The following is a 574,756-nucleotide window of genomic DNA, read 5'->3' as shown; positions in this document are numbered from 1 at the left end:
CAGATGCCCTTGCCCTCTGACCCATCCTTCCTCGTGGCAGGTTCCTCATGCAGGCTCCAGGTCCTAGACTAGACATAATCTTTCCCGGTTTGGGGATCTGGCAGTTAGGAAGCACCAATTTATTGGTTTAGCAGCATTTGTAAAAATCACTTCTTAGGCATTCCCCAGAGAGTTAAATGGGCCCACTCTAAATTAATTAGGATTTGATGCCCATGCCTTGGTCCCTTTTCCCCAGTACTTGGAAAGTAAGTTGTCTAAGACTGATGCAAACCCTGGGTTCCAACGGTCAGGCTAAGAGGCAGCAGTAATTGCCTTCTCCTTGCTTCAAAATGGTATGTAACCCAAAGCTCTATTCATCTATTATTTAGAACGGAAAGTATTTACAACATTTATCCACTTATTCATCCATCCGTACGTGAGATCTTTTCATAGCAGGCAGTTTCCCCTAATTCACAACCTAAAAACAATTCAGGAAAACATGTGTTCTGGTCATCAAGGATACAACTTGAGCTGCCAGGCCAAAGCACTTCAGGTCAAGTCTTCCAGAACCAGATCAAAATCCCTTCGACAAAAGAGACATCCCGGTCCTTCAACAAGAGACTAGTAACAGCCTAGGGCTGCTTTGACCATCTTCACCACCTTTGGGGAGAAATTACCTGAGCCCATGAGAAGAACGGAGAGAGAGAGAGAAATAGTGTCTTGACATCATCATTTGAGTACTTGGATCCCGCCAAGTCACTGTTTCAGTTATGCAAACCAATAAATTCCATTTAATTAAGATAGTTCTGTGTTAAGAGTTCTGTATCTTGGAGCTGTAAGTATTCTGACAAAACCTTTGCTTTCCAGGCCCTCACGGGCTGGATCCCTCCACCTTATTACTCTCCTCCTGTGGGTTATCACCACTTCAAAACACTGACTCATTGCTCCCCCCCCCCCCCCCACCAAAAGCCTGTCCCTTTCTTACCGTCACACCATTGATTACATTATTCTCATGAGAACCTGCCCATTCTTCAATGCCTGTATTGAGTCTCTCCTTCATGAAGCCTTCTGAGACCATTAGTCTCAAGGGGCATCAAACTGCTTTTGTCAGGTCTCTGCAGGTCTTGTAGATTTCCTCTTTCCTGACAGCTGGACTAGAAGGCCCTCAAGAACGAGGATTGTATGAATTCACATATTTGCATCCTTCACAAATATACACACTATGTTCATTTGGTGAGTGAACATTGCATAAGAAAGCAAGCCTCCCTGCCCCTAACTAAGTAATGTAAAAAAACAAGACATAAGGCCTGTGCAACCTAATAGTCTGTGTGTTCAAGTGAACATATGCACAAATTTCTCTCACCACTCTTACTAGAGCACAAGGAAGCAAACAGGTGGGAAAGCATGAATAAGGGATGGCCTTCCCTTTTGAAAACAAAACCCACCCACCACCCCAGTGTTATTCCACAAGGAACCTCTCTGCCAATAGTTGGGGCACCAGAAATCTGGGTGAGAGAACCCCAAGAGGAAGGTAACACCAAGGTGGAGGACCGAGTTACAGGGTCTTGTCAGACCTCGCCATTAAGGGAAGGTCCTTTACAAGGCTAGCTGCCATTTTTGCTACAGAGACCAAGAGAACTGGAAGCTTCCAAACAGGGCTGCCTGCAGGCCCGGTAACTCCAGCCCCATTCTCAGAGCCTTCCAAGCCCTTAAGTAAGATGGAACCACATATGTCTCTTTGAAAGTTTTACATCACCAAACTCTCCAGAGACATGGTTGTCCAAAGGGCTGAGGGGACTCTATGTCTTCTTGAATTCATGTTACAAAGCCCCTCACCATTCACTGTGTTTTTTGTTTTTTTTTTTCCCACTCAGCTGAGTGGGCAGACCAGGCCAACATAAATCTTTGCGCTTTAAGAAACTGCTGAAATCTCTCCTGAGGAAACTTCCCCTGCCCACAGCAGCAAAGCCAAGCGTTTTCCCCAAAGTGAGGAACTGTTACATTAATTCTCAAAGTGGGCACCTAATAGAGTGCCTTCACTTTAGGTACACCATTCAAAGAGTCATTTTCTCCCCTCCACGTGCCTCCCAAACGTAACTAAAATGCCACTCCCAGAAAAAAATGCAGGGGAGAAGATTTCGGGCTATTTGGAAACAAGGGCCAAAAAGAGTTTTAGTTCCTTTGTCTCCCCACAGAACCTTGTGACCTATGAGTTTAGTGGCTGATGGTGTAGACATCTGTGGGTGCGATGTCAGCTGAAGATTCTCTAGTTATTTTAAGAAAACTGCTCTTCCCCAAGACCCAACCACCTCTTCCTCTGTTCTCCAAGGTTCACTCCTTGCTGCCCTTCGCATCCTGCATCTTCTCATCTGTGAGCCCTTCTAAGCCCACACTGCTGACTCTGCCTCCATGCCGTGAGATTGGTCTCTTCCCCTTCTGCAAGCTTCCAGGCCCCCACACCACTTCCCATTTCCCACACCCTCAGGCTCTGACACTTAACAGGAGTTGGGCCTCCGTCACACTGTCACCAGTCATTAAAAGAAACCTGGATCCCTCCTGTCTCTTCTCAAAACCTTTCCAGGATTCCCCACTGCTTTTAGTGCCTTCAGTGGGCCTCTCACCTTTCTTTTTTTTTTTTTTTTTAATTTTTTTTTTTCAACATTTTTTTTTAATTTATTTTTGGGACAGAGAGAGACAGAGCATGAACGGGGGAGGGGCAGAGAGAGAGGGAGACACAGAATCGGAAACAGGCTCCAGGCTCCGAGCCATCAGCCCAGAGCCTGACGCGGGGCTCGAACTCACGGACCGCGAGATCGTGACCTGGCTGAAGTCGGACGCTTAACCGACTGCGCCACCCAGGCGCCCCGGGCCTCTCACCTTTCTAACCTCTTCTCTCACTACATCCGGGCCTCCAGGTGTGCTTCTGCTCACTATTCCTTCAGTGGGAACTCCCCACACCCTACCTCCAAATTCTCACGGTAAGTCTGGTTCAAGCTGCCCTCCTCCGTGAAGCCTTTTGTAATCGCTCAAGTCATAACCAGCCTCCCCTCTTGACACAGCACTTTCCCCAACTGTCCATTAGACCACTTACTTCACTGCCTGTTTGTGAACAAGACCATCTCCTGAACTAAGAATACAAAATTCTTGGAGACGGGGGCCACTGGTCATCTTGTTTCTTCTCATGGTGCCTAAGGGCGCCTCGTATACAACACGGGCCATTTGTAAAGATCTGAAATGAAATGAGACAGAGCACATCCTAGCTTTCAGGAAAGATGTGTATTCTTCCAAAGGGGGGGGAAAAAAAAAAGAACACCTAAACAGGCTGCTCCTCAAAGGGAGCCCTAAACCATTCTGCCATGATATACATTTGGCCTAGTGTGTCGGCTGAACGAAGGGAAGATGGGTAGCCATATGAGGCGTGGACACTAAAGGCAGGATCCTTCTACAAGTTACACTCCTGGAACTGTCTCCACTTGCATGCCTCTCCCTGTAAGTAAGTAATCATTCCCTGTGGTTTCAAAAGGAAGTGCAGCAACTTCTCCAAGTCCTAGCTCTAAAGAAGTCTATTTCTCTCCGCATCATGGCTGGGGTTCAGACGCAGCTTTCTCTTCTGCAGCTAACCAGCAGCTGCAGAGAAGAGCTCAGGGTCTGAAGACAGGGACCGGGCTGGAGGTGTCTATTGCTCCTACCCTTGGGACCCTGGTGTGGAAGGTCTCAGGATTGGGGGGGGGGGGGGGGTCTTAGGGGTGAAAATGCCTTGCATGGAGTAAGCACATGCAAGTCCCTTCTTTTCTTTTTATTTGATTACACACTTCATCAATTTCTCCTGCTTCTCTAAGAGGAAGGGAACAAACCAAATCAGGGAAACTGCAACAGAAAAATGACAGGGAGCCACTGGCATTTTACATTCTTATTTGTAGTTTGTTTTGTTTTGCTTTTTAATTTTTTTTTTCTAGAAAAAAAAAAAAACACAACCAGGGGGATATATATGACAAACTATCAGTGTCAGGATGGCAGGGAAAAAGAGAAAGTCCAGAGGTATGGGGAGCTAATAAAAAGTGGGTTCCAAATCACATGGAACGGTCCACAGGGTCATGTCTGGGTCCTCATGAGATGACTGGTCACTTTGGCATGCGTGTTTGGTGCCCGGTCTCTTGGTCTGCCTGCTTGGACACCCACGGTCTGAGAGAGCTGGCCACACCCTGGAGATCTGCCAAAGGCAAACTCGGACTTTACAGACAGACGTAAGACTTAATTTAGCTCCTTGGCTTTGTGCTCAGGTATCATACTGCGGTCTTTCTTGCCGAAAAGTCTGGAAGAGTGTGAGAGTCACCATGGGACACACGCTGGCATCACAGTGAACTCCAGGCAGCCGCTCACTCGTGCACAGACATGGTCTTCACCTCCCACGCAGGCATCTGTCCAGATGTCCCCAGGACGACAGGCTGAAGAAGGATGAGATACAAGACAGTCCCTTTCTAGCCCCAACTCAACAGTGGTATCCATTCTCCGGTCTTGTTCGGTCTGTTGCCCGTGAAAGGAAATTGGGATCCAATCTGCTTTTCAGCTCGGCATTGGACACTGATTCCAAAGAAGCCCAGCCATCTGGATCCACGCTGAAGATCTCTCATGTTTCTCCCACTTGTGCCCCAGATCTCAGGGCAGAGTTTCCAGCCAGACCCAAAGCTATGTGTGGCAAACAGGATAGCCAGAGTGATGGCTGGGCAAGGAAGAGCCAGCGGCACACTCCTAGACCAGACAGAGTACATTCGAGAAGAGAAGAGGGGCATGCAGCAAGCCGTTGCCCCAAGTCACAGTCCAGGGGACACACTGAGCCTGAAGAACACAGCCAGGTCCGTTAGTCCGACAGGGTGGTGTTGACACCTCACGCGATGGGACCCCACTGGTGGCGGTTCCTATGTGGAGAGTGGCGGGTTTCCTGCCCTACTGTGGCCCCTGTTCCTGTACGGAGGCCAGGTTACATCTCAGTGCCACAGTCCTGAGGAGCACCACGCTGGCCGGCCAGCCAGGCCACAGTCCTCAGCCCCTCGGGGGCTGCCAGGGCTCTGGGTTCCACAGGAAGGGCCCAGGGAGCCGGGTCACTGCAGGGGAGGGAGCAAGGGAAGAGGCTGCATTCTGCTGGGAGAGGTTCAGGGAGGACCTACCTGGGAGGAGTGGTGGCCCCAAACACTGTGGAGCCAAAAGGAATGGGATACGTGTCTGAAAAAACGACAACAGTCTTGTCGCTAGTTTAAAAACAATATTGTTGCTGTTGGTTGTTTTGCTTGATCCTTCTAAAACCACTCACGTTTTAAAAGGTGAAGGGGCTAGGGAGATTTGGCCCCCCTCACTCTGATCCTTTATGGGCACCAGGGGGGCCTCAGGCCCACGCCAGCTGCTGCTCTCTTTGCCTGGGCTCCAGTCACCCAAGCAAGGGCAGGGTGGGGAGAGCAGTGGCTCTGCTTCCCGACAGCAATTCCTTCTTCCCATAAAACCAGAACACACGTAATGGGAAGTCCAAAGACTAAAGTGCAGAGAATTCCGTGGAGTGGACGACCCGGTACTGGGGCCTTCCAAGAAGGAATGGGGGGGTGGGGTCAGTCCAGGGTTACAACTGTGGGACAAACACGGACTGTCATGAAGTAAGCCTGCAGGGCATAGCCCCCTTTCCCTTTGCACCTGCTGACACTTCTATCTGGGACTGTCCACTGTCAGCAGCATCCCAAGGAAAGTCCCAGTTTCGAAGATACGGCCCATGAAGGGAGAAAAGTTGTATGACCATCCCTGGTTGGTATTGACTAGTGACCGCGAAGGGACAGGAAGGTGACAAGAGGGGAAACAGTGCATTATATAAAATCTGCGAATCCCAGGTTTCGAGAGCAGGGATACATGAACAACCTTAAAGGCAGAGTCTCTCCTGGGAAGGTTTGGTGAAATGGTCAGGATCCTACCAGTGAGGCCTGCTGGGGACAGGAGCTCCTCTGGGGGTGAGAAGCGCCGCAGAGTGGGGAGGGGCTGCTGTGGCAGAAAGCCCTCGGCCGGCATTAGGGTGTGTAGGCCGGGGGCGGCTGGAATTGGTTGATAACCTCATACTCTGCTGGGTAGGGCTCGTTCTCCTCCATCTCGGAGAGCAGCTCTAGGGCCTGCTCCTCCTCCTCTGTGGGGTAGTGGCGCAGGAGGTTGGCTGCTGTGGCCAGGATCGAGGCTCCACCGGCTCCTGCCACCAGGTAGAAACTAACAGCAAAGGTGACATAGACCTGGGAGCCATGGTACTTCTTATGTTGCTGCTGCTGGGCCAGGATGAGTTCAGAAGCCCAGTAGGAAAAGCCGATGACGGTGGCGCACTGCAGGACTGGGGGACAGAGCGACAGCATGGGGATTAGTAGGCACCCTGCAGCCAGGATGCTCAAAGAACCAACTGCAGCCTCTCCGCCCAAACCTCATTCTCAGAGAACCTGCCTGGCTCCAGACACTGCAATGGGGAGCTCTCTTGGCCAGGAAAATTCTCGGGCTGGGGCTGGGCCCAGATGCCCGACCCCTTCTTGGCCAGTCAGAGTCTCTGCGTCTCAAGAATTTGGAATTGGGATATCAGGCTGCTATAAGTCACTGTGTGTTTGAAAGGGATAGACCAGCTCATGCAGTTTAGGGGTGGAATCGGCACCACCACAAGTCAAATCAACACAGCAGCCCAGTCATGAGGGAGGACAGAGGCTGCACCTAATAGAGAAAGGTGGCATGCAGGGAAGCAGGAAGAGAGAATGCGATGAGACCAGGTATTCCAGGGGAGATACAGTGAGACACCCCGGTTTCCTTCCCTGCTTGTGCCAGGCCCCATGAACCCCAGCTGAGCTTCGACTCCAGTTCTTAGAGAGCACAGAGATTTCTTGTGGAATACGAACAATATTCCCTCTCCACAGCTGGGCCGAGTGGCTTTGTGGCCCTGGCAGGCATAAATGCAAATGAAAGAAACAAGCTGCTATTACAACTCCATGCTTTGTGAAAGGCTAAAGCTGAAATAAGAATCTGGAATGGTGTCTGCTCACAGAAGCCCCTAGGACCCCAACTGCAACTCCAGACGGGGTGCCTCCGCCCTGTGGCAGTTCCTTCCCCACCGTGAGCAGGCCCAAGCGTACCTGTAAGGATGTGGGCGAAGGCATAGCGACGGGTGATCTTCAGAGCTGGATGCTTGGGCCCAAAGACATCTAGGAGGAACGCAGAGAGACTACACAGGATGCCCAGGAAGCAGAAGGCGGCGATGACCCGCAGGAGCAGTACTGTCTGGGGATTCATGCAGAAGTCTGTAGGGGAAGAACCAGATCTTCAGGGCCCCAAGCAACACCGTGGTGCAGAAAGCCTCCCGCTGGGAGGCGTTTGTCCCCCTCTACCACAGTCCTGGGGAACCAGGGGAGTACTGGACCGAGCAGTCTTGGCTCCTGCTCCAGCTGGCCTCCACAGGAGATGGAACAGCAGACAGGAACCCTGGTCACTGCTCCCATGAGCCTCAGGTCCTTCTTCCCTTTCCAACAAAATCAGCCTGAGTGAAGGGCTCCACTTCCTCGTGCTTGCCACCCTCTGCTAACCATTTGTAAAGACCTTGACGATTAGCCTGACATGGTAACCCACTCTGCGAAAAGCGTGCTTTGGGCTGGCAGGAAAAGCCCACTGACTTCTGAGCTGGGACGGCCAAAGAGGCTAAGGCCAGAGGCCGATTAATGTTGACTATCTATCTAGCCACTCATTCATTCCCTTGTTCAAAAAGAAGTTGAAGCAGTTTACAAAAACAGAGAATTAGAAGAGTGCTAAATAAACCAGGAAAGAGGGTAGACTAGTAAGTCACATTTATTTTTGCTCCCTCCTTGCACGCTACTAAAACAAAAGAAAAAAAATTTAAGGCATAAACCCACACAAAGAGGAGAGGGGCAAAACAAAATTCTGGAAACTGGAAATTAAAAGGAGTTAGAACTACTCAGAATGGACTTAACGCACTAGGTAAGCCCAAGTAGCCCACTAGATAAGCTTTTCCCAGATGTGGGAAAAGCTAAGAAGCAATTAGTTTACACCACAAAAGCCTAACAGACTCCGAAACTGACAGCCCCCGACACCTTCTAAAATGAGGCCAAGGCCATTGAGGGGTGCATGCTCTACCCAAACGAGGGAGTGAACCAAGAAAAAGGAAGATGCTGAAACAAGAGCCCCAACACTCAGAGTCCAGAGTCCCCAGGGTCATGGAGAAGGGAGGTCCCAGGATGACAACCATCACCAGACACAAACAGCAAACTTCTAGGACTTTAGAAACTTCTTTAAAAAAAAAAAAAAAAAAATCATCGGGGCGCCTGGGTGGCTCAGTCGGTTAAGCGGCCGACTTCGGCTCAGGTCATGATCTCGCGGTCTGTGGGTTCGAGCCCCGCGTCAGGCTCTGGGCTGATGGCTCGGAGCCTGGAGCCTGTTTCCGATTCTGTGTCTCCTTCTCTCTCTGCCCCTCCCCCGTTCATGCTCTGTCTCTCTCTGTCCCAAAAATAAATTAAAAACGTTGAAAAAAAAAATTTAACAAAAAAAAATAAATAAACGTTAAAAAAAAAAATTAAAAAAAAAATCATCTAGACAACACTGTTCCATTGTATATCTATGCAAACTACTAGAGCTCCCAGAATCACATAGAATAAAGGCCAATCCAAGAAGAAACCATTTTAGGCTTTGGTAGAAAGAAATGGGCCTTCACTAACTCTCCCCCTTCTATTCTAACCATGGGCAAATTCTTCTTTCATTTAGGCCATGGGTCACCAACTGATTTAGGGCAATTTGGAAAGGGCCGGCAGGACTTAGACTATAGGCTTCTTTCCTGAGTCTTGATCTGAGGCTGACACTGACAGGCTGTGGGATGATGGTCATCAATCTAGTTCACATGAAAATCGCAAGGGTGCTGGCTGAGAGCATGTTCCCAGGCCCCAGAGATTCTGAGCTCTCAGCCTGAAGCAGGGCCTAGGGATCTGGATTTTAGCAAGCAGCCCAGGTAATTCCCAGGCAGGTGGGCCAGGCCTTACATTCCAAGAAACACTGACCCCAGACCTATGATGGAAAGTGGACTGCTGAAGAATAGTCCAGGAACCTGGAGAGACGACCTGAACCCCACAAGGCAGGCTCAAACCAACAGACACTGGCATCACTGGATCTTGGGCAGAGGGTCTGGCCTCCCACCCTGAAGAACCAGACCAAGAGGCTCTGGGCCTTTGTGACAGCATGCATTCCCTGCCTCAGGCTCAGAATTCACCCGGCAGATGTTGGCTGAGCTCACACAGGACTCCTATGCCTCCATCTGGCTGCAGATCATTCATTAAGCTGCCCCAGAGCTATCTGCCGCTCTCTTGTCAGCTGACCATCTGTTTTGGGTCCCATCATCCAGCCTGGGAAACCGTCTGCTGCTAAGAGCCTTGCCTATGAGTGAGCTCTGCCAGCAACCAGGACCAGCCTTCGCTTAACCCAGCCCTGCATCGCCTAAGACAGCGCTATGGCCTGAAGGAGTCTAGAAACCAACAGGCCTCACTGAAAGAAAAGCTCCTGGAGGCAGGAGGCTGTCTCCTGCCTTTGCTTGAATATTGTTAAAAGCTCTCTGAGACAGTTCTTCTTGGGCTCCACACAGCACATAGCAGGGACGGGACAGGACGGGACAAAAGTGTTCTTCTAGTGCTTCCAAGAATAACCTGAGAGCAGCAGGGTGTAAGGGCTTACATCACACTCAGCGCTGCAGCAGGCTGTGTTCTGATTTCAGCAGCATTATTCAATGTGGCCAGACACTCTGAGTGGTGCTTTAATTGTGGTTCTTAAAAATCAACTAGGGGCACCTGGGTGGCTCGGTTGATTAAGCATCTGACTTCTGCTCAGGTCATGATCTCATGGTTCCTGTGTTTGAGCCCCACATGGGACTCCACACGGAGAGTATGGAGCCTGCTTGGGGTTCTTTCTCTCTCTCTCTCTCTCTCCCCCTCCCCCCTCCCCCACTTGCACTTTCTATCAAAATAAATAAATAAATAAACAAACCAAATTTCGGAGTGCCTGGGTGACTCAGTTGGTTGAACATCTGACTCTTGATCTAGGCTCAGGTCAAGGTCTTGAGGTTTCGGAGTTCAGGCCCCACATCAGGCTCTGTGCGAAAAGCACCGAGCCTGCCTGAGATCCTGTCCCCCTCTCTCTCTGCCCCTCCCCTACTCACACACATGCATGCACATGTGCACGCGTGCTCTCTCTCTCAAAAATAAACTTAAAGAAAAAAAATCAACTAAATTTTAACAATTAGTTTTAACTGAAAGAAGTAATACATCAGTGCTTCAGACACTTTCTTTGGCTGCATAGGGAGTACAGGATGTTCGTTTTATTACCATCCTTAAAAATACACTTATTATATATACTCCTATTATGTCTTATGTTTCGTAATACACTTATTTCAATAATAACGAAGACGTGCACGTGATAAAAACCTTCAGAGAGGACGTCCCTACCCTTCCAAATGCCCAACTGCCCCACCCAAGAGACAAATATTATTGGTGGTTTCTTGTGTACCCCTCCAGGAATAGCCTGTGTGCACAGATGGGTCATACATAATTTTAGTTGGGGCACCTGGCTGGCTTGATCAGTAGAGCATGTTACTCTTGACCTTGAGGTTGTGAATGCAAGCCCTACATTGGGTGTAGAGCCTACTTTAAAAAAAAAAAAAAAAAAAAAAGTGTTACTTTAGGTAAGCCTCACTCCACACTGGGGGATTCATCACACAGCTCAGATGAGGAATCGGAGGCTCCAGGAGGTCAAGGGACTTCCTCCAGGTCACACAGCACAGTTAAGACTCCAAACCCGCATCAGCCTCCCTTGCATCATGAGGCTTGGAATCATCAAGCACCAGACTTAGCCGTTTCATTCTTTCCTAATGGAAGTAATCAATCAAATCCTAAAGAGCGGTATTTGAACGAAGGGTCAGAAGTTAATAGGAATGCTGTCAGAGCCATTCTCAGAGCCAGTGGCTGCTGAGCTCACTAACGGAACAGCTGGAAGCATGAAAGCTCTTCTAGGCAAGAAAGGTTTGGGTCATTGAGCCATGAGAAGTGGGAATTACTGGGCAAAACCTGCTCGGTGTGGTCTAGGCTTCTGCAGCCATCGGTCTGGCTCTTGAAAGCAGTGGGGATGCCAGAAAGGCACCGAATCCTAGACCGACCACAGACTCTGTGTTACCTTGAGCAAGTCACTTAACTGCCCTGCTCTCTCATCTAGCAAATGAAAGCAGTAACACCTGCTCCCTCTATGAAGGGGTGTGCTGAAAGAGTCAACTCACACCATGCCAGGAATGGGCCTGTACGGACTGCCACTGGCCCACTCTCTCGGCACTGGGGCTGTTATGGCTGGGCCACAGCTGTGTCATCCCCGGCGTGCCTTTCCTCCTTCCACTGGTACTTCCTCCTCTGCACACGTCAGCCAGTGTGGGCCAGGGAAAGAGCCGACTAAAGCCAGACTGAGAATCTGCCCACAAGAGTGATAATGTGGTACAGAGAAAGAGCTTTTGACCCAAAATTCAAATGAGTTTTGTTTCAATATGACTGCCTTTCTCTACTCCAAAGCTGTGAGTAAACCCTCAGGCATGGTGGGGAAGCGAAATACAAACTTCCCTTGTAGGGGCGCCGGGGTGGCTTAGTCGGTTGGGCGTCCGACTTTGGCTCAGGCCATGATCTCATGGTTTGTGGGTTCGAGCCCTACGTTGGGCTCTGTGCTGACAGCTCAGAGCCTGGAGCCTGCTTTGGATTTGTGTTTTTTGCTCCTCCCCGGCTTGCACTCTGTGTGTGTCTCTCAAAAATAAAGAAAGAAAGAAGTAAATAAACATTAAAAAGTGTTTTAAAAAATAAAATAAACTTCCCTTGGAGTGATGTTTACAGATACCCCAGGAGTCTGCCTCATATCCCAAGAAGTCTTTCATCAGAGAGTCTCCGAGCACACAGAAAAGCCAGGCAGAGTTATTGCAGACATGCTTAGAACTCAGCTCAGACTCTCCCAGGGTCAGGATCTCAATGTCTGTTTCTCTCCTCCCCTGCCAGACATCAGTATGGCAGGGAGGGCAACAAATATCCACTCCCTTGAGGGCTGCTAAAGGGAAAAAAAAAATCCCCAAATGTTATGTATGTATTTTTTTTTTTAATTTTTTAACGTTTATTTATTTTTGAGAGAGAGAGAGAGAGAGAGACAGAGCATGAACGGGGGAGGGGCAGAGAGAGAGGGAGACACAGAACCGGAAGCAGGCTCCAGGCTCTGAGCCATCAGCCCAGAGCCCGACGCGGGGCTCGAACTCACGGAAGGTGAGATCGTGATCTGAGCTGAAGTCGGACGCTTAACCGACTGAGCCACCCAGGCGCCCCAAGTATTATTTTATTTGTGGAGAGAAATGGCATATGGGGCAGGGTCCTAATTTTAAATTCAAACCAGTGGTACAGTCTACTACACTCTAGTAAGTCAGAGAACACATCCTCTTCTCCAGTTGTGCTGTTTATTTTGGTAATTATTGCTGACTGTCCCCTCCAGTCACCAGGGAAGAAGGCAGCTGCTGTGTAATAGGATCCCAAGGAACTGACTTTGCCCAAGGTCACTGGTGAGTCACTGGGCTGGATTTGTTTTGAAGGCCCTGGCTCTTCCTGTCTACCTGCCCATTGCTCTCACCCCCTCCTCCTGCAGGCAGGAGGGTTAAAGTGGCTTCTGGACAGTTCCCTTCTTCTGTCTCATCCTCCATCCCTTCACCCCTCACTGGAGTCTCAGCGAGTCAGAGGCACTTCCCCCTTGCCCCAATCATTCTCAGAGTTCATCTATCCCACCTGCACAGCTCACTGTGACTTTTTAGCTTCCAGACAGGCTTCTGACACAGGACTCCAACAGGGCCCTCTAGTGCCTGGCTGGGTATTACCACAGATACTAAAGGTTCTAGCTGAGCTGCCTCTGGGGACAGGCCCGGCAGGCATTGAAAGTGCCAGCTGCATTAGTCACCACTCAGCAGGCACACTGGCCCTCCCTGGAAGGGCCTTGATCTCCGTGGCTTGTTGTCAACTGTGATTCATTGACTTCAAATCCCAAACTTCCTCATTCTCCAAAGATGCTTCCTGAAGCTGTGAGCTGCCCTTTGCTGGCCACACTTGATAGCAGGCACTGGGGCTCAGAAGGAACAATTATCTGGGGCTCTGCTGCCTGGGGCCACTAGCAGTCTGAGCATATCTATGGACCTGGGCCCAGGGTGAAGAGCTGTGTGAGAAGCAGGCACCCCCTGGAGAATGGAAGAATTCAGGACCAAATCTTTTGAGCCAGCCAGCATTTGCCAAAGCCTTCTGGGGCTCTGCAAGTGACAGCAAGAGGGTGAGTGGCTTTGCCTCAGGATCACCAACTTGAGCTGGAATGCTGAGGCCGCGAGGGATAAGAAGCACAGCTTTGGCTGGGCTTGTGAGAAAAACTCTACTAGAATGGGGAGATAATAAGCCTTGGACAGCTCCAATAGAAGGAAAAAGAAACCTAGAGTGCACAAAGTACGGTGCTAAGAGTGGAAGTCCACCACCACCTGAGCCTGAGACCTTTGTGAAGTGAGGTTAGGACGTTAGGACAGTACTTATCAAAGAAAGATATTCAGAAGAAACTAAAGCCAGACATGGAGTGTGCTTAGCACAACGCCTGGCACTCAAGAAGGGGGGCTGCGAAACAGGAAGGCACTGCTCCAAAGCCTGTCGGCCCCATCTACTCCCCTTCACCTGCAGAGACGTGGTAGGGCCTGTTCTCCCTCTGGTAGCAACTATAGGCATCAGATCTGTGCCCCGCAGCTCTGCTCTCTCCTGAGATATGGAATATCCCAGGCTTTCATGCTAGGACGTGGGTTAGGCCCTAAGGATCAACATAATTGCACAGGAAAGCCCATGTCTAAAGGCCCATGGGGTACCAAAAACCCAACAGGTACAGAGAAAAGGAAGAAGAGAAGCCATCAGGGACCTCCTGATTCCTTGCCTTGTTCTCTGAGAGTTCATGAGGTACCACTGGCACCTTCCTTATTAATAGACACCCACATGTTCCTAGCTTGCAATGGCCAACAAGGTGGCCACGGAAAAGTAGGCTGAAACTATCCATGGGGTAAGATCGCTAAATGCATGAGTAAATGTAATGTAAAGATTAAGGCAACATGCTTTATAAAAGACCAAATCTGGCTTGAAAAACTTAAAAAGGGTAAATATATACATCAACAAAAGAGAACCTGCATCAAGAATTTGTTTTTATTTTTTAAATGCCTTTAACAAGGATGCACACCAATGTGGAACACTCATGAGATCATTCTCTATGACACTCAAGTAAAACAAAGGTGAAGAAACATAGGAGACAGCATCATTTTATACTGGACTCGATAGATGTCAGCAGCCTTAGCTCTGCCCCCAGTTGTGTGACCCTGGAGAGATCACTTCACTTCTCTCAGACACAGCTTGCTGGGCCTCTGAAATAAGGACATGGGACCAGAGTGCCTCTCCCTCCATCACACAAATTCTGTGAGCCTCTCCAGGAATGATTTGAAAGGGGGGAAGCACCATGAACTCTCTCCCAGTTTGCAGGGGACAGGTTACACTGGAACAGCAGATGATCAGTGGCAAAGATCTAGATGAAGTAATGGAAAGGCAGCAGCTGTGCTCCAAGGTAGGTAGTGTGCTGAGGGTAAAACCATCCAGGCTCTACTCAAGCTGGATGGCTTTTCTGCCACCAGCTACACGCCAGAGAAAAAGCTGCACGTCACGAGGCCTCCATCATGTGTGTAACTTGGGTCTCAGTGAGCCCAACCAGCAAATTTCATCACGGTGAAATGTAGAAGTAAACAAGAAACCCCCATCCTGTTCTCTACAAAACTATCCTAAAACATCGAAAACTCCAGAGAGATTCAAAACAGCAAGAGAACTCTTAGAGAAAGACAACATTAGGCTCTAAGGATAGGGTTTTTCAGACTAGGCCTGCAGAAGTGGCATATAATCCAAAGCACAGGCGAGAATTTGACCTTTTCACTAAATCCCAGTGCCTGAATCCTTAAAGACGCAAAGTGGAGATAGCTAATGCTTCCGATACATAGGGAAGTAAACATCTGGAATGCATCACAGATGGGGGTGGCCCAGGGAGAAAATATGAAGACCTTCATAAACGGTTCAAAAGACCTTGGGGGTAATGAACTGTGCTGTTACTAAGGGCTTTTGGGGATTCTCTGACCATTTTGGGGGTTGAAGCCAGGCAAGTGCAGTCCTGCTTCCCACCACACAGCCTTTACTTTCATTACTGGAGACAGGGCTGGGCAGGATAACCTATGAGGCTCCCTGGGACAGCACCCGCCCCCCCCCACGCCCACACCCACCTCCGGAAATTTTGGTCTCCTCTGTGCCCAAGTAAAGAGAACAGTCCCTTTCTCCTCTCCTGGCCACCGGGCTAGGAAGCATGATGAAGAACAAAGCAATCTTACTTCACTCGAGCCCACCCGCTTGTCAAGGTTCTAAGAGACAAATTCCGATTGTTTTACCGAGGGGGCAATGGAACTGACTTCTGGTTATCGAAAATGCCATGAACTCCGTTTTTCTCTAGCAAAAACCCAGTTATGATAGAACTCTAAAATATCTATTGAAAGCTGGCCACACTAAAGTTCCTCTTCCTCCCTCCATCTGGCTGCCCCCAAAGAAACCTTCCTATATTCCGTAGGTTCCTCATAAAGGGGCAGCTAATTGTGATGCCCAGCACCCTTATCAGTTCTCGATATACAGCGCCCTTCCTTAGGCAGAATCCTAAAATAACAGCAGTCCAGATTAGCACGGCGTAAGAAGTAGGTGCCTGGCTGAATAACATCAGAATTAATGAGGGGCCAGACCCCAAACAGAGCCACCTGGTGGGCATGTACACCAGGCAAGAATGGGGGTGTTTTCTTAAAGCCAAGTGCCTGCCCCTGGCTATCTCTGCTCCAGCCCGCACCGCATTCTGTTCTCCACCAAGGATGTCCCTGTCGCTCAGAAAGAAGAGGGCCGGCGCGCAGCGCCCTCACCTTTCAGCAGGTCCGGGTGCACGTAGCCCAGCACGTCGGAGACCCCCAGCTCCTGACGAGAACAGGTGCCACCGTGGATGTGCAGCCAGGCAGGCTCCGCGAGGGCAGTGCACAGCGCCGTGATGGACAGGGCACCCGGCAGAGCCGAGGCCAGACTACGCTCCGGCTGCTTGGGCAGAGCGCTGCCTCCAGGGCTCCTCCGCCGGCGCCCGCCGGGCAGCCCTGCGCCTCCGGGGGCGTACATGCCCGGGGCCGCCCGCCGTCGCTCCGCGGTCGCTGCTGTTCGCCGCGGACCTCCGCAGGGCGCGCTGAGCCTGCCTGTCCCGGGGAGGAGAGCAAGGCACTGGGTTCACGGAAGGGGGGGCTGGCGCAGCGCTGTCAGGGCCCACACTCGAGAATAGGGGGTGGGACCTGGGGCCAAGCATACACAGGAGGGCTGCAGGGAGTCGGGGGGCGGGGACAGGGTCCCTGGAATGGGGCTGCGGAGGTGAGGAATAGGGACCCGGAGAGGGATGAGGGCCGGCCAGGTCTGGGCAGGCCAGAGTAGAGGCGCTAGTATCTGCTACTGATGAGAGAAAGATCTGGGGTCTCCGCCAGAGAGTGCCGAGGGGTAGAGGACCGGGCTGGGCCGCGGGGATCGGGGACCCGGGATCTGGAAACAGTCCTCTCGGGGTGCGACCTGTGGCCAGAAAGGAGCCTCCCCTACACCGACTCCTGTTCCTCACCGGTCAGCAGGCCTCAGGGCCGGTATGGCGCCGCTCAGTTCTGTCAGGGGCGCCGCAGCTGCCGGGAGCCGAGCGATCCCAGGCCCCAAACCCGCAACGCCCGGACCGACCCGGGCCGATCCACTTCCGGCTTCCTCCACCTCTGCCTCCGCCTCCTCCGGCTCCCCGCCCCGTCCCCCGCGCGCGTCACAGCCCGGGCGCGCCGCCGGCTCCCTGCGCAGGGCCTCACGGGACTGGTAGTTCGAGACTGTCCCGCGGTAGTTTCCTCCTGGGGTGGGAGGAGATTGACTACAACTCCCAGAGGGCAGCACAGCCGCAGCAGCGGGCACTTCAGTTCCCAGGAAGACCCGGGCCTTCGGGCGGAAGTGGCGGGACCCGAAGGCCTTGGAAGGCCGGAGTGGGCGTCGCGGGGGTTTGCACCGACTGACTCGTTATCGGCGCTCCTGCATCTGCCCACCTCCTCCGCACCCTGCTCCGGGTCGTCATGAAGGACTCGCTGGTGCTGCTGGCCCGCGTCCCGGCACACCCGGACTCCCGCTGCTGGTTCTTGGCCTGGAACCCCGCGGGAACCTTGCTGGCGTCGTGCGGTGGTGACCGTAGAGTCCGCATCTGGGGAACAGAAGGTCTGTCCCGGCCTCGCTGCGCGACCCTTGCTGCCGTGGGTTCCGCGTGCGCGTAATGTGGGTGCCGGGCTTAGGGAGTCCGCAGCCTTTGGGGCAAGCGACCCTGAATGGGGTTACAGGCTAAAGGGGAGGAGGGAGAGGCCGCTTTCAAGTTGGCCACTCTGGGAAAGACTTTTTGGGCAAAGGAGTCGGCAAGTATTGGAAGCAAAAACGTCAGTAGGCTGGAACTGTCGAGGGGATTGTGCTAATTGCTGAGGCCGGAAAGGGAGAAGAGAAGGGTGGTAGGAATGTATCGTGCAGAGTAATTTGCTACACAGGGGTGAAGTTTAAATTTTATCCTGGGAGCATTTGGGAGCCACTGACAGTTTTAAATCAGGAAGGTGACTCCTCAGATTCGTTTTATAAGGATGCCTCCAAAGGAAGTAGAGGAAGTTACAGCTTTCTGAAAGCATGTTGTTAAATATGCCTGTTGAGCCCAGCATGGCTCCCGCACTAGCCCTTATTATCTAACGGCATTGACATTGCTTCTGCACGTTCTAGTGCACCCAGCTCCAGAGACTGGCCTGTCCTCTGCTTTTAGGTGACAGCTGGATCTGCAAATCTGTCCTTTCCGAAGGCCACCAGCGCACTGTGCGGAAGGTGGCCTGGTCTCCCTGTGGCAATTACCTAGCCTCTGCCAGTTTCGATGCTACCACGTGCATTTGGAAAAAGAACCAGGATGACTTTGAGGTAACCAGGCTGGATGGGAGCAGGATTGTTGCCTTTTTGCTCCCTAGGGCTGTTTTGGGAACCTGAGCCAACCTGGACTAGCTGGGCTATACCCATGTGAAGAACCCCAGGGGTCTCAGCTGTTTGATTCTTGTCTCTCTTCCCTTTTCACAGTGTGTAACGACTCTGGAGGGCCATGAAAATGAGGTCAAGTCAGTGGCCTGGGCTCCTTCTGGCAACCTCCTTGCCACCTGCAGCCGAGATAAGAGTGTGTGGGTCTGGGAAGGTGAGTCTGGGTCCTTCCAGACGCAGTTGCAAGCCAGTGAACAGACTCTATATCCCTGACAGGGTCAGCTGGTGGGCTCCTTTTTTTTTCCCCCTCCCACAGTTGATGAAGATGATGAGTATGAATGTGTCAGTGTCCTCAACTCTCATACACAGGATGTCAAGCATGTGGTTTGGCACCCAAGCCAAGAGGTAAGTGTGAGGTGAGCTGTCTCGTTGGGAAGAAATTTTGGTGTGGAGTGTTATGCCCAGCCTTCCTTTCCTCTTCAGCCTCAACCTGGCTTTTATGGGGGATCTCTATCTGTGGCTAAAAGTATTTTTAATCCCTTTATAGAGACAGATCCCTGGGACTGTCCTAGCTGGGAGAGATCTTGGAAATAGGCACTTCCTGAGCCACAGAGACCAGTGCTGTGTTCCCTCTCTCTCCCCCACACCCCCAGCTGTTAGCCTCTGCCAGCTATGATGACACAGTGAAGCTCTACCGGGAGGAAGAAGATGATTGGGTATGCTATGCCACCCTTGAAGGCCATGAATCCACGGTGTGGAGCTTAGCCTTTGACCCCAGTGGCCAGCGCCTGGCGTCTTGCAGTGATGACCGTACTGTGCGTATCTGGCGCCAGTATCTACCAAACAACGAGCAAGGTGAGGGGCCAGAGAGCTAAAGGAGACTCCTCTTTCGTGCGGTTTATAGTCTACTAAGGGTCTGAGACATACAGATGAGTCACAGCAAATTGGGGTAGAAAGGGCATGTGCCGCGAGAGGGCTCCCGAGTGAGTACTGGCGGAATCAGGGAAGACTGTGGAAGAGGAGCCATTTCATCTGAATTTCAAAGTGTACAGGACTTTAACACGAGGAATTTAGCATGAGAATTCTGGGTGAATACAGAACAACATGAGCAAAGGCATTGAAGGCGTAAAAGCCTAGATTTATGTCAGGAACCCTGATTCCTTTAGATGGAGGATAGGGTGTAAAGGATTCTGGGAGAAATAAGGCAGGTTGGGTGGCTGGTTGGTGGCCTTAAAAGACAGGCCAACTAGTCAGACATAGTCCGTAGCAAAAAGTTTTTAAAAAACAGGACATTTCCTTCTCAGCATTCTGGAAAAACCCCTGTCTGGCCACAGTATGTAAGGCGGATCAGTAAGGATGGGGACAGGGGAACGAAAATGAGGTCTCAGATTGAAGGTGGGGGTAAGGGAGGGCAGACTAGGATCTCCTCCCCTGAGATGCCCGGGACACAGACATGTCTTAGGCTCAAGAGAAGTCTGTTGTGCAGGGGTGGCATGCAGCGGCTCTGACCCCAGCTGGAAATGTATCTGCACTTTGTCAGGCTTCCACTCCAGGACCATTTACGACGTTGCTTGGTAAGACCTCCATCCCCACATCCGCCCATTTGGAGAGATTTTAGAGAAGTCAAGACCCCGTGCGTCTCTCTACCACCTTTGAGAGTACATGGAAATGGAGACCAGCCACTTTCATTTATTCAAATCGGGCAGACTGTCTAGCTCAGAGCTGGCTGGCCTGAGGTTCACAGGAGCCGGGAACAGACTTACAGACCCAGGCCTGTACCTATGTTAACATCTAGGCTGTGAGGGCAGCACCAGCCTTGTGGTAGGGGTGGGTATGGGGGGTGGTCACGGCATCATACCATCCAGAAATATTTATTCTTAAAATTGGGACTCATGGCTGGGGTTTTTATGGTTGGTAACACTGACTCTACCCTTATGGAGTCTAGAAAAGCCATACCATTCATCTAGGAGAGTCCGTCAGAGGGCAGTTCTGGCCATAACTATCTGTCTGTAGGAAAAAATCCTGAGCAATGGAAAGAGTCGATGTGCATCTAAACTTTATTTATATTAGCAAACGTTTGGGAATAACGAAAGTGACCTTAAATAAAGTATGTTGAAGTTCATTGGCCTAGTACTGTTCAAAAAAAATGGTTAAGAATAGCTCACGACAAGGGAAACTGCTTAGGCTAAGTGAAGAAAGCGCAGCTCAGAATCGTGGAGTTTTGGGATTGACCGGGGAAACCCAACCTAGATGGCAGCACTTGAATTCAGGGGGGGACAGATTTGTGGCTGTGGTTAGTTAGGGAAGCTTTTCAGTAATAGGCGTTTAGCTGAGGCCTGCAGTTTGGGAAGAGCTGGCCAAGGACTGTAGAACCAATCTCTTGTGCCTAATTTGCCAGGGTGGGGATGGAGGAGCCACTTGCATACTCACTGATGCACATGTTCCTCCCAGGTGTCAGCTGACAGGGGCCCTGGCCACAGCTTGTGGGGATGATGCCATCCGTGTGTTTGAGGAGGATCCCAGCTCAGATCCACAGCAGCCCACCTTCTCCCTGACAGCCCACTTGCCTCAGGCCCACTCCCAGGATGTCAATTGTGTGGCCTGGAACCCTAAGGAGCAGGGGCTCCTGGCCTCCTGCAGTGACGACGGGGAGGTGGCCTTCTGGAAGTATCAGCGACCAGAAGGCATCTGAGCTACCTTGACCTTGGAGAGCTACCTTGACCTTGGACAGAATCATGGCTTCCCAGAAAATGCTGTAAGACTTTCCCAGCCCCAAGAGGACCTAGAAAAGCATCCCTGACCTTCGCTTAACTTGGCCCTCTTCCATTCACACCTGGGTAGAAGTACAGAGTCACAGAACTGCTCACTCTCCCCATCCTTTGACATGGGACCCTTGGTAAAGAGCTACAGAACATCCAGTGCATTGTGGTCATGCCACAGATCTTGCTTGCTTGAGGGCAGTGTTAAGTTTTGGGGGATGAATATAGTATTTATAATCACCTTATCTCTATGTAGAAAGGATGCCTCTTAGGCCTTTCAGAAATTGGAAGCTTTGTAGAAATAGGTCATCTGAGTCCCAAGTCCAATTTTATAAGGACATTCACAATTTAAAAGAAGTCCATGGTGAGTCCTTTTCTGAAATTGGTCCTGCCTTCCTGATTTCTGGGTAATCCTTACAGATAAGACGTTCAAATCAAGGTTGAAGGAAACTTTTTAACGTAGGCTGGTTTAGAGGAAGATACACTTCTGCTTTCCCTTAGAAACCCTCGTGTATCTTCTGTGCCATATGCTGTGGTGGCAACTGAAAATGCTGAAAAATAAATGAAGACGTGAACACTAGAAGTTATTATTGGCTAGGCTGTACATTCTCAGTGGGGCTAAAAATTAGTTTCTGAAAATTTTAGCAAAAAAAATCTAAGAGACCGTTTGACCCTCTAAAGGGCCACCAGTTATTAAATTTTCATGGCGGGGGCAAGTAGGAAAAAGATGGCTAATAAGGCTCATTGGAGGCATAATGAAAAAAGGTAGAGAATCACTCCATAGGCAATCAGTTCTTCAGTGTCACCCAGGTTGTCTTCTGCAAGTCACTTCCAAATGGGTTTTGACTTGAGGACCATCCTCAGAGCTACAGCCTTCGCCTGATTTTTTACACCACGAAAATTATGACCTTAGACTTGAAAACACACCTGAGGCAACACCTAGCACAATAGCTCTCAGAGTGTGGTCCCAGGAGCCTTTCAGGAGATCTGAGAGGTCAGCTGTTGGCACCTTGGCAGGAATAAAGGCAGTGGCAGCCAATACCAGTGGTCATGGTCTTCAGCCGCCTTGCTCTCCTGGTAAAAAAAATACTGGTAACCTCACTTAAGAAATATCCTGGATAGAACCAATAAAAAGTTTGTTAAATCTTGACCCGTAAGAATGAGCTAATATTCTGACAGTGGAAAGCATGATAAAGCCATTCTGTACACTGAAGGTGGTCTCGACAAAAAGTTGTACAGTTGAGTTACAAGCTGAATTAGGTCTTCATGGCATACCATTTTTACTCGAACTAGCAAATTGTTATTTAGAATTGGCTATTTGGCAGACATTTGCTGGGAAACAGATGGAATGAGACTTTCACTTCAAGGGAAACTGACAGTGTTGCCAGTGAAAAAATAGAGCTCTCAAGCAAAAATGAGACTTGTATTGCCACCATGAACTTGACATCTTCCCAACACTTAAGACTTTTCTGATGAGATTGGTGGTACTAACATGTGATTTGTATGATGAAACGTGTCATTTGGAAGATTTGCCTAAGTCCATGAACCAACATTTTTCAAATGAGTCAGGCGCGATGTCACGAAATCATCCGTGGGTAAGAGATTCATTCAAAACGGGTTTTAACAATAGAGGACAAAAAGTTTATTACCGATGAGGTTTCAGATTCCACATTGCCTTTAAAAAACTATCACTTGCAGAGTCTCGCTGTAGTATCTAGTAGCCGATCGCCTGAAAGGCTTGAAAAGCCCCTCCCTTTTCTGACTTTATGTCTGTATAAAATCAGCTTTACGTCATTTCACTTCAACTCAAAACAATATACAAAATTGTAGAAACAGCTATGAGAATGTCTTCCATTAAACCAGACATTAAAGATCTGTAAGGGTGCCTCGGTGGCTGTCGGTTAAGCATCTGTCCAACTCTTGATTTTAGTTCAGGTCATGATTTCACAGTTCGTGGGATTGAGCACCCCCCACCCCCCCACACACACTGCGCACTGCACGGACACAGAGCCAGCTTGAGATTCCCTCTCTTCCTCTCTGTCCCTCTCCCACTTGCACTCTCTCAAAATAAAAAAAAATAAAAATAATTGTAGAAGTGTAAAATGCAGTCTTCTCCCTGGATTTGTTCTGGAAGGTAGTTTTCATAAAAAATTATTTTTAAATGCATTAAGTTTTGTTTCAATCTTTAGTATAGTAAAGGTCGATAGATGATAAAATTTCTTTGGGGTTCTTAATTTTTTTGTAGTGTAAAAGGGGTCCTAAAGTCATATTATTTGAAAACTACTGGTTTAGAGAAACTGAAAATTATCTCTAATTTTATACACATTTATTCCTAAAGAACGGAAGACAATTTGAAGAGGAAAATTTGTAAATCTAAGATCACAAAATTGCTTTACCAAGACTGGGCCCCACCCAGCTGGTGCATTTTAATCTCCTTTTTCTGCTACTGCCTCCTTAAGGGAGGGGAAACTGCAGATCGTGAGAGACTAACATTCAGTGTTAATTCCCACAGTAGTGCTGATATCTGGGTAACAAATGAGGTAGTAGACAAGGGCATAAATCTGACCAAAGAGAAGCTATCTCACATTGATCCTTCCCTCACACTGACTAAAATGGCTGTGGGTGACAGCCCAGCTAAACAGTAGCCTTATCCTCTAGAGGTATTCATTATAAGCAAGTTCAATGGCTAAAAAAAAAAAAAACCATCTTTTTGGCCAAGGGCCTTAGGTAGACAAAAGAAACATTCCTTTGGAAACACTGCAAAGACAAGTGGTTTCTCCAAGTTACTTTATTAGAATGTTTGACAAAAGGAACTACACAGAACATGGCTAAAAATGCTGTACACAGTTTATGCTTGACAGTTACGGGACACCTGCAGACACTGGATCCCAAGTCTAGATGGCAAGGTAACAAGAGGGCAAAGTAGAGGAGGGGGGCCGGGACAGTACCTGCACTGACTGGCCAGACCTCACACGAACAGATCCGGTCCCCACAGGACTGTACATCTTCCTGATTCAGGTGCAACTCTTCTCTCCTCTTTGCAAGAGTTAAGTGCCTCTGGACTCAGTCTGAATCACTGTCTGTCTCCGCTTCTTTCACATCCACGCTGAATTTGTATTCCTGGTCACATCCCATGTAAGCATCACTCATGAAATACAGAGTGTAGTTGTGGGCGCCAGTGGCTGGGGCCACAAAGTCAAGCTTCACCTACAGAGAGAAGAAATCCAGGTGAGCATGAATGCAGTGGGGGAAGAATTCTCACCCTGACCCCAGCTCAGAACAAATGCCAGGGCCAGCATACACTCACCTTGGCCTTCTGCTGCAAGGTCAGCCTCTTGATGGAGATGAGGCTATTGGACTTGGCATCGCCGATCACTACCCACCAGCCCTCTTCACGTTTCTGCAGTGACCAAAAGCCAAGAATTTCGGCACGTAAAACTTGACGGCCATGAGACCATAGGAATGATTATAAAAGCAGGAAAAAAAAGCCCAGATAGAAAGCTTTCTAAAATTTCCTCAATTTGTTATAACTAAGATTTCAAAACTATCGAAAGTATCTCAAATGAACTCCACTTTTAAGTAGCAAATGAACTCATTGTGGGTTCTGGCTCATTTCCTTATTTGTTCCAGAACGTCTTCTCCCATTCAGTCCTTGTCACTGAATCCAAGATTCCACTATTAGAGATCTAGCCTTTGTGGCCAGGCACCTGAGTTCTCAGAGATCCTTTTTAAGTAAACACATATGCCAGATAAGCAAAACATGTTAACATGGAGACAAGCTGCCGACAGGAGCCAAAGCAGGCCTTGCCTCTATTGAAAGCCTCTCTGCTGGGCATTCCTGTCAGAAAGCCCAGGTGTTGGTTTAAAGCACTCTTTCCCCAGAGCCTATTAACTAGTTTGTAAAATAAAACATTACAACGTATCTGGTTTCTGCTTTCAGTCTTCAATTATTCTCTCATATAAGGAATCAGACTTTTTTTCTGGTGGTAAAGAACCAAGTAACTGGAAGCAGAGTGAGGGGTAGTGAGAGAGGAGAGAGAAGAAACACGGACTGGAAAAACCCAGGTATCCCGGAGCCATTTAAAAACAAATGCATCTTAACAGTCATAGAGAATGACAATATTGTAGAAGTGATGTCTTTAACAATGACCAGTCACCTACTAAATTGTTTTAAAGCAAAAAACAATCAACAAAACCACCCATGGCCCCAAGATTAATTCTCAGCTTTGTGTCTTGTCATTACTCTAAATTTCCCTTCCCCAGTGACAATGCGCCCTTGAACTCTGTACTCTAGCCAGTGGCTAAGGCCTCCAGAAGACACCTCATACTGCTACTTAAAAACGGAGTTGGAGATTCCTTTTGACCATTTAAAAATCTTAGTTATATCAAACTGTCTTTCACAGGGACATTTCAAAAAGCTTTCTATTGGGTTTTTGTTTTTGTCCAGCTATGAAAACACACCTGTGGAAAGAGAGGTGCTATCACAGGGCCCGTGACCTCCTCCTCTCGCTCCAGCTGCACCAGCACCACAACTGGCCCACCACTGTGGGAGAAGAGTAGGGCAGCACATCAGCAACGTGGCAGTGGGGTCAGAGCGCACTGTCATGTTGTACCCAGCAGGGACCCTGGGGCAGGGCACCCGGCTGACCATGGCTCACCTGCGGATGCTGTCCTTATCCACCACTTCATAAGACAGCTCGATATTAGGGTAGCGGTTGCAGAAACGGGCCACGTCCGCGATCTGGCTGTCAGACAGCTGAAGCAACGCATTTCGTTCTTCATCTTCCATCTCCATGATGTCAAAAACACTCTCTACTCCCTGCAGTGCGTATTCAGAGGTCAGGGAAGGAGAACACATACTAACGGCAAACGAAACCTGGCTCCAAACAACTGCTGGTTCAACTCCTATGCTATCAGATCATCTAAATACACGATTTCAGAAAGAACACAGCCCACAATTGTCCAATCGTCAGGCTCCCTAGTACCTCAATACGTGACACCCTCAGGGGAACCAGAACTAGAACCCCCCCTGTACTGTGACTCCCCTCCCACAACCGTCACAAGTCCCCTCCTTCCCCTAGAAACTTGGCTCAGCCACCCAACAATCCGGGTCCAGATTCAGCTCACCTTGTCCGTACAACGTTTAATATGCTCTGAGGTGAAGTGTGGCAGCTGTTTCAGGTACGAGTCCTTGGACCACATGGCTTGGGTGACCATCTGGGCCAGCTCCATAGCTGCCAGAGCAGGGCTAAGCCACCCATTGCTGGAAAGGACATCCACACAGGCCTGGATGAGCCGGATTGCCTGAACCGAGACAGGAGTGCAGGACAAGGTAAGGTTGGAACCACTACTTCACAGGCCACCACTGGCCCCTCCACACCCGCACCCGCACCCACACTATACCTTGCTAAGAATTTCCTCAGTATCCGACTGCAGCTCGGCACTCAGCTGCATGCGGGACAGGTGAGCTTGCAGAAGCAGGTTGGTCTTGACATGTGGGTCATTGAACTTAGGATTATTCAGCTTATGGGGGACCTTCTGAGCCAACTGGAGAGTGGAAGAAAAATAGCTGGTGATGAACAGGTGACCCTGCCTGAGAACAGCTCTCAGGCCCAAAGTACCACCTGCCCCAAGCTCACAACCCTTCAAAACAGAAGTGTAGGTGATGTGTTAGGATCTTCCTGTGGTGACAAGGACAACATGTGCTCTGGGCACACAGGCCAAGTTTCAACTCTAAAGATGTCCTCCTGAATCCAAGATGCCCTCACCTGCCGCAGGAGGTTATCTTCATGGTGCCGGATGGGAATGTTCTCGTACTCCGCCGCATTGGAGATGATTTCAATAAGCCCTCGCACCTTGGTCTTGGCATTCAGGGACATGCTGAAGAGCTCTGACAGCCAAAGAGAAGGAGAAACGCAGGTAGAAAAGGAGCAGGCAGGAGAGTTAACTGGGTTACTCCTCCCAACCCTATGATACATCCCTGGAATGTGCTTCCAGGGCACTGGAAGCCCTGTGCTCTCTCATCCCAGTGGGCTGCAGACCCCTGCATAAGGCTTCTTTAGCTTGGGCTCCCCAGACACAGCCCCTGCCGGCCCCTCACCAATGGTGGTGTAGTTGATGTAATAGTAAGCAGCGATCATGCCCAGGTTCAGAGGTGCCACATCCATTTCATCCTCAATGCTGATGCACTTGGACTGCTCTAAGTCACTCAGGGTCTGCTCCACAAGCTCGGACAAGTGGTCAGACAGGTGACGATGGGAGATCCCTGCAAAGGTGAGAGAGAAGTGGGGAGTCACAGGGAGACTGGCCGGCAAGGTCTATGAGCCACAAAAGGATACCGTGCTCCCAAGTCCACTGACCCTGCAGGTTGTAATAATTGGGGTTCTGTGTCATGCGGCGGTACAGAAAGGTCCAGGTGAGGTAGTCCACAGCATCCTGCTTGTTCTCAATGGTCTTGGTGACAATCTCAGCATTGAAATGGTCATGCATACAGTGGTCCAGGTGGGACTCTACTGGCAAGGGCTCATATAAGAACTTCTTGAAGAAATCCTACAGGTTGGAAAAGGACAGACAGTAATACTCAATGACAACATGGTCACAATGAAGGGCCAAGGGTAAATCAACAGGGAACGGCCCTTGTGTGACAGACATAGCTAATACAATAATGGAAGAAATCGGTTGCAGAGACAAGGTGAACTAGGTCTGGACCTGGAATGCTGGATGTGTGTGTCCGTTCCCACTGGCATCACTGGGTATTTTTATGGTGGGAACAGGGATACAGCAAGTCACACAGGCCTAACAGTACATGAGAAGCCACCCAGAAGGTGAAAACCTTGACACATGGGAGTCCACAGCAGTAGCAAAAACAAAGGGCTACAAAATTCCACGTGGCTAAGAGGTTTATTACCAAAGCAATGTGGAAAATTAAAAAACAAACAAACAAAAAACAGAAGTTGACAGAAAAACTGTAAACAATGAAAGGCATCTATTAAAGAATCTACTCTGAGGCCCAGGATCTCAAGAGGGTGCACAAGGCCAGGACTGACCTTTTTGGAGCCCTGGCACATGATAACACAGCGCCCCTCATCATCCTGCAAAGGGCGGTTGGCATGGCCCACCATCTGAAGCACGTCGTAGATAGGGTAATCCACATACCTGGTGACAGAGAGAAGAAGGCAGGCAAAAGGTCCGTCACCACAGAGGCCATACTCAGGAGGCTAAGACTACCTCAATGTCAAAGAATAAAATGTAAACATAGGACACAGTGGCAAATTACAGCTGACTTCTGTATTTACGGCTTCTTGCGCTCAGGTACTAGCTTCACTTGTTTAGAGATCATTACAGTTTTCAAGTTTAAGAGCTGGGACTCTGCTGCTCAGGGTCCTTAAACCAAAGCTACCAACCCACCGAGTGCCAAAAGCAAGTAACTCCCTGTTAAAGGATCAAATATGTAAGTCAAGCTCCCCAAAGACGTGTATACTTCAAGAATTCTCAAGTCACCAGGCTTAAATCCATACCTAGACGCAGTTTTAGGCATTAAAAATAAGCCCATAAATAACAGTCACTTAAAAAAAAAGTCTGCATTTTGAGAAAAAAAATTAAGAGTTAAATCATTCCATTTTTTTCGGAGAAAAATGGATCCTTCTACTGCTCGTCACCACAAAGGTATGTGACTTGGACCATATCACCTTCCCAGTCTATAAAATACACGAGTTAACTACCTAATCTCCAGCTCAAACTTCCTGGTTCTCGAACTTGCTGAAATGAGAGGAAGATCATAAAAGCAAATGTGAACCTAGGTCCTAAGACTAAAAAAACTCTCCGACACCTGGCTGTGGGGGAACCTCAGCTGACTGCTTAGTTCCCTAACACTTCTTTTTCGTAACAGCCAATCTCCAGATCTTCAGATGTTATGTTCATTTTAGGAGGAAGGTTCCCGTTAATGCACAGCACAGCTAGACTCACGCATGAATCTTGCCATTGTAGTACTGGGTGTCCATGATGATCACCAGGTGGGCGGCCACATTCATGCCCCAGCAGAGACTCCGGGAAGCTACCACCACCTGGATAGCCCCTGGATAGTAGAGAGAAGACTGAGTGCAGGGCTCACTGGGAGCCTCCTTCTGTGCAGATAGGGGCTTATCCTGTGCTAAGTTTCAGAACTCAGAGCAAAGCGTGCTGGGAAATGAGCCCTAATAATGCCTAAGGGTTAACACAGTACTAGAAAAGGGAGCTCTATGCTGCTGTTGCCCTGCTTGGGGGCCTATCCTAGGGGAAACAAGGAAATCTTGGAACCGAATCCGAAGCCCAGAGAAAGCCAGGCTTAGCCATCTGCCTGACATACTGGCCTTGTTGACTGGAAAATGCTAACACCAACTCAGTCATAGGCCGGCTCAGTACACGGCAGCAAAACTGGGCTAAGTGTACATCAAACCAAATAGATTCAAGGGCCAATGAGTGCCAGTAAGTGGTTCTGGCAGGAGCATCTCCATTGCAGCTCCAACAAAGAATGTCAGAGTGACAATACTCTATGTGAAATGCCAGAGGTCAACAAGGGACAGTGGCACACAGGCCACCCAAGGGAGACTCTACCGTTTACTACATCTCTAAGGTCTAACAACCTTGGCGAATCTGGTATCCATAGAAAACCAGGTCTACTGGTCAAAGGTCTAGAAAACCAGGTTCTGAAGTAATACGACCGTATGTGCCTGTTTTCTCAGCTAGCCAGTAGGGATAATATCCTACCTATACCACAAGGTTACTGGGAAAATCAAATGAGATAATACGTAAAACAATCAGAAAAGTACTTTGAAGGTGGTAAGTGTGCAGTAGGGAAGTGTCACCCACATCCTAAAGTTTCGTTCCTACCACCTGTGACACTCCCAGATACAATCTCCCTCTAGGCCGCAGCACTTTTTTTCACCTGAGCTGAAGAGCTGTTCTACCAGGCGTCGCTCCATGGGGCTGAGCCCCTCGTGCAGGTAGCCCACTCCATTTAACAGTGTTTCCTTAAGCGTGCTGTCACTTAGTTTCTCCAGGTACGGGATCAGATCCTTCTCCGTGCAGTGCAAAAACCTAAGCAGCACGGGCACTGATTTAGCTCAGAGTAGTTCCAATCCCTTGCAAGACCCTTCCAACTGTGCGGTTGCCCAGCCCCTGGCCCCAGTGGGGCTAACCCCCACCCTCATAAACAGAACACTCTTCAGGATCAGCCAACCTCACTGACCCAACTTCCCCCCCCCTCCCCCGCCCCCGCCCCCCCACCTCTGCCGCTGGATATCTGCTGCACACGTGGTGAGAATGTCAATTGCAGTGAGGCGGGTCTGCTTTCGAGACGGAACAAAAACAATGACAGGCTTCTTGGGAGAGTGTTTGGTGATAGCATGGTACACGGGCTTGGCCATGGAGAGCAGGCGAGTTTGTGTATGGCTAATGTTGAAGCCCTGGAGACCGAGGAAAATGAAAAGACAGAAGTTACAATACCTGGTACTTCAACAAGAGGCCACGCAGGAATGGGGAGAGCGGGCCCTACCTGGATGTGCAGCTCCAAGGGCACAGGGCGCACGTTAGGGTGGAAGTTGAAAGTCGAGGTGGCACTGCACCCCAGCCAGTGGGCCACATCCTTGGCATTCGAAAGCGAAGAGCTAAGTGCCACAATGCGAATGGGTCGCTCAATCTGGGAGGAGATGTAGCGCATCCGGGAGCAGATCACTTCTAAGACAGGCTGGGACAGAGGCAGGGAGTCACTAGGGGCCCGGGCTCTCCTTCCCCATCCTCCACCCTGACTTAGGCTTTCTGTCTAGTTCAACCACCTCAAAATCATCACCTAACTCTTCCTTCTAATTAAGGGCTCTCCAATCTTTGGTTCTACCTCCTCCATAGCAGCCAATCTTCACTAAGCAATGCTATTTTCCAAGAGTACTACAAAAAAGTCTCACAACGTCCTTTTGGAATAGGGTGACAAGCAGAATCCTCCTGGGAGAAGCACCTAGTCTATGGCCTCAGACCCAAACCGAAGTCCCCAAAGCTAAGGACACTCAGCCAATCGCAGCCCCTCCAGTGTGCAAGGTTAAGCCATACCCCATTCTCGCCCCCAATAAGGTGGACTTCATCCACCACGAAGAGGTTGATGTTTTGGACATTCTTGCGCTGCTTCCACCGCCGAGAAAGAATGTCCCACTTCTCAGGGGTGCTGATGATGATATTGCCCTTGCCCAGAAGCTTCAGGTCCGTGCTAGTCTCCCCCGTCAGGAGTACCACCTTCTTGTTGAGCCTGTCCTGGAACTTCTCATACCAGTCCATGTAAACCTGGCACGCAGGGAGAGGAAGGGCAGCAAACATCAGGCCATGACAGGCATCGTTTCATTTGTAATGAGAATTGTCAGAGAAGCCAAACAGAGAGACCTGATGGTCTGTAGATCTCAAGCTACCTTATGATCCCACACTGACCTTTAAGAGTATTTTTCTTTAGGACACAAACTGGGGACGTGAACAAAAGAAAGCAAAAGGTCTCGCCCCAATTAACCCTGCAAATTTCAAGGGCTTAGAAAATCTTGATCTGGACTCAGATAAAAATAGCTTCAGGGAAAATTCACATGTGACACAGCAGCACGCCACGTACCTGCTCTGCCAGAGCCTCCATGGGAGTGATGTAGACACAGCGTCCCTCTGAGTTCTGCAGCAGCATCCGCAGGATGGCAAATTCCGCACAGATGGTCTTGCCGCTGCCCGTGGGGGCCCCCACGAACACATTGTCATCACTGTTGTAGACGGTGTTGAACACTGGAAGCCGGCAGAGCAGCAGTGGGAACATCAAAGAGAAAAGACACTCAGACCACTCCTCAGAACAGAGGACACCCGGAGAAACTCAGCCAGTCGACTGCCAAGTGCCGACAACGAAGGGGGAGGCATCAGGGCCTCTAATTACGGTCAGCCTACTACACCTCTCCCCTCATGCTCTCCCTCTCACACACAAGCAACAGGCGAAAAGCCCAAGACCAAGAAGTCCAGTAGCAGGGAGATCTGCAAGGTGGCAGAGAAAGTAGACCAAGTATCCGGTGCTTCTCTGCCAGTCTTCTCAGGGACCAGGATATGGAACAAAAAGGAACTGGCTACCATTCTCTGGCTACCCTCCGACACTCTCCTTGAAAGAAGGTAAAGCCTCAGTCCTGGCATCAAGACTGGTTAAAGTCAGTTGGGGGGGCACCTGGGTTGTTCAGTCGGTTAAGTGTCCAACTTCGGCTCAGGTCATGATCTCACGGTTTGTGAGTTCAGGCCCCCGCATCAGGCTCTGTGCTGACAGCTCAGAGCCTGGAGTCTGCTTCAGATTCTGTGTCTCCCTCTCTCTCTGTCCCTCCCCCGCTCACGCTGTCTCTTAAAAATAAACATTAAAAAAAAAAAAAAGATTGGTTAAAGTCCAAGTTCTGTTTATTAAATGATTCAGTTGAGGTGCCTCTCTGTGCCTAGCTTCCTCATCTGTAAAGCAAGACACTAATAATAGTATCACAAGTAGTAAATCCCCCATAGGATCAGTGAGAGGAATAAGAGAAAATAACCAGATGTACTCAGCCAAAGTACTTAGGAAACAGGGCATGCCCTGTGAACATGCCTGTTATTTAAAACGACAGACAGGGGAGTGCCTGGGTGGCTCAGTCAGTTGAGCATTCGACTCTTTATCTCAGGTCATGATCTCTCAGTCTGTGGGTTCGAGCTCCGTGTCAGGGTCTGCGCTGCCAGTGCAGAGCCTAGTTAGGACTCTCTCTCTCTCTCCCTCTCTGCCCCTCCCCTGTGTGCGCTCTCTCAAAATAAAAATAAACTTAAAATAATGCATTAAAAAAAAACGAAGGAAAAGGAGGCTTCAGTCAACACTGCACATGCTGCACACACATGAACAACAGGAGCACAGATCCAGCCTCCTGAGCCTGAGAAACAACAATGCACCATAATACGACCTTGTTCTGACCCTCCTCAATGAGACAGGCAAATAAGCAAAGGAAATCTAAGAGTAACCAAGGACTGAGAAAGGAAGAAGTCCTAGTGTGCTCCAATAGTTGCCACTGATGAGCTCCCACACCTACCTGAGCGCCCTACGTCCCTTCTTGCCACTGAACATATCTGTCTCTACGGAACCTTTAAGGTCCTCCAGAGGAATGAACCGCGTGGGGATGGAAACACCTACCTTGGGTCTGGATGGGGTTGAAGAAAGGAAATTTATCCTGGTAAAGGCTCTCAAAAGCACTGTTTCTCAGGGCAGACACGGGCAAAGGCTGCAGGTCTAGAAGCTCGGTTGGAGGTGGGTACTTCTCCGGTAGGATCAGGTGCCGGAAGGAGACGGGCAGCTGGGTCTCACAAGCTGCCAGAACAGAAACGGGAGAGGTCATAAGCACTCCTCTCTTTACCTAATGACCCCTCAGAGCCCCTCCATGCACACTGAAAACCCCAAAGCAGCAGCAGATAGTATCACTCTGACCCCACGAAGTCCAGTCCAGCACAAAGTGAAAGACACTCTTGATTCCCCCAGAAGACCTGTCCCTATGGGACCGTACAGAGACACACTCACAGAGCCAGCGGTCAGACACCACTCGGATGAAGTACTGAGGGGGCAGCGGTTCAAAGACAGGAACGAAAAACGTAATGAGGTGCTCATCCTGAGCATACTTGGCCTTGAGTAGAAAATACTCATGGTGGAGTATCACCTCACTGTCTACATCCTCCACCAGAATCCAGAATGCCTCTGACGAACCGTGGACCTGTCAACACAAGCACAAATAAAAGGAACACGAGCCAGCGTGGACTTGCACCTCCAATCCAGCTCTCCTCAGGGGCATTCGCGAGTAGTCCCTCCGCCAAGCAAAGCCTCACCTTTTCATCCCACTGGAAATCCGGTGTGATGGTCAGCTCCACTTTTAGGGTGGAGCGTGTGATAGGCTGCAGGTGCACCGACAACTCCAACTTGGGGAAGAGGTGGACGTACTTGTGGATGGTCTTCCCCATCTTCGGCATGCGGATAAGCTCCCCTAGAAGGACAGGAGGGTACAGGGGCTGCAGCCCAGCCTTCCAAGCACAGCTGCAAACCGGGCCTTGAGGGCAAGTGGCAGAGTCCGCTCTGGCGGGCAGACTCCTCCTCCCTCCACTCTCAGTGCAGTCCAGAGGAGTCAAAGTCCTGGGACCAAGAGCTAGCCACGTTACTTCAGCAGAATAGGAGAAGTGAACACAGGACAGTAGGGCACTGGGCCCCGGAGACAGAAAGCAAGAGGGCTTAGGGGCGCCTGGGTGGCGCAGTCGGTTAAGCGTCCGACTTCAGCCAGGTCACGATCTCGCGGTCCGTGAGTTCGAGCCCCGCGTCAGGCTCTGGGCTGACGGCTCGGAGCCTGGAGCCTGTTTCCGATTCTGTGTCTCCCTCTCTCTCTGCCCCTCCCCCGTTCATGCTCTGTCTCTCTCTGTCCCAAAAATAAATAAAAAACGTTGAAAAAAAAGAAAGCAAGAGGGCTTAGAAAGATTTCTGAGCAGTAAGGACAAGGAGGATAGCTCCCCACACACCTATCTCATTATGATTCAGGTCATACAGACGCTCGAAGGGGAAGTTTTTCTTCTCAATCTTCTTCACTACCTCCTCAGGGAGTTTCCGGAACTGGCGCAGAGGACACATGGACTGCCACCTAGCCAGGAAGGAAACATTAACTGTCAGTCCCCTGTGAAACAAACTGCCTTTGTCATGGCTTCCAATTAGCTGTGACCACACAAAACAGTCATTAAAGGAAGGCATCTGGAACTGTACCAGCAGTGAGACTTGAAAGCCATCACTCATCACCACTCTCCTCCCACCCCCAGGCTCCACCTCAAAGGGCCCTCCCTCTTCTCAACTTTTAGCCAAGTTCAAGTCCCATCTCATGAGTGAGGACCAGAGATAAGAGCACTCCCAGGCTTCCCCACGACATCCTCAGCCTGGGGACCTTAACTCATGCTGACCGGCTCCCAGCCCAGTGGGTGTGGGGTCCTTACATGCGCTTGTCAATCATCTTGCAGAGGTTCAGTGTCTTGTCTGTAAGCTGCGCCCAACCTCGATTCAGGACAATTTCAAAGATGGCACGCATCAACCTGCCAGCCGACTGGGAAAGATGAAGCATTCCCTCTGTTAAGTCCCCACCATCCCCAACCTAATGAAGCCACTCTACACGTGGCTTAATTACCTCAAGCTCTGATGCAATCGGTCACACTTCTCAAAAATAAAGTCCTCTGTAATTACTCCCCCACCCTTTTTAAAGACTTTTTAAAAGTTTATTTATTTTGAGAAAGAGGGAGAGCGGGGGAGGGGCAGAGAGAGAGAAAGAATCCCCATCTGTACTGTCAGCACAGAGCCCAACGCGGGACTCAAAACTCACGAACTCATGAGATCATGACCTAAGCCAAAATCAAGACTGAGATGCTTAACTGACTGGGCCACCCAGGCGCCCCTGCCTTTCCCCTTTTAGGTAGCTGATGTTTGCTGAATGCAGAATAGTTAGAAAAGGGCAGCTCGAGCTTACTGTACAACATCTTAACCTAATAACCATTGCGATTTTAAAGTTCGGCTCATTTAGCACTCAGAGTTCTAGCGAAAGCAAGGATGCTAATGACTTGCCCTCAAAGGTAAAGACGAACTGTAGCTAACAGAACCTTTTGCCATTTCTGGATTTACAGATGAGCCTAGCCGTAGTGGAAAGTCACTCTCTGTAGGGAAGCAGACATTTTGTCTTGTGGCTCTCCCTATGGAACCTGCCCAGCACTCTCTCTTAAGGCCCTACCTTTCCTCACACTCAAGATCAGCGACACAGAATGGCTATGCCATATGCACATAATCAACGAGCCAACTAGAACAAAACTTGGCCTTCTCCCCTCCTCACTAGCGTCAGCCCTGTTTTTCCCAAGACACACAACAGCACAAGGGACTGGAACTGTTTAGGCCTCTTCTCCCGGCAGCACAACTGCGCTCTCACCTGCGTAACATACACCATGTCTGCCATCAGTGCAAAGCCCTCCAATTTCAGCTGTGAGATGAAGGCTTGGAGAAGCACATTGATCTGGAAAAAAGCAAGGTCAGCAAGAAGATGGCCAGTCATTGTTGGTGCAAGAAGGTGAATCACACTTCTGCTCTGGGATCCATGGATCATGCCGAATCGGATCCACAACTCCCGCTTTATAGGCATTAAATAACTGCTACTCCACATAAAGAACATGTGGAAAGGATGCAAAACCCAGGAAAACTGAGCAAGTCATCGAACATGAACGTAGATTCAAGGTTCACTTTTTACAAAACCATCCAATCCTTATGCCAAGCAGAGGAGTGAGCTCACCTTTGCACTGGGTTCCTCAATGCTCTCCTTTACAGGGATGGGCACCCTCTCCAGCAACTTCTGCAGCTCCAGCTTCTCCTCCTGCCACAAGAAGGGAACCGGTCAAGGAAAAGCCAGGTGACTAAGGAGAGAACCCATCCAGCGACTCAGCAGTGAGTACCAACCACCCGTCCCAACACACTGTGTGGACTCACCTCTCTCACAGTGATGTTCTTGAACTCTGAAGACAACGAGAAGACTCTGAAAAGCTCAATTTCACTTAGGGTGGGCTTCAGCAGCTGGTTGTAGGTCTGTACCGTGTCATTGGTGATGTAGTAGTGGCTGGCTATACGGCCCAGTTCTGTCACCTATGAAGGAGGAAGACTCAATCCAACGGCGATCATTAACAAGTGGAACCTCTCACTGTAGACAACAGGTGCCCACTGGAGGAACTCACAGCAACAAGAGTTTCTGGCCCAAGCACATGAAGAAAGATGGCACAACAAACTGACCTATGGTGGACTGATGCCCACACAGAAAAGACAGGTGAATGAGCTGCCTCGACTCAAGTGACAGAAAGCAGGCACCCTCAGGCTCTACTATACCATTTTAGAGGTTCCCAGATTCAAAGGGCACAGTCTAATCCCACCTGTTTTTCTACACAATGGGCAATTACACAGGCAGTGCTCAAATCAAGAAAACAATTTAAAAAATTGCCTGAGATCACCACTTTTACTGAGACCTGTGGCTCAATCCCTCAACCCACTCACCTGGAAGTTGCCTGTCTTCTTGTCATACTTGACCAGATTGTTCTTATCCAGCATCAAGGCGGCAGTATGAACCAGATCCAGTCGGCGCTGGTCCAGCAGGGGATCTCCCTTGAGGTCATCATGAGAGATGCCATAGAGGGTTGGGGATCGGAGCATTCGGATATACAGATAGGCATATCCAAGCCAGTTCACCGCATCCTACAAGAGAAAACCCGCTGGTCTGCGCATGGAGTAATTATGTCCAAATGAAAAGCTCCCAAAGATCACTTAGAAATTAATTCCAAGGACGCCTGAGTGACTCAGTCGGTTAAGTGTCTGACTCTTGATTTTGGCTCAGGTCATGATCTTACAGTTTGTGGGAAGGAGCCCCAAGTTGGGCTCCACGTTGTCTCCACGCAGTGCAGATTCTCTCTCTCCCTCTCTCTCAGCCCCTCCCCTGCTCGCATGCACATACTCTCTCTCAAAATATTTTTTAAAAAAAGAGAGAAATTAATTCCCAACTAGAAGAATGTATGTTGTCTTCTGAAGGTTTCTAGTATCTTATTAGAACCACAGAGTTCTTTCTGGGATCTTGGTAACAAGGGGAATTATCAGCCACAGAGTTGACAAGCTTCAGAGAGACTGCTTACATTGAAGATGTGGGGCACAGGGTTGGAAGCCCCTACGTGCTAGTGGTCCACAACACCACAATGGAGACCATCCCACCCTGGTACCTTGGCTTCTCTGGAGAAGGCAAGACGCGTGAAGGGCAGAGCCCTTCCCTACCTTGGCATTCTGGACATTCCCCAGCACGATTTCCGCATTGAGCATGTCAGGCAACTTTGATACCATCTGGCTCTCGATAGGAAGTTGCTGATTGAGGAGGGACAGGTAGTACTGTAGCTCCCCATGAGACGTGATGAGTATGCCTTCGCCCTTGGTGTCATACTGGGGTCTTCCAGCACGTCCCAGCATCTAGGTCAGAAACAGGTTGCAAACCTTTTAAGAGAGCTATGGCCACAGAGCCTCCGGTTTTGTTCCCAGACTTCTACTTAACAGAACCCCACCTTCCATCTGCCACCTTTTTGGCCTCTTTGCATAAATTTTATACACAGGATACCTTTCCCCACTGAAAATAACCTCAAAGGCTCTATACCTGCAGAATGTCCAGTGCCCCCAGTTCTGTCCAACGCCCCTTCTCTGGACTGTACACCTGGGTGCCTTTGATGATGACTGTATGTGCGGGGAGATTCACACCCCAAGCCAGAGTTGCTGTGGAAACTAAAACCTATAGAAGCAAAGCCAAGGTAATAAAGAAAAGACGTTACCACCACAGGGTTAGTATCCCCAAGTTCTCTTAGAAACTGGCCTTAGAGCTTCTAGCAGGACTGAGGTGGGTCCCACACTTGTCAAGGTAACACTGGAATAAAGAGGAAAGGAGTCCCTCGGTTCCTCGTCTATTCAATAATTAACATTCCACAGTTCTCGAGATACTTAAGAGGTAGAACTGTAGACTAATATTAATCAACTTAAAGTTACCAGACAATTAACAATACACCCTGAGAGAGAGAACATACGAGGTCCTAACCTTACGAGGCCCTGCTTGGTGACATCTGGAGTCACTGACACGCTTCCTTTGTTATGCTTCTCAAACGCTTTCCTAAAATCACTCATCTTCCCTGATCCAGTAGGTGAAGAGCTGGGAGAGGTGGCCAAAGTTCTATCTACCATACCTCCCACAACCCTCTAACCTGGTTTACCATAAGGTACTGGGTGCAAACATGGCATCTGACACCTGAGGTCTTCTGATGCCTACACTTTGCCCACACTCACCTGAATGTGTTTATCAGCAAAAAGATCCTCTACAAGCGTCCGGTCAACTCTGGTCATGCCTGCATGATGAATAGCAAAGCCATATGGCAAAAGATCCTTTAGCTCCAGGTTCTGTGGAACAGAAAAAAAACAGGTGAGGAGGTGAGCCTCGCTGTGGGAACTCCACAGAGACTAAGTAGATCTCTTCCCGTGAGACCCTGCCCCTTACCTATTCTACAGAACCAGACCCAGACAATCAACCTTCACCTGTGTGAAACAACAGCACCACGATGCAGTCGAGGACTGTCTGGACAACCTCGGATTGAACCAGCTACCAGGTAGGAAACAAGAGAACCGGGCCTGTCTCTCCTCACCTTGCACTGCTCAGCTTCCGTCCGAAGGACTTCGGTGGAGGCTGAGCCCTCTCTCAGAAACAGACCCAGAGTGTCCTTCTCTAAGCACATGTCCCGGATGGCCCTGGCCGTCTTCCCAGTCTCCTTCCGGGAGTGGACAAACACCAGCACCTAAGGAGAAACCACAGTTTGCCACAGTCAAGAGACGCAGCTACCACTGTCACTCCTCTGGCCCCATGGCACCAGCACCAGGAAGCAGAGGTTACACTGTTATGAGGCCAGAAACCCTGAGAAGAGCAATGGCAGGAAGGTATACTGATTCAGAAGCGCCTAAGACCCTGTGTGAATAAAGTACAAAGTACAGTGGCAAAGTCCTGTAGCTGGGAAACTAAGCTAACTCTTAGCATCCTATCTTTAAAACCACATTCAAGTATAATATAGATGCAAATTCAGAACTCCCAGTAATAAATCTGTGTTCAGGCACCTGACAGGATTCTAAGTCACCTGAAGAATGTGTCTGCAAAGTAACAGCTCATATACTGTATTCAATGATAGGCACTAGCCTTTGTAAAAGGACTTAGGAAGTCTCAGTATAGACTAGTACCATTTGGTAGGAAATAAAGTCCTCCAAGTATTTAGTGCCGAGAAAAGATTTGTCTTGGGGCACCTAAGTGGCTTAGTCGGTTAAGCATCCAACTCAGTTTCATTTCAGCTCGGGTCATGAACTCAATTTTGTAAGTTCAAGCCCCATACTGGCAGCGCAGAGCCAGCTTGGGATCCTTTCTCTCTCCACTCTCTTAAAATAAATACACTTAAAAAGAAAGAAAAGATTGGTCTCTTCATCTAGATTCATAGGCTTTTTTTATAAAAAAATATACACACCCTGCCACTTTCCCTTGGTTTTTGTCTTAGTTAACGTGACCAAATGGTGTTTAATTAAAAAAATATATATTTTCTAGTAAAATGTCCTCTTTCACTAGTTTTTAGTTTTCAACTTTATTTTCACTGTAAGTCAGCCAAATCTTTTATGGAAGGACCCTTGATAATGTAGAGAGACAGACTGATTATCCACACCTGGGGATTTCTTTTTTGGGAGTTTTTAAATTACAAATTCAATTTCCTTAATGGCTATAAAACTATTCAGGTTATCTTCTTCATCAAGGCTGAGTTTTGGTAGTTAGTAATTTTTGAGGAACAGGCCCCTTATTTTTTCTAGGTTGTCAAATGTACATGTGAAGTTATTCATAATAATCCTTTATTATCCTTTCAATGGCTACAGGTTCCATGTTAATATCCAATTTCATTCCTAATACTGGTGATTTGTCTTGTGTCTTTTCTCTTTATAGAAGTCAAAAATGCAAAAGAACAGAGTTTAATAGGAAACCATAGATAGACCTGATTTTTTCCAGCATGTTCCATGATTTTCTCATAGACTATTTCATTCATGATCTGGAAACGCTTGATAGCTTTTTTCTCTGTGATACCCACATAAGTCTGTTCCAGAGGCACTGGGCGGAAGCTAGAAATTCAAATTAGATAAATGAGGTTTTTGGCACAAAATAGTGAGGAAACAGACAGTTGTTTTCAATGGAAAGGACATTCTTTCCTGGATTCACACCACATCAAAACCCAAAATCCGTCTAATACCCAATCCAAAAGAGCTCCTTGAAAAAGGGGCAGGGCACCAGGAAGGTCACCCTAATCTTCTCCCAGTCTTTCTTGTACCTGTTGTCAAAGTAAAAGAGGCCCTTGGCAGGATCTACACGCAGAAAGGTAGCCACATCTTCATAGTTGGGGAGGGTGGCACTAAGACCGATGAGTCGGACGTCCTCTTGGGTCATCTCAATGTTTCGGATGGCCCTGGCCACCAAAGCTTCCAAAACAGGACCTCTGTCATCGTGGAGAAGATGGATCTCATCCTAAGGAATGAGGGGGTGGCCAATTACCTCTAGGGCTAGAAAAATGTAGTCCTCTTTCCTAATAGACCTATCCTGTAGTACATACCTACCAAGCCAAATAAAGAAGAAAGGGGATCCCAAGCAAGAGAAACCCAAAGGGTGAGACAATACTCACTACAAAATACCCCAGAAAATAACATGCTCTGACCACCAAGCTGCTTTGCTAGTTTAGTGAAACCTAATGCTTTATGGCAAGAAAATCTGATACTTCAGGTAAATGAGTTCATTATAACTTCACTCAAAGATTAATTTCTTTACTAAAAATGAAGCCTCTCAGCAAACTTTATTTATATCAAATAAGGCTTCACCCCTGGGCAGTCATTCTTCCTACTCTGTGCTTGCAAAAGATATGCATCAAATGATGAGTTCACATAGCCTAAGGCAGTGCTTCTTGAATGTCAGCATGTAGCAGAGAATCTTACTAAAATGTAGATTATGTTTGGGGCGCCTGGGTGGCGCAGTCGGTTAAGCGTCCGACTTCAGCCAGGTCACGATCTTGCGGTCTGTGAGTTCGAGCCCCGCGTCGGGCTCTGGGCTGATGGCTTGGAGCCTGTTTCTGATTCTGTGTCTCCCTCTCTCTCTGCCCCTCCCCCTTTCATGCTCTGTCTCTCTCTGTCCCAAAAATAAAAAAAAAAAAAAAAAAAAAAAAATGTAGATTATGTTTCAGTAGATGTGGGATGAGGTCAGGGACTGCACTTCTAACAAGACTTTGAGTAAAACTAAAGCAGGGGCTGGCAAACTTCACAAAGGGCCAGTCAGGATTTTAAGCTTATGGGCCATACAGTCTCTGTTACAAACAGAGCTGACCCTTGTACAGTGCAGGGGTTACGGATGCTCCACATAGTCGAGAATCCACTTACAACTTTTGACTCGCCCAGAACTTAACTACTGAGAGCCTACTGTTTACCAGAAGCCTTACCAATAACATAAACAGTTGATTAACACATATCTTGTACGTGTTTTCTATACTGTATTCTTACGATACTGTAAACTAAAGAAAACGTTATTGGAATCATAAAGAAAAAATACATTTATAGTCCAGTACTGTATTTACCGAAAAAAATCATCGTAAAAGCGGACCTGCAGTTCAAGCCTGTGTTGTTCAAGAGCCAATTGTACTCAATTCTGTCACTAAAGCACAAAAGCAGCTGTAACAATATGTAAATAAATGGGTATGGCTATACTCCGATAAAACAAAATCCAGTAGCCACAGACTGCCAAGCCCTGCTCTAGAATGCTGAAAATCAACATGTGAGGTCTCCTTTCTGCTTTCCCAGACAACATAAAGAAACTACAACCAGACTCAAGGTCATTCTTCTCTGGGTGCTCTCTGTACATTTGGAACACAATATCCTGATTCCTTCCTCGTTCCCCTCGAGAATGGATTATTTATTTATAAAGCCCCCCTGGGAGGAGGACACAATTAGTTTTGTCTGTTTACATTTACTCCAAAACATTTCGGACACAAAAAAACACATAAAGAACAACATGGCAGACACCATGCACCTCCTCAGAAATCTTTCACTTAGGGGCAGATTCTCATTTAACGGTAACAGCAATACTGACAACAGCTGTCATTATAAAGGCTAGTGACTAGAGGAAAGCACTGAAGAAACAGCGTTAAAATTCAGCAAACCCTCCTCGACCAGGCCTGGTCTCTACGTGCTCAAGTACTCCCTGCTCACCAGAATGATGAGCCGCACGAGCTGTGTGTAGGTGCGCTCCCCACCCTTGCGGGTAATGATGTCCCACTTCTCGGGGGTGCAGACGATGATCTGAGTGGCGCTGATCTCCTCCTTGCACAGCTGGTGGTCGCCAGTCAGTTCTGCAACAGTGATGCCATAGGTCGCCAAGCGCTAGGTAGAGGAGAGGCACGTCAGGCAAGAATGCTTGAAGGGGGCCTTGCCACCACACTTTATCTGGGAAGTCTGAATGTAGGGTATTATTGGAAGGAGGTATCAACCCAACAGGGAAATATCGTATGAACACAAACACGTATTTCTAAAATAAACCCAAGTTTACACTCAGGCAAATGAAGCAAAGAATTTCTGGGATGTCTGCACAAAGAGGGGGAAATGGAAACTTGTAGACAACAGGACCTGGAATAACACCGCTAGGTCTAATGTCAACCATATCCTATGAGCATTTCATAAATTCTTCAGTAATGTACATAACAGCAGAAAACTGACTCAGAGACAGTAACAGAAAGATGCTAAATCCTCGCAAAAGTCCAAGACAAGCCCAGGACACTCTTGCTTCAGAAATACTCGGACCCTGGGTCAAGCTCCACCTTGAAGTGGAAGAAAAACACCATACAAGACATTCCAGAGATGTCCCAGTACAAGCAGAGATGCACTAGACCTGTTCCCAATACCTTTCTACCCCTTACCTTTCCGAAACTGCCCACCATCTCCTGCACCAGAGATCTCATAGGAGCAATGTAGATGATCTTGAAGTCATCCACGTTGATAGTGCCATCCATGTTAATGTGTTTCCCTATCTCTCGGAGCATACACATCAGGGCCACGTTGGTCTTACCCGCACCCTAAGACAGAATCAAGGATGAGAAGGCCTGTTTACCTGTCCTCACTTCTACGGGCTTATCGGCAAAACAGACACCAGAGCACCTCCTAGGACATCTCTTCCATCAAAGAGAAAAGAACTGGGAGAGGATTTGGGTGAAGATGAACGATCTCGCCACCAAAAACATACACCACTTCCCACAGGAACAAAGCAGCCAGGGCAGTGCTTACAGTAGGGGCGCACAGCAGCAGATTCTCATCTGTTTCCAGAGCAGCACGGTAGAGTTTACTCTGGATCCGATTCAGTGTTTTGAAGCCCTCAAATCCAGCCTGGGCATACTTCGGCAGCTTCTCCACTGGAAGCAGTTGCTAGAAGGAAGAAATGCCATGCATGTCACACACTGGCAGCACCCTTGAGCAGGCTGTTTTTGCGGGATGGCCAGGATTGTATTTCCTGGCGCCCTCCCTGAATAACTCTGCACTGAAGGCCAGATGAGAAATTCAATATTGTCCCCTGGACTCAAAATCAAAACGGGAAACTCTGAAGCAACTTCCATTTCTGGGATAAACTATCTATGACACAAGGTCACATTTTGGCCAATGGGTTGAAATCCAAACTGGAAGGAAGATGAACTGAGCAGAAAACTGAGAAAAATAATTCACTCACTTCTTCTGAACCAAAGGGCTTGGGCTTCAGAGCAGGCACATGCACCTCTTCATAGCCCTTGCGCTGGCGACGGAAGGACCCATCAGGAAGCTGACAACGTTTATTGGCCATGAAGTGGCTCCCCTGGGTAAAAACCAGGTCCTCCAAGTCCAGAACCTGACGCGGAGCCAGTGCCTGGGAAGATGGGGGTAAAAAAACAAAAACAAAAAAAACACACAGTGAACAAGGTGAACAACTAAGTTTTCCATCCGGCATAGCCTTAGAAATGACCCAATACTTACCTCTCCACCCTGGTCCAGATCCATGGTTTCCAAGTCTGTGTCCATTCGGGACTGTCGTACTCGCTCTCTCCGAGACCTTTCCTCCTGTGACGGGGAAAGATATAAAGTAACAATTATTCACCGTTGTAGGTTCTGGTCCCTTCCAACCCCTGCTTAGCGAAGCCTGACTCACAGGTGCTGACCAGTAAGTCTCCAAACAGAAAGAGGGCCCTTTATGTTCAGACATTTGCCACAGGGACCACCAGAATGATGACAGCAAACAGCTTTAAAGGGACAATGCACAGCGCAGGGATTTCAAAAGTAGACATTCAGCAATTCAGCATCAAGGGCTATCCCTAAAGGTAGAAGCGTGGGTTCTGTGTTCAGCCAACACATGTGTTCTGTCCCAGCATTTTCAGTAGATACCATGATTTATTGTGTAACCAAAGAGTGAACCGTCCATGGTGCTGGTGAAGACCATGGGAAGTCAACAGTCTCTTGACCACACCAATGTCAATGTATAGATTTTAATCTACACCAGTGACAAACCTCAAAGAATTCAGAGAAATTACTTCAATTCCCTTTTCTAATAGGAATTCAGCTCTACGTTACAATCTTCTAAATGAGGTCTCCTTTCCAAATCAAACAGTCTAGCTCCGGAATCAGACAGATAAACCAACCCAGCCCTTACCCGGATCAGATCCTCCTTCTCGGTTTCATGGAGCTGGTAGAGGAACTTGGAGAGCTCTGGATCAGCTTCCATCTTTCCCATGATCCTTTCCTTTTCCGCTTCACTCTGTGCACTGGCCAGTAAGGTGCAGTATAAAACTGGCAACAGCAAAAGGAAGAAAGGGAAGGTGAGAAGAAGGGGGTAAGGTAAAATCAACCTTCAACCTTGGGGGAGGAAGCAAACTAAATGAAAGAAGCGCTGAAGCTATGAAAATTAACAAAGCCTCCATCACACATGCACACACACCACGTATATGTTCCAGAAGAGACCACTGTATACTCACTCATCATCCTGTGCTGTCGCAACACTTTAATAAAATCAAAAGTGTTGAAACCAAGGAGCAGAACCAGCTGGTTCTCACATTCCCGATCATCACTGGCCGTCTGCAGAGAGAAGGTAACACCATGATTAAGGACGCACCCGTCTGCTTCCATCCACCGTCCCATCTGCTAAGATACATACAATGAACACAAAACAACGTCTTGGCTGTACCTTCAAAATCTCCAACACTTCATCTGCCTTCTTCTGTGACACAATGGCATCATCATAGAAGCGACTGAGCTGCCGCTGTAGCCAAAACGCATCAATATCCCGAGGATGCAAATCCTTCTTCTTAGAACTCATCAGTTCCCCCGACGCTACAAGCTACAAAGGTAACCAGGCACTTAGCTCACACCATGTCTGTCTGCACCAACGGCTTTCTCATCATCCTACAACAAAGTTCTACCTGCCACCCATAGCCTACGATCCTTTGAGGACTTTCCAGAAGGAAAAAAAAAAAAAAAACTCTGCTACATTGAGCTCAGGAGCATACCAAACTAAGATTTCACCAACACATGCCTTTGGAAAGGAGAATGAGTGACTGAAGTCTTAAGAAAATCAAGACACTGCATGTTTATTACGGCTCCTATAAAAGGGTAGCTTGGTAAGTAATATATAACAGGACCTACATATGAGAAACAAATGCTACACCCAGAAATCCCCTGACCTTGCAGCAACACGCAAAAACAAACCGTACTTACATTAGCTGAAAGGGTGCAGCGCACCACGGCCTCATCCCCTTCCATGTCATCATCAGATGCCTCTTCTCGAACTTCCCCATACACATCTTCATCACCTTCCTACAGAAACAGCCCAACCCCAACTCATGATTTGGAAGTGACTCTGGCATCACCACAGAACTTCTCCCTTCAATCACTTAATATTGGATCCATGGTTAGAGCAATGGTTGGGGGAAGGGGGAGGTAACCAATAGCTTACTGGAGCCAGCGTCAGTCTTACTCCACAGTACATTTAATTGAATGACCTCTTTACTCTTAAGTCCACTTGGCATGGATTCATTCGATGCTTCTACTCTCTCTTCTGCTTCTCCTCTTAGTTTACTAACCTTAAATTTATTTTTTGCAAGAGAGAGAGGCAGAGAGAGGAAAAAAGAGAATCCCAAGCAGGCTCCACACCCCAGTGAGAAGCCCAATGCGGGGCTCAAACTCACGAACCAGGAGATCATGACCTGAGCCAAAGTCAGACGCTTAACTGACTGAGCCACCAGGCGCCCCAAGAAATTCTGATTAGGTGGTAAATCTCAGTGGCTGCTGCAATTGTTACTTTAACAAACATGTACAAAATATGCTTGTGTTCTTGGGCAAAAGTGCATTCTTTTAAAACTGGCACAGGAGCACCAGGGTGGCTCAGGTGGTTGGGTGTCCAACTTCGGCTCAGGTCATGACCTCACAGCTCATGGATTCAGGCCCCATGTCAGGCTCTGTGCTGAGGCTCGAAGCCTGGAGCCTGCTTCAGATTCTGTGTCTCCCTCTTTCTCTGCCCCCCACCCCCATTCATCTCTCTCTCTCTCTCAAAAATAAATAAGCATTAAAAAAATTTTTTTTTAAATGGCAGGACACAATACTGAAAATTGGAAAATTATCACAATAAATTAAAACGCAGTAAAACAGGGGCACCTGGGTGGCTCAGTTGGTTAAGCATCCCATTTCGGCTCAGGCCATGGTCTCGCAGTTTGTGGGTTCTAGCCCTACGTCAGGCTCTGTGCTGACAGCTCAGAGCCTGGAGCCTGCTTCAGAATCTGTGTCTCCTCCTCTCTCTGCCCCTCCCATGCTCATGCTCTCTCACTGTCTCTCAATAATAAATAAATGTTTAAAAAAATAAATAAAATAAAATGCAGTAAAACATGGTGACGTATGCCCTCAATGGAGGTGCATGCTGTACTTTTTGTCTTTTTTGCTGATCCACATAATTTATTTTAAATTATTATATGTTTAGGGGCACCTGGATGGCTCAGTCAGTTGAGTGTCCGATTTCGGCTCAGGTCATGATCTCACAGTTTGTGAGTTTGAGCCCCACGTCAGGCTCTGTGCCGACAGCTCAGAGCCTGGAGCCTGCTTCGGATTCTGTGTCTCCCCCTCTCTCTCCCTGCCCCTCTCCCGTTCACACCGTTTCTCTCTCTCAAAAATAAATAAACAGGGGCGCCTGGGTGGCTCAGTCGGTTAAGCGTCCAACTTTGGTTCAGGTCATGATCTCGCAGTTTGAGTTTGAGCCCCACGTCAGGCTCTGTGCTGACAGCTCAGAGCCTGGAGCCTGCTTCAGATTCTGTGTCTCCCTCTCTCTCTGCCCCTCCCCTGCTCATGCTCTGTCTCTGTCTCAAAAATAAATAAAACGTTAAAAAAAAAATTTTATAAAACAAAAATAAAGGGGCGCCTGGGTGGCGCAGTCGGTTAAGCGTCCGACTTCAGCCAGGTCACGATCTCGCGGTCCGTGAGTTCGAGCCCCGCGTCAGGCTCTGGGCTGATGGCTCGGAGCCTGGGGCCTGTTTCCGATTCTGTGTCTCCCTCTCTCTCTGCCCCTCCCCCGTTCATGCTCTGTCTCTCTCTGTCCCAAAAATAAAAAAAAATTAAAAAAAACGTTGAAAAAAAAAAACAAAAATAAAAAATTTTAAAAAACCAAATTATTATATGCTTACATTTGTAAGTTCAAATTTGCTTTATAAATCCCTAAAGACAACCGCAGCAAATTCTTAGCAACATAATATTTATGCCTGAGTTAGACACCCATAAAACAAACACCGTAAAATTTATCTGGCTTCAGTTAGGAAGCTTCTTTACACCAGAAGTGGTCCCCTCACCTTAACAATTTCAAAAAATAAAAACAGACTGCATCCATTTGCTTTATCACTCACCTCCTCGTCAGACTCAAACTGAACATTCACACCATACGTCTCATCAATGTTGTCATCTGTAACGGTAAGAAGTAAGAAAAAGAATAGTGAATTAGTGTAATGAGGCACTTTGGAGCTAATTCCTCCCCAACTGCCTGCCTTGCCTGTCCTCAGCATAGATCTATAGTCTCAGGACCCACAGACTAAGACACTTAATGTAAGAGAGCCATCCACATTGCCACCTCTGAGGCCTTCTCCAACCTGCCAGTTCTGGATACAGCCCTGCATCGCCTGCTCAACCACCCGAACGTGCCACACTCCTGCCCCCACACAGGCTCTGCCCAAGTTTTCCCCCAGGTTCTATACAAAAGGGTCTTAAGAGTAAGAAATGGCTGCTATATCTAGGGATTCTGATTCACCAATCACAACTCTTCAAACACCAAAGAGGTTACGAGACCTCACTGACACATGCAGAGGTTTTAATGACTGAGGCTAGAAGATCAAGTTTAGAAATCAAAAGCAATCATTTAAGAAGATAAGGACATAAAGAACTCAGTTACCCATATTCTGGATTTCCTTGTCTCCACCGTAGTCTGTGATCTTTTTGCCCAAGTTCACTAGCACGTGGTATCTGGTATCATCTGTCTGACCCAACAGCAGGTCAATCTCCTTTCTCCTTTCCTTGTCCCGAAGCTTTTCATTCTTTAGAACAGCTAGAACTTCATCAGCTGCCCCACAAAGGATATCACGTGGCTAGAGGCAAAAAAAAAAAAAAAATTTAGAACAAGATCTAGAACATCACCGACCAGCTTCATGTGACAACAGGATGTGAACAGCCATGCCTCTTTAAACCTTGCCTACCAGATTCTGACTACTTTCATCACTACTAATAAAAAGTGCCACAACCGAAGGAAGACCCATCTGTTTTTAAAAAGATTCGGTAGGTGGTCTTAAGAGGTAGGACCCAGATTCCACAAGTCTGGCACATTTCTACAGGTGGCAGAGGCGCTCCTCAATGCTCCTCTAGCCCACCAAACTTTTGGTAATTCTTTACCCTCACCAGAGCCTCTGAGATGCATAAAGACCCTTAAACTAATCACAAATATATAATGCTCAAGAGCACAAATTTCAGATATAGAATATCCGGGCTCCTATGGTGGCCCTGCAAAAATACTACCTCCATCACGTAGGAAAATTACTTAACTATTCTTTGCCTCGTATCTCTCGCCTGTAAAATGAAAAATAAATATTAACAGGGCCTAGTCACAGAGCTGATGTCATAGAGGACTGAAAAAGAGAAAACACGTAAAGTGCTATTCCACAAAAAGCAAGTGCTCAGTAAATATTAGCCATTTCCACAAACTGCTATCGTCCGCAAAGAAAAATCCACAGTCAAGGTTCTTCTGATACTTCCCAGTTGCAATTCTCTCCCTCTCCAAACACATGGTTTCACCCTCTGGCTTCCTCACCTGGTCCCCAAGGGCAGCTTGGATGAAGCTGAGTAGCACCTCATAGGTCTCCCGGGTCTCTTTAGTCTTGGGCTTATAGATGATGCCCACCATCTCATCGATGCCCTCCGAGAGCAGAGTATAACCCTTCATCTTGTTAATGTCATGTCGGTCCTCATCACGCTTTCTTCGCCTAATGAACACGTGATATTGAAGAGGTAGAATCTCCCCACAAAGGCAAAACTAAATCAAGCCTATCCTCTTCTCCTCAGCTTCATGGCACACAGGTAATGTTTAAAAACATGAATCTATACCTCAGCAAATGATTCCCACTTGGCCAGGTTTATGCAGAAAAAGTAACAAGAAGGGAATCCTCTGTTATTCTCTCACTAAACACACTAAATGTTGCAATGAGACAGCCTCCTCACTCACTTGAAAAAGGACAACCCTTTTTGGGTTGTTGGCATAACACTACAATCGAATTTCAACTGGCCACATCTCAGACACATTTTCTTTTTCTGGCCAGAGAAACTGAGGATCCAAAGGAATGTACTACCATTAATTCTCAACAAATTATAACAAATCTGTAAAGGAAGCCATACTCTGCAAGGTAAAGAAACCATGATGTATTTATTCACTTCAAATGTAAATAATCAAGGGGTGCCTGGCTGGCTCAGTCGGTAGATCATGCAACTCATGATCATGGGGTTGTGGGTTACAGCCCCATGTTGGGTGTAAAGATTACTTAAAAATAAAATATTTTTTTTAATTTTTTTTTTTTTTTAAAGAGAGCAAGAGAGCACGCATGAGCAGGGGAGGGACAGAGAGAGAGAATCTGCCATCAGCATGGAGCCCAATACGGGACTCAAACTCACGAAACCTTGAGGTCATGACCTGAGCCGAAATCGAGAGTCAGAGGCTTAACCGACTGAGCCACCCAAGCACCCCAAAAATTAAATCTTAAAACAAACAAACAAACAAACATAACTAATCAAAACTGGGCCTCTGAATTACTGAGGTTTCATCATTGAAGAGGAAAAAGAGACAGAGATGATCAGAGATCTCAAAACACAAGGATGAGGGGCGCCTGGGCAGCTTAGTCGGTTGGGCGTCTGACTTTAGCTCAGGTCATGATCTTCCGGTTTGTGAGTTCGAGCCCTGTGTCTGGCTCTGTGCTGACAGCTCAGAACCCGGAACCTGCTTTGGATTCTGTGTCTCCCTCTCTCTCTCTGCCCCTTACCTGCTCACACTTTGTCTCTCTCTCTCTCTCTCCCTCTCTCTCAAAAATAAAAAAATAGGGACGCCTGGGTGGCTCAGTCGGTTAAGCAGCCGACTTCGGCTCAGGTCATGATCTCGCGGTCCGTGAGTTCGAGCTCCGCGTCAGGCTCTGTGCTGACAGCTCAGAGCCTGGAGCCTGTTTCAGATTCTGTGTCTCCCTCTCTCTGACCCTCCCCCATTCATGCTCTGTCTCCTTCTGTCTCAAAAATAAATAAACATTAAAAAAAATTAAAAAAATAAAAATAAAAAAAATAAATAAAAAATAAAAAAATAAACAAAAGAAAACATAAAGATGAGGTAAAGTTCAATGATTTTTAAGTTTTGAAATATATCCCCAGGGGTGCGCAGGTGACTCAGTGGGTTAATCACCCGACTTTGGCTCAGGCCATGATCTCGCAGTTTGTGAGTTTGAGCCCCACGTCGGGCTCTATGCTATCAGTGGACAGCCCACTTCAGATCCTGTCTCTCATTCTCTCTGCTCTTCCCCCGCTTGCGCACACACATGCACATGCTCACTCTGTCTCTCTCTCTCTCTATATATATATATCCCCTCAGAAGTTAAAAAAAAAAAAACAAGAACAAAAAACAAAAACACACACAACAAAACCCAAAACGAAACAAAAAACCTGTCTTTCTTACTATGGATGCTTGAGCGTTAATATATAACAACAAAAGTAGGAAGTGGTCAACAGCAAAAGAAAGAAGTAAGGGTGGGAAGTTCATAATGGAAGAAACGGAGTTACTGAGACAGAGAATAGCAAGGGTCCTGAAAATATCGTGGAGAAAATTAAGATCCCTCTATGGACCAGAAACACATACGTTAGAAAAAGATCTAAAAGTTTTCTCACTTCAGGTATGCTGATTGAGGCCAAAGACCCTTTTAAGTCTCACGTTCCTTTTTTTTTTTTTTTAATTTTTTTTTTTTAACGTTTATTTATTTTTGAGACAGAGAGAGACAGAGCATGAACGGGGGAGGGTCAGAGAGAGGGAGACACAGAATCTGAAACAGGCTCCAGGCTCTGAGCTGTTAGCACAGAGCCCGATGCGGGGCTCGAACTCACGTACTGTGAGATCGTGACCTGAGCCAAAGTCGGCCGCTTAACCGACTGAGCCACCCAGGCGCCCCTCACGTTCCATTTTTACCTTCACTAAGTTGTTTGATTGCCCCCCGTGTCTCATCTTGCACCAAACATTTCAGCAAAAAAGTTGGTCAAATGCTCAAGCAAAGATGGACTCTGGATCTGAAAAAAAAATCATTTTCTCCCTGGTACTCACTTGGCTCTTCTTTCCTCCTGCATCTGTGGTTTGGTCCGTTGAGCTTTATCTCCCATCCGGGTGCCCTCCAGCTTCCCAACCAGGGACAGCACCTCTCCTGTGGGTTCATCCCGCCGGGTCCGGTCAATGAGAGAGCGGTCAGCTTGGAGGACAAGATTCGAGTTCTGAAAACATCAAAATACTATCAAAGCTCTGCCACCAGTAAGGCCACTTGTTGTATCACAGGAATACAATTTTGATGATATCAAAATTAGTAAGAACTGGAGCGACTGAGTGCCGACACGCACAGTGGGAATAAGAGGTTTTCCTTAAGATGAAAGAGCGCCATGTGACTGCGCGGGAGGAAAGAGCGATCAAATGAGTGGAACGACCCTTGTGCCTAACACTGCCCGTTAATAATCCACCTCTGGGAAAAGCGTTGGGTTCGCTGGGTGGGGGAAATAAACGGGGGCGGGTATAGCGCTGAGGGGGCAGGGAACAAACACTCCTAGCGGAATTCTTAGCCCATAACACCCGCCCTAGACCCTAGTGGGGCTATTCGTGTCATCCTGTACCCCCCACCTCAGCCCGGGTCTGATTTCCTCTCCGCTTTCGTGGTTCACCTGCAGGCCTTCTGACTTGCCTCCCGCTCCCCACTGGGCTCCCTAGCCCGGGCCCTCCCCCGAGCCCACACGCACCGCCTTGTACTCGTACTGCAGGCTACGGGCGGTCACATCCGCCATGGCCGCGGCTGCCGGGGGGTCTCAGTGCTCAGCTCCCCTCACCGCACTTCACGAAACGCCGTCGCTCTCCTCTCCCGCCCGGCCCCAGCGACGCAGGACTGACGCACAGGACAGGCACGGAGACGGGCTCTTTCCGCTTCCGGGTCGCGCGCCGGAAGTATGGGTGGGGCGTGTCTCCGGAGAGAGTGTGTCGCTTACCCGCGCGGCCTTCTGGGCGTGGCCGGAGCAATCGGGGCGGCGAATCCCGGTACCCCTAGACTCCGGTTCCAGCCACCCCTTGGGACTTAAGACACTCCCCCCCCCCCCCCCCCCCCCCCACCGTAGGCTTCCGGCCTCGGGCTGCGGCCTTCGGCCTCTTCACATCACCGCCAAACCTACACCTGCCTAACCCAAGAACTTTTCCACGCACTTCTTCCTGACTCTAGCCACTCTCTTGTAAGCCGTACTGGCAAGAAGGGCCTAATTAGCTCCTTTTCCGGTTGAGGAAACTGAAGCACCCAGCGAACGGTTTAAGAGTGTGTGTCTGTGGCGTCTGGGTGGCTCAGTCGGTTAAGAGTCTGACTTCGGCTGAGGTCATGATCTCACAGCTCGTGAGTTCAAGCCCGCGTCGGGTTCTGTGCTGACAGCTCGGAGCCTGGAGCCTGCTTCACATTCTGCGTCTCCCTCTCTCTCTGCTCCTCCCCTACTCACGCTCTGTCTCTCAATAATAAACGTTAAAAAATAATTGTGTGTGTGCGCGTGCGTGTGAATTACTGGTATCTTCCCTTTGGATTTCAATTATGTTTTTAGCGATTGGAAGAATTGTTCCCCACCCATCCCACCTAAAACCCATGCATGCCTACAAGACCCTCCTGGATCTGCTGGGGCCTTCTATTTGCTCCTAAATGCTTGTCTCATTCTTTTGCAGAGCCCAAGGAACATTGTGAAGGTAGCTGCCCTTTTGGTAGGAACAGCTCCTTGAAGTCAGTGACTTAATTCCTTCCTCAAGGGCAAAGCCCCAGGGCCAGGAGGCACTCCTGCCTTCCTACCCACAGTGAACTAGTTTTCGCCTGTGGAATGGCAACTAATAACTGAATGGTTATCTCACTTAGAATCTGTTTGCTTTTGAAAGAGAAATGAAAGGGAAGATGAGTATTAAGCAAAAGGCATTCATCCTCTATAGCAGTGTCCTGGGCCAAATTTGCCCTGCAGGGGTATTTTGTTTGGCTCTGTTGGCTCCTTACTTAAAAACTGGGATAGTTCACGAAAAATCTGGGTTTTTAACATCTATGGAGAAATCAGAATACTGGCCACATGAGACCCACATTCCTACATGGCCTGCATGCCCAGTGCTAATCAGCAACTTGCTGTCCTTAGAGGATACGCATGCCGGACCCCCCCCCCCCTCCCCGCTCTGCATGTAGCTTGCAGCCCTGCCCACGTTTTTGTCTAACTTCCAGGGGACAGTCAAGTCCTTGCTGCAGCTCTGCTCCTCAGTGGCATTGTGACTTTGAGGTAGCTACCTGGTCTGTCTGGGTGAGCCTCATTTTGTCATCTTTAAAATTGAGGCAATTAAACTTTCCTCATAGGAGTGTTGTGGTTAAATCAGGTAGTGTGTTTAAAAGCACCAGTGAATGTATCAAGGTGAGGGCTTACTGAAGGTTCTTTAAATCTGAATCCTGAAGACTGACTTTTGTTCTATGGCCATCCTGTGGGTCACCCACCTGACACAAAAGAAACTGCTATTTCAAGGATTCTGCTTTGCATTTTTTAAGTTTTTATTTATTTTGAGAGACAGAGTGAGCAGGGGAGAGGCAGAGAGAGAGAAGGAGAGAGAGAATCCCAAGCAGATTCCACACCATCCTCAAGAAGCCTGATGCGGGGCTTGAACTCATGAACCATGAGATCATGACCTGAGCCAAAACCAAGAGTTAGACGCTTAACGGACTGAGCCACCCAGGTGCCCCTCAGTGAAGGTGTCTGTTTGTTTGTTTGTTTGTTTGTTTTAACATTTATTTGAATGGGGGGGGAGGGGCAGAGAGAAAGAGAGACACAGAATCTGAAGCAAACTCCAGGCTCTGAGTTGTCAGCACAGAGCCCAACGCAGGGCTCAAACTCACCTACTGCGAGATCATGACCTGAGCCGAAGTCAGACACTCAACCAATTGAGCCACCCAGGCACCCCTCAGTGAAGATGTTTTTTAAAAAAAAATTTTAACAGGATTATCCCCAGAAAGCTGAAGGACCCAGGAGCACCCTGACATGCACAGACCCTTGTGGGGGATGTTCGTTACCAAATTGGGCTCAGCTTTAACTGTCTTCCAGTCTATATGTGCCCCACTGTGCTGCCTCTCTGCAGAGATTCAGAATTCACTACTCCCTAGCACCAGGCCTGGACACGGGGTTACCCGGGCTCCTGGGCCCTGCATTTCTGTACCTTAAGATCGGTTATTTCATTTAGTTAACCTCTCAAATATTACGTGTGCGTTAAACTTTGTGAGCACTTTTAGGGACTCAGAGAAAAATGATTCAGTTAGAACCTTTGAGAAGTTACATAGTCTTGCAGGACAAAGGAAATGTACCTGTAACTGTAATTAAAAAGCCTAGCGTAAGGTACCAGAAAAGGAAAAGTCCATATGCTCCCATACCTCCTCACCTTTCCCCCCCTTAACTAAAGCCCCCTCAACACTGCCTCCTGGCAGACAGTCTCTCCTTTGCTCTCCTGCCCACTGCTCCCTTGCAGTGTATCCAATAAACTTCCATTTCAGAAGAAAAAAAGAAAAAAGGAAAAAAAAAAAAAAACTGACTGCAGTCAGTGTCACAAGGGGGCGTTGTGAGAAATCAGAGAAGTCCCTTCTGATTGGAGAGAATGAGCAAGAATATGCAGCTGTAAAGGACCACTAGGATTTCAGTAGAGGCAGGGAGTGGGGGAGATTTCAAGGGCACACAGAAGCAGCAAAAGTAGGAAGGTGGGAAGACAGGGACATATTCTAGGAACTGTTAAGAACAATTCAGATGAATGAAGTCCAAATGTGAGGAATGAAACAGTGTAATAATTTGGATAGATATAATGCAGAATCTCTTGAAAAAATAATGCCATTGTAAAGAGCTTTTTCTTTATTCTTGGAGACAATAGGAAGCCATACAGATTTCTGGTTTGGGAGGGTTATGTTTGTTTTTACATCTGTATAGCAGGTGTTTGATTAGAGAGACTAACACTTAGATTAAGCAAAAAAAAAAAAAAAAAAAAAAAGCAAAAAAACCCCTACCGTGTATCATGTGGCAAGCACTTGTAAAGTGCCACTTTAGCATACGTGGTCTCATTTAATCCCCATACTGCCCTATTAGATATATTTATTTCCCCCATTTTACCAATGAAGAAATCGAGCCCCAGGGAAGATAACTGACTTGCCTGGCCTCACCTGCCTCAAAGCCAGCCTGTCTCATTCCAGATCCTCTGCACAGGGGCTTCCTCACAGAGCTGGGTATGAGGAAGGTCATTCTCACAGTACTAGGCAATGTGTAGGTGGGAGAGTGGGATGTAGGGGAGACCAGAGACAGGGAGTAGAGCTGGGAGGCCATCGAAGAAGGCAGAGCAAGAGGTTAGGTGTGCCTGATGGGGGTTCCACCGGCAGGGGTAATGAAATGTTAGAAATGCAAGTGAAATTCAAAGGCACTTGGTGATTGGTGTATCCAGGAGGCTGTTAGGTTGCCTGAATTCTTGGGTTGGGAAAGAGGAGTGCTGGGTTGCCCAAAAGCTCCCGGTAACTTGCGTATTAGGTAGTGAAATGCCTCCTGCCCCAGGATTGAACATTCACATTATAGGGTTTGAGTGAGGCTAAATTAAACGACTCCAGTAAACACAGTGTCCTATGTGGAGAAGGGATTCAGTAAATCCCATGTGCCTAGAACAGTAACCCAGTAACGCACACTTTTGAACTACTCCATTCATTCACTTCTTCATTCAGCAAAATTTTGTGTCCTATGTGCCATTCACGACGCTAGGTTCCAGGGCTGTATCAGCAACAAGTCAGATATTATATGCACGTGCACGTAAGATTTAACCATGTAGTGACATAATTTATTTTCTAATTAATTTATCTGGTGTATGTTTCTCAACGGGATCAGCTGCCTTTCCAGGTCTTCACCTTAGGAAGCAATGACCTGGCATTAACCAAGAGGCAGTTTGATGTGGTGATTAAAAGCATGGACTCTTGTGTCAGACTGCTGGGGTTCAAATCCCAGCATCCCCCCTTACCAGCTGTGCAATCTTAGGCATCACTTGTGGAACGGAGATCGTCTTACCTACCGTAGGCTTACTGGGCACCTAGAACTCCACCAGGAAGTAGAAAGGATCAAGTGTTGTCCAACACAGCTGCATTTCTCAAAAGCATTTATGAAGTACTTTGTGTTTGGAGGCAGTTTGTGACTCGAACACAGGCGAATGGTCTCATTTTTTTTTTTTTTTGTCATATCCTCGCTTTACTATAAATGGTCTTACCTGATGGCCCTGCCACACAGCAAACTTGGTTCTGAATGACTGTCGGCTCTTTCCTAGACTCTAGCCCCCCCCCACAAAGAAGATAACAGTGAAAGGAACAGCTTTGAATCCAAATGACAGCCCTGCCTTAGTTTATTTTATTTTATTTTTATTTTTTCAATGTTTTTTACTTATTTTTGAGACAGAGAGAGACAGAGCATGAACGGGGGAGGGGCAGAGAGAGAGGGAGACACAGAATCGGAAACAGACTCCAGGCTCCGAGCCATCAGCCCAGAGCCTGACGCGGGGCTCGAGCTCACAGACCGCGAGATGGTGACCTGGCTGAAGTCGGACGCTTAACCGACTGCGCCACCCAGGCGCCCCGCCCTGCCTTAGTTTAAAGCTAGGTTCTCTTTTCTGCTTATTATGGATCTTTGATAAGAAATACAATTGCTGAGAAGTCTGTTTTGCTTGCTGTTTGCTATGAGCATTGTGAGACCTTTCCTGATTGTAACCCGCTGTAGAATGGGCTGTAAAACTTCCTAAATGTAGTCTGATATGTAATGGAATGAGTGATTGTATACAAACTAACCGGCATTTCTCGCTTCTGTAAACCTGCTTCCTTAGCACATTCCTCACCTACCCCCTTCCCCCTTTCTTCCTCCTGCCACAAGTAAAAACCTCCCCTGTGCTATTTGTCTCTGTCTATAAAAACGCTATACCAACCCTAATCGTGGCCTCTTGCGTCACCGGCGACGAGTGCGCAGAGGACCAGGTTCGAACCTGCAATAAACGACCCTTGCCGCTTGGCTTTGACTTACGACTCTGGTGGTCTTTTGTGGGAGGTTTTGGAACTTCAGGCATTACAACAGTTTGCCAGGATCAGGTGCATCCAGTAGCACGGTTGTAGGTTGGGTGGCTGTGCCAGAATGTTCTGTGTTTGGGGCCACATTGTCAGGCCAAGCGTGTGACCTGGTTGTAGGTTGGGTGGCTGTGCCAGAATGTTCTGTGTTTGGGGCCACATTGTCAGGCCAAGCGTGTGACCTCACCAGGTAACTTATTTGCAGGGCTTCCTGAGAACTCATGTGATGCGCAGGTTGCTTGTTCAGAAATGAAATGATGTCCTAACTATATATAAACATAGGCAGTCGTCATATGTCAAGGCGTGGCTCATACTGGTTCTGTGATGGAACCATTCTTAACGAGGCGGCCAGTGGCCTGCAGTTTTGAGGACTGGCTTCTGCCACAGATGGAGGACAGAGTCGTGTAGCAAAGCTGACTCTCCTGCTTGTACTGGGCAGTACCTCTGCTAGGCTTTCCCTTTCCTACCATCCCATTCCCTCCAATTCCCATTGCAGAGCAGAAGTTTCTTTTGAAAGAAAGCACGGGGAGGCCTGGCTGGCTCAGTCAGAAGAGCACGCAGCTCTTGATCTCAGGGTTGTAAATCCAAGCCCCACGCCGGGTGTAGAGATTACTTACATAAACTTAAAAATGAATGAATGAAAAAAAAATGAATGAATGAATGAGAGGGATAAAGGGAGACACAGAACATACCTGCACTGCATGTTGCTGCATTCTTGCCCATCTTCCTCTCTGGGCCCTGATTTTCTTTCATCTTGGCAGCTCTAAGTCCGTGCCCATTAATCTCTCCAAGCCCCGGACTGCTGGTTGGGACGAAAGCCAGATCCCAAGCCCCAGTCACTTTTTCCTGAAGCACCGTGGCCTTCAGCACGGACGCAGTACTTGCCAGGCGCTTGTGACTGGGCCCAGGATGAGGAGGATCGCCAAGTGCAAGCTCTTCCCAGGGACAGACACCAGCAGCGGAGGGCAGGCTGAGTGAAGAAGGCTTGGAATGCTGATTCCTGCCAGAGACCCATGTGCCGAGGAGATGGGCAACGAAAGCATACCAGTGTGCCCCATCACACTGGTACCTCAGAAGCCGCTTGGGCCTCCTCTCCACGTGCTCCTCTCCCCCTCTCTCCACCAGAGGTAAACCCTTCCCTGACTTTTATTATTAGCCATTCTCTTGCTTTTCTTCGTAGTCTTACTAGTTACGTAGGATCTCTAAACAACGTATTGCTCAGTTTTAAGAAAATGAGTAGCAAACACCATACCCCACTGTGCAAAGAAAGGGCAATCTGGTCCCAATAGATGGAGGCATCAGAAGGTCAAAGCAGAATGTCTGCATCAGAGGCTGGCCTCGACTCCCCTGAGCATCTATGGGGCCACGCCAGGCAGTGAGTGGGCAAGGCCACAAAGGAGGCCTGGAAGCACGGGGTTCAGGGCACTTGGGCACCTAGCAGGGTCTTGGTGTGGACCAGTACAGCTTCTTGGAAAGGGGTACGTGTGAGGGTTGTTCTGTTGTCTTTTAAACATCGCATGACCCATGGGGCGCCTGGGTGGCTCCGTCGGTTGGGCGACCGACTTTGGCTCAGGTCATGATCTCACCGTTCGTGAGTTCGAGCCCTGCTTCGGGCTCTGTGCTGACAGCTCAGAGCCTGGAGCCTGCTTCGGATTCTGTGTCTCCCTCTCTCTCTGCCCCTCCCCTGCTCATTCTCTGTCTCTCTCTGTCTGAAAAAAATAAAAATAAATTATAAAAAAAAAAAAAAAAGATTTTCTCTGTTCTTTCTGGGCCCCCGAATTGTCATGTGTGGGACATACCTAGCGACCCTCCTAAGTCCTCTCCATTCCTTTCCAGCCGTTGGCATTTTTACTCCAATTCGGGGACATTGCTTCTGTTTTATCCTTCAGTCTCAGTAGCACCTGCCACACCGCACACCCCTCATTCCACATCCCTGCGTCCCTTGTCAGCCTGGAACACCTGTGGCAGGTCTCAACCCTTCAAGGCAGACGGCCGCCACCTCTTCCTCAAGGCCTCCCTGGGCTTCACCTTCAGGGTCAGTTGAACATTTACCAGTATCTCACCGAAATAGGTGAACAAATATAAATAAAGCCTATTTCAAAGAGAAGCATGAAGGAAGGATTCTAGAATCCTTAGAGATGAGACCCACCCTTGCCAGCTCTGAGGTAATCATCCTGATGAAGTCTGGGGGTGACAGTAGGGTGATCCGGAGCCAACGGCCAAGAAAGAATTCTCGAAGACATCCTTGGTGCAAAGAGGTGACTTTATTAAAGCACAGGGACAGGACCTATGGGCAGGAAGAGCTGCATGGGGTTGTGACGGATAACTCATTATATACCCTCAGGTTGGGAGGGGGTCAGGGATAGAGTAAGTCTCTAAGGTATTTGGGAAGCAAGGTTTCCAGGACCTTGAGGGGCTAGCTGTTGCTAGGGAAACACCATTTGTTACCTTTTAGTAAAACCTCAGGCATAAGACCCTTCAGATGTATATGGGGGGGCCATAAGCTTGGAGTAGGATTGCCAGCATATATCTGGGGGCAGTTGAGATAAAGGAAGGAGACTTAACAGGATCCTCAAGGTTGGGATAATGTTAAGCCAAGGTTCTCTTTTGCCCCTAGCATAGTGTCATCATCGAGGCAGCTGAGTTCCTAGAGAAGGTCACTCTGCTGGTCCTAAGGACTTGTCAATGGGCTACAGGCAGTAAGGAAATTTAATTTTACATTTGCCTTAGTTTCCCACATCATCATGGCAAGCGCTTAAACCCCGTTCCTTTGTTCTTGGGTAACCAGGCGTGTCCGAGGACTATCACACACAGTCCACCTGTGATGGGGGTGCTGTTAGCTTGTATTTTGCCCTCAGCTTGCCCCCCACGCTCCCTCATCAATCCCTCAGCTCCAACCCACCCTCTATTCTGTGCCACTCTGCAAGCCCCATTTCTGCTTTGCCAGCCACTCCCAGCCAGGTTATGCCAACGGGAGGCACTTGAACGAGACTGCGCTGGAGAAAAAAGGACTCGCTCCTTCCTGTCCGCTTCCCGATCCTGCGAGCATCACCCAGCGGTGCTTCCTCATGTCAGTAGCGGCCCACCGATCTTCCAGCACCCAGCACCAGCTTCGCCATGTCCCCCTTAGACACCACCGTTAGCTGGGCAGCACCCTTCCTCAGGGGCCAGTTTCTGCTCCGCAGAGCCCTCTTCGAAGTTTTCCTTTGGTCCTTTTGTCTTCCCAGCCCTGGGGCTGCTGGTTGCTTCTAGCAGTTGCTACTTTAGATGCCCTATATACCTAGCAAACAGTTCTTTATAGTAAGTTCTTTATTCGTGTTCTAGGTTTGTCTCCTGACTAGATCCTGTTGCAAGTCCCATCTTTATTTTACAGAAACTGTATTTTACAGGAGGGGACTGCAACCCAGAGGGACACTTTTAGGGCAATATCCTGAATTCAGTGTTCCTATTCATCCGTAAGAAGAGGGGATGGTTTCCCAAACGGGGCTTCCATTTTGGCAAAGGAGTAGTCCTCGTGTATTTTTGCCCAGGACACCCCCGCTGGTGAGGCTGAGCATTTCAGCCTCGGTGGCTTCATCTGTCTTTTCCACACTGGCTGCATTTCCTCCTGCCACAGGGGGACTCTCCTCCATTGTTTTTGTGTCCTGATCGCACCTTCAGCAGGAAGAGGGAGGGCATTCTGATGCCTTAGTGTTTCCTTCCAGGGAATGGCCTCCTTCTCCTCCTCTGATTCTGCAGGATTTTTAATTCCTAAGGAACTGTGACCAGATCTCACTTTGGAAAACCCGGTTGTAAATGAACTCCACTCATCCTTATCCAGGAAAAACAATCTCTAATGTTAGGGAACGATTTCTGTTATGAAAAAGTACTCTGCGCTCGGACTTGGAAGATCTGGAACAGCTTGCTCCCAGAGCCTCCTGACAAGCAGGGAAAATTGGGAAACCGTTCTATTTCCTTCCTGGGGAAGTAAAAAAAAAAAAAAATATATCTTGTTTAGCAGAGCTCCAGAAGGAAACTTTCCGTTCAGGCATCCCCAAAGGACAGAGGAAGTTTATCTTCATTGGAAATGCGACCACTCCCCCCCCCCCCCCCCACACACCGCAGCTCGTAGTCTGAATTATTATTGCAGAGAGGGTGCAAGGACATCATAAGCAAGAAGAGACACTTAATCCAGAATGAACAGTGTTGAGATATCAACCCACTGAGAGAGGTACTACGTGGCCTATGACAGAGACACAAATGCAGCACTGTCCCATTTAACGTGACAGGTTTTTTTCCCTCTGATTTGAGACTTTGTGCATATGGAAATCTTACAAAGGTATGCAAATGAAATCGCCTTTTCCTTCAGATTTTTTTTTTTTTTTTTTGAGAGAGAGGCCCTATGAGTGAGGAAGGGGCAAGGAGAGAAGGAGACACAGAATCCAAAGCAAGCTCCAGGCTCCGAGCTGCCAGCACAGAGCCCAACGCGGGGCTCGAACCCACGAACCGCAAGATCATGACCTGAGCCAAAGTAGGACGCTGAGCCACCCAGGCACCCCATGTCATAAATCATTTTCATTTTTATTTTTAAAAAAATTTTGTTAACATTTATTTTTGAGACAGAGAGAGACAGAGCATGAATGGGGGAGGGGCAGAGAGAGAGGGAGACACAGAATCCGAAGCAGGCTCCAGGCTCTGAGCCATCAGCCCAGAGCCCGACACAGGGCTCGAACTCATGGACCGCGTGATCGTGACCTGAGCTGAAGTCGGACGCTCAACCAACTGAGCCACCCAGGCGCCCCTTTTAAAAAAAATTTTTTTTAACATTTATTTATTTTTGAGACAGAGAGAGACAGAGCATGAATGGGGGAGGGGCAGAGAAAGAGGGTAAATCATTTTTATCAAAAAGAATAAAATGTGATCAACTCAGCACTGTTGGAAGAATCCGAGGCAGCTTGGTGACTTGGAGCCCAGAGGAGCACTTTGCTTCTCTAGTCAGCTATGAGCAGTGCATGTGGTACACCTGATGTGCAGATGAACAAACACAGGCTCTTCCTTGCTTTACTGAACAGAATCATCCCTGAGAAACAGGACTAGAGAGGAGTGTACGGGCTTGGCTGGTTGCGCTCCCAGGAGTAAGAGCAGAGCAGGAGAGGCAGCGCTCACCTGGCAGGGGAAAGGCGTGGGGGGCTTCAGCCCCAGCAGGACAGGGATCCTCACTCAGCATCACCGCCTTTTCCTCTAACGCATGTTCATAAGTCTACCCTCTCAATGTGGCAGAACCGGTAACATTTTTTGGACACGATTTGGGAAGCACGTTCTGGGGTGTGTTTTGTGTGGTTTTTGGCTTAGAAATAAGTTCTTTATTATCAAGAGCTATTGCCAGTCAAATACCTCACTGCTTCTGATCTAACATCCAAGATCTCTATTTACCCAGTGAGTGGTGACAGGGTGCTCTGATAGACGGAGGACCTGCCAAGGAGAGAATTACTTGGATCAATGTCTACAGGCAGAGCCTGTGATCTGAGCAGCATATAGTGCCAGTGGCTAAGAACAGACTCTTAAGAAGCACATTAGTTCAAGATCAGTCTCTGACAGCTGTCTGCCCTTAGGCAGGTTCCTTTACCTTCAAGTACCTATTTCTCCTCTGTAAGATGTGAGTGATGAAACTATGTTCCTCACAGAGATGCTAAGAAGGCTGAGTGAAGTAATCCATAGGAGTTAGCCGCTTAAACAAAGGTTAGCAATTTTTACCACCATCACCCTCCAGCAGAATTCATAGGCCCAATGGACCCAATCTGGAAATCTGAACCTCCAGCCAGTGGTTTCTTTCTCCTCTACTGTTACAAGACCAATCTTCTCAGCCCTTAAGTGTTTCCTGCCTTTACTGACACACAGGTACCTCATCAAGCTAACAAGACTGCAACCCCCTTAAGGGAAAGCACCAGCTCTAAAACTTATCTAGAAGACAGTCAAATATTTTGTCAAGCATATGATTCAGAATGATTTTATTTAAGCAGACATAACATATATACATTTGTAAGTGCACAGACGATGTATTTTATGTACATGGCTTAGACAGCTGTTTAAAGACAACCAGTGCCTACTGGGAAATAATTTTCTACAAAAGTGTGGAAAAAAACAAAGATCAACTGAGGAGGCAAAAACTAGACATGAATTCAAAACATAGATATAGGTTTTCATAATCAAGATCAGTGCCCTCACCATCTCCTCCCTGTGGTCACCACAGGGCAGGAAACTTTAATCAAAGAGCTTCAGGGTGCTGGTTCCCAGACCGTGAGGAAGAGAAGGGAAGAGCAACAGATAAAAAACCCGGCACTTTGGTAGTGGGCTACAGCCTGGCCACAGGCCTGCCGCACTTGCAGCACCCAGAGTGGGGACGTCCTGGTCACCGAAGAAGCGATGAGCCCCTTTCTGCCAACTCTTCTCGGGCAAACTCAATCCCCTTGCCTCACAAGAATGTCGGAAAGGTCCTCAGTTCCTTCCAGCTTTAGATTCTGAAGGAAGATCAAACACATGAACAGATTCTAATCAAGGTAACAGGGTGGTGACTACAAAGAATGAACTTAGTCCCATGACTGTAAGAAAATTATGTTATAGCAAATATCATTTGCATAATAAAGCTAATTGCAAATCCTTGCCAACTGCAGGGGGAAAAAAGGCAAAAAGAAAGACTTCCTGGTGCTGGTTCCTGCAACAACCTCTCTCTGTAACGGGCCCAAGAGCTAAGCTATTTGCTCTGGAAGGAACGAAAAGCGGATGGGAAGCCACCAGGAGACACAACACATGCTTGTTAACCCTGTCCATGTGTGGCCTTGTCCAGGCCCTCCCCCTCCCTGCCCCATAACCTCATCCCTGAGGACGGCCGTGACAGCCCCCTCGCTCCATCTGCTCAGGCCTTTCCCTACCTCTCAGCTCTTCCCCCACCTAACACCCCCACTCTCCCACCCCATGAATTCCCCACCAATCCCAGGCACTTGTTTCCTTTAGGACCAAACAATTGCCAGAGGCCTGTCTTTCCTAAGCTCACCACCAAGCATACCTCCCCTCACTTGGCACTGGAGGCAGGCACGATGTGCTGGCACTCAGCAACCACACCACCCTTTCTGGTGCACCTTCCTGTACTGCTAACGATGGAAAGCTGAAATCATACCCCCCTGAAGCGTGACTTCTACGACTCAGGTTCCAGAAGCGGTTCAGGTTTGGCTAATCAGTCACACCATATTGGCACTCAGGCCCACAGAGGTAGAGGAGACCCTGCGTCCACCACTGCACCCCACGCCCCGTCGCACTTCTCAGGGGAGCTCATTCCCAGAGTGGCTGATGAAGAGTCCAGATGGGAGTGAAAGACAGGGAGAAAGAAGGCCACAAGAGAGTCATGTTCTGGTATTAAGCGTTGTGAAATTTCTCTTGGTGGTTCTAAACTGAGTTACCACACACCCCTGCAGACTATCATGGTAACTGACAGGGTCAATGTTACAGTCAAATCTTCTCAAACAGCCCAAAGCCAAGATCCAGCAATGGCTTCCCTCAGCGCTTAGCCCAAGGGTTTCTGGTCTGGTGCCATCTCCCCATCCTTTAAATGCTGAGCGCTCTGGGCCCCTAAAGACACACTCGATCACAGCACAACAATCCCGGCCCTGCTGTTGGGGGAAGCAGCGCAGTGCTGGAGCCAGAGCATTATGTGCCTCAGTGAGGCCACAGAATCACCGATGCTTTTTAGCAGGGTTTCCTCGGCCCGGTCTATTTCGGAACCGAGTGTAGACCATACAGCCGCTCTCTCACAGGGAAGAGGCAGGCTTCTGCAGAGACACACAGCCCAGGGCAACACCGATTCTCAGACTGGTGCAATTGAGTGAAATCAGTAACATTCTCAATTTGGACTCAAGATGAGGGTTTCTGAGCTTTGGGGGCACCCTGTGCTTTAGGAGCCTGTATGTGCTAGGAGAACACACCCAGAGGGAGAGTTCACCAGCACCTACGTCCGTAAAGATGGTGTGAGGTTCCAGGCCTCCCCCAGAACAGCTTTACAGTCACACTTCTGAATGTCAGACAGATGGATGGCTTGTGTGCCCTCCTCTTCAGATGGGGAATCCTCCTCAGAGCCATTTGTGGATTTCTTGTCAGGATGATAATATCTTTTTGTTTTTTTTTTTCCTCCTAGTTATTCTTTCTTCATGTAGTTTGCTTCTGACATTGGATAAGTTGGAACATGTCAAGAATCACACGGAGCCATTCTCACTGCCATCTCCCACAACCACGGATGGGGCTGTGTGTCCCCTAGCCTTGTCTTCAGGACTTCTGAACAGGGCACATGATCTCTGCAGTCAGCCACTGCTGCTTACTACCTTTCACCCTGCAGCCATGTGAGTTCAATGTTCCTGGGTCAACAATCAACCACGGTGGCTCTAATGTATAAGCTCTTCCCGTCAGAAGCTAAGCTGGGTTGCTCTGTTCACACCTCAGTAGTGAACGCCCGGGCCCAACAGTCAGCACCGTAGGTGCACACGCGCAGCACCTGTCCTGGCTCACTGGCTCTTCCACATCTCTTCCCTGCCCAGCCTCAAAACTAGCTTCTGCCAAATGGACACTTTGTTCTTCTTCAGTGAGGTCATGAGCTTCGAAAGAGAAAAAGTGGTCCCTGACTCCCAGTGGGAGGTCCGCGTGGATAGGCTGAAGGCTATCCTACACGGGTCATCCTGCAAGGGAACCTCTCGCCTTCGGGCCCAGCAGTCAGTCCAAGCAAGCCCAGAGCTGCGAAACAGCCGATCATTGCGTCATTTTAATTACGAGGCCAGAGGTCAGGCGCTGGCACACAGGAAACCCTGGGTGCTTCTGCAGCACCCCATTTTTGCTGGCATTCCAGTGCAATCTTATCGATCCTCTCAAACCACTCTTCAGTGTTCAGACAGGCGCCACACTCTCGGCTCTGGGGCAGGGTTCCGGTCTTGGAGGAGGTTAGAATCCACAGCTGTGGTGCACGATAGCAGCGAGACATGCCCAGCCCTAGTGATGCTCTACTTCAAGAGCCAAAGTCTACGTGAGGGACCGGCTGCCTAAGGACACAAAAGGATACAAAGGGTACAAAGCCTCACGCAGTGCCACTTGTTGGGGCTTGTTGCTGGCTGCCTCACCGGGCTGCCTCCTGGGTAGCTGCCACCACACTCTTGGGAAGATGGGTCCCTGCCCGCTCTTCTGGTGACTGTGCCACGACTGCTCAGTTCTGCTGGCTGGCGTGGCACACTGCGGAGCCTGGCATTGTTGGTGGTGCAGCCCTGCTGGCCATGGCCTCCATGTCTCACTATCCTCTCCCTGCATCAATTTTCCTTTCATCCTCACCTGGCCCTCCGTCCTCCACCACATCTCCATGTGTCTTGACTTTGGCACCGGCAGGATTTGCCCTTTAAAGCCTCCGACACCCAAAAATACAAAAGCACTTTATGCTTTAAAGCTGGGAACTGACAGATCACAATTCAGCACCTAAAAATTTCCCCAGTTGGGTCCTCCTCATTATTTTCATTGCTAATCACACCCAGTGGCCTTTTTCTAAGTCACTTCTAAGTGCGTGCATGGTTAATCCTCTGGGTTGAAAGTACTGCATAAGTCACTGTATTTAAGATGTCCTATGAGGTTGCCCGTGAGAGATCTAATTAAGAGCTCAAACAGGTTGCGATGAACACAGAATACTCCCACGCTTACCAGATTTACCTACCTTTTCATTGGCTAAATGTAGGAGACAGGCAAAGGCCAGAGGTATAGAGAGGTTCTGAGCCATGAGGGGAGGCAAGCTATAAAACAAAGAGGCAAGTATTTAGCTGGGTCACTGCAGTTCTAGGAACAAAGGCTCTTTCATCAAGTATGAATACACATGTCCAGTGAACAAACTAAGCAGAAACAAAGAAATATTTCAGATGTATTTTATAAGCAGGTTCTTCTAGTTTCTCATTTGGAAATAAAATATCACTTGTCCCATTCCAGCCAATGGTGCAGAAAAATGCCTTTTTAAAAGTTGGTCTCTATTAACTCATTTCACAATGCAAAGAAGACACAGAAAAACTGCCCCAAGTATTAAAAGAGCAGAGCGTGTGCAGAGGGTCCGTCAGCCCTGTGGTCACTGGCACGCACCTCTTCTGCAGATCCTTTGTGAGCCTGCTGAGCATCTTCTCATCAGCCACCTTTCCCATGTCCCCTTCTTTTCCAGTTTCACTGTGGTTTGTCTAACAGAAGAAGAATATTGACAACTCTGATATGCAGGACCAGTTCACTTTCGAGAAAGCAACGTAAACCTAAAGATTGTATCTCCAAAAAGTCTACATCTGAATGAAACCACATTTTCTAAGTTACATCTTAAAGAAAAGGGACCCATAAGGGGACTCCATTCCTTAGCCCTGCACCAGGACACTGACTACCAAGTGATGGTAAATGTTGATGTCAATGTCAGTGTAATCCCAGTAAAGGAAAAACTGCAAAAAGTCTTCTAGTTTTCTCTGAGGAAAAAAAATACAAAACAACAAAAGCCATGATCATTTATAGTTTCAACTGGCCTAACGCAGCCAAGGGCAGCACAGAATCCATAATCCATACGGCAAGCAGTTATCAAAGGATGTCATGTCTCGTATTTGTGTTACAATAATTCAGAATGTGTACATGGTGGGTGGGATGGGGAGGCAGGACAGGATGGGTGACAGTATACATAAAACAGTGAGAGTTATCAGAAGTAGGTGTTCACTATACTATTCTCTCTCTACTAATATGTTTGAGTATTTTCGTGATAAAAGACTTTTTAAAAAAGGATAAATTCTTAGTTAACCATAATCCCTGGAGTAGAGGGTATTCTAAGTTGTTTAAATTCAAAGTTTGGGGTGCCTGAGTGGCACAGCCAGTTGAGTGTCCAACTCAATTTTGGCTCAGGTCATGATCCCAGGGTTGTGGGATCAAGCCCCACATCGGGCTCTGTGCTGAGCATGGAGCCTGCTTAAGATATTCCCTCCCTCCCTCCCTCTCTCTCTCTCCTTCTCCCTCCTACCCCCCACCCCCCACCCCTGGTCGCGTGCTGTCTCTCTAAAAATAAAATAAATCTTTAGGGGTGTCTGGGTGGCTCAATCAGTTAAGCATCCGACTTTGGCTCAGGTCATGATCTCTGTGAGTTCCAGCCCCGCAGCAGGCTCTGTGCTGACAGTTCACAGCCTGGAGCCTGCTTCTGTGTGTGTCTCTCTCCCTGCCCCTTTCCAGCTTGTGCTCTGTCTTCCTCTTTCAAAAATAAATAAATGCTTAAAAACAAACAAACAAACCTTTAAAAAATAAATAAATCTTCAAAATAAATATATAAATAAATAAACTCAAAGTTTACGTAGAACCCCTTTCCTACTTTTTTTATTTTTAATTTTTTAAGATGTTTTATTATTTATTTTTGAGAGAGAGACAGAGACAGAGTGTGAGCGGACACACTCTGAGAGAGAAAGAGGGAGACACAGAATCCAAAGCAGGCTCCGGTCACTGAGCTGTCATCACAGAGCCTGACACGGGGCTCAAACTCATAAGCTGTGAGATCACAACCTGAGCCAAAGTCGGACACTTAACCGACTGAGCTACCCAGGCACCCCACCCCTTTTCTACTTTGTAAAAAGCGCATTTCCCTTACATTTGCATCCTATCCAGTTTTAGGCATATGATTGGAGCCTTAGCTGATATGTAGGACTACACAACTCAGGGTCCTCAGTCCAAGCATGATTTTCACTTCTCAGCCAACAGGAGAAGGTATAGGAGAACGGGTTGGGTTTGGAAAGCTCAGAACATTGCCTGAGCATTAGCGGTCCAATAGAGAGGATGGCAGGATTCTGGTTGACTGAGAGTTCCATTTAGTTGGAAAGAGTCAGTCAAGGTTTCACCTTGTTCTGAAGGAGAAAGAGACAATTTGACAAAATTGTTTTTTACTATTTTCCTACTTTGATTATATTTCCCAAATCAAGAAGTATTAGATCAAAGGGCTTAAACATTTTATGGCACCTGAGATGTTAGAATTTGCTTTCCAAAAGGGTCATTTATCAACTTAAATTGCACCAGCAGTGAGTAAATGCTCCAAGCTTTTCCTCAACTCTGTACTGAAAGAATTGTTTAACTGCTGAAGTCGCTATTTTAAAGGAGCCTAAAATGCTTTCATCTGTATTTTTTGATTACCAGCAAGACTGAATAATGTCACGTGCACTAGTTTACCATCTGCATCGCCTTTCGTGTGACTTGCGTGTTCATATACTTGGTTCATTTCTCTCTCGGAGGTGCGAAGTTTCTTTGTATTTCTGAATGAATGCTTTCTGAATTCACGCCACTGATCTTAGAGCCTTAACCGTGAGCTAGTCCCCTCCCACATGCCGGGCACCTAGAGAGTAAGCAGAACATGTTACCTCCGCGTCTGCATGCTTGGAGAACTCTGTCAGCAAACTCCACATGCTTTGCTTCAACTTCTTCATGTCCATCTTTTTGGCAGTCTTGGCATAATGGATTTCAATTTTATTTACCTGCAATAGATATATAACCAAGTAAAACTAAGTAAAATAAAAAAAAAACATTTACCATCAACCCATTGTAAAAGCAAAAGTCTGGAGTTCATTTTTTTTTTTTTTAATTTTTTTTTTCAACGTTTTTTATTTATTTTTGGACAGAGAGAGACACAGCATGAACGGGGGAGGGGCAGAGAGAGAGGGAGACACAGAATCGGAAACAGGCTCCAGGCTCCGAGCCATCAGCCCAGAGCCTGACGCGGGGCTCGAACTCACGGACCGCGAGATCGTGACCTGGCTGAAGTCGGACGCTTAACCGACTGCGCCACCCAGGCGCCCCAAAAGTCTGGAGTTCAAATAAAGAATCTAGTTTGGTTTAATCCAAGGAGTTCTAGAACTTCCTTTGGATATACCAAAATAGAGTCCCTTCCTTTAATCTAATTTCTTGTTGACCAAGTATAATCTACATAAGACTAACCTGGAATCCCAGTGTAAGAGACATAGGTCAATCAAATATATATGAAATCACCACGCCTGTCACTTGGTACGGGACAGATGCTTAATGCGTGATAATTTAATACAAATTGAATCTGGCCAAGATTTTCCAGAGACAAATAGCTAGCCTCACGCAATAAGCACAGAAACCGATTTTCCCTGCCTGCAGCCTTCATTCACATAGTTTACCACTTTGCCCCTAGTTATATGGTTTATCACAATCTCTGGAGAGATGACTAGTTCTACACATACTTAATTAGCATCAGCTCATTCCCAACACAGCCCTACTTAAGAGTCAGCCACTTAAAGAGCAACGACTTAAAATAGAGGGGAGGGGCGCCTGGCTGGCTCAGTCGGTTAAGCGGCCGACTTCGGCTCAGGTCATGATCTCGCGGTCCGTGAGTTCGAGCCCCGCGTCGGGCTCTGTGCTGACAGCTCAGAGCCTGGAGCCTGTTTCGGATTCTGTATCTCCCTCTCTCTGACCCTCCCCTGTTCATGCTTTGTCTCTCTCTGTCTCAAAAATAAATAAACATTAAAAAAAATTAAAAAAAAAAAAAAAAGAAAAAAGAAAAAAAAGAAAATAGAGGGTAAAAAAAAAAAAAAAAAAAAAAAAAAATCAAGCCCAGACCAATATGACTCTCATATAGGAGGCAAATTAAATAGATCTCAGGCAAACAATATAATTCTCGGCTTTCACCTCTACCTTCTGAGGTTCAGCTACCAGATTCGACTCCCCATAAGTGGTGATGTCCAATCCTTGGACTTCAGGGATATCATCATTCTCTTGTGTTGTTTTAGGCGGATGGCAAGATGTAAGGTCAAAGGTCCCAACTGGTCCCACAAATAAATCGTCCGACTCTTCATAATCACTGTCAGCAGCCTGGGAAAGAAAACAGTTCAAGTTTGGCAGAAGCTGTCTGAGAGGCTTAGAAGTATCCTTGAAAAAGACTGTATTTACACATCAAGAGCAGAGCACCTGAGAGTTCATTGTGTGAGTCAACCCTACCTTGGACTTCTAGGTGCCTCTACTTATCTTCCTGTTATACATAAACCCTAAGAGGAAAGCTATCTGTTAACTAAGACCTCTAGAGCAAGTTAAAAGGAATTCAATAATCACAACTGCCAGTATCACCTTTGGCTTCAGGCCAACTTAAGATTTCATTTTATAGAAAGCATTCTTGAAACACTGGAGATCTGACCCACATCCCTCACCCAATGTGAGCACGAGAGTCGCCAGGGGTCTCCAGCCGGCCACAGGATTCCTGTCCAGGAGCCATGAAAAATTCATTCTCGGACCAAGGCCAGCAGGGATTGATCAGATCTCTGGGCTGGGACCCAGGACTTGTTTTTAGCAGTGATTCTTTTTTAGGGTGATTCTTAAACACCCGGAAAGTTTGAGAAGCACTCAAGGTCTGGATTTTCACTAAAATGTAACAACGCAATTCTCCACGTAAGATGGTAAGGTGAACAAACTATTCTGCAGTTCTCGTCCCTCTCCCTACGGGGACACAGATGAGGCCTAATATTTTCCCCCTTTCTGTTATTTACATTTGCTATCTCATTAGTGGACTCACAATAGGAATACTGAGATTATTTAGCCTAAACCTAGATCTAAATTGGGGAGTAGCTTGTGTAAGTTTGCAATGTAAGAACCAAAATCAGAGCTAGAAGCCTAGTCTCCTGAATCTACCCCATAGACTTTTTGCCTATCAGATCATACGGTCTTCGCGTGTCTATGTGCTCTGTCTCCCTAGCCGAAATACTAGCTCCTCAGAGCAGGAAGAGTATTTTCCTTTGAAATCCCAAAATAGCCAAGATAAGTGCTTTGCACAGGCTAAAGATATTGACTGGTTTATGATCATTCGCTTTCCGCATGTAGGACTGGCAGCAAAGCAGGCCAAGGTTTTGGCTGTTTCCTCACCTTTGCTCATTCCCTGATGCCTGGGGCAGGGCAGGCAGCCACAAACTCCCCACCTGATTTAGAATTTCCTGCAGCTTTCCACCATATAGGAAAGAAGGCTCTTCCGCTTAGAAGAGAGGACAGAGCTCTTCTCTCCTTTACCTGTAATCCAGGGCAAAAGTTGGAGGTGTCGTTAGGGTTGTTGTAATCATAGTCTCCAATTTCTTCATAATGTTCAGTTCCTGCCCTCTGGCCTTGGGCCATCTTAAGTAACTAGAATGAAGGAAAGAATAACAGTAGAAAGCAATTTCTAGGAAAGCATCTCTAAACTAAGATGGACAATAACCTTAGTTCTTATGATCAACCTCCTAGAATTATAGAATTTTAGGGGTGTCTGGGTGGCTCAGCCGGTTAAGCGTCTGACTTCAGCTCAGGTCATGATCTCACGGTTCGTGAGTTTGAGCCCCACGTCGGGCTCTGTGCTGACAGCCCAGAGCCTGGATGGAACTTGCTTCAGATTCTGTGTCTCCCTCTCTCTCTGCCCCTTCCCTGCTCACACTCTGTCTCTATCTCTCAACAATAAAAATGTTAAAAAAGGGGCGCCTGGGTGGTTCAGTCGGTTAAGTGGCCGACTTCGGCTCAGGTCACGATCTCGCAGTCCGTGAGTTCGAGCCCCGCGTCGGGCTCTGTGCTGACAGCTCAGAGCCTGGAGCCTGTTTCGGATTCTGTGTCTCCCTCTCTCTGACCCTCCCCTGTTCATGCTCTGTCTCTCTCTGTCTCAAAAATAAATAAACGTTAAAAAAAAAAAAAAAAATTAAAAAAAATGTTAAAAAAAATTAAAAAAAAAATAGAATTATAGAATTTTAGAGTTCTAAGGGTCCTGAAAAGTCATCTTAATCCTGACAACTTCAACTCCACAGCTCCGTTCTAGAGCAAGCCCTGGGGTAGCAGGGCTTGGAGACTCCATCCAACCCAAATAAACCAGAGAGCTAGTGTGCAATTAGGTCTGTGCACAACTTTATTGGAAAGGGTTTCTTCATTAAAAACAAAACTGCCTAAAGCTATCTGAAAAGAAGTCGACTTGGTTGCCGCTCGAGCAATTCTGAGAAAACCCATTCACAATTTTAATTCACAGGCAGCCTGTCTCATTTCTGGGACAATCATAAGAAGAAACATTCAGCTTTTTTCCCTGTTGTTACACACAGGGTCCTTGTTCTGCCTTCCAGAGCCTCAGAGAACAAGTCTGCCTCCTCCTTTGGGAATGCCTGTGACCACAGCCCTTCAGATATTTGCTGATCTTTAGACCAGTGATTTTTGCCTGAGGGGTTTCTTTGGGGAGAAGGACATGAGGCTGAAGGTATGTAGTTTACAAAGCATACTGAATATTTTAATACAACTCTATACCCAAAAGCAGCCAAAAAAACCCCTTCACAATGTTTTTATGATACAAATCCAAAAATAATATTCAACAATAGGTATTTATTGTCTACTTTCTTCCACTGTTCCTCCTATAACACTATTTCTAAATCCCTCTCCATTTAGGATACTCTCCTCGAGGCACACTCTACATTGTCCATAGTCTACAAAAAAGTGTTTCAGGAAGGGAACATGACAGCGGTTGCTATTAGAATCCCCTTGCAAGATATTAAACTGGATGGGTGGTTGATCTGTATAGTCTCTAACCAAATAGTGCTTATTAATCCAGCATCTAATTTCCAGGGTTTCCAGAGCTTAACAGTCATTTTCCCAGTGTAACTCTGCTGGGAAGGTCAGGGATCTCCAGCTCCTACTGCCTGGCTGCCCTACCACACACAGTGAATTTGTTCCTATGGACAATCAGAAGCAAAAGTTCTTTCTCTAGAAGAGACGATCATAAAACAAAAAACAAAAACAAAAAACCACCCCCTGGAATGCAATGTCTCAAAGACTTTGTTCTACCACCTTAACATCTGAATACGCAAATTCCCACCGAAGGCCACGATCTTCAAATGTTCACAATAAGGGCTTGAGGGAAAAGGGGGTGGCTTGTGGCCACAGAGAGCAGCTCCAGGCTGGGCAAGGTTTGAGAAGTGTCCTACCATCCTGCTCTTCCGCCACAGGGTTCCATTTTCTGATCAGAACGAGGGGGCTAGCATCTTACCAATACTGACCATAGCCATACTTTCTCGTACTGCGGTTTTGTATCTCTTTCTGCACTTTTAAGAGTATTTCTATTAAGCAAACAGTGTTGATTAAAAAGGAAAATAAATTACTGTTGGTTTATAAAAACACAATGTGAGATATCAGTGATTTGGGGGAGCTGTATACATATCATTACGGTCTTGTACAGAAACAGGCAAAATAAGGAAGAGGAAACTGAAGACGGTTTGTGTATATGACGCCACAAGACTAGAACCACCAGGAATGCAAATGAACGGGGGTCTAGATAAATGAAACCTAGCTTGAACCACTGACTGGTTACCCTGGCAACAGTGACATGCGCTTGCTACCAGCATCACCAGAAGAACCACAGGCAGATGAAGCGAACGGCGACTAGGTACAGCACCAAGTGGTCTGGAGTGCTCATCTTAACAGAGGAGCCAGGAAGGTTGCGCAGCACTGGAGAACTCCCTGAGGACTGCACAGTCAGACACCGGCACCTACATCACCCCTCATGTCACAGTCTACACCCCGTCCACACCCTGACCATGAGGAAGGCAACGTGGGCTGGGAACAGCATCTGCCTAGTGAATCCACCACCTCAACGAGAAAGTAGAGAATCAAGCAATAACTAACATCTTGTAAGAACCTCAACAAAAGATTGTTTATCGCCCTAGCATTTCAGCGTGTAGGGCTCAGTGTCCATCCGGAGGTCTAACCAACTGATGTATTTCAAATCTTTGGTGTGCATCTATCCCATAAGCTTTCCCTTTAGCTGTGCTACACCCACTGTGTCTTCCAGTAACTGCCCTGGGCTAACACACATCTCTCCTCTCGCTCTCTCCTTTTCCTTAAAGGCACTGTCTGACAGTCACACTACCCATCATCCGATACCTCTGATGCTATCAGCAGGTGAGACAACAGCAGCAGCCTGAACGAACCAAGGAACAGTCTTATCCTGGTCTTACCCTGGTTCCTGGTTTGAGATGCAGCTGGACAAGATTATCAGTCTCATAGAGGAAATCCGTAGGAAGAGTGGTAGCTCTCCAATTCTGATTCTCCAAAGTGGATTTGGTCAGAATAGTAGCAGCCTATTAAAAAAAAAAAAAAAAAAGTTTTTAGGCATCTTTAATAAGAATGTTCAAAACATATATATATATATATATATTTTTTTTTTTTTTTTTTAAGGAGCTTGGAAAGGATTTGGGCAGCACTAGTCTACTGTCAGAATTCCCAGTTCCATGTGAAAGAGATTTTGCTAGACATTATTCATATTCTAAACCTGATTCTATCTGCCACTGAGTTCGGGTTTTTTTCTCAATTCCTCTAGAGACTGAGGGAGAATGAAACCATCTATTTACTCTAAAACTTATATTTGTAATTAATTGTTTAAAAAATCACATCTGTGGGGCATCTGGGTGGCTGTTGGTTAAGCGTCCAACTCTTGATTTCGGCTCAAGTCAGGATGTCGCCATTTTGAGTTTGAGTCCTGCATTGGGCTTCATGATGACAGCACAGAGTCTGCTTGGGATTCTCTCTCTCCTTCTCTCTCTCTCTCTCTGCCCTTCTCTTGCTCACATACACTCGTGCTCTCTCCCTCTCTCAAAATAATAAATAAAACAAAAATCACATCTAGGGGTGCCTGGGTGGCTCAGTCGGTTGAGCGTCTGACTTCAGCTCAGGCCATGATCTCACAGCCCATGAGTTCAAGCCCCACGTCGGGCTCTGTGCCGACAGCTCAGAGCTGGAGCCTGCTTTGGATTCTGTGTGTCTCCCTCTCTCTCTGCTCCTAACCCACTCGCATTCTGTTTCTGTCTCTCTCAAAATAAATAAAAACTAAAAAAAAAAAAAAAAAAAAAAATCACATCTGAAAAGAATGAAGAGTAAAAAGAGTAATTTAAGAAAGCACATATGCTAATAAATCTAGCACAAACCTTTGTTTTTCGAAAATATATGTCAAAGTCAATATCATCATCAAAGTCAATTTCAAAATCTTTCTTTGTATTCTTCTTTTTGTTTTCTGATTTGGAGGCAGCATCATCTGCAGAAATGAACACAGACATCAATACCGTTCACCTCTGTGAACAATATTTACCCATTCTGCAGGATCCTTATCAATGGCAAAATACCATTTTTATCTGAACAACATAATGGCATTAGGAAAGGCAAACCACATTCCTATTTCATCAACTGGTAATTTGTGGTCTTGCTAACAAAACACAATAAAAAATATGCTAATTAATCCCTTCCATTCAAAGATAGAATGCAAAACATAAAACGCTGGCAAGCCCTTCAGAGTTCTAGAGTCCTGCCTTGTAAGCTTGTGGTCATTCCCACATATGCTGGATGGTCACTGACACTACGTGTTCAAGTTCCATCTAGAAGTACATACGTTTGAGTCGGGGTCTAAAGCGCCAGTGATCCGGGCCAGCCCACATCGACATGGTACGGGGACTAAAATAGGAATATTCTCCAGGTTTCATGGACAGAAGGGGGCACATGGTCCTAATGTCTCCATCCCCAAGGGGAATCATTTCTTCCCTGTAACACACATGAAATCACATTTTTACATGTACAACCACGTACATGTCAATATATATAACACAATCATGCATTTACACGTAAAGCAGCATGTGAGGCAACTGAAGACTACCTACTCAGCTTTCACAAATGGGCAGGATTTCTAAGAGTTAGTTCAATATAAATACTTCATCGTTAAAAAATCCTTTAGTTCTTACTTAGTCAAAGTGCTTTTGCTTCTCTTAATTTTATAACAATATGATCATAGCTATACAAGGAGGTTTTAAAGTGCTTCATAAAATGCAAGTTTACCCACTTGAGAGACAAGAAAAGTGGCAGAGAGAAAGTTGGACTGCACAGTTAATAAAATGCCAGAGCTGGGAGTTGGACACAATTCTCTGAATCAGCTTCAAGATCTTTCCATATGGAAGATTTCCCACCACACAAGATGATAATCTCTCTCTCATTCTTTCTTCACCATCCTTCCAAAAGTGAGGGCTCCAATAACACTAGTGTAATGTCTACCAAAAGTGAAACAGATGTTATTCTAATTTGTCCCCCAAATGATCGGGGTGGGGGAGGAGCACTTGTAATCCGTTAAGCCATCTTAGCTTTATTCTTTGCTGTGTGTGAAGTCTAACTGGCCAGTCCAGCATGGCAGTTTTGGGTTGATTTTTCAACCTTTCTACAAGGTACTAGTATGTGCGAGGTAGCTTTCTCCTAAAGGTCCCTGACACATCAGAAAGTATGTCAGTGCTGCTATACTGCCCTCTAAAGGTAAAGGTAACAAGGGAACTTCAGACACCAAGGGGTTTTTCATCCATACTGTGCGATCCATATACACAAATCCTCTTTACATCAAACCTTAAGGAATAAGGTTAAAAAGTTTTAACAGGGGACTTCACCTGTATCTACAGAATATTTATTTAAAAACTAGGAAACTGGATTTGTATAATTATTGTGCAATTGAAACTTAATTTTAAAAATAAGAATATGCTCAAAAAAATTCACATTTCCAGTCTGTAGAACGCCCATGTTACTGATAACAACTGTACTACACTGTGAGCTCCGGAGGGAGAAAGACGATGCCTTCAGTAGAATCTCTGCTCAATTCTCACAGATACTGTTCTGTTTTGGCAGTCATGCTGGGAATTTATTGGGAACTTATAGGCAAAGCTATAAAGAGCTTGGCCCCCATCCCCTGAGAATCCGTGGGCCAGGGCAGGGCTAAGGCCCTTGAGGCTTGAACTCTAGCCATTGTATCTTACGATACACAATACTATGTGGCAGGCACCCTACTGGTCCTAAGTCCCTGACTCAACAACCAACCTACTTCATGGTCTATCCAGTTTTCAAGGCCTACCCCCCACCCCCATCAAGCTTCTCTAATCCCCTCTGGGGGAACTATTTCTTTTACCTGCTCCCCCACCGCAGGGCTCCTCCTTCAATTCAGCACCAGTTCAGCACATCACACTTTAACCTGCAGGGTAAAGGTCTCCTCCCAGTTGGCTTCTAGCACATCACCCGGCACTTAGCAAAATGCTTCATTCTTACATGCATGGAGCAGGCTGTGGTGGGCCCTGGAGTATAGACTAGGTCTGTAACCACAGCAAGCACCTGTACACAGAGATTGGCTAGAGCACACGTGGCCCACTGCTGCAGGAAGAGGGAATGTGCCCAAGAGGCTGCTGGACATACAACACTTCTGTCAGGCCCGGCCTTGTTAACAGAGGATGTGCACTGTTGTCCCAAGTGTTGCCATCCAGGGACCAATAACATGGGGCATCCTACAGAACACTGGAATTTATAATTCAGCACTGCCATAACCCACCTTGAGCTAGAGAAGCCCTTAAAGACCTTTTAGTCCAGTACAGTGTTGTCATCACGGGTGCACAGTACAATCACCCAGGAAAAGTTTGGGAAATGTGACGAAGAGCCTGGCTTCAGGGACTCTCAGCGAAATGCTCTGGGGGGGAGCCTACTATCCAAAGTTCATTACATGCAGCCAGAATTGGCCAAAGGTGCTGAGTGATACCCAGCTCCATCCCAGTATTTAACTTCTCTGAGCCTGTTCCCCCATCTGTGAAGTGGGGATAACAGGACTTAATGATAAGGTTGTTGTAAGGCTTAAGAAATGACATTTTCTGCACTACGTAAATTATGGGAGGTAATGCAGGTAAGGCACCTGGCATGGGTCTGGCACAAAGCCAGAATAATATAGCACTCATGAGCTCAGACATCATTATCTAGTCCAAACCCTTCATTTTATGGATGAGAACACAAGACCCTAAAAGGTGATGCCACTTACCTCTGCCCCACATCTCACATCTATCAATGACAGAGTCAAGTCTGTGCAGTTTAAATATTTACTGAGCTCTCGGGAAAGAACAGCACCAGGCCAAGGATAGGGATTTCAAGATGGACAAAACCTTAGGCTAGAACCTAAGCCCCCTGGCCCTAATGCACTCAGTAGGATGGACTCTACGATTTCATTCTGTTTGAAACTGGAGAGAAATGGAGACATTTATTCAAAATAACAAAATGGAAGTAACTAAAGCCCTTTGTTACCATCAATTCCTCAGATGCCAGGAAAAGTAACAGTTGTTCTCTGACATTTGAAAATGATATTAAAAGAGCTAATCCCACCAACCTGCCTACCATTTCTCACTTTGTAGAAGATAGGATGGGAACGGGGACAAGACTGCAAGTATACTAATAGTACAAATCAGGAGAAGAAAGGACGGTGCCAAAGGTCTTAGATGGTAGTTTTGCCTTGAGGTGCTAAATGTTTAGCCCATCACTATCTACTCCAATTTGAAGAGACATTATCAATCAAATCATTTCCCACATAAGCAGACAAATTATACGGGACAACTTCTAAGGTTTTACCCCATAGCAAACCAGCTTAGCTGTCCCCAGTCACAGGCACACAAAACTGCTGTAGGCACAGGGACTGTTCGTTTGTAGTCTTATGGAATCTCCCACACCCAAGCCTATTCATGACCTTTAGAGGCCCTTGGTACTGCGTGATTATGATGCTTCCAAGCCATATTCAAAATTAAAACAATAGTAATCTCTTCAGTACGTATAAAAAGGCCCAGAAAGCTCTGATTTTCTTCTATGCCTACTAGAGTAATAAAAAATTTAAATTACTACAGGCTAATTCCTCCTGCCCAATATGCTCAGTTTTATTTGCTTATTTAGTTTCCCCTGCTTTGCTTATCCCTGGTCTGCCTATCTGGTAACTGAACACTGCCCAGCCCCCCTTCTTTGCTTGACCCTGAAGAGGCAGGGGCCACTGTTTCTGTAAGCAGCACATAAGCCTGTTTGTGTCTATAACTGACATGCAGTGATGTAGCCAAAAGCCAGACTATGCGTCATGTGTAGAAAGAAAGCACACTCTGTGCTACCAAAACACGTAACAAGAGCCACCACTGAAGTAGCTCCTGTATCCCGGGTACTTTTTTCCAGCACTTTACATATTTTAGTTCTATCCTTACAAACTCCCACAGTGTCAGTTTTATAACCACTAAGTTGCTGAGCCAAATTCACAGGCAGGTGTGATTCCGTGAGTCAGAACGGCTCAGCCTGTGTGGACTACATGGCCAGCACGCCAGCCTAGCCAGTCTCAGAGATGAAATTCGACTGTCTCAGCAGGGAAAGAACAAATGGAAAACTCCGCTGGGAACATCTGTGGCCCTGAGAGCCTTACGGGCAGCTATGAGTGTGGCAGGGTTCCTTCCAGCTCCTGAACTCAGCGTTGTCCCCAGCCATGCTGTGTTCAGGCTCATCGTTCGCATCAAAGTCGTCCTCCATGGGCCCATCAGGAAAATCCCCGCAGTCATCCTCCTCTACCTCGGCGTTGATGTCAAACACCTGTTCGTTTTTCTTGAACTTGTCTACCAGGGCAGACACGGACTGGAGAGGACAAAGAGAGGGTTCTCTAGTACTCCCCATTCCCACGGCCACCCCAGCCACCGCTGGAGGAATAGACTCCTTTCTCATCCCAAAATTCGAGTTTCCAGCCTCTCCTCCCACCTCCCCAGAGCCAACGTTCTCACGATAGTAAAGCGCTGAGGAAGTTTATATTGTGCAGCACAGGATGAAGCTGTATTGTCATCAGGCACATTTTGTAAAACATGAAACAGGAATCTGTATCCATTAACTACATGTTTAGAGAAAACTGTTTTCCATGGAGACCATTTATTCTGGAAGTGGTAGTATGTAGGCTAAAGGGGGCCATACTAAAAATATACAGAGGAAAGCTCTACACATGACAATTTCTCAGGAAACTCTGTGCCAAGGGACTCAACCCTGAAGAGCAGGAAATTCCTTGAGCCTGACAGCAGCCTGAGACCAGAGGACTGGAATTAACCATGTTAGAGGGTAAAGCTAATTAAAAAAATGCACACCCAGGAATGACAGGGCTGCCTCACCCTCCATTCCTAGCCCCCAGGTTTTAGTCCTTACAGAAGTGCCAAGGGAAATATTTTCTATACTCTTGGCCAAATAAAAATGATGCCACAGTTTTGGTTCTCACTGGGCAGGACTTGTCTTGGGCCATCTCACTGAAACCATGAGCAGTTGGACAAATGCCCAGAGCCCTTAGAAGTCTAAAAGTTGAACTCACCTCATTATGTGCCTCGCTGTCCCATTTAGTGAACTGGAACCCGGCCAGGGAAGGGCAGATCTGGCAATCTTCCACACACTGTTGCAAGGGCGCTGGGGAGAACAGAAGATGGCAAAGGGGGACGATGGCAAAGAATGTGGATGGAGCACACTCCTCCCTGCTCAGAACGACCAGAGCAGCACGATGGAGATGGGAGGCTCAGTTGCCTCTTGTTCTGTGGCAGAGGCTGGCTGGATGCCAAGCTCCAGGTCACAGACTTCTGTCCAGGGAGAGGGTGGTGCTCCAAAGACATACCCACACTGGAAGCAGGCTCCACATTGGCATTCCAAGAGTTACTGAAACATTAGGGCAGAAACCTGAAGCACAGACATTTGACTCTGAAATGGACTCTGTGCCCCTATGCTATAGCTGGGAAATCAAAAACCCTTCCAAAAAGTGTACCAACTGGGGGTACCTGGGTGGCTCAGTCAGTTGAGTGTCCGACTTCAGCACAGGCCATGACCTTGCAGCTCGGGAGTTTGAGCTCTACGTTGGGCTCTTTGCTGTCAGGACAGAGTCCACTTCCGATCTTCTGTCTCCCTCGCTCGCTCTGCCCCTCCCCTGCTTGTGCTCACTCTCTCTCTCTCTCTCAAAAAAAAAAAAAAAAGTGTACTAACTGCGCAACCAATCATGCAATGCTACTTATTTTAGTCCCAAACTAAACTAGTTACCTCACAAGATTAAAGTCCCAGTTGGGAGCATAAACTTGGAAATAGATCATGAGCACAAAACAGCTGTACTTAGAAAACTTTAGACGAGAATCGGGGCACCTGGGTGGCTCAGTCGGTTAAGTGTCTGACTCTTGATTTTGGCTCAGGTCATGATCTCACAGTTCATGAGATCAAGCCCTGCATCAGGCTCCATGCTGGGCGTGCAGCCTGCTTAAGTTTCTCTCCCTCTGCCCCTCCCCTGCTCACACATGTGCACGTGTGCACTCTCTCTCTCTCTCAAAGCAAAAAACAAAAAAAAGAAAAAAAACTTTATACAAGAATAGAAAGGATGAAAATGGGCACCGTAACATCTGTGTGGCCCTGGGGGCAGGGGGGTGGGGGGGAGGACCAATTTCATGCAACACATAAAAAAGACTGCACACAAGTGTAGCTACTACATTCCTGCACCTGCCATCCCCCCCACCCACGGCTGTCACAATTTCTCAGATGATTCAGAGGGGTATGGACGGTAGGATGGGAGGGGGGATAAAACCCTTTCCAAGCCAGTATAAGGAGTTAACAAAAGGACAGGTCCATTCTCAGACCACCACAGTGGAGTCTGAAAATAATTCACAATGCCCTCTTCTCCTCAGGACCCCCTAAATTGGTAACAGAAGAACAAGGCCTCCCTGGCTCACCAAAAGCCTATTTTAAAGCTCCTTTCCCAAGTCCAAACTGTGACAGGCCAGGCTTAGCCCAGGGCTCTAAAACGTGACTGTGCAAGCTGGCTGCTGACAGGGGCACACGAGGGATGCAACACATATAGACCAGGTGGGCATCAGCTACTACTCTTAGACTCCATGCTGCAGAGATGAAGAGAAGTTAGTTTCTTCCAAAAGGATGCCCAATTTGGCATTCCAGAGGCACCTTCTGGTAATTTAGCCAAGCAACGTAATGACAGGCTTATTACACTCCAGGGCTGTACGGAAACTTTTCTGATGACTGAAATGCTCTGGTGAGACGCACTATGTGTACTCACCCTTTAAATCTGTCATTTCTACCCAACCTAAATCTGGCAACTCCAGGGGTTCTTCAGTGGAGAGAGCCTGGACATCGGAAGGAAACAGCAGCTCACTTCTGTAGTCATGGCAGTGGAGGGTCGAGAGAAATACCCCCGCTGTGCTGCACTCATCGAATGAGGCTGCTGTCTTCTGAAACATGGGATCGATCTGAACGTAAAAACAGAGGGAACCGAAGAATTATGGAATGCAGCCAAAGCAAATATAAAATCTCATTCACTGGACCCTGCTTATACACAACTGCATATGCTGGATTGAAGTATCTCTGCACATGATCCAAACAGGTCGAGGGCTTTCTGATAGGTAGAATCTCATCCTAGCAGATACCAATTGAAAAGGAAGCCTGTGTGTGGTCAGATGAATAAATGCATAGTGCTCAAGTACACGGTAAATGGGAACAAGCTTCTACTGTGTCAATCTGTTTATAATCTACACAGACAGTATCCCTCTGCTGGTCTCTTTCCATAAGTCACTGTTTTCAAATAGCTATCTCTAGTAGAATGCTATCACAACAAATTCTGTGGACTTAGAAAACCTGTATGAGGGATCTGTTCACAAGATCCCGTTATTACTCTGAACAGAAATATTTTCACAGATTTGAAGGAACACACTAAGAGATTGAGGGGAAAGACAGGCAGAGTCAGCAGGACTAGATGGATGGGTAAAACATGGAATAGGCTGTAAGAAGGCTCCCAAGGTTGGGATAAGGAGTTGGAGTGGCACGGCCACATGACACCAATCCCAAAGGCAGAACAGAGCACAGAGCACGAGAACAAGGACAGAGCAAGGCACACGCACGTGTGGCAAGAGGGCAGAAGTCACCTGATTGTACAGGTGGCCCTGCGACAGGAAACAGGTTGGGTACTGGATTCACAGGTTTTATGTCTCTGGATGTAGCTACTACGGAGAGAAGAGGCCTCAGGTGGGATGACAGATGTGGGTCTCTGGCTCTTTCCTGGCCCCCTTAGCTCTGAGCCTGTCCCCACCAGAACCAAGACTCTCCTCTTGCCTTCCCAATAAACCTGTCTCACCATCCTCCTAGCCCGAGTATCACATATATCACCTCCACGTTCTTCCTGTCTCCCTACCGCTCACCCAGTCACACAGCCTGGCAAGTTTTCCTCCCCGCACATCTCTACCATCTATCGCTTCCTTCTTCACCCCTATTGCCGCCAATACAACCCACGCCTAAGTTAACCCTTGCCTCTGGTCTTTCTCATTTCCCATTCCAAAAATACTAGTGTTGCTATTCCCATTCCCTTCCTAAAATGCTACCCAGACCATTGGCTTCCCACCTGGAGCCCCACACCCTTTGAGGTCCTGTGTGGGTAGTTAATGAAACTCAGCATTTCAAAGAGTCAATGCAGAAACTGTAAATGCTAAAATAAAACTGAAAAACACTAGTTTTCCTCACTTTTGTCTAGAATTACATCATGCTAGTGTAGGAACAATGGTCTTGACTAACATCTTTGAGTAATTTGAAGGGAAAATGAATTACTGCTAACTGCATAGTTTGGGTAGATAAAGCTTTTGTCTTTTATTTATGTATTTATTTATATTTTAAGTAATCCCTACATCCACCATGGGGCTGAAACTCACAGCCCCAAGATCAAGAGTCACATGCTCTAAAGACTGAGATAGCCAGGTACCTTGGGTAGAACAACCTTTTGAAACAAGGGTCCACAGCAAGGAAAAGAGAGAGTAAAAAGAGACCTTGGTAGACAACGAACTGCATGGTAAAGCCTAGGTGGTTTCAGCTGTGTGAGTAAATACTAGACAAACTCTAGTTTGGCTCTAGACAAACTTGTAAACCACCCAGCTGCCTAGCTGCCTAGAATCACCTTCCTGGCAATCTCCATCTGAAAATACCTACCTTTCCTTTAAGGCCCAGTTTCAAATTTCACCTCTTCCATCAATTCTGACCTCCACCCACTCTGATTTCCTATACTATGTGCCTTGAACTTCCTTTCATTGTATCTATTTGTGCTCTCCTGGTTTAAAGAACTGGAGCATAATCAGGTTGGAATCTCTCATGACAGCAAACATTTTGCACACAGAGAGCTGTGTCCAAAACAGATCAGCTCATACACAAATAAGAGTTCTCAACTGGTCTAGACACACCCACAGAACATTTGCTTTCTCATCTCCATGCCATCTCCAAGAGAATGTGGGTTCAAGAAACAGTTGAAACTTCAAATTTTAGGTTTGTGGCAATCTCTCCCTCTTGTTTATCTTCCAAATTGGGCTTTGGGCCATTACGGCAGATTACAGGGCAAAAAAATACTTTCTAGGATGGGGTACTTGGTGTTTCTTCAAGACTAATGATGGGGCTCCTGAGTGGCTCAGTCGGTTAGTCATCCAACTCAGTCTGGGTCATAATCCCACAGTTTGTGAGTTCGAGCCCCGCATTGGGCTCTCTCCTCTCAGCACAGAACCAGCTTCACATTCTTTCTCTCTCCTCTCTTTGCCTGTCCCCACCCTCAAAATAAATAAACTTAAAAAAAAAAAAAACAACAAAAAACCCAACACCAAAAGACGAATGATTTCACTTGGCCTAGATGTAGCTGACCACCACAGGCTTAGAGGGAACAGCACTGCATGCTCTCTCATTCTCTCTTTAGAACAACGGGAAAGGGTAGTTAGTGCAAGCTTCCTCAGGCTCCCTGGAACTGGGTCTACCTGGTCAGAAAAAAGATGATTGGAAACAGAATTTTCTGTAAGAGCTGAAGTTGGATGTAAGAAAAGGGGAAAATGGAGAACTGGGGAGGGGACAGGAAGGTGGGAAAGAATTATATGGCTTCTCTTCAGATGTATGCAACATATTACTATGGATAAAAAGCAGTTTGCTAGGAACAGATTCACTACCACAAAACCCGTATGTGGATGGGACTAATGTCACCTGTTCTTACAATTTAACAAAGTGAGATTCAGAGTCTTTTCCCAAACCACACAGCTAAGACAGTGGAACTAGGATCTGAACTTTACATCACCTGCCTAGAAATCTGGCACTACCCAAGGTCAACGCTGACACATCGATAAATACAACTCTCTCTCCCCAAAGCACCCGCCACCCTTGTTTTTCCCCCTCCCTCTTTGGCCTTGGCCTCAGTGGATCCACCTTCCTCAGGCCCCATCCTGCCAATTCACACACAGTCCTCACACTAGCACAGGCTAGAGCCTCCAGGCACGTCCAGAGAAGAACTGCCCCACCACTCAGAATAAGACTGGCGAGGCTCCTCTCTCCTAGCCCCCCGCATGCTCAGCCTCTACCACTTCCATCTGCCATGAGGCCACCAGGACTAATTTCATTATTACCCTCTATTTAGTTTATTTATTAGTTACGTATAAAAGACCCAGGAGCCCCCAGGATTCTACATTTCCCAGGCTCTAAACCCTATACAGCTCCGACATCCCCTTTTTGGGCCCCACCCCCCTCTCTTAACAATTGATAATTTCTGCCAGGGCCCTCTAGACTCGGTCAGTCATCACCGAAATTCCCTACATTCCCCCACTTCTTTCTTCACCTACCAGCTGTAACTCATTCATTTTCAATGGGGGTGATATCATTCTAAAGGAAGTGAAAACTGGTTCTGGGAGAGGGTGAAAAAAAATCTCAGAAGTTATAATAACTTGTGGTTCTAAGCCTCAAACTTACCTGACAAAATCTTATTCCTTTATAATTCCTTTCAGGGCAGGGGGTAGGAAGACAATATCTAAAAAGGCTCTGGAGGAGGAAGAGAATGACAAAACGCTAAGGGGCACTGCTCTAATGAAACCTGCTGTCTGCCCAAGGACACTGCTTCCCTGCAGGCTCACCAGTGCGGCTGCTTCCTCTTCCGCAGCTCTCCAACCGACCGCTGGCCTAGATGTGGGATAGGTGAAGTTCCTTGTTCCTCATCGCTGCTTCCAGATTACTCTCCTTCCCAAGTCCTAAAACCCTCAGCTTTGAACATAATATAAGGTCAGACCTCACCACCCTCTGCCCATGTTTTTCAATCGCCTTCCAATCCCCGGGTCCACCCAATTCTTGGGAGACCTTAATATGCACTCTTGGCTCATTACTATTCTCCAATTTTACTGCTGTCATAGTTTTTGGTGGTTTCAATATCCATCTATCCATCCATCCAGCACTGTGGCCTCTCAGTTCCTTGATATCCTCTCCTTCAATGGTCTTGAGCTTCATCCTGAAAATCCTAGGACTTCCAGAGATCCCAGCATGAACCCCACACCTCCTGTCTTTTACTCCCTTTCTTCTTCTCTGAATTGAATCCTAACCATGACTGCAGCCTCTCTGTTGCTCAACTCTAAGTGCCCCTGACAGTCACCTCACATCTTTCCAGCCAACACCTTCTTGTCTCTAACACCAAGAAGTCTTTGACCCACCAGGCCCTACAACCACTGATCATACGGCTTTATGCTGTCCCTCTTTTCCCCACCAAAGTTCCATAAACACTGATTGTAACCACCCCCTCACACATGATCTTCACTCCAGTGCTCCTTTCTAGCTGTGTCACATTGATTGAGCTGAACACAATCCTGTATTAAATCCAGCTTTCTGCCCGCTTCACGCTCGCACCCACACAGCTAACCACTGTCGGAGAAACACACAAAGTCACGTTGACTGAACTTACTTTATATTCGTCTCCCACGGCCTTCAAGTCAACCATGAGGATTGTCTGGCAAGCAAACTCTACTTCCCCAGTCCACTTGCTCACCCACCCTCCTACCTTTTTCTCTCCTCAAACCTTTACCTTTCCTCTTCCACACGGTCAGTTGATGGTCTGGCTTCCTATTTTCAATGGGGGGGGAGTGGGGGGGTGCTGGTGGGACACAACCAGAAGGGACTACCTGGAACGCTCCCACACGTGCACACTTGCATGCCATCTCTCACCAGCCATGGGTGCTCCTTAGCCAAATTCTGTCGACACTGTCCATTCCCTTCCCTTTTCACGAGCTCAAAGACTCCACTTGAGCAAGTCTCCTCCATTCTCCACTAGACTGTTCCCATCAACAAGTAAACATGCTGTTAATTCTCCCATTAAAAAAGCAAAAACTAGGAAAACCCTCCAGACCTTACTTTCTTCTCCACTTGCCACCCATTACTCTGTTCCAAATTATAGCAAAACTCTTCAAAAGAACAGCCTATAGTGTCTTCATTCCTCTCTTGCCATTTGTTTGCCCCCATTTATTAAGAAAAATTTCAAGCCTACAAGAATGTTGAAATAGTAATAAGAACCTCTGTGTAACTTTTATGTAGATTCCCCATTGGGTAACATTTTCCATATCTGCTTTCTCTCCTTGCCACCCCCACCGAACCTTTTCGGAAGTAGCTATCGTGACACTTTACCTCTCTGCCAGTTATTAAGGTATTGCTTCTCAGACCCAAACCAACTTCGTATTGTCCGCTCTGTGATGCTAGCTCTAGGACCACATTTGGGCTTTGCCAGCAGCTCCCTGTTCGGCTCCACCAGTAGGGGACACTAGAGGGAGCTTGCAAGGCTACAAGAAGGGACTTGCTTCTTTCTGTAGGCTTCCTGTTGCTGTCACCCAGCAGGACTTCTTCACCTCAGATGCACTAGCTGAGTTCAATTTGCACTTTTACTCACACTCACAGAACCAGCCTCACTGTGTGCCCCTCACAGACACCAGCACCAACCAGAATGCCTTCCTCAGAGGTCTGGGTCCTGGGTCCCACAAGCCCCTCTTCCAAACTCAGGGACACTGAGCCAAGCAGCACCCTTTCCTTGGTCTGAGTTTCAGCTCCATAGGCCCTTCCTTCTCCAAGAATACCAGTGGCCCCAGGTTGCCACTTTGGTAGAGCTGATCACTCCCTCCTCCCTGACACTTTCTCATTTGGGTGCCACACCCTCCTGGTCTTCCTCCTACCTACTGAATGTTTCTTCTTTGGCTCTTTGAATTCTTAAGATTGGGGTATCCCAGGGCTCAGTCCTTTTTCTACATATGCTCATTCTGGTGATCAATTCCAGTCTCTTGACCTTAACTGCCATTTACAAATGTCATGGAGATAGGAGAATGTAATCTAGTCCACTGTTGGTGGCATAGATTGGTACAACCCAATGGAAATTCTATGACTCAGAATTTTCTTACAGATACATCCTCAGAAGAGCACAAATATGTACAAGAATGTTCACTGAGATACTGTTTTTAATAGCAAAATTTTAAAAAAGCTTGTACCAACACCTTTGCTTTAAATTAACTATGCTAAAGATAAATGAAGCCTCTGGCTGCCTTTAAGCAGATTCCTTAGGATTTGCCAGATCGTAAGGCTGTTTACAGCAAGGACTCTGGAGCGAGGCCACTTAGTTTCAAATCCCAGCTTGCTTACTAGCTGTATCATTTTGGGCAAGTTACTTAACGCCCTGTACCTCAAGCGAGGTAACACAGCTCAGCTCACAGGCTTTGGGCAGGATAGGGTGCCCAGTAAATGCACAGTAAAAGTTAGCCATCATTATCTTTGCTGCATGTACTAGGAAAGAAAATTAATGGTATGATCGATTAGAGTCCTTGGTAATTTGCCATCTCTTTCGACTCAATCATTCTGAAATATTGTGGGGAAAGCAGGGACTTATTCCTGCCAGTCTTCACTATAAAGCTAAGGGATGATAATGCAGATGCCACTTATATATTTTACTCCCTTGAGGCCGAAGCAAACGCATACCGGGCAGGCTTGGCTCTGCTGAGTTTCAGCCACTGAGGCTCTGAATTAGTCAGAGACCACACTGCACACAGTTCCTCACCTCACACTTCCGATCTGCTTCAGAGACATTGAGGTTGCTTATATTCTGTTCGATGGTTTTGTAGGAGTGCTTCTTCTTTGGCTTTTGAGCCTTTTTGGTTGTTCCTGTCTCAGTAGCACTTCCATCTGAAAGAAGAAATAAGACTAGTTACTGCAAGGATTGCTCTGGAGCACGTAACTAAACTAATTAGCTCATGTTCTTCAAACCTCTAAAGAGCAATCATAATTGGAATGTGCCATTCTCTCAAAGCAAAAGGCTCATCTAATCCGCAGCTTCAGGGACGCCTGGGTGGTTCAGTCAGTTAAGCGTCTGACTTGGGCTCAGGTCATGATCTCGTGGCTCGTGAGTTTGAGTCCCATGTCAGGCTCCATGCTGACAGCTCAGAGCCTGGAGCCCGCTTCGAATTCTCTCTCCCTCTCTCTCTACCCCTCCCCTGCTCATGCTCTGCCTCTCTCTCAAAAACTAATCCACAGCTTCGGGAGAAACCTTAAGTATTTGGCTTTAATACAAGCCAATTTCTAAAGCCCCCCCAAATCAGGAGCTCCCCCACTTGGTGATGTTTACTCAATCTTGCCTAAATAAAAGCCGAAAGTTTTAGTAAGGTTCTTCTCTTTTTTGAAGAAAAACAACTCTAGGGCTTAAGGATCTTCTCATATACAATTCTGAAAATGTTCATGTCTTCAGTCGAATGAAATTATTGATTTCCTACGACTTCATTCCAACATATTACTCAAATCACTACCTGCTACACCCTTAAGCCAGCCCCTTAAATCCAGATCTGAACCCACATACCTGCATCATGGTTCTCTACCTCTGGAGATGGCGCATCTTTGCCCAGCCCCCCGAGGACTCTGTATACATCGGCATGGACAGCGTCCACCCGCACAGCGTAGATCTTGGTGCTGGCATCCAGAGTGCCAGCGGCCACCTAGTCAAACAAGCAGAGCTATACTCACTGGAGGCATAAAAAGGAATTGCCGAACAAGCAAAAACACAGCAAGCTTTGTAAAATATTTACTTGCTCTTAAGAAAAAAATGACAAAGATTCCCCTAAGACTGACAGGGAATAAACAAAATATAACAGAAAGAGATCTCTAGTTCATCAGTTTAGGAAAGAAAGTAAAGAAGCTAATAAAATGTCTTATACAAGGAAGGTTCTCATGTATTTGCAGAATTCAAGTACAGGGTTGTGCTAAATATCAGAAATAATCATCATTAATTCACATCCAAGAGAAGGTGAACATCCTTCTTACTTTAAAGTTGGTCGGTTCGGCGTCTTTCTGTTTAAGAATCTCTGACATGAAATCAATCAAGTGCAAACCAAAAGCATTCTTGGTAGTAATTTTCTGAAAACAGAAAAACGTAGAAAGGTTGGTTATTTATAGCCTAGGCTCATGTAAATAATGCTACCCTAATAGAGGAAGCTACGCTTTTACAAAGTAACAGCCCACATCTCACCACAGGTATCAATTCCCACAAACACTTGATGACAGGGCTAAATCCATACACGTATCTCCCCATTCTCAAGGCCCAGAGGGTGACAGCACACTTCCTGAGTTTTCACTGTACGCAGACCCTGTTCTAAGCACTGCACACAAAGGGACTCGGTCACCCTCAGAACAACTCTAGGAGGCAGGTACTAGTCACATTCTCATTTTACAGCGGACAATGCAGCAGAGTGCTTAGGCGACTTGCCGATACTATACAGCTTGTGAATGGCAGGGGCTGGATTCCAACAGAGGCTAGCTCTAGAACTCACACCATTAACCCCTAAGCAATGCTGCCTCTCTAGATACACTGCAGGTGGCAGGCAACCTTATCAAAAAGAGCATCGAAGGCCCATAAGAAACAGTAAAAGCATGCAGAAAAATATTAGCATTAAGAAGAGTCGCTGGACAATGAAAGCACATAATTATCATCAATTGCGTGTTCTCCACAGAATCAAGGATAGATTTCCCTTGTGATCAAGTTGCAGTATCTTCACTGATAATCCAGCAGATACTCACATTTTTCTTTGTTTTTAATAATTTTTTTAAAATTTATTTTGAGAAAGAGACAGCACAAGCGGGGGGAGGGGCAGAGAGAGAGAGAGAGAGAGAGACAGAGAGAGAGAGAGGGAGGGAGAATCCCAAGCAGGCTCCGTGCTGCCAGAGCAGAGTCTGACATGGGGCTCGAACTCATGAACCAGCAAGATCATGACCTGAGCCGAAACCAAGAGCCGGACACTCAACCAACTAAGCCACCCAGGCGCCCCAGATACTCACATTTTCAGTGGATAGTTTGATACAGGTGGAGTAATGTTCTGTAATCTGTGTATTTGTAAATTTAGGAATCGTGGCTGAAACGTCAATATTCCTACACGAAAAACAAAAACAAAAAACTCTGGCAAGGATCCATGATACCCTAACCTTTCAAAATCTGGATCCAGAATCCCACATGGTATCGTGGAGATGCCAGACCCACGTAACCACGTCAGGATAGCCACTCAATGGAGGCAGCCCCGAACGCACTCACCTGCTCGATGGGGAGGCTAGCAAATGAGGTGAGTCTGCGCTGAACTGCAGGTCCAGGACTCGGGAGCGCCTCCGCTGCAGTCGCTCCTTTTCGTCGTCATTCTGAGGAAAGTCTTCAAGGACGGGGGTGCCAGGAGTATTGAGAGGGGCCTTCCGAGGCAGGGGCATCGAGAACACCCGTTCTGAAGGTGAGGAGGTACTGTGGGGGTGCCCACGGATTTCTGAAGAAAAAGGTATTCATTGTGGCTGATGGTGATGGAGCAAAACACTTGCTCAACAAACCTTCCACGGAACATTTCCTATTCTAAAGTGGGCTTGGGGCCTCTCCTGGGGTGGAAGTTCACTGCACATTTGCCACCAAGATCTTTTCCAACTCGAATATTCCGTGGCTAGAACCTCTATAGTTTACGTTTTTCTTGGCGTGATGGCCTTCTGATGCTTCCTTGACAAATTAGTGAGGTCTGAAAGGAGGTCAATTTCGAGAAGGGCTGAGAATCAATCAGTGGATTTAACCACCTGGAGGTATATTGGTGACCTCGACAATAGCCGTTTTCCTAGGGTAGCAGCGGGAGGAGAAAGTCAAACAGGCATAGATTCCAGGGAAGATAGGAGAAGAGAAACTGGGAGACAGTAAGTGGAGACAAGGTTTTCAAGGACTTACGTTGTAATAAGGAAGGACTAAAATGGGAGGGAAGCAGTTGAAAGGTAAGTGAGGTTGAGAAATTAATTTTAAGATGGGAAAACTCCAGCTTAGTAGAGAGAATGAAGCAAAGAAATTGTATTAGTTTCCTATTGCTGCTATTAACAAATTACTACAAACTTAGTGGTTTAAACCAACACAAACGTATTCTCTTGTGGTCCTGGAGTCAGAGTCCAAAATCAAGGTGTTAGCAGGGCTGTGTTCTTTCTGGAGGCTTCAGGGAAGAATCTCCTTCCCTATCTTTTTCAACTTTTAGAGGCTGCCTACATTCGTCCCATCACTCCAACCTCTTGTTTCTGTCATCACATTGCCTTCTGACTGTGAACCTCCTGCATCCCTCTTATGAGGACCACTGAGATTGCACTGGGCCCATCCAGATTATCTGGGATAATCTCCCCATCTCAAGACCCCTAACCTCTCTCTCTCTGCCCCTCCCCCGTTCATGCTCTGTCTCTCTCTGTCCCAAAAATAAAAAATTAAAAACGTTGAAAAAAAAAAAAAAATTTAAAAAGACCCCTAACCTAATCATATCTGCAAAGTCCTTTTCAAATTATAATCTTGTATTAGTGTGTGTGTGTGTGTGTGTATATATTTAGTAGCCTCTACAACCAACATGGGGCTCCAATTCACAGCCCCAAATTCAAGAGTTGTATGCTCTTCCAACTGAGCCAGGCAGGTGCCCCAGTAAAGTCCGTTTTACCACATAAGGATACCATATTCAAAGGTTCCAGGTATCTTTGGGGGGGGGGGCACTATTCACAGCGATCATGCAGAATAAAGGGTAAAAGTCACTGAACAATGCATTCAAGGAACAATGCATTCAAGGAAGTAAGAGCATTGCTTTTCCTTACAGAAAGCCCATCCACAGCAAGAGAAAGGAAGCCAGACAACACAGACAGAGATACAGGTAAGGGAGCAAGCACAACGGTGCATTTGTGGATGTTCCTTTGGGACTGTTTTAATTTTCTTAGTAAAATAAGAAGCACATAAAAACCAAAACGCAGTAGCTAAGGGTGAGGGCCAGGGAGGAGGTACTGGAGATTTCAGGAGAGAAAGGAAGGTATGGAATAGCCATCTAGGAGGAGAGTGGATGAACAAGGGAATACAGCATGACTGCTGGGCAGCTTTAGGGTCCCTTGAGACCATCAAGTGAGCAGGGCAAGGGGAGAGTAGGCAGAGTTGGAATTAATCAGGGTTGTGATTTTATGAAGAAAGTATACAGAGGCTGGAAGAGGGCAAAAGGCTAGAAGGGGTTAGAAGCATATGAAACAGAGTGATTATACTGATTGACCAGGGAATGTAAGCTAACGAAGGAGGGGAACAAGGACATGAGAGACACGAGGGACAGACAATGAAAAGTAAAGAATATAGGGGCTCCTGGGTGACTCAGTCAATTAAGCGTCCAACTTCAGCTCAGGTCATGATCTCATGGTTCGTGGGTTTGAGCCCCGCATCGGGCTCTGTGCTGCCAGCTCGGAGCCTGGAGCCTGCTTTGGATTCTGTGTGTCTCTCTCTCTCTCTCTCTCTCTCTCTCTCTCTCTCTCTCTCTCTCTCTGCCCCTCCCCTGCTCATGCTGTCTCTCTCGGTCTCAAAAAAAAAAAAAAAAAAAAAGTGATACACAATTAACACTAAGTGTTGCCCATGTAAGGGGAAGGGAACATAAGTGGCGGGGGGGGGGGGGGGGGGGGGGGGGGGGGGGGCGGGGCACTAGGTGGCTCAGTCAGTTAAGCATCCCACTCTTGATTTCAGCTCAGGTCATGATCTCACAGTTTCGTGAGTTACAGCCCTGAGTAAGGCTCTGCGCTGACAGCACAGAGACTGCTTGGGATTCTCCCTCTCTCTCTGCCCTTCCCCGGCTCACACTCTGTCTCTCCCAAAAGAAATAAACTTAAAAATAAAAACATTAATTGGGGCGCCTGGGTAGGCTCAGTTGGTTAAAGTGTCTGACTTCAGCTCAGGTCATGATCTCAACTGTTTGTGAGTTCAAGCCTCACATGGGGCTCTCTGCTGTCAGTGCAGAGCCCCTTCACATCCTCTCTCTCTCTCAAAAAAAAAAAAAAAAACATTAATTTTTTCAAAAGTGGTGCATAGGGATAAAAGGGAATAAATAAAATACAAGAAGAACTTCACATGTTCCTCTCATAGCTTCCCACAGGCTGAAGAGTATGTTTGACATTAACTCTGAGGTGAGGTCAAAACAAACATAAGGAACAGAAAGAAAAAATAGAAAAGGAAGGAGGCAAAAGACATATTTAAGGAATGAATCAAGAGGACTTGTTACTATCTGGATGAGGGCACTTCCAGAGAAGAAGGGGAGTTGGACCTTGAGACAAAAGACTTTAACAGAAATAGGAAGCACTGAAGGAGGAACCTAAGAGGGAAACTCAAGATGGGGATCAGAGGCACGCTTCAATTCTTGGAATACTCCTCAGATTTCTCTCGTTCAGATGATTACTGAGCTCAAAGACACTTTCTACATCTACTTCCTTACCTCCCATTCGTTTTTCAAACCTCTATGTCTGGCTACCACCCCCACCACTTTATGAAAACTATCTTGTTACCATCACCTACAACTTCTGGCTACTTTTCAGGCTTCATCTCTCTGTAGAGTTTCGGCAGCATGTGAAACAGATGAAAACCCTTCAAGTGCTTCTTGAAACACTCCTGGTTTCTATGTCACCGCTCTCTTCTGACGGTTTTTCAAGCTCCCCCTTCTCTATCTAGCTTCTAAAATGCTGGTCCTGAGTGTCTTTTCTTACAGGGTCTTCCTAGCGTTCTCACCTGTTCCCATGGTTTTATGATCTATATGATGATGATGTCCAAATTTGTTCCTGAGTCTGCGGGCCACTTCCCTGAGTGGCCCATATCACTCCCCGGAGTGTCCAACTCTTATCCCAATGTTTACTGACCCGTTCAACAGTCTCTCACATGAGTCATTTACCACGTCCAAAACGTAACTCTAAATTTCCAAACCTTTTACCAAGACCTGCAAAGGCCCTGCCTACCTCAAGGGCCTCACTCACTGTTCAGGCACAATGTTGCTAGTCTTAGCGGAAGCCAGGCTCTTTCCTCCTTGCCCTTTTATCGCACCTGCTTCTTCTCCCTAGAACCCGTTCCCCAGTCTCTGCTCTAAGACCTTCCTTGCATCCTCAAATGAAAGGGGCCCCTCCCCTTACTCTGCTATTCTCAATCACAGCACTCAGCCTCATGCGCAATTCTTTCGTTTGTTAACTGGCTCCCCAACTAGAATACAAGCTCCAAGAGGTTGGGATTTTATCTGTTTTGTTCTTTACTGTATCTCTGCACCTGACAGAGAGTTTGGCCCAAAGGGAGCGCTCAACGCTTACTGAATAAATGCAAAAATACATGCACGCGTGCGAAGCGTACGGGCCTCACCGTTTCAACGGAGAGACACCGCGCACGGCATAGAAGCCTACAGGAAAGGTCGCCCCACACCCAGCGACCGTAAGGAGGAGTGGGGATCGGCCCAAGCGCTCCGGACGCCGACTGAAGCCGTGTCCTGATTGGCGGGGCACACCCCTCCCCCACTCTTCCTTCCCGCCTCTTCCTCTCCGCGCCTGCCTCTCCCTCCACCAGCAGAGCCCAAGACCAACAACTAGGCCGAGAATATCCGCACCTCCCGCTCAGTCCGCCCGCCGACCCTGCCCGCCCGGAGCACCGCTTCACGCCGACCCCTTCCAGCGGCACCCCGCACCCGCTCAACCTCACCTGGGCAGGGAGGCCCCATCTCGCTCTCCCTGTCTGGAGCTGGTTTTAAATCGCGCGCCGAGACGCTTTAACGGCGTAACGGCCGCGGTGACGTTTGCCGTGGGCGGGGCCAGAAGCGGGCCTGCGCAGGCCGCCTCATCCTCCGCCCGCAAAGGGGGTGTGCCGGGCTGTGCACTAGTGTGCTGCTTGGAATGGCTGGTTTCCTGCTCGGTTCCTGTGAGCGCACTGTAGAGGGTCCATGGACTCCCTGAAATAGCATGAAAACTCCCTCTTTTCGAGCTTAGGCGCGGAACTGGGCACTAGCCCACTAGCTGGGCTCCAGCGCGGAGCAGGACGGGCGAAGACACTGCTTTCACGCAATTCACTTTCTAACGATGGGGGCAGATTACTAGGAAACAAGGTTAATTTCTCATAGTGACCTGTATTATGAGGGCAGCAAAACGCTAAGGAGGTAGAAAGCGATGGATGGGGTATGGGACAGAGGTGAGAAGGAGCCAACAACACAATGGACGGATCGGGCAGGCGGACAGGTGCGAAATGTTGTATATACAGTTTTGAATGAAGGCCATCATTTTTACTCACATTCTTGTAAAAAGCTTAATGGATATCTACACCTCCCCCCCCCCCCCCCCCACACACACACACACTCCTACCCCTGCCACACTAAAGAAAAGGTTAAGGTCAGAAATGAGATGGGTATAATTGGCACCTATCCATTCTTCAAGTGATCCCAAGAATCGTATTATGGGAGGAAAGGCCAGGGCAATTTCCCTAAATATCTCTAGAATATCCTATAATTTCTTTTTTGTTTTTTATTTATTTTGAGAGAGAGAAGGAGAATCCCAAGCAGGATCTGCACTGTCAACACGGAGCCGGACCTGGGGCTTAATCCCATGAGCTCTGAGGTCATGACCTGAGCCAAAATCAAGAGCCTAACTGGCCGAGCCACTCAGGCACCACCCTGCCCCCATTATTTCTTACAACACACATCTGGCATTTTATGCAGTGTTTCCCCTCAAGGGTGTTATTGGTATTCAGGGTGAAACAATTCTTGACACGTGGGACTCTGTAGGACTGTTCAGCAACCTCCACACCATTTGTCCGCTGAATGCCATCAGTGCCCCTCCATCATTAAAAGTACTACCCTTTGTTGCAAACCTCTTCATAAGCCTATTTGCTTTTGCACAAATAGTGACCACCTTCAAATCTTTAGCACAAGGCAGTGTGGAATAGAAGAATGCAGGTTTACAGTGTCTTTCAGCGAATGATTCTACCAGCCACCCAGGGACCCAAATCAGCACCCAGGAGCCATCCTGGATGCCTTACTCTCTATACACAATCTATTGTTGAACTCTTTTTACTTCCTAAAAAGCTCTTCAGCCCTGCGTCTCTTTTTCATCCATATTACCTTCTTGCTGGTCTGCAGCAGCCCCACACCTGCTCGGACACCCTCCTCATTGCACCCAGGGTGGTTGTTGCTAAGTACCTGTTGCTAAGTACCGACCTGTCACTTCCCAAAGTCTCAAACCATTCAAAAGTTCCATTGCTCTGGGAACTTCTAAAGTGGTCTAGAAGGCCCTACAGGGTCTGGTCCCTGCAGCCTCTCCAGCTTCATCTTGCACCTTGCCTCCGCTTACTTCCTGCCCTCCAGACACTTGGGCCTTCCATCAGACTCTCCCTCATCATGCCCATTCCCACAAGGCCTCTGCACATGCCATGTGCACATGTCCTCCACATAGGATCTCAACCCCATCTTCACCCAGTTGGCACCTGTCAAGTTTCAGCTCACATCACTTCCTCAGGGAAGCCTTCCTTGATACGCTCAAGTGTCCTTACTGGAAGTTTTAGTGGAATTTGTCACCTTTGAAATTTCACATCCGCTGGTGTGACTATTTCATGTCTGTCTCCTCCACAGGTTGTCAGTTCCATGAGGATGAAGCCATTGTTTTCCCAGGGCCCGGTGCTAGCCCCGGACACAGCAAGTGCTTGAATATGTATTGAATGTGTGAAGTTGGAAGACAAGCTTAAATCCTCGGTTGGGCATGTGAACCTCTCTGGGCCTCATTTTCTTCTCTGTTTATAAAACAGTGAAGATAATACCCCTTCACTGGACTGCTTGGGGCTCCCTGTGCAGGGAGGGAGAGCCAGCTCCGCCCCCTGCAGGCGGGTCATTCACCTCCAGATCTGAATGCCGTCTTTGTTTCTCGAGGGGTTAGTTGGGTGGAGGGTGCCAAAAGATTGAATGATTTATCAGTGGTATCAGTGGTATGCAAAACTCAATTGCTCTGCACACACCCCAAGTAGTGCCTCCCGCCCCCACTCCTGGTCTGCCAGAAAAGCAGTACTGGGGCCATTCTCCTTCCCCATTTCACTCCTTACCAAGATCTACTTCCCCGAAATGAATGGCAAAAACCTTTAGGTGAGGAACGATACCGTTATCGGTTGGCGACCTGAACAATCTTTCGGCTTCAAATTTGCCCTGACCTTCCATCCTGCAGCTGGCTTGTATCATAATGTAGTTCATGATATAAACAAGTCACTGGGGCTCAACAGGCATGTAGTGCAAATGGCTTTACGTTCATTTTGGCCTCTGAGCAAATGCCTTTAATTTTTGTACGTGATACGAAACTCCTGACCTAAAGACTGGGCTAAGGACCAACAATTTCTGTCTTCTAGAATTTCTAAACAACATACCACCCTTTATCTTAATGTAGTGCTTTTAGCTTTTCAAAGCATGTTAACTCCTACATCTTGATATTCCCAAGACCATGCTGGAAGGTTGCTAGGACATGCACTTTCCTCCGGGCTCTGCCTTTTACTAGCTATGTGACCTTGAGGAAGTTGTGTACCATTTCTTTTTCTTTTTTAAATTTATTTTGAGAGAGACAGAGACAGCGCGAGTTGGGGAGGGACAGAGAGAGAATCCCAAGCAAGCTCCCCACTCTCAGCACAGAGCCCAACGCAGAGTTCAAACCCAGGAACTGTGAGATCATGACCTGAACCGAAACCAAGAGTCGGACGCTTAACCGACTGAGCCACCCAGGCGCCCCAGTGTGTACCATTTCTGTGCCTCAGTTTCCTCATAGGTAAAATGGAAGGGATAAAGCCCTCACTTCATGGCGTTATAGTGTGAGGACTAAATGAGTTACCTCACTTAGAGGTAACTTAGCATTAAGAACAGCGCCTGGACCATTGGCAATGCTCAATGAACGTTAAGTATAACCATTACTAGAACTCCTGTTGTATCCTGGGTGCCAGCCAGGAATTGTTTTAGAATAAAGCTCAGCTTCCTAAATTATCTAGAGAAGTTTCCCCTTTCATTGTAAGAGTATTCCCAGAGCACAACAGCTCTGTTCTTTCCATTACTACTTGTTTTTTCTATACTCGTTCTTAACACCCTCTGCCCCACCCAAGCTTCGCTGACTGTTCCCTTTGTTGTCTTCTGTTCGCTCCTGTTTTCTTACCTCTTACTAGACTGGAAACCACAGAGCTCTAGAACATCATACTACCTTTCAACTTGACAGATTTGTGCCTCCTACAGCTTCTGTATGTTGTTTGCAGTCTTTTAAATTGGCTGATATTTTGGTTTGGGCACCATGAAAATGAATAACATTCTGAATTATTCTTTCCTGGCTACTGGCCATGCCACTGGGAAACCTCAGGGCAGACTGGTTCTAGGTGCATTGAGAAACAGCAGGATGTACTGGATGAAGCTATCAGGAGAACACGAACATCCTGGGAACAGGCATGTGAGAATACTGGTCTTCTGTGTGTGTTATTATGTAGATTCCAACTGACACACAAAATAACTTCCTTTATTGATTCAGAACTAAAACATCAACAAATTGTTTTCTAAACAAAAAGAATATGGATGTTTCTAAAACATCAAAATCCCAACGAGCATGGAACCAACCATCACTGCATCTTAGCTTGAAAGCAGTACCTGGCACGTATCAGCAGATAACACGGGAGCACAGCCATTAATGTGCGGTAGGAGCCTCAAATATTGACTCGCATCAGCTTCTGGGACATAAATTTGTAATTTAATTTTGCCATGGGAGAGGTGTGGATACAGCAAAAGCCCACCAGGCCAGCATCTAAACCCCACTGTGATCGAGTTAAATGTGCGGCCAGGTTCTCCTCCCCAGATCTTCCTGGCATGCAGGGAAGGAACAGCATTGTTATTTCCAAAACAACCACACCCACAACTACAGTCACTTTTCTTAAGCCTCCTCATCAGGATGCCCAGGTTTTTGAGAGACGGGAAAAATCCACCAATCGTATCTTCAGAATCACGACTTTGTTGGAGCTGGACTGCTCCACAGTCCCTTCCTGTCCGACCCTGGCAATGGGCCTGGATTGTGATGATCCTGCTTTGCAAAACCGCAAACATAGTTCAAAAAACTCCCTTTGTCATCTTTGAAAAGAGAATACAAAGGCATTAACAGACTGAGAAAAAGCACGGCTACACATGGGGGTTAAACCTTTTCATTTGACAAAACAAATGGCTCCCTTTAGAAACACTAATTGTTCATCTCAGAGCCACCCGCCCCCCACCCCGCCAAAAAAAAAAAGACTGTCCTCTGTAAGGGTTTTATAACATTGGCTCCAGGCTTGAGAAGCTTGTTAGATGCTGGCTATGTCATTAATTTTAGTAAATACACTAAATTTACTAAATTTACACAATTATGAAATAGATCACCATTGACTTAATATTTGTGAATCAGTGCTAATGAATTCTTTGGGTAGTAGTGGGAGTTTTCTTTCAGATTCATAAAAACAGCTGTATTATATTCTACTTCATATATTATATGAAAATAGGGCTAAATTAAGAAAAGGAAAACAAACATCTTGGTTATATCTTCAAATACAGAAGGTCTGAAAAATTAGATCCTAACACACAAGCAATTGCCTTCACAGGTATTTAGGATAAAATGATGCGCTATCAGCTTGGATGTGAATTAAACTAACAGTTCAACCAGGAAACCAGGTTGCAAGATGTGTTGCTGGGAGTCATTCACAAAGAGGAATAAGCTGCGACGGAGGTATTCTCTGGTTCTCTTTCACTTCCAGTGTTGATACAAAACACAACTTCACAGGCCGCCTCTGGATTTCAACTCTAGCTGCAAGATCCTCCTATAACACCCATTTCCCTGGGCCCTCTTTGGGTCATGCTAAAAGGCAGGAGAAGAAAACCTCAGAAGACACACTGTAGATCAGACCCTACAGGTTGGACCCCATCCTTATGAGCACTTCGGGTACCCCGTAAAGTGTCTTCATCTATCATAGCCCCCCCACTGGCAAGGTAAACATCACACATACCACTGACATGTCCTGAAAAATAAACTCTTTGGCAGCCTGAGGATTCAGAAATACCTTCTCCCCTTTTTTAATGGCCTTTACATTAATGTGCCCCAGCCAATGGGGCACAGGGCAGCGTTTTCACTTGGGTCAGAAGGTTGTGGAATTCTTCCACTGCCTGTGAGTGTGCCATGGGGTTTAGCACCAGGTGTTGGAAGAGATTGACAGGCTCAGCATTCCGAAATGTCTTAGGGATCGGGATGGTCAGGGGCAGGAAGGCGTTACCAATGAGGAAATGATGGAGGGACCGTTGCTGGAGGCCACGGCCCAAGAACCAGAGGATGTCCTGGAGCCGCTGGGAGAGCATGCTGTGCTGCCAGTCTGTTAGGGGCAGCCGCAGCAACAGGTGCATGAGGGCCGTTTTGAAGTGGTAAGAGGTGAGGATAGGACGAGATGCTCCCTGGGGTAAGCTCTGAAGGTCCCGGAGACTTAAAATGATCTGGAGGCACTTGAGGTGGCAGGTGTTCTCCGGAGCAAAACGCCCTACCAGCTTCAGGAACAAGTGTTCACAGGCTGCAAAGGACTCAGGCCAGTCCACACTGGTGAGCTGTTCCTGGTCAGGAGCCTGACTCACCAAGTAGACCAACGTGTCTTCCCGTTGCACCCCCAGAACCAAGTGGATCGAGAGAAAGCGGCCTGAGCGGTAGTCCAGCCTGAGCTTGCAGGAGGTGGTAGACGGTGGGAGGCTGAGCTTAAAGTCATACTTGTGGGCCACAAGGGCCCAGGCATTGCCCATCATGTTCCGGAACCACTGTACTGTCTTGCACACATCCAGGTGGGAGCCAGTGCAGAGAGCCACCTTGATGGTGCTGCTACACTTGCTTAGGAGAGCCGAGTGATCCCTGTGGTGGTGCACCAGGCACAGCACGTCCCCCAGAATCTTCTCACGTTTGCACACACATTCCGACTCCACCAGCACAGAGCCACAGCGGCGGCCTAGGGTCGGATCCCTCATCTCCAGCACAAACATAGTGCCCTGCGGAGGGACAATGGGCACCAGGATATCAAATTTCTGAGTCTCGTGAAGGGTTCCCCATTTCTCAAAGGCAGCCCCGATGCCCAGGCAGTCCTCCAGCTGTGGGTGAGCCTCCCGGCGGCTGAGCACCCGACAGGCCTCAATGAGGTCATCCACAAAGCTCTCTACGAATTCGCAGGTGCAGGACAGATCACGGGTGACATTCTGGACGTAGTGTTTGTAAAAGGATTCCAGGGCCTCCCTCGAGGGGAAGTCAGTAAGCCAGTTATAGGAGGTGACGGGCACAACACGGACTTCCTCCTCCTCCTCATCGCTGCTGGAATCAAAGGCCGGCTCATGCTGCATGTTCTGTCGCAGGAGCTCAAAGACGAGAAAAAGGCAGAAGAGGCCAGCATTCCACAGGTTTCCCAGCAGCCAGCCCAGTGGCCCCTCCTGGCCATCAGCCTGGAATGGCCACCCCATGTCTTGCTTCCCCAACACTAACTGGTCACTGGATGTGTCTCCTCTCCAGAAGTTCTCTGCCTTCTGCTTCTGCTCAGCTGCCCGCTTTCTCTCTTCAAACTCTAGCTCCAACTGGCGCATCTCCTCGCTCATCCGCTTCTCCAGCTGCCGACTTCTGGCTAGTGTGTCCAGGTCCATCCGGTCGCTGACCATCAAGGGGTGGTGAACAACATACATCACTGCCAGGAACAGAAGGCTTATCACAGCCATGGAGGCCTCTGCATCTGGAGAAGTTAGGAGGGTGGGAGTCAGTGGTGATCTTCGGGATTCATCTGCTCTCCAGTGCGTACTCCCCAGAGCCCTGGAACCCCAAATCCTGGAAGGTACTCAGGACAAACAGAAAGCTTACAGAGCTGGGCATGGACAGAGCAAGGGTCTGCCCAGGAGGTGGTCTGGGAGAAATGGGGTCAGCAAGATGTGCCACTCAGTCTTTCTGCTTTCCTTCCACATGGTGTGGGTGGTATTTAGGCTTCCAGAGTATGGACCCAGGACTGTTTTCATTCCTGTGTAGAATAGGGAGGGGGACCCTTGTGGTAGGGTGGCCTCACCCGACTCATCAGTCCACCGTGGGCACCAGGAAGGCACCGTGCCCTGCTGATCCCAGAGGGCCTTCCACTGGCAGAAAGTACTGATCTTCCTGGGCAACACCTTTCCAAATCTTGCCAGGCAGCCAACCCCAGGCCCCCAGCTGTAGCATCCCACTTCTGTGACTTCACAATCCTCATTCTGCTCACCCTGTGTCATCAGACCACTCAGCCTCTCCTCCCTCGTGCCCAGTGGGGCAACTGCCAGTGGGCACCAGGGAGGCACCGTCCTGCCATCCTCCTCTCCACTGATTCCTGCTGTGCTCTCTCTCTGAGGTCCTAAGGCTTATTATGCTGTATGCCCCTTCTTGGATGGGGAAGGCTCCACCTCTCAGCCCAGGAAAGTTCATGAAGAACCAGCTGCCCAAAGCCACTTGACAGCCAGCAGTCATCGGATCCTCTGCCTCCCCACCCACCACGAGGCCGGAAGCTTCTTGCATTCACCCCCACAAATTACTGGGCTTACCGAGATTACGAAGGACTATGCCGTGTGGGCGCTGAAGCCAGGTGGAGGGACTCTCCTCCCTTTGGAACTTGGCCTTGCTTAGTCTCACTGCCCGCTCCAGGAGCTCTGTTAAAATTTACAAGGTACGGGGCTGGGTTGTGGTTCAAAGCAGGGTGCCCCCTCCCATTCATAACTTCCCCAAATTCCACGCCCAGAGATCCCTATTCCCATCCGCCTGGGGGTTTCTCCCAGGACTTGGCGCCAGGTTACTCACCGTCGGTGTTAGCGGGAACACGGTCTTAAAGAGACAGTGCGGCCTGACCGCCCCCGCCTTTTTCCCGGCGGGGTGGGAGCTCCGTGTGCCTCGCCGGGGCCGCCCGGGGGAGTAGCCCCTCTCTCCTCTCCCGGGGAACGCACCATCTTGTCCGAGGGCCCGATTGCCAGTGCGCGGCCCGCCTGGGAGACCCCACCGCGCCGGGCGCCGCTCCGTGGGCGCCGCTCCGTGGGCGAGGGCCCCAGCACCGCGGATCCCGCCGTCCAGGCTCCGCCCCTCCCAAGCTCCTCCTATCCCAACCCCACCTCCCAGCGCGCAGCGGGAGCGCCGCCCTGGGGCCCCGGTGGCCCTGATCGCGTACGCGCGCCTTCTGTCCGCCGCCGCTCCGACTCCCGCGGGGTCGTGTGCAGAGCGGAGGGGTTGTGGTCTCGGACTCACAGCCGAGGGGCGCGCACGCCCCTGGGGGTGGTGCCAGGGGCAACTGCAGTGCCGGTTGCCGGCTTCACGCAGCTCAATTCGCCGAGGATATACTTACTGGGAATTTGGAACGCACCGTACATATACAGCGAAGAGGATCGTGGCATGACTAGGAATTGACGGGTGGGGGGGGGGGGCAGTGCGCGTCATTCCCTCTTCGGGCTCGTCCTGCGCAAAACGGCACAGGAGCTGAGGTGTGTCGACAAGGTCCATAAGGTGCCTCTCACCCCCAGCCCACGCCCAGGCTCAGGTGTCTTTTCCCACCTCCTTTCTCCTGTGGAGGTGGTTGTCATTAAAGGACCAGACAGAACGCAAAGACCTGGCTTGAGGCCTTACTTGTCACTCACTACGTAGGAGTAAGAATCCTAAACCTCCGGGGTAGCTCTGTTGATGAGATGGTGTATAAAGGAAAACTTCATGAAGTGTGGAAACTGGACAAGATTTATAATACACTGAGATATCCCAACAGAAGGGATTTCCCAGAGAGGCCGAAGAACCCCCAGCCTTCCTGTCCTGCGTCAGCTAACCAAGGAGAAAAGGAAGTGATATCTTTCCATGCTTATTAACCAAAGTCCTTCTTCCGGAAGACAGTCAAGTTTCAGGCCTTATCAAGTGGCAATGTAGAGGTGGCCCCAAACAACTTGGACAGTGCTTCCAAAAACACTTATTTCCCTGTGGAGGAGGAAAGACTGTCTTCTGGCTGACCATGACTGAAGTTCCAAAGTTAAGTTTTATAAACTTGAGGGCTACTACCAGTAAGCATTAGTGCTATCAGGCAGTGACAATGAAATTTTCTATTATTTTTTTATGACAACGGTGGGATGAAAAAAATACGTTTCAGGGTGTGCGAAACAATGGTGGTTAAAGCCACATGTTTAAAAATGTGTCATGATCAAATAAGGGTTTGTTTCAAAAGTGATTGTCATGTCAGAAGACATTTGCTCGTGGGGCGCCTGGGTGGTGCAGTCGGTTAAGCGTCCGACTTCAGCTCAGGTCATGATCTCGCGGTCCATGAGTTCAAGTCCCGCGTTCAGGCTCTGTGCTGACAGCTCAGAGCCTGGAGCCTGTTTCAGATTCTGTGTCTCCCTCTCTCTGCCCCTCCCCCGTTCATGCTCTGTCTCTCTCTGTCCCAAAAATAAATAAAAAACGTTGAAAAAAAAATTTTTTAAAAGAAGACATTTGCTCGTTTGTGCTCATGAAGTTGGTTGCTATAGCAGACAAACTCCAAGCTGGAGAAATATTCATCCGTGTAAATATCACACTTAAAGCAGCAAGAAGCCCTCTAGCAGTGAACATATCTTGGCCTGTTTTTGGTGATTTTTCTTCTTCAGCATAATGTGAAGTGATTGCTGGCTTAGTGGGATTAAAAGAAAATCGAGTCACTTGGACACCTTGGCATTGATGCTAATTGGTGATTGTACACAAATGACATGAGGAAACTGGCAGCGGCCACTCATTTTAACAATTGAATTCCACTGTGGTGGGATTGACCCTTGTCAAGGAAGGAAACATGGTAGTTTCCCCTCCAAATAGTTTTATTTTTATCATTGGAAAATAAGACCTAGAACGTAAGTACCTTCATAACCTATGTACGATTCTGCCCCTTGGCCTGCAAAACCTAAAGTGTGTTTGAGACTATTAGTGTTTTTGGGGGCACCTGGCTGGCTCAGTTGGAGAAGTATGTGACTCTTGATCTCAGGGTCATGAGTTCGAGCCCCACATTGGGTGCAGGGATAACTTAAATAAACAAAAGTAAAAATAAAGACTTATTAGTGTTTTGGTGAGAAGAGTTGCTCAAAGAATTGAGGATGTGGGTAGAAACATCAATAATCAGTTTAGGGGCTCCTGGGTCGTTCAGTCAGTTAAGCGTCCAACTCGTGGTCTCAGCTCAGGTCTTGATCCCAGGGTCATGAGTTTGAGCCCCGTGTTGGGCTCTGTGCTGGGCATGAAGCCTACTTAAAAAAAAAAAAAAAAAAAAAAAAAAAAAAAAAAAAGAAATCAATTTAAAAACAGGTCATATGTTTCTGAGTGATTTTTCTTTGGCTTGATGAATCGGCAAATGTTACTAATACTGCTCAGTTATTGCTGGTTTTTTGTTGTTGTTTGTTTGTTTTTGAGAGAGAGAGAGAATCCCAGCAGGGGCAGTCCCAAGATGGGCAGAGAGAGAAGTGGGGCTTAGCTGAAACGGGGCTCATGTTTTACCTGAAGACCGACTCGTGTTCACCAGATGCAGGGCTTGAACTCACAAACCATGAGATCATGACTTGAACGGAAGTCAGATGCTCAACAGCTGAGGCACCCAGGCGCCTGAGTTGCTGCTGTTTATTCAGGAAGTTGATGCAGAGTTTGCAATTACTGAAGAATTAGACTTTATGAATAGTCTGCATGGGACAACTACAGGCAGGAATATTTCTTTAAAAAAATTTTTTTTAATCTCTATTTATTTTTGAGAGAGAGAGAGAGGAGAGACAGACTGCGACTGGGGGAGGAATGGAGAAAGAGGGAGACACAGGATCTGAAGCAGGCTCCAGGCTCTGAGCTGTCAGCACAGAGCCCAAGGCGGGGCTTGAACTCATGAACTGTGAGATCATGACCTGAGCTGAAGTTGGACGCTTAACCAACTGAGCCACCCAGGGGCCCCAAGAATATTTCAAAGAAGCTGAGAAAACACTAATTCAGTACAACCTGACGTGGAATCTGTTAATATATGTTACAACCGATGGTAATAAAAAAAACACGGAACAGAAAAAGGCTTAGATAGGCAAATTTACAAAGCTTGCGAAAATGTCAGGTGTTTCAAGCCTATGGTTATTTGTCATATTATTCATTGGCAGGTACTTTGTGGAAAATACTTGAATCTGTCATGTATTTGTGAACCACTAGTGTCAATGGTAAACTTTGTTCATTCTCATGGACTTAAAAATCGTCAGTTCTGGGAAGTTCCATCAGAAATAGATACTGAGTATCTTGACTTGCCCTACCATCACTATCAGTTTACAATCTTTTCGAGCTTGGGGATGAGATTAAAATTTTTCTAAACAAGGGGCACCTGGGTGGCTCAGTCGGCTTAAGCATCCGACTTTGGCTCAGGTCATGATCTCACAGTTGGTGGGTTCAAGCCCTGCATCAGGCTCCGTGCTGACAGTGCAGAGCCTGCTTAGGATTCTCTTTCTCCCTCTCTCTGCCTCTGCCCCTCCCCCGCTCATGTTCTCTCTCTCTCTCTCTCTCTCTCTCTCTCTCTCTCAAAATAAACTTAAAAAACTGTAAAACACATTATTTTCTAAACAAGAACTGCCCTCAGCTAGTCTTATCAAACACTGAACGACTTTGGAAATCAGCTTTTTGTTGTAGATTTGAGGCTGTTTCTTAATGAAGTCAACATAAATTTACAAGTCAAAATGGCATTTACATATGAAATTTATTCTCAGACCAAATCATTTTAACAAACAGTCACAAGTAATACCAAGCTGCTTTTTACACTTCCAGCGCTGTCAAAAGATTAAACAAGAAGCAAGATGCCCATTCCTACCTAAATTTATAGCAGATATATTTTCTGAGCTCAAACTACAGTTCCAGCAGAGTTAGACATCAGTGCAAGTGGAAAGAATACTTCTATATTTCAAAATCCATTTAACTTTGCAATTGAGGATCTTCCACATAATATTCAATTAGAAGTCATTAATCTGGGGGGCACCTGGGTGGCTTAGTTGGTTAAGCTTCCAACTTCAGCTCAGGTCATGATCTTGCCATTCGTGAGTTCAACCCCGCCTCCAGCTCTGTGCTGACAGCTCAGAGCCTGGAGCCTGCTTCAGATTCTGTGTCTCCCTCTCTCTCTGCTTTTCACCCACTCACATCACACACTGTCTCTCTCTCTCTCAAAAATAAGTAAACATTAAAAAAAATTTTTTTAAAGAAGTGATTAACTGGGGGGTGCCTGGGTGGCTCAGTTGGTTAAGTGTCTGATTCTTGATCTTGGCTCAGGTCATGATCTCACAGTTCATGAGACTGAGCCCCGGATCCAGCTTTGCACTAACAGTGTGGAGACTGCTTGGGATTCTCACTCTCCCTCCTTCCCTCCTTCTCTCTTCCCTACCCCACTCATGCTCTCTCTCTCTCTTTCTCAAAATAAATAAACATTTAAGAAAAAGAATTGATTAATCTGTAGTGTAATGACATACTAAAAAGGCAAGTAAGAATCTAATATAAGAATGAATACTTTCAATTTAATATGAATACATTCATATTAATTCATAATATGAATATGTTTAATATGAATATGTTCAAATTAATATTTAATATGTTGTGGATTAATATATCAATTTTTGTTAACTATTGAAAAACATCTTCAAAGAGGCAATACGTAATATCTCATTACATATCAGCATTAACAGATGAACATTTGCAATCAATTTGGATGATAGGAAACATACACTTTGAGCCCTAATTAAGTGACATGTTATTTCCAAAAAATAAAGGAATTCCATTCTTTTCGTTAGTAGCCCCATATTACCAAAAAAATGCACTTGATTATTATTGTACTTTGAATTTTGTCAATAGAATTTTGTGGCAATGTATTTTCTCTCTTGTTATGTAAACGCCTACATAACATCCTTGATTCTGCCTCTTGGCTGGCAAACACTAAAACGTTTACTATCTAGATGGCCATTTACAGAAAAAGTCAACTGTCCTTTACTCTTTTTTTTAATGTTTATTGATTCATTTTGAGAGACAGCACGCGAGCAGAGTGCAAGCAGGGAAGGGGCAGAGAGGGAGAGAGAGAATCCCAAGCAGGCTCCATGCTGTCAGCACAGAGCCTAATATGGGGCTCAAACCCACTACCGTGAGATCATAACCTGAGCTGAAACCAAGAGTCGTATGTTCTACCGACTGAGCCACCCAGGTACCCCTGTCCTTTGCTTTTAAGTAGCAAAACGTGCACATTTCCCCAAAAATTCATTTTTAAAGTTTTGTCTTTTTGTAAAAATGACACGTTCATTGTAAACATGCATATTCTATAGGAGGAATAGGAAAAGAAGCTACCCTCATCCCACACTACTCAGAGATAAGTGTTACAGATTTGGGGAGTACCTTCTAGGCACGATTGGTGCCAGTATTTCCAAAAATTTGCCCCTTGGAACACTAGTGGCTCAAGTTGACTCTCATCAAAAAGATTTGTATGATGTTTCTTAGTATCATTTTAAAAACTCATAAACACAAAAAAAAATTGTGAAAAATTTGGAAAATACAGAAAAGTAAAAAAAAAAAAACATTAAAATAAAATCACCCTGAGCCTGGGTGGCTCAGTCGGTTAAGCATCTGACTTTGGCTCAGGTCACGACCTCAAGGTCAGTGAGTTCCAGCCCTGCATCGGGCTCTGTGCTGACAGCTCAGAGCCTGGAGCCTGCTTCGGATTCTTTGTCTCCCTCTCTCTCTGCCCCATCCCCGCTTGTGCTCTGTCTCTCTCTGGCTCTCAAAAATGAATAAATGTTAAAAAAAAATTTTTTTTTTAATCACCCTTCATCCTTTGGTATCAGTTAGGATCCCCAGCAGGATTTGATTGCATACTTATGCCGGGTAATTGAGGAGGGTTTAATCAGGGAGCAAGAGTTTCAGGGTTTGGGGAAAACTGCAAGGGATGATTATGGTTCCTGGAGCCAGTCCAACAGGGAGCCTCTCTCTGGGTAAGGGTGAGGCGGAGGGGGAGTGATTTGTTACCAAAACTTAAGAGGGTAACTATGTGGAGAGGATGTCTGATAAGAAAATGTGGTCTTCAGTTGAGAGGATGAAGTCAACCCTGTGGGGCACCACAGGAAGAGAGCTGAGTTCTCTCAAAACTCATTTCCTGGGGCGCCTGGGTGGCTCAGTCAGTTAAGTGTCCGACTTCGGCTCAGGTCATGATCTCACGGTCTGTGAGTTCGAGCCCCGCGTCGGGCTCTGTGCTGACAGCTCAGAGCCTGGAGCCTGTTTCAGATTCTGTGTCTCCCTCTCTCTCTGCCCCTCCCCTGTTCACGCTCTGTCTCTCTCTGTCTCAAAAATAAATAAACGTTAAAAAAAAAATTAAAAAAAAAAACAAAACTCATTTCCTGCTGATGCCTCCCGTTGGCCAAAACCAATTGAACAAGGGAACAAGGGAGCCTTTTGATTCCATCCTTCTGGGTCAGTGCATGCCCTGGGGCACAGAGCAGGAATGAGAAAGAGGGGGGTCTGCAGGAGCAAAGAGAGAATATACACAATGTCACAGTCAAAGGTACCCAAACCCAACGAGCACCAGTCTGTGAGCTCAAACTCAGAGATGAAGCTGCCTTAGCTACATACAAACACATTTGAATCCCACATTTAGATCCACTGCGCTGTTCTCTAAAAAGAAACAGGATTCCTTGGAGGGTGATGACACAACATGTCAAGACATCCCAAAAGTCTGGTGAGCCTATAACATCTTGCTGAGGTTAGAAAATGAGAAGCCCAGGGGCGCCTGGGTGGCTCAGTCGATTAAGCATCTGACTTTGGCTCAGGTCATGATCTCACGGTTTGTGAGTTCGAGCCCCGTGTCGGGCTCTGTGCTGACAGCTCAGAGCCTGGAACCTGCTTCTGATTCTGTGTCTCCCTCTGTCTCTGTCCCTCCCCTGCTCATGCTCTGTCTCTGTCTCAGAAATAAATATTTAAAAAAAAAAAAAAAGAAAATGAGAAGCCCACAAAGACCTGTCTCAGGTGATGTTAGAAAAGGTATGAAGAGGCCACACAGAGAGAACTCCCACTGCTAGTGTGAATGACAGATGACACATGAAAAAATGTTAATTATTGGCATAACTTGAGCCATGGATCTGTGAAAATACTTTTTAAGTGATATAAAGTTTTTGGAAAAGATTGTTGTGATGCACCCATGTGTTTTCAATATTTTTACCAAAATTAAATCACTATATAAGTCTTAGACTCATGTTTTGGTCATTACACAATAAACCTATAAAAATTTAGGAATATGCTGTATGTATAAAAAATAGAATGTGTAAGTCCACATTAAAGTGGGAAATAGACAAGGGGCGCCTGGGTGGCTCAGTCAGTTGAGCATCTGACTTTGGCCCAGGTCATGATCTCACGTTCATGGGTCTGAGCCCAGCAACGTGCTCTGTGCTGACAGCTGGGAGCCTAGAGCCTGCTTCAGATTCTGTGTCTCCCTCTCTCTCTGCCCTTCCCCTACTCATTCTCTGTCTCTCTGTCTCTCTGTCTCTCTCTTAAAAATAAACATTAAAAAAAATTTTTTTTTATAAAGTGGGAAATAGACCATTGTCTGGTAAGTGAACAAAAAAGCAGGTTACAAAAGCATGCTATGGTTTAATCCCTTGCGTGTGTATTACATGCCTAAGAAAAAGTTTCAAAGGGTGGATTCCAAAATAACTTACAGTGATCCTCTGAGGATGGAGAAATTGATTACAAGTGACTTTTACCTCTCTCTATGCCTTTTTTGAACTATATAACAACGAACAGGTAGTATTTTCACATTGTAAAAATACCGTTCAGACAGTGCCCAGTTAATGAATGAATGGGATCTGTGCTCAAAGATCTGGCGTGTCTTAGTTGAATAGAGCTCAACTTGCAGTTTCTAAAGAAGCAGGCGCTCCCACGCTGACGTGTTTAACCCAGGATCCGATTTGTGCTCGGGCGGCGTCCTCGCGGTTCCGGAGACCCGGCAAGGGGCTTCCTCCGCCCGGTCAATTCACTGGGCGCCACGAGCGCCCTCCCCGAAACCGGGACAGCGCCGCAGCCACCGTAACTGTCCCCGCAGCCGCCAAGGCGCAGCCATGCTCCCGCCGCCTTTCCGCCCTCTCCAGGCTCTCAGCCCCACCCCCTGCCCCATCCAATCCCCCGCGACACATCGGTTAGAGCGAGCGACTTTGGGGGTCACAATGACGCGGGCGCATGGTTGCCAGACCCTGGAGAGCCTATGAAAGAGGATCTGGGCCAGCACTTCGCTCCATGTCACATGCAGATGGGTGATAAGTGGGTAGATGCCGTAGATGGAGAGAAGGTATATTAGTTTCCTGGGGCTGACACACATTTTTGGTGGCTTAATACAATAATACAATAAAAAAAAAAATGATCCACTCTGGGGCACCTGGGTGGCTCAGTCGGTTACAACTTCGGCTCAGGTCATGATCTCACCGTTCCTGAGTCTGAGCCCCACACTGGGCTCAGCCCTGACAGCCAGCCAAGCCTACTTGGAATTCTGCCTCCCTCTCTCCCTGCCCATCCCCTCTTGCTCTCACTCTTTTTCAAACATAAATGAACATCGAGAAAAAAAAAAAATTATCCACTCACAGTTCTGGAGGCCAGAAGTCCAAACTGAAAGCACTGGCGGGGCCATGCTTCCTCTGAAGGGTCTAGAGAAGAAGCCTTCCTTGCCTCGGGGTTTCTTACTTTGTAGTGGGATCATTCTGATCTGCAACTCCATCTTTATATCTCCTTCTGTGTGCCCTTCTCTGTCTCCTACAAGGAGGCTGTCTTTGGATATAGGCACCAACCTAATGCAGTATGGTCTCATTTTTATCTTTACCTTAATCACACCTGCAAAGACCCTATTTTCTTTCTTTTTTTTTTTAAAAATTTTTTTTTAACGTTTTATTTATTTTTGAGACAGAGAGAGACAGAGCATGAACAGGGGAGGGTCAACGAGAGGGAGACACAGAATCTGAAACAGGCTCCAGGCTCTGAGCTGTCAGCACAGAGCCCAACGTGGGGCTCGAACTCACAGACCGCGAGATCACGACCTGAGCCGAAGTCGGCCGCCCAACCGACTGAGCCACCCAGGCGCCCCAAAGACCCTATTTTCAAATAAGGTCTCATTCCTAGGTTCCGGGTGGACGTGAATCTTCTGGGCGGTGGGGACACTATTTAACTCAGTACAGGCATGTACTATCTGTATAGGTCTACACAGATAGATGGATTAAAAGGCAGACCCTGGATTGGGGGTGGTATGAGAGGCTGAATTGTGTCCCCCTAAAACTCTGTGTTGAAGCCCTAACCCTCAGTATCTCAGAATGCAACTCTATTTGGAAATAGGATCCTTGCAGATCGACGATCATGTTAAGATGAGGTCATCAGGGTAGGTCCTAATCCAGTATGACTGGTGTCTTTATAAAAAGGGAACCACCTCACACCCTTAGGATGGCTACCATAAGAAGCAAGAGAGAGAGAGAGAGAGAGAGAGAGAATTATAAGTGTTGGTGAGGATGTGGAGAAACTGGAACCCCTCTACACTGTTGGCAAGAATGTAAAAGGGTGCAACCACCGTGGAAAACAATGGAAGTTCCTCAAAAAAATTAAAAATAGAACAACCAGATGATCCAGCAATTCCACTTCCGGGTCGGTACCCCAAAGAAGAGAAAGCAAGGTCTTGAAGGGATATTTGTATATCCATGTTCATGATAGCATTGTTCTCAATAGCCAAAGGGCAGAAGCAACCTATGTGTCCATTTGGAACAGTCATACAAAATTATCTTGACCCAGAGTGGAGGGCTGAGAGATCCATGGGCAAGCCCTGGCTCTGCCACCTGCTTGTTCTGTAATGTGGGCAAGTCACTTCCTGTCACTCTGGTCCTGGGCTCCTGATGTGTAAACACGGGGCCTGAATGGACCTCTTCCAGCTGGCATAGCTTTCATCTATTGAAAACAATGGCCCCAGTGTACCAGCCAGGCAAGAGCATGCCTTTCGTGCCTCAGACTCATTCAGCCTCAAGAACTGCGGGGGCCAGTTCCCCCAGGGTGGCCCGGGGACACTGATGTCAGATCTGTGATGTCAGCACCACACACTGGCTAAAAGGACCCATGCCCCCAGTCTCTCTCAAGTTGTAACCAAATGGTTGCCTGAAAAGACACCAGAGGCTGAGATGAGGGTCCCTTCTCTGCTTTCCTACATATGATGCAATCAACCTTGTGCCTGGCACCCACCAAGCAGGCCTTGCCCTCACCCCATCTGCCTCCCAGAGCACATGCGTTCCTCCTCACTCAGCCAACCCAGAGTCCCTGAGGCTCCTAGCTAGGCTGGAACTGGCCTCAATTTGGCCTCCCAGAGTACGGCCTCCTCCTGCTCTGTCTTCTCTTGTTCTCAAGGATGGCCCCGCTTGTCAGAGCCCTGCTCTCCCTGGTTCCCAATCTGCCATTCTGCCCTGGACTGTGGACTGATGCCTGACTTGGTCCTGAATGTTAACACATGGCATTTGCAAGGACATTCCCTTACACCTAGGCACTAGCTAGATTCTAATTTCTCTCTACAAAGGGTATCTGCAAAAAAAATTTTTTTTCCCATCTTGGGTTATTTACTTGAAAAAAATATATATATCTGGTTGGTGACATTTTCTCAGACTCTAAAATTGTAACACACATATTATAGTAATTATACGAATCTTTATGGGACCACAGGAAGTGAATACTAAGGTTGGGCTGTCCTGGCAAATCCAGGTGAATGGTCAACGGGACTATGATCTCAACAGTGGAATTCCTTGCTGATCCCCAAACCCTGGACTTTGCCCCATCCCCTATTCACTTACTTCCCAAAAACTCCCTCTCCTGTCTTCTGGGTCTAAGTGTCTCCTCGGTGAGTGTCTCCCAGCACCCAGCCCTCGAAACAAGCAGGTGTCACATTTTAGGGAATGAATCGATGGCTTTGGACAACCACTCTTCCCAATCCAGTCAGTGTCCCTTTCTTGTCTTTTTTACCCCATCAGACACTCCACTCCAGCAAGGCCTTTGGCTTCTGTCCTCAAAGTGCATTGTTATAGCACTCCTTGCTATGAAGGAGACACAAATTATCTGAGTTGGGAAAGAAGGAGGAGAGGGGGAAGAGGGACACAGAAAGGTTAGAGGCTAGGGTGAGTCCTGATGGAGGGGCCCATCATTGCTCTACCTAAAACCCCCAGAGGGGGCCAAAGGGGAAAAAAATCACTTCCCCCCTACCCTTCTAAGTTCTCTGTGCGGGACCTTGTAATAAGACAGATTAACAAGAGAAAGAATTACATAATTGTATTAACATGCATACTTCATGTATGCATTAGGAGACACCTAGGAAAAAATGAGTAACTCTCCAAGATGGCTTAGAACTCAGGCTTAGGGGCACCTGGGTGGCTCAGTCAGTTGAGCATCCAACTCTTGATTTCAGTTCGGGTCATGATCTTATAGTTCATGGGATTGAGCCCCACATCAGGCTCTGCAAGCTCTCTCTCTCTCACTCTCTGCTCCTCCCCCACTCACTCACTCTCTTAAAAATAAACATTAAAAAAAGAACAACAACTCAGGCTTAAATACCACTTATCAGACAAAAGAAAGAAGGGTGTGGGAGAGGCCAGTTATGGGAGATGACCAGGAAGAGTACAGAAAACAAGAGTGAGGTTTGTTCTGCATTTAAGTGCCTTCTTCATTAGTAAGAGTTTATTTTAATTAAAAGCAATTTTTAAAATTTTTATTCATTTTTGAGAGGGGAGAGGGGCAGAGAAGGGGGGGGGGACACAGAATCTGAAGCAGGCTCTGGGCTCCAAGCTGTCAGCACAGAGGCCAACGTGGGGCTCGAACCCATGAACCGTGAGATCATGACCTGAGCTGAAGTCGGACACTTAACTCACTGAGCCACCCAGCCTCCTCAAGAGTATATTTTAAAGTCATTCTTCTCTTCCTGGTTCAGAGAGGGAGATGCCTTTATAAGTGGAGTTTTCTTTTATAAATATAGATTTCTCTTACAAAAGGGAAACTTCGACTCTATTTTCAGAGCTTCTCCTTTGCCTGCTATTTCTCAAAAATTATCAGCTCAAATTTTTCCTAATGCCAAAGATATCCTAACATATATTTTTGGGTGGTACTTTCTGGTCTTCTATGGAGTGAAGGGGATCCTGATAGTTTGAACATAAGTGAGCTGGAGAGGGGCTGCACAAGATCTCTGCTGTGTGTAAAGAGACCTGGGGACTGCTCCAGCAAGCTTCCACGGGCCCTCAAAGGAGTGGAAGTGGCAGAGGGCATGCAAGAAGGTAGACCTCTGGAGCCCAGAGCTGTACACGGGACCTGCATGAGCCAGCAGATGGGAGCAGAGGGCCAAGGAGTGAGTTTCTTCCAAGAACTTGGGTGCAGCCTTGGAGAAAGGGGTTGTGGGAAGTATAATAAAAAACAAAATCATCTTCCAACCCAGAACACCTCTCCACAAAGGTATTAGGACAAACCCCCCCCCCAGTTTTGTTATTAAATAAGCATTAAATCAGTGAAGGAAATCAGAATGTCACCCCAAAACATACTTTTAACATAAAAATTACGTTGAGCTGAAGGCAATTAAGAAGCAAAAAATGCAGTAAAATCTCTCTCTACACTTCCCCCTTTCTGACTAAAGGCAGGACATAAACTCCCCCCTTACTGAGGACAGACTTATCAGCCCAGAGACAGCACCAGAGGAACCTGCAGGCACACCTCACTTCATGAGTTTCCTCCTGTGCATTTACCTTCATTAGCTTCCTCCTGCCCTTGGAAGCTTAAAAATGCTTTCCTTTGGGGGAGATTGGGTGGCTTAGCTGGTTAAGCATCTGACTCTTGATTTCAGCTCAAGTCATGATCTCACAGTTCATGAAATCAAGCCCCATGTCGGGCTCTGCACTGACAGTGGAGATCCTGCTTGGTATTCTCTCTCTCTGCTTCTCTCTGTCTCTGAAAACAAAACAAAAACCTGCTTTCCTTTGTCCCGTCATTTCTCCACAAATTGATTGTTCTTTATTGAAGGTGCTTCATAAGCTAGAGTTCTAAGCCGCCACTTCGAGTTACTCTTTGTGTAGGTTTCTTCAACTATACAAATTAAGAAACTTTTTGTTTTGTTAGCATCCCATTTGAAAACTCCAAGATGGGTAGAAGTAAAATTTTGCCTGCCCTACCCCAGAATGTGCGCTACCTCCCTTGACGTTTGAATTTTTTTTTTTTTAAGTAGGCTCCATGCCCAGGGTAGGGCTTGAACTAGACAACTGCCCCGCACCCCCACCCCCCAATCAAGAATGCCAGTCAGGTGTCCCAATGTTTGCATTTCATAAAGATAGCTCCCAGGCCCCTGATGAAACATTCCTGAGCTGTGAGACTGGCCAGAGTACTAGTGGCTTGGTCATTATAAAGATTTACGTACAGGGGTGCCTGGGTGGCTCATTCAGTTAAGTGTCCACCTTTGGCTCAGGTCATGATCTTGTGGTTCATGAGTTCAAGCCCAGCATCAGGCTCTCTGCTGTCAGCACAGAGCCCGCTTCAGATCCTCTGTCCACCACCCCCCCAACCCTGCTCTCTGCCCCTCCCCTGCTCATGCTCTCTCTCTCAAAAATAAACATTAAAAAAAAATTTATGTACACTGAAGAGGACAGAGAAAGACATTCTGAAAAGAAAGGGAGTGGGAGAAGTCTCTCATCAACAAGGAGAATTAAGCCTCTTATTTGTAATTTGTGTCTGGCCTTATGGGGTCCTGACTGAGCCAACCGACACTTGCCTGGGCTTGTCCTGAATTGACCAGGGTAATTTCTGCCACATAATGGGATGGAAACTTAAGCCAGGAATTCAATGTAAGTGGAGACATTTTTTTTAAAGTGGATTTTATTTTTGCACCTCTGAATTCCTGCTGTACACCGTTTAAAGCATTGGAAGCTAAATGAGGTTTAATTCTCACAAAAGTACACGGCTTCTGACTGGGAAGAGGTATGGGAGCTACCTCTCAGGGAGATAAGTAGACACCTGCCTTCGCTCTGACACCTGGGCAGAGGACACGGCCCAGCAAGTGGCAGTCACATTCCTGTCCCTGCAAACACCCGCCAGTCACACCTTGGGCAGGAGCCCTGCCTAATACCTTGGCTCCCACTGCTTCTTGGCTAAAGTCCAGGTGCCCACCCTGACTCAGGCCCTGGCGATGTATCCTAGTCCATCCTGACCCCTGGGCCACTCTGAGTTCCTTTTGGGTCCTTGAGAGCACCAGGCTGTTCCCTGTGGTGAAATCCTGCTTACCCACCAGGTGCAGCTGGAAGGACATGGCCTCTGGGGGCCTTCTGTGACTCTCCCAGGACTGGGTTAGGTGCCCCCATCATGTGCCACCCCTTCCATTACCCCCTGAGAGAAGCTCTTTCTGTCCATCTCTGCTGCCTAACAAAATAGGCACCAATTAGAGCTGAACGAATGGATGGTGGGCAGGTGGGTGGCCAGGGCCTCTCTCACCCAGGGCAGCCCACACCTGGTTGTCTCTCGTGCCCAGTAGCGTGCAGTGAGATCTACCTGATAAGAAGGAGGGGCTAGGCAGGGTCCGGGAGCTGATCTGTGTATGTTGTATCCAGCACACTCTGCTTGGCTTCCTGGGCCAGTGCATTCTGTCAGATGCAGAGCTGCTTCTTGGCTCATGTGGGGAAAAGGATGGATGGACAGACAAAAGGACAGAGGGACAAGTTGGGGGGGTATGCATCAGGGCCACAACCTCCATCCCGGGGGCTCCCTGTATCTTTCCGCTCTTCTTATCTGCCCTGGCAGGATGGCCAGGCCAGGCCAGTGACCAAAAGGGTGACTAGGAGAGTGCTTGACTCACCCTGGGCCTACCCAGCATGACAGAGCCCAGAACCTGGGCACAATTAAAAAAAATTTTTTTTTTTAACATTTATTCATTTTCGAGAGGCAGAGCACAAACGGGGGAGGGGCAGAGAGAGAGGGAGACAAAGAATCCGAAGCAGGCTCCAGGCTCTGAGCTGTCAGCACACAGCCTGACACAGGGCTCGAGCCCACAGACTGTGGGATCGTGATCTGAGCCAAAGTCGGACGCTCCACTGACTGAGCCACCCAGGCACCCCTGGGCACAATTTTAGAGCCATGAGGGAGAGGCAGGATGGCCTGTGGGAACCAAACACGGCACCTGGCCACACAGCCCTTAGAGCTATGTGTGCACACATGTGCACACATGCACTTGATATGTCCGTGAGCATGTACACCTGGTCCTTCCTCCCCCCCACCCCCACCCCCCATCTGCTCACACCTGGTGCCCATCTAAGTTTGTAGCTGGCGGCATGTATATCTGGGTCCAGCTATGTGTCTCCAAGCATGCGTGTGGACAGACACACGAGTCTGAGGGGCAGGAACCAGGCAGAGTCCCACTCTCAGGCCAGCCTGCGTAAGGGTAGATGTTTGCCTGACCCCAGCATGTCTCCATCTGCAACTGATCCTCACAGAGTACAGACAGCTCAGCTGTTGATGGTTACAGAAATGTCAGATCAGCTTTAGGCTGGGTTTTGAAGAGAGATATGGCCCTGGAAAGAGCCAAATTCAGTTTGCTTAATAGTAAACTGAAACACGAACAGGGTCTTCTAGGTAAAGACTGGACCATTAGGACCTGAGTCTTTGACAGAGGTCTCATGTGTTGTCAGCACCTGCACTCCCTCCATTAATTACTTGTGGAGACACTGTTGTATTAGGCAGGACTTACTGTAGGCAACTTGAGTTTGTCTCAGTAGGTGAAGGGGTAAGTAAGGCAGGGCTTACTCCATTAATTTTGACTAAAATGGTCCCTTTTGGATAGAATTAGCACTCTATAGGGAAGGAGAAACTTTTCCTTTTACACTCTTAGGTTCTGTACCCAAGTCCTGCAAATTAAACTAACAAAAGACAGATTAGTAGGAGAAAAGGTATGTAAGTTTTATTGTATGTGCATGGGGGCTTCACAGAAAAGAAGTGAAAAACCCAAAGAAGCTGTTAGATTCTGGCACTTGATATACTATTTTAAAAAAGGGATAAGTTATGGAAAAGAGACAAGACAAAGGAAAGGGGGGATGGCTCCTAGGGGCTGTAAATTGTGGGGAGGTGACTAGGAAATAATTGTGGGCAGATCAGGGTTGTTTAGGAAGATCTGTTCTGCAGACTCCTCTCTGCAATCTCCAGTCTTGTTATGGGAGAGGGAACACTTTTACAAATGGAAATTTACGTTCTGTGTTTTGGCAGAAAGGGTTAGAGCAGAGAGTTCTTTTTTTTTTTTTTTTTTAATGTTTATTTATTTTTGAGACAGAGAGAGACAGAGCATGAGCAGGGAAGGGGCAGAGAGAGAGGGAGACACAGAATCTGAAGCAGGCTCCAGGCTCTGAGCTGTCAGCACAGAGCCTGATGCGGGGCTCGAACTCACAAACTGTGAGATCATGACCTGAGCTGAAGTCGGACGCTCAACCGACTGAGCCACCCAGGCGCCCCTAGAGCGGAGAGTTCTACCTGTGTCCACTGTTTCTCAATTGCCTTCAGCTCTAAATAATCCTTATGCCAAACTGGCATATTTTGGGGTGGCATATTCTGGACCCCTTCAACCGCATTAGCTGAACAGAGCATCGCAAACCTACATACTTTTGGCACTTTGTTTTTATATGGTATAGAGAAGCTAAGTACATTCAGGTCTGTTAATAAGCATGAAAAACTGCACTATAAGCAAACACGTTTCTGTTCATAAAATTTGCTAGTCTACTCATACAGAATGCTGGCATGTGACAGTTCACTACTGTCTACTATTTTCTCTGTAAAAGAAAGGCTACAAACAGTTAAAAATCATAACTAGTATATATAGTTAAAACTACTAGAAATAATAAGGATGAAGAAAAACGACCGCGCATGAAGAGTATGTAAGAAAAGTAGGATATATTTATCGATAAGGAAAGGTATGAAGTTTGAAGGATGTGTTTTTGTTCTGGGAAAAAGAGAGGTATTTTGTTTTAAAATAGAACGACTGGTTGCTCCAGAATGAAAAGAGGAAAATGTAGAAAAATAGACAAATACTTGAATGAATATAGGAAAACTGTAAAAGGTTTGCAGAAAATAGACCTTATCTCATGTAGTCAAGCTGAATAAGACTTGAATGGATTTGTTTCAAGGTCTTAAAAAAAAAAAAAAGAGCTTTAACCACAAAAATACACTGGTGCAAATACATTTGGTTTTCTCTCTGTTAGAATGACGATGTTTCCTTAGAATATCATTCTGCTCTTAAGAGATTGTAAAAGCTTTCTTCTGAACCTTTTGAGTCATCTGCCTAGGACACCAAGATCTTAATCAGAATAATTTCAGGTGCTTTACGCTAACCTTTATCATATCTTTGACTGTTTAACCAAGAAGAACCAAGACTTCCCACAGTGAAAAGGGCTAACGTGTTTTACATTTTTGACAATTTCATCTTCCCCAAATCAAGTCCTAAATGAAGTTTGTTTGACCTCAGACTAACTTTGGAATTTCCTAGAGAGTTCCTGGAAAATCTCATAAGGCTCTGTTCTTTCACTTTGTAGACAGATGTTCGAGGAATTAGGTTTCTTTGATTTGTTAAATTGCATAAAAGGGCGTTGTCAAATAGAAGTTTTAACCTTCCTAGATTTGCTTGGGTAAATATTATTAATGTAAATATTTTGGAAATTGTATAACATTTACAAAAATTTGTCAATACCTTTGCTAACCATGGTATGGCCTAATATAATGCCATTAGTCCAAATCCTGGTTATTTTTGTTATGTGTCACAGATGCAATGGCATGTTCTTATCAAATGAACTCTCATGATCTTTAGAAGCCAACAGGTTCATTGAACTCCTAACCCAGGATCAAATGGAACAAGTCAGTTAAGCATCTGACTCTTTTTTTTCCCTTAAGGTTACTTATTTATTTATTTTGAGAGAGAAGAAAGGGAGAAGGGGAAGCCCAAGCAGGGCTCTGTGCTGTCAGGGCGGAGCCCGATCTCACGAGCTATCAGATCATGACCTGAGCCGGATGCTTAACCATCTGAGCCACTCAGGTGCCCCAAACATTTGACTTTTGATCTCAGCTCAGGTCTTGATCTCAGGGTCATGAGTTCAAGCCCCAAATTGGGCTCCTCGCTGGGTGTGAAGGCTACTTAAAAAAAATAAATTGATTAAATGGACCTGAGTTAACAGATTAAAGGATGATTATGGCTATTTTTTAGAACACTGCTAATGCTTTAATGTTCTCTTTTCCAGACATAAGGAATCCCTTTCACTTAAACTGTCTATAACTTACAATAGTTAAGTAGATTATACTTTTGTAAGATAAAGCACTTACCTTTTCTCCCTCTCTGATCCCTTGAGAATTTGGAAATTCTTATTGAATATTCTTATTTCTATGGCAATATAATTACTTGAATAAGTTCAATAAGAACCTGTTCTTGTAACAGGACATAATTGGTTAGATTTGGATAACATTAGTTAAATATCCAAGGTTTTGAGTGAATGTCATATTTCAGAATGATGAAGAGAATCAGATAGGACCATACGGTTCTAAGAAACCAGGTTTAACTTTATAGAGCCAATGCTTACAAGGTGTTCTTGGAAAAATCATCCTGATACCTGGCTTACAGGGTTCCCAGTCTTCTCCCATTCCCCTGACTTGGCATCACTGAAAGCTAAACCTGCCTTCTTCCAGAAGCCTGCAAGCTAAAGGTGGGGAATTTGACATAAACGTCAAAGAAATCACCATCGTGCCTGCTGCTGAGAAACTTCACCAGATCACCCCGTACCATCACCAAAGACATTCAGACTGAAGATCAGGGAATTTCTTGGATTGCCAGTCCTGTCCTCAAGCCCAACATCTGGAAAATCTCAACTAGCAGATCTCTGGACTCAGAAACTGGGTTTCCAACCATTAACTTTTTTTCCTTTTATTTTTATAGAAATTCCTCTCAGTAAATGCCTGAATGCACACCCCATCCAGCACATACCCTCTACCCCTAACTCCAAATAGATGGTACAGCCGATCCTTAATGAGCAAAAGGCAACCAAGTGAGAACACGGACTTCTTTTCAGAGGAAAGAAGAATGTCACTCCTTTCCTTGGACGAGAGGGGGATTGATAAAGAGTCTCTCTCTGACCAAGTTTGAATCAGGCTCCTCTGAGCTCTTTCCAACAAGGCCTTGACTTTTGGACTTCAGTGTTCATCTTTGCATTGTCTAATTTCATAAGCACTCTCCTAAGTTCGTTTAGCCAGAATCTCCAGCTTACGTGTCTGGTCGATCTCAATAGCTGATCAGGTTTCTCAGCCTCCACTCCCCCCCCCCCCCACCCCGATGATGTCTGATTATCTTGGCCTGCTGCCTTCAGCAAGAGTCCTGTTAGGTAGGTTAGCCAGGATCCCACTGACCCCTGCTGTTTCCTCTTAGTTATTTTCCATCCCCTGATCCCTACCCTGCTCCTTGGCTATAAATTCCCCCTTGCCCATGCTGCATTCAGAGTTGAATCCATTCCGTCTCCCCCAGTGCAAGACCCCATTACAGTGGTCCTGATACTCATTGCCCTGGTCCCCCCCCCTTGAGTAAAGTTGGCCTTACTGTTCTTTAACAAGCGTCATGAAGAATCTTCTCTTTAGCACACTCCTCCTTCCCTCTGAGGGAGAGAGCCTAGCCCCTATGGCTCTTCCTCCTCCATTCCTGGGAAGGACCTAGGTGCCCCTGCCTGAGGAATATGCTCCTGATCATCTCCTACTCAGGGTTCCCCTGTCTGCTATCTTATTCCCAGTGTGGGTCCCTAGGGCTCCTTCTAGAGACACGCCCAGTGTTTGGGCTCTGGCCCCAGGACATTGTGGCTCTCTGTGCCCTGGCCACATTTCTTTAGGCCCTGGGCCCCTCAGTCGGCTGTCCCCACGTGCTACATGCAGCCCCTGCCAGAGGCTGCTGTCTAGCACTGGCTGAGAGCCTGGCAGGACTGAGCACGCCAGAGCCCAGGGGCTCAGAGACACTGGCCTGGCCTGACAGATGTCCATACTCTCAAGTCCTATCTCCTGTCCCTGAGTCCCTTTGGGCGGGTTAGAGCCGGCTGCTAGGTCCAGGTCATTGCCTGGTGTCTCCTGGGGCACTTGGCCTTGGGGCTTCTCCTATTTGCCCTGAGACTGCTTCTCTGGGAGTGGTCCCAGGCCTTCTGGAGGGTGAGAGTCATAAGTATGCCCTCCCCTCACTGACAGCAGTGAAGGCAGACCAGGGGCCATGTGTATACTTTTGTTGGTCATCCCGTCTGCCTGTGGGAGGGGCATGTAGGCAGGGAGACAGGCTCCCTGGGGCAGGTGAGGGGCATCTGACTTCACATCTCCTGGTCTTTGCCCTCATGGACAAGTGGCCCGGAATGGGGATACGGTTGGCACTGCTCATAGAGTCTGACCAGGCCTGGGGCAGAAAGCGGGAGGCTCATGCTTGTGACCTTTCTCACCCTGCAGGGTTGATGGACACTGACCAACTGATCCCCACAGAAAGATCAGTGCCTCTGCAGCCTCTTGATGTTGTAGGACCACTCTGGGTACATCCTCATGACCTCATGGCCATCAAGAGGCCCAGCTAACAGGGACAGATGGCCACCTCACCTACTGTAGGAAGTCGGAGGCCTGGCAGCCCACGACAGAATGGCTTCTGGCCTCTGTCTGCCAAGTGATGGCCGCCCAGATCAAGCCCTGAGGTCAGCAAAGGGACACCAGGGCTGCCCTCCACACCACCCTCAGCAGGTTGGCCAACACTCTACAAAAGTCGCTGGCTTTCCCTCCCGCCCTGGCAGATGGGCTCAGTATTCACTTTCCTCCATCTTGGTGACCAAAGGCCCCCTACTGGCATCTTGTTCAAGAAGTGTCCTAGCTTTTGAGATGCTCTGTTCCTGGTGCAGGCCCACCCCAGATGTGCAGGGACACTCCAAGTTCCTTGTCCGGCTGGAAGGCTAAGGGAAAAAACCGGGAATCTGTTCTCTTTGGGGGACGTGCTTGTGGCCTCGGCACCTGCTGAGTGTTCAGAACGTTCCTTTTGTTACCCTTCATTAATCCTTCCCTCAGTCCTCCCCAGTGCCAGACAACAGGGAAGGAAACCTATTCCAACTCTAAGCCAGAGGCCTTAAATTCCAATGCAGGGAAAACAGCTAAGCTTTAGTGAATGTCACAGCCTCAGGGAATACACTTGGACCTCTTGTTTTCTCACCTTGGATAGACACAAGGATATCTGGCTCTCTCAGCCCTGGGCTCTTCCTTCATGTTGTGCAAGGACAGAAAGCATGGCCTCCCGCTCCATGGCTGGCTCCTGGGAAGAACATCCAAGGTGTTTGCTCAGAGGCTGCAAACTAGCAACCCCCCAGATGCTGGCCTACGGGCATGGTTTAATAGGTCTGCACTAGCCCAAGCAGTAAATAAGTTTGCCATTAAAAAACTGGAAGGTTTCCCATATAAACCTGGATTTTCAACTCTTAAAAAAAAACAAAAAACAAAAAACACTTGGCAACATTGGGCCTTGATTCTGGCAACAAGTGTGTGGAGCTGAGTCATGACTGCTCCCCGTCTCCCCATGGTCCCCACCAAGCCTGGCTACCTACTTGGCATCACTGCCATCCTCGGATGCATCGCCCACCTGGTCCTTGTGGTATCTGAGTTTGCTGCGGCATCTGGGGCCCAGGTTGGGGCAACGGCATCCAAGGTCCTTGCGGAGGCATCCCCCTAGCGGGGGCTGTAGAGCCCCATGGCTGCTCGGTCAGGCGGCCCAGCACCGATGCCCTGCTCTGGCCACAAGGTGGCAGTGCAGCGCGTGGAAAGCATGCTGGCTTGCGGCACGAGACCAAGTGTTCTCCACCTCTGTCCCCGGCCAGGGGCTGCCCTGGTCAGGCCTAGGTTGCAGCTTCCCCTCAGGTGAGGAATCCATTGCTGGATTTTTTAAAAAAAACAGCTCCGAGGTACTTAATATGCGACTCACTGCATATATTCAAATTGTACCATTTGCCAAATTTTGATACACATACACACCTGTGAAACTTACTGCAATCACGATCCTAAACGCAGCCATTACTGCCCGAAGTTTCCTCCTGCTCCTCCTCATCCCTCACAGGCTCATTTGAAGTTTATAGAAATTTGGGTCTGTCTGCTTTCACTCACCATAATTATTTTGAGATGCATCCATGTTGCTTTTATAATAGCCCATTCGATGTTACTGCAGTAACACTCTGACTTCCTACAGTAGGTGAGGTGGCCCTCTGTCACTGCCAGTGTTACTGCCTCCCGTGCATGGAGACACTGTCTTTGTCTACCTGTTCACTTGTTGGTGGGCTTTTTTATTCTCAGTGTGGGGCAATGACAAACAAACCTGCTACGAACATTCACGCGCAAGTCGTTGTGGGGGCACCTGCTCTCCTTCTCTCGAGTAAAGAGCCGGGAGCGGAACGGCAGGGCCTTGCGGTACGTGTACATCTGACTTAAAGAAAACGCCAGGGGCACCTGGGTAGCTCAGTCGGTTGAGCGTCCGACTTCGGCTCAGGTCACGATCTCGCGGTCCGTGAGTTCGAGCGCCGCGTCGGGCTCTGGGCTGACGGCTCGGAGCCTGGAGCCTGCTTCCGATTCTGCGTCTCCCCTCTCTCTCTGACCCTCCCCTGTTCATGCTCTGTCTCTCTCTGTCTCAAAAATAAATAAACATTAAAAAAAATAAAAAAGAAAACGCCAAGCTGGTTCTGGTTGAAGGTGATGATGTAGGAAGATCCTGAACTCGTCTTCCAGGGACACACTGAATCTACAGCTACACATGGAACAGTTTCCTCTGAAAGAAAACCCCAATCTAGATGAGTAATTCCTATATATCAGAAGAATGAGGGGCACGTGGCTTAGTCAGATAACTCTTGATATCAGGATTGTGAGTTCAAGCCCCACACTGGGTGTAGAGATTTTTTTTTTTAATGTTTATTTCTTAGAGAGAGAGAGAGAGAGAGAGAGAGAGAGAGAGACAGAGTTTGAGAGGGGGAGGGAAGGGAGGGCGGGGACACAGAATCGGAAGCAGGTTCCAGGCTCTGAGCTGTCAGCACAGAGCCTGATGCGGGGCTCAAACTCACAGACTGTGAGATCATGCCCTGAGCTGAAGTCGGACGCTTAATGGACTGAGCCACTCAGGTGCCCCTAGAGATTACTTAAAAAAAAAAAAAAAAATAAATAAATAAATAAAATCTGTTTTAAAAAATGAGAAAAAACACTTATGGGTAGGAGACACTGAGACATAGATCTCGCTATAAACCTCACCCCCCAGGGTAACAACCCATAAGCAGGAGGGAACTCTAAACCCACAGTTCCCTGAGGAGTGAAGGATTTGAGCCCCACATCTGGCACCCCAACTTTTAAGACCTACACCTGAGAGATGAGCCTCCAAAACCATCTAGCTTTGAAAGCCAATGGGGTTTACGTCCCTGAGACCCACAAGGCCTTGGCAAACAAACACCAGTTCTTGGAGGGGGTGGGGGCAGATCGTGTGGACTCACCTGGCTGCCCTCGGGGCCAGCAGAGACACAGCCAACTGAAAAGGGACCAGTCTTTCTGTGAAAAAGGCCTCCAGCTTTGGCCTGAGGGGCAGGCATCTAACTTAACACACGTCTAGGGCCTACTGAATTAAGCCCCAAGATGGAGGCTAGCAGGGGTCATCTGTGTGGTCTGCCCTCTCCCTCACTCCAGGTCAGCAGGGTCTCTAGAAAAGGAGCTAGAACCCTAGTCTGGCACCCTGGTTTTCCCGGTTACCACCCTTGCCCGCCTATCTCTGGTGGCCAGCAGGGCTTGTGCTCCCAGGTCCCCCAGGGCCGTCACCAACGGAGTAGGAGTTCTTACCCAGCCACTACCCACAACACAAGGCAGGGAGGTACAGCCTGAGGCGTCCGTCCCCACATGAAAGAGGCCTATTAGCTTATCTTCACAGCTGCAGCCGAGGGGCAGGCTTTTAATTAAACACTCATCTAAGGGCCTCTGGTAATTTCTCTCCAGAAACCTCAGAGGGCAGGTGCTAGCTTTGTGCTCTCGCTCTGCCTCGCTCCGCTCCACACGTGGCCAGTGTCTCCCCAAAAGGAGCTTGCGAACAAATCTTCTGCCCCAGTTTTTGTGGCTGCTGCTCAGGAGACACCCTTTGATCCCCTGGCTCTGGTGGCCAGCACGGCTTCCATTCACGGGTCCCCTAAGACTATAACAAATTGTCTTCACCTGGGAATTTGAGAAGATAGGAGCACCCCTGTGTTCATAGCAGCATTGCTTACAATAGGCAAGACACAGAAACAACCTAAGTATCCATCAATGGATGAATGGATAGAGAAATGTGGTGTATGTATACAATGGAATATTATTCAGCCATAAGAAAGAAAGAAATCCTGCCATTTGTGAGGTCGTGGATGGAACTTGAGGGCATAATGCTAAGTGAACAGGAGGCTGTGAGCACAGTACGCACTCACGGAATCACAGAAAGCACACGCCTCCCTTGAGCCTCTGGGGAAAGTTCTTAAGCAGTACCTGGGAGGCTCGTGAGTACCCCACTGACCCACGGGTGTTCCTGGTGACATCGCCAGGAGACAGGCCCTGGGCTGTCATGTTCTAGGAGGAGCTTGCTGAGGAGGAGTGCCACCATGAAAGGACCAACCGTCGTCTGACCCTGTGGTTAAGGCAGGGCGGCAGAGGGAACCCAGTGTAAGAAAGGAAAATGCCATGCCCTGTCTGCCTCTTACCCAGGGGCTCATACTTCTCCCTTAGACTGCTTTAGGACCTCTGCCTTGACTCCCACCAGGAGCTGAGGCATTGGCGGTGGCTGCTCACCAGGGACACCAAAGGGAGCCAAGAATGAGAGGAGATGGGGTTTCACTTCTGCTCAAGCCTCCTGCTCAGCTCCCTTGAGTGGCAAATGCACTCCTCTCGGGGGCAAGCACTCACCCTTGGAGGTACGCACTGAAATGCTGGTGGCTGTGGGAGAGAACAGTCTCTCTGTGAAGGAGAAGGCTGTGCTGCTATCTGCCAGCTTCCCCCCGCCCCGCCCTTAACTGCGCAGACAGGGCGATGGTCACACATTTAGTTTACCCGGGGCAGGTTTCTACGTGTAGGTTTGTAGCGTCAGAGAGGACCCCAGAAGTTCCCGGTAACATTGCATATCTTTAGCTATTGGTGAATTTGGAGCTGTGACAACAAACAGAAAAGGAAGTGACACTTTTTTTTTTAATGTTTATTTATTTTTGAGAGAGAGAGAGAGAGCGCGCGCGCACATGCACACACACACACACACACACACACACACACGAGCGGAGAAGAAGCAGACAGAGAGGGAGACACAGAATCTGAAGCTGGCTCCAGGCTCTGAGCTGTTAACAGACTGAGCCATCCAGAGGCCCCGGAAGGAACACTTTCTTATCCACTTGATGAGATTATTTTTACTTAGATTTCAAAGCAGGTGAGGACACTATGAAAATAGACAATTAGAGGTCTCACTCACTTGTGGACATAGACAGTAAGTCCTAACAATAAGTCCTTGGATAAAAGATAATAATCTGTTATCCAAGATTCTGAAATCTAAAAAGCTCTGAAACCAAAAGATTTTCCGTAAGTCATTTGGAGGCAGAACCTGAAGTGAAGTCCTTATTTATCCCACTTAATATTCACAAGTTTGTGGCAGGAGTTTTATCATGTTTGGTTACAAAGTCCTTTCCCTGGATTTGGTGGGATGCAATATATGGTGCATTCACTATTTTCCCTTTCTCAAATCCAAAAATTTCCAAATTCCAAAACACATCTTTACAAATTTTCAGAGTAGGAACTATGGATCTATATTAGCAATCTGAATCTTATCTAGAAATCCTATGCAGAAAAAGCTTGGTTTGTGAGCATAATTCATCCTGGAAACATGCTTGTAATCCAAAGCAACTGCACATTAAAGTCAATTGCTTCCTAAGAAATAATGGCAGATGATTCATTCCACAACCCCAAAGTATTCATAGAAAAATGATTATAATACTGCAATATAATACAAAATAATAAAGAAAATATAAAGAAAAACAAACAACCTGCCACTTACCTTTGAAAGCTTTTGTGGCTGGGAGACAAAAGAGAGGAGGGTTTTCGTGTAGGACAACTTTCACTAACACTAACAGAGTCACTGGTATCTCTTGGCTAATGGAATCTGTTTCTGCATGGGGGCCATTGTATATGCTTGCACGGATGTTGACGACAATACGGTATGAATACTCTCTTGTCATATACTGTATTTAATGTGACTGGCAATAAGGCAGCAGAGGAAAGGGTCTATATCTGCAGGTGGCCTGACCTAGAATGAAGCATGGCATTGCTAAGCTTATTCTTGGATGGAAAAGCAAAGGACTGTCCAGAGGTGCTTTGAAGTGACAAAAAATACACTGTTGCCAGCTGTGGGCACCTTCCAATGTTCTGAAAAATCACTGCTTTCTGCCAAACACCGTGGCCTGAGACCAAGCATCCCAGCATGGGAGACAATCATCCACAATCCCGCAGAGAGAGAGACAGAGCGAGAGCGAGAGAGAGAGAGAGAGGGAAACCATTGGCTCAGTTGTGATCATGTGATGTTCGACATTACATACTGCTTGTATTGCTAGACATCACTCATTTAACAGGTTAAAATTTGTTGGAAATGTTTGCTTGTCTTGCAGAACACTCGCTGAACAAGTTACTCGTAATCCAAGGTTTTACTGTAAATATATATTGCTATGTTCACCGTGTCCTGTGGAGGAGGCATTATCTCTACCCCCTTTATGAGATGAGGAAACTGTGGTGCAAAGAAGTGAGGTTTTCACCTGTTTTGTCATCTGTGAAAAGGAGCTGCTGATAGGTCCTCCTTTAGAATGTTGGTGTGAGTGACAAATACGTAAGTTCCTGTGAAGTGCTTAGAGCCGCTAGTGGGCTGGGATTGATTTGAAGCATGCTTCTGCAACGTGCTTTTTCCGATCAACATTGTATTTTGGAGATCTGTCTGGGTGACGCTCATAGCCCTCACTTATCTGTTGTGTGAGCACTTTGATTTCAACCGTTCTCCTGTTGATGGACACTGTGGCAGTTGGGTCCTTCCAGAAGCAGATGCCAAGAGACAATTACACATACAAGGCATTTATGGGGGGGGGGAGGGGGGTTACGTCCTGTGGAGGATAAAGGGGGACAAATGCAGAAAGAGGTGAGAGCGTTCAGATGTGATGCAGGCCTGACGCCTGTGGAGGGAGAAGGGAAGGAAGGAAGGTTGGAGGGGAAGAGCTGGGTCTGTGGGACAGCCCCCAGGAAGATTGGCTGGGCTGATGAGGCAATCATTGAGCGAACGGCACCATCACAGGAACCTCCTCCACGCTACAGGGGTGGGCCTACCCTGGAGCTCCGCCATGTTAGTCAAAGGCCGGGAGCAGCCATGGGAAGCTGGGCTCTTGGTCCCTCACGGTCCCCATAGCAGAGGTCTGGGCAGGGTGTTTCTGTGGCAGCCATAGGCATTTGGGTCGTTTCACATTTATCCCAATGGGTTTTACCTATGGTGGTGACTGGGCCCACCCTGCTGAGGTGACTACATCCACTGGGTGCTGTCAGAATCAGATTTGTGGGCCTCATAAACTCACTGAGGTGAAAAGGCTAGCCTCAGGCCTCTCCAGGGTCAGCCCCCAATTCATCCCCCTAAGAGGACACACACTGTCTTGACATGCCTTTGTGGCTGGGAGAACACCTACTTGCTACACAGGTATGGGACCCTTGGGTCCCCTTCCTCACAAACATCAAAAAAGGATTCTACCTTAGGGTAACCCAAGGGTCTTTGTCCCCTTCCAGCCAAGGGTCGTGTCTTCTTCAGTGTCCATTTGGGGAAGGAAAAGGACAGTGTATTTTTTCCAGTATAGTATTTAGGTTCTTTCTTTTAGGAAGCTCGGGGCTCTTGGGGTAGTCCACCCCAGGACCACACACACTTTGAGGGGACAAGTGAAGAACTGAATGTATTTGATCCTCTTTTCGGCCAGCAGGACCCAGGAGGAGCACAGGGAGTGGGGAGAGGTCCTGGAGAGGAAGCCAGAAAGATGGTTTGGACACAATGTCTAGGCCTCAGCTTTCCTAGCTGTAAAATGGAAATATTGCCATCTGCTGTGACCCACCTACTTCATGCAGACCAGAGGATCCCAGAGTCATCTAGGACTAGTCATCTAGTCACCTACCTCCTCTGCCTTCAAAGGAAGGCATGGGGGGGGGGGGGAGTAGGACAGCTGGCAGACAGGACACTGATCTGGTGCAGGTCCACAGTGGGATGGACCCTGCCACTAGGCTCGGGAATTTTCCTCTGCCACCCTCCCCAGCCTTTGCTTGTGGACTTCTTCCAAGTGGAATTTCCTGAATAGCTTATCAGCAGGCAGGAGACCTCTGCACGCAGAGCAGGGGGTGGGGGATCCAGGGGGATTACGTAGGCCGTGTGTGTGTGTGTGTGTGTGTGTGTGTGTGTGTGTGTGTGTGTTGGACAGGGGACACAATGGACTTGGTCCCTAGGGGAGGGCTTGTTATTCCCCAGACTGAAGTCACACATTCCTTATCTGGAGTCAGGAGCCTTATCTGGAAGTCACCTGAACAAGGGAATTTTTCTCCAGTCTCCAGGAAAGCCCCATTGAAGAAGCCCCATCGCAGGTCCCTGCACCCAGCCCAAGCTGGCTTTGTGTTTATCGCAAACATTGATAATCCTCGGTTTGCACTTTCACTTTCCTTTCACTCTATATATTATCCTCGTGATGATGATTCATTATATACTCACTCTCTTTGCTTTGATCCAGTAGCGTCCTATCACTAAAAACTATAAATCTCGAACTTCCAGGAAAGTGAAACTTAGAAGCAGGCTGTCTCTCTCCTAAGTTTGTTTGTTTGTTTATAGAACTTGAGCAGGAGAGAGAAGAAGAGGGAGAGAGAAAGAGAGTCCCAAGCAGACTCCAAGCTCAGTGTAAAGGCCAACGTGGGGCTTGATCCCGTGACCCTGGGATCGTGACCTGAGCCAAAATCAAGAGTCGGATGCTCAACCAACTGAGCCACCCAGGTACCCCTCTCCTAAGTACCTTATAAGCAGAGCATTTTTTGGCTGTGGTGGGACAGGCCCAGTGACCTGTGGCCTCTACAGATTAGCTTCCCTGGGGTCAGCTCGGGCAGCAAGGGCTGCCCTCAGCCACCCGCGGCCATCGGAGCACTCCATGGTCAGTTCCAGCCACCTTCCCCTTCCGGCACCCTCTGCTTTGGCCAGTGTGACCTCCTCATTGTTCCTCTGACACAGCCTGCACTTTTCCACCTTGCCATGAGCTGTGCTCACTATGTGGACTACCTGAATTTCTCCTCCTGTCCCCAAATAGCCATTTGCCCTGTAAGTACAGTTCAAGTGTCATTTCCTCTTTGAAGCGTTTCCTGCTCCCAGGATTGCCTTCCTCTTCTTCTCCCACTTGCATTTCATTATGCATCTGTTTCAGTGTCTATTTGGGTGTGGGGTGGGTTTTTTTTTTTTTTTTTTTTTTGGCATCACTTAAAGAAAATTTTTTTCAATGTTTATTTTTTTGAGAGACAGAGAGTAAGTGGACAGGGGCAGAGAGAGAGACACACACAGAATCCAAAGCAGGCTCCAGGCTCTGAGCAGTCACCCCAGGGCCCGGCGTGGGGCTTGAATCATAAACTGTGAGATCATGACCTGAGCTGAAGTCGGACGCTTAACCCACTGAGCCACCCAGGTGCCCCAGTTTTTTTTGCAACATTTTTACGCTGAGGTATAATCCACAGTCCATGCTATCCACACTCTAAAGTGTGCAGCTCAGCTCAGTGGTTGTTAGTATATTCACAAAGGAGTGCAACCACCAGTACAATCAATTTTAGACCATTTTCCTCACCCCAAAAAGAAACCTTGTACCCCTTAGCTGTCACTCCCCATTCCTCCCTGTCCCCAGCCATGGCACCTGCTAATTTACTTTCTGTCTTTGTGGATTTGCCTCTTCTGTCGCACAATATGTGGCCTTTATGAATGGCTTCCTGCTCTTCGTATGCTTTCAAGATTCATCCATGTTGTAGCATGCATCAGCATTTTATCTCTCTCTTTTTTTTTAAGTTTTTTTTTTTTATTTTGAGAGTGAGAGAGAAAGCACAGGTGGGGTACAAGCAGAGAAAGAGGAGGAGAGACAATCCCAAGCAGGCTCTGCCTTTTCAGCCCAGAGCCCAACACAGGGCTTGAACCCACGAACCATGAGAACATAACCTGAGCCAAAGTTGGACGCTTAAGTGGAGGAGGCACCCAGGCGCCCCATCACTTCAGCCCTTTTTTATGGTGAAAGACTATCCCATTGTATAGATATACCACATTCTGTTTATCCATTCATCAGCTGGTGGACATTTGGGTTGTTTTCCACTTTGGGGCTACTATGAATAATCCTGCTATCAACATTTGTATACAAGTTTTTGTGTGGACATATGATTTCAATTCTCTAGGGTGTATACCTATGAGTGAAATTGCTGAGTCGCATAACTATGTTTAACTTTTTGAGGAACTACCAGATTATTTACCAAAGCAACTATTTTTATTTTTTTTAACTGATATAGAAACTCATTCTCATTGTTAAAAAAAAAAAAAGAAAAAGCTTAATATTGCAGTTAAATTTAAATTTTTCTCAGTCAAGTTTCCACTACCCCACTCCTTTCCTCAGGGTTACCTCTCTTATCCTTCTAGATCCTTTACTATGCATTGACTAATACACACACACACTTGATATATTTTTACATACATTAAACTGACTATATGTCACATTCCGTATGTCAGAAATATCATGATAACTTGTCCTTTGTAACCAACTTGTTCCCCAAGTCGATAAACCCTAATTAATATAAGCTCACCCACACACTCCTCCATTTGCTTTAATCCAGTGACTTTCCATCTCACCAGTGTGAGTGATATTCTAGAATAAATAAAACTGGGGCGATAGGTTATGAATACTTTAAATTTCAGTAGACGATGTCACAAATTTTTTTGTTCAATCAATTTCCATTCTGTTGGCATTTTATTGCTGCCTTCATTTGCATTTCCCAGACCCTGGTGAACAAGATAGTCTATCACATGTTCATTGGACGCTTGGAATGATTTCCCTGTATGTGACCTTAGGTACTTGCATGGAGAGCTATTTGTGATTTCCTTATAGATTGTAGGAGTGAATGCTGTATATATTTGGATATCAATCCATTCTGTTATATATGCTGAAATACCCTATTTCCTGATGGTTAACGTGCCTTTCAGTTTCATTTATGGTATCTTTTGGCGAAGTAGCGCTTTTTAACAATCTGTATGTAATCAAACTTGCCAGTCTCCCCTTCGTTGCCTTGGTTTTTTTGTATCTTGTTTTAAAAGGCCACCACTGCTCTGAGGTCAAATATTTTCTCATATTGTTCTTTAAAATACCTTGTGCACATCAAATGTGGTAAACATGCACAAGCACATAACATGATGGCAAAAAAAAAAATCAAGCTACCAATTAAATAAAATAAATTCTATCAAAAGACATATGTGAGACATTTGCTCAGCAAATGATATAAAAATAACTTCAGATTTAAATATTGTCTATTAAATGGAAAAGTCATGTGCTGTGATTCTGCAAAGATATAAACTCCAAGGAAACACAAATTGCAGTAACAAATAAAGCCATGATTTCAGTGGTTTGGCACAACAGAGGTTCCGTTTTCGTCCACATTACGGTCCAATGCTGTGATTCCTGGTTAGCTCGCCTTCTGTCTTATGTTTTGACCGTTCCCTAGAATCTCAAGTGTCCTCTGCACGCAAGAAGTACATTGGGGAAGAGAGGAGCCTCAGAGCAGATATAGCACCTACTGTGCTCTCTCACATTCCTTCGGTGAAGGTTCAGAATGTAGTCCCAGGCTGGGCAGCTGCTTCCCAGCAACAACCTTGTACTTGTACTCGCTTTGAGTCTTGCCAAAAACATGTATTATGGATCCAAGGGAGCTCAGTGCTCACGGGCATCAGGGAAGCTCTATACGAATGGAGCAGCTGAGAATGACCACCAGGCATATTGTGCGAATCTCCTATGCTACTGCATTCTCCTTTGTGCTCTTAGACCTCATTGCATTTGTATTCTTCCCTTATTCTTTCTTCCTTTCTCATGTTCCAAGATTCCTTCTTCTATAATTACTGATTTTTCTGTTTGGGGAACTTCCTTTTGTCATTCCTTTAGGTTTGCTGGTGACGAATTCTCTTAGTTTTCCTTCATCTGAGAAGATCTTGATTTCCTCATCATTCCTGAAGGATCATTTCTCTGGACATAAAATTCTGAACTGATAGCTTTTTCCCCTGCCCTTGAAAAATGTGACACTTCCTTGTGGCCCCCATGGTTTCTGATGAGAAATCTATTGTCATTACAATTGCTTTTCCCCTAAATGTAAGGTACTATTTTTACTGGCTGACATTAATACCATATAAATACTTGTTACATGGGAATGCAAACTGGTGCAGCCACTCTGGAAAACAGTAAGGAATTTCCTCAAAAAACTAAAAATAGAACTACCCTACGACCCAGGAATTACACTACTAGGCATTTATCCAAGGGATACAGGTGTGCTGTTTCGAAGGGACACATGCACCCCCATGTTTATAGCAGCACTGTCAACAATAGCCAAAGTACGGAAAGAGCCCAAATGTCCATCAATGGATGAATGGATAAAGAAGATGTGGTATATATACACAATGGAGTATTACTCGGCAATCAAAAAGAATGAAATCTTGCCATTTTGCAACTACATGGATGGAACTAGAGAATATTGTGCTAAGCGAAATTAGTCAGAGAAGGACAAATATCATATGACTTCACTCATATAAGATACAAAACAGATGAACCTAAGTGAAGGGAAGCAAAAATAATACATAAACAGGGAGAGGGACAGAATATGAGAGATTCTTAAATATAGAGAACAAACAGAGGGTTGCTGGAGGGGTTGTGGGACGGGGGGATGGGCTAAGGCGGGGGTAAGGGGCATTAAGGAATCTACTCCTGAAATCATTGCTGCACTATATGCTAACTTGGATGTAAATTTTTAAAATTAATTAATTAATTAATTAAAAAGAATTTCTATTTGGTTGGGTTTTAAAAGATTTTTTTCATCACATTTATTTATTTTTGAGAGACAAAGTGAGACAGAGGGCGAGTGGGGGAGGGGCAGAGAGAGACGAGACACAGAATCTGGAACAGGCTTCAGGCTCTGAGCAAGCGGTCAGCACAGAGCCTGACGCGGGGTTCAAACCCATGAACGGTGAGATCATGACCTGAGCCAAAACCAGACACTTAACCGACTGAGCCACCCAGGCACCCATGGTTGTTTTTTATAATTTCTATCTCCCTACTGAGGTTCTCTACCTGGTGAGACGCTGATAGCACACTTTCCTTTAATTCTTTGGACAGTTTCCTTTAATACTTTGAACAGATTTATTTATTTATTTATTTATTTATTTATTTATTTATTTTAACATTTTATTTATTTTGAGACAGAGACAGAGCATGAACGGGGGAGGGGCAGAGACAGAGGGAGACACAGAATCGGAAGCAGGCTCCAGGCTCTGAGCCATCAGCCCAGAGCCCGACGCGGGGCTCGAACTCACGGACCGCGAGATCGTGACCTGAGCTGAAGTCGGACGCTTAACCGACTGAGCCACCCAGGCGCCCCTTTTTGAACAGATTTATGATAGCTCATGTGAGTCTCTGTCTAATACAGGTGGCCAACAGACACATGATAAGATGCTCAACATCACTCATCATAAGGGGAATGCAAATCAAACCTATCATGAGATATCACCTCACACCTGTCAGAATGGCTAAAATCAAAACCATAAGAAACAACAAGTGGTGACAAGGATGTGGAGAAACAGGAACTCTTGAGCAGTGTTGGAGGGGGGAGTGCAAACTGGCATAGCCACTGCCATTGTGGGGCAGTAATGAAGATTCCTCAAAAAATTAAAAAGAGAACTACAGGGGCGCCTGGGTGGCTCAGTCGGTTGAGCAGCCGACTTCGGCTCAGGTCATGATCCCGCGGTCCGTGAGTTCGAGCCCCGCGTCGGGTTCTGTGCTGACAGCTCAGAGCCTGGAGCCTGTTTCAGATTCTGTGTCTCCCTCTCTCGGACCCTCCCCCGTTCATGTTCTGTCTCTCTCTGTCTCAAAAATAAATAAACGTTAAAAAAAATAAAAAATAAAAAGAGAGAGAACTACACTACAATCCAGCAATCACACTACTGAATATTTAACCAAGGAATACAAAAACACTGAATTCAAAAGGATATAGGCAACCCTATGTTTATCGCAGCAATATTTATAATAGGCAAATTATGGAAGCAGCCCAAGAGTCCATTGATAGATGACCGGATAAAGAAGATGTGGTTTACATATACAATGGAATATTGTTCAGCCATAAAAAAGAATGAAGTCTTCCCATTTGCAATGACACAGATGGAGCTGGAGAGTATAATGCTAAGGGAAAAAAGTCAGGGAAAAACAAATACTATATGATTTCACTCATATGTGGAATTTAATCAACAAAGGAAAAACGAGGGCGACAAAGACAAAGCGAGAAACAGACTCTTAACTACAGAGAACAAACAAACTGGTTACCAGAGGAGAGGTGGGTAGGGGGATGGCTGAAACAGGCGAAGGGGTGAAGAGCACATTTATCATGATGAGCACTGAGTAATGTATAGAATTGGTGAATCACTATATTGTACACCTGAAACGAATATAACACTGTGTGTTAACTAAAAAAAAAAAGAAGAAGAAGAAGAAAAAAAAGACAAAGAAAAGTTAAACTAAGAAAAATAAATAAAATCTTTGTCTAGGAAGTTCAACATCTAGCCTTCTTCAGGGGCAGTTTCTAGTGACTGATTTTTTTCCTGTGTATGGGCCATACTTTCCTGTTTCTTTTCAGGTTATATATATATATATATATATATAGAGAGAGAGAGAGAGAGAGAGAGAGATTTATTTTTCCTTTTGAAAACCAGATCCTCCTAGGGGCGCCTGGGTGGCTCAGTCGGTTAAGCGGCCGACTTCGGCTAAGGTCATGATCTCACGGTCCGTGAGTTCGAGCCCCGCGTCGGGCTCTGTGCTGACAGCTCAGATCCTGGAGCCTGTTTCGGATTCTGTGTCTCCCTCTTTCTCTGACCCTCCCTGTTCGTGCTCTCTCTCTGTCTCAAAAACAAATAAATGTTAAAAAAAAAAATTTTTTTTTTTTTCAACGTTTTTTTTTTTTTTTTTTTTTTTTTTTTTTTTTTTATTTATTTTTGGGACAGAGAGAGACAGAGCATGAACGGGGGAGGGACAGAGAGAGAGGGAGACACAGAATCGGAAGCAGGCTCCAGGCTCTGAGCCATCAGCCCAGAGCCTGACGCGGGGCTCGAACTCACAGACCGTGAGATCGTGACCTGGCTGAAGTCGGACGCTTAACCGACTGCGCCACCCAGGCGCCCCAAAAAATTTTTTTTTTTAAATTTATTTTGAAAACCAGATCCTCTAGATAATATCATCTGGCAACTCTGAATATGACACCACCACCACCACCACCACCCCTGCCGGGGTTCGTTGCTACTGTTGTTTGTGTATCCATTTGTTTAGTGACTTTCTGGGACGAGTTCTGTAAGGTCTACTTTTTTTTATTTTTTATTTTTTTTAATGTGTATTTATTTTTGAGACAGAATGAAACAGAGCATGAGTTGGGGTAGGGGCAGAGCGAGAGGGAGACACAGAATCTGAAGCAGGCTCCAGGCTCTGAGCTGTCAGCCCAGAGCCCGACGCGGGGCTTGAACCCACCAACCGTGAGATCATGACCTGAGCCGAAGCCGGACGCTTAACCGACTGAGCCACCCCGGTGCTCCTGTAAGGTCTATATTCCTTGTAGCATGCAGCCACTGATGTCTCCACTCAGTTAGCTTAATAGCTAATGACTGGACAGAGATTCCCTTAAATGCCTTGAGCTATAAATCTTCCGCTCTTTGCCAAGGAGCTCTGTGGGTTGAGGCATGCCTTCAATGCTCAGGCAATTTACAACTCTGTCTTACTGTTTACTTTCTGCTTGCACAGCACCTCAAGGGAAGCCAGAAGTGAGAGACTGGGGCCCTCTCAGGCCTTTCCAGACCATGCACGCAGTCGTTCAGATCCCCAGAAATATACCAGAGTTTTTCAAAGTCCCCTGTGAACATCTATCTTCTCAGGTCTTCCTTTTAAATTTTTGGCCGGGCTCATGTTTGCCCTAACTGGTATCTCAGTCTTAGGTAGCTGTGATGTTAAGCAACTGAAGCTGATTATATTTGACAAATTCCCTGGGAATAGGGGTTTTCCTGAGTAGAGAGCTCCAAGTTGGATTAAGTAATGACAACACCCCATAAATCAAGCTTTTCCAATGAATTGCCATTCAGGTCAAATAGTGATGATGTTTGGGTGATAGAACTTTCTGAGATGTTCCTAACCCAATCTGTCCCCTTAAGAGCTTCCAGGCTGCTGGTTTTTAAGGCTGCTATGGAGCTGGGACTAGAGGCATGGCAGTAGACCAAGTCAATACCCCACAAACCCCACTGTTCTTACCAAACCTGAGCAGTTTCTCTTGGATAAACCCCTCGTCAGACTGTTGTTAGGCTTTGGTGAATAGCTAGAGTTCTAGAAAAAGTTGATTTTTTACAATCTTGCCAATATTTTTGTTGCTTTTATGGAGGAATGGATTTACAGAACTCCTTACTCCACCATTGCAGAAGTCCCCCTGCTCCGGTTACAGATCCGTTCTAAGACCAGCCTTGCTTAGGGGTTAACTACGAAGAAGGTATTCCCTGGAAATACGATTAAAGTAATGCCCCCGCCTTGGAGATGTCTGGGTTTAACAACAAAAGGACACTTAAAAAGACGAAAAAAGGATCTGCAGGAATCATTCCAAAATAACCGGGGTGACATGGGGGCCCTTGGTAAAACTCAGTAAGCTGTCAGGACTCACACCCAGATCCCTGACGCCTCACCCACTGACCTCTTGGCTGCTTCTCCTGGGAGATGCCTTTTCCAGGAGAAGAGAGATGCTGTATTTTGAGTATTTCATCTAAGGTACAAGTTTCATACTCACTATTCTCACACATGCCAGCAAACACAATGATCTTATTTCCACTTTACAGATGAAGGAACTGAGGCTCGCAGAAATCAAGGCACATGACCAAAATTAGACCACTCACGAGTGGTGGAGAGGGGATCCGACTCCAGAGTGTGAGCTACACCATTCTCACCAAACCCAACGCACTGACCCACTGGCTGGCAATGGTGTGGGTAGGGAGGCGGTTGATGAAGCATCATTACAAGTCTGAGCACAATAGTCGGACCTGCCTTTTTAGTCCTCTCTCTCGGGAGATAGGACTCGATACCACTGGTCACGGTACAAGAACAGCAGCAAAGTATCAGGTATGGCTTGCCCCCGCCACAAGCACCTGCTGAGGTGGGCTCTTGGGTCAACTCCTCCCTTCATTCAGGAGTCAGAAACTCCTGGAAGTCCCCCCAAAATCAAGGGTGGCAGGGGCAAAGCCCGGCTGTGACTTCAGGCCTGGGAGTGTAGGACCGTCCCCTTCATGTGCTCAGCAGAATAAAGTCCACAGACCTGAATGCCCAAGCCCCACCCAGTCCACCGCAAGCCTAGGGTGTATCTGGAGAGGACAGAGGGTTCCCCAATGCCCTAGCATCCCGACAGGCCACAGCTCCATCCACTCCCCCTGACTGTGGCAAAGAGGACATATTCATTGCAAATCATTCCCAAAAGACAAACTTTATTTTGACACCTCAGAATTTGGCAAGGACAAAGGCATAGCAACGACAGCATAGTCTCACGTGCGGAAATCTCTTCAGAAACGCGATCTCACTGGAACCTCACAATCACCCTGCAAGGCAGGCAAGCAGGTCTCTCCTATCCACTTTATGGAGGATTTGTCAGAGGTCACCCAGCTTCCACACGGGACTGTAAACATTCCACCCAGATGCCTCTGTGTGTCTGGTCCAGGCTCCTCAATACCCAGGGGTGGGCTGGGATTTCACCAGATACATGCAGTTACCTTAACTTCCCCAGCTACGAAACTAGGGATCAGGCTGTCTCATCTCTATATAAAGGCCCTTCTCATGGATGTGACCTACGTGTACCACGATTGCTAGGTCTGTGGTGGCTGGACCAGGTGGCCAGCCAAAAGCCTTGGCAAGCCCTGGGCACAAATGAACTTGGAGCCAAGCAGGGGGGGACCAGAAACCTGCTGGCCCACTGCTGAGCCACTTTCTACAGGAACCCCACTAGGAAGGGAGTTCTGGTGTGGGCAGAAAAAGGGGCTCCTCCTTGCTCCACGGACCCCAACCTGTTGGGGAGGGGGAAAGAGCCTCCCTGCCTCCATCATCTTGTTGATGACCAGCTTTTCTGACTCTTCTCCAGAATGGAGGTGGGGCTGCACCTCCTCCCTCTGGCTCAGAGCTAGATTCAATTTGCCACCTGCATCAGGAGGCCCTCCCCAGTCCTCAGAATGGGAGGGCCCCACGCTGGGACCACCGCCTTGATCTCCCAGCGACATACAGGGCATTTGGCCAAGTCCCTGAAGACCCGCAAGGCACAGTAGCTGCAGAAGTGTGTGTGGCCGCAGGGAACCAGGCAGGTGTTGGCAGCGTGGTGGAAACAGATGGCACATTCCTCTCCTGCTGTGGCTGGGAAAGGGGACAACACGAGTTGGGGCACGTGGGGGCAAAGCGCGGGCAGCCTACTCATGCTATAACCACAGGACAGAGAACCACGCAGGCCTATTTTGACTATTAATGAGAAAATGCTCACAACATAACCAAATGAAAAGAAATGGGAAGAAAACCATACTGCACATACATATATATCATAAAATTCCAACTTGGGAAAAAAAAGGAAAAGAGCACAATTCCTCATAGATATATGACTACAAAATAGTAGAAGGAAATCCCCCTAAGAGGCAGTGGTGATTTTTTTTTTTTTACTTATTTATCCTCTAATATTTATTTTCTTTCTGTTTGGCAAAACTTTTATTACGAACATGTACTGCTTTTTCAAGCAGGGACAAAACAACGTTATTTGTTCACGAATGTGCTCTTGTAACTTGAAAAGTTAGCCAATGTTCTAGAAGGCAAAGCTATTAAATTGCTTTTAGGTTTCTAGCAGGCAGAGCCAAATCTTTTGGCCTAAAGCCCGTGGGAGACTTCGTGGGACTCGGAAGGATTTTAGCCAGTTCCCAGAGCTGGGGCCTCCCTGGGGTGGGGGTGGGGGCCTCTGGTGCTAGAGTCCTGGGGAGCCTGTCCCTGGCTCGCTGGGCTCGGGGAAGCCACTCACCTTCCGGCTGCAGAGACTCATCGATGAGGGCCCGTGGCACGGTTGAGGGGAAGGCACTGGCTGTGGGATCTGAGGGAGAGAGGGAAACTCAGGACCCAGGAAAGCAAAGCCCAGGTGCTTCCACCCTACCAGGCCCTTGAAAGAGTCCCACCTGCTTGCTTGCAGTGCTGGAGCTCCCCGCTGATCTTATGGCCCCAGCCACCCCTTCCCCAGTTCACCCCAGCAGAGAATTTGTGAAGCTGTCAACGCTTTTTCCTAAAACCACCCTTCCTTTAAACATCTCCCCTTTGCCCTGGTGCCGCCGCCTGACTGGAGACCCTCAGCGTTACCCACTTCCTAAACCCGGATGTGCATTAAAATCCCCCAGGAGGTGGGGAAAACAGGTGCTTGGCTCTGCACCAGACCTACCCAATCGGGCGTCCCAGAGGCGAGACTTCAGCCACTGTGACAAGGGATTTTGTAAACGGTAGAGGTGGGGGAAGAGGAAATGGACTGCTTGTGTAGGCCAGGGGACAACCAGCACAGGAATGCCAGTATTTCTTTCTATAGATGTTTCCTGTATCCACTCTCCCTCAAGTCCACTCTCCTTTCAGGTGGCTAGAGGGATGGTTACGGTTTCCCCACTCATTGACTGGACGGCTCACTCTGCCCCCACCGGCAGTCTTCCTGTGCACCTCTAACCGCTTACACTTCTGTTCCCTTTGCTTGCCACCCTTGACTCCCCTGAACTCCTACTAAGGCAGCAAAACCCAGCCCCCGACCTCTCCTTTTGTGAAACAGCCCTTTGACAGATGTTTGGAGTGCTAGTCATAGCATTCCCTAGGGACAAGGCTGCCCTCCCTTTGACTGGGGTCTTGTCCATCTGGCGTCTCCAGTGCCAGTGACGTAAAACTGACCGTATAGGAAAAGATGAAAGGCTCTCCCCACGGCTCTGGATGGGGACGCAGTACCACCCGAGCCACCCGAGGGGCGGTGCCCGGGTCCTCGCGGATTGTCTCACCCAGTAGCTTGATGGCCTTGGTGGTCCCGTACACGTCCATCACGGCCCAGAGGGGGGCGCCCATGAGCACGCCCTTGCGCAGCAGCAGCCGGGGGCCCGAGTTGACCCTGACGAAGAGCCGGCCCCTGCGGTTCACCCAGAAGCAGACCACGTCCCCCGCCAGCGCGCAGCCCTCGGGCAGCATGGCCGCCCATGTCGGGCTCTGCAGCTCCAGGTCCGGGCACACGAAGGGTGGCAGGCTGGGCGCGGACAACCGCGCGGGGTCCAGGCGCGTGAAGCCCACGCGGAGCCCGCCGCACCAGCCGCCCTCGTGCCACACCACGCGGACCGCCACCCGCTCCCCGGGAAGCACCGGCCGCTGGCTGAACACGATGCCATCGTGGAACGTGGCGTTCCTGCGCGCAGTGCACCGCTGGGCGTCTAGACGCACCTGCGCGCCCTTGGCCTCAGGGTGGAAGCGCAGTGTCTCCTGGGGCGCCTTGGTGTCTGCGGAGATGGGGGGGGTGGGGGGATGGTGACGTCAGTGTGGTCTGGATCCGGACTCATTTGCTCCCCAGAGCTATCTCCGCCCCCCACCCCCGCATCTCCCCGGGGCCATTGCCCCTGCCCTCGTCCAGGGAGCCCCCAGAGACCTGATTAGAGCCTGGTGAGGAGCACACTTTGCATGTCTGGGATCTGAATTCCCACTGTGAATTCCCCCCCTCAGTTCCCCTCCCGGAGGGATGTTGTAAAATCACGCCTACATGTGCCGGCTCTAAATACCTAGTCACAGTTATTGGCATTAACTAGAAAGAGCAGGTGTTAGAAATAGTATACATAATATGATCCAGGTTTTGTTCGACACATATGTTTAACACACACATATATTCTCCCTGTATCTAGAAATAACCTGAGAGGAGATGGGTCTGCTAATGGTGCTCAGCTCTGGCAGATGGGTCCTGGTATTGCAGCTGTTTTCCTCTCTGTTTGTCTGACTTTATGATTGTCCCACAGAAAACCTGCATCATTTGTGAAGGCCATGGCCCCCAGTGAGGGTGACTTCCTTTTCCTAGGAGAGAAAGGGGTCCAACAGCTCCCCCACAGAGCCAGGTGGGGAGGCACAGGCTAGAGAGGGAGTCCCAGGTTGTGGCGGGGGCGGGGTGTCAGAATGGTGGGCTGGGCCAGCCAAGGCCCAGGGCTGAGCTTTGAAATCCGGGGACTTCCCGACCCCACTCCACTTGGCAGTCGGGAGGGGAAGTTCCCTACTGGGCAGCCTTTCCTCTCAAGCCTCAGGCCTGAGCCTGGAGGAAGCTGGTGAGCTTCCTGAGCCAGAACTGCTCTCCTCCCTTACCCCCCTCTTGTCCTGTTCTTTCTTGGTTAGAGGAGGGAAGCTGAAAATAGCGAATTCAATCAGCAGGAGCCTGGGTGGCTCAGTCGGTTGAGCATCCGCTCAGGGCATGATCTCCCAGTTTGTGAGTTTGAGCCCCACATTCGGCTCTGTGCTGATCGCTCGGATCCTGGAGCCTGCTTCAGATTCTCTGTCTCCCTCTCTCACTGCCCCTCTGCTTATGCTCTGTCTCTGTCTCTGTCTCTCTCTCAAAAATAAATAAACACTAAAAAAAAAAAAAAAAAAAAGGGAATTCAATCCAGACTTGAGCCTGAACCTAACCCAAAAGAACAAGGCCCCTCCCCTCCCAGATCTCATCAGCTTCTCCAGCTCTGCTCCTCTGATTACTCACAAGCCTGCAAGATTCCAACGGGTCACAAGGTGCAACACTCAATCTGGTCAGGCACAAGGGACACCCTTGAGGTCATAGTCAATCTGTTCCCGATGGATTCAGGCCAGAGGCAAGCATATCGTAGTTCCATGGTTCCCCTCACTGAGGCATTAGGAACAAGCACTCACTCTGGCCTTGGGGACCTCTGAACCCGCTCACAGGGTCCTGGTATCCAAGCCCACCCCTCCCTCACCCACATCCCCTGCATGTCACCCCTTCCTGGAATACCCTAATCTCTCCCTCCCTTCCTGATAGTCTGCCCAGATGCCTTTCCCTGGAAGCTATGCACAAGCAAAGGGGAGTCCCCAAGTAGGCACGGACGGTGGGTGACCAGGAGTCAGAGCCGAGGGCCCTGACATCGGATGGACTTGTCTTTGGGCCTACTGCAGAGTCACTGCAGGAGCTCTGAGGAGGGCAGCCATGTCTGATACCCAGATTCTAGTCCCCGCTCTGTTGGTCACCTATGCAGGTCACTGCCCCACTGGGTATAGGTCTCCTTATCCACCAATGGGATCGATATGCATGGTCAGCCAAGACCTGCAGTCTCCAGGTACCTGCCTGGAGATCCTGAGTATGAGGAGCTGACTGCCCCCCTGGGTAGGCATCGTGACTTTTGCATGCCTCCCCTCCCCCCACCGCCCCCACCACACCCCCCAGGTAGATTCAAAGAAAATCTTGGCAGTAAGTCTCTTGGAATCTAAGTAACTGAGGGTCAGCCCCCTGCCCAGCAAGGACCTCCCCAGATCTCTATCACTTTCTTCATCACCACCCCTCCAGTCACCACGCCTCTTGGGTGCCAGGCACCTGTTACCCCTTACAGCTTCTTTCACTCCTCCCACAACCTGCAGGGAAGCACCCAGAGGGAACTGAGTTGGGGTGGTTCTGCACATCTTCACAGCCAGGAGTGGAGGAGCCGGGGCCCCACTCCTGCCCCCCCCCCCACTCCTTGCTGCCTCCTTCATGGCACCACCATGACCTGGAATCCAGACACAGTTGCCACAGCAGCAGCAGCAACAGAAGCTTGCCCCCCACCGTCCTTACCACCTCCCTGCCCCCCAAGCTCGGGGCAGTACCTGCTGCTGGTATGTGAGCCTTTGGTGCCCTTAGGGAGCCAAGGGCTGAGACTCTAGGCTCTCTGCCTGGGAGGGAGCAGGGTTCTGAGATGCAGTCTGGATCTCTGGCAGTAAAAGCAGATTCTCTCTCTCCTGCCCCTGCACACCAAGGGAACGCTGTGGTCTCAGGTGAGGCTCTCAGAGAACTACTGTGCCTGGCAACCTTTTGGTCTGTGCTTCTGACAGCCCTATAAGCTGTCAGGCAAGGTGAATCGCCTTGGCCCCAGCCTGCAGATGAAGAAACTGAGGCCCTAGGAAAAACTGACTCGCCCAAGGTTCCACAGCCTCCCCTCTGCCTCTTGCGTCCCTTGCAGACCAAACTTAGGGCTCCCACTTACCAGCCTGGGAGGAGAGCTGGGCCCCCATCAGCCTGGGATCCTCGGGCACGGATACCTGGATCTGGAAGGAATTGTCTGGAGAAGGCCAGTAGACAGGTTTCCAAAGGCTCAGCAGGTCCCTTCGTTATGGGTCAGGATCATGTTACATAGTTGATGATTAATTAGATGTTGCTGTCACGGGTTATGATATCCAGGGAATTTCCTGATGATTGCCTCTGGCTCACCACAGAACCGCTGCAGCTGGCTGACCTAAAAGGAAGCAGCGACTGGGGAGGTGGCCCGGGCAGGATTTAGGATAGACTGCTCCCTTACTTCTGACCAGTCGTTCTCCGCCAGGCTGTACATTATCATGGCTTGAGGCACATTTAGAAGTACTCATGCGCAAACTGATCCCAGTGGCACAGGGTGGGGCGCAGCATCAGTAGTTTATAAAAGCACCTGGATGATTCTAATGTACAGTCAAGGTGGAGATTCACTGCTACAGAGCCCGGCACACACACAAGGTGCTTAATCAATGTTGCTGAAGTGGATTGAATTGAATTGGCTGCATCCCAGGACCTGTGAAGTTGCCCCAGCCCTGGGTCTCAGGCAGAGAGGAGAGGGGTGAGTCAGACCGAACGGGAGAGGTGTTGATTGCTTCCCCAACCTTGCTGGAATCAGAATTCCACTGTCCACAATCCACTACAAAATGCATATAGTCCCACAGGACAGGTCATGCCAGAGGCCTGGCTCCCAGTGTGTTAGCTGTGGCAAAGAAGTCAAAGATCTGGGATCCCTGGCTGGCTCAGTCGGTAGAGCAAGTGACTCCTGATCTCAGGGTGGTGAGTTCAAGCCCCATATTGGGCATGGAGTCTATTTTAAAAAAAAGCAAAAAAAGTCAGAGATCTTCTGCCCCCTCCATTCCTATAGGGAAACTGAGGCTGGTAGAGGGAAAATGGCTTGTTCTCACCTGGTGCTTCTCACATTGCAACAGGCACATGAACCTCCTGGAGATCATATTAAGATGCTGATTGGTTCAGAAGGTCTGGGGCTATGGCTGGAATTTTACTTTTCTAACAAGGTGGTTCTGTGGAACCCACTTTAGGTGGCAAGGCTCTGGGTTAGTTTGGAGACTTATGAGTATCCTGGCCCTCCACCTCCAGGCTAGGACCTTCCCCAAGACCCCAGATCAAGGTCATGATCAGTGACTACCCTGAACTCAGCTATGAGGATAGATATCCCCATGCCTGTCCCAGGAGGAGCTGGGGACGGTGGTGCAGGTGACTGGGCTGGGGAGATTGTGGAAAAGAATGAAAGCGGGGCGCCTGGGTGGCTCAGTCGGTTGGGCGTCTGACTTCGGCTCAGGTCATGATCTCACAGCTCGTGAGTTCAAGCCCCGCGTCAGGCTCTGTGCTGACAGCTCAGAGCCTGGAGCCTGTTTCAGATTCTGTGTCTCCCTCTCTCTCTGCCCCAACCCACTCGTATTCTGTCTCTGTCTCTCTCAAAAATAAATAAACATTAAAAAAAAGTAAAAAAAAAAAAAAAGAAAGAAAAGGATGAAAGGTCTGGAGACCCAGGTTCTGCCTCCTGTGTTTTCTTCCCCTCCCCTGCCCTTCCTGGGCCCTGGTGTCCCCATGTGTAAAGCAGGAAGCCAAGGTGAGCTGGTCTATGGGCCCTTCTAGCACAGACATGCTGTGACTTTAGTCTCTGCAATGGAGAGGTGACAGCGGTCTGGCCCCAGTTCACCTCAGAAGATCTGCCTGGACCCTGGACCTTCTCTTGCATACCACACCCCAGGCCAGGCTCCCTCAGTTTCCCCCTCTAGAAGCAGTGTTCTAAAGGCCAAAGGCAAACTGGTCAATAGCAATCACAGTGAGTCCAAGGTTGGTTCCAGCTGGTCCAGTCTGAGGCAAGGGCCCCACGCTTTATGGTCCTGCTGGCCCAACCTGAGGGATCCAGGCTTAGGGCATCCCCTTATCTCTTATCAGTGCTGGGGCCCAGAGTTCCCTCCCCTCTCTCGGAGCCCTGGCTCCAGGCGTATCACTGGCTGCCTTGGGTGGTGACCAGACTGCTGGAGCCCAGAAGACCTTGTTGATAAACCACATTCTTACAAAAGATGTGATTATGGAAGCTTATCAGAGAAATCAGGTCCTGAGCCTCAGGCCTGGTGAAAAATTAGCCGGCGAGTCGTAGACCTCAGGGTACCAGATGCCGACAGGCTGAGGTGGTGTGGTTCCATCTTCAGGACCGCAGTGGGAGTAGGCCTTTCTGGGAACTGCAATCCCACCTCAGGCCTTGACACCCAGGGCACGGGGGTGCCCAAGCAGCACCTCCATCACCCACGCCCACATTTGTTCACTTAACGAACATTAATGCACAAGTACTGCATTAACTTGATGACCCTCGTGGCAACTTCTCAAAAATACCTATTTATTGTACTCATTCCCATTTTGCAGACTGGGAGAACAAGGCACAAATCGGTGAAGCAAATTGTTTGCAACCACAAGGCCTTGGCCCTCCGGCTGGAGAGCAGGTGCCTTGACCACTGTGCTACTGTCACCGAACCAAGCCCATAAAAGCTGACAGAGCTTTTGCGGTGAAGAAAGATAGGCTATTTATTGGTGTGGCGCCAGCGGGGAGAAGGGGGGGGGGGGGGGGGGGAGGGGAGGGGGAGGGCGGCTGGCGCTCCCAGTCCCGAGCTCCCGATGGCTTACAAGCAGGGGTTTTTAAAGGATGAAAATCCAGGGTAAGGGTGTCAGGATCTTGGATCATGCCGAATGATTAGGGATGAGGTTGGCTATAATATTTCCTCTCTTGATCATCTGGCATCTCCCGGACTAATGGCGGTAAGGCGATGGTTCCGCTTCGGGGGCCTGGAATTGGGACACATTCTCCGCAGATGGCAGACTGTTGTCCTCTCTAGAGCACAAGGGCAGAAATTCTCCATCCTGTGACTGTCACTAAGCTGCAAACGAGTATGGTTGTTTTTTCTTGCCAACATGGCACATTATGTTTGTTATCTCAGGCAGAACGGCATCCCACAGGCTTTTCGGGAGGCAACTTTTTCTTATTTCTCTGCAGATGTATAAAACAGTAACAGGGCTCTGGTCGGAGGCAGCTAGGAGCCGTGTGTCTGACTCGTGGGGTCTGTGCGGGCTTGCATCAGTGGTTTCACTATGCCCCTTCCATGCCTCCTCACTTACGCCACTGAGCAGCTTTCAGAGCATTTATTGACCCTCTCTGTTCAACTGTGCTGACACACAGTAGGAGCTTTGTGGACTGTTGCTAACGGGTTGCCTGAGTGTGAGGCAGAGGCCGCCTCAAGATGATGGAGACAGCACCCTCCCCTCCCCTCCAGGCCACCTCCACGGCAAGACTGCTGTGTACCTTTGCTCCAAGGGAGTGACCAGCCCTCTGGAGGAGGGTGGCCTCCGGACAGTCATTGAAGCGTCCCCTGGTGGCTGTAGTCAGTACTGCAGGATGTGCTGAGGCCCTCCAAGCTAGGAGGGCCAGGGAGGTCGGAGGGTGGAGCTTCTGAGCCTCTGCGCCTCCTCTCCCGATCCCGAAGCTCCTCAGAGTCCCTCCGTCCCTCCCCAGGCTTCCCTCACTGGCAGTCAACCCTCAGTTTGCCCAGGGACCCATCATTTCAAAGGGCTTTCACAGAAGTCATCTCCTAAATTGCCTCAAGCGCTCTGAGAAGCTGCTGGAAAACTGTTTCAATCCCCACCATATAGCTGAGGAAGCCTAGCACTTGCCCAGGGCTCATGACAACTGTGGTGGAACAGAAACGGAAAGCCAATGGCAGCCCAGCCCCTTGTGTCTCCCACCACGGGCGCCCTGGGACCCCTACCTTACGACCCCTGCCTGTGTTCAGCTGCTCCCCACTGGGCCAAAATCCGGGAGGGCAAGGGGCTGCCATGCCCGGAAACCAGCCCCTGGAAATATCGGGGCTGGGTGCGCAGTAGGTGGTCAGCAAGGATTTGTCAATGCCAAACAGTGCAGCCTGGCAGTTTCTTCTAAAATTGCTGGTCCGCCTACCCAATGACCCAGAGATGCCGCCCGTAGGTGAGTATCCAATGAATGTACTTGGGTGCAGGTGTCCACGAAGACTGGTACATGAATCCTCAGAGCAGCGTGATTCATGGCAGCCCCCGACTAGAAACCCATCAGTAATCTGTCTCAGGGGCTGCTCCCTGGGGAACCCAACCTCCCCCACCCATCAACAGGAGAACGGAAAAATATTACCATGCAGTCATACCACGGAAGACTCGTGGCCACAAAAACGAACAAATTACTGTTATCCACAACATAGTTAAACCTCGCTGATGTGACGCTGACCTCAGAGAAGATCCAGAAAGCCCCCACCACATGCCTCCATTTATATGAAGTTCAAAAACTGGCTAAAGGAATGTATGGTGTTAGGAATCAGGATAGTGCTCACCTTTGGGACTTAATGACTGAGAAGGGGCACAAGGGAGCCTCTGGGGTGCTGGAACTATCTTCTCTCTTGTTTGGGTGATGTGTATACATGTGGAAAAATTCATCCAGGTGGATGCTCAACTTGCATGTTAATTGTACCTTAATTAAATATTGGTTAAATTCCCTTCCAGACCTAAAACTCGTATTCTGAGTGAGCTGATAAATGATGGATTATCCACACTCCCTTGGAAAATCTGCCCGAGGAGCCAGAGTGCTTGGCTAGCACTGCCGCCTGGTGGAGAGAAACGGAACGGACTGTGGGTCTGATAACCCTGGAGGGAAATGGTTGGGGACCACGCAGGCTCCCACCTGCATCCTTGGGTACTGGTTCTCCTTCCACCCACTTGATTCCTGCCGATGAGCCATCTAACAACTCTGTTGGGGGGCTACCATATCCTTTGGGTTAATAGCTGGACCCCCACTCTGGGCCTTGGGGGCCAGAAGTCAGGAGACAGAGGCTAGGGTGTGCCGGTAAAGTAGTCAGCCCCTAGTTAGATCTGTGCCGTTACTTCCATCCTGCTGCCCTGTCCAGATATACCTGGGCCCTGATTCTGCCGTGGGCCTCCACTGGCCCTGGGACCCCTGGCTCCTGCCCTACCAGCATCAGAGCACCCTCCATGGTGTTAGTGTGGAGCCTTTCAGCAAGGGGAGCCAGAGGAGGCAGATACTGCTAGGGGGCCTACTGGCTGCTCAGAGGTAAGAGAAAGAGGAAGGGAGGGGCTTAAGTTTGGTTTCCTGTCTTCCTTCTCCCTGTATCCCCCTCTTCCCACACCCATCTGTCAGAATGTGGGTCCTGGGAATCTGTGGCAGCTGCCTTGAAGATGTTGGGGGGGGGTGCGGGGGGTGTTCAACAAAAATTTATTGATTACCTCCTACGTGCCAAGCACTGTACTAATTTCTGGGTAAGCAGAGATTGAAGAAAACCCAATTTCTTGTCCCCTGGTCAATTCAAGTAGCCCTGGTACTTAGGTAAGTGCTATAAGAAAACCAAACTGAGGAGGTGCCTGGGTGACTCAGTTGGTTAGGCATCCAACTTCGGCTTAGGTCATGATCTCATGGGTTTGTGAGTTCAAGCCCTCCTTCGGGCTCTGTGCTGATAGCTCAGAGCCTGGAGCCTGCTTCAGATTTTGCGTCTCCCTCTCTCTCTGCCCTCCCCCCACTTGTGCTCACTCTCTCACTTTCTCGCTCTCAAAAATAAACATTAACAAAAAAAAAAATTAAAAAAAAAAAAAAAGACCAAACTGAGGACTGGGAAAACCATGGCTACAGTAGGGGGTTGTCATGCCCAGAGAATGGATGAAGGTTTTGTGGAGTAATAGCTATTAAAATCGAAACCTACAACATGATTAGGCCTTCAACAGCAAGAAAGGAAAGAAAGGCATCACGGGGAAGGAGGAACCGCATATGCAAAGGCATATAGAAGTGTAATTGGCATACTGCCATCTGGCTGTATCAATCAAGATCAGGATTTACTTGTACATAACAGAATATCCAAAAGAATAGTGGCTTAGAGGAGATCTGTTCATTTCTTTTTCACATAAAATTAGTTGAAAGGAGGCAGTCTAGGGTAACCATGACAGCTCTATGGCTGTAAGGAGCCCAGGTTCTTTCTAGTTTTCTGCTCCACCATTCTAGCACTGGCCTCCATACCCAAGAGCACTTTAGGGACCAAAAGGGCTGCTGGAGCTCCAGCCAGCACATCAGCATTCCAGGCGGCAGGAAGGAGAAAGACCCAAAAAGGCATTCATCTCAGTTAAGTTAACTCCCTATAAGCCAATTTACTGCAAGGCGTACATAACATTTTCATTAACATCTCATTGGCCTGAATTTTGTCGTGTGGCCACAACTAGCTGTAAGGGAAGCTGAGAAATGGTGGCTTTATTGGGGGAGCTGCTAAAAATCAAGGTTCTCTTGTGAACGAAGGAGAAAACACACATTAGGTAGGCAGCAAGCCCTGTCTAGCTCAGTGGTAGAACACTGGTCCTCCAGAGTGTGGACAGAGGAGGCAGCAAGGAACTAGATCACAGGGGCCATTCTAAGGAGGGCTTGGACTTGACTCTGTAGAAAATAGGGAATTACTGAAGGCTTCTGAGCAGGAGCCTTGGGTCAGGGGGCTTGGAACAATCTGCTTTGGGGAAGGATCCATCAGGCAGAACATAGCAGGGTGAGTGCAGATGCAGTGTCAGGAGTGATGAGTTGGGGCACGAGGAGGAGGCAATGCAGGGCTGAAGAGGGAACGATAGGAGAGCTGAAGTCAAGCCCGGGCGACAGTGGGAGGTGATACCAGGTACCAGGGGAGGGACACACACCTGCTGACAGCAAGCCTGGGAGGAATACAAGTCTGGGAAGAGATCTGAGTCTGAGGTGGCTACAAGCCATCAAGTCAGAGGGCTCAATGGCACCTGAGAATCCAAGCAGAAGCTTCGGCTAGAGGACAGGGCTGGGCGTATAGATCTGGGAGTCAGGAGTCACAGTGGGGGGTGAAGTCAGTAGGCAGGGGTGTCCAGCTGTTGAACTAGAGGAATGTAATGGAGCCTCCAGAATTACTCAGGGAAGGAGGACAATGGAGCGGGCAAGTGCATAAGCTCTGGAGCCAGGCAGAGCAGGGTTCGAGTCCTGACTTCACCACTTAACAGCCAGAACCCTCCAGGCCAGCTGATGGCCCTAAGCCTTAACCTTCTCATCTGCAAAAGGGAACAAAGGAGGGCGGCCTCCGGACAGTCATTGAAGCGTCCCCTGGTGGCTGTAGTCAGTACTGCAGGATGTGCTGAGGCCCTCCAAGCTAGGAGGGCCAGGGAGGTCGGAGGGTGGAGCTTCTGAGGCCTCTGCGCCTCCTCTCCCGATCCCGAAGCTCCTCAGAGTCCCTCCGTCCCTCCCCAGGCTTCCCTCACTGGCAGTCAACCCTCAGTTTGCCCAGGGACCCATCATTTCAAAAGGCTTTCACAGAAGTCGTTTCCTAAGTTGCCTCAAGCGCTCTGAGAAGCTGCTGGAAAACTGTTTCAATCCCCACCATACAGCTGAGGAAGCTTAGCACTTGCCCAGGGCTCGTGACAACTGTGGTGGAACAGAAACGGAAAGCCAATGGCAGCCCAGCCCCTTGTGTCTCCCACCACGGGCGCCCTGGGACCCCTACCTTGAGGGCTGATAGGATTCAATGGATAAGCGTTTTGCAAAGGGAACTGCACTCATTAGTAAATACCAGTCCTTACCATAAAAGGGGCAGCCTTCCTCTTATTGGAGGGGACATCAGTGCCTTTCTTGGGGCCATGGGTGTGCCCTGTAGTCTTCCTGCTGGAGGATGGGTCCCCTGGAGCACTTTGTGGGCTCACTGGGGAGTGACTCACGGGCACTGTGCATCTCCAGGGCCCCGAGGACCTCTGACCCAGTATGGCCAGGGTAGCCCCTGGCTCAGCCAAATCTCTGGGCAAGAACACCAGCAGCCCAAGCTAGTAGATTGGGAGAGGAGTTATGATTTTGCTCGGTGGCAGTCTAGCAGGAGGGTGAGGCCAGCCATGGACTCCACAGAGATTATTTTAAGTAGACCCAGCTCGGTTTTGGAAACTAAGGAAGACAACAGTTGCCGGGGCAGAGGGAAAGAGTCCAGCCAGCCATCAGGAGCGGACAAGTGGCACGTCCTCTGCACGAGCCCAGACATGCAGGATGGGCAAGCAACATCCAGCCAGGGGGAAAGGCCCAGCTTGGAGTCTGGGAAGACACTCCCACCTCAGCCCAGAAACCTGGCTCATCTACTTTGCATCCAGAAGGACAGTCTAGCCCTTATCCCTAGAATGATCCCAGACAGCATTTTGGGGAAGCCAGCATGACAGGGACAAGCCCGGGAATAAGGGCTCTCCAGGACATGGAGAGCATCATGGAGAGGGGCATCAGAGACATGGGAGGTGCCAGAAGCATGGCATCCCAGAAGCTAAGAATGGGCCAAACAGGAGGAGTGGGAGGTGGCCAGGTACTGCGTGCGATGAGAGCTGGGAAGAGGCCGTTGGGTTTTTCCAGGAGGAGGTCAGTGGTTGGAGGGGTGGTGGCAAAAGCCAGGGGGCAGCTCCTGGGGAAGTGAAGGTTGTGTGAGCGACAGGATCCTATAGGCTGTGAGTATAGCTGCAGGTGACAGAGGTTCGAAATGGCTCAGCACAGAGGTTCATTTCCTTCAAAGTACAAGCTTGGGGGTGGGGGCTCCACTCCGCAAAGCCAGCACGGGCCAGAGCACTCCAACTCTTGCTTACCCTCGCTAGGGTACTGGCGTCCTCTCTGTGGTCCAGAATGCTTGCCCCACAGCATCGTGCCGCCAGCAGGAGGAAGGGGGCCAAGGCAGCACATGGCGTGCCCCCTTCCCTTCAAGGGCACAGCCAGGAGGGTTCCCGGGACCCTTCAATTCACCTGGAATCCCATTGGCCAAAGCTTAGTCACTTGGCCACACCCAGTGACAAGGACTAGGAAATGTCGCCTTTATTCTGGACAGTCCTCTGCTCAGCTAGAAACTGGGGCATGCCGTTGCTATGAGAGAGAAGGAGAGAATGGCTATAGGAGGAAAAACGAGCAGTCACAGGGTGCAAGGGAAGAGGGAGGGGGTGGCAGCCAGAGGGCAGCGGGTGAAGGAAGGAAAGCTTTGAGCATGAAAACACCAGCACAAGGGGGCAGGGCCACGTGTGTGCACCCTGCGGGGGCCTGGCCTGAGTGCCATGACGCCTGTACCCCATTGTGGAGGCGCTGCAGGTGGGTGGGGAGGGGAGCTATTGTTGCTGAGAACTGGCTAGGAAGACAAATCACCGACCTTTCCAGCAGAATTTTTCAAGATTCCCTGGAGGTCCTTCTGGCCCCAAACCAAAGCCAAAATAGCATAGAGAGAAAGAAAATATTTTCTTTCCACTCCTTTGAGCTTTTGGCCATTGTCACTGGGTCCAGTGCCGGGGCTACGGGCACAGTCCTTGGGGGAGGAGTGACCACCCTCCCAGACCCCTCCGCCGTGGCAGAGCCGACACTACGAATATACGGCCAGAGCGGGCTCCAGACTATTCTGTCCCTCTAGGGGCCTCTCCTCTCTCCAGGTGAGCTTTAGGAAGCAGGATAAGAACAGACCCATCGCCTAGGAATGAAGGGGTTGGCAATAGGGGTGTCTCTGTCCTCACTGGGCTGTGCATCTATTGCCTTCTGCTGCCTCTCTCTGCTCCTCATTGTGTGTGGACAATATATGTCGGAGGGAAGGAAGACAGGGTCTTTGAATTCCGTCTCAGTAGGACGAAGCTGTCCGGAGGGTTGATTTCCCCCTGGGTCTTTTGGCAACGGGATGCAGGCGTGTGCTTCGGGCACCATGTTGTGAGTTTACAAACGGTTTGCCCCTGTATGCTTCATTCTGTCCATTTGTGAGGGGACACGTGTCTCATCCTTGGTGTGTGCCTTCACTGGGGACCTCATCAGCTCGATTCTTTCAGTCAGACAGTTGGCAAACATTCCCTGGGGCTCGTGTCAGCTAAGTACCACAGACTAGCTTAGTGTGGTGGCAGCACAGAGTCAGGTCTCTGTCACCCACGGGTCTGGGACTTGGGCATGTCACAGATGGGGAAACTGAGGCTCAAGGTTGCGTAGCTAGTATAGGTTAAACCAAGATTGATTCTAAAGTTCTTCATTCTTTTACTCATTCTAATGTTATTTATTTTTAAGAGAGATTGAGAGGAGCAGGGGGAGAGGGAGAGAGGGAAAGCAGGACCCGGGGAAGGGCGGAAAGAGAAAGAGGGAGAGAATCTCAAGCAGGTTCTGCACCACCAGCGCGGAGCCCGATGCGGGGCTCGAACTCACAAAACCGTGAGATCATGCCCTGAGCCGAAACCAAGATTCTGATGCTTAACCGACTGAGCCGCCCAGGCGCCCCCAATCTTTTACTAATTCTAAAACAAAGATAATTGGCTCCTGAGTGAAAACACTAAAGGCATTTGAAAAGTGTGCAAAAAAAAAAAAAAGAAAAAAAAAAAAAAAGAAAAAAAAAAAAAAGAAAAGTGTGCAAAAGGTACTTACACATAGTTGGCAGCGTATGTTGTTTAAAACCCCATTTCCTTGTTCTCAGGTGTGTTCCGGATAGATGAGGTGGCCAAACCCGGGGCTTCTGGATAAGTGAGCAGGTGCCTCTCTGGGTGAAATTGCACACAGGCCATGTGTCTGCGGGAGCCACACTGAGAGCAGGGCCCATGAGTGAGCTTCCAGCCCTCTTGCACGGTGGGGTGAGCCCTTCTTAGAGCTGAAATAACAGGCCTGAGCTGAGCCTTCTTTTTTAGGTCCAGAAGGGAGACCCCTGCCTCCCCTCAAAGTCTCCGGGAAGAGGTCAGCAGAGGCCCCCATGTTTCTTTAGGCTCCTCTTGGCCCTGTTTCTTCCTTCTGCTGAATTCTCCTTTCCTGTGGATGTTTTCTTCCCTGCAGGCAGCACACCCCGAGATGGGCTCTTCTTTGGTTTTACGTAACTACCACGGGCACAGGCATTGGTGTAGGCCCCTGCTGCACGAGAGGAGGGAGGATTCACAGCAGCTGAACACAGAGAACAGTTAAATGAAGCTTCACCGCTATTTTCACGGGTCCCGGGATGTCTCCACCGCCAGGATTTCTTGCTGTTTGTTCTTTAGGAGCCAAGGCCCTTCCCTTATCCGCCCAGGCCCTGTGGTCTTCCCGCGTCTCAGAACCAGCTCTCACCTCCTTACCCTCCAACTCCTGTTTATTTCCTATGCGGAGATGTTCAGCTCCCCACCCGCAACCCATGCTGTCTCCAGGCCTCACTTTGCAGGTCCCAAGACTCCTCGAGGTATTCTGCTGGCCATCAAGACCATCGCTTGCAGATTCTGGCAACATCCTGGACTCAACCGACACTGACACCCCTCCCCTTGAAAACACTGAGAAATGTAGAGTAAAATATTAACTGAAAGATAATAGAACCGCAGTGGAACTTTGAAGAAAGGGTGGGGAAACGCCCAGGTGTCTGGTGGACAGAACGAATCTGTAGTCAGAGTTGAACTCTGACCCTGGATATGTGGGCCCTAATGACAGGGGCCAGAAGAATCAATGCCCTCCACGGGTCAAGGGGCGTGGCCTTAAGAAAACATGGAACAGAGACCCCTGTATAAGCTAGAACACCGGAAGGGCTGCCCCTCAGGAAAGATTCTACCCACCAACCTAGAGGACTGACAGTGAATCTCGTCTTGGCTTAGGGCTCTGGGAGAAAAGATTCCCAGGAAAAATCAAAACTTAAAACCTGAACTGTTTGTGGAAGTAGCATCTAAATGTATGCTGTCCACGGGGCAAAGAATTCCCAAGTTCTTTTGCCATTGAATTTCTTGTGAAAATTTAACACAAAAATATTCCCCGTGGGGCGCCTGGGTGGCTCAGTCAGTTAAACGTCCGGCTCTTGATCTCAGCTCAGGTCTTGGTCTCAGGGTCATGAGTTCGAGTCCTGCGTTGGACTCTGAGCGGGGCGTGAAGCCTGCTTAAAAAACAATAAAAAGGGGCACCTGGGTGGCTAGGTTGGTTAAGCATCCGACTCCTGATATTGGCTAGGGTCGTGATCTCGCAGTTGTGGGACTGAGCCCCGTGTCGGGCTCTGTGCTAAGCGTGGAGCCTGCTTGGGATTCTCTCTCTCCCCCTGCTCTCTCTCTCTGTCTCAAAAATAAATAAATAAACTTAAATTTAAAAAAATCTCCTGATGAGCCCTTGAGGCCATTGTAGAAGTAAATACAAAACAGATCTCTGAAGCCCATTTTCCCAACTCAGGACACACGACTCCCACAGAACAAACAGCCTCACTGAAGGTGAGCTCACAAACACCAGGGACAAATCACATGAAGAAACCATCTACTGTGAAGGAGGGTCAGCAAGTATAATAAATAGAAAAGTCATTATCTCCAAGGATTGGGATGATAGAACAAGCTGAAAAAGATGTCAAATCAGTATGTTAAACTAATTAAAAATATAAAGGAAGGAATAAAAAGGATAGTGAAAGAACAGGATACTTTGAAAAAGAACAGATCGAATGGATGAAATTTTGCTCGAATGGAAAAAAGATACGGACCTTCAGACTGAAAAGGCACACTGGATCCTGGGTAGGATAAATAAAAATAAATCCACATATAGACACGGCAGAGCACCAAAGATAATCTTAAAAGCACTCAGAGAGGAAACACGGCTTACTTGAAAAGGACCAATAATTACACTGATTGCAGACAACTTATCCACAGTAATAGAGGCCATGAGATAATCCGTGTATAAATCTAAACAGTCATTGATTTTAGCACTGCTAAATGTTTATTGCAGCATTATTTACATTAGCCAAACGATGGCAGCAGCCCAAGTGTCCATCTATAGATGAATGGATAAAGAAGATGTGGTATTTATAGCCAATGGAATATTACTCAGCCATAAAAAGAATTAAATTTCACCTTTTGCAACAACATGGATGGTTCTAGAGGGTGTAACGCTAAGCGAAATAAGTCAGCCAGAGAAAGACAAATACCATATGATTGCACTCATGTGTGGAATTTAAGAAACGAAACAAAGGAAAAAAAAAGAGACAAACCAAAAAACAGACTTTTTTTCCCCCAAAAAGTAGACTCTTAACTATAGAGAACAAACGGGGGGTTACCAGAGGAGAGGTAGGTAAGGAGACAGGGGAAATAGGTGAAGGGGTTAAGAGCACACTTATCACGATGAGCAGTGAGCAATGTGTAGAATTGTTGAATCACGGTATTGTACACCTGACCCTAAAATAATACTGTATGTTATACTGGAATTAATATTTTTAAAATTAAAAATACAACAAAGGGGCGCCTGGGTGGCTCAGTCAGTTAAGCGGCCGACTTCAGCTCAGGTCATGATCTCGTGGTCCGTGAGTTGGGCCCCGAGTCAGGCTCTGTGCTGCCAGCTCAGAGCCTGGAGCCTGTTTCGGATTCTGTGTCTCCCTCTCTTTGACCCTCCCCTGTTCATGCTCTGTCTCTCTCTGTCTCAAAAATAAATAAATGTTAAAAAAAAATTTTTTTTAAAAATACAACAAAATGTCACTGATTTATACCACCACCAACAATAATAAATAATTTGAGATGTTAAAAATAAGATGAAATAAAATATTAGATAACAATGCATGGAAAATGAGAGGTGGGTAATTGGAGTTTAAGCCTTTTTTTTTTAATTTTTAAAAAATGCTTATTTATTTTTGAGAGAGAGAGAGAGAGAGAGAGAGAGAGCATGAGCAGGGAGGGGCAGAGAGAAAGGAAGACACAGAATCCCAAGCAGGCTCCGAGCCTTTAGCACGGGGCTGGATGCGGGGCTCGAACTCACAGACCACAAGATCACGACCTGAGCGAAAGTCAGACTGAGCCACCCAGGCGCCCCTGGAATTGAAGCTTTTAAGATCCTTGGTATTGTTATGGGAAGAGCATAAAGATACTGATTAATTTCATTCCTTGTTAAGTCAGATTTGCATAATAGAGATGTAAATTGACCACTTAAAAGAATAAAAACCCAGTATGCAATATCCAAACCAGTAGAGGGAAAAGGGGTGAGCATGAAGAAAATTTGAAAATTTGATCAATCTAACAGAAGGTAGCAAAAGGAGAACAGAAGTAAAGCAAGAACATGGTAAATATAAGATAAATAAAAGAACAAGTTATGAAATATATCAATAATAACAAGATATGTAAAAGGACTAAAGTTGCCACTTACATAGCAGAAATTCTTGGACTATATTTTTACAGCTCTAGCTATATGCTGTTTACGGGACATATATCTAAACCATAATGATACAGAAATATTGGAAGTATTTTTGTACTAAGCAGATACGAATCAAAAGAATGATAAATGTAGCAATATTAATAGTAGACAAAAGTCACTAATAGGGAAAAAGGAGTCACTATACAATGATGAAAAGAATAATTCACCAGTAGACCAAATCCTGAACCTGACTACACCTAATGTCTTCAGAACATACACAACAAAATGGGGTACCTGGGTGGCTCAGTTGGTTAAGCAGTTAAGTGCCTCAGGTCATGATATCACGGTTCATGAGCCCCCATCGGGCTCTGTGCTGACAGCTCAGCCTGGAGCCTGCTTTGGATTCTGTGTCTCCCTCTCTCTCTGTCCTTCCCCCACTCACACTCTGTCTCTCTCTCTCTCAAAAATAAATTAAAAAAAAAACCATTAGAGGGGCACCTGGGTGGCTCAGTCAGTTGAGCGTCCGACTTCAGCTCAGGTCATGATCTCGCGGTCCGTGAGTTCGAGTCCCGCGTCGGGCTCTGTGCTGACAGCTCAGAGCCTGGAGCCCATTTCGGATTCTGTGTCTCCCTCTCTCTGACCCTCTCCTGTTCATACTCTGTCTCTCTCTGTCTCAAAAATAAATAAACGTTAGGGGCGCCTGGGTGGCGCAGTCGGTTAAGCGTCTGACTTCAGCCAGGTCACGATCTCGCGGTCCGTGAGTTCGAGCCCCGCGTCAGGCTCTGGGCTGATGGCTCGGAGCCTGGAGCCTGTTTCCGATTCTGTGTCTCCCTCTCTCTCTGCCCCTCCCCCGTTCATGCTCTGTCTCTCTCTGTCCCAAAAATAAAAAAAAAAAAACAACAAACGTTGAAAAACAAAAAATAAATAAACGTTAAAAAAACACATTAGAATATACATTACAAAATTACAAGGAAACACTGGCAAAGCCACAATCATAGTGGCAGATTTTATTTTATTTTTTATTATTATTTTTTTTTATGGTGCAACTTAATAAGTTTATATAAGTAGCATGGGGACAGGACTCCTGGGCAGAAAGAGCTGTACTTTTTGCTGTGTGAGTCTGGTGGTTATATACTTATTTTTTTTCCTAAATATAATTTATTGTCAAGTTAGCTAACAGTGTTTACAGTATAGTCTTAGCTTCAGGAGTAGATTCCCATGATTCATCACTTACATACAACACACAGTGCTCATCCCAACAAGTGCCTTCCTCAATGCCCATCACCCATTTTCCCCTCCCCCCCCCCCCCCCACCATCAGCCCTCAGTTTGTTTTCTGCATTTAAGAATCTTTTATTGGGGGTGCCTGGGTGGCTCAGTTGGTTAAGCCACTGACTTTGGCTCAGGTCATGATCTTGCAGTTGTGGGTTCAAGCCCTGAGTTGGGCTCTGTGTTGACAGCTCAGAGCCCGGAGCCTCCTTCTGAATCTATGACTCTCTTTCTCTCTCTCTCTCAAAAATAAATAAACATTGGGGCGCCTGGGTGGCTCAGTCGGTTGAGCGTCCGACTTCAGCTCAGGTCAAGATCTCACGGTTCGTGAGTTCGAGCCCCACGTCAGGCTCTGGGCTGATGGCTCAGAGCCTGGAGCCTGCTTCCGATTCTGTGTCTCCCTCTCTCTCTGCCCCTCCCCCATTCATGCTCTGTCTCTGTCTCAAAAATAAATAAACATTAAAAAAAAATTAAAAAAAAAAATAAACATTAAAAAAAACAAAACACAAAACCCTTGGATGTTTGAAATACTAAAAAAAAAAAAAAAAAAAAGTCTCTTATGGTTTGCCTCCCTCTCTGTTTGAAATTATTTTTTTCCTCACAGTGGCAGATTTTATTTATTTTTTTATTTAAAAAAAGTTTCTTTATTTATTTTGAGAGAGAGAGAGAGAGCGAGCAGGGGAGGGGCAGAGAGCAAGGGAGACAGAATAGTGGCCGATTTTAAACAAAGCGCTATCGACCCCAGGTCTCCCTTGCCCAAATCACAGAAGCTTTAAGATTACAGTCTTTCCTTTAACACAATCTAACTCTAGACATAATTCCTTCACCCGCCAGCATCTGTAAACTGAAGGAAGCAGTACATATTTTCTTCACCCTGTGTGAATAACTGCACACGTACTAGGCAGCAGAAATGTACATAGCCAGATGTTTTTATTCAAATAGTCATTTTTTTTTCCCCTCTTGCCACAAATGCGTGGACCTCAAGGGGCAGCAGCTGTCCCAGGATGTCCTTTAAACCTAGAGGAGCCCTTATTTTGGGGAGCCTGGGTGGCTCTGTCGGTTAAGCGTGTGACTTCAGCTCAGGTCATGATCTCGCGGTTTGCGAGTTCGAGCCTCTTGTGGGGCTCTGTGCTAACGGCTCAGAGCCTGGAGCCTGCTTCGGATTCTGTGTCTCCCTCTCCCTCTGCCCCTCCCCTGCTCATGCTCTGACTCTCTCTGACTTTCAATAATAAATAAACATTAAAAAATTTTTTTAACATAGAGGAGCATCTATTTTGCACTTAGGGTGGCTGAGCTCCCTAAGACACCGGGTTGCAGGGGTGCCTGGGTGGCTCAGTCGGGTAAGTGCCCGACTCTCGATTTCGACTCAAGTCAGGATCTCATGGTTCTTGAGATGAAGCCACTGGGCTCTGCACTTTAGCGCGGAGCCTGCTTGGGATTCTCTCTCTCCCTCTCTTTCTGCCTTTCTCTCTCTCTCTCTCTCTCTCTCTCTCAAAATAAACTTTAAAGAAACCCTTCATATTAAAAAAAAAAAAGACACTAAGCTACAGTAATCTGAGTTTTTGTAAATTAAATCCTATTCCCCAGCACATAGATGGTTAGAGGTATATTGCATATTGACATAAATGAGCAAAAGTGGGTACTTTAAAAAAACCTTCAATGTTATCTTATTCGACCTCTGGTTTACAGATAAGCAAATGAGACAGAGCAAAGGAGTTTCCCAGGGCCCTATAGCCAGTGTGGGGACGGAGGGGTGCCAGCACCTGCCTTCTGACTTCAGAATTGCATTGAATTTCATGTCACAAAAACCCAAGGATGGTGGCTTAACCACATGGGGGCTCATCTTGTTCAAAGGACAAAAAAAATGTTCAAAGGACATTGTATAACATACAGTGGGAAGTCCAGTCTGTACAGCTGCTCAAGCAAATCATCAAGGATCCAGCACCCTTTCAGCCTCCTGTTCTGCTTCCTTGGCAAGTAGCTTTCTTCCTTATGGTTTCAAGATAGCTGCCTTACCCCACTGCACCTTCCAAGCAGGAAGAAAAAGGAAGTGACAAAGAGGAAGGGACAGAGACTAGAACAGGAAAGTCAAACCCTCCTAGAAACCCCCAGCTGACTTCTTACATCTCATTGACCAGCACTAGGTCTCGAGGCCACCTCTAGCTGCAAGGGATGCTGGGAATTTATTTACTTATTTAATTTTGCCAACTCCCCCCAAATCAGGGTTCCGCCATGTACTCCATTAACATTTGTTAATTGCCTACTGTTTCTAGGACTATAGCTCAAGCCCTCACCTCACCTCCAGCTACTCCAGGTACCTCCAGATTAGGACTTTTTCCCTCACTCGCATTGTCCTCACTGCATCATATTGTAGCTATCCTCAACTTGGCCCTGGAAACTAAATTGTCAGCTTTTTGAAATCAGGGACTACAGTCAGTATGAAAATGACCTCCTGGAGGAAAGCACTTGCGAAGTCTGCTGGGCCATACATACACAAAGTGGGATTTTTATTGTCGATATCGATATCAATACGTTTTGCACAATCCCCCCCCCCCCATAGTGGCTCTGTCTTTGCACACGTATGCGTTCAGCACATGGTTCCTCTGTTGTTTAATACACCACGTGGGCATTTCCCCTCCCTCCTCCTCTACCCCTCCAGTTTCTGCTGGGTGTGCAAGAGCTCAAGAATCATGGCCAGCCTCTAGGTATCCAGGGATGCCCTCTCCAGTGGAGAAAAGCAGCCCAAGGGGAGTGAGACACCCCCCCCCCCCCCCGTCAGCACTTCCTCATGTCCACCACAGGCCCCAGTCCCAGCCTGGCAGGCCTCTGTATGAAGCCCGGGGATATGGCAGTGCTATGGGAAGGGAGAGGGTGAAGTGGAGAGGCTACAGGACAGACTAAGCCGAGGGGCGACGGAAGCAGGACCAAGCACAGATGAAGACTAGAGAAGGCCTTTGTCCCCCCAGAAACCAAAGCCTACATTGCCCCCTCCTGGGGCTGGTGGTAAGGCCCCGCCCACCCCTGGGCCCGATGCAATTCTGTCCAGCCGTGAGAAGACAGCAGGATGCAGGTTGTAAGGCTAGTGAGCCACACAAGGCTGATTTTTCACACATTGATCTCACTGTCTTCACATCCGGACTAAGGTGTTTCCATTTTACAGATAAGAAGAGTGAGGCCCAGAGGCTAAGTAGCACGCTAGGGGCCCGCACAGTAAGCGGCAGGACTGGAAGCTGATTTGACTCGGAGCCCTGAAGACGGGCGCTGTGCCTCCAGCTTAAGGCACATCCCTGAGGTGGCAGGTGGCTGAGGCAGTAGGGGTCAGACCAGAGGGAAGAGGCCCTACGAGGTGAGGTGCCTGGTTGCCACCCTCCCGTCTATGGCTCCCTCCTGCCCCTCCACAGCCAGCAAGAGCAATTCTATGGAGCGCTGGCTCCCGTGGGCTCCCCACTCCAGGGCAGGATCTCAACTCCTCCATCTGGGGGCCATCAGAGAAAGCTCCCCAGAATGCAGCAGACTAAGACTGAGACCTGCAGCCCCCCTCTCCCTCCCAATCCCCCTGCGCTTGCTGGGAATCTGGAGCCTGCCCAGCTCTCTCTCTCCAGACCAGGGTGCCCCTCATCCCCAGGCCCTCCTGCCTTCTCGGTGGCCCCAGAGGCTCCCCCTTCCCTGTCTCTTTCCCCGCTGGTCCTCTGGCATGGTGGTTGCTCCTGAGTTGTGTGCAGGGAGGCTGACACGGTGGGGGAGGGGGGCGTGGATAGAATGCCAGGAAGCCTGAGCCCAAGCTCTATCCTTCATCTGCTGACCCCTTTCCCAGAGGAGGCGTGACAAATTCAAATGAAGACAGCGTTTAGGCTCCCGACCAAGAGTCCTCGGGTCCTTGCAGGCAGCCCTGACTGCACAGACTTTCATGAGAAAGCAAATCATAAGAAGACCATCTCCTTGGGAGGACTTCGTTGGGACAGAAACTGCACATTGGTGCCAATTCTGGCCCATCTCCGTGTCAACATGGACAGAATGTACGACGGCATCCGATGCGAAATCCCAGCAAAGAGCCTCAGTCAACGGTGTGGTTCCTCCGATTGCAATGACAACAACACAGAGAGTGGCTCCATTTCTAGAGCACACACGGCTCCTCTTTCTAGTGCCTGTCATGACCTAGAGAGGTATTGCCGTATGTATTTTACAGATAAGGAAACTGAGGTTACTGAGGTTAGGTAACTTGACCAAGGTCACATATTTAGAAAGTGGTGGAACTTTTCAAAATACTAAGTTGGGGAAATGTTCGCCATTTGCACAGAAGTTTTCGATAAAGCATAAGAACGCAGGTTTCCAGTTAACCCTCAGTTACCCAGAAAAGTCAATTCCCCAGAATGCCCCTGCATATGTGTGCACGTTGTGCCTGCCAGCCCTTGGGTATTTTGATTAACAGAGCTCTTCACAGGGGCGCCTGGGTGGCTCAGTCGTTTAAATGTCCGACTTCGGCTCAGGTCATGATCTCGTGGCTCGTGAGTTCGGGCCCCGCGTCAGGTTCTGTGCTGACAGCTCAGAGCCTGGAGCCTGCTTCGGATTCTCTGTCTCCCTCTCTCTCCTCCCCTCCCTCTCCCTCCCTCTCTTTCTCTCTCAAAAATAAAAAGAAATTAAAAAACAAACAAACAGAGCTCTTGATAAACAGGCCAGACCTGTAGTCTTGTATCCTTGGTAACTGTATTCTTGTATCCTTGGAGACCCCCCCCAAAGAAAAAGCAAAACATACTCCTTTCAGAGCAGCCTCAGGGAAGGGGCCGGGTAGGAAGCATCCATCACCAATGGAAGCACAGACATCCATTCGGGTCCCCTCTCCAACCCCTGACTCTCAAGAGCAGCTGACCCAGGGTTGACAGGCCACCTCCCTGTACTCGTGGCAACGCTGAGGGAAAAGCAGGAGACTGGCAGGCACAGAATAGCGCTCAGCCACCAATCTGCAGCGTGGCGTTGAGCAAGTAGCTTCCTTTCTCTGCAGCTTTGTTTTTTTCACTTGTAAAATCAGGAGTCAGCAAACTTTTGTTTAAGGTCTCAGTCACATATATATTTTTTTAGGTTTTTTTTTTTAAATTTAATTAATCTCTACACCCAACGTGGGGTTCAAACTCACCACCCCTGAGATCAAGAGCCCCGGGCTCTTCCAAATGAGGCGGCCCACGTATTCTTTTTTTTTTTTTTTTTAGGATTTTTTTTTTTTTTTTAGTTTATTTATTGATTTTGAGAGAGAGACAGAGACAGTGAATGGGGGAGGGTCAGAGAGAGAAAGGGAGAGAGAGAATCCCAAGCAGGCTCCTTGCTGTCAGCACACAGCCTGATGCAAGGCTCGAACTCATGAACCATGAGATCACGACCTGAGCTGAAACCAAGAGTCGGACCTTTAACCCACTGAGCCACCCAGGAGCTCACACATTCGTGTTTTTTTGTTTTGTTTTTTGTTTTGTTTTGTTTTGTTTTATACAACCCTTTAGGGGCACTTGGGTGGCACAGTCCGTTGAGCATCTGACTTTTGATTGCGGCTCAGGTCATGATCTCACGGTTCGTGAGTTCAAGCCCCACATCGGGCTCTGGGCTGATGGTGTGGAGCCTGCTTGGGATTCTGTCTCTCCTTCTGTCTGCCTCTCCTCCACTTGTGCGCTCTCTCTCTTTTTGCTCCCACCTTTCTCCCAGGAGCCAGGGTCTCCCTTCAGCCCTCAGAGTTAATAGTCACCCCCCTGCTCTAAACCATTTGAGGTTCATATGAATATGAACATATTTCATGTCAGTGTTAGCGGCCACTCCAAGCCCCTAGAGTGGCCCCCTCCTTGGTGCCTTCCCCCTCCTCCGGACCTCCCTGGAACTTAGCAACTGCAGGGGGATAATGCCAGGTGTTCTGGCACCAGTGGCCCAGCCCTGCCGGCCCCAACCAGCCCTGCCAAGGGGCGTGTGTGTGTCTGTGCACCTGTGTCCTCCTCACTTGGTCAGCTGACCCCACATGTCCCTGACCTCGGCCATGTTCTGTGCTCGTCCTTGCGTGGGGTGTACATCAGCCAGGCCCTCCATGCCACCGCCGTCTCGGGTCTGTAGGCTCATCTGCTCGAGAGCAGCTGTGTTCCTGGCCCTTCCTGGGAGCTCCCGATGGTCCTGCTTACAGGGCGAATTTTGTGCTGAGGTGGTGAGCTGGGCTGAGGGGGCAGTGCAGCAGGCCCAGGCCAGGTGTTCTCGGTGGCCAGGAAGATGAACCATCAGCATCTCCTTTTCACACCTGTCTTAAGGTCAGAATGAACTTGAATCCAGCAAGGGCCCTGAACTAGAGAGTTTCTGTGACTGCAAAGGCTGGGCAGTTGAGTCGGGGTCCAGAGGGGTCAGAATCCACAAGCTGGATGAAGACAGCCCCCTAGGCCCCACCTGGCCCACCGCACCCTGGCAGTCCAACCTGAAAAAAATGATGAACTACTACATATGAATCAATGTTTCTCTCCTGGTTAATGACAATTCATTTTTTTTTTTTAATTTTTTTTAACGTTTATTTATTTTTGACACAGAGGGAGACAGAACATGAACGGGGGAGGGGCAGAGAGAGGGAGACACAGAATTGAAACAGGCTCCAGGCTCTGAGCTGTCAGCACAGAGCCCGACGCGGGGCTCGAACTCACAGACTGCGAGATCATGACCTGAGCCGAAGTCGGACGCTCAACCGACTGAGCCACCCAGGTGCCCCCATGACAATTCAAAAAAAAAAAAAAAAAAAATCTTGTTAATTTGGGCCTCACTGTGTCCACTAGGATGCTGGCCAGAGGGCTAGCACTGCTGAGCTAAGGGGCCTGGAAGTGACATTGAGTGTAGGGGGCTGTGTCAAGGATGTTGAACCCACCTGAGTGATTCTTTTCAAATTGGTTTTAAGCTGGTCTCTACGGTGGGAAGACAGGCCTATTGGAAGAGGGGGTAGAGGCCCCCAGGAGTGGAACTTCCAGGGAAAATTCTGAAGAGCTTCATACCTCTATCCTCAGGAGGGTGTACAGGCATTTGCAAACTGCTGGAGAGGGAACAGCAGAGGGAACAGAGGATGCAAACACACAGAAGCATGAGGGACTTGTTGAATGACCTGAGAAGGATGGGCTCAGGGCAGGGCTTACTGGGGTGGGTAGATGGAATTCTCCTTCATCTCTGCCAGAGCACCCCAATCATCTGGGCCTCAAGGAGGATCCCCAGAAGGCCCCAGACGCCCAACAGAGCCTGTGGGACTGGAGGAAGCTCCATTTCCCCAACCAGCCCTTTCTGCCCTGAGCCCTTCCTGGCCCCTTTTCTGGGGAAAATAACTATGTGGGGGCACGGGGCTTTCAGCGAAGCCCGAGGGGCCAGCGAGGCTCGGGCCCCGGAGCTCCCTGCCTGGCAGTAATTTGGGTCCCTGGGAAATATTGGCGGCCTTGGCTAACCGAATTATTCTTTCGGTTTGAACCAGCTCCCCCTTTTGACTCAGATCCGGCTGGGCAAGGAAAGCGCTTTCCGAAACTCCCGCCCCGTCCTGCCAGCCCAGACGGAGAGGGGGCGGGGGGGGGGGGGGGGCGCAGCGCAGCGGCTCCGAGTTGGGCTCCCGCCCCCGGTTGGGGGCCTGGGGTCCGCCCCGCCCCCACCCCCAGGCCGCCGCCCTCTGCCCCCCTCCCCTGCGCCGCCCTACCCCCTACGACTGGCCCCTCCTCCACTGGGCGCCCGCTGGGGCACCGCAGGTCTGGGGCGCGAGCCTGGTTCACCAAGCACGTGCTTAAGGCACCAAAATAGAAAAAGAAAATACTTGGAAAGAATCTGATATTTCCAAACGAGCGTCGAAATCGCCTTACGGGAAAAGTCAGTCTTGTGGGACTTCTTGACACCAATGTAACCGTTCAGGGTTGTTTTTCTTTCAAATTGCGCCACGGGGTGGGCATCCTGATCTTTTTCAGGGTTTAATGTCTACCCCCGCCCCGTCCCCAGGGGCCCTCAGGCCTCGGGGCCTCTCCAGCAGCACCCCCTGTCAAATATTTTCAAGTCCGCGGGTCAAATCCCTGGGGCCACAGGGCTGCCCAGCTGTTATTTTGCAGAATTTCTCTCGCGGCTGCCCACTAGCAGTTCTGCTTATTGCTCCTGCCACTGACTCACAAGTGGAGGAGGGGATTTCTGAGCTGTTTCAAAACTTAACCAGAATAGTAGGGGGTTCATGCAGCCCTTGTTTATTTTTTTCAGAAAAGCCCCCAGAGCCAACAAAACATGACACATACAACAGAAGGGAAGGTGGGGTGGGCAGGGGCCTTCCAGGACCAAATGGCCTGCCTGCTTGTTAGAGCTAGACCTGGAGCCCAGGCTTCCTGTCTCTCTTCCCGGAGGCCTGGCTCATGCCATGCCTGCTGCTTTGCTCTGGGCTACGGAGAAGAGCTGGCATTTATGGAGACCTTCCTCCTGCCGTGCACGGCTCTAAGCTCTTTACAAGAAATAGCTCATCTAGAAGCTGGGCTGCCGTAGTTGCACTAGAAGGTGCGAGAGCTGTTATTGTGCCATCCCCCTTTTACGGATGAGAAAACTGAGCGTGAAGAACTTCATTGACTTATGGAGAAAGATCCTGCTCAGCCACAGCAAGCCCCGCGCTCACCAGAGTGCGGCTCCTGGGTGTCTGGAACTTCCCTATCGCAGAGGCCAGTGGGTTAGGAGCTGGGGGACTCTGAGATCCTGTAGGGACGTCCAGGATCCTGGATCCTGAGTGGCATCTAGCGCCCGAGATCTTGCTCACTGTCACCACCGAGGGTCCACCAGCAACAGGGATACCCAGCGTAGGGGCTCTGATCTAAGCCGCCAGCCTGGGGCCAGAAGGATGGAGAGGCCACCAGACCTGCAGAGTTACCCAGCCCTGGAACTCCAGGAAGAAGGGAATGTGTGTGACCTCAAGGCCAAAATATAGAGTATCTGCCCTTAAAAACTAGGAAGTGCTGCCCTGGGGAAGGCCTAGATGGTACGTGGTGATGGGGGAGGGTGGTAGGAGGAGGTGGAAATGGACATCCTGCCCTTTCTCCCTTCCTTCCTCTCCTTCAGCCCCCTTCTGTGGATCTTCATTATGCACCACCTATGTGCCCACCCTCAATGGCCTCTCACTTGCTCCTCTTTCTTCCCAATTCCCTTTTTCGCCAACGGAGATCTCCTGAGCCAGTGTGGGACCTCAGACAAGTCCCTTCCATCTCTGAACATCAGTCTCCCTGGAGGAGCAGTGGCCTGGGCGCTGTGGCCCTGCCAGCAGCATGGTGCAGGCCAATGGGAAGGACCATTCTTAACCGGGGGATAGAGCCTCAGTGGATGCTGGACAGTCACACAATGACATGGGACTGACCACAAGAGCACCAGTGTGGCAAATGTCACGAGAGGTATATGATGGGAGCACCGGGACTCAGGGGATGTGGATTCCTGCTTCATGTGGAGCCTTGAAAGATGAGCAGAGGTTCCTGGGTGTGCGTGGCGGGACCTACTGAGCCAGGGAAGGGCCCTCAGACACAGAGGGAACAGCAAGCACAAACACTTGGTGTCAGGAACAGAGCATACAGCACCGGGAATACAGTCCTCTGGCTGTATTGCAAGATTGGTCAGGGAGGGGTGAATGTCAAGCTGCCACCATGCCCAAGAGCTGGGTGTACTGCAGGCCCAGCACCCAGAGGAGCCACCTACGTGCAGCCTTGTGTCTTCAGCTGCGGCTAGTACCAGTAGTCGGGTCTGGAAGAGCCTGCTGAGGCCAAGGCAGGGAAGGAAGTCAGTTGCAACAGCAAAATCCCACAAGGCCAGCCCCATGGCTGAAGAAACCAAGGTACAGATGGACAGCTAGGGAGAGGCAGGAGGGCTGGACAACCATCTTCCCCTTCCGGAGGCCAAGGTAGGCCAACTTGGTGCCCCAGATGTGGAGAAGGAAGCCCCAGGGGTGTGGGCTCTAGTACAGGTGAGGGTGTACATATGTGTATGTGTTCCTATGTGTGAGCTAGGGGCTCCTCTGCATGCAGGATGCGTGTGCAAATGCACAGGTTTGTACACATGCTCTTGGGTACACAGAAGCAGAAAGGATGTACGGTGGGTGTAGGGAGAATTTGAGCTTCTGGTTGGCAGAGTGGGAAGGAAGGAGGGCCTGAGGTATAGGCAGGACCATTTGGATCTGAGCTCCCCTTTGGTTCTCCCTGCCAGGCACTGCTTCAAACGTTGTTGGGATGTCAGGAAGGGAGGACAGGCCTCACCAGTGGCATTTGCAGGGCGGGTAATACTGAGATGATGAATGCAGAGGCCTGGCCTTCAGGCATGGGATTAGATGTGAGGAGAGGCATAGAGAGAGCAGGAAACCTCTAACGGACATGAGTTCTGGGAACCAATGGGTCCCAGACAACTCCAAGCCTGGAAGCTTTAGTTTTGACGTTAGCAAGGTCCCATGCATTCCTTTGGGAATGCAGGAACTAAAGCAGCCTCTCCCATTCCCCCCAAAAGCCCAGGCTTGAAGTACTCAAGGGGTTGATGGAGACTGCTCAGGTTGGTAATGACTCACTTACCTTGCCCATAATTCCTCCTGGCATCCTGGCTAGACCCTAAGACCCCACCAGAGACTTCAAGACTCTGAAGCTACTACCTGAAAACTCAGAAAACTTGACCAGGTGGGAAGTCTCAGGGCCCAGCCCAGATCACCAAGAACAAGGCTTGGGGGGTGGAATGGGGGGAATTCAACCTAGGTCTCCCCTGGGGGGCACAGGGCTGTGCAGAAGGGCCATTGGGGAAGATGCCTGTTGTGCTAAGAGATAGTTGGGATGGGGGGTGGGGTGTGGTTGGAGGCTATTTAAGTATTTACTTCTTTACTTTCTTCCACAGGCTCCGAAGCACACTGAATTTGCCCTGTCCAGAGGCTGTTTTCACAGAACACCACCAACACAACAGAATGATCATTTGTTGAGGACTATTTTACTTCCACCCTCATGTTAATCTTGCAAGGCAAGTATTGCTAACCCCGTTTACACGTGGGGAAATTGAAGATTAAAGACAGTGAGTAAGTTGTGCTAGCTCACCTGCAAAAGGGGGCAGCGGGATGGCAAAACAGTCTGCCTGGCTTCAGAGCCTGGGCGGTTCCTGTTCCAGTAGCCTGGCTGAGTCTGAATGCAGTCTCCTGGGAACTTGTGAACGTGTCTGTGCATCCCCTTGTCCTTTGGTTGAAGGAATGAATGAGTGAATGGATGAATAATAAAATACATACATAATAAAAGGGCCTAACTTAACTGCCAAGAGTGAATGTGTGTAAGGAGCTTAGAGCTGGGCCTGGCCTGCCTCAAACTTTCAGTCACTCTAAGCTTCAATTATCCTATGCTGCCTTGGGGGCCAGCTCGGGAAGCCAGTGGGCAGTCTCTGGGCCCCAGCAGCCTTACCTGGTAAGGATCCAGGTTAGGGCCACCGTGAGTGGGAGGATACCTGTGTCTGGCTCACAGCTGGCACTGGAGTCTGGCACTCACCTCATGGTGTTGGCCCTGGAGGGGTCTCAGACAACAGGCTCTAGATGTGAAGAGGCAGCTTCTTGATCAGCTAGCTCTCCCCAATTCATCATAATCCTGCCCTCAGGACTCCAGAAGCTGTGCTGGTGGTCATCGCCACGCCCACGACTTTGCTGCAAGTTTAAGGGAACTCCCAGGAGATTGGGGACCCCCATTTTCCTCGCTCCGTATCCCCAAGTCAGTCCCAACCCTTCATTCCGACAGTAGGCCTGCAGCTGCCGGGATATGAATTCTGGAATCCGGGAGGAAGCGGGAGGCACTAAAGAAAAGAGAGCTCCTCTGGCCTAGTCCCCCCACCATTCACCTTGCAGGGCTGCCCCAACGAGGGACACCGATTCTTCCGACAGGGGGCAGCTCCAAACTTTCCCCGAAGCCCTTACCAACGTAGTAAACTGAGGCCTGGCGGGACGCGAACCCCCCCCCCCCACCCGCCGCCTTCCCCTCCTTCGCCCCCTACCCCCCCCCCTCGCCCCCCACCCATAACTGGCTGGCTGCCCGAGCCCAGGGTCCAGCTGTCAAGGCCCTGGCATCCAGCCCCTCCCCGGGGCAGGGCAGAGCAGCAGAGGCGCGCCAGCCGCGCCCCCTCCTGGCTGGGCTCCCAGCCGGGCCTCGGGAGCCTGCCTCTCCCCCTCTGATGTAAACTGATATTTTAATTCTCTTACAAGGAATGGTGTTTAGAGAAATGACTTAACCGGATTACTCATCGTCTATAATGACTTGGCCTGGCTCCGAGGCTATTCCTAGACATGACGCTTGAGGCTTTGATTCTTTCTTTCTCTGCTTGTGCTACTTTTTTTTTTTTTTTTAATACCAAGAAATTACAGCCTTGTGCTCGCGGCGGCCCCGCCCCTACACGCCCCACGCACAGCATCCTGGGAGACGTAGTTCTCTCCTAGCCCGTCTGCCGCGCCGCGCCCCAGCTTTCCGCATCTTGGCCGGGGGCAGGCGTGCGGCGGCGTCCATCCTGGGAACCTGCCTGTGATAGGGAACCCTGCAGGAGAAAGCCCTGTTGCGCGGCAACTGGGCAAGTCACTTAACCCGCACGTGCCTTGGTTTACTCCTCTGTCAAATGGGAGACAGTAGTAAACCATCGTGTTGAAGAGACAACTGAAATCTTATTTTAAGTAAAAGGGCTGGCTGCACAGACTCCAGGTTTTAAGAAGTCTTTGTCCTGTGCATATGTACTGACCTCCAATCTACTTACTACTTTGTGTCACAGTGACACAAAGAACCAGGCTTCAGTTATTCCCGTCCCTGGGACTTAACCGGGCCCTAGCGCACAGTGGGCCTTTCTTTACTCCTTACTGTTCGCAGATGAGCCTCTGAACTTGTCCAGCACTTACTCTCTGCTCCTCAGCGCCCTCAACTGTCATAAGCGGCTAAATACAGTGTCCACATCACAGGGTCGAGATGATACTAAACAACATAATTGACCTAAGATGCCTGGTATATCGTCTGATAAACATGGTCCAAGGCATTGCACCCTCCTAGGGCCAGGGTGTGGCTCAGTAACCGTGTGAAGAAGAAATTCTCTGCAGTCTATGAGGTTGGCAAGGCTACATCTTCTGATCCAAAAGATGAGGCCTTTGTTCTAGTTGTGGCTAGGCCCTCAGGGCCTAGCCCAGTGCTGGCACATAGTAGGACGAACAACAAATGTTGGATAAACGAGACAGTACCCCTACTTTGTAGATGAGGAACCTGAGGATCCAACAGGTCAAGTGACTTGGTCAAGGCCACATAGCTGAGCTGTCTGAGTAGGGATGGAAACCCCAATTTTTTCTCTTCGTCATTCACCTCCCCCATACACAGGGGAATTGGCTTTCACCCTTCAGGCTCAGGAAGCGCAGAATCTCAGGTTTCCACCCAGCTAGGACCGTGGTGGGGTGGAGGAGCTCCCAGCCCAAGGCCTGGCCCAACAAAGGAAGTTGGTCCAGATTCAGCGAGGGCAGGGCTAAGGGGTGGGGGTGGGGTTAGAGGGAACAAGCAGTTGGGTGTAGACAGGGCTTCCAGTGTGGACAGAGCTTGGGGAAGCTAGTTTTCACGTGCCCTGGGGGAAAGTGGCCAAAACTCTTCCAGCTGGAAGTTGGGCCCTTGGCGAACTCAATCTTGGCTGGATCCCTGCCCCAGCACCACACCTCCTCACTCCCTCACCCCCAGCAGGTCCCCAAAGGCTGAAAGCTATTCTTGGCTTTTTCTAAAAGAGGCATTTGAAGCCATGAGCCAATTTTTTCCATTCCTGAGCTTGGGTATCATCTATTTCGGGCGTTTGTTGTTTTCCATGCGTCGCAGTGCCACTGTGAAGCCGGCCTTTCCTGGACAGCTAGCACGAGGGAGCAAGGCAGGAGCAAGGCGGGGCCAGCGGTTAAAAATACTTCCCGCTTCATTTCTCCTTTGAAAACAAAGCCCTGGGGGCCTTTTGCAACTGCTGAGCCTGGGAACCGAGCTTCCCAGGGCAAAAACTGGCTGTGTGTTGTTTCCTGAGTGAGCTGGATGGGCTTGTGTGGGTCCCAGAAGAAGCAACACTGACTGGCTGTGTGATCTTCTGCAACACACTTAACGTCTCTGGGCCTAGTGGCCTCCTTTCTAAAATGAGGCCAGGTGGACACATCTTGAATGGTCTCTCCAGCTCTGTGAGCTCCTAGAGAAGAACCACCCCCAGGGCCAGATTTTCTTCCTAGAACTGGGCCAGCAAGGGGTGCTGGGACACGGAGGTCGCAGTTAGGAGAAGGCAGCTTTTAGCTTTAGCTCAGGCTCTGGGAAGGCTTTGTGAGCTTCTGAGCCCTGAAATGTTCTAAGGTGGTCCTGAATGTTCTCAGAGGATTCATGTAATCGAAAAAAGATGAAAGGCCATTAAAGAGGGAGTTACTTAAAGATACTGTGGTAGAGCCACACCAAGGCATGCAGCCCAGGAGTTATGAGACAAGCAGGTCTGTGTCCTGACATGGAGGGATCTCCAAAATCTATTGTTGGACAAAAAAGCAAGAACGGAACAATTAGAAATGTATCATTTTGGGTCTCTGGGTGGCTGGTTAAGCAATTGACTGTCGACTTCGGCTCAGGTCATGATCCTACAGTCCTGGGATCTTGGGAACGAGCCCCAAATCAGGCTCTCTGTGGGTTGTGGAGCCTGCTTGGGATTCTCTCTCTCCCTCTGCCTCTCCCCTGCTCGCACACTGTCTCTCTCTCTCTCTCTCTCTCTCTCTCTCAAAAAAAAGTATTATTTGTTTAAAAACACACATAAAACAAAGCTAAATAATTTTTTATACCATGGATACATATATTTATGAACATGCATAGGGCACGTTCTGGAAGATTTTACCCAATCTGATAATAGTCTTTATCTCTGGGGCAAGGAGGGCACTGAATTTGGAGTGGTGTCAGAGAGTGCTGATTTGTTTGTAATGTTTTCCAGGAAGAATGCATTTACTAGTGGGGTTTATGTGTTTGCTTGTTTGTTTTTATTGAGACACACTGAAAGACACCAAGACATTGAGGGGCGAGGCGACTCCTCTCAGGCTGTCTTAGGCTGGGACCCCATGGACAGAGGGTGAAGGGGCAGAGTGGCTGTGGGCAAGAGGTGGAGGTGTGTGAGATAGAGGCTTGAGCAATGGAAGTGTTTATGCTTTTAGGGAGGCAAATGGAGATGTTGTTCCCCTGCAAGATTTATTGGCCATTGTAAATTACGTTCTGTTGCAAACAGTTGCCTCAGGAGGCAATTAAATTTAGATCATATTGTTCTCAGGTTGGCACAGGCAGGTGTTGACTTGCTGAGGCTTTGCACAACAGCCCCTGTCTGTAAGTGTGCGGTGGCCTGGATGGCAGAATAACCCTATTCCCTGGGGGGGATAAGCTGCTACTTTGTAAGGTAGTGAGCTCTTTGTCAGAGGGGCTAATCAATTCAGGAGGGAGGATCTGGCCTAGACTGTGACCCTGATGGGAGCACGCAGGTTTCTGAACGGAAGCTCAGGCAATCAATCCTGATAGAATGGGTGAAAGTGGGGCTGGAAAGGCCATTAAACTTCCCGATGGCATCCCATTGCAGGGTCGGCCACCACAGCCTCAGCTGTCCTGGAGAGTTTGTAAACTGGTAAGTGGGGCACACCATTACCATCACCATGATAACGACTGTTGTGCGCAGTTACTAAATACTGTCGGTGATGCGTCTGTTACCAAATCTCCAGGTGCTGGCTCTTAAGAAGCAACCCACCGTGAGGGAGACGAGGGGGCTCACAGTGTTATCTGTGCTGGACTGAGCCTGCAGGAGATCTTGCCACCAACCTGCAGCCCTGGTCCATTTGGGTAGGTGGGCAGTAACGGGTACCAAAAAATTTGGTGGGTGCCTGGGTACGAGGGCTCCTCAACCACCTGTATTTCTTTTTTTTTTTTTTTTTTTTTTTTGGACAGAGAGAGACAGAGCATGAACGGGGGAGGGGCAGAGAGAGAGGGAGACACAGAATCGGAAACAGGCTCCAGGCTCCGAGCCATCAGCCCAGAGCCTGACGCGGGGCTCGAACTCACGGACCGCGAGATCGTGACCTGGCTGAAGTCGGACGCTCAACCGACTGCGCCACCCAGGCGCCCAACCACCTGTATTTCAAGTCTACACCTCACTCCTGGATTCCAGGACTCCGTTGAAGCTACTGGTGGGCATCTTGCTGGCCCACTACTTCCTCACCAGCGCTGTGTCTTTCCCTTCCGCTCTCTCCTCAGGCTGTTGTCCCTGATTCTGTTAACGGCACTGCTGAGAAATGGCTGAGGTGACTGGTTAAGGAGGCTTGTTCTGGAGCCCCAGTGCCTGGGTTTCGCTCAGCCTCTGCCATTTGCCAGTTGTATCACTTGAGGCGAGTAACCTCCTAGAGCCTCAGTTTTACCCTATAAAATGGGGACAGCGATTTGATGGGAAATATCTAGAGTTGTTGTACTAAAATAATCAACAGAAGAAACTGTGAGTGCCTACTATGTGTTAGGAACAGGGTTCAAGTCCTAGCTAGCCAAATGTTGAAACCTCAACCTCTGTTTTCAAACTGCCATAAAATATACATAATATAAAATTTACCATTGTAACCATTTTGAAGTGTGCATTTCAGTTGCGTTAAGGTTATTCAGGTGGTTGTGCATAGATCACCACCATCCTTGGCTCCTTTTTTCATCTTGCAAAACGAAAACTCTGTACTTACTAAACACCAATTCCCCTTTCCTCCCTTCCCCCAGCCCTTGGCAACCACCATTCTACTATTTGTCTCTATGAATTGGACTCTAAGTACCTCGTATAAGTGGAATATACTGTATTTGTCCTTACGTGACTGGCATATTTCACTGAGCATAATGTCTTCGAGATTCATCCATGTAGCATGTGTCAGAATTTCCTTTCTTTTTAAGGCTGAATGATGGTACTCCATTATATGGACACACCACAGTTTATCCATTCATCTGTCCGTGGACACTGGCTTGTTCCCACCTTTTGGCTGTTGTGGATGATGCTGTGAGACGTTGGGCTCTCAAAGGTGAGCCTCAGTTTCCTCTTCTGTGCTGCGCACCTGGCCAAGTTACTCCTCCCTGCGGTGGAAGCTGCCTCGGCGGGCTCAGCAGCTCCTCGGGTGCCCATTCCACTCTAGCCTCACCCTCAGCTCCCCAAGCAGGGGTCATGCTCCCTTGTTGGAATGCTTTGTAGCTGCCAGTCCCTGGCCTTGTGACATCTGCAGACATTGCCCCAAGAGTTTCTGGGACCCCACAGAATTTTGACCAAAGGACTTGCTAGTTTGGTCTGCGGTCCTTTAGCTAACACCAACCGCCTCTACTTCTATGTTGGGCGGGGTGGGAGTTGGAAAATACCCAGGACCCAGTTCAAGTCAAAGTCAGATGCACTTTGCTCAACCCACTCAGCCCCAGGGTCCCGTTGACGAGCAACGAGGAATTTTCCAAGGTTAGTTTTGTCCCTAGAGGCACAGGCAGCAGCGATTCCTGCGTGTCCTGCCTATCTCAGGTACCTCGGTCTCTGAGCCTGGGGAGAGGGAAAGCGCACTACAAGTCCCAGAGGTCCTCGGGCTCAGGGGGCGGCCCCGGCCCCCGCGCGGAAGAATTGGACCCACCAACCGGAGCCCAGAGCGGGGCGGGGGCGGTGCCCGGGAGGGGCGGGGCGGGGCTGTGGGGAGGAGGCAGGCTTGCTGCGCCAAGGGCCAGTTGCGCGGAGAGCGCGGGGTTGGAGAGCCGCGCGTGCGGAGGGCCTCGGGCGGGCGCCGAGGGACCTCTCCGGGCCATGGGTAAGCAGCTCCTTGGCCTGTCCCGGTACGGGGCTGGCGGCCTCGTGGGGAGGGCGAGGTTGCCCTGCCAGGTGCCCTCCGGGCCCTCGTGGCCATCCGGGCCCCCAGGAGGGGCGGAGCGGGGCCGGGGGTGGACTCCGGGGCGAAGGCGCGGGCACCCTAGCGCCGCTGGGGCGCCAGCGCCCTCCACCCTACGCGGGAGGGGTGAGGCTGGGTGTCGGCGCTCACTCTTCGAAAAAAGGAGAGACAAAAAGTTTTGGCGGCCAGGGGCTTCCCGGACGTTTATCTCGAAACTCTTTTCGTCGTCTCTTGGCTGAAATTTACCAAGTCCTGTACGGTTCTGTCATCCCACTTCCTGCTGTGGTTTCAATCTCGAGCTGGTCTCAGCTAATTTGTTGTGACAGGCTGTCCGCAGCAGTTTCTCTGCCTCCCAGCCCCCATTTGCCCCCCCCCCCGCCCCGCCCCGTCACATCCCCGCGGTTCTCAGAACCCGCCGGCGCCGCCGAGAAGAGGCACCGGGGTCCCTGGGCGCGCGCGGGGCGCTTTCCACTGCGGCCGCCGTTTCCTGAAAGTGACTCTGCGCGGGTTTTGAAGAACTTGCTCAATGCACTTTGAAGAATCAACTGTTCCTCTTTCAGCAAAGGGGTGTTCTGATCCTTCGGCGGTTACCGGCTTCCCGCCCCCTACCCTTTCTCTTTCTCTTTTCTCTTCCCTTTTTCTCTTTTCTTCTCTGTTCTCTCTTATTCTTGTCTCCTGTCCACCTTCCTCTGCCCTCCCCCACCCGCCCGGCAGGAAAGAGCTATCTTCCCTCTTTGCTATCGTCCTCTTTCTTGTGTCTTCTCTTTCCTCGGGTCTCCTGAAGGGACTAGGTGGCGGCCCCGGGAGTGATGGGGCGGGGGGCGGGGGGGGAGCGAGAGAGTTGAAGCGCAGGCTGCGACCGTGCAAGGAGAGATGTTTGCCTTCGCGCTCAGCCGGAGCTGCGGAGTTTGGTGCATCTCGGTCCCTTCGCAGAGTGTCCGGGGGCGCCTTCAGGCGGGGTTCAGCCCCGCGGATGTGGGTGGGGGGTGGCGGGGCTCTCTAAGCGCCGGACTCTGAGGGTTCAGGGTGCCAGGTCCGGGGGCACTGTGCTGGCCGGGTCCAGCGTCCCTTTGTTTTCGGCCGGTCAGCTGTCAGGGAGGGGTCCGCGGGGCCCAGGGGAGGATAACAGGTGCTTCTCGCCCCCTGCCGGAGCACCACTGTTGAGGGAGTCAGCGTCTCTGTGCCTACATGCCCCCTGGGGCAAAGGAGGGGTAGGAGATAGTGACTAGAGAGTCTAGCGCCCAGAGTGGAGTTCCAGACTCCGCTGGAGCCCTGGGGGGTCGCCTGGGGCATGTGGAACATAGAGTGGCAGAGGTAGAAAGGACCTCAGGGGATCAGTCCCTCTTCCTTTGATTTACAGGCGGAGAAACTGAGGCTTAGAGTGAGGTCTGGCAGTGAGAGAGAGGCAGACCTCCCAAGACCTCTCCCCTCCCCCTTGCCCTCCTGTTACCTGATGGTAGACTGGCCAGGGACTGCCCACTCTCCCTCTTAGCCCCCTGGGGTCTCTACCAGGAGGGTAGAAATGCTGAAAGGCCATGGAGTGCCCCCTGGCAAGAGTTAGGCAGTCTTCCTCATGTCCTGGCTGTGTCTCTACTCGTGGGTCATGTCTTGGACAAGTCACTGAACCCAGTTTCTCCCTAGGTGGAATGGGAACACAAACTTAAAGTTCATGGGGACCTAGGAGACAGTCCTTACATGGAGCTGTTACTGTTATCAAATACCACCCAGACTTGGAGGGGGGGGACAGTGGGTATTCAGCCCATCCTGGCGTAGGGTCTTTTAGGACATACCAGAGCTGACTAAAGGGGGACAAGAGTCCTAGTGCGGTTAGGAGACGGTAGTCTCACATTTGGAGCCCCCATGCCATCTACCTTTCTATATTTCTCTCAAGACTGTCATCTTGGCCCCAGCTGCTCTCAAACCCCGTTTTCCTGTGCCCCAGCTGAGACACTGAGGCAGGGCTGGGGCAGAAGCTGCACCCTTCGGGGGTCCCTTGTCCGGCTCATGCGTCCTCAGCCCTTGGCAGTCCTCCCTCCCCAAACTGCCCACTGGAGAAAGCTCCGCACCGAGACTTTGCCAGGCAGCCGGCTCCTGGGCCACAGAGTGGACTGGCGGCCTCAAAGGCTGTCTTTGTTTCAGCTCCGGCTCAAACTAAGAGAAACTTAAGCCAACAACCTCAGGCGAGGTGGGGCTAGGCGAGGTGGGGCGGTTTCTGCTGGTTGTTATTGGGCTGCTGTTACCATTATTGTCGTAATTGACGCAATTGATGCAGTGCTCCCAGTGGGTGACTTTTCATGAAAGGAAGTGTTGCTTCCTTCCCATCACACCAAGGGTGAATGGGGCGGGGCAGGGCAAGAGAAAGAGAGAGAAGAGGAGAGGAGAGAGATATAAGTGGTGCGGTCTGGCACTAGGTCTCTGACGGGCTCTATGGCTTTGAATTAGTCACAGCCCAAGCCCCTCTCTGAGGTATCAGGAGCATCTGAGATCACGTGGTCTTACTGAATCCATGTGGTTGTTTATGGAGCACTTGTTCCGGGCCTCACGCTGCTCTGGACAGTGAGATACAGTGGGAAGTGAGCAGCACAGGCAGACCTCGGATCCCACTGAGGGGCGTGTGTACACAACACACACTTGGCTGTGGTTTGTGTCGGAAGCCTTGTTTCTTTGTCCTGCTTAGAACATCGGGCCCTTGGGGGTCTAGCAGTGAAAGGGATACCGTAGTACAGAAGCAGTGGCTGACTTGGTTATAAAATGCAGCTCTGTGGAGCAGAGCCCCTTCCCACTCTTACCTGATTTCAGCTTGTCAGCAGAAGCCAGACTTTTTAGCAGATTAATAGGAGTGGTGTGATGGGAGATTGCTTCTTTCAGGGAGAGAAGCAAGCTTGCACCCTTTGAGCAGATAAGGAGCTTGGCGTCTCCCTGTTTCCATTAAAAAGTCCAGATCTCAGAGCTCAGTTTTGGGACGGTCAGACTGCTCTGGTTCTGAATCCCAGCTTTGCCACTAGTAAGCTGGGTGATTTCAGGCAAGTGATGAACCTCTCGGATCCTCACGTATTGTATCTGTAAAAGGGGGGAGATAGAACCCACTGGGTGGCTGGGAAGATTCAGTGAAGCGGTGTACAAAAATGCCTAGTCCACGGCCCGGCAGAGCACTGAGCTGAGTTGGTGGAGTGTATGATTTGGAAAGGGAAGTAAGGAATCGCTTGAGAACAAGTAGACTCCAGGGAGCGTCCTCTTTTGGAGTTAGTGACTGAAACTAACCTCTTCACTGCTGTGGTTTCAGGAGCTGGGGTTTAAGCTTGGACTTTAACACAAGCCATGGAGTTAAACAGATCAGATTCCTAATACCAGAAGGGCTTTGGGCAGCACGCCACCCCCAAGCACCCTGCCACCCCTGTTCACTCCCCAGTGAGGCATGGAGTCACAAGGGCCCAAGGGCTCAACTCCTGGCCCAACCAGCAGCCTCCTGTTCTCTTCCCAACAGTGAGAGGAGGAAACAACAGAGACTGTGGAGCCAAGTCCTGCTGTAGATTATCAAAGCTTTTCTCACACTATTATCTAGCTGCCCAAAACACAAGGAGTAAGCTCAACAGAAAGCACACAGGGCCTTTAAGAAGGAACGTCTGAGGACAGCAAAGGGAGACCTGAATCTGGGGAGACATGTGGTCCTGAAAAAAGCAAGGTGCCATATCAGAAAGGTGTTCTCTTTCTTCAAAGTAATTTCTAAGTTTAAATGCAATTCAACCAAAACCCCAGTGTTGTTTTTTTTTTTTTAAGGGAATGTGACAAATTATCCTGAAGTTCAGATAATTATTTAAAAAGAGTGGGGCGCCTGGGTGGCGCAGTCGGTTAAGCTTCCGACTTCAGCCAGGTCACGATCTTGCGGTCTGTGAGTTCGAGCCCCGCGTCGGGCTCTGGGCTGATGGCTCGGAGCCTGGAGCCTGTTTCCGATTCTGTGTCTCCCTCTCTCTCTGCCCCTCCCCCGTTCATGCTCTGTCTCTCTCTGTCCCAAAAATAAGTAAAAAACGTTGAAAAAAAAAAAATTAAAAAAAAAAAAAAAAAAAAAAAGAGTAATGATGGGGGACTTGCCCTCTGGATAGTCAGTTGTTTTACAGTTAAAACAGCATGCATGAGTACTGGCATTCCACAGTGAAGGAAACAGTAGAAAATTCCAGAAACGGTTTCAGGTGTGTTCCTTTCGTTGTTATTTATTTTGAGAGAGAGAGACAGAGCTTGAGCACACAAATCGGGGAGGGGCAGAGAGAGAGGGAGAGGGAATCCCAAGCAGGCTCTGTACTGTCAGCACAGAGCCTGATGTGGGATTGGATCTCATGAACGGTGAGATCGTGACCTGAGCCAAAATCAAGAGTCTGACCGCTTAACTGACTGAACCACCCTGGCGCCCCTCCTATAAATTCCTTATAAACCTTTAGATTATGGGGAGAGTAGCATTTCAAATCACTGGGGGAAGGGCATCACTCAGTCAATATTGGGACACGTAACCGTTGGGGGGAAATGTGATTAGATCCCCATCTCATACCTTATAGATTCCAGCTGTGTTCACAGTAAACAATGAAATCATCATCATCATTATTGTCATTATTGCTTCCTGGATGGAAAAAGCCATGTCTGAACGACATTCCTTTGACCAGCAGTGGTTTTCTTCTTGCAAGTTGTATCCACCTTCCTGTTACAGTGGGGCATCTGAGGCTTTGTGGCGATAGCAGGACAGTAACTCAGAGGTTGCTGGGCAGCAGCAGTCACTCAGGAGCAGGTGGGACTCTTCTGCCTCTGCAGGCTGGATGTGGTTGGGAGACTGGGATGGCCGGTCCCCGAGCCTCTTTCTTCCCCTGCAGAGCCAGGAGAGCAGCCCAGCCCTTCCTCAGAGCACTGGAAGGTATGGGAGCTGGGAACCTGGCAGGCAGGGGAACCCGCCTGTCACCTGTGGCAGGGGTTTCACACTTAGTTTTCCTAGCAGAACCCTCTTCCAAATGAAGATGATCTAGAACCCTGGGGTTCCATGACTTGGGGTAGCCAGGGACAGGACAGAGGGCACCCTGGACAAGGAGGGAGAGGACTGTCCTCTCCCTCAGCTGAGGCTGTGGAAGTGGGGCCCAGAAGGCCCTGCCAGGCAGAGAGCATACTAGCCTGGTTGGGAGGGAGTGGAGGCTGAGTTCATTTGGGGACTCAGCTGGACACAGAGATAAAGAGAGTGTTTCCCTTTGTGGCTCTAGGCAAGAGCTCTAATCCTTTTCCTGTCTGGGGTTAAACGGCTCAGATTGGTGACCTCCTTTCCAGGTAACTTGAGTGCCTGGCTCCAGGAGATTTTCCCCTCAGTGTGGCCCAGGCAGATCTCACCAATTCTGGAACCAAGCAGAAGGGATAGAGGTCCTCTGGCCCAGTGGCTCTCAAATTGGCTGCCCCCTTTAAGATCCCTTGGGGAGCTTTAAACTGATGCCCCTGCAGAACCTTAAATCAGACTGGGGGTGGGGGACACAGTCACCAATGTCTTTAAAACGCTCCCTGGTGATTCTAATGGGTACTGATCCTACCACTTTATTTTTCTGCAGCTGAGGGCAGCCACTTATGAGGGTCACATACCAAGTTTGTAGGAAGGCTCCAGTGAGAAGCCCCAGGATCACCACATGTAGGGACTCAGGGTGGAGAGAGTCCTTTGATGCTGAGAAGCTGAGCAAGCAGGAAAGAAGGCAGAGAGGGTGTGAAGACAGGTGGAGAGGGGCGCCTGGGTGGCTCAGTTGGTTAAGGGCCCGACTTCGGCTCAGGTCACGATCTTGCGGTCTGTGAGTTCGAGCCCTGCATCGGGGCTCCGTTGACAGCTTGGAGCCTGGAGCCTACTTCAAATTCTGTGTCTCCCTCTCTGCCCCTTCCCCATTCGCACTCTGTCTCTGTCTTTCAAAAATGAATAAATGTTAAAAAGAAAAAAGGACAGGGGCGCCTGGGTGGCTCAGTCGGTTGAGTGTCCGACTTCAGCTCAGGTCACGATCTCACGGTCCTTGAGTTCGAGCCCCGCGTCGGGCTCTGGGCTGATGGCTCAAAGCCTGGAGCCTGCTTCCGATTCTGTGTCTCCCTCTCTCTCTGACCCTCCCCCATTCATGCTCTGTCTCTCTCTGTCTCAAAAATAAATAAAAAAGAAAAAAAGAAAAAAGGACAGGTGGAGAGGGCAGGAGGGCAGGGAGAAGAGCTGGGGGAAGCGGCTGTGCCCGTGACCTGGTGGACTTTAGGAATTCAGGGAGAGTGGCCAAAGGACTCCAGGGTCTTTCCCATTTCACAGAAGGGAAGACTGAGGCATAGAGTCACCAAGAACTTGGTTGGAAAGGCATCAGTTGGGGAGGTGGGGGCAGGTCAGTTGTTAACACCTGGTTATTTCTGGATATTGACCATGTCTTGATTGGTCAGAAGCCAGCCTGACAAGAAGGCCTGAGTACCTTTCTCTTTGACAAGCCTCAGGATTGGTTTCTCTTCCAGGCTTATTTGGAGTTCTCATCAAGGCTTTTTAAATGCTGGTGATGACAACAGCAACCACGATGGTGGCAAGGCCAGGCCACTTGGATTGGTGGTCACACAGACCTTACTTTGAACCCTGGTCTCCCAGGGAGGCAAGCAACTTAGCTTCTCTGGCTTCAGTTTCCCCTCTTTAAAAGGAGATCCCTGGGGCGCCTGGGTGGCTCAGTCGGTTAAGTGGCCAACTTCGGCTCAGGTCATGATCTCGCGGTCTGTGAGTTCGAGCCCCGCGTCGGGCTCTGTGCTGACAGCTCAGAGCCTGGAGCCTGTTTCGGATTCTGTGTCTCCCTCTCTCTGACCCTCCCCCGTTCATGCTCTGTCTCTCTCTGTCTCAAAAATAAATAAACGTTAAAAAAATTAAAAAAATAAAATAAAAAAAATAAAAGGAGATCCCTCCTGGAGGCCCCTCCGTGGCTCAGTCAGTTAAGCATCCGACTTCTGCTCAGGTCATGATCTTCGTTCACGAGTTTGAGCCCCGCATCGGGCTCTGTGCCAACAGCCTGGAGCCTGCTTTGGATTCTGTGTCTCCCTGTCTCTGCCCTTCCTCTGTTCACACTCTCTCTCTCTCTCTCTCAAAAATAAATAAAAACATTAAAAAGAAATTAAAAAAAAAAACAAAACTAAATGAGATCCCTCCTGAGGGCACCTGGGTGGCTCAGTCAGTTAAGTGCCTGACTCTTGATTTGGGCTCAGGTCGTGGTCTCACAGTGGTGAGATTGAGCCCCACGTCGGGATTCTCTCTCTCTCCCCCCTTCTCTGCCCCTTCCCCGCTCACGTGTGTGCACGCACACCATCTCTCTGTCTCTTAAAATCAACGTTTTTAAAAAAAATGAGCTCCCTTCTGGGACTAAATAAGAGAACACACGTGGAAGAGCCAGGGACCCGTGCGGTACAAGCGAGTAGTTGCAAGCAGGGTGAAGCTTCCATGAGCGACCACCGAAGGGCACACCATCCCGTGGCCAAAGGTTCTGGCCTCGTGGGCCACGCTGGTGTGGGTTTGTTGCTGTCACGGCGATTCTTTTTCTCTCCAGGACAGAAAGGGGAGCTCGTAGGTGCCCAGTGGTAAGGATTTCCTGAGCTGGAGCAAACCGGGAGAATGGGAGCGTTCATACTAGGTTAACAAAAAGGAAGAGAAGGTTAGAAAGAAGGGGAGATCCAAAGCCCGGGGCTCCTGGTCTGAGGTGCACTGCCAGCTTGTCCGAGGGCTGGAGACGGTTTCCAGTGTTTTTTGCAGGGACACGGGTGTTGTGCCCTTGCAGCTATCAGCTTGTGGCTGCCGTTGGTAAAGTTGAGTGCCTCCTGCCCTCCATGCATGTTGTTGTGAGACACGCTCCTTCTCACTGAAACCCGGCGCTTACTGTGTGGCTTCACTAACTGTCAGGAAGCCACATGTGCAGTGGGCAGTTCAGTCCGGATGGCTGTGAGTGGCCGAGGGTACCCAGCGGAGCAAGATGGTTGTGCTAGGCTGGGGGCTGGGAAGGGCCACCCACAAGAAGTGGCTTGTCAGGTGAGACCCTTGCAGGTGACAGGAGCAAGTGGCCTAATGAGGGACAGTTAGCCCTCTGTCAGTGCTCATAGAAAGGTCAGATGTTTCATAAACAGGAGCTTCTAGCCTTCTCGATTATTCCTGGAGGATCCACGCACCTGCTGTGGTGCTCTTGGGCTCACAAACGTGGGAACCTCTGCAGCTTTCCCAGTTGGGCTGAGGTGCTGTGAAAACGCTCTGCCTGAATGTGGGGCAGGTTTTGGAGACAGGGTTTCCCTGAGCACCATGGCCCGACCTTACTCTCCTCTGACGTGACCCCAGGGTGGTTTAAATTTTCCTTCAAAGGATGTGGGGAGCTGGCTGGGACAGAGGAAGGAACAGCAGCAGGTGTGGGGCTCAGTCGGAGGTGAGCCTGGCAGAGAGGAGGGAGAGCAGAGTTGGCCACCGGGGTGAGCCCACAGGTGTGTGTAAAGGGCCAGCCTGTGTGCAGCCAGGGACCAGGAGGCAGGGGACACTTTGCCGAAGGAAGGGGAGGACTCGCTCCACATCTGGTGGGTTCAGATGGGGGATGGGAGGACCTGCCATCTCTCCCAGAGGACCTCTCCTCACTGCCTGTTCTTGCCTGCGTCTCAAGTGCTCTCTCTCCCCCCTCCCCCACCCCTTCCCCTTGCCCTCTTTGCAGCACCTCCTGTCAAAGGGAAAAGGAAACAGTCAGAGGAGGGTGATCCCCTAGACCCATCTGTGTCCCCTCAACGCGATGGTGAACAGAGCAGGAGCCAGAGCCCCATCCATCTGGAGGTGAGTTGGACGACCCCTGGGGGCCTCTTCCCTGCCCCTCCCCCCCTCACCTGTGCACAGCCTCCCAGGTGAACTTCGGGACTCCCCCAGCTCTCAGGAGGATGTGTTCCCCACGCTCCAGTCTGCTGAGCCGGGCCCAGCCCTGGGGTTTTGGGCCTGCATCAGGTGTGGGGAGCTGGGAGCCAGGGACAGGAGGATCCTCCCGTGACCCATGGCAGGGGTTTCAGACTTAGTTTTCCTAGCAGAACCCTCTTATCAAATGAAGATCTGCCTGGAGCCCTGATGAATGAAACCGATAAAAGCACTGTTTTAAGATGTAAAACCACGTGTACGTCCGTGCATCCCTCCAAGTTTACAGCGTGGGTATTAGAGTCCCTCAGCGAGATCACTAAGGCCATTTCAGTGAGCAGGGTCTGAGAGGGAGCCGTGGGCGACCCAGCGGAGCATTGGCCTGAACGTCCATTCGTCTTGGCCGTTTGCTTTGGTGGCACAGCCTGGAGTAAAAATCCTGATTCACGTAGCAGAGTAGTTGCAAATGGTAACGGTTTTTCACAGCTTGCGCGGAAGAGCTGCCGAGGGAGTGCCTTCATTCTGAGGCCTGCACAAGACCAGCTGCCTTGGTCTCCAGTGCATCACAGTTTCATAGGTGACGCGTGAGTTTGCGTGCCATTCATTGTCGGAGGTCTTCGTTCGGTGTCAGAAACACTGAAATGGTACTTGAATAGAATGTTTTGGGAATGCACAGCTGTCTGTACTGTTCTAGGCCCTCATGGTTTACATCCTTCTGGTGTTTAGGGCCTCCCCATCCAGGACCTGGGAGCTGTCTGCTTTGCAAGCCTGGAGCCCCAGCTCAACCATACCCCACTGCCCTGAGCCACCAACCAAATGAATACCATCAGCAGACACTGCCCCTCTGGAAGCAGGAACTGAACGTCCTGACAGAAGTGTGTCAGGAACCCAGGATAGGGCTTCACCACCCTAAATTTAGCACGCAGACTGGCAGCTCAGAGAGGCAGGCCACCACAGCAATGGCTCAGTGGACACAGGACCCCGCAGTGCCAGAAAACACCAAGCACCTTTGCTCCTTCGGCTTGGGGACTCTGAGCCTGCCACCAGGAGCTCACAGTCTGGTAGAGGAGCTGAGACACAAATAGAACAAATCCAGAGCAAGATAGAGAAGTGCTCTGTGCCTGGAGAGAGGCCTGGGGAGCTGCAGGGCTGCTCCTATGGCTGTCTCTGGAGCTGGGCCTCTGTGGACCCTGACTTGGGGTCCTGGGTACTAACAGCTGACAACTGTGTCTTTCTGATGCCAAGAGACAGATCACTCCAGCCCAGAGCCATAAGCTGGATGCTGGGAGCCTGCTCCCTCCTACGGGAGCCTGCGGTTGGGGACCACACGCTTCATTCCTCCCCAGCAGCCAGTGGCTCCGCCTGTCCCCGGCCACCCGCCAACTGGGGGCTCATCCCAATGCCTCCTGTTCTTTCCCCAGGACTCCCCCGAGGCAGGCGGGGAGCGGGAGGAGGACCAGGAGCGGGAGGAGGAGCAGGCCTTCCTGGTCAGCCTCTACAAGTTCATGAAGGAGCGACACACGCCCATCGAGAGGGTGCCCCATCTCGGCTTCAAGCAGAGTGCGTCCCTGGGGTGCAGGCAGGGAGGGGGAGCCTGGCAGGGGATCCCATCCAGGTAGGGTGTCAGGGCAGGCACCTCCACTCTGGACACCCCTGGGTGATGCCAGCCCACAGAAGGGGCACCCCCCTCCAGGCACAGGGCTGCAGTGGGTGGGGCCGGATCTCTGTCCTCCTTGGCCACTGGACTACCAGTGCACAGGGCCTAGTCCACCCATCCATTGCAGTGGCCCTGTCTGGATGTGTGCTGGTTCTGTGCCTGCCTGACAGGTCCACGGGAATGGGCTGCTGGTTGTGCCCTCCCCCTACAGAGGCTGACAGGGGCCCTGCCCTCTCTTTTCTCCAGTTAACCTGTGGAAGATCTACAAAGCAGTGGAGAAGCTGGGGGCCTATGAGATGGTAAGGAGGCACCTCTGGGTCCTTGCCATGCTGCATCTCCCAGGCCTTCCCCACTGCACCCTGTGGGGTCCTGGGGAGGAAGGGCCCTGTCCCCACCTCCAGATAGGAGGCAGAGGCAGGGTCCCAAATCCCGCCCCTTCCCTAGCTCTCCTGCATGCTGTGTGCTGTGGGGGAAGAGGGCCTGCCTTGCCGGCCTGTACTTTGCTGCTCAAAGCAAGTTTTCCTGTCTTCCCATCTGTTCTGTCTTCCTCGTGCTCCCTTTGCCTGGAAAGCTGCTGGGGCCAGCAGCCAGGCAGTGGCCCCTGGGAGGGAGGGCTGGCTAGCGGCCAGGCAAGCCCCTTCCCAGCTCCCTGCCGCCACTGCTGGAGAAGCAGCTGCAAAACTGCAGTCCCTGTCCCTGTCCAGTGGGGACCTGGAGCTTCCAGGACTCCACCAGCAGGGGAGGGTGTGCCGGTCGTGCCCTCACGAGGTGCCCTTGCAGGTGACCGGCCGCCGCCTCTGGAAGAACGTGTACGACGAGCTGGGGGGCAGCCCGGGCAGCACCAGCGCGGCCACGTGCACACGCCGCCACTACGAGAGGTACGGCCCCGGGCAGGACACCTCGGCCCTCACCTCGGGGCGGGGTGGGGCAGGGCGGGGCAGAGCAGGACCTGGGGGCCGGGGGCAGGGTGGTGGGGGGGGGCAGGACGTCCACACCTCCCACTGGACGTACAAGCCTGAGCTGCCTGCGCTGCATTCATCACCGCCCTGGCCCAGCTCGGCCACACCAAACGCCTCCTGGGCCAGATGAGGGAGAGAGGTGGGAGGTGTGGCACGTGCCTGCCAGGCTGGCCTCCTGGTGGACACGCTGTGCTCCTGCTCAGGCTGGTGCTCCCATACGTGCGGCACCTGAAGGGGGAGGACGACAAGCCGCTGCCCCCTTCCAAGCCCAGGAAGCAATACAAGATGGCCAAGGAGCCCCGCGGGGATGACGGGGCCCCTGAGAAGCCGAAGAAGGCCAAGGAGGAGAAGCGGTTAGACCAAGTAAGCTCTGAGCCTGCCTGGGCCACCAGCTGACCCCAGGCCTCCCTGTCCCCTGGTCCCCTGCCAAACACCTCCCTCTTACCACCCACGTCATGGCCGCAGAGCACCTTGCCCAGGATAGCCAGAACCTACTCTGATGGCAGATCCGTGAGGGGCTCCAGGGACATGGTTGTGCCAGTTCAAATGAGAGGCCCCGTGGGGTCTGAACTCCAGCCCGCACCTCATTCACCAGGCCCTGTGTCCTGATACCATGCTGTGCCCGTTCAGAGGACAGGAGACTGTTTGAAAATTTTTCACAAAGGTGCTAGAAGAGTGAACAGAGGCTCTTGGGACCCCTCTGTGACTCTGCTCCACAGGGCCCCCAGGTCAGGGTATGTGGCTCACACCCAGCCCTGAGGCATGAACTTTTCTCGTTCCAGATGATGCCAGGAAAGACCAAGACAGATGCTGCCACGGACCTGGCACAGCTTCCTAGCCAGGAGCCCCCCAGGGATGGCACAGAACAGCCAGGCCCAGCCCTGGGCACCTCTCTGCCCTTCGTGGGTGCCAGCAGCTGCCCTGAGGCCTACAAGCGGCTCCTGTCCAGCTTCTACTGCAAAGGAACGCATGGCATCATGTCACCGTTGGCCAAAAAGAAGCTCCTGGCCCAGGTGAGCAAGGCGGAGGCCTTGCAGTGCCAGGGGGAGGGCTGTCGCCACGGGGCCAGCAGCCCTAATGGGGACCCCCAGGCATCCCCAGCTGTTCACCTCTCCGAAAGTCCTCAGAGCCCAGGAAAGCCAGCTGAGAACTCCAGGCACCGGCTGACCCCTCAGGAGGGATTACAGGCACCTGGTGGCAGCCTCAGGGAGGAGGCTCTGGCCGGTCCTCGCCTGCCAGCCCCCATCTTCACTGGCTGTTTCCATGCGTACCCCACCGAGGTGCTGAAGCCCGTCAGCCAGCACCCCCGGGACTTCTTCCCCAGCCTTAAAGATGGGGCGCTATTAGGGCCCCCTGGCAAAGAGGAGGGCCTGCTGGTCAAAGAGCCCCAGTTGGTGTGGGGCGGGGATGCCAACCGCCCGTCTGCATTCCATAAAGGCAGCTCGAGAAAGGGCAGCCCCTACCCCAAGCCCAAAGCCTGCTGGGTGTCCCCCATGGCCAAGGTCTCTGCTGAGAGCCCTGCACCCCCACCTACCTTCCCTAGCATCCCAGGCCTGAGCAACAAGCGCAGCCTGGAAGAAGAGGGCTTTGCCCATGGTGGCAAAAAACTGCGGGCAGTGTCTCCCTTTCTTAAGGAGGTGGACGCCAAGGAGTGCGGGGCCAAATCCGTGGGGTCCGGCTTGGCCGTGTCCTGCCTGCTGGGCCCAGCGCTGGGGCCCACCCTCCCCGAGGCCTACAGGGGCACCATGCTGCGTTGCCCGCTGAACTTTGCCGGCACCCCGGACCACTTAAAGGGCCAAGCCACACTCCCCTTCAGCCCCCTGGTCATCCCTACCTTCCCAGCCCACTTCCTAGCCACTACAGCGCCCTCCCCCATGGCCACCGGTCTGATGCACTTCCCCCCGGCATCCTTCGACAGTGCCCTTCGCCACAGACTTTGCCCAGCCTCGTCTGCATGGCACATGCCACCTGCCACAACCTATGCAGCACCCCACTTCTTCCACCTCAACACCAAGCTTTAGGTCTGAGCCCACGGGGCTGTGCCGTGCTGTGCAGGGTCTGAAGTGGCCTGAGACGGGGAGGCACTGCCGGGGGTCTGGGCTGGAGCCTCTTCCCCAGGAGAGCTTGGCTGTGCCCAATGCAGGAACGTGCCCCCTGTCTGGGCAGCCTGGCACAGAGAGGGAGGCAGCGGGAAAACTGGGTTTGTCTCGAGGAAGCAGCCCAAGCCTGCGGGGCCGTGGGAGAAGACGGTGCTGGGCTGGCAGCTCCCAGCTAGGTCCCCAGAGCAGAAGCCAGGAACATGGTGAAGGGCCAAGGAGCTGGGTAGCAGTTTGAGGTATGCAGGCTGCCCATGGAAAATCCAATAAAAGACCAATGCGGATCCACCCAGCCCTGAGGTGTGCATGGTTTGGACCTTCACAGGGGCAGGTGAGGCTGGGGCGTGTTCATGGGTGGAGGCGTTGGTGACAGGGCTGGGGGAGCCAAGGAGAGAGACCTACCTTGCATCCACTCAGATCCCAAATGCCTCCACCCCCGCCGAAGAGCAGGGGGTCAAGTCTCCTGTTCATAATTCAGCAGGCTGCAACATTCGTCCTGTGCTTTCTGTCCACTTTCAACGTTTTTTATTTATTTTTGGGACAGAGAGAGACAGAGCATGAACGGGGGAGGGGCAGAGAGAGAGGGAGACACAGAATCGGAAACAGGCTCCAGGCCCCGAGCCGTCAGCCCAGAGCCTGACGCGGGGCTCGAACTCACGGACCGCGAGATCGTGACCTGGCTGAAGTCGGACGCTTAACCGACTGCGCCACCCAGGCGCCCCTCTGTCCACTTTCATAGTAGAGTCTCAAGGCAACTGCCTGTCAGGTGGGGGTCTGAGGCTCTGAGAGGGCTGGTGACTTGCCCTGGTTCCCCCAGGTAGTGACTGAGCAGAGCTAGCCACTTGGGTGTGATTCGAGTACTCAGAGCTAAACCACAGGACCCCAAACCATGAACAGCAGGAAGAGCCCTGGGGGCCAAGGGTGTGAGCAGGGAATCTGATTGGTCTGTTCTGGTGGTGGACTTACAGAGCCTGCTGCTCAATCCTCCCAGTGAGCCCCCTCACCTCCCCAGGGGTGGCCCAGGAGGTTCCCGATTTGGGTAGGCACCTAGAGGGGAAGGGGAGTGAAGGGGGCAGAATCTTGGCCTGGGCATCTGTGTTCATTAGATACGGTTGTTCTGGGGGCTCAGACCCTGCAGCCTAAACAACCTCCTTGCTAAAGGCTCAGTTTGGGGAGCTGTCTCAGTAGGAGGGAGGGCAGGAGGGCCCCTTTCAGAGGCTTCCCGCTCCTCCCCAGGCTGCCTGGCCTCAGAGGCAGGCACAGTAACCTGCTGAGCTTCACGTGTTCCTGCAAAGGCAGTGCTGCTCCAGAATGCAGGGATGGTAGGGGTGGGGGCCAGGCCCCCAACTTCCAGCCTCCAGCCTCAGATTGGTCAACGGGGGCCTTTGACCTGCGCGGTTGGAACTTTCCTGCCTTCTGGGATACTCATGACCTCAGGTCATGGGAGGGGCAATCTAGCGTGACGACCCCGCCCCCACCCCCACACTTAGTTAACAGATGGGTAGGCTGAGGCCCCCCCATGGGTTCTGTTTGCCCAGTGCCACCGCTGAGTATGACAGAACCCAGACCGGGGCACACACAGCATTTCTGACACCAGGGGGTGGGCTACCAGGGCTGAAGGCATCCCATCCAGCCTTGCCTCCAGCTTCCACCCCTGGAAGCTGCCTGTGGAGGGGGAGCTCAGATGGGCACAGGCCAGAGAGCTGCCCTCCTAGGGATGGGGTAGCCAGAGGGTGGTAGTCACCGCTCCTGGCTCTGCTGGGGGTCCCTCGATTCCCCCTCCCTCCTGGGCGATGGCCAGATACCAGCCTGAGTAGCGGCACGACCTCCAGTCCCGAATCCCCGTTCCCACATGCTGCCCATCTCTCTAGGCTCCTGGAATCTCTGGTGAACAAAGAGGGGCGGGAGGGCTGAATTCTGCCGCCCTCCCTGCGAGTGCCCTGGGTGCTGGGCCACAGGCCACGGGGTCAGATCCCCTAGGTAAGGGGGAGGCGAGGGCCACCTGTTGTGTGCAGGGTCCTGCCTGAGATGGGGCACGGCCACTGAGGTCCTTGTTATCTGCAAAGCCACAGTGCCCTCGTTCTGGCACAGAGGTGGGAGGTGCGCGCCAGGCAGAACTTGGGCACAGGATGTTCAGAGCTGTGATGGTGGTGCCCTCTGCAGGCTGTTTCGGGGACTACGCCTTGTGGAGAGGCTGCGATGTGAAGTTGGCTCCTGAGAAGGAGGCTGTGGCCCTTGCTTGGGGGTCAGCAAATACCCAGGGCTCAATGTGGGCATGCTTCCTGGGAAACTTCTGTGCCCTGCATTTCCAATGTGCCGCTTTACATGATTTTTCTCACTTGCCCCTCATGATTCTGGGGAAGGTACTGTCCTGGTTTACAAATGAGGAAACAGCTCTGAGAGCTCTATTAGGTTCAGATCCTGCTGACAGGCAAGCCTGACTCACTGGAAGGACATCCTGCACGTGCTTCCTGGGCACCGCCGCCGTACGTGCACAGGTGTGCTCCAGGTCGTGCTGTTTTCATACCCTATTCCTTTGCATTCCTGCTGTGTCCTGACAGCCCTTGCCTCTGCCCTGGGGACCCACAGGCCAGCAGGACTGGCCAGAACCTACCGTTGGGGCATAAGCCATGTCTCAGGACCATTTTAAAGACCGCTTTCAAACTGTCTGTGGCATTCAAGCTGTTGAGGGTGGCAGTGAGGGCTTGCTGGGTGGCGATGAGTGGAGGCAACTCGGGAAGGAACATCCCTTTTCCTGGTGACCGTTGAAGCAGAAGGCCGTGTGTCAGGCATTCGACAGACAGTGAGCTTCCATTCCTAGCGGGTTCCAGGCACTGGTTTAGGTGTTGGGATGGACGCATCAGTGGACAAGACACTCAAGCCCCCGCCCTCATGGAGAGGACATTCTATAGGCGAAGAGGGGGCAGAAAATAAGTGAATCAAATACAGAGCATGTCAGGAGGAGTTAAGTCCCAGGGAGAAAAATAGGGCTGGGGAGGGGAGTGTGCAGTTTGTTTTTGCGGTAAAATGTAACTTAGCCTAACATTTACCTCATTCTGCCCATTTTTAAGTGTGCGTTTGAGTGCACAGCGTACAATGTTGGGCTGTCATCACCACCATCCATGTCTAGGTTAAACAGGGTGGCCAGGAGTTCTCAGTAGAAGGTGGCATCTGAGCAGTGGCTGGAGGAGGTGATAGGGGGAGCCGTGTGGCTCCTGAGGAGGGCAGAAGGAAGGGGGTGGGGACGAAAGCCCTGGGCAGGAGTGGGCACGTACGTGAGGAACTAGAAGGCCTATGGAGTTGGAAGAGAGTGAGCTGGGGAAGAAACAGGGTTCCACAGGTGGCTGAGGCTGGATGTGTAGAGCCTTCTGGGTTCCAGTGTGAGCCAGAGCAGAGGAGGGTCATGGTCTCCAGCTCTCACAAGAGGCTTGTGGTTTCTGGGTGGGACCAGGTGCTGGGGGGTGGGGGTGGCAGGAGCCCATCTACAGAGACACAGGCAGCAGGCTTGGGCTCAGGTCCCGAGCGGATGGGGGCTGTGCAGACCTCTGGTGAGTGCTTTTGTTCTCCTAGGGAGCATGCAGGGAGAGGGGGCAGGATGGAGGTCTGAGGAGGGAGAAGGGCAACTAGAGATCTCCAAGAGAGGGGGCAAGGCTACACAGAGCAGGGTGCGGGGGCTTCTGGAAAGCCCCAAGTTCCCACCCTAAGAGGCTAGTGGTGAGAGTTTCCATGGGACTAGCAGTGGTGAGGTGGTCTCCCTGACACTTGGGCCAGCTGGATGCAGAGCCGGGACTTGCAGAGGGGGCACTAGGTGCCACGGGAGTGGGAGCTGCACCCGGAGAGCCGGCCGAGCAAGGGCGACCATGATGGGGGGGTAGCAAAGAGGAGGCTGGGAGGATGCAGTGAAGGACCCAGGACGGGTGGGACCAAGGGATGGTAGGTCCTGGTGGCTTCAGAGGAAGGATGAGGAGATGAATGTGCTGAGGGAGGGCGAGGAGGCCCGGGTACGGGAAGCTCTGAAATCAGCACAATAGCATAGCAGTGGTTTGGGGCAAGGCCTACCTCTGAGTCTTTGAGGATCAAGAATGGAGGATGGGGAGGAGGGAGTACAGCAAGGACCCTAGTCAGGGTCTCCTGGCATGACCTTCAAAGGGGGGAGCACGGGGTCTGGAAGCAGGGCTTTGCTCAGCCACCCTCAGGGGTGTGTGAAGTGTCCCACAATGGAGGCGCAGCAGGGGAGCATCTAGAGGTGGGCACAGGGTTGGCCAGCAGAGGAAGCCCCACAGGTAAGAGATTTCCATTTAAACTCAAGACCAGAGCATGCAGAGAGTGGCCTGAAGATGTGTTTGGTTTGTTTGAACCGATGTGATATAAAAAAGGTTTTTGTAACTAGCTGCCAGCGTTTAAAAATCAAGAGATTTCCCATAAAAGTTTGGATATTGGGCTTCTCGTTAAAAATCGGAACCTCTGGCCACATGAGACCACTTCCTGGAGCTCAGTAAGCGCTGCTGCCCCTTGGACAGGGACTCCTGCCCATTCAGTACAGTCTCCCCGACGCCCCTTGTCCTTAACCCCAAGGGACCCAGCTCCAGCCAGGCCGCCTGGTCTCTCCTCTGTTCAAGCCAAAGTCCTGCTGCTGCGCGGCCACTAGGGGGCAGCTTTTGTTCTTTGTTGTCCACAAGATCAGTTTCCTAAGCAAGAGTGTCACTGCTGGGAAACTCAACAGGGCTTCCAGACCAGAGGGCAGAGCAGAGTCTGGTTGTTGCCAAGTCGTCTGTGCAGTGTCCCCTGGTGTACGGGGACAGGGGCAGGCAGTGGTGGGCTGGCCAGTGCATGGGCATGGGTCCCCATCCTGCCCGAATCCTGATGAATCAAAAGCCTTTGCCCCTCCCTGGGCCACATCTGTGTGTCTGTGAAAGGAGTATGGTCACTTCTAGGTTCTGCCTGTGACCCAGAATAAGATGCAGATAGGCTCTAGTGACTGATGAAGGACAGGTGACCTCTCCCCCCCACCGCCCCAAATCCTGGACCTGGAGGACCCTCCCAGCTTCTCTGGGTCCCTGGCCACTCCCGGAAAGCCACTTCTCATCTGTGCACAGCAAGTGGCAGCCACTGCTCAGCCTGTTTGTGAGGCCCCCACAGGGAGGGGAGGGGCTGCCGGAGGGAACAGGGAGAAGGGGCTCCAGGCAGGGGTCTTAGAAGGACGGCTGCACCACTACCACCCCCCCCCCCCCGCCAGGCTTCCAGCTGTCTCCAGGGTTCCTGCTTGGCCTTGTCACCCCTCCCTTGAGGGAGCAAGGGGGAAAAGATCAAAAAGCTGGAAACCAGAACACGGGCCATGAGATGACTCCCCCACAGATTCAGTGAGGGTTCTTAGGCCCTTTACTTGCAAGCAACAGCAAGGAACTCCCACCCAGGCAGGAAAGAGCCTGCAGGGCTCAGAGACCCCAGGGAGAACAGAACAACCACACACAGGGACCGTAGCCATGCATCTCTGGGGCACTGCCATCCGGGAGCTGGGGCCGCCTCCTTCTGGCTCATCTCTTCCCAACGATGCCACGCTGGTAGCTTGAACTGGGCCACAGTGAGAGCATTCACACCCCCCAGGAACCAGCATAGGTACGAGTCAGAGCATCCCCTTTCCTTGTCGCTCCGTGCCCCCCATGCTTGGGGCTCCAGGATTTAACGGCACATGACCACCATCTGGTTCAGCTTCAGTGGCTAGGCCTCCTGGTGGGCCTTAGCTCAAGGATAAGTTTTGAGGAGAGAGGATCTGATCTTATGTCCTGTGCTCACCTGTGTTCCTGAGGCACCAGCCTGTCATTTCAGAAGTGTATCCTCCAGGTAGACCAGAACAGTAGCAGCCACTGGTGATGTCAGGGGAATACACTCCCCCTGGGCTTCCTTTTCCCCGTCTATAATATGGAAGTGAGTAATTTCTACCTTGAGAGTTGTGGGCAGTTAGCGAAAGTGCTTTGCAAACTAAAGTTCTGGATGCATGTGAATCATCACCTCCTTCTCTGCAGTTCTGTCTGGCCCAGCCTGACCACCCCCTGCCTGCCCTGTATCTCAGGGCTTTTTTTTTTTTTTTTTTTTTTTTAAATAATTCATTGTCAAGTTAGCTAACATATAGTGTATACAGTGTAGTCTTGGCTTCAGGAGTAGATTCCTGTGATTCATCACTTACATACAACACCCAGTGCTCATCCCAACAAATGCCCTCCTCAATGCCCGTCATATCGCTCATCGTCAGGGAAATACAAATCAAAACCACACTGAGATACCACCTCACACCGGTCAGAGCGGCTAAAATGAAAAAATCAGGAAACTACGGATGCTGGCGAGGATGTGGAGAAACAAGAATCCTCTTGCACTGTTGGTGGGAATGCAAACTGGTGCAGCCGCTCTGGAAAACAGTGTGGAGGTTCCTCAAAAATTTAAAATAAGAGCTTCCCTATGACTCAGCAATAGCACTACTAGGAATTTATCCAAAGGATACATGAGTGCTGATCATAGGGGCACATGTACCTCAGGGCTTTTGAAATTTGGGCTTATTGCCAACTGCTCTCCTGCCTGACTTCTGACTTAGAGCCATCCTGACCTTTGTGTCCTGTCTGGGTCTGGGACAAGAATGGTGAATCTGGGGTGCCTGGTTGGCTCAGTCGGTTAAGCATCCAACTCTTGACTTTGGCTCAGGTCATGATCTCAAAGTTCATGGGATTGAGCTCTGAGTGGGGCTCCACACTGACAGCATGGAGCCTGCTTGGGATTCTCTCTCTCACTCTCTCTCTGACCCTCTCCCCACTCAAAATAAATAAACATTGGGAAAAAAATGATAAATCTGCTTCACCCCAGGTACCAACTCTCATTGTTCCTGGTTGGTTTGGGTTGTTTTGGGTTGACTCAGTCTGAGAGTGATGCATTAATTAGTAATGTCTGCCAAGGACCTGGGAAGTGGAGGATACTTACCTGCCACAGAGTTGCCATCCCCATATCTCTCTCTCTCTCTCTCTCTCTCTCTCTCTCTCTCTCTTTATGCATGATCATGGGCCAACTTAGCGCCACATCTCAGCTGCAGGTCCTGTGCTCACGAGCAAGGGTTGTGGGACAGAAGAGCTTGGGCCAGGGATCCTAATCCTAGAAGCCTGGGTTGGACATCACTTGCCTGGGTAGTAATCAGGGAGGCAACTTCTTAGGAGAAATCCAGATAGGTTACTCCCTCCCCTCCCAAAAGAGGTTCCCCCCCCCCCATCCCCATGAGCTGTGTGGAGAGAGGTAATTGATGATGAACTCCAAGAGTAGAGTAGAACAATTTTAGTGTCATTGTGGAGTGACTGCAGTGCTTTGGAGGTGCGTGGCAGAAATTAGTAGATGATCCATGAAAAGAATTCCAAATTCCAACTCTGGTCGGCTCACCTCTTCCATAAACTTGGCCCATGGCCCTCTGCCCTCAGGTTAAACCCCAAATGTCTTAGTTTAGAAGGCTCTTCCCTCAGTCTCCTGGCTCCATGGTCCTCCCAGCCTCTGTCTGGGTTAAGCCCTGAGCTACTACCTCAGCTCTGGAAGCACAGAAAACATCTACCTGAAAAACTTTTCTCTACTGCTCCCGCTACTCCAGCCTCACCCAGAAGTTTTCCTCCCAGAGCCTTACTGGGTTAGGTACCCATCCCCTGTGCCCCCACAGCACCTAGTACTGCTCACATACTGCCACTGCTGGACCTGTTAGAGTCTGCAACCTCCTGCCACACCATAGGCTCCCTGAGGGAAGTCCGTGTTTCCCCCCCATCACCACCAATCCCCAGTTCTACCTAGCCCATAGGACCGGCGTCCTGGTCCCACCCTATTTTTTAGCCCAATTATTCTCAGAAACACTCCCCTTCAGAGTGTTCCCCAGCTGCCTCTGAGTGGTTCCCAAATGACTTGCTCAGGAGTCATCCCCAGGTTATTTCTAGAGGACTCTTCCTCACTCCATCAGCCTGAAATGCTGGTGGCCCTGGAGAGGAGCAGCTCTTCCCAAGTGACCTCAGCCAATTCCTTGCCTGGCTTTGGAGAAGGGGTAGAACCCATCCTTGACTATTGCTTCAGAAATATGGGCCAAGCCCCTTCTCATCCCCCCTACATACACATACACACATACACACACATACACACACACACACGACTAGGCAAGAATAGTAGCAAGATTTCATTAAACTTTCAGGAAAAACAGCAGGGAGGCACAACCCATAACTGCTTCCTGAAATTGCTACTCAGATGGTGCCATACCCAGTTCCAAAGTTACCCTTAATAGGAACCTTATGAGGATATCTATCCGGTACTTTTTTTTGAAATTTTTTTAGTGTTTAGTTTGGAGAGAGGCAGAGTGTGAGTGGGGGAGGCACAGAGAAAGAGAGGGAGACACAGAATCTGAAACAGGGTCCAGGCTCTGAGCTGTCAGCACAGAGCCCAACGTAGGGCTAGAACTCAGGAACGGTGAGATCATGACCTAGGCTGAAGTTGGATGCTTAACTGACTGAACCACCCAGGTGCCCCAGCTCTTTTTTTTTTTTTTTTTTTAATGTTTATTTTTGAGACAACGCATGCGTGAAAGCGGGGGAGGGGCAGAGAGAGAGAGGGAGACCTAGAATCTGAAACAGTTTCCAGGCTCTGAGCTGTCAACACAGAGCCCGATGTGGGGCTTGAACTCTCAAACCGCAAGATCATGACCTGAGCTGAAGTCGGACGCTTAACTGACTAAGCCACCCAGGCTCCCCTATCTATCCATTACTCTTCACATTTCATCATAAGGAATTCACCCATAAAAGATCATCAATTACCACAGCATTTTGCCCACTATAACCATCCCATTTACTTCTAGGCTTGTAATACACACTCCAACCCCTAGAGGCACACTTACCAGAAAAAAAAGGGACTTGGCCACTTTCCACCCACTCACCTCCACCTCCCCTGGGAACCTGCAATACCAGTGAGGTAAGTCTCAACATCTCCCTCCTTGAAAATTCCAGCTCCTGGCCTGGGCCTATATGTCAGGAGCCAGATCTCCAGCCACTCTCTGCAGCCCCAGGCAGCGCCACACCTTGGTCATTAGCCAGACTCACTTCCTGCCTCAGGGAAAGGAGGACGGGTTTGTCGGTCTTCACCCACTTTTGAGGCTCTTCTCTCTAAATCCTCATATCCAGTCCCAGAATCAACCTCTGCTCCTGGACCAGTAGTTAAAACTTTTGAAACTGGGAGGTGCAGGGACTTTGGGTCAGGGATAATGGAATAAAAGAAGCCAGAGAGAGATTTGGAGGCGCTCCTGGCCACACTGAAGCCTTCTGCATTCCTCCACTTTACATTTGCTGGCAGGATTTACCCCCTTCTGTTCACCTTCAGTTCCTTTATTCTATCCCTCGAGGGACTCCACAAAGGAACTGCTATGGTCTGAACGTAGAAAACCTAATGTCCCATGTGATGGGTATTAATAGATGGGGCCTTTGGGAGGCGATTAGGTCATGTGTGCAGAGCCCCTGCAAATGGCATTCGTGCCCTCATAAAAGAGGCCCGAGAAAGTTCCCTTGCTCCTTCCCCTTTGTGAGGGACAGCGAAAAGCCAGCCTAGAAAGCAGACTCTCACCAAACACTGCATTTGCTGGCACCTTAATCTTGGATTTCCCAGCCTCCAGAACTATGAGAAATAAATTTCCATTGTTTATAAGGCACCTAGTTTGTGGTATTTTGTTCGAGTAGCTGAAACAGACTAAGACAAAACCTAGGAGGAAACTGTTGCTGTGTGCATGAACGTGCATACATGTGTGTAAGGTGCATGTGGGTATACATGTAGGGAAGTACACATGTGTGTGTAACTATCATAGCAAATAAAATATTACCCATTTCCCCATGTCCCTTCTCATCACATCCCCATACTTCCCAAACCAGAACTTGGGACATGTGGTTTGACAGAAATTTTCTTTTTTTATAATGTTTGTTTATTTTTGAGGGAGAGTGCACATACACAAGGGAGCATGGGGGAGGAGTGGAGAGAGGGGGAGACAGAATTCTAAGCAGACTCCACACTGTCAGTGCAGAGCCTGATGTGGGGCTTGAACTCACAAACCATGAGATCATGACCCGAGCTGAAATCAAGAGTCTGATGCTTTTACCCATCTGAGCTACCCAGGCACTCCTAGTTCTAGGAATTTATTATAGAAAATGATTGGAGATATTTGGCAATAAAGAAGAAAGGGCTCGTAAATGACAATCATACCTCTGGTGAGAAGACCGTCTGCATCTGTGGCATTGAAATTATGAATAGGAAGACTATGTAGCAAAATAGAAAAAAATATATATATGTGCATATTACTATCATTTATTTTATTTTATTATTTTTTTAATGTTTATTTATTTATTTTGAGAGAGCATGTACTCTCGAGCAGGAGGGGAGCAGAGAGGGAGACAGAGAATCTCAAGCATGCTCCATGCACAGTGCAGAGTCTGACTTGGGGCTCGATCGCATGATCAACTGACGGAGCCACCCAGGCGCCCCAATTACTATATTGTTTAAATGAGTATTTAGTGGCACTCTTGGAATGTAGGCAACAGGAATCATTTTGGTGATTTAAGGAATGTCTGAAAAGGAGACGGTGGCTCACAAACTTGAAGGACTAGAAGACGATCAGGACCTGGAAAGTGTGGGCCGGATCAGTGCATGGAGGCCTGGAGGCAGAGACCGGCTGAGTCTCCTGGGGGCGGTGGGAGGAGGTGGCCAGAATGAATCTGTTCTTGTGTTACTGGGCTCACGATTAAATGCTTGGTCAGAAGCATGCCTACACAAAGTGCAGCAGACTCTGTCAGTTAACCACCTAACACCATCCCCTATTTGCTCTTGCTAACAGAATTCCAACTAGGTCCAGGGCATCATCCCAGGATTCATGGGACATGATTAATGTAAGCCAGTCAGAACAAAGCTGTTCCCCACGTCACTAGCCTCCTGGCAGCTGGGAGCCATCACCCAGCTCTGACCACTGAGATTTGGTAGGGTCTAAATTGTATTCCCACCAAATTTACGTTAAAGCTCTAAGTCCTAATATGACTGTGTTTGGGGATAGGGCCTTTAGGGAGGTCGTTAAGGTTAAATGAGGTCATAAGGGTGGGGCACTAACCCAATATGACTGGTATCCTTATAAGAAGAGACATAAGAGAGCTCCAACTGCCCCCTGCCCCGCTCCTGCCCCAAGGACCAAGTGAGGATTTAACAAGAAAGCAGGCATCTGTACTACAGGAGGAGAGGCTTCATCAGAAACCAACCCTATTAGACCTTGATCTTGGACTTTGTTGATAGCATCTGTGTGGTTGTAATAGACAGCCCATGGTCATCTCCAGAATGGTCAAACAATATCTACTCCCCTTCCAGGGCCAGGCCATATCTAATTGGACTAATGGAGCTGAGTCAGGGTCATGGCTATGCTCCATGGAGACCCTGCATGTCCTGGGGCATCCCAAATCTTTCTTGGAGCCTGAGGGAATTCCCAGAATCCTCCCCACAAATCCCTCTTTGAGTATAAACCGGCCAGAAGCAATTTCTGCTACTTGCCACTTGAACACCACCAGCCATCCAGGTCTCCTTTATGGTGAATGTCCAGGGGCTCTAGCCATGGGTCCCAGCAGCCCCACATCAGTGGAGTTGGGCTGAGCCTTGTCCCCCTGCCGAGTCAGTAATGACCGAGAAGATTCCCCGGGGCTTGTGCTGAGCTGGGCCACCTAACAGCCCTCTGTGGCCAAGACAAGGATATTGGTCTTTGGTGGCCCAAACCGCTTCTCCATCACTTTTGCCAAAGCACACCCCTGAGGGCAAGGAACTTCTGGTACCCTAGTATCCTGGGCTTCCAGTCCACAAGTAAGTGAAGACAGTAAGTCAGGCCTCTCTGGTTTGTAATAATGGGAGGAAGACGTGCCAGACAGTGGAGAATCTGAACCACTCCAGAGTTTTCAGTAAACATTGCTCAGTGTTCAGCTACATTTGAGAACTGGGAGCAAGAAGAGCCCTGACTATTCTTTTCTAGGAAAAACCTAGTCATGAGTTGTATGCAAACAATGCTTAGAATTTATAAGGCAGTCCTTGCAGCTTCTTTGCCACACTGTTGGGCCTTGTCAGACCGGTGCTTGTACAGAAAGCAAAGGAAAGCTAAATCAGACACTGTGGAATTTGGAGTCTAAATCAGAGAGAGAAAGAGGGAAGAGAGAGGGCAATGGGAAGGGAGGGGGGAGTGGGGAAGTAGATAGGAAGGCAGACTTCTAGTGACCTGCAGGAGGGATGAGGGAAGGTGCTGATAAATGATATAATGATTTATAGAGGTCTTGTCCTTGTTGGTGAAAGACAACAAAGCATCTAGTTTGCTACTTTTCTGTTTTGTGTATTTTGAACTCAAATCAATTTAAGAATCAGTAAGCACTGAGAAGAGAACGGCACAGTGATAGGAAATGTTCAAAAACTGAGTTTTGTTTTTCTCTGTGTATTTCTTCTCTTGTTTTGTTTTAGACAGAGTGTGTGAGCAGGAGAGAGGGGCAGAGGGAGAAGAGAGGGAATCAAGCAGGCTCCATACATTAGCACGGAGCTCAACGTGGGGCTCAATCCCACAACCCTAGGATCATGACAAAGCCGAAATCAAGAGTTGGAGGCCCAACCAACTGAGCCACCCAGGTGCCCCTTTTCTGTGTATTCTTGACCCATGGCTAAAATTTTGGAATTGCAGCTATAATCCCTATTTGTATGTTTGTGTCTGAGTGTGTAGTATTTTCTTACCTTCAGATTATCAAATTAGTTAAATCATAAATCTCTTACAGGAACTCTATTCTGATTGAGACTTATTTATCTTAGAGATGGAGGCTTATATAAAGTGAATATTCCTAAAATTCCTCCAACTTAAGGAAATTGAACTTCTAATACTTTCAACAAGCGGGGGTGGGAGGGAGGGAGAGGAGGAGGAATACACATTATGTTTAAAACAACTCAAATGTTTTTTAAGAATTCAACATCACAGGGCACCTGGGTGGCTCAGTTGGTTGAGCATCAGACTCTTGATTTCAGCTCAGGTCATGGTCTCACCCTTTGTGGGTTCCAGCCTGGCATGAAGTTCCCCCCTGACCGTGCAAGTGCATGCCAGTGCGGGGGCCTGCTTGGGATTCTGTGTCTTCCTTTTCCTGCCCCCCCCCCACTTATGCGCCCACATACTCTCTCAAAATAAACTTAAAAAAAAAAAAAAGAATTAACTATCACATAATTTATATATATTTTTTGCAAGTGACACTAATATTATTTTAACAAAAACAGCTATGTCTTCTCTGAATTGTCAGCATTAAGCTTAGAGCAGGATTTGTGGTGGAGCTGCCTTAGGCGCTCTCTGCAAATGGGTCCTTAGCATCCCGTGCCTGCCACCGTGATCTTGATTGAGCGCCAAGGCCCTTGAGGGGTCGCATGGGAGGTTTCCACTAGCCCACAAGCGACAGCATGGCAGCCATCCCCTCCAGCGGTTTGCTCATGGCCACCCACGACTATTACCGCTGCCTGGGTTCCACTGCCAGTAACAGCTCCTGTGGAGGTGCAGAGTATCCTGGGGAAGCCATCCCTCACCACCCCGGTCCCTCCAAGGCCGACCCAGGTCACTGGATGGGAAGTTTCTTTTTTGGGAAGTCCACCCTCCCGTTCATGGCAACACGCTCGGAATCTCCCCAGGCCTCCAGCGACTTGATCGCCTGTGACTTGACTCTGGAAGCCATGAGGAAGCAGCAGCCTGGTGGCCAGTCTGGCAAAGCAAACACCGAACACCCGTCCCCAGTCCTGAGAGGCCACTGGCCCTCTTCAGGAGGCGCTAGGCTCATCAGAGACCTTCCTGTCCCCTCCTCTCTCCACGTAGACTAGGCAGGCTGCAGCAAGTGGTTCTTTTAGATCAAAATAACAAAACAGCAAAAAGGAAGTCAAGAGAATCCCACTCTTTACTATCCAAGCCACACACAAGCCTTCCTGACACCCTGTAATCGTGTGCCTTGCACCAGGTGGGAAACAAACTCCAAGCGGTCGATCAGTTTAAAAAAAAAAAAAAAAAGTATAATATAAGCTTACATTTTATCCTATTTAGGTGTGTTCTTCCTAAACTCCTACAGATTTACTGATCAAATAAGCTAGCACTGCTTTTATTTAATGTTTAAGAATATGAAACATTTATGGGGCACTGGGATGGCATAGTCGGTTAAGCACCTGACTTCAGGTCAGGTCATGATCTCACGGGTTTTGAGTTCAAGGTTTTTGAGCTCTGTGCTGACAGCTCATAGCCTGCAGCCTGCTGCAGATTCTGTCTCTGTCTCTCTCTCAAATATAAAGAGATAAATAAATAAATAAATAAATAAAAATAAAATTATGTTTAATCAAATTGAATCATTATTCTGATAACCTTTCATTTCAAGAGTAATTATATTTTGCTGTGTGTCAACTAGAAGGTAGTGTCCGATAAGTTTAGGTAACCTAAAAATCTTAGATTGATTCTAAATTGGGTTTGATAATGGATATTCATTTAATTCCTAAATAATTTTTTAGTAAAATACTGAAACATTATTTCAAGCATAAGTTTTAGTTTATGTATTTTTGCCTCTTTATATGGTACTGAAGGATGGATATATATATATGTGTGTGTGTATATATATATATTTAGGTCTATTAATAAACATGTTCATTTTTTTTTTTCAACTTTTTTTTTTTTTTTTTTTTTTTGGGACAGAGAGAGACAGAGCATGAACGGGAACGGGGGAGGGTCAGAGAGAGAGGGAGACACAGAATCGGAAACAGGCTCCAGGCTCCGAGCCATCAGCCCAAAGCCTGACGCGGGGCTCGAACTCACGGACCGCGAGATCGTGACCTGGCTGAAGTCGGACGCTTAACCGACTGCGCCACCCAGGCGCCCCAAACATGTTCATTTTTGCCACCTTGAGAAGTTACAATATAATGGGTGTGTATGGATATAGAAAGTTGTACTTTTGCAGAAAGAAATTTACATGAATTTGGGTCAAAGCTGGCTAAGCACTGATTGGTTTTTTGACATGATATTCAAAAAAAGCTTTAGAATCAAATTATTATACTGATCCAAAATCAGAATTTGGCTTTCTCTGTTAAAATGACAAAATTTTCTTGGATTATCGGTCTCCTCTTAAAAAGGACTTGGTTAAAAGTTTTCTTTACCTTCTAGTTATCTGCTTAGAGGGCAAAGATTCTGTGTCTTAAAAGAATAAATTCTTGGGGCACCTGGGTGGCTCAGTTGGTTGAGCATCTGACTTCGGCTCAGGTCATGATGTCGCGGCTCCTGAGTTTGAGCCCCGTGTCGGGCTATGTGCCGATGGCTCGGGGCCTGGAGCCTGCTTCAGATTCTGTGTCTCCCTCTCTCTCTGCCCCTCCCCTGCTTGCACTCTGTCTCTCTCTCTCAAAAACAAATAAACATTAAAAAAAATTATGCTTTAGGTTGACTATATCATGTCCTTGATTATTTAAGAGAATAAAGTCTCACTTTTGAAAGAGCAAAGGTTCTTTACGATCATGTTTCCTTTAAAAATTGTTTTACTATTATTTAAAAACATTTTTAATGTTTATTTATTTTTGAGAGAGAGAGAGAGAGAGAAAGAGCACGCAGGGGAGGGGCAGAGAGAGAGGGAGACACAATCTGAGGCAGGCTCCAGGCTCTGAGCTGTCAGCCCAGAGCCCAATGCAGGTCTTGAACCCATGAACCATGAGATCACGACCTGACCTGAAGTCGGATGTTTAAACAACTGAGCCACCCAGGTCCCCATGTTTTACTATTATTTTAGTTAATTGTGGGAGTCAAGGGGCACCTGGCTGGCTCAGTTGGAAAAGCATGCAACTCTTGATCTCAGGGTCATGAGTTCAAAGCCCATGTTGGGTGTAGAGATGACTAAAAATAAAAAAATAAATAAACTTAAAAATATATATATGGTAGGGGCGCCTGGGTGGCTCACTCCATTCGGTGTCTGGCTTCGGCCCAGGTCATGATCTCACAGTTCGTGATTTCGAGTCCTGTGCTGACAGCAGAAAGCCCACTTTGGATCCTCTCTCTCTCTCTCTCTCTCTCTCTCTCTCTCTCTCTCTCTGCTCCTTCCCTGCTCACTCTCTCAAAAATAATTTAAAAAAAAATACGGTATCCAAATATTGTTTTACAGTAATCCATAATCCTACCTTAAGTGCTCAAAACTCCTGGCGGAAGCTTTTGATATTTTGTCCTCCTCAAATCCTCTCTTAAATGCATATAAATAAGTGAAAGAAGCCAATCTGAAAAGGCTACATACTGTATGTTTCCAACTAAATGACATTCTAGAAAAGGCCAACTATGGAGACAGTAAAAAGATCAGTGGTTGCCCCGGGGTTTGGTGGGGGTGGGGTGGGGCAGGGAGGGCGGTGTGGGTAGAGATGGAGAGTGGGGGAGCAATGGGCAGAGCACAGAAGAATTTTAGGGCAGTGAAAATACTCTGTGATACCATAATAATGGATACATGTCATTTATTTTATAAATAAAATCTTTATTAAAAAAAATCAAATTTCTGAAGATTATCTTTCACACCTAAAACTGTCTTTGAGATTTCCCAGAGGGTCTCCAGAAAATCATTTAGGATTTTTTTTTTTTAATTTTTGTTGTTGTTTATTTGTTTTTGAGAGAGACAGAATGTAAGTGGGTTGGGGCAGAGAGAGAGGGAGGCACAGAATCCAAAGCAGGCTCCAGGCTCTGAGCTGTCAGCACAGAGCCTGATGTGGGGCTCGAACTCATGAGCTGTGAGATCATGACCTGAGCCGAAGTCGGACACTCAACCGATGGAGCCACCCAGGCACCCCAAGGATTTTTTAAGTTTGTAAAAAGAGAGGTATTACAATTAGGCTTATCTGATACATTACTATTAATGAGTAGCACAGAAAGGTTTGTTAAATGAAGAGATGCTTTCATTCAGGTAAAATGTTATTAACATAAGATTTTCATAAATTGTATGCTGTACAGGAAGTTCTAGAGAACTGTCAGTGCCCTAGCTGTCTATGACAGGTTTCCATTTATCAGAGTCCTAGTGCTGCTTTGCCTGATATTAGACAAAAACAGGTTAGTGTTATTAATCATAATTTGTTAGTTTTTATTTTTATTTTTATTATTTTTTAATGTTTATTTTTGACAGAGAGAGAGAGAGACAGACAGAGCATGAGCGGGGGAGGGGCAGAGAGAGAGGGAGACACAGAATCCCAAGCAGGCTCCAGGCTCCGAGCTGTCAGCACAGAGCCCGACGCGGGTCTTAAACCCACAGACCGCGAGATCATGGCCTGAGCCGAAGTCGGACGCTCAACCGACTGAGCAATCCAGGCGCCCCAATTTGTTAGGTTTTAAATTGTTAACTTGGTTGCAACTTTACTTCTTTGATTCAAATCTAGTACCTTGTAGGCCAGTGTGGTTTTTGCTTTTTAAGTTTTATTTATTTATTTTGAAAGAGAGAGAGCACAAGCTGGGAAGGGACAGAGTGGGAGAGAGAGGATCCCAAGCAGGCTCTGTGCTAGTGCAGAGCTTGACACAGGACTCGAACCCACGAACCATGAGATCATGACCTGAGCTGAAATCAAGAGTCAGATGCTTAACTGACTGAGCCACCCAAGTGCCCCAGGCCAGTGGTTTTTAAAAAATTTTTTTATGTTTATTTATTTTTGAGAGAGAGAAAGACAGAGTGCCAGCAGGGGAAGGGCAGAGATAGAGGGAGACACAGAATCTGAAGCAGGCCCTGGGGTCCAAGCCGTCAGCACAGAGCCTAATGCGGGGCTTGAACCCATGAACAGCAAGATCATGACCTGAGCCAAAGTCAGAGGCTTAACCGACTGAGCAACCCACGCACCCCAGGCCAGTGGTTTTTGATTAGAGATTCACATTGCTTATCGTGGGGTTTTATTAATACATAGGCATTTATGACCTAATCCAAATTTACAGAGTCTCTTTCCTTGATATTCTTAACATATTCTTGGTGTCAAAGGAAAGATCAAATCCAGATTTAGTAAGGAGAGATTTTATCTGAAGGATTACTACAAGGGCGGCAGTGGAGGGGGGACACTTGCAAGGAGGGGTGAGGGCCGGCATATGTGACTACTGCAACAGGGAGAACCCTAAGACCTGCATGTGTCATGTTGAGTTAGGCAAAAAGAGCTTTTCTTTTATAGAAAGAATGAGTGTCAGGAAGTGAGATGAAAGGCATGATAGGATAGTAAATCAGAGTGTTTTACCCTGAGGCCAGCCTATTTCACCCTGAGGCCAGGGTTTGTGTGCTCGCTCAGGCTGAAGGTGGGCCAAAGTTCAGGGGCCTATGGAAAGGAGAGAATCTTAACCAAAGTTTGGTTAAAAAGCATATTGTTGCCATTAATCAGTGGGGGACAAAACAATTCAGCTAATCCTTCATGAGTCAAAGCTCAATGAACTCCAAAAAAGATAAACTCAAAGAGACCCACCTGCACTGACACATATTAGAAGCAAACTTTCAAAAGACAAAGGACAAAGAGAGCATTTAAAAAGCAGTAACAGGGGTGCCTGGGTGGCTCAGTCGGTTAAGCGTCCGACTTCGGCTCAGGTCATGATCTTGCGGTCCGTGCGTTCGAGCCCCGCGTCAGGCTCTGTGCTGACAGCTCAGAGCCTGGAGCCTGTTTCCGATTCTGTGTCTCCCTCTCTCTGGCCCTCCCCCATTCATGCTCTGTCTCTGTCTCAAAAATGAATAAACATTAAATAAATAAATAAATAAATAAATAAATAAATAAATAAAAAGCAGTAACAGAAGAGTGAATCATCACATGCAAGGGGGCTCATTAAGATAATAAGCAGATTTCCCATCAAAAACTTTGGAGGCCAGAAGGCAGTGGACCAATATATTCAAAGTACTAAAAGAAAAATCTGCCAATCAAGAACGTTGTGTGTGGCAACTTGTCCTTCAAAAGTGAGGAAGAAATCAAGAAATTTCCAGTGAGGCAAAAATCGAAAGGGAGTTTGTAACCACAAGACCTACCCACCAAGACATGATGAAGGGAGTTTCACAAGTTGAAATCACAGGACACTAAACAGTAAGTTGAAGCCACATGTAGAAGTAAAGATTTCAATAAAGGTAAATACATAGGTACGTATTAAATGTAGTGTTATTGTAACAATGGTTTGTAACTGTACTTTTGTTTGCCTTCTACATGATTTAAAAGACTAATACATTGAAAGAAAAGCAATGATTAGTATAAAAGCTAATATTACTATAACTTTGGGTTCTAACTCCAAATCTTTTTTTCTACATAATTTAATGCATTTAAAAGAATCATTAATTTATGGTTTTGGGCACACAATGTATAAAAATGTAATTCTGTGATATCAACAACCAAAAGGGGTAGGGGTAGAGCTATAAAGGAAGAGAGTTTTTGGTACGTTATTGAAGTTAAGCTGGTTTAAATTCAAATTAGAGTTATAACTTTAGCATGTTAAGTGCAATCCCCATGGTAACCACAAAGAAAATAACTATAGAATATACACAAAAGGAATTTAAACCCTTCACTACCAAAAAATTAACAAAAGACAAAAAAAATGACAGTAATGTAGGAATGAGAAACATAAAAAGCTATAGTGCATATAGCAAACAAATAGCACAATGACAGAAGTAAGTCCCCCCTTATCAGTAATTGCTTTAAATGTAAATGGATTAAACTCATCAATTAAAAGACAGAGATTGGCAGAATGGATAAAAACATATGATCCAACTATGTGCTATCTACAAGAGACTGACTTGAGATCCAAAGTCACAAACAGGTTGAAAGTGGAAGAATGGGAAAAGATATTTCATGCAAATAGTAACCAAAAGAGAGGGCTATATTAATATCAGACAAAATAGCTTTTAAATCAAAAAATACAAAGAAGGATACTATATATTGACAAAAGGTTCTATACAGCAAGATGATAAAACAATTACAATCATACATGCACTTAATGACAGACCATCACAATATATAAAGCACAACTGGACAGAATTGAAGGGTGAGAAAGACAGTTCCATAGCCATAAAGACTTCAGTACCCCACTCTCAATAATGGGTAGAACAACCACACAGAAATAAGTAAGGAAACAGAACTCACCACAATAAACCAACTAGGTCTAGCTGACACGTACAGAACACTCCACTCAACAACAACAGAAAACATGTTCTTCTCAAGTACATGGAACATTTTCCAAGATAGAGCATATGTTAGGCCGTAGATTAAGTCTCAACAGACTTAAAAAGACAGAAATCATAAAAAGTATCTTTATCTACAACAGGATGAAGTTAGAAATCAATAACAGGGGCACCTGAGTTGCTCAGTCGGTTAAGCATCCGACTCTTGATTTTGGCTCAGGTCATGGTCACAGGGTCATGAGATTGAGCCCCGTGTTGGGCTCCACACTGAATCTCCTGCTTAAGATTCTCTCTCTCTTTCCCTCTGCCCCTCCCTTGCTTGCTCATTCTCTGTCTGAAAGACAGAAAGAAAGAAAGAAAGAAAGAGAGAGAGAGAGAGAGAGAGAGAGAGAAAGAAAGAAAGAAAGAAAGAAAGAAAGAAAGAAAGAAAGAAAGAAAGAAAGAAAGAAAGAAAGAAAGAAGGAAAAAAGGAAAAAAAAAGGAAAGAAAAAAAAAACCCACTAGGGACAATGAATCACAAACAGCCAAGTAGCCTGTTAAGCTGTGGCCAATCAAATAAAAAATAAATCAATAACAAAAGGAAAACTGGAAAATTCATGAAACTGTGGAAATTAAATACAGTTTTAAGCAACCAATGGATCAAAGAAGAGATCATAAGATAAATAAGACAATACTTAGAGATGAATGAAAATGAAAACAATTAAAAGGAAAAATACAACTACCATAAGATCCAGGAATTCCACTTCTGGATATTTATCTGAAGAAAACAAAATCACTATCTCAAAAAAAAAATATCTGCACCCCTATGTTCACTGCAGCACGATTTACAATATCCAAGTCATGGAAACAACTGAAGTCTCTACTGAGAGATGAATGGATAAAGAAAATGCGGGGTGTGAACATACAGACACATACAGGAATATTATTTAGCCATAAAAAAGAAGGACATGTTGCCATTTGTGAGAACATGGATGGACCTTGAGGGCATTACGCTAACTGAAAGAAGTCAGACAGACTTTGAAATTTACCAAGAGAGTAAGTCTTAAAAGTTCCCATAAAGAAACAAACAAACAAACAAACAAACTTGTAACTATGTGTGGTGTTGGCTATTAACTGAACTTATTGTGGTAATCATTTTGATATTATATATATGAAATGATTGTGTTGTACATCTAAAACGAATACAGTGTTATATATGAATTACGTCTCAATAAAAAAAAAAGAAAAAAAGAAAGAAAAAGAAAACTTTGCAAAGGAAACAAAACACCTAGCCTCTCTCTCTCTGACCCCAGGGTCTGTGAAAGCCCAGTGGAGATCCCAGGCCTGCATTTCTTCTAGTGGTAACTAAGCAGGTCCCCCAGTGTCACACAAGGCCTGCTAAAACAGAAGACCGAAATAAGCCCTAGAGTTTCATAGAGAATATACTCAAGACCTCTCGGTTTCAATCAAAACCACTCAACGAACCTACCATGAACCAGGAAAATCTCAGCTGGAGTGAGAAAAGACAACGGACTGTTAACACTGTGATGCCACAGATATTAGAATTGTCTAACGAGGATTTTAAGGCAGTCAGCATAAAAATACTGCAGTGAGCAATTGTGAACACACTTGAGACAAATGAAAAAAGAAACTTCTCAGGGCTATTGTGCTCCATCTTGAGGGGTCCCCCTGGTCCCACAAACCTTCCCTGACCACTAGTCCTGCCTTACTGAGCCCTCCATCCCAGAATTCCTGCAAGAACAGACACAGCCTTAATTACCAGGCTTCTGGTCTCTGGTAACCTTGTACATGTCAATCTTGCTTCTCTCGTGAAACCATGGAAAGAAACTCGGTGTCCCTCTCTCTTTTTTAAAAAATCTCTCACAAATCTCGGCAAAGAATAGGTGCACTTCACAGACAGGGGCTGAAGGGGTCCTTGAGTGACCCCTTGGCTCCTAGCACAGCACCTGACACAGACTCTACACTGCAGTCAAACAGGTTTGAAGCAATAAAATGTACAACAGAGAATCATTTCTACAAAGCAGGTTTCGGCACTCAGGAAACAGTGGAGAATGCAAGGCATTTGGATCAGGCTCCCTGTCCCTTTAACAAAACTCATACATTTCTCTTCTACTTACAGGCCTGAGAAGAAGGTGCTGGACTTCCATCTGTGTAACGTGCAGCTCCTGGGTCCATGTCACCTGCTCGGTAGCCTTCTTCTCACACGGGGGCCCAGCACACAGCCCCACAACCCAGCACTGGGCACAGCAGTGCAGGAGTGGTTGATGGGGAAGGTTTCTCCTCATACCTCCAGGCCCAGGGGACATAGGGGTCAACGGCCACCTCCTGGAGTGACCTAGCTTCATGTCCTCAGGATGTGGCTTATGAGACAGTAGAGGAAAATGCAGACCCTGGGGAAAGGCCTCTGAGAGTCTCAGTGTGGCTGGGGGGAAATCAGCCTAACCAGCCTGGCCCGTGAGCTACGCAGGGGGCCAGGGAACCCAAGACAAGGAGCACCTGATGCTGAGCGCTGGGGCGAGCGTGCACTGAGCCTTCCGGCTGAGCCACCATCCCAGCAAAGGACAGCATAAAACCAGGCATAATCTCCAGAAATTTATTGGAAACACGATACAAACTGATCAGTAGACGGCATCTACTTACAGACAGACAGTCCACACTGCAATATCACGCTCTGAATGAATTATCCTGGGGAAACACTCATGACCACTGATGCATGGTCCAGGCTAGTGTCCTCTGGCAGGGAAAATCAGAAATTGGGGACAGAGGGAATGGAGGGGAGGAATGGACAGAAAACTAGGACATGGCTTTCCTGAGGGGAATGGTGAGGTGGGATTGCTAAATGCATAAATTCCCCCAAAGGAAAATAGGGACAGCCGTTAAGAATAAAGGCTTTCCCCCCTCCCTTCCAAAAGAATTCTCCTCTCTAGGTGAGTGAAAGTCTATGAACCCCCCACAGGGGCAGCTCCTCTGTCTACCCTCACCGGGGTCTTAGGATAGTGTGGGAACATAAACACCAGGCTGGACATGACACAGGGCAGACGGAGGCCACACACATCCCAGCCTGCTTGCCCTCAGACCCTCTCCTCTACCTCCCCCGCTCTGTTCTGAGTGGTGGGCCTGACCACTGCAGCGAGCTTCTCCTGGGACCCCAGGTCATCTGGCTTCCAGTGGGGTTTAACTAACGAGAGGCACCTGAAGAAACTACAGAGCACGAGGAAAGCAGAAGCCAGGCTATTTGTCCCCCACACCTGGGGAGTAGGGACCCTTCCGGCAGGGACCATGCCTCCCCATGGCCCCAGCTCCCACGAGATCGGCCTCTGTGGGCCCCAGTTTCTCCCAGTGGCTCTACTCCCCGTGCTCTGGTAACATAGCCTCTCCCCATGTCCCACCAGCTTCGGGTGGTGGCAGTTTCCTGCTGTCGTTCTCCACCTCTGGGCTGCCCCTCATTCTCCTGTTCGGCCTCTCCGCTCTTCTTGTTTCTGTGTTCAACAGTTCTCTGGATTAAAGCTCCTCTGTTTTAAATACTTGGAGTGGCTTCTGTTTCCCCGGTTGGACGCTGACTGATAGAAACGGGGCTGTGGGCAAGGTACAGCTGTGAGAGGCGGGCTGAAAACCAGTCTGTCCTCCTCTTTGACACCATCTCTAGGAGTGGGCAGGTGGTGATGGCAGAGTGGGAAGATGGCTTGTGAACTTCTGTGTCTTCAACCAAGGGAACACAGATCAGGCTCAGCACAGCGAGTGCCACTGGGCACGTCTGCTGTGGCCGTGCAGACAGACCCTGCATGTCCACCCCACAAGCTCACTGCACAATGGTGACACTCGGGCCCCAGGAACGGGGTGGCTGGGAAACCCTCTCAGCACCAACTGCTCAGAACGGCCAAGGCAAAGGTTAGAGGCTCCTGGGGGTCGTTCCTCCAGTCCGTGGAGTGTTCAATCAGAATGCTGGGAACTTTCCAGAGATGAAATGGGAACGTAAGATCTTCGTCAACGGCCTCTTTGTAGGAGGATGGGGCTGAAGAACCTGGAGTTCTTACTACAAGGTGAAGAGCTTTCTTGGTACATGTGGCTCAATGCAAACTGCATGTGTCCCAGAGCTAAATGGGAGCTACAACTGGGGTGGGTGGGCTTCTCTGTTCTCCTTTCAGACCAGGCTTGGCCCCCAACTCCAAATCTCCTGGGCCTGGGTGAGGAGGGACTCTCCCAACAGGCAGAGAGAAGGAAGCTGGCAGCAGAGTCATGGGCAGCAGACTTTTCTCTAATCAACAGTCACATATCACATGGGTCAGGAGAGGTGTGCGTAAGGGCCAGGGAGCCATTGCACCCTCTGTGTCCGTGTGTGACAATAAATCCAGGGTGGGACACAAGACAGCCTTCCCATGTCTTTCTTTAGAGAGAACACACCATGTGGCATGGGAGGCAGAGTGCCAGTTGCCTCTTCTCCCAGGGCTTTTTGGAGGGGACTTCTCTGCAGGGAACCCTGAGGGCGATGCCTATCACCTCCGCCCTGCTCCCTGGACACCTCTGACACAGGCCTTCCATCGGGGCCCCAAGCCACAACCCAAAACAGCTCCAAGAGTTGGTAGTGGTGAGAACATCCCCAGGTCACCCTTGCAAATGCCAAAGGTGAGAAGCAGCTCCTTAGAAGAGAAGCCATGCTGGCTGCAGAACTGGAGGGAAAAGGCAGCTCGATCTCTCGGCATCGCCTTCAGCTGTCATCTACCGTGTTCTCTTTGCTGAGCTGAACCCAGCCTCTGAGGATCTAGATGTCTACAGTGTCGTCATTTTAGCGATACTGCACTCTGCTTGGGAGGTCAGGGAGGGGGGGTGGAGGTAGGGGGGAGTGTCAACTCAATTGTAGTCATTCTGTCCTGCAACCACCTGGCTGTCTGGCCATTCATCCAGCTGCAGACCCCAGGGACAGCTGGAAGGCCAGACTCCAGTTTTCCTTCACGGTGCCGTGAGCCTGTGCCCTGCAGCCTGTCCCTGAAATGGAGGACAGGGGAGTGGCCAGACTCATGTGCCTGGGGGGGGGGGGGCACTAAGCTATTCCTGCCCCTGCAGCTGTGTGCACAGTGGCGCAGAATGGCCAGCCTGCCGTGCCAGCGAGGGCTGGTACCGAGGGCAGACAGGAAGAGCCCAAGCCAGGGAAAACCGGGTCACAGGCACGTCTCCCGGGGCCTAGGCACATGTGTTCACAGAACTGTCTGGGCCAGAAAGGTGGGGGGCTCGTGGTCATACATACACACTCACCTGCACACACAGATCTCTCACTTCACCCTCGTAGGCCAAACAGATTCCGTCTGCTTAAAACAAACCTGGGTGATTTGCGACTCGTGGAAGGACCAACCTGGCTGCAAGTCCTTGGCGGCTGGCTGGGCTGTAAGGGAACAGGGCAGTACACGAATGGCTTGTCACAGTGATATACACGCTCGACTCCGTTTAAACACCTGCTCTTGCTGGAGCTGAGACCAGGGAGAACCAGAGGACACCAGCCTCTCTCCGACAATAGAATACACGTGATATGAAGAGCTCACAGGCTTACCAAAAACGATTTTCTTATTTTTTGTCAGAATCTCATAATTCTGTACCTAGGAAGGGTGGAGGAGGGGGAGCCGAATATAGAATGCAGGGGTGGGAGCAAAATTTCCCCGTTAAAAAATATAAAGATGAAGCCTATTGAGAGAAAGCCAAGTGACAGTAACGGCAAGGATGGGGGGATATCATGAACGGCATAAACACTGGCACATTTCTTAAGAAAAATCCATTCAGAAAGATGCCATGTCCCTCCTGTACACCATCGTGGTGCCTACGACAGGGCTGAGCGGACACATGCAGGGCAGCCGCAGATCTGAGCTCTCAGCAGCCCCGCTGCCCGAGGAACCGCTGGGTGGGCCTAGGAGCAGAGGGCTAGAGAAGGAGGAGGTGCAGGGGCTCCCTCGTCCCCTCAATTTTCAGGCAGGTCCCGCCGTGGGATAGTGAGGTCTCTGAGAGGAAAGCGAGGTGACACGGATTCACACATGGAGATGCAGCTTTGGGGACGTGCACTCCCACAGTTTCTTCCCCTGCCCCACCGAATCTCCAGGGGGCACATGTGTCTGTCTCCCACTGAGATGTACTGGAAATGGGGCTGCCTCCTTCCCAGGCACGACTGTGAACATCAGCAGGACAGTGTAGCAAGTCTTGGCATATAGGATGAAACAGGGATAGCTCAGTCCGACACGCAGCATGTGAATTCTGGGGAAGGAGAGAGACAGGGTCAAAGTTAAAAGAGTTCTGATGGAGGAGGCCAGGCGCGGGCAAGGACAGAATCAGCCTTCCCACCAACAGTGTCACAGACTTCAAGGAAAGGCGGTCTGGCATTAATTCAAATAAAAGCTCACAGGGTAGTTTAAGGCTGGAGGGAAGTCTAATTGAGGCCAAGAAAATATGTGAATGACACTGAAGTATCTTAAAAGCTGGGTTTTGGATGGGCGGGTTTGGTGGTCACGGCCAAGGCATACAGCATACCAGGCCGGTGCTGATGGGCTTATCAAACTGACATCGCAGAACGTCTCTGAGCAGATACTGAGGAGTGGGGAGCACAATTAGCCTGGAGGAGACACAGTGTGATCTGAAGTCACCATAATTCATCATGGTGATGTGGGCACTCAGAGGCTAGGAACACATTTTCCTACAGGAGGGGAGTGAACCTCAAACACCCACGGTGTCATAGTGGCCCCTCCTTCCCACCCCCTCTGCTTCCCCCCAAAACCTTCAACTCTCCTTCCCAGGGTGGGTTATCTAGAGACTCTCAACAGAAACAAGTAAACGAAAAGCAGAAGTGGCCTGCAAACCACATCATCGTCATCTGGTATCACTCACAAGGTTGTGAAACCTTTTGCTTGGTTATTAGGAAAGTGGCTGGGAGGGCAGTGGGGGTTGTTTGCTGAGATGGGACCAGGTGCCCCAGCCAAGGAAGTGCTCAGACATGCTCTCCCATCACATGCCACTCTGCAACCAGGAGAGGACAAGGGACGCTCACCTTCACAGCCTCCCGCCATCCTGAGGAAGGTCTGCAGGATGGAGCAGAGCTGCGCCTTCACTTCATGAGCCTTTCTAGAATAGGGGAGATATATGTACACAGCCTGGTAGTTGATAGGGCTTGGCAAATATGTGTTAAATAAAAACCCAGATAATTGAGTTTAGGACTCAGGCTAACATTCGCTTTATTGAACTTACTCTGGGATATATAACTGCAGGATTTAACTTTCATCAGAACCTTGTGAGCATCAGAAAGGGTGGGAACTTGCTCGAGGTCATACAGCGAGTAAGTTGAGGATTTGAACCCAGATTTTTTTTTTTTTTTTTTTTTTTTTTTGGGACAGAGAGAGACAGAGCATGAACGGGGGAGGGGCAGAGAGAGAGGGAGACACAGAATCGGAAACAGGCTCCAGGCTCCGAGCCATCAGCCCAGAGCCTGACGCGGGGCTCGAACTCACGGACCGCGAGATCGTGACCTGGCTGAAGTCGGACGCTTAACCGACTGCGCCACCCAGGCGCCCCAAACCCAGATCTTCTTAATACAGGTCAAGATTTCCCTACTACACCAAGCTGCCCCATTTTCCATCCATCCCAGTAAGAGCATACTGTCCTCTTCAGTGTCTAAGTGAAGGGTTATGTATGTGTCAGAGCCTCTGATATTTCTTAGAAATCTCTCTCTCTCTCTCTCTCTCTCTCTCTCTTTTTGCAGGGGGTGAGGGGGGGGGGTGCTCTGTCATTCATTTTTTTGTCCAGCCCCTGTGGAATTAAGCCATCTGCAAGAAGAGCCAATTGTAATAGTTTCCCAAGTTTTTGACCTGCCTTGGTGAACTGTGCTTTCTTTTATTTGTGCCAAACTTACCTGCTTCAGTTTCAAAAGCAACCCTCTGGCATCTAGGTTCACACCTGCCTTCTTCACGCTGGCCGTGGTTTTGAGATATGTCACCTCTCTGCATTCCTGGCTGAAGAATCCCAGTGCTTACCATCTGCCCTTGCAAGGCTATCACTTCACTGCCCCGCGCTTAGAGCTTCCTCAGTCCCACTGCATTTCCTTGAAGCAAGGAACAAGAGCCATATGCGGGCCCAGACACAGAGGCCCCAGCACAGCACAGAGCTCCAGGACAAAATGGACACTCCTTCTCAGGTCTCCTTCCTAGATGATATAGCCCAAATCATTCCCCCTTTTGCTTATAAATACATTCTCAAAAGCATTAATCTGCATTTGCTACTTCTGTCTACACTAACCCTGATTCATAAGCACTTGTTTTTTTTACAAACATTTCCCTCTCGGTTTAAACTATTCAGAAGTACTTCATGTCCACGGACTTGGAGATTCTACACTCTAACCAATGCAATGAAAGCAACCTTCTTGAAGGTTTCCAGCTGCTGGATTCTGAGTTCATTTCCATCCCTTCTGTAACCCAGAGGAGAAGCACCATCAGAATTTTGGAGGCTGGAAAGCAGATATACGAGTGATAACAGATTATGCACTCAAGAAAGCCAGACCTGAAGCTGGCAGTGTGGAAAGCCAAGAACCCAATTTGTCTAAAGGGCTCTCAAGTGGCTCAGGCATTAACACTAGAGACCTCTGGCAGTGAGGGAGAGATATTGAAGCAGGGAGATTAGTTGAAGGTTGTTTGAGAAGCAGCTGGACCCCGAGAAGCCCTCCTGACTCCATACCCCTACGCAACTGCCTGCCTCCCACAAGTCTGAGTGTGTATCCTCTGAAGAGGACCCGACAGAGGGTCTCAGTCCTAGGGGACACTAGGCAACAAGCACAGTTGAGGGCAGGGCTGGCTACTCCAAAACTGAGGAATCAAGTGAACATATGCCTACTGCTGGTGAGACCTCCAGCCTTCTTCCCATTTAGCTCCCAGAAAGCATGCAGCTAAACCTTCAACTTTGGGGGGAGAGACTGTTCTATGGTATGGCATTTGTGTCCCCACAAAATTCCTATCTTGAAATCCTAATGCCCAATGTGATGGTATTGGGAGGGGTAACCTTCGGGAAGTGCTCAGAGGGCGTAATCCTCATGGGTGGGATTAAGGCTCTTATAAAAGAGACCCCACAGAGCTCCCTAGCCCCTTCTAACATGTGAGGACACAGAGAGGAGTCAGCAGTCTGATACCTAGAAAAGGGCTTTCACCAGAACTCAACCATATCAGCACCCTGATCTTGGACTTCCCAGCCTCTAGAACTGTGAGAACTAAATTTATGCTATTTAAAGGTGATCCATCCACAGTATTTTGTTATAGCAGCCCAAATGGACTAAGATAGATGGGAAGAATCTTCTCTGGGAAATGTGACCAGCCTATGAGACCAGCCTATGAGATAGTGGCATTTGAGTCACCGAACAAACAGTCCAGCCTGATCACCATACTGGGAAGTGTATTACAGTCTCCCCCCATAAGCAGAGCACAGAGCTTTCAGTCTGATTCTATTCCCCTACTCTTAAACATTCGTAGACAACCACAGGTCACCAGGGAAAAACCTGCAACATAAACGTCAGAGGCCAAAACAAAAAACAAAGAGAAGAATTAAAATTGGAAGAAACAGACTATTCATGGAGAAGAAAACTTAAAAAACAGAAAATGCTATAAATATCCTCAGAAGACTGAAAAAAGATACAGTATCCATGAAACACAAACAGTATGCTATCAAAAAAATAAACAAGCAAACAAACATGAGAGAGCCAAGGGGAGCTGGCAGGGAACCTATAGAAAGACTGAAGAATTCTGCATTCTATAATGGTGGGCTAATTTGTATTAGATTAACCCTCCAGCCAATAATAGTAACAAACTTTGGATAAAATATTAACAAAAAAAAACTCCTTGAAGATTCTGGAGAGCAACCAAAAATCAGGCAAAAACTGGAGGGCATATGATCCTTGAAAAAAAAAAGTGAGATTAGGGGAGATCCACCCTTAACTGGCTTTTCCTTTGTGGGCACATTTTCCAGTACAAAAGGGAAATGGCTCAAGCAGAAAACTGCAATCTAAGCGGGCTGAAGAATCAGGGAGAGTTCAGAGTTTGAGGCTGCCAATACAGCTGGAAATACAGGAGGAGGTCTGGAAAGGAAGAGGACAGGGAAAGGGAAGCTGCCATATCTACATACAAATCCCCCTCAAATCATTGGCCGATTCTGGAACTATGCAATTGTGAGGTGGGACCCTAAGAAGCCCAGATGGAAGCATCAGCTGGAAGGCTAACAAAGGCTGAGCAGCAACCTCAGCAGCTGTCTAGTACTAGGAAGACAGAGTTTGGAGTTCAAGTTCTGACAAGTGGGAAGGGCTGTACAAACAGCTTGGTCTTTCCGTTGAAATCTCACGGAACTCAGAGCAAAACTGAAATAGACCAGACCTATTAAAGCTTTAAACCAAGCCTGCATAAAACCAGAAGAGACTCTTGGATACTGACAACAAACTGAGGGTTGATGGGGGGTGGGGGAGAGGGGAAAGTGGGTGATGGGCATTGAGGAGGGCATTTTTTGGGATGAGCACTGGGTGTTGTATGGAAACAAATTTGACAATTATATTTTAAAAATAATAATAATATAAACAAACAAACAAACAAACAAACCAGACTGCATAGAATCAAAGTGACCTGCCAATTTAATTGCTTGCTAGAACAAAACGCAACACTCTGCAGTGGAAAATAACAGAATCCGGAGTCTCTAAAACTTACCATCCACACTGACCAGTATTCATTAAAAACTAATAGCCTGATCAACCCACCAAAACAAAATACAGTTAGTAGAAATGACTAATGAATGATTCAGATGTTAGAATTAGCAGATATGGATATAAAATATTCACTATAGGGGCACTTGGGTGGCTCAGTCAGTTAAGCATCTGACTCTGGATTTCAGCTCAGTTCATGATCTCACAGTTTAAGAGTTTGAGCCCCGCCTCAGGCTCTGAGCTGACAGGGAGGAGCCTGCTTGGGATCCTCTCTCCCTTTCTGCCCTTCCCCTGCTCTCTCTTTCTCTCAAAATAAAATTTTAAAACTTAAAAAAAAACATAAAAAAATAGATGATTGTTGGGCACTTGGGTGGCTCATTTGGCTAAGTGTCCAGCTTCCACTCAGGTCATGATCTCATGGTTTGTGAGTTCAAGCCCCACATCAGGCTCTGTGCAGACAGCTCAGAGCCTGAAGCCTGCTTTGGATTCTGTGTCTCCCTCTCCCTCTGCCCACCCCCGCTCACACTCTTTCTCTCTCTCAAAAATAAATAGATATTAAAAAAAATGTTTAATAGATAATTATTTAAAACCATAAAAAAAGAAAATATTCTCTATAAGTTTGTTAAAGAATCTATAGGGACACCTGGGTGGCTTGGTTGGTTAAGTGTCTGGATCTTAGTTTTGGTTCAGGTCATAATCTCATGGTGGGTTTGAGCCTCTCACTGAGCTCTGTGCAGATAGCGCGGAGCCTGCTTGGGATTCTCTCTCTCCCTCTCTCTCTCTCATGTTTGTGTGTGCGCACTCTCTCTCTCAAAATAAATAAATAAATAAACTTTAGCCAAAAACAAAGAGAAAAATAATCTATAAAAAAAAGATGAATGTACAGCGACATGCAGAATGAACCTGGACCGATTTCTTACACCATACACAAAAATAAACTCAAATGGATGAAAGACCTAAATGTGAGACAGGAAGCCATCAAAATCCTCAAGGAGAAAGCAGGCAAACACCTCTTTGACCTTGGCCACAGCAACTTCTTACTCAACACGTCTCCAGAGGCCAGGGAAACAAAAGCAAAAATGAACTACTGGGACTTCATCAAAATAAAAAGCTTCTGCACAGCGAAGTAAACAATCAGCAAAACTAAAAGGCAACCAACAGAATGGGAGAAGATATTTGCAAACGACATATCAGATAAAGGGTTAGTATCCAAAATCTATAAAGAACTTATCAAACTCAACACCCAAAAAACAAACCAGTGAATGAGTGGGCAAAAGACATGAATAGACATTTCTCCAAAGAAGACATCCAGATGGCCAACCGACACATGAAAAAATGCTCAACATCACTCATCATCATGGAAATACAAATCAAAACCACAATGAGAACCACCTTACACCTGTCACAATGGCTAACATTAACAACTCAGGCAACAACAGATGTTGGTGAGGATGCGGGAAAAGAGGATCTCTTTTGCATTGTTGGTGGGAATGCAAGCTGGTGCAGCCACTCTGGAAAACAGTATGGAGGTTCCTCAAAAAATTAAAAATAGAACTACCCTAGACCCAGCAATGGCACTACTAAGTATTTATCCAAGGGATACAGGTGTGCTGTTCCAAAGGGACACAGGCACCCCCATGTTTATAGCAGCACTATCGACAATAGCCAAAGTATGGAAGGAGCCCAAATGTCCATTGATGGATGAATGGATAAAGAAGACACACACACACACACACACACACACACACACACACACACACACACATTGGAGTATTAGTCAGCAATCAAAAAGAATGAAATCTTGCCATTTGCAACTACATGGATGGAACTAGAGGGTATTATGCTAAGCGAAATTAGAGAAAGACAAATATCATGTGACTTCACTCATATGAGGACTTTAAGACACAGAACAGATGAATATAAGGGAAGGGAAGCAAAAATAATATAAAAACAGGGAGGGGGACAAAACATAAGAGACTCTTAAATATGGAGAACAAACAGAGGGTTACTGGAGGGGTTATGGGAGGGGGGATGGGCTAAATGGATAAGGGACATTAAGAAATCTACTCCTGAAATCATTGTTGCACTATATGCTAACTAATGTGTATGTAAATTTAAAAAATTAAATTAAATAAATAAATAAACGTCAAAAAAAAGATGAACGTAATGGGTAACAAGATGGTGTATTTTAGGAGAAATATAAAAAAACTAAAAGGAAATTCTAAAACTGAAAAATACAAAATCTGAAATGAATAATTTGTTAGATGGGATAATAGCAGATCCAATACTGTAGAAGAGGGACGTGTGCTTGGCTCAGTCAGTTGAGCATATGACTTGATCTCTGGGTCATGAGTTCCAGCTGCATGTTGGGTATAGAGTTTACTTTAAAAAAAAATACTGCAGGGGCACCTGGGTGGCTCAGTTGGTTAAGCGTCTGCCTTCAGCTCAGGTCATGATCTTGCGGTTTGTGAGTTCGAGCCCGCATCGGGCTCCGTGCTGACAGCTCAGAGCCTGGAGCCTGTGTCAGATTCTGTGTCTGCCCCTCCCCTGCTCCTGCTCTGACTCTCTCTGTCTTTGAATAATAATTAAACGTTAAAAAAATTTAAAAAAATACTGCAGAAGAATCAATGAATTTGAAGATCTCTAAAAAAAAAATTACTGAAACTGACAATACGTACTGTATGACTCCATTTATATAAAATTCTAAAAAATATAGTCTGTGGTGACAAAAAGTGGATCAGTGGTCACCTGAGATGATGTGGGGAGATGGGGTGGGTGGGAGAGTAGATTATAAAGGGGTACAAAAAAAGTTGTTGAGGGTGATGGATAAGTTTATTAAGTATATAATGGATGGATAAGGGATTGTGGTATTTCCTGGGGTATACATATGTTAAACTTATCAAGTTGTACATTTATTGTTATTCATTTAAAAAAAATTTTTTTTAACGTTTATTTATTTTTGAGGCAGAGAGAGACAGAGCATGAATGGGGGGAGGGTCAGAGAGAGAGGGAGACACAGAATCAGAAGCAGGCTCCAGGCTCCGAGCTGTCAGCACAGAGCCCGACACGGGGCTCGAACTCGTGAACCACAAGATCATGACCCGAGCCGAAGTCGGACACTCAACTGACTGAGCCACCCAGGTGCCCCGTTACTTATTTTTTTAAAGTTTGTTTATTTATCTTGAGAGAGAGAGTGTGTGCAAGCAGGGGAGGAACAAAGAGAGAAGGGGAGAGAGAGACTCCCAAGTGGACTCCATGCTGACACTATGGTTGTCAGTGGGGCTCAGTCTCACAAACATGAGATCAGGATCTGAGCTGAAATCAAGAGTTGGATGCTTAATCGACTGAGTCACATAGGCACCCCTCAAGTTGTATATTTTAAATATGTGTAGTTGAGGGGCGCCTAGCTGGCTCAATTAACTGTCCCACTCTTGATTTCAGCTCAGGTCATGATCCCAGGATTGTGGGATACAACCCTGCACTGGGCTCTGTGCTAAGCGTGGAGCCCGTTTAAGATTTTTCTCTCTTGGGGCGCCTGGGTGGCTTGGTCGGTTAAGTGTCCGACTTTGGCTCAGGTCATGATCTCACGGTCCATGAGTTCGAGCCCCGCATTGGGCTCTGTGTTGACAGCTCAGAGCCTGGAGCCTGTTTCGGATTCTGTGTCTCCCTCTCTCTCTGCTCCTCCCCTGTTCATGCTCTGTCTCTCTCTGTCTCAAAAATAAATAAACGTTAAAAAAAATTAAAAAAAAAAAATTTCTCTCTCTCTCTCTCTCCCTCTGCCCCTCTCCCTACTCATGCTCTCTCTTTAAAAAAAAAAAAAAAAAAAAAATATATATATATATATATATATATATAACATATACATGTACATGTATATATATATATATGTATATCTATAAGAATATATATAAGGATCATTTCACAGTGATAAAAAGGTACAAAAGACCTAAAAATTCTAATTATATATACCATCAATAATAAAATTTCAAAATACTAAGGCAAAAACTGACAGAATAAAGGGAGAAATAGACAAATCTGGTTGGAATGTAAATTTGAGAAAGTCTCCCAGAAAATAGAACAAAAAGACACAGAGAAATAAAACTGGAGAGACAAAAGAAAATCGGAAGACCAGTATAGGTCTAATGTCCAACATCTTGACCCTTTCTTCTGCTGACTTTACAGTTCCAGATACCTTAAATGTGGTCAGCCTTGTTTCCCCAGAACTCACTCTTGGCCTTGCTCCCCAGCTGCCCTGGAAAGGGGCTCCTTGTTGTCACTCAGTGAAGCTGCAGTTAGACTGTCATGGAAACAGTCTTCTCAGATTATCTTCTTCAGGCACCTCCGTTTAACAAAGTTGCCTTCAAGCTTGCTCCTCAGTTTTACATTAATTGCTTTTCATAGTCATCTATATGTAAATAATTGTTGATAAAAATAAATATTTGGTTGAGGGAGAAAAATGCATAAATTATAACTCAGATGTTTTCTGAGCTTAAAGAGTACTCAGTCATCTGGAAGGGAAAACAGGAAACAGGAAAAGAAAATAATAAAGAGCAAGATTGGGAAGCTTAAAATGAACCCCGTGGGAGGTCTCCAAATCAACTGGACTGTGACAAATCCTTCCATTTCCATTGCCCTGGGCCCCCCGCCCCGGCAGATTCAGAACACTCCTCACTTCCATCCTGGGACCCAAAGAGAATGCTCAGGAGGATACCTAAATCAGTTGATTTCAGGAGTTGATCTTTACTTCCTCGGGGTATCAAGATCTAATACTGATGTCCTAATGCCTTTCTCAGACATCTGTGTCTGCTCTTTTGATGGATGGGTCACACTTACTCTAAGGAAGAGTTGTTTCTCAGGGACCTAATCCCCTTCTTCTGCTGTCTCCCTCACTTTCCTTTCCCAAGCATCCACCTTTCCCCACAAAAAAACCAGGACTTAGCTCTCAAGTCAGGGGTTCCCTTTCTTTCTCAGAGATTCATCCTCTACATGTCACTGAGAATGGGAATACATTGGGACAGGTTGGTTAAAAAGGTTTCCTGTTGGGGCGCCTGGGTGGCTCAGTCGGTTAAGCGTCCGACTTCAGCTCAGGTCATGATCTCACGGTCCGTGAGTTCGAGCCCCACGTCGGGCTCTGTGCTGACAGCTCAGAGCCTGGAGGCTGCTTCGGATTCTGTGTCTCCCTCTCTCTCTGACCCTCCCCCATTCATGCTCTGTCTCTGTCTCAAAAATAAATAAACATTAAAAAAAAGAAATTAAAAAAAAAAAGGTTTCCTGTAATGACCCTTGCAGGCAAACAGAGATTGACTGAGGAGGCCAGAGCTGCCCCTGAGAGCTGAGGGCCCTTGAGTAACTACCATGGACTTCTGCCACTCTTCTAAGATCTCCATATTGCTGAGAGGGTGTCAAGAATAGACCTCCGACAGGCTCACACGCTAGTATTTCCCTCAGGAATAGGATAAAAGTATTCTCTGGAAGAAACTGATATTAGTAAACTCAGGAATGGTCCCAGGGGTGGCCGATTTGACATCCTTCCGGAATATTCCAAAACACCAAGTTGTTAATTACTCATGCCTAATGTACTTGGGTCTTTCTCTACAATGCCACCCTATGGCATCCACTCCCCTCAGATAATGCTTCTATGTCCCGAAACTCTCTAGATATATTAGGTACTCTGCTATAATTACTTGACATTCAATAAACCCTGGGGCCATAATGATCCATTGGAAAATACTGAAAAAAAAATTCAAAGTCACTTTTATCTATTAAACCAGGTTGTAACATTACATCCTGAGACAAGGAGATCAGAGGCAAATCCAGGGGCACTTGATGTTCTTCCATAAACACTATTTTGGAAGATAAAAAACAAAACATGAAGTCTCTTGAAATGATATAAAAATGTTGACAGAAGGCGGCCTGGGCCCAAGTGTGCCTAGGAATGCCATCAGCTGTTGCTGGAAGTCTATTTTTGTTGGGATTTGTGAAGACAGCAGAAGCATTCCCAGAGCGCCCTCACTGCTCTCACTGGTACAGTGGACCTCCCACCCCCCATTTCCCGGAGTTGGGATGCAAACAGCTGGAGCTGTTGAATCACTGAGTCAGAAACAAGTCGTCCAAAGGACAGTCTTCACACCCTAGATCATAATATTGTACTTAGAGGCATCCACATTGGATACCCTCTTCATAGGGGACTTAGAGAAATGATATTACTCAATGTGGAAAACAAATAAGGAAAAAAACCTGGATCTGCACTGTATTCACAGACCCCAGGGGAAATAAGCCAGAAGAGAGCAGATTAAAAAGGAGTTTATTGTACCATTCATCAATTTCCTTGGCTCAGATGCCCTGACTCTGTCCCACTGATAACTCACCTCTCTCCTGAGCCTATTGGCTTTGGTATACCCGACACACTGAATCCGGCTTCAGTAGTACCCCTGGGACAAAAGCTGTATCATCTCAGAAAAAGATGACAAGAGCACACCTCCAATTGATGTCCCCTGGGTCATATCACTACAAAACAGAAGTTGTTCTCTAGGGTCCCCATTTGATAAAGACAGAGACATAGCAGCCAGACGCCTGTCCCTGTGCAGCAGAATAAAAGATCTGCTCCCTGGGGCGGGGAGGGCCAGGGCATCTTCTTAGGGGTCAGGAGAGAGGGGTCAGCCCCTCTCTCTCCTCTCTGGAGTGTTTTCTGACTCAGCCCTCATTCTGAAAAAGATTCCACTGTCTCAGGATGGTGATATTCCATCCCCTCTGCTGTAGGGTCTCTAACTGCAGGAGCCTACACGAGGCTAAATGAGCCCTCTTTATCAATCTGATTTCCTGTCTTTAATACTCCTTTAAATAGCTTAATCAAAGGCAATTTCTCTTTATAGATACTGGGCCCTTCTAATGTGCAAATATACTTTGGAACACACCCATTTACTTCCAAGCAAACCCATGAGTCATTTTTTGGAAATCCTATGTTTATGTCAGAAATAAATGTAAATAAATGTGTTGACACTTTATTTATATACAATCCACATATGACTACAAAAACTTTGGTTGATATCTTAACAATTTTCAAAATAGCTCTTCTAAAAAGGGTGGGGGGATAGAATCTGAGCACTTAATGAATACCTACCATGAGTCAGAGTCAATGCTGGGTGTACCCTATAATTTAATTTAAACACATTTCACCTTTAGGTGATTCTGTGAATTTTCTCTTGTTTCTTTTTTTCTCCCCTCTCTCTGACACTAATATAGTTCTTATGCCCTACATTTCAGAAAATGTAGGGGGTATGTTACGGGCAGAAAAGCCTCACAGAGGCAGGAGATGGAGGGATAGCTTTGATCAGACAATCATGGCTTATACCTCACAGTCTAAGTACAGAAAAACACCTACTATGTTCCTCTCTATATTCACAAACACACACCCATCTCCAACATGGAGAAAACATAAACATCTCCCAGGTACTTGTTGCACTGAGCACACAAATCCTGGTCCTTATACACCAAGTGGAAACAACCCCAGATTGGAGTTTAAATCTCATCTCTGCTACTTGTTAGCAGTGTGGCTTTAGTGAAATCCCTCAACCTCTTTGAGCCTGGGGTTTTTCATTATTAAAATGCATGTTATAACAACTATCTCATAAAGAGTTTGGAAGATCAGGGGCGCCTGGGTGGTTCAACTGGTTAAGCATCTGATTTCGGCTCAGGTCATGATCTAACGGTTCGTGAGTTCGAGCCCCGTGCCTGGCTCTGTGCTGACAGCTCAGAGCCTGGAGTCTGCTTCAGATTCTGTGTCTCCCTCTGTCTGCCCCTCTGCCGCTTGCACTCTGTCTCTCACATTGTCTCAAAAATAAATAAACGTTAAAAAATAATCTTAAAAAAAAAAAAGAGTTTGGCAGATCAAGTGGTATAAGGTAGACGCAATATCTTTAATCATTATCACAACCCCATTAAGGCAAATGAAATTTGTACTTTACAGAGGAGAAAACAGGTTTCAAGAATCTGAGTGACTCACCCAAGGCCACACAGGAAGTAATCAGAGAAGTGAGCAGTTAATCCTAGATGGTTCCAAACACTTAGAGGTACGTTTTCCCCCGTGGCACAGAGAAATCCCATCTGCCCTGTTGCCCTCTCTTTTGGGCTCTCACACATGGAAAGGCTTTTTCCAGTAATTGCTCTTCTCTCCCCACTGATCTCAGGGCTTTCTCTACTCACAGCTACGTGGAATTAACCAAGTCAGCCAAATGTGGTAGGTACTTGGCTCGCTGGCAATAAAAAGGTCACCAAAGCACCTGCAAGTCAGCAAAGGAGATAGGATTTGGAAAGCATGTGATGGCAGGCGGCACATTACTGGCCCACCGCCTGACGGGAAAGACTGGAGTATAGTGGACAGTGGTAAGGAGCTGTGTAAGTCTATGTTTTGACATTTCATTCTTCCTGCCATTACTGACCCCAAATAATGAGGCTTCTTACGTATGCAGATTCTGTTTTCACCCTTGGAGTTTAAGTTCCAGTGGGGGAGTCACAGAGGGCTGGGTGTGGCCCTGTGCCAAGGGTTAAGCTTAACAGAAGACACAGAGGTCTGATTTCCAACCATCGGTGCCTTTAAGAGGCCAGGGCCAGATGAAAGACAGTGACTTTCAGGAAGATGATAAGAAGCTGCCCATCATTTAAAAATTTTTTGTTTAACATTTATTCATTTTTGAGAGACAGAGAGAGAGCACAAGCAAGGGTGGGGCAGAGAGAGAGGGAGACATAGAATCTGAAGCAGGCTCCAGGCTCTGAGCTGTCAGCACAGAGCCCAACAATCATGGCCTGAGCTGAATTTGGATGCTTAACTAAGCCACCCAGGCACACCCCCACCTTTTTTTTTTTTTTTTAAATGTCAGGTAAAATCCTTCCTACCAGCAGGAATCCAGAGCCTCTTTATCCATCATCATGAACTTCCAGCTGAAGGTGGAGGGTGAATAAAGGGGGGCAAGCCCCTGAGAAGGGGACAGGAAGCCCTAACGCTGAGATATCTGGATATTTCAGTACAGTCAGGTTTTGTTTCCAGTTAAATTAGTTCTGTCCATCAACATCCTGTTTGGTGTGCTCATCTGTCTGGCATGCTGGTAATTAAGTAGCAATGCTAACAGATTTTATTATTGGATCACAGGGCGAGGCTTTTCCATGAGTTTGTATCCATCAATTCCAGTAAGTGATGGTATTGACTATCTCATGAAAACTCACTATTGACCTAATTTTTTTTTCCCCTAGTACTTTGAGTTCACTTTGGAAGCTCAGGTTAGTCTGGATCCTATGTCCCAAGGAAATAAGAAATAGACCCTTTATCCCAAGGAAAAGCTTCACTGGGAGTACAAAAATGGGGACATTTTCGGGGCGCCTGGGTGGCTCAGTCGGTTAAGCCTCCGACTTCAGCTCAGGTCACGATCTCGCGGTCCGCGAGTTCGAGCCCCGCATCGGGCTCTGGGCTGATGGCTCAGAGCCTGGAGCTTGCTTCCGATTCTGTGTCTCCCTCTCTCTCTGCCCCTCCCCCGTTCATGCTGTGTCTCTCTCTGTCTCAAAAAAAAAAAAAAAATAAACGTTAAAAAAAATTAAAAAAAAAAATAAATGGGGACATTTTCTACAATGTGTGTTTCCCTTACACTTGTCTCTCAGCTCCACACCCATCCATTTAAATTCAGCTTAGCGACGCTGGGCCTGGGACTCTGCAAATACTTCTCCTTCGCCATCTGGCTCCCTGATACACCAGTAGGGGGTGCTAGAGGGAGGCTGTAAGGCTGGCAGCCACAGAAGGCGCTTGCCGGGTCCTGCTCCCGCCTCACCCGCCCCGCCCCGCCCCGCCCCGCCCTGTAGCAGGTGCAGTTTGCTCCGTTCCCAGCTTTGCTTCACGCTCCCGGAACCAGCCTCATCACACTTGAGAGATGCCAGCACCCGCAGAGCAGCGCCTTTCCTCGGGGCCTCAGTTCTAGCTCCTCGGGCCTCCTCGAGCCTCTAGCATGTGATAACCGCAACTTCTTGCTTTTGCTCTCCCAGCCCTAGGGATGGCGGCTGCTTCCTGTGCCCCTCACCATGTTCCGTCACCTATTCTGTCCTCCAAGACCTGCAATATTGACTTCTTACGTTAAGTTAGCGAGAACGACTTCTGCGTTTTCTACTTTGCTGACAAATATTTGAGAGCCACAACTTCTTTTATAGCCGTGGTTAAGAGCAAACTCTGAAATCAGCCACACCTGAATAGGAATCCCAATCCATTTATGCAGTGCCTGGTAACTTTGGACAATTTTTTTTTTAATTTTTTTTTTTTAATGTTTATTTATTTTTGAAACAGAGAGAGACAGAACATGAACGGGAGAGGGTCAGAGAGAGAGGGAGACACAGAATCTGAAGCAGGCTCCAGGCTCTGAGCTGTCAGCACAGAGCCTGACGCGGGGCTCGAACTCATGGACCTGAGATCATGACCTGAGCCGAGGTCGGACGCCCAACTGACTGAGCCACCCAGGCGCCCCTGGAAAATTTAATTTACCTCTCTCTAGGTCTCATTTTTCTCAGTCACTTTTGTTTATTCAATCAACATTGATTAAACACCTACTAAGTTCCAGGCACTGTGCTAGGGGGTAGAAATACAATGTTATGCAAAACAGTTAAATGCCCTGACCCCGTAGAACCTTCTGTCACGTGAATCAAATGAGATAACACAGGTAAGGCACATGTCATCCAGCCTTCCTCTCCATACCATGCCGGGAGAGCAAAGACAAAAGGGTATGGAAGGATAAAGGTGTCTCAACAGCTAGGTCTTTCCAGAAAATGAGATGAGTGTCTTTCCCTAAACAAGGTTGAAGGTCTCCAAAAACATAACACCAGGGATTCATTGTACGTCCTGTCCATTCCTCCTGCTCGGAGCAGAGAAGCAATGACCTTGCAGCAGCAATCTTCAGAAGGAAATGGGGCAAACAGGCGTAGAGAGGGAACACTATGAGGTGGCATTTTTTTAGAAATTCTAAAGATATAGGTAGCTGTGATACAAGGAAAGAGCAACGTGAATTGCAATGCGGGGCTAGGACTGGGGCCCAGTGTGAGTGTGACCATTGGGTCCAAGTGGAAAAAGAGAGTAGAGAGCTGTTATTCCAACTGTAGTCACTACAAGAGTCTTCTTACCAGAAAGTGTAGATGTACATGCATGTGCATGTATCAAATGAACTGGAACTTAATTTCTGCTTTCAACAACAGGACTATACACCTAGAGAGGCCAGAGAGGTCGTGAGGTGGAAAAGAAAGATCCCTGATTCCATGTAAGCCTGAATCCAAAAGCCCCAGGCTGTGGGCAAGCAAAAGCTGGAAAGAAATCCAATCTCCACATTTGGACACAACCCGTCCTTAGTCTTCTGCTATCCAGATACCAGGTGTATTGTGGCAAAAATGGCCAATGTCCTTGTTAGCGAAGAAGTATCCTGCAAGACTACTGTGTAGCTAAGTTCTTGAAAGTCATATCTATAACATATTGATATCCTATAAATGCAAACTAAACTCTTCACCCTCAATTTTTTATCCATTTTGACATCACTGTGACCACGGAAAGTCATACTGAAGGAAAACAACCACGGGAAACGATTACTAGAAGGTCTATTCCACATCCCTGCTCTAGGGCCTCATTATAAATAATTTACTGTCACTGAAGGAATTTAGAAGCCCTGAAGACATGAAAAGCCTGGAGAGAGTTTTACTCGTAAATAAATACCAACATTTCAACAATCAAGACAGCTTCAAATTCCAGGACTGTTGAAATGAACAGTATATACTGCCTGCATGATTTATTATGCTTGTGCTGATGGTCCAAATGGGGAGGATAATTCAATTCCACCTGAAGAGTCATTATAGGGCCAAGCCCCAAGAGAAGTACTTTGGATAAGAGGTGATATTTCTCAGCTTTTCCATTTCGAACAAATTATTATTTCTGTATTTGAGACATCACCCAGGCAATCTCCTTCATGACTTGTAACACTCTTGAGCAATTAAAAAAAAATTTTATAAGGTGAAAGAAGTAGGGGACAAATGCCAAATGCAAAATGATCCACAGAATGCTGAAGAACCCTCCCCCCAGAGAGCACGGCTGCCTCAGACATAAGGTGAAATCGTCCCTTCTGCTCAAGAAAACATAAATGAGCAGTGAGTATGCATCCCAGCAAGAACATTATCGCCTAGCAGAGGCAACCTGATAAATACAGACTTCCTCTCCAAAGAGTCTCCTCACAGGGAATGTGAGGAAAGGGCCCCTTCTGAGGTGAATATCACTTGGCAAAATGTCCTCACTGTGGCACGCGGCAGCCTTCCCTCTTCTCCCCTTACCACACATTCAGTTCAATTAGAGGGTAGAACCTGTTTGCTACACGTCTTGCATTTGTCACGGGACATGCTGAGAGCCGACAAGGGCAGAGAGGCCCTGGCCTATCAGACCAGCGCTCCCCAGGATTCCTGGGCTTACATACCATCCAGGCCATTGTGATGACTGTAGTTCCTTTTCCCCAAAATGCTCAGAGACGTGTGATTTGGGGTGGTTAGCATCCGCTTGGTAGTGGGGGTTTGCAGGCTTGGTGTAGATCGAATGACATTAGGTTTCTTCGAAGGATGGATCTCTGGCAGGGGGAGAAAAGGTTTCTCAACTCAGAGCATGGTATTAAAAATCTCTGTGTGCACTTACATTGCCTAATAGGCACACATCTTACTTCTTAATGAGCTGAGAGTCAGTTCCTTATGAGCCAGCCTGTTTTCCCAAGGACCTCCATAATGATTCAGCTTCAAGTGCTGTTACCATGGCTTTCCTTATCAAAAGTGAGCTGCCTCTTCCTCTGCTAGCTGGAGCTCTGAGCTTCATGTTGGGAGTACAAGCAACAATGACAACAACAAAAACCACCAACAAAAAGCCACTGCCACTTCAGAAGGTTACTGAAACACAGATTTACTAAGGGAATAAGGCAGCCAACTCTTCAAGGTTTTAGAAATGTAAACATTATCTGGAGAAGTAGCCTGACAGAGAAAACTAACTCTGCTCCATCAAAACAAAAACATAGCATGCAGCATGTCTGGGGTGTGAGAGATTTCTGAAAAACAAGATTCCTCATCTGGCTCTGCAACCAGGGTTTAGGACCAGGGTTAATCAGGTCCAGTCCAGAACATGTGGATACAGCTGAAACCTGACACCAAACTCCAAATTCTACAGTCAAGATGTAGTGGAAGAAAAGCTTTGATGGAGGATATATCACACAACGATAACGTGCATGTGGCATACTGTGTTTACATCAAGTATGTTGTTGTCGGCCACATAGCCCAGAATTACTTGCGTATTTTGGATAAAGCAGGTGGACAGAAATTGCAGCCTATAGGAACTGGATTTGAGGATCTCAGTCTGTTACTGATATGGACCACCTCTTGTCCAAAGCTAAACCTGCTTACTGATCCTGAGTCACCAGGTGTGCACAAGCCACCCTGTCTTCCCAGGGGAGGGCCAGCATATCAGCCTCATTTCCTGAAACTCAGGAAAAACGGTTAGGATTGTTACAAGTACTTTATCTTGGTCTGGTCAAAACTCTACACTCGCCCAAATTCAGGAACAGATCAAGGGCTAACCAAAATGTAGTGTTGATTTTTTTTCACCGTGGCATTGAAGGCTTGCCAACCTTTTCATTACAACCTCCACACTACACTCCTTCCAGACCAGACAACTTGCCTTTGGACTCACTGAACCCTTTATTTATGAAGTTCCCTTGGCCTCAGAAAGGAAAAAAAAATATTTTTTGCCTACTGTTCTATCTATTTAAATACTACTTTATCATTCGAGGCTGAGATCAAATACTGTTTTTCTCCACGTAGGCTGCCAGAACTCTCATCATCAGAAGTCACTCCTCCTTCTTCTAACTGTCCAATGAATATTGCCTGTAGTTCCTTTATAGGAGCTAATCATTTGCTTAATTGTCCTTACCTGTGTGCTTTCCCTACTAAACTAAGATTTTGGAGGGCAGAGTCTTACTCATCTTGGTGTTCCCCCAAATCAATTAGCATAGTGTCTTGTATGTAGTAAAAACTCAGAAATACGTTAGGTAGGGATGTGTTTGAGCTGGTAAGAAGAGGACAGCTTTGGGCTTATGTAGTAGGCACAAAGACCAGTTTGCCCATAGGAGGAACACACAATTACCCGTGGAAAAACTAATATGCAATGTTAGCTGCATATTAGAAATATGCAAATATTAGAAATAATTCTATTTCTTATGATCAGAGACTTTTCCTTGCATGGTGGGAGTAGGGGCTTCTAGGCTTACATCCTGCAAGGGAATACAGACAGCAACCTTCAAGGACTTGATCACCATGACTAGGTCCTGCCTATGATAACCAGGTGATATTTTCGGGGGCTATCAAAGCAACTCTTTAGGCCCTGAGAAATAAAACAAGAAATAAGGTGACCAAGTAAAATCAAAGAGGGAGCTGTGAGCTTCTGACTTTTGGATGTGCTGATGAGGACGAGATAATATACCAAGTTCAAGGCTACACTTTGAATTTTAAAGGCGTGTCTAGAGTCTGAACACTTCATAACCGTGTATCTTTCTGACAGAGCAATAAGGTTCAATGCAACTCTGAGTACCTCTTTCACTTTTACTGAGAAAATAAAAAAAGCAAGAATATTAGAAGCACAAAAACATGCCATTATAGCTCCTACGTATACCAGGAACCATTTTAGGAACCATTATTTTGTAAATTACCTTAACACTCGCAAAAAACAAAAAGAGGGTGACTGCCTACTGATTTTTACAAATACTATTCTTAATTGTGCTATTTCAACATGTATATGGAACCATCACCTTTGGCAACTTCCAAGTTAAATAAGATGATAAAAACCAGAAAGCAATACAAATGTTTCCCTTTCAAAGTAACTTTAATTGGTACATTAAAACCATAAATATTTTTTAAAGGTGGGTTAAAACCACTTTTATCTCATTAAAAAAAATAAGCCAAGTGGAAGGATTTAAATCAAAACATTAAGAATATTCATCCTCTAGGGGCGCCTGGGTGGCGCAGTCGGTTAAGCGTCCGACTTCAGCCAGGTCACGATCTCCCGCTCCGTGAGTTCGAGCCCCGCGTCGGGCTCTGGGCCGATGGCTCGGAGCCTGGAGCCTGTTTCCGATTCTGTGTCTCCCTCTCTCTCTGCCCCTCCCCCGTTCATGCTCTGTCTCTCTCTGTCCCAAAAATAAATTAAAAACGTTGAAAAAAAAAAAATTTAAAAAAAAAAAATAAAAAAAAGAATATTCATCCTCTAAAAATTTAGTGATTCTTATTTTCCTCTTTTTGCTTTATCTGTATTTATATCCATAAATATACATTACATTTTTATTTAATGATTTTTTGGGGGGGAAACAGTAAACATATCCATAACTGTGTGCATATGCTGTGTGTATATGTTTTGGTAATACAAAGAAAAGTTTCTAAAACAAAATAAGTTGACTATATATAGGAAAGTATCCAATTTCAGCTACTTGAAAGGCTTGGATTTAGTTTAAGTGCGTCAATTTAGAGTAGCCAAATACTTAGAAGGTACCGAAATTGTTGTTTGAAATTTTCCCTCTGTTAGAAAATACCCACCTAAGTACCCAATGATACATGCCAAAGGTTTCCTAGTGCTTTTGCTTTTCAGTGGGCTTCCAGATAGTTCGGCATGTCTGTCTGCATCTGGGGAGAGAAGGAAACATGGAGACAACCAATGAGGCTGATTTCGCTACCTATACTTCACACACTGCAGAAAAAAAAAAAAAGGTTCGAGTGGACGACGCTGCAAAATATCCACCAGATTCCTGCATAGTTTCCTTTGGGTTTGAGAAAACTGTTTCTAGTTCTGGTTCCCAATTACTGAATGAAGGATTTACCTGGAGAACACTCACTTTAAAGCCTCACAGGAGTATAGCTAACACACATCTTACACATGTGCTTTGTTTCTGTGTGGGCCTATCGGCAAAATAGTAAAAATATGCTTCCTTTCTAGCCATGGCATTGCTTCGATACAGTAGAAAAACTTCTGGGCAGTATGATGTGAAATCAGTCCTCATGTGAGATGAATCTGGCATAGAAAACAAAAACGACAGCTGACAGAGGCAACACACTTGGCCATCCTTGACCTATGGGAGTGAGGCTCTGCTGAGAAGTCTTCATCTCTCTTGATTAAACTCAAGTCCATTAGACAAGAGCCTCACGCGGGTAAAAGTGGGTCACTGGCTTTATTGCTGGTTTTCTTATCCTTCATATCCTACTGTGATGTCACTAGTGCTGAGATTCAAAAGGTTCCCTGTATGTAGACAGAGTATGTCATCCATTAGTCAGAAGATTACGATACTGAGAATGGATATTAGCATTCATAAAAGTTCACATCACGTTCCTCATACCCTACCAGAAGACATTTCTGACGGAGAAAAATAAAGCATACAACACAAACACTCTCTGTGTTGTAATTAGCTGTCATTAGGGTGGCAGAGTAGATGTGGAACATGACTGCTCTCACACCAAAGAGTTAAGTTACGAAAATACAATTTGAAGGGACCAAAAAAAAAAAAAGGTATTGAAATGTTTTTTAAATTTGCAGGTATTGTCATAAAGCTTAACAAGGTAGTTTTAGCAGATATTATTTTGCTACGTTTATGCTTTTTCCCCACCTTCAAATACTTGACAAAAATGTTCTGTAGGTTTTCTGTGGCTGAGACCACATTTTTAGGCGTACCTACAGGAAATTGCTTTTGACATCCGTAGGAATATTCTGCACTATTAGTGTTAAAATGTGCAATTCAATCTGGAGTCTCAAATCATTTAAAATTAAAAATTAACTTTTTCATAAGCTCTAGCCCTCTCACCTAGGAAACTACAATTTTTTTTTAATGTTTTTTATTTATTTTTGATAGAGAGAGCATGAGCAGGGGAAGGACAGAGAGAGAAGGGGACAGAGGATCTGAAGTGGGCTCCATCCCGACAGCAGAGAGTCCAATGCAGGGCTTGAACTCAAGAACTGTGAGATCATGACCTGGGCCAAAGCTGGACACTTAACTGACTGAGCTACACAGGTGCCCCACCAAGGAAACTATTTTAACTATTAAACAGAAAGAGGTGGGAAAATAGTATTAAAAAAAAAACCTCATTTATAATAAACAAAGCACATATTGCAGACAGCCTCAAGTAATAGGAATCTGAATATGTATCCCAAGCACTGGCTAATTATTATACAACCATGGATAACTATAAATGATCCAATTTCTTTTCTGGCTCAGTGGATTTCCTTTGGAAGGAAAATTATTAAGATATGAAAATTTTCACCTGTTGTTGAACAGTAGTGAAAATATAAGAAGAAATTCTAAGCATATTTTGGAAGAGTAATCTAAATAAACATTAAAAAGCAGCATGGGGGTTGCCTGGGTGGCTCAGTCGGTTAAGCATTGGACTCTTGATTTTGGCTCAGGTCATGGTCTCATGGTTCATAGGATCAAGCTTTATTTCAGGCTTTGTGCTGAGTGTGGAGCCTGGTTAAGAATCTCTCCTCTCTCTCTCTCTCTGCCCCTCCCCCCTCCCCCAAATAAATAAACATTAAAAAAAAAAAGGTAGCACAAACCCTGCAGGGACCAAATACCTGCCAAATCACTAGTATTTAATACTAAGTAATTCCTTCGTAATATTGCTAATTCACGCAAATTTCAAGTTAGACTTGGGATGAGGACAAGAGAAAATTTTATTTTTTTTATTAAGGAAAGAAAGCTTGGATGAATCAGCCTGGTACTTCCTCTGTGTTTTGGACAAAGGCAATCGTTGTATTACCAGTAATATGACTAACTTCACACTTTGTTCCCGTGGATAAGGCCCAAAGGAAAACTGCCAATGTGGCTGCAGCTTCTGGACTCCCAAAGGACTATCACCTTGACAAGAATCAACAGAATGGACAGCCTATCAAAGGGGTCACCAGCACAATACTAAAGATATTTCATTTGAAATTAATCTGCTTTTAATTTCTCATTAAATCAGTAGGATTAATGTGATGTGCCAAGTGACAATTTACAGAGCACCTGAGTGGGGGATCAAATCTCTTTAGAAGGATCACTAATCGCCAGTATGTTTTAAAAGAAAGTAGTTGGTGGCAAGAATTCTCAGTCTCAACGATGAGGAAATCAGGATCAAAAGTGCTAAAACTAGCTAGTTACTGTTTGACGTCACAACTGCACGCATTCAGTGATACACTCTGAATATGCATGGGAAAAATACCTTCTGCCCCAAGGGAATGATCATAAACATAGGATTATCGGGTCCACACGTGAGTTGGTTAAACAGAATCTTGGTCTGCACTCAAGAGCAGGCCGGTGGTGCCACTTGTCAGTTGGTCCTGGCTCTCAAATTATTCACCTAACTCTACTGAAACACAGAGCATTCATTAGGATGCGTTAAAAGTGCATAGATAAAACAAGCCGCCTGAGAAATGCCCAGAAGGAATAAAAATTTGCCCAGAAAGAGGGAGAACATGGGCTCCTCACTCAAATCACTTGGTTGCACACAGGCACATTTCTTTGGCTTCCTAGAGTTGCATCTCCTTGAGGTAAACCTAGAAAAACACTATTGCTTTTATTGCAACTCATGGTCATTTTTCTAAAATGTTTTGGAAATGTGTGTGTGTGTGTGTGTGAGAGAGAGATGGTTGGGGGAGGGAATAAAATAGAAAAACTACAAAAAGTACACACTGAATTAAACTTCACAAAAACATCTCACATGGGCTTCCAAGACTGCTGTCAAAATAAAACCACTCAGAATTTTCTTAAAGGAATTGCAAAAGCATTTCTATTTTTATGTATTTATAAGAGAGCTTCCTGCCCAGCATGGAGCCAGACATGGGGCTTGAACTCATGACCCAGAGATCAAGACCTGAGCTGAGATCAAGAGTCTGACACCCAACCAACTGAGCAACCTAGGCGACCCTGCAAAGGCATTTCTTTCCTTTTCTCTTCCTTCCTTCCTTCCTTCCTTCCTTCCTTCCTTCCTTCCTTCCTTCCTTCCTTCCTCCCTCCCTCCCTCCCTTTCCTTCCTTCCTTCCTTCCTTCCTTCCTTCCTTCCTTCCTTCCTTCCTTCTTTCTTTCTTTCTTTCTTTCTTTCTTTCTTTCTTTCTTTCTTTCTTTCTTTCTTTCTTTCTTTCTTTTCTTTCTCTCTCTCTCTCTCTCTCTCTCTCTCTCTCTCTCTTTCTTTCTTAATGTTTATTTATTTTTGAGACAGTGAGCAAGCAGGGAGAAGTGGAGAGAGAGGGAGAAAGAATTCCAAGCAGGCCTCGCACTGTCAGCGCAGAGTCCTACGTGGGGTTCAAACCACAAACTGTGAGATCATGACCTGAGCTGAAATCAAGAGTCAGATGCTTAACCAAATGAGCCACCCAGGCATTTTGTAAAGAAGACGCAAAACCTAGGTGCCATTAAAAGAAATGATAAATTCAACTATGTTTAAAAAAAAAATCTGCTTGACAAATTCATCATAAACAAAGTCAAAGGCAAAATGGAGGAAAATATTTGCACCATTTATCACAGATCAAGAGCTAACTTCCTTAAAATATAAAAGTTCTCACAAGTCAGTAAGACTTCTAATAGAAAACAGGCCAGGGGCAAAAACAGTTGACAGAAAAGGAAATACAAATGGTTTCAAATATATGCAAATATTTCTACCTCATTCAAAATGAGAAATGCAAACTAATATAACTTACGTGTCACCTGTCAACTAGTCAAGGGTTTCAAAGATGAATAACACTGATGGCAAGGTTCTAGAGAAAAAGGCATTCTCTGCGTATCGTGGGTGGGAGCTCAAATCATAGTTTTTCTAAAGGTTACTGGGTAGTGACTGTTAAAATCTCAAAGGCATGTTCTTTGACCCAGATGTTCTACTTTTAGAGGTCCTGTAACCTACATGCACATTTCACACATTAGTATGAAATGCTATCTGCATAAGGATATTTGTTGCAACATTACATAACAGAAAATAAATGGAAATAACCTAAAAATCTGTTTAATAGAAAACTGGTTAAAATAAACATACAACAGATTATGTTTATTGAGTGTTGACCCTTGATTTTGGCTCAGGTCACAATCCCAGGGTCATGGGATCAAGTCCCGTGTAGGGCTCTGTGCTGAGCATGGAGCCTGCCTGAGATTCTCTCTCTACCCACCCCTCCCTCTTCCCCTCTCCCCTGCTTGCTGTAGCTAGTTGTTTTCTTTTTTAATGTTTATTTATTTTTGAGATGGGGGAGTGTAGAGGCAGAGACAGAGGGAGACAGAGGATCTGAAATGGGCTCTGCGCTGACAGCAGAGAGCCCGATGTGGGGCTCAAACTCCTGATGAACCGTGAGATCATGCCTTGAGCCGAAGCTGGATGCTTAACTGACTGAGCCATCCAGGAACCCCTCATGGTCTCTAAAAAATAAAATTAAAAATTAAAAAAAGCCAGGTGCAGAACAATGTGGACATTAACATCTGTATTAAAACACAAAAAGAATACACCTCCTTAGACTGGTATAGATACACAGAATATCTCTGGATACTTTACATGCTATGACAACATTTACACTCTGAAGGTGGTAGAAACGGGAATGACAGTAAGATTTGTAACCACTTTTGTATCTTTAGAAAAATTTAAAGTGTCCATTCAGAAATAAATTTTTATTACAAATAAACTACCCCAAATACCAAAACTATTCTCTCCTAATACTGGAATTTGAAAATTTCACACAACGTTATATAAACTTTTGCTGAGAAATCCCTAGGGAAAAAACTCATAAAATATATATTAACAGCTTCTGAATACAGGCCCTTGGGATACTTCCAAAGTTGAATTAGCATCTTCAAACATACAAAAGTGGCTCCAGGTGTCTCTCGAGGAGCATCATACTAGGGAATGATGGTCATTCAAGTCACAAACCAGTGAGTCACCCACGCAAGCTACCAAGGTGGCAGGTCAACTGCTTGGATCTGCTCCCCTGGGCACTTTAGCTTTATCTATGGAATGCTGCTCATAGAAACCTCAGTTTCTGAGGATCCTGAATCTCAAGCAGTAACCCTGTGCTCATCAGGTGTTGGGTGATTTTATAAATCTTTGATAAAATCATCGGGGAGCTCAGTGGTAACGTCTGATGGCAATAACAAAGGAGGAACACCATTATCATACTGTGGCTTTCTTACTGGGTGGGGTGGGGTGGGGTGGGGTGTCAAGGGGGAGAAGAGACAGGCTGTCTGAAACTTGGCAACCCATGCTGTTGCAAATCTTGTCAAGGACACAATACTTCTCTTTCTGCAATGTTTTGGTTTTTGGTCTACCAGTCCATGTTTAATAGCACTATCTATGTGGTAGAACTGGCTGAGGCATTGTGTATTAACGTTAGTAATAAGTAATAGTAAATGTTAGTAAGTACTAAGTCATGGACTTATTATATATTTACATATAAAGGTGTATCATTGGGGCACCTGGGTGGCTCAGTTGGTTAAGTGTCTGACTTTGGCTCAGGTCATGATCTCGTGGCTCGTGAGTTTGAGCCCCAAGTTGCGCTCTGTGCTGACAACTCAGAACCTGGAGTCTGCTTCGGATTCTGTCACTCTCTCTGCCCCTCCCCCCACTCACGTGGTCTCTCTCCCTCTCAAATATAAATATTAAAAAAATTTTTTTAAGTGTATTATTAAACAAATAGATATTTGGGGAATTTGGTTTTTTAAAAAAATCACCTTCTGGGGTGCCTGGATGGCTCAGTTGGTTGAGCATCCAATTTTGTTCATGATCTCATAGTTCATGAGTTCCGACCCCATATCAGGCTCTGCGATGATAGTGCGGAGGAGCTTGCTTGGGATTCTCTCTCTGCCCCTCCCCTGCTTACTGTCTTTCAAAATAAATAAACTTAAAAAATAAAAATAAAAAATCACCCTCTCTCTATAGATCTCATATGTATATATTTTTAAACATGTTGATCATACTATATACTTAAGTTTTTAAAATTGTTTTTTAAAATAGGAAATGTACTCCCAGGGCTCAAAGGTGAAAACGTATAAAAGGATAAACAGGAGGAAGTCTCCTCTCCACACCTTTGCCTTGGCCTCCCAGTTTCCCTTCCCACAGATACTATTACTTCTTACATTTTCTCTGTGATACTTTATGGATATACAAAGATTCCCCTTTTTACTCTACCGTTTTAATAGTTTTCTTAATGAAAATAAAGGCCAGAGCGTGCTATTTTAATAATAAAAAAAACCACAAAAAACAAACAAAAAAAACCCAAAAACCTTTTCTCTAAAAGGATCAACTTGTTAAGCACCAAGTTACGATTATGATCTGCACCATCTGAGAATTTATCTCATTAGCTCTTCACTTCACTCTTATGCAGTCTGTCACCCCATGAACTCTGGCTAGGACACTGGCTGTGATGGGGTTGCCAAAGCCAGAAGCCATGGGAAGGGTCAGCTTGTACAATGCTTAGAACTCTCAAGTTCCCAAGGAAAACGATTTACCTTCGAAATATTATGAAGAATTATTCTAAAATGCATCAACGAGAGCTCTTGATCCATCAATATCTATAGAATTACAGACTTTCATCTGATCTGAAAGTACATCCATACTGCATCATAGGGATTAACTTTTTTTGAGGAGGTCTGGGGGGGGGGGTCACCACTGCCCTTGAGAAACCAAGGAAAGCTTACTAAAAACATAAATACACCTATACATTCCCACTGGACCAAAGACATGGTTGCCTCCAGACATCAGGTTATTAACATCTCATTTTCTCTGTAACAAGCCAAGATCAAGGACCTGCTGAGGAGGTTTTAACAAGGTACATATAAGAAGGGAGAAGATGGTGTAAGAATCAATTAGACGCTAGAAGAGTTCATTAGTTGCCTGTCTGAAAAAAAAAAGAAAAAATAGATGGCTGCTAAAACTTTGTAATTTTAAATTTCAAGGTAAAACGATTCTGAAAATCTGATCCTATACGTAACTTGACCAATGAAGCAAAATACACAATAAAATATGCTCCTTGAATCTCATCACAAAATGACTCTGTTATTTTATTATTATTATAGCTATATGTTTATAGAAATAAAACACATGTAATTTAACCTTGGACCCCTCCCCCCAACTTTTTTCAGCAGCATGGCCTTTCAATTGAGAATACATAAAATGAGGTAACAGAAAAATACATTTCACTGAAGAATAATCAAAATAAAGGAAACCTGCAAATTTACTGGGAGACTAATGGAAGAGCCATGGGAAATAGAAGCTTCCTCAGCTGCCAATTTAGTTGATGATGAATTCTCTTCCATTCACTGGAACAACCAGGATTTTGGATCCTGGCCAATTTTAATGGAAGAATTTCATTCATTTCTTCTCATGTTTTATTATCCTGTTTAGTTAAGAAATTATATAAATGTGTTTTAAATCAGCTAAGCAGTTTAGATGAATGTAAGTATTTTCCAGTTTCTTAAGATGGGTAAGAAAGTGATAAGAGCATAAATCCATGAATTCAGAAATGCTAGCATGAAATTTCCTATCAGCCTAAGTTCCAAATATACATGAGTCTAATGTAGCTAAATTTCCCTCCATGGGACTCAAGAGAGTACTACCATTTTCCACTCTCTTTACACAGCACTTTTCTTCTCCTTGTAAAGCTTTTACCTGTAAGTTGTAAAGCCTTTCAACCATTCTGCTGAAAATCACCTTTAGGAACAAAAAATGATTTTCAATCATCACTCCTTAAATGGATATCCTCTTTAAATCAAAATGGAACATCTCATAATAAATTTCTTTTCTCACAAAGAAAAAGCATCTACTCGATGTTTATAAGATTTCCTCTCTGTTAAGCCAGACAAGTTTTCTCATCCTTCAGGGGAAGAAGTTGCATGGTCTAACATGTCCGCCAGGCATGTGACTAAATGTAACAAGGCTAGAATCAGAGCCTAACACACAAATTATGGACACATTTTAGGGCCACATGGTAATAACAGAACCACCCACAATTCACTGATATATATATAAAACCTTTGTTCTAAGCAAAAAAATGAAACATAAGCAAGACTGAACATGTTGGAAATGAGAGTAACAGTCATGGAAATGTTACACGGTAATATATGTATGATTATGAAATGGAAACCAAATTGGACAAATAGAAAGAATGCTCAGCCACAAATATGGTCACTAGCCTATAAAAACTAAGTACAAATGTTCAGAAAATGCACCCATAGACACTCAAGTTCATTTACAATTTGTTAAATCTTCAAAGAATTGTGGTGTTTGTAATGCAGCTTTGTGAATCTCCATAATACTGTAGAACTGTAAAAGGTTCGTGGGAAAATGAGAGGTTTACAAAGACAGGCAATTTCTAATTAGCGTAAATTGGCAACTTTTATTCAAACCTAACGAAGCCAGGTAAGACCGGACTGCATGTCTCAACCCTGGAGTTGCGCTGTGACGCCATCCTTAGGGATTACGTGGCGACACTACCTTATGGGTGAAAGCGTCTCTTCAGTAAGGGTTCTTAGGCACTTCCATCACAAAACCTCACTGGGCAAGGGCACCTCCCACCAATTCTCTGCCGGGCACTATTCTCTCTGCAGAGGGACTGCGAGAGATTTCAGGGTCTCCTTTTCAGGTTGGCATGATACAAATGGCAGCAGACAAAAACAATGTTAAAAAAATAAACCAAATAAAAGGCTGTACACAAGAACTTATGTTTATTGCAAACAAACAAACAAACGAACAAAAAAAAAAAAACAAAAAAAAAAAAAAACAAAAAAGAGAGATAGAGAAGGAGAGAAAATGGTCAGAAGCACGACACATAAGGTTAAGAATTTAAAAGCATCTTACATTCTGCCCTAATGGCAGCATAATTAATAGGAACAAACGGCCGTCTTGCTGCCTGCCGCAGCCGAAGGGTATTTTTGCAGACCTGACGAGCAAATTTTGTGAAATATGTAGTGTGAAGGAAGAAAGCTTGGCGGGTCTTCACTGCAGACTTGGGGCTCCCAGTGTTTCGAACTGGCATCCCCTGCATGGCCTGGCGAGACACATGACTCCTGACACGAGGGTCCTGCAAAATCAGACACCAATAGACATGTGAAAACCAGAATGCTATTTGCATCAGGCTCAAAAGAAAAGGCAATTTAAAATTTTTCCACTGAACTTAATACTGTACCCCGACAGGAGAGAATTTAAAAGTATGGACTTTTGGGAAGAGGGTCGGGGAGGTGGGAGGGTGTGTGATCGTATTTTTGTTTTTTAAGTTTTTATTTTAAACACACAGTGTTACATTAGTTTCAGGTGTACAACAGAGTGATTCCACACTTCCATACATCACCCTGTGTTCATCACAAATGCACTCTTTCCAGTATTTCTGTCTTTAAATGGACCTTAACAATCCAAAATCACATTCGCAACAGTAAAAAGTTGCCAAAGGTGTTTTTAAATTATCTTATTTTTTTAATAGTGAAGGAGTCCTGAAATCCTGTTAGCCCTTAAAGAGAAGTCTCCCTCTGAAAGACATAGGTCTATAGACGTAGACATTGCCTGATATCTGCAACCTACAAGAATTTTACCAAAATTGTATTTCAACTCAAGATTGAGTCCATACCACTTTCTCATCCCTCTATGATAGCCCAGGGCAGAAAAAAGGTTCAATTTGTATTTATTACTTTATGTAGTAAGGCATAGTTTCAACAGTATTCAAAGGTTGCAAACTGTTTTCAAAAAAGCACTTAAAACATTAAATTTGCAAGCTTTCTACTTATGCTAACACCTCCCACACACATTGTTCTTTTGTCTGAGTAATCACACAAGACCAATATTTTGAATACCTGAAAAAATCTGGTATGTCCCTGCCTCTCTCTCCACGCCCACCTTAAATCTTGTGGTGCTATGTTTAGTTATAAAAAACAGCTTTGTTTGTTTTTAAGTGATCCTATACTGTACTTCTGTTTCCAAGGAGTGACCTAGCCATTGAAATGACATTTCTCAACATAAAAGACTATTGCTCATATACCTCTGTAGTTGGGCTGGGAGATAACTTCTCTTCTTCTGACTGGGTGGGCATTTTCAGGCCTCCATATTTTTTCCAATAGAGCCAACAGGTTGCACACAATCTACACTGCATATTAGGTGGGCCCCAAGAATACCACTGATGAGACTGTGTAGCTAAAGATAGAGGAAAAATAGAAAAAACAAAGAATGCTATATAATTTGTAACATTAATACACCTACCATCAAATATTTTAAAAAATATTCCAAAGCCATATTTAGCTTACAATGTTATTTTTCTTTCCCCAGTCCACCCAAACATAAAAGTCTAATACACACATGTAGTTTTCAAGATTCAGAATTCATTAAACCTTTTATTTCTATATATATGAGTGTCTGTGGCTCCTGTTAAAAGAGGCTATTAGATGAAGTATCCTATATAATATGCTGTGCTATCACTGAGGGAGTTTTGTTGATTAAAAATACTCTTTACTGTGTACATTTCTGGAAATAAGTTACCAGAAAGATCATTATTATTAGATTAATGTTTAAAGTCTAAATCTAGGTTTCCAAATTGATGGTTCAGGAACTACCTCAGAGTTTAAGGTGCTCAGAGGGGCCCCAGTGATTAGGGCAGGAATCTGTCAGAAATGGGTATGGGGGGCAACTGGGTGGCTCAGTTGGTTAAGGTCCAACTCTTGATTTTGGCTCAGGTCATGGTCTCACAGTTCATGAGATGGAGCTCACAGCATAGAGCCTACTTGGGATTATCTCTCTCCCTTCTCTCTCTCAAACTTAAAAAAAGAATGAAATAGGTATCTGTTTTCCATTTCATTATTTTAATCAATGAGCAAAATAATTATTTTAATATTTCTCCCTTTCAAAACAGAATACCTTTCAAAACTGTAAGTCCAGATCAAGGGAGCATAGCAGCCAAGATCACAGAATGCTTAAGACCTAATAACTCGGCTGATTTATCACTTAGCTAAACACTGCAAGCCTGTGTCGGTTTTGTTATGCAGTTTGAATTACTGCCACATGACATTTAAAGTATTCTATTCTCACAATGGATGAGAAGTTTAAGACAGAAAACACTGACACTGAAACATTAAGTTAATGAGGTACATAAAAATTATTATAATTCTGTTAAGTTTGCCTTGGAATACTCTTCCTCTTGCAAGTTACCTTCATCAGGTCAAAATGTTCAAATAGCATATCAAGGTGTCAAATAACACTTCACAAGTCAATATCAAAAAGATAAAATATACTGACCATTATAATCAAACTGCTTCTTAGTTGTTGTTTTTAAAAAATTTTTATTTCAGAGAGAGAGAGAGAGTGCAAGTGGGGGAGAGGGAGGGAGGGGAGAAAGAGGGAGAGAGGAGGAAGAGGAGAGAGACAGAGAGAGAGAGAGAATATCTCAAGCAGGCTCTACACTCAGCACAGAGCCTGACATGAGGCTTGATCTCATGATCCTAGAATCATGACCTGAGCCTAAAATCAAAAGTCAGACACTCAACCAAGCCACCAAAGGTGCCCCAAAGTCCTTCTCAGTTTATTGAGAATAATACTGTATACATATCACGTGTTATTTCTGGTGGACTCCTTGCAGATAGCAGGACCTTCCCTTTTATAATTTAAAACATTTAAGTCAAATAAGTTGATTTTTATTAACACGAATTTTAAGAATCCTAAATATTAGGCATGGACCTATTTTGGATTCTGAATATGAAATTTCACTCATATTTAAAGATACATTTTTACTCATGCCATGTCATTTTAATGTTTATCAACAAACATCTTTCCCCTTGCATAATTAACTCAAATTAAAAAGTGACAAAAAGAAAACACCATATAAAGATAAATTTTACATGTATAAGATACATTTTATGATCAATATTACTTAAGGAGTCTATAAAATATTAGAAAATAAAAATTGCTTGTCATACACGCATAAAAATGACAGAATAATTATTTTAAGGGATATGTGAGACTACATGAGTCTAAAAGGGGTAAGACAGATTAGGGGTGCCTCGGTGGCTCAGTCGGTTGAGCGGCTGACTTCAGCTCAGGTCATGATCTCGCGGTTCACAAGTTCAAGCCCTGCGTCGGGCTCTGTGCTGACAGCTCAGAGCCTGGAGCCTGCTTCAGATTCTGTATGTCCGTCTCTCTCTCTCTCTCTCTCTCTCTCTCTCTCTCTCTCTCTCTCTGCCCCTCCCCTGTTCATGCTCTGTCTCTCTCTTTGTCAAAAAAAAAAAAAAAAAAAAAAAAAAGATAGATTAAGCCCCAATTTGTTTGTAGGATTTTAATTTTCATTTAAATATACATAAACATACATTAAATATACATAAACTTCAATATCTAAGAGTTTCCAATTCAAAGGTATCCATAGAAAATTTTGACCAGAAGAATCTAATATTCCCAAAACAATTCCCTTTTGTGCTTCCGTGGTACCAAGAAATGGTTAGGCATGTACCATTTCTATGAAGTTGGCAATTTGACTCACACTTTCCTTGGTTTCAGGTAAGATAATTATATGACCTAGTTTTATTTTATTTATTTATTTATTTATTTATTTATTTATTTATTTATTTATTTTTGGGACAGAGAGAGACAGAGCATGAATGGCGGAGGGGCAGAGAGAGAGGGAGACACAGAATTGGAAAAAGGCTCCAGGCTCCGAGCCATCAGCCCAGAGCCTGACGCGGGGCTCGAACTCACGGACCGCGAGATTGTGACCTGGCTGAAGTCGGACGCTTAACCGACTGCGCCACCCAGGCGCCCCTATGACCTAGTTTTAAAAGTCTTTTCTAGACTTTGAAATCTTAAAAAATAAATAAATAGAAGTATTTTTCTAATGCTGAAGCTTGGCGTAGAGTATGGAGCAGAGGCACAAGTGTTCTTCATTCCTACGTCCTTAGGGCAGTAAGCTATGTTTATCCTTCCAAAGAGCTGCTGAGAGACAAAAACTGGGCACCGAGTAGCCTTTCAATAAAATTAGTTTCTTTCCCTTCCAGGCCACTTTGAATGTAAGGAAATATAGATTATAATGTCACTAATGTCCATTAAGAGATTATGTGGTTGTTTGAGATTTTATTTTGTAAATTTTATTTATTTTGAGAGAGAGAGAGAGAGAAAGAGAGAGAGAGAGAGAGAATGCTCACACGCTTAGGGGAGAGGCAGAGAGAAAGAAGGGAATCCCAAGCAGGCTCCACACTGTCAGAGCAGAAGAGCCTGACTTGAGGGTCCATCTCACGAACAGATCATGACCTGAACTGAAATCAAGAGTCAGATACCCAACCAACTGAGACATCCAGGCGCATCAAGATTTTAAATAATGTAAAAATATAAAAAGTAAGGGGTGCCTGGCTGGCTCAGTTGGTACAGCATGAGACCCTTTACCTCAGGGCTGTGAGTATGAGCTCCATGTTGGGTGTAGAGATTACTTAAAAAAAAAAAAAATCTTCACACACACACACACACACACACACACACACACACACACAGAGTAAACCAAAAAAAAAAAAAAAGGCAAGATAAAAAAAAACAAAAGTGTACCAATTACTTCATCTCACCAAACCAATTTAACATCCAGGTCAAATATAACGTCTGTCAGTGTCTGACAGGTTTTGACATGGATAAACACCAATAAATATACTGGGGTCCTGAAAGCAAAAGCAAACACCCTAGAACAGCATCTCCCAAACCAGTGCATTCTGAGGGAACCTGGTCTGAGGATTAGAAATAGCAGTTTATCCACACACAGGTCTTTCTGACAGGATTTTCTGGAGCTTTTAATTTGTCAAAGTGTACTAAGAAACTCCAAAATTGGATTTGCTATATTCTGTGGGACTGTGGCTTGCACAAAGCTAATAACCACTCTGCGGCTTAGCAAACACGGCTGCGGAATACTCAACCAACACAGGACTCCACAGGAGCAAAGCAAAGGAAACTCAATAGCGAAATACAGCGTTCAGGCGGACGGGCATGTATTCGTTCCGCTGCTCTCTGAGCAGCACCATGAAAGGACACCCCCCACCCCTCAATGCCACCGCAAATGTGCCTCAAGGAGAGAAGAAAGGCCTGCTGGAGAACTCTTACCGTAGCAGCTCTCACAGGCTCGCCCTAGGAGGGGGTTCTGTGGCTGGAATGTGGTCCCCACGGCTCCATTCACGGCACCAGGTTTGCCATTGCTGGCGGATATTTGGTTGGGATTTGGTTTGCTGCTTTCAATGAAATATAAAGGGAGGTGATAAAAATGACTTGTATAACAAGGCAAAAGTCTCTGTATCTCATCGGCGACTTAACTACATATAAACATCTGAAGGTTTAGTAAATAAGAAATAAGCTGGTAAAAATGAGGTGTTAAAATGAACTCAAACCATTCATCTTTGCAAAACAAGGCCCTGTAAAAACCAATCTCTTATGCCTGATAGAAAATAAATAGGGCCATTGGCTCTTGCCATCCAAATACAATTTCCTTAGAACACCTTCTGCTGCTTTTAAAAGATACAAGTTCCTAAGCTTTATTACATGAAGCTTTATTATCATGAAGTCTCCTAAGAATAAAAGATAATTTTTGGGGTCAAATAAATGAAGCCAAAGCAGAGTGTTGTATTTAGAGAAAACCACTGTGCCATCCCTGCTGCAGGTGTGAAAGCTGCAGACTCTGTGCGTTGTTGGCTCTTGAGTGGAAGCTGTTGGCATTTCAGGAGATTTAACCGGTTATGATAATAATTTCTACTGCTACATTTCAATTTTTATGAGGAAGACTACAATAGCACTTTAAATTAGGAAAGCCAACACAATTTATTTTGAGTTTTTCCTTTTAAGAAAAAATTTTAGGAAGAGGAAAAAGGAGACACCTATCAAGTATCTACATGAAAATTTCCCAGGCCATCCTTCCTTAGAAATAGGTAGCCCAGATTACCTTGTACTTACTGTGCAAACACGGCTAACTTTTCCCCATGTAGGGTAAGCTAATTCCCCTGCTTATAAAGCCGGGCCTAAGAATACAACACAGGTGCACATGGCATGTTCTCAATAAACTCATAGTTCATTAAACATATTTATTCAGTGCCTTGTAAACAAAAGTGCCTGACCTCAAGGAGCTTTCATTCTAGAGAAGCTTCCACTTCTATTTACTAGACAGAAGACAAGCAAAATAAAGTGGCCAACTATTTGTCAGCAATGAATGCTGAATGACTAAATGCAGATTATAGTCTATGTCCCCACAGCTACTGAAATAATGAGAGTTCACAATTAACAACACACTTGGAGTTTCAACACAGAGTTGGCTCAGGAGTTTCCTCTTTGCTGTTCTCTGTTCAATTCCATTTACCAGTGAAAGCCTATTGTATAAACTTGGCCTGATGGCAAATTACGATTTCTTTCTGGCATTGGTACTGTAACTCTTAGGTGATACCTCTCCGCCACCCCAGAAGAAATCACTTAACTCCGTGTGCACTGAGGTCCCTATTCTGTAACAGGGCTATTATTTACACTTCTAACCTGTGCCAGCAATGTGTTTTCAAGACAATTCGTTTTTTAAAACATATTTTAAACAAGACAGAATGCATTTTTCTTCTTAAAGTTTGCAGCTGAAAACATACACAACTAAAAGTGGTGATTTATAATGACTAAGATTTCTAAGGGTGTATAATAATATTCAATTTTAAAAAATCTACTATATATAGATAGAAGTGATGGCCCCTTAAATCAAATGACTGGTATCAGAAGGCTTCCCCCCAAATATGAAAATTTCTGACATTTAAACCCGGGCTAAATATATGTGTTAAAAAAGAGCTAATACAAATTCACAATTGAGCTGCCTTAAGCAAACACAATTTTAGTTGTTCAATTGAATTTTGAATGTTATTTGACTGAATAAATCACTGATCTTCATTATAACTGTAAAAGGAGAACAAGTGTGCAAAGACTCAATGAATATAGATGTGTGAATCACTTTAATTAGTTCTGCAAATTCAAGTACCTACAGGTTAATTCTCAGGTGACCAACGAGGTCAATGCGACCATTTGAATAAACTTACTCTAAGACAAACATACCAAAAAAAGTTTTTAAAGCTGCATTATATGAAACTGCCCTTTAATCTAATACCAAAACCTCTCTTCCCTCATCTGTATTCCAGATTCTACCCCTAGTGCCCTCCTGAGAATTTTGTACATTCAATTCTCTTTCCTGGACCCTACTCATGGTCATGTAAACCTATTTCTCCTACTTCAAAAACTCCCGGGGCGCCTGGGTGGCTAAGTTGGTTAAGCATCCAACTTCAGCTCAGGTCATGATCTCACGGTTCATGAGTTCAAGCCCTGTGTCGGGCTCTGTGCTGACAACTCAGAGCCTGGAGCCTGCTTTGGATTCTGTGCCTCCCTCTCTCTCTGCCCCTCCCTGCCCCCCTTGCTCTCTCTCAAAAATAAACATTAAAAAAACAAAACAATCAAAAAAACCTGTTACTCTTTTCCAACCAGCCCCTCAAAGAGTTCTCTCAACTGACCTTTCCAGCCAGTTTCGTTGAGTGCTGCTAGTCCTGTCTGCAGTTCCTTAGTTCATACGCAGTCTTCACCATTACATTATAGATGACCAGTGACCTACCTCCATGTTGCTAAATTCCCAGGCTATTTTTCATCAACATCTGACATAATTAATTAATCTCTTTCCCTCCTTGAAATACACTCCTCTCTCAGCTTTTGTCATAATGCACACACCTTGCTGTCCTACTTTATTGAAATTCTGGATTTCCTCAAGCTTGGTCCAAGACCCTTTTATCTTATTCTTCCTCCGAATAAAGCTCATCCATGGTTTCAAACACAATATTATATGCTGATGGAGCTCAAATTTCTATCTCTAGCGCAAAACTCTCCCCTGAGCTTAAGACCAATATATCCGACATCATATTCAACACCTCCTTTTGGGATAGAGCAAATTCAGAATGACCTAACTTGCTTCTCTGCCAGCGTCTTAGCTTGGCGAAGAACACAGTAACCCACCTTGTTGTACTGGCCAGAAATCTGGGACTCTAGCTTGATATTTCCCCTCTGCCCCTCCATAGAAGTCAATCACCTCCAAGTGGTAGACCATTTCCAGGGCCACAACCCCAGGTCAAGCTACTGTCATCTTTCTTCTCTAAGAACTTCAAAATTGGTCTCCTTACATCCACTATTACCCCCCTTCCCCAAACCGTTTTCCAAAATATAGCCAGTGATCTTAAAGTACAAATTTGGTCATGACACTTTCCTGTTTAAAATCCATTTCCACTGTTCATCAGATGGGTAAACCCTGGCCCCTGCCTCCCATACCTCACCAGTCTCTTTATAAAAGCTCTACTGCCTTTCTCTCGGCTCCTAAACTATGTTCTGCCCCTTCCAATCTCAGGATCCCCTTGACCTGGAAAGCCTGTACCAACTGGTTAATTCTTCCTCCTCCTCCAGAGTTCATTCAAACTCACTTCCACAAGGAATCTTGCCTGTCAGCATCAACAGAGTCTGGTCCCCTGGTGTAAATTCTCATAAAAGCTATTCTATTCTTCTCCATTACAGTACTTGTCACACTAGGCAACTGTTTGGCATCTGTCTTCCCCACACTAGAATGAAGCCTGTCTTCTTAACCTTTCTATCTCTAGTACTGAACAAAGTGCTCTGCATATAGAAGCCTGCCAGGCTCAAAAGAATGATAGCATAACGTAATTCTCAATCTATTATTTGTTTCAAAATACTCGATTTCACAGTTAATTGTGAAATTCGTCAAAGGACTCAGATTCTTATCCAACTCACTGTAACTTCATACCTTCTATTTAGATAAAGATTTATGTAACTTTTTTTCAAGTTATGACTAGAAACTGTCGTGATCTTCAAAAACCATTCACTTAGATCAGGTTGGCACTGTAAATATTTTAAGTACCGTGGGTATTACAATTTCTGTCAAAACCACTGAACGCTGCCACTGAAGCACAAAAGCAGACATAAACAACACATAAATGAATGAGTATGGGTGTGTTCCAACCACACTTTCTTTACAAAAACAGGCGTCGGGTCAGATATGGCCTGCAGACTAGAGCGTGCTGGCCTTTGACTTAAATTGAGACTCCCACAAAGTCAATGCAAAACATAACAGAAACAATTATCTGGGTTAGTAGGTGAAAACTGGCTAAACGTACTTTTCCTTTGCTGTGACAGCACCACAACGCACAAGAAAGCTGCCACACTTGTCTCTGAAAATCTGACACATGAATCATAACACTGTTCTCTTTGGGGAGTCGCTCTTTTACCAATTACTCAAATAAAATATCCTAAAATACTGGAAACTACTGCAGAAGGGACATTACCTCTCTGAATAAAAATTATGAATCCTGTCAATTACATGTTATCTGCCTTGAGATAAAAAAAATCATTAAAAAAAATCACAATTCATGGTCTATGAGGCCTCATGTATATATATAAATATGTATTAATATATCAAAATTCAATAAACAAAATGCTATGTATAAGACTACACTAAACACAGAGTGAGAAAAATCTTGGAGCAGTAGATAGCACTTTGAGAAAATTTCATTTTAAACCCCAAAGACCCTAGTATAGCACTAGGTGCTTGATAAACCAAATTTTCCTGAACAAATGAACAACGAACTCTAAAGATCTCAAAAAAAAAAAAAAAAAATTACAATTCATTTAAAATGTAGCAAATGAAAAGCAAACTGGCATTCATTTTGATATGATAGTGATTTCTAAGCCCCCAAAATAATGATGATAGAACACCAGCCATGTGAGACAGCTGACATCTATTCATTACTCATCCAACAAAGTATGGTTCTTACTGCTTTCTCTCACCCTTCTCCCAAGCAAACACTGTAAAATCCTCCACCAAATCAACACCCTCAAAAAGGCAATGTGAACTACCCATCCCCCAAAACTCCGTTCCATAACATAGTTTCAAAAGCTGCTTAGCTTTCTGAAACACATTTGTTTCAAGTAATAGAGTTTCACAGGTTAGTTTTCTGATGCTTTCCCTGCAACGTTCCTAGAAGTATACTGTGGGTATTTTATTTTCCCTTTAGTCCTTTTGTCTCCTTGGGGTTTCACCCATCAGCCAATTTTCTTTCTAAAAAAAAGAAAAAAATCACTGTCGTGGTATAATGGAAAGCAAGTCTCATGCTTTGTAGTGGAAGAAAATAAGATACACAAAGAAATCCGAATTTAGCTGAAACTGACCACAATTACATATTTTGTTTTGATAGAATTAATACCATGACAAATATTTAAAAAGATTTCCATTACTTACTAAGTTGGGATATACACTTGTTTCAGTTTACTCTCAGCTTCTGCTGCCTTTAGACGTTTCTAATTCAAAAGACAGATAAAATATTTTACGTACAAGGCTAATAATTATTGCCACTTCATTGTCTTAGAAAATTCACATGAAAATGAAATATTAAAACATCGTTCGCACAAATTGCCATTTTAAGAAGGGCCTTTCCCTTCCTGTGCACGTTAAACTGCAGTGTTCTGTAAGACAACTGACTAGATTCCGAGGTTCAGACTGCAAGTATTAATAACATTTGAGACATAGGTTTTAAAAATAAAGCTGTAAACAAGTGAAGTTTCCACTGCTCCCTGAGTGAGTAAACAGGGCTCACAAGTAACCATTTTTACTTTTCAAATTTAGTTTCTACTTTCTTTACAGCCCTTCTGGGAGAAACACACACACTCTGCTTTAAAAAATTTTTTTTTGGAAAAATGATTAGTTTCCAAGGTCCATGCAAAAGAAAGAGACAACTCTCCCAAGTACAATTAAATAAACATTTATCCTCAAATGTTAAGAGATACGCAATAAACTTTAAAGCTGGCTGAACTCACATCAGATTTTAAAAGCCAAATGTAGGTAAAGGAATAGGGGAAAGATTATGTAATCATTTCCAGAAAATGATCAACACAGTAAATGAATATAAGCAAGGAAGGAAAAAAAATACATGTTGTAGATATCCAAAAAGAAGACAAAACAGAATGTAAGGCATTCATCCACTTTCTCAATGAGGAGAAAAAAAAAAAACAAAACATTTAAGGCGACAACTTAAAATTTTTAGAGACAGAGTAGAAATTTTTGGAAATAATTTAATTCAAAAACCACTTTTCAACCACTCATGATGCCATCATCTCCACCACCTTTAAGGGACTTTTTTTGCCCTGAAAAATTCAAGTTTCCAGAGCACATGGTCTTCACTTCTACCTATGTTGTTTAAAATAAGCACTTTTGTATTATGATGTTGACACCAGAAATTTTTCAATAAGCCATGGGTATCTCTTCATTATTCATGACCTCGACAACTCACTATGATCATTTAGTATCCAACACTTGTCACTGTATGATCACATAACTTAGGGAAAATAATGTCTGTGTTAAATATATTTGCTCCTTTCTTTACCACCTCTAACCTATGACTAGAAGAATCTAAAAACAAGTATTGACTGAAGTCACTAAGGAAAATGTACCTTTCCCCCAAAGTAATAGTACTCAAAATAAGTAATTTAGAGATTTACCTCAACTTGGAACATTAAGGAAAGACTCAAATTAAAAGATTCCCTGCTTTTAGAAATAATTTTGGAGAAAAACTTATGCATACTACCAGACCATCAAACTAGTAAGACTAACAGTTAAGGTCAAAGATGTATATATGACACAAATGTCATCTAAGGAGGTTTTCAGAAGATCTTTTAAAATATCTCAAACTGGGAGCGCCTGGGTGGCTCAGTCGGTTAAGCGTCCGACTTCAGCTCAGGTCATGATCTCACAGTGAGTTCGAGCCCCGCATCAGGCTCTGTGCTGACAGCTCAGAGCCTGGAGCCCGCGTCAGATTCTGTGTCTCCTCCTCTCTCTGCCCTTCCCCAGCTCATGCTCTGTCTCTCTCTGTCTCAAAAAGAAATAAAAACACACAAAAAAAATTTTTTTTAAATATATCAAACTATATGGTTGATGGCATTGATCTGAATTTCTAATACTTCATAAAATGACCTCACATCTTAGGCCATTCCTATCAACTATACTCAGAAAGAGACAAAGCACCAGGCACCTGCAAGGATAATACTGCCTCTCTAGTGGTTATCTCCCCTTGTCATCCTTCCAAAATATTTATCATAGTGACTTTGAAGTCAGAAAATACTAGAACTAAAATCTTAAAACAACATCTTAAGGATGTTAAAAACAGTATAGGAAAGAGAAAGCCAACAAATTTAAAATTAAGTGTATTGCTAAGAAATACTAAGATATAGGGGCGCCCGGGTGGCTTGGTCGGTTAAGCGTCCGACTTCGGCTCAGGTCATGATCTCACGGTCCGTGAGTTCGAGCCCCGTGTCGGGCTCTGTGCTGACAGCTCAGAGCCTGGAGCCTGTTTCAGATTCTGTGTCTCCCTCTCTCTCTGCTCCTCCCCTGTTCATGCTCTGTCTCTCTCTGTCTCAAAAATAAATAAACGTTAAAAAAAAAAAATACTAAGATCTAAAAAGAAAGCTCACTTTAATGCAATAGTATTGGTAGCAGTATGAAGAAAATTACCTGCTGCACATATCGGTCAGTAGTTTTCCACATGTAATAATATTCAATGATGCTAGTCAATGATTTCCAAGGGAGCTGAAAAAATTTTAACATGATAATGAAAACAAGGCATTACTGTAGGAACGGCTTTCTTTTTTAAGTCACGTTTTAAAAAATAATGAGGCAAATATCCACACAGAAGATTCACTCTAGGAGCAGTATTTGAGAAAACTAAAGTTAATTCTTAGCAAAGTGTACCCCAAACAAGTTACATTCAGTCAGAAACTCTAAAACAACACAGTCTATTTCTCAGCTCCCATTTTGTTACAGATGATAAACATTACGACTGATAATATTTCAGGACCTATTCAGGAAAGTTATTCTCGGGCTACAGGTGGCACTGAAGTAGCACAATGTTTAGAAATGACATTTAAATAGATTTAGCCCAAGTTACTTTAACTTCCAAAGATGCCAGCTACAACTGGGTGTCGTTTGGTCTCTGCAGTAACCGTTCTCATCTTTTCCAAAACTGCTTTATTTTCACCTATTTTGTTACAAATAAAATAAAACCTAAGCCTCTGAAAGAGTACACAGTTGAGTGTAGTCTTGCATTTGAAAAACAGGAAGCTTTACCATAATTATTCAAAACTGGCCAAATGAACGCCCACTAAGGAGACCCACAGCCAAAGAATATATTCAGGAATATGTCAGTATATTCCCTCTGTAAAGGGAAATCTGTCAGTCATCCCAGATGCACATGGGAATAGATCAAACCTTCAAGCGAATGACTGTCAACGGTCACAGTTTGTAGCGGTTGCATCAGATTCTACAGATAGGTGACTCAGCACTCTCTCTGACTTCTAGCTAACTTGCCCTAATGCACCATCGGGATTAGAGAATCAAAACAGTACTTCCCAGACCCCACTGCAGCTGGAGGTCTGCTTGAAATCCATGTGTACAATATCCACACTATTCTTTAATCACCTCAACATTTCACTCACCTGTTTGCTATGAAAAGAAAACAGATGGGAGTTTTGAGAAAGGAAATTATTTTAAGCTTAACTGGGTAGCAACTCCAACAGCAGTTACGAATGTGGTCTCTTTAAAGGACCCAATCAGCACAGCCACTGGCATGTGCGTTGCAGCTAAAGCAAACAGTTTTCTACAACCCAACAAGCAATCTAATGGGAGTTGAAAGTGTCTGAGGGATGGGGCAAGACCTCACATGGCAAGACCTCACAAGGCAAGACCTCAGAGGACAGTCACGGGCACAGTCCCCTAGGGCTTCAAGCAAGCTAAGACCTCTTCATCTGCTAACTATTCTTCACCTGAGAAACACCCCTGGCGTTCATTTATTTACCTGGAAGCCTGAGAAAAGGAAACCAAGTGACTATGCAACCTGAGCTTCATCATCAGCCAGATTTTATCTGAGCCATCAAGTCCTAATCAGCTGTGCTCAGCACCACCACTCTCTTATCAAGAAGTATAGCCCTGAAGGCACAAATGACATGTCCCAGTGTGTCTACTCCTGTTGCAGTATCATTTCTCCCTCAACTCTCATGGCTCCACAGGAGTTCCCTATGACCTGTCAAGTGAGAAGGAAAAAAATCTGAATGTGGCAGATGGCTTTGCATGATATACCGGCATGAGCCAGAATTCTGCTGCAGCATTTTGGCCCCGAGCAGGGGTGGCTCTAAAGCACAGTGAAGAAGAAAGATCCTTTAAAAGGGCAGGGCATTAGAGTCACCATCTGGTTTCCTAGTCTGAGTTGAAGGAAAGCTGGCCAGAGGTACTAATCCATACCCACTCAGGGAGAGTGGTTATCTACCTGTCACAATGATCAGGGAGGGACTTGAAAGGAAGCAGATTAGAAGGTTGGTAACAATGAGGCTTAGGAAAGAGGTTTGTGGGACAGACACTTCTTGATGGGCCTAAGTGTGAGGATCTTTATATCCCCATGTTTATCAAAGGCTCCTTCTGGAGAGGAGGGTCTCTTAACATCAAGAGGGCAAGATGATCTCTAGGGTTATCAGCCAGCCTGTTTCCCTAGCCACAACAATGATTGTTCAAAGGACACATCAACAAAATGGACACAGAGGCAAGCAGATTACATATGGGTACCCCTACATGGACATCCTCTCACCAAATTTGATCTGATTACTCCAGGTGTCCAATCTGCAAGGAACAATGTACACTGGGCTTCCAACATGGCACCATTCCTGGTAACATGTCAGTTACATTAGACTCTCAGCATCCTGGAATGAACAGACATCTTGTTCTTGTTGAATAGACAATTATTCTAAATATGATTTGCCTTTTCTGCCTGTAATGCATTGGCTAGCAATACCAACCACAGACTAATGAATGACTTATTCTCACAGAACAGCTTCTAACTCAGGGCTCAGAACCCTCAGGAATAAAGGTTTGGGTTATGCTACCAAGTTGAGAACTCTGGTCATCAAAGGTACTAAGGAGAGCACATTGGGGGAATTTGATTTTGAATGCCAATGAAGGCCTCAGGATGAGTTTCAGAAAAGAGAAAGGAAGACTAAAGAAGCTATCTATATTGCCTTCCTTGTTTATCATAATTATTTTCCTTCAGCAGCCCAATTCCATTTTTTTTTTTTTTTTTTAAGAGAGTGAATGAGTTGGGGATGAGGGGCAGAGGGACGAAGAGAGAGGGAGAGGGAGGGAGAATCCCAAGCAGGCCCTAAGCTAGATAATGTCATTCCCACCTTAAAAATGAGAAGAAAACACCCAGATAACCTACAAAACCATACCGATTCTTGAGCTAATGTTACAAGACAATCAACTGAACTGGATTCCAAAGTCACTCAGTACTCAAAGACTAGACTCATGAGCTACTTTTACTTTGGCAAAGCACCAATAAATAAATAAATAAATAAATAAATAAATAAATAAAGATAACAAATAAAAACAAAGTAAGAAGAAAACAGCCAAAAATTTACCAAATTATTAAAGGTCAACAGTGAGCTAGGACAACTGTTGTAGCATCTATGGGATCTCTAGACACTAGGGGAATCCATCCACATTTGCCACGGGTCTCCATCAGGTGTTCATCAGAAAGATCTGGGCCAGAGCAGGAAACCTGAGAAAGCCCCTGTTGGCAGTGATGTAATTTGCACTTGATCTTAGCTAAAAGGCCGAGAAGTGGTGGTGGTGATGTAATTTGAATCTACACAAATAAATGAAGAGGAGCAGAAGTGATAACATTTTTAAAAATAAATAACAATACATAAATAAACATGGGGGAAAAATATTTTTAAAAATCTCTTTAAAAAGATCACAGTCTAAAGCCAAAAAAGTTATAATTCACTGTGGGATTTAGAACATAGCCAGAATTATATATGACAAAAAAAGCACAAGAATGGGAGGGAGGAACTGGAAATATATTGTCACATGGTTCTTCCTCTTCTTTTTTAAGTAAGCTCTACACCCAATATGGGTCTTGGAGCTTGAACTCACGACCTAGAGATTAAGAGTCACATGCTCTATGGATGGAACCAACCAGGCATCCCAATCACATGGTTCTTATAATCTATGTGACCTAAGTGAGTTTGATTGAAGACAGACTGTAGGACATTAAAGATGTATACTGTAAACCACTACAAAAATAAAAGTTTAATTGGTAGGTCACTAGTAGAAATAAAACTGGAATAAAAAAATTAATTTAAGGGGCACCTGGGTGGCTCAGTGGGTTAGGCATCCAACTTCACCTTAGGTCACGATCTCACAGTTAGTGGGTTCTAGCCCTGTGTCGGGCTCTGTGCTGACAGCTCAGAGCCTGGAGTCTGCTTCGAATTCTGTGTCTCTCTCTCTATTTCTGTCCTTCCCCCAACTGTGTTCTGTCTCTCAAAAACAAACATAAAAAAATTTTTTTTAATTAATTTTAAAAAGGGGAAAAGAACAAAGAACAATGGGACAAATGGAAAATTAATGGGAAGATGACTGGTTTAAACCAAAACTTGTAATATTGATAATTACATTAAAGGTAAATGGTCTAAACAATCCAAGTAAAAGGTAAAGACTGTTAGACTGGTTTAAAAAAAAAAAAAGATCCTATTGTATTCAGTCTACAAAAAGCCCACTTCGAACATAAGTAAGACACAAATAAAGTGATGGAAACAACATATACCATGTAATCAACAGAATAAAGCTGGAGGGGTTATATTAATAGACCTCACCATAAGGAATATTACCATGGATAAAGAGGCATGATGTAAAGACAAAAGGGTCAATTCATTATGAGAACATAACAGTCCTCAATGTATGTACCTAATAACAGAGATTCAACATAATTAAAGCAAAAACCTATTGTAACTGAAAAGAAAAACAGAAAAATTCACAAGCATAGCTAGAGGCTTTCAATACTACTCTCTCAACAGAACAGGTAGACAGAAAATCAGTAAGGCTCCAGAAGACTTGAACACCATCAATAAATCTGACCTAAGTAGCATTTATAGAACATTCCACCAAATAGCAAAATATCTCTTCTTTTCAAGAGCACATGGAACATTCACCATAGTAAGACCATATACAGGATGAGAATCACATCTCAAAAATGTAAAATTTGATTTTTTTTACAAAGTATGTTTTCTGATCACAACAGAATTAAACTAGACTTCAGTAACAAAAATATGTGAAAAAGATGCAAATACGTGGAACTTACCTCTAAATAATCCATGAGCCAAAGAAGAAAATCAGAAAGAAAAACAAAAAATACTGATGCAATGAAAATGAAAACACAACTTATCAAAACGTGGAGACAGGCCCTGTAGTAGTTGGGCCTGCTGACGTTGAGACAGGAGCACTGAAGAAACTCTCCCACATTCCAGGCCCCACATTAAGCATAGGTAAGAATTTGATGTCTGTGAATGTTCAGATCACCTCCTATTTATTGCTTCAGTGAGGGGAGGAACCTGCCCCTCAAAACAGTATCAGATGGCCAGGACGTACAACACACGACACTGAAGACAAAACAGAGGAGTCTGACTGGTTTATTAGTCACAGATACTCACAGTCCAGGGGAAGATGACACCATGTAGGGCCACAGCGAGTCACTAGGGGCTGCGGAAGTGAGGTTCTGTGTAACAAGAGGGTGAGGTGTGCCCTGGTTCTGAAGAGAGTTCCCAGGGGAAGATGTGACTGGCCTGTCTCAGTAATTCTGCAGGCTAGCAGGGAAGTGAAACCCATGAGGTTGAAGGCTGCGGGGGAGCTAGAACTGGGCAGGTGGGGAGTCTTTCCTGCTGGTGAAGGATATATTTGGCAAAAGGAGTGGAACTCACAGTGAAGTTTTTGTGGCCCAGTGAGGCTCAAAGATATCAAGGCGGCACATGAAATTTTTGGTTAGGCCTTCCAATACAGCGGTACCCTGAAGGTAAACAGAACAACCAACAAATCCAAACCTGGTCCAACTACAGATTAGATTAATGTATTAAAGGACTGGGTTAAAAAGGTAAGACAGCACACATGAATAGATAAGGATTTAAACAGAGAAAAGCATAAAAAAGAAAACATAGGGGCGCCTGGGTGGCTCGGTCGGCTGAGTGTCCGACTTCGGCTCAGGTCATGATCTCACACTCCGTGAGTTCGAGCCCCGCATCGGGCTCTGTGCTGACAGCTCAGAGCCTGAAGCCTGTTTCAGATTCTGTGTCTCCCTCTCTCTGTGACCCTCCCCCATTCATGCTCTGTCTCTCTCTGTCTCAAAAATAAATAAAAACGTTTAAAAAAAAAATTAAAAAAAAAAAAAAAGAAAGAAAACATAAATGTTAGCAAAATATGCTAACATATTTGAAGAATTCCTTTAAGAAGTTTATCAGTATACTGGACATGGCAGAGAAAATTAGTGCACTGAAAAATAGATCAATCTAAATTATAAATTATACAAACTAATACACAAAGAGTAAACCTTAGTTCTCAGAAATTCATTAAAATAATTACAAAGAAAAATATACCCAGGTGCATTGTAGTAATAATAAAACTGCTATTAAACAAACAAACAAAACCCAAAACTGAAGGTAAAGACAAAATCTTGAGCACAAAGAAAAAGAAACATTCACATACGTAAGAACTTCTCATCAGAAACTACGTAAGCCAGATAGAGATACACCTTTAGAGCACTGAAAGAGAAAAAGAAAAAAAAATGAATTCTACAAAGAATACCATTTTTGGGGTGTCTGGGTGGCTCAGTCAGTTAAGCATTCGACTTTGGCTCAGGTCATGATTTCACAGTTTTTAAGTTCGAGCCCCACGTCGGGCTCTGCTGACAGCTCAGAGCCTGGAGCCTGCTTTGGATTCTGTGTCTCCCTCTCTCTCTCTCTCTCTGCCCCTCTCCCGCTCACACTCAGTCTCTCTCTCTCTCTCTCTCTCTCTCTCTCTCTCAAAAATAAACAAACATAAAAAAAAAAAAGAAAAAGAATAACATTTTTGTTAAAGAGGACAGGAAGACAATTTTAAGATAAGGCTAAAATCACTGTCAGCTAAGTACACTCTCAACAAATGATTACAAGAAAAGTTTCAACCTTAAAAAGATACTAGGAAAAGACAAAGCACTTCAGCACAAAGCAAGCTGAAGAAAGGAAATGACAAACATAAAAGTGGAAGTTAATGAAACAAACAAACAACAACAAAAATCAAGCAAGCAAAAAACTGGTTCTTTGCAAAGGTCAAAAACATCGATTAAGTCCTTGCTGGACTGATGAGGAAAACTACCAGTATCAGGAATGTGAGGGGGCATCACTACAGATCCATCCCACAGATCTTCGAAGGATAATATGAAATTAGGAACCACTTTAGAACAATAACCACTTTATAACATTTTATGACAGGAGACATCTGTCTTTGTATCCCACAGCTATGGACAATGAAAACAGCCCTGGGAGGATCAGAGTTAAATAAGAAGCTATGGCAACACAGTGGCGCAAAAGATGAAGAATAACCACAGAAAAAGGATCACCAGGGAGGTAGGCTTAGCTGAGACACCTGGAACCGGCTAAGAACAAAGAAGAAGGGTAAAGGCTATCAGTGTAAGTGGGTGCCAGTGTGGTCCACAGTGGCCCGCTCTGCAGAGGAGCCTGGCAGCCACTGCCACTGAGGATCTCGAGGACCTCAACAGCCTTCATGACAGCTGCAGACTCCCTGCCATGTGCACAGCTGAGGACTCTGTAGTATTTGTTGGCGTGGACTCCAGCAGCCTATTCTGCAGAGGAAACTGACGGCTTCTGCCACTGAGGTAACCAACAGCCACTGCTGATACTGACTTCCTAGGGAGGGAGATGCTGCTCCACCCCTCCCAGATGCTGCTGTGTCCCCACCCCAGGAACAGGGCTGCCAGCCCCCATCTCCAACCCTGTGCATATCCGGGACCCCAGAACTCTGGCCGCTCCACATGCACCCACACTTCAGACCTTGGTTCCATGGTGGTTCTGCATGTGTTCACCTCTTGGTCACCGACACTGCAGGCTAGCCAGCACACCAGACCCCAGGCTGCTGTCACTCTGGGAGCATACATGCTCCGCTCCTGGTTCTGACCCAAGCTGATCCAGGCACCACTGCCATGGCAAAGGTACCCTGAAGCCAGATCCAATGCCAAGAGGGATCCCTTCGGCAATGACACACCCCATGGGGGAGAAAGAGATCAGGAGATCCCCAGCAGCCTTCACTGCCACTGCAGACACCCAGAGAATGGGCCGTTGAGGACCCCTGCAATCTCAACCGACAACTGACCTCAGCAGATGGAACTGAATGTACACTATGCTGATGGGCCTTCCCAAGAGCTGGAACCATCATACACAAGCTTCCCACACCCTTGTATCCACGGCAGGCGAAGGTCTCTCCCTCCCCACTAAAACCAGTCTGTAAAGTCTGGTAGAGGTGACTGATCAATCAAATGCACAAACATCAGCACAAAGCTATAAGAAATACGAAGTTAAGGAAGCATGACATCACCGAAGAAACACAGTAATCTTCCAGCAACTGACCCCAAAGAAATGGAGAGCTATGATTTCCTGATAATAATTTCAAAATCACGGTTTTAAGGAAGCTCAGTGAGCTACAGGAAAATACAGATGAAAGGGCGGGCCTATGCCGGCCGTCTCCATCTTGTTCTGTGTCCTTCACCTTGACCACACCTCCTCCCCTTGAGCAACCCCCCCCCCCCCCCCACCTGCCTAACAGGACTCGGACCCTTCACCAGCCAATCAGCTGAGGCCACAGCCATTACCTCACCAACTGCCCCTAGGCCCCAATAAAACCTTTGTCCTTTTGAAACTCGCTCTCTCTCCCTGGTATCTCACAGCTGCGTCGGTGCAGGTAGGAGATTGAGCTCGAGCTAGCTCGAATAAAGGCTCTTTTGCTTTTACATCGGACTCGGCTCCCTAGTGTAGTGGTCTTTGGGGATCACGAATTCTGGGCATAACAACAGATAGAACTGAAATCAGGACATAGACCCCAATACCAGGAAAACAATACACAAAATAAGTTCAACAGAGAGAAAGAAATCATAAAACAAACAAACACAAGTTCTAAAACTGAAGAATACAATGAGAAATGTAAGATGGAACATCAATAATGGACATTTGTGAACTCAAAAACAGGTCATTAGAAATTATCCAGTCAGAGTGAAACGAAGAAAAATGAAGGAAAAAGAGTATATCTAGTCAGTAGAAGGAAGGAAACAATAAAGGTCAAAGCAGAAATAAATGAAGTATAAACTAGAAAAACAAAAGATCAATGAAACTAAGAGTTCTTTTTTTGGAAAGATAAAACCAAACTGACAAACTTTAACGAGTCTAAAAAAAGAGAGAGAAGACTGAAATAAATAAAATCAGAAAGGAGAATCAGAGGAGACGTTATACCTGATACTGCAGAAATAAGAAGGAATATAAGAGACTGCTATTCACAATTATACACCAACGAACTGGATAATCTAGAAAGGATAATTATCCTAGGAAGTTATCAATGGACTTCTCAAATAGAAATTTCCCCATTTCAAAGAGATTAAAAGCTTAATTAAAGAGAGCAATTCCAAACATACAAGGACAAAAGGAAGTACATAAAAGTAGGCCAGATTATCTAGTATTTAAAATGCAAGTGAGAGGGGCGCCTGGGTGGCGCAGTCGGTTAAGCGTCCGACTTCAGCCAGGTCACGATCTCGCGGTCTGTGAGTTCGAGCCCCGCGTCGGGCTCTGGGCTGATGGCTCGGAGCCTGGAGCCTGTTTCCGATTCTGTGTCTCCCTCTCTCTCTGCCCCTCCCCCGCTCATGCTCTGTCTCTCTCTGTCCCAAAAATAAATAAAAAACGTTGAAAAAAAAAAATTAAAAAAAAAAATAAAATGCAAGTGAGAAACTATGTATCATTAAGAGGAGTCAAGGACGGACCCATAAAGCAAATTTTCCATACTGCTTGCTACAGGTTGTTTCCATATTAAAGGACCACATCAAACTCAGGCTCAACAATTAGTAAGATAACTAGAAAAATATAGAAGGTCCAAAGGAGAGCAACAAACTTAAAGCAGACCTCAGAAATATTTTGTGCAAATGGTTAGAAAAGCCATCCATATTTTAAACTTGGAATTCAGAGCCTCCTGATCCCAGGTTTTATAACTGCTTCCCAGAACAAATGTCAATTTCTCTCTCTGCAAGACTAGCCTTCATTCTATGTTGAGCGGATAAACATTACTATGTTGCAAGCTTGCTAAATGAAAACTTTAAGGTTTACCAGCTTTTTAACAAAGATAAAATATTCCCATCCAACATTTTAGGTGCAGTTTTCTACTTACAAAGTCTTGACGTATGTCATTGAAGTCTTTGCCATATTTTTCCAGTGCCTCTTCAAATAAACTAGCTTCAGAAGCTGACCACTCTTCCATTTCATCTCTGCATAAAACAGGCCCTCCAAGCGGTACTAAGACACTAATTGCACTGCTTAAATCATAGCTGTGCCTATACAATGTATCCATAGCATGAAACTAAAGAAAACAAACAAAATGGAGAGAAAAGATCAGTCAGAAATGCAAACTTGCCAGATTATTTAAGAACAGGAATACTAAAATGCATGATGCACTGAATTAACACTAATATACCTAAGTGTTTATTTTTTTTTTTTAATTTTTTTTTCAACGTTTTTTATTTATTTTTGGGACAGAGAGAGACAGAGCATGAACGGGGGAGGGGCAGAGAGAGAGGGAGACACAGAATCGGAAACAGGCTCCAGGCTCCGAGCCATCAGCCCAGAGCCTGACGCGGGGCTCGAACTCACGGACCGCGAGATCGTGACCTGGCTGAAGTCGGACGCTTAACCGACTGCGCCACCCAGGCGCCCCAAGTGTTTATTTTTTAAGTAACAAAATTAAGAAAACATTTAAAAAACAGATTACCTATTTAAAATGTCATTTACTGATTTAAGAAAATGTTGATTTATAAGGTGTGTATTTAAAAAAATGCATTCATTTGTTACAGTAACCTAACCATGAAAATCCAGGGCCTCCGGGCACAGGTATTAACTGGGAAGCCAGTAAGTTTCACCATCCTTTCAGTTAAAAGTGCCAGAATCACTTCACCTATTATACAGGGTTGTCACAGCCTTCCTTGACAAGGGAATAATAGATTATGTATCAGACAGAGAAAAAATATTCCCAGGTTGGATTAAGACAATGATGCACTAAGAACGAGAGTTACAGAAAACAATGGAATTGAGAATCAGGGCGACGAAACAAAACTACACATCCATGTTACACAAACAAAACAAAACACATATCCATGTAAAAACAGTAACTGGTTGAGATCTTCTAAGACCAAGAACAGATGACTAGGCTTGCTTGAATCAGCTAGGCTGGCATGGGTTTCCTACATATTTCAGGAGAGAATGATATAAAGAGCAATTTGAAACGAGGAAAAGATAGATTAGGATAATATACCTGTTTTTTTGCAAAAGTACCTTGGGTCTGGCTTATTTAAAACACATTCTTCTTCCCATCAGAAGCTGTGAAGAAACTTAGGTTCCAAAACTTTAAAGTTTGAAAAACCTGTGATGGTATTTCTACTGGAGAACCAGAAATTCATTAACATATACACACATTTGTATATGTGGAAGGAAAACTGCAGAACAGGGTGACTGGCTCTGCTGTGTCTGGATAAGCATGGAGGTGTGGCCCAGAATTGGTCGGCAAGGTGACCAAATCCTTACCAAGTGAGGACTAGTTCTATTAAACTTTCTAACTTATGGGGGCACCTGGGTGACTCAGTCGGTTTAGCGTCTGACTTTGGCTCAGGTCATGATCTCACGGTTCGTGAGTTCAAGCCCCACATCTGGCTCTGCGCTGACAGCTCAGAGACTGCAGCCTGCTTCGGATTCTGTGTCTCCCCCTCTCTCTGCCCCTTACGCCCACTCACGCGCGCGCGCTCTCTCTCTCTCTCTCTCAAAACTAAACATTAAAAAAAAAATTTTTTTTTAAACTTTCTACCATATGAAAGCCAAGTCCTGCACCTTGTACACAGTATCTACCGATATTAAAATTTTCACAAATGGGGATAGTATCACATCCATGTGGCAACATGTCTCTTAAAATTTAACTGGTGAGTTCCCTACTACTCATACAGGAGTATAAAATAAACTCAAATATCAACAAACACCTGTTAAAGAGAAAAAATCACTGGCTACAGTATGCATTAAAAGACCTATTTATACTGTGATACATTAAGACACTGAATATGAATTTGTTGACAGAACTAAAGGTGGGATTCAGGACATACAGACATGTTTAAGGTACAGTACCTAACTGCTTTAATAAGGATTAACATCTCTCTTAAATAAATCACTGGATTCTACAAAACAAAAGCAAGCAGGAATCTCATTATCTGTTCCTTAGTCATAATCACAGCTAGGACCACTGATCACGTATAGTCTTTTGCTGTATGTGTCACAATCATGGAATAACTTCAATTTTTAAGTGAATTTCTTCTCACCTTTCCACAACAACGGTTACAAAAATGTTAGAATTTTTGATCTTTGGATCTTTACTCTTTGTGCTCTGCAAACTTCATAATCAACGAAACCCCACTTTTCTAACTAAACTTCTCACTTGACAGACTCATCAGTTTCACTGTACTGTGCACTGTTAAATAAGTTTACATCATTCTTGAAATTATTTAGTTCCTAGATAAGTGATCTACAAAAATGAAAGCAAAGTTCAATAGCATGCAGGGATCCCTTCAATTAATAATATATTACTATAAACAGTTATTTTTGAAACTAAATTTACAATGGATAACAAAACTGAAGATTAAATGGTATTCAAAATCAATAATTATACAAATTAACTCTGCTGCTGACATTCCTCAAGAGGTAGTAGTTCTTATAATTAACAGGTACTCTGAAACCCAAAGTCACAAGACTAAATGAGTGTTTCTCAGCTGATATTATAGCAGCCACTCAAAGCATAAAAGGATCTTTGTTCTTTTGTTCACGCGAGGTGATGAAAAGGCTTCTCTTACAGGCACTTTTACAAATGATGATAGGCTATTATCTCACAGAGTTTCAAAGAACCAAAGTAACATCACAGGCTTTATAAGTGATTATGACCCAAATCTGAAGCGAATAGATTGTTTTAATGATTCTGTTCCTCACGGAGTGTGTGTTACTGGACACCGAAGTAAGCAATGGCTTTCGGAAGACTAACCCCTGCACTGTCACAAATCAAGTGGAAAGAATGGGTCCAACTTATAGGCAACTGGAGGCTATGAAACCCCCAGAGTCCAATTTGAAACGCAGCCCGGAGGAGAGCGCTGTCATGATCAGTATGTGTAGAAAAAAAATCTACATCCCATCAGACGTATGCACTATGGAATTCCCAGGGAATAATTTTATTTAAATTGATGACCAAATTCATAAAGGAAACCAGAGGACCACATTATGGGATAGAAGTCCATATTAACTCCATCTTTCTGACACACATAGGAGGCTCCTTCTGAATGGACTTTTACGGAGTTCAACATCACGCTAAAAAGCTGTAAGCAAAACACAGAATCTACCTGCTATAACATAACAGACAACATCAAGTGAAGACTCTCAGAAATAGGCTAACACAAGACATAGGAGTCTGACATCTGACTCACGGTTTATCAGTAAGATAACAACAATTCCAAGAGCTAGACATGTAAGAGAACACACTGGAAGATTCCATTTATATGAACTTTGAGAAAAGTAACAATCAGTGGTGAGAGAAGTCAGAATAATGATTCCCTCAGAAGGAGGGGGCAATCTGACTGGGAAGAGGCATGAGGGAATCTTTTGGGATTCTGGTAAAGTTCTTTAGATCTGGGTGGTCGATTACATGAATGTATACATATACACAAGTTTGCAAACGATGCACCTGAGTGTACTGAATACACTTTACTGTGTATACGCCTCAATTTAAAGTAACACAAAGAATTTAAGGAGTAAATGTAAAACAACAGAAAGTCTTCCCTCCAGATAAATACAAAGATACCGTGTTTTCAATAGAGATACAGATACACACAAGATCCATTCAAATCTAAATTTAAAAAATCATAAGAACTCAGCACAAGCTGTTCTCTCTGCCAAATAGTGGTGAAGGTGTTGTCATATTTCATCTCATTCATAACAGATGGAGATGACAAACAGAAGTATTTTCGGAGGAAGACTGACAACGAAAGCTCGGCAGTGAAATTCTCATCCTTCGCTCATTAAGTACAATCACACAACGGTAGACTGGATTATTATTCAGCAAATATTCACTCCCTCCCCTGGGCCTTCACAGAAGAGGAGTCTTCCACTCCACTGATGTGGAGCCTGGCCACGTGACCTGACTGGCAGATAAGATGTTCAAGATACGTGACAGAACAGAGCCCTGGCATGTGTTTGCATATCTAGGTTTGCCCTCTTGAGCTACTGGCTTTTGTCACCAGAGGAGGAGATACACATGGAGCAGATCTGGACTCACACTGTAGTTTGGCACCTAAATTGGCCCAGTCTAGTTCAGCAGAATCCTAGACAATCTGCAAAGGAGTATATAAGAAATTAATGCTTGTTGTTATAAGCCCCTGAAATACTAGGCAGTGTAACAGATACTGTGTTTTTCCTTTTGAGAGTTAAGAACTTACTCACTCCGTGCTAGATGTGCTATCAGCAGACACCCTCAGCTGTCACCTTTGGAATGATTTCAATTCAAGAAAGAATCATCACCCAAGATCATGCCCTTTTCCTGGCACAGTCTTTATCCGATGATGCAGGAGTATACAGGCTCAGCCTGTCACCCAGATTTGGGACAACTCTTCGAAGTGTCCCGTGGAGTCGGCGGAGGCTTCAGGTATCATAGCCCACCTTCTTCCTCAGTTCAATCCTGCCTCCATCCCTCCTCTTCCACAGTTTTTTTTTTTTCTTAAATTTTTTAATGTTTATTTTTGAGAGAGAGAGAGAGAGAGAGAGAGAGAGAACGAACGAACAGGGGAGGGGCAGAGGGAGAGGGAGACACAGAATCTGAAGCAGGCTCTAGGCTCTGAGCTGTCAGCACAGAGTCCGACGTGGGGCTCGAACTCACAAAACAGGAGATCATGACCTGAGCCAAAGTTGGACGTTTAACCAACTGAGCCACCAGGCACCCCCCACAGGTTTTGATTCCTAATAAATTTCCTACATACAAATCTCTATCTTAGCCTGTTTCTCAGAAACCCAGCATGTAACATGTAGCTTTATTTTGACAACAGCTAACTGATATACATACATATTCAATCCTAACTATTGATTTGGTCAGAATGTTACAAAAACTTTGCATGTGTACCTCCAGCACAAATTATAGCATTCAGGACACTAAATCTATTTCAAAATTAATGAGCATATGGTTTTTCCCAAGCAGAAGGTGAATATAAACTCTCAGGAGTAAACCACAAACCATGATCAAGGCAAAACATTTCATATATATGTAAAAGAGAAGTATGCCATGCATTCTCAAGTTTTGCTTCAATGCACAGTATTCAAAACAAAATCCCTCATTCATCATCAAATTTGTTAAGACTTAGCTGTCATTCACTCAAATCAATCTACAGGACACCCTGAGTCATGTCCTCATGTGTATTCAGACCTTTTGATTATCACAAGAAAGCTACGGGGCTAGTAAGCCACTGTAACCCCATGGCCCTAAATGTCCTTTCCATGAGCAGAACTGAAAATTCTTCCCCCCCTGGCTCTGATTCTAGACACAAACCAGACAAATACAGTAAAACCTTGGATTGTGAGTAACTGGTTCTACGCGTGTTCTGCAAGACAAGAAAACATTTCTAATAAATTTTAACTTGATCAACGAACATTGTCTTGCAAAATGAGTAGTACATGATGCTGAATGTCACACAATCACAACTGGGCCAATGGTTCTTTCTTCCCTCTCTCTCTCTCTCTCGCTCTGTCTCTCTCTCTGCAGGATTGTGGATGATTGTCTCCCGTGCTTGGATGCTTGGTCTCAGGCCACAGTGTTTGGCAGAAAGCAGTGATTTTTCAGAACATTGGAAGGTGCCCACAGCTGGCAACAGTGTATTTTTTGTCACTTCAAAGCACCTCTGGACAGTCCTTTGCTTTTCCATCCAAGAGTAAGCTTAGCAATGCCATGCTTCTTTCTAGGTCAGGCCACCTGCAGATATAGACCCTTTCCTCTGCTGCCTTATTGCCAGTCACATTAAATACAGTATATGACAAGAGAGTATTCATACTGTACTGCAGTCAACATCCGTTAGTGATAGTGAAAGTCGTCCTACACAATAACCTCCCCTCTTGTCTTCCTCATCAGCCACGAAGGTTTTCAAAGGTAAGTATAGGCTAATTTGTTTATTCTTCTTTATATTTTATCTTTTCTTTATAATTTTGTAATGATTACAGTAGTGTAATCATTTTTATATGAATATTTTGGGGTTGTGGAATGAATCATCTGAGTTTCCATTATTCCTTATAGGGAAATTCATTTTGATATACAAGTGCTTTGGATTACAAGCCTGTTTCTGGAATGAATTATGCTCACAAACCAAGGGTTTACTGTAAAACAACTATGTGAGGACACTGAAGAACAACCAATGCAAGCAAGGGGAGACTAAAATAATTTAGGAAGAATATGTATGACACGTGGGCTTCCACAATGACTTAACCTTTACCTTGATGGCATTTTCTAGACAGAACAGACAAAAACAGAAAGCTTCTTTTGCATTAGGCCATGGTAAAAGTAAGACCCATGGAGCAAAATGCTGGGGAGGATTATATTGCAGGCCCTAAAGGAAATCACAATATAGTAAAAGAACTGGCCTATGTTTCTCTGACCACAACCCCCAAGGCAATTAAGATAAACTTATGAACCTCATTTCCTTGGAAATTAACTCACAATTAAATGCAAAATTATAAAGTAAATTAGGAAATACTTAGAACCAAATGATAATGAAAATACTACATATCAAACTTTAGGACATACACAGGTACATTTATAATCGTAAATATTGATGATGGAAAACTAGACAAAGTTGATGGGCTAAAAAATCAGTCTTAAAAAGCTGGAATTGGGAGGGGTGCCTGAGAGGCTCAGTTGGTTAAGCGTCTCACTCTTAATTTTGGCTCAGGTCATGATCTCAGAGTTGGGAGACTGAACCCCACGTCAAGCTCCCAACTGGGCATGGAACCTGCTTAAGATTCATATTCTCTCATTCTGTCTCTCTCCTACACACACAACCCCACCCACCGCCAAAAAAAAGAAAAAAAAAAAAAAAAAAGCTGGAACAGGAATATCAGAGTAAAGCCTAAGATAAGTAGAAGGAGGAAAAGAAACAGAAAAAAAAAAAAAAACTAAATAGAAAACATATAATAATAAAAAAAAAACCATACAGGGGCGCCTGGGTGGCTCAGTCAGTTGAGTGTCCGACTTCGGCTCAGGTCATGATCTCACAGTTCGTGGGTTCGAGCCCCGCGTCGGGCTCTGTGCTGACAGATCGGAGCCTGGAGCCTGCTTTGGATTCTATGCCTCCCTCTCTCTCTGCCCCAACCCACTTGCATTCTATCTCTGTCTCTCTCAAAAATAAATAAACATTAAAAAAAAATTTTTTTTTTAAAAAGGGGAGCCTGAGTGGCTCAGTCGGTTCAGAGTCTGACTTCGGCTCAGGTCATGATCTCGTGGTCTGTGAGTTTGAGCCCCGTGTCAGGCTCTGTGCTAATAGCTCAGAGCCTGGAGTCTGCTTCAGATTCTGTGGCTCCCTCTCTCTCTCTGCCCCTCCCCCGCTCATGCTCTGTCTCTCTCTCTCTCTGTCAAAAATAAACATTAAAAAAATTTTTTTAATTAAAAAAAACATACAAAAAATCAACTCAATTAAAATCTCACTCTTTTAGATAACGAAAAAGAAAAGAAAAATCTGGCAAAACTGTCAAAAAAAAATGGGAAATGACATACATAAACAATAACAATGAAAAGATACTTATAACTGGAGACTCACCAATTTATTCTAATTAAAGAATACTCCGAAAACTTACGTTGATAAATTTGAAAAGTTAGGGTGAAATGGAAATTCTCCTGACTTAACTGACCAAAGTGGACTTAAGTAAAATAAAAACTTATTTTAATTATAAATCAAATTATAACCACAACCCAAACTAAGGGATGTTCTACAAAATAAATGGCCTGTACTTTGAAAATGCCACGTCATGAAAGACAGAAAGAATGAGGAACTGTTCTGGATTGAAAGAAATTAAAATGATATAACTAAATGCAATAAATGATTTTCAAGGGAATCTTAAAGCAGAAAAAATTTTTTTTGTTTTGTTATAATGAACATAACTGGAACAACTAGAAAATCTTAAAGCCTCTAGATTAGAGAACAGTGCTACAGTAACATTCATTTCCTGCCTCAGTGATATACTTAGAAGGAAGAAAAATTTCATGTTTCATATGATTTACTGCAGTGGTAGTCTTATTAGTTTTAATTCTAATTTATTAGAATTAGAGAGAACATGGACAGTACTCTTAAATTTTAAGAAAACGTGTTTTTAAAAAATTACATGGATTCTCAGTTCATCAATTTTATGCTCATTTTGAAGACTAGATTTCTAACGTAAGCTGATAAACCTAAAATTTTAATGTGAAGATTTATATATTCTGCAGACTACAATTCCTTTAAATGCTATAATGACCATGAATTGCAATCTATCCTCAAATTGCCAGTACCCTCAATCCCCTGAATGAAATATGTAATTTCAACAGGACTCACAAATGAAGAGAATGAAATGCAGGATTAATGGCTAGCAATTTTACAAAGAGTTAATATCTGAAGAATAAAATTACTGTTGGTTAAGTCAACTTTCTATTTTCAAGAAAATAAGTTACTTACTTTTTCTAAGTTTTTCTTGAAAATATTTTTATTGTAAAAATTATAGCTTGTTTTAAGGGGCAGATCTTTATTATGCTTTTAAAGTTTATTTTTGAGAGAGAAAGAGACAGAGCACAAGCAGGGGAAGGGGCAGAGAGAGAGAAGGAGACACAGAATCTTAAGCAGGCTCCAGGCCTGCATCAGCCCAAAGCCTGATGTGGGACTTGAACTTGAACTGGGAGATCATGACCTGAGCCGAAGTTAGACGCTTAACCGACTGAGCCACCGAGGCACCCTTAAGGGGAAGATCTTTATATCATATAATGACCTCCTTGTAACAATTGTATTAAAATGCATGGTCACTCATAACCTAGTGACCATATTCAAATTTGATAACCTACTACAATGACAGTAAATATGGCATGATAAAAGCCCTTTCAGACAATCAATAAGGATATAAAATCAGAAGAAAGTAAATGAGATTCAACAAGATTGGGGGGAAAATATATCATTGTTATCACCATCTCAACAAACAATATTACCAAGCTCTCAACACTGTGCCACACGCTGTTCTAAATGATTTACAAGTACCACCTTGTTTAATCCTCAAGTTGATGCCACATGGTAACTCAGAGACAGACTTTTCCAGAGGCTGGGAAGAGGGTGCCAGAGATCTTGTTCAGGACACAGAGACATCACATACTCTCTCTTCCAGTGTGGCTACAGTCTCAAGAGCCAGCAAAGCCCTGTGTTTGTGAATATTAACTTAAACGAAGGCACAAAAACTGTCAAACGTAATTTCTTCTGGAATGTTGAGGGAAGCTCAAAAAGATTTGTAGCATAGCAATAAATCACTTGTCTTCCACACAACCTGGGCGGTCAATTTCACGGAGAGTTTCATGCCCTCAGAAAACCCAGGGGTCCAGGAAAAACAACAATGAGGTGTGGTCTGGGGACCCACTGCAGTTCCATCAAATTCTATATTCTTGGGACAGGTACATCTGCAATTTGTAGTTATGCCTGTATACCCTCTTCTTGCCAACAGATAACACCCTGAAGCAGTACAGATAGGTTTCATAGTATTATTCCCATTGTGGATGAGGAAACTCAGGCACGGGGAGGCTACATAACTTGTAGAAGACTAAATGGATCATAAGCTATAGGTCCACGGGGGAAAAAAACCCCCAGAGAATCATAAAAGTATATCCACTTGTACACCCATGTTCATAGCAGTATTATTCATAATAGCCAAAAGGTAGAAGGAACCTAAGTTTCTACTGAATAAACACAATGTGGTATATGCGTACGATAAAATACTATGCAGCCTTGAAAAGGAAGGAAACGATGACACATAGGACAATATGGATGAACCTGAAGACATTATGCTAAGTGAAGTCAGCACGTCACAGAAGGGCGAATACCGTGTGGTTCCCCTCAAATGAAGTACCCCGAGTAGTCAAAATCACAGCAACAGAAATTAGAACGGTGGTTGCTAAGGGCTGGGGAATAGGGAGTTGTTATTTAATGAGTACAGGGTTTCAGTTGGGGAAGACGAAAACATCCTGGTGATGGGTGATGGCTGCACAAGAGTGTGAATACTTAATGCGAGAGAACAATACGCTTAAAAATGGCTAAAATGGCAAATTTTTATGTTGTGTATATTTTACCACAGTTTTTAAACAAGTATGTCCAGTGCCAGAAACTTTCTATAATTCCTGGTCTTTAGACCGTGTGTGTTCAGCTCTGGTGACACAATGAAATTATTTTCAAATATATATCACTCGTAGTGATGGGATGCATTCAAAAAAGACCTATTAACATGCTAGATAACATTTTAATAGAAATAACATACTCCAATGACCTATTTTAATAAGAACCTATTGTCTTATGTCCCAGAGAGAGAAACTAATTTATTCATTCTCAGATATTTACTGAACACCTGGTAAATATATCCCAGGAACCATGCTTGGTACTGGGAATTCAACAGTGAGGAAAAACAGGTATGGTCACTATATTGATGAATACTACAAGCTGATATGTAGGGAAGGGTTAGAAGAGAGAGATACACATTAATGAAATAATCACAAAAACAAGTGTTTAATTACAAATAATTAACATGGAGGAATGTTGTTGTGTCTCTCTCCATGAGCACACCACAAGAGTAACCTGCCCTAGATGGATAGATTAGACACAATTTGAAAACAGATTAAGAGTCAATTAGGTGGTGGGGCACCTGGGTGGCTCAGCTGTTTAAGTGGCCAACTCTTGGTTTTGGATCAGGTCACAATCTCACCTTTTGTGGGTTCGAGCCCAGCACTGGGCTCTACACTGTCAGTGCAGAGCCTGCTCAGGATTCTCTCTCTCTCTCCCTCTCTCTCTGCCCCTCCCCCACTAATTAGTTCTCTCTTTTTCTCTCTCTCTCTCTTTTTCTCTCTCTCTTTCAAAATAAATAAATTTGGGGAGCCTAGGTGGCTCAGTTGGTTAAACGTCCAACTTCCACTCAGGTCATGATTTTGTGGTCCATGAGTTCAAATGCCACATCAGGCTCTGTGCTGACAGCCTGGAGCCTTTTCAGATTCTGTGTCTCCCTCTTTCTCTGCCCCTCCCCTGCTCACACTCTGTCTCTGTCTCTCTCTCAAAAGTAAACAAACATTTTTTTAAAAAACCCTTAAAAATAAATAAATAAATAAATAACAGTTAATTGCATGGGGCTGTGAGAGCATCCAAGCAAAGGGAACTAAAGTTGCAAAGGTCCTGTGGCAGGAGACAGACCACAGAATCAAAGGAAGGCTGGCTGGGGCCCAGAAGACATAGAGGAAAGGCTGGGGTACAGGACAGGGCAGACTGGCCAGGCAAACCCCCACAGCTTTTTTTGACTCTTTTAAGGATCTGGGTTTTTATCCTGAAAGCAATTAAAGGCCAGTAAAAGGATGTAAGATAGGAGACAGCAAAATAAAAATTGCATTTTAAAAAGATCAGATAGAATTAGAGATATCCCAGAAGGCAGTCTTCTCCCTAGGAAATCAACACAGCCTGACCTTTCTCAGAACCAGACTCAGCATCAAAAATCCTGTTTCTAGTACTGAGTCTGTCAGAAATTAAATATGAATCTTTATAGAAGTTACTTCACCATTATCTCTAATATGATCTATCCTGGAAGATTTTTGAGGCCCCAAACAACTTAAAAAACTCTTTTTCTCAGATCTTTTCCTCCAACTTGCTTTAGTCCTCAGAGTTCAAGGAAAAGAGAAATCTAGCACTTCTTCAATTACCTGTTTTCCGAGACTGAGGCTCTGCTCTGGCGATAGCTCCCTACCAATGCACATGGCACCCTCCGCCCCGTAACAGGCCTGGCCCTCCACCAACTACCTACAGACCACTTCGGGGTTTACTGTGTTCTAAAGAATTTTGTTTCCACAATGGGGAGAAGGGAGGTCAATGTAGGTTGTAAACTGATTGTTTTTTTCTTTGCATATTGTACAAAGGACACTTTACATCTTAATGAAATGAGGGTGAAATCTAGGAAGCCTCCATGACAACTTCAGTGTTGTAACAATTATAAATCTTATCATGTTTCTTAGACTAGCAGTGTTTGAAATTCAGTCTAGCTATGATTGTAACAGGTCTCAAAATAAGGAAGTCAGACCTAGCAATCTGCAGGCATCTTAATTACCTGCTCCCAAAACATTACTGGTGATTTGACAAGTAGCATGCAGAGTCTAGGATAAACAGATGCTTCAGATTAAGAATGCTGACAGTCAGCTGCAGTCCCTTACAGGAAAAGCCACAGTGAAAATCACCTAGGACAGACCACTGGAGTTCCCACAGTTCTGTAACCGTGCCCTCTCTGCAGTAAGAAGTCTTCAGAGAAAGTCTGGTCACCTGATGGAGAAAGGTACTAACCACATCTGTATAGGTCTGAAAACACTGAAAGAAAATAAGAACCTGACTCTCCAAATTCAACTGAATGATGAATCTAATTTTCATTTATTTTTTAAAATCTAATTTTCATTTCATGGGACAAAACAACTTACCAGCTTCTCATATGATCTTTTTTGGGAAAACAATCTGCAAAACTCACATTATCAATGTACAAGTAATCAACTTTTAACCACTCCCACTCATTTCCATACAGGTGCCCCAGGATTTTATATGTTAACATCAAAGAGGAAGGCATGAAGCTACCAGGCAAAGAGGACTAAAGGTGCAGGACATGGCATCTGAAATCACAAAGTGCATCAATTTCCTCCTGCTTTTGTGACTTCTGAAAGATATCAATTTCATGGCACTGAAAGTAATCTAGACACAAGAGCCACATATAGGAAGAGTCCAAGTACAGCTGAACCTAGCGTCCGTTAGAGCAGGAAACCAAAGCATTTCAATGTTGCAGACAGAAGACCAGATCTTCAGCGCTGCCTAATCCGATGATTTTTAAAACCCAAGCCAACCCAACCCAAAAAACAATGATTTTTAAACCCAAGCCATTTTAAGGAGAGTGAAACAAAAAAGATGTAATCTGGGAGAGAGAATCTCAGGTAGGAGTCGAGAACAGATCCAAACCCTGTCTCTGAAACTGAAACCAGCTGTACAAACATGACAAACACAATTCCCTGAGCCTCTGAGTACACTTCCGCTTTAAAAAGTAACAATTACAGGGGTGGCTGGGTGGCTCAGTTGGTTAAACGTCTGACTCTGGATTTCAGCTCAGGTCTGATACCAGGGTTATGGGATCGAGCCCCACATCACATCGGGCTCCACACTAAGCACAGAGCCTGCTTAATATTCTCTTTCTCCCTCTGCCTCTCTCGCCCACTCCCGCACTCTTTCTCTCTCTAAAATAAAAAGAAGCAACAATTATAGTAGTAAACAATTTAAGATGGTAGCTATAACACAAAGTGTCTTCCTAAGTGCTGAATACTAAAAGAAAAAAACCAGAAGAAATGCAAACATTGGAGGGTGTGAAAGCATCCAGCCAGAAGGAACATGTAGGCAAGTGCTGCAAAAGATAAACACAAAATGATGTTTAAACTAATTAAGGTACATAGGTTGTGTTCTCTTTAAAATGCTTCTTTTATAACCCGCCTTCACTGACAGAAACAAATACCGAATCTTTAAAAACTCTGCCCTCTTAGGGGGCACCTGGGTGGCTCAGCTGGTTAAGTATTTGACTTTGGCTCACGTCGTGATCTCACAGCTCAGGACTTTGAGCCCCACATCGGGCTTTGTGCTGACAGCTCAGAGCCTGGAGCCTGCTTCGGATTCTGTCTCCCTCTTTCTCTCTCTGCTCCTCCTGAGCTCGTGCTCAGTCTCTCAAAAATAAATAAACATTTAAAATAAAATAAAGACGCTGCCTTCTTCCAAAAGAAATTCACCCGCTGTCCCACCAGTCACCACCAGTGGGAAGCAGAGGGTTGCTGCAGCCCGAAGCAAAAGCTCACATACCTGCTCTTCACCTGTTCACACCTATCTTCAGGCAAATCAGCCCCAACTATCACAGAGCTCTGTACCATCTCAGGAACAGGTTCTCCCTTGTCACTCCTCAGAGGGTGGAGGGAATCTGCTGCACTACAACAGGGTGAGCATCCCCAGTTATAATCCGGGAAGCATTATCTCAGAAGATGAGTGTTAAACCATAAGAGAGTAGCTATGTAAGTAACAGTGTATCTATACAAGGCACAATCACACAACATTAAAAAAAAAAAACAAAAACTTTCCAGATTCTCATGATGATATGAAAAAGTATTTATTTTATATTGTTAGGGAATATGTGGTGGGGGAGGCAAAGTACAAAACTCTGATTTAAATGACTTCCACTATGTGTTAAAAAAAAGTTCACATGGGGGCACCTGGGTGGCTCAGCCAGTTGAGCATCCAACTTTGGCCCAGGTCATGATCTCACGATTCTTGAGTTCCAGCCCCATGTTGGGCTCTGTGCTGACAGTTTGGAGCCTGGAGCCTGCTTCAAATTCTGTGTCTCCCTGTCTCTCTGCCCCTTCCCCACTCGTGTTCTCTCTCTCTCAAAGAATAAACATTAAAAAAAAAGAAAAAGAAAAAAAACGTTCATGTGGGGCTTATCAGCTTTTTATAATGTGGTACTTGTGCAGGGACAGATCAACAAAACAGAGGAGAAGAGATAACAAATCCAGAAGCAAGCCTAAGCATATCTAAAACCTTGAAAAAAGAGGAAGGAAGGATTACAAAATCATGAGGACAAGAAATTCAATAAAAGGTATTGAGATGACTATTTTCCATATGGAAAAAAAGACTCCTATACCTCATTCAAGCCTCAAAAATAAACTCCAGATATATTTATAATCACGAATGTGAATACTATTTTTAAACTGTTAGAAAAAAACAATGACACAAGTGAAGAATGGACAAAGGATATGAATCTAAAATACAAAGAAAAACCACAAAGAGTCAATAAACAAGAAAACCTGCTTAACCTTATTAAGAAATACAAATTAAAATGAGGGAAGCATCAGGTTAGTAAAAATCTTAGTCTGAAAATACCCAATGTTGAAGCCAATGTAAGAAAATGGATGAAGACAGGAAAACACTCATTGACTGCTTGTGGGATTAGAAGTTTCTACCAGGGCACCTGGGTGGCTCAGTCGGTTGTGTCTGACTGTTGATTTCGGCTCAGGTCACGATCTCACGGTTTGTGAGATCGAGCCCTGCATAGGGTTCTGCCTTAACAGGGCAGAGCCTGCTTGGGATTCTCTCTCTCCCTTCTCTCTGCCCCTCTCCATCACATGCTAGTGCACGCGCGCACACACAGTCTCTCTCAAAATAAACACACATTTTAAAAATAAATACATAAACTTATTTTTGCCTTGTGTAGAATAAGTTGGCTGTGTTTGGGCAAATCCAAAGTGAGCAGTGCCCTATGAATCACTATGAATAACTATTCCCATTCTAGCTATGCCAGAGAGTTCACATACACACTCACAAAGGGTATGTGTTGGGATTTTGAATGCAGCATTATGGGTAGTAGCAAATGAAAAATGTTTTGAAGGAGTCCAGATGTTCATCGGAAAGAGAATACATAAGTAATGTGGTGTAGTATTCCATGAAGGAGTACTACAAATACTACCCAGTGGTTAAAATGAGTGAACTAGGGGGAAAAAAAAAAAAAAAAAAAAAATTAGGGGCACCTGGGTGGTTCAGTCGGTTGAGTCTGACTTCGGCCCAGGCCATGATCTCACAGTTCGTGAGTTCAAGCCCCGAGTCAGGCTCTGTGCTGACAGCTCAGAGCCTGGAGCCTGCTTTGGATTCTGTCTCTCTCTCTCTCTCTCTCTCTCTCTCTCTCTCTCTCTGCCCCTCCCCAGCTCATACTCGCACTCTGTCTCTGTCAAAAATAAATAAACTTAAAAAAATAATAATAATAAAATAAAATAAAATAAAAATAAAATAAAATGAGTGAACTAGGTATGTGTTTATTAACATGGCTAGAGAGCAGTAAGAGGCAAAGAGCAAGATGTCACAGAGTAAATTGAAACACATGCAAAACAAACTTTATGTTGTTTTCAGACACACAAATACATAGTGGAACCAGAAAAACTAGATACACAGCAAATCTGTTATAGTGGCTGCCTCTTGACAGGAGGCAAGGGTGATGGGCATTAGAGGTACAGATAGAGGATGCAGAATAGGACTAGGGAGAGAGTATTAGAAATTGTAATTGTTTTTATAATTTTTTTTAATCCAAAGAACTAAAACACTAACATTTGTTTTGGCTGGCTCAATACATTATCCTCCGTACTGTTCTGTAATTTGCGGGTATTACTGTTCATAATACACGAAGAGTGGCTGAAAGGAAATATTACGAAATGGTAAGAATATTCCACTCTGGATAATGAGTACAAGACTTTTTTTTTTTTTTTTTTTTTGCCTGCTGCTGTACTAAATTTTGCAATTTTTCATAATAAGCATACATTAATTTTATAATTGGGAGAAAAATCTTGAACGTGGAAAAATATACAAGTGGTGATTAGATTCCACATTACTTTGGTTCGCATAAATATCTGTTGACAGGATTTTGAAGGATTTTACAAATGTGACACTTTGTACTCTCACATCTTTGGTAAAGTACAACCTCTAAACAACCAAAATATAAACCTACTTTGAAACCCCGAAACTTTTATAGAAAACATTAATGTACCAATGGAGAACAGAACTTGCTTCTATGAACAACATTCTAGTCTCTAAGAAAGCATAAAGAGAGGTGCTCCATGATGGCTACCGACTGTTCATGCTTTCACCATTATCTATACTGTAAGAAAGCACTGTAAGAAACAAATTTGATGTGAATTCTGCATGAGTTTTTATATTACTGCAGTATTTCGTTGAAAGCATTTCAAACTGGAACATAATGAGAAAGTAGTAACACCTCTCACTGTATTCCATTCCATCAGAAAACAAAACTGAGGGGCACCTGGGTGGCTCAGTCGGTTGGGTGTCAACTTCAGCTCAGGTCATGATCTCACAGTTTGTGAGTTGGAGCCCCACATGGGTCTCTCTGTGCCAACAGCCTGGAGCCTGCTTCTGATTCGGAATCTCTCTCTCTCTCTGCCTCTCCCCTGCTCACACTCTGTCTGTCTGTCTCTCTCTCAAAAATAAACATTAAAAAATTTTAAAAAAGGGAGCGCCTGGGTGGCTCAGTCGGTTAAGCCTCCGACTTCAGCTCAGGTCATGATCTCGCGGTCCATGAGTTCGAGCCCCGCGTCGGGCTCTGTGCTGACCACTCAGAGCCTGGAGCCTGTTTCGGATTCTGTGTCTCCCTCTCTCTGACCCTCCCCCATTCATGCTCTGCCTCTGCCTCAAAAATAAACAAACGTTAAAAAAAATTAAAAAAAAAAACAACAACAACAACAACAACAAAATTGAGACTTTTAGGAGTGGACTTGAGGAAACCTGTCATGAGGTACTGAGTGCCGGTATCCTAAGTAACAAGATTTGGATTAGCATTGAAGTACCTGAGACAGAAAAGAGTGGTCAGATTTTGGATATATTTTGGGGAGAGAAATTCCAGCACTTTTTGATGCATTTTATCCCAAAATCGAGAGTCGGACACTTAACTGACTAAGCCATACAGGCACCCCCACAGTAATGACTTTAAAGAGAATACCTAGATGGGAATGCAAGCTGGTGCAGCTGCTCTGGAAAATAGTATGGAGGTTCCTCAAAATACTAAACATAGAACTACCCTACGACCCAGCAATTGCACTACTAGGCATTTATCCAAGAGATACAGGTGTGTTGTTTCGAAGGGACACACGCACCCCCATGTTTATAGCAGCACTATCAACAATAGCCAAAGTACGGAAAGAGCCCAAGTGTCCATCGATGGATGAATGGATAAAGGAGATGTGGTATATATATTCAATGGAGTATCACTCGGCAATCAAAAAGAATGAAATCTTGCCATTTGCAACTACGTGGATGGAACTGGAAGGTATTACGCTAAGTGAAATTAGTCAGAGAAAGACAAAAATCATGACTTCACTCCTATGAGGACTTTAAGAGACAAAACAGGTGAACATAAGGGAAGGGAAACAAAAATAATATACAAACAGGGAGGGGGACAAAACAGAAGAGACTCATAAATATGGAGAACAAACTGAGGGTTATGGGAGGGGTTGTGGGAGGGGGGATGGGCTAAATGGGTAAGGAGCACTAAGGAATCTACTCCTGAAATCATTGTTGCACTATATGCTAATTTGGAATTAAATTTTAAAAAATAAAAAATTAAATTAAAAAAAAAAAAGAGAATACCTAGAAACTAGTATTCAAAAGAGACAGGATGGATAACATAGTGTCATGAGTTATGGTGTATCCAGCATTAAATAAATAGCTGCAGAGGCAAGAAGATCTACATTATTTATAATAAAGCAGCTGTGAAGAGATATGGTATTATGAAAAAAAAAAACAAACTGTAACTTTTATTACGTGTAATGGATATCGGTCAAATAACCTCACCAAAACTCAGTTTTCTCATCTGTAAAATGATCATGTTATCATGCTTGTCTCAAAAGGCTGTGGCAATCATATACAGAAAGTAACTTCAATCGGCAAACATCTGGGGCGCCTGGGTGCCTCAGTCGGTTAAGCATCCGACTTAGGTTCAGGTGATGATCTCGTGATTCATGGGTTTGAGCCCCACACTGGGCTCTCTGCTGTCAGCACACAGCCTGCTTTGGGTCTTCTGTCCCCTTCTCTTTCTGCCCCTCTCCCACTCATACTTCCTCTCAAAAATAAACGTTTAGAGAAAAAAAGAGTTCCTTCTCACATTAAAAACTGTAAAGCATTATATTTGATACATAACAATTTAAGTACATAGATAGAATATGAGGAAAAAAGCATACAAGTGAAATGAGATGGGTCAGAATGTTTTCCCCAGAATATTTTTTTATTGTTTCACACTTATTCCATCAGCAGCCATTCTTATTCGTCGCAGCTCACAAACATAAGCGGTGACTTAGGATGAGACACTCTACCCCCAGTTAACCAATCAGCCAAGTCAAATCAACCTAGCAGTCAGCAGGGCTAAGAGCCAGAAAGCTCTTTCAACAGAAAGCTCTCCCATCTATAACACTGCTATACTGGCTTTAAAATTAAAGTAGCAGAGGGAATAATAACCCCTAAATTTCAAAAAGCATCTTACCAGGGTGATGTCTCGAGAAGCTGCAGCTGCGCTCATATGCAAACTAGGCTGCCTCACAGAACTGCTGCAATCAAGGGCTCGAGCAAACGTCCCAACAGCACTGAATAATCCACAAAAACAAAGAAGAAAAATTAAGGCAACATTATTTTTTTATACTTAAAAAAACACATTTGGGTAGTGCGTGAAAATTGTAAAAGTCAGTGCTAAGGATCCAGGGGCTGCGAGCTGAGGTCTGAGTGTGAGTCTCAGCCTTGTCTGCAATGGGCGTGTGGCACCTTGGACGAGATGCCTCAGTTTCTTCCTGTGTAGAGAACAGTGGTGGCCAAGAAGCGCACTACATTTGTCTCTGCTACAGTTCTTTTTTGGGGCGCGGGGGGGTGGGGGGGGAGCTCGTTTCCTTCTTGCTCTTGGTGTGGTCATTTAGGGAGGATACCCCGGAGGGGACTGCACTAGGCAATCTGCCTTGGGGACTTAAGAGAGAGGGGACAGCACACTATGAAACCAAACCTCTTAAGCATCTAGCAGTCTCAGAAAGTCGTCATTCCTGAGTGTACTGGCCTCCAAGAGAGGAGGTAATCCCCTAAACAGGCAGTGGGGAATTATTTCCCATGTCCTTTTATGGTTGGGGCTCATCTTGGTCAAGACTTTTCTTTACACAGGAAAACAGGTAAATTTACACAGGTAAATAACAAATATAGCTGTCAGGTGGGTATGTGCTATGGAGAAGAAGAAGAAGAAGGAAAAAAAAGAAAAGTCAAACAAGCTCTTAGATGTTTGAGAATCAAATATGCAATGAAAAGTATTTTCTTTAAGATTTAAGCATTGACAAGCCAATTAACTATATATGGGTCATTATAATGAAATTGAGAAAAAGTGATTTGTGTGCCATAAAGAAGGGAAAGATCTATCATGAAATGCCATGGAGCAACCAATTTGGTATTCAACTGTGCTCAAAAAATGAGCCGTAAGTGAGCTGCAGAGTTTGACTATTACTGCAAAACAAGTTCTGACCACTTTGTTTTAGCCTAAATTGTGAAATCCCAGGAACATTTTTACCTTGAAATGAGGTATCATCAATTGTAGCAATTCTTCCTATAAATAGGGCTCAAGATGTAATAGGTTTCCACTTAAAAAACAAAACAATTACCACAACACTTGTTTTCACTTAATGATTTAGAAGGCCTTCCCATAAAGCGTGAAATAAACATTTAGACCTGCTGCTTGTTGTATTTCATTTTATTTTGTTATTATTTTAATTTCTTCTCTCCCTTTGTTGTGTTTTAAGCATGTTAGCTGAGGAAAATTTTTTAATGTTCTGATTAACATAGAACACACACGCATAAAAACACACATTGCACAGCTATGCAGTAACTGCAAGGTGAAGCCATCCATGTCACTAACACCCAGCTCAGGGTACAGCAACCGCACCCCAGTAGACTCCTCCTGCTCCTTCCCAATCTGTCTTCTCTCCTTCGTCCCAAAAGAGAACCACCATCATGGATTCTAACATCATGGGTTAGTTTTGCTCATTTGAAAACTTAACAGAAGCACATACTATGTACTCTTTTCACATGCAGTTTCTTCTGTTCAAAATTATGTCTGTGGGCTCACCCACACTACTGGTTATAGAGGCGTTCATTCATTTTCCTTGCTATGGAGCATTCCTTTCTATGATGCCCCCTCCCCCTCTGTTGTTGATGGACGTCAATGCCCAGTTTGGGGCTACTCTGGGTAGTGCCATGAATGCCATCTGTATATGCGACTTTTGGTGCACAGGGGTATGTATGCAATTCTGCTGAGTATACAGTCAGGAGTGAAACTCAAAGGATGTGTGTGTAGGTCAGATGAGAGCAAAGTGGTTATACCAACTTACACTCGCACCACCACAACAGCAGGGTGCTGGCGGCTCTACCTCTTGACCAATGTTTGGCACTTTCAAATTTTCACCATTCTGGTGGAATGTGCAGTGGTATTTGATTATGGTCTTAATTTGTATTTTAGACCATCTAAAAAAACAAAAACAAAAATGGAGGGGGCGCCTGGGTGGCTCAATTGGTTGAACATCTGACTCTTGATTTCAGCTCAGGTCATGATCTCAGAGTCCTGGGATCAAGCCCCACATCGGGCTCTGTGCTGAGCATCCAGCCAGCTTAAGATTCTCTCTCTCTAGGGGCACCGGGGTGGCTTAGTCCGTTGAGTGGCTGGCTTCAGCTCAGGTCATGACCTTGTGGCCCATGAATTTGAGCCCCGCGTCGGGCTCTGTGCTGACAGCTCAGAGTCCGGATCCTGCTTCAGATTCTGTGTCTCCCTCTCTCTCTCTCTCTCTGCCCTTCCCCGACTCCACTCTGTTTCTCTTTCTCTCTCTCTCAAAAATGAATAAATGTTAAAAGAAAAAAAATTAAAGATTCTCTTTCTCTAAAAAAAGAACAAAAAATGAAAAAGGCACCAGGTGCATCTCCTTGGTGTCTTTCATGCTGGCTTGAAGGAAAAAGGAAAAAACAAAGAAAACCAAATTTGAAACTGCAATGTCTACTAAATAATCCCAGATCTGGGTAACCTGCCTGGAGTCTAGGCCAGCGGCTCCACCAAGGATTCATTTCCACTCTCAAATCTTCAATCTCCTCGATCTACTGACTGGCTTCCCCAGCAATGTACATCAGGTCTCCAACCGAGCACCAGTGGCTAGGTGTCTGAGTGCCGGAGTCCAAACGCCTGGCTGCTGACAGGACGTGTGACTTCCATGGTGCCAGGCACCATGAACAGTGCTGTCACGTCAACTGTGCTGTCATGTCAGGGTGCGCTGAGACCCTTTTATCCTTTGGGTCATGAAGAAAGTTCAACAGAAAATTAGAGAACATAATGGAGACCCTTGTGATCACATCTGTATCTACTGGGTTCTAATATTTTGCCAGACTTGATTCATTGTTTAAGGAAATAAATAGCAGAAATGTTGTTAGAGCCTCCTATACACATCTCCCACATCATACATACACATGACATACATATTCATCTATATGGCCATTAATGAAAACATGGTTTGTTCATGGTATAACTTTTTAAGTGATCATACTGTGTGTATCCTCACTCAACATTAGTTTTGAGATTTATCGCTTTGCTATACATCCCTCGAATTCATTTTCATTATTGAATATACTTCAATTCACTTACCAAGTGCTTGTTGACATATTCTTAGGGTTTTTTTCCCCCAATTTTCCACTATTTACACTGCTATGATACACTCACTTACTTGCTGCTTTGCAGTAACTCCGCCATGAACATCATTTACTTTTATAATTGAAACAATAAAAATACATTTTTGTCCCATTCATTTTCTCAAAGGGTGTGTGGTGGGTCAAGTGCAGGAGAGCCAGCCAGTCAGGCAGCCAGGCTTAAGGCTCTCAAAGAAAGTTATATGCTTAGCAACAGGCCCTCCTCATACGTGGGTGCAGTAAGAGGAAGGCAAGATGCACATCATTATGGACACCTGAACAATCCCCATCTAGCGTGAAAGAGGTAACTGCTTTAATTAAAGATATGGGGATTCAGGTGATGAATTTCATCTTCATACTGTTCTGTAGTGCCCAAAGTTTTACCAGAAGAAATTATTATTTTCTTAATCGGTAAATTAATAAATATATTTTCAAACAAAAACTAACAATCATACTTAGGAGGTGGTATGATATATATTTCGGCTTTCTTACTTAACTAGAAAAAGAATACAACCAATGGAAAAGGTAGAATACAAAGAAAGAAACATACATACACCTATAAATTCTTACAAAAAGAAATTTCTTGGAGTTGGGGGTGGTACAGTTGGGTTAAATGCCCAACTCTTGATCTCAGCTCAGGTCACGATCTCACAGTTCGTGTTTGAGCCTCGCATCGGGCTGTGTGCTGACCCTGCTTAGATTCTCTCTCTCTCTCCCTCTTTTTCTCTCTCTGCCACGCCCCCGTTTGTGCGCACACGCTGTCAAGTAAAATGAACAAACTTAAAAAAAAGAAAAATGTTTAAAAAAAGAAATTTCTTGACTCAACAGTGCCATACTTACCGTGCTACAACTAAAAACTGGTCAATCTGTCGATCTGTAAGTGGGCTATTTGGATCCCAGACTTTAACTTCCAATTTGGACTGTTCCCTCTCATCTGATTCTCCTGTCCGAGAACAAAGGAAATGGAGTCTTGTTACTTAACAAGGCAACCGTTGCATTCCGTCGAGGACTGTGGGCACTACCGCGTTCAAAATTTGGTACATTCTTTCAGCAGACGGACAACATTTTGTAAAGTGAACACTGGTAATAATACAACGAAACCAACCGCAGCAGATCTTCATTTAGTTAGTAGCATGTATTTCCTGAGTACTTGCATGTGTGAGGCACTAAACCTCATGCTGAGGGATATAAAAACAAAACAAAAAGCACGCCTGCTATGAGACGCTTTCACTGGTAAAACTAACACATAAGTAACTATGATACAAACGAAAAGAAACGTGTCATAAGGACATACAGAAAAGGCTGTAAAATTCTGACAATGAGAGGAATCACTTCAGACAAGCTAGGGAATGATGTCATAAAGGGCGTGGTATTTCTGCTAAGAACTGAAGGCTCTGATTGCACCAGCAAGGAGAAGGACTTAAAGTAAGAAATAAGAATGTGAGCAAAGTCAGGCGGCTTTAAGATGTGACAGAAAAACAGCTCATTTTGTCACGAGCACATTAAAGGGAATGAGAGTAGATAACTAAAAGAAGGTTACGAACATAGTACTGAAGATTCTACACAGATTTTACTTCGGGGCAATGAAAAGCACCAGCCTTTTCAGTAGGTGAGTGGCAAGACCAGAAGGAAACTTCATACCTCACACTTAGCAATGACATGTGATGAAGACAAAATAGAGTGCTGACGCTGATGACAGAGAGCAAAGACAGGAGACATGTGTAGCAGGTAAATTTCAAGTCTTGAGAACTGCATGCATAGCGCTGGCATTAACAGAAAGCAGGAATGCTAGCAGGGCTGAGGAAAAGATTGACAATAATGCAGGATGCTTGCTTTATTTTAGGAATCTCTCACAAGGAGATAGAACTGTCAGGCGGGACTCAATGTCAAGACAAAGGATAGTAACGGAAAAGAGATGTGGGAGGCAACTGGCAGTCCAATTTACAGCTACGGATTTCTTATTAGGCTGGGGACTGATTTTGGCTTTGTCTAGCTTTTGATTTATGAGGCAGAATGCCTTGCACTGGCTGATACACTCTGAAGCTAAACATCCCTGGTGACTGACAATCCTAGGCTATGAGCCTCTAATGTGCTCAGTCCTAGCATAGGAGCAAGCAGGAATCAGAGGCTCAACAGGAGAAAGGGGGTGGAGGAGGGTGGCAAGAACCCAGCCTTTCCACCTGCAGTCTCCTAAGTCAGCCACTACAGTCAGGGTGGGGCTTGCCCTGCCTTGTTCAAAGGCAGGTAACCACAGAGCCAATCTCCACCCCCAACATAAAGAAGCACAAGCAGAGCAGAGCGAGTACTAGATCTAAAGTGTTTGAAAGGACTTTGGTTTTCATTGGTTTTTGCTTACAATTCTCAGCAACCTAAGCCAAGACATTCACAACATCACCTCACAGTTAAAAGCCAAAAGATTTGCAAACTGTATGAAACTTGAGAGCAGAATCACACAATTACACTCCCCTGTAATCTTCAAAAAATAAAACTTAAGATAAATAATAACAGTACGAAAGATAATAATGGTAAATCACACAGGATGATTAAATGATGATGGTATCCAGTATTAAGCCCCTGTCACATTATATACTCCAGAATGTAATGATAAAACTGGTATTTACGTTTCAAATATAAGTTAATTAAGTTGACACATTTCAATCCTATCCATACATTCTACAGCATATAGCAGAAAGAGAATTCTGTGTAAGAATTCTAAACAGGGGCACCTGGTGGCTCAGTCAGTTAAGTGTCTAGACAACTTTGGTTCAGGTCTTGATCTCACGGTTTGTGGGTTCGAGCCCCATATTGGGCTCTGCGCTAACAGCTCAGAGCCTGGAGCCTGCTTCAGATTCTGTGTCTCCCTCATTCTCTCTCTGCTCCTCCTCTGCTTGTGCTCTCTGTCTCTCAAAAATAAACAAACATTAACAAAAATATAGCAGCAACAACCACAACAAAATAATAAATATAGAAATGTTCCTGGGGTGCCTGGGTGGCTCAGTCAGTTAAGTGCCTGACTTCGGCTCAGGTCACGATCTCACAGTTCGTGAGTTCAAGCCCTGCATCGGGCTCTGTGCAGATAGCTCAGGGCCTGGAGCCTGCTTCAGATTCTGTGTCTCCCTCTCTCTGCCCCTCCCCCTCTCATGCTCTGTTTCTCTCTCTCAAAAATAAATAAAGATTTGGGGCGCCTGGGTGGCGCAGTCGGTTGAGCGTCCGACTTCAGCCAGGTCACGATCTCGCGGTCTGTGAGTTCGAGCCCCGCGTCAGGCTCTGGGCTGATGGCTCGGAGCCTGGAGCCTGTTTCCGATTCTGTGTCTCCCTCTCTCTCTGCCCCTCCCCCGTTCATGCTCTGTCTCTCTCTGTCCCCAAAAAAAAAAAAAAAAAAAAAAAAAACGTTGAAAAAAAAAAAAATTTAAAAAAATAAATAAATAAATAAAGATTTAAAAAAATTAAAAAAAAGAAATGTTCCTGGGGTGCCTGGGTGGCTCAGTGGGCTAAGCATCCAACTTTGGCTCAGGTCATGATCTCACGGTCCATGAGTTCTAGCCCCACGTCGGGCTCTGTGCTGACAGCTCACAGCCTGGAGCCGGCTTCGGATTCTGTGTCTCCCCCTCTCTCTATCCCTCCCCTACTCACGCTCTCTCTTTTTGTCTCAAAAATAAACATCAAAAAAATTAAAAAAAATTTTTAATGAAATGTTCCATATCTTGGGGTGCCTGGGTGGCTCAGTTGGTTAAGTGTCCAACTCTTGATTCTGGCTCGAGTCATGATATCACAGTTGTGAGATTGAGCCCTGCATCAGATTCTGTGCAGTAATCTTTGGAATGGTCTTGGTGACTATGGTATGAGCCAGAGATGGGACCAAGACTACTGGTCATGTTCATGCTAGTCATTGCAATAATCTCACCTCACTCTTTCACTTATGATAATCCAGGCAATGAGTCCAGTCCCAGTCTCATCCCACACCAGCTTACGTACATCTTCCTAATCTCTGAATTCTTAAAAAATGTATTTACCAACTAATTACACGAATGTATATATAGCACCTTATTTTTGCTTCATAAATTTTTCATAATTTTGAAAAAAATGTAGATTTAGCAGTGATTTTAAATGTGGTATCCCTAATCCTCCAGCTACCTCAAATTTTAAGATTTCTATTAAATATGGATGAAAGAAGAAAAGAAACGAACAAAGAAAAAGAAAAAAAGAAAAAAGAAAATTCAGACCAAGTACTTCTTCAGTATAATCACCGAAAAGTATATAATAGAGTTCAAAGCCTCTGAAGAACTAAAGCTATATGGAAATCATCTTATAGGCTCTTTCCTGGATAATTGGAAATATTCTTTGTTCTAAACACAATTCATTTTCTTTGCACCAATCATCAGAGTACAATACTTGTCATGCTATTATTAAATTCAGAAACACACAAAGATGCCATTAGTCACCATTTTTATTCAATATTATTCTCAAAGTTCTGGCCAATGTTTTACGTTATCAATCAAAGGAATGATGAGTTACTAGAGACAAATACTGTACATCATTTACATGTGGGATCTAAAAAAGCAATATTCATAAAAACCAGAGAGTAGGGGCGCCTGGGTGGCTCAGTCGGTTAAGCGGCCAACTTCGGCTCAGGTCATGATCTCGCGGTCCGTGAGTTCGAGCCCCGCGTCGGGCTCTGTGCTGACAGCTCAGAGCCTGGAGCCTGTTTCGGATTCTGTGTCTCCCTCTCTCTGACCCTTCCCCGTTCATGCTGTCTCCCTCTGTCTCAAAAATAAATAAATGTTAAAAATAAAATAAAATAAAAAATAAACCAGAGAGTGGAACAGTGGTTACCAGGGGCTGGAGTGTAGGGAAATTGAAAAGGGAAAGATGTTGTTTTGGGATACAAATTCCAACTACTAGAAAAGTAAGTCCTGGAGATCCAATGCATAGCATAGTGACTATAGTCAATAATACTATAAACTTCAACGTTGGTAAGAGACTAGATCTTAATTGTTCCTGCAACAAAAAAGAAAGGATAATTATACGATGTGATAGCGGTGTTAGCTAAGCTATGGTAGTAATCGCATTGCAACATATAAAGTCAGCAAATCAACACTCTGTACACAAACTTACACAATGTTATGTGTCAGTTATAGCTCAATAAAAATATCTTATAAAAAATAAGGAACTAGAAAATATCTATATAAAAGTAACTAGAATGGCACAATAAAAATAGAACATAAAAAATCCAGTGCCATTCCAAAGAAAATATAATGTAAAAAAAATTTGTTTTTGTTGCTGTAATAGAAAATATAACACTAAGAAACAAAACTGGAGTTATGTTTATATAAAACAAAACTTTTTTTTTTTAAATGTTTATTTTTGACAGAGAGAGACAGAGCATGAGCAGGGGAGGGGCAGAGAGAGAGAGGGACACAGAATCTGAAGCAGGCTCCAGGCTCTGAGCTGTCAGCACAGAGCCGGACGCGGGGCTCGAACTCATGGACCACAAGATCATGACCTGAGCCGAAGTCGGACACTCAACCGACTGAGCCACCCAGGCGCCCCTAAAACAAAACTTTTAAAGAAACTTTCAAAGAAGATAACTTGATTAAAAAAGAGTAAAGATTTAAAATCCTAAGGATATCATTTTTGTACAAGTATACCAACAGGCTAAATTTCACAAAATTTACTTTGAAAGCCAATAAAATAATTTGAATAGTAATCACCACAAATCCAAGAATAATAATAAAAGAATTAACTAGGGGCACCCAGGTGGCTTAGTCAGTTAAGCATCCAACTCTTAATTTTGGCTCAGGTCATGATCTCATGGTTCGTGAGTGAGTTTGAACTCCAAACTGGGCTCTGTGCTGACAGCAGGGAGCCTGATTGGGATTAGCTCTCTCCTTCCTTCTCTGCCCCTCCTCCTCTCATGCTTTTCTCTCTCTCAGGATAAATAAATAAACTAACAAAAAAAAATTAACTAAACTGGATGGGACTATAATATATAACAATAGTAAATAAATAATTTACTGGCACAAAAATAAACAAAAGCATAGATGTAGACTAGATCACACAATTTATACTTCAAAATTAAGTATTACTTTTTTAAAGTTTATTCGTTTATTTAGAGAGCAAGTGGGGGAGGGGCAGGGAGAGCGAGGGAGAGCGAATTCCAAGAGAATTCCACAATTAGTGCAGAGTCCAATGTGGGGCTTGAACTCATGAACCATGAGATGATGACCTGAGTCAAAGTTGGACACATAACCAGACACTGTCTAACGTCCTCTGCCCCAGGTTGAGAATTACTGTTCTACACGGTTGTAATTAACACCTGCTTACAACCAATGGGTGGTGTTTGTAAGTTAGTTAACATCCACCACATTTGTTGCAAAGTATATTCTGCAAAATTACACACTAAAAAAAATAGGGCTGTGGAAAATAAAACTTTGAAAACCTATTAAACTCGGTAAGCAGAGCATTAAAAAGAAGTAATAATCATAATAAAACTACTAGCACAGTTACATCCCCACTGACATTTGCAACAAAAACAATGGTTGGTTGACTCTTTTATCTCCTTAAATCCTGGACTCATACCTCCTCCAGTGAGATGTAAGGTCGTATACAGCTTCTACATAATTAAAAAAACAAAAAACAGGGTACAGGTTTTTTTTTTTTTTTAAACAATAGGGGGAAAATATCGTCAAAGCCCCCTTCATCTGTAACTCTTAAGCTTCCGCACATAGTTTTATCATAGTGGAAAGTGCCACAGATTTTGAAGGTGCTAAACCAGCCTTTACACGCACTAGAGGAAAGCACTTCTTGCAGAATTTGCATCTTTTTTTTTTCTCTTAAACTGTCTTCATCTGTGAGAATACCTGCTTCCTTGACTGCTGAGAAAAGTCTCATATAAATTGACCCACTTCCACGCCGTACTGACATTTCCCTATTTATCAACTGCATCTGAATTAACTGCAGCAGAAGAGATTATACGAATTTAATTCTTATAACTCTCAAAGACAGACATGTCTTGAAATGCCCCGATATCAACAAGAGTTATTTAACTGATGGCAGGAGACAGTGGTGGCCAGGGGAGAAGCAACTGTGGCAGTGAACATGAGTGTCGGGCACTTTACTAAATGCTTTACAGGTCACTTCCTCGGATCATCACAACACTGTGATGTGTGCGCATACATATTATTCTCTTTTCAAAGAAGAGGAAATGGGGGTGCCTGGGTGGCTCAGTGGGTTGGATGTCCGGCTTCGGCTCAGGTCATGATCTCGCAGTTTCTGAGTTCAAGTCCCACGTTGGGCTCTGTAATGACAGCTGAGAGCCTGGAGCCTGCTTGGGATTCTGTGTCTCCCTCTCTCTCTCTGCCCCTCCCCACTCCTGCTCTGTCTCTCTCTCTCTCTCACTCTCTCTAAAATAAACAAACACAATAAATAAATAAATAAATAAATAAATAGGAGGAAATGGGAACTCAGAGGGGTTAGTTTTCCCAAGGTGACTCAGCTAAACATATTATTGCCAGGTTTTGCACAAACCTACAAACCCACAGTCATTTTAGTTTATTAATTTAATGTTACTATAATACTGTTTTGCAGTTACAAATTTTAATTAATATGTAAAAAGATTTTGTTGACATTTTCAGTATTACAGTGAAATAATAATTCAAAACTTCCCACGTTATGACATCTTTTTCAATGGGAAATTCTCCAGGTGGTTATTTCAAACGCAACAGAAGATTTAAAATCTCAAAAAAACCTTTATCTTCCCTTGCAAACTACATACTGGTCTTTCCAGATCTCAAGAGTTTGTTAGATGGTGGGTAGCCATAAGCGAACTTTTAAATTCTGAAACTACAAAAAGATTTATTCACTAGCAAGACAAATGCCACAACAACGTCTTAGAATCCCAAGACACATTCACAAACAAAGCAAGCCTGTTATATTTTCTGGCATGGTGTTGATGCTGCCACCTACTGGGGGTATTAATTCAGGTTCTATATCCCATGCCAATGCAAATTGGAATATGGCCACTGGTCAAAATGTACCCACTCAAGAGTATCAAAAGGGTTAGTAAACACAGACTCTGGCAACTCCTAAACATCTGTTGAGTATGGTATTTTCTGTATTTAATTTCCCTGCAAACAGGTACTAGCTACGTATATGAAGGTAATGTCATATTTTCCTTTTTTTTTTTTTAAGTTTTTATTTATTTTTGAGAGAGAGAGAAAGAGAGAGACAGAGAGAGAGAGAGCTTGAGTAGGAGAAGGGCAGAGAGAAAAAGGGAGACACAGAATCTAAAACAGGCCCCAGGCTCTGAGCTGTCAGGACAGAGCCCAATGTGGGGCTCGAACCTGTGAACTGCGAGATCATGACCTGAGCCCAAGTTGGTGCTTAACCGACTAAGCCACCCAGGAGCCCTACAAGAAATATAATTGTTGGTATACCCATTTGTCACCCTATACCCTCTTCCCTGAAAATGTATTACTCACAAAAAAGGAAGCTCTTTATATCTTGCATCTAGTTAGTTGCTTGATTACAAGTGAAATGAAACATCTTGGATATGCTAAATGCTTTAGGCTCAAATAAGAATCCAACGTGACTTCTTCATTTATGATGAAAAATGTGGTGTTTTTCTTTGTTACAGATGAATACTTACAGCTAACAAATTATAAACTTAAAAATAAACTTAACGAGAAATGTATAGAATCTATATGACTAAAACTATATTGAGAAAAAACATTAACATAGGGAAAGGGAAAGAGAGAGAGAGAGAGAGAGAGAGAGAGAGAGAGAGAGAGAGAGAGAAGTGAACCATAAGAGACTCTTAACTCTAGAGAAGAAACTGAGGGTTGAGGGTTGATGAACAAGGTGGGTGGGAGACAGGCTAAATGGTGATGGGTATTAAAGAGGGCACTTTTTGTGATGAATACTGGGTGTTATATGTAAGTGATGAATCACTGAATTCTACAACCGAAACCAATTTTACCATATATGTTAAATAACTTGAAACGAGAAAGAAAAAAAAAAAAAAAAGAAAGAAAGAAAAACAAAACCACAAGACCCAAAAGTAGCCTTGAAGAAAGAAAAAAAAACATCCCTTATTTCTAATTAAGACTTTTCAAAAACCATCAAAAGTCTGTTCCCTCTAAATTAACTGAAACTCCAACAGACACACTTAAGAAAGATTCAAACTGATAATAAAATTTATTTGGAAAAATAAGAGGAGAATTAGCCTCACCAGATATTACCACACACTACAAAGTCACTATAATTAAAAGTGTGAGTTATTAGAGCATTAACAGGCAAACAGACCAGTGGGACAGAATAAAAATCTCAGAAACAGACCCATGTAGACACAGAGAAACAGACTCAATATTATGAAATGACCAGTCGCCTCCCAAAGGAATAAATAATATTAATACAATTTCAATCCGAATTCTAATGAAATCTGGAGGGAAGAATTTGACAAACTGATGAAAAACTTCAACAGTCAGGGGGCAAAAAATCTCTGAGATGAGACACCTCCCCACACTGACACACACACACAGAGGATATTTTAAAGAACAATGAAGGGAAACTTGTTCTATAATAAGAGACAGATAAACTTGGATCTATCATCTATTACACAATGAAACATTGAATACAATTTCATGGATCTATATATACAGTAGCTATATAACAAACTGGAGAACATGTTAAATTAATAACAGTGTTTAACAGTGGGCAAAGAGGGATGATCTAAGGGACTACTTTTTGCTTTCAGTTACTTGCACTTTCACTTTCACTTTGCAAATTATTGCACAATTTGCAATAAAGTAATTTTAAAATCTAAAAACTGGGAAGAAGCAAAGAAAATACAGTGGAGCCCTCATTGTTATACTATGTTGCAAAGGGACTTCGTCAAAGACCCCTCTAACTGTGTGGTTTATCTGGCGATTCTGACTATATGATGAAGAGACAGGACTCAGAAAGAAGCACTGAACAGCAGCCTTCAGCATGTAATTCTCTCAATCCTGAGAGTTACTGGGGTATCTCAAGAGATTCAATGGGGACTTCTCTCCCACCTCATCCCTAATAGCCAGGCTTTTCTTATTTTGTTTACGGTCATATTGTAGGGTGTTTCATCTGGACAAAGGATTCCATTACCTAAATAAAGTTTGTAACTACCCACCCAAAAGACTGCCAGGAGAAACACTATATTAAAGGCAATTAAGACTTGTTGATGAGGGGTGCCTGGGTGGCTCACTTAAGCCTAGGATTCGACTCTTGATTTCAGCTCAAGTAACGATCTCAAGTTCTGAGATGGAGCCTGGTGTTGGGCTCCATGCTGAGCATGGAATCTGCTTGGAATTCTCTCTCTCTCTCCCTCCCTCCCCCACTCACTCTCTCTCATGTGTACATGCTCTCTCACTCTCATAAATAAGTATATAAACATTTAAAAAATCTATTAAGTAAAAGATCTATTATATAAATGAACATTTAGTCACATTTTTTAAACATAAAGTTTGCCTTTGTCAGAGAAGTGGTACAACTCTTCAAATGCTACAAGCTGTTAAGAATCATTCCTCTTACAAATAAGAACTTCAAGTCTGGTTTGAGAAGAACCATAGAATAAATTATTGCATTTTATGTATCATTTTGTTTCCTAAAATCTTTTTTTTTTTTAATATTCTAATCTAGGTAGAGACTCCTGGGTGGCTAGTCGGTTGAGCGTCTGACTCTTGATTTCAGCTCAGGTCATGATCCCAGGGTCATAGGATCAAGCCCTGCATGGGGCTCCATGTTGAACGTGGAGCCTGATTAAATTTTCTCTTTCTCTCTCTACCCCCCCACCCCCCCGTTCCTCTGCCCAGCTCATGCTCTTTCTAAAAAAAAAAAAAAAAAAAAAAATGCTTGGGAATGCAAGCTGGTGCAGCCGCTCTGGAAAACAGTAAGGAGGTTCCTCAAAAAACTAAAAATAGAACTACCCTACGACCCAGGAATTACACTACTAGGCATTTATCCAAGGGATACAGGTGTGCTGTTTCGAAGGGACACATGCACCCCCATATTTATAGCAGCACTATCAACAATAGCCAAAGTATGGAAAGAGCCCAAATGTCCATCGATGGATGAATGGATAAAGAAGAGGTGGTATATATATACAATGGAGTTTTACTCGGCAATCAAAAAGAATGAAATCTTGCCATTTGCAACTACGTGGCTGGAACTAGAGGGTATTATGCTAAGTGAAATTAGTCAGAGAAAGACAAAAATCATATGACTTCACTCCTATGAGGACTTTAAGAGACAAAACAGATGAACATAAGGGAAGGGAAACAAAAATAATATAAAAACAGGGAGGGGGACAAAACAGAAGAGACTCATAAATGTGGAGAACAAACTGAGGGTTGCTGGAGGGGTTGTGGGAGGCAGCATGGGCTAAATGGGTAAGGGGCATTAAGGAATCTACTCCTGAAATCATTGTTGCACTATATGCTAACTAATTTGGATGTAAATTAAAAAAAATTAAAATAAAATTTTAAAAAATTCTACTCTAGGTAGATATGCTTTCCAAATAACATTACACTAACCAGACTTTATGCCTTTCAGGGGTAAATACCATATTTAAATAGTTTTCTGGATAACAGGAACTTGTGAGTTTCCATGATCTGATTCTTCTGCCCAGTGTTACTTGAAACATCCCAACTTCATGACTTGGTTCAGCATTTATCTCTCCACGAGCAATACACAATTTCTAGGCTTTCTATACATCAGGGCGTATGCTCAGTGCTCAAGGGAGAACCACACAATCAATACCTGAGTGTTGATTTTAAAATTTCTGAAGTCAAATAATAAAAAATAGTATAAAAGATAACATGAACGACTGATCTCCACAGTTCAAAGATGGGAGGGACTGGGGTTCAGGAAGGAGTGACAAAGGCTGCTGAGGGGATGCGGAACTTGGGCTGGGGGCCTACACACACATGAGCACTAAGGACCTTCCTGGCTTTTGGCCCGTGCACGGATGGACTTGCCGAACTACCTCACTTGGAACATACGCTTTTGTCCAAAACTCACAGAACTGCTCACTAAAAACGGTGGGATGTACTATATATAAATCATACCTTAATTAAAACAAGGGAAAAACCCACCACCAGTCAATGACTACCTGGAAGACAATTAGACATTTTGTATAAAATTTCAGACATACATGCCCTAAGACTCAGCAATTCTACTTTATTTGCCAGTTATTTCCAGAGCACAAAATTATCCATTATACTCATTACAGCACTGTTTATAAATTTTAAAAATCAAGCTTTTGGAGGGGGGAATAAAATGTTTAGTGAACAATTAGGTACAGAGATATAAGTCTAACATCAAACATTAAGGACTATAGATGTAAAAATTCCTTCTGGAAGATAAACTGATTTGCACAGATGAGAACATCAATGAATGCAATCTCTCAATCTATAATAAACTGATTCACTACTCTCAATCTGTTCAAAATCATTTCCAAACGCAGGTGAGTGCAGACATGGCGTTCTGTTCTTCAAGCTTAATCTTTATTGACTGACTTTTCCTGGCACTTAACTTCAGGAAAACACAGATGACTGTAGCCTGGCATTATTCACAGCCACCACTGACACCAACGTGTACAATTCCCACACTCTATCTTGAGTATCTATTGATTTAACTCTTCTGCATACATTTTCTTAGAAGTATGACAAGGAAAAGAGAGAGAAGAACATATGGAAGAACTCCTATGTTTTTATAAAAGTTTAGATTGGGGTGCCTGGGTGGTTCAGTCCGGTAAGCGTCCAACTTCAGCTCAGGTCATGATCTCACCGTTCGAGAGTTCAAGCCCCACATCGGGCTCACTGCTATCAGTGCAGGGCCCACTTCAGATCCTCTGTCCCTCCCTCTCTCTGGCCCTCCTCTACTCGCACTATTGCTCTCTCTCAAAAATAAACATTTAAAAAAAAGTTTATTTTAGTAATCTCTACACCCAACATGGGGCTTGATCTCACGACCCCGAGATCAATAGCCATATGCTCCTCCGACTGAGCCAGCCAGGCACCCCTGGCAGCACTTGTATGTTTTAATAATCAGGGGGCAAAAACAAAAAGTGAAGGCCTTTTGGTGAGTAACGCAAATCGTAAAGACCTTAAAGGAAAAGACTAAGAAATCCCAAACTTTTGTATGATAAAAAATAAAATATACTTAAATTTAAAGTCACTATTAAAATTTTTTAATCAAATAATTAGGTCTGTGGGGGAGAGGTTTATAATCCTTGTAGACAAGGTAAATACTTCTGTGTTTGCTTACCTTTAGTAGTCAAGTAATTCTTGCCAATGCATAAAAAGATAAACAACCAAGTAGAAAAAGCACAAGATGGGGCACCTGGGTGGCTCAGTCCATTCGGTGTCCGACTCTTGATTTCTGCTTGGGTCATGATCTCACGGTTGTGGGACTGAGCACCGTATTGGGCTCTGTGATCAACTTGGAGCCTGGTTAAGGGAAAAACGCTTTCTCTCACCCTCTCCCTCTGCCCTTCTCCGGCTTGCATGTGCATTCTCTCCCTCTTCCTCTCCCTCTCTCTCTCTCTGAAAAAAAGAGTGTGCCTGGGTGGCTCAGTCAGTGGGGCGTCCGGATCTTGATTTCAGTTCACGTCATGATCTCATAGCCGTGTGATCGAGCCCTGAGCCAGGCTCTGTGCTGACAGCACCAAGTCTGCTTGGGATTCTCTCTTTACTCTTTCTGCCCCTTCCCTGCTCTCATGTGACCTCTCTCTCAAAATAAATAAACTTTACAGTTAAAGAAAGAAAGAAAGAAAGAAAGAAAGAAAGAAAGAAAGAAAGAAAGAAAGAAAGAAAGAAAGAGGTGCCTGGGTGGCTCAGTCGGCTAGACATCCGACTTCAGCTCAGGTCATGATCTCATGGTCTGTGAGTTCGAGCCCCGTGTCAGGCTCCATGCTGACAGCTCGGAGCTCGGAGTCTGGAACCTGCTTCGGATTCTGTGTGTGTGTGTGTGTGTGTGTGTGTGTGTGTGTGTGTGTGTGTGTGTGTCTGTCCCTACCCCCACTCATCCTCTCTCAAAAATAAATAAACATTAAAAAAAAAAGAAAAAGAAAAAGAAAAAGTTCAAGAAATTTAAAGGCTAAAGATAACTAGGGCAAGCATAATTTCAATTTTAAAACAAAACAAAACAAAAAACTCTAAGACAATTATATATCAAAATGTGGCTTAAAAATGGAGGGTGTGGGGCGCCTGGGTGGCGCAGTCGGTTAAGCGTCCGACTTCAGCCAGGTCACGATCTCGCGGTCCGTGAGTTCGAGCCCCGCGTCAGGCTCTGGGCTGATGGCTCGGAGCCTGGAGCCTGTTTCCGATTCTGTGTCTCCCTCTCTCTCTGCCCCTCCCCCGTTCATGCTCTGTCTCTCTCTCTGTCCCAAAAATAAATAAAAAATGTTGGAAAAAAAAAAAAAATGGAGGGTGAAAAAATTCCTCATAATCAGTGTTGGTGAAAGCACCTGGTTCTTTCATAATATAGTAACAGTCGTTTTGAAGAGCAAAGGAGCATTTTCAATATGTAAAATGTATATACCATTTCACTTCCAAGAAGTTATGCTTGAAAAAAATATATAGGTATAGCTTTTCTAGCAGCATCAATTTGTAACATCGAAAACATAAATGCCTAAAAGTCTACCAATAGGGGGCTGGAAGAGGGAATTATAGTACATCCACGCAAATCTAAGACCTGCACAGTTAGTGGAAAGAATAAAAGTCACTGTACTCATAGGGAAAAGTACTAAAGTTACGCGGTTAACTGAAGAAAGCAGTTGCAGAGTAACACATGCAACACGGCACTGCATGTGGACCCTTCCTGGACGGAGGGTAAGCCAGCGTGAACATACCCGAAACGACCATAGTGATTAAATATGGGTTTGGAATGAAGGAGAACAGATGGTGTTCATTTCCTACATTATACATTTCTGTGTTTCATTTTTTAATGTTAAGAATGTTTACTTTTAAAATCAGAAAATAAAGGTTTTGAGTGTACAGTTTTAACAGGAGAAAGAAAAATTTGTCTTGTTAGGAAGATATTTTTGAAATGCAAAGCTCTGTATCTCTCCAGTACATAACTACCCAGATTAGCCCAAATCCCCACCAAAACATAACTGTTCACTAGATTCCAGGCACCTCAGTTAGATGATTTAGGAGCATTCAGGATTTCAAGGCATGTACATATCACATGAAGACACAAGTTCAACGATACGAACATTCTAGAAGTTCCATTTAAAAGGAAAACACAGCCAGAAAACTCACAAAAATGTAAAATGAAAATCAAACAATTGGTCAAATAAATTATTTTCTGTTGTTATTTGTTGTATTTCTACAAGGGGAAGAACTTGTAACTTTTAAACTTTAGCCCAAAAGATGTTTCTCCCATATGAGGAAAAGAATATTTGAGTTTCAAGACATATTTGTTTTCATAGGACTTGAAACCCAAAGAAAAACATACCTTCTAAGAGCATTTCTGGAATGTCTGCTTGATATCTAGGTCCCACTCTGATTTCACCTTTGTCAGCTAATAGTGTTTTCACTGAAGGGTCATAGACCAATGAGTAGAAAAAGGTATCCTGAGAAAAAATGACAGAAAATATCTAGGTAAGCTCAACTCCTTCTACTTTTTATAAAGCAATGAGGCCAATGTCATGATAATGAAATCATAAAACTTCAGAGAGTATATAAAATTTCCTTTTGGTGAATAAATTCATGAATCTTGAAGAAGAGAACAATGTTAGGGTCATCATGTAAAACAGTGTAAAATTAAATCAAGCAAAAACAAATAGCATACAATAAAGGTAGATTATAAAGTTTTGTTGCTTTAGTCTAAAAGAAAACCAATGAACTGCTCTAAAACAGATTCTGAGCTAGCAAAGCTAAGCTCTAAGTCAAAGGTAAGACACCTGAATCAAGCAATCATTTAAATCTCTAAAGCCCACACCAAACAACGAGGACACAAGGCGCCCTTACTTCTGGAGTGTCCACCCACATTTCATCAACATACTCAAATGGATACACATTTCACATTAAAGTTTAGAAGAGCTGAGCTTACATACAGTTTTCCTAATTAAAATTAACATTGCATTATTTCATGGAGCATCTATTAATTCCATTTCTGCAGTTCTCCTTTGAATCCTGAAACATTCATATTTATATATAAATAGCCATATAAACGTAACTACCTACCACCACCGGCACACCCACCAACTTTCCAAGGTTCTTTAAAACGCAAAAAGGCCCTAGTTACTGAGTCTAATGGATAAAATGACCAGGCTACCAGGCCTTTGCTGAATTCTCCATCACTACTGGAGGTCTTAAAAGGTCTTGTCCCTGCTTCCTGCTAGGATTCTGAGGGTTATCTACTACACAACTCTCTGCATTATATGCTGGAGGGGTCTGCTCCTACCATCAGCACTTTACCAAGACCGTGCCGAGCAAGCTACAAATAAGAGATAATCTACCAGATTGTAAAGCTTTCTCCTTACAGACTGTGATAAAGGGAAAGGAGAAAAACAGACAAGGCGATACCATCCATTCAGAATTCTTCTGCATGGGTCATGGTCAGAAGAAAAGACTAAAGAATCAAACACAACAATATGACAATTTATGCATATAAAAAAAAAAGTCTACCTGGGGAACGGAAAAAAAAATCTGCAGAATATATAAACCAACCTGCTCAATAGGCTGATGGAGGGTGATCAATATGTAATCAGAATTGTTTGTTTTGTAAGACAGGAGAAACAAAGAATGTTACTAGGGTGACTGACGCTGCTGCCGTTGGCACAGTAAGGGCTTTCAAGGTACACATACTTCTGGTCACTTTTATTGTGTAAAACATGTTAGTATAGTATTCTAGAAAAATGGGATTTTGCCATACTATACAGTAGAATAAAATGAAATTATTACTTAGGGCCACAAAAGTTGCTTAAGACTCCTTAAATTTACATGTGCCAATATGGGAAATCGCTTAAAATGTAAAGGTAATGTTAATTTTTCTAAAAGGAAAACATTGTGATTAGAAAGTTGTCCTTTAAGGGGTGCCTGGGTGGCTCAGTTGGTTAAGCATCGACTTTTGATCTCAGCTCAGGTCTTGATCTCAGGTTCCTGAATTCAGCAAAAATACCACGTTTTTAAAAAAATTACAGCGTCTTAACAGCCAAATACACCAGTAAAATAAACTGAAATATACTCATGTTTCCTCCTTTTATTCCTGCTTCTATGAACTAATGGTAACATCTGAGCATTCTCTTTATCCATATTATTTTCCACATGTTGACTTTCACAAGAATAAGTTATAAAGACTATCAACCTTTTTTCTGCCTTGAACATTTACCTCCTCTTAGTTTTCTCTGTTCAATTTTCTAACGTACATTAGTTCCACATGTCTGCATCAATCCTTTCAGGGACAACACTTTTAAGTATAATAAAAATTTTGGGGGGGGTGGGGAGGGGCGCCTGGGTGGCTCAGTCGGTTAAGCGTCCGACTTTGGCTCAGGTCATGATCTCACAGTCCGTGGGGGTTTTGAGCCCCGCGTCAGGCTCTGTGCTGACAGCTCAGAGCCTGGAGCCTGCTTCCGATTCTGTGTCTCCCTCTCTCTCTGCCCTTTCCCTGCTCATGCTCTGTCTCTCAAAAATAAATATTGAAAAAAAATTAAAAAAAAACTTTTTTTGAATATATCCCTTTAATTCTTTAAACGCACACATACATACATACATACATAAAGATTTGGGAAAACAAAAACATCATGCAACTATAAAGGTTAAATCTTAAAATGTCAACAGTAAAAATTTTCTCATTGTGGAATATTCTGTTTACAGGAATTTCCTCCTTCTAATGAAGTATATGCTCTCACCCAACTTGTGAAAATATGTTTAAAATGTTTCTTGTTGAAGTTCACAGAAGGAAACACTTGTAGTTGACAAAGTTTATGGAGATTCTAGGAAAGAAAGCAGACCACCAGTGCTAGGATCTCATCTGGAAAAAGCCTAAAATAAAAACTCTTTATTTAAACAATAACAAAAACAAAAAACAGGGAGGAGGATTGAGTACACAAAAGTCACTTATTTCATAAAGCCAAAAATATTTCTACTGCTACCAACTACATCATCATACCTTATAAAGCCTTTCATTACCAGCTTAAAAAAGACGGCACAGAAGTTTTTGCCAACTCTTGTCTCAGTTAACCAGAAAAATAAAATTATCTAAAAGTATTCTGGTCATTACACTTTTATATAATGCTGCTCTCCCGGTGCAATAGTTTGGTACAAGAAGAAATACATTTAAAGGTATGGGCTTCATGTGAAATCAAGGGGGGAAAAAAACATAAAATAAGCGCAATTGTGAATTACCTCTTTATCAAGATATGACAATACTGACTCTGTCTCATTCAGAAGGGCAACACTGCATTTTCCCCTGTTGAAAAAGGGAAAAAGTGAATGAATGTCAGAAAGGCCACCTCACCTTCACATCGATGACATATACAAAGTCAGGAATATTCAGAATGTAAAGTTACTATTAAGAAACTAGATGGCAGTTACAAATATACGTAAATGTATACACTTAGACTCGCTTTACAATCCTGGTGTTGTAGAACATAAAAAATAAGACTGTTTTTGTAGGCATTTACTGCGAGGCTAACCTGTGGAAGGAACTGTTGTTAGGCAGTAAATTTTATGACATAAAACACTTCACGGGTATTTTCTAATTATTACAGAAAAAAAAAGGAGTACAATGAAACCTTCGTATTAAAAGTGAGTTTCTGAATCTATAAAAAGTTAATATGAGGTGATTTTATACAAGGAGTCTTTAGACAAAGACTTCACCATGCAAACCAGTACCTAAATAATCTCCGGATTTTTTAAGTGGCCACTGCATATGAGGACCTAAAAATAATATACATTCATCAGGATTAACTAGCTTACCTTTATTGACCTTGCTCTAAAGCCTAGTTAAAATTTAAATACACTGCTATAAAGTAGGGGGCAAAATAAAGATCTACAGATTCAAAGACCTTGAAGTCTGATGGCATTTACCTTTGATCACAGCCCTCGGTGTGAGTTTGAAAACGAATGTCTATTAAAAAAAACAAAAAACAGTCTTGTCCAGACTTGAGAAAAACTGAAGTTATCCAAGTAGAGGCATTTATTACAAATACGTTTTCAATTATCCTCACTATCTTGAAAAATTCTGTAGACCTACAAATTTAACAGGAGAAATTTGGTAGACAATTCAAGTTACAGATAATTGGTTAGGACTCACAAAATATTGTTTAAATGCCATAATGTTATTTGATTTTGTAACAAAAGTCACTTCTTGCTCCCCACAAAAAAACAAGCAAAAACAAATCGTCACATATACATTGAATGGGAAGCTAAAAGAGCAGGCTGTTGGAACACCAGAGTGAAAAACAATTCAAAGAAAAAGATTACCAAAAGCAAAATAAAATGTAAAAAACACTAACATAAAGGTCAAAAATTACAGGTTACCGAACATTTTCCAAATGTATATTCCTTAAATTTAAAAAAGTTTAACCCTCATAAAAACATCTTTTTCTGGTAATCATCTATAGTTAATATAACTTCAAAAGACTTCTGAGAACATGTGTTATTTCCATATTATCTTCTCAAATCTCTAAGTTAGCGAGAGTTATAAGGGTTTTTGGTTTTTCTAGTATATTTTATTCATGCAAATTACTGAAGCAGAAAAATTAACATTACTTCGGAGCATATAACAGCACTCACAGTCAACAATTACCTGACATGCTCGCGGAAAGGACAGAATAACGAGCAGGGAAATTGCTCCGCTGAGGTTTGCACATCTACAGCTGTCACAGAAGAACTTCTGTGACCTGTGTGTGTGCTCCTAACACATGCAATGTGCATAAGTGGGTTTCCAAAAATAGGTTTCGTCTAGGTTTTTTTTGCCTCTGCAACAGCTGACAAAGCAGTATTTCTAACATTTAATACTTAATTACCTAGAAATAAAATCTTGTTTTTTAAAGTTCTCTAAAGCCACTTTTTTTTTTTAAGTGCAGAGGAGCAAAAGCTGAATGTCATCTTAATAGATACCACTTTCTTCAACAGTCACTTGAATTTCAAGGGTTAACAGACACTGAAAATTTACACAAACAATACAGCCTACTTAAGAGTTTCTTCCATACGGTCTGAAATGACAAGAGGATTTAAACTGAATCATCAAACCACTATTTTCATATTTATATTAGGAGATAAGAAAACACTGGTTATGTACTCTTTTAGAGATACAACAGGACTGCAAAATCAAGAGGATACCCAGCCAATCTAAAATACAAGTTATTTGGGTTAATGTAGCTTTTATGCAAAGATGAAAAAAACAATGCATGATTTTTCATCTGTAAGTTTTCTTTACCGCAGCTATGTATTTTTCTCCCAAATTAAAAATGAAAATCTGAGGGGCACCCGGGTGGCTCAGTGGGTTAAAGCATCCGTCTTCGGCTCAGGTCATGATCTCGTAGTTCATGTCTCGTAGTTTGAGACCCACCTCAGGCTCTGTGCCAACAGCTCAGAGCCCGGAGCCTTCTTTATGAGTCTGTGGGTCTCCCTCGCTCTCTGCCCCTCCCCTGCTCACGCTCAGTCTCTTTCTCTCAAAAATAAATAAACATTAAAAAATTTTTTAAAAGGAAAATGAAAATCTGACACTTAAAATATTCAAATACATATACTAACAGCTAACAAAGCAGGAAGTTGAGTCAGAATTATTTTATGAAGTAAATATGAATATGTAATTAACAGATGTACTACCACGCCAAGAGTTGTTGATAAAAGTAGTTTAAAAAGAGATGTAAAGAGCTGGCTTCCTTTATGCTGAACAAATCCTGGCTCACAGAAAAAGAAATAGGATGAATTTTAAGCTAACCCCAAACTAAAGGAACTATTATCAAACGGTGAATATAGATAACCCAACTGATTTATGCTGAATCTCAAGCAATGACCCTAATTGTGCTCTTCCACCATACTTTAGTCCGTAAAGAACAAAGATACCTAAACATGATGATATAAATATAAAACACACCAAAGACCTTAATAGGAAGAAAAATCACTGCAGGCCTGTATAATTATTTATGTTGCTTTTCTACAAGCAACTATATACAGTAACACAGAATTTTTCACTGAAAAAGGTTTTAAAAACATACTCTGTTTGCTTCAGAAACTGGGCAGGGTGTTGGGACAGAGAGACATGTGAATAAATAATTATGACACAACGCAATCCTGTGTTTAATGGCAGGTTCTGATCAGCCTATCTGCTTAACAGGATCCCACAGATTCAAAAACCACATGTAAAAGGTGCACCCAGGTTACAGATTTATTTAAAGATGCTATCTGTTTGTATACATGAAAGAAGAAGTTTAAATTAGCATCCATTTCCCCAGTGCCTAAAGACTTTCGGTTAAATACCACTCCAGCTTGTAGAATAATGGTGCAGGACCACCAGGGTCCCTGCTTAGGAAAATGAAAATTTCTTAGTGTCACACCAGATTTATTGAAGCCGAACATCTTGGGGAGGGATCGAGAAATCCTCGTGGTTAGGAAGAATCACCAGGTGATCCTTAGTCAGATTTACTGAATCCAAAGATCTCAGGGAGGGATCAAGGAATCTACATGGAAAAACAAGCATCACCCGGTGATTGTTAGGCATAATGAACTTGAAAAACCCCTACTACAGATGCAGAGTCTGACTAAACTTTCCTTGTTCAAGGAAAGACAATAGTTTTTCATGATAGAAAGGCATTTTCTCAATGGCCTTATGAGTCTTACAGTTGTTCTGGATTCTGAACATTTTCTCATATTGAAAACAATGCTAAGTTCTGTGATTGGAAATTCAGCGAATAGACAGTTTTAAACAGTATTTAATCCAAATTTTTAAAAAATGAAGTTCAAAGATCCAAGATGCTTTCAGAAAATGGTATTTCACAACAGCAATACTGTAAAATAGGACAAAAGGAGATTCAAAATTCTGACTGAAAGGATTCCCAAATCAAAATTTAATGCCTAAAAAAATCAGCAGCTAAGTGTAGAAAACATTTTCAAGATAAGCAAGGACTAAGAATTTTTTACATTTTAGAAGACTAATTGAAAGGAAAGGCAAAAGGGGCACTTGGCTGTCTCAGTCAGTAGAGCATTTGATTCTTGATATCAGAGTCATGAGTTCGAGTCCCATATTGGGTATATATCTTACTAAAAAAATAAAGAAGAAGGAAAACAAAGGCAAAACAATTATTAAGTCCAAGGAAAACAAAAGGCTGTACAAGAAAGAATATGTGGGGAATCCTTACATGTTCATAAAACACAATGACTGATTATTAAGTTGAAAAATTGTGATATATTGGAAACATGAGGGAAAGGAAATAGAGAAGAGAAAGCAGAAATTTCTACAATTGAAAAAGTAAGAGTAAGCAGTGTAAGAGAGGTATAAATGCAGGAAAATGACTATGCTGGGGGAACTCTGCTTATGACTGCTTTGGATATTATTACACAGCTATATACATATGTTTGATTTTTAAAAATACAATTTAGGGGCGCCTGGATGCTCACTCAGTAAAGCGTCTGACTTTGGCTCAGGTAATGATCTCGAGGTTCGTGGGCTCCAGCCCTGTGTCAGGCACACTGCTGTTGGTGTAGAGCCTGCTTTGGATCCTCTGGATCCTCTGTCCACCCCTCCCCCCCCACCCCCCCACCCCCCCTCGCCGTCCCGGTCTCTCTCTGCCCCACCCCTGCTTGCACTCTCTCTCTCAAAAATGAATAAACATTTTAAAAACTCTAACATAAATCTTTAAAAAAAATACTATTTAAATTTAAAGTAACAGGGGGGATCCTAATTAGATGAAGTGCATAAATTTATATAAATAATATATATACCAAGGAAGCAAAGATTATTTACCATGACTCTGTATTAGGTTTTCTAAACCTTGGCACTATTTTTTTCAATGTTTATTTATTTGTTTTGAGACAGAGAGAGAGAGAACGAGCATGCACACACAGGGGAGGCGCAGAGAACCCCAAGCAGGGAGCCAGACCCATGATACCATGACCTGAGCTGCAAAGAGTCAGATGCTTAACCAAACAAGCCATGCAGGAGTTCCCTCGACCTTGGCATTATTAACACGTGAAGCCAGGTAATTCTTTGCTGTGGGGGACTGTCCCATGCACGTACGGTGTTAGCAGCATCACTGGCCTCTGCCAACTGGAAAACAGTAGCTCCCCCACACGAAGCTTAGACAACCAAATCTTCCCAGACTTTAATGAATGGTCCCAGGAGACAAAACTGTCCCTTGTTGAGAATCACTGGTCTGCATTATAGAACTGATGAACCATGGGCTAACTATATCTTAATAACAAACACATAAGGACTGTGTCATAGAAGTGATATAAGTGAAAGAATATGATTTTATGGATCTTTAGACTATAAAAAGAAGGACAAAAACAGAGAAAGAAATCTGGAATCCTTCAAATACTTCTATTTAAAGACACATTTTCTAATACTTCTTTAACAGATGTTAAGAAATAAAAACTAAAGAAGGCCAGGGGCGCCTGGGTGGCGCAGTCGGTTAAGCGTCCGACTTCAGCCAGGTCACGATCTCGCGGTCCGTGAGTTCGAGCCCCGCGTCAGGCTCTGGGCTGATGGCTCGGAGCCTGGAGCCTGTTTCCGATTCTGTGTCTCCCTCTCTCTCTGCCCCTCCCCCGTTCATGCTCTGTCTCTCTCTGTCCCAAAAATAAAATAAAAAATGTTGAAAAAAAATTTTTAAAAAAACAAACAAACAAAAAAAAAAAACTAAAGAAGGCCAAACACAAAAACAAAGATGATTCTGCAAAGAAAAGGGACATGTAGTGTTTTGAAAAACTCATTCTATTCTGTCTGTGGTACGTAGAGAATGCCAAAGCAACAAAGCTTTGGCATGATTCTGGAGATTTGATAACAAATATGAAACAAACTACAAAAAAGGAATTCAAGGGTGAAAAAATCCTTCTCTTGGTGCCACTTTTCCCTTTTATAGCTAGGACAAAGTGGAATGTCCAAAAGAAGGCAGTAGTTATTAGGAAGATCCTCTTCCCTGGGACAGGATGACAAACTGTTTTGATTACCAAGGCCTTCCACAACCATGCAGGATAACGTGTAAAATATATGCTTTTCTGCACTGGGACTCTGGTCGGAGAAAGAAACACTTCAACCCACAGAGGATAAAATGATCCTTTCAAAGTAAAGATTTTACCATACAAAGACAACATTCAAGAGAAAGTGTGCTAAACACATGGGCTTTAAAATGTTAAACTGTGGGGCGACTTAGTCGGTGAAGCTTCTGACTTCCCTCAGGTCTGGCGTTGGGCTCTGTGCTGACAGCTCAGAGCCTGGAGCCTGCTTCGGATTCCGTGTCTCCCTCTCTCTCTGCCCCTCCACCTCCCCACCCACCCCCCCAATAAATACACATTAAAAAGACTGTTAAACTGTGATATGATTTTTCTCTTCACTGTATTTTTTTTCTCACATCCTTCCACTAAGCAATCCTATGAGTTTACGCACACTAATTAACTTCCTTATGTTAGTTTCTTAAGCAACACTACTTGTAGTCTTCAATAGTATCATTTTCGCTAATTCAAATTGTTTACAAATAGCAATAAAATTGCAAAAAATCTAACATCTTAAAATACTGGCATAATAAAATGTACAGGAAGAAAACTGCCTTATTAGGAATTTTTTTAGATTCTGAATGAGTTCCTTTAACATTAATAGCTAAACTGAAAAGAGTCTGCTAATTCAAGTGGAGTGCTATTTCATTATACAATTAAAAGTTAGCAGGTACTTGGGTGGCTCAGTTGTTAAGCATCTGACTTCCGCTGAGGTCATGATATCACAGTTCCCGAGCTCAAGTCCCACAGAGAGTGAGCTGGAGCCCGCTTCAGGTAAAAAACGAGACCCACTTCTCTCTTCTCTCTCCCCCTTTCCCTTTCTCCTCTCTCTCTCTCTCTCTCTCTCTCTGCCCCTCCATCACTTGCACCCTCTCTCAAAAAAAATAAATAAATAAAAAGAAATTTAAAATAAAAGTTAGCATTACTATTTTTCAATAAACATAAGTCTTTTAAAAATTGTTTTCTCGGGGTGCCTGGGTGGCTCAGTTAAGCATCCTACTCAAGTCAAGTTCTCGCAGTTGGTGCTCGTGAATTTAAGTCACTAAATTTAAGGCTCTCTGCAGTCAGCTTCAGATCCTCTGTGAACCTCTCTCTCTGCCCCTCCCCTGTTTGCTCTATCTCAAAAACAAATAAACATTTAAAAATAATTGTTTTCTCAAGTTGCCTGACTGGCTTAGTCAGTAAAGCATGTGGGATCATGAGTTCAAACCCACATCAGGTGTAGAGCTTACTTAAAAAAATTTGCGGGGCGGGGGAAGCACCTGGGTGGCTCAGTTGATTAAGCATCACACTTCTGATGAGGTCATGATCTCACAGGTCATGAGTTCAAGCCCTGCATCGGGCTCTGTGCTGACAACTCAGAGCCTGGAGCCTGATTCATATTCTGTGTCTCCTTATCTCTCAAAAATAAATTAACACTGAAAAAAATTTTTTTTTAATTTGAAAGAGAGAATGAGCAACAGAGGGACAGAGCGAGAGGGGGAGAGAGAATCCCAAGCAGGCTCCATGCTCAGTGCAGAACCCATCACGGGGCTTAAACCTGTGACCATGGGTTCATGACCTGAGCTGACATCAAAAGTTGGACACTCAACCAACTGAGCCACACAGTCACCCCCACAAAAAATTTTTAATTGTTTTCTGGGAATATGACAAAAAAGGCCTCAACAGACCTAAATTTACAAATTACAAATCCTTTTACTTGAATCTCCCTGTTCTGATCAACACAGAAATATGAGGGGCGCCTGGGTGGCTCAGTCGGTTAAATGGCCGACTTCGGCTCAGGTCATGATCTTGCGGTCCGTGAGTTTGAGCCCCGCGTCGGGCTCTGTGCTGACAGCTCAGAGCCTGGAGCCTGCTTCCGATTCTGTGTCTCCCTCTCTCTGACCCTCCCCCGTTCATACTCTGTCCTCTCTCTGTCTCAAAAATAAATAAATGTTAAAAAAAAAAAAAAATTAAAAAAAAAGAAATATGAATGAATACAAAATCCAGAAAACATAATTAGGAGATGTTCATCTATTTTACTTGATATGACTTATTTTGTACATCTTCACCCAATCACGCACATGTGAAGGGACCTATGCCCAAGTTTATTCTTTGCAATATTATTTTAACAGCAAAAAGCTAAAATGAACCAAGTATCTATTAATTAGGATTAAATAAATTAGACATATGAAACAACTATAGAAAAGATAAAGCAGATCCTTATTATCTGATACGGAATTATGCCCAAGATATTTCATTTAAAAAGCACAATGTATAGGGCACCTGGGTGGCTTAGTCGTTAAGCATCTGACTTAGGCTCAGGTCATGATCTCTCCGTTTGTGAGTTCGAGTCCAACATTGGGGCAAGAGCCCCGCTTCGGGTAAGCTTGAGGCCCGAATCCGGTGAGCATGAGACCCGTTTCAAGTGAGCCCTACTTCTCTCTCCTCTCTATCCCTCTGCCCCTCAGTTGCAAGCCTCTCTCTCTCTCTCTCTCTCCCTCTCTCTCTCTCTCTCTCTCTCTCCCTCTGAAAAAAAAAGCACAATGTAGAAAGCAAGATGGAGTCACTCAAGATAAACAGTGACTTATGTCAAGCAGTGACACAAGAAGTAGCCAAGGGTGTTACAGCTAAGACCAGATATCACTGAAACCACCACAGGCTGATGGCATCCAAAACTGATAACCAGAGCAAAGCCAAGAGAGTCTGGAAGAACTAAGAGTGATAACAAGAAGAAACCTGCAAAGGCCCAAGACTGACTAAACTGTGTTTTCCTAATGTTTATTTATTATATTTTAGAGACAGAGAGAGAGAGAGCGCGCGTGCAAGTGGAGGAGGGGCACAGAAGGAGACAGAGGATCCCAAGCAGGCTCTCTGCTATCAGCCAGATGTGGGGGCTCGAAATCCTGAACTGAGAAATCATGACCTGAGCTGAAGTCAGAGGCTTAATGGACTGAACCACCCAGGTGCCCAACTAAAACTCTTTAAAAAGGAAGGACTTCGCAGCAAGCTGTCAGACTCTCCAGATGCTGAGCCTTCCAAGATCTGACCACATTAAAAAGGCAACTCCCGAAGGCTATGCCTGACTGATCTGTGACCATAACAGAGATGCTCCACTGGTTGAATGAACATAATACACAGTAAGCACCAAGAGCTGACCTGGATGGGACCGAGGCCTGATCTCAACTACACACTCACAGACTGACTTTGCATTTGGTTCGTTAACTTCTTATCCCTAACTGTATCTTGCTTGCTGTGTGACTTCGTATTGTGCTTTGCTCTGTGTGCCCTGTACTAAGGCAAGTTGAACACATAGTGAAATGTCACTGAGTTTGGAATCCTAAACCTGCTTTACAATTGTGTTTACCTTGCCGTGACTGAATAAAGCTGCACTATGGAAAGACACGACTCATACAGGAGTCATTATAGCATTCTCACAACATAGAATAACATCACAATTTATTCCATGATTTACTACAGACATAAACATACCCACTTCTTTGCTTCTATATGCATGAATTGTTTCTGGAAGCATATGTAAGATTCTAGAAACAGTGATGGGCTAGGGGACTATATAGGAGTGAGACACTTTATTGTGTACCCCAGATTTTGATTTTGAACCATGTCAATATATCACATATCCCTCCTCAATGTTTAAACTTTGAATATATTTTTTATTATTTAAAAAAAAATTAACATTTATTTTTGAAAGACAGAGACAGAGCACTAAGTAGGAGAGGGGCAGAGAGAGGGAGACACAGAATCTGCAGCAGGCTCCAGGCTCTGAGCTGTCAGCAGAGAGCCTGATGCGGGGCTTGAACCCACAAACGTGAAATCATGACCTGAGATGAAGTTGGACGCTTAACTGACTAAGTCACCCAGACGTCCCTCGTTATGATTTTTTTTTTTAATTTTTTTAACGTTTATTCATTTTTGAGACAGACAGAGCATGAACAGGGGAGGAGCAGAGAGAGAGGGAGACACAGAATCTGAAACAGGCTCCAGGCTCTGAGCTGTCAGCACAGAGCCCGACGCGGGGCTCGAACTCACAGACCGTGAGATCATGACCTGAGCCGAAGTCGGACGCTTAACCGACCAAGCCACCCAGGCGCCCCTCGTTATGATTTTTTAAATGCGTATTTTGAGAGAAAGAGAAGGGGGGGGGGGGGGGAGAGAGAGAGAGAGAGAGAGAGAGAGAGAGAGAGAGAGAGAGAGAGAGAGAGAGAGAGAGAGAGACACCCAAGCAGGCTCCATGCTCAGCACAGAGCCTGACATATGGCTCAATCTCACGACCATGAGATCATGACCTGAGCCAAAATCAACAGTCTGATGTCTAACTGACTGAGCCACCCAGGTGCCCCACGTTTTTCATTACGATTAAGTGTATGCTTTAATCTCTATCACATATTTCCCTCATTCTCCTACCCACCTCTCCTATGGTACCCATCAGTTTGTTGTCTATAGTTAAGAGTCTGTTTGTCGGTTTCTCTCTCCCTCTTTTTTTTTTTTTTTTTTTGCTTGTTTTGTTCCTTAAATTCCACCTATGAGTGAGATGATGTATGGTATTTGTCTTTCTCTGACTAACTTATTTCATTTAGCATTATATTCTCTAGCTCTATCCATGTTGCTGCAAATGGCAAGGTTTCATTCTTTTTTATGGCTGATTCATATTCGTGTGTGTGTGTGTGTGTATGACATCTTTTTTTATCCATTCATCTATCAGTGGACACTTGAGATGCTTCCAGTTTGGTTATTGTAAATAATGCTGTGGTGCGTCTAAGTGGCTCAGTCAGTTGAGTGTCCGTCCAACTCGGATTTCAGCTAAGGTTGTGCAATCAAGCCCCATATCATGCTCCACACTGAGCAGGGAGCCTGCTTAATATTCTCTTTCTCTCTCTCTCTCTGCCCTTCTCCCCCACTCTCTCTCTTTCTAAAATAATAACAACAATAATAATGCTGCAATAAACAAAGGAGTGCACATATCCCTTTGAATTAGTTTTTTTTTTTTTTTTTGTATTTTTGGGAAAATGCCCAGTAGTGAGATTACTAGATCATAGTGTAATTCTATTTTTAATTGTTTGAGAAATTTCCATACCGTTTTCCAGAGTTGATGCACCAGTTTGCATTCCCACCAACAGTGCAAGAGAATTCCTTTGTGTCCACATCCTCACCTACGCTTGTTGATTCTTGAATTTTTGATTTTAGCCACTCTGACAGGTGTGAGGTGTTATCTCATTGTAGTTCCAATTTTCATTTCCCTGATGATCAGTGATGTTGAACATCTTTTCATGTGTCTGTTGACCATCTATATGCCTTCTTTGGAGAAATGTCTCCTCAGATCTTCTGCTCATTTTTTAATGTGCATTATCTGTTTTTTGGGTGTTGAGCTGTATAAGTTCTTTTATATATTTTAGATCCTAACCCTTTATCAAATATGTCATTTGCAAATATCCTCTCCCATTCAGTAAGCTGCCTTTTGGTTTTGTTGATTTTTTCCTTCACTGTACAGAAGCTTTTTATTTTGATGTAGCCCTATAGTTTATTTTTGCCTTGTATTACCCTTCCCTCAAGAGACATATCTAGAAAAATGTTGTACAGCTGATGACAGAGAAATTACTGTCTATGCTCTCTTCAAGGATTTTTATGGTTTCTGGTCTCACATTCAGGTCTCTAATCCATTTTGAGTTTATTTTTGTGTATGGAGAAAGAACATGGCCCAGTTTCATTCTTTTGCACATAGTTAGCTGTCCAATTTTCCCAACAGCATGTTGAACAGATTGTCTTTTTCCCATTGTATATTCACTCCTCCTTTGTCAAAGATTAATTAGCCATATAACTGTGGGTTTATTTCTGGGTTTTCTATTCTGTTCCACTGATCTTTGTGTCTATCTTTTTTATGCCAGTACCACACTGTTTTAAGTATGACCACTTTGTAATATAACTTGAAGCCTGGAATTATGATACCTCCAGTTTTGTTATTCTTTTTTAAGACTGCTTTGCCTATTAGAAGTCTTTTGTGGTTCCATACAAATTTTAGGATTGTGTGTTCTAGTTCTGTGAAAAATGCTGTTGGTATTTTAATAGAGACTGCATTAAATCTGTACACTGCTTTGGGTAGTACACACATTTTAACAATATTTGTTCTTCCAACCAATGTTTACATCTTCAAAAGGAGGGGGCTGATCAATTTTCTTGTGATCCCGAGAACAACCACAAAAAAATCTGTTCTATTATCCATTACCTTTGGATACCAGGTTACTCCCAGCACTCCTTCAAACCATATATGGATATACTATCCCCAACCATACCAATTCCTAAATCCATCTACTCCCATAAACTCTAATCTATTAACTACAGCTTTGCACTCCTGGAATACTCTTTTGTTTAAAAAACAACTCTGGGGGCGCCTGGGTGGCTCAGTCGGTTCAGCGTCCGACTTCGGCTCAGGTCATGATCTCGCAGTCCGTGAGTTCGAGCCCCGCGTCGGGCTCTGTGCTGACGGCTCAGAGCCTGGAGCCTGTTTCAGATTCTGTGTCTCCCTCTCTCTCTCTGACCCTCCCCCATTCATGCTCTGTCTCTCTCTGTCTCAAAAATAAATAAACGTTAAAAAATTTTTTTAAATAAATAAATAAAAATAAAAAACAACTCTGCTTATAGATAGGCAATTATTGTTCATTTATTAGTCTCTGATATGTATGACCACCTAAAAGAAAAATTCTACCTTCTAACACTATTTGTTCTAGGTAAAACATGAATTAAAAAAAAAAAAATTCAAATTCCAGCTTCTGAAAGTGGATGGGACACCTGGGTGGCTCAGTCGGTTGGGCACCCAGCTTCACCTCAGGTCCTGATCCTGAGGTTTGGGAGTTTGGGCCTCTCATCAGGCTCGCTGCTGTCAGCACAGAACCTGCTTTGGATCCTCTGCCCCCTTCTCTCTGCCCCTCCCATGCTTGTGCTTGCTCTCGCTCTCTCTCAAAAATAAATAAACCTTAAAAAAAAATGGGTGGAAAGGTCTTTTTCAATGGTGAATAAACTTATGAGAGTCACTCAGCATTTCCCAAACAGTTTGATAACTCCATTTCACAAATAGACACAAAGGCACAAATCCCAGTACTATAAAGTGTTATTTATTTAGTGACCTAATTGAGAAAAGTTTAACAGCATTCTTTTTTTTGTAAAAGTTTACTCATTTATTTTGAGTAGGGGGGCAGAGACTCCCAAGCAGGCTCCATGCTCAGTGTGGGTGGGACATGGGTGGGACTCGATCCCAAGACCCTGAGATCTTGACCTGAACCAACATCAAGAGTTGATATCAAGAGTCAGACGCTCAACCGACTGAGCCACCCAGGCACCCCAACATTCTAATGGGGAAGAAAGGTAGTATTTTTAGAGTCTCAACAGAATAATAATGAATTAAATGACAGGCAAAGCCCATCCATTCATCGGAAAAATGGACATTTGGGCTCTTTCCATACTTTGAGCCTCTGAAATTAAAAAAACATTTTTTATGTTTTTTTTGAAAGAGAGAGAGAGAGAGAGAGAATGAGTGAGAGAGGAGAGACAGAGAGAGGGGGAGACACAGGATCCAAAGCAGGCTCCAGGCTCTGAGCCATCAGCACAGAACCCGACACAGGGCTCCAACTCACAGACTGCGAGATCATGACCTGAGCCGAAGTCGGCGTTCAACCAACCAAGCCACCCAGGAGCCCCAAGCCTCCGAAATTTTAAAATATAGTTGGCAATATTAAAATGTCAGATGTGCTAGGAGATAAAAGTCAAAGATTTAGCTTAGAACCAAAAACAGAAAATATGAGAAAAGACAGTAAACCAAGAACTCCAGGAGAGCGAACACATAAGCAATGTAAGTACTAGAAAGAAAAAAAGTTTTGAAAGAAATGTTAGGAAAACAATTCCCAGGGGTACCTGGGTGGCTCAGTCAGTTTAGCAGCCAACTCGTGATTTTGGCTCAGGTCATGAGCTCACTGTTCATGAGACTGAGTTCCAAGTCGGGCTCTGCTGATGGCACAGAGCCTGCTTAGGTTTCTCCCTCCTCCTCTCTCTGCCCCTTCCCTGTTTGCGTTCTCTTTCTGTATCTATCTCTCAAAATAAATAAACATTAAAAAAATAATAATAAAGATTTCCCAGCTATGAAGGAAGACCAGTATCTTCCAATTAAAATGGTCTACCAAATATCCTCAATACTGAGGCATCACTCAAACTTCTGGATACAATAAGAGAATTACATTCTTCATCTATTGGTAAGAGAATTCGAAGAAGATTTAAGAGAAGGGAAAAAATAGGTAATGTGAAAGTTTGGATATAAAACTACTGTTCGGTGACAATAGACATTTGAGGACAATAGGGTAATTCCTTCAAAGTTTTGATGGAAAATAACTTTCAACCCCAAATTCAATACCAAACCAAGTATGCATCATGTGTATAGTAAGTTATCCAGAAATTTCATTCCAGAATAGCATAGCAAGCATTATAAAATAGGTAAAAGAGAGGTTGGATCTGATAGAGCCAAGAACTTCTGCTGTAAGGTACTGTACATGAAGACATAAAACTAAAATTAAAAATCAGAACCAAGGAGCGCCTGGGTGGCACAGCTGGTTAAGCTTCTGACCTCCGCTCAGGTCATGACTTGGTGGTTCACGAGTTTGAGGCCCGCGTCGGGCTCTGTAATGGCAGCTCAGACTCTGGAGCCTGCTTTGCAGATTCTGTTTCTCCCTCTCTCTCTGCCCCTCTCCCCTCATACTCTGTCTCTATCTCAAAAATAAATAAAACATTTAAAAAATTAAAAAAAAAAAAAAAGAATCAGAACCAAAAAACAGAGAAGTCTTTCAACTGGTATAATGAAGAAGGAATGAATATCAGTACTCTGTAATAACTATGAATATCTCTAGGTAATAATCAGCAAATACCAGTAACATCCTGAAAAGATATTATATACCTCCTGATATACAATGCCACCCACAAAGAAGTTCTTAACTCTTGCACTTCTTCTTTCTCACAAAAGAAAAAAGAAAAAGAAGAGACTGAACCACATCTCTGTATCTAGTTATCAATTCACAAGAAATATGAGGGAGAATGGAACATGGTAAAGAACAAAATGGGGATATAGTCAGCAAATCCAAATGGTAAGAAACAAAACCCTTATTTGGTCACAAAAATAGCAAGGGCAGGGGCGCCTGGGTGGCGCAGTCGGTTAAGCGTCCGACTTCAGCCAGGTCACGATCTTGCGGTCTGTGAGTTCGAGCCCCGCGTCGGGCTCTGGGCTGATGGCTCGGAGCCTGGAGCCTGCTTCCGATCCTGTGTCTCCCTCTCTCTCTGCCCCTCCCCCGTTCATGCTCTGTCTCTCTCTGTCCCAAAAAATAAATAAAAAACGTTGAAAAAAAAAATTTAAAAAAATGTTTAAAAAAAAAAAAAATAGCAAGGGCAGGGGCACCTGGGTGGCCCAGTGAGTTGAGCCTCCAACCAACTCTTGATTTTGGCTTGGGTCATGATCTCCTGGTGGTGAGATTGAGCTCCAAGTAGGGCTCCCCACTGGGCGTGGAGCCTGGTTAAGATTCTCTCTCTCCCTCTGTCCCTCCCCTGCTTGGAGAGTGAGGATGCGCTCTTTCTCTCTCAAAAAATTAAAGATATAAAATCTAAAAAAAAAAAAAAAAAAAAAAAGTAGAGAAAGAAAGAAAAAGAGAAGCCTTCGTTTATTTTCCCCTGTAACCACCCAAATGACTTGGCACCATTTCCTGAAAAGACTTCTCTTTGCAGTGGTTCCTTCATCAAATATCAAGTTGTATTATATATGTGGGTCTGTTCTGACTTTTCCATTCTGTTCCACTTATTTCTCAATCCACTTATTAATACCATTTTGCTTTAATTACTGTAACTATATAAATGTCTTAATATCGATTGATGTAAATCTCTCTAACAGTTTTTGTTCAAGACTGACTTTGTCAATGGTTCTCAAACTTTCTGATCTCAAGGTCACTTTACATTACTAAAAAATCATTGAAGACCTCAAAGAATATTTGCCTCTGTGAGTTACATCAATCAATATTTACCATGTTAGAAATTCAAAGTGAGAAAAATTTAACATTTGCTAATTTATTTAAAATAAAAATGAACATTAGCAAATACTTGTTATGAACAATTACTGTCTTTTCCAAAACAAAAAACTTTTCACGAGAACAGTGGCACTCTTTTCATTTTTGCCTATCTCTTCAATGTGTTGCTTAACAGACAGCTAGATTTTCAGGTTTATTTCATTTTCAAAAGGCATCCATCAAACACTTGTGTCTAAATAACCACAGTTTGTCTTTCAGCGGTTACTGCAAGTAATAACGGCGCTCTAGGAAAAAGCAGGTAGTTTGGCTTACATTTCAAAGACTGTCGTGAGATTTTTTTTTTCTCAAGATAACTATCACACTTTCAAACATGACAGAAGTGATTTACATGTATTTCCCATTTCATCAGGCAGAATGTTAAAGAGACATTTAATGGTAGTTAAACCACTGAAACAGCGGTTACACAGCATCGTCACTATACTGAATGGCAGTGAACTAGATCCTCTACACTGCACAATGGTTAATCTGATGTGTTAATTTTTCAGTTTTGTTTTAGGACATGAGGGATTCAGATTTATTAAAATAATAAATTGTACCATTTTGTCAAGAGCATTCTTTTTGTTGTTGTTTAAATGTTTATTTTACTTATCGAGAGAGAGAGAGAGAGAGAGAGAGAGAGAGGGAGGGAGGGAGGGAGGGAGAAAGAGCACGCAAGTGGGGGAGGAACATAGAAAGAGGGAGAGAGAGAGCCCCAAGTAGGTTCCACACTGTCAGCCCAGAGCCCAACACAGAGCTCAATCCCATGAACTGTGAGATCATGACCTGGACTGAAATCAAGAGTTGGAAGCTTAACTGACTGAGCCACCCATGCGCCCCTTGTCAAGAATATTCTTAAGTGGAACTTGTCATTTGGTTATTGTTTGTTTTATTGCAAATTCACAGAGGTGAAGAATACAGCGATGACTCTAGCACAATTTAGTGCCACTGATGCGATTCACACTAAGTTTGCCCACCACTGCTTTTGCAAGACTAAAACAGTGAAAAGGTGAGTAACATCTTACTATTGTTATAAAATAGTTTTGATTTCACAAAACCCCTGAAAGGGTCTAAGGGACACTCAGGAGTCCACAAACCATGATTTGAAAACACTTTGTTTTCACCGTTCTTGGTTCTTTCCATTCTCATAAATTCTGGAATCAATTTCTCAATTCTCAATTTACACACACACACACACACACAGCACACTTGCTGAGCCTTTCCTTGGAACAGCACTATATCTTTAGATCAATTTGGGGAAAACTGACATATTTACTTAAGTGCATTTACTTAAGTCAAATTCCTTCAGCAACCCTTTGTAGTTTCCATGGAGAGTTTTTATAGATCTTTCCCCTTTTCTTATACATCTTTCTTTAGATTTATTCTACGTATTCAATGCTTTTCGATGAAATTGTAAATGGTATCTTCTAAAACTTAGTTTTCTAACTGACCCCTCTTCATACCATATACAAAAAACAGACTTAAATACAAAAAGTGAGGTACTGGCTGGCTCAGTCAGAGGAGCATATGACTCTAGATCTCTGGGTCACGAGCTCAAGCCCCATGTTAGGGTGCAGAACTTACTTAAATAAAAAATGGTTAGGGGTGCCTGGGTGGCTCAGTCAGTTAGGCATCCAACTTCAGCTCAGGTCATGATCTCGCGGTTCGTGAATTCGAGCCCTGCATTGGACTCTGCGCTGACAGCGTGGAGCCTGGAGCCTGCTTGAGATTCTGTGTCTCCCTCTCTCTTTGCCCCTCCCCTGCTCGCTCTCCCTCTCTCTTTCTCTCTCTCACTCTTGCTTTCTATCTAAAATATATAAACATTAAAAAAAAAATTTTTTTTATGGTTAAAAAAATACTAAAGGTGAAACAGCAAAACTTCAGGAAAACATAGGCGAGTACCTTCATGATCACAGGAAATCTTTTGCCTGCGGTAACACTTCGACTTGTTTTTGAATGAGCACTCTTCCTGAGTGACAAAGTATTCTTACTCTAGTTTCATTCTGCTCCCTCACGTATATCAAACTTCTCAGGCATGTCTGTCAGCTTCTCAAGAATGGAATTTTTCCAGCCTTTATTTAACTATCCTCCCCTCCTCCTGCTGTTTCATTGTTCCTTTCCAACCACATTTCTCAAATATTTAAAAACAAACCAACCAACCTAGAAAGAGCAAAGATGACACCAGTGCCGCTGAAGAATAAGCACAAGCTGATGAGAGAGGAAGCTACACACAAGTAACGCGGCGCCTCTGCCGTTCCACGTCCGTTCCAGCAACCCGCAGCCAAAACGCAATGGCTACAGGGAAGATTAGAAAAGAAAAATGCACTAAGCATACACCAAAATGTTGGTGCTGCTGAATGGAGAACTACAGGCGTGTGTGTTTGTGAGTGTATGATAGAGACAGCGTGTATCTTTTTCTGTATTTGATATTTCAACAATAAGTTATAATTCTTTCATTATCAGAAAATAAACAACAAAAGGTTTTTTTTTTTTAATTTTAATATGCAGTAATGTTGAAGGAACTACAAAATGGGAATATTCATAATATACTGTGGTGGGAATATAAACTGACAATTTTTAAAAAATTTTTTAAATGTTTCTTTTTGAGAGAGACCAGAGCGTGAGCAGGGGAGGGGCAGAAAGAGAGGGAGATACAGAATCAAGAGTAGGTTCCAGGCTCTGGGTGGACAGCACAGAACCCACATGGGGCTCGAACCCATGAACCATAAGATCATGACCTGAGCCAAAGTCAGACACTTAACTGACTGAGCCACCCAGGCACCCCTAAACTGACAGTAATTCTTTCTTTCTTTCTTTCTTTCTTTATTTTTTTAACATTTATTTATTTTTGAGACAGAGAGAGACAGAGCATGAATGGGAGAGGGTCAGAGAGAGAGGGAGACACAGAATCCGAAACAGGCTCCAGGCTCTGAGCTGTCAGCAGAGCCCGACATGGGGCTCGAACTCACGGACCGCGAGATCATGACCTGAGCCGAAGTCGGACGCTCAACCGACTGAGCCACCCAGGCGCCCCAAACCGACAGTAATTCTTGAAGAAAACAGCATTTTGCAAGAAAATATTTGAAAAAATATACCCCTAAATTAGAAACAGGTCTGCTGGGGGCACCTGGGTGGCTTAGTCGATTGAGCGTCTGACTTTGGCTCAGGTCATGATCTCATAGTTCATGAGTTCAGTCCCCACGTTGGGCTCACTAATGTCATCTTGTAGGCGCAGAGCCTGCTTCAGATACTCTGTCCCTTTTTCTCTCTGCCCCTCTCCCACTTACGCTCGCTCTCAAAAAAGAAATATTAAAAAAAAAAAAAAAAAAGAAAGAAAGAAACAGGTCTGCTATCAAACAGTACGTATAGTTAATGATACTAATTTACTACTACTGGACAAGGGAAGATAAAGACGAGTTCTCTCAGTGGATTTCCATCTACTCTGTCTCCATCAGAATCACCCATGTTGAAGATGAATGCAAAATGGCATTTTCCCTCTCTAATGCCCAAATTCGCAAAATTTAAAATAAACTTCTACCCATTATATGTCTAATGTGTTTTCACATTTCAGAAAAAATGGAAACGTAGAAAACCATAAAGAAGAAAGTTGCTTGCATTTTCTGATATTAAAACAAATCTGAAATCTCTCAAATACCAAATTCCTATTTACATTCATGATGTAGATACATGCTTGCTAAATGAAAATGATCTCATTTATTCATAAAGTAAAGATCACTGACTAAACAAAATAAAACAATTCTTCAATAAACATATCAGTATATATTTCTCCACAAACTTGCATCGAGAACTCTGGTTAAATAAAATCCAAAAAGTAGAACTGTTAGGTCAAAGGATATGTACACATTACAATCTGGTGTTTCCGATTATACTTACACTCAAATACGGCAGAGTTATTTATCTGTTTCCCTACCCTCACAAACAATGCACATCGAGACAAGAACTATGGCCTTCCATGCTTCAAATTTTAACTCTTGTTCGCTAGAAACTTCCATTCTCCCTTTCTCATGGCTGCTATGTACGGCTCAGAAATTCACTTTATTCAGTGACAGTATATACCCAAAAACAATTTCCTATCCTCCTCTGCCTAGTCCTCCTGGTAAAAGTTTGATGTTGACTCTGAGTACCTCACTCTCCCTGAGAGTCCTGAGCAACCTGTGATTCCAGACATCCAATCTTTAATTCTTGTGAAAGGAGAGAGGCACGCAATCTAAAATGTCATTTATGATCAGTAATAATTAAGAAGACATTATTCTATTATCTGTTGATGATTTTCATTTCCTCAAAGATAACAAAGTTAAATGACAACTATACAAGCTTCAAATTCTGACTGGCTATTTTGTGCTGTGCTGTGTTCTGCAGTAGGCAGGAAAAAGATAAAGATACCGACCTTCAAGAATCTAACACTCTGGGGCGCCTGGGTGGTTCAGCTGGTTAAGCATCCGACTCGATTTCAGCTCAGGTTATGATCTCATGATTCATGAGATCGAGCCATGTGTTGGGCTGCTTGTGCTTCTCTCTCTCCCTCTCTCAAATAAACTTTCAAAAAACAAAAAAGGAATCTTACACTCTAAGACAATGTCTAGACAAACCTAGACAATCTAGACAAATTATACCTAAGCCATAAGATTTTTATCAGCTGCTCAAGATACTTTTTCAATTGAATTAAGAAAGCTCCTTGTTTTGGACGTGAGGAGACCATGCAGAAGCAACAGGGTACCACATAAACCATGAAAAGTTTATTACACATTGTGGCTACAGCCAGTCTTCCACAGAGCAATAATGGTGACTATGATGGTGGTGATGTTTATATTCTGGAATCCTAACCTAAAATTTGTTTAAAAGGATAAGAATATAAGGCTTTCCCCAAAGCACCGGCCATTAAAGGACTGCTTGAACACTATGTGCACCTATGTCTTTCAGACTTATCCCTTCAGCTGACATCACGTTTAGGTTCTGGAATAGGTTCTCTGGACTTCTTAAAAAGCATAGTCAAGGGTTAAGCAATGAGGTAGACAGGATCCTTACCACAGATGCTAAGAGGGCCAGGTCTGCAACACGGATATAATGGTTTACCTACCACCACTTACTTTTCATAACAAGACAGACTTAAAGAACGAATCATCAGGTCCAAAAGCCCTTACTACAGGAAAAATTTGAGGCCAATAATCAACAGGTATCTAAGAAAATGCTTTTAAGACACAATGAAGCGTAACTTCAAAGGCTGTGATCCAGATCCCAAGGCTGGCAAACAGGTAAGGACTGGCTCTTTTTAAATGACTGACTACCTGCACCAGAGGCTTGGAAGAGACATTAACCATTACATGTACGATGCTGTGATTAGCTTATAAAAGGCCAAGCTCTTTGTGTTCAAGATGTGGAAAAACTGACACTGGAACACATATAAGACACGTCCATGACTGAGGCACCCAATCAAGTAAGTAGTTCCTACTTGCCACCACGTATGTAGCATTGTAGCATCATCTTTTAGTATAATAGTACAGTCTATATGCTTAACTTAGTTTTTAGTTTAGTTCTGTCCATTTGACCTGAACATATAAATAGAAAACTTGGGGCGCCTGGGTGGCTCGGTCGGTTAAGTGTCCGACTTCGGCTCAGGTCATGATCTCACAGCCCGTGAGTTCAAGCCCCGCGTCGGGCTCTGTGCTGACCGCTCAGAGCCTGGAGCCTGTTTCAGATTCCGTGTCTCCCTCTCTCTCTGCCCCATCCCCACTCATGCTCTGTCTCTCTCTGTCTCAAAAATAAATAAACGTTAAAAAAATTAAAAATAAATAAATAAATAGAAAACTTATGTGAAAAAATAAAATATCAAAGAACCTACCTATCCAACAAGTAACTCAACAGCTTTGTTTTTAATCTCTGATGTTTTTTTAACACTTACAGTCATATATACATCGTAATGCTGTCTATCTGCAGCCAGGTGGTCTGGTTCAATTTCTCAATCTGCCATTTAAACCTGTGACACTGACAAGTTACTTTATCTTTTTGTCCTTCAGTCTCATCTGTAAAATGGGGATAATAACAGAACCTACTTTATAAAGTGATTGTGGGGATTAAATAAAATACATATAAAACAACTGGAATAATATCTGTCACAAAGGTTCAATGAATGTTAGAATTTTTGAAAGCCAAGTTCAATAAATACAGTCTATCTGTGAGACTGATACAGTATTATATACCCATAACAGGTCTAGCAGCTGCATAACAATTTTACAGTGCTTTAGAGTGTTTGTAGCGTATAAGCTATTACTAATGACTTAAGGCGCCGTGCATGAAACATGCTGCCTCTCTCCTTACCAACACCACCCCCCAAAGAAGTGTTCCAAAGACACTTTCTTTGTTCAAGTCCTATCCAGCTCACAAACACAAGGTGAATCACTAAGTGTCCAGAATTATCCCAGTCCTGGTTTACCCTCTCTCTGCCAGCGGAATCAGAAGGAACAAAGAGTGGTCTCCATACCACTTTGAAAAGCTTATACTATCCAGTGAGTATTGTTGCTCACACACTACAAAGGCATTCAAGAATGTTTTCTCCTACATTCCATGTGGCACTGAGGAAATTCTGGGCACTTGATAATGTCCCTGGAGAATAAAAAGCCAGTATTCACCGAATTACCGCTCTTTGCTGCCAAAGAACAATGGGACTTGAGTAATTTTCTCCTGTTATAGCAGAAATAGATAGGGCATGACTTCAACATTAGCAAAATGTGAAGATCACTCCAATGTGTACTTGTTCCATGCATCAGCCTGTGGGCTGGTCAGCATGGCTCCAGGCTTTGGCCGGAGACTATCCCTAACCCCTACCACTTCAGCTGTTAGAAAATGAGAGCAGATGAGAAACAGATGAGAAAGTGTGGCTCTGAACTATTCCCTCTCAACTTGGAAAAAATAAAAAAATAAAGCCTCAAATGTTTAATAATTCAAAACAAATTACTGGTAAATGCACCCAGTAAACCCCTTGAATTTCAAAGACGGGGGACCTCACCTTATTTATCAAGCACTTAGTAAGAGCCTTATTCTAGAATATATTCAGGAAATATGTTCAACAGTGACTGAATGAATGATCATGTATTCTACATAATTTCTATGTTCAACACACGGGTGTCTTGCTAATTATATTCCAATATACTCTCTTAGTTCTATGGATGACAAAAAACACATTACTAGTTTTTCCATTCCAAGCAATCTGTTAAAGGAAACATTACTTATAAACAGATTCTAAGCTATCAGGACGGTAAATTAAAAATGTACTTTCGTGTTTTGGGTACATTTTTAAAACCATTTGTCAGATTCTCATTCTGGCAGGATTCTTATGACTAGCCACATTACTTCTTGAGCTTAAAATGAATCTGTAGATTCTAGTTTCTTCCAATTAAGTAATAAATGCATATGGCTCTCCAACATTATTAGTTATATATGTCTTTAAGAAAATTATGAAATATGTTTTCATGTTCCATCTGGACAAAAATAACTTACTTTCCTACTTCTTAAAATACCCCACTGGTAGGTAAAATGACTGTTTCCATATTACCTGGCCAGATCCAGATTATTTTTTCCAGCAAAGGACCTAGTCACACAGAATACACTAACTCTAGCCAATCTAAATACAGGGTCCCCTAAAAAACCTAATAAAGCAATGCTGTGATGTTAACTACTAAGATCAAGTTATTTCTGAAAAGATTTAGAGCATGAGGAATTCCAGTATCTGTCATACATTTTCTGCTTTAGAAAATCTGTGTCCGTTTCTGAAAAGGGAAATATGCACAAACGTCCTGGGAGCTGGGTGTGTGTCTGTGTGTGTGATACGAGGACCAAATCACAGCTTAAGTCTCCAAATCTGTCTTAGCCTAAAAAAGACAGATTCAGTACCCACACTGGGGGTTAAAGAAGAGGGCCAATTTTTGAAATAAAGACTTAATACCCTGTAATTCCTTATATAAACAGTTGTTAAGACAATCATGACTGGTAGAAAGGTGAATTAAAGAAGCAAAGTTTGGGGCGCCTGGGTGGCGCAGTCGGTTAAGCGTCCGACTTCAGCCAGGTCACGATCTCGCGGTCCGTGAGTTCGAGCCCCGCGTCAGGCTCTGGGCTGATGGCTCGGAGCCTGGAGCCTGTTTCCGATTCTGTGTCTCTCTCTCTCTCTGCCCCTCCCCCGTTCATGCTCTGTCTCTCTGTCCCAAAAATAAATAAATAAAAAAAAGTTGAAAAAAAAATTAAAAAAAAATAAATAAATAAATAAAGAAGCAAAGTTTGTGAACAAAAGTTGAAGAAATTTCTTTAACACGAAGGGGACAAAAACCCTGCATCCCCTCACATGCACCACCCCTGCACACAGCCACACACACTTGTTCCCTCTGAGTGGAACACACCCCACAGTCTCTCCAAGGTTGACTAAATGCCAAGTTTACCTGACCTTGAGGGTCAGCAATTGTACATCTTCTGAGTTCAAACATTTTGTTAGACACCTGAGATGTTTATGCTTGAATTTTACCGCTTCCAGCATATCCTAAAAGATACCACCATTCATCTACAGCCCCCAAAACGACAAACCAGGGACAAAATGTTTTCACTTTTGCTTACCGTCAATGCATAGAGCAGATGCAAGTAAGTAATAAAAAACAGAAACGTTTTCATCCCAGAGTTCCTCAATAGAAAATACAGTCTACAAAACCAAGAGTCACCTGCCTGGGAACCAGATCTTGTGTTTCAGTTCTGGAATTCTAATGACTGACTCCATAATGTTCTAGAAATCTGGTGAAGACCAGAATTTCCTAAAATACTGTTTGCTGGATACTGTTCTGGAGGATGCTAACAGATACTCAAATAAATTGGGAAAGTCTGGATTAAAATAAAGCTAAAATGGTTACTTTACTTGAAAACACTCACAGGGCTTTAATATGGTAGTAACACTATAAATTTCCAAGATAAAATTCCATTATGAGACCTAGAATAAACTAATTTGAGCAAGATCATGAAAGAGTTTGGAAATGCTTCAAAGAAGGCTGTTTTGTATTTTTTCTGTCACAACATTATTGAATACCTCATATCAACTTCTAAGAAGTTCTTACCTGATATGTGTTGCAGGCAGAGATTCATACTGGCGCGACAAAAAGAGCTCTCTATGTTTCAACTGATGTTTCTGTTTATCAGTCAAGTCCGCCTCAATTGTTGTTTCAGATTCTTCCTCAATTTCTTCTACACAAATAAAATTCAAAGAATGCATTATTATTTTTTTTTAATTTTTTTTTTTTAACGTTTATTTATTTTTGGGACAGAGAGAGACAGAGCATGAACAGGGGAGGAGCAGAGAGAGAGGGAGACACAGAATCGGAAACAGGCTCCAGGCTCTGAGCCATCAGCCCAGAGCCCGACGCGGGGCTCGAACTCACGGACCGCGAGATCGTGACCTGAGCTGAAGTAGGATGCTTAACCGACTGAGCCACCCAGGCGCCCCCAAAGAATGCATTATTACAAAGCACATTAGCTATCTGGAAATTAAGACAGACCAACCTTTCATTCAATATTTTCTCCAAACCAACTGATTTTATTATTTTTTATTTTAAATTTACATATTTAATTTGGTATTTGAGTTACAACCATAAAATAACATTAACCAGGCCACAAACAAAGACGAAGAATTCCAATTTTAAAATGGCACATGGGGGCACCTGGGTGACTCAATCAGTTAAGTGTCTGACTTTGGTTCAGGTCATGATCTTGCAATCCCTGAGCTTGAGCCCCGTGTCGGGCTCAGAGCCTGAAGCCTGCTTTGGATTCTGTGTGTGTGTGTGTGTGTGTCTCTCTCTCTGCCCCTCCCCCAATCATGCTCGCAGGCTCACGCGCTCTCTTTCTCTCTCTCAAAAATAAACGTTAAAATATTAAAATAAAATACAATTAAGATGTACCAATATTTCAATGACAGTAAAAATGGAAGCAATAACGACAAAAACTTTTGACTAAAAAAAGTTTTAGAAGATGGAAAGCAGATAAAAACAAAAGAAAACAAAACAGAAAGTATACGCTTAGCCAAGAGAAGGAAGTGACAATCTATATATGTATAGACAGATGCAAGGAAGAGGCAAGCACAAAGCTTGAGGTGCCTTAACCCTCAAGATACCAAAAAGTACAGTGAGAAAGGAGGAGGCGAGAGACAAAGCCAGGAGGAAAGGTTGAAAGTCCATCTACAACACTGTAACTAAATCCCAGAATACTCTATTTTAAAAAGAGAACAATCAGAAAACAAGAAATAAGATAATACTTTTTAATTTGATAACACAAACAAAAAAGCTAATAGAAGGATTATAAGGTACTAATTAGGAAATCTCCCAGAAATTTCAACACTAAGACATAGAGATAAATAAATACGTGACAACCAACAGATTTAAAAAAATTAAAAGATACTTTAGAAAGTCCAACATCCCAGGAATAAAAGTTCCAGACAGAAACAATAGAGAAAACACATTTCATTATCTCTTTTGGTGGGGAGAGGGAGTGGAGGAAGACTTATCAAAGAAATGATTCAAGAACATTTCCCCTTACTGAGGAAGAGGACCATCCAAACTGAATTTCTGGCACACTTAATTTATTTAAGTGCTAACATGAGATCACGGACGCTTACAGAAAAGAAACGTAGGTCACATGCAAAGAAACTAGAATCAGTGTGGGATTATACATGAATAGTAATACTATTCCATCCTAAGATGCTAAAGCAATGCTATCCAAGAGGGAAAATGACAGTCAACATAGAACGATACTTGATTTTTTGTTTTGTTTTTAATTTGAGACAGAGAAAGTGCACACATGAGCAGGGGATAGGAGCAGCGGGGCAGAGGGAGAGAGAATCCCAAGCAGGTTCCAAACTCAGCACAGAGACCAACATGGGGCTCAGCTCTGGGATCATGACGTGAGCTGAAATCAAGAGTCGGACACTCAACCGACTAAGCTACCTAGACGCTGTGCTTGTAAACTGTAAATTATTTATCAGTCTGGAAACACAGTAAGAACAATCTTTCTTTCATTCAACCACGATTTATTAAGTGCCCAAACAGGCACTAGTTGAAGTGTTGGAAACAAGCCGTGAGCAGAAGTTACTGAGAAGCAGCGTTGGAAGCAAGGGACAGGAGACAGCAAAGTTTTACAGAAGTTTAAAAAAAACTGTATTTAGGGGCGCCTGGGTGACTCAGTCAAGCATCCAACTTTGACTCAGGTCATAATTTCATGGCTCGTGAATTCGAGCCCCAAGTCAGGCTCTGTGCTGACGGCTCAGAGCCTGGAGCCTGCTTCAGATTCTGTGTCTCCCTGTCTCTCTGCCCCTTCTCCACTTGCTCTTGGTCTCTCTCTCTCTCAAAAATAAACATTTAAAAACTAATATTAGCGGCATCTGGGTGGCTCAGTTGGTTAAGCTTCCGACTTCGGCTCAGGTCACGATCTCATGGTTAGTAAGTCTGAGCCCCAAGTCTGAGCCCCAAGTCGGGCCTTGCACTGACAGCTCAGAGCCTTGAGCCTATTTCAGATTCTGTGTCTCCCTCTCTGTCTGCCCCCTCCCCCGCTCACACTTGGTCTCTCTCTGTCTCTCAAAAATAAATGTCAAAAAAAAATTTTTTTAATTACAATAGTAATAAAAATTTAAAAGCTGAATTTACTAATCTTATTAAAGGGGTGTCTGGGTGACTCAGTCGGTTAGGTGTCTGACTTCAGCTTGGGTCATAATCTCACAGTTTCTAAGTTCGAGCCCCATGTCGGGGTCTGCACTGACAGCTCAAAGACTAGGGCCTGCTTTGGATTCTCTCTCTCTCTCTCTCTCTCTCTCTCTCTCTCTCTCTCTGCCCCTCCTCTGCTGCCCCTCTTCCGTTCACACTTACTCTCTCTAAAATAAACATTAAAAACAAAATCTTTTTAAAGAAAAAAAATGACCAGTGTCATTTACAGATATAATTCAAAATAATTTTAGATACAAAAATTTCTTAATATAAAAGCTCTCAGGGCTCACAGATCCTCTGCAGTCTTACTTGGACCAGACTGTGTGGGAACATCAGGGGCACTGAGGACTCAGCCAATGATACTACTGGAAGGGGGTGGCGGTGGGGGTGGGGGTGGCTCTTCATGCAGAAAGAGTTTAAGTTTAGGACTCAGAGACTTTAATTTTGGGACACTGATGGTCAACACACACACAGAGACACAGAGAAATATATACACGTGTGTTATATTTCTCCCTATTCTTCTAAGTTCCTATTTGGGGACCCGGAACCACAAAAGGGATTTTACCACATATAATTCTCTAGTTATAGCAGAGCTTTTGAACTGCATAAGGATAATGAATGGGCTAAGCATCAGATCTTTTCTACAGTGTTTTCAAATTTTTAAAACTCTTTAATTGAAAATGAACCTGAAAAACTGACTTAAAGATTCACCTAGCTCCAAAAAAAGACTAAAATGATTTAAAATTCTTTGAATATTCTTTTTAATGAACTACTCAAACAGAAACACAGCCCTAAAAAGCCATTTACTTGCATAGGCATTTCACCAGTGGAATCAATGAAGTTACTGCTGCATTAGCAATATCAGCACCAGCAAATATCATGTATCAAATTATACCCTTTACTTAATTAGGATTTGATAAATTGTTGTTCTGTAAAACACAAGCTAACTGAATTCTAATGTGTACCCTGTACAGCTAAAACCACAACAAACTTTACCAATAAGAGCAGCAAATCTTACTCCCTTATACAACCTCTTACTGCAGGGTGAAAAGGCCTAGAATCTCTTACGTGCAACCACAACAAAAACCGAAATCACAACTGTACCTAAAAGTCACCTTTCAAAATGTACTAGTTAAATTTCATTTACATATTTTTATAAATTTACATTGGCTTCTGAATAGGAATGATTCTCAAGCCATTAAATCCTAAAAACGTTAAATGGTCACAATGGCAAAACCGGCATTTAGGCAATGAAAAATTTAAAAAGACCTAATTATCATCAGAAATTGAGTACATGGTAATATATTCCTAATTTTTCTTAAACCGTTTTACCAAGCTGATGAAACATCAAACTTGCTACCTTCTAACAGTTATTGAAATATAAGTCCCATACTCTATACCGTGGTGACAGAGACTGATACCAAATTAGTTACTATACTTTCTTTACAGCTGGAAAACTTTCCATACAGTTTATTAGTAATAAGGCACTGACTGGAAGCATAGAGGGGAGAAAGAGTAGAGAAGGAAACTGAACAATGGGGATTGTATAAAATTTTAAGGAGCAATATAAATATCAGTATCTTCTGGGACACCTGGGTGGTACAGTCGGTTAAGCATCCAGCTCTTGATTTGGGCTCAGGTCATGATCTCATGGTTTTGTTTTGTTTTTTGTTTTTTTTTAACATTTTTATTTTTGAGACAGAGAGAGACAGCATGAACGGGGGAGGGGCAGAGAGAGAGGGAGACACAGAATCGGAAACAGGCTCCAGGCTCTGAGCCATCTGCCCAGAGCCCGACGCGGGGCTCGAACTCACAGACCGCGAGATCGTGACCTGAGCCGAAGTCGGACGCTTAACCGACCGAGCCACCCAGGCGCCCCGATCTCATGGTTTTTGAGTCCTGTGTCAGTATGGGCCACATAATACACAGCCCACCAACGCTCTTACAAATTTCAACGTTTTAATTTTTTTTTTTTTTCAACGTTTTTTATTTATTTTTGGGACAGAGAGAGACAGAGCATGAACGGGGGAGGGTCAGAGAGAGGGAGACACAGAATCGGAAACAGGCTCCAGGCTCCGAGCTATCAGCCCAGAGCCTGACGCGGGGCTCGAACTCACGGACCGCGAGATCGTGACCTGGCTGAAGTCGGACGCTTAACCGACTGCGCCACCCAGGCGCCCCACAAATTTCAACGTTTTAGACTGCAGGATGAGAAAGAAGCCATGGCCAAAAATCTCAGCAAGGCTAATTACACATGCAGGCTGAGAGGGGATGGGACAAAGTGAGTACAAACAGTGTCCAAGAAGTGGGGATCAGAGAGCAAATCAAACTAGCCAAATAGTCCAGAATATCAGAACGTCCAGCTATGGGATCAGTCTTCTCAGCAGTAGCTTACAATCAGGAACTTGGGCAAAGCTCTAAAGAATGGGCATGTGACATACACAAGACCAGAGCCAGCCACTGATGAATTAAGGTATCTGAACAAGGGACAGAAGGGAAGGAAGGAGCAGTCATTATTGATTCTAGGTACTTCTGGACTTGAAACTGGGTGTTCTTCAGAATAGATTGGCATTCTAATAATTCCTACCAGTTAGTTGGGAGGTGTGGAGGGGGAAGTAGACAGGAAGAGAGCCCTCCACAGACTTTTCCCAAGCTTCCTTAGGTCTCTATTTTAATGGAATATCAGCCCACAATGATAAGATGTTACTGGTACAGACCATACAGAAAAGCAGGTGGTTAAAAATTTGTCTGTAGATGCATTTAACAAGTATCCAAATGTTTGAAGGCATATTATTGGGACTGAAAATAGCTCAGTATTGATGTAACTCAAGTTTGCCTAGTAAGAAAAAAAGTTCTGAAAAAAGGAATAAGCAAGTTGAATAAAATTAGAAGGATTTTGTGACAATTGAGATTTCAGGAAACTATCTGAAGGAAGAAAAACAGTTTGACAGTTTAGAGACAAATAATCAGTAAAGAAAAATCAGTTATATTTCCATCATTAGCAATGAAAAATCCAAAACTGAAATTAAGAAAACAATTTCGGGGCGCCTGGGTGGCTCAGTCGGTTAAGCATCCGACTTCGGCTCAGGTCATGATCTTGTGGTCCGTGAGTTCGAGCCCCACGTCAGGCTCTGTGCTGACAGCTCAGAGCCTGGAGCCTGTTTCAGATTCTGTGTCTCCCTCTCTCTGACCCTCCCCCGTTCATGCTGTCTCTCCCTGTCTCAAAAATAAATAAACGTTAAAAAAAAAATTTTTTTTTTTGAAGAAAACAATTTCATTTACAATGGCACAATAGGAAAAAAAATACTTAGAAAAATATTTAACAAAGGACAAAACTTGCATACTAAAAACTACAAAACACTGTTGAAATAAATCAATCAATAAATGGAAAGACTACGTTCACAGACTGAATGACTTCCTATGGTTAAATGGCAATTCTCCCTAAACTGATCTACAGATTCAATGCAACCTCTACCAATATTTCAGCGGTCTTTTCACAAAAATTGACCAACAAACCCTAAAATTCATTCGGACATATAAGTGACCCATAATAGCCAAAATAATTTTTAAAAAGAATTTAAAAGGACTCTCACACACTTCCATATTTCAAAGCTACAGCAAGACCGTGTGGTATTAGCATAAGGACAGGCATATACATCAGAGGAAGAGAGTCTAGAAATAAGCTCATACGTTTATGGTTAATTGATTTTGGACAAAAGTATCAAGACAATTCATTCACGGGACGCCTGGGTGGCTCAGTCAGTGTCCGATTTCAGCTTAGGTTCCTGAGGTCGAGCCCCACAACAGCTCTGCTCTGACAGTGTGGAGTGGAGCCTGCTTGGGATTCCCTCCCTCTCCCTCTCTCTCTCTCTCTCTCTTTCTCTCTCTCTTTCTCCCCCTCCCCCTCATCTCTCTCAAAATAAATAAACATTTTTTTTTTAAAAAGACAATTTGTTGGGGGGAAATATCTTTATTCTACAAATGACACAATTTTTTTCCTACAAATATCAAACTGGTTATGAAGAATGAAGAAAGAATGAAGTTTCACTCTCACACCATATACAAAAATGAATGCAAAATGAATCAACCTCCTAAATTTAAGAACTAAAATTATAATACTTTTAGATAAAATACAGGTATAGACCTTCATGACTTTAGACTAGGTAATGGTTTCTTTACTATGGCACCCTAAAGCATAAGCAACCAAAAAATATTTATGAATGGAATATTAAAATTTTTGTACTTAAAAGGACACTATCAAGAAACTAGAGATGGGGCACCTGGCTGGCTCAATCAGTAGAGCATGTGACTCAATCTTGGGGTTGTAAGTTCAAGCCCCATGTTGGGCACAAAGCTTACTTACAAAAAAGAAAATAAAGTAGAAACAATCCACACCACAGAATGGGAGAAAATATTTGCATACATGTTTCTGGTAAGAATTTAGTATCCAGAATATATAAAGAATTCTTACAACACTTAAAAAAAAAAAAAACCCATTAAATAGTGGGCAGAGGATTTCAACAGACATTTCTCCAAGAGATATACAAATGGCCCATAAGTAAATGAAAAGATGTTCAACATCATTAGTCACTAGGGAAATGCAAATCAAAATATACTGAGATATTTCAAACCAACTAGGATGACTACAATCAAAAAGATATAACAAGCATTGGCAAGAATGTGGAAAATTGGAATCTTTGTACATTATTGGTGAGAATGTAAAATGGTGCAGCTGCATTGTTAAACAGTTTGGCAGTTCTTCAGGCTGCTAAACATAGTTACCATAAACCAAGTATTATTCAGCCATAAAAAGGAATGAAGTGCTGATGATTTATTCTACAACATAGATGAACTTTGAGACATTATACTAAATGAAACATTATGAAAGTGAAAGACACAAAGGGCCATATACTATATGATTCCATTTATATGAAAAGTCCAGAATGAGCAAATCCAGAGACAGGAGGTAAATGAGTAGTTGCTAGGGATTGGGTGGAGGGGAAATGGGGGAGTGACTGATAACAGGGATGGGTTTCTTTTCGCAGTGATAAAAATGTCCTGGAATTAAATAATGGTTATGGTTGCACAAATTTGTGACTATACTAAAAGTTACCAAATTGTATACATTTTTTATTTAAAAAAAATTTTTTTTAAACGTTTATTTATTTTTGAGACAGAGAGAGACAGAGTGTGAGCGGGGGAGGGGCAGAGAGAGAGGGAGACACAGAATCCGAAGCAGGCTCCAGGCTCCAGCCGTCGGCACAGAGCCCGACGCGGGGCTCGAACTCACGGACCGTGAGATCATGACCTGAGCCGAAGTCGGCCGCTTAACCGACTGAGCCACCCAGGCGCCCCATTTTTTAAAAGACGAATTATAGGGGATATGAACTTATCCAAAAGCAAAAGAGCTAAGCTTGAGAAAAAAGTCAAATAAAATGCAAAAGGTCAGCAGAGCCACCATCTTCCAGGAATGCATCAGAAGGACCAGCACAAAGGGAAAGAGGCAGCACCTGCTGTATGTTCCCTAGGCCTTTAGAAAACATGGAGCTGTTCCTGTGGCCACATCCATGCTCATCTACAAGAAAGGTGATGTTGCAGACATCAAGGGAAGGGGCACTGTTCAAAAAGCAGTGCCCCACAACTATTACCGTGGCAAAACTGGAAGAGTCTACAGTGTTGCCAGCATGCTGTTGGCACTGTTGTATATCGGCAAGTTTGGGGCAAGATTCTTGCCACGTGAATTAATGCACGTATTGAGCATAGTAATAAGCACTCTAAGAGTAGAGACAGCTTCCTGAACCGCGTGAAGGAAAATGATCAGAAAAAGGAGGACGCCAAAGACAAAGGTGCTTGGGTTCAACTGAAGCCCCAACCTGCCCCACCCGGAGAAGTGCAGTTAGTCAGAACCTGTGGAAAGAGCCTGAGCTGCTGGAACCCATTACCTATGAATTCATGGCATGATAGTTATTTTAAAAAAAGGGAGAGAAAGAGAGAGAGAGAGACCTCTGGACTGTAAAAACATACACAAACACACAATGCAAAAAAGGCCAAAAGAATAAATTTCAGTACAGTCATGTAATGAAATTCTATTCAGTAGCTAAAAATGCATGAATGATTCCAAGTACGAACATGCATGGATCTCAAAAACTTGATGTTGAGCAAAAAAGCAATCTGTAGATGGATACATATGTACAATAACATTTATTTTTTTAATGTAAAAACAGTGCTCTATAAAAATACACATATGTATAACAAAAATATAAAAACATGAATGGAAAAAACACACCAAGTTAAGACATCAATTCACCTATGGAGAAACTAGGAACGGAATGGGGTTGGGAAGGCATACACATGACACTATAAGAATCTGAAGCAAATCTGTGAAAATATTAAGAGAAGACAAACCTGGCTGGTAGATTCATATTAACACTACATTATTGCCTCTTTTCTGCTTCCTAAAAATACTTTGAAATAAAAAGTAATAGGACCCAACAGAAGGGTAACAGTCCTTTTCCCTGTACCAAAACTCTAATCCAGGTTAAGCTCTATTTTTTTTCCTTCATGGCAATAACATCTATAGTTGTTAGACATCTAATCATGTCTTTCTTTTTTTAATGTTTATTTATTTTTGAGAGAGAGAGAGCAAGCAGGAGAGGGGCAGAGAGAGAGAGAGGGAGATACAGAATCTGAAGCACACTCCAGGCTCTGAGCTGTCAGCACAGAGCCCAACTCAGGGTTCGAACTCATGAACCATGAGATCGTGACCTGAGCCAAGTCCAACGCTTAACCAACGGAGCCACCCAGGTGCCCTGATAATAATTTCTTTAACCTATATCTTTGTTTTCTTCATCTCTTTCTATCACCTTGCAAAAATGTAAATTTCAACTGGCATTAACCAATTTCTGAAATATATGCAAATAAATATACATATTTATAAATATTAAATATACAAATAAATTTTGGTTTTGAAATTTAAAAAAGGAAGAGAGCAAAATAGAAAAGTAGGGCGGCTTGGGAGATCAAAATCAGGCAGGAACTAAGAGTCCAATGCTTTTGTAAACAAATGCTCAGTCAGTTAAGCATCCAGCTTCAGCTCAGGTCATGATCTTGCAGTTCTGGAGTTAGAGCCCTGCGTTGGACTCTGCGCTGACAGCTCTGAGCCTGGAGCCTGCTTTGGATTCTGTGTCTCCCCCTCTCTCTGCTCCCCCCCTGTTCGTGCTGTTTGTCTCTCTCTCTCTCTCTCAAAAATAAATAAACATTAAAAAAAAATTTTATTTTAATGCATGAGGGGCCCCTGGGTAAGCTCAGTTGGTCAGGTGTCTGACTCTGGATTTTGGCTCAGGTCATGCTCTCAGTTTGTCAGGCTCTGTGCTGACAGTGTGGAGCCTGCTTGAGATCCTCTCTCTCTCTCTCTCTCTCTGCCCCTCTCCTGCTTGCTCTTTCTCTCTGAAAAGAAACTTAAAAAAAAAAGAAAGAAAGAAAGAAACACATGATATAAACAAGAGAGAATACTGGAGTAGATGAAAAGTTACCAGAAGTAAGAAGATCAAATGTAAACTTGAAAGAAGTCTCTGAGATATGGTACCTGATCTATTCAGACTTTCGCCAATCTCCATGCAGCAGAATCCCCTGCTCTTTGCCACAAAGCGGAACCCACATGAGCTTACGTACTTGTGACAGAATGTCTTGCACTACAGTCCATCTGATTTAGAGTCCCTTGAGAACAAAGCTGGGCCATTTATCTTTGTATTCATGCTCTTTTACTCATGGGGATTCAAGAAATGTTTATAAGAGACTGGGTAAGAATTATCAGGTAACACAAGTGAGTGGCTGCAAGGACAGACAGATGCACAAAGTTAAGACATAAACACTACACAGAGTAACCACCAAGAAGTTACTGTTCAAGGGGCTCCACTTTTCACAATTCTTTCAAGATCTAACAAGGTGGATGGGAGATCAGGCTTCAGAGTCACACCTGAATCCAAAGTCTAGTATCAAATGCTCCCAGTTATGTGACCTCGGGCAAGTTATTTAGTTTTTGTAATCCTCAGTTTCTTTATCTGTAAAATGTGTACATAATTCTTCCTCCCTCATAAGGTTACTGTAAGGATTGAGATAATGCACATAAATTGCTTAGCACAATGTCTAACACAGAATTAGATTTTAAAAACTGCTATTACTATATATTTTTTGTTATTACTATTTTTTGTTTGTTTTTTATTTTTTGGTTTTTTGGAGAGAGAGAGGCAGAGGGAGAGGGAGGAGAGAATCTTAAGCAGGCTCCATACCCAGCATGAAGCCTGACACAGGGCTTGATCTAATGACTGTGAGATCACGACCTGAGCCAAAATCAAGAGCTGGAGGCTTGATCACTGAGCCACCCAGGCACTCTGCTATTACTATTTCTGTTTTTTGGGTTTTTTTGTTTTTTTTTAATGTTTACTTAGTTTTGAAAGATAGAGAAAGAGAGAGGGAGAGCAAGGTAGGGGCAGATAGAGAGGGAGACACAGAATCCCAAGCCGGCTCCAGGCTCTGAGCTGTCAGCACAGAGCCTGATGCAGGGCTCAAACTCACCAACTATGAGATCATGACCTGAGCTGAAGTTGGATGCTTAACCAACTGAGCCACTCAGGCACCTCTGCTATTACTATTTCTTAAATGAAATTTAATATGATCTTCGACATCTGGAAAACAATTCCTATATTCTAAAATAAGGTCCTTGGGGCACATGGGTAGCTCAGTTGGTTGGGCATCCGACTTTGGCTCAGGTCATAATCATGGTTCATGGGCATGGGGCCTGCTCTGGATCCTCTGTCCCCATCTCTCCCTGCCCCTTCCCCACTTGTTCTCTCTCTCTCTCAAAATAAAAAAATAAGCTTTAAAAAATAAATTACCCAAAAAAATGGCTCTTCATTATGAAGGCAAGTCATATTAAAATAAAAACAAATTAAAAATGTTTTCACTTTTTTTGAAAAAGATTTTATTTGTAGGTAATCTCTACTGTTTTTAAGCTTTTTAGTCTCAGAACTGCTTATATCTTAAACCCTAAGACCTCAAAGAGCGTTTGTTTAATGTGTTATATCTACCAATACTGTATTAGAAATTAAAATGAGGAAATTTTTTTTTTTCCTGAGAGAGACAGAGACAGGGAGAATGCCTGCGCAAGAGGAGGGGAGGTGCAGAAAGACTGGGGGCAGAGGATCCAAAGCGGGCTCTGCGCTGACTGCAGCAAGCCTGATGTGGGGCTCAAACTCACAAACCATGAGATCATGACTGAGCCAAAGTCAGATGCTTAATCAATTGCGCTACCCAGTCACCCTTAAAATGAAGAAATTTTTAAAACACAAGAAATTACAAGCACACAGTCCACATTATCATGAGAGTGATGATGCCATTGCATGTCATATAGTCTCTGGAAAAACTCAGCTACGTACTCATGAGAGAATTAGTGGAACAATTAAATGACAACTTAGAGTTATTATGAAAATTGTTCTGTACTCCAGACCACCCTGAAAGACATTCAGGAATGACTGATCTCTGCAAAAGAATTACTAACTGAAGTCTAACCTGAAAAGAAAAATAAAAACTGCCTGAAGCAAGACTTTTTTACTTTATTGAATTTAAGAAACCTGCTACAAATTTTATCTTCACATTGTATGATATAATGACTCATAAGTTGTTCTACAGCAAGTTAGGATCCCATCAGAAATTTAAGCTATTTCTGCTTTACATTTATTTATTCAAAGAACACTGCATCTGGCAAAGGCTGCCCAATCTTATAATATATTCAAAGTCCATCTGGAATTTTATACAGCCTTAACATGCCACCATGCATTTTCCCACTTGCTATCAATTTTTAAATTTAAGTAACAAAACAAAAGGATTAGAAGTAACCAAATTTTCCAGCATCACCAGACCACCATCCTCCCCAAATCATTACGGACACAGAAGCCATCATCTTCCTACGACGCAACTCACCTTTCTCCTCTGCTTTGATTAAAAGAACAAAAACAAAACACAAAACCCCCAGTCACTTTCAATCACCAATGGAATCACAACTAAACTTTCATGGCTAAGAAATTTCCCAATGATCAGTCCTGTCATATGTTGGACCTATTCCCCTCCCAACCCTACCCTTTTCCTGGGAAAGAAAAGAAAGAAAAGAAAAGAAAAGAAAAGAAAAGAAAAGAAAAGAAAAGAAAAGAAAAGAAAAGAAAAGAAAAGAAAAGAAAAGAAAAGAAAAGAAAAGAAAGGAAAGGAAAGGAAAGGAAAGGAAAGGAAAGGAAAGGAAAGGAAAGGAAAGGAAAGGAAAGGAGAGAGAGTGAGAGAGAGAGAGAGAGAGAGAGAGAGAGAGAGAGAAAGAAAGAGAAAATTTATTCATGTGCCTACCAATGTGTTCTGAGGATATCTGTGAGGAAGACATAAAAGTCCTGCCCTGATATGGGGCACCTCCGGGCCTCAGCTGGTTGAGTGTCCAACTCTTAATTTTGGCTCGGGTCATGATCTCATGGCTCCAGAGTTCAAGCCCCATGTAGGGCTCTGAGCTGACAGTGAGAAGCCTGCTTGGGATTCTCTATCTCCTTCTCTCTCTGACCCTCCCCCACTCGTGCTCTCTCTTCTCTCTCTCTCTCAAAATAAATAAATATACTTATAAAAAAAAAAAAGTCCTTCCCTGATAGATTATAGTTGACCCAGGATCACAGATAAAAATTTATTATCTCAAGTGTGGTATTATAAACTTCTGTAGGGTGCTCCAGAAGCATGACAGAGGAAACTAATGTAGCCTGAGGAGCCAGCAGAGCCTTCTGTGAAGAAGCATAGTTTAAGTGAGACCTGAAGGAAAAGGGGGGGTTGGGGTGGGTGGGTCCGCATCATTTTTAAACTAGAGAACGCAAGACTGCACAAGGCTGGCCCAGGCCTTATCTGTACTTGAACTTGGCTAGACCATGAGAATTTCCTTCTTCAACTACCTTCACATCTGGTTGACTATATCAGTGGAGAGCCACATTTAGGGTGACTGGAACTGTCCTGGTTTTAAAACTGAAAGTTCTCTGTTCAGAGAACCCGTCAGGATGGTTGGTCACCCTAGCTCTCATTTTACTCAACCTGAGTATGACCCTTTGGCCTAATGAAAGAAAACTTACGGTCTCATAATGGTGAAAATTTAAAAGACTAAAACTACCAGATCTCATTAAGAACATAAACCACCTGGAATTCCCATACATTAACAAACAAAGTAAAAGCTGGCTGGACCACTGTGGGAAATTTTTTGGCAATATCTACCGAAGTAAATTTACACCCACCCCATAAATCAACAATTCCACTTCTAGGTATTTACCCAAGAGTAATGAGAGTTTAAATACACCAGAGGACTTGTACAAGATGTTCCTAGCAGCTTTGTCATAGGAGCCAAAAACTGGAAACCACTCAGATGTCCATCAACAGAAGAAGGAATACTACTGGGCCAGAGAAAGGAACAAGTGATAACAGGCAAGAGCACCAATGGATCCCATAAGCAGGGAGCTAAGGGAAAAAGTGAGGTAAAAAAGGGCAAATACTGTAGGTACTCCATGTAGATGAAATTAAAAACTTGGCAAAACTAACAGATGGTGGGTAGACATCTGAACAGTGATTACCTGTGGGAGGCAGAGGGCAGTAAGGACCAGGAATGGGCATAAGGAATCCAATAGGGTATTAGAAAGATTCTCTATCTTGAGCTGAGTAGTAGTAATATGGAGGTTTTGTGGGTTTTTTTTTTTTTTTTTTTAATGTGTATTTATTTTTGAGAGAGAGAAAGAGAGACAGAGCGCACGCACAAACCGGGGAGGGGCAGAGAGAGAGGGAGACAGAGGATCCGAAGTGGGCTCCATGCTGACAGCAGAGAGCCTGGTGTAGGGCTCCAACTTCCAAATGGTGAGACTGTGACCTGAGCCGAAGTCAGACACTTAACCAACTGAGCCACCCAGCCACACCCAGAGCTGAGTACATTTTATGTGTACATAAAAATGTACACATGTTTAGAAAATTTACTGACCTGCACACTTCACCCATTCCATTGTATTTTATATCTTGACTTAAAACAATTTTTTTTACAGAACTAGGACTTATGCTTCTGGACAAATGAATTAACAGGGACCAGGTCTACCCTCCTGTCGGAAACAACCAAAACAATTCAAAATTAATAAACAATTTACACAGCAGACAGCAGACAAAATACAGGAAACACCAGTTTTCTTAACACTGGACCACTGGGCATCAGGTGATGAGGAAGAGTAATTCTTGAGAGACAGGAAGCAAACAAGAGATGAGCCCCCTAACATTACTTAACTGCCTTGAGAGAATTTCCTGGCAACAATAGAAGGAGAAGAAACTGAGGCGAAGCCTGGCAGAGTCCCAGAGTTAGGGAGACAAAGCTGAGCAACCAGGGAGATCAAAGCAACTAGAGAGCAAAAGACAGTACCAAAGAACAAAGAAAACTTGGACACTGGAGGGGGTGATCCTCGATCTCAATACCAATCAAAGCACATGAAGAAACTACCAGAAGCCAAGGAAAGAATCATTAGAAAAGAATCAGAAGGAACAGTGCCCAGTGATCACACAGGGCCATGAACAGATTTGTTCCCAAACAGCTACACTGGAAAAACTCATAATTCGCAGCGTATTGGGTAGAGTACACAGAAAAGTCTTGCCTAAGTAATGGGGAACAATTAAGCCCTAGATTGAGCTCTGACTGCTCCATGTTCATTTAGCAAAGATATGAAAGTCATAAACACAATAACCAAAAGGATCAAACTGTTACCAAGTAACCTGAGTGCATCCCAGAGCAAAACTCAGTAAGATTTACAGGAATAGGAAAATATCCAGGACGAAGAAAAGTAAAATTTACCAGGTCTACCACACACCTAATAGAAGGCCTAAATTCAAGACTGCCCATACCAACCGTAGGCAGAGTGAAGGCACCAAAACTCTTACACTACCTATGTGAATATAAAATGGTACAATCATGTTGGCAAACAGTTCACGGTTTCTTAAAAAGCTAAAAATACCCCTATCGCATGGATAAAGCCATTCTACTCCAAGAGAATGTATGTCTGTACAAAAACTTGTAAACAAATAACCACAGCAACTGTATCTGTAGTAGCCAAAAGCTGGAAACAAGTAAAATGTCCAATAACAGATGAGTGAATAAATAAATGGTGGTACATCCACACAATGGACTGCTACTCAACAATAAAAAGGAACAAATCATCAGTGCTGACAGACACACTGTGTTCATGGATTAGAAGACCTAACATTGTTAAGATGTCAATTCCCCTCAAATTGATTAATGGATTTAACACAATCCCAATCAAAATCCCAGCAGGCTTTTTCTACAAGTTAACAAGCTGATACTAAAATTCAGATGGAAATGCAAATGATCTAGAATATAGCCAGCCAAAAGAACTCTGAAAATGAGAAATCAAAGTTGGAGGGCTAACGTTACTTGATTTCAAGTATTAAAAAGCTACAATAATCAAAAGCAGGTTATTGGCAAGAAGAGCAACAAATGGATCAGTGGAACAGAACGGAAAAGCCAGAAACAGAGCCACACATATGCGACCAACTGATTTGACAAAGCCACAAAAGCAGTGCAAACGGAGAAAGTGCAAAGCTTTCCCACAAACGGTGCTGGAGCAACCGGTTATGCACACGCCCCTCGCCCCACAAAGAAAGGAAGTTAGGTATGGATGACTCGCACTACATATAAAAATTAATTGAAAGTGGGTCGTAACTTAAATGTTAAATCTAAAACTATGAAACTTCTACAATACAGGAGAAGACTAAATGACAGCAAAGCATGAAAGTAAAATTGATTCATACTTTCTGGAAGGCTCTTTGGGAACATGTATTACTAAAAACCTTAGAAACTGTATACACATGCTCTCTGAATCATACAAAAAGAAAAAAAAAGACAATCCCCCAAAAAAGGTACATTTATTTACTAGGACAGTCACTGAAGCGTTTTTTCGATTCCTTTTTCTCTGTAAACTACTAAACAATCAAAAATAATTCTACAATGGTACACTCTATTTACAGTTGTGAATTATGTGACATATGAATTACCAATATAAGAAAGATGAGCCATCCCATACTATAAAATATAACCTTTTTCAAAGCTTTAAGCCATATGGAAACCAAGGACCAGAAAATTTATAGTCTACCATGGACAAAATGGAAACAAGAATCAATCACAGAGTAGAGGATTACAATAACATTTCTTTTTTTTTTTTTTTTAATTTTTTTTTCAACGTTTTTTATTTATTTTTGGGACAGAGAGAGACAGAGCATGAACGGGGGAGGGGCAGAGAGAGAGGGAGACACAGAATCGGAAACAGGAAACAGGCTCCAGGCTCCGAGCCATCAGCCCAGAGCCTGACGCGGGGCTCGAACTCACGGACCGCGAGATCGTGACCTGGCTGAAGTCGGACGCTTAACCGACTGCGCCACCCAGGTGCCCCTACAATAACATTTCTTACAGACATTTTCTGCAGTTTATTTCCCTCTGGGAGCCTTTCACTAATGAGCTTCATAATTTCTCAAAATTTCTTATAATCCTGTCACCCTTTCCTATCCTATTTATAGTCATTTATATGAAAAGATATACAGTCATAAGCAAGTTTTTTTAAAGTCTTTTCAAATAAGGGAAAAAAAAGAAAACATTTCCCCAACTATACAGAGTACTGAGTAATCTGAAAACAAAGCTGAAGTAATCTGAAAAACAAACCTCAACAAAGGAAATGGACTTGCTACTTAAACTAGAAAAACACAACAAAGGAGTCAACCATATTACACCTGAAAGGCAAAATAAATTATATAAAAACCGGAAATAACATCTTTTATTTTTGCTATCTCTAGAGATGTCTTTCCAGTATCCTAACCTTTAATAATTTTTCGACCAGGTTGAAATTAATTCCTGCCAGGAAGCATAGTTTCACCCACATGCATTTCCAATACTCTTAAATGTAAAAGCAAGTTCGGCCAACCAGCTATTTTTACAGCCTTACCACAAAGACTCACAAGTCCCCACAGAATGAAAATATTCATGCAGCTTTAAAGACTAATGTCAAGAGTGGGGAAAAAACACAAGACAAAGCAAGAGATCGTGGAAAAAAAATTGTGCTAAAAAGAATGAATTTATAAAAAATCTTTATTTATGCAACGAAGCTACATAGAACCAAGATATTGTATCAGATGGTGTCCAAAGCTATACTTTATTCCAAGATCTATAAATACTGGCCAACAGAAAGGTTTAATTTGGCTGTGAAGAAATGTAATTTTTCCACTAAACTATGGGCAGTGGGGAGAGGAGATCAGGCTCATAAAGTGGTATGATTGGAAAAGTAACCCTTTAATCGAGGTAAGAACTCTAAACTACTCTTATTTAACCTAAGATGCAGTTTACCCTCTATCTTTCACTCAAGGGAATTAAAAAAAAAAAAAAATTCAGGAGTTGATCTGATACGCAGTATCAAACACGTACACGGAAAACACAAAATAAATAAGCTTTCAACATCATATAGCAACCTAGCCCTTAGCAGTTCAAGGTCTTCCACCAGTGAAATATAATACATCCTTTGGAAGTTTAAAACATTAATGCAAATTCCAATGTGGGTTGAAAACAATTGCTGATTAGAGTAAACATGTAATGGTATTTCATCATTCTATTTCTATATCAGAATGAGAGCTCATCACATAACATTTCTATTCTACCAAGAATGATTTTATTCCCCATTCTTTTTTACTAGTTTAAGGACAAAAGTAGGGCAGAAGAAAGTCTTTTCCCTAAAAACAACTTGAAAATACGCATTCTTGGAATTTAAGTACTTCTGCCTTTCCCTCCTCCAAAAAAGACTCAAACTACAAAAACAAGTTTACATCTAAGAAATGTTAAAATTTAATAAATACTAACAGGGGCACCTGGCTGACTCAGCAAAGCATATGGCTCTTAATCTTGGGGTTGTGAGTTCGAGCCCCACGCTGGGTGTAGAGATTATTTAAATAAGTAAACTTTTAAAAAATACTGATAATGTTATGCCAAGGGAATTTATGAAGGGCCTTTTAAAGGGTGCAGCATTGGGGCGCCTGGGTGGCTCAGTCGGTTGAGCGTCCGACTTCGGCTCAGGTCACGATCTCGTGTTTCGTGAGTTCAAGCCCCACGTCGGGCTCTGGGCTGATGGCTCAGAGCCTGGAGCCTGCTTCCGATTCTGTGTCTCCCTCTCTCTCTGCCCCTCCCCCGTTCATGCTCTGTCTCTCTCTGTCCCAAAAATAAATAAACGTTAAAAAAAAAATTAAAAAAAAAAAAAAAAAGGGTGCAGCATTGAGCCTGGGTGGCTCAGTCGGTTGAGCTTCCGACTTCAGCTCAGGTCATGATCTCACAGTCTCTGAGTTCGATCCCCGCATTGGGCTCTGTGCTGACAGCTCAGAGCCTGGAGCCTGCTTTGAATTCTGTGTCTCCCTCTCTCTCTGACTCTCCCCCCATTCATGCTCTCTCTCTGTCTCAAAAATAAAATAAAACATTAAAAAAAAATTTTAAAGGGTGCAGCACAGGACCTGGGACAATTATTCTGAGCATCAGTTTAGAAGGTGTGTAGAGGGGTAGCTCTCTGAGGGAAAGAGGGCACCCGGAGGGCTTCTGAATGACCACAACTTCTCCGTAACTGTAAGCATCTTCATTAGGAAATATGTAAGACATTGTTGCTGTATACTAACCTCTGCCAATAAGTGCTGTACGTATTAAGTAAAATATCTCTTCCAGCTAACTCATAGCTCCTTACCCTGCCCTTGCCCGCTTGTGGATGGTGATGGTGGTGGGGGTGGATGGTGGTGATGGAGCCGCTGATGGCGGGGAACAGCAACATGCTCCAGGAAAGATACACGGTGAGGACTCAGTGTCCCATACAAGGGAGAAGCCCTAGGAAATGGCAACAACCAGTCTTGTGGGGTTGTGCTTCCCAAACGTGCGAGGGGCACACTGCTGCTCTTCACTGTACACCCACCCACACTCTTCTATTCGTCTTATACTTTTTATGACATAATGGGACCTGTGCACTATAGCCCTGAAAGGGGAAACGTTAAGTATGAAAAGAGAAAATGTTTTAAGCCCACCAGCTCTCTATAATGCCTTACAGTGTTGTTTATTAAACACATAGAATAAAGCCAAGAGCCCTTCTTATATCTTGGATGAAAAAAACAAGGTAACAGAGGAAAAGAATAGAGACTATCTGGACTCTAGGTCTGGAATCTGTGTTGTGCCACGATGCCTACTTGGCTCGTAAGGGAAGGAATATGGCCCCTGAAAGCCTTACGATAAATGGGTGAAGGCAGAAGCTGCCATCAAAGATGCCTCTCACCTCAGCTCGGCAACAGAACTGGCCAGATCCAAGAGGATTTTCCTAAGTATTCTCTCCACCTCTCTGCAAGATTTTCCCATCTATACCGTCCCATTCTTAACCAAAATTGTCATGATACAATTCTCTTTACTCTTTTGTAAAATGTATAGGTGACCAGGGTACTCAAACTTGTGAATGACCATTTCCTAAAAGCATGTGGTATCACTTTAGAAACCCCCCAACGGGGGTCAGGTGTCCTTCCTAGGTATTTCACCTCTGCCACAGCACTTACTACACCATGTTAAAACACCACGTGCCTGTGACCCCAGGACAAAAGGCTTTCAGAGCACAGAGTAGTGTCTGGTCACTGTTAACATACCTAGCACCAAGAATAGACACTTGATTATTTACTGAAGGAATAAGAACAAGATATTGGAAGGAGCATGGCCCACTAAGAAGGAATGGATTTGGGATTTCCAATTCTAGTTCTAGAATGTCACTCACTTGCTTGATGTATAATCCTGAATAAGGTATACCAAACACAGCAATAATAATCCTTATCTACCACCATCACGATCATCTATCAAAATGCCACCTCAGTAAATATTTGGATTTTCTCAACTTCATTCCTTCCCTTTGGAGAGATCTGAAAGCTTAAAACGAATTCCTAGTTTCCCACACACAAAAAGTTGTGCAAGGAACTGGCATAAAAGGTATTGAGAGGCTATGAGCCCAATGAGGCTGGGGTCACCTTCCTGAGACCCTTAGCAGTTAGCCAGGAAAGCTGAAAAAGTGAAGCTTTGATGCAGCAACGTCCATTCTCAGGTGTCATGAAAGGAGTGAGCGTCAACAGCTTCTGGATATGACCTCTACAATCTTGGACTGAGGCTTTAGGTGACCACTGCCAACTTCCACTTTCCTGGCTCTGCAGGACAACTGAAAAAGCATGCTGCCAGCTTAGCTGCAGGGAAAGCTTCAGAGGGAGCAGCTTCCCATATGGGTCAGTTCTCTGAACTGTTACGGGAGTCCTCCTGGGGCCGAGCCTAGGATACGACCTTCAGTCTTTCCATTATTTCATAAGCACCTAATTCCCAGTAATAGATCATATGTAGGCTGGTTTCTGTTTCTCTCAAATGATTCCGACTGATATAAAAAGGACTGTTTTCTGCATACCACATGATTTGCTAGGTACTTTATTCATTGTATTCCACATAACTCTCAAGACAAGGAGGGTAGGTAACAAGTAGAAAGTATTAGTAAGCCCCTTGTAAAGAGGAAGACACTAAGGCTCAAAATGATTGATTCATCTGCCCAAGGCACATGACAAAATCAACATTAATATCCATGTCTGGCTCCAAAACTTGTTTTTCTACACAGCCAAACTGGACAAACATAAAATGGGGTATAGCCATATTTACCTTCTCCAAAGTAAATTTTAAAAAAGAGATAAATAAAACAGAAAAGCAGCAATCAGAGGACAGAATATTGGTCTGTCTAGGTAACCTTGGGTCAAGGACTTAGCCACAAAGTACAGTTTGAACAGATTACGTATAATAAGGTCCTTCCAGGTCTAAAATTCTATAGTTTGAAATGCAAAATGAAAACATACTTTGAGCAATTCTAAATACAGGCTACGCGCGCGCGCACACACACACACACACACACACACACACAGGTAAAAGCACTAATAGAAACACAGGTGGCAATAGGAAGCTACAGAATTCAGTGTGTTATTACTGTACCTCAATGCTCAATGAAACAATTTAAAAAGTAATCTGTGGAAAATTTTAGATTAGCTACTGACTACAAAAATTATTTTCATTCAATTAGTCATATGAAAATACAAAACAGGAGTCTACAAATTAAGTTGAAGCTAAAACAAACCTTTAAAGAAGCTTAACAAAATCTAACTATTGGAATGTCTCACTTAATAATCAATAAACAATGTGACATCAATTTTAAAGTATTAATAAAGTACTAGCTTTGTTTAGGCTAAGAGCTTTGTTTAGGGGCAGCTGGGTGGCTCAGTCAGTTGAGCATCCAACTCCTGATTTTAGCTCAGATCATAATCTCACGGTTGGCAAGTTCAAGCCCCGAGTCAGGCCCCACGATGGGTGAGGAGCCTGTCTGGGACTCTCTCTCTCTCTCTCTCTGCTCCTTCCCTGCTTGTAATTGAATGCGCACTCCCTCTCTCTCAAAATAAATAAATAAACTTTTTTTTTTTTAAAAAGGGAAGTTTAAAAAGATAATAGCAGCCATTAACATTCAAAGTAACGGATCAATAAGAAAATGTGTATCATAAAACATAATTAACTTGCCAAATAATAAGCCTCGGTAATATTTACAGTTGATAATAATCTGGTTAATGAGACACAAACTTGCCATAACTGCTAATTATAAAATGTCATTCCCCAAAATAAAAACATTTTAAACAGCAAGAGAAAAATGTCCTTATAAATGAACATTTATTACTTTTAATGCTGTAACAAAAAATAGATTTTTGTGCCAACTCCAATCAACTGGTAGTAGCTGCTTGGAAAGGACTAAGTAAGAAGGGTCTCCAGGGGCAGAGTTAGGGCTCGGTGTCTCAGATTTGCCATATTTGGCCCTGGACTCAGAAAAGGAGAATGTCAGGCTGACATCAACGTATCTACACACGTAACAGACTAGACTAAGAAGCAAAAGACCTATGCGCTATACTCTCATAATGTCAAACTTCCTAAGAAAATACAACAGACATCTAGAATTCGAATATGTTTAGCCTTATCCCTGCTAATAAAATTTGTGGTCAAAGTACAAAAACTGGAATGAAGAAAAAGTTCTTCAAATGCCAGGGTAATTTCTTTTCTTTTTTAATGTTTATTTTTGAGAAAGAGAGAGAGAGAGAGAGAGAGAGAGAGAGAGAGAGAAACGAACATGGGGGAGGGGCAGAGAAAGAGGGAGACACAGAATCTGAAGCAGGCTCCAGGTTCAGAGCTTGTCAGCCCAGAGCCTAATGTGGGGCTAGAACCCATGAACCATGAGACCGTGACCTGAGCCAAAGTCAAACGCTTACCCGACTGAGCCCTCAGGTACCCCATCTTTTTTTTTCTTTTCCTTAAGTTTATCTATTTACTTTGAGAGAGGGTGTGATAGGTGTTGGGGAGGGACAGAGAGGGAAACAGAGGGAATCCCAAGCAGGCTCTGCACTGCCAGCACAGAACCCTCTAACCTGAGATCATGACCTGAACCGAAGTAGGACACTCAACCGACTGAGCCACCCAGGCACCCAGCCAGGGTAACTTTCTATTGTATTTTCCCTTCTCTCTTTGGTATTCCTCTTCCGAGCACAGCTGGCTCTTGAACATCATGGGCTTGATGTGCAGGGGTCCACTTATAAGTGGATTTGTTTCAATAAAAACAGAATATAAATGTATTTTCTGTTCTTATGATTCACTTAATAACATTTTTTTTCTCTAGCTTACTTTATTGTAAGGAGACAACATACAATATGTATAGCATACAAAATGTTAATTGACTGTTCATGTTATCAGTAAACCTTCCAGTCAACAACAGGCTATTAGTAGTTGAGTTTTTGGAGAGTCAAAAGTTATACACGGACATTTTACTGTGCAGAGGATTGGCACCCCACACCCCTGCACAACTCAAGGGTCAACTCTACTACAAATTCGACAAATGGGCTGAACGAATCACAAAATAGACACAGCTGCTGATGAAATAAGTCACCAAAGTATTGTATCACAGAATTCTCCAAATAAGCCACACAAAAGGGCTAAGAAATAAAAGAATGACACCAAGTGAACAGAAATCACCAACTTCTGTTACTAGCAATTCCATAAAGAGAACAGAGAGAACAGAAGGACAACACAGGGACGCCTGGGTGGCTTAGTTGGTCAAGTGTCCGACTTTGACTCTCGTCATGATCTCATGGTTCGTGAGTTCAAGCACCGCATCAGACTCTCTGCTGACAGCGCAGAGCCTGCTTCAGATCCTCTCTCCCTCTCTCTCTGCCCCTACCCTGCTTGCGCTCTCTCTCTCAAAAATAAAAATTTTAAGAGGCGCCTGGGTGGCTCAGTAGGTTAAGCATCTGACTTCAGCTCAGGTCATGATCTCGTGGTTCATGAGTTCAAGCCCCACATCGGGCTCTGTGCTGACAGCTCAGAGCCTGGAGCCTGCTTCAGATTCTGTCTCCGTCTCTCTCTGCCCCTTCCCCACTCATGCTCTTTCTCAAATATAAATAAAACATTAAAAAAAAATTAAAAAAAAATAAAAATTTAAAATATAATAAAATTACTAAAATAAATAAAGAACAACACAGAAACAGTAATCTTAGATGAAAACACTCCTGAGCTGAAAACAAAATAAAGGTCCTCCCTCACTTCAACATATTTACCAAAAATAAACAAAATGGTTACTGAATCAAGTCCAACATGTAGACATAGTCTGGTAAAATTTCAGAACACCAATTCTAAAGGAGAAAAGCTTCCAGAGGACAAAACATGTTACCTACAAAAGAGTGAGAATCAGACTGACATCAGACTTCTTATCAACAACACTGAATTCCAGAAGACAATGAGGCAATTGCTCCAAAGTTCTGAGAGGAAACTATTTTGAACCTAGAATTCTATAAAAAGCCAAACTAGCATTCAAGTGTGATGGTAAAATAGAGACATTTTAAGGCAGGCAAAGATTTAGAAAGTTCACCACCCACAGACGCTTGCTGAAAAAAACTTTGATAGCGACACATTTCAGCAAAGCAAAACACAAATGTAATTCAAAAATAAAGATAACTTGGATACAAGAAACAGTAGCAAGAGAACAAATGAGTAAAACGAAGATATAAACCTTAAAAAGCAGCTATGTAATGTAAGATGGACTCATATGTAATAAGTACTGAGAACAGTGTCTGGTACGATGTGCTGTTACTAAGTCATCACTACTTAACTCTAAAATTCCAGAACAGGGGCGCCTGGGTGGCTCAGTCGGTTGAGCGGCCGACTTCGACTCAGGTCATAATCTCACGGTCCGTGAGTTCGAGCCCCGCATTGGGCTCTGTGCTGACAGCTCAGAGCCTGGAGCCTGTTTCAGATTCTGTGTCTCCCTCTCTCTGACCCTCCCCTGTTCATGCTCTGTCTCTCTCTGTCTCAAAATAAATAAACGTTAAAAAAAAAATTTTTTTTTTAATTCCGGAACAAAATGCTGTATAATGTCAACATTGGAAGGTAGAGGACAAGGAAGACAATGTACGCTCAATGTTTTTCCTTATTCTAAGGGGAGAATAACTGGTGGGAAAATATAGGGTTAACTGCATCTGTTTAAATGTAAGGATACCTGTTTTTTTCCTTTATTGACTTAAAGATTTTCCCATTACAAATTATTTTAACAAAACTTAATAGAAAACAGGCAAAAGGTTTAAACAGAAAAGGAAATATAAGGTGGCCTCTATAAAAAAGCCACGCTATTGTAAGAAATGTAAAATAAAACTATACCAAGGTATCATTTTTGTTTACCTATTAGATTAGTAAGGATCAAAAGCCTGATATGATAGTAGGAGCGCCTGGATGGCTCAGTTGGTTCGGCGTACGACTCTTGGTTTCAGCTCAGGTCATGATCTCACAGTTCGTGTTTAAGCCCCACATTGGGCTCTGCGCTGACAGTGCGGAGCCTGCTTGGGATTCTATCTCTCCCTCTCTCTCTGCCCCTCCTCCCCCCCTCAAAAGTAAATAAATAAACTTTAAAAAAAGGCCTGATAGTAAACGTATTGGTAAGGGTGAAAGGGATTAGGCACCCATTCACTGATGGTAGGTATAAACTGGTACCCTATCTGAGGCAGGCAATTTGGCAATGTTTATCAAAATTACAATGTACAACCTTGAGACCCCACAATTGTGATTCTAGGAATCTATCCTAAATATAGATACTCTGTTCATACATGCACTAAATGATATGCACTCTGCAGAATTGTGGAACAGTAAAGGATGATAAACCCAGTCCTCCACCAGTATATAGGGGTCAAATTATACTACAAACTGTGGAATACAATGCAGTCAGTAAAAGAAAGTAATAATATGGAAGGATCTCCAAGATAAATGAGAAAAAAAGCAAGGGCCAGGAAAAGTAATACAGTGCATCAGAAGTCTTCAAAAGGTGAACTTGAACCCCTCTGTGAGTACATGAAGACATTCCATGGGACACAGAAACACAGGTTTAAGGAAGCTGATTTTTTTTTAAGTGATGAAGATTTTTTTTTTTTAAGTTTATTTATTTTGAGAAAGAACATGTGCATGAGCAGGGGAGGGGCAGAGACAGAGTTAGAGAATCCCAAGCAGACTCCCCACAGCCAGCACACATCCCAACACAGGGATCCAACCCATGAACTATGAGATCATGACGCGAACCAAAATCAAGAGTCAGTTAGATACTTAACCAACTCTACCCATTGATATTTTTAATAAGCTATAGGCCCAATGTGGGGCTTGAACTCATGACCCTGAGATCAAGAGTCACATGCTCTACCAACTGAGCCAACCAGGCACCCCCCTAAAGAGATCAATTTTTCTTTTTATTTTTAGGAGATCAATTTTCATTTACTTTTTAAAATGTTTATTGATTTTGAGAGAGAGCGGGCCTGCATGCATGCAAGCAGGGGGAGGATCAGAGAGACAGCACAAGAGAGGATCCCAAGCAGTCTCCACACTGTCAGTGCAGAGCCTGACAAAGGGCTCAGTCTCACAAAAAACTGACTGAGCCACCCAGGCGCCTCCAGGAGACCAATTTTTACATCAACTTCCTCAGATACTAGTTCCTGTTCTGCCTGAGAACTAGCACAAGGTAGAGGCATCTGGCTGACCCTTCTTTTCTCATTTCCACGACCTTCTTATCTCTCTACCACCTTCAACCTTACAGTGAAACACAACCCCGGAGAGTAAAAACCAAACAAACACACAATATAATCTCTAAGAAGCCACTTGAACCAAAACATCAGAAACACACACCGTGGGTTTTGTGTCTTATACATACCTCAGTTACAAAAGAAGTGTGGTATTAGCATTGGGGTATTCGGGTATTAGGATGTTATGGATTCAGAAATATTTAACACTATGGCACTTCATGTCTCCCTACCAAATTGATAATGAACAATTTCCATTTAAAGACTTCACTTTTGGGGGCGCCTGAGTGGCTTGGTCGGTTAAGCATCTGACTCTTGATTTCTCCACACTGGGTATGGAGCCTGCTTGAGATTCTCTCTCTCCCTCTGTCCCTCCCCAACTGAATGGTGGTCAAAAAATACCATCACCCCAGGGCACCTAAGTGCCTCAGTAGGTTAAGCATCCAACTCTTGATCTCAGCTCAGGTTATAATCTCATGGCCATTAGCTCGAGCTCTGCATCGGGTTCTGCACTGACATCGTGGAGCCTGCTTGGAATTATCTCTTGCTCTCTCTCTCTCTCTCTCTGCCCTTCCCACTCTAGTGCTCTCTCTCACAATAAATACACTTCAAAAAGATGGGGTGCCTAGGTGGCTCAGTTGGTTAAGCATCTAACTTTGGCTCAGGTCATAACCTCACAGTTCATGGGTTTGAGCCCCGCACTGGGCTCTGTGCTGACAGCTCAGAGCCTAGAGCCTGCTTCGGATTCTGTGTGTCCCCCTCTCTCTGGCTTTCTCCCGCTCACACTCTGTCTCTCTGTCTCTCTCTCTCAAAAATAAGTAAACATTAAAAAAAATTTTTTTAAATAACACGTCCACTATACTTCACTACAAAATAATTTTTTAAGACGTTAAAAAAAAAAAAAATCACACCTGAGAAAACAGTCCCAAGAAAACAAAACAAAACAAAAAAACAGGTGCCAGGCTAGCTCAGTCAGTAGAGCATCGACTCTTAATCCCAGGGTCTCTTAATCCCACGGTCCTGAGTTCAAGCCCCATGTTGGTTATAGAGCCTATTTAAAAACAAACAAAAGGGGCGCCTGGGTGGCGCAGTCGGTTAAGCGTCCGACTTCAGCCAGGTCACGATCTCGCGGTCCGAGAGTTCAAGCCCCGCGTCAGGCTCTGGGCTGATGGCTCGGAGCCTGGAGCCTGTTTCCGATTCTATGTCTCCCTCTCTCTCTGCCCCTCCCCCGTTCACGCTCTGTCTCTCTCTGTCCCAAAAATAAATAAAAAAACGTTGAAAAAAAAAATAAAAAATAAAAACAAAAAAGAAAAGAAGAAAACAAGGAGTGTAAAAACTAACAAGACCATCACAGCAAGACTCCAAGCATTCTCAAAAGTCTATCTTAGAAATCAGAAGGAAATGGCTGCCTTGGATATGCATAGTACTCACTAAAACCACAAAAAAAGAGATTCCAAAAAAGTCAGTGTGATTTAGCTGCCTAGTTTGTCAATGAAGACTGGCTTGACCATTCAGGTTTACTGGTGATCATTTTCCAGGATTGAATAAATGAAATCCGTAGTTCCAACAATCTGATGAAAATATATTTAATAAATATCAATTTACATATATTTAAATATATTTTAAGTATATACATAAAATTCATAATCTTCCCAGACATAAATTTAAAATGTAAAGGTTTATTTATTTATTATTGTTTTTTTTTAATGTTTTATTTATTTATTTTTGAGAGAGAGGACATGAGTAGGGGAGGGGCAGAGAGGGAGAGAGAGAATCCCAAGCAGGCTCCATGCTGTCATCACAGAGCCCAACATGGGGCTCGATTTCACAAACTCCAGGATCATGATCTGAGCCGAAATCAAGAGTCAAGACACTTAACCAACTGAGCCACCCAGGCACCCCTAAAATGTAAATGTGTATTTAAATGAACATTATTTCAACTTCCTCAAACATTTCTGAATATATTAGTTTAAATAAGGTCCTGGGGGGCCTGGGTGGGCAGCTAAGGTCTGACTTCAGCTCAGTTCATGATCTCACCGTCCTTAAGTTTCAGCCTCTCACTGGGTTCTGTGCTGACAGCTCAGAGCCTGAAGCTTGCTTCGGATTCTGTGTCTCCCTCTCTCTCTGCCTCTCCCCTGCTGGCTCTCTAGCTCTTAAAAATAAACATTTTTTAAAAACTTAAGTGAGGTCCCTATGATGGTTAATTTTGTGTCTCAAATTGGCTAGGCTAACCATTGCTCTCATTCGAAATATAATCTAGGTGTTGCTCCCAAAATATTTGGTAGATGTGATTAACATCAGCTGAATCTAAGCAAAAGCGTGTCCTCAATAATCTGGGTGGGCCTCATCTAAACAGGTGAAAGTCCTCATGAGCAAAACTGTATTGCTCTGAGGAAGAGATTCCACCAACCAGCCTACCAGTCACGATTTCCAGCCTCTACAATCATATAAGCCAATTACTTGCAATAAATCTATTTATGATTTACATAACCAGTTGGAAATTATATAGGTGTGTGTAAGTACACAGGAGGTATGTATGCGTGTGTGTGTGTATATGTATGTGTATATGTATACGTATAAAATCTACAACTGGTTCTGTTTCTCTGTATATATACACGTATAAAACCTACAACTGATACAATTTACAATAGATAAAAGAGTAAGAAGTACAATTAACAGTCATTTGTTAGGTGTTGTTGGTGTTACTGTGCTTCTCAGAAAATGAGACCACGAAGGATTCTAATCACTGGTTAATAAACCTCTTCCAAGTCTGGTGGTTTCAAATTCTCTTCTTTCAGCAAAACTGAAGGAGGACCTAATTGAATTGTCAGCTACTAAACCATTATTAAAAATCACTTTTGATGAAAATCTGCTATATGATTTTTCACATACAACTCAGAAGAACCAAGAAAGAAACACTTGTAAGCTCTGAGGGCAGAGATTTCTGTTGCTTTGTTCACTGCTTATCCCTGGAGCTTAGAAGGGTCCAGAACATAGTAGGAGCTCAAAGTACATTCGAAAAATGAATAAATGAGCAAAACTCCACCATTCTCATCTAATAACTTACATGAAAACATTTTGTCCAAAGCTACATCTATAAACCCAAAAATCACAAAGAGAAAATGCCAAACCCTGTCTCATTCTAGCAATGAGTTACATTTACACAAGCATTCATTAACTAATTGGGAGTGAGAGGAAACCCCATCTATCTTGTTAAGAGATGATTTCCGGTAAAAATGTATTTTTATGTGTAATAATTATCATATTTTTAATAATACTAGTACTATAATAAATCCAAAAGAAATTTTTAAGACTCTGAGCCTTATGAACGCAGGAAATATAAATGTTTTTAATTTTTATTTACACATTTTGTTGCAGAGAAGGATATGATGATGAATAAAACTTTCATGCCTAAAATACATTAGGCTAAAATTCTGTGGAGAAAACAAAATGGAAAGGAGCTCAAGGAAAAAAAAGGATCACATAAAATTTCAAACTGTTAGAACAGAACTGGTTCTCCCTATTTTTAACCTGTGATGGTGGGCAAATTGTTACATTATTTCTCTTCCACTGGAATACTTTATTTATTGTTTATCTTTTTAGAGTAAGTGAGTGAGACAGTGAGACAGAGAGACAGACAGACAGACAGACAGACAGGGAGGGGCAGAGAAGGATCCAAAGCAGGCTCCACACTGACAGCACAGAGCTCAATGTGGGGCTCATGCTCAGGAACCGCAAGATCATGACCTTAGCAGAAGTCAGTCGCTTAACTAACTGAGCCACCCAGGTGCCCCTCTACCAGAATACTTTAAAGTGTGATATAACAATTTATTTTTAAACATCACTGTTTACAACATACGAAATACTACATCTTTGCGACTATTTTAAGTAAGCTCTACACCCATCATGGGGCTTGAACTCACAACCCTGAGATCAAGAGTCACATGCTCTACTGAGCCACTGAGCCAGCCAGGCACCTCCACAACTATTTTAAGCTTTAGATATCAACTTTGTATTTTTTTCATTTTTTTTTATTTGAATAAAATTGGCACACAATGGTACATTAGTTTCAGGTGTACAATATAGTGATTTGACAAGTTTTACATTAGGCTGTGTTCACCACAAATGTAGTTATCATCCATCACCATACAACCAATTACAATATCACTGACTATATTCCTTCTGCTGTCTTTTATTCCCATGATGTATTCATTCCATAACTGGAAGCCTGCATCTCCCACTCCCCTTCACTAATTTTACTCATCTCTCCACCCCCACCCACTTCTGACAACCATCAGTTTTTTCCTCTATATTTATAGCTCTGGTTCTGCTTTTTGTTTGTTTTTTGTTTTTAAGATTCCCATATGAGTGAAATCACATGGTATTTGTCTTTAACATTTCACTTAGCATAATACTCACTAGCTCCATCCATGTCGTCACAAATGGCATGATCTCATCCTTTTTTAAGGCTGCATAATATTCCTACGTGTGCGTGGGGGGGTGTGCGCGCGCATGTGTTGTGTGTTATCTTGGCTATCATAAATAATGCTGCAATAAACATTGGGGTGCATATATCTTTTTGAATTAGTGTTTTTGCTTTCCTTGGGGACGTAGGCAGTACTACTGGATTATATGGTATTTCTATTTTTATTTTTTTCAACGTTTTTTTTTTTTTTTTTTTTTTTTATTTATTTTTGGGACAGAGAGAGACAGAGCATGAATGGGGGAGGGGCAGAGAGAGAGGGAGACACAGAATCGGAAACAGGCTCCAGGCTCCGAGCCATCAGCCCAGAGCCTGACGCGGGGCTCGAACTCACAGACTGCGAGATCGTGACCTGGCTGAAGTCGGCCGCTTAACCAACTGCGCCACCCAGGCGCCCCTCTATTTTTAAATTTTTAAGGAATCTCCATACTGTTTTTCACAGTGGCTGTACCACTTTACATTCCCACCAACAGTATACAACAATTATATGTCAACTTTACAGGGACAACTGCATGACTCTGTCAGTTGGGCATCCAACTCTTGACTTTGGCTCAGGCACGATCTCACAGTTTGTGAGTTCGAGCCCATCAGGCTCTGCGCTGCAGAGACTGCGTGGGACTCTCACTCTCTCTCTCTCTCCTTCTGTTCCTCTTTCTCTACCTCTCTCTCTCAAAATAAATAAAAAAAAAAGATGTCAACTTTACAGTGTACAGGGGAGTAAAGGTTTTTTTAAATAATTAAGGGAAATAATTTTGAGAGCAAAAAACATAAAAACCACTATACTGTGCCATCGTTTTTGTTTAAAAAAAAAAAGTTGGGAAAATGCATGTATACACATATATACTATTTCCTTCTATATACATTGACTTTTCTCTAGAAAAGACACCAGAAAATAGTAACAATGATAATCTGTGGGGGAGATTTAGGGCTTTGGAGACTTGATGTGGGGAGTTTTAGGGCTTTGGAGACTTGATGTGGGGAGTTTTTACACTATACTTTGGTACCCTTTAAATGTTAGCCCATATTCAAATATTAGCTTTCAAAAACAAATTTTTAACAAGTAAAATAAAACGTGAAGAAACAAAAAAAATGTGAAGGTAAGTATTACAAGACTACAAATAGGATGAATTCTTTCCTAAAAAGAAGAAAATTTGATAAAACCAATACAAGGCAAGGAAGGAGGGAGAAAACACACACAGAAGTTAAAATAAAATATGATTAAATACAAAAGAATTAAATATCCTTACTGAAGTTAGAGACCCTCGGAATGGGTTTAAGGAGACCAAAAGATGAAAACAAAATTAATCCAGCTGTAAGTGGATTAAAGAGATATGACACTCCAGATTAAAAATAAAAGGATTAAAAAATGTATAAACTAGGGTGGCTCAGTCAGTTAAGTGTTGGACTCTCGACTTCAGCTCAGGTCATGATCTCACATTTGTGGGATTGAGCCTCCCATCAGGTTCCATGCTGACAGTGCAGAGTCACTTGGGACTCTCTGTCCCTCTCTCTCTGCGGGCCTCGAACCCCACAAACCACCAGATCATGACCCGAGCCAAAGTCAGATGCTCAACCAACTGAGCCACCAAGGCGCCCTGGGTAGGCATAGAGATTACTTTAAAAAATAATAAATTACCTCGATTTTTTTTTAAAAAGGATTTACTAGAAAACACGAAAAAAAAAACAACAAATCCGACTTTTTCCCTCTCCATTCTTTGTTTTCTTCCCAGCGTATGATAGCATCACTTTGCCAAGGTCCATATAAAGTTCTATTAGGATTTTGACTGGAATTCCATCAATCTTATAGATATATCTGGGAGAAATTTAAACATTTACAACATTGAATACTATTTTCAAGAACAAGCTACTGAATTTACAACTTCTACATTTTCTCTTGTTTCATTAATTGTTGCTTTTATATTTAATAATTCCTTCCCTCTTTTGGATTTTCTTTTTCTCTTCTATCTCAATGCCTGGCTTTAATAATTACTTCCAGTCATTTTTTTCAAGGTGTGCTTTCAGTCTTCAAATTTTCTTTCTTTCTTTCTTTTTTGCAATTTATTAATTTTGAGAAAGAGAGTGAGCAGAGGAGGGACAGAGGGATGGGGAGAGACAGAGACAGAGAGAGATAAAATCCCAAGTAGGCTCCATACTGTCAGCGCAGAGCTGGAAGCAGGGCTCGATCCCACAAACCATGGAATCATGACCAAAGCCAGAATCAGGGTCAGACCGTTAACCAAGTGAGTCACCCAGGCACCCCTAAAGTCTTTAAATTTTCTTTGGAGTGTCACTCTGGCCTCATCCTACAGGTTTTTAAGATATAGTACTTTCATTGTCATTCATCTTGGAATCACTTGCTACTGAAGATTTTATTTCTCCTTTAGCACAAAAGTTGGCTATAAGCATGTTTTTTAAATTTCTAAATTGGATACTCACATGGCTTGTTATCCTTTTATTGTTGTTTACTTCATTGCCTTGTAGACAGAATGTTACTTGTGCATTCCTATTTTTGGTATTTGTTAAAAGGTTTTCTTTGGGCCTCATTTATAGATGAATGTTATGAATAACAGTCTGTCTTTTAACAGGACAATTTATCCCACTCACATTTTTTGTCATTTGATATGTGTGGCCTCATTTTGGCCATCTTGTATTTATTTACCTTATTGTTCTTTATCCATCTTCTCTTGAGTTGGGGCCTATTTGGGACCATTTTAAATTCATCTATTAATCTAGTAACACAAATGAAGTAAAATCAATGTATTTTTCCATTGGTTATCCTTAAATCAAGATATAGTGAATATAGTAATCTATTATTCAACATAACTGAGGGGCACCTAGGTGGCTCAGTTGGTTGGTTGAGCATCTGACTTTGGCTCATGTCATGATCTTGCGTCTCGGCTCATGGGTTCAAGCCCCATGTTGGGCTTTGCACTGACAGCGTGGAGCCTGCTTTGAATTCTGTGTCTGGCCCTCTCTCTGCTCCTCCCCTGCTCCTGGTGTGCTCCCTCTCATCTCTCTCTCAAAAATAAACATTAAGGGGCGCCTGGGTGGCACAGTCAGTTAAGCGTCCGACTTCAACCAGGTCACGATCTCGCGGTCCGTGAGTTCGAGCCCCGCGTCAGGCTCTGGGCTGATGGCTCGGAGCCTGGAGCCTGTTTCCTGTTTCCGATTCTGTGTCTCCCTCTCTCTCTGCCCCTCCCCCGTTCATGCTCTGTCTCTCTCTGTCCCAAAAATTTAAAAAAAAAAAAAAAAAAAAAAAAAGTTGAAAAAAAAAATAAACATTAAAGGGGTGCCTGGGTGGCTCAGTTGGTTAGGCGTCCAACTTCGGCTCGGGTCATGATCTCATGGTTTGTGAGTTCGAACCCCGCATTGGGCTCTGTGCTGATGGCTCAGAGCCTGGAGCATGCTTTGGATTCTGTGTCTCCCTCTCTCTCTGCTCCTAACCCGCTCATGCTCTGTCTCTCTCTCTCAAAAATAAATAATCACTTAAAAAAATAAATAAATAAACATTAAAGAAAAGAAAGAAAGAAAAAGAAACAGGGGCAACTGGATGGCTCAGTCAGTTAAGCATTTGGACTTCAGTTCAGGTCATGATCTTGCAGTTCTTGAGTTCGAGCCCCACATCGGGGTCTGCACTGACAGTGGGGATCCTCTCTCCCTCTCTCTCTCTCTGCCCCTCCCCAACTTGCGTACGCATGCACACTTTCTCTTTCTCTCAAAATGACTACACTTAGGGATGCTTGGGTGGCTCAGTGGGTTAAGCATCTGACTTCAGCTCAGGTCATGATCTCACAGTCCGTGAGTTCAAGCCCCACATCAGGCTCTGTGGTGACAGATGAGCCTGGAGCCTGCTTCGGATTCTGTGTCTCCCCCTCCCCCACTCACACCCACTCCCCCAAAATAAACATAGAAAAATTAAAAATAAATAAACTTTAGGGGCGCCTGGGTGGCTCAGTCGGTTAAGCGGCCGACTTCAGCTCGGGTGGCGATCTCGCGGTCCGTGAGTTCGAGCCCCGCGTCGGGCTCTGGCCTGATGGCTCAGAGCCTGGAGCCTGCTTCCAGTTCTGTGTCTCCCTCTCTCTCTGCCCCTCTCCCGTTCATGCTCTGTCTCTCTCTGTCTCAAAAATAAAACGTTAAAAAAAAAAAAAAAAAAAAAAAAAAATTAAAAAAAAATAAATAAACTTTAAAAAAAGAAATATAGGGGCACCTGGGTGGCTCAGTCGGTTAAGCGACCAACTTCGGCTCAGGTCATGATCTCGCGGTCCGTGAGTTCAAGCCCCGCGTCGGGCTCTGTGCTGACAGCTCAGAGCCTGGAGCCTGCTTCAGATTCTGTGTGTGTGTGTGTCTCTCTCTCTCTCTCTCTCTCTCTGCCCCTCCACTGCTCATGCTCTGTGTCTCTCTGTCTCTCAATAATAAATAAACGTTAAAAAATTAAAAATAAAAAATAAAACAATAAAAAAAGAAATATAACCGAATACCTATTATCTTCCCCTTCCCTCAGAAAAGACTTGTATTTCCCTACTCTATTTATGCTTTTAAAGTATACTTATTTATTTTGAGACAGTGAGCATGCAAGCAGGGGGACAGAGAGAGAGGGGGCAGAGACAGGGGCGGGGAAAGACAGACTGCCAAGCAGGCTCCACACTGTCAGCGTGGAGCCAGATGTGGTACTCGAACTCACAAGCTGTGAGATCATGACCTGAGCCGAAATCAAGAGTCAGATGCCCAACCGACTGAACCACCCAGGGGCCCCCTCCTGCTGTTTTTTTTTTTTTAATGTTTATTTATTTTGAGAGAGAGTGTGCAAGCAGGGGAGGGGATGAGAGAGAGGGAGAGAGAGAGAATCCCAAGCAGGCTCCGCATTGTCAGTGCAAAGCCTGATGTGGGGCTCAAACCATGAGATTGGGACCTGAGCCAAAACCAAGAATCAAGACTCAACTGACTGAGCCACCCATGCGGCCCCACCTCACTGCTCTGTGTCTAATGATCTGATAATATAAACTTTTATTCCTAAACTAGATATTTGTATACTAAAAAATACCTTTATTGGATCACTCATACTGTTATTGAATTCTCAACTTTAAATAATTCGCTCTTCTACTAAGAAATATAATCCTCATTCTTTTATTGGTAACTTTCTTTTTTTTTTAGTATTTATTTTGAAAGTGAATGCACACATATGTGCAAGTGTAGGAAAGGGGCAGAGAGAAAGAAAGAATCCCAAGCAGGTTCTGTACTGTGAGAGCAGAGCCCAACGTGGGACTTGATCTCCCAAACCATGAGTACATGACCTGAGCCAAAATCAAAAGATTGGCTGTTTGGCAACAAAGGTTGGGAAACTTTTTTTAACTTCTTAAACTTTACAGGATCCTCAGTTTTTCTTTGGTGTTCTGAAATGAAGTATCTGCAACTTTTTTTTTCATTCAATCTAAAGACTGTCCCTTAATTATGGGGAAATGTAATTCTTTTTAATAATTTCTCCTTTTCATTTATTTTCTTTCCTTTCATTTATTTTGATTTTTTTTTTTTTTTTAAATTTTTTTTTTTTTCAACGTTTTTTTTTTTTATTTATTTTTGGGACAGAGAGAGACAGAGCATGAACGGGGGAGGGGCAGAGAGAGAGGGAGACACAGAATCGGAAACAGGCTCCAGGCTCCGAGCCATCAGCCCAGAGCCTGACGCGGGGCTCGAACTCACGGACCGCGAGATCGTGACCTGGCTGAAGTCGGACGCTTAACCGACTGCGCCACCCAGGCGCCCCTCATTTATTTTGATTTTTAATGTTTATTATTTATATAGAAAGAGAGAGAGTGTGTGTGCATGCAAGAAGAGGGGCAGAGAAAGAGGAGAGAGAGAAGAGAGAGAATCCCAAGCAGGCTCTGTGCTATCAGCACGGAGACTGACGTGGGGCTCAATCCCAGAAACCGTGAGATCATAACCTGACAGACCTCAAGAGTCGGATGCTCAACAGACTAAGCTGCTCAGGTGCCCCCTTTCATTTATTCTCATTATTTAAATCCATCAGTGTCTTTATCATTCAGTCCTTCTAGTCATTCTTTTATTTCAACAGGCATTTTTAACTTCCCCAAAACAAGTTCTTATTCTGATTCTTCATTTATAACTGTATGTGTTATGTAGGATCAACACTTATACACATAAATATATATGTATGTAGAAATTCACACATGAATATCTATAAATTTCGCCTTTTCACAAATGTTTCAAACCTGGGGTTAAAACTTACATATTCATATCATTATTAGTTCAACTATATATTGTGCCATCTGTCTATGTTGACATGTGTAAATGTGTTTTCACTTGAATGGCTGAAGGGATTCCAGAATATGTGAAGTAAACAAAGTTTGTTTAGTTTAGTACCCTATTGCTGGACACTTAGGTATCTCTCACTTTTTGCTATTACAAAGGCACATTTCCTTGAGTACTTGCCTATGATTAGTATCCAGTAATGGAAATACTGAGTTTTAATTTTGCTAGGTATTCCCAAATTCTCCCTTAACTTCCAGGTCAAGGCAGTATCAATCTTAGCACAGTGTAAATAATTTTAACTTTTTTATTACTTGAAACTTTAATCTCTGGGGCGCCTGGGTGGCTCAGTCGGTTAAGCGTCCGACTTCAGCTCAGGTCACGATCTCACGGTCCGTGAGTTCGAGCCCTGCGTCGGGCTCTGGGCTGATGGCTCAGAGCCTGGAGCCTGCTTCCGATTCTGTGTCTCCCTCTCTCTCTGCCCCTCCCCCGTTCGTGCTCTGTCTCTGTCTCAAAAATAAAATAAACGTTAAAAAAAAAATTAAAAAAAAAAAGAAACTTTAATCTCTAATTTTCGGGAAATAAGGAAAAATTAAGTTTTTTTTTTAAGTAAGCTCTATGCCCATCATGAGGCCTGAACTCACAACCCCAGGATCAGGAGTACACATGCTCTACCAACTGAGCCAGAATTTTTTTAAATCTGTACATACCAAGTAACTTCACTTCTATGTTCTCAGCCTTTTGGTAAATGTTAGCCCATATATTAAGTCAAAAAGACACAGTTTTTATTCTATGACACGGAGTTTAGTGCAGTGGTTCTTCAACAGGTACTAGTCTACAACCTAAGAAGTCCTTTGGAAAGGGTTGGTTAGAGGCAGGGGTTGGGGGGGGGGGGGGTACCACAACAGGAGTGGTAATAATATTTCATATGTAAAAGAATGTTAGACGTAAAATTCAACACCAAAAAAACAAAAGCCATATAAAAATGAGCAGAGGATTTGAAGAGACATTTTTCCAAAGAAGACATACAGATGGCCAGACACATAAAAAGATGCTCAATATGGCTCATCATCAGGGAAATACATATCAAAACTACAATGAGGTATCACCTCACACCTGTCAGAATGGTTAGTATCAGAAAGATAAATAACAAGTGTTGGCAAGGATGTGGAGAAAAGGGAACCCTCATGCAACCACTGGTGGGAACATAAATTGGTACAGCCACTGTGGAAAACAGTATGGAGGCTCCTCAAAAAATTTTAAAAAAGAAATATATATATGTGAATTGATAAGGCACTACTGGGTATTTCCAAAAAAGGAAAACACGAATTCAAAAAGATACAGGAACTCCTATATTTACTGCAGCATTATTTACAATAGCTAAAATACAGAAGCAGCCCAAGTGTCCGCTGATAGATGACTGGATACAGAAGACGTAATACACACACACACACACACACACACACACACACACACACACACAAATGGAATATTAAAAAAGAATGAAACAGCCATAAAAAAAGAATAAAATCTTGCCATTTGTGACAACACGGGTGGACCTACAGGGTATAATACTGAGTGAGAGATAAATACCGTACGATTTCACTCATATGTGGAATCTAAAAAACAAAACAAATAAATGAACAAACAAAAAAACAAACTCATAAATACCAAGAACTGGTGGGTTGCCAGTAGGGGAAGAAGGGCAAAATAGGTGAAGGGGATTAAGAGGTACAATTCTCCAGTAATAAAATTAAAAAGCCATGAGGCTGAAAAGTACAGCATAGGGCATATAGTCAGTAATACTGTAACAGTGTTGTATGGTGACAGATGGGAGCCACACTTATCAAGGAAAGCATAGCATAATGCTATATAATAGAACTGTCAAATCACTATGTTGTACATCTGAAACTATTACAACAAGAACGTTAGACACCTGATAGATATGCAGTATATAGCAAAAGGCAGTCCAGTACCAGAGCACTGATTCACACGACTTTAACTGTCCCTCTGAACGTTTATACAGGCGAAAGACATGACTCTGTTACTGGAAACTAGGGTGAACTCCACTTTATGGATGAGAAAGAAGTATTTTGGATGCGGTTTTAATATAACTGAATTTTCCAGGAATGCAGGCATCATATAAAAACAGAGACGACTTTGTGGTTTTCAGAACTTACCAAGAGCACCATTCTGAAAAGTCTCCAGAGTTCCTAATATAACATTTCAGTCCCGGGGCGCCTGGGTGGCTCAGTCGGTTAAGCGGCCAACTTCGGCTCAGGTCACGATCTCACGGTCCGTGAGTTCGAGCCCCGCGTCGGGCTCTGTGCTGACAGCTCGGAGCCTGGAGCCTGTTTCCGATTCTGTGTCTCCCTCTCTCTGACCCTCCCCCATTCGTGCTCTGTCTCTCTCTGTCTCAAAAATAAATAAACGTTAAAAAAAAAAAAAAACTATTTGGAGTTCCAAGACTCACTAGACTTTCTCATTTAATAAATAAATAAATAAATAAATAAATAAATAAATAACATTTCAGTCTAATCTATAACTGCTGCATTGCTAGCAATACCATGCATGCATGCAGACATTTCGTAATTCCACGGTCTTCCACTATAGTCATGCCCCACTATTTACACAGACTGAAATACAGTATGTATGATCTTATTACATTACATATTCCATTATTATAATCTATTATTTTAAGTTTTTTACTTTATATATCAGTTAGAACATAATATTGTTAGTTTTGTTGTTTACATTATAAGTTATACTATCGATGAATTTCACATCAGAATAATAAAGAGGGTATTTTTCCTGACTTGTGCTCACTGTGGCCAAAAATTAAGTAAGAGGAAAATATTCAGTGTAAGTCAATGTATCAAAAGAAAACAAGGTTTACTTAAAGAAAACTAATAGTTCATTAAATATTTTTAGTAAACAGTCATAAACTTTGATATTGACCTTAAACTGTCATCGAAATTACACAAAAAAAGAAAATCTAGGGGCGCCTGGGTGGCTCAGTCGGTTAAACGTCCAACTTCGGCTCAGGTCACGATCTCACGGTCCGTGGGTTCGAGCCCCGCATCGGGCTCTGGGCTGATGGCTCAGAGCCTGGAGCCTGCTTCCGATTCTGTGTCTCCCTCTCTCTCTGCCCCTTCCCCGTTCGTGCTCTGTCTCTCTCTGTCTCAAAAATAAATAAACGTTATAAAAAAAAAAATTAAAAAAAAAAGAAAATCTATTATGATCCTGTTCCAGTTAACTATTGTGGAGTTACGAATCACCCTAAAACTCGATGGCACAAGACAACGGCTATATATTTTGCGCACAAGTTCAGTGGGTAAGGAATTCGGACACAGCACAACAGTCTTGCTTTTGCTTCACAATGACCAGGGCCTGAACAGGAACTCAAATGGGTGAGGCCAGATCAACTGGCTCCTTCAGCCACGAGTCTACCACCTGGGCTCTCAGCTAGGGCTGTCAACCATGGCATCTATCCATAGCCTCTCCATGTGGCTTGGCCTTCTCACAGTATGGTGGCTGACTTCCCAACAGGAGTATCCTGAGAGCAAACATTCCAAGGGAACCAGGCAGAAGCTGCACGGCCTTTTATGACTTAACTTAGCCTTGGGAGTCACATAGCATTACTTCTACCACACTGTCACACCACACAATGACAGAGACCCCATCTAACAATGGAAGGAATGTCAAAGAATTTGGGGACCACATTTGAAAACCCTCACAGATTCTTTTCAGCCAACCAAGATGCTAAAACAAAATGACTGATAGTCTGGCTGTTCAGATCTGTTCCCCTCGCTGCTGAGTTTAAAGCCACAAATATTTATATCAACAAATGTAATGAATAAGACACATGAAGCCTCAAAAAATGATCAAGGCCAGGTTCCCAACAGTAAAGAACTTAACATTGAGCACTCAGAAGGTACAAACTGTGTGCTAAGACCAGGAAAGAAAGCTGGAAAGGACAATGCAGATATATTCAAAACAATCGGTTTCAGTAAGATCAGTTGTGATTACTGGTTACAAATCTTTTTTTTTTTTTTTTTTTTTTTTTTTTTTTTTGTATTTATTTTTGGGACAGAGAGAGACAGAGCATGAACGGGGGAGGGGCAGAGAGAGAGGGAGGCACAGAAGCGGAAACAGGCTCCAGGCTCTGAGCCATCAGCCCAGAGCCTGATGCGGGGCTCGAACTCACGGACCGCGAGATCGTGACCCGGCTGAAGTCGGACGCCCAACCGACTGCGCCACCCAGGCGCCCCACAAATCTTTTAAAAAGAGGTGCAATTCTTTTTATAAAATCCTACTTAAGTCCAAAATACCTATAAAATATAATAAACATTCTAGATCTTTTTAATAATTATAAATCATGTACTACAAAAATCTTTAAAAAAAATTAAGTTCCCAATACGCCCTTTGACACCAAAACATTTTATGAGACCGTGACTCAGACCGGGATGAGATAAGAACTGGGTATAGAAGTCACGTCACCTTTTACCTGTAACAAATCTATAACCTTATCGACTAATAAGATTACCACATCCTGAAATGTCTCATTATTTAAAATTTTAAGAATAATGTCAAGGGGCACCTGGCTGGCTCAGTCAGAAGAATATGTGACTCTTGATCTCAGGGTCACAGTTCAAACCCCACAGTGGGTATAGAGATTACTAAAAGAAATAATAGTAATAAATCTAAAAGAAAAAAAAGAATGTCAAAAAAAAGAAAAAAAATGTCAACACTACTTTCTGATTCTACTCAAAACAGTAACACAAAAATGCCAAGAATTATTAACAACATGGTGACAATAGGAACATGACTTAAGGTAGGTAGGATCAGCCTCTTTCCAGTTCTCTCCAAGAGCTAATCCTGGTTTTATAATTTTGAGTTGGAATAAATATAAATTCCCATCTTCTTTCCTTTTCTGCCTTCACAGAGCTCCAAGTGTATGCTTATTGTAGTGGAAACACAGGAGTAAACAGAATGAGCATTCATCAGAAAATAACTATTTTCACTCACTTCCCTGTGTCCCAACTTCAGCCCACAGTAAGTGACATAACAATGGAAAAGCTGGGAAGAAAATTCTAAGGAAGGAAGAGAGCAGAGCGATAAGTACAGTAAACACTTTACCTTCTGCCAAACAGTTTAAATAAAAAGAAAGGTGACATAAAATTTAACTTTCTAAAGCTTTGCATTTTAAGAATCACAATATAAAAGTATACGATGTGTTAGGACACTGGGGTGGCTCAGTGGGTTGAACATCTGACTTCAGCTCAGGTCATGATCTCAAGGTTTGTGAGCTGAGCCCCACCTCGGGTTCACTGCTGTCAGCACAAAACCTGCTTCAGATCCTCTGTCCCCCCCTCTCTCTGGCCCTCTCCCACTCATGCTCTCTCTCTCTCTCTCTCTCTCTCAAAAATAAATAAAACATTAAAAAAAAAACTAACGCTTTAAAAAAGAAGTATACAATATGTCAAAAAAAATCTAAAACTGTAAAGAATATAAAGCTATATAAAATATAAAAAAGTTATCAAGAATACCAATGAATTTCATTTTTGAAAATTCCAACAGTCCTAAGAACCGTGTCCATCTGAAACTATTTTTTTTTAAAACAAAATTCCTTTTCTAATAGAAATGCTTTTTAAAGTATGTACTCTGGCTTTTCGTGAAATTACAGTAGGAAAGAATTGGTAATAAGACTATAGTCTGACTTCTTTTCATCCTTATAAATATACTATCATCAAATATCCAATCTGTTAAAAGTACATGGTAATCTAGATATAGTACCGCCCTCTCTCAAAGAGTCTCTCCCTTAATGCTCAGACTATGGTCACTAAGACCATTTCCCAGTAAAAGGAACCAGGGCTCCAGAGATAAGGTCTGGGGCAAGAAATTTAAAAGATGAGCCTGGAACATCTTGTCATATCAAAAAAGCAAGTAACATAACAAAGACTACAAAGATCATTTCAAAATGATCCAAGAACCATTCTCTTTGCAGGATACCAGGAACCACCTCATTATTCTTGAAAACTGGTAATAACTGAAAAAAGGAAAAAGCACATCAAGACTTTAATTCAACCTGCCTTTCCTAGAAGATCTGAACCTGAAGATTAACATGATAGCTGACACAGGGAAAATTCTCTTCACAGAAATAGTCTATGCCAATAAATTAGGGGATGAGGGGCACCTAGGTGGCTCAGTCAGTTAAGCATCCAACTCTTGATTTTGGCTCAGGTCATGATCTCATGGTTCGTGGGATCAAGCCCTACATCAGGCTCTGTGCTGACAGCATGGAGCCTGCTCAGGATTCTGTCTCTCTCTGTACTCTTTCTCAAAATAAATTATAAACAAACAAACAAACAAATAAATAAATAAAAAGGGGATGATAGAATTATGATAGAAAGCATAATTTTCACAACTTTAATGAATTAATCTAGGCAATCATCAATCAATGATTAATAACATTACAAAAAGATACCTTAAAAATTCTGAGCCTGATAGGGTCAGTCAATACTGCATGTGACTCCTGATCTCAGAGTTCTGAATTCAAGCCCCATGCTAGTTGAAGAAATTACAAAAAAATAATTCTTTAAAAAAAAAAATTCTATTTTTATTTTTCGCTTTAAAAGGCATTAGTAGGTGGGGCGCCTGGGTGGCGCAGTCGGTTAAGCGTCTGACTTCAGCCAGGTCACGATCTCGCGGTCCGTGAGTTCGAGCCCCGCGTCAGGCTCTGGGCTGATGGCTCGGAGCCTGGAGCCTGTTTCCGATTCTGTGTCTCCCTCTCTCTCTGCCCCTCCCCCGTTCATGCTCTGTCTCTCTCTGTCCCAAAAATAAATTAAAAACGTTGAAAAAAAAATTTAAAAAAAAAAATAAATAAATAAATAAAAGGCATTAGTAGGAAATTTTGCAAAACTTAAGTCTACAGATTAGACTATTATCATGCTTGGTTAGGTAAGAAAATCTGCTTGTTTTTAAAAGATATACACTGAAGTATCTTTAGGAATTAGGGGAAATATGTCGTCAACTTAAATGGCTCAAAAAAACTAGTACATATATAGATATAATAGAGCAAAGAGTAAAATGTTAACATTTTGGGAATCTGGGTGGAGAATATATGGGATTTCTTGGTAATGTTTTTAATAATTTTTCTGTAAAAGTTATTTCAAAGTAAAGTGTTAAAAAAAATGAGACACAGGAAACAATACATTATGGACATCATGAGAGAAGTACACAAATACTACCTCACGAAGTAATCTGGCATCCCTTACCCCATTTCCCCTCCAAAATAACCATGTGGATTTAGATCCTCTAGAATCTGGAACTAACCATCTGTCTACAGAAAAAATGTGGTAAAGGACACAACAGAGATGCAATAAACAAACTCCAGACCAAAGGAAATTCCTGTGTAGGTGAACAACCTGCTATCTTCAACAGAACGATGAGGGATAGAGGGAAAATATATGAATGAATATCTACACAAAAATTTGTATATGAATGTTCACAACAGTATTCAAAATCACCAGAAAGTGAAACAATCCAAATTGTCCTTCCACTGAAGAGTAAACAAAATGTATATCCACCCAATGAAATATCATTCAGCTATAAAAAAAAAAAAAAAAAAAAAAAAAGAATGAAAAAAAGGGGGTTGCCTGGGTGGCTCAGCCAGTTAAGTATCCAACTTCAGTTCAGGTCATGATTTCATGACTTCATGGATCCCACTTCGGATCCTCTGTCTCTGCCCCTCTCCCACTCAAGCTCAAGTGTGCGTGTTTTCTCTCTCTGTCTCTCTCTCAAAAATAAATATTTATAGGGGCACCTGGGTGGTTCAGTTGGTTGAGCGTCTGACTTCAGCCCAGGTCATGATCTTGTGGTTCCTGAGTTCAAGCCCCACATCGGGTTCACTGCTGTCAGCTATCAGAGCTGAGCATGCTTTGGAATCTCTGTGCCCCTCTCTGCCCCTCCCCTGCTTGCACTCTCAAGGAAAAAAGAAAGAAAGGAAGGAAGGAAGAAATCAATAGATAGGAATTCAGGCAGCAACATGGAAAAAACTTGAAAACATTATGCTAAATTTTAAAAAGCCAGACAAGGGGCGCCTGGGTGGCGCAGTCGGTTAAGCGTCCGACTTCAGCCAGGTCACGATCTCGCGGTCCGTGAGTTCGAGCCCCGCGTCAGGCTCTGGGCTGATGGCTCGGAGCCTGGAGCCTGTTTCCGATTCTGTGTCTCCCTCTCTCTCTGCCCCTCCCCCGTTCATGCTCTGTCTCTCTCTGTCCCAAAAATAAATTAAAAACGTTGAAAAAAAAATTTTAAAAAAATAAAAAAAATAAAAAAAAATAAAAAGCCAGACAAGAAGACACATTATTAGAGGCACCTGAAGGTTCTTGATCTTGAGGTCCTGAGTTCAAACCCCTGGTAGAGTGTAGAGCTTACTAAAAACAACAACAACAACAACAACAACAAACACCTACCCACACACATATTATATGATTCCATCAAAGGAAATGTCCAGAAAAGGCCAATCTATAGAGACAGAAAGTGGATCAATGGCTGCCAGAGGCTGAAGGGGGAATGGGAAGTAACTGATTTCCTTTGGGGATGATGAAAACATTCTGAAATTAGCAGTAATAGTTTCAGCTTTGTGAGTATACTAAAAGCCACTCAATTGCTCACCTCAAACAGAACAGATTTTATGCTATGTGAATTATGTATCAATTTAAAATAATGAATGAAGAGGGGCGCCTGCGTAGCTCAGTGGGTTAAGCTTCTGACTTTGGCTCAGGTCATGGATCTCACAGTTCCTGAGTTTGAGCCCCGCTTCGTGCTCTGTGCTGACAGCTTGGAGCCTGGAGCCTGCTTCAGATTCTGTGTCTCCCTCTCTCTCTGCCCCTCCCCTGCTCATGCTCTGTCTCTCTCTCTCTCAAAAACAAATAAACATTTAAAAGAAATGTTTTTTAAATAATGAAAAGAAATTATAAAAGAAAAAATGTAAAAACTAACTAGATATTTCATGAGCATGTTTACAGAATCCCCAATGATCAAAGAATGCTAAAATGAGTAGGCTAAAGATTAAGAACAAGGTATTCACATAGTTGCTAATAATCTCCCCCCAAATAACTTACTAAATACAAAGGGACACCACCTTGACCAAGTCATCAAAGCAAACACAATCAATATTAGGACAAACCCAATTATGTGTCTCCTAATATAAGGCATGGAGAGGGATACAATAAGACTTCCATGGCATCCCTACAAAAATTACATAGCCTGCAAAAACAAGAAAATACCCTAAATCTAATCATGAGGAAACATTAGACAAACACAAATTGAGCCATGTTCTACAAAATAACGGGCCTGTTTTCTTGGAAAATGTTAAGGTCAAAAAACACAAACAAAAAGACTGAGGAACTAGTTCCATATCAAGGAGACAGGACAACAAAATACAATATGTGAGTCTGGGTTTTATTCTAAACTAAGAAAAACAGGGACACCTGGGTGGCTCAGCTGGTTAAGCGGCTGACTCTTGCTTTCAGCTCAGGTCATGATCTCACAGTCTGTGGGCTCCACGATGACAGTGCAGAGCTTGCCTGGGATTCTCTCTCTGCTCCTCCCCTGCTTAGGCACACATTTTCTCTCAAAATAAATAAATAAACATTAAAAATAAGCAAATAAAGGGCACCTGGGTGGCTCAGTCGATTAAATGTCCAACTGCGGGTCAGATAATGATCTCATAGTTCATGAGTTCAAGCCCCACATCGGGCTCTCCACTGGTGGGGCAGAGCCTGCTTGGGATTCTCTCTCTCTCTCTGCCCCTTCCCCACTTGTGCTCTCTCTCTCAAAATAAATAAATAAAATTTATAAATAAATATAAATAAACTAAGAAAAAACACACACAGCTATAAAGAACACCATTAGTACATAAAATTTGATTAAGGACTATGAATAATGGTTTTGTGTGAATATTAGGTTTCCTGAATTGCTTACTATACTGTGGTTATGTAAAATAATTTCTTTGCATTTAGGAAAAACACACTGATGTCTCCAACTTACTCTCAAATGATTCAGTTTATACATATAATAAGAATAATAAAGTCAATAGGGCAAAATGTTAATTGCTGAATCTGGGTAAAGGCCATATGGGAGTTCCTTGTATGTTCTTGGTACTTTCTGTAAGTTTGAATGAGGCCATATCTTTTAGAAATACATATTGAAGTATTTACAGATGAAATGGTAAGATTTCTCTGATGAGCTCCAAAATAAGGGGCAAGTAGGGGTACAGATGAATTAATTGGTCATTTATTGATAACTGTTAAAGCAAAGTAATGGAAACATCAGGTGGATTACACACTTCTCTGTACTTTTGTATATTTGAAATTTTCTGTAATAAAAAGTTTTAAAGGAGTCGAAAATGGAAAAGTTTTTTTAAACGGAGAAACCGAGGCTCAGGAAATTTAAGCCCAGTTTTGAAATCTTTCAAATACATGATGCTCTCTCCATTAATCCTCCTATAAAACCTCTTTATACAGCAAGAACTATTCAAGCAGTTTTATTCTCCCCACCTGAAATTTTGGTCAATAACAACAGAAATACAAGATACTTCTGACTCCACCATACCTAAGCATATAGCTACCTCTGAGAATAAACTCAATAGATAATAGAAGAAACAAGCAAATGTAGATAGAAGTAATCCACCCAACGATCTACAAATTGCTCAGAAGGTAGAAAAATCAACTGAGGAGCACCTGGGTGGCTTAGCCGGTTGAGTAGATGACTTTGGCTTAGGTCATGATCTCACAGTTGGGGAGTTTGAGCCCCACATCGGGCTCACTGCTGTCAGTGCAGAGCCTACTTCTGATCCTCTGTCTCTTTCCCCCTCCCCAGCTCACGTTCTCTCTCAAAAATAAATAAGACACTTAAAAAAAGAAAAAGAAAAACCAACTGACATTTTTTTTTTTTTATGTTTACTTATTGTTGAGGGGGGGGAGAGGAAGGAGGGGCAGAGAGAGAGGAAAACAGAGGATGCAAAACAGGCTCTGCACTGAGAGTGGAGAAAGCCCGATGTGGGGCTTGAACTCACAAACTGTGAGATCATGACCTGAGCCAAAGCTGGACACTTAACCTGCTGAGCCACCCAGGCGCCCCCTCTCTAAATCTTTTTCTTTTTTTTCTAAATCTCTTAAATTTGATTTCTAAGGGTCAATACCAAGGGCCTATTCAATTCTGATTTTCTACATCTACATGCCTAAAATAGCACAAAATGTGGCCATGCTGAGAACAGTCAGCAGACAGGGCGCCTGGGTGTCTCACTCATTTAAATGCCCGACTCTTGGTTTTGACTCAGGTCATGATCTTGCAGTTGGTAAGATCGAGCCCTGAGTCAGACTCTATACTGACAACAAATAGCCTGCTTAGGACTCTATCTCTCCCACTCTCTCTGCCCCTCCCCTGCTCATTCTCTCTCTCTCAAAATAAATAAACATTTTAAAAAATAATAAAAAGTAGTACTTTGGTCTCATACAGGAAGGACAAACAGGAATGCCCTGAATCTGTCACCATATAATTTGTAATTATAGAACAACTCATATCATAATAAACCCTTTTTATACAATAAACAGAAATTTAAAAACACTATGAACTACAGCAGAAAATATAGTAGGAATTTAACTTATGAGACAATCAATCTTCCAGGTTAAACCAGCAACACAGTGGGTAAATAATTATCACACAGGCACAGAATAAACCTGTGTATACAATAGCCTCTCCTACCGAAACACTCCAAAAGCTTCAGGATCCCCAAGACCAGAGTATTGCAGATCACAGTGTCAAACTGAAAAACGCACAGACATATGGTCTTAGTCTCATATATTTTGTAGGGCAAAAATTACTTTCAAAATTAAGTATTGTACTGGGGCGCCTGGGTGCCTCAGTCGGTTAAACGTCCAACTCCTGGTTTTGGCTCAGGTCATGATCTCACAGTTCCTTGAGTTTGAGCCCGCGCTGACAGTGCAGAGCCTGCTTGAGATTCTCACTCTCCTTCTCTCTGCCCCTCCTGCATGCTGTCTCTCTCTCTCAAAATAAATAAATAAACTTAAAAATAAAGTACTATACTTATGTTTCACATATGTCTTCTTTCTTAAAATTTAAGCCACTTTTTTTTATCATTGTGTTTATTGTTTTAAAAAATTAAAGGGGTAGGAGTGCCTGGGTGGCTCAGCTGGTTGAGCATCTGACTTCAGCTCAGGTCATGATCTCAACGGCTTGTGAGCTCTGAGCCCCGCATCGGGCTCTGTGCTGACAGCTTGGAGCCTGGAGCCTGCTTCGGATTCTATGTTTCCCTCTCTCTCTGCCCCTCCCCCCACCCATGCTCTGTCTCTGTCTCCAAAATAAATAAACATTGGGGCGCCTGGGTGGCTCAGTCAGTTAAGCGTCCGACTTCGGCTCAGGTCATGATCTCACAGTCCGTGAGTTCGAGCCCCGCATCAGGCTCTGTGCTGGCAGCTCAGAGCCTGGAGCCTGCTTCAGATTCTGTGTCTCCCTCTCTCTCTGGCCCTCCCCCATTCATGTTCTGTCTCTCTCTGTCTCAAAAATAAATAAACATTAAAAAAAATTTTTTTTTAATAAATAAATAAATAAACATTAAAAAAATTTTTTTTTAAGGGGTAGAGCACCTGGCTAACTCAGTCGGTAGAGCACGTGACTCCTTATCTTGGGGTTGTGTTCAAGCCCCAAGTTGGGTACAGCGATGATTTAATAATAAAATGTTTTTAAAAAATTAAAAAATAAGTTAAAAAGATTAAAAATAATAAAAAACAACAGGAGCTGAAATACATCAAAGCTGTTGATCACAGTGGAAAAACATACAATAAAGATTAATCTACAAAGAAGGGCTCAGAGTTGCGAATTACAGAAGATCACAATATCTAAATACCACTTTGCACTTCTTTCTCTGGCAAACCTTTTTTTCATACATACCTAATATACTGTACATATAATAACTACTCAGAATTTTTTAAAATGTAAATATTACCCAATTGTTTCAGAGGGGAAAAAAATGTCCTCCAAAATACCAATGAAGTACAAATTTCCTCATACCCAAACCCTTTCAAAACCACCAATAAAAACTGAGGATGGCACAACACTATGCTGACTGTATGCAAAAACCTACTTGCAGTACACTTTCAGTGTATTGAGTAATAAGCATATGATGCAATCTAAGAAAATATATACTGGGGCGCCTGGGTGGCTCCGTCGGTTAAGCGGCCGACTTCGGCTCGGGTCGTGATCTCGCGGTCCGTGAGTTCGAGCCCAGCGTCGGGCTCTGGGCTGACGGCTCAGAGTCTGGAGCCTGTTTCCGATTCTGTGTCTCCCTCTCTCTCTGCCCCTCCCCCGTTCATGCTCTGTCTCTCTCTGTCTCAAAAATAAATAAACGTTAAAAAAAAAAAAAAAAAAAGAAAGAAAATATATACTAAAACCAAGTACCATTGAAAAAATTACTCTCATCTAAACTAAGAGGAAGACAAATGGAAAGGCAAAAAAGTACAGGTAACAAAAAGTATTTTTCCTCCTATCATGGAAAACAAAAAACTTCAAACATTTTTTAATTAAAACAAGACAATTAACTTACTAGCATGCTTGTCTGCAAGCATTATAAGCGTGTTGGAAATATCTCGCCGTCTATAAAAGCACACTACTTTTGCTTCCACGTTGCCCGTTGCAGTCTAAGAGAGAAGAAAAATAAAAGTTATCTGTACCGAAGAATAGACTCAAATAGTTTACAAAACAAAACTAAATACAACACAATTACAAGATCAATCTCATTTACACTGTGCCAACCACACTGCAGGATAATCAGAGCTGAAAAAATTCAAATGAGGATGTGCAGCATTTGCAAAAGTTCCAAGTTAAACTGAAATGTCAAAATTAAATAACTTACTAGTATCAATTAATCTAAAGTGATCACACCCCTTTAATGACTAAAGCCGGATGCTTAAATCTGCTTAGCCCTGAGAAACTAATCCCCCAAATTTTCAGAGCCACAACGTAACTTACTTATGACAGCAAAACATATCCCACTCCCAGAGGCAGAGGCTAAAAGTAAAATCATCCAGCCCTCTCCAGAACACCCCCATGTTTCATGATGGTGAAGCCCTGTAGGTTCGGGCAGCCATCAGACAGAATGGAGCAGAAGACCTGGAAAAGCATTCTCCAGCCCTGGTTAAGTCTATGAATCTGTAATAGTTGATCTTCTCAGCAGTACTTAGTTTACCTTCACATATGAAAGTATTAAAATCTCTGAGTTATGAACGCTTAAGTTCTTATTTATTTTTGACTACAGTCTAGAATACAACCAATATTCAGTTAGGTTGTAATTTGCTGCAGCTGGGGCCCAGGTTCCTACTCTCCTCCTATTCCTTATGAATTCTGAGAACTTTCAAGGTCAGTCATTCATTACAAAGTTCCTTGTAAAAACACATAGATTACAGTAAAATGCTATTATGATTTCCAATTTCAAACAAATATGAGAACAAATTTTCAGAATTTCTCTGGGCTTACAGATATATTCAGACATAAAGAAATAAGAATATACTTATGCTACAGTAAATTTGTCAATTTTATGAAGTTCAGCAGCAGTATTTTAGAGTGAGAAATAGTCATGGAGAAATATTGCCCTCTGAATTGAAATCATATTAAATCCTAACCAAAGTGCTTCTATATTTCACAATATTGTGATCAAATACATCCTCCAGAAGTAATGATCCAGCAATCTAATAAATGAACAGGTCAATACTTCTTGTAAATAAAATCTATCAATGACTACAATTATAAGCTCTTTATCAGTTTTAAGACAAAAGCACATTCAAAACCCAAAGCAAGTGTCTAATGGCATATTTTTTCTGCCTTTCTAGTGAGTTCCTCCACTAGGAATACTCTACAAAAACAAATTCAAAACTGCTTGGGGTGGAGGGGCACAGTTCAAAATAAACAGTTTTGGGGCACCTGAGTGGCTCAGGCAGTTAAGGATCTGACTTTGGCTCAGGTCATGATCTAACAGTCTGTGAGTTCCAGCCCCACATTGCATTGAGCTCTCTATTAGGGCAGAGCCCACTTCAGATCCTCTTGTCTCCCTCGCTCTCTGCCCCTCCCCCACACATTCTTTTTTTCTCTCTCTCAAATATAATAAAAAACAAACATTTCGGGGCGCCTGGGTGGCTCAGTCAGTTAAGCGTCTGACTTGGGCTCAGTTAATGATCTCACAGTTTGTGAGTCTGAGGCCCACATCAGGCTCTGTGCTGACAGCTCATGGAGCCTGCTTACTTGTGCTGTGTCTGTCTCTCAAAAATAAATAAAAATGTAAAAAAAAAAAATTTTTTTTTTTAAAAACATTTAGGGGTGCCCGGGTGACTCAGTCGGTTGATCGTCCAACTTCGGCTCAGGTCATGACCTCACAGTCCGTGGGTTCCAGCCCACATCAGGCTCTGTGCTGACAGCTCAGCCTGGAGCCTGCTTGAGATTCCGTATCTCCCTCTCCCTCTGCCCCTCTGCCACTTGTGTTCTCTCTCTCACACACACAGAAATAAATAAATAAACTTAAAAAAATAAAAATTTTAAAATAAACGTTTTTTAAAAATTAAAAAAATAAAGTCTCTTCTGAACTATGTACACACTTGGCCATTAGGTACTTTGTAACTACAGTGTTCCTCTTCCCCTCCACAAATACACATACAACACACACATGCACACACACACACACACAACCTCCAGCATTCCTCTAAAGTTGAACTACTCAAAGGATGGTCCAAGACCCAGTCTACAACTGTTGCTGTGTAATGAAATGAGAACTGAGAGTGAGAGTGTGTATTAGAGCATCTGATAGTTAATTTTAATCTGTTGAACCTACTAATGAAAAATGAAGGCTTGTGGTTTTATAAGCTTATTTTAAACTTCATTTTTCTATTATTTATTTTCATTTTATAAAAGCAGTCTGAGATAGTGAACATTCTTTTAATGTTTATTTATTTTGAGAGAGACAGACAGACAGAGTGCAAGCAGGGGAGGGGCAGAGAGAGAGGGAAACACAGAATCTGAAGAAGGCTCCAGGCTCTGAGCTGTCAGCACAGAGCCCAACATGGGGCTTGAACTCACAAACCATGAGATCACGACCTGAGCCGAAGTCGGATACTTAGCAAACTGAGCCACCCAGGTGCCCCAGATAGTGAACATTCTTAAAAATCTTTCACCACAGGGTGCCTGGGTGATTCAATCAGTTGGGCATACAACTTCTGATCTCTGCTCAGGTCATGATCTCTCGTTTCATGGAATGGAGCCCCGCGTCAGGCTTGGTGCTGAGAGTGCAGAGCCTGCTTGGATTCTCATTCTCCCTCTCTCTGTGTCTGCCTCTCTCTCCCTCTCAAAATAGATAAATAAATGTGAAAAAAAAAAAAAATCTTTCACCACAAATAGTTCTCCAAGCACTGCTCTAAAAACCTAGGTTAGGAGTGCCTGGCTGGCTCAGTCAGTAGAGCATCTATCTGACTCTTGATCTCAGGGCTGTGAGTTCGAGCTCCACATTGGGTATAGAGATTACTTTAAAAAAGTGAAAAAAAATTTGGTATATATAAAAGTCTGGCTATACTTTCAACTCACCACATTTCTTTTGAGACTTTCCTCTGTGCCCAAGCACTGAGCTAAGCTCCATGGATATATAGTGCCCACCCTCACGAAGCCTCCACTCTAGCAAGGATGTCTATTCACATCATCTCCTTTCCAACCCTCCAAAGCCCAGTTGGAATCATGTCCCTCACCTGATTAGAAACCTTCACCAGTTCCCCACAACTAAAGCATAAATGTAAAATGTGCCTGACAATATTGCCACTCATATTTTCCTTTACAACTTCCTTTCCCCTCCAGACCCTACTTCTCTCACTCATGGAAGCAGGAAGAGCAACCCACTGGGGGAAGGCAGAGGAAAGGGGGTAGAGTCCTAGGAAAGAAGGAAAGGAGTCCAACAGGTGAAGCATGGAAAGCTGAGTGTCCAAGAAAAAAGAAGGACCAGGGAAAACCACATAGGTGGGAAAAGCAGGGACATGTGTAAAGAAGAACCCACAGTGGATGTCAACTTTTCTTCTGTATTCTTTTCTCCATGTGCATTGCAGCCTCTTAAATCCCGTTCCATCAAGCATGTTTACTGAAATATCCTCTAGCAATAAGGGGCTTTTCTTAAGCTCTAGAATCATTTTAGTCATACTCATGTCTGTTTCTATCCCGGACTTAGAAAGTGCATTATTAAACACACACACACACACACACACACACACACACACACACACACACACTTTCCATTTCAAAACGTCTGTGGTTTGCTCAAACTAAAGAACAAGTGAAAAGTTGCTTTCCCAATTTCTGTCCTTTTTCCCAAGAGATCTAAAATGGTAGGAGAGGTCTCAACCTGGGTTTCACGAAAGGGCTTTGAGGGACTCTCCTGAAATTATGTGCAAATGTAGTTGGAGGCAGAGGGTGTCATCAGATTCTCAAAGAAATTAGTGATTCTCCTCTCCCCCCCCCCCAAAAAAAAGTAAGACAAGAAACAGTAAAATGAATCTCAGAGCAAGTCATAGGGCTAATAAAATATACAGAATATGAAGATACACACAAATAATACAGCATACACACCAAAAGAATTTTAGTAGCAAATAACAAACAAATTTTTCCACAAGTTTAACTTCCCAAACTTCCTGACACTACACTATTATGTGCACACAGCTTTCTCTCAACATGAATGCAGATGCAATCTTTTTTTTTAATTTTTTTAATTTGAGAGAAAGAGAGTAAATGCCAGAGTAGGGGAGAGGAACAGAGGGACAGAGAGAATCTTAAACAGGCTCCATGCTCAGCACAAAGCCCAATGCAGGACTCGATCCTACAACCCTGGGTTCATGACAAACTGAAATCAATACTTGGCCACTCAACCAACTGAGCTCCCCCAGCCACCCCCCCCACTGCCCCGCCGCCCTGGAGGCCAGCAGATGCAATCTTTAGAAGTAGGAGCAACATCCAACCTAGATAATGACTAAATAAAATATACCGAAAGTTGTTTCTATTTTAATCTTATATTCACCCTCCAAAAGATTATCTTCACAAGGGGCACCTGGCTGGCTCAGTTGGTTAAGCGTCTGACTTCAGCTCAGGTCATGATCTCTCGGTTTGAGGGTTTGAGCCCCGTACTGGCCTCTATGTTGACAGCTCAGAGCCTGGAGCCTGCTTCAGATTCTGTGTCTCCTTCTCTCTCTGTCCCTCCCTCACTTGCACTCTGTCTCTCTCTCTCTCTCTCTCTCTCAAAAATAAACACCAAAAAAGATTTTTTTTTAATAATAATAAAATAAAATAAAATGAAATGAAATAAAATAAAATACAATAATTAAACACACACACACACACGCTATTCAGAAGATAATTAATAGGGGGGGCGCCTGGGTGGCTCAGTCGGTTGAGCGTCCAACTTGAGCTCAGGTCATGATCCCGCAGTGTGAGTTCAAGCCCTGCATCGGGCTCGGTGCAGACAGCCCAGAGCCTGGAGCCTGCTTTGGATTCTCTGTCTCCCTCTCTCTCTGCCCCTCCCCCACTCATGTTCTGTCTCTCTCTGTCTGTAAAAAATAAAAGTAAACATTAAAAATATTTAAAAAAGAGGCTCAGTCGGTTAAGCGGCCGAGTTCGGCTCAGGTCATGATCTCGCGGTCTGTGAGTTCGAGCCCTGCGTCGGGCTCTGTGCTGACCGCTCAGAGCCTGGAGCCTGTTTCGGATTCTGTGTTTCCCTCTCTCTGACCCTCCCCTGTTCATGCTCTGTCTCTCCCTGTCTCAAAAATAAATAAAAGGTTAAAAAAAAAAAAAATTTTAAAAAAAATTAAAAAAAAAAAAAAAAAGAAGATAATTACTAGAGATGCCTGGCTGGCACAATTAGAAGAAATGCAATTCTTGATCTCAGGCTCATAAATTCAAGCCCCATGTTAGGTGTAGAAATTAAATAAATAAAAAGTTTAAAGAAAAAAAGAAAGGACATTAACCTATTTTAGTAACTATCTTCTTAAAATTTATTTATTTTTGTTTTATTTTTGTATTAAAAAAATTTTTTTAAGTTTATTTATTTGGAGAGAGAGAGAGAACAAGCGGATGAGGGGCAGAGAGAGGGAGAGAGAATCCCAAGCAGGCTCCACGCCACCAACGAAGAGCCCAATGTGGGGCTGGAACTTAAACTGTGAGATCATGACCTGAACCAAGATCAAGAGTCAGACACTTAACTGACTGTGCCACCCAGGCGCCCCAAATTTTATTTATTTTTAGTAATTTCTACACCCAACATGGGGCTTGCACTCACGACCCTGAGGCCAAGAGTCGCATGTTCCACTGACTGAGGCAAGCCAGGCACTCCTAGGTAAATGTCCTTTCTTATCCTGGCTTATCAACTGGAACATATCAAGTACTGTTAAATTCATTACTGGGATTTTCCATCATGTTAATTTTCCCCACTTTGCCAATCTGACCTATGCTACTCTCAGGGCCTGTATCTGGAACATTTGTGTGGGCTCTCTCCCATGGCTACCTTCTCATCCTTTAGGACTCAACTTCAGTGTCCTTAAAATTCTTTCCCCTTCTGGGGCACCTGGGTCGCTCTGTAGGTTAATCATCCAACTCTTGGTTTAAGCTCAGGTCATGATCTCATGGTTTGCTTCGTGAGTTCAAGCCCTTTGTTGGGCTCTGCGTGGACAGTGCAGAGCCTGCTTGGGATTCTCTGTCTCTCTTACGCTCTCACTTTCTCTTGCTCTCTCTCAAAAATAAATAAATAAACTTCAATGAAAAAAAAATCCTTTGCCCTTCTATCCAAAAGGAGTGACCCCTGTTATTTTCTATGTTAAGATCCTTGTTTATTTCCTTCTTAAAAGTTAACATCAGGGGCGCCTGGGTGGCGCAGTCGGTTAAGCGTCCGACTTCGGCCAGGTCACGATCTCGCGGTCCGTGAGTTCGAGCCCCGCGTCAGGCTCTGGGCTGATGGCTCGGAGCCTGGAGCCTGTTTCCGATTCTGTGTCTCCCTCTCTCTCTGCCCCTCCCCCGTTCATGCTCTGTCTCTCTCTGTCCCAAAAATAAATAAAAAACGTTGAAAAAAAAATTTTTATAAAGTTAACATCATTTTCACTATTTTTTTTTTTTTTTTTAATGTCTGGTAACTTGTCTTTCATGTGTCTCCCTCATGAGACTATGAGGAGGGGCAGAAAATAGGTCCATATTGTTCACTGTTGTGTATCAGCTAGACTAGTGCCTGGTACACAACAAGTACTCAATAAATATTTGTTGAATGAATTCTTTAAAATGAGAAATCTTGGGGCAACTGGGTGGCTCAGTTGGTTGAGCGCCCAACTTCAGCTCAGGTCATGATCTCAGTTTGTGGGTTCGAGCCCCACATTGGGCTCACTGCTGTCAACCCAAAGCCCACTTGGGATCCCCTGTCTCTCCCCTCCTCTGCCCCTCCTCTACTTGCACTCTCTCAAAAGTAAATAAAACATTTTTTTAAAATAAATGAGATACCCTTTCCATATCCCTTCAAAAATAAAGGCCCTATGTAAATATTCACTATTTAATACTAGTCAATCTCACTTATTTACCAATAATCCATCTATTTAAATTGCCACTGTCTGAAATTACAAACTGTAGTCTCTCACAGTTCAATCATTCCCAGCCTCCCAAAAACCATTATTATAATAAGGACTCTCTGCTGAAAGCAGAGGACCAGGAAGAAGTTATGGATGGGAAGACAAGGGTACTTTCTTTTTTTTTTTTAATTTTTTTTTAATGTTTTTACTTATTTTTGAGACAGAGAGAGACAGAGCGTGAGCAGGGGAGGGGCAGAGAGAGAGGGAGACACAGAATCCGAATCAGGCTGCAGGCTCTGAGCTGTCAGCACAGAGCCCGACACAGGGCTTGAACTCACAGACCACGAGATCATGACCTGAGCTGAAGTCGGACGCTTAACCGACTGAGCCACCCAGGCGTTCCTCTTTTTTTTTTTTTTTTTTAAAGTAGGCTTCATGCCAGCGCAGAGCCCAATGTAAGGCTTGAACTCACGACCCTCAGATCAAGACTTGAGCTAAGATCAAGAGTCAGAGGCTTACCAGACCAAGCCGAGGCGCCACTGTTTTTCAAATATAATTTATTATTATTATTACTATTTTAAGTAGGCTCCACACCCAGCATGGAGCCCAACACAGGGCTTGAATTCACAACCTTGAGATCAAGACCTGAGCTGAGATCAGGAGTTGGATGCTCAACCGACTAAGCCACTGAGGTGCCCTGAGGGATACTTTTGAAGTGAACAGTATTATGACGACAAAGGAGTGTGAAATGAGCCAAGTTCAAGCTAGAGGGTGCAATCCAGTCATATTACCACTGCATACCTCTAAACACTCCATGATGCATCTACCTTAAAGGTTTAAGGTTATTTTGAGGCTCAGAAAAAGTAACAAACGTGAATCCCCAAGATTATACGCTTCCAGAACACCATGTCCTGATGTTTGCAAATTTAGCACAGCTGCAATTTTCCTTCTAATTGTGGGATACTTTGGCTGATGATTGTCTCACTACTGGACCTATTTTTGTTCATCCCTGAATTCCTAAAAGCACATATCTAAAAATGCCTGGCAGGTAGCAGGTCCTCAGAAATATCTGTAAAACGAACAAATCAAAATAATTTGTAAACAGTAAAAGCTATGTGCAAGCATTAACACCAGACACTGGAGAAATTCATTAATTCAACAAATAATTACTGAATGTCTTAACTATGTACCAATCACTTTATTCTAAGGCACTTGGGATGCATTAGTGAACAGAAAAGATCACTACACACATAGAGCTTACATTCTAGTCTGAGAAAACAGGCAATGAAAATAAACACAATAATTAAGTATACTTGAAGGTGATAAATGATATGGAAAAAAGAGCAAGGCAGAGCAAGGTACAGGGGATTAGAAATGACTCGGTGGTCCTAAGGTGGGTGCACATGAAAACAGCCAAGAATCTACTGTGCTGGCAGCCATATGAGCAAGGCAGAGAGCCTGAAAGTGGAGGTCAGAGGGATAGGGAGTAGCCAAAGAATACCAGTCTCACAGGCCAACATTTCTCTTTTGTATCCTAATTAATTTTCTACATAAACTGATAAACAGCTTCGAGTTGCCTACACCTTACATCAATAACGTAAAAAAGGTTAAAATGACACCCCAACAGTTCCCACCCACAGACTGATCTAATCCTGAGACCATTCTCTTCATTTGGTGGTAGTGGTCTCAAAATACGACAAAAGTTTTACAAATGCAAGGTCCACGGCGTATCTCCAGAAGCAAACCAAGATCTCGGGGCTCATAAACCAGAAATGCCCTAAACCACACCCCACTTCCTGGGGCTCAGAACTGGACCAGCCTCCAGATGGTACTTTGGGGGAAAGGTTTCAGCTAGATAGTGCCAACATTTTAACACTATGAATTCTCATAAGCTGTACAAATAAGCTTCCCAGTTGGTTTGGAGGAAAACAGAGCATCATTAGTAATCTATGGTTCATATAGTTTATGACTGTTTTCATAAGCCACCATTGCATTCATATGCAAGCAGTCACAATGCTTCTGATGTCCTGGACACCAGTGACCAGGGACAAACCTTAATATAAAAGTTTTATTTACCTAAGGCCTAAAGTAGGAAGCTACTTTGCATTATACCAAAACTGTATTCTTATTAGTCTAGTCCAGAATTTTACAAATTCCCTTCAATATTAGATTTCATAGCTTCCTCCTTCTAAAGATGGAAGAGGAAAATCATGATTCACTAAAAAGGGAGAAATACAATTATGACTCTAAATATAAAAAGGGACTGAATTACAGGAGTGACCTGCTCTGAGAAGCTCCGAGCAATGTGAAGAAATATGCAGATGTTAAATACTCAGTAAATTTAATATCACAGGTAATTATAAAAAGTAAAAGAATATTCAGAATCCTGCCTAACTCTCTAATCTGCAATCTCTACTTTCAAAGACTCTAGGACTGAAAGTAAAATCACCTCTTATGCCCTTTACCTAATTACCCTTCAATGGAAAACAATTATTTTTTAATATTAGAATCAAGAAAGCTCAGTGTATACCTTGTTGAGTTCTTCTATCCTTCTGATTAGGTACGGGTTACTGGAGGAATTCTCAAAGTAGACATAATCTGTAATTAAAGGAAGTAAAGAGCTTAATCTTTTCAACAGAAAGTTCACATTTGTCAATCTATGACTTTCTATATTAGGCAAATTCACTTTCAAAATGAAGTGCAGACTTAGTTCCCTGATAAAAGCAAATTTAGTTAATACAAGTTTAATATATTTTTTCATATGCCTACTATTCACAGACCCTTATTTTCCTAATATTTTCATTCCAATTAATGTTTTATCAAGTTCTCCTAAACTTTCACACCACCCATCACTAAATAATAAACAAACAGACCCCTCTTATCATTAAGTAGTCAGAGCTGACTAAACATGTCTTTTATGCTGTAACTGCTCCCACATCTTTTCCCTCAATCCAATTTACCCTGGAGTATGCTTCTCACATAAAACTATTGACCTAAGACAAATTTAGAGCATCTTGAAAAGCTTAGCAGCCCAAAGTACATTTCAATCACTAAAAAAAAAACAAAACGAAACAAAACAAAAACCAATCAAGTGAGCTGAGCAGGTAAGAGGAAGCACACTGACAAACTTTTCCACAGGTCTGAGATGATGGGGGGGTAGAGGGGTGTACGGACATGAAAGGGGGGTTCACTTTCTGACAGACCTCTCTAGAGATGATATCAGGCTTTTAAAAAACTCTTTACCATATTTAATCCAGATCCATGCAGGGTTGTGTTGTAAAGAAATCACAACCGGCTTTCAATAAAAAGGATAAAAATTTTCAAGTGTGGCTTTTCCTCTCATCTAATAGGCTCACTGGAAACTTCCCACTGTGTGTTTATTTGAAAGGTTGGGCTGCGTTGTTATTGTCTATCTCAGTGGCTCTTTCCCGTCTCTCTTCTGCAAAGTGGCCTCATTTGGCCAGGCCATTCCCACCACCATCCATCAGGAGCTCACTAATGAGCAGAGAAGAGCGAGTCTCACACACAAACACGCCACTTATCTGAATTATTATTTTACCAAGAAAGAGGGAGGAGGGCGTCGTGAGTAGGGAGAAAGTTTGTTTGACCTTATTTCTCTCTCCTGCAGAAGGCTGGGAAGGAGGCAGACACCAGAGCAAACGTCCAGGCAGAGCTCAACTCCCCACCTCTGGCTGCGGTGCCCCGGCCCCACTGTGTCCCATCTTGGGGGGGCTGGGCAAGAAATGGGAGGGGGGGTGAGGAAGGAGAGGTGCAGGGCCCCGTGCCCACAAACAGGCCCCTGGCTGTGCCCCTGGCTGAACCCCCATCGCCCCCACCCCCACCCCACACTCCCACTAAAGGGGAGAAGGAGTAGAGGGGGGGGGATGTCCCCCCATCCTCTACAACCCCCACAGCCTGGAAGCCACGCGGGGAAAGACCACCCTATCAGGGGGTTCGACGGCCCATACCCAATGCGGGTGTCCTGGAGGGGGGCGTCTGAGGATTCACACCCCCAAGTACAGGCCTGGCCCTAGAAAACTGAGCGGGGGTGGGAGCGAGGGGCAGGGTGGGCGCCGGCCCCCAGCCGGCCACAGTCGAGGGAGGGGCGGGTGGCGGGGGTGGGAAACCCCGGCCCCTTCGGCGGGCCCCGGCGCCCCCCGCCCCCTGCGCCCTCGGCCGGGTCGCCCGCGGCTCCCAGCGGTTAGGGTGAACTCGCCCCGATCCCCCACTCCCGAGCCCGCCCCCAGACGGGCCGGGTCGGGCCGAGCTTTCCTACCTCCGACCCGGTACATGTTGGCCGCCATGTCCGCCCGCCCGCCCGCGGAGCCCGAGCCGAGCCCCGCCCGCCGCCGCCGCCGCCGCCGCAGCCGCCGCCGCCTCAGCCTCGGCCGCCGCCGCCGCCGCCGCCGCCGCCTCGCCACGGGGGGGAGGGGAGGGAGGGACCGAAGGGAGGGGGAAGTGAAGGGGAGGGGACGCCACGGGGTGGGGGCAGGTTACCGCCCCCAGCGACGGGCTTGCAAGGCCGAGTGGGCCGGGCCGGGGGAGGTCGCTGCGGGGCCAGCAAGGACTTGGGGCGGGCGGTAGCTTGGGGGCCCTTGCTGGAAGTGGAGTACCCTAGGGCAAGGGTCGTGGCCTAAGCAGAGGCCTGTACTCGCAAAGGCGGACCTGGGGCTGTTAGAGGATTGGGGCGGGGGCAGGGGCTCAGGCTCTCCCGAGCCGGTACCGCCTCAGGCAGTGTACCCTGTCACCTGGCCACCTCCAGACAGGTCTTCCTCCCTGCTCTGTCCCTGGGAGACCCCTGTATGGGAGACCTCTAGCACGTGGGCGCCAGCCTCAGGGCAAACACTTGGGTACAACTAAGTGCACGCCGCAGAGCACCTTCCTCGTGGTGACGTTAATGCAGTGGTCCTGGGTCATGCACACCTTGGGGCCAGGAGGACTCCAGGTGCTTCCAGCATCCTCAGGGAAAGCCCCAGCTGGGGACAAGTGTAGAAAAAAATGACGCCCTCCCAAGTTTACCCCAACTGCATTGGTAGGTCTATCAGCGTTCACCCCAAAACCGAGTTGAATAGAACCCCCCCCCCCCCCCCCCCCGCCACGTGGAGGCCTCACCTGTAGACAGGCCCTACACACTGCGCTGCCCTGCCAGGAAAAGAGGCCCTTAGAGAAGGGAGTGGGGGGTTCTTTTTGCCCATAGGGGAACAGGACCCTACCTTTCACCACCAACCACAAAGGAGGAGATAGTTGTAGTCACCTTGCCACTGATGCACTGTAACTAGTTATGTGTCTAAAGCTTTTAAATCATTATTATTTTCCCATGCTAATTCTCTAGGCAATCCCTGTGTTCTCAGCCTTAATTCCCTCACAGGAAACTAACAAAAAACAGATAGAGTTGAATCTTAGCTGGGGCAATCCCCCCAAATGAACGCAAACAACTTTCTTTAAAAAGCCAATCCATTCCAAACTGCTCCCAGGCATTGTCATATAATCAGCATAAAGATGATCCCTCCCCTTCCTGGGCTGTTTGGAGTTTCTGGTGATTTACAGCTACATGTTGGTGACTCTGGGTGTGGGGTCTGTGCAGGGATGGGAAGTGTCCTAAGAAAAGATTGTGTTTTGTTTGTATGGTGATGGCATTTGTGATGGTCCGTTATCACAAATTACTAAGGTGAAAAAAATAATTTTCTACATAGCTGAGGCAAAGTAAAAAATAAAAATAAAGCACCTTTGCCTGAATCACCTTGATTATGTGTGACCCAAGTTTCTTCAGATATAAAATGGGAACATTATTCCATTTCACAGGTGAGTTGAAGATCAGTTGTGATGATATGTGAAAATGCTTTATAAATCATTCAGCATAGAGCACTATGTAAATAACAGGTGTCTGTTGCTTTTTATTAACTCCATAATGTTTCAGATTCCCAAGGGTTTTATACCATGGGTACAATGTGAGCTTGTGTCAGCTCTTCTGACCCAGAGAAAAAAGCAGAAGTGTTCTGTTATGCACACTGAATAGTTGTTGTTTATCATAATCCTTTTACTGGACATCCCACGGAAAACATATTGTGACATATCTGACATCACTGTCTCCATCCAGTAAACTGGTAGCAATATTGAGATTATAATTCAGCCCTTTCCTCTGGCCTACAATTCTCTAAACCAGAAGCCTTTTTCCAAGTGAAAAGGCCACCTGAAAACCATAAACTACAAAGGAACAGATCACAAGCTTTAAAGCCTTTGACCATTCCATCATTTTTAAATAAATGAGTACTTTTCCCCCCTTCAAAATATTTCTGTATTTCTGTTAGTTCCGTTCTGCTCTCTCATTTCCCCAACTTTGTGCACCTTAGCAAGTATTTGTGGTGACTGTACTAACCATACTTAATGGGCAAAAGGTGCCAAGAAAACTTCCTGCATCCATACCCACCTCCTGTCCTTAGGAACAGTCTTATCCAGAAGTCCCCCATTGAAAGGTTTCAGAGACTTGGGGGGAGGAGCAGGAAGTACGATGGTGCCAGAACCCAGGGCCTTTTCCTTCCTCTAGATTTTGTATGTTCAACCTCTTCCACCTCCAGCTCCTGGGCCGGTGTCTTCTACATAGTACATGCTCCATATCTGAAAGCATAAATACCAATGATGGGCTCAGTATAGTTAGAGAACTAGGTACTGATTTGAATGCGAGGATTTTGTCTATGAAACTTACATGCCTCCTAATATCAAAGAGGTACTGCCATAATGGAGTTTCGCAAATGTTTGGAGATTAAAAGAAACCCTCAAAGCAGAGAAAGGGTGGAAAAGCCTTTACCTTCAAAGGAAGCAAAGGTACCTCTACCTCCGGAGGCTGTGTGGTTCAGATCACCACAAACTTGTCATCAACCAGCCCAAACTTCACTCCTAGTTTTGCTATTTAGCTGTAAGACCTTGAGCAAGATACTTATCCTCACCGAGCCTCAAGTTCTTCAAAATACGATTAGGGATTGATACCTATAGCAAAGTCTTGTGCTTAAAACAATACATAAAGTGTTTGGCACATGTTAAGAGTTACCTATATATTAGGTCCTTTCTCTCTATGCCAGCCACCCTCACCACTAAGGAAGAGGTGCCTCTCAGACCTTGCCAGAAATCCCCTGGCAAATCCAACCTTCCGTGGGAAAAATTTCCTGGCATGGCTATTGTGATTAAAGAATCATTGTAAGGGGGGAGGGGGGGGGGCGGGGGGGGGTGCTAGGTGGCTCAGATAGTAAGCATCTGACTCTTGATTTTGGTTCAGGTCATGATCTCATGGTGAGCAGGGAGCCTGCTTGAGATTCTCTCTCTCTCTCTCTCTCTCTCTCTCTCTCTCTCTCTCAAAATAAATAAATAAACATTGAAAAAAAAAGAGAGAGAATCATGGTAAGAAATTGTCTAAAGGCCCATTGTGTTCCTGTGTCAGTTTCTAGCATCCCACCACTTAGCTGAAGAGAAATGGATGCTCAAGAAAGCAGTAAATGGGGACACCTGGGTGACTCAGTCAGTTGCGTGTCCGACTCTTGATTTCAACTCAGGTCGTGATCCCAGGGTCGTGGGATCAAGCCTCAGGACAGGCTCCAAGCTGAATACGGAGCCTGCTTAAGATTCTCTTTTTCTCTCCCTCGGCCCCTGTGCCCCTTTCATAAGAAAGGAGGGAAGGAAGAAGTAAATGAGACAGAGTTGATTTTTGTCTCAATCTGAGGATAGAGTTTTCATACAAGTTCTACAGAGCTGGCCAGAGACTAGAAGCTTCGTGATACTGAATTCAGGAAAGGAACTTGGGTAGGAGGGCGGTGTCTAGAATCTAATTAATCTGAAATTAGATGCCAGGTTTTGGATAAAGGATTATATCTTATTGTTTGTGTTTTCTATGATTTGTTTCTCTCTCTGTCTTTTTTTCTTTTCTTTCACTAACTTGTTTTGTTATTTAGTAAAATTCTTTTGGAAAAAGGCCAGCCTGTCTCAGCTATTCTAAGGAGGTCCTAGGTTTTAAAGGCACATGTGCTGTATCCTAGGAGAAAGCTAAGCATATAACAGCAAGAATCAAAGCAGGGAGCCCCCGAGGGAAAGGAAATGAGAGTCAGGAGTTTTGTAGCTTCTAGAGTCAAGGAGCATCGCCTTCCATCCATCCCTGTGCGGAAAACATGAAGCTCAGGGCTAATCTCAGGTCTTGGTTTTTGGAAATGTGCATTTTAGGAGTCCATGGTTTTCTCATGCCCTCCAAGGGGATCTGGCTCAGCCATTGGGTTGCATCCACAGGAGGTTCCTACTCTAGAGACAGCATTGCTTCCAGGTAGCAGAAAAGGGACCAAAAATCACAATGGGGACAAGCATGAGCCCCTGGAAGGTTGAACTAATTGATCTTAAAGCTTCCCTTTTTTAGCTGGCAAAATGCTATAAATTTGGACAGGGAGATGGCTGGGCAGTACAGGGTGTGGAGTCAGGAAAACGAATTATAAGGGGCAATGGGAATGTCTAAGGGATTTAACAGGGAGTGTTTATAGGAATGACACAGGCTGCAGTAAAGAGGATTCGACAAGATGGTAGGGTCTAGGCAGGAGATCAGTTGGTAGGTTGGTGAGGAAACATGGTGAGGTTGCTAGGTTGGTGAGAAGGGATGATGGCTTGACCTAGGGTAGAGGCAGGGGGATGGGAGAAAAGTAGAGGGATTTGAGAAATATTTAGGAGGTAGGGGTTATGGGATCTGATGACTTTGGAGAGGTAGAGTATGAGTAACTGGGTGGGAAGAGGTATGATGCAGTAGGTTTAAAACGCTAGAGTAGGGGGGGCACCTGGCTGACTCAGTAGGAAGAGCATGCAACCCTTGATCTCAGGGTCGTGAGTTCAAGCCTTACATTGGGTATAGAGATTACTAAAAAATAAATGCACTTTAAACTTTTTTAAAAGGTTTATTTTTAAGCGAGAGAGAGAGAAAGAGGGAGGGCACGAGTGGGGGAGGGGCAGAGAGAGACAGACAGACAGACAAAGGATCGGAAGTGGGCTCTGTGCTGACAGCAGCAAGCCGGATGTGGGGTTCCAACTCATGAACCATGAGATCATGACCCGAGCCAAAGTCAGATGCTCAACTGACTGAGCCACCCAGGCGCCCCTAAATAAATAAACTGTTAAAAATTAATTAATTAATTTAAAAAAATACTGTAGGGTAGGCAATTTGGGGGAGGAGGGATAGTTGACAGGTTTAATGTTAAACAAATTGTGTTGTTTTCCTTTTGGAAACATCCAGGTAGATGTTTCGTCTTTAGGAAAGAGGTGGACAAATAGGCCTAGAGCTTAAAAGAGAGATCTGCAGTGAAAATAGCCTCTTCTGTGTCACCATCTACACAGAGCCTGCCTGTCTTGTCTAAGGAGTAAACCAAACCCTGGCCCCAGGGGAAGAAGCAGGTTCCCTGAGTCCTTCAGCTTGGGAAAAAAACAGGTTTAGCAGGTCCGGGTTCAGGAGATCAGAGTCCAGGTCCAAATGTGCAAACAGGCAGGGCATGGGCAGACAGCCACACAAGTCGCTGACCAAGACAGACAGTGAAGATGAAGGGGAATGCCCAGGGCTGACCATCTCACAAGGGTCAGTGAGCAAAATTCTCAGACTGAGATAGAGAGTTCCGCTCCCAGCTCTGGAAAAGCAGCCAGGGTTGGGGAGAAGGAAGGAGGAAAGCCAGAAAGAAGAGGAGAAGGGAAGGGATCCAGTCTGAAAAAGCAAACCTGACTACTCTCTACCTTACCTTCTTGCCTCTAAGATCCTATGGTGTGGGTTGAATGGTAGTCTCCCAAAAGATATGGCTTGTGAATGGGATCTTATTTAGATAAAGGGTATTTTCAGATGAAATTAAGTTAAGGATCTGGAGATGAAATCATCCTGGATTAGAATGGGCCCTAAATCCAATCACAAGTGTTCTTATGGGAGACGGGAGACACAAAGTGAAGAGGAGAAGTCCATGTGAAGGTGGAGGCAGCGACTGGAGTTACTCAATCGTAAGCCAAGGAATACCAAAGCCTGCCAGCAACCACCAGATATTGGAGAAGAAGTACGGAATGAATTCTCCCTCAGAGCCCTCAGAAGGAATCAACCCAGGGTGTCTGGGTGGCTCAGTCAGTTAAGTGTCCGACTCTTGATTTTGACTCTTGACTTCTACTCAGGTCATGATCTCATGGTTTTTGAGTTCAAGCCCTGCATTGGGTTCTGCACGGACAGCAAGGAGCCTGCTTGGGATTCTCTCACCCTCCCTCTCTCTGCCCCTCCTCTGCTCATTCTCTCTGTCTCTCTCTCTCTTGCTCTCAAAACAAAATAAACTTTTTTTTTTTTTTTTTTTTTTTAAAGAAGGAATCAACCCCACTGACATGTTGATTCCTGGGTTCTGGCTACCAGAACTGTGGTGAAAATATGTTTCTGTTGTTTGAAGAACCCCAGTTTGTGGTAATTTGTACAGCAGATCTAGAAAACTAATACAGATGCTATCCACAACTCAATTTTAAGTAAATATAGATTCATCCAGAAAACACTGAACACTATATGCAGAGACAAAGGGATGCAGAAGAAAAGAGGGACACAGAAAGAAAGGAATCCAATACCACTTCATCTAAGTCCTATTCAAACCAAAGATGGCAAAAATTTTGTACCAAATTATATAGGACGACACTTAATCACGTAGGCTGTTGTTCCTTCTTACCCCAGTACTATAATAGCTTTTTTAAAAAAATGTTTCTTTATTCGTTTTTGAGAGAGAGTAAGAGCACAAGCAGGGGAGGGGCAGAGAGAGAGGGAGACACAGAATCCAAAGCAGGCTCCAGGCTCTGAGCTGTCAGCACAAAGCCCGGCGTGGGACTCGAACCCACAAACCGTGAGATCATGACCTGAGCCAAAGTCGGATGCTCAAGTGACTGAGCCACCCAAGCGCCCCTGTTATAGCTTTTCATTACCATTTACCTATTCTTTCAGATGAACTGTGTCTTCGTGGTAAGATCAGTGAATCCCATAGGTATAGGCCACTTACTGCATTTTTTTATCTTAAAAAATGTTTCTTGGTTGTAAGTGATGCTGGGCGTGATAACATGGTTTGAAATAAAGCATTTTGAAAGTTAAAAAAAAAGAAAACAAATCAAAAAGATCACTTGAGCTGCAGTGCAGAGGATAGACTGTGGGGAATGGAAACAGGGAGACTAGTTAGAAGGCTAACATAGTTCAAGGAGGAAGAAGGTGACAAACGTTTGGAATAGAATTGTAGCTGTCATGGCCCAAGGAGTTGTTTTTTTTGTTTTGTTTTGTTTTGTTTTTTGTGGGAGATACATTTTTAAGGCAGAGCCAACAGTTCTTGCTGAAGGATTGGATGTAGGAGATGAGAGGACAAAATCATAGATGTTAGTACTTCCAAATGCTTATAGATATCTGTTCAGAGGTGTTAGACAAGCAGATGTGGGCTCTGGAGCTCAGCACAGAGACACAGGCTAAAAATGCAAATCTGTTTAGGCAGTCCATGAGGCTGGGGACTGGTCAGTTCAGCTGAGAGAGAGTGTAGATGGGGGAGGCAGGCAGAAGCCTACACCCTGGGGCAAGCCAGCATTTTGCTAGCAGGTTCTGTACCCCAGCTGCACCAGAGGAACTACTTATCATACCGGTCCCACCCCCCAGAGATCCCGATTTAATTAGTGCAGAGTGGACCCTGATTTTCAGCTAAAAGAAAAAAAAAATTCTCAGGTTATTCTGAAATACAGTCAAGACTGAGACATACTCATGTAGTGATCAGGAAGAGGAGAGGCACAGAGGAGGACTGAGGGAGCAGTGAGGTAGGCGGGAGAAAAGCCAGAGGAGTACGGGTCCCAGAAACCAAGTGAATAAGGGAGGGGCTCAGCTGTGACAAATCAGAGCAACAGATCATCGACCCCTGGATTTGACAAGGTGCTGGTCATCAGAGACCAACTCCTCTGCCAGCATCTTTCCTTTGGTGGCTCCTGACTCTCCAGATACCTAGGCAGTTCAAAATGGGTTAGTAGAGTTTGGCCCTAGAGATTCTACAGAGTGGATGACTCCAAGGACAGAGAGTAGGGCTTCTGAACTCCCCAGACTGAGGGATGAAGACTGGAGTTTGCTCTTTTCATCAGCTCCTTTTATGTTTATCTGTGGTTTATAGCGGCTGCCCTTTCTGAAAGAGACTGAGGGGGAAAAATATATTAAAAAAAAAAAATAAAAGAGACTGAGGGAAGTTTATTTGCACTCTTGATTTCAGAAAGCACAGACTATGTGGAAGGGCTCAAAGCTATACTTTGAACTCCTGGATAAATAAATCGTTGTTTATGTTTCCTTTTATCTCTGCGAAGTTTTGGAGGAAAAAAAGCACAAGTATTACAGAGCTGTCCCAAGGAGCTTCTTTTACAAAGCCAAAGCCAGGACCATATCATTAATGGCAACTAACACAGTGCTCCCCATCTAATTGCATAGATCAGAGCACTGAGGGGTTAGCTCCAAAAAGAGGGCACCTGGAGGCAGTTTAATCTTTTTGAGGTTTTGCCAAAGGACACCCAGGACTTGTCCAGCCAAATCCCATCATTGGTTCCTTTCTGTACGAGGAGAAAAAGTGTGCATCTCCTGAAGTCCTAACTTTCCCCCCAGGCTCCTGGTATCATGGGGTGAAATTTAGACTGTGTTCTTGGAATAGAAGGCAGAACCCATGTTACAAGCCAGAATTCTGGAGGTGAAAGGAGGATGGAAGGTTCCAGTATTTCATGGAGTCTCCTTAATACCTCTGCCCTTGAACTCAACTGCCTCCTTTTATTTGGTATCCTGATTCTCTGCTCTATATTCACACAGGATTTAGGTTGGACCTGTTCTAAGTGGCCCTGACGTCTCTCCAACAGGTTGAAGCAACCTTGAAGGTGGAGTCCAAACACTCTGTGGCATCGGTGTTCCTGCCTCTTCCTGCTTCTCTCACTCTCCCCACCAGTGAGACCCCTGCACCCCCTCATGGCCTCTCAGATCTGCCCTGCGATGGGGAAGCACAATGACTCCATCCAGGAGTAGCTTCGAGGAGAAGCCTTTAGGCTCAAGACGGACTTCCCCGTTCTGGTCCAGCTTCTCCCAAAGCGACTGCAGCAGAGGGCAGGCCCTGAGACTTGAGGGATGGCATGACTCCCAGCCAGTGGCATGTTCCTGGGATCAGATGCATTATTTATGATGCTGGTGTCAGCATGGCTCCCAGGCACCAGGGGAAATGGAAAAGGCACTTGGGCCTGGGCTGATTAAACTAAATATTTAAACAGGAATCAGGAATTGAGGCAAAATTCATTTTTCTTCAGTAAGGCAGAGAGCGCCACAAATGACTTCAAGGCTGGGGACTTAGTAAACACCATGCTGATCATCAGGGAAGACTGGAGGCCTCTGGTCCTCCACAGTCAGCTCCCTGTTCCCTCTCTGGGGCAGATCTCAAGGGTTTGCAGGGGACTTGGGAGTCAGAGTAGGGGAGGAGAGATGAAGGAATCGGGGAATGGTTTGAGACATTGTGGGAATGAGATTAGGAAACACCAGGACAAAAGTCAGACTGAGTTCATGCCTCCAGCTGCTGCTTCTTTCTCCAGAGACTTCCATTTCCTTGTCTCCCAAGATCTGTTCCATTGCATTTGCCCACATTATCACATTTATCTTTTGATTAGTCCGAAGGAGGGTGGTAGGGTGTCAGGCAATCATGGACCAACACTCTTCTCTTAATTCTTCTTCTTTAAAAAAATTTCTTTTAATGTTTATTTATTCTTGAGAGAGAGAGAGAGAGAGAGAGAGAGAGAGAGAGACAGAGCATGAGTAGGGGGGCGGGGCAGAGAGAGAGAGGGAGACACAGAATCCGAAGCAGGCTCCAGGCTCTGAGCTGTTAGCGCAGAGCCCGACATGGGGCTCGAACTCACAGACTAGGAGATCATGACCTAAGCCAAAGTCAGACACTTAACCGACTGAGCCACCCAGGCGCCCCTTCTCTTAATTCTTCTCATCTCACCAGAGACAGGTCCCAGTCAGGAAGCCAACCTCCATCCATTTGCACACTAACATACTGGAGACTGTGCACAGACAGCCCACATGGGGTCTGGACCCTCCATTCACAACATCCAGAAACCTCTAGATTTGAGCAAAGATGAAATTTGAAAAGGAAATTTCCTGGTGGGAAGAAGCCCTTGTCATTTGGTTTGGCTCTTCCCGCTGTGTTTTTTCCCTCCCTGTGGGGTCCATCACTTGTATTTCCACACGAGTCACCATCCCTGGCCTCCAGGGATGTGATTTTCTCAGTCCCAGCATGAACATGCTCCCTTCGCCTGTCCTCTTATTACAGCTGAGACAGGTTGGCATTTTCAAAATTAACTTTTGTAAGAACTTAGGAAAGAAAGGGAAATAATTGCAGAAAATACAAATGAGTAAGTTCAATTCAATTCAACGTTTATTGAGAGTCTTGTGCTTAGCCCATATGCTGTACTCTGAGTTACCTTGATGGTTAAAATAGTGTTCTGGTCCTCAAGGAGTTCACTGCCCAATAGAAGAGGTAGTCATGAATATATGGTGAGGTATAATCTAATAAGATAAGGGCCATGTTAGCCCAGAATTGGGAGCAATTAATATGGTCTGCTGTAGGGGTAGGGCTTCCAGAGAAGGCTTTAAGAGAAGGTAATATTTGGGGTACCTGGGTGGCTCAGTCTGGTAAGCATCCGACTTCAGCTCAGGTTATGATCTAGCGGTTCATAGGTTTGAGCCCCGTGTCGGGCTCTGTGCTGACAGCTCTCGTAGCCTGGAGCCTGTTTTGGATTCTGTCTCCCGCTCTCTCTCTCTGCCCCCCCCCCCACTAGTGCTCTGTCTCCTCCCCTACCCCCCCCAGCCAAAAATAAATAAACATTAAAAAAATAGAGAGAGAAGGTAATGGACCTTCAATTAAAATGAGGATTTTGCCTGGTAAAGAGTCAGAAAGGACATTCCAGTCAAAGGAAGCAGCATATAGAAAGTACACACAATGAGGGGCGCCTGGGTGGCTCAGCGGGTTAAGCGTTCAACTTTGGCTCAGGTCATGATCTGTGCTGACAGCTCAGAGCCTGGAGCCTGCTTCCAATTCTGTGTCTCCCTGTCTCTCTGCCCCTCCCCTGTTCACACTCTGTCTTTCAATAATAAATAAAAACGTTAAAAAAAAAATTTAAAGAAAGTACACACATGGCATATAAGAACCAACTGCAAAGTTGGTTCAAGGCCAGATCGCTAAAGAGCTTGACTTGATCATATGGTGCCTATAGGCACTGGGGAGCTAACATGATTATGTTTGTGTTTAAGTAAGAAGTATAGTAGTGGCTAAAATTTAATAAACTGGCATTTTGATTTATGCCACAGTCTCCTGTGAGTTAAGCATAAATATATTAAGTTTCTAGACCTGCAGAACTGACAATTGAGCGTGGGCTAAAGTATCATCACCCCATGAAACGGCCAGGCTCCCCAGAAGACTTACTTTTTCTTTAAAGTTTATTTATTTATTTTGAGAGAGAGAGAGCACAAGTGAGGGAAGAGGCAGAAAGAGAGAGAGAGAGAGAGGGAGAGAGAGAATCTCAAGAAGGCTCCACACTCAGCACAGAGTCTGAATGTGGGGCTCGTACTCACCAACCATAGGATCATGACCTGAGCAGAAATCAAGAGTCGGATGCTTAACCAACTGAGCCATCCAGGCGCCCCATCAGAAACATTTTTTAATTAAGAGAAAATTAAAAAAACAATGACATAGACACAAAATGATAGAGTAGAACTTTCTGAAGTCAAGTTTATCAGTCCAGAAATGATCACTTCTCTCGGGTGTTAGGACTGCACCCCTTTCCCTTGCACTCCTCCAGGTGCCAATCAGCTGCTTGGCACAGAGGTGGGGGAAGACACTGAGGCAGAGGGGAAAGACAGAAAGCCTCCCCACCCTTCTAGTGCACCCCAGATGTCTGTTCCTCTCTGAGATATAGCCTTATTCCACCCCTGAGTTCATGACACAGTCCTCTCCTTAATAATACATTTTTTCCCCTTAAACTAACTTTGTTAGCTTATATAAACCAAAAAAATAAAAATAAAAATAAAATATAAACGAAACAAAACACAAAACTTAAGTAATATAGCTAAGAAGATATCAGATCACAAATGCCTGTGGACTCCAGGCTGAGATGAAACTTTTGTGTGGAGACCACAGGGAGCCTCTGAAAGGTCTTAAGCAAGGATGTGACAAGCATCTTAGAAATAACTCTCTAGAGCAGCAAGGAGGACAAATCCGAGAAGGGCAAGATTAATGCAAGGAAGATAGGGAAGCTGAAGGGACTCCATCTTTAGAAAGGCTCTGTCTCTGTTGCTTTTCTGCTAGCCCCCATTTACTCACGTTCTATATTTCACCTTGCATCTGAATAAACCAAAGAAGCTATGTTCCTGCTCCAAGGGGGAGACAAGAAAGTTGATCATTCTCTGAGTTTCATTCTAGGCCCCCAAATACCTGACAATGTCTAAAAAGAACTGGATCCCCAACATGTTCCAGGACATTAGCTTCGAACAAACCCCAGTCGACACTGGCATCAATACCCCCTACCTTTGGTAATTTATGAAATAACACCAATTATTCGTTTGACAGCCATTTTTGATTGGACTCTGCCCTGGATTCCTGAAGGAACACATACCGTGGACCCCTTTCCAATATAAACCCCTTAACCCCAAGTGATGATGAGACTCCCTCTCCTCTCCTCTCCTCTCCTCTCCTCTCCTCTCCTCTCCTCTCCTCTCCTCTCCTCTCCTTTCCTTTCGGAGTCTCTCAGACACTCTGTCTGCTATGCTCTATTACTCACCCTCTTCAATAAACTTTGCTTTTACTTCTTCCTGGCTCAGGTTTGATTTCTATCCTGTGCTAAACCAAAGACCCTTTTGGCTGGTCCTGTGGGGGGCCCCTCTGGATCTCTGGACCTGGCCTGCCTAAGCTCAGTTATAGAAAGCATTTTTAATAGTCCAGTTTTTGCAGAAAGCTTTTTTTTTTTTTACGTTTATTTATTTTTGAGAAACAGAGTGAAACAAAGCGTGAGCAGGGGAGGGGCAGAGAGAGACAGAGACACAGAATCCGAAGCAGGTTCCAGGCTCTGAGCAAGCGGTCAGCACAGAGCCTGATGCGGGGCTCGAACCCACAGACTGTGAGATCATGACCTGAGCCGAAGTTGGCCACTCAACCGACTGAGCCACCCAGGCGCCCCATGCAGAAAGCTTTTTAAAAAAAGATTTTATTGTATTTTATTTTGAGGGGAGGGAAGGGCAGAGAGAGAGGGAGAGAGAATCCCAAGCAAGCTCCATGCCCAGTGCAGAGCCTAATACCGGGCTTGATTTCATGACTGTGAGATCATGACCTGAGCCCACATCACGCCCTGAGCCAAAATCAAGAGTCGGATGCCAAACGGACTGAGCCACCCAGGTGCCCCAGGGTTTTATCTTTAAGTAATCTGGACACCCAATGTGGGGCTGAACTCACAAACCCAGGAACAAGAGTCCCATGCTCTACTGAGCCAGCCAGGCGTCCCACAGAAAGCTTTTTCAGTAGTCCAAGTAAGAGATGGTTTTAAGACCGCCTTCTTCATATTCTGTTCTTAACTTGTGGATTGACTTAGATTCACTTGCATTCTGAATTATTCATTAATTACCCAAGAGAGAGAAGTAAGGAATAACTGAATCCCTACAATGGCTACAAGATTCTACCCCTCTGATTTATACCTCTATCCTTTCTTCTCTACTATGGTCTTTTGCCTCTCAGCTCCCTAGAGCTCAGCCACACTGGTCTCCTGGTTATTCCCTGGCTATACCAGACACTCACCAGTCTCAGGGCCTTTGTAATTCTGCTTAGCCCCAAAACTCCCTCCTTCACCTGCTAACATCTTAACTCAAACACTACTTTCTTATTACCACCTTCTCAGCCATACTATTTAAAATTGTAACTTCTACCCAACTCCCCAGCACTCCATATTGCTTCCTCCTGCTTTATTGTTATCTGACATACCACATATTTCACTTATTATCTGTTCCTTCCACTAAAAATGTCATCCCTTTGAGGACAGGTATGTTTCTCTGTCTGTTTTATCCACAGATATCTCCTCAAGGCCCAAAATAGCACCTGGCAGGCAGAAGATAATCTAGAAATACTTACTGATTTAATGAGTGAACCGAACTTGAAGCTGTATTGGAGAAAGTCCTTCCCATCCACTATGTTAACAAGGTATTGTGTGCATAAAAAAAGTAATCTTCAGTATTTCTGTAACTTAGATTCCTTAGCACAATTTCAAGGCTAGTCTTTTAAAATCTGTCCCTGGGAAAGGGCTAGTATCCAAAATCTATAAAGAGCTCACCAAACTCCACACCCGAAAAACAAATAACCCAGTGAAGAAATGGGCAGAAAACATGAATAGACACTTCTCTAAAGAAGACATCCGGATGGCCAAAAAGCACATGAAAAGATGCTCAACGTCGCTCCTCATCAGGGAAATACAAATCAAAACCACACTCAGATATCACCTCACGCCAGTCAGAGTGGCCAAAATGAACAAATCAGGAGACTATAGATACTGGTGAGGATGTGGAGAAACGGGAACCCTCTTGCACTGTTGGTGGGAATGCAAACTGGTGCAGCCGCTCTGGAAAACAGTGTGGAGGTTCCTCAAAAAATTAAAAATAGACCTACCCTATGACCCAGCAATAGCACTGCTAGGAATTTACCCAAGGGATACAGGAGTACTGATGCATAGGGGCACTTGTACCCCAATGTTTATAGCAGCACTCTCAACAATAGCCAAATTATGGAAAGAGCCTAAATGTCCATCAACTGATGAATGGATAAAGAAATTGTGGTTTATATACACAATGGAGTACTACGTGGCAATGAGGAAAAATGAAATATGGCCCTTTGTAGCCACGTGGATGGAACTGGAGAGTGTGATGCTAAGTGAAATAAGCCATACAGTGAGGGACAGATACCATATGTTTTCACTCTTATGTGGATCCTGAGAAATCTGGCGGAAACCCATGGGGGAGGGGAAGGAAAAAAAAAAAAAGAGGTTAGAGTGGGAGAGAGCCAAAGCATAAGAGACTCTTAAAAACTGAGAACAAACTGAGGGTTGATGGGGGGGGGGGGGGGGAGGGAGTGGAGTGTGAGTGGTGGGTATTGAGGAGGGCAACTTTTGGGATGAGCAGTGGGTGTTGTATGGAAACCAATTTGACAATAAATTTCATATATTGAAAATAAATAAATAAATAAAAATAAATTAAACCAATCAATCAATCAATCAATCAATCAATCATAAAATTTGTCCCTGGGGTGCCTCGCCGGCTCAGCCAGTAGAGCACATGACTCTTGATCTTGAGTCTGTGAGTTCAAGTCCCACACTGGGTGTACAGATTACTTAAAAATTAGGTCTTTTTTATTTTTTAAAAATGTTTTATTTCTTTTCGAGAGAGACAGCGTGAGCAGAAGAGGGGCAGAGAAGGGGGGAACAGAAGATCTAAAGTGGGCTTTGTGCTGACAGCAGCAAGCCCACGTGGGGCTCAAACTCACACACCCCTGAGCTGAAGTCGGACGCACAACCACCTGAGCCACCAGGTGCCCACCAAATTAAATCTTTTTTGAAAAAAAAAAGTCTTTAAAAATAAATATGTTAATTAATTTAAAAACCTGTCCCATGCCTTCTTCACATACCCGACCCACCAGCACCTTGAGCAGGGCACGGACTTGACTCAGCCTTGACCTCCCACATCTACATTCTCAGAACCTGGCCTTCCCTCCCTCCTGCTCCACTGGACTAAACTCTCAGTTTATACAAAAACTCCTCTCCAGGGCACAAACCCCTCACCGAACTATTGTAACACCACAGTTGTTTGGGCCTGTCCCTCCACCGTTTCAAAGGGCTCCAAACCTGGCTGATCATCAGGACCTCGGGGCAATTTGTTTTCTCGTTGGTTTTCTTTTTTTTACTAGACTCCCAGACCCCACCCTAGACCTATAACATCTCTTTTTGGAAAAAAGATGATCAAAATCTGGTTGCCAGGTTAGACTGCAGGCAGTGGCCACCCCTAGACTTGATTATACACATTTTGCTACAAAAACCCATAGAGGTCCAGGGAAGTGCAGGGTCTTGCTTCAGGTTTCACAAAGCCAAGTAGGAGAGAGGAAGACATCCTAATTCAGGGCCCAGGACTGCCAGCATCCCACACAGACTTCTCACCCAGTGTGGGACCAGGCCACACCCTCCACTAATCTCCTGGCTGCCTTTGTTTGAGTGGAGTCACTTCATTAGCATGTAACAATGGAGACATCCAAGGTGCCCTCCTGTTTTCCATTTACGATTTAAGTGCCGGCAATCACCAGGCGCCTCCATTGTCATTGCTATTAGCTGAACTTAATGGTCTTTTCTTAAAACTATAAGGTCCTCCCTATCTCCCTCCCTCCCCCCCATCAGGTTATTTGCAGAAAAATTCTGCAATCCGCCAATCACCTTTTCAGGAATGGCTCAGGGAAGCTTCATGTAAGTAGTACCATTATCATTGTGATTAGCGTGATCCTGAGCCCTTCCTTCATTTCTTGGAATTTTTCTTGGGAGGCAGATTCAGGAAACTTTGCTTAAAAGAATTTCAATAAATAGAATTTTGGGTTGGAAGTGTTCCCAACTGCCGTGAGACTGTAAAAACAGGGGTCTCAGGTCGGAAGTCCTGGTCTGGAATCTCAACTCCACCCCTCACTGACTTGGGGGGCTGAAACCTCCGGGCTTCGATCTTCACATCCATAAGCTATTTGCTCTTGTATCCCGAACTTCTGACGATCCTAATGCAGTCTATTGAAAATGGGTTGTAAACTTTAAACCCTCTCAAAAACCTGCCATGCACCAGACACATAGTTTTGCACGTTTTCTCTAATGAGTTAGGCATTCTGTTCTAATTTTCCACATAGGAAATCGGATTCCTCCTTGACATCCCTCCCTGTGTGCACACGTCCCCACCTCCCCATTATTAACTCCCAACACCTCGAGTCTCTCTGGGAAACTCCAGCCCTTCCCTCCATCTCAGAAGCATGACCTTCATTGCCTGGGTAGTTCCCCCAGAGCATTTCTCTCCTGAATTACTAACAAAGCCTTGCATTTTCTTAGGTTCTTTCTATCCTCCTGAGGGATCTCTTTGTCCTGCAAATCTCTCCAGCCACTCCCCTAACATGCTCCACTGCTCCCCCCACAGTTTGGCTGAGCTCAAACCACCATCCCCGACCTCCCTCCCCTGACTATATACTTGCTTTGCTACCCCACACTGAGAAGCTAAACACCGCCCGAGCTACCCCTGTGTTCCTTCATCTCCTAGCCTTTGTATTAGCTGATTCTCACCCCTTTGACTCTACCTGGCAACTCCTACTGGCAGCTAGAAGCACCTCTTCCCCAAGCACATAGGCTGATGGATGTTCCTCTGTGTTCCCTTGGCACTGGGCCGCATAGCTCCATTACTGCACATTACATTTCCGTTCATGGCGCTGGAATGTACATTCTGGCCTCTAGGTCGGCAAACACTTGCATGGCGAAGAGTGAGAAATTGACATTAAGGTGGCGGAAGGAGGGGATACGGTTGTAATGCCTGGTGCGTAATGGCAGATGAAGCTGGACAAGAAAAACTAGAAAATTAAGAGTCTTGATGGTTAAGAAACGTTGGGTTTTACCCTGTAGGTGATCAGGGAGTTTCTATGCAGAGAGTGACAGTGGATTTATGTTTTTAATGAGATACAGTCTGATTCTACTGTGGAAAATGAACTGGAGGGCAGAGAACAAGTAAGGTTAGGGTGGAGGCCATTCCAACAGTCCAGAAAAGTACTTCACCAAAGAAGGCAGTTGTGGGAGTGGAGATAGGAGACAGAAGGAGAGGATACAGGGAAGCTTGGCAGTAGAGGGAAATGCCATCAAGTGTTTGTTTGGTTACGTGGTAAACATGGATTTGTAGGGGAAGATAGTTTTGATTTGGTCATGATAAATTTGGACTATTTATAGCAATATCCAGCTTGGTTGGAAATATATCTAGAGCTGAATGTAAAGCAGAGCTATGATAAAGATTTATGAGTCTTTTCTATACAGGAGACAGTTAAAACCACAGAAGTGGAGAGGATCGCTGAGGGGAAAATTGTAGAATGAACTAAGAATCTAGCACTTTTTCATATGTGTCTCTTGTTACAATGTCACAAATCCATAAATCAAGTGACATTAGTTAATCCACTTGAGAATTCACTTGAGGATAACTCTTCTGGGATTAAAAATCTTGATGGTCACATGACCAGACTGTTTTCCACAGCTGTTATCACATGGACCTGGGGTAATAGAGGCCTCTATTCTGTGAGACCGGAACAAACCATTGTGTTAATCAAAGGATGGAATGTTCAAGGTCAGATACTAGTTGGTTGTCAACTACCAGCCATTGCCAAGGAGCCAGGCATGAAATGGACCAGGTGGTCTTTGGTGTTCTGTACCATCCTCTTCACATTTGAGGATCTGTAACAGAAAGCTCTCAGGAAAGGGGCGCCTGGGTGGCTCAGTTGGTTAAGCGGCCGACTTCGGCTCAGGTCATGATCTCGCGGTCCGTGAGTTCGAGCCCCGTGTCAGGCTCTGTGCTGACTGCTCAGAGCCTGGAGCCTGTTTCAGATTCTGTGTCTCCCTCTCTCTCTGGCCCTCCCCTGTTCATGCTCTGTCTCTCTCTCTCTCTCTCTCAAAAATAAATAAAATGTTAAAAAAATTAAATAAATAAATAAATAAGCTCTCAGGAAAATTGTAACAACATAAGCCCATGACCTATATTTTCTTTTTTTTCTTGTGTTTATTTTATTTTGGGGTGCCTGGGTGGCTCAGTCCGTTGAGTGCCGACTTCGGCTCAGGTCATGATCTCAAGGTTCATGGGTTCGAGCCCCGCATTGGGCTCTGTGCTGACAGCTCAGAGCCTGGAGCCTGTTTTGGGTTCTGTCTGTCTGTCTCTGTCTCTCTGCCCTTCCCCCCTCCCCCGCACTCTTTCTCACTCTCTCAAAAATAAACATAAAAATTTTTAATGTTTATTTATTTTTGAGCGAGAGAGAGAGAGCACGTGGCACGGGATGGGTAGAGAGGGAGAGAAAGAATCCCAAGCAGGCTCCCGGCTGAGCGCAGAGCTCAATTTCAACGCTGGGCTTGAACTCGTGACCGAGAGATCATGACCTGAGCTGAAATCAAGAGTCAGACGTGTAACTGACTGAGCCACCCAGATGCCCCGACCTACATTTTCTGAGAACTCACCCACGCTCCCAACCCCCTGCACAGAGCGGGGGATCAGGGTCATGTCTGTCATTGACAGGGGAACAAGGGAAAGACCCCTGACTCGGGGGAGTCAATTACTCAAGAATGTAAGAGTATGACAAGTACTCTCGGGAGTCTCTGTACTTGATCTAGGAGTACATACGTTTTGGCATTTTGGCAGGGGGAGGTCAGCTATCTTATCTGTGAGCACAGAGTAAATTCATCGGCAGAGAAAGCAGAATAAAGCAGGGAACATCAATGTAACCCCTAAAAGAGAGAGATAGAGACAGGGAAAATATGCTAAAAAAAAAAAAAAAAAAAAAAATGGAGAAAATGGCTGCCTTGGCTCCTCACAGCCCTCCATTTCCAGATTTCCCTCCCAAGGCCCTTGTTTTTTTTTTGGACTCATAGCTTCTGTCTTCATTTTTGCCTAAGCCGATCTGAGCGGGCTGCTGTTATTTACAACCACGGAGCAATCGGAGCAATCGACAGTAGCCATCTAGGTAGGGGCCTCAACGGGAGAAGTGGTTAGAATAGGTATTATGGAGAAGACTTGGAGAATACCTAAATCCTATCAAGAGGCTGAAGTATATCCTTAGGACTGAAACGGATTTGGTGAAAGCTATAAACCAATCAACTGTTACTTTGACTGAGAAAAGGATACTGCAGGGTACAGGAGTGTAGTACAAAATGGGTGCTTTGCAGTGTTTGTTGAATGGCTAAAACTAAAAGGCAAATATCAAATGGGGGGGTGATTCACAATAAAGGGGAAATACTTGTTCTACTCACATCATTCTCACTTCTCATTTTAACGAAAGTTCTGCGAGGCTAACGCCCACTATTGGCTGTAACGGGCATTATTTTGTCTGTGTACAGCTGGGCCCTTTTATTTCCTTCACCCCACTCAACCCCTGTGAGTGGACAGGACGTGTGATGCACGCTGGACCATCCAGAGTCCTTCTCTGGCATTTTGAAATTTCCAGCCAGAGAGTAAGGAAGGCGCAGCTCCTTTCTAGTGGTAGATGTGAGGCTCGGAGGCTGATTTGGTTGACAAATTCCCAGCTGAGCCCAACGAAGCCACTGATCGGTATACCTGTGCCATGCTCAAACGTGAGGTATGAGGGAACCACTATCCTAATCACCCAATTTGCCAATGAGGCAGGATTGTTGTAGAGATGGTCTACAGCCTGCCTCTGTGTGCATAGACTTGATTGGCTGTATGCCCTCTCCATCTTCGTGAGGCAGAAGGGGAGATCTTTGGAGGGTCAATGCTCTATACCCTATCTTTTACCTACGTGGTCATGCTGAAAGCTGCAGGACAATTCTGTGAATCCTTTCAGAATGATGCAGATCATCAACAGGTACAAATGTGTTACTCCAGTATTCATTTTCCTCTTCTTAGTGACACAACAATGATTTTACTCAAGGCAGTAACTCATCTTTCTCAAAGGCATTTCTTGGGGCGCCTGGGTGGCTCAGTCAGTTAAGTGTCCGACTTCGGCTCAGGTCATGGATCTCTCAGTTTGTGAGTTCGACCCCTACGTTGGGCTCTGGGCTGACACCTCAGAGCCTAGAGCCTGCTTCAGATTCTTTGTCTCCCTCTCTCTGCCCTCCCTCCCTTGCTCTCTTTCTCTCTCTCTCTCTCTCTCAAAAATAAACATTAAAATTTTTTTTTGAAAAAAGGCATTTCCCAGTCTCTCTTGAAGTTGGTGTACTATGTGACCAAGTCTGACCAATGAAATGCAGGTAGAAGCATTATAGGGTACTTTGGGGGAATCTCCCTAAAAAGAAAGAAAAGATCTTAGTCCCTCCCTTTTCACCTTTCTTCTGCCTGGAACTTGAATTCTTTTTTTTTTTTTTTTTTTTTTTTTTTCAACGTTTTTTATTTATTTTTGGGACAGAGAGAGACATAGCATGAATGGGGGAGGGGCAGAGAGAGAGGGAGACACAGAACCGGAAACAGGCTCCAGGCTCCGAGCCATCAGCCCAGAGCCTGACGCGGGGCTCGAACTCACGGACCGCGAGATCGTGACCTGGCTGAAGTCGGACGCTTAACCGACTGCGCCACCCAGGCGCCCCTGGAACTTGAATTCTAATAGACCTCTTGAACCATGAGACAATAAACCAAGGATAGCTCCATTGTTATTCAGGACCTGAATGCCTTTTTTCTTTTTTTTTTAAATGTTTATTTATTGGCGTGCCTGGGTGGCTCGGTGGGTTAAGCGGCTGACTTCAGCTCAGGTCATGATCTCGCGGTCCGTGAGTTCGAGCCCCATGTCGGGCTCTGTGCTGACTGCTCAGAGCCTGGAGCCTGTTTCAGATTCTGTGTCTCCCTCTCTCTCTGCCCCTCCCCTGTTCATGCTCTGTCTCTCTCTGTCTCAAAAATAAATAAACATTAAATGTTTATTTATTTATTTTGAGAGACAGAAGGGGCACAGAGCGGGAGAGAGAGAGAATCCTAAGCAGGCTCCGAGCTGCCAGTGCAGTGCAGAGTCTGATGCAGGGCTCAAACCCACGAACAGTGAGATCATGATCTGAGCCGAAACCAAGAGGTGGCCACTTAACTGACTGAGCCACCCAGGTGCCCCAGGACCTCAGTTCCTTCTATCTTGCTGCCCCATCTAGCTTATTGCCTCACGGTCCAAGATAGCTGTTAGAAATCCATGCAATGCTTCTCATTAGGTTCTGTTGCATGTAACAGACTAAGTCCCCCCAAAAAGTAGCAAAACAAGACAGAAGTTTTTATCTCTCAAAATTTTTTTTTTCCTCGGTGCCTGGCTGACTCAGTCAGAAGAGCATGTGACTCTTGATCTAGGGATTGTGAGTTTGAGCCTCATGTTGGGTGTAGAGATTACTTAAATAAACTTAACAAAAATTTTTTTCTTTAAGAGAGAAATAAAGTCCTGTCTTATTTATACAACCGTTATTTGGGGTTTTGTCTATTACAAGCAACTGAACTGAATCATCCATCAAGTAACCTAGAGTGGGCACTGGAGTATATTGGAGGAGTCAGTGATGGGGCCAGTTCCAGGCTCACTGTGAGTAAGGGTACTGTCCCATGGGAATCTGCACCCCACCTTCAGAATCTTCACAAAATTGTCAGGGCCTTCCACCAAGCAAACTAGGTAGAGAGATTCCATCTGAGCTACTTCTGAGAGAAAGGCTGAAAGGGTGTTACTCTAAACGTTGCCTCCCCATTGAGCATAAGACTTCAGGTTCCATCTGGAATGGTCCCTGCTTCTTTGTTTCCTCACCCTCTCTCGAGGGCCTAGAATCTAGACCGCCACTATCCATATCCATAAGCCATACATGCAATTTAAAAATTTCTAGTAGCCACATTAAAAAAAAGTAGGAGCGCCCTGGTGGCTCAGTTGGTTAAGCGTCCGACTTCAGCTCAGGTCATGATCTCGCAGTTCCTGGGTTCGAGCCTTGCATCGGGCTCTGTGTTGACAGCTCAGAGCCTGGAGCCTGTTTTGGATTCTGTGTCTCCCCCTCTTTTTCTGCCCCTCTGCTGCTCTCTCTCTCAAAAATAAATAAACATTTTAAAAAACATTAAAAAAAAAAGTAAAAAGAGGAGCACTTGGGTGGCTTAGTTGGTTAAGCATCCGACTTTGGCTCAGGTCATGATCTCGCGGTTTGTGAGTTTGAGCCCCGCATCAGGCTCTGTGCTGACAGTGCAGACCCTGCTTCGGATCCTCTGTCTGCCCCTCTCTCTTCCGCTTGCCCGCTCACAATCTCTCCCTCTCAAAAATAAATAAACGTTAAGAAAAAGCAAAAAGAGATAGGTAAAGTTTATTTATTTGTTTTGAAAGAGAAAGAGAGAGAGAAAAAGAGCTTGAGTGGGGGAGGGGCAGAAAGTGGGAAAGAGAGAGATTCCCAAGGAGGCTCTGCGCTGAAAGATCACAGCCTGAGCCAAAGTCAGGCACTTAACCAACTGAGCCACCCAGGCATGCCTGGTAAAGTTTATTTTAATAACACAGCTTACTTAAGCCAGAATATGCAAAATGCTATCAATTTCAACATAATCAAGGTAATCAGTATAAACAGAATCATTATAAACTGTATTGGATCATATGTAATCAATAGAAAAATTATTAACAAAATGTTTTACATTTGGGACGCCTCGCTGATTTAGCCAGTAGACTATGTGACTCTTTCTTTTAACGTTTATTTATTTTGAGAGAGAGCATACGCCAGCAGGGGAGGGGCAGAGAGAGGGGGAGAGACAGAGTCCTAAGCAGGCTCAGGGTGAAGCCTGATGCAGGGCTCGATCTCATGAACTGAGAGATCATGACCTGAGCATAAATCAAGAGTCAGGTGCTTAACCAGCTGAGCCACCCAGCTGCCCTAAGTATGTGACTCTTGAGCTCGAGCTTATGAGCTCGAGCTCTACATTGGGTATAGAGTTTACTTAAAAAAAAAAAAAAAAAAAAAGATATGTAATGTCTTTTTTTGTTCCAAGTCTTTGAAATCCAGTGTACATTTTACACTTAGAATGCATCTCAATTTGGGCTGGCTACATTCAAGTGTTCAATAGTTCCACGTGGTTGTAATTTGCCTCTGTTTATAATCTCATGGTGAGGTTTTTGCCTCTCTGCCTGACTCTTTTGGATTGATGCATGAAAAAAAAAATTTTTTTTTAAATGTTTAGTTTTGAGAGAGAGAGAGAGAGAGAGAGAGAGAGAGAGACAGACACAGAGAGTGAGCGGGGGAGGGGCAGAGAGAGAGAGGGAGACAGAATCTGAAGCAGGCTCCAGGCTCTGAGCTGTCAGCACAGAGCCTGAGGCAGGGCCCTAACTCACAAACTGTGAGATCATGACCTGAACCAAAGTCAGGCACCTAACTGACTGAGCCACCCAGGTGCCCTGATGCTTTTTTTTTTTTTTTTTTGCAGTGTTCTTGGATCTTTTAGATCTTCTTTGCCTCTTGGTCCATATAGTCATGGACCAGCCCCATCTCCATTCCGTGCCTCACCTGGACGACCTGATGTCTAAAAGGGAAGTTCCTCTGGTGCTTTTCAGTTATATGGCTGATCCTTCACACTGGCAGTCTCACACCATTGCTACCCAAATGCCAAGAGTTAAGATCTAGCAAAGGAAACAGAAAGCTCGGGAGGCAGAATCACCTGATGAGTGAGGTTATTCTTGATGTTAATCACTTGGGAAACTGGCAAGTCCTCAGATTGGAAATCAAAACTGGGACACAGGGTAAGGTCAGGTGCAGAAGGGCTTTCTCTCTTGGCTCTCAGTTGCCCAATGGATATATGAGGTCATCATATTGCTCTTGGCACCTAAGGACAGGCAAGGACCTGGAGCAGGAGGGATCAAGGCCAGGGCTGGTGCAGTTGTATGAATTCCTGTGGATAGAACTGTGATTTTCAAACAGCGCTCTCTGAAGCCCCTCGTTTGTGGAGATCCTCTGGGGGCTACGTGGAATAGGATGTAAAGGGAGTGAAGGGGATGCCTAGTGGATAGAACTCTATGCTCTCCAAGCCCTCCCTCAACCTGAGCAGGGCTTCTTTTATCTACTCAGACATTAAGGTTTTGCATAGTAATTTATTTTTTATTTATTTATTTATTTATTTTTTACCGTTTATTTATTTTTGAGACAGAGAGAGACAGAGCATGAACGGGGGAGGGGCAGAGAGAGAGGGAGGCACAGAATTGGAAGCAGGCTCCAGGCTCTGAGCCATCAGCCCAGAGCCCAACGCGGGGCTCGAACTCGCGGACCGCGAGATTGTGACCTGAGCTGAAGTTGGACACTTAACCGACTGAGCCACCCAGGCGCCCCAGTAATTTATTTTTTAAACACCTCCACTACTTAAAAGGAAAAAGCCCAAAAACCTGAAAATGACTGAGATAGGAAAAAAACAAAACAAACAAACAAAAACCCTGATGCTCAGAGAGGGTAGGTGATTTTCCTAAGATTACACAGCTAGTCAGTGGTAAAGCCAGAATCCAAAGGTCCAGGTCTATCTCATAAAGCTAAGCTCCTTTTACAAGAGACATAGGTAATTTCCTTGGCTCACTACAAAGATATGTGGTGCTTAGAGAGTCCAGAAACTAAGGAGAGATCTCATGGTAGAATGAGTCCAGAAACTAAGGAGAGATCTCATGGTAGAATGAAGCTTTCACATGTAGTGGTAGGATCTGGGCATAATGAACTCCTGCTGAGAATGTCCCCTAACAAAGGAGAGCAAGTCTTAGGGCTCTGCAGAAGAATTTTGACATTTTTATTTTATTTTTTAAATGTTTATTCATTTTATTTTTATTTTTTATTTATTTAATTTTTTTAAACATTTTATTTATTATTATTGAGAGAGACAGAGTGTGAGCAGGGGAGGGGCAGAGAGAGAGGGAGACACAGAATCGGAAGCAGGCTGCAGGCTCCGAGCTGTCAGCACAGAGCCCGATGCAGGGCTCGAACTCTCAAACTGCAAGATCATGACCTGAGCCGAAGTCAGACGCTTAACCGACTGAGCCACAGGGAGAGAGAGAAAGAGAGACAGAGAGAGAGAGAGAGAGAGGAGAGAGAGAGAGAGAGAGAGCGCGAGAGAGCGCGCGCGCGCGGGGGAGGGGCAAAGAGAGAGAGGGAGACAGAGGATTCAAAGCAGGCTCTATGCTAACAGCAGAAAACCCAATGCAGGGCTTGAACTCACAAACTGCGAGATCATGTCAGATGCTCAAATGACTGAGCCACCCAGGTGCAACATTTTTACTTATTAAAAAGCAGTATTTTAGGGGGTGTCTGGATGGCTCAGTTGGTTAAGCACCCAACTTCTGCTCAGGTCATGATCTCGCGGTTCGTGAGTTCGAGCCCTGCGTCAGGATCTGTGTTGACAGCTCAGAGCCTGGAGCCTGCTTCAGATTCTGTGTTTCTCTCTCTGCCCCTCCCCTACTCTCTCTCTCTCTCTCTCTAAATAAACATTTAAAAAAACAGTATTTTTTTTTTATGAAGAAGAAAAAGTATTTGAAATATGTCAGAAGACTGAAGTTTGAGTCAACATGCCTTCCCTAGGCTCTTCAAACTTGCAGTATCTTTGTCTATTTGTAATATCTGGGTGAGTCAGTTGAGCATAGGACACCTGATTTCGGTTCAGGTCATGATCTCAGGGTCATGGGATTGAGTCCCTCATTGGGCTCTGTCTGCACTGAGCATGGAGACTGCTTGGGATTGTCTCTCTCCCTTTCTCTCTGCCCCTCCCCTGCTCACACCTGCACTCTCTCTCTTTCTCTCTCAAAATAAAACATAAAAAAAAAAAAAAAAAAAGAAATAAAGGAAGGAGGAAAGGGAGGGAGAGAGAGAGGGGAGGGAAGAAAGGGAGTGACTAACATGAGACAAAGCCATGCAGGCCTCCTTAGTATTCCTGCAACACACTCAGCATGTTGCTGCCTCAGGGCCTTTGCACTCCTCTCTCTTTCCCTCTCCTCCAAAAGCTCACACCTAACCCCTTTCCTTCACTGAGGTTTCTGCTGAATGGAGAGGGTTTCCTTGACTACCTTATCTAAAAGCCTTAACCCTGCTTTTTCTTCATAGCATTAATCAGCACCTAACATATACTTACTTAAAAATATATATATATCATTAAACTTTATTTCACAGTTTTGAGGAGTATTGGTCAGGTACTTTATAGAATGTTTATATTTACTTTTTTCATATCATCTCCATTTCTCCATTAGAACATAGGCTCCCAAACTACAGAGAGTTTTGTTCACTGTTGTATTCTCAGAAAATACAACAATGCCAGGCACATAGGGATTTCTCGATAAATGTTGAATGGAAGAATAACAAAATAAATCATGGCCCAGACATAGGGGGTGGGGGGCTCAGAAACACAGGCCATCTTCTAGAGGGCCCAGAGATGAGGGTGAATGCAGCTGCCCTCGGGGTGCCTGTCATTTGTCTGGGTTCACATGGCAGAGCACAGCGAGTGTTGGCAGGGCCAATAGAAGTTCCAAGGAATGCATTAATCATCTTGGCAGGACCCTGGAGGCCTAGGGAAGTGTGGGACACAGGCCGAGCCATGAATCTTGGTCTCACCCATGATTTCTTTTTTTAAAGTAAGCTCTGTGCTCAATGTGGGGCTTGAACTCACAACCCCAAGATCAAGAGTCACATGCTTTATCAGCTGAGCCGGTCACGTGCCCCAAGATTTTTTTTTTTTAACCCAAGCACCTGCAATCATTTATTTAATCAATGCAGTTTTAATGGGTCCCACAATTAGTATAACCAAGTGCCTGTTGGTTCGCCTTCAACAAGACTTGACCACGGTCACCTTTGCTAGAGTCGGCATCCCCTGGCTAAAGAGGTACTTTAGGATGGCCACTTCTGGCCATACCACAGCGTCCCTGTTTCTGAAGAGGTGATTGTATTAGTCGTGGGGAGAGAGGGTTTCTAAGTTACTGTTCCAAAGAGAATCCCAAAATTCAGTGACTTTAAGAACAAAGAAGCTGATTTCTCTTTTGCATAACATCTGAGATGAGTGTCTAGGTCAGTAGGTAACTTTGCCTCTTGAGGTTATTTAGAGGCCAGGTTCCTTCCTATGGTTCCTCCATCTGCTATGGAGGAGGTTGAAGCTGGTCCATTGCTTTGTCCAGATTCCAGCAGTGGGGAGGTAGGAGGAGACCCTGTGTCCACCCACATTTAGAACTTTGAGGCCAAGTTCAAGAAATGTAGATTGAACTGTAAGTCCTTTTAGGATAATGATTGATTAAAAATTCATCTTTATGGGGCGCCTGGCTGGCTCAGTCAGTTAAGCATCCGACTTCAGCCCAGGTCATGATCTCTCAGTCCATGAGTTCGAGCCCTGTGTCGGGCTCTGTGCGGTCAGTTCAGAGCCTGGAGCTTGCTTCGGATTCTGTGTCTCCTTCTCTCTCCACCCCTCCCCCACTCACGCTCTGTCTCTATCAAAAAATGAATAAACGTTAAAAAAATTTTTTTTTTAATTCGTCTTTATGGGGCACCTGGCTGGCTCAGTCAGTACAGCATGTGACTTGATCTCAGGGTTGTGAGTTTGAGCTCTATGTTGGGTATGGAGATTACATAAAAATAAAATCCTTAAAAAATTTCATCTTTGCATCTTCAATTCCCAGTATCTAGCACAGTAACTACACATAGATGTTGCTAATAAATATACGTTGAAGTTTGTGTTAGTTAAGCTTCTTTTAGTTGCAAGAAAATATTATTGAGAGGTGAGTGGAAAGCTTCTCTGGGTGACTCCTAGAATTGACAAAAAGGAGCTCAGTACAAAGTCTCAGAAAGAACGGGAAATGGCACAGCTACAGGGGCCTCGGCAGCTGGTTCATGGACATTTTCTGTAGGGCAATATTCTGGATTCAGCTCCCAACACTGAGGCTTGGTTGTTATTGATTCATTGAATGCTCCAGATCCACCAGCAAGAGAATGTGGCTGTCCCAGGCCGGGCCAGCTGTCATTCCCTCTCAGTCAGCCCTAGCCAGGAGCTGGGAGGAAAAACACAGACAAGAACCCTGGTCACCAGCCTGAGAACATTTCCAGAGAAGGGAAAATTGTCCCATGAATTATTATCCAAATGCCTGACCACACCTTAGTTCAGGAAGCCTCACAAGCTTCAGTTCGTTAGGTGGGGATACAGCAGCCAAAGAATAGGACAAGCTATTCAAAGTAGCTGAGCCTTGGAAGTGGTTTTGAAAATGTGTAGAGCTTGGAACACACACTAGGCAGTGGTAATCTTGGCAGGGTCCCAGTTTGTTACTTTCATGCTTTGCAAATTTTCCAGGAGACTCTGGCAGGTACCTTGAGGGTCTGATGACCTCCCACCATAAGCGTGGGTCTACGTGTTTCAGGGGGACATGGATCTTCTGCCTTCTTCTGCCTGTGCTTGGACCTGAGGGATGAATGGAAGCTCAGTCTAATCTCTGTTCTACCATTAAGACTATACCTTGGCTTCTTGCTCTTCCCTGAGCCTTCTAGAAGCACGGGGCCTCCAGTTCTGCTAAGCAGTTGGCTTATGTGTCTTATTCCAGAGGGGCTGACTACTGGAACAACATTATTCCAGAGCAAGCCCCATACCAAGAGCCACAAGTCATCTGCCCCAACCTTCCTGGAGATGCCACTGTGCCCTGACTATACGCTTCCCACAAATTCGAGACACAGATATCTTATATTCTGCCGGGAGTAACCTCATGATCCTACAGCATGTCGAAGTTAGGAAGGGAGCATGTTGTTAACTATCTCTCGGTCTCCCCAGTCGGGTTTAAAATTAGGAAGACTGCTCAGTCAGCCTCTATCACACAGCTGGAAAGATTAGTAAATTATCTATTTGCATGAGGAACTTGGACAGCTTGGCTCAGCTGCCTTAGAAGGAATCAGATACAATTATCTGGCAACTAGCCAGCCTAGATTAGCCAGTCTGACAAAAGGCTTCCCAAACTGGCTTGAATTAATGAAAAGGAAAGTGTTCTGCCTACATTTTTAATTTAATTTTATATTTTAGTATTTATTTTTGAGAGAGAGACAGAGCGCGTGTGTGTGCATGCGAGCAGGGGAGGGGCAGAGAGTGAGGTCTACAGATGGTCTGAAGCGGGCACTGTGCTGACAGCAGAAAGCCTGACGGAGGGGCTCAAACTCATAAACAGCGAGATCATGACCCGAGCTGAAGTTGGGCTTAATCGACTGAGTTACCCAAGGGCCCCTTATTTTAAGTAATCTCTATACCCATCATGGGGCTCAAACTCACAACCCCAAGATCAAGAGTTGCATGTTCTTCCGAATAAGCCATCCAGGCACCCCAGGTTCTGCCTACTCTTGGGTGCCACTCATTCCTTTTGAACTCTCATTCATGGCCCTGCATAATGATATCTGGTTTCTAAGTGTGACGTTGGGCTCACCCAGTTTGAGTTACCCATGAAGGTGGTACAAGGGTTTGAGAGGTATACTGGTTATCTATTGCTGTGTGACAAATTACCCCAAAACGTAGCAGTATAAAACAACATTTATTATCTCAGTTTCTGTTGTCAGGCATCTGGCCACAGCTTATCTGGGTGTCTCTTGTTCAGGATCTCTCACAAGGTTGCGGTCAGTTTGCTGGCTGAGGCAGCAGTCATCACAAGGCTCAACTAGGGTAGGATCGGCCTCCAAGTTCACTCCTGTGGCTGTTGGTAGGCCTTGGGTCCTCTCTATTTGTTGACCAGGCACATCGTCTCCTTGCCATATGGGCCTCTCTGTAGAGCAGCTCACACCATGGCAGCTGGCTTCCCTCCTCAGAGTGAGCAAATGAGAGAGAACAAGAGAGAACACCCAAGATGGAAGCTGCAGTCTTTTTGTAAACGAATCTTGAATATATCATTGTATCACCTTTGCTGTGTTTTATTGATTAGAAGTGAGTTACTAGCTCCAGTCTGTACTCTAGAGGAGGAGACTATCCAAGAAATCACTGGGGGTCATCTTACAGGCTGTCTACCACAGAAGTGTCAAAGACGGAACGCCAATAGAGGTTTGTCAGTTCTAGGAGATGTCAGGACAAAGGAGTGAGGTATTTATCAAAGTCAAGGACTTGAGGTTGGAGCCGGGAAGCTGGGACATTAGGGTAGAAAGGCCAAGCAGAAGAAGAGCCAGTTTGGGAAAGGTTTTGGGGAAGAAGACCAGAGATAATGTGTCATTCTCATCACCTCATTTCAAGGGGTACTTACTATTCACAAGGTATCATTGGTGATGTTGACCATTTTGTTCAAATTGTACTAGCTTTCACCATTGGAAGCCCTTCTTGTTGACTTGTCTGTTGCTTTGACATACTGCCATCATTGCGGTGTTTTTGAGTTCCTTTTTTGGAGAGTAGCATTAGAAACCAAGATCTGGGGGTGCCTGGGTGGTTCAGTCGGTTAAGCGTCTGACTTCAGCTCAGGTCATGATCTCGCGGTCTGTGAGATTGAGCCCCGCGTCGGGCTCTGTGCTGACAGCTCAGAGCCTGGAGCCTGCTTTGGATTCTGTGTCTCCCTTTCTCTTTGCCCCTCCCCTGCTCATGCTCTGTCTCTGTCTCTCAAAAATGAATAAACGTTTAAAAAATAAGTAAAGTAAGATAATTAGAATTTTGTAAACCCATTGGAGGGGGAGGAGAAAGGCAGTCAGCTGGATACCCAGGGACCTGGGTTGAGTTGGGACCCTAAACCAGGGTCCACTGAGTTTCATGGAGATGTGTCCTTTTTTTTTTTTTTTTTTTTTTTGCTTAATAAAAAGCCTGGATCAAAGGAAAAGGGAGCAATATTTATGGTGTTTTTTAAAATTTATCTCTGTGGCTATTGCCCTGAAACCCAAATCCCTTTCCCTTCGGTTTAATAAACACAAACTGAGCTTTTACAGAAAGAGCTTTTAAAATAAACACACACACACACACACACATACGCACACAGATGAAAACATGAAAGTATAGATTTTGTACAAACAGCATAAAAATGGTGAGCTAGCAGCACAGTTTTCTTGTCCTGAGATAACCATGATCTTCCCAACTTTCCTTATTACAGGCCTGGGATTCTTTGAGCCCTCATTTCTATCTCTCAACCTGAGGGGGAGGAGGAGGGCCAGTATTGCTGGTCTGATGGGAGTCTGAGATCTTTCCCTGGCCTTCCTGAGAATGAGCTTCCATTTGCCTCTCAGACCAGCCTGGGATGCCTGGTGACCTGTGTGCTTCTCTGGCCTTCTGAGTCTCCTTGATTCCCAGCTTATTGATTCCAGGTCTCATTGCTTGGACTTCAAATCAGCTGGGCCTAACTTTCCAAATGTCTTTCCAGCAGGTCTTGATAAGTCTGGTTATACTCTTCCATGGAGCTATGTCCCGTGATAGCTTTAAGTGTAGTGTTCCCGTTGACAATGTGGTCTCTGGAGGCCACTTTCTTCGTAACTTAGAACCCATCCCTTTTCCTGGGTGTGGTCACTGGTCTTTCCTTTCTAGGCGTCCTCGTGGCCCTCAGGCAGGTTCTTCTTTTAGCTCCTGAAATGTTCAGTTCCAAGGATATGTGTGAAACTGAGAAGATTGACCTGCTGAAGCTCAATGATGGCAAGTATTCCAAGTTGTTCTCATTTTGTTCCTTAAAGTCCTTCTGACCCTAATTGGTTTTTGCAATATGAATCACTATAGTTCAACATCTAAAAAATACCCGAAACGTCCAACAAGGCACTTGCTAAGGCAGAGATACAATGGGCTGCCCCCTGAAGGGGTAACCGGAGATGCCAGCCTCTCCTATGTGCCTAGTTGATTATTTAGCAGGTTAGAAGTGAGGACAAGAGTGAACATTCCTCTAGAGGATCCCATGGTGACGGACTCAAATGAAGTGGCAGGGTTACTTGTATACCTTGCATTTTCAGTTTGGGAGAATGGATTGAGTGGCACCATTCAAACTGGTTTCCATAAGGGTCCTATAAGTGAGGGGATGTCTTAGCAATGTTTAATCTATACGGTATATAAATATCACTCTTGACTTGGTCACTAGGGGGAAATCACAGCGAACTATAAATGGAAAGTCCTGACTAATGCTGATTCAATGGGAGTGATATTCACAATTTCTCCCTTTCCGTGAAGTATCTGTTGCTACTGAGATAGCCCACTGGTATAGTCATTGAGCGTTTGCTGCTGATCCCTTGACACCATCTAAGTTAAATACAGACTACATCGAGAGAAGAGAATGCCTTGGCATTGGCAAAGGGAACTTGGTAAGCCTATTTTCTTCTTTCTTTGGAGATTTACACTGACATTTACTCTAATTGTTCTTGCAGTTTCATCCATCACAATAGAAGCTAGTGAAAGGGTATAAAAAGCTTCTCGGTGTTCCTTTGCTACAAAGATTTTTTATTTGTGATTACTTTCCTCTGGAAAGGAAAAAAATCCTCCTTGGAAGCCCGACGGTACTAACAAATGTTAAGCAGAGGGCAAGGTCCCTCTCAGGCATAGGAAGGTCCTATCTGAAGAGAGGATCTGATGCCACTTAGCCATGTGGCATTACAGCCAGCACTCAGTTGAGCATTTTTTGCTGAGCCATTGGCTCTGTTCTCCGACCCAGGCCTTAGTGAGGCTTATACCGACATAATTGCATCTGCTCCAGACCTCCTTTAAAAACTGTAAATCTTCCAGATTGCTGCATTTCTCAGCTTTCCACTAAAAGCATACTTTTTGCTAACCCGTTGGACATGTATCTCAGGGAAAACAGAGGCTGGGGTTTTGCCGTAGAAGGGTGTGGGATCACACAAACCAGAGCTGGATGATTTTATCTCGGGTTAAGAACTGGAGAAAACCAGTCTGTATTTTAAATCCTGTACCTTAGCGAAAAATGCAATCGCTGTTGAAGAGTGTATCAATTATTAAGTGTGCAGCCAATGCTATTTTGGTTGCATCTACGAGAAGATCATTTCCAGGAATACCATAAGCTTCGTTTCAGTCAACTCCAGCCCCAATCTTTCCTCTGAGGCAGAAATAATAGCAGTGGGCATTGGTGGGGGTGGGGAGGAGGGCTGGGATTGTGGGGCAGGGAAACAAGATTGTTACAGGGACAGAAGGGTAAGAACAGCAGGTGTTTTTCAAAGCAGACTCCTAAACTAGTTAATTTTGGTTCATTAATGTTGATAAAGGCAGCTCTCTTCTTTGCAGAATGGATAGAACGCAGCAGGGAACTTTCATTCATTTTGAAAATGTCTTTGATTTTTCTTGTGTGTAGAATCCTTTCTTGGGCTGTTTGAATATGCCCTGTGATGTGGTAAGGGGCAAAGTGGGGGAATCCCTCTCTCTCTGCTTGGCTCTCCCACTTCCTTCCTGTCTGGGCTCAAAGCCTGCTTTGCTGGAAAGCTTCTCCTGCTGATCTGGAACACCCAATCAGCCAGTAGGGTCTCTGAGATGTCAGTCTACCATTAGGGCAAGAGCCTTTTAGATTACTTTCCATATTTTCTATAGTTCCTGAGCCAAGATACACAGAACCTCCTGGATCCACATCCAACCCTTTCTGGACAGTTTTATTTATTTTTTTGGTAATAATTTTGAAGTGTTTAATTCAATCATGGCTAGTTTTTTTCCCTTGAAGCCTCTAGTCTGCTTCCACAATATGTCCTTCCTCCAAGGACAGGTACAGGTGGATGACGGGACCCAGACACGAATAGAACTGATTCCAAGAATTTTTCTAATGAAAGCATTTGCTAGGTAAGGACTTCAGGGTTGGGGCCTGACCCAGGGTTGGGGCCTGCTAAATGAGTAGAGCTTCTGCAGTGCTTTTAATGCTAGGAAGCTGGCATACGCTGTAGGTCTGGGGGAAAACAGTGCCAAGATCTTCTCTGCCAGTATGCCAATCATTTAACGAAACTGAAGTGGCTTTTCAGAAAGAGCTTGTTTTTTTCAAGTTGGTCATTTCTTTTTAAAAAAAAAAAAAATTTTTTTTTAATGTTTTTATTTATTTTTGCGACAGAGAGAGATAGAGCATGAGCAGGGGAGGGACAGAGAGAGGGAGACACAGAATCGGAAGCAGGCTCCAGGCTCTGAGCTGTCAGCACAGAGCCCGACGCGGGGCTTGAACTCACGGACTGCGAGATCATGACCTGAGTCGAAGTCAGCTGCTTAACCAACTGAGCCACCCAGGCGCCCCAAGATGATTCTTTTTAAAATCGTGATAAGGGGATAAAAAAAATAGGCTCATACACTAGCATGGGTGTTCAGGAAGGCCTCTCCAAGGAAGTGACCTTTGAACTGAGACTTGAGAAACAAGGAGGCAGCCGCATAATGCTCTGGGTCAGAGTGTTCCAGGCAGAGGGAGCAGTGGGTGCCTGGTCCCAGATGTAACTGAGCAGAGGAAGCAGGATACACCAAGAACTGGCCCAAGGGAAAAGAGAATTTGGTAGGAGGACATGTACTGAGAATTTTTCTTTTTTGAACTTTTTTTTTTTTTAAACTGAAAACATAATCTTTGAACTCAGTTAAAAGAAAAAAACACACAGAAGGTTTACAACCAATAAAAGTAGGTCTCATATTTACTCTAACCTTCCCAGTCCCTTGACTAGGAAACAATTACCCATAACTGTATTTTATGTATCTTTTCAGAAGCCTTATCATATATTCATATCCATGTATTTGTTTTTAAACGTTTATTTATTTTTGAGACAGAGAAAGAGACACAGCATGGATGGGGGAGGGTCAGAGAGAGAGGGAGACACAGAATCCGAAACAGGCTCCAGACTCTAAGCTGTCAGCACAGAGCCTGACGTGGGGCTCGAACTCATGGACTGCGAGATCATGACCTGAGCTGAAGTCAGACGCTTAGCCGACTGAGCCACCCAGGCACCCCTCCATATATTTTTAAAAATTTAATTTATTTTTTATTTGAGAGAGAGAGCAAGCATGAGCAGAGCACGGGGGCAGAGGGAGAAAGAGAGAGAGAATCCCAAGCAAGCTCCATGCTCAGTGTGGAGGCTGATGTGGGTCTCAATTCCATGACCCCTGAGGTCATGACCTGAGCTGAAATCAAGAGTTGGATTCTCAACCAACTGAGACACCCAGGCACCCAAATATATCCATGTATCTTTAATATAAAGAAGGCATAATTTAACCCATAGCACAGGACTTAGCACAGTTCCCTAATTATGGACATTTAGGTACTTTCTAGACTTTTGCTATTGAAAACAGTGCAATGATCCTTAAATGTACGTCTCTATGAAATATGTGAATTTACTTGTAGGATAAATTCCTAGCGTTAAAATTGCTGGACCATGGGGCGCCTGGGTGGCTCAGTCGGTTAAGCGTCCGACTTCAGCTCAAGTCACGATCTCGCGGTCCGTGAGTTCGAGCCCCGCGTCGGGCTCTGGGGTGACGGCTCAGAGCCTGGAGCCTGCTTCCGATTCTGTGTCTCCCTCTCTCTCTGCCCCTCCCCTGTTCATGCTCTGTCTCTCTCTGTCTCAAAAATAAATAAAAACATTAAAAAAAAATTTTTTTTTAAATTGCTGGACCATTAGGTGTGTGCATTTAAAATTTTAATAGGCATCGTCGAATGTGTGTTCAGCTTTTTTATACTCTAGAGAAATTAGAGGGACCCTTCATTATAGATATCATGAAGAAGTACATTCTGATCTGGTGTGAAGGAATAATTGTCAACATTCATAAATAAGCTTAAATGAAGCTCGGGGCACCTGGGTGGCTCAGTTGGTTGAGCGTCCGACTTCGGCTTAGGTCATGATCTTGCAGTTCGTGAGTTCGAGCCCCGCATCGGGCTCTGTGCTGACAGCTCAGAGCCTGGAGCCTGCTTCAGATTCTGTGTCTCCCTCTCTCTCCGCCCCACCCCTGCTTGTGCTCTGTCTCTGTCTTTCAAGAATGAATAAACATAAAAAAAAAATAAAAAAAAAAAATGAAGCTCAAGGTTTAAAATTTTTATTTTTATTTTTGTATTATGGACTATTTGAAATAAATACAAATGGGGAGAGATTAATATCATGAACTCTATCACTCAGCTTCAACAATTATCAACTCATGGTTATATCAACTCATGAAACTCATGTTTCATCTATGTCCTCAATCCACTTGCTCTTGCTTATTTTCTTAAAAAATTTTTAATGTTTATTTATTTTTGAGAGACAGAGCACAAGCTGGGAAGGGGCAGAGAGAGGGGGAGACACGGAATCCTAAGAAGGCTCCAGGCTGTGAGCCATCTGCACGGAGCCCGATGTGGGGCTTGAACTCATGAACCACGAGATCATGACTTGAGCTGGTCAGATGCTTAACCAACTGAGCCACCTAGGCGCCCCTCCCTTGATTATTTTGAAGCAAATATCAGACATTATATCCTCTCCCGCTTAAATATCTCAGGATCTGAAGGTGACTTTTTGAAGATTAGCTATCTTGTGGAATGACCCCCTTCAAGATTTGTCAGATTCTTGTCTCTGGATCAACCAAAATCGTTCCTCCCTCCCCAGGGGTATTTGATGCTTGGTAGAGAGGGGAGTCAGTGGTGAGATAACATGGTAGGCAGGAGATCCTGCATGGACTTTGGGTTTCCGTACTGGGGCTAGTGCTTCCTAGCAGCTGTGGGTCCTTAAGCAAGTCCAACCTCTTGAAGCCTCATTTCCTTATTTGGAAAGTGAGGGTTAGAGGAAGAGGTTTTTGTGGAAAGCTGAGCTTGTGGTGCCACACAGTAAGGGCTCTCGGTTACTGTAAGCAGCAAGGGGCAAGGAGTGGTAGTGGGGAGAAGGGGCCATTATACCACCATCCAACATAGCAGCATAGGAATGAGGGTTGGGTGAAGATAAAGGAGAAGGGCCATTCAGTAAAAGGCACCAAAAATGTTTTTGCTGTTAATGCCGAAGGGTAGCAGAATATGCCACTCTAAAATATGCCACTTTGGCATAAGGATCACTTTGAGCTAAAAGCACTTACAAAAACATCAGCTACAAGAAGGGTGCTCTGATCTTCCCCCTTTTCTTTCTAAAAGCAGATGAAACCCCCATATGGAAGATGTCTTCCCTATACTAGGAGTTAAGTACCATTTTTATCATCAAGGATGAGAGAAGTTGAAGCGGAGAGAGTTCTGTACAAGCAGACTTTGTCAAAACAATTTGTCTTCCTTTAGCCTCCCCATATATTTTAGTTACTTCTCCGTAACTGCCTTTCTTTGTTCAACCGATATAAAAGCATTTAAGTGGGGCACCTGGGTGATTAAGTCAGTTAAGTGTTCAACTCTTGATTTCTGCTCAGGTCATGATTTTGTGGTCATGAGATCAAGCCCTGCGTTGGGTTTCACACATTGGCGTCTGCTTAAGATTCCCTTTCCCTCAAAAAAAAAAAAAAAGCATTTAGGTTCTGCTACTTCCTTGGGTCTTCATTTTCTTTTTTAAGTTTTTTTAAACATTTACTTATTTTTGAGAGACAGAGCAAGAGCAGGAGCAGGGGAGGGGCAGAGAGAGAGAGAGGGAGACACAGAATCTGAAGAAGGCTCCAGGCTCTGAGCTGTCAGCACAGAGCCCGATGCGGGGCTTGAACTCACAAACCATGGGATCATGACCTGAGCCGAAGTTGGACGCTTAACCAAGTGAGCCCCCCAGGTGCCCCGGGTCTTTGTTTTCTTACAAGGGCTCCTAGGTCACATAAAACTTAAATTTGTATGCTTTTCTCTATTAATTTGTCCTATACCAGCTTAATTCTTAGGCCCAGTCAAAAACCCTAAAATGCTGGAGGTAAAATTATGCCTCCCCTTATAATGATTACACAGTGATCTTCTCAAAGCTGGAGATTTAAGGAAGATAGTGTTCCTTTATGATTTAAGAGCATAAAATGTCCTGGAGCATAGAATAAGGCAGGACACTGGTGAGGGTGAAAATCCCTCTGGTGGCTTCTCACCACAGGGTTTAAGAACAGGGTTAAGAACAGGGTTTGTGTCGGGGAGCCTGGGTGGCTCAGTCAGCTGAGTGTCCAGCTTCGGTTCAGGTTGTGATTTCATGATTCATGGGTTCAAGCCTGCATTGGGCTCTGTGCTGATGGCTCACAGCCTGGAGCCTGCTTCGGATTCTATGTCTCCCTCTCTCTCTACCCTTCCCCTACTCATGCTCTGTCTCTCTCAAAAATAAATAAACATTAAAAAAAAAAAAAAAGAACAGGGTTCATGTGGTGGGACGGTTTTGAGGGCAACTTATTAAAAGTTGCAGTTTTATCTTCTACTTGGGTAACTGTGCATAGTAGGTGAAGTCATTAGAGTCTTTCCTTTATATAAAATTAGAGACATTGGAAGGCTATGTTTCCGTTCAAAAAACTGACCTTTTTTAACAATTTTTTTTACATTTATTTATTTTTGAGACAGAGCACAAGTGGGGAGGGGCAGAGAGAGAAGGAGACAGAATCTGAAGCAGGCTCCAGGCTCTGAGCTGTCAGCACAGAGCCCAACCCCACGCGAGGCTCAAACTCACAAACCATAAGATCATGACCTGAGCTGAAGTCGGACGCTTATCCGACTGAGCCACCCAGGCACCCCTGGTTGGTCACATTTTTAGATGAATCCATTTGTCTTTATTTAGAACACAGGAATAAGAGTGAGCATGGCTTGACTGGGCTAGTGGAAGCATACACAAAGTGAATTTTCTAGTATCATGTCCTGAGCTGTAGGACACCCTCATATGATCTCTTAATCCTCACGTCACCCTATGATAAAGCCACCATTCTCTCCATTCAATGGATGACAAAACTGAGGCTCAAAGAATTTGTTCCAGATCATTTAGCAAATAAATTGTGCAGCCAGAATTTCGATCTAGGGAGGGCCTTAATAACCAGTTCAGACTCGTTATTAGACAACTTGTAATTCCACAGATCTATAGTCCTTTAAGGTTCTGAACTGGGGAATGGCTTGATCAAAATGAACAGAAAGAGCTGTCTGGTGGCATAATACAGGATTCACAGAGGAAGGAAAGAACTGGAGCATGGAGAGATCAGATGGAAGGTTGTGGCAGGAAGACAGGCCCTGGAGATCGAGTGACCAGAGTTTGGAGCTAGAAAACTCGGTTCCAGCCTGGGCTCGACCATAATGCTGCTATGGGGAACGTTAGGCAAGTTACAGCCACATCTCTGACATCTTGTTACTCCTCCCTAAATAATGGGTTGATAAATTGAGACGAGACAATCTCTTGGTTCTTTCAAACTCTAAAATTCTGCCTGGTGCCTTTAAATTTTAATGCATTCTAAAGATTTATATTATGAAAGCCCTAAATATCATCCAGAATCCCGAAAAGAATTTAGATGAAATGATTCTCAAAGTAGTCTTTTGAAAGTACAAAGGAATAGAATTTTTAGTAATTCTAAGAACATAGTTTTTAAGAATATTTTCTAAACTGGATTATATTGAGACAAGCCCATCATTTCTGCATCTTACTGTTTTGTTTAAGAACGTGATTTGAGGGGGGAGAAAAAGAACATGATTTGGGTATTGCTGCGGCAGCAGTGGTTGATGATATTAAAATCAAATAAACATATTACTCTTGAAACAAATGAAATTATTTAAACCTACCTCTCTAAGAAATTTTATGAAAATATACCTAGGAGGCACAAATTATATTATCATCAGATTAATTTGTTTTCTAAGCTCAAATTTAATTTAAAATGTGATATTTCTCCAACTGGTTCAGTCAACAGACTTTAAAGGGATTTTAGATAGAGAACACAGGAAATAGATATAGTAACGTTGGAGAAAATAATCAACAAAATAGTTGTTCTGTTGCTGTGATGCTTCTAGAAGGTATTTTCAACAACTCCCTGAGGAATTGGCTCTTGCTGGAATGAAGCCAGGTTCTTCTCTCTGCTCACATCCGCAAACTTTTCTCCATTCTCATATCCTATAACAAACCATTTCCAAGCCTTGCTGAGTCCTTGGTCTCAGTGTTTTTCAGAACTGACACTGCCTCAAAAAAGAAAAAAAAAAAAAAAAAAGGGAAAAGAAAAGAAAGAACTGGCTTTTCCTCATCTACAAAGATTTGGGTTGGGGTTCCCATTCCTGGGTGGCAGAAATGGTCTTCTCCTTAGAATAAACTGAAGGGCAAAAGAACCTTCCTGAATGAAGCTTTCATCAAGCCATTTTTGTTATTAAAACATTCAGGCATCCCATTACTTAGAGTTTGAAATCTAAATTCTACAGTTGAGATCCCCTTCCTTTGAGCCAAGCAAATGCATTAGCTTTCTTTACAGACTTTAATCCTTTACATCTGAGATTCTATTTGGAATGCTTTTCTGCTCTTTCTCTCTGCCAGCACATGACCACCACCTCTTGAAACCATCTATCTTGAAACTCATTTCCTTCAGGATGTTTTCCTGGTTTAGTAGCTACTTTGCAAACAAACAACTCTTGTTTTTGAGCTTTTAATCACATTAAGTGCTTTTAAGATAAATTATCCAAGTCAAGGGATAAACAACATATAGAGATTTCCATTCTTTAAGAAACCACCCAGAGGGATTTTACTTTGTGAGGAGGGATATAGGCACTTGAATTTGTAGGTGTCTTGCTTTTTAGCTGAATCCACACTAGAATCAGGGCAAAATGACTCTTTATGGTGACCTCTAGTGGGCACGGGACAATCCTACAAAATTATGAAAAGTGAAGGGCAAAGTAAAACACTTCCCAGTAACCAGCTGGGTTACTCGGCGGTCAGAAGACCGCATCCCACCCCACCCCACCCCTACCCCACCCTTATTTTCAATTCCAGTATTTGTTTTGCATTGAACAGTTTGCCTTACAACTCACCTGTTTCGCCTCTGGCGGGCACCGCGCGGGCTGGGCTACCGGTGTCGGATGTCGCGTGAATTGCAGGTAGCAGTTTAAAATAATCCCTGCCAAGTGGAACCCACTCCCTGCGCTTCGACCAGAAGGCAGGGCAGTTCGCTCTGAGGAGCCTTAAAGGGCACTTCAAGCTCCAAGAGCCAGTGCTGCAGCCGGCTCGGGGGTGCACAGGGGAAATCAAGACATTATGAAAAGGAGGGCGCAGATGAAGGCTACGGGAAGATTGTGTTCTTGCCAGTGGCAGAGCGATTCTCCTCAGACTTTCACTCCACTCTAGAAAGCGTCCTGGGGGGGGGGGGGGAGAGGGTGTCCAGGAGCGGTACACGTAGGCGCCCTTTTAGGACCCGCGCCCCACAACGCTGGGGGTGGGGCCCCTCCCTTCCGCGGGAGGACAGGCGGGAGGGCGACAACGAGCCTGGGTGCTGGGGTGTATGGTCGCCTTTAGAGCGGTATGCGGGTCTCCGTGCCGCCAGAGGAAAGCAAGTCGTCAAGAAAAGCAATTGCTGGGGTGCCTTCTTTGAGAAATCCCTTGGGGCGCTCTCAGAAACTGCGCTGGGTTCCGGATAGTTTCTGGAAAAAGCTCTCCAAACGCCGTCTGCCCCCGCTCCTCAAATCCTGCACCCCAGTCCTCACCCCTCCTTACCCTCCTGCCGCCTCCATTTGGCGGGGGGGGGGGGGGGGAGCGGTTAAAAGGGGGCCGCCCAAGTCATCCTGATGGCCCCGGGTGGCACGCGGGAGCAGGCACCCCGGCCGCGGGGCTTAGCCGCCCCCACCCCCGGGGCTCCCCGTTGCTCCCTTCCCCGCCCCGCGGACCACTCCTGGCCGCAGAGGGCGGGAGCGGAGGGGGAGGACGGCGTCACGAGGCGGGGAGCCCGAGGTCCAGGGCGGGGCGCCGGGGAATCCCAGCCGAGCGGGCCCAGGAGGTGCGGGCGCGGGTGGGCAGAGGAGGGCGGCGCGTGGAGGGAGGTGAGCCGAGCTGAGCCGGGAGGCGAGGAGGGGGAACCGCGAGGAGGCCCCGCCCCCGCCTCGCGGAGCCGGCTCTCCGCCGCCTCCGAACCCGCTCACTTTGCCTCGCCTCTGGACGGCGGCGGGGCGGTTGCCGGAACCGCGGCCAGAGGGAGCGCCGGGGACCGTAAGCCATCCCGCACCGGTGCCTCCGCCCGCCGCCCGCGCCCCTCACGGGGGGCACAGCGCCGCCGCTTTGAAAGGACACCCTGGCCTCGCAGGGGGGCACCCCCCCCCCCCCCCAGGCGCTGACAGTCTCATTCCCAGCCAACGGGGCGCAGCGCTGACGCCTGAGGGGACTCCCCGGCCACCTGCAGGTACCGCCGCGCCGAGGGAGCGTCGCTAGCAGCAACGCCTGGCCGCGGAGGAGGCTAGAGCCGAGGGGTCTCCGGGTCGGCGAAGGACAGGAGCGGAGCCCGCAGCGAGAGCCGGCCGGCCAGCCCGCGGGCCCCGACGGCGCGCTCCCCCGTCGGCCAACGGCAGGCAGGCCCCGCGCGGCGACCGGGGGGGGGGGGGGGGCGGCGGCGGCCTCGGGCCTCGGGGCCTCGGGGCGGCCAGCCATGACCTTCGGGCGCAGCGGGGCGGCCTCGGTGGTGCTGAACGTGGGCGGCGCCCGGTACTCGCTGTCCCGGGAGCTGCTGAAGGACTTCCCGCTGCGCCGCGTGAGCCGGCTGCACGGCTGCCGCTCTGAGCGCGACGTGCTGGAGGTGTGCGACGACTACGACCGCGAACGCAACGAGTACTTCTTCGACCGGCACTCGGAGGCCTTCGGCTTCATCCTGCTCTACGTGCGCGGCCACGGAAAGCTGCGCTTCGCGCCGCGGATGTGCGAGCTCTCATTTTACAACGAGATGATCTACTGGGGCCTGGAAGGCGCGCACCTAGAGTACTGCTGCCAGCGCCGCCTCGACGACCGCATGTCCGACACCTACACCTTCTACTCGGCCGACGAGCCCGGCGCCCTGGGCCGCGACGAGGTGCGACCGGGCGGTGCCGAGGCGGCCCCCTCCAGGCGCTGGCTCGAGCGCATGCGGCGGACCTTCGAGGAGCCCACGTCGTCTCTGGCCGCGCAGATCCTGGCCAGCGTGTCGGTAGTGTTCGTGATCGTGTCCATGGTGGTGCTGTGCGCCAGCACACTGCCCGACTGGCGCGCCGCGGCGGCCGATAACCGCAGCCTGGATGACCGGAGCAGGTACTCCGCCGGCCCTGGGAGGGAGCCCTCCGGGTAGGACGCACTGCTTCTCTGCCCGTCCCGTCCGTCCTGTCGCGTCTGTCCGTCCCGTCCGTCGGTCCCGTCTCCGTCCTATTTGCCTCCGGGCTGCCGAGCCAGGCTAGGTTCCCGGCCCAGCGAGGCCCCAGGCGGGGCCCCAGGCGAGGCCAGGCAGGGGATGGGTTTGTCCTCACTCCCACTCCCTATTTACCTGGGACCAGGCGGCTCTGGTCCTTACACTAGACTCCCCTCTTTTTTTTTTTTTTTTTTTTTTTAAATCTTTTAACATGTATTTACCCTTGAAAGACAGAGTGAGAGAGGGGGAGAGGGAGAGAATGGGAGACACAGAATCTGAAGCAGCCTCTAGGCTGTCAGCACAGAGCCCGACGTGGGGCTCGAACTCACAAACGGGGAAATCATGACCCGAGCTGAGGTTGGATGCTTAATCGACTGAGCCACCTAGGCGCCCCTACACTCCCTTCTTGAGGGCGAGTCGCTAGGCATGGGGAAGGGCAGGTAGAGATAAACAAGCCTCCCATCTTTTAGTTTACTTTTGAGCAAATAGCAACTAATTAGATTTCTTTAAACTTTTATTGTTAGCATTACAATTTAACCTTGGACTAAGAGCAGTTTGAATTATTTGCCAATTTTTGGTGGTTGAAAAGATGGAAGTATTGTTATGGTGAAATGTGGTTTACTATGCACTGGCCACACATTCTAAACACTCTACATAATATGTACTTTAATGGAATTGTATTATCAAAGAGATTAACAACAAAAGACTCTAAATAATGGATGTCTGCCCTTTTCTCTCTTCTTTTCCTACAAAGTATGTAGTTAGCAAAGCACCTGTTCACTGCTTGGTACCAAAGATACAACTGTGGCTTTCAGAAGGGTCTTCAGTGTGGGGAGGGAAAAAATCACTACCTTGGAAAAGAAGAAACATTTAAACCGCCCCAAATCCAGAAACATTATTGGACTAATCTTTTTTTTTTTTTTCCACTTTATTGGGATAAAAGGAAAATATTTTAATCTTTCCTTAGATCATGTTTACCTTTCAATAGAGATAACACACTTCTGTTTTTAGAGCTAGTGAGTTCATTTTGCGTATTTGGTAGGAGGAATAAACAGTAAAGTTGGCTTTGAAGGGAAACAGTCTCTTGGGGGCACAAACACAAGATTGTATATTCTGTTTTACCTTTGACACTGTTTTAAGATGCCTCGTCCATTCATATTTATTTCCTTATTTATTTATTTTTCTCCTTTCATTCATTTTTAAAATTAGGTTGTGCCTGATAATCTTTTCCTGATAGAGATGTGTATGTTTCCGGTGGTATTATATGCCTTGATGTTACAGTGCATTAGTTCCACATAATAGTCTTCCTTTGGAGAGTGAAGATTGTTTTTTAATGTAAGAGGTAAATAAAATTGCCTAGTACCACAGAGTCCATTACCGATATAGTGATATCTTGGCATGAAATCCAAGATACATGCGTTAAAAGGAAATTCATTAGTAGACTAATTGTGTGTAATGTATTAGGTTCTGAGTTTTTGATTTACAGATAAGAATTACTTATTTGGTACTCATCAGTACAATGAAATTAATTTATATACCTAAATACATAAATGTCCTTGATTCTTTTAGGAAACCATAAGACAATGAGCCTTGAAATGATTCACTAGTAATTGTGGAATTCTAAGGTTAGTGAAAGTTCAAGCTGCATTAGCAAAGGAAACAGGAGAATTGAGTTAGACTTCCTGAGTCTGCAAAAGAAGTGAAGGAAGAAGAGGAATTCTTGATTTGTGTATATGTATTTTACGTATGTGTATAATTATTCAAGTCAGAACTGTTTCCTAGATACCCAGATATTTCAGGCAAAAGCATGTTTTTTCTTGGCTTAATGGCCCAGTTTTAAGCTTCACACTCCAAGCGTAGGTATGAAAATCAACCTCTGTAATCCCAAACAGGTAAACTGAAGGAGCTGAGGAGGCTGGAAGTCACAGAGGGAGCCTCCCATAGGCCTCCTCCAACTGACAGGGCCTCTACGCTGGTGCTTTGACAATAGTCTCTCAAACCCTGCTTGCTTGTGTTTGCCGAAATTAGACTTTTTAAAACATCATTCTGATCATCTGACCATATTTGGCACCTACCAAATAAAGCCAAAACATTTTTCTTGTCCTTCAAAGCTTTTTATGGGTTACCCACAATCTGCCTTTCTTGACTTATCCTGTCATCATTTGCAAGCATCTTTTTTGAGTATGTGCTGTTTAAGGCACTGTTCGTACTCCAAATATTGTAACTTTTTTCCTGGTTGTTTTCTAAAGAAAAGGTGTCAAATTGCTGATGTCGGAATGAGAGGCACAATTGATTAACAATTGAGTTGTTCTGGGATACAGTCTGGCCTTCAAAGTGGAAGGGGATGGAAACAAGTCATCTTTGGAAGGTTGCAGAGGTTGTGCACTGCCCAACAGTGGTGGGGGGGTGGTTGTCATTTATAAAAACTGTATTCACAACCTTTACAACCAGGTGTGCTCCACCTGAGAACATAATAAGGAGAATTTTCCAGGTAAAGAGAACAGCAGGGGCATAGGCATGAAATTTGCATATTATGTTTAGGGAGTGTGAGTCCAATGATTGAGTGAGAGGTGGAGGCACAGCAGATGTTAGAAAGCCTCAAATGAGAAGGATAATGATTTTATTTCATAGGCAGTAGTTAGCTGTTGGCAGGGTTGGGGTAAGTAGGTTATGTATATAAAATCATGAGTGTCATGAGTTGTGCACTGCGAACTGGGGATGGGGAAGATTGGAAACAGGAGGATGAGTTTGGAGATCTTTGCAGAGGGAAGGATTGCTCTGAGGTGGTAAGAATGGAGAAGAAATGATCTCTCTGGAAAATATTAGAAAGACTCATAATTAATCCAGGACATTGGAAGGATACAGGCATCAGGGACTGAGTACTTGGACTTCCAGGAGCTAGGAGTACTCCCTGTCACTTGCCGGCTCCATTTGTCCATACTGGCCTGCTCACTCGTTCCTGAACCCACCCGAATGTTCCTTACTGTGCAGTCCCTTGCCTGTCGAAATTGAATCATCCGTCAAGCCCAACTTAGATTCTGTTTCTTTTTTGAAGCCTTTCCTGCCTACCTGAGTAGATGTGATGTTTTCTTTTGAATTTCTTGGGGGATTTCTTATTTGTTCTACTTATTTGCCATCTATAATGTCCTTCCTAGCATGGTAGTTATTTTTTCATATAAACATGTCCTTGTTTCTAAACTAGATGAGAGGAAAAGGCCTAGAAGGCAGCTAAATTCTATACTATTTATTATGACGGCATCTTTTAGAAAAAAAATTATTTCGACACAATAAATGTCTACTGTTTATATTATAATTCAAAATACAGCCTTCCAGGATGATATCTTCTGTTGCATAGATTGAAGAGCTGTGTGGGGTAAGGCTGTGGGCTTCAGCTGGTGGAACTCTTAGTTGAGGAGGACAGGATCTTGTGCTAAGAATGAGAAAAAAAGTCTGTTAAATCAAGGAATGATTGTTTATTAGGTAGTGATTTTGCAAAAGGAATAAAGATAAGCATAGGATTTCTTTTTATTAATCTTTGAAATATTAGAATAGCATACAATCTCAAGTTTGGAAGAAATCTTGAGAGGTCTTCCAAATCAATAATTTGAAAGTTTTTTCTGTATGAATATGATCTTTTTTTTTAAGGTTTATTTATTTGTCTTGAGAGAGAGAGAGAGAGAGAGAGGGAGAGAGAGAGAATCCCAAGCAGGCTCTGCACTGTCAGCACAGAGCCCGACATGGGGCTTAAACTCATGAATCGTGAGATCATGACCTAAGCTGAAATCAAGAGTCCACGCTTAACTGATTGAGCCACCTAGGTACCCCATGAATATGTTCCTTTTAAATTGATTTGTTCTAGGTGATTAATAATCATATAAATAATGGTTTAAAGTCCAGACGCTATAAAAGCAAGCCTTTCTCCATCTCCTGGGCATTTACTTCTTTTCCCTAGATGTAACCAAAGTTACTTGATTTTGTGTGTCATTTTAGAGACATTTTATGTACTTACAAACATATCATAGATATTTACAAACAACACAACAAAAACAGTACAATAATACTTTTCTGAAACTTCCTTTTCAAACTAACCAACATGTCTTGGAGATTGTTCTGTATAAGTCTATAAAGAGCTACCCAGTTATTTTATGCAGCTGTATAATATTCCACTGTATGAATGTCTCATAATTTTTGGACATTTATGTTGTCTCATCTATAGAGAATGCTGCAATGAATATCCTTGTACATGTACATTATTTTCCTTTTATCCATAGGATAAACTCCTGAAAGTTAAGACATAGGGTCAAAGGGCATGTGGATTTGTAATTTGCATAGGTAATTCCAAAGTGCTCTTCAAAAAGATGATATCGTTTTATACTCCTGCCTGCAGTGTGTGGGAAAATACGCTTTTTCTTTCTGTTTTTTTATTTTTTATTTTTAAAGTTTATTTTATTTTGAGAGAGAGAGTGCATGTGTATGAGCGGAGGAGGGGCAGAGACAGAATCTCACGCAGGCTCACACTGTCAGCTCAGAGCCTAACATGGGACTCTAACTCACGAACCCCCAGGTCATGACCTGAGCAGAGATCAAGAGTCAGACACTCAAATGACTGAGCCAGCCAGGCACCTGACCCACTCTTTTAAAACCACTCATGGGGCGCCTGGGTGGCTTAAGGGTCCGACTTCAGCTCAGGTTATGATCTCGCAGTTCCTGGGTTCGAGCCTTGCGTTGGGCTCTGTGCTGACAGCTCAGAGCCTGGAGGCTGCCTTGAATTCAGTGCCTCTCTCTCTCTCTCTCTCTCTCTCTCTTCCCCTGCTTGTGCTCTGTCACTCACAAAAAATAAATAGATAAATAAAATCACTCAGCATGGCTGCCTGTGTCATAAAAAGATACTCTATGCTAGTCAGAACTTTGAGGGAAAGGTCACATATAAAGTACTTCTCACCTTTACTTTTTGGTCCCCTTTGCCTCTGAACTTATGTCCCCTCCGCCAATCTCAGCTGTTGTGTTGTCTTTTGAATTTTAAATCTCTTTCTGGTGCAAAGTCTTGCTGTAATTTTAATCTGTCCTTCAGAAATTATTTCTAAAAGTTGCTTCATGTTGGAATTTTGATCTTTAATTTGTATTGCTTTGTGGTGTGGTAGTGAGAATCTGAGGAGATGTAAAGATGTTCAAGGTTTTTTTGCAGTGTTATTTTTAACCCAAGTTTTAAAAATGAAATACATAATCAAAATGAAACACCAAATGGTGGAAATTTAAAAATCAATTGTATTATTTCTATTGCTTATTAGGTCAATATTGTATAAATTCAGTAAGTTTTTAAGTACTTTAAAAATAAAAAGCAATATTTGAAACTGAAGGTGAAAGTCTCAGTTCTTTTACTTTGCAGATAAGGTGGATACTTTCAGAAGCCGGTAATTAATAGATCTCTGATAGGATTGAACATAACCCTGAATCTCAGTTAAATTTTGTTCTTGCACAGTGGACTGTTTCTTTTAATATATGTACAGGGTTTTTCTATCTGCTGCCAGTTTTAGAATGCAGTGGAAACTTTCTTTTGTCAATACTCTTTTTTTAATCAAGGTGCTTTTTTTCTCCCTCAGTAAGCAAATTAATTTTCTTTTTTTTTTTTTTAATATTTTTTTTTAATGTTTATTTATTTTTGAGACAGAGAGAGACAGAGCATGAACGGGGGAGGGTCAGAGAGAGAGAGGGAGACACAGAATCGGAAACAGGCTCCAGGCTCTGAGCTGTCAGCACAGAGCCTGACGCGGGGCTTGAACTCACCGACCGCGAGATCATGACCTGAGCCGAAGTCGGCCGCTTAACTGACTGAGCCACCCAGGTGCCCCGCAAATTAATTTTCAATGTTGTTCTTTTATTTTATTTTTTTTAAGTGAAAAGTTTGCTCACTGGAATAAAGTATGGTTCTCAGTGTTGTGAAGTGAAGCGTAAACATGCCCCTCTCTCAATCCCATTACCTAGTTTCTTGGTATTCTTTCTTGAAATGCCCATATAAATGTAGGTACACGCGTGCGTACACACACACGTGTGTGTATAAATTATATGTACATATTATAGATATTTTTAAAAATTTATAACTGGGATCATTCTATAATGTTGTTTAACAATTTGCTTTTTTGTCTGCACATCTTGGAACTCTTTCCTTATCAGTTGGATAGAAATCTTCCTCGTTCTTTTGAAAACCTGTAGAATGTTCCATTGTATGGCCGGACCACAGTTCAGTGAACAAGCCTCTGTCCTGTCAGTAATAGTGATGGCTGTCATAGCTAACTTTATTTCATAGTTCGTATATGCTAGCTGCTTGTTAAGTTTTTACATGTAGTTTGTCATCTAAGTCTCCTGTAACAATCTTGTGAGGTGGCACCGTTACTATCTTCATTTTATGAGTGAGATTTAGAGAGGTGAAGCAGCACGTAAGCTCACAGAGTGGGTAAATGGTGACCCAGCATTTGGTTCCCATGTCCCTGCTCCATACTACTGTGGAATGTTTGGTTTTGACTCCAGTTTTTCAAAAATGCAAATGGTGGTAAAGAACAATCTTTTTCATGTATCTTTTTTTGCAAATTGGCGTGAGTATATATGTTAGATAAATTCTGAAGTGGAAATCGCTGGATCAAGAGGATTGTGTTTAAATTTTTTTTTTTTGTTAATATTTTTATTTATTTTTGAGACAGAGACAGACAGAGCATGAGCAGGGGAGGGGCAGAGAGAGGGGGAGACACAGAATAAGAAGCAGGCTCCAGGCTTCAAGCTGTCAGCACAGAGCCTGACACGGGGCTCGAACCCACAGACTGTGAGATCATACCTGAGCCAAAGTCGGACGCTCAACTGACTGAGCCACCCAGGCGTCCCGAGGATTGTATTTAAAAAAAGTTTTTTTGTCGGGGCTCCTGGGTGGCTCAGTCAGTTAAGTGTCCGACTTCAGGTCATGATCTCATGGTACGCAAGGTCAAGCCCCATGTTGGGCTCTATGCTGACAGCTCAGAGCCTGGAGCCTGCTTCAGATTCTGTCTCCCTTTGTCTCTGTTCCTCCCCTGCTCGCGCTCTGTCTCTCTCTCTCTCTCTCAAAAGTAAATAAAGATTAAAAAAAAATTTTTTTTTAAATTTTGTCAGCTATTACCAAATTTCCCCTAAACTGAGTGCAATTTAGCACTACTCTTTATTAGTGATAGTGACTGTTATAACACGAATGCAATTAATAATGAATAGAATGCTAATATTAATAAAATTTTAATAGAAAACATTTGGAAATAATCACCTTAAAAAAATAAAACAGCTTTAAAGGGGAGCCTGAGTGACTCAATTGGTTAAACATCTGACTTTGGCTCAGGTCATGATCTCAATTCCTAAGTTCAAGCCCCACATTGGGCTGTCTGCTCCTCTCAGCACAGAGCCCGCTTTGGATCCTCTGTCCCCCTCTTTCTTTGCCCCTCCCCAGCTTGTTCTTTCTTTCTCTCTCTCAAAATAAATAAATAAACTTAAAAAAAAAAAAAAGAATGTCTTAAAGAATATGTAACAGCTTTTTTTTTTTTTTTTAGTTTTTTTAAAATGTTTTTATTTATTTATTTTTTTTGAGACAGAGAGAGAGCATGAGCAGGGGAGGGGCAGAGAGAGAGGGAGACACAGAATCCAAAGCAGGCTCCAGGTTCTGAGCTGTCAGCACAGAGCCTGATGCAGGGCTCGAGCTCATGGACTGTGAGATCATGACCTGAGCCGAAGTTGGATGCTTAACCGACTGAGCCACGCAAGAGCCCCAAATATGTAACCGCTTTATTGAGATATAACTCGCATACTGTAGAACTCACCTTTAAAGTGCACAATTCGGGGCGCCTGGGTGGCTCAGTCGGTTAAGCAGCCGACTTCGGCTCAGGTCATGATCTCGCGGTCTGTGAGTTTGAGCCCTGCGTCGGGCTCTGTGCTGACAGCTCAGAGCCTGGAGCCTGTTTCAGATTCTGTGTCTCCCTCTCTCTGACCCTCCCCTGTTCATGCTCTGTCTCTCTCTGTCTCAAAAATAAATAAAAACGTTAAAAAAAAAAAAATTTAAAGTGCACAATTCATGGGGCGCCTGGGTGGCTCAGTCGGTTAAGCGGCTGACTTCGGCTCAGGTCATGATCTCAAGGTTCATGGGTTCAAGCCCTCCACCAGGCTTTATGCTGACAGCTCAGACCCTGGAGCCCGAGTCTCCTTCTCCCTCTGCCCCTCCCCCACTCATGCTCTGTCTCTCTCTCTCTCTCTCTGTTTGCCTCTCTCTCCAAAATGAATTAAAAAAAAATTTAAAAATGTACAATTCAAGAGTGCCCAGCTGGTTCACTCTGTTGAGCAGAAGACTCTTGATCCTGAGAAGACTCATGAGTTCAAACCCCACACTGGGCGTGGAGCCTACTTAAAAAAAAGTTAAGTAAAGCACACAATTCAGTGAATTTTACTGTATTCACCGAGTTGTACAAGTATCGATCATCATCCATTCTACTTGAAGCATTATGTTTTGGTGATGTGTTTGAAGGAGTATTAAAATGTGTTAGAAAGCTGGAACCCATGAATGGCTAAGAAAGGGACCCAGGCATTTTGACTGAGCAAATGAATCAGATGAAGCAATAGGCAAAACATTTGTGTTTGAATTCATTCATTCATTCATGAACGGGTGGGTTCTGTTGGGAGTGTTTGGAAGAGTTATATGTATTTAAGTGATTTTCTCTGCCTGCTGGTAGCAAGGACTCCTCAGCTTTTCCTCTACTGGCGAAAGGAAGTGTGTAATTGAGGCAATCATCTGACTTTCTCAGGCCAAAAAAATGTCAAAAGGAAAAGGCGATGGTGTTAAGAATTCAGGACTCCCGAGTCGGGAGGCCTCCCTGGAGTTAATTCATTACCCTGCTCTGGGCCTGTACCCTCCTCAGTTAAGTGGGGATTTTACACAGAAGGGTCAACGAGAGAATGAAGACTGAGCCCTCAGCAGGAAACTGAACTCCTTAGCTCGTTACCTTTCCTTGTATTGGGCCTCTTCCCGCTGTCTCTCTTTTCTTGAGTTGCTTGTGAATGTCTTACCTCCCTTTTCGTCTACGAGTTCTTTGAGAACAGAAATTCTTCCTTCACAACATGTAGTTCAGTACCTTGCACATGGGCAGTCCTTCAGTGTGTATTTTATGTACTTGTGAAAGAAACATGCAGGTACAACAGTGTTTTCATTTTTTAAAAGATTTTTATTTTGTCTTTATTTATGTTTAAAATGTTTATTCATTTTGAGAGAGAGAGAGAGAGAGAGAGAGACCAAGAGTGTGCATGAGCAAGAGAGGGATAGAGAAGGGGAGGGAGGGAGGGAGGGAGGGAGAGAGAGAGAGAGAGAGAGAGAGAGAGAGAAAGAATCTTAAGCAGGTGCCATGCTTAGAGTAGAGCCAAACACGGGACTTGATCCCATAAATTGTGAGATCATGACCTGAGCCAAAATCAAGAGTTGGATGCTTAATCAACTGAGCCCCCCAGGCGCCCCTAAAGATTTTATTAAGTATAATCTCTGCACCCACCATGGGGCTTGAGCTCACAATCCTGAGATCAAGATCTGCATGCTCCAGCAACTGAGCCAGCCAGGTGCCCCACATTTTCATTTTTGATACGAGAGTGTGTGTTTTTATAAGTTGCCTTCAACCTATGAGTAGGTTATATTTTAAGGACTTACTTGCAAATGGGTTTTATGGCTTTCCATTCATTTATTCATGAAGTTCAACAAACATTTATTGAACAACTCCTATATATCAGGGACTGTTCTGGGGGCTGGAAATATAGCAGTGAACAAATAAAAAAAAAAAACAACAACAACCAGAGTCCTTGCCCTCAAGAACCATCTGTTCTAATAAATAAATATATAATGATAGTGATAGATGCTATGAAGAAACAAAGCAGAATTAAGGGATTTATAGAGTGTGGACCATAGTCAGGAAAGGCCTCTCTAATCAGGCGGTGGATGTCTGAACAAGGACCGGGAGGGATGCAGGGAGCAGCCATGAAGGTATCTGGCCAAGAGAGTTCCAGGCAGAGAGCATGTAAGCACAGACTTTGAGGGGGGTGTGCCCTTGGTCTGTTGGAGGAACAGCAAGGAAGCAGAGAGGTAGGGGTGACCAGGGTCTCTGCTGTCCCCCACACATTCTGTTGCAGGACTGGTGGTCTGGAACAAGGGTGGGCAGACTGCGGCCTGCAGACAACTTAGGCCCATTGCCTGTTTTTGTACAGCATAGGGGTAGGGGTTGGGAATTGGGGGTGATGGTGACAGTGACAGTGGGGGGGGGGGGAGAATGGAGTTCTTGTAGAGCTGTATGGGTGCCCCAGCTAAAGGGATTTACTTTTGATAGTCTTCATTTTTAAAAGAGAAAATAAAATGGTAAGGACTTTGGATTTGTATTGGAATGTGGGTTTTGAGCAGAAGACATAACTTGATTGAATTGAAAAAAATTTTAAAGTAATCTCTGCACCCAACAGGGGGCTCAAACTCATGACCCAGAGGTCAAAAGTTGGATGGTCTATGGACTGAGCCAGCCAGGTGCCCCTGATTTAATTTAAAATTTTAAGAGATGACTCTGGCCCCGGTATGGAGGGCAGACTCTAGGGGGCAAGGGTGGAGCCAGTGAGGCCAGTTAGGACCCCCATTTCACCTAATACTCAAAGGGCTGCCTAGAGCCCTGGGTCCAGGCTGCTAGCTGCCGTGTTGATCTGAGTTGCCGTGGCAGGGTTTCCTTTTTCGTTTTCTGGGTAAAACTATTGTCGTAATTGGTCAGGTTTGCCTCTGTCTGACATCATTGCATGACCAGGGCTCTGCTGTTCCCCCCACACTCTGTTGCAGGACTGGTGGTCTGGAGCAAGGGTGGGCAGACTGTGGCCTGCAGACAACTCGGGCCCGCTGCCTGTTTCTGTACAGCCCCTGAGCTAAATGGTTTTTACACTTCTAAAATGGTGAGGAAAAAAAATCAAAAGAAGACTGTTTTGTGACTCATGCAAATTATCTGACATTCAGATTTCAACGTCCATAAATACAGTTTTACTGGTGCACAGCCATGCTCATTTGTTTACATGTTGTCTGTGGCAGCTTCCTGCTACTTGGGTGGAGTTGAACACTTGAACATTTGCAACAGAGGCTAGCTGGCTTGCAAAGCCTGAAACGTTGACTCTCTGGCTCTTTACAGAAAAAGCTTGTCAACCCTGGGTCTAGAATGGTCTTGTCGTAGGTTTCAGCCTGTCCGGCTGTGTGTCCTCGGGCACATTCCTTCTCGAAGCCTCGGTGTTCTCATTTGTAAAGTAAGGATAGCGGTAGAGGGTTGAGGATGGGTTACTAACTGCTGTCTTCTAACCAGCTTGATGCCAGATGCTGCCCTTGGATCTCACTGAGGCCCACCCTGACTCACAGATTGTTCTGTTTTCCCAAGATACTTCCCCTAACCAGAGCTCATTATTCGATCCTAAGAGTTCTGGTACAGTAGGGACTTTTATTAGCATTTTCGGTTGGGGTGGGAAATCCAGTATTTATAAGTTAGGGACTGTCTGTATTAATTTCAGATCACAGATTTAGACTTACCAATTTACTCTGAACTGGTGAATGTGAGAGGTAGTTGGGGAAAGGATGGATGATCAAAACTGGGATTCACCAGGTAGGGTCCTAGTAAATCAGGGACTGCATTTTTATGGGAAATAAAATGGGAAGTACATATCAAAAAAGGAAGGTGTCCTGGGATGCCTGGCTGGCTCAGTCGGTTGAGCGTCTGACTTTCGATTTCAGGTCAGGTCATGATCCCAGGGTCATGGGATCGAGCCCTAAGTCCAGGTCTGCTCTGAGTGTGGAGCCTGCTTAAGATATTCTTGCTCTCTCTCTCTTTCTCTCTCTACCCCTTTGTCCCTCTCCCCAGCTCTCTCTCTCTCCTCTAAAATAAAAACAAAAAAACAAAACAAAAAAGGAAGGGAGTCCTATTTATTAATATATGATGTAACTCAGTTGGCCTTGAGACATAACCAAGACAGCCCTTGCCATCCAGTAGCTTCCTGTGTAGGGAGGGGAGGAACCAGAGTCACTGATGGCGAGAAGGTGAGGTGGTCCTGCTGTAGAAGGGAACACAGGCACAGGAGCAGAACTAGTGCTACCTGAGGTGTCACTTCTGGTGTAGTGTCATTTAAGTCTTCCTGGCATTCCTGGAATGCCGGGCACAAGAGCACCGGGGAAGGGACGGCGGCAACCAGATGGTGTTTAGTAGCTGTTGTGTTCTCCACCACCGTGTACTCGTGGTTAGAAAAAAGTGTCACAAGGAATGCCCTTGGCAATGTAGTCGAAATTACTGCTTTTAATTACACACCTGACCCTTAAGTAAGAAAAAATTAGAATACTAAAAAAAGAATTATGAAGTCAGGATCAAAGAGGTTACTATGTTAGTCCAATGTGCACTGAATGGCATGAGTTTTTAGCAACCAGTGCAAAGGAGAATACTTTTACTTATATGATGCAACATTGTCAAGAGATTTTTAATGCCGTATTTATCAAAAGCAGTGAAAATACTCCCAACTCTAGTATGGGAGTTTTAACATCTTCTACGTGATGAGACGGGAAGTTGCAGCGGGCACTTCTGCTACATACTGAAATCCTGTGGCTGTCTCGAGGGAAAGAACTTGTACAGTTGGATGAGTTGCAAGCTGCACCAGCACCTGTTTTCACGAAACATTGTTATTTGCAAGAATGACTGACAAACTGTGGCATTCAGACTTGAATACCTTAGCAGACATTTTCTCATAAATGAACAAGGTGAGTCTGTCACTTCAAGGACAACGATGGCCAGCGTTTGTTGCCAGTGATAAAGTGAGAGCTCCCTGGGGCGCCTGGGTGGCTCAGTCGGTTAAGCGTCCGACTTCGGCTCAGGTCATGGTCTCGCAGTCCGTGAGTTCGAGCCCCGCGTCGGGCTCTGTGCTGACCGCTCAGAGCCTGGAGCCTGTTTCGGATTCTGTGTCTCCCTCTCTCTCTGACCCTCCCCCGTTCATGCTCTGTCTCTGTCTCAAAAATAAACGTTAAAAAAAAATTATAAAAAAATGAGAGCTCCCAAGTAAAAATTAGACACTTGGAAAACTTGAACCAGCCACTGTTCACTTGCCAGCTTCCCAATACTTAACTTTTCTGATGAGATTGATAGTGATATTAATAAGTGTGATTTTTAAAATATTATAGCACGAAATGTGTTAACATTTGGAAGATGTGCATAACTCAGGAACCAATACATCCTAAATGACCCAACACCTGATGTTACAATACCATGCAAAAGATCCACCCCGAGTGACCGGGAACTAATGGGTTTTATGGTAACTGAACATCAAAAGTTCAGTGACAAGATTTGCTTCCACATGGTAGCTAACCTTTAAGAAACTACCACTTTTTGGTTTGCCCGGGTGGCTCAATCGGTTGGGCATCTGACTCTTGATTTTGGCTCAGGTCATGATCTCACAGTCGGTCATGGAATCAAGCCCTGCATCAGGCTGTGTGCTGAGCCTGCTTAAGATTCTCTCTCCATCTCCCTCTGGCTTTCCCTTGCTGGTGCATGTGCTTTCTCTCTAAATAAATAAAACAACATAGTATGATATACCGAATGCAGGAACAGATATGAAAAATTCAGCTGTTATATATATATTTCAATTCTCTATCTCTCCCTCCTTCTGTCTCCTTCCCTCCTTCCCTCTCTCCCTTCCTTTTTCTCTCTTTTTGTCTTAGAATTCAAAAGTGGAGAAGGTTGTCATAGGGAAATGCATTTACACATCATTTGAACTGAAAAAAAGAAATCTGTCTGTTCCTTAAGAAACTACATCTGATTTGAATGATTGGTTTCACAGTGAGGATTGACTTTGCAGATTCAATTACATGGCAAGCATGTTCCAAAAGCTGAATAAGTGTGCAGTTGCAAGGTTTTGATGAAAACATACTTAAAGCACATAGTAAGATATAAATATTTCATTTGAAATGATGTATTGACAGGGTGCCTGTCTGGCTTTTGGAAGAGCGTGCAACTTTTGATCTAGGGGTTGGGAGTTTGAGCCCCATGTTGGACTCAGAACAAATAAACTTTTATAATAAAAAAACAAATGAACTTTAAAATAAAATGTTGTATTGACAAAGATGTATTGAAATATTTTAATATCTCAACCCTGTGTAATATTGATCAGATTTAGAACTGGTGCCTTAAAGCAGAGGAGTAACTGGTGTATCTGGCAGCCGCTGAATGCATCTTGGTCTAAATGTTTCTTTTTTTTTTTTTTTCAATATATGAAATTTATTGTCAGATTGGTTTCCATACAACACCCAGTGCTCACCCCAAAAGGTGCCCTCCTCAATACCCATCGCCCACCCTCCCCTCTAAATGTTTCTTTTAATGCAGTATCTCCCAGGAAGTGTGAAAGTGAGTGATTCTAATGAGGTGCATTGAATCCTGTTGCAAATTAGGTGATGGTCAATTTTGCTTTCAGCAAATTTGAAGAACATAATTGACTTTACAGTAGATTATTAAAAACAATATTTTCCAATTTTTAATTTTATAAATATCAAGCCTATAGGAAAGTTGCAAGAATAATACAAAGAACAGCCTCTCTGTATCTGTAATAATTATACTTGGCTGGAAAATTTGCGAGTTGGTTGCAAACATCTTGACACTTCATCCCTAAATACTTCTGCACATACCTTCTAAAAACAAGGACATTTCCCATCTAACAAAACAATGATCACAATCAGGATAAGAGACAGAGCAGGGCTCCATCCCACCACCCTGGGATCATGAGCTGATCCGAAATCAAGAGTCGGATGGATGTTCAACCAACTGAGCTACCCAGGTACCCCTGGATATTATTTAACAGTGATGATTTTGGAGACTCTAGGCCAGTTGTTTTGTAGATGTCCCTGAATTTGAACTTGTCTGATGCTTTCTTAATTATATTCAAGTCAAAACTTCTCTATAGAAATACTACATAGAAGTATAAGGAATTTTTAAAAAAGATTTCATTTTTGTCATGTTTATTTTGGGAGGGGAAGGGCAGAAAGAGAGAGAATCTGAAGTAGGCTCCACACTGTCAGCCCAGAACCCACCTCAGGGCTCAAACTCACAAATCATGAGATCATGATCTGAGCTGAAATCAAGAGTTGGACACCTAACTGACTGAGCCACCCAGGTGGCCCTAAAGATTTCATTTTTAAGTAATCTCTATACCCAGTGTGGGGCTTGAACTCACAACCTTGAAATCTAGAGTCGCATGCTCTTCTGACAGAGCCAGCCAGGTGCCCCTGTGAAAAGAATTATTGATGATAGATGATAATGGATCAGAATGTGATTTTTTTTGCATATACTTGGAAGGAGGTAAAAGAATAACATTCCTATAATACAACATCTTCCATTTTCCTCTACTTGTTTAAGTAAATAAGGATTCTCAGCCATTTTATGTGTGAAAACAAAAATAGGATTAGAAATGGTGCTGATCTATGTCATTCTACCAATTGGAGGAAGTACTCCTGTATTAATTTGAATTAAAATATCCAACTGCTGGGGCGCCTGGGTGGCTCAGTCGGTTAAGCATCTGACTTCGGCTCAGGTCATGATCTTGTGGCTTGTGAGTTCAAGTCCCGTGTCCAACTCTGTGCTGACAGCTCAGAGCCTGGAGCCTGCTTCAGATTCTATCTCCCTCTCTCTCTGCCCCTCCCCCACTTATGCTCTGTCTCTCTCAGAAAATGAATAAACATTTAAAAAAAAAAAATCCAAATGCTAAAAGGACATAAACTAATTGAAAAGGAAAGAAACCTATCAATTTCATTAAAAGATGCAGTTCAAATAAAATTTTACTTTATGCTTAATTAATTACATGTTGAATTTTGTAATGATAGCAAATTTAACACAGATTACAGGAAATTATAGATTCAATGAAAATTAAGATATAAGCATTTAGGTGTATGATAGTATGTTTAAATTTTTTCAAGCGTTAGAAATATATCACATCAGAGCAAAATTATGTGAGAGAAGTGGAATGGAAATACAAGTTTTTTTTTTTTAATGTTTATTTTTGAGGGACAGAGACAGAGCATGAGTGGGGGAGGGAAAAAGAGAGAGGGAAACAGAATCTGAAGCAGGCTTCAGGTTCCGAGCTGTCAGCACAGAGCCCGATGTTAGGCTTGAACTCACAAGCTGTGAGATCATGACCTGAGCCGAAGTTGGACATTTAACTGACTGAGCCACCCAGGCGCCCCGGAAATAGAAGTTTTATGAGAAAAAGTAACAGTGTAAAATTTCTGTTAAAGGAGGGTTTGTTAGTGTATTTTTTAAATGAAAGTTGATGGGTTGTATCAAAACACTACAGTATTTGGACTCATTAGATAATTTTTTTTAAAGTATATTTATTTATTTTGAGAGACACAGAGAGTATATGGGAGCAGCAGAGAGAGAGAGAGAGAGAGAGAGAGAGAGAATCCCAAGCAGGCGCCTTGTTGACATTGCGGACGCAGGGCTTGAACCCACAAACTGCGAGATCATGCCCTAAGCCGAAATTAAGAGTTGGACGCTTAACCGACTGAGCCACCCAGGTGCCCCTAGATAATTTTCAAAGATTTTTTTTTAATGTTTTACTTATTATTTTTTTTTTTTTAATTTTTTTTCAACGTTTTTTATTTATTTTTGGGACAGAGAGAGACAGAGCATGAACGGGGGAGGGGCAGAGAGAGAGGGAGACACAGAATCGGAAACAGGCTCCAGGCTCCGAGCCATCGGCCCAGAGCCTGACGCGGGGCTCGAACTCACGGACCGCGAGATCGTGACCTGGCTGAAGTCGGACGCTTAACCGACTGCGCCACCCAGGCGCCCCTGTTTTACTTATTTTTGACAGAGAGACAGAGAGAGAGAGAGAGAGACAGAGCATGAGTGGGGGAGGGGCAGAGAGAGAGGGAGACACAGAATCCGAAGCAGGCTCCAGGCTCCAAGCTGTCAGCACAGAGCCTGACGCGGGGCTCGAACTCACGTTAATGAGATCATGACCTGAGCTGAAGTCGGGCGCTCAACCGACTGAGCCACCCAGGCGCCCCCCTAGATAATTTTTAAAAATGAAGTAACATTTTATTTTTAAAATGTCAATATTTGCAACCTGCCAGAGTTTACATGCTTTGCAACTATACTAACTTAATAAAAACTGTTGGGTCAAAATAAAATCGTCCTAGGGAGATCCATAGTTTTTCTAAACTGTTTCAAGAGTCACATGAGCAAAAGGTTTGGGGACCACTCTGCTCAAGGGAGTGAGGAGGGAGGTGAGAGCTGCCAGGATGGTTTTGGAGGATCACATTGCTGCCGGTCAGTAAGTCAGGAAAGCGCCATGAGGTGTCAGGAGATGAGGGTGGTCACAGACGGGGCGTCAGGTTGGGCAGCAGTTTCCGGAATGACACGTTAAGTTCCCGGAGTGTTTACCTTTATGAGAAGGGGACAGGATGCCAAAGAAGCATTTAAACGCTTACATAACAATACTGAAGTACAGCATTGGAAGACAGCATTAAGCTTTTGGATTTTATAAAATGCCTCTTCATTGAACATTGGCCACCCTTGGATTCATTTACTAATGATGTGCATTAATTTATAATCCCCAAGGGTATGGTTGTGTGATATGATGTGACACGTTCTGTAGAGAAATAGAAACCTTTCCTTTCTTTGTGTCACGTTAAGGGAAACTTGGCGCATCATCTCGCGAGCACCTTTGCGCGTGTGCAGGGTGGGAGTAGGTGAAATAAATATTCCAGAGCTCCCCACTATCTGCCCAGCCACACCGACGATGCACTCTGAGGTTGTTGGTATGTCGGGTCATAGGTTGTAGGTTAGGCCATAGGGCAGTCGAATAACCGACTGTAGGTCACAGGAATGTGAAGGCATTGGGGATCACCTGGGTCAGGTTCCAGAGCTCGCGTGCTTTGCCCGAACTCTTGCTTTCTGTGCCATGGCAGCTCTGCTTTGGGGCAGGTAGACGATGCGTGGAGACCTTTGACTTGTCTCAGGAACCTCATTAAGGACCGTGTTGAATTTAATTGATAGTTATTTTTATGTATGTCGTTTAAGTAAATGAAAGTAATTTTTCAGTCTCTAGAAAGATAAAACTTATCTTACTAGCTAACAACAGTACAATATACAATGGGCTTTGAAGCACATTGTGCTTTTTCTTTTTTTCTCAATTAATCTGTGTAATTTATTTAAATGTTGTTGCTTTAAAGAGCATTTGCTGTAATGGTCTGAGGAATTTTTTTTTTTTTTAAGATAAGAGACTATGGGAAATACAACAAAACTTAAGCATTAAAAAAATGTAGAATTCCTTATGCCAATCGAAATGTATTTTCCTGGACCACAACTACCACAGAATCCCAAGCAGGCTCCAGGCTCTGAGCTATCAGTACAGAGCCCAATGCAGGGATCGAACTCACGAACCCCAAGATCATGTGCTGAGTTGAAGTCGGACGTGTAACTGACTGAGCCACCCAGGTGCCCCTGCAGCTTGCCTTTTTAGCTCAACTTTATATGTTTTTGAGATTTGTGTATATTGATATCTATAGCTGTAGCCCTTTCATTTTAACTGTAATGTGGTAAGCATTGATTTATTTGTTCTTCCTGCAGTGGAAATTTTGCTTTTACTGAAGTGCTGCAATGAATAGTATTATTTATGTCTCTGTGCACATATAGGAGAATTGCTGTAATGTATCTATCTAGGACTGGAGTTGCTATATTGTAAGATATGCACATCTCCCCTAGATGTTGCTAATAGCTCTCCAGAGTAGTTGCACTGATTTATTCTCCTACTGGTTGGGAATGAGAGTCTTTTTTGCTCAGTCCTTGCTGTATCCACATGTTATCAGATGTCAGACTTTAAAACTTTCGCTAATCTAATTGGTATGAAATAATATCTCACATTTTATTCTTTTTAAAGCAATTTTATTGGGCTGTAATTTACACAAAATGAAGTGCATCCCTTTTTAAGTATATAGTTTGATATTTGACAAATGTGTGTATCCGTGTGCTTACCATCCCAATCAGAATACAAACATTTTTTCACCCTAAAAAGTTGTCTTATTGCCTTAGGCAGCTACTGATTTTCGTCACTGTATGTACTTAGAAATGAAAAAAATATTTTTTTAATTTAATGTTTATTTATTTTGAGAGAGAGAGAGAGAGAGAGAGAGAGAGACAAGAGTGTGAGCAGGGGAGGACAGAGAGAGAGGGAGACACAGAATCGGAAGCAGGCTCCAGGCTCTGAGCTGTCAGCACAGAGCCCAACGTGGGGCTTGAACTCACAGCTGTGAGATCATGACCTGAGCTGAAGTTGGACATTCAACTGACTGAGCCACCCAGGCTCAGTACTTAGAAATATTTTTTAAAGTTCATTTATTTATAATCTCTACATCCAATGTGGGGCTCAAACCTATGACCATGAGATTAAGAGTCGCCATGCTCCATGGACTGAGCCAGCCAGGGATCCCTGTACTTAGAATTTAATATGACTAGAGTTATATAGGTTGTACTCTTTTGTGTCTGGCTTCTTTTCATCAGCATAATGTTTTTTGTGTTTTTTAAAGTTTATTTATTTAAATAAGCTTTCTACCCAGTGTGGGGCTCGAACTCATGACCCCTGAACTCAAGAGTCACAAGCTCTTCTGACTGACCTAGTAAGGCGGCCCATCGTTATAATGTTTTTAAACATTCATCCATGTGTTATTTATATCAGTAGTTTGTTACTTAAAAAAAAATTGCAGATGTAATTCACATCAAACTCACCATTTTCTTCAAGTGTATAATTTGATGGTTTTTATTATAGTCACTGTATTGTGTAACCATTACCACTGTTGCAGAACATTTCATCACCCCAGAAAGAAACCTCCGATCTGATAGCAGTCACTCTTCATTCCCCTCTCCTCCTATCCCCTGATAGCCATTAATCTACTTTTGTCTCTATGGATTTGCCTGTTCTGGACATATATAAATGCAGTTATACAATAATGGAGTCTTTTGTGTCTGGCTTCTTTCACTTAGCATAATGTTTTCAAGGTTCATCAATGTGTATGTAGCATGAATCAGTACCTCGTTCCTCTTTATGGCTGAGTGAGTGTCTGTTGTATGGTTATGCCCCATTTTGTTTATCCATTCATCAGTTGATGAGCATGTGGGTTGTTTCCACTCTTTTATGAATAATGCTGCTATGAGCATTCGTATATTGCAAGTTTTTGTGTCAACCCATGTTTTCATTTCTTTGGGGTAGATACCTAGGAATGGAATTGCTGGTCATATGGTAATTCTGGGTAATTTTTTGAGGAAAGATCATTCTTTTTTGTAATATTCCATTGTATGAATATACCACATTTTGTTTATCAGTTCCTCACTTAATAGGCATTTGCACTATTTCTTGTTTTTATTTTATTTTTTATTTTTTTTAAGATTTAATTTTTAAGTAATCTCTATACCCAACGTGGGCTCAAACTCATAAGCCCAAGGCCCCGGGTCCCACACTCCACCCACTGAGCCAGCCAGGCACTCCTGCTTCCTCTTTTTTTTTTTTTTTTTTCCAATGTTTATTTTTGAGAGGGAGAGAGAGAGAGAGTGCACACGAGCAAGCTCTGGGGAAGGGCAGAGAAAATGGGGGAGAGAGGATCTGAAGTGGGCTCTGTGCTGATGGCAGGGAGCCTGATGCGGGCCCGAACTCACAAACTGCAAGATCATGACCTGAGCAGAAGTCGGATGCTTAACCGACTGAGCCACCCAGGCGCCCCACTTCTTCTTTTCAGTAATAAATAAATCTGTTATGGACACTCTTGTACAAGAGTTTTTATGGACATATTTTTTTTTTCCTCTTGGACAAATACCTAGGAGTGAACTGTTGGATCATGGAGTAGATGTATATTTAACTTTTAAGATACCGACAAACTGTTTTCTAAAGTGGTTGTACTATTTTATACTCCCACCAACAGTGTATGAGAGTTCCAGTTGCTTTGTGTCCTCACTAACGCTGGGTCTTGTCAGTCTCTAATTTTGGCTGTTCTAGTGGGAGTGTATGGTATGTCATTGTGGTTAATTTGCATTTTCCTGATTACTAGTGAAGTTGAACATCTTTTCATATTATTTTTTGCCATATGCATTTCCTCTTTGTGAATTGTATGTTCATATCCTATGCTTTTTTTTCTATTAAAAATTTTTTTTGTTTATTTATTTATTTTGAGAGAGAAAGAGAGAGAGCCAGGGAGGGGTAGAAAGAAAGGGAGAGAGAGAATCCTAAGCAGGTCCCGTGCTGTCAGCCTGGAGCCCCACGTGGGGCTTGAACCCACGAACCATGAGATCATGACCTGAGCCAAAATCAAGGGTCGGACTTAACCAACTGAACCACCCAGGTACCCCTATTTCTATTTTTTTCTTTTTCTTTTTCTTTCTCTTTTTCTTTTTCTTTTTTTTTTTAATTTTTAAAATTTATTTTTATTTATTTATTTTTTGAGAGGAGAGAGAGGGAGAGACAGAGAGAGAGAGAGAAAGCATGAGCAGGGGAGAGGCAGAGACAGAGGGAGACACAGGATTCGTAACAGGCTCCAGGCTCTGAGCTGTCAGCACAGAGCCCGATGCGGGACTCAAACCTACAAACTTCAAGATCATGACCTGAGCCGAAGTTGGATGCTCAACCGGCTGAGCCACCCAGGTGCCCCTATTTCTATTTTTTTCTTAAGGATTAATTATACATCCTGGGTACTGATTTCTGTCAATTATGTAAATTGCAAGTATTTTCTTCCTGACTGTGGCTTGCCTTTGACTTTATAGTGTTTTTTTGGTGTACAGAAGCTATACAGTTTAGCATAGACAAATTTATCGGTATAGTCCTTTATGGTTTACGTGTTTTATTATTATTAAGAAAGCATCTCCTATTTTTAACATTATAAGGATTCTTGTATATTTTTAAATATTTTCCTAAAATTGAAAAAATACTTAGAAAATTTATGTAACTTTTATTTTTTGAATTTGGCCTTTAATCTACCTAAAATTATTTACAATGTGAGAGATCTAATTTTTTTTTCTTTTTCTTTTTCTTTTTTTTTTTTTTAATGTTTATTGATTTTGGGGTGGGGGGTGGCAGAGAGAAGGGAAGGGAGAGAGAATCCCAAGCAGGTTACACCTGAGCCTGACACAGGGCTCGTTCTCCTGACTATGAGATCATGACCTGAACAGAAATCAAGAGTCAGACGCTTAACTGACTGAGCCACCCAGGCACCCCTAATTTGTTTTTTTCATGTGGATAACAGTTTCCTCAGCACTGTAGAATAGTCCAGTATTTACCCCACTGATGTGGAGAGCCTTGTCTGCCATGGATCCCATCTCTGTGAGTATGTGGACTTCTGGGTTCACCCTTCTCCCCATTGCTTTTTGTTGCCTTTTTTTTTTCCTTGGTGAGTCTTACTAGGGGCAAGATATCATTAATCTTTTCATGGAAACAGCTTTTGGTTTTGTTCTTCTCTTTTTTGTATTTTTGCGTCCTTTTTATATTTGTGTTTTTTGATCTTTATTACTTTCCTGACTCGTTCTTTTCCCTTCTGCCCTCTAGTAGTTCTGTTTCTGAGTCATACAAAATTTGCTTTAATGAAAACTCATTTCAGGAAATCATTAACTCATTGATTGTGTCATGTGTTTTAGTCCATCAGAAGTCTATCTAGGGCATGGGGGCCATGGCCACACTGTTTCCCAGACTGGACGTGCCATGCTGTACCACCATGCACGAAGTATAAGAGTTTCAGTTATTTCATATCCTTGCCAATGTTTGGTGTTATCAATCTTGGGTGAATAGTAATATCTCATTGTGGTTTTAATTTTCATTTCCCTGATGATGGGAATATTGATCATGTTTTTCATGTATTTATTGGCCATTTATATTATGTGAAGTGTTCAAATACTGAGCATATTTTTTTAAATTGGGCTTTTGGTCTTTACTACTGAATTACAGGAGCTCTTTATGCATCCTGGATACCAGTCCTTTGTCAGATAAATGTTTTGCATGTGTTTTCCTCTAGTGACTGGTTTGCCTACTCAGTTTCTTAATGGTGTCTTTTGTTGTACATACAGTAGTCCCTCTCCCAACTGCAGTTTTGCTTCCCGCAGTTTCTGTTACCCACAGTCAACCACGGTCCAGAAGTAGATGAGCCTCCTTCTGACATCAGAAGGTCAGTAGTGGCCTAATGCTATGTCACAGTGCCTACATCATGCATCTCATTTCATCTCATCACGTGAGGCTTATCATCTGGTATCATCACGAGAAGGATGAGTATAGTGCAGTAAAACATTTTGAGAGAGAAAGGGGGAGAGAAACCGCAATTCCATAACTTGTATTACAGTATATTGTAAAAATTGTTTGATTTCTTTTTGTTTAATTTTTTTTTCAACGTTTATTTATTTTTGAGACAGAGAGAGACAGAGCATGAACAGGGGAGGGGCAGAGAGAGAGGGAGACACGGAATCCGAAACAGGCTGCAGGCTCTGAGCGGTCAGCACAGAGCCCGACGCGGGGCTCGAACTCACAGGCCGTGAGATCATGACCTGAGCCGAAGTCGGACGCCCAACCGACCAAGCCACCCAGGCGCCCCTAAAAATTGTTTGATTTTATAATTAGTTACTGTTGTTCATCTCTAATTGTGCCTAATTGGTAAATTAAACTTTATCAGAGGTACGTATGTATAAGAAAAAACATATATAGGATTGGGTACTATCCGTGGTTTCAGGTATCCACTGGGGTCTGTCTGGAATGTATCCCCCATGGATAAGGGAGGACTAAGGTACCAAAGTTTTAAATTGTGATGAAATCTAACTTACCAATATTTTCTTTTATGATAAGTACTTTGTCCTGTGTACAAAAGTTGTACGCAAATCACGAAGATGATTCCTGCATTTTTCTTCGAAAATTTTTATGATGTTAGCTTTTATACTCCATCTCATTAATTTTTTGTGTGTGATATGAAGTAAGAATAGTAATATATTATCTTTATTTTTAAAAATTTTTATTTATTTAGCTTTAAAAGATAATTTAAGTAATCTCTGTACCCAACATGGTGAGAGAGTGAAAGAGAGAGAGAGAGCATGGGAGAGGCAGAGAGAGAGAGAGGGAGTGAAAGAATCCCAAGCAGGCTCCACCCTGTCAGCGTGGAGCCCGATGTGGGGCTCGAACTCATGAACCATGAGATCATGACCTGAGCTGAGATCAAGAGTTGATCACTTAACCGACTGAGCCACCCAGGCACCCCCTGTTTGTTCCTTTAAATCAACACAACAAGCACAACAATGCGCTCACTACTGATGAAATTTATTATACCATTTATTCAAACATTATCGAATACCTCATGATTAGGCACTAAAGTGATTTTAAAAAGACAGACACCCCCCCCCCCCCCAAATCCCTCCTAGCTGGGGAAACAGATAAATACACAATCATGTCACAGTGTGGTATGTGCTATGCTAGAGGTAAACACTGACTGTTTCAGGGGCATAGGAGAAACCCAGTCATGCTTAGAACCTAAGGTGAGGCTTTCCGAGGGTGGTGATACTTGAGCTCAGATTCGAAAGTCTGGTTGCTGTTAGCCAGGATGGGGGGGTTAGATGTGCAAAGGAAGAGGCATGAGAATGTTTCACATTGCTTGGAACAGATGGTGCAAGGCGGTGAGTGACATGATCTGGAGCCTTGTATGGTGTGATCATGTATTCAGCTTCTATCTGATGATAGTTGGGAGTCAGTAACTCATTACTGGGAGTTGAACATTGCTGCTTTTAGTGCTGCAAATGTTTTGTATCCTTGACTGTAGAATAAAACAGTTAACTTGTTTCAGTAAGACCTAACTTCTGCATATTTTAATAGCCCTATAATTGATTAAATCTTTTGTGTGTATGTTGTTGGAAGTTTTGTGGGAAGAAGTATAATTTATGGCCTGATGGTTGCATATGGGAACCTGGTACACAGTAATTAAGCAAAAATAACTCAACCTAAGTTCTAGACTTACTGTTTACCTGTGGTTAGAAAATAGCAAATAAAGGGGAGCCTGGATGGCTTAGTTGGTTAAGTGTCTGACTCTTTTTTTTTTTTAAATTATTTTTGAGAGAGAGAGACAGTGTGAGGAGGAGAGAGGGAGACACAGAATCTGAAGTAGGCTCCACACTCTGAGCTGTTAGCACAGAGCCCGATGCAAGGCTCAAACTCATGAACTGCAAGATCGTGACCTGAGCCAAAGCCAGAGGCCTGATTGAGCCACCCAGGCTCCCCAAGTGTCTTTCTCTTGATTTTGGTTCAGGTCGTGATCTCTCAGTTTGTGGGATCGAGCCCCATGTGGGGCTCTGCGCAGACAGCACAGAGCCTCTTGGGGATTCTCTTTCTCTCTCTGCCCCTCCACTACTTATGAGTATGCACATGCACACACACACTTTCTCTCCTCTCTCAAATAAACTTAAAAAAATAGCAAATAATGATATTAACATGAAATACCTCACTTTTGAAAATATCGTTCTTTTGAAATTAATTTTGAGTGGCTTTGCAGGCAAAAGCATTTTTGACATCAAAATGATAAAATGCCATTACAGAAAAGAAATGACATCCATTTTTATGAGATGATCTTGTCTGAAGAGGAGGATGGTCTCCTGATGTCACTTCCTGTTTCTTAATTCTTTTACTAATGAATTGCCAATTAAATAAAAAGGGACTAGAACCCATCTAGAGGGTTACATATGGAATGGGAACAGAACAGATTGATTTTCTTACAGTATTTAGATGGATTTGTGTTGTTTGAGGCGGTGGTGAAGGTGCTGGGAGAGATCACTATGCCTGCAGATGAAGGGGGTCCACCTGATGTGGACAATCAGGTGGCCTGGAAGGGCAGGTGCTGATCAGTTTGGATTTCTATTGCTCTTATCTCTTGGAAGTTTTTTATTTATTTTTTAATTTTATTTTTAATTAAAAAAATTTTTTTTTAACATTTATTCATTTTTGAGAGACAGAGAGAGACAGAGCAGGGAAGGAGCAGAGAGAGGGAGACACAGAATCTGAAACAGGCTCCAGGCTCTGAGCTTTCAGCACAGAGCCTGACGCGGGGCTCAAACTCACGAACTGCGAGATCCTGACCTGAGCTGAAGTCAGACACTCAACCGACTGAGCCACCAGGCGCCCCCTTGGAAGTTTTTTAGTAGTGAGACTTGTAACCACAGATTGTGGGTCTCTGTACTTGTAATTGTATGTCCATTGAACATGGTAATCTTCTAAAAGCATATTCCTTAGCAGTTGGTGAAGAGAAGCCAGCCCAATGGTCCTGACTTGGAGAGCCTCGGCTCAGACCAAAATGCAGATGGTTTCTTCACAGTCACAACAGAGCTGAGGTCCTTAATTAGAGGGTAATGAACATGAACACTGAAGAAAGTGTTGATGCAATTCTTTACATAATTTCACTCCGAAAAGATGATTTCTGTCTTTCCATCTGTTAGGAAAACGAAGAGAATGGTTCAGAGCGGCCATCTCTTGGAGTGAGATTTTTCAGTTTAGGGACAGCCTGGTTCCTCTGCCTCATACATCTCTGCAGGAGGTTTGGGACAGTGATGAATGTCTGTCGAGTGCTGGGCATCTGCTCACATCCTTGTAGCCCGATTCTCTGCCCCTCACTGCCAGCCAGTGGCAGGGTCTTGCTGAAGGCTTCTGGCATCTATCTCCTATCATTTCATTTCATTTCATTCCATTTCACTCCTATCATCTACTAGTTTGGGCCTTCCATGTGTCTTGCCTGTGTCATAGCCTCCTGACTGTTTGCACACTCCAGCCATCCCATAAACTCCTGCCTGATGCATATTCCCACAGCCTGCTAGGCCACTTCCCAGCTCACGGTTCTGGCACCATGCCCAGCACATAGTAACCTCTTAAGAAATTGCTTATCGAATGAATGAATCCACCTGTTGCCAAATCCTTAATGGGTTCCCTTTGCCTTTAAAGCTGTAACTTGAGGAGCACCTGGGTGGCTCAGTAGGTTAAGTGTCCAACTTTCAGCTCAGGGCATGATTTCTCAGCTCATGAGTTTGAGCTCTGCGTCGGGCTCTGTGTTGTCAACTCAGAGCCTGTGTCCGATCCTCTGTCTGCCCCTCCCCTGCTCGTGCGCTTGCTCTCTCTCTCAAAAAAAAAAAAAAAAAGGCTGTAACTTGTCTGTCATAAGCCATCAGCTTCACTGAAGGCTCCTGTGTACACACCCAGCCATAATTCCCATGTTCACCACCCCGCCCTTCCCACTACACATCTCACTTTGCAACCAGGCGAGGCTCCTGTTCTCTGAGTGCCATGGTGCTTTTCTGATTCTGTGCTTTTTCTGACTTGGCTTGGGTGGCTCAGTTGATTAAGCATCCAACTTATTGACCTTGGCTCTTGGATCACGGTTCATGAGTTTGAGCCCCGTGTCAGGCTCTTTGCTGGCAATGCAGAGCCTGCTTGGGATTGTGTCTCTCCCTCTCTCTGCCCCTCCCCATCTCGTGCTTGCTCTCTCTCTCAAAATAAGTAAATAGGGGCCCCTGGATGGCTCAGTTGGTTAAGTGTCCACCTCTTGGTTTCGGCTTAGGTCATGAACTCATGTTTCATGGGTTTGAGCCCTCTGCACTGATGGTGCGGGGCCTGCTTGGGATTCCCTCTCCCTCTCTCTCTGCCCCTCCCCTGAACACGCCCTCAAAAATAAGTAAACATTGGGGCACCTGGGTGGCTCAGTGGGTTAAGCATCAGACTCTTGATCTCAGCTCAGGTCATGATCTCATGGTTGCATGAGTTCGAGCCCCACATCAGGCTCTGAGTACTGACTGCACGGACAGAACCTGCTTGAGATTCTCTCTCTCTCCCTGTCTCTGCCCTTGCCCTCTCCCCTGAGCTCTCCCTGTCTCTCTCAAAATAAATAAATAAACTTAAAAAAATAAAAAGAAAAAATAAACATTGAAAAAAATTAAATAAACTTTTTAAAAATCACATGGTTAATACTTGAATACATTCCAGTTGTGAAAAATTCAACTATTCATGGATGTTTATGGTGAAAAATGGATTCCTACCCTTACAATCCTCTACTTGCCAATTTCCCTCTTCCTCTTGGGATCACCACTAAAATAGTATGATCTCTTGGCTCCTTTCCTGGGTACATATGTACCTATAACATGACATGGTGTATTTAATGCACCAACCTCATAGTCACTTTAATAAATGGTGCCCATGATCATTGCCATCACATAAACTTCAGGCTCCAATTTACCTTTCCATCTTCTTAAATGTGGCTGCTTTTACGTCTCTAGGTTTACCCAGTACTTTCCTGCCTTTGCTTGTGCTGGTCTTTCCATGACAAATTAAATTGCCACTTTTTCAAAGAAGCCTTCCATAGTCCCCTAGGTGAAGGAAAACTTACCTTCTTCTGCTGAACTTCATGTAGTTGATTACAGCATTTACCACTTTCTACATTTTATATTTGAGTTTATATGGGTAAGGTTGTTGGAGATAGCATGTCTTACCTTTTTACTAAATTAAAAAAATTTTTTAGACTAAGTTATAGTCTTTCTTTTTCTTCTCCTCCTCCTTCTCAGGTTTACCAGTTTATTGAAGGATGTGATAAAGGATACAAATCAATAGCCAGATGAAGAAATACGTAGGGCAGTATATGGAGAAAGGGCCAAATCTCCACGTGTTCACAAACTCAGAAGCTCAAAGCTTGAAATTATATCTTTTTCTAAAAAATGATCTCCGTGCCCAACATGGGGCTCAAACTCATGATCCTGCGGTCAAGAGTCAGATGCTGTATGTACTGAGCCAGCCAAGCATCCCCAAAATTGTATCTTTTTTAAAAAACTTTTTATTTTGAAACAACTTCAGACTCACAAGAGGTTGCGGAAATAGCATAGAAAGTTCTAGTGTACCCTTCATTGAGCTTTCTCCAGTTAACATCTTATATAACTATAGTTCTATCTGTAATTCCTCTTTCTAGACCTCTCTGTGGCTCTATAGAGTCTGGCATACAGTAGGCACTCATAAGTCTTATTGCATGATGAATGGATTAATGTGCTCATGGACTTAGAATCACAGCCAAGTAATAGATTGGCATCCCATCCTTACTACAGGACGTTGGATTGCCCTGGCTTGTACGGACCTGTCTCAGGAGACTCAGATCGAGGCCTTGGACATTTTCTGACTCTCTTCATGAACGTTTGTTTGACCCACCAGGCAGGGAGGACAAGAAAGGGTTCTGAGATACATGCCCACACCTGGGATTTATTTCAAAATAATACCTGCGGAGGGACGTGGATGCGGGTGTGTGTATGGAAGAATTAGCTTTGAGCTGATGGTTGATGGGACTGGGTACGTGGGGGTTCATAACACCATTCTGTCTTCATTTGTATATTGAATGGGTCTCGATTTCCTCATCTCGAAAGTTAGCCCCCTCGTCCCCCCTACACACACTGCCACATTGCCAAAGCATCATAACCATTTATTCCTTAGGTTTTAGAATCCATCACTACTAAGTCACACTAGCAGGACAGAGTTCCTAGCAAGATACTCAGGTTCTACTACAGTGCACTTAATTCATGTATTTGGGTTGAAAATGGGACTGATTATTATGCCTGAAGGAGAAGGTCAGGGTTATTTGTTAATTGCCTGTGATTTTCACAGAAACACACTCTGATGTTTGATGGATTTATATATGGTGAATAGCCCCTTGTCCTGGCAGAGCAGGTATTGTGACCCTTGGATGTATAGTCAAGAATTTGGTTGTTCCTTTGTAGAAGATCACTCGTCCCTATTTGTAAAGAGGAAATGTGGATCTGGTACCCATGTTGTTAAAATAGAGGACAGAGAAATGACAGAGGAGAAACTATGCTGTGCAGTTAGGAGGTAGAGCCCCATTTTACTCAGGCAAGGGAGAGAAGTGCATGCTCCTGTCTACTAAGTGGGGAGTAAAGGAGCACGGGCAGCCCAGTGCCTGTGGTCATAGGGAGAAGACGTCCAGCAGCATAATAGCAGCTTCTTTAAACCTCCCGTGAGAGAGCCCAGTCCTGCATAGCCAATCCTCAACTCCCAGGGCCTTTCTATCTATCACTATTCCATATCCTGCCACATATTCTAAAGAAATCGCCATCCAAACACAGGCATGAGTAAGCACAGTAATATCAACGGAGGAACATAAAGTAACAAGTATACATTGATTACAGCAATAAGGAAATACATAGATCCCAGCCAGGACTCAACGTAGTACACAACCAATGAGTATATATTACTTAAACAATTTTTTTCCCAACATTTATTTATTTTTGAGAGAGAATGAGCGTGAGCAGGCGAGGGGCAGAGAGAGAGGGGGACAGAGGGTCCGAAGCCAGCTCTGTGCTGACGGCAGCGAGTCTGATGCGGGGCTTGAACTCACAGTGAGATCATGACCTGAGCTGAAGTCGGACGCTTAACCAACTGAGCCACCCAGTTATTATTATAATAATTATTACTAATATTATATATGTGTGTGTGTGTGTGTGTGTGTGTGTGTGTGTGTGTGTATAGAGAGGGAGAAAGGGAGAGTGTGTGGGCAGGGGAGGGGGCAGAGGGATGGAATTTCAAGCAGGATCCATGCTCAATGTGGAGCCTGATGCAGGGCTCCAGCCCACCACCCTGTGATCGTGACTTGAGCCAAAATCAAGAATCAGATGCTCAACCGACTGAGCCACCCAGGTGGTCTATGAATATATATTATTAATCTACCATTTATTAGCTGTGTGGCATGAACAAATGACTTCTCTTTGCTTCAGTTTCCTCATTTATAAGTGGTGAAAATAGCAAAACTTACTGCATTTAGTTGTTGTGGATTAATTAGTACATGTATATTTAGAGAAAGATGCTTGGTACTTGAGTGGGCCCATAATCTGTTTTTATTTATTCTCATTGATCTAGATTGGAAGATAAAAAGATATGAATGGTATGGATTTTTTTTGGCATGGATTTTTTAAAGGTAATTAAAGTGCACAAGAAAAATCAAGATTTGTTTTAAAAATTCTGGTATTTTTCCCATTTAACTTATTGTTGTGGAGAAAACTCTTGTAGGGATATAAAAGACATTCTAGGTAATGTGGTGAACACTGATGTGCAGTTTGTTGGAAATTTTTATTACACCATGTATTATTACACTCTCTGTGCCTGTCAGAAATGTGATTGGAAATGCGTTATACATTTAAGTCTGAAAGCTTGGGGTAGAAGGGTGTGCCCTTTGTGGCACTCCTGGGGTTGTGCTGGCTGGTTCAAGCTGCTGACAACTCCATCACGGTGATTGCTCTTCTATTTGGGCATGCTTTTTACTTTTTCTTAAAAAAAAAGTGTTTTTAAATTGGAAAAATAATATGTGCACACAGTCAAGCATTTAACAGTACAAAAGGGATTGAAAGTAAAAAAGTGGGTTTCCATCCTGCATCAGGTTCCCAGGCTCTCTTCCTAGAGGCAGCAACTGGTGTTACCAGTTTCTTTTTTTTTTTTTTTTTTTAATTTTTTTTTAATGTTTTTTATTTATTTTTGGGACAGACAGAGACAGAGCATGAACAGGGGAGGGGCAGAGAGAGAGGGAGACACAGAATCGGAAACAGGCTCCAGGCTCTGAGCCATCAGCCCAGAGCCTGACGCGGGGCTCGAACTCACGGACCGCGAGATCGTGACCTGGCTGAAGTCGGACGCTTAACCGACTGCGCCACCCAGGCGCCCCGGTGTTACCAGTTTCTTGAAGTAGCCTTCCAGAACATGCATGCGTGCATACACATACATTCACACAATTACAGCATAATTATGTACTGTTCTACATCTATACGTCTTGAAGAATGTTTCACATCAAAGCTCAGTAATGCACCTTATTCCTTTTCATGCCTACACAGTACAAAGTCCTAAAGTTGCCGATAACTGGGGTGCCTGGGTGACTCAGTCATTTGAGCGTTGGACTGTGCTGACAGCTCGGAGCCTGGAGCCTGCTTCAGATTCTGTGTCTCCCTCTCTCCCTGCCCCTCTCTCGCTCGCACTCTGTCTCTCTCTCTCTCAAAAATAAATATTAAAAAAATTTTTTTAAAATAAATTGAACCCTTAAAATCCTATTCCAGTTTAAAGATAATTTGAAGTTATTATGTCAGAAATATACGTGCACCCCCGTGTTTGTTGCAGCATTATTTACAACAGCCAAGACTTTGGAAGCAATGTGTGTCCATTGACAGATGAACGAATAAAGAAAATGTGGCATATATAATGGAATATTATTCGTCCATAGAAAAGAAGGAAGTCTTGCCGTTTGTGACAACATGAATGGACCTTGAGGGCATTTTGCTAAGTGAAATAGGTCAGACAAAGAAAGATAAATACTGTATATCTTGGGACACCTGGGTGGATCAATCGGTTAAGTGTCTAACTCTTGTTTAGCGCTCAGGTCATGATCTTGCGGTTTGTGGGTGGGAGCCCTGGGTCAGGCTGCACGCTGACGGTGAGGAGCCTGCTGGGGATTCTCTCTTGCTCTCTCTCTCTCTCTGACTCTCCCATGCTCGTGTTCTCTCTCAAAATAAATAAGCAAACTTAAAAAAAAAAAAAACCTCTATAATCTTATCTATGGAATCCCAAAAGACCAAACTTTATAGATAGAACAGTTTGATGGTTGCCAGAGGAGGGGCGTGGGGGTAGGAGAAATGTGGGTGAACGTGTCAAAAGGTACAAACTTCCAGTTACATGATCAGTAGTTCTGGGGATGTAACGTACAGCATGGTGACTATAGTCAACAGTACTGTGTTACTGCAGTACCGAAAAGTTGCAAAGAGAGTAGATCTTAAAAGTTCTCATCTTAAAAAATACTTGTAACTGTGAGGTGATGGATGTTAATTAAACTTACTGTGGCAATCATTTCGCAGTATATACATAGACCAAATTGTTGTGTTGTACACCTAAAACTAATGCAATGTAATATATCAATCATGTCTCAGTAAAACTGGAAAGAAATAGAATAGAAAACATTTTTAAGAGATAATTTAATAGGAAAAAGAGTTATTGGGATTTGAATTAATACAACATTTTCTTATGTTGTATTATACATTGTGATATTGTTCTTATTTTTAATATAGCTTTGTTATAATTACATATGTATAGATGTGCATATGCATATAAGTGTATAAAATATATAATGTGTGTGTAATAACTATTTCAGATGGTTCTCTGTTCTCTTGTATGTTCTCTTGTATGTTTGTATAGTTCATTTAGCTTTATCAAGTCAACTATCCAGTAAAAACATTCAGTCGTTGGCTGTTTATATATTTTTTTCTCTTTTTTTGCTTTCAAATTTTTTAATGTTTATTTATTTTTGAGAGAGGGAGAGAGAGAGAGAGACAGACAGAGTGTGAGTGCGGGAGGGGCGAGAGAGAGAGAGACAGAATCTGAAGCAGGCTCCAGGCTCTGAGCTGTCAGCACAGAGCCTGACACAGGACCTGAACTGATGGACCGTGAGATCATGACCTGAGCCAAAGTCGGACACTTAACTGACTGAGCCACCCACGTGCCTTTATATTTTTCTTTTATTTTTCTGTTTTATTTTAATTTTTTAAATGTCTATTCATTTTTGAGAGACTGAGACAGAGCACGAGCAGGGGAGGGGCAGAGAGAGAAGGAGACACAGAATCCGAAGCAGGCTCCAGGCTCTGAGCTGTCAGCACAGAGCCCAACATGTGGCTTGAACTCATGAACCGTGAGATCATGACCTGAGCCAAAGTCAGATGCTTAACCAACTGAGCCGCCGAGGCGCCCCTATTTTCTTAATTGTCCCTGTGGTTTTGAATTTGAATCAGGTTCTTCTTGGTGCACATCACGAGAGCAATCACCTTAAATCCTTTTGAGGTAAAGCAGAATAAGTTACCTAGTTAATTAATGACAGGGCCAGCACCATTTTCCCCCCATTTGCCAGCATGGCTCAGTGGTCTGAGGCTCTGGCTCCAGTCTCTGGTAGGTTTGAATCCCACCGCTGCCTTTTTTTTTTTTTTTTTTTTTTAAATCAAAATTAAAAAAAAAAAAAAAGTAAAATTTACCATTTTAATCATTTTTATATGTACATTTCAGTAGTGTTAGGTATATTCATGTTGTTGTGAAATAGATCTCCAGAACATTTTCATCCTGCAAATCTGAAACTCTGTGCCTATGGAACAATAATTCCTCTTTCTCCTGTCCCCCTAGCCCCTGATAACCACCGTTCTACTTTCTGTTTCTGTGAGGTTGACTACTTTAGATATCACAAAAGGGAACTCATACAGCGTTTGTCTTTTTGTGGCTGAATTATTTCACGTAGTATAATGTCCTCAAGGTTTATCCATCTTGTAGCATGTGACAGGTTTCCTTCCTTGGCAAGGCTGAATAACTCTCCATTGTATGTATACACCACATTTTGTTTATCCATTCATTGTTTTTATTTTTTATAAATTTTTATTTCTTTAACATTTATTCATTATTGAGAGATAGAGAGACACAGAGCGTGAGCAGGGGAGGGGTAGAGAGAGAAGAGACACAGAATCTGAAGCAGGCTCCAGGCTCTGAGTTGTCAGCACAGAGCCTGATGCGGGGCTCAAACTCACAAACTGTGAGATCATGACCTGAGCCGAAGTCGGTTGCTTAACCAACTGAGCCACCTGGGCGCCCCTATCCATTCATTGATTTTTTTTTTTTTTTTTTTTTTTTTTTAGTGTTTATTTTTATTTTTGACAGAGAATGAGCGGGGGAGGGGCAGAGAGAAAGGGAGACACAGAATCCAATTCGGGCTCTGTGCTGCTAGTGCAGACAGGGCTTGAACTCAGTGAACCTCAAGATCATGACCTATGCTGAAGTCAGACACTTAACCGACTGAGCCACCCAGACACTCCATGTCCTTTGCTAATTTTTTAATTAGGTAATTTGATTTTTGTTGTTGAGTTGTAGGAATTCTTCGTATATCCTGGATTTTGACCCTTTATCAGATATATAATTTGGAAATAACGTCCCCCATTCTGTAGTTTGCCTTTTCACTCTGCTCACAGACTGTGTCTTCTGATGCACAAGTGTTTAAGTTTGATATCTTCCCATTTGTCTTTTGGTGTCTCTGCTCTTGGTGTCATATCCAAAAAATCATTGGCCAAGTCCAATGTCATGAAGTTTTTTCCCTATGTTTTCTTTTAGGAGTTTCATAGTTTGAGGTCTATAGTCCATTTTTGAGTTCATTTTTGTGTATGGTATAATACAAGGGTCCAATTGAATGGATGTTTTTGATGGTGTGCTTCAATTATCCCTTAAGGGTCCAGAAGAACCAGAAGGCTTCTTGTGCCTGTGGAGTGGCCATCCCGGGCTCTTGAGTTCGATCAAAGTTATTTACGTCATACTGGACAAACATCTGTTGAGTACATGCTAAGTGTCTGATGGGTCTGGGAAATAAGAGAAGGAGATAACAAAAACAGTAAACTAACAAATAGAATAAAGATAATAAAATAATAAAAAATTCACATCTCTGGGGTGATGTGAATGCTCTGCATCTCTATAGGAGTTTAGATTATAGAGGCTACGCATTTGTCAAAACTCCGTGAATGTACACTTAGGGTTTGTGCATTTCATTGCATGTGAAGTTTACATAAAAAAAAGAAACAAATATTGAACTCTAGTTGATGATAAGCACTTTGAAGTTTTTAGAGGCAAGTGCATTTCCCTCTTTAAAAAAAAGAAAAAAGATATTTTCATCCTGCAAATCTGAAACTCTGTGCCTATGGTGGCGCCTGGATGGCTCAGTTGGTTGAGCGTCCACCTTCGGCTCGGGTCATGATCTCACCGTTCTTGGGTTCGAGCCCAGTGTCAGGGTCTGTGCTGACGGCTCAGAGCCCGGAGCCTGCTTTAGATTCTGTCTCTGTCTCTGTCTCTTTCTCTATCCCTCCCCTGCTTATGTGCTCTCTCTCTCCCTCTCTCCCTCTCTCAAAAATAAGCAAATATTTAAAAATCAGTCAAAATACAAAAAGTAATAGATGCGTAGAGAGGTTAATAGGTGATAAGCAAGTATATTTAAAGTGAATTTGCTCCCTGCTTGACATGTTTCATAATAAAATGTTGACGAAAGAAGATGAGCAGGTGGTACGCAGAGACTTACCTTTACCCCACAGAGCACAGTTAATGGCCAAATGGGTTTTGTCAGGGTGGGAGGGTGAGCGGTAGAACTGGTTAGTACTGAAAGCATCTGCTCCCTTTTGGAACCTCTGGACAGATGTGCCTTCTATCACGGGGGATCGGTTGAATGACTGATGCTAGCCAGCAATTGCTGTGGTGCTCCAGTACCTACAGGAAGGAATATGTTTTACGTTGTAACTTAAGGTACAATTATACGTAACCAAAGCAAAAATTTCATAGAACTATACTTTGCACTCTGATGTTTGCTACTCAGTTTCTGGAAGAAAAAAAAAAAAAGGTCAGTTTTGATCCATTAACAGGTTAAGAACTGACAGTTTGAAAAATGCTGCTCTAACACATAAACCGTGGAGACCGAAAGATTGACACACATCATTTCACGTTCACAGCGAACGTTGCCATCAAAATCGTTAGCATCTTTAAATGTTTCTTAGAGCTTCAAAGCCCAGGGGAGCTGGGTCTCCTTACACATGCCACTATAATCTCAGTTGTGTGACCTTGGAAAAGATGTTTAAATTTTCAGGCTCAGTTTCATCATCTGGAAAATGGAGATATTAGGGGAAATGCACACTTCATAGCCCTCTAGAAAAGGATTCAATGAGGTGATGTCTGTAAAGTGCTTAGCACAGTGCCCAGCGTTGAAAGGCTCCAACAGGTGGTGAATATTTTTATTAGCCATGAATTCACGAACTTCTGTGTTTGGGCCTCAAAAGAAATCAAAATGGGCTTCAGTGGAATATGGTGTCCCTCGGTGTCTTCTTTAGTTCTTTTTTCCCGTTTGTTTTTTATAGAAGTAACCTTTTGGAAGTACCCACTTGTTGGCTGTAGCTAGCACTCAGTAAAACAGTACTCAGTTTTCCAGCAGTTGGTGGTGGTGGCTTTGGCGAGAATGCCATTTGGAAACATGGGGAGTTTTGGCAGGCTTTGTCGTGTTTGTTGTTGGAGACTGCCTTGGCATAGTCCTGGGTGAAGGAGGGATGCCTGGGGTTTCTCACTGATTCATCCCTTTGGCAGAGAATTCTGGATAAACTGCATCTGATTTGGGGGGGTGGGCAGGAAGAGCCCAGAGGGCCTCATTACAAAGGAGTTTACCTCTTTGAAATTCCCTTACCGACAGTTTATTCTACACCATTTCGATTTCCTCGTTTTTAATCCGAACAACTTTGGCTCTTGGTGGAAATAATTAGAACACGTGCTGGTATTTTTTGGCACAATTGGCATTTTTGCTTTTCTTAATTTAGTGGAATGTGAGGGTTTTATTGCTGGGAGGGCCCTTGCAAGACCACTGTGAGTCTGCCGCTTGATAGGCCCCTTCAGCAGGCCTTTGGCAACAGGTGGGGCACTCCTGCTCCTGTGTGGCTAGAGAGAGGAGAGACACAGTACTTTAGCTGTAGGACTGGGGCGTTTTAACCACAGCCAACCTGAGAAAATGATTGCTATCACCACTGTGTGCTGCTGCAGTCTCTCTTTTAAAAAAAAAAAAAATTTTTTTTTAATGTTTATTTATTTTTAACAGAGACAGAATGCGAGTGGGTTAGGGGCAGAGAGAGAGGGAGACACAGAAGCAGAAGCAGGCTCCAGGCTCTGACCTGTCAGCACAGAGCCCGACGCGGGGCTCGAACTCACAAACCGTGAGATCACGACCTGAGCCGTAGTCGGACACTCAACCGACTGAGCCACCCAGGCGCCCCTGCAGTCTCTTTTGAGTATGCATCTTACTACTTACTGTGTTTACCAGCTTATTACCTAGAATAGCAGCCAAGTTAGCAATCTCAGTGGCTTAACACAACCAAGATTTATTTGTTGCTCACATATCATATCCAATCAGAGTCAGGGTGGAGAATGTCTGTCTTTCTCTATACAGACACTCAGGGGCTTGGGCTGATAGGGGCCCCAACCATCTTGTAGCCATTTAGGGGGACTCATGACTTCCAGGTTGCCATGGCAGGGAAGAGAATCAGCATTCACTCTTCAGTGTTTTTGCCTAGAAGTGGTAGAGTCATTTTGCTCATAGTTCATTGGTCCATACTGGTCGTATGACCCTGCCTAACTGCAGGGGGACTGGAAATATGGGGGAACCTATGGAATATTCGATGAGCATTACCAAGGAGAGATGATATGTGGTATTATGTGTGTTAAAACTATATATTGAGGGGCACCTGGGTGGCTAAGTCGGTTGAGCATCTGACTTTGGCTCAGGTCATGATCTCGAAGTTCGTGAGTTCAAGCCCCACATTGGGCTCACTGCTGTCAGCCTGTCAGAGCAGAGCAGGCTTTGGATCCTCTGTCCCCCTCTCTCTGCCTGCCCCTCCCCCACTTGCACTCTCCCCAAAATAAATGAATATTAAAAAAGAAACTACATATTGAAAAAACGCAGCTTCCGATTTTCTAGATCTGCCAAGTTTCATTTAATCTCCCAATTTTCTAAGCCTCAGGTTCAAAGAGGCCACCATGGCAGCAGCTTTTACTGATGGCCTGGTAGGGGCAGGGAAGCTGCTGCCAATCGCAGAGTTATGGGATTCATGAGCAGAGCAGCAGGTAATACAACAGGGAAATGGCGGGGGCAACTGTGACTTCTGCTGACTTGGTGTGGTTACTTTGTGTGGTAGGCTGAAAAATCCTCCCCCCTTTCTTTACCCCATAGATAGCAGGTCCTGATCCCTGGAGCCAGTGGGTGTTACCTATATGGCATCAGGGGTTTCGCAGATTGATTAGATTAAGGATCTTGAGTTGGGGGTTATCCTGGATTAGCCCAGTGGGCCCTGAATGCTGTCACATGTATCCTCATGAGAAGGGAGCAGAGGGATTTGACACTCTGACAGAAGAGGAGGAGGCAGCGGACCATGGAGGCAGAGACTAGAGTGACATGGCTACAAGCCAAGGAATGCCCACAGCCATCAGAAGCTGGAAGAGGCAAGGAATGGATTCTCCTCTAGAGCCTCCAAAGGGATTGTGGCCCAGTAACTGGGGGATGGGGCAAGAGTGAAAATTTTCTTTCCGTACTCTCTTTTTTCTTTCTTTTTTTTTAAGTTTTTTTTTTTTTTTTAATGTTTATTCATTTTTGAGACAGAGAGAGAGAGAGAGAGAGAGCACGCACGAGTTGGGAGGGGGAGAGATAATCCTAAGCAGGCTTTGTGCTTGTCAGTGCAGAGCCTTACATGGGCCTGGAACCCACGAATCATGACCTGAACCGAAGTCCAGAGTCAGTCACTCAACCGACTGAGCTACCCAGGCGCCCCTCCTTACTCTCTTTTCTCATCTTTTAAATTTAAACCATGTGAATCTACTACCTATTCAAAAGAAAGCAAATAAAATTAACCTTTACAGTTCTGCCAACCCTACAGTAGGGGAACATGGTTCATTTTATTGTGATCTTGTGGAATGCACAACTTGTGATGTGTGGAATGCACTTGTCATTCTTTTCAGAATGTTGCCCCATGGGCCCTCCCATCCCACCTACTCCAGTTTCTTCTCTCTCTCTTCTGGTGTTCGGGGGGTAAGTCAGTGGTGGGAAGGAATTATGTGGAGAAAAATAAATGATGCTGTAATAATTACAACTTTTGCTTAGAATTTCAAAAGGTAATCTGACTAAAACTTACCTCAGAATTACCTCCCTTTCTGGATCAAGGCTTCCAAAACAGTGTGCTGAGATTTAATTTCCTCAGCCTTGAGGAGTGCAGGTGAGGGCCAGGGTAGCCAGAGCCCAACCCCCACCCCCCCGGCTGGTGGCTTCTACTTCGAGAATACTGCCCGTTGCTGACAGTGTGCTATGTAAATATTATTATTTTCAGTGTGTGCAGTGATGTGGAAAGGTTGGTAAATACTGCTCTAGGTAAACTGTGGCCTTATATTTTAGAATACGTGTTGCATAAAAACGGCTATGGAAAACAAACAAACTTGCTGGGTCTTTGGGAAAAATTTAGTGATCGTTTTGCTCCAGTGCAGGAGTCCTTAGCCTTTTTTCCACCGCGACCCTTGTGATGAGGATGGTCATGACCCGGTGGCCATCCTGGTGAGGGCACTGGCACTTTTGCATAGCCCAAAAAGCTGGCTCGGCTTCAGTGTTTCCCACACACGCCTATAGGAAAAGAAAGTAGAGTAACATTTTAGGAAATTATCTTGAGTTCACTCTTATTTACCAAGAAGTGAATTGATGAAAACTTGGGTGTGTCCACCATCTGTAGGAACAAAGGCATTCTGACCCACATCATAAGTGACATCACAGTTGGGAACAACTGTCCTCACAACGTAAGTAACATTTCATATTGTGGCTAGCTGCATATAAGGTAATTTTAAAACAACAAATAAGAGATCAAGTTTTTTAAAGAATTGGTGACAAGCAAAAAAAAAAAAAAATAGTGGTACCACATGCAGTGTATAAATAGAAACTTTATCAAGTTCAATTTTCATTTGAATTATATTTGTTGTTCTGTTGTGTCCTGGTGGGTCTGATGATGTTGGTAATGCTGTCTGTTCTTTATGTTTTCTGGAAAAAGTAACTGAATTAGTATGTCAATGTAGTATTATCTGAAGATATCTAAGAGCTGTTAAAATGCTTAAAAATAAAATGATCAATTCTCCCTTTGTTCTCTTGACAGGATAATTGAAGCTATCTGCATAGGTTGGTTCACTGCAGAGTGCATCGTGAGGTTCATCGTCTCCAAAAACAAGTGTGAGTTTGTCAAGAGACCCCTGAACATCATTGATTTACTGGCAATCACTCCGTATTACATCTCCGTGTTAATGACAGTATTTACGGGCGAGAACTCTCAACTCCAGAGGGCTGGAGTCACCTTGAGGGTGCTTAGAATGATGAGGATTTTTTGGGTGATTAAGCTTGCCCGTCACTTCATTGGTCTCCAGACACTTGGTTTGACTCTCAAACGATGTTATCGAGAGATGGTTATGTTACTTGTCTTCATTTGTGTTGCCATGGCAATCTTTAGTGCACTTTCTCAGCTTCTTGAACATGGGTTGGACCTGGAAACATCCAACAAGGACTTCGCCAGCATCCCTGCTGCCTGCTGGTGGGTGATTATCTCTATGACTACAGTTGGCTATGGAGATATGTATCCTATCACCATGCCCGGAAGAATTCTTGGAGGAGTTTGTGTTGTCAGTGGGATTGTTCTCTTGGCATTACCTATCACTTTTATCTACCATAGCTTCGTGCAGTGTTACCATGAGCTCAAGTTTAGATCAGCTAGATATAGTAGAAGCCTCTCTGCTGAGTTCCTAAATTAATGCATTGCAAATCAATTCTTGCATCCACTTCGTTTGATAGAAAGAGTTGACTCTCCTTCCTAGTCATCATGTGCTTCTTGCTGGGTGAGTGCTGCAGTGGTACTACCATCATGTTGGTAGGGTGAAAATTACCCTTCCCAGCTGAAGGGGTGAAAAAATGTACTTATAATGGAGTAAGCAGGATTGAGACCGTGAAGGGAAAACAATGACTCCTAGAATAAATTTTAGGACCTTATTTTATTTATGCCTGTCTTCTTCTTGCCTTGAACAATTACACTTTTCGTGTTTGTTTTAAAGTATAGTATGTGAACGTTTTAAAGCCAAAAGGTACCATTTTCCAAATGTTTTCCCATCTTATGAAATTCAGAAGAAGCTTGGAAGTTACAGTGTTTTTTTTTTTGTTGGAGAGTAACATTTTTATTTCTAAATGTTTTATAATCTCTCATATCAATGTCAGAAGTATCCTGGAAACATATGTCACATGCAGGAACTGTTTAACAAATACTTTAAAAATTTGGCCAAATTTTAAACTGTATAATGGAGCTAGATATGAGCAAGGATAGTATTTGAAAAACTTTCCTAGCATATTTCTCAATTCCCTGATTTATTTTTGTTTCTATTGTTCACCTTATCATACAGCTTTACGGAAGCTTGAACATGTTTTCTTTTTTCCGTTTTGGATTTCTTTTATCTTTTTACTGAAGTGACTCAACAGAGTATTTCAGAATGAGGGGAGCTTGTATTGTTTTAGCATTTTATTGGAGTTCATTTTACTTGAATTCATTCACTGCTGTGACTAGGTGATAATTGTCCTAACATTCAGATGTCCAAACAAGAATATTTCCAACATAGGAATGATAATAGAAATAGTTTGATATTACAACCCATATTTATCTACTTCTGCTCTTAATTTTTTTCCGTGGGTTTAATAAGACTTAGCAGATGAAAGGATGTTTATGTAGCCTTTTTATACCAAAGTCATATTTAGATGTTGTCACGGGATTATCATAAAAAGAGAAATTAAATATTTCCTTACTCTTGGTTGCTATGTAGCTAAGCCAGTTTTAAGCCAGCTAAAAGCAGTGAATACATAATTGTTTGATCTGAGCTTCACCATGTTGAATTGCAGCTACACCAAAACTTCTTGTAACAATATTGAACAATATGCCACATTAATCTGGGTAGATTATTAGGATTAGATAATATAAAACTGTTGACTGTTTAGTGCTAAAATTTAGCAATATGAATTAAGATTTTGCTTTGTTAACCAGTTGCCATAAAGAAGTTAATATATAAACACAAAAAATTAAAGTCATAGATTCACAAATAATTTAATGTTATATACTGCAATTTAGTGGGAGTGGAGAGGGTGGGTGGAGAGGAGATGGGGCCTGGATATATTTATTACAGAACAGAAGTGTTCATTAAAAGAATATTAGCTATCATCTAGTTCAAACGTCAACTAGCACAAGCAGACAACCAGGGCAAGAGAGGATATGACTGTGGAGGAATTAGGGCCAAAACCTGGATGTCTAAAAACCTACTTAGCCCAGCAGCTTATTCTTAACACATGTTTAGGGTTTGAGAAAAGCCTCAAGAAGCCACACTTCTTTGCCATTGCCATTGCTGGGGTAATAATAGCAAAACCATTCCTTTTCCCTAATTTCTGAGTTTATGTGACATTTTGGCCATGAAAAGAATCTCACCCCATCTTTTTTACTATTGCACACTGGTATTGGTATGCTGCTTATTATATACTCAAAATAAATTCTGTTATTTATTGTCTACTTATTGTATTTTAATATATTTGAAATAAATGGCATGGATTTATTTTTTCTTACCTATTTTGATTAGGGCCTTGTGGTTCATGCGAATAATATGCAGATGAAAGCATCCCCATATTACTAATAAAAACATGGCAGCCATCCATTTTGCTGGCACTGAGAAGCCTTCATGGAAGTATGTCTTATGTCCCCAAATAAATTATAATTATCTTGAGGGCTGGGGCCCTCTTTCCGGCACACACCTTCATAGCCCCACAGCGTCTGTGACAGGTTTGGGCACATGCTATCGTTGACTGATTTGGGGGGAGAGATTTCTGTGTGAAGAGGCAAGGAGAAGCCCACACCCACAAGTGCACATGTAGAGCCGCATGTGTGAACACACACACACACACAGACTTTGAGGCTGCCCTTAAGGAACAAGAAATCTCCTGTTGGTGGTGACAGACCAAGGACGTCTAATGACTAATCCAGCTACCCATTTACTAAGAATGATGATAAGAAATTATAGAATACTTCATGAGTTAAGAGACTGTATCATGGACATTGTAATTTTTGAGGAACAGAGGCGTTTTTCTTGAAACTTTTCCCTGAATGTTACTGCTTTTAAAAAAGCCATTCAGTAGGGCGATTTTTCAGTTGTGCATTTGGACGTTTCTCATAACTCCATCGTCACAGCACAGATACTTTCATTAGGATCTGTGTTAATACCAGTAAGTCAGATGTTATCCTAAATTATTAGAATGCTCAGTGAGGAAAGAGGAAACCCGAATGTTGGTTCTGGTTTTACCAAATGTGAGATTGTAACTTAACCTTAGGTATATCTTGTTTTGTATCCTCTAAGATGGTGGGGTTTTTTCCAGATTAAAGATACAAATTACAGAATGCCTTTAAAAGCCAACATACTCTTAACAATGCAAGGCCTTATTTATCTTTTTCTTTTATGGCTCTTTTGTACTGTGGGTTGCTGGTTGAAACTGGCATTTGCATTTGCTTGGCTCTTGGTTTTCGCAGTTACTTGTCACCACACATTTGTAAGTTCTTCCTTTCTTAAAAAATGTAGAAATACGCTCTTTCACAGTGGCTGTCAGTAAGTCAAAGTAGTATTCTGTTTTTAAGTTTTGGTCCAGATGTCTTCCTTAGGTCTCCTGTGACCTGGGAGGTGGGGAAGATGGGGTTACATTGGATATTGGTGTTGGAAGGATTTCCTTTGTTGGCTTGATATTTTCTAAAAGCAGCTTATTTTTCCTCTTTGTTATAGAAATGAAAAATAAAAAACTGAAACCTCCTAGCTGTGCTTCACTGTTAAGCTTCTGTAACCCCAAACTTAATACATAGCTTCACAAAATATTTCCAGAGCCCTCTGATCCTACATAAATGTACATTCACTTATAGTATGCAATATACAGTCAAACAAATATGGTGTAAATATTTCATAGTGTGACAGTAAATTAGAACTAAAGGGCCCTAGGGGTCAGTTAAGCATCCGACTTCAGCTCAGGTCATGATCTCACGGTTCGTGGGTTTGAGCCCCACATCAGGCTCTGTGCTGACAGCTCGGAGCCTGGAGCCTGCTTCGGATTCTGTCTCCGTCTCTCTCTGCCCCTCCCCCGCTCATGCTCTGTCTCTCTCTCTCAAAAATAAATAAACATTAAAAAAAAAAAAAAAAAAAAAGAACTAAAGAGCCCTAGAGACCTTCTGGTCTACCATGTCCCCTTCCTTTGCCCTTTATCTTGTCCAAATGTCAGCGGCCAAGGAACTGTGCTCCCAGTGGCTTATGAGTTAGCTGTCATCCTGATTTACCTGGGACTTTCTTCGTTTTACCACTGAAGGTCCCCCCATCCAGGGAGATCCTTTCATCTCAAGAGAGATGGTCACCTGGGAGAGTTGGTCACCCTAGTATCAGGTCAGGCCCCCGAAACCTGATTTTCAGATTTTTAGTTCAGTAGTCTTTGGACATACTATTTTATAACATCAGAAAGCATGAAGGATTTCTTTTTAGATATTTTCTTTGGGGCCTTGGAGCCCCTTCTTATAGGTCAAATAAAGAGCAAATGTTGCTTGTAGACACCCTAGATGTCAGGAAGGATGGCTTGGGACAAGTGTATAGGGAACTCAGACTTTCAGTAGAGTTTTTAAGTTTATTTATTTATTTTGAGAGAGAGCGAGAGAGCGAGCACTGGCATGCAGGGGAGGGGCAGAGCCCCTCACAGACTGAGCCACCCAGGCGCCCTGCAGTAAGTACTTAAACTTTGGGCCATTAGTGTCAATTTAATTGTCAGTTTATTGTTTTAGTGAATTGAACTTGATAATCTGCATTTATGCTATAATTTAAGCAAATTAATTAAAGTAGCTTTGGTGAGAATCCTTTGATTTAACACTATACCAAGCATAGTGAAAACACAAATGACATTTAGTGAATGAAAGCCTGAGGGAATAAATATTTGGATTTCACCTACCAGAACTAAGTAATGCGATGTCATTTATATCTGAAGAAGTGATCTTGCTTTATTTATGCAACATTGTATTAACACTGAAACTAAAATTTCACACAATTTTGTATTAGGTAGTTTCCCCTCCCCTTAGACTTTAATTATTTCATTTTTTTTAAAGTTTATTTATTTTGAGAGGGGCAGAGAGAGAAAGAGAGCGTCTGCGAGCAGGGGCGGGCAGAGAGAGGGGGACCGAAGATCTGAAGCGAACTTCGCACTGATCGCAGAGAACCTGGTGTGGGGCTTGAACTCAGGAACCAAGACATCGTGACCTGAGTCGAAGTGGGATGCTTGACCGACTGAGCCACCCGGGCGCCCCAAGGTGATTTGTTTTTAAAGAAAGAACTCATAAGTAATGATAGGTGTTTTTGTTGTATTAATATACAATGAATTGTTCAATTTACATATTTTTTAGCTGTGTGCTACAAGCTTGATCTGACAGCTTTGGTGGGTTTCCGTGTTTTCCTTCTCTGCCATACAGAAGGCAGGAGAATTCCACGTTTTTAGTGGAGAATAGTATTCGAGTTACAAATCCTGAACTGTGATACAAGCGGGGTGTGTGTGTGGTCATAGCTATACGTGCATTTATTTTGTTTTATTGTTTTAGCCATAGCGAATCTTTTATATGAAACACTTGGAGGTAAAAATGCAAGATCATGAAATTGATGTAAGGTTTGTAAGTTTCAAGTGAAAGGTTTTTGTTCATAGGACAGAATTGGAAAGTTTAGATTTTTTGCTTTGAGATAAACTGCCTAGCTTCTTATCTGTATTTTTATTCAATTTTTCTTATCATTTGGAAGTTTACTATTATAAACTACTATTTACTATTATAAATAGTAGAAATCATAGTTGTAAAATTAGAATAATGGGTCGTGGTCCCTTTCTTTTTTTTTTTTTTTTTAATTTTTTTTTCAACGTTTTTTATTTATTTTTGAGACAGAGAGAGACAGAGCATGAACGGGGGAGGGGCAGAGAGAGAGGGAGACACAGAATCGGAAACAGGCTCCAGGCTCCGAGCCATCAGCCCAGAGCCTGACGCGGGGCTCGAACTCATGGACCGCGAGATCGTGACCTGGCTGAAGTCGGACGCTTAACCGACTGCGCCACCGAGGCGCCCCTCGTGGTCCCTTTCTTGATAAGATTTGTCTTATAATGATTTAAGGGAAATCACATTTTATTAACTTTCCCAATTAACTCAATTTAAAAAGATCAGGTGGAAGTTGAGCAACATATATGTTTGTCTTTTTCTTAAGTAATTTTTAAATTTTTGCTACAGTTTTTTTCCCCATTTTATTTATTTTAGAGAGCATGACCGGGGGAGAGGGGCAGAGGGAGAGAGAGAGAATCCCAAGCGGGCTCCATGCTTAGCACGGAGCCTGATGTGGGGCTCCATCCCACAACCCTAGGATCATGACCTGAGCCAAAATCAAGAGTCAGACACTCAACAGACCGAGCCACCCAGGTGCCCCTTATATACATTTTTTAAATGTATGCACCTTTATATGCTGCAGTGCAAGGCAGAGATAGGAGGACGGTAGCATGCAAGAAATAATTAGGTGCATCCCACTTTTTGTAATAAATAGGTTTACAAACGTATGGAAAAAAAGGTTGGTAAACTTCATCATATTTCATATACACAATAATGGATGTGTACAGGAATCCAATTAGGGAGTCCTTCCTGTGAGTCAACCTTCTTTTGTGTTATTATCCCCTAGCATATGTTTTTTAGGTTTGACTTTTCATGTATATAATAATGAGGTCTTATGAGATGGGCATACCTGTATAGGAATCAGAATCAGATTAAATTGGGGCACCAGGATGGCTCAGTCGGTTAAGTGCCTGACTTCGGCTCAGGTCATGATCTCATGGTTTGTGAGCTGGAGCCTGCTTCAGATTCTGACTAAGCCAGCCAGGCACCCCTCATTGTGATTTTGATTTGCATTTCCCTAATGACTAATGATATTGAGCATATTTTCATGTACTTATAATGATTTATGTACCTTTGGGAGAAATGTCTATTCAAATAATTTTCCCATTTAAAAAATGGGTTGTCTTTTTATTGTTGAATGATAAGACTTCTTTACATATTCTAGATACCAGATCCTTAACAGATACATGATTTACAAATCTTTTCTCTCAGTTTGAGGGTTGTCTTTTCACTTGCTTAAGAGTATCATTTGTAGCATGCAAATTTTTTTTAATTTTCTTTATTTTAAATTTTCTTTTTAGTTTTTTAAAATTTACATCCAAATTAGCATATAGTGAAACAATGATTTCAGGAGTAGATTCCTTAATGCCCCTTACCCATTTAGCCCATCCCCCCTCCCACAACCCCTCCAGCAACCCTCAGTTTGTTCTCCATATTTATGAGTCTCTTCTGTTTTGTCCCACTCCCTGTTTGTATATTATTTTTGTTTCCCTTCCCTTATGTTCATCTGTTTTGTCTCTTAAAGTCCTCATAGGAGTGAAGTCATATGATTTTTGTCTTTCTCTGACTGACTAATTTCACTTAGCATAATACCTTCCAGTTCCATCCACATAGTTGCAAATGGCAAGATTTCATTCTTTTTGATTGCCGAGTAATACTCCATTGTGTATATATACCACATCTTCTTTATCCATTCATCCATCGATGGACATTTGGGCTCTTTCCATACTTTGGCTGTTGTTGACAGTGCTGCTATAAACATGGGGGTGCATGTGTCCCTTCGAAACAGCACACCTGTATCCCTTGGATAAATGCCTAGTAGTGCAATTGCTGGGTCGTAGGGTAGTTCTATTTTCAGTTTTTTGAGGAACCTCCATACTGTTTTCCAGAGTGGCTGCACCAGCTTGCGTTGCCACCAACAATGGAAAAGAGATCCTCTTTCTCTGCATCCTCGCCAACATCTGCCGTTGCCTGATTTGTTAATGTTAGCCATTCTGACAGGTGTAAGGTAGTATCTCATTATGGTTTTGATTTGTATTTCCCTGATGATGAGTGATGTTGAGCATTTTTTCATGTGTCTGTTAGCCATCTGGATGTCTTCTTTGGAGAAGTGTCTATTCATGTCTTTTGCCCATTTCTTCACTGGATTATTTGTTTTTGGGGTGTTGAGTTTAGTAAGTTCTTTATAGATTTTGGATACTAACCCTTTATCTGATATGTCATTTGCATGCAATTTTTTTTAAGTTTATTTATTTATTTATTTATTTATTTATTTTTAAGTTTATTTATTTATTTTGAGAGAGAAAGACGGAGAGGCAGGGAAAGAGAGAGAGAGAGAGAGAGAAAATCCTAAGCAGGCTCCACACCAGCAGCACAGAGCCTGACATGGGACTCAAACTCACAAACCGTGAGATTATGACCCAAGCTGAAACCAAGAGTTGGTTAACTAACTGAGCCACCCAGGCGCACCTTGTAGCAAAGAAGTTTTAATTTTTGACGTAATCCAGTTTATCTTTTTTGTCTCTTCTGCTTTTGGTGTTGTATCTAAGAAACTCAAGGTCATGAAGATTTACTCCTCTGCTTCCTTCTAAAAATTTTATAGTTCTAGGTCTTACTTTCAAGGATCTGATCCATTTTGAGTTAATTTTTGTATATGGTATGAGGTAGGGGTCCAACTTCATTTTTTCGAGGTGGTATCCTGTTTGTTGTTCCTCTACCATTGAAAACACTCTTTTTTCCACCATTGAGTGGTATTGGCATAATTGTCAAAAATCAGATTGCCATAGATGTATGTGTTTATTTCTCCTGAACACTCCGTTCTCTTCCATTGATCTATATGTCTGTTATTCCAGAACCACAGAGAAGACTTTGGAGTAAGTTTGGAAATCAGGAAGTGTGAGTTCTTCTTTTACAGGATTGTTACGGATCTCTTGCATTTCCATATGAATTTCGTATCACCTTGTCCACTTCTGCAAAAAAAGGCAGTTGGAAATTTGATAGAGAATTGCATTGAATTCTGATTGAGAATGTAGATCAATCAGGGTAGTACTGCCCTCTTAACAATATTGAGTCTTCCAATCCATGAACACAGTATGTCTTTCCATTTACTTAAGTCTTGTTTAATTTCCTTCAGTGTTCTATAGTTTACAGTACAGAAGCCTTGCACTTCTTTGATTTAATTTATTCTTAGTATTTATTCTCTTTGATGCTATTGTTAATGCAGTTGCTTTCTTAATTTCATTTTCAGATTATTCATTGCTAGTGTATAGAAACACAACTGATTTTTGTATCTTGATCTTGTGTCCTGGAACCTTGCTGAGCTTTAATAGTTCTAATAGTTTTTTGAGGATTCTTCATAGGTTTTTACATATCATCTGAAAAGAGAGATAATTTTACTTCTTCCTTCCTTTTATCTCTTTGTCTTACTGGATTACCCCAGCTAGAACTTCGCTAGAAGTCTCAAATAGATGTGGTGAGGGTGGATATCCTTGTCTTATTCCTGATCTTAGGGAGAAAACTTCCAGTCTTTCACCATTAAGTATGATGTTCGCTACGGGTTTTTCATAGATGCTCTTGAACGGGTTGAGAAACCTTTCCTGTATTTCTAGTTTGTTCAGTGCTTTATCATGAAAGGTTTTTGGATTGTAGAAATGTGTTTTAATGAAGAGATGGGTAGATTTTATTGTGAGTTGAGTTGTACTGTCAGTGTCGGGAAATACGTTTTGTTGAAGTGGGTTTCCAACTCTCTACAAGATAACTAATCGGGTTGAAGCCATAGAATTGCTTGTTGATGCTTTTTACGGTTCATCAATTGATGTACATTTAATGGTTTCTAAGACTATTAAACTGATTCTCTTCATTACCTCAAGTTAATTTGAGTTTGTGTTCACTTGCCTAAGGATACAGAGACGCACAGTCACAAGAAAGATAATGTGTTTCTGTTGGTTGGGTTTTTTTAATGCCTTTTTATTACCTGACCTTGTGCTTCTCATACTCAGATAGTCCAGGAATGGTGGCAGGATGCCAGTGGGTGGAGAGAGGGGGGCTCCATCCCCATGAACAGTCCTTGCTCTTGCGTGCAGTTCTCTTCCGCCTGTCTTGGGGGTACCTTGGTAGAAAAGCTCAAGAAGCAGGGAGCCTCTCTGCACTCCCGGGGACTGGATTTCCTAGCGTGTGTTAAGTCCACATCCTTTCATAGTACTTACAGGAAGTGCAAGAATCACTGAATTACTGGGACGGGGAGGGAGTCCTCTCCAAAACAAGACTTGATAGTTAATTAACCTGTGGCATTGCTGTAGGAAAGTAAGTTATTTATTTATTTATTTATTTATTTATTTATTTATTTATTTAAATCCTTTGTGTACACATAGTAGGAGGGTTTGCCTAACAAGTATCACTACTGTGCTGGGCCCTGCGGGGCTCACAGAGGTGACTGTCAGCTGGCCTCACCCTGGCAGGTACCCTTTGAAAAACCCATTCCGTTCTGTGCAAAAGATTCATTTTGTTATTGGTTTAACCTGAGGGTCCTTTTCACAAATACTAAGCCCAGATTTTTTTAAACGTAATCCCTCACCGTGAATATAATCATTGTGAAATTCCTCTAGGAAATTATGTCAGTAAAATAATTGAAGGAAAGCTCAATATTATCCGTGAACAACGCTTCCCCAGATGGTTTGAAAGATCACTTACAAGGTCGCGTTTTGCAGTCTTTTTTTTTTTTTTTTTTAACGTTTATTTATTTTTGAGACAGAGAGAGACAGAGCATGAACGGGGGAGGGTCAGAGAGAGAGGGAGACACAGAATCTGAAACAGGCTCCAGGCTCTGAGCTGTCAGCACAGAGCCCGACGCAGGGCTTGAATTCACGGACCGCGAGATCATGACCTGAGCCGAAGTCGGACGCTTAACTGACTGAGCCACCCAGGCGCCCCACAGCCTGACTTTTAATGGGTAGAGCTCCACTGGCTTTTTTTTTTTTTTTTTTTTACGAGTCATATTGCTAATGTGGTATTTGACTGAATACTTAACAGCTGTCTACTTTTGTACATATGCCCCAAAGGCCTTTGGTTACTGACTACAGTTTTAATAAATTTCACGAGTATGCTGGGTGAATGTTAATAATCTTCAGTACAAATGTGGACATCAGACCCGATGGAGTTACAATCCAGGATTTTGGACACCCTACTTTTGTAGTGTTATTTACTAAAAATGTTTAGGAAAAAAAGTTTCAAAGAGAGGTGTTCTTTGCTACAAATGTATTCAGTACTATTCATAACAACCATTCTTAGGAATAGTAGAATTCCCAATTGCTAGTCACTGAATACTTTAATAATGACTATCGTTCCTTATATTTACAGGGTAATGAGAATTATGGCAGCTTTTTCATAAAATGTAATGTACTAATGTCTTAACCATTCTTTTATTTTTACTTACTACTTTTATTAACTATTCTGAAAGTAAATCTCTGACCCTAGTTGGTCATCCTAAAAAACAAAATTTGCTGGGGCACCTGGGTGGCTCAGTTGGTTAAGCGTCCGGCTTTGGCTCAGGTCATGATCTCACTGTTCATGAGTTCGAGCCCCACATCAGGCTCTGTGCTGACAGCTCAGAGCCTGGAGCCTGCTTCACATTCTGTGTGTGTCTCTCTCTCTCTGCCCCTCCCCCGCTCACACTCTGTCTCTCTCTCTCTCAGTAATAAACATTAAAAAAAAATTGAGAGAAAAAAAGTGTAACTAGCAGTAACTCAAAAATACATTAGTCTCACTGTATTTATGGGTTCACGTTTCACAGGGAACCTGTGGGCCCCGGAAGTAATGGGTGTTTGTTGTAAAAGACCGAGCAGCAGCTGCCTGAGTCTGGCGGTTCTGATTTCTCTTCTGCCGCTCGGAGATGGCCTCCCTCAGCGATGCACCCCTTCCGGTGTTGCCTTCACCTGGTACACACTGGTTGATTCTTCTTCTTTCTCGGTTCAAATTCCAGAGTAGCATTACCATCACTAAGGTACGGGAGTGGTTTTCTAAGCCGGGCCTCCAGGCTCCGGGAGAGCAATCTTTCTGAGGCGGGGATATTGCTGTGGGCAGGGCAGTTTCTCTTGAGGAGGAGATGTTGAAAGTGCCATAATTGTTCTGCTGGGAGATTGCGCAGAACGCCAACCCAGGCCACCATGTTTAGGGGATTTTGCCGATTGGACGTGACAAACAGGTAGTAGTAGCAAGTACTTAGTGATTGGCCTTGTCTGGTGTAGTCAGAGTAGAAAACTGATCTTACCCAGAGTTGAAGTTGCTGTTGCGATTAGCCACAGTTTCAAGCGTAAGTCATTCTGTGGGCAGAAGCTGTGGCTGATTTGTGGCTGTCTCTAGAAGTCCCGAGTGTTTGAAGTCCATGGCATGTGTGGTTAATTACTAAATAAGCAGATTTCTAGATGCCTTCAAATGAAGGAACACTTAACCTTTACACTTGGAGCTGCTTTCCTTTGCCCCCTACTATTAACCAATGTCAGGACATTTTTACAAAGGAGAAATCTGAGTTTGATGCCAATGAGAACTTGAGGGTGCTTTGTGCCTGTCCCTCTAGGAATCAGCCGGAGACCCCCGCAACCAGCTGGTGCCTGATGCCACTGTGGAAGTGGGATTTAGGTTGTGGATCCTCCGGTTACTCTGTGTATGTCTGTCCTAATGGAAACTTCCGTTCATCCGTCCACAGTCTTAAACTCTTTTTGTTCATATGCCAAAAAAGCTTTAAAAATTTATGTACGTAATTCTGTACACCCATCATGGGGCTTGAACCCATGACCCCAAGATCAAGAGTCACATGCTCTTCTGGCTGAGCCAGCCAGGAGCCCCCTCCAAATCTGGGATATCATTCAGCTTTTTTGTTACTATTATCTATTCATTTACATAGTCTAATTTTTTGAGTCCCTCTTTGTTTCCCTTATTTTGATCTAATTTGGAAATTTAAGAAGCATTTCCTGTTGAACTTCCCCCTTAGAACAGTATTTTTTAGAGTACCTGATTAAATTAATAGGTGAAAATAATTAGAATTTTTTTTTCTCTTAATATCACTGGGAGTTTGGCAAAGGAAACAGGTGCAGTAATGATCAAACTTAAAATAATTTACGCTGTCATTAGTTTACCTTTGTATTTAGACACAATGAATACTATCTACTTTCATTTCACGGAAAACATTTTTAATGTGAGTACTGTTAGTACAGATTTCTTCACTGAATGTCATTGCATCAGACTATTCAATAACTAAAAATACATGGAGACTATACGTTTTTGGACAAGCAGAAATCTAGGGTACATTTTTTTCCACTTTACGTAGTATCCCTCACTTTTCACTTTTGGGTCCCAAACTAATGGCTTACATGTTAGTGTACTGAATGGCTTATGACTTAGATTTATATTATCTTTCACTGTATACAGCCATTGACTGGAAATATCCAAAGGTAAAACTGTTATGCCATTTCTAACTTGAAAGTAAAGAATATATCTACTTTTGTAAAGGTCACAGAATGTAGATTTTTTAAATATATTATACATACCGAGTTATAAATGCTATTCTATTTAAATTACTTAAGTAAAGGTATATATATGTCTGTTTTGCACTAAATAGTACCTTATACATTCAACCATTTTTATATCACAGTAGTTCAGTCTTATGTTAAAAAATGATAGGAAAAGTTTTTCTTGGATGTATTTTAAAATTTGCTTTTTGCTTAAGTTTAATTTTGCTCAATAAGCTCATCATCTCACCATCCCACATGAGACCAAGTCCTCTCTAGTTCAGAATAGCTTAAATTTTGGTGCACATTTTTGCTATTTTCAGAAACCAAGTTGAAGTAGCCTTATATCAAAGGTAGCCTTATGTGGAGAGCCTTATTGCAAAGATTTTAGAGTATTTAATTTCTAGTATTTTTTCTAGAATTCAGAATCTTGGGTATTTCTGGACATACAAGAACTTTGAAAAGAGTTCCGTATTTCGTTATGGGTAAAATATGTTAAGTACATTGAGAATGCCTTTACACTTTCTGACATCTGTATTTATGTTAATTAAGTAAAGTTATACCTCAGTTTTTTGTTGAATTTTGTACTGTCATATGATAAAGTTCACCAGTGGATAAATTGCTGTGTATGTGTGTGATAAAGATACTTGCCTTAAAATAGAGCACTTCTGTTTTGCAAACAGCTGTGGTCGAATTGTCTTTCCAGTTACTCATCTTTCTGTGCACCTGGTGACTGCAGGCCTGATAAAGTCCATGGAGGTAAGAAAGAAGATGAACATCGTTTCATTGTTAGCAATCTAAACCTAGATTAAAAAGCATTTTGACATGTCAAGATTTTTATGGGAAAAATTAATGTGTGTGTGGGGGGGGTAGCATTCACTGCTAAAGATAGCAAGTGGTTGAATAGATTAAATATGTATTGGTTTTAACCATTATTTCTTATTGACCTTATTCTCAATGGGAATAGTGATTCAAATGTTTGTATGGCCAGTTCTATTACTTCCACTGTGTATTCATAACTAGTGCTAATTGTCATTATTATTGGCCATTGCATAAATCATGGAGGAATCAGATGTACTGTATCAAACAAGAGGGAAGGTAATTCGGATAGTAAAGACTGTATTATATATAGTTTTGGATTTCAGGTAATCATTTTATTATTTGGTAGCTCTTTTAGGAATGATGGTTTAAATGGACATAGTTTCTCTCTAATAAAACGATTGATAAAATCAGCTCAATTTATGTGGCACAATTTTGTTGTTTTCTACTTTAATATGGGATTAGTAAAATGTGCAACCATATGGGTCATAGCTTTTCTTACTCGGCTGTGCAACTTATGTATTTATGTTAGATCTTTAAGAGTACCTGAAATGTGCATCAAATATTTAATTAATTAATGGTTGAAGCTTTTTAGCATCTTTAATCCTTAAGGAAGTATTTTATAAAAAAAAATTAGCTTTGTTACGATATCATTATGTTGTATGTACAATTGAAAATAATCTGTACAGCCTGAACATTGAAATAGTTAATAAATTTTGACTTTGAGAACCACCCACCGCTGCTAAGTACATGTCACTGTCGAGTTGACTTCAGTAACTAGTGTAATTCATTCTTGGTGGACTGTTTCCCTTTTGTTCCGAACCAAAACTTCACTTTGCAATAAACTAATGGTGGTTGAAGCACAAAAGATGTCTCCTGGCTGTGACAGTGTCTCTGACGGTCACGTGGCTTTTGAATCAATCCTTTGATCTTTCTCTGACCTGCTTTCACATTTTCTTTTTCTCCCTTTTAACAACTCCTCGTCTCTGTGCTAAGAACACGAATCATCTACGTGAGGTAAGTTCCCAGGCTGTGATGACAGGTGCCCATAGGCACGTAGTATGTGTGGAGCTGAATCAGAAATTTTGGAGTTTGTACCTTCTAGACGCTACGCTTGTTTGTAGTATCTTCTCAGTGACACAAATGCCTGCCAGACCCTTTCAGTTTTCTTAGTGAAAAGGCTGCACGACCCTCCGCCCCCTTTATCCCTCATGTCTCTCTCTTCTGCATGATCCCTGCCCACACACACTTCCCCCCCCCCCCCCCGACTGCCTGGAGAAAGGGAGTTTAGATTAGACACTCTTGTACTCCAGCAGCCCCTTGATTTGATGGTGCATCAGCCCCACCGCCAGAAGCCCCTTGCTCTGAGGTGGCCAACAGCATGGCAGAGTCCTCAGCAGAGGCCAGCGATGGCTCAAGCAGGCATTTCCTGAGAGCAGAGGCTCTGCTTGTCCTGATTGTCTCAGCAGGCCTTGGAAATGGGCTTAATTGTGGAAAGCACCCCTCCAGGAGTAGATGCAGGGACTGCTGAGGACAGAGAAGTAGGTACCTTCCTGGATAGCTGTCGAGTTCAGGTTTAACACGTTCCCCCCAGGGTCCCTGCTGACTGAGGTGGGAAAACAGTCTAGTCGGCCCAAGCGCTGAGGTGGGGTTTTTGTTTATTGCTATTAAAGTTATTGTTTCAGGAGCTGGGCATAAAGCTACAAAAACAGTGGGGACCACAAGGAATTTGTGATAATTGCATTTAAGATAGGAATCCATTCGTCAGGTAACACTTATGTGCTGTTAATCAGAATGATGGCTTCTAAGCCACGGGGTTTGCTTCTCAACTGAGTTTTTCTTTATGTTTTATTTTTGGAACTAATCAGGTTTTTGTTTTCTTTTAGGGAAAAACAATAGCAAATGTCAGACTGAACATTGTATGGTTGGATTATTTTTCACATATTTAAAAGAATTACCAGCCAGTGTGCATGGTTGAAATTTTTGGTGGCTGAGAAGATAATTAATGTTTTGGTTAAGAAAAGGGCGGGGGGGGGGGGGAGCCTGGGTGGCTCGGTCGGTTAAGCGTCCGACTTCGGCTCGGGTCATGATCTCGTGGTCCGTGAGTTCGAGCCCCGCGTCGGGCTCTGGGCTGACGGCTCGGAGCCTGGAGCCTGTTTCCGATTCTGTGTCTCCCTCTCTCTCTGCCCCTCCCCCGTTCATGCTCTGTCTCTCTCTGTCTCAAAAATAAATAAAATAAACGTTAAAAAAAATTAAAAAAAAAAGAAAAGGGGGGGGATTTTTGGAAGACACCCCCCCCCCCACCTCCTTAGTGTCTTGAGTTGACAAGGCAAGAGAGATATCCCTCAGAAGCTCCATCATCTCCATCCTGTATAACTCTTAGGTAGGTTCTGTGAATGTACCTCTCTGCTTGTGTTCGGCTGCGAATACAGCAAGGTTCTGACGGATATTTGGCCAAAAATGAGTTTTGGCACTCAGCTAGTAGAGCAATGTAACCTTTTCAAGGCCAAGGAACTTGTGTGTGTGTGGGTGGTCCTTCTGTGTGCTGAAAATGTTGAAATAAGTGTTTCTACGCTGCTCAGTTCTGAAGAATTTGTGGTGCTCGAGGCAGGGGTCTTAAGGAGCCAGAGGCATCTGAGGAGAAAGGAACTTGACTCCTTAGGCAGTGAATTCTTTTTATTGGAGCTATGTCGGAGAGATTGGACACATCTTAAAAATTAACTGATTTTCAAAAATGTGTGAACGTAGTGGGGCGCCTGGGTGGCTCAGTCGGTTAAGCGTCCGACTTCGGCTCAGGTCATGATCGCGCGGTTCGTGAGTTCGAGCCGCACGTCGGGCTCTGTGCTGACGGCTCGGAGCCTGGAGCCTGCTTCGGATTCTGTGTCTCCCTCCCTCTCTGACCCTCCCCTGCTCATGCTTTGTCTCTCTCTGTCTCAAAAATAAATAAAACGTTAAAAAATTTTTAAAAATGTGTGAGAGTAGTATAACACACACACTAGAAAACATAAGAAACCAGAAGAGAGAAAAAAATAACTACATACTTCCCTATCAGTGTTACAAGTTACTGTCCTCACCTGGCTTTATGTATACCTTTTATTGCCTCATTTCTGTCTGTGGTGGGCCCTACGCATGCGTGTGGAAGACACGCTTCCTATTCTTGATGAACTCCCAGTGGATAAAGAGACCAGTAAGAAAACATGAAAGGGCATTAGGGGCAAAGTTTACGAAATGACTGCTGTGGATCCTGGAAGACAGTCACCTCATTCAGCTCAGGAGTCAAGGAAGGCTTCCTGGAGGAAGTGATTCTGAAATTCAGTTCAGGGAGACAGGCTCTTAAGGATTTGCAACATGTGCAGGGTTCAGCATGCAGCAGGAGAACGTGACTTATTCTGGCAACTGCACTTGGTCGGCAAGTGCACAGAGAAGAGTGTTGGGGGGTGGGGTGCTAGTGGGTGGGCAGAGGCCAGATTAGGCAAGGCCACATGTGCCAGCCAAGGAGATGGGCTTGACCCTGCAGGGAGGGAGCCACCGAAGGACATAAACCAGGAGAATAGCATGGCAAGGTTTGTCCTTAGGGAGGATCACTCTTTTTCAAGATTGTTTTTGTTGTTGTTGTTGTGTTTTGTTTTGAGAGAGAGAGAGAGAGAGAGCGCGCACAGGTGCAAGTGAGCACAAGTGGGGGAAGGGCAAAGGCAGAAGGGGAGAGAATCTTAAGCCGGCTCCACACCCAGCCCAGGGGCCCACCTGGGGCTTGATCCCACGACTGTGAGATCATGACCTGGGCGGAAATCAAGAGTCAGATACTTAACGGACTGAGCCTCCCAGGCGCACCAAGGAGGGTCACTCTTTGAGCTAAGTCAAGGGTGGAGTGGGACCAACTCATCACCCAGATAGGAAGAAGTGCAATAAGAGAGGATCCAGTAGCAGAGAAAAGAGACAGGGAGAGAGTGGGAGTTAACTCCATTTTGGACGTTAAATCTAAGGAGGCTGGGCAGCATCCAGATGCTAGTGACTCTGCCTGAAGCCCTGGGGAGAGGTCTAATCTAGAGTCATCCAAGCGGTCGGGATTTGGGAATCTTTGGCACATAGATGAAAATAGAAGCTAGTCTGGAATAGGATAAGAAAGAAATTCCTCTGAAAGGGAGTATTGAGGGAATAGAGGAGGCAACCTGCATTCACCTCCAGGAGACTAGCAAATGAGGCCAGAGGAGGAGGGGAGGGTGAGGGGCCCTGCAATGTCGAGTGCCTCCCAGTAGTCAGGAGAGCGCAAGACTGGGAAGCCATCATTGGACTCAGCCACTGGGAGCTCTAGTTAAATTTCAGCTGAAATTAAACCTAGCTCTTCGAAGGCTGAATCTTCACCCTGGACAGACTGCCCCGTGGAAGAGAGGGAATCTGTGGTCAAAACTGACCAGCAGCCTGGGTTCGTGTGCGTGGTGCTGGCCTGGAAGCCCAGTCGGGATTTGGCCCCGAGCACCACTGTGGCTCGCTGTGAGTAGCTGCTTCTACCGTGGCAGCTGTGTCCCACTGGCCCAGAACGTGAAATCGAGAGCAGAAAGTTCAGGTCACGTAGCATACAAGGTGGACGTAGCTGAGCGTCACTCCAGGCCGTCCGGCCGCCTGGCAGATCTTTGATTCCAGGTTGCCATTTGCTGGAGTGTAACCTCTTCCAAGGATGTTAAGAAGCAGCGTTGGAACATCATTCTCAAGCACCTGGGAGATGCGGAGGAGAGCTCCCTGGGGCCTGCCAGGAACGGTGTTCCACAGTGTGAACAGCTGGAATCCCAGTAGCTTTTTCAGTTAAAAACCAGGAGCAGTTACACAAGGTAGCGTTCTTACTGCAAATGATGTAGCTGAAATGAAGTGTATTCTTAATCACATTTAGGCTCAGGGAATATGATACTGTAATGAGCTTCAGCTTTGTCCAAAAAGGACTGTTATTACTAATAATCATTAATCATTATGGCCCATAAAATCTGATACAGAAGAATAGGAGAATTAAAGGAGAAAAAAAGTGACAGTATCATGTGGAAGAGTGTCATTTAGTCATTTACAGCTTCCTGCAGGGTAGTTTTAATTTTTAATTAATGTTCTTCATTTATGGAAGTTCTGTCGCTGGCCCACTAGTGGAGGCACCCTGAGCTTTGACTAATAATTTTTTAAAGGATTTTCTATTTTTTTAATGTTTATTTTTGAGAGAGAGAGAGAGAGGGAGGGACAGAGAGAGGGAGACAGAGGATCTGAAGCAGGCTCCGAGATGTGAACATAGAGACTGATACGGGGCTCAAACCCACGAACCCATGAGATTATGACCTGAGCCGAAATCAGGGGCTGGCCACTCAACCGACTGATCCACCCAGGCACCCCTTTTACAAATACTTTTTAAAAACACATTTGCAGGGAAACCTGACTGGCTCAGTTGGTAGAGCACATGACTCGATCTCAGGTTTGTAAGTTCAAGCCCCACGTTGAGTATAGAGTTTATTTAAAAACAAAACAAAACAAAACAGGGGCACCTGGGTGGCTCAGTTGGTTGGGCATCCAATTTGGGCTCAGGTCGTGATCTTGTGGTCCATGAGTTCGAGCCCTGCATCGGGCTCTGTGCTGACAGCTCAGAGCCCGGAGCTTGCTTCGGAATCTGTGACTCCCCCTCTCTCTCTGTCCCCTCCCCAGCTCATGCTCTGTCTCTGTCTCTCAAAAAATAAATAAGTGTTAAAAAAAAGTTAATAAAAACAAAACCAAACCATATTTTCAGTGACTCATTATGTCTCTTGTTTGTCCTGCTTCTCATCAAAAGGAAACATTTATTTTTAAAACTCTTTATTAGTTTAAGTTGCATAAAAATTAAAACAAATTTAAATAATACAAGAATATATAGAATGAAGACTAAAAGTTTTCTCCATTCTAAATTGAACCCAACAGGAGTGCTTGGGTGGCTCAGTCAGTTGAGCATCCAACTTCGGCTCACAGTTCATGAGTTCAAGCCCCGCATCAGTCTCTGTGCTGACAGCCTGCTTTGGATTCTGTGTCTCCCTCTCTCTGCCCCTCCCCCGCTTATGCTCTGTCTCTTTCTCGCTCTCTAAAATAAATAGACATTAAAATTTTTTAAAAAAATAAATAAATTGACACCCACTGGTAGTGTTTCTTGTGTAATATGTTAGACCTTTTTCTATAATAACATGTATGTATTTAACTACTATTAAATTAAGAATGCATAGTAACAGTAGCCAGAAAGGTAGAAATAACTCGTGTCCATTAACAGATGAATGGACAGACGAGATGTTGGGGGTACACACATGCATACATGCACACACACATGCACACACACACGCACACACACATGCACACACACAAAGGAACAATACTCAGCCTTAGAAACGAATGAGTTTCTCATACATGCTCCTACATGGATAAACGTTGAAAACATTATACTAAGTTAATAAGCCAGACACAAAAGGACAAATAATGTATGGTTCCACTTATGTGAGGTAGCTAGAATATACAAGTTTGTAGAGACAAAAAGCAGAATAGAGGATTACCAGGAGCTTGGGGTGGAAGGACTGGAGAAATTGTTGAATGGGTATAGAGTTTCTGTTTGGAATGATGAAAATATCTGGAAATGGCAGTGATGGTTGCCATTCAGAGCATTTTGAATGTACTTAATGCCACTGAATTATACACTTGAAATGGTTAAAATGGCAAATTTTATGTATATTTTACCGTGATAAAAAAAGAAAAGCACAGTGGGTATGTAATTTTCACATTTACTCTAAACACTTAGAAACGATATAAAATATGTGATAAAAATATTTTTAAAATGTATTTACACTTGACAGCTTGAAGTTTGTATCAGTCACCTTGGACGAAGCTATGCAGTGCTAACCAGCAACCCCCTAAATCTTCATTTCTTACAAGCAGAAAAGTTTATTTTTTGCTCACATTACATGTCTTTCACAGATTGGCTGTGATTCTGGCCGTATCCTTTTCATTCCAGGAGCCAGGGTGAAGAAGCTGCCTTCATCTTGAGATGTTGCTATTCTTGTGCCAGAGGAAAAAAGAGAAGATGGCGAAGCATGCAGGATCTTAAGATTTCTAGTTGGAAGTGGCACGCTTCATTTTCATTCACATCTCGTTGATAGCGCTAATGACTTGCCTCTTTTCTTTCTTTCTTTCTTTCTTTCTTTCTTTCTTTCTTTCTTTCTTCCTTCCTTCCTTCCTTCCTTCCTTCCTTCCTTCCTTCCTTCCTTTCTTTCTTTCTTTCTTTCTTTCTTTCTTTCTTTCTTTCTGAGGGAGAGAGACAATCTTAAGCAGGCTCCCCGCGCAGTGCAGGGCCCGACATGGGGCTCCATCCCATGGCCCCGGGATCATGACGCCAGCTAAAATCAAATCAAGAGTCAGATGCTTAACCAACTGAGCTACCCAGGCACCCTTTTTTTACTTGATCCTTTTTTAACACCAAAAACAACTTCCAGATGAATTGAAAATCTGAGCATGAAAACAAAACTTGAAAACTGTTAAAAGTATTTTTAATGTTTCAAAATTTAAAAAAATTTTTAGTTTTTTAAATGTTTATTTACTTATTTGGAGAGTGAGAGAGCACGGGGAGGGGTAGAGAGACAGGGAGAGAGAGAAAATCCCAAGCAGGCTATGCGCTGTCAGCATGGAGCCCTATGGGGGACTCGAACTCACAAACCGTGAGTTCATGATCTGAGCTGAGATCAAGAGTGCTTAACTGACTGAGCCACCCAGGCACCCCTATTTTTTATTTGTATTTTTAAAAATTTATTTATTTATTTTGAAAGAGAGAGAGAGAAAGGGTGTGTATGAGCCAGGGAGGGGCAGAGAGGGAGAGAGAGAATTCCAAGCAGGCTCTGTGCTGTCAGTGCAGAGCCGAATTCATGAACCGTGAGATCATGACCTGAGCCAAAATCAAGGGTTGGACGCTTAACCCACTGAGCCACCCAGATGCCCCATTGCTCCAACCTCTCTTTAATGGGGCACCTGGGTGGCTCAGTGGGTTAAGCGACGGACTCTTGATTTTGGCTCAGGGAATGATTTCACGGTTTGTGAGTTCGAGCCCCACATCGGGCTCCGTGCTAACAGGGCGGAGCCTGCTTGGGATTCTCTCTCTCCCTGTCTCTGTGCCCCTCCCCCACTCGTTTTCTCTGTCTCTCTCAAAAATAAACAAACTTAAAAATAAAAACATTTTTTCAATGGCGTAATCTTTTCCTACTCCTAGATTTAAACTCTGGCAAGCCTGAGACTTTTCCATTCATTCTTAGATAGCATTCTTAGAGTCACTTTAATGCATAAGCCTATTCTCGGTTTATAAATATTACCCATTCAAGATCTTAAAACTTTGAACTTGGGGCGCCTGGCTGGCTCAATTGGTGGCGCGTGCAACTCTTGACCTCAGGGCTGATCACACGTCCTGTGTGGAGATTGCTTAAAAATAAAATCTTAAAAAAAAAACAAAAAAAACCCACTTTGAACTTGATTTAATGTAGAAAGTTTTTCTTTCCTCCAACTTAGATCTGCTTTGAGTGGGCAGCCTGAAGTGAGAAAGAAGGGGGCAGTTAGTGTTTTTGCTAGGTCATTGTCTTGGGCTCTCTCCAGACCCCACACCCTAGCCTTGGTTCTTATCTTTCCATGGCCCAGGGGTAGAAGGGAAGGAATGAGCAGGGCTCCCTCATAACATGGCTTTGAGCTATGGGTTTGGCAGAGATTAAAGCATTTTTTTTTTTTCTCTCGGGGACACTTTCATGGCCCTTTTAGGAGATTCTCTTAGGGTCCTCTTTCCTGCAGGTCCCTCCACCCTCACAGATGTGTTCTGTGGTGAGTGGCTGCTGTGTCTCCTTCTAGCCCCCTAGGAATGGGATTCATCTCTAGCTTCTTGCTGCTGGGTCCCCTTTGCTTCTTCAAGCAGCCCCACTGGACAGGACCACAGCCTCATTGGACAGGACCATTGCCAGCCCTCTCCACACTGCCCTCGTTTTATTCATGGAAACACTCCTGCATCCTTTTTCTTGATGAACTCAGAATAGGGAGCCAAAGCAGCAGCAGTCTCTTGGCTCTCCCATCTAAGCAATCCGTTCTCATGCCTGCTCTCTGGGTTTCCTGGACAAGAGTCTGATGCTGATCCACAGAGACCCCCAACTATAGGAACACACACGGCGAGCTCCATGAGTGGTGTTGCAGTGATATGTCCATTCTCTCTAGGATTGAGGCAAGGTAGGAAGCAACCCTGTGCCTCCTGCCGAGATGGGCCAGCAACTATTCATTGTAGGGCAAAAAGCCTCTGAAGAAATCTCTTCAGAAATTTCTCTTCTCTCTCCACACTCTGACTCTTCTATTATTTTTTACTGTTTATTTATTTTTGAGACAGAGAGTGAGGGACAGAGAGGAAAGAGACAGAATCCCAAGCAGGCTCTGCACTCAGCGCAGAACCCAATGCCGGCCTCGAACTCACAAACGGTGAGATCAAGGGGCACCTGGGTGGCTCAGTCGGTTAAGCATCCGACTTCGATTTAGGTCACAATCTCGCGGTCCGTGAGTTCGAGCCCCGCATCGGGCTCTGCGCTGATGGCTCGGAGCCTGGAGCCTGCTTTGGATTCTGTGTCTCCCTCTCTCTCTGCCCCTCCCCCATTCATGCTCTGTCTCTCTCTGTCTCAAAAATAAATAAACGTTAAAAAAAAAATTTAGGGGCGCCTGGGTGGTGCAGTCGGTTAAGCGTCCGACTTCAGCCAGGTCACGATCTCGCGGTCCGTGAGTTCGAGCCCCGCATCAGGCTCTGGGCTGATGGCTCAGAGCCTGGAGCCTGTTTCTGATTCTGTGTCTCCCTCTCTCTCTGCCCCTCCCCCGTTCATGCTCTGTCTCTCTCTGTCCCAAAAAAAAAAAAAAAAAAAAATTAAAAAAAAAACAAAAAACGGTGAGATCAAGACCTGAGCCGGAATCAAGAGTTGTACGCTTAACCAACTGAACCCCCCAGGCGCCCCCATTATTCTTGACTTGGCTAAGGACTCTAGTTTTCTGAAATTTCCTTTGTAAATTCTGCATATGGAGAGCAAGCCGCATGCCCACTTTGGTAATCTGGTATAGAACATATCAGTACCTCTGAGTGAAGATTAGAATTGAAGCAGGAAGAGCCCTCTTTTAACATCCTGTGACACAGAGAACTAGAATAGAGAACTTCTACAAATCAAAAAGAAAGCACCAACCCAGAATTTTTAAAAATGGGCAAAGGATATGAACAGGCAAGTCAGAAAGCTGAACCTTGTAGGGCAATGAACATTGAAGATGCTGAGGCTGAGGCATTTCCCATCCTGCTCCCAGAAGGTCGGGCAGCCGTTGTCTCTCTTCTTTGGGGCAGTGTTGTTCACGGTGCCATCTGTCAGAAATTCTTTTTCCATTTCTCCTGGGAGCTCTGGGATCCTGATGCAAGCAGGACTCCTGTTGGCCCTGAGTCCCTAGAATGAGCCCCCTGTGCTGCCCCCAGGACACCATGGGAAGCTTTCCCCCTCCATCTTCCATCTCTGTGTGCCTGTCTGTAGCTCGTTGGCATCTTGTGGATCCCCTCACTTGCAGAGAGGAAGGGATAAACCTACTTTTGTAAATTGTGTTCTTCCAAGGCCATTTCAGAATTAATAATCAGGTTACATGTGTCATAGATACCCAGAGCTTTAAATTGTAATGGGGTTTCCTTTGGAAGCAGCTGCTACATTTCTTGGACTCTTCCTGTGTTTTTTTTTTTTTTTTTTTTTTTTTTAGGTCTCTAAAGGATTGGCTTCTTTAGAGGATTTTTGTTTATTTCATTTGGAAGGTCATAATCATTATCGAAACCTTTCCAAGTCGTTCATAATGTCGTGTGTCTCAAAAACTCATGGTAGGACTTCGGTGTGTCCTGGGTGTTGGAAACAGATCCCGATTCCCAGGGCTTTTCCTGGAGGAGCCACCTTCTCACCTTTGGCCTGAACAAAATGAGGGCCACCCACCAAAATGATGGAGGCAGCTGTGGCAAGAAGCCCTGGTCTCAGAGTCCAACTCCAAAGCGTTGTTACCTTGCCTCGATTTTAAAGACACATCTGCCGGTTGGAGCCGTCATGAGAATTACATGACGGAATGAATATGTGTGAGGGTGAGTGTAGGGGCTCACAAATGCAAGCTCTTCTAGTACAGAGCACGGCCAGCTGCGGCTTCTTAAAAGTCGATTCTCTTTACTTCTTTTTTTTTTTTTTTAATTTTTTTTTTTTTTTTTTAATTTATTTTTGGGACAGAGAGAGACAGAGCATGAACGGGGGAGGGGCAGAGAGAGAGGGAGACACAGAATCGGAAACAGGCTCCAGGCTCCGAGCCATCAGCCCAGAGCCCGACGCGGGGCTCGAACTCACGGACCGCGAGATCGTGACCTGGCTGAAGTCGGACGCTTAACCGACTGCGCCACCCAGGCGCCCCAATTCTCTTTACTTCTAATACACTTTTTTTTTTTTTTTTTTTGCTCATAACTAAAGTACTTTTCTAGAAAAAAAAAAAAGTCGATTCTCTTTTTTTCCCATCATTAAATGAGTTCAGATGCATGAGAGTTGTTTTTTTTTTAATTTTTTTTTTCAACGTTTTTTATTTATTTTTGGGACAAAGAGAGACAGAGCATGAACGGGGGAGGGGCAGAGAGAGAGGGAGACACAGAATCGGAAACGGGCTCCAGGCTCCGAGCCATCAGCCCAGAGCCTGACGCGGGGCTCGAACTCACGGACCGCGAGATCGTGACCTGGCTGAAGTTGGACGCTTAACCGACTCTGCCACCCAGGCGCCCCTGCATGAGAGTTTTGAGAACACAAGCAAGGAGAAGGAGAGCAACCATGTAACTCTGTATCCCATGCCCTTGTAGTCATTATTCCATGCCAAGGCTAGGACTATTTTTTCACACTGTTGTAAACATGTGGAACATAAGATGTTACATTTATACCTAATATCACAAGACTTTCTCACATTATTTCAGTCTTTGTAAACCTAGGGGTTTTTCTCTTTACCATTAAATTTTTTGGTTATGAAACCATGATTCCAAAGCTGAAACTACATAATCGGTGTGTAAGTGAGTGCTGACCCCTTTCCTCCCCTGCCCCGTTGCCTGCTTCTAACCATTTTATTTGTTGATGATTTGTTTTCCAGTGCTTTTTTTTTTTTTTTTTTTAATGTTTATTTTTGAGAGACAGAGAGCCAGAGCACGAGCAGGGGAGGGGCAGAGAGTGAGGAAGACACGGAATCCGAAGCAGGCTCTAGGCTCTGAGCTGTCAGCACAGAGCCGATTTTGGGCTCGAACTCACAGACCATGATATGACCTGACCGAAGTCAGACGCTCGACTGAGTGAGCCACCCAGGCGCCCTTCAGTGCTTATATAATTAGTATTTTCCCTTCCTTCCCATGTGAAAAGTAGCACACTATAGTTTTTTCATTAAACAGTATATCCTGAAGACCATTCCATGTCAATAATTAGAGTTTTTCCTCATTGCTTTTTATGGCAATGTGTGGCTATATTTTAGCTCATTCAACCAGTTTTCTAAACAATGGACATTTAAGTCCTTTTCAGTTTTATACCATTACAAATAAAGCCGTGGGTGCCTGGGTGGCTCAGTCAGTTAAGCGTCGCTCATTTTTTTTTTTTTTTAATTTTTGTAATGCTTATTTTATTTTTGAGAGAGACAATATGAGTGGGGTAGGGGCAGAGAGAAAGGGAGACACAGAATCTGAAGCAATCCAAAAAGTAAGGACATTCTCCAAAATAAACTTCATTCACACCTTTCAATAATAAACAGTACTTTTTTTAAAGTAGACTAATTTCCTCGTTTCTTTTTTTTCTTTTCTTTTTCTCTTTCTTTTCTTTTCTTTTTTTTTTTTTTTCTTTTGACTGGGAAAATAACTTTATTTCCTTTGGGGGTGTGGGCAGACTTCTAGTCTCAGAACTTACTGGAATTGTTCCTTGGTGCCAGTGGCCTTTGTGACTTTGAGTACATTGAAGCACACAGTCTTGATCAAAGGCCAGCACTTGCCCACTGTGGCAGTGTCACCAATCTGGGCATCCCTGAAACGGGGACAGGTGCACGGACATGTTCTTATGGTGTTTCTCAAAGTGGTTATACTTTCAGATGTGGTGGAGGTGACAGTGGTCTTCTGCATCTTTGCTTTCGTCATCACACCAGACAGCATCTGCCCTTGGATGGAGACATCAGTAAAGGGGCATTTTTGGTCGATATTAGGTGCCCTCAATGGCCTCCTTGGGCGTCTTGAAGCCCAGACCGATGTTTCTGTAGTATCGCAGGAACTTCTCCAGCCAGTTTCTCCTAGCAGGACCCTCGTCTTATTTTGAAAGATGGTTGGCTGCTTTTGGTAGGTACACTCAGTCTGAATGTCCACCATCTTCCCGGCCACCTGGAAAAAGGAAGGTCCCCAGTTGCTGGCACCTAGTATTTATTCAAATTTCCTTGGTTGTTCCAAAAATATCTTTTACAATTTGTTTTTTAAACCAGGATCCAATCAAATACCACAGACTGCATTTGGTTGTTATATCTTTTTTATTTAAAGCGGGTTCCCCCTCATACCCCTTTTTGTCATCAAACTGACTCCAAGAGACTTGGCCAATTGTCTTGTGATGTGTCCCACATCCTCGATTTGTCTGATTGTTTATTCATGATGTCATTGACCTTGTTTCTTTATGCCATGTTTTTTTGTCTTTTTTTTTTTTTAAGTTTTGTTCATTCCAGGTAGTTTCTGTTGGTTTTTTTGATCTCTTTCCCAAGAGGCTGATCCTAGACTGATTGGAATCTCTGCCAGTTGTGGATTGTTTACCTTGTGGGTCTTGTCCTTATCGGCTGGGTCCTATCGATGTCTCCCTGATGTCAGGAAGTCTCATTCCCTGAGAAGATGCATCCAGCCAGTTTCCTGCTTGGAGAGTATACACCTGGGAGCCAGTGGGAGAAGGAGTTTGGGCTTTCAATATTCAACACTTAAACATCCTCCAATTACCCTGTGTTCCAACTGAAAACTTGGGTCATGTTTCTCAGACCCGAGACCCTCTCTTGTCTCCAGATAATAGACCTCAAGTTTCTAGCTGGGGTAGCGGGGAGACCACCACCCAAGAGAGGGGATCTGGGGGTCTAAATGCTTTTTTTTTTTTTTAAGTGATCTCTAGGGCACTTGGGTGGCTCAGTCAGTTAAGCGTCCGACTTCAGCTGAGGTTGTGATCTCACAGCTTGTGGATTCAAGCACTGCGGTGGGCTCTGTGCTGACAGTTCAGAGCCTGGAGCCTGCTTCAGATTCTGTGTCTCCCTCTCCCTCTCTGCCCTTCCCCTGCTTGCACTCTGTCTCTCTCTTTCCTTCTTAAAAATAAATAAACATTAAAATTTAAAAAAAAACAAAAAAACAACTAATTTCTACATCCAACATGGGGCTGGAACTCACGACCCTGACTGAGATCAAGAGTCATATGCTCTACCAACTGAGCCAGCCCGGTATCCCTCCAACTGTTTCTGAAACAGCCTTTTCACCAATCCTGCTTTGGGCTCCACCTTCACCGTCATTACCCATGGTACCTGTTGGCCAATCCCTGAGCCTTTGGGGGTGGGCTGTAAAAGGGACTCCTGTTTGTTTTGTTTGTGTGTGTGTTTGTTTCCTACCTGTTGGCTTCTATTTCAGCTTTCTCAGAAATGCCTAAATCATTCGGCACTTCCCCATCTGCTTTTTGGCTTCCAAAATATTGTTGTTGCCATCCCCTCTTCTGTCTCTTCTTGGCCCTTGCGGGTTTGCATCCTTTCCAAATCCCTTTACTGATGCTTTGGAGGAGTAAAAGAGGAGGGGGCAGGAGAAATACATGGATCTACCCACCAGCTTATCTATCCAGTCTTTGGTTTCGAGAAATGCTTGATTGGTTTGATGAGCATTTTGGTTGTAGAAGACCCCTGGGTATTCAGATCTAGGTGAGGGCAGCACAAAGAGGAAGCTGAATTGCCCAGCATTGCACTGAGGAGGAGGATTTTGAGAGAACTCTGCAATGACTGGAGCTCCAGCAGTTATCTTGTGTTATGAAGTAACCTTGAAGAGGGAACAGAAAGAGAGGAGTCTGGCTCAAATAATACCATGAAGCTCGCATACCAGTTCTGCATTATTTACGTCTGGACTTTTTTTTCCCTTTTTTTTTTTTTTTTTTAACGTACAGAAGAAAATTCTTTGGGGTTTCCCCCCCCCTCTGTTTTATCGTTATAGTCACTATCGCATGCCAAGTACTGCTCTAAGTGCTTGGCTTATATACTAATTTTTATACCAACTTATGAAGTCAGTACTATTACTGTCCCTGTTTGACACATGAGCAGTGAAGCACGACGTGGTTACCTAACTTGCCTGAAGTGACGTAGCTAGTAAAAGCTAGTAAACTAGGCGGTTTGGGCTTGTAAGCACCGGTCTGTTACCTCAGCATGGCCAAACCCAGTCCTCACCAACACGGCTGTGCAGTGCAGTCCCAGAACCTGCCACCCACCACAGTCGTGCGGTATTGGTGACTTTTCAGAATTCCTGGTGAATGATTTATAAGATACCAGGCAGTAAGCACACTCCCGCCCACCCCTGGACCCCCAAGAGTCCCCTGTCCCCTGACACTGAAGGGAATGAAGGGGATTTCAGAGCTACAGGTTGTGAGCGGCTGTGGTGCAGGCAAAGGTCTGAGAAGCAGGGGGGAAGGACCCAGTGACGTGGCAGAGCAGGGTGCGGGCAGCAGGCAGCAGCACAGACAAAGAGCAAATGGCAGACAAGGCCCCTTTCCCCAAACGCATTTCCAACATTTCGAACCATTTTCTCAGGACGGATTCCCAGGCATGGGCTTTTGCACATCTTGACTTCATTTGAATAGAACTGGTGAAAAGAATCCTTTCGCCAATTTCAGATGCTTGGCTCATTAGGAACAAAGAGATCCCCCTAGATTCTGCTATATCCCCGGTCGGTAAAATTAGAGGCCAAATTTTAAGATACTAATAAGAGCGCTTGGCACCATGAAATCGTCTTTATTGATTGAATTAATCAAAGACACGAGACATAAAGTGTTAAAAAGAGAGATGAGGGTGCCTGGGTAGCTCAGTCAGTTAAGCATCCAACTCTTGATTTTGGCTCAGATCTAGATCCCAGGGCTGTCAGATGAAGCCTCACGTCCGGCTCCAAGCTGGGCATGGAGCCTGCTTAAGATTCTCTCTCTCTCTCTCTCTCTCTCTCTCTCTCTCTCTCCCTCTGCTTCTGTCTTGATCATGTTCTAGATAGGTAGGTAGGTAGATAGATAGATAAGAGAAATGAATGTGTCTGGATGTTAACTCCTTTGATTAATGAGGAGGTCTGGAGGTGCAGCCTGAAGGAAGCTATAAGCAAGAAATTTGGCTGTTCCTTTTATTGCCTGAGCTCTCTGCAACTTGCAATACTTAGGGACATCAATTCCAGTCCTTGGTCCCCAAGGTGATTTTAAACAAGCCAACCTCAAGCACACCTTTGCACGCTAGAAGGTGCTTAGACATTGAGCTCATGCTGGTTAGCTGTGATTTGTGGGGGCTGTGAGTCCGTTTGCCCTTGGTCCTCAGGCAGCTCTCAGGGGCTTGCCTCCTGGTCACAGAAGTAAGGACAGTCGAGGAGGGTGGTCCTTGGGGGACTCCATGAGGAGGCTACGGGATCAATAATACCATCTTAGAGATGTATTTCTGCTCCGATTTTTCTCTTGCATTCTTAATTAAGACACGCAATATAATGAGGCACGTGGGTCCTGCATTTGGAATGCAAATCTGGCCTGCAGAGCCACATCCTGGCAGAGCTGCCTGGGAGGAGACAGTTGTAGCAGCTCTCACCAGTAGAGTCCTTCTAGAAGATTCCCCAGGAGAACCACAAACTTGGTCCCATATTACTTCCCCTCTGAATAGGGGCTGGTGGCGATGGCCTGGGGGAAATCCTAAGCTGAAGCTAGACTGCCTGAAGAAACAAATAGTTGTCCCCACCGTCACTTGCTGGAAGTGTCCAAATTGGACTCTCAGAGAAAATGAGAGAAAATGAAAATATAAGCAAATCAATCATGGTTTCAGATAGATGTGGAGCTTGGGAGATAAGACCTATGAATGCTGGCCTGAGAATTGTTCTAATGGCTCACTAAATATTTGTTAAGTTTTTGAATCACCTAAGAGAAACAGTCTCTCTAAGGAAAGAACAAAGACTTTCAAATAGACAGTGCTGAGAAAGGCACAGAGCTGCTCCACGGGATCAAAACGGCCTTATTCAGGGTAGTTTGATAAACAACCCAGCAGCCTTTTCTCAGCTTTCATTTTCTCCCTTCTGATCATTCCTATATTTTATGACTTCTAGTTCCTTCATTCACTGTTACCCCTGGGGATAGGGTCATGGAGCCATCAGGGATACATTCAGGAACAGAATATTAAAGGTGCCATCCTTGTTCTGCATTAAAAAGAGAACATCACAGAGCCACGGAAAATGAAGCAAATCATTCACCTAGGTCGGCTGGGAATAGATCATTCCCCAGGCTCTGCACCCGCCATTCGTAAAGGAATCCAAACCTTTTCTGCAGAAGCTTAAAAGATTTTATTCCTAATCCGTCCCCCCACCCCCTACCCTAGAGCTTTGGAAATATGGCTCTGTAATTTAATGATTACAGGAGATGAGCAAAAGAATGAACTAAATAAGATAGCATTAGCTTGCCTTGTAATGAGGAGCCAAATTTTCCAAATATAGAGCAAAATCCAATTGTGATGCTGTTGTTTATGATTCCTGCCTAACAGTGACATGAGAGACCCTGTGGGAACACATGCATGACCTTTCCCACACAAAGAGCCTTCCCCTTGGCATTTTACAGAGTTTGGGGAGATAAACCATAATGGTCAATTTCTCTAAATCACTCTCACTGCCTTGTATAGCAGTAACTTTGCTGATGCAACAAGCATAGGCTGGAACAAGACATACCCTAAAGCAATGAACAATAATTACTAGTTAGCATTAGACACAACAGGCCCCCAAAACACCAGGGGATTTTCCTGTGGCTGATAAAAAGTAAGAGTTAAAAAGTGTACATCGTCTTTACCCGCTCATCTGTCCATGGACACTTGGGCTGCTTCCATAATTTGGCCATTGTAAATAATGCTGCATGATGCCACACAATACACAATGCAGTATGACAAACAAACAAACAAAACCCCACAACGTGGTGTCCTGGGTTAAATCCTGGGAGAGTAGGAGGACCTTAGCAGAAAAGCTGGTGAAGTGAGAACTAAGTCTGCAGTTGAGTGAATAGTAATGTATTAGTGTTAATTTCTCAGATTTGACAGATGCACCATGGTTTGGTAATATGTTATTTAGCCCTAGGAGAAACTGGGTAATAGGCATATAGGAACTCTGTTCTCTGTACTGTCATTGCAACTTTTCTGTAGGTAGAAATTTATCCCCAAATAAAAAGTTAATGTTGGGGCGCCTGGGTGGCTCAGTCGGTTAAGCGGCCGACTTCAGCTCAGGTCATGATCTCGCGGTCCATGAGTTCAAGTCCCGCGTTCAGGCTCTGTGCTGACAGCTCAGAGCCTGGAGCCTGTTTCAGATTCTGTGTCTCCCTCTCTCTGACCCTCCCCCGTTCATGCTCTGTCTCTCTCTGTCTCAAAAATAAATAAACGTTAAAAAAATTTTTTTTCTTAAAAAGTTAATGTTGAAAAAAGTGAGGCTACATTTTCGTTTGCTACTGGTGGGAGTATAAATGAGCGCAGATGTTCTGACACTGCTCATCAAAGGTTTCAGAGGGGGACCTGGGTGGCTCAGTCGGTTGAGCATCTGACTCTTGGTTTCAGCTCAGGTCACGATCTCACGGTTTTGTGAGTTCGAGCCTTGCGTCGGGCTCTGCGCTGGCAGCTGGGAGCCTGCTTGAGATTCTCCCTCTCCCTCTCTCTCTGCCCTTTCCCCGCTCATGCTGTCTCTGTCTCTATCAAAATAAATGAATAAACTTTAAAATTTTTAATTAAAAAAAAAAAAAGTCTTTAGAAGTGCCCAGGCCCATTGACCTATACCTGCACTCTCAGTAATCTGTCCTAAGGAAGCAGTCAAGGCTGTTCATCCCAGCACTCTCTGTAATGGGGAAAGTTGGCTGCAAACTAAAAGGCTAAAATTGGGACCATAGGAACAATAATGCGGCCATACCGAGGAATAGGTGGGTTACTAAAATCAATGTGGGGAAAGTAAATTTGATGATGTGGAAAGACTGTCACCATATATTGTTGAGTGAAAATAGCTAGCCACAAACTATTCCTCATGGTGTCATGTTTTTCTCTCTCTCAATCCGTGCACTTAGGAGAATAATAGGAGATACACCTACTAAGGATACACCTCTAAGGATAAAGAGTGGTTTTCTCCAGGCAAGTGAGATTGTGGGTGCTATGGCCTGAATTGTGTCTCCTTTAATTCATATGTTGCAGCTCTAGACTCCCAACGTGACTGACTGTATTTGGAGATAGGGCCCATCTGGAGGCAATTAGGGTTAAATGAAGTCATAAGGGAGGGGTCCTAATTCTCTATAGAATTAGGCCTTATAGGAAGAAGAGAGATGTCTCTCTCTGGACACTTGCACGTGCATCAAGTGAAAACGAAGCTCGAAGGCAGCTGTCTGCAAGCCAAGAAGAAAGGTCTCCCCAGAACCTGACCACACCGACACCCTGATCTCAGACTTTCAGCCCCCAGAACTGTGAGAAAGTAAATGTCTGTTGTTAAAGGCACCCAGTCTGTGGTATTTTGTTATGGCGGCCTGAGCTGACTAAGACAGTGGATATACTAGGTTTTCTTGGTTTTGCTCTCTGCTCTTCTGTAATGAATACGAATTGCTTTATTATCTGGAGGACAAAGAATGTGAAAATTGTGTTTTGTGTACTATTGACAGAAGGAAACACAACTGCCTGAGTCTCCTTCAGGAATAGTCTTTGCAGTCATTTCCTCGTGGAGTCAACCTGCAGTCATAACTTCAGTTATGCCCTACTTTTGATCTTGGGGTTGTCAATTGGACCCCCACTTTGTATGTAGAGAGCACTTTAAAATCTTAAAAAAAAATAAGGGGCGCCTGGGTGGCTCAGTCAGTTAAGGGTCCCGACTTCAGCTCGGGTCAGAATCTCATAGTTCGTGACTTTGAGCCCCGCATCAGGCTCGCTGCTCTCAGCACAGATCCCGCTTCAGATCCTCTGTCACCCACCCTCCCACCTGCTCCTCCTCTGCTCACGTACTCTCTCTCAAAAATAAACCTTTAAAAATAAATAAATAAAACGCATATCTGTATATATTAACTCATTTGGCTACCATAGAGGTAAGCAAGCAGGTAATATCACTCCCCATGGGTGAAGTTCGGGGACGTTACTTGACTTGACAAGGTCACATGCCTAGTGGAGCTGGAGCCAGGACCAGGACCTGGGCCTCTTGACTCCCAAGACCAGTGCCCATCTCTGCTACCAGTTACTGCCGTTCCAGCTCTTTCTTTTGTAGCAGTCCTGGGCCATCTCCTGTGTAGGATTCAGAGAGCTGACTCAGTCCCCCAGAGTCCCACCCCGGGCAAATTCTGGTCCTCATAAATTTCATACTGGAGACAGAAAGACATTACATTCTTCTACTTCCGTGCCAAACATGACCTATTTCTGGAAACTCAAAGGCTGTGCCAGCTTTGATGGAGGTTCAAGCAAGCAGCCTTGATTTACCCTGTGCATCTACCTGGCTGCAAGGTGAAGCCTGGACGCTAGGCTCCAGAAGCAAGGTGGTGTTTTCTGAAAGTGACCCTGCCTGAGCTGGAAATGTCAGGACCTGTCAGTGTTGGGATCTCGCTTCAGATGTCTTTATGTACTTGTTCCACATCGGCCAGTAGTAGGAGCTTGGATAAATATCTTTATGTTCTCTTGGAGATTTTGTAGTTTTTGTATTAGTGAATGAATGCATTAGTGAATGGCAGATATAGGAACTTCTGTAAAAATAGTTATTTTTAAAGTGTATTTATTTTGAGAGAGACAGAGATAGCACAAGTGAGGGAACAGCAGAGAGAGAGAGAGAGAGAGAGAGAGAATGGAGAGAGAGAGAGAGAGAGACAATCCTAAGCAGGCTGCATTCTGTCAGCACAGAGCCCAACTCGGGGCTTGAACCCACAAAGCTGGGAGATCATGAGCTGAAACCAAGAGTTTGAGGCTTAACTGACTGAGCCACCCAGGTGCCCCAGATGTTTATTTATTTTTGAGAGAGAGAGAGAGAGAACGTGGGGAAGGGGCACAGAGGGAGGGAGAGAGAGGATCTGAAGCAGGTTCCATGCTGACAGCAGAGAGCCTGACTCAGGTCTCTAACTCATGAACTGGTAGATCATGCCCCGAGCTGAAGTCAGATGCTTAATGGACTGAGCCACCCAGGAGCCCCTATTTTCTAGATTCTTAATGTTCAGAGAATCAAATAAAAATTTAGGTAACTAAATGACAGAACCAGTAAGGGTTTGTATTGGCATGGGGATTACTACTGCTCTCTTTGACTATGGAAATTAAAAAAATCAGTGTACTTATAAAGTAGGGAAATAAAACCACTGTCCTCTATGTACATTCAGTGGACATACCTGTGCTTGAAATGTGCAGGGCATTGCACTTGGCTTATAGGAAATGCAAAGCCGAACCCAAAAATAATACCTACTCTCAAGATATGAGTAGTCCACTGGGGGAGATAGACACGTAAACACACTGTTACCCAAGGCAGTCAGGTTTCAATCCGGAGAGTGGTTGGAAATGCGAGGGACATTATTTTAACTGTCACAAACGCTGGGGATCATCTCTTGGCACAGGGCTTGGGCAGGTCCAGGGATACTGAACATCCTGCAGTCTTGGGAAGTGTTCCGTGCAACACAAACTTGTCTGGCTCAAAATGCTGAGTGTCTTAAAGGAGGATCTGGTGCAGGGAAAACACAGGGCTGGGTGGAGAGGCTGGAGCTTCCAGGGAGACGACACTGAGCTGATGTCTACATGTGTGTGTGGGGAGGGGCTGTTTTGACAGGCACAGATAGCACCGGGATATCATAGATGGAGGGGGCAAGGTGAGCCGACACCAGACGTGAGAACACACAGGGCACAGTCTCAGGATGACAGGTAATTCAAGGTTTGGGGAGTAGAGAGAAGACTGGAACCATATAATACGTCTCGAAGTGCGATGCTAAGAAGTTTGGACTCTGTTTCCTGATTGGTGGGTAGGCCCCGGAAGGAAGTTCATACACAGGACACAGAGCAAAACTGCTTCGGAAGGATGAATCTGGGAACAGTGTACGGGATGGGCCGGACCGACCTGCTCCACCACTTGTGGAGTCTGCTGGCTCACTTTACTTCACCTCTCTTAGCCTCGGATTTCCCATCCACAAAATATCTAGCACACAAGTTGTTTTAAGGTTTAAGGGAGACCTTATGTAAAGTGCCCAGCACACGTTGGTAACGGCGGTCATTATCGTTTGTGGCTTCAGGCTTATTGGTTTCTGCGTCCACCACTACCAGTTGCTGAGCCCTAAAGCTGCCCATAGATACAGGTAAATTGCTGCGGTTTGGTGCAAAGGTGTGTTAGCCACTGGCGAAAGGGATGGTTCTGGTCTTTCCCCCTTGACCTTCCTCCCACGGGGGAAATAGGGGAGGCAGAGCTGCAGCCCATAGCCATGCCCCTGTTCCTACATGGGCTGTCCCTAAATCATGAAGATGCTCTTGGAGTGGTTCAGGACCTCAGAGGTCAACTTACATCCCCGAGTGAAATTCAGACGGGGGGCGGGACCGACCTGCTGTCACGCAGCAGAGCAGTGTGATCAGAGTTGGGACCGACCCAGGTGTCAGAGCCCCCAGCACTTGCACTGTCGCTGGTGGGGTGAGGAGAGAGCTGGTGGCCGGGTGGTGGCCCTCTCCCTGCCTTACTCCTTATGCCTGGAAGGCGAGAGGTCCTCAGCAGGAGGAGGGGGATGCTTCAGTCACAGGGAGCACGAGTATCAGACAGAGGCCCTCCCTTTTAAACTCTCCGTGGCTGCCCAATATGGGCAGAGTGCAGACTCAGACTCAGATTCTTCAGCGTGGCCTCCACGCCCCCCTAGTGGCCTGTCCTGCAGACACAGCCCATCTCTCTGCTGCTCTGCACGCCCCTGCTGGCTTTCCTCGAAACCTTCCTGCCCTCTGCGGACACTAGCACTTTTCTGCCTTATGTCCCCGCGTCATTCTCTCTCCCTACAGAAATCCTGTGTATCTCAGTCCAGCTCAGCCTCCTGGAAGCCTTCCCCCGTCCCCGCTTTGGGAAGGGCTCCCTCTGCTGCCTCCGAGCACTTGGCCACAGCCTGACCTGGCCAGCCTTGTGTCACAGAGCGTTGACTAGCACCTGCCGTTTGTCTCGGGGCTCTATGCTCCTCAAGAGTGAGGACTGGTCTTTGCTCAGCATCCCAAAGGCAGCCCTTGTTCATGCTGGCATTCTCCGGGCCCATCTCAGTGCCTTGCAGGTCCTCGCCAATGATTAATACTTCTTCACCGGGATTACATTTTTTTCTCCTCCACTGTAGGACACGCAGTAACTGGCCAACAAATCAAACCTTTGTGCGATTTGAGGACTGAATAAGGAAAGACTAGCACTGGGGAGGCATTTATTCCCCCAATTATTTACAAGAAATACCAGAGGCCTGAAGTTATAAACATCAGCTGGCAGCCCAGCTGATGACCCATGTGTCCCAGCTTCCTAGAGTGGCAGGGGGGTGGCCTTGCTGATGACCACACTCCAGAGACGAGCAAAGCTGGCACCCTGCAGAGCTGGGGGGCAGGGGGACAGGATGGAGGAAAGGAGGCTTGGGGAAGCACCAGCTGCTGTATTTTTGGAAAAAAGAAGCCAGGATATTTCAGCTTGGGCTTTGCAACACCCTCTTCCAACATTTTCTCTCATAAAAGCCAGTAATAGAATCGTTAATGCTGCTTTTTAAAATTTAGACAGTTCCTTTTACCTGAGCAATTCTGGGGCTTGAGGACCAGTAATCTGATGGCTTGGGAGGTTACTCTAATAACTTTATTTTTGCAAAGTGAAAGAAAACGGCCCGGTTGTTGTTGTTATTAAACCAGTAGGTGTTTTGTAGATAATAACACGGTAGGCTCAGAGTCAAACCAGAGCTCCAGCTCCAGTTCCCAGTTAGAGCGAACCCCCACGCCTGCTCTGGTCTGGAGGTCTAAAAGCTGTTGCCCAGATCTTCAAGAAGCAAGTAACATCGTGGCGTGCCTTGTGCCACACTCTCAGGCCTTTGTCCTTCCCTGAGACTGTCCCCTGAGAGTCCCTGAGGAGGAATGGTTTAGGAGGGTGGCTGACTGACCCACAGTGGAACTCTGTGAGTGGTCCTTACCCAAGGTGTCAGGCCTGCAAACACTTTGGGTGCTGTTTCCATCCGCAGCCCTTTACTGGTTCCCCTTGAACCACCAACGTGGCGGGCCAGGATTCTGGGTTTATGAAACTAAGAGGAGTTACCCAAAGCTCAGTCGTTTTAGGCTCCATTTATCTGACCAACTGGCTCTTCACTGGCAGTGGGGGGAAAAGAAACATGCTGAGGTCATCAGACCCTGGCATAAGTCACCAAGAGGTGACGAGAAGCCGGAGAAGGGGCTTGAGGTCGGGGAGGGATTTTGGAGAGGGGGAGGGACTTCCAGCCTTGGTTTCTCTAAGGACAAACCTGTTAAAGTTGACCTTTAAACACAGCCACCTGATTTCCAGGCCAAACTGGCTTCTCCCTTGCAAAGCTTGCCATGGACTGTGCAGCTGCGTCCCTCAAGGCTGTTGGAAAAAAGTCATCTGTTCTAAAAAAAATAATAGTAAGCCTGTTTTGAAGCCTCCAGTACATCCCACCATGCAGATCGAGTGTCGTAGAAGAAACACGGGTCTTTGGGCTCTGTTTCAGGCCATTAACTTAATGGCCCTGGCGCTTGGAAGGTCTGCTGAGGATAAGAGTTACCCTGTACAGAAACATTCATCTGGCTGCGAACACGTTCTCGTGCTCTGAGTAATGGTCATTTGAAGTAACCTGTGTGTTTTCTCCCTTCTGATTGTTGTGAACATTATTTAGGCTCCTTTGGAAAAGCGGTAACAGCCCCGAGAAGCTCGAAGAACGACAGACTTTTCCTTTCCTCCCAATCAGATGGGGTATGAGAACCATTTTGCACAAGTTGAGGACTGGTACCCAGCCATCGCTGCTGAGAAGATAATTAGGAGATAATGTCAGTGGCAGAGACGGTTGTCAGAGCAGAGTGGTCTCCTGCCGCTCTCTGAGTGCTGAGTATGGATGTGGGGAGGGCAGGGGGAGCAAAATCCTCAGCGGAAATAAATGTGGAGGAAAAGCCGACGATTGCTTTGCTGCTAAGGAGGTGATCGTCTTGCGGCAAAATAGTCTGCCGACGGCACACCCCACCAAGTGCCCGCGTCGCCCCCTGCTCCCCGAACTCCCTTACATAGACGTGGGCAGAGGTGGGTGTCACCAGCTATTACAACGCACAGCTGAGATAAGGAGGCAGCTAATTGAATTTAATTCACTGAGGAGGCAACCAATTTTGTGCCGAAGCTTAACTTCTGGATGGTAAATATTTTGCACTTGGTGCTCATCTCCTGAACACTGAATGGCAATTGTTTTTGCGAGACAGATTGTTCAGTCAAAGGGCAGAATGGTGGGCAGTCAGGGAGCGTCTGGCAGGGGACCCCAGGTCTGGCCTTTAGCCCGCGTTAGTGGGTTGGCCTATTCTCCCCGTTGCCAGGGCCTGCTGCCTGAGGGACACATGCACGACAGGGACCAGGGTCTGTGAGGCAGCCTTTGTGATGAGGCCCTAGATCCAAATTTAGATTTGCCAAAGTAAACAAAAATGCAACCCTCCCACTCCACTGTATGTGACAGATAGTAGGACATTTGGAATGTTGTGTGTGAGCAGTGCTTACTTATGGAAAAACTGTTCCTTGAGGTTTTGGATAGTATGTGATACAATGTCTTTCTTTCTTTCTTTCTTTCTTTCTTTCTTTCTTTCTTTCTTTCTTTCTTTCTTTCTTTCTTTCTTTCTTTCTTTCTTTCAGTTTATTTATTTTTGAGAGAGAGAGACAGAGAGACAGAGACAGAGACAGATTCCGAAGCAGGCTCCAGGCTCTGAGCCGTCAGCACAGAGCCCTACCCGGGGCTTGAACCCACGAACTGTGAGATCATGACCTGAGCTGAAGTTGGATGCTTAACTGACTGAGCCACCCAGGCGCCCCAGTACCATGCATTTCCAAACTTTGTCTGCCACTATCGGTCTGTGGTCACCAGTTGGCTGTGTCACTAGTGTTTCTCCTGGGTGGAGATTGTTTCCTCTCCCCTTTTCTGTTTCCTTCCCACCCTTGTTTGTTTTATTTCAGAGCTGACTTGGGATAGCATCTCAGGTATCACACATTTTCCTCCACATTTTCTCTGATTGAGTACTCTGCACAGTGCTTGGCCCATCATGGATACTCAACAGGAATTCGTGGGATGAATAAGTGAAAAAACCAAAACCAAAACCAGAACCTGTTCTGTGTTTTTCTTTCTTTCTTCAAGAAACTAGACAGGAGAGGTGGCTTCAGTGACTTTGAGTTGTGATGGTTATTGTGTGATCCATGAAACCCTTATCTACAAACTTGCAGAGTCTCAGGGAGGGTTGTTATTCTTCATTTGCACCTGGGAGCAGCTGTCTTGTCATCATGGACCCCAAGGGGTGGCGTTCCACTGCCAAAGAGCCTGGCAGTTCACTTGAGTTCCTCATACTCAGAGGGGTCCTGTCACTTATGACAACTAGTTTGATGGCGTTTTTCTTCATGGCTCACACTCAAGAACTAAGGAATGAATGCAGATACTCACACAGACCAGTCCCAGTGGGGGATAGTCACTGTCTGAAAACAGTCAGATAGGGGCGCCTGGGTGGCTCAGTCGGTTAAACATCTGACTTCGGCTCAGGTCATGATCTCACAGCTCGTGAGTTCGAGCCCTGCCTCAGGCTCTGTGCTGACAGCTCAGAGACTGGAGCCTGCTTCGGATTCTGTGTCTCCTCCTCTCTCTGCCTCTCCCCGACTTGCACGCTGTCTCTCAAAAATGAATAAACGTTTAAAAAAAATTTTTTTTTGAAAACAGATAAAACAAAATTAATTATAGCAAGAAAATAAAAGAAACAAAGTTCATTCTGTTAGAATGAAACTCAATGAATTTATAATTTCTCAGATATTTTCCTTTGAGAAGAACCACTTATCAGAGATGGACTCTGATGAACCAAGGTTGGAAAGTGATAACTACGTAGTGATTGTGGCCCAACCAGGGATTGGGAGAAAGAGGAGAATTTAGTTGAGCAAAGTCAGAAATTCCAGTGGGATGTTTTCTGTACATCAATCAGACTGGGAGAATCGAGGTGGCAACTGCCTTGGGGGCTGAAAACCAGTCATTCTCAAGGGGTGCAACACGGACTTTAAGGGGGAGAATGTATATTTCCTGCAATTATTTATATTTTTTACAAAATGGAAATATTTCTTTTTTTTATAAAACTTTATAAAATGTAGTTATTTTAAAAAAATTTTTTTCCATTTATTTATTTATTTTTTTATTTATTTTATTTTTTTTTAAATTTTTTTTTTCGACATTTTTTTTTTTTTTTTTTTTTTTTTGGGACAGAGAGAGACAGAGCATGAACGGGGAGGGGCAGAGAGAGAGGGAGACACAGAATCAGAAACAGGCTCCAGGCTCCGAGCCATCAGCCCAGAGCTTGACGCGGGGCTCGAACTCACAGACCGCGAGATCGTGACCTGGCTGAAGTCGGACGCTTAACCGACTGCGCCACCCAGGCGCCCCAACCATTTATTTATTTTTTGAGAGACATAGAGAGACAGAGCACAAGTTGGGGAGGGGCAGAGAGAGAAGGAGACACAGAATCCGAAGCAGGCTCCAGGTTCTGAGCTGTCAGCACAGAACCCGATGCGGGGCTCAAACTCACAAACTGTGAGATCATGACCTGAGCCGAAGTCAGACGCTTAACTGACTGGGCCACCCAGGCGCCCCTAAAATGTAGTCATTTATTTATTTACTTATTTAAGATTTTAACTTTTAGGTAATCTCTGTATCCAACGTGGGGCTTGAACCCACCACCCTAAGATCAAGAGTCACATGCTTCACCAACTGAGCCAGTCAGGCACCCCATAAAATCTTTAAAAATTATAAAAGTAAATAAAATTGGAGGTGTATATCCATGTAATCTTACCTTGTAAGACCACTTTGAGTGGATGCTGGTTGGTCCTGCCATATTCCATTGGGGGTCCCCTCAGTTCACCTGAAAACAGGTCTCATATTCACAACCCAAGCAAGGGGCAATGAATGTCTCCGTAGATCCATCTGTGTGGAGTAATTCTTTTTTTTTTTTAATGTGTATTATTTTTGAGAGAGAGAGAGAGCACGAGTGGGGAAGAGGCAGAGAGAGAGAGGGAGACACAGAATCCAAAGCAGGCTCCAGGCTTTGAGCTGTCAGCTCAGAGCGTGACCCGGGGCTCGAACCCACGAACCGTGAGATCATGAGCTGAGCCGAAGTCGACTACTTAACCGACTGAGCCACCCAGGCGCCCCTGTGTGGGGTAATTCTGAGGGCCCTCAGGAGGTGGAGCCCTGGGTGCCCCCAGAGCACATCAACACACACCCTTGGTCCAATCTCATTAGTCTCTCTGTACTTCCTAAGGCCATCTCTCAAATAATGTGCTTGCACTCAAATGTTTGCCTCATGGTGTGCTTGGGGAGCCCTACTGCATTCATAACCACCTCCTAGATTTACACTGTCTGCACCCAGGACCAGGGAAGGGCCATGGCTTAGGGCACTCCCGCCTTTCTGCCTCATTTTTTTTTCTCCTACCCAAGGCTCCCTGCGCCTCATCTCTCTTCCTTCTGCTGCTCAGCTCTCTGGTCCAGAGCCCATCTCTCTGCGCATGGAGTCACATTCGCACCCAGCATGTTTTCGTGTTTATTTTGGTAACATAAGTATATTGTAGAGGCACACCTTAATTTACAGCTCAGTATGTACACATTCAATCATCATTTGCTCAAGCACACATGTCGATCTTCATCGTATCAAGCACAGGGCAGACCAGAGGAATAGGTCTTGTGTCTATCCTCAAAGCAGGGGAGTAGGAAGACAGAGACAGACATTTATGAAATAGGTACAGTATAGTATGCCAAGTGCTATTATAGACATTGGGGTGGAGAGTTGGAGTTAGGAATTTAGAATGCAATAGAAACAATGTAATGCTTGTTGGTTTCTGGGCAGATATAATAGGTTGAATAAAGACACCCCAAAGATGTCCAAATCCAGATCCCCAGAACCTGTGAATATATTACTTTACATGGTAAAAGAGACCTCATACATAATTAAATCACACAATTAGAGAAGGGGAGATTAACTTGGATTATCCAAGTGGGCCCAACGTAATCACAAGAGTCCTTGTAAGAGGGAAGTAGAAATGTCAGACGCAGAGAGAGAAAGATTTAAAGCTGTTACACTGCTACCTTTTAAGACAGAGGAAGGGGCCGTGAGCCAAAGAATGAAGGCATCCTCGAGAATCTGGAAAAGGAACCATCCCTGCCAACAGCATGATGTTAGTCCAGTGGAACTGATTTTGGACTTCTGGCCCCCAGAATTATGAGTAAATTTGTATTGCTTTAAGCCACTAAATATATAGTAATTTGCTATAGCACTAATAGGAAACTAATGCAGCAGGTTAACTGTCACCAGATAAAATAAAAACACCCAGCTAAACTTGAATTTCAGATAATGAATAGTTTTTTTTAAGAACTTTTCTTTGTTTAATGTTCACTCATTTGAGAGGGGGGGGGAGGGGCAGAGAGAGAGGGAGACACAGAATCTCAAGCAGGCTCTAGGCTCTGAGATGTCAGCACAGAGCCTAATGAGGGGCTTGAACTCATGAACTGCAAGATCATGACCTGATCCGAAGTCAGACACTTAACCCACTGAGCCATCCAGGCGCCCCATGACTTTCTTTTTTTTAATGTTTTATTTATTTTTGAGAGAGAGAGAGAGAGAGAGAGAGAGAGCAAGTGGGGGAGGGGCAGAGAGAGGCGGACAGAAGCTGGCTCTGCACTGACAGCAGTAAACTCAGTGCGGGGCTTGAACTCACAAACCCGTGAGATCATGACCTGAGCCAAAGTTGGACACCCAACCGACTGAGCCACCCAGGCACCCCAACAATGAATAGTTTTTTTCAATACAATTTTTAATATATTTTTTTGGTGTAAGTACGTCCCATGCAATATTTGGGATGTACTTATACTGAAAAATTATTTGTTATTTATCTGAACTTCAAATTTAACAGTGTGTTTCATATTACTGTTTGTTAAACCTGACCACCCCACCAGTAGCTGAATTGGGGGGTGGCCCCATTGAGGGTAGATCTGGGTGTGCAGGCCTTCTGGGACCCACCATCAGGTTCCCGACCCCTTGGAAAACTGAGCCCTCCTTATCCTCAACTACCTCCAGTGTCCTGGTCCTCTAAGCCCAGCCACGGGCCAGTCCTGAGGATGAAGCAAGAGAGGTCTGGATGCTAAGCAAGGCCCCCCAGAGCTGTGGCAAATTCTGGATCTTCCCGCAGCAGCCCTGGGAGAAGACACTGCCTGCCATAGGAGGCCCATAGCGCTCCCAGCAGAGTGCTGGGACTAGACTGGTGTGTGACTTTCCCAATCCGCTGGCCGAATGAATACATCATTGAGAAGCCAGCAAATCTGTGAGGAGAAATGGCCATAATCATCTTTGTGGTTTAAGAAATACAAATTTAAACAAGAAAAGAACATTTTTGCCTATCAGATTAGCTAAAATTTGAAAGATAATAAGGGCAGCTGACTTTATGGGTGCTTAGGTCATGTCGGGCACTTTGGGAGGGATTCCCTGATGTGGCACCCACAGCAACCTTTGCTGCTGGTTCTGTCATTGTCATTCCTGATAGGGACTGAGGCTTAGTGACGCTAAGCAGGTGGCGTAGCCATGAGGCGGGAGCAGGGCTGAGGCCCCACACCCCAGCCTGCACCCTTCCCACACACCCTGGGGTAGAGGGGCTGGAGAAATGGCTGCAGCCTTTCGGTAAGGTAAGTCAACAATACCTAACAAAATTGAGATGCATACCCTCATCAACCCAGAGTTGCTCATCAATAGGGGCCTATTAAAATAAATTATGTCACATTCATGCAAATGAGGTGTATTGGGAAGGGTGAGTATGTGCGTGCATGCACACATGCATGTGTGTGTATGTAAAGAGAGGCCATGACGACATAGGAGCACGGTTGAGAAAATAGAAAGTTGTGGAACAGGATTCCATTTTATTTTGGTAAAGTGTCCATCTATAAGTATCTATACTATTTTAGCTATACTTTCTACTTATATTTATCTATATTATCTATACATTTATATCTCTATATCTAATCACAAAATCAGTAATGAACATGTATTATTTTTGAAGTCCAAACATTACCATATTTGAGTCTCTCCGAACTTCTGCTCATTCTTCAGAGTCCTTGTCCCACCACACAGCCCTGGTTCAGTTTGCCTCAGGGCCTGGAACGCTGCTGTCCCCAGGACCTAGAGTGCTGCCTGCCTTCCTCCCCCATGATACCCATTGAATTGTCCTTTTCCTTCAAGATTGGCTCACTATCCACCCACCACTGCTGTCTCTCCTCCCCGTGAGGTTCCCAAATTTGCAGGTTCTGGACAATCTTGTCTCAAAAGCATCTAGATCACATCCACAGGCACAATTTTGCACTTTTGTAAAGCCCTCTGTGGTACCCTCGCCATGTCTTGTGTAAGCATTAACAGACTGCAAATATCTTGAAAGCAGGTGTAGATCCACTCCTGTGGACTTCCCTTCAGCTTTATAGCAAACCCCAGGGCAGGTGCTGGCCATTGCTGAACAGAGAGGCAGAAACATAGTCAAGAGCTACTTCTGTGCCCTTGCCAGATAGGATGCAAAAGAGCAGTAGAAAGGTTTCCCTGTAAACATTTATGGTTTGCATCTCTTGGTCTGTATTCCTTGAATCTATTAACCTATGAAGTTAAAAATAATTTTACAAAAGCAACACATTGTAGAAATATTGAAAAATACAGAAAAAAACATTAAAAAATGAAAGTAAAACACTTTTAATTCTACCCCCTTATCTTCCCTTTTGATGAAACATATAAAGTAAAATAGGAATAGAAAAGATCCTCTTGCTGTCCCAGAGTTAAACCCTGTGCATTAATGACTGGGCACAAAGCAGGCTAGACTTTTGTTTCTATGCATACACTAAATGTAATTTCTCTCCATATTAATAGCTATCTGTCTATCATCATCATCTTGGTAGAAACAGAAGCTTGTATTCTCATATTCTCAATAGTTCATGTGTCCAGAGCCCAAGGAGTTTCTACCATGCTCTCTCCTTTGTATCTGCTGTCAACAAACTCAATGAAGTATGAAAAGATGCTCAGGGGGTGCCTGGGTGGCTCAGTCAGTTAAGCATCTGACTCTTGATTTTGGCTCAGGTCATGATCTTGCAGCTCGTGAGGTCGAACCCTGTGTTGGGGTCTGCACTGACAGTGTTGAACCTAGTTGGGATCCTCGCTCTTCTGCTCACTCTCTGCCCCTCCCCTGCTCTCACACCCATGTTCTCTCTCTCTCTCTCTCTCTCTCAAAATAATAAACATATTTTAAAGTTAAAAAAAAAAAAGAAAAGGAAAGATGCTCAACATCACTAGTCATTAGAGGAGTGCAAGTCAAAACCATGGGATACCACTTCATTCTGATTAGGTTGGCTATTTAAAAAAAACCCAGAAAGGGGCACCTGGGTGGCTCAGCTGGTTAACCATCTGACTTCAGCTCAGGTCATGATCTCACAGTTTGTGAGTTCGAGCCCCGCATCGGGCTCTGTGCTGACAGCCTGGAGCCTACTTCAGATTCTGTGTCTCCCTCTCTCTCTGCTCCTCCCCTGCTCATGCTCTATCTCTCTCTCTCCTTCAAAAATAAATAAAAACATTAAAAAAAAAATAACCCCCCCCCCCAGAAAATGACAAGTGCTGGCGAGGATGTGGAGAAATTGAAACCCTGTACGTTGCGAGTGGGAATGTAAAACACTGCAGTCACTGTGGAAAGGGGTATGATGATTCGTCAAAATATTATACAGAATTACATGTGATCCAACAATTCCACTTTTGGGTACACACCCCAAGGAAGTGAAAGCAGGAACTCAAACAGATATTTGTGCACTCGTGTTCACAGCAGCATTATTCACAGTAATCAAGAGATGGAAGCAACCTAAGTGTCCATTGAAAGATGAATGGACAAACTGAATGTGGTACGTACATACGATGGAATATTATGCAGCCTTAAAAAGGAAGGACGTTTTGAGACATGTTACACATGGATGTGCCTTGAAGGCATAATGCTAAGTGAATTAAGCCAGTCACAAAGGACAAATATTGTGTAATTCTTCTTACATGAGGTTCCTGGAGAAGTCAAATTCAGAAACAGAAAGTAGAATGGTGGGTCCAAGGACTGGGCTGGGGGCTTGGGGGGAATAGGGAGTTAGTGTTTAAGGACTACAGAATTTCAGTTGGGAAAGATGAAAAAGTCCTGGAGATGGATGGTAGTGATGTTTGCACAACAATGTAAGTACTTAATGCCACAGAACTGTGCACTTAAAAATAGTTAAAACAGTACATTTTCTGTTTTTTTTTAATTTAAATTTTAATTTTTTTAAAGTTTATTTATTTTGAGGAAGAGAGAGAAAAAGAGAGAGAGAGAGAGTGAGCGGGGGTGGGGGAGGGGCAGAAAGACCGGGAGAGACAGAATCCCAAGCAGGCTCCCTATTGGTAGCGCAGAGTCTGAGGCGGGGCTCGATCTCACGAACCGCGAGATCATGACCTGAGCCGAAATCAAGTCAGATGCTCAACTGACTGAGCTACCCAGGCGCCCCTAAGTTTTATGTTCTGTATATTTTACCACACACACACACACACACACACACACACACACACACAATGGCTTTATGAAGGAGTCAAGGGTGGTGTTCTGTCCCTCAGGACTGGAACTTGGGGTGGTTGGCTTCAGAGCCCGATCTTTAGCCTCATGCTGTACCCTCTTTCTGGTAAAAGACAAATCCATTGGCCACGTAGGCGACAACTCTCGGTAGCTAAAGGCAGGTTCTGAAACGGTGAGCACCAGCGGAGTCTTGCATTCACGGGACGTGGATAAATCCCGTGCATTTTGACCAGTTCTGCCTTCCTGAGCCCTTCAAAGGGAATTTTTAGGCAGAGATGACAGAGGTTCCCTGTACTTTTCACAGCACACTGTATCACTACAGCTGCCGTCACTTCTCCCCTGTGGCCTCCCTCCCTTCTCTTAGAACCCAGTGCCTTTTTGACATGAAAAATGTACTATAATGAGTCTACTGGCTAATTAATTAAAAGGGAAAAAAATCCCAATCTTCAAATATGAAATGATTAATTACATAAGCATTAACGCCTCTGCACCCTCAGAACGGCACGTCTTTAATTTAAAACTTTTCCAGCACATTATTTTCTGCCGACGTGCATGTTTTCTGCTGGTACAAGGCCGGCTTCTCGTACACCCCAGTCCATTTCACAGCAAATGGCCCCAAATGGTGTTTATCCCGTTCATTAGGAGACTGTATCAATTAAGCAGGCCTGGATGAGCTGCCTGTCCAGGCCTGCACCCCCTGGGCCCGCGTGCCTGTGTTCACACCCACAAGCCGCCTGGGACACCCCACGCCCCTCCCCACTGCGGAGGGGCCACCTCACCGCTTAGGGGCCCTGATGCTTTTCACAAGATCAGGGCAGAGCTCTGAGATCAGGAAGTGTTGTTGTGTGGTGCTTACACTTCATGGATTTTAAAAAGTGTATTGTTTGGCTCAGACACCTGACTCCAAGCTGCTGGCTTCCTGAATCTTTTTATTTTGTGTGTTTTGTTTTATTTTGAGAGAAGGAGAGAGAGAGAGAGAGAGAGAGAGAGAGAGAGAGAGAAAGAGAGAGAGAGAGAGAGAGAGAGAGAAGGGCAGAGAGAGAGAGAATCCCAAGCAGGCCCTGCACCACCAGTGCAGAGCCCGATACAGGGCTCAAACTCCAACACCGTGAGATCACGACCTGAGCCAAAATCAAGAGTCAGATGCTTCACCGGCTGAGCCACCCAGGTGCCCCTAGTTTTTCGTTTTTAACCAGAAGAACCTTACCCCTCTCTTCTTCCCCTGCTTCCCAGCCCGCACTGCTTGAGAGGTCTTTGTTCACCTTACTCAGGCCCCCTCTGCTTGACCTTTGTCCCTTGCAGGAAGTGAGGTCAGGGCTTCAAGGCCTGCTCCACAGGAGCTGCTGGGGTCTTAGGCCTGGGTGGGCAGCAGGGAGGCCTGTGTACTGCCCCTTCCCTTGTCCCTGTTGTCTGTGGGCCGAGACCACTTTTCAGGGGATTCGCCTAGGCCCAAGAGTGGCTCTCGAATCCGCTGGCACGAGCTGGTTGCTGACCAATCAGCACGTGAAACATTTCTCAGAGGAACAAGGTGCCACTTCACAAGCGGAAGTGTTGAAACGCGCTGAATTACTGGATGGAGTGGTTGTCTACATCCGGGCGGCAATAGAAGAACTTGTTTATACTTCTGGCTGTAACGATCATAATCTGACGGGAGAAGCCTACAGAGGCAAAGCTCTACGTGGCTCAAAGGTGGAGATGCTAATGGAGGACACATGCTGAGAATGACACTTCCACTTTCCAGAAGCATAAAATGGTATTTTTTTCCCACAGAAATTGTGAAAAAGAGAAGCTATTATGGTTCAACATTTAGACAGGCATTAAAGCACTTTGGGTCTGAATTGAAATTATTACTATTTTTTTTACTCCTGTGGCCTGAATTCATTAGCAAATGAGTGGGATTTCCTACTTTTGGGATTTGAACAAACAGGAAGGTTGTTCTAAGTACCTCCTTTCTCTTTCCCACTTTTTTTTTTTTAATGTTTATTTATTTTTGAGAGACAGAGAGATACAGAGTGTGAATCGGGGAGGGGTAGAAAGAGAGGGAGGCGCAGAAGCCGAAGCAGGCTCCGGGCTGTGAGCTGTCAGCACAGAACCCAACGCGGGGCTCGAACCCACGAACCTGGAGATCATGACCTGAGCCGAAGTCAGACGCTTAGCCAACTGAGCCACGCAGGTGCCGCTCTTTCTCACTTTGATCCCCTTAAATCTGAGCTGTCCAATATCGCAGCCATCAGCTGGATGTTATCCAAAGAAATATTAAAATAATGTAAAGTTACAAATTAAATTCATCAGCTCTGCCAGCCACATTTCAAGTGATCGACAGCCCCACGTGGCTGGCACAGACCTACAATATTACCCTCACCACAGAATGTTCTATTGTACTGCTAATCTACCTTTATTATCAAAGCTAACTGTGCATTTTGGAGTAGTAGTTATTCAACAGCATTTTTTGTAGCCTATATGTAATTTAATTAACAAGTCACTGAAACACTTAGTAGTTTTTCCCCCCTAAATCTCATCTTCCCAAGACCCCCACCGCACACAGTGACCCTACTGACTCAGTGCTCCAGCTACAAGGCTCCGTGAAGTTGTTTCTTATGTGGTCCTCCTTAGAAACGAAAAGTTCTCCATAATTTTCTAAATCATAGGTCTGCAAGCCCAGGAGAGGGGTATAAACGTCTGATGGCAACAGACCAGCATCCTCAGCCAACTGCCTGTGTCAAGGCCATTGCTGCTGTCCCCTTGCCAGCTGCCTCAGGGACCACCTCAGATCCTAATTGGCCTGACTCCACCCATTCCCGTGACATCCTGTTATTGGCCGGACAGTGTCAATGTGGCAAAAACGTGGCCTGAGGCCATAAGGACAAAACTGCCTTTGTGCCTATGAGGTGCTGCTAGATGGCTGTGGGCCTCCGGTGGTGGCCATCCACTCAGGTTACACATGGCTCTATCAGGGGAATTTAATGGAAAGTGATTTCTTCGCTACAATATTTGCCATTGGTGTAAAAGTAGGTTTGGTCTTTTTTGCCTCGTTTTTAATTCTGAAGCATAGAATCCTTACGGAGAGTACTTATTCTTGCATCATTTAACTTAGAATCCTAACGTGCCGCTCGCCCCGACGCTTGCAGGATAAATGGCACTTTTACAACCCACCGGAAATTAAGCGCTATTTGACTGGCAGCATTACAGCTCTCTTGGAAAAGCCTGTGGCCACCGCTCTCAGTTCTTGAATGTGATCAGCCCCCAGCCCTCCCAGAGCTTGCAGGAAGTCGGGCCCCTGGCCTGGTTAGTATCCCTGCTGCAAAACCTTGTCCTGGACACTAAACGTTATTGGCTGGACAGGTTTTCAGATCCAAAGGCAGGTACCTGTGTGAAGCCTCATCAGGCCCTCCTAGGGAGGAAATGATGTGGGGACCCGTGGCACTCCAGGGGCCTCCTAGACCTTCTCCAAGGCTGGCCCTGGGATTGCTACCTGCCTTGTCCAATTCTGGGCCGGGGAGGTTTCCCTGTACCTGTTTGTGTCGTGGGTAGAGTCTGAAAGGCCCTCCTGTGGATGAAAACCCTCTGCAAATGAAGTCTCATCAGCCTATTGAAAAGCAGTAATACTCCATTGTTTCTGAAAGAATCCTTGCATTTAGAGGCAGAGGAGAAATTATTACAGAACTAAGTTATTAGATCCATTCCATGGAATATTTTTTAAAAACCAAACTCGTTTTCCCGAGAGGAGATTTAATGCAATCGCTCTCTCGTTTAAAACACCTGATGTCACCACTCTGCCTCTAGCAGCAGGCTGGCTCCCGAAAACAAGGGGATATTGCTGTGATGAGAACATGGCCGGGGGTGTGTGCCAGGCAGGACAACGCCAAGAAGCCAAAAACAACAAAAGGAAAAATGATGAAGTGAGATCCACCCAGATGGTAAACACAGCACCAGAGCTCAACAAACACACACACGGCCCTCCTATGGTGGGAGGAAGGGGGGTAGCAGCCAGGCAGGTCAGTCTAGAGATGAACAGAAACTGCAGAAACTGCGGGGGGTCCGGGAAGACTGGGCACTAACTGGGGTGATCACCACGGTAAGTCCGGGAGCCCCCGTTTGGTTGGATCTCTGCCCCAGCCAAGGCTGGGGGATGGGTGTATCAGAGAAAAGGGTTAACAGGATCTGGCAAAAGCCATCCTGTCTGTCCCATTGCTGCTGCAAACTATCAGCAAGGGTAATAGCAGCTACAGTTTCACGAGTGCTTACTATATTCTAGGCACTCAGTCCTCACAGAGTAGATACTGTCCCCATTTTATAGACAAAGTAAGAGACAGTGAAGTTAAGTGAAAAATCCTGTGGCAGGTACACAAACCACTAATTAAACCCTGGTGAGACTTAGCATCACAGAAATTTCAATTCACTGGGTTAACAGGGTCCTCGTGGCACACGATGGAGCAAGAAAGGTGCTTCTCATGATTTGGTAGCAGTTGTTACGAGCTTTTTAACCTATCTGCTGTGTTCAAATTCAGTAGTTACCTGTGTGATTCATATTAGTCATTTATTTTGATTAAGGAAAAGGAATTGGTTTAGAGAGACACTTAATGTAATCTATTCTTAAAATTGTGGAGATTTTTGTAATGCTCTCAATGTTTCTTTTTAGTGGGTGTGGGAGAGCTGGGGACAGGAAGGAAGGTGGGGTGTTAGAAGGCAAACATAGAAAAGATTCTTCATAAAAAAAGAAAACACGTCTAGAAATGATTGCTCCATAAACAAAACATGAGTGCACACAGTAATTTCATGTTCTCGTTCCACCCACTCAGTTGTTCTTAATGACTCAAGAACAGAACTGCCTGGGCAGATTTACAGGCTCTGCGTTCCTGACATCTGTGCCGAAACAAGGCTACGGTTGTGTGTTCGCAGGGCGCTCACTTCTGCTCGGGGGAGAAAACACAAACACCTTGATTTGAATTTTACCTTTACCATGATTTACATGAATAGAGATGCAGTTGTTCTCCACTCTGCATCCATGGACTGTTAGGATAGAAGAATAGGTGCCAGGAAAGAGGACAGGGTACCCTTGAGCTTGGGAGTTGAATGGGATGTGATGATCACGCAATCATGTGCTAAGAACCACGTCTTCTCCAGCTCTCCTCACTGTTAGAAAGCCAGGCTTCCACCTAAGTCTCTAGCTGGAAATCTTTGGGTTGTTTGGATCGGTGCTTTGGCAAATTCTTCTTCTAGGTCAGAGTCAGTGGAGGGCAGGGTTGTGGCTGGGGGTTATAGGCCCAGGGCAAGTGGTGCTTGACTTGGGCTTCCCGAGTTTCTTAGCTGTGATTTTGGGAATGTCATACTCTCTCCCCTTTTTTCAAGGGGGAGAACTGCCTTCCATTAGACACTTTTCCCAGATGTATAACTTCCTCCTCCCCTCCCCCCCCCCCCCCCCCCCGCCGCCACCCCCATGGCCTTGCTTCCCAGACTGTAATAGTGATAGTCAGAGCCTGACCATTTCTTGGAAGAAGACCTCCAGGCTAACCTCTCTGTGCCTCCACCCCAAGTCGGCCATCTAGAATCACCTGGCATCCTGTGCCCATGTACTAGTGAACACAGGCTGGAACCTTTGCTACTGGATAACACGATAATCCTATGATATATATCCTTCATTTCATCTCTGAGACATGAGTGGGGAAGTCACTTTCCTAAGGTAACTAAACTTGTCAGTGGAAAGAACTGGGATTCAGCCCTAGGCCGGTCTTATGTTCTGGCCAAATGTTCTAGCCAAGTACCTGTCACCCTCTTCTAGAAGGTGATCTGAAGTTAGACCTGTGACTCTGTGTTTCTGTGTAGCAGAAACTAGAGAGATGTCACATCTCTACCGTTTAAGAATCTAAGGCGGAAGGAGAGGCAAGTAAAATTATGGATTTGGCATTTGAAAATGATGTGATTTTTTATTTTCATGCTGATGTTAAAAGGTTGGCTATTATTTTAGTGGGATACTCCTCTCTTTGGCCTTCAAGATAGATTCCACATCTTTGGGGGCTGTTTTCATACTGGGTTCTACCTGACAGTTCTGATCTGTTGTCCCACAGCCTTACCTAATATTTACCACTCTTGGGGAAAGGAGAAAGGAAGAGGGAAATGCTACAGGGAGATTGGGTGGCGTTTGAGGAAATGGAAAGATTTTTAGGTTACAATTTTAATTGAAACCAGCTAACTTTCTACAAGCACAAAATCCAATGGACTTAAAATTCTAATGCTTTATATATCATGCTAAATTAATTTTTGGTCCATATCAGTGACTAGGTTCAGTTTTATAATTTTTGCTCAATAATATTTTCCATAGAGATGTCTATATATTTACATATTTTCTCTTAATTTTTTTCACACCATCTTATTTAATTGTTGCAGTCACCCTGTTAAGTTGAAATTTGTATTCTGTGGCCGAGAAAGGTTGAGGAACTAGGATACATAAGTCCAGTGCAGAGCTGACACCTGGACATGTTAACTTTTATTGGCTACGGAGCACCCATGTTTTGATACTGGTTAAAGTTACATAGGTTTTTCTAAAGACAGAAAGTTCTACTACCTGAAAAGAAAATGGTCCATCAACATTTACCTTCTTGAAACCCAGGTTTTTCATTTCTCTTTTCACTTGATCATCAGTTTCCATGGCCATCAGAATGCTCATGTAAATAACTACCCAGGATGGTCACTCATTTCTCACAGCAATGCGTGGAGGTGATGTTTGTTCTTTTGTTTGTTCGTTCGTTCATTCATTCATTTCTCCAACAGCCCCGTGAAGAACCACTATAATTAACCCTAAGGGGCAGAAGGACCCTCAGGTGACCTTTCCTGTGGCTTAATACTTGGAGACTGTCACTCAGTAGGCTCCTCACATCTATGCAAGGGATGATAAAAGAATATTATAGGGGTGCCTGGGTGGCTCAGTCGGTTAAGCATCTGACTCTGGCTCAGATCACGATCTCAAGGTTGGTGAGTTCGAGCCTTGCATCAGGCTCTGTGCTGACAGCTCAGAGCCTGGAGCCTGCCTCTGATTCTGTGTCTCCCTCTCTCTCTCTGCCCCTTCCTCACCTGCACTCTGTGTCTCTCTCTCTCTCAAAAGTAAATAAAAACATTAAGTTTAAGGAAAAAAAGAATATTCTAAATTAATTGGTAGTTTGGGGTATAAGTATACAGAAACATATGAAAATTCTAATTTTTATGCCTTTTGGGGACTTTGTATTATTTGTCTGTGTGTATATGGACTTACAAAAAGGTTACTAAGGCTCGTTGTAAAATATTGCAATGCTGCAGGCATTCAGGGCACAGAGTGAGAATCTCCAGGAGTTAGGAATCACCCTCTGACCCCCACTGGAGAAGGCCACTTCTTTCATTCTCTGTACAAGACAACATTATGTTATATATGCTAAATTTGAATAGATGATGTTAATGTAAAGTTGCATGAATCTTATTTTGGATTTCCACTTTTTTTTCTATGCATAATTAAGTATATTTAAAATGATTTAAAATAAATTATGAGTCATACCTCAGCCTTTCTTAACGAGAGAGATGAGATGTGATGTGTCAAAATTGAGTTAAATCCATAATCTCTGCGGATGTGCTTTTGACTTGCACATAACGAGAAGCAGGCAGACGAAAGTGAGGCGGCTTCACACACCATATCGACATTCAACAACGAGAAGGTCAGAGCAGGGAGTTGATGTCAATATGTTCATCCTCTATTGCAATAAAGCTGTCCCAGCAACTGCAACCCCAACTGCTTTTTCCCCTCCTACGGGTGAGAAATGTGCCATTCAGACCCTTACTTCCTCCTGTGAAATTACAATGCTTTAACACAGGTTTCATTGTTTTCCGATAATATCGATATAATCTAGATTTCAGGTTTCAAAGACAAACTTAAACTCACACACCCCATAGGGCTTTGTTTGACAAAAAGACTACGAGACGGCAGCTGAGATGCCTATTCTGCCACATGAAAATTACCAAATAATTGCATGGCAGGTGTCATCGTTCTGAAAATCATAAAATGTGTGTAGCTCTCTCTTTTGTTTTCCAGTGTTTTACTGGGGATGCTTTTCTTGGGGACATCACTAGCTGTTTTGAACACTGGGAAAATGTTTTTCCTCTGCCTTCCTTTTTGCCAAAGAGAGGATAGACAGAAGCCACAATAAAAAACACATGACACTATTATAATCCATTTCCCACCGGGGAAACTACATTAGAATGGGCGAAATGCACAGGCACAGACATGCCTCCCCAGCTTAGAAAGTTACTCAGTTGGTAGTTTTGGCAGCAGAAGAACCATAAAAGTGGGGAAAGCGGGGCTTCCTGGAGGCCTGCATGCCCGAGACGCCTTCCCCAGGGTAAATCAGCCCAGAACAAACGCTCATTACTCAGACATCTGTTCCCCACTGGTGACACCGAGGCCAGGTGATATATGAACCCTTCTGAAGACAGGGAAAGATCGAAGGAATCGGAGAGAGGAGCCCACAATGACCTCCCTCAACTACTACAGGGCCTGCATGCTTTACAACTTGGCCCGACCCACCAAGCGTCCATTTTTAAAAAGTCACTTCTTGGAAAAGCGGAGAATTAAAAAAAATTAAGAACTATTTCACAAGGAGGCAGTTTCTATTTATATCCAGCACAAACCAATTTAGAAAACTGGTCTTCCATCCACTGTCCAGTGCTTTCACAGAGCAGCCTGCCAGAGGCCATTAGTGCACCATCCTCACAAATGGAGAAGCGGCAGTGGTCTGATTCCCCCAGAGCCAGACTGGCGTTTGAACTTGCCCGCTTGCACTCTCTCCTAGATCGCCTGATGATTGACACGTCCGTGTGCACGGTGAATTGTGGTCACTTCCCCTCAGAATAGGATCCAGCGAACAACCTGAAGGGATCACGATATAAAGAAAGATCATGCTTTGGTGTTGGGTGGGATATGCAAATAAGAATGAGAATAGCTGGCTTTAGTGCTGTCAGAGTGCTGTGTTTTATTTGAGAAATGAGACAAAATCTTCCTATGATCAGCCACTCCATGTGACATCCCAACCCACACTCTGCTACTGACATTTTACCTCCCACTGAACAGCCCGGCTGTTGTAACATTTTCAGGATTCTTAATTTATGTCTTGCAGGATCTAAAATCAGATGGCAGGAACTTTAAGAAAATAACCAGTGTTGACAGGCACCTTTATACTTCAAGAAGCTGGTACACCTGAGTGCTACTAGGAGTTGGGGAATGTTTTCTACTTATTTCTTGAATATATGTCCAGAAGACAGTAGAACGGAAACAAAGAGCTGTCCTAAATCATTTAATTTTCTCTTTTCAATCCATACTCTGTGAAACACCTTTCCTTCCACCTGGTATTTTTTAACAAGCTTATGCCCCTTTCTTACTATGAGTCATTCCAGCATTTAAAAAATTAATTGATTAATTACATTAATCAAGAAAAGACTTCTACATATCATCAAGAACTGTGGAAAAATAAAATGAGTGAAAGGTAAGATCAGCAAGTTAACATTTGTGTAAGCTTTGTAACTTACTGACCTGTTGGGGCGCCTGGGTGGCTCAGTCGGTTGGGCGTCCGACTTCGGCTCAGGTCATGATCTCACGGTCCGTGAGTTCGAGCCTCGCGTCGGGCTCTGTGCTGTCAGTTCAGAGCCTGGAGCCTGCTTCGGATTCTGTCTCCCTCTCTCTCTGCCCTTCCCCCACTCACGCTCTGTCTCTATAAAAAAAAATGAATAAACATTAAAAAAAATTTATAACTTACTGAACTGTTGATTCTCAGAACACTAGTGAGGGGAAAATATGGTGATGATGATGATGATGATGATGATGATGATTCCTACCTTACAGAAGAGGCAAGGGAAGCTCCGAAAATGGAAATGAGTAGTTGCAAACCCCTCAGCCTTGAAGAAATCGCAACTGCAACTCAAACCCAAATTGCATGTTCTTTCCACGATACCACGCTGTTGCTTTGTAACAGCAGCGACTTTGGATGAGCTGATCATATGAATGTGCCTGAAACCTTTGCTCTTAAGAGCACTGGCAGTGCTGAACACTTGGGGTTCTCGGGCTTATACCTGGCAAAGTCGGGATGCTGGTATATACCCGAGATCTGGAGCACTCAGCCTTCATCCTCTTCAGAATGGATTTATGTCTATTCTCTATCACGTAGTGCTTCAGAGTACGGGTTTTGAGCCAGATGACTAGGTCTGCTACTAACTAGTAGCTGACCTGGGCAAGCCACTTAACTTTTCTGGGCCTTTTCCTGTATTATAAGATGAGGACGATAATAACACTTGCCTCATAGCATTGTTGTAAAGATTAAATGAGTTTATTTGTGCAAAATGCTATATAAAGGTTAGTATCATCTATCGGTTTTCTACATGCTTTCATAAATGCATTATAATATGCTTGTGAAAACCTGCAGTTAGACGACAAAGCTAAGAAAAGCCTTGCTCTATCCCCGGAGGTAGGAAACTAGTATACTCCTTTCATACAGTACCTTGCACATAGCAGAGGCTTAAAAGACATATTATTTTTTTGAGTATAGTTGACACAATGTTACATTAATTTCAGGTGTACAACAGAGTGTTTGGACAAGTTAATATATTATGCTATGTTTACTGCAGGTGTAGCCACTCTCTGTTCCAAAAGATCACTATTACAATATCATTGCTCTATTCCTTCTGCTATGCCTTTTATTCCTGTGACTTATTCATTCTGTAACTGGAGGCCTGTATCTCCCACTCCCCTTCACCCATTTAGCCCAACCTCCCACCCCTCTCCCCTCGGGGTATTTATTTATAGGTCTGATTCTGCTTTTTATTTGCTTATTCGAATTTTTTTACATTCTACTTATGAGTGAAATCATATAGTATTTGTCTTTTCCAGTCTGACTTATTTCACTAAGCATAATACCTTCTAGATCCATCAATATTGTCACAAATGGCAAGATCTTTCTTTTTTACGGTTGTGTAATATTCCATTATAATCTATCTATCTATCTACACACACACATTCCTTATTAATTTGTCTATTGATGGACACATAGGTTGCTTCCATATTTTGCCTATTGTAAATAATGCTGCAATAAACGGGGCTGCATACGTATCTTTTCAAATTAGTGTTTTCATTTTCTTTGGGTAAATACTAGTGGAATTATTCAATCATATGGTATTTCCATTTTTAATTTAAAAATATATTGAACTAAAATGAATACTACTGGAACTTAAAATGGTAGTCCTAGATCTTCCAAGTTCAAGGTCCAAAGTTTTCTTTTCTTTTTTAAATTTATTTATTTTTTTTGAGAGAGAGAGAGAGAGAGAGAGGAGAGAGAGAAAGAGAGACTACAAGTCGGGGGGGGGGGCGGGCAGAGAGTAGAGAGGGAGGGAGAGAGAATCCCAAGCAGCCTCTGTGCTGTCAGCACTCAGCTGCATGGGCGGCTCCATCCCGGAACCATGAGATCATGACCTGAGCTGAAATCAAGACTTGGAGGCTTAACTGACTGAGCCACCAGATGCCCCTCAAGGATTTTTCAAGTATTTTCAAGTATTTTTAGTCTACTTTCCCTCTACTCCCCACCTCATTCATCTCAAAGGGCAGAGGCCTGAAAAAGGATGAATAACCAACCAATTCCCATAAAACTCAAGTAAGAATAAAAACTAGTTCTGAGAAACTTTGCAAAATATACATCCTGGTGCTTGAAGTTTAGGACACTAGGTATTTCTTCTGCACAAAGCACAAGAGGTTATCTTTATATTATTGGGGCGAAACCCCTAACAGCCAGCCCTCTGTACTAAAAAGCTTTCAGCAAAAGATTCCACATTTTCTTATTTGCTCCCCCACTCCCAGGCTGCCGGAGAAGCCCGGCGGACGGGTTCATACTCCGACTGAGTGAGAGCTGGGCGCTTCACCAGGTGACCAAAGGAAGGAAGGAAAGAAATAAGACTGAGCAAAGTTTGGTAAAGGAAGAGAAGCCTTCAAACCAAGAACCAAGTGGCAGCCCCTCAACACTAGCTCTCCCCGCCCCTCCCGCCCAAACCCCGCCCAGGGCCCGCGCCACTCAACCCCGCCCAGGGCTCGCCCCACTCAACCCCGCCCAGGGCCTGCCCACTCAACCCGGGCGAGTCCCGTAGCCTCCATCCTGGTTTCGTGGGGCGCTTGCGCATTTTTAAGGCGTCTTGGCACTGCCCGAATCTAAATGTGGGTAAGGGGCAGGGAACTTCGTGGTTTCTACAGATCCCCCTCCGGCGGCTTTCTGCACTCTCCAAGAGCTTGTTTTTTTGTTTTTGCCTTTCTTGTCATGAGACCCCGGTTTCTTCTTCCCTGATATACTGAAGAGGGCATGTTATAAATTAGGCGATATCCGGGCAGCCCGTCTCCTGGCGCAGGGTCCTTGGGCTGAAGCTTAAGGCGACGGCAGGGAAGGCAGGGTCCTTCTCTGAGGCAGTCGCGCAGGCACCGGCTGCGGGTAGCCGGTCACCGGGCGTCATGTATTACAAGTTTAGTGGCTTCACGCAGAAGTTGACTGGAACATGGGCTTCCGACGCTTACAGCCCTCAGGTACAGGTAGCTCCAGGCCCTCTCGGACAAAAGTGGCTGCCCGAGCCTCTGTGCCAGGCAGTCGTGGCGCCGGAACCGGGTGGGGTTTCTGCCTGCGGTTCGGTTTAGCTCGGCACCATCCCTCCCGGCGCCTCTCAACATCTTGCGGCGGCCATAAAGGCTCCTAATTCTGTAGCTGCTTCCCCGTCGGGGCTGGCCCGGGGCGGAAGTTGGGCCTGGCACTCAGCTGGGGTCAAGGTGACCTCCGAGGTCGCTGCTTCTGGGTCTTCGGGGTGGCTTGTGGGGTCGGCGTGGCCCAGAATGCGACCCCGAAGTTCGGCTTTGTCCTTTTTAAGGAGGTTTCGCTTTTGGTCTCCTCGGTGCTCCATTGCTTACCCCGCCCCGTGTAGCCCAAAAGCCTCATCAAAGCACGAGATTGGAGAGCTGGGATGACAGCCCCGAGGGAAGCCATAGGGGCAGGAGAGGCTGTAGGATCAGAATTAAGAGACCTAATGGGTTCTTTCAAATGTCCAGGTGAGCCTGGGCAGTTACGTGTAACGACCTTAACGTTTCTCAACGGTGAAATGGTTGATGGCCGTTATTTGAGTCTAAAAAGTATTCCAATTTCATTCAGATTTTGCCTGTTGAAGTTTGTCTCAGTGGTAGACTTTTTTTTTTTTTTTAAGTTATTTGAGAGGGAGCGCGGGCAGAGAGCCAGAGGGAGAGAGAATCCCAAGTAGGCTCCATACCATCAGCACAGAGCCCAAATGGGGGCTCCAGTTCACAAGTGTGAGATACCACCTGGGCTGAAATCAAGAGCTTAACCGACTGAACCACCCAGGTCCCCCTTCGGTTGTAGACTCTTAATATGAGCTAACATCGTGGCTTTGATGCTTTGATTTTATGGCCTTTCCCAGGATTACTTTATCGTGAGCTTAGTTTCATCTAGGGCAGCTTTCCTACAGGTGAAATGAAATGACTGGCAGTCTTTGGCAGGTGGTTGGTACTTGATAAGTGGTAGCTATTCTCCAGAAGTTGAGTGTTAGATACCATCATATTCCTTATCCTCATAGAGTAGTGTGGGAACGGTTCGTGAAATACGCAGTTGGAAAACTGGACTGGAATAGTAAGGATCCTAGGTGGGGTGTAAAGAATGCTCTATTATGTTACTTCCTCCTTTTTCTGGGGGACACAGCGGCTTGTCTAAGTGGGGAAGGTGTTTAAGAGTAATTTCAGTCTAAGATTGGACGTGCTGTTAATGTTAACTAGGGTAGAGAGGGAAAAAAGGGCAAGTTTTGGGGGGAGTGTGGGGTTCGGGAGGAAGGGTCCAGGTTTATAAATGTTGACCATTTGATGATGTCATGTTTGGTACCAGCTGGATTTATGAATATGAAGTTTAATAGAGCTGGGTGTCTTCAGCCCATAATTGGTAGAATCTGTGGTGGTGAGGGGATCATCCAGGGAGCATATAAGGAAGAAAGGTGGGAAGATGACTAGGCTACAGAAACGCGAAGCGGAGGGTAGAGGAGGAAAATTTATCAAAAGAACAAACCAGGTGGGGCGCCTGCGTGGCTCAGTCGGTTGAATGTTCGACTTCGGCTCAGATCATAGTCTTGAGGTTCAAGAGCTCAAGCCCAGCATTGGGCTCTGTGCTGACAGCTGGGAGCCTGGAGCCTGCTTCAGATTCTGTCTCCCTCTTTCTCTGCCCCTCCCCTGCTCGTGCTCTCTCTCTAAAAAAATAAAGAAACATTTTGAAAAAAACAAACCAAGATTAGAAGGGAAACCATCCTGGTGGTGTCACTGACGCCAGATGGGGTCAAAGAAAGATCAAAGGAGGTCAAAGAAGGAATTGTCCATAGGGATTTATTTATTTTGTAGATTACAGGGGAATAGCCATTTCTATCATATTTGTTTCAAAAGACATGTAGTTTTCATGCACTGATCTTAAATGTTACAATGTAATGAGTTGTGACAAATGCATACACTGTAACCTCCAGCCCTGTTAACATATAGGACATTCCATCACCCCTAGGAAGTTCCCTTCCCTACTCAGACTTTTATAAATAGTTTTGCATGTTTCTGAATTTCAGGGAAGTGGAACCACATGCTACTCTTTTATAAGGTTTTTTTGTCCTTCCATACTGTTTTTTGGTTTATTTTTGAAAGAGTGATAAAGTACGGCAGGGGAGGGGCAGAGAGAGGGAGACTGAGAATCCAAGCAGGTTCCAGGCTCTGAGCTGTCAGCACAGAGCTCGATGCAGGGCTTGAACTCATGACGCGTGACCATGACCTGAGCCGAAGTTGGATGCTTAACCAACAGTCACCCAGGCGCCCCAGCATATATTGAAATTAGCTCTCAGAGATTACCCTGAGATTAGCAGACATTTTTACCCTGAAATGCATGTGGTACAGATAGGGCCTTCAGATTTTTAGCACCTCTTAAATTGTGTTTCTCTTGAGAATTTAATCTTCTTAGTCACTTAAGGATTTCCTTTTTTCCCCCCTGGATCTGTTTTTATTTATTTATTTATTTTTAGAGCGTGAGCAAGTGGAGGAGAGGGGCAGAAGGAGAGAGTGAGAGAGAATGTCCCAAGCAGGCTTCATGCTTCTTAGTCACTTAAGGATTTCCTTTTTTTTTAAATCAGTTTTTAAAATTTTTTGTTTTTATTAAAAATTTTTTTTTGATGTTTATTTTCGATAGAGTGCGAACAGGGGAGGGGAGGAGAAAGAGGGAGACAGAATCTGAAGCTGAGCTGTCAGCACAGAGCCTGATGCGGGGGCTCGAACTCAAGAATTGTGAGATCATGACCTGAGCTGAAGTTGGACACTCAACTGACTGAGCCACCCAGGCGCCCCGATTGATTGATTGATTGGCTGATTGATTGAGAGAGCGCGAGCAAGGGCGGGGAGAAGGTGGAGAGAGAGAGGGAGAGAGAAAATAGCCCAAGCAGGCTCCACGCTATTTGCGGAGCCCTATGCGGGCTTATCCCAGGACTCTGGGAACATGACCTGAGCCGAAATCAAGAGCTCTTTGACTGAACCACCCAGGTGCCCAAGGATTTCTTAAGCTATGTTGAAAGAAGTGATACTGTTGTAGACTTTATCTATGGATTTCAGAGTGCTTGTGACAGGCACACACCCCACCCCACCCCCAAACCAGGTGTTCTGGCTTTGGTAATTAGGAGTACTTTAGTTTTTCCTTTCCTGGAAACGTTAACAATGTAAAATGTATGTTTGTAACTCTCAGTATTTCCTAAAGTGAATAAGCTAACATGCATTGAACAACTTGGTATAGAAAGGCTAGTTTGCTAACAATGGTACAGGTAGATCAATTTGATAAGTAATTGTATTTTCCAGTGGTTGATAGAAAAGTATTTTCCTTTTTGTGTCCTATGTCAAAATAAATTGAGGCTAATGAACACGGAAAGATGCTCAGCATCATTAGTCATTAGGGAAATGCAAATCAAAACTGCAGTGAGATACCACTTCACACCTGCTAAAATCAGAAGACAGACAACAGGTGTTAGTGAGAATGTCACGAAACAGGACCCCTACTGTATTGCTGGTGGGAATGTAAAATGATTCAGCTGTAGCAGGATTCTCCCACAGGAGTGGTGACACCAAGGCTTTTCTTTCCAGGAAGCAACTTTATTCTTGCCCACACTGCTCAGTTGGGTTTGTACTCAAAGCACTGAGCCCTGAATGCCACGTGGCGTAGTTTTTTAAGACGTTTTTTTACTTCTTTGTCTCCCATATATGGTAACACACAAACATGTAGTTTGATTAAGTGGTCTCCTGTTAACAAGGTCGTGAGGGATGTTGTCATTTATGCGTATAGGTCAGGTTGCCTTGAGGTTTTTGTCTTTCCTTAGGGAGGGGACCCTACCACACAGCCACTTTGGAAATAGTCCAGTAGTTTCTTAAAAAGTGAACATTTTGGGGTGCCTGGGTGGTTCATTCATTTAAGTGTCCGACTTTGGCTCAGGTCATGATCTTGCAGTCCATGGGTTCGAGCCCCGTGTCGGGCTCTGTGCTGACAACTCAGCCTGGAGCCTGCTTCAGATTCTATGTCTCTCTCTCTTTCTCTCTCTGCCCCTCCTCCGCTTGTGTGCACACTCACTCTCTCTCAAAAATAAATAAACGTTAAAAATTAAAAAAAAAAGAAAAAAGAAACGTGTTTACCTTATGACCCAACAGTTCTTCTAATTAAGAGGGCAGGATGACCTTCTAGGTAAAGGGACTTGTGGGAGTGATGGGGTGGGGGCTGCTGCAGGGGAATCACTGAGTAGTAAGTTTAGCTGTGGTAGGTGGAGATAGGTCATGAAGGGTCTCGGATGGTAGGACTTAATTTTGTGAGAAACAAATAGGAATTTGCAAAGCAACTTGATGCAGGAAGTTGTGGTAGAGTCTTATCCAGAGGTTGGAACAAGGACATACTTCTTACCTTTAGTTGCATGAAGGTGTATGATGGAGGAACAAGTATCATAACCAGAGCTGTGCTTCGAAAAGTTAGTCTACTGGGAGAGACCAGTGAAAGGATGCCTCTTATACCCATAGAATAGTTCAGGGTCTTCTGAGTGGGAAAGGAGAAACAGACGTCTGGGAGATAAGGACTTAGTGACTGATGAGGGAGATTGTGGGAATGAGAAAGGAGGACTCTGAGATGACAGTAATGAGAGGAGGGTGGTGCTGTCCTTAAAAACAGGGGGCTCCTGAATAGATTTGTGAGAAACTGGGTGAATTTAGGACTTGCAGAGTGTGACGTGTCTGGGAAACATGGAGGTGGTGATATCTAGCTGGCAGTTAGGAACAACTTGAGTCACTGCAGATTGAAACTTGATTCTAGTCCTAAATCAGAGTGCAAGAGGTTTTTGGTTTCTATCAGTTAAAAAAAATTTTTTTTAAAATATTTGTTTTTGAGAGAAAGAGAGAGCACGAGCAGGAGAGGAGCAGAAAGAGAGGGAGACAGAGTCCGAAACAGGGTCCAGGCTCTGAGCTGTCATTACAGAGCCCGACGCGGGGCTCAAACTCGGACTGTGAGATCATGACTTGAGCTGAAGTCGGGCGCTTAGCTGACTGAGCCACCCAGGTGCCTCTAAAAATTAAAAAAAAAAAAAAAATTGGGTAATTCTCTTATTTCTTCTCTTTCTCAAATCTAAAAGGTAGAGCAAAAGGGAAACTTGGGCCAGTCAGCTTCAGGGGGAAAAAAATCAAGCGTACGCCTCTAAAAATTTGGAGCAAGTAGTAGGGGCCCTTGGCTGCCTCGTTTGGTGGAGCTGGCTCTCTTGGATCTTGGGGTTGTGAGTTTCAGTCTGTGTTGAGTGTGGAGACTACTTAAAAATAAAATCTTAAAAAAAGTTATTTTGGAGCAATTAGACTAAGGAGAATTCAACTGCTAAATGGTTGTGGTTGAATGGTTTTAACTGTAGGGGTAGTGATTGTGTAAATAGCTAAGAGATTTGCTATTAAAAAGCAAAACCGGGGCGCCTGGGTGGCTCAGTCAGTTGAGTGTCCGACTTCGGCTTGGGTCATGATCTCATGGTTCGTGAGTTCGAGCCCTGCATCAGGCTCTGTGCTGACAGCTCAGAGCCTGGAACCTGCTTCGGATTCTGTGTCTCCCTCTCTCTGCCCATCCTCTGCTTGTGCGCTCTCTCTCTCTCTCTCTCTCTCTCTCTCCCCCAAAAATAAACATTAAAAAAAAATTAAAAAAAAAAAACACAGCAAAACCTGTGATTTCCATTTGGTCTACAGTCCACTATTTTAAGAACAGCATTCATTCACTAGTTTTCTTCTTCGTGGGAGGTATGGGAGGCTCTGCCATCAAGTGCTGATTTGGTTTACATGACTTTGGTTCTGAAATACTCAAGTCTACATTGTTGTGAAGCTATAGCTTATTTATACTTACAACAAATATTTATTGAATGTGCTTTTTGCTTTTTTAAGTCTAGGAAAGTAAGAGCAGTGAACAAAACCTGCCCTCATGGGGCTTCCATTGCAGTCGGGGAGACACAGTAAACAAAGTAAAATACAATATACCAAGTGCTGATAAGTGCTGTGGAGAAAGAGGGTAAGTGGGAGGACATGCCGTAAAAGGGTGGTGAGGGAATGTCTCACTGAGAAGGTGACACATGGGCAAAAACCTGAAGGAGGTGAGGGTGCCAGCCACGTGGATACCTAGAGAAGAGCATTGTAGGTAGAGGGAACAATGCCTGATGCCTGGGAGATTTAAGCGGCTTGTCTAGTGGGCTGGGGTGGAGAGAGGGGATGATGTTGGTGGTGGGGTGGTGGGGTTTGAAGGGTGCATCTCACGTGGGCCTGGAAGCCATTGTAGTAATTTTGGGTTTAGCTCAGTGAGATAGGACGCTTTGGGAGAGGTTTGAGCTGAGTAGTGATCTCTCCAATCACTGGTTGCTGCATTAAGAGTAGAATGCAGGGTAGCAAGTGTGGAAATGGAAGGAGGGTGAGCAGTTAAGAGGGTGTCATAAAGATCCAGGGGTTTGGGGGCACCTGGGTGGCTCAGTTGGTTGAGCCTTCGAGGCTTGACACCGGCTCAGGTCATAATCTCCCTCTTTCTCTGCCCCTCCCTTGATCTTGTTCTCTGTAAACTTAAAAAAAAAAAAAAAAAAAAAATCCAGGGGCTTGGACCAGAGTATGCATTGGTGGAGATGGGTGAGATGTGGTCAGATTCTGAATAGATTTTGAAGGTAGAGCCATAAGGATTTACAGTGTGTGTGCAGAATTAAGAATGATTCCAAGGATTTGGGCCAGAAAACCTGTAACTATGCTGTTGTCAGTTTTCAGATGGGGAGGCTCATAATTCTATATTGGGACAGCTGCAACCCTGGAAGAGGCATGCATGAAGGGATTTCCTTTCCTGTAAATACAGCTTCTTGGTTAATTAAGTCCACTCTTGAGAACCCCAGTGTCGGCCTTGTCTAGCTGCCTTGAAACATTGGAAACATTGACTGCTCTTAAATTGTTAGGAGGTTTAATGACAGATAGATGAATATCCATTCCTTTTATTGGTGGGGCCAGGACAGTTGAATTATTGATTGTATGGTATAATAAAATTGTGTAGGTTTGAATCCCATCTTCCTAATGGAATCTCTGAGCTTTGTTTTAATCATCTGTAACTTGGGCTGATAATACCTTATTTACAGGGTTGATGTGAAGAATATTCATGAAGGTTTTGTAGGATTCTGAGGATGTAGAATTTTATGATGTTAAAATATGCATATGAAGAAAGATTGGAGGAGAATATACAGTTCATAATGGTTGATGGGATAAGGTAATGGGATTATAGGTAATTTTAAAATTCTATATTCCAAACTTTTACAGTATTCTAAATGGAAATACGGAATTATTTAAAACCATTCAGATGGTTGATACTCCTGTTTTCAGATATTGTTCAACAGCTGCTGTAGTTCTGAATCACTTGATGGGTGAACAAACACTGAGCAATTAGGTATAATCCTTTCTAAAAATGCTCCACATTAGTCCTGTCAAAACAAGAATTTAATTTCAAACCATTTTTGGAGATGCTTGGTATAAAGGATTTTTCAATTTTTGCATTCAAGGAGAAATCCTTAGAGGAGAAAATACAGAGCTCACATGTTAAAATTTTCAGTTCAAAGAGCGATCCTTTTTTGCCTTCTTATCTCAGTCATTAGGACCTCTCTTCCCATCTCTGAATCCTTGTGAGTCTGAGTGTATTATATTACTAAATTTAGACTAGTGGCTTACTCACCAAACTTTACATGAATTATTGCTTTTAAGCAGTAGTTGAGAGGGGCAGTGGGGGCAGGTAGTGGAATACTTAAAAACCCAAGTGTCTCAGGGGCGCCTGGGTGGCTCAGTTGGTTAAGCATCTAACTTCAACTCAGGTCATGATCTCACAGTTCATGAGTTCGAGCCCCACATTAGGCTCTGTGCTGACAGCTGAGAGCCTGGAGCCTGGTTCTGAATCTGTGACTGACTGACTCTCTCTCTGTCTCCCTCTGCCCCTCCTCCACTCACACTTGCACGCATGTGCACACGCTCGCTCACTCTGTGTGTGTCTCTCTCTCTCTCTCTCTGTCAATAAGTAAATAAATAAATGTTAAAAAAAAATTAAAAAGCAGAAAACAAACCAAGTCTCTGGGCTTTAGAGAGGCCTGAATTTTGGCACTAAACTCCATCTTTTTTGCAACATGCTCTTAATTTTTTTTTTTTTCAACGTTTTTTATTTATTTTTGGGACAGAGAGAGACAGAGCATGAACGGGGGAGGGGCAGAGAGAGAGGGAGACACAGAATCGGAAACAGGCTCCAGGCTCCGAGCCATCGGCCCAGAGCCTGACGCGGGGCTCGAACTCACGGACCGCGAGATCGTGACCTGGCTGAAGTCGGACGCTTAACCGACTGCGCCACCCAGGTGCCCCTGCAACATGCTCTTAGGCAAGTTACCCTCTCTGATCTAGTTTTCTCCTCTATAAAATAGAAACAGTAACATCTTGGTAGGTTTGCTGGCAGGATTAAATGAGATGATGCTGTGAAATGCTTGACAGGATGCTGGGTGTATAACAAGGGCTCAGTAGATAATTAGTGGCTGTTATTCCATAACATTAATGTCCATAATGGCAGAGATCGTATCTGTCTTCTTCATCGTATATTTTCACTAAGTGTTCAGTAATATGTGCTGAGTGAGTGAATGCAGTGCAGATAATTCCCATTTGTGTGACTATGTCAAAGAAATAGAAACCAAGTTTACTTTTGGAGGGGGGAGTTTAATTGAAGTGTAGTTGATTTACAATATTAGTTTTAGGTGTATACAACGTAGTGATTTCACAATTACATACATTACAAAATGCTCACTACAGTAAGTGTACTTACTATCTGTCACCTTACAAAGCGATTTCGGCATTATTGACTATACTGTACTTTTCATCTTCCTGGCATGTATTTTATAACTGGATATTTGTACCTCTTTATTTCCTTCACCTCTTTCATTCTCTCGATCCCCCTCCCCTCTGGCAACCACCAGTTAGTTCTTTGTATTTGTGGGTCTGTGTATATTTTTTGTTTATTTTTTAGATTCCACACCTAAGTAGAATAATAATGGTATTTGTGTTTTTCTGCCTGACTTATTTCACTTAGAGTACCCTCATTCCTATCCAGGTTGTTGGCCAATGGCAAGATCTCATTTTTATGGCTGAATATTACTCCACATCTTCTTTATCCATTCATCTATTAGAGGACACTTAAGTTGTTTTTGTATTTTGGCTGTTGTAAATAATACTGCAGTAAACATAGGGGTGCACTTATCTTTTAGAACTGACATTTTTGTTTTCTTCGAGTAAATACCCAGAAGCAGAATTACTGGTTTGTATGGTATTTGTATTTTTAATATTTTGAGGAACCTGCATTACTGTTTTCCATAATGGGTGTACCAGTCTGTATTTCCATCAGCAGTGGATGAGGTTTGTTTTTTCTTTACATCCTTGCCAGCACTTGTTGTTTCTTGTCTTTTTGATACTTGCCATTCTGAGTGGTGTGAGGTGATACCTCACTGTGGTTTTTGATTTGTATTTCCCTGATAATTAGTGATATTGAACAACTTCTTATGTGTCTGTTGGCCGTCTGTAAGTCGTCTTTGGAAAACGTGTGTTCCAGGTCTTCTGTACGTTTTTTTGGTATTGAGTTGTATAAGTTCTTTATGTATTTTAGATAATAACCCCTTACTGGATGTATCGTTTGCACAGATCTTCTCCCATTCAGTAGGTTGCCTTTTTGTTTTGTTGGTTTCCTTCACTGTGCAAAAAGGTTTTTAGTTTGATGTAGTCCCAATTTATTTTTGCTTTTTTTTTTTAATGTTTATTTATTTTTGACATAGAGACACACACACATAGAGCATGAGTGGGAGAGGGGCAGAGAGGGAGGGAGACACAGAATCCGAAGCAGGCTCTAGGCTCTGAGCTGTCAGCACAGAGCCCGATGTGGGGCTCGAACTCACAGACCGCGAGATCATGACCTGAGCCAAAGTTGGACGCTCAACTGACTGAGCCACCCAGGCGCCCCTAAAGATTGGTGCCACATCTGTCAGGCAGTGTTGACAGACTTATCAAAAATGATATTTCCACTCTGCTTAATAGTTCTCTGCTTCTTTCTGTCTCATGGTAGTTCCTCGAGGGCTTTGACAATCAGCAGAGGCAAGAAGGTCCCACTTTAATCTGGGTTTATCTATTTGGAATGGTGAGTTTCGCTGTAATCCCTAGATCCTTCCAATCACCAGTTGCCTTGGCTATGTCATCACCAACCTTTTTTGGAATCAGACTCAGGCAGCTGATTTGTGGGTCAGGGCAGACATGGCATCAACTTTCCCACCGGTGCACCTCCATATATGACTTTGATCTCATTAGGGTTGAACTTAGGTGGCCTGGTGAAGGTGGCTGGATGAACCCAGATTTGGGATGACCAAAAATAGTTGCACCTTCACCTTCTCCGCCAAAAGTCAAAAACATTTTTTTTTTTTTTTTTTTTTTTTAAAAGTAAGCTCTAGGGGCACCTGGGTGGCTCAGTTGGTTAAGTGTCCAGCTTCAGCTCAGGTCATGATCTCACAGTTCATGGGTTTGAGCTGCACATCGTGCTCTGTGTTGACAGCTCAGAGCCCAGAGCTTGCTTTGGGTTCTGTGTCTCCCTCTCTCTTTGCCCCTCCCCTGCTCGTGCTCTGTCTCTCTCTGAAAAATAAACATTACAAAAATAAATACAATAAAATAAAGTAAGCTCTACGCCCAGTGTAGGGCTTGAACTCATGACCCTAGAATCTAGAGTCACATGCTGTGCCACTGAGCCAGTCAGGTGCCCCCAGTTTCATTCTTTTGCATGTAGCTGTCCAGTTTTAATAACACTGCTAATGAAGAGACTGTCATTTCCCCATTGTATATTTTTGTCTCCTTTGTTGTAGGGTTGACCATATAAGTGTCAGTGTTGTATTTCTGGGCTCTGTATTCTGTTCTGTTGATCTGTGTTTTAGTGCCAGTACCATACTGTTTTGATTACTGTAGCTTTTAGTATATGTTGAAATTTGCGATTGTGATAACTTTAGCTTTGTTCTTTCTCAAGATTGCTTTGGCTATTTGGGATCTTTTGTGATTACATACAAATTTTAGGGTTATTCTAGGTCTGTGAAAAATCTTATTGGTATTTTGATACGGATTGCATTGAATATGTAGGTTGCTTTGGGTTATGTGGGCATTGTAACAGTATGAATTCTTCCAATTAATGAGCCTGGTATATTTTTTCATTTATGTGTGTCTTCAATTTCTTTCATTACTGTCTTAATAGTTTTTGAAGTGCAGGTCTTTCACCTCCTTGGTTAAATTTATTCCTTAGATATTTTATTCTTTTTGATGCAGTTGTAATTGGGATTGTTTCCTTAATCTCTCTGCTTCTTCATTGTTAGTAGATATCAAAATGCCACAGGTTTCTTTAATTTTGTATCTTGCAACTTTACATGTATTGTAATAGTTTTTTGGTTGAGCCTTTAGGGTTTTCTTTTCCTTTTTCTTTTTCTTTTTTAATTTTTTTATTTTTTAGAGAGAGAACATGAACAGGAGAGAGGGACAGAGGGAGAGAATCTTAAGCAGGGCTCAGTCTCACACCCTGGGATCATGACTTGAGCTGAAATCGTGAGTCAGACACTCAGCTGACTGAGCCATCCAGGTGCCCCTAGGGTTTTTCTTATGTCAGCTGCAAATAGTGAAAGTTTTTACTTTTCTCTTACCAGTTAGGATATGTTTTATTTCTTTTTCTTGTTTGATTACTGTGGCTAAGACTTCCAATACTGTGTTGAATAAAAGTGAAAATGGACATCCTTGTCTTGTTCCTGATCTTAGAGAAAAAGCTTTCACTTTTCACCATTGAGTATGATGTTAGCTGTGGATTTGTTATATGTGGTCTTTATTATGTTGAGGTATGTTCCCTCTAAACCCACTTTGTTGAGAGTTTTTATCATGAATGGGTCCGATGTTTTGTCCGATGTTTTTTCTCATCTGTTGAGGTGATAATGTGATTTTTATCCTTCATTTTGTTAATGTTGTGTATCACTTTGATTTGTGGATATGAAACCAATCTTGCATCCTGGAGTAAATCCCACTTGATTGTGGTGAATGATCTTTTTAATGTATTGTTGAATTTAGTTTGCTAATTTTGTTGAGTATTTTTTGCATCTGTATTCATCAGAGATACTGGACTGTTAGATATATCTATATATCTATATATATCTATATCTATATACATAAAATTTGTATTGTCTTTGGTTTTGTTATCAGGGTAATGCTCGCTTTGTAGAATGAATTTGGAAGAGTTTTTTGGAATCATTTGAGAAAGATAAGTGTTAACTCTCTTTTTTCTTACTATTTTTTATTTTAAAAAAATTTTAACATTTATTTTTAAGAGACAGTGACAGAGGCATAGAGAGAGGGAGAAATAGAATCTGAAACAGGATCCAGGCTCTGAGCTGTCAGCATAGAGCCTGACATGGGGTTTGAACTGGTGAATCGCGAGACCATGACCTGAGTTAAAGTCAGATGCTTCACTGAGCCACCTAGGTGCCCTCTTATTATTTTTTTTTTAACGTTTATTTTATTTTGAGAGAGAGAGAAACAGAGTGTGAGCAGGGGAGGGGCAGAGAGAGAGAGGGAGACACAGAATCTGAAGCAGGCTGCAGGCTCTGAGCTGCCAGCACAGAACCTGACGCAGGGCTCGAACTCACGAACTGAGAGATCATGACCTGAGCCAAAGTCGGATGCTTAACCGACTGAGCCACCCAGGTGCCCCTTAACTCTTCTTTAAATGTTTAGTAGAATTTGCTTGTGAAGCATGTGGTCCTGGGCTTTTCTTTCTTGGGAGGTTTTTTTTTTTTTTTTATTACAGATTCACTTTCACTGCTAATAATTGGTCTGCTCAGGTTTTCTATTTCTTCCTGATTGAGTCTTGGAAGGCTTGGCATGTTTGTAGGAATTTATCCGTTTCTTCTAAGTTGTCCAACTTGTTGGCATATAATTTTCATAATAGTCTCTTATAATCCTTTGTATTTCTGTGGTGTCAGTTGTAACTTCTATTTGTGATTTTGAGTTGTCTTTTTCTCGGTAAGTCTGGCTAAAGGTTTATCAATTTTGTTTATCTTTTTGCAGAACTAGCTCTTAGTTTCATTGATCTTTTTTTAGTCCCCATTTCACTTATTTCTACTATTAGTCTGTGTTTAACTTCGTTCTACTATAATTGTTATTTTCTTCTTTCTACTAACTTTGGTCTTTGTTCTTTTTCTGGTTCCTTTAGGTGTAAAGTTAAGATTCAGATATTTCTTGTTTCTTGAAGTGGACCTTCATTGCTATAAACTTTCCTCTTAGAACTGCTTTTGTTGTATCCCAGAGATTTTGAACATTGTTTCCATTTTCATTTCTCCATGGATTTTTAAATTTCCCTTTTGATTTCTTCTTTGACCCATGGGTTGTTCAGGAGCATGTTGTTTAGCCTCCATGTGTTTTTGTTTTTTTCCATTTTTTTCCCTGTAATTGATTTCTGGTTTCATACTGTTGTGATTGGAGAAGATGCTCTGTCTTATTAAGTTAATTGAGACTTGTTTTGTGGCCTAATATGTAATCTGTCCTGGAGAATGTTCCACGTACACTTGAAAAGAATGTATATTCTGCTGTTTTGGGATGGAATATTCTATATATATCTGCTAGGTCTGTCTGGTTTAATGTTGTTCAAAGCCATATTGATTTTTATGTCTGGATGCTTTATCCATTGATGTAAGTGGGTTGTTAAAGTCCCCTGCTGTTATTGTGTTACTGTCAATTTCTCCCTTTGTGCCTATTACTATTTGCTCTGTATATGGTGCCCCTGTGTTGGGTGCATGGATAGATATTTACAGTTGTTATATCGTCTTGTTGGATTAATCTCTTTATATAATGCCCTTCTTTGTCTCTTATTAGAATTTTTGTTTTAAAATTTTTTTAATGTTAATTTATTTTTGAGAGAGAGAGCTCTCACATGGGTGGGGAAGGGGCAGAGAGAGAGGGAATCTGAAGCAGGCTCCAGGTTCTGAGCTGTCAGCACAAACACCAATGTGAGGCTTGAATTCACTAACTACATGATCTTAGCCTGAGCTCAAGTTAGACAGTTAACCACCTGAGCCACCCAGGTGCCCTTTTACTGTCTTTATTTTAAATTCTACTTTGTCTGACATAAGTTTGCTATCCCAGCTTTCTTTTTGCTTCCATTTATGTGGGGAATATATATATTTTTTATATCCCTTAACTTTCAGTTTGTATGTGTCTTTAGGACTGAAAGAGCCTCTGGTAGGCAGCATATAGATGGGTCTTGTTTTTTATTCATTGAGTCACCTTGTCTTTTGATTGGAGTATTTAGACCATTTACATTTAAAGTAATAATTGACAGGTTTATGCTTATCGCTGTTGTGTCAGTTGTGTTCTTATTGTTTTTGTAGGTTTTGTTTCTTCTACTTCTCTTGTAATTGATGACTTTAGTGTTTTACTTGGATTCCTTTCTTTTTATTCTTTGTGGATTTGTATAGGTGTATGGTTAGCATGAAGTTCATATATAACATCCTAAGTATATAGCAGTCTATATTAAGTTGATGGTTGCTTAAGTTCAAACACATTCTAAAAGCACTACATAATAAACCCTCCCCCATGTTTTATGTGTATAATGTCATATTTTACATCTTTTTATTTTGTGACTATCAGTGAATTAAAAAAATTTTTCTTTAATGTTTATTTTTGAGATAGAGACAGAGTGTGAGCAGGGGAGGGGCAGAGAGAGAGAGGGAGACACAGAATCTGAAGCAGGCTCCAGGCTCTGAGCTGTCAGCACAGAGCCTGACGTGGGGCTCGAACCCATAAACAGTGAGATTGAGCTGAACCCATGACCTGAGCTGAAGTCGGACACTTAACTGACTGAGCCACACAGGCACCCCAATGAATTTTTTATTAATACTTATTTATTTTGAGAGAGAACACAAGCAGGAGGAGGAGAGGGGCAGAGAGAGGTAGAGAGAGAATCCCAAGCACCCTTCATGCTGTCAGCGCAGAGCCTGACATGGGGCTTGATTCCACGAGTTGTGAGATCATGACCCGAGCCAAAATCAAGAGTTGGACAGGACACTTAACCCGCTGAGCCCCTCAGGCACCCCTCAGCAAATTTTTTAGATGTAATTGATTTTACTACTCTTGTCTTTGAACTTTCATACCAGTTTTATAAGTGATTGATTTACTACCTTTATTGTGTTTGTTTTTACCAGTGAAGTTTTTTTCCTTTCATAATTTTCTTTTAGTTATGGCCTTTTCTTTTCCACTTAAAGTCCCTTTAACATTTCTTCTAAGGTTAGTTGAGTGGTGATGAACTTCTTTAACTTTTGTCTGGGAAACTCTTATTTGTCCTTCAGTTCTGAATGATAATCTGGTCAGGTGGAGCATTCTTGGTTATAGGGTTTTTCCTTTCAGTCAATGCTTTGCATATATTGTACCACTCCTTTCTGGTCTGCACTGATTTTGCTGGAAAATCAGCTGATAGCCTTTATGGGGTTTTCTTTGTACATAATTAGTTGCTTATCTCTTGCTCCTTTTAAGATTCTGTCTTTAATTTTTGACATTTTGTTGTTATTGTGTCTTGGTACGGACCTTCCTGGGGTTCATCTTGTTTGGGACTTTCTCTGCTTCCTGAACCTAGATGTCTGCTTTTCCCAGGTTAGAGAAGTTTTCAGCTTTATTTCTTTAAATAACTTTTCTGCCCCTTTCTCTCTTTTCCTTCTAGGACCCCTATAATGTGAATATTAGTACAGTTGACATTGTCATATGGGTCCCTTTAACCTATCCACATTTTTTTCTTTTATTTTTTAATGTTTTTATTTTTGAGAGAGAGTGTGAGCAGGGGAGGGGAAGGGGCAGAGAAAGAGAGAGAGAGAGAAAACACAGAATCTGAAGCAGGCTCCAGGCTGAGCTGTCAGCATAGAGCCAGATGTTGGACTTGAACTCGTGAACCATGAGATCATGACCTGAGCTGAAGTCAGGTGCTCAACCTACTGAGCCACCCAGGTGCCCCATCCTCATTTTTTCTTATTCTTTCCTTTTGCCGTTCAGCTTGGGTGCTTTCTGTTACTTTGTCTTCCAGATTGTTGATCTGTTTATCTGTATCTTCTAATCTGCTGATTCCTTCTAGTGGTTTTTCATTTCAGTTACTGTATTTTTCAACACTGATTGGTTCTTTCCTAGTTCTTCTTTGAGTTCTCTTAAACTCTTTCTCAATTCCGGTGAGCATCTTTATGACCATTGCTTTGAACTCTTTATCAGGTAGATTGCTTATCTCCATTTTTTTGGGTTCTCTTTCTGAAGTTTTGTTCTTTTCTTTGGAATGTATTCTTTTTTCTCATCTTGTTTGACGGTCTATGTTTGTTTCTATGTAGGTGAAACAGTTACCTTCTCCAGTCTTAAAGGGGTAGCCTTGCGTAGGAATGTGCCTTGTATAGACTGTGTGTGCCTGGTGGCTTTGTTTGGCTAGAGCTGTAGTGGGCATGGGCTGAGGGCACATTCACAGGGCACATTCCCTGTGGGATGGTGGGAGCTGGGGTGAGTTCAGACCAGGTGGTTCAGGAGTGCTTGGTTCCAGTGCAGCCCTACTGGGACAGCAGGAGCTGGGTTGTCCTCAGGCTCTCTACCTTGGGCCTCTCCCTAGTGGGATGGCTGAAAGAGCCTCTGGTAGGGCAGGTATGGGTTGGGCTGCTCTGCGTAGGAAGTACCCTGACTGGCTGGCTGGAGCTGAAGCAGATGCAGGCCCGGGGTGTCCCAGGGTGTTTCTTGCCTGGGCCACCTTGGTGAGATAGCTAGGGCTGTAGTTGGTGCAGGCTGGGGTAGCACCTTGGTGGGACCGTTGGAAGTGAGGCAGGTGCATGTGGTGGGGGACGCCTGGGGCTAGAGGGTACAGGCTGGCTAGAGTGCCTGCTCCCATCTGCACTATCAAGGTAGAGGGGGGAACATAATGGTGCTTGCTAGCACCTTCTAACCAAAGAGAGTTCTAACAGTTCCCCTACCATTTAGTAGTTGCTCTAGGGTTAATAAATGGGTTTCCTTCACTTACAGTCTATTTACTGTTTATACTGTTGTGTGTGTGCGGTTTTTTGTTTTTTGTTTTTGTTTTTGTTTTTGTTTTGCCATGGCTCAGGTTGGGTGAATCTGTGCAGGCCTATCTGTGCTATCCCTCCCTACTTCAGTTCCTCCTATCAGGGTGGGATTCCTGTTGTTACATTCCTGTTGTTACATTTCTATTGTTAACACCCCCCTTCCCCCCATCTCTGTCTCCAGCTGTTCTCTGTGTGGTCATGCTATCCTTTGTTGTGTGGAAGCTGTTGAATCAGCCTTCAGTTCTTATTCAGGAGGAATTGCTCTCTGTGTAGGTGTAGATTTGGTGTGTTCCTGGGAGGAGGTGAGTTCAGCGTCTTTCTATGCTGCCGTCTAGGACCGAAACCCAAGTTTGCTTTAATACTTTTTTGTTGCCCTGTTGATCCTAATGCTTACCTGGTAGGAGTATCATTGAGGCTTTCAATAATATGATCTTTAGGTCTTGTCAGTTATAGGTAAATTTATATTTCTTTGAAGAGATCAAGAACCAGGGGTCTGACAACTATGTTAATTTGAGCAAAGGGTTTTTTTTCCCTCCTTCATCTGTAAAATAGAAGAGGGTGGGCTTGAACTCTGCTTTCTAACTTTAAAGTTTTTATTTTTTGTAGTTAGAATTTAATATAAAAGGATGTGTTTTATTGGTTTGTAACTCTAGCTCCTATCTTAATGTGCAGGTTATTTTGGAGAATCGTCTTGATCTATATTTGCCACTGTAGATTTACTCCATCAGATAGAAAACCAGAGTTTCCCTTGGGTTCCTTTTTTTTTTTTTTTTAATAGCTTTATTGAAATATAATTCACATACCATACATTCACTCATTTAAAGTGTACAACTCAGTGTTTTAGTGTAACCATGTGCAACCATTACCGCATTAATTTTAGAGCATTTTCATGCCCTCGAGAAGAAACCTATAACCTGCAGTTATCACCCCCCTATTGCTTATTCCCCAGCCCTAAGCAGCTGCTTATCTACTTTCCATTTTTCTAGGTTTTCTTGCTTTGGACTTTCATATGAATGGGATCATATAATCTGTGGTCTTTTGACTAGCTTCTTTTACTTGGCATTGCCTGTAACAGTACTTTGTTTTTCTTCCCCTTTAAGTTCTTTTTAAGCCTGTGGGTCCTTCTATCCATATGGCTCTAGGAGTTGCTAATAGCAAACCTGTGTTAACTCCCAAGTCTCATTCTGTTTATATTTATTGACTGTAAATATTCAATGTTAAGCACATATTTATTATGCTGTTTTTTCAGTGGTAGATACTATTACTTTTGTATACGTGTCACAGATGAGAACATTGAAGTTTCCTTAAGTTTTATTATTTGTTTTTTAACTTATGGGTTTATTAATGCCGGAAATTTCAATTGCTCTAATTTTTTTGTTTTCTGGTCCTGAAAGACAAGTCTCTTACCATTGCAGGCTCTTCCAGATTGGGCTTTTTCTTTACAGTGTGTCTGGAAAGTTTCTGAAGTCTACTCTGGGGTTGGAAGTCCTGTGTTAGTACATCAGCTCACCCAGAGGAGAAAAGGGACAGCCAGGTCCCTTTTGAAATGTAGCCAAAAGTTCATACAGATTAAAAATGTTTTATTGAGGGGCACCTGGGTGGCAGAGTCAGTTAAGCCTCTGACTTCAGCTCAGGTTATGATCTCACCGTTCATGAATTTGAGCCCTACATTGGGCTCTGTGCTGACAGCTCAGAGCCTGGAGCCAGCTTTGGGTTCTGTGTCTCCTTCCCTCTGCCCCTCCCCCATTCATTTTCTTTCTCTCTCTCTCTCTCTCACTCACTCACTCACTCACTCTCGCTCTCAAAAATAAAAATCTTAAAAATGTTTTATTGATTTGATAGGAAGGTAGACATAATAGGTTTTCTGGAAGCTCAGATTGGGCTTTTGTGATTGTTTGCTTCTCTCTCCCTCACCTCAAACCCCCATCTTAATGGCAGGGAATTCTTGATGGGGTTTGCTGTGGGAAAGTGTTTTGTTAAAAGTTTAAGGACTTTAAATCTTAAAATTAAAGGCCTTGTAATGCAAACTTGGAGAGCCTTTCCTTCCCTCTTGTGTGGTTGAATGACTGCCTCCATGATTTCAGATAGCCTGCTTGTTGAAGGTTGTTCATATGCCCAGACATGCTTTCAACTTGACATTTTCCTTTTTCTTACAGGGATTAAGGCCTGTGGTTTCCACAGAAGCACCGCCAATCATATTTGCCACACCCACCAAACTGAGTTCTGATTTTACTGCATATGATTATGCTGGGAAAAACAAAGTTCCTGAGCTGCAGAAGCTTTTCCAGGTGAGAGAAAACACTAGAGGAGACACTAGAGAATGACTTGTTATTTTGGCAGTGAGTTTTCTTCTAATTGTTTTTGCTTGCTTGATATTAAAATTCACTGAGCTGTTAGAAGAGGCTCTCTTGGGTTTGCTGGTCAACAGAGAGCAGCCAGAATTGGATTTCAGAATATTATTAATGTTAATCTACATACAGATAATTGAGAGGTCAGTGGCCCGGCTGCATCTCTGGTGCCGTGGGAGCGAGTGTTTGTTATTGCTGTTGCTAGAAGGTAGCTTCCCATATCCTCAGAAATATGTGCAGATTCAGGACTGGCTTGGGGACTTTTGGTCAGGTTAATCCCTTTTTTTTTTTTTTTTTTAGGTTAATCCCTTTTTAATCTGATAAATAAGACTTGATTGGGCATTTGGAGTCTTGAGTTATAGTGGGGGAGGGAGTTTGGAGACTGCAAAATAATGGATTAAACATTTTATGGAGACTCTCTTTTTTTTTTTTTTTTAATTTTTTTTTCAACGTTTTTTATTTATTTTTGGGACAGAGAGAGACAGAGCATGAACGGGGGAGGGGCAGAGAGAGAGGGAGACACAGAATCGGAAACGGGCTCCAGGCTCCGAGCCATCAGCCCAGAGCCTGACGCGGGGCTCGAACTCACGGACCGCGAGATCGTGACCTGGCTGAAGTCGGACGCTTAACCGACTGTGCCACCCAGGCGCCCCTTGTTATCTTTTTAAGTAGGCTCCAGGCCCAGGGTTTGAACTCACAACCCTGAGATTAAGAGTTACGTGCTCTACCAGCTGAGCCAGCCAGGTGCCCCTAGAGTCTTTTTCTTTTTAAACAAGGGTTTACCAGCTTAATGGAAAGAAACTGAATACAACATGACTTGAGCCTACTAACTGACCTGGTGTGCTCAGACATCACTGACTAATGATCAGAAGTCAAACTAAATGTGGAGCATGTCTTGTGCCTGCAGTCATTTAGCTGTGGGTTACTTTTGCCTTTAAAAGAAATTCACCAGTGCGACTGGCCTAGTTAAGCAATATATGATAAATTCCTTAGAAACTTGAAATTTGTTGCATGCAGGTTCCTGAGGCCCCATTTTGGAGAATGACTTTGGCCTTCCAAGCTTTAGCTGCGTATTTAAGAAAATGTACACCACTGTTGAGTCAGGATTCTAAGGGATTGGTGGTTTTTCCCCTGCAGTGTGTTGATGCCTTAGTTATGAAGACCTATTAGCCTAAACTGTAAAGTCTTCTTATTAACCATGTCCTTGATAATCCTTGCTTTCCAGAAGTCCGACGGTGTGCCCATCCACCTGAAACGAGGCCTGCCTGACCAAATGTTGTACCGGACCACCATGGCGCTGACAGTGGGAGGGACCATCTACTGCCTGATTGCTCTCTACATGGCTTCGCAGCCCAAAAACAAATGAGTTAGGCTGCAGAGGACTGGTTTGCTTTTTGGCATAAACCCTTTGAATTTTCATTTTTCATTGTTGTGTAAACATTTTCTTTTTTACTTGAATGGTTTACTTAACATTTTCCCAGAAAAATAGATATTAAGGCCGTATTTTGGTTTGTTTATGAAATGCACATGGTCCATCAGAGCTCATTGGATAGTTAAGACTATTGTTTAAAGAAATGCTGCTGCTCTTTGAGCTCCTGATTTCCCTGGAGGTTCTGGACGAAGGTTGCACACAGGCTCATTAACAGCAGTCTGTGTGGAGATCCTTAGGGACTTATGGTGGTGTTTTTGAGCATGGGGTGCAGAAGCCTTTCTGGATTTGGATGTGACTGAGGAAGGAAGACAGAGGCCAAGGCCAGGAGCATGAAACAGGAGTTTGAGTTAGTAGACACCTTAGGGATTTTTCCTTCTTGTGACAAAATGTTAAGAAAAGTTATTTGTTGCCTGCCTCTATTCATTGGGCAGTTTGTTTCCAAGGGTTATTTGCCTCATCTCCGATCACTAGTGAAATTTTACGTGTAATTGTTATGTATTTATTCCACCTTGGGAACAGAGAACATCTGTTTAGTGTTGCACTTTGGAGCAGTGTGTTTTATTAATGCAGCTGTGACACAGATTCTCCTTTACCTTTTCAAAATGTTATGGCTTTAAATTGTGATTTATTTTGAATGTGGAATAAATACATGAATGAAAAATATAAATTTTGAAGTCCTTTTGAATGACCTTTCAGAATACTTTCAGAAAACCAGAGGCATCTTAAACCTGAGTCTAATTTCTTTCTTTTTAATTGGGCACCAGATAATCTTTACAAAGTAGTTCCTCAAAGTCAAGTAATAGGCCAATGGCATATTGATGATTACCATATGGTTCCTTGTAAGAAACCAGCTTGCCCCTTCGTGAAATGTGCCTGTAATACACAGTTCTTTAGACATTAATTTCCTGTGCTGTCACAATTGGTAGATTTCACATACCCTATATTAATGCTGAGAAAAGGTGGGATTTTATTTTATAGAAAGTGGTAGTCTGTTATCTTGCCATAGCGAAGAAGAGTGACCTTTTACTAAGGATAAAATAAACACTCACTAGCATCCTCACTGGCTAGGAAGCCCTTATTTGCCTATACAAATCTAAACTGTATTCTTCTCTGGTATTTCCCCCAAGTTTTTAGTTTGAAAACTTTCAGACTACAGGAAGATTATAAGAATAGTATGATATACACAGTATATCCTTCACTTAGCAATAATTGCCACCTTTGCCTTTTCTTGCTCTCTTACAAATGGCGGGCACACAATGAATGTACGTAAGCACATTTGTTTTTTGCTGAATCATTTAAGATTAAGCCATGCAATTGCAATAGTTCAGCCATAATTCCTTTAGGCGGTGTCTCCCAAGAATAAGGACATTCTCCTTCATGATCATAACATAGTTGCCACACTCAGATTAACATTGACAACAATACTATTTAATATACTATATTTAATTTTCCCAGGTATCACAATGATGTATCCTTTATAGTTGTGTTTTTAAAAATAACAACTTTATTGGGATATAATTCACATACCATACAATTCACCTATTTTTTTGTTTGTTTATTTTTGAGAGAGGGAAAGCTTGAGCAGGGGAGGGGCAGAGAGAGAGGGAGACACAGAATCTGAAACAGGCTCCAGGCTCTGAGCTGTTAGCACAGAGCCTGATGGTGGGACTCTAACCCACGAACCATGAGATCATGACCTGAGCCGAAGTCGGACGCTCAACCGACTGAGCCACCCAGGTGCCCCCAATTTACCTATTTAAAGTGTGCAATTCAGGGGTGCCGGGGTGGCTCGGTTGAGTGTCTTTTTTTTTTTTTTTTTAATGTTGACTTATTTTTGAGAGGGAGGGAGGGAGGGAGAGGGGGAGAGAAGCAGGCTTCAGGCTCTGAGCTGTCAGCACAGAGCCCAATATGGGGTTTGAACCCATGAACGGCGAGGTCATGACCTGAGTGGAAGTTGGATGCTCAACCGACTGAGCCACCCAAACTCCCCAAGAGTCCCACTCTTGATTTCATCTTAGGTCATGATCCCAGGGTCTTAGGGATTGAGCCCCCTTTGGGGCACGCTGAGCGTGGAGCCTGCTTAGGTTTCTCTCTTTCCCCCCACTTCTGCCCCTCCCCCTCTGCTTCTGCGCACACACACTTGCTCTCTCAGAAACATTTAAAGTGTACAGTTGAGTGGTTTTTATCATATACAGAGTTGTGCAACCATCACCACAATCAATTTTAAAATATTTTCATGACCCTAAGAGGAAGCTCTCTGCCTGTGCCTGTTAGCAGTTGTTCATCTTCCCCACCCCACCTCCTAGCCTTAGGCAACCACTGATCTCTATTTTCTGTCTCTATAGATTTTTTTTTTTCTGGGTATTTTATGTAAATATCTTTTTTTTGTTTGTTTGTTTGAGAGAGATCCAGCGCACAAGAGGGGCAGAGAGAGAGAATCCCAAGCAGGCTCCACACTGTCAGCATCAAGCCCGATGTGGGGCTCAATCTCACAAACCTGTGAAGTAATGACCTGAGCCGAAATCAAAAGTCAGACACTTAACCAACTGGGCCGCCCAGGTGCCCCGTAAATATCATTTAACGTGTGATCTTCTGTGACTGGTTTCTCTCATTGTAATGATTTTGAGGTTCATCCATGTTGTGGCATTGTGTCAAAACTTCATTCCTTTTCGTGGCTGAATAATGTTTCATTGTATAGACACCCCACATTTTGTTTATCTGTTCATCAGTTGATGGATTTGGGTTATTTCCACTTTTGACTACTATGAATATGCTTAGATGGAAGTTGATATACAGGTTTTTGAACAGGCCTATGTTTTCATTTCTCTTGGGTACATGCCTAGGATATACCTAGGAGTGGAATTGCTGGGTCATATGGTAACTCCGTGTTTATTTTTTTGAAGAATTGCCAGACTTCCTAAATCAGCTTTATCATTTTACATTTCTTCCAGCAGTGCCAGTTGGCTTTTGTTTTTAGTTTCAGGATCCATTCAAGGATCACACATTGTCTTTAATTGTCATGTCCCTTTAGTCTTTTTTGATCCAGAGTAGCCCCAGTGCCCTTCGTCACAGTTTGGAGAGTTCAGGGCGGTGTTTTGCAGAACATCCTTCAACTTGGATTTGTCTTACTGTCTCCTTTTGATTGGGTTGAAGTTAAAACATTTTTGTCAGGAATTCTTCATATACGATGTATTCTTACTATATCAAGTGGCACTCGATACCAGTTTGTCCCATTATTGGCAATTTGAAGTTAGGATAACTTAATTCAGCTGTTGTCTGTTAGATTTCTCCCTTATAAGATACCCTTTCCCTTTGTAACTAGTAAGTAATCTATGGGGTGGTAGTTGAGACTGGGAATACCCTGTTCTCGGCAGTGTTGTACCCAGTATAGTAGTCCTTGGTGATTCTTGACTGAATCATTTATTCCTTAAGGTGGTTGTAAAAAAGTGATTCTGTAGTCTGTCATTCCTTCTACACTGTTGACATTTTCCTGGGAAGCTGGGTTACCCCCACTCCTTTAAGAAGCTTTAGTGTAATTTCCTCATTCACTATAATAACCATCCCTGTCATTAATCATTCCAGTGCTTAAATGCAGCCCAGACTTTGCTTCCGTGTCCTTTTGACATGCCCCATCCGTGTTTGTGTGTTTTCTGTACGTTCTGACACACAAGATGCTTTCTATGCTTACCTTGTTTTTTTCTCTACCCTAGTTTCCTCTGTTTACTTTCAGATATGTTCTATTTTTATATACGGATGCATTTTCCTTCTCTGCCTGTTTTATTTTTGCCTAAATGGTACTATACATTCCTACTAGTCAGTCATAGTCTGGAACTTGTTCTCTGCCTCATTTTTGTGAATTATATTCTATTTTGTGAACACACCATAGTTTATTTAGCTAGTCTCCTTTTGATGGGTATTTAGTCTTAAGTTTTTTGCTTTTATAAACACTGCTTTAATATATAACCTTTCCATCTCATTTTACATATTGTTGAATGTATTTGTAGGATAATTTCTAAAAGTGAGACTGTAAGGCAAAGGGGATGTGTGTTTCCAATTTTGATAGCTACTCCTTACTAACAGAATAGTGCTGGTGTTTGTTCCTGTTTAGCTGTGATGAGGGTGCCTGTTCCTCCTCCCTTTTGCCAGCAAAATGCTGTATCAAATTTTGTCTTTGCCATCCTGGTAAGTGGTAACGTTTCTTTGGTTTTGGTTTACATTGTCTTTCTATTATAATGAGTGATGTTGAATATCTTTCTTTTATTTAAAATTTATTTCTGGGGCGCCTGGGTGGCGCAGTCGGTTAAGCGTCCGACTTCAGCCAGGTCACGATCTCGCGGTCCGTGAGTTCGAGCCCCACGTCAGGCTCTGGGCTGATGGCTCGGAGCCTGGAGCCTGTTTCCGATTCTGTGTCTCCCTCTCTCTCTGCCCCTCCCCCGTTCATGCTCTGTCTCTCTCTGTCCCAAAAATAAATTAAAAAACGTTGAAAAAAAAAATTAAAAAAAAAAAAAATAAAATTTATTTTTAACTTTTAAAATCCTTTTTTTTTTTTAAGTTTATTTATTTTGAGAGAGAAATCAGGGGAGGGGCAGAGAGAGGAGTGAGAGAATCCTAAGCAGGCTCCTTGCTGTCCACACAGAGCCCGATGTGGGGCTTGAACTCACAAACCATGAGATCATGACCTGAGCAGCAATCAAGGGTCACATACTTAACCGACTGAGCCACCCAGGTGCCCTTATTTTTAAGTAATGTCTATACACAACATGGGGCTTGAACTACCAATCTGAGATCAAGAGTTGCATGCTTCACAGCTGAGCCAGCCGGGCACCCCTAAAATCCTTTCATTTTTCAAGTTATTTCTTTTTTTTGTCTACTGTCTTTTCGGATACTTTGCCCACATATGTCCAGGTGCTCTTTGATAATGCTGTAAATGTCATTGGTCCATGTGGCTGACTTCTCTGGAACAGACTCTGTTGACTTCTGTGTGAGCTAAACCTCTTCTGGTCATAACTCCCAGAAATTTATTAAAACCAGCCGGTGCAGAAAGAGGGATTT

At 44.5% G+C, this 574,756-nt stretch overlaps 11 protein-coding genes, 5 long non-coding RNA genes, 1 other non-coding gene and 1 pseudogene across 47 annotated transcripts; 9 read left to right on the top strand and 9 right to left on the bottom strand.

The window, feature by feature from the left end:
- Positions 1-3,236: 3,236 nt before the first annotated feature.
- TMEM127 (transmembrane protein 127) lies at positions 3,237-16,918 on the bottom strand. 2 transcript variants are annotated; one of them, XM_058683210.1, is made up of 4 exons: positions 16,762-16,916; positions 16,037-16,354; positions 7,113-7,277; positions 3,237-6,331 (listed from the first exon to the last, which is right to left on the bottom strand). In XM_058683210.1, the coding sequence occupies exons 2-4, from the start codon at positions 16,278-16,280 to the stop codon at positions 6,024-6,026; spliced, it is 717 nt and encodes a 238-aa protein (XP_058539193.1). In that variant the 5' UTR covers positions 16,281-16,354; positions 16,762-16,916; the 3' UTR covers positions 3,237-6,023. The 2 variants fall into 2 exon arrangements, with proteins under 2 accessions (XP_058539193.1, XP_058539195.1); XM_058683212.1 differs by lacking the exon at positions 16,037-16,354 and having other exon boundaries at positions 16,762-16,918.
- Positions 16,919-17,099: 181 nt separating this feature from the next.
- CIAO1 (cytosolic iron-sulfur assembly component 1) lies at positions 17,100-21,510 on the top strand. The gene is made up of 7 exons (XM_058683209.1): positions 17,100-17,384; positions 17,965-18,113; positions 18,267-18,378; positions 18,481-18,569; positions 18,818-19,019; positions 19,651-19,738; positions 20,616-21,510. The coding sequence occupies exons 1-7, from the start codon at positions 17,246-17,248 to the stop codon at positions 20,854-20,856; spliced, it is 1,020 nt and encodes a 339-aa protein (XP_058539192.1). The 5' UTR covers positions 17,100-17,245; the 3' UTR covers positions 20,857-21,510.
- Positions 21,511-23,693: 2,183 nt separating this feature from the next.
- Positions 23,694-53,297, bottom strand: SNRNP200 (small nuclear ribonucleoprotein U5 subunit 200). Its single transcript, XM_058683207.1, has 45 exons — positions 53,133-53,297; positions 52,456-52,619; positions 49,924-50,095; positions 49,015-49,207; positions 48,476-48,531; positions 46,308-46,406; positions 45,778-45,930; positions 45,569-45,668; positions 45,247-45,383; positions 44,577-44,660; positions 44,296-44,469; positions 43,860-43,997; positions 43,496-43,651; positions 42,792-42,962; positions 40,874-41,067; positions 40,544-40,667; positions 39,170-39,319; positions 38,817-38,927; positions 38,140-38,271; positions 37,770-37,958; positions 37,005-37,202; positions 36,450-36,602; positions 36,256-36,336; positions 35,899-35,982; positions 34,925-35,031; positions 34,463-34,581; positions 33,785-33,939; positions 33,483-33,672; positions 33,102-33,275; positions 31,545-31,705; positions 31,004-31,231; positions 30,456-30,647; positions 30,188-30,366; positions 29,847-29,998; positions 28,889-28,997; positions 27,970-28,078; positions 27,283-27,472; positions 27,024-27,188; positions 26,692-26,813; positions 26,327-26,470; positions 26,051-26,227; positions 25,582-25,742; positions 25,385-25,466; positions 24,231-24,323; positions 23,694-24,130 (listed from the first exon to the last, which is right to left on the bottom strand). The coding sequence occupies exons 1-45, from the start codon at positions 53,175-53,177 to the stop codon at positions 23,987-23,989; spliced, it is 6,411 nt and encodes a 2,136-aa protein (XP_058539190.1). The 5' UTR covers positions 53,178-53,297; the 3' UTR covers positions 23,694-23,986.
- An 11,171-nt stretch (positions 53,298-64,468) lies between these two features.
- On the bottom strand, positions 64,469-98,276 carry NCAPH (non-SMC condensin I complex subunit H). 2 transcript variants are annotated; one of them, XM_058683202.1, is made up of 18 exons: positions 98,148-98,276; positions 93,720-93,939; positions 93,470-93,560; positions 92,459-92,551; positions 91,998-92,133; positions 91,206-91,330; positions 84,408-84,597; positions 82,680-82,771; positions 81,762-81,967; positions 77,922-78,070; positions 77,464-77,570; positions 76,498-76,620; positions 73,553-73,663; positions 72,188-72,370; positions 70,900-71,013; positions 68,624-68,715; positions 68,211-68,286; positions 64,469-64,995 (listed from the first exon to the last, which is right to left on the bottom strand). In XM_058683202.1, the coding sequence occupies exons 1-18, from the start codon at positions 98,164-98,166 to the stop codon at positions 64,936-64,938; spliced, it is 2,187 nt and encodes a 728-aa protein (XP_058539185.1). In that variant the 5' UTR covers positions 98,167-98,276; the 3' UTR covers positions 64,469-64,935. The 2 variants fall into 2 exon arrangements, with proteins under 2 accessions (XP_058539185.1, XP_058539186.1); XM_058683203.1 differs by having other exon boundaries at positions 72,194-72,370.
- A 107-nt stretch (positions 98,277-98,383) lies between these two features.
- On the top strand, positions 98,384-101,445 carry LOC131484693 (uncharacterized). Its single transcript, XR_009248398.1, has 2 exons — positions 98,384-98,677; positions 100,063-101,445. It is a non-coding gene; the product is annotated as an uncharacterized LOC131484693 (long non-coding RNA).
- Positions 101,446-101,941: 496 nt separating this feature from the next.
- Positions 101,942-106,521, bottom strand: ITPRIPL1 (ITPRIP like 1). Of its 4 annotated transcripts, none has more exons than XM_058683205.1 (2): positions 106,289-106,521; positions 101,942-105,209 (listed from the first exon to the last, which is right to left on the bottom strand). In XM_058683205.1, the coding sequence occupies exon 2, from the start codon at positions 105,193-105,195 to the stop codon at positions 103,552-103,554; it is 1,644 nt and encodes a 547-aa protein (XP_058539188.1). In that variant the 5' UTR covers positions 105,196-105,209; positions 106,289-106,521; the 3' UTR covers positions 101,942-103,551. The 4 variants fall into 4 exon arrangements, 3 of the variants coding, with proteins under 3 accessions (XP_058539188.1, XP_058539189.1, XP_058539187.1); XM_058683206.1 differs by lacking the exon at positions 106,289-106,521 and adding an exon at positions 106,036-106,040; XM_058683204.1 differs by lacking the exon at positions 106,289-106,521 and adding an exon at positions 105,534-105,849.
- On the top strand, positions 106,076-125,689 carry LOC131484694 (uncharacterized). Its single transcript, XR_009248399.1, has 2 exons — positions 106,076-106,157; positions 125,433-125,689. It is a non-coding gene; the product is annotated as an uncharacterized LOC131484694 (long non-coding RNA).
- An 18,620-nt stretch (positions 125,690-144,309) lies between these two features.
- Positions 144,310-150,257, bottom strand: NEURL3 (neuralized E3 ubiquitin protein ligase 3). 2 transcript variants are annotated; one of them, XM_058683199.1, is made up of 5 exons: positions 150,093-150,257; positions 149,716-149,853; positions 146,886-147,371; positions 145,886-145,954; positions 144,310-145,239 (listed from the first exon to the last, which is right to left on the bottom strand). In XM_058683199.1, the coding sequence occupies exons 1-5, from the start codon at positions 150,118-150,120 to the stop codon at positions 145,019-145,021; spliced, it is 942 nt and encodes a 313-aa protein (XP_058539182.1). In that variant the 5' UTR covers positions 150,121-150,257; the 3' UTR covers positions 144,310-145,018. The 2 variants fall into 2 exon arrangements, with proteins under 2 accessions (XP_058539182.1, XP_058539184.1); XM_058683201.1 differs by lacking the exon at positions 149,716-149,853 and having other exon boundaries at positions 150,093-150,249.
- A 32,907-nt stretch (positions 150,258-183,164) lies between these two features.
- ARID5A (AT-rich interaction domain 5A) lies at positions 183,165-197,249 on the top strand. Of its 2 annotated transcripts, XM_058683197.1 has the most exons (7): positions 183,165-183,296; positions 192,065-192,180; positions 193,671-193,809; positions 194,153-194,205; positions 194,687-194,784; positions 195,069-195,228; positions 195,648-197,249. In XM_058683197.1, the coding sequence occupies exons 1-7, from the start codon at positions 183,293-183,295 to the stop codon at positions 196,884-196,886; spliced, it is 1,809 nt and encodes a 602-aa protein (XP_058539180.1). In that variant the 5' UTR covers positions 183,165-183,292; the 3' UTR covers positions 196,887-197,249. The 2 variants fall into 2 exon arrangements, with proteins under 2 accessions (XP_058539180.1, XP_058539181.1); XM_058683198.1 differs by lacking the exons at positions 183,165-183,296; positions 193,671-193,809.
- Positions 197,250-210,297: 13,048 nt separating this feature from the next.
- LOC131486184 (pancreatic progenitor cell differentiation and proliferation factor-like) lies at positions 210,298-211,283 on the top strand. Its single transcript, XM_058686343.1, has one exon. The coding sequence runs from the start codon at positions 210,444-210,446 to the stop codon at positions 210,852-210,854; it is 411 nt and encodes a 136-aa protein (XP_058542326.1). The 5' UTR covers positions 210,298-210,443; the 3' UTR covers positions 210,855-211,283.
- An 8,440-nt stretch (positions 211,284-219,723) lies between these two features.
- MTA3 (metastasis associated 1 family member 3) lies at positions 219,724-445,812 on the bottom strand. 10 transcript variants are annotated; one of them, XR_009248394.1, is made up of 18 exons: positions 403,575-403,709; positions 401,829-401,896; positions 392,284-392,377; positions 341,021-341,147; positions 316,021-316,084; positions 313,127-313,244; positions 298,475-298,577; positions 294,426-294,525; positions 275,194-275,382; positions 265,417-265,491; positions 263,152-263,210; positions 257,958-258,082; positions 253,882-254,033; positions 252,711-252,933; positions 243,459-243,545; positions 240,317-240,463; positions 224,166-224,239; positions 219,724-223,378 (listed from the first exon to the last, which is right to left on the bottom strand). XR_009248394.1 is itself a non-coding variant. In XM_058683177.1 (17 exons), the coding sequence occupies exons 3-17, from the start codon at positions 392,303-392,305 to the stop codon at positions 222,412-222,414; spliced, it is 1,701 nt and encodes a 566-aa protein (XP_058539160.1). In that variant the 5' UTR covers positions 392,306-392,377; positions 401,829-401,896; positions 444,814-445,812; the 3' UTR covers positions 219,724-222,411. The 10 variants fall into 10 exon arrangements, 9 of the variants coding, with proteins under 9 accessions (XP_058539160.1, XP_058539157.1, XP_058539158.1 ...); XM_058683177.1 differs by lacking the exons at positions 224,166-224,239; positions 403,575-403,709 and adding an exon at positions 444,814-445,812 and having other exon boundaries at positions 219,724-222,521; XM_058683174.1 differs by lacking the exon at positions 224,166-224,239 and having other exon boundaries at positions 219,724-222,521; positions 403,575-403,710.
- Positions 298,704-302,061, top strand: LOC131484688 (uncharacterized). Its single transcript, XR_009248396.1, has 2 exons — positions 298,704-299,243; positions 301,765-302,061. It is a non-coding gene; the product is annotated as an uncharacterized LOC131484688 (long non-coding RNA).
- Positions 367,482-367,554, bottom strand: TRNAK-CUU (transfer RNA lysine (anticodon CUU)). The gene has a single exon. It is a non-coding gene; the product is annotated as a tRNA-Lys (tRNA).
- A 23-nt stretch (positions 445,813-445,835) lies between the features above and the next one.
- Positions 445,836-509,267, top strand: KCNG3 (potassium voltage-gated channel modifier subfamily G member 3). 13 transcript variants are annotated; one of them, XM_058683185.1, is made up of 5 exons: positions 445,837-447,079; positions 487,946-488,374; positions 501,978-502,053; positions 506,755-506,939; positions 508,036-509,101. In XM_058683185.1, exons 1-4 carry the CDS (start codon positions 446,415-446,417, stop codon positions 506,902-506,904), a joined length of 1,320 nt encoding a protein of 439 aa, XP_058539168.1. In that variant the 5' UTR covers positions 445,837-446,414; the 3' UTR covers positions 506,905-506,939; positions 508,036-509,101. The 13 variants fall into 13 exon arrangements, with proteins under 13 accessions (XP_058539166.1, XP_058539168.1, XP_058539178.1 ...); XM_058683189.1 differs by lacking the exons at positions 506,755-506,939; positions 508,036-509,101 and adding exons at positions 503,110-503,130; positions 504,000-504,133 and having other exon boundaries at positions 445,838-447,079; XM_058683194.1 differs by lacking the exons at positions 506,755-506,939; positions 508,036-509,101 and adding exons at positions 503,110-503,130; positions 504,000-504,104 and having other exon boundaries at positions 445,840-447,079; positions 502,001-502,053.
- A 5,765-nt stretch (positions 509,268-515,032) lies between these two features.
- Positions 515,033-515,524, bottom strand: LOC131484687 (small ribosomal subunit protein uS17-like; annotated as a pseudogene).
- Positions 515,525-542,665: 27,141 nt separating this feature from the next.
- LOC131484682 (uncharacterized) lies at positions 542,666-548,487 on the bottom strand. Its single transcript, XR_009248393.1, has 3 exons — positions 548,325-548,487; positions 545,748-545,925; positions 542,666-545,087 (listed from the first exon to the last, which is right to left on the bottom strand). It is a non-coding gene; the product is annotated as an uncharacterized LOC131484682 (long non-coding RNA).
- A 122-nt stretch (positions 548,488-548,609) lies between these two features.
- LOC131484680 (cytochrome c oxidase subunit 7A-related protein, mitochondrial) lies at positions 548,610-570,371 on the top strand. The gene is made up of 3 exons (XM_058683173.1): positions 548,610-548,768; positions 568,081-568,212; positions 569,498-570,371. Exons 1-3 carry the CDS (start codon positions 548,697-548,699, stop codon positions 569,636-569,638), a joined length of 345 nt encoding a protein of 114 aa, XP_058539156.1. The 5' UTR covers positions 548,610-548,696; the 3' UTR covers positions 569,639-570,371.
- On the top strand, positions 549,422-565,718 carry LOC131484681 (uncharacterized). Of its 3 annotated transcripts, XR_009248391.1 has the most exons (4): positions 549,422-549,873; positions 554,691-554,814; positions 561,054-563,544; positions 563,595-565,718. It is a non-coding gene; the product is annotated as an uncharacterized LOC131484681 (long non-coding RNA). The 3 variants fall into 3 exon arrangements; XR_009248392.1 differs by having other exon boundaries at positions 561,054-565,718; XR_009248390.1 differs by lacking the exons at positions 561,054-563,544; positions 563,595-565,718 and adding an exon at positions 558,904-559,244.
- Positions 570,372-574,756: the final 4,385 nt, after the last annotated feature.

This window comes from Neofelis nebulosa, chromosome 9, assembly GCF_028018385.1.
Source record: "Neofelis nebulosa isolate mNeoNeb1 chromosome 9, mNeoNeb1.pri, whole genome shotgun sequence".
Lineage (NCBI taxonomy): Eukaryota > Metazoa > Chordata > Mammalia > Carnivora > Felidae > Neofelis > Neofelis nebulosa.
This window is presented reverse-complemented; position numbering and strand designations above follow the sequence as displayed.

What these genes read in the sequence shown, in the direction of transcription:
- TMEM127 (XM_058683210.1), bottom strand. Translation starts at nt 16,280, where the DNA reads ATGTACGCCCCCGGAGGCGCAGGGCTGCCCGGCGGGCGCCGGCGGAGG. An exon ending in GCACCCGGACCTGCTGAAAG is followed by an intron (nt 7,278 to 16,036) that starts GTGAGGGCGCTG and finishes CTTCCCCTACAG; the next exon opens with ACTTCTGCATGAATCCCCAG. An exon ending in CTTCGCCCACATCCTTACAG is followed by an intron (nt 6,332 to 7,112) that starts GTACGCTTGGGC and finishes TCTGTCCCCCAG; the next exon opens with TCCTGCAGTGCGCCACCGTC.
- CIAO1 (XM_058683209.1), top strand. Translation starts at nt 17,246, where the DNA reads ATGAAGGACTCGCTGGTGCTGCTGGCCCGCGTCCCGGCACACCCGGAC. An exon ending in CCGCATCTGGGGAACAGAAG is followed by an intron (nt 17,385 to 17,964) that starts GTCTGTCCCGGC and finishes CTCTGCTTTTAG; the next exon opens with GTGACAGCTGGATCTGCAAA. An exon ending in AGAACCAGGATGACTTTGAG is followed by an intron (nt 18,114 to 18,266) that starts GTAACCAGGCTG and finishes CCCTTTTCACAG; the next exon opens with TGTGTAACGACTCTGGAGGG.
- SNRNP200 (XM_058683207.1), bottom strand. Translation starts at nt 53,177, where the DNA reads ATGGCGGATGTGACCGCCCGTAGCCTGCAGTACGAGTACAAGGCG. An exon ending in GCTGCACCCTTTCAGCTAAT is followed by an intron (nt 45,931 to 46,307) that starts GTAAGTACGGTT and finishes TTACCTTTGTAG; the next exon opens with CTTGTAGCGTCGGGGGAACT. An exon ending in AAGATGATTGACAAGCGCAT is followed by an intron (nt 34,582 to 34,924) that starts GTAAGGACCCCA and finishes CTTCCTGGCTAG; the next exon opens with GTGGCAGTCCATGTGTCCTC.
- NCAPH (XM_058683202.1), bottom strand. An exon ending in GGTAGAGAACCATGATGCAG is followed by an intron (nt 91,331 to 91,997) that starts GTATGTGGGTTC and finishes TTCTTCTTTCAG; the next exon opens with ATGGAAGTGCTACTGAGACA. An exon ending in ACTTTTGCCCTGGATTACAG is followed by an intron (nt 72,371 to 73,552) that starts GTAAAGGAGAGA and finishes TTTCTTTCCCAG; the next exon opens with GCTGCTGACAGTGATTATGA.
- ITPRIPL1 (XM_058683204.1), bottom strand. Translation starts at nt 105,729, where the DNA reads ATGACACAGGGTGAGCAGAATGAGGATTGTGAAGTCACAGAAGTGGGA. An exon ending in ACGGTGGACTGATGAGTCGG is followed by an intron (nt 105,210 to 105,533) that starts GTGAGGCCACCC and finishes TAACTTCTCCAG; the next exon opens with ATGCAGAGGCCTCCATGGCT.
- NEURL3 (XM_058683199.1), bottom strand. Translation starts at nt 150,120, where the DNA reads ATGGGGGCCCAGCTCTCCTCCCAGGCTG. An exon ending in CAAGGCCATCAAGCTACTGG is followed by an intron (nt 145,955 to 146,885) that starts GTGAGACAATCC and finishes TCTCTCCCTCAG; the next exon opens with ATCCCACAGCCAGTGCCTTC. An exon ending in TGAGTCTCTGCAGCCGGAAG is followed by an intron (nt 145,240 to 145,885) that starts GTGAGTGGCTTC and finishes CCCCTTTCCCAG; the next exon opens with CCACAGCAGGAGAGGAATGT.
- ARID5A (XM_058683197.1), top strand. An exon ending in AGAGCCCCATCCATCTGGAG is followed by an intron (nt 192,181 to 193,670) that starts GTGAGTTGGACG and finishes TTCTTTCCCCAG; the next exon opens with GACTCCCCCGAGGCAGGCGG. An exon ending in AGCTGGGGGCCTATGAGATG is followed by an intron (nt 194,206 to 194,686) that starts GTAAGGAGGCAC and finishes GTGCCCTTGCAG; the next exon opens with GTGACCGGCCGCCGCCTCTG.
- LOC131486184 (XM_058686343.1), top strand. Translation starts at nt 210,444, where the DNA reads ATGGCAGCCATCCCCTCCAGCGGTTTGCTCATGGCCACCCACGACTAT.
- MTA3 (XM_058683174.1), bottom strand. Translation starts at nt 403,602, where the DNA reads ATGGCGGCCAACATGTACCGGGTCGGAG. An exon ending in CTGACCGATATGTGCAGCAG is followed by an intron (nt 263,211 to 265,416) that starts GTAATTTTCTTC and finishes CTTTTGAATTAG; the next exon opens with AAACGTCTAAAGGCAGCAGA. An exon ending in AGCCTGTGAGAGCTGCTACG is followed by an intron (nt 254,034 to 257,957) that starts GTAAGAGTTCTC and finishes CTCTATCTTTAG; the next exon opens with CTACACAGTCTCATCAGTGG.
- KCNG3 (XM_058683183.1), top strand. Translation starts at nt 446,415, where the DNA reads ATGACCTTCGGGCGCAGCGGGGCGGCCTCGGTGGTGCTGAACGTGGGC. An exon ending in CCTGGGAGGGAGCCCTCCGG is followed by an intron (nt 447,080 to 487,945) that starts GTAGGACGCACT and finishes TTCTCTTGACAG; the next exon opens with GATAATTGAAGCTATCTGCA. An exon ending in AGCATCCCTGCTGCCTGCTG is followed by an intron (nt 488,375 to 501,977) that starts GTGGGTGATTAT and finishes TTTTGCAAACAG; the next exon opens with CTGTGGTCGAATTGTCTTTC.
- LOC131484680 (XM_058683173.1), top strand. Translation starts at nt 548,697, where the DNA reads ATGTATTACAAGTTTAGTGGCTTCACGCAGAAGTTGACTGGAACATGG. An exon ending in CCGACGCTTACAGCCCTCAG is followed by an intron (nt 548,769 to 568,080) that starts GTACAGGTAGCT and finishes TTTTTCTTACAG; the next exon opens with GGATTAAGGCCTGTGGTTTC. An exon ending in AGCTGCAGAAGCTTTTCCAG is followed by an intron (nt 568,213 to 569,497) that starts GTGAGAGAAAAC and finishes CTTGCTTTCCAG; the next exon opens with AAGTCCGACGGTGTGCCCAT.